Raw genomic sequence first — 567,256 nt, 5'->3', positions numbered from 1 at the left:
CACGGATTTTAAAAAAATAAAAAAGATCAATGAAACTGAGTTCTTTTTTGAAAAGATAAACAAAATTAACAAACCTTTAGCAAAGTTTATTAAGAAAAAAAAGAGGCCAAATAAGTAAAATCATAAACGAAAGAGGAAAAGTTACAACCAACACCACAGAAATACAAAGGATCACTAAATAATACTATGAACAACTATATGCCAACAAATAGGACAACCTGGAAAGACATGGATAAATTTCTAGAAATATATAACCTTCTAAGACTGAACCATGAAGAAATAGAAAATCTAAACAGACTAATTACTAGCAACAAAATTGAAGCAGTAATCAAAAAATTCCCAACAAACAAAAGTCCGGGACCAGATAGCTTCATAGGTATTTATACCAATGAATAAGTGGGATTTATCCCAAGGATGCAAAAACGATTTAGCATCCACAAATCAATCAACATGATATATCACATCAACAAATAAAGGATAAAAATTATATGATGATTTCAATAGTCACAGAAAAATGTCCTTTTATGATAAAAACTCTCAAACAGAGTGGGTGTAACTGAAACACATTTCAACATAATAAAAGTTATATATTACAAATCTACAGCTAATATCATACTTAATGACAAAAAGCTGGTAGCTTTTCCTTTAAGATCAAGAACAAGACAATTGCCCACTCTCACCACTTTTATTCAACATATTATTGGAAGTCCTCGCCACAACAAGAGAAGAAAAAGAAATAAAAGGCATCCAAATTGAAAAGGAAGAATTAAAACTGTCACTATTTGCAGATGACATACTATATATAGAAAATCTAAAAGAGTCCACACACACACACACACACACGTACACACACACACACACAAAGCTACTAGAACTAATAAATGAATTCAGTGAAGTTGCAGGATACAAAATAAACAAACAGAAATCTGCTCTTTTTCTGTACACTAAGAATGAATGATCAGAAGGAAAAAGTTTAAAAAGCAGTCTCATTCACTATTGCATCCAAAAGCATATAAAAAATAGGAATAAATTTATTCAAAGAGGTGAAAGACCTGTACTCTGAAAACTATAAGACATTAAAGAGGACACAAATAAATGGAAGAATATTACACATTCATAGGTCAGAAGGATTAATATTGTTAAAATATCCAGATTTAATGCAATTCCTATTAAAACACTAATCGCATTCTTCTCAGAACTAGAGCAACTAATCCTACAACTTATACAATACACAAAAGACCTCGAATAGCCAAAACAATCTTGATAAAGTGGGATTTATCCCAAGGATGCAAAAATGATTTACAAAGTGGGTGGTTTCATGCTCCCTGATTTTAAACTATACTACAAACACATAATAATCAAAACAGTATAGTACTGACACAAAAACAGACATATAGATCAATGGAATAGAAAAGACAGCCAAGAAATCAATCATACTTATATGATCAATTAATCTACAACAATGGAGGCAAGATTATAAAATGTGGTAAAGACAATTTCTTCAATAATTTGTGATGGGAAAAGTGGACAGATAAATGCAAAAATATTAAACTGTACCACTTCCTTACACTATATACAAAATTTAACCCAGAATGCATTAAAGATTTAAATATAGACATGAAACCACAAAAGTCCTAGAAAAAATACATAGATAATGAACTCTTTGACATAAGTCTTAGCAATATCTTTTTGGTTATGTCTTCTCACCTAAGAAAAACAAAAATAAATAAACAAATTGAACTACGCTGAACTTAAAAGGTTTTGCACAGTGAAGGAAACCATCAACAAAACAAAAAGACAGAATTGAGAATAGGACTAAACATGGCAGAGTAATAGACCTCCCCAGATCCCTCCCCTTGAAACAACAGTAAGCTGAACACTGAAAACTCAACAAAAAAACACCCAAACTGCACACCAGCACATCTGAGCGTGGGATCTACGCATATGAGCTACCACAGTTCAGAATCCCAGGTGTCAGAAGGTGGACTGGGAGAAACAAAGAAGCTGCCTCTCGAAGCCTCTGGAGCTCCCTGCAGGAGGAGAGGGAGGGAAGAAGGAGTTCCCTGAACAACCCTGTCTAAAAAAGCTGTGAGCTCCCTGTGGCTAGCCAGTGGCAGGGCCCAGTCATCAGGGCAGAAAGCAGAGAAGAAGCCAGCAGAGAAACAACAGTTGATTTTTATCAGCCACATTTGCAAAACCGAGGCTGAGCCGAGCCCCCATCCCCAACCCAGACTGTCCCTCCTCCCATACCCTCCAAGATAGAACATCATGGAGCTCCAAGGGAATCTCAGCAAACACTATCAAAACTGTAGCTAACACTGACAAGAACTGAGACTGAAGGTAGTGAGTGTAATTAAACACCTATAAGGAAAAAAAGACATTATTAAGACTTTATATAAAGCACAGATCCAAGAAGCTTAGACACCACCTACTGGAAAACAAAAGAAAAACACCTTCTTTGAAACAGGCTAGAGACCATTATATACTAAATCTTCTTTCGGGGGTGGGGGGTGGGAGAGAGAACACACTTCCATTTGCCCAGGCAGAGAAATAGTCCATTAAACACCATGAACAACCAAGGTGACAAGGCATCGCAGAAAGAAAAAGAAAAATCTCCAGAAAATTAGCTTACAGACATAGAAATATGCAACCTAAATGACGGAGAATTCAGTATGATACTTCTGAAAAAACTCAATGAGATCCAAAATGAATCATAAAAACAATTTCAGAAAGTGAAAAAACAACTGGATGAGCAGAATAAGTTCTTTAGCAAGGAGATTGAAACCCTCAAAAAATACCAAATAGGCCTTCTGGAGATAAAGAACACACTGTAAGAGTTGAAAAATGAAATAACAAGTTTCGAAAATAGTCAACCAAATGGAGGAAAGGATCAGTGATATCTAAGACATAAATCTAGAAATAAATCAGAAAGAAGAGAGAAATCGAAGAACGAAAAAGAATGAAAGAGAAATACAAGAACTAGCTGATATCATCAGGAGACAAAACATAAGAATAATGGGCATTCTCAAAGGGGAGGAAAAGGAGCAGGGGCTAGAAAGCATTTTCAAACAAGTAGTTGAAGGGAATTTCCCATATCTAAGAAATGAGCTGGAGCTTGGAATTCAAGAAGTCAATAGAACATATATTTATCTCAACCCAAAAAGGCCTTCAGAAAAAAACATTATATTAAAATGATAAAAAATCAATGACAAAGACAGAACTCTTAGAGCAGCTAAGAAAAGAAGACAGTAACCTATGAAGAAAAACCCATTAGATTATTGTCAGATTTATCAGCACAAACCTTACAAACCATAAAGTAGTGGAATCAAATATTCAAACTATTAAATGACAGGCACTACCAGCCAAGAATAATGTATACAGTTAAGCTCTCCTTTATATATGAGGGAGAAAAAAGACCTTTTCAGACATACAAAAATTAAGGGAATTCTCCACTACAAGGCCTGAACTACAGTAAATAATGAAAGAGGTCAGCTCACCTAAAACAAAATGACAAAAAAATTATATAAATAGGGGTAAGGCGACTAGCAGGCTGATAGAAGCAGAGGAGTGCAACCCTTACTAGAAACAGGGCATTATATGCTTAAAAATAAAAAGAGATTTGCTATATCAAGATAGTAATGAAAGTTCAGCATACATAGGACAAATTCAGACAACAATGACTGAAAAGGAGTGGATTCAAAGATTCAAATTGGCAAAGCAAATGGAAATAAGGCATGCGCAGAAGAAAAGAGAAAACTGTATGTATGTATGTATGTATGTATGTATGTATGTATGTATATATACCTATCCTTTACATATTCATAATTGTAACCACACGCCAAATATTCAGAACTGAAATATATAACATAAAACAAGAAGAATCAGAACCAAAATAAAGAAAACAGAAACACAAGGACAAGGAAACAATGGAAACACCAGAAGGCAAAAGATAAAATGAATATAAGAAGACCTCATATTTCAAAAATCACCTTAAATGTAAATGGCCTGAACTCACCAATAAAAAGGCACAGAGCTGCAGAATGAATAAAAAAAGAAGACCCAACCATATGCTGCCCCCAAGAGACACATCTCAGCTCCAAAGACAAATATAGACTCAAAGAGAAATGGTAGAAAGTGATATTTCAAGCAAATTGCATTCAGAGAAAAGCGGGAGTAGTGGTATAAATATCGGATGAAATAGATTTCAAAATAAAGAAGGTAAAAAAGATACTGAAAGACACTTCATAATGCTAAAGGGAATCATGCACCCAGAAGACATAACACATATTAATATCTATGCTCCCAAGATAACACAAAAGGAGAAAACTACAGACCAATATCTCTCATGAACACATATGCAAAAATCTTAAATAAGATACTAGCGAACTGAATACGGCAACATATTAAAAAAATTAGACACCACGTTCAAGTGGGCTTCATCCCAAGGACACAGGGACGGTTTGACACATGCAAATCGATTAATGTGATACATCACATAAACAAATCAAAAAATAAGAATTATATTATCCTATCATTAGAATGCAGAAAAGGCCTCTAACAAGATACAACGTTGATTTATGATCAAAACACTTAACAAAATCGGTATAGAAGGAAAGTACCTAAACATAATAAAGGCCATCTATGATAAACCCTCAGCCAACATTATACTTAATGGTGAAAAACTAGAAACCTTCCCTCTAAGATCAGGAACAAGGCAAGGCTATCCATTATTACCACTGCCATCAATATAACATTGGAGGTCCTAGTGAGTGCAATCAGACAAGAGAAAGATATAAAAGGCACCCAAATAGAAAATGAAGAAGTCAAACTGTCACTAGTTGCAGATGGCATGATTCTCTGTATAGAATATCCTAAAGACTCCACAAGAACACTACTAGAAACAATAAGCAAATACAGTAAAGTCTCTGGATAAAAAAATCAACGTTTAAAAATCCACAGTGTTCCTATTCTCTAACAGTGAAGTGTCAGAAAAAGAAGTTAAAAAATAACTTTTTTTGCAACTGCAACAAAAAATATAATAAAATACCTAGGAATAAATCTAATGAAACATGTGAAGGACCTATATAATGAAAACTACAAAACCGTATTAAAAGAAATTAAAGAAGATCCAAAGAAATGGAAAGAATCGACATAGTTAAATTGACTATATTACCTAAAGCATTATACAGATTTAATGCAATCTCCAACAAAATCCTATCAGCATTTTTTAAAGAAATAGAACAAAAAATCATCAGATTTGCATGGAAGCACAAAAGACCCTGAATTGCCAAAGTCATCCTGACATAAAAGAATGAGGCTGGAGGCATCACTCTGCCCAATTTCAAATTATACTACAAAGTGACAGTAATCAAAACCACATGGTATTAGCAGCAAAACAGACACACAGATCAGTGGAACAGAATCGAGAGTCCAGAAGTAAACCCATAATTATATGGGCTAATAATTTTCAACAAAAAACCCACGAACATACAGTGGATAAAGGAAAGCCTTTTCGATAAATGATGCTGGAAAAACTGGAAAGCCACCTGCAAAAGAATGAAACTAGACTGTTGTCTATCACCACACACCAAAATTAACTCAAAATGGATTAAGGACCTAAATATAAGACCTAAAACAATAAAATGCATAGAAGAAAGCAGAGAAACTAAACTCGAGAACCTTGGGCTTAAAGAGGATTTATGAATTTGACCTTAAAGGCAAGAGAAGTAAAAGCAAAAATAAATGAATGGGACTACATCTAACTAAAAGCTCAGCAAAAGAAACCATCAACAAGGTAAAGAGACAACCATCCGAATGGGAAAATATATTTGCAAGCAATGCCTCCAATAAGAGCCTAATATCCAATATATATAAAGAACTCATACAATTCATTAACAAGAACAACAAAAAAAAAACAATCCAATCGAAAAATAGGCAGAGGACCTGAACAGACAATTCTCCCTAGAGGACACATAAATGGCCAACAAATATATGAAAAGGTGCTCAAAACATCTCTAGCTATTAGGGAAATGCAAATCAAAACCACAATGAGATACCATCTCACACCTGTTAGAATGGCTATCATCAACAGGACAAGTAATAACAAATGCTCTAGTATGTGGAGAAATAGGAACCCCCATATACTGCTGGTGGGACTGCAAATTGGTACAGCCACTATGAAAAACAGTGTGGAGGTTCCTCAAAAAACTAAGAATTGATCTACCATATGATCCAGCAATCCCTCTACTGGGTATTTACCCCAAAGACTTGAAAACCCATATTCAAAAAGATATTTACACACCGATGTTCATAGCAGCACTATTCATGGTGGCCAGGACATGGAAGCAACTGAAGTGTCTTATGATAGATGATTGGATGAAGAAGCTGTGGTACACATATACAATGGAATATTACTCAGCCATAAGAAGAGATGAAATATTGCCATTTGTGACAACCTGGATGGTCCTTGAGATAATCATGCTAAGTGAAATAAGCCAGACTGAAAAAGCTGAAAATCACATTATATCACTTATATGTGGGATATAAACCTAAAAGCAACAAATGAACAGGGCAAACAAGCAGAGACTCATGGGCATTATTCTAGTGATTACCAGAGGATAGAGGGTGAGGGAGGAGGGGGGATGTAGATGGGGTTAAGGGGGTCAAATATAGAGGGGGAGGGGGAGGGTGAAATGGGTAAAGCGGATCAAACATATGGTAGCTGAAGGAAACTGGACTTTGGGTGATAAACACACAATCGAATATCCAGATGTCAAATTATAATGTACACCTGAAAATTATATAATTGTATTAACCAATGTTACCCCAATAAACTTAATTAAAAAAAATAAATTTTAAAAAGTTAAATAAAAAGGTAGGTATTAAAGACAAAGACAATAAAGTTTCTAAGCAACAGTTTTATTTCTATAAGCAGTTTAACTTTTGGTAAGCTTTTGCCACCTAAAAGCATCAGATGGGAGAAACTGAACATAAATAGCATAGCCTATAGAACTGAATAACAAATAAAAATAAAAAAATAAAAAATAATCTTTAAATGTTAAGTATTGAAGCCAGGTCTATTTTTTTTAAATGACATTATGTTAGAAAATAATTTTTAAAAGTTTGTCTCACCTTGCAAGAATTCTCTTCATGCACATTGAGGGCTGGAGATATCGCTATCAATTATACATTTAATTGTTCTTAAAGAAATAACTTTTAGTATAGAAATTTTATGTTTATAGCAATAGATACACATACATTCATGTTAGATATGTATAATATGTGGTTCAACACCTTTTATAGAACATGTATGGCCTAGCAAATCCACAGACACTGACATTTTTGGTCCTATTAACTGAAGTTGACCACTGAGAAGGGAGAAAGTGACACTTCAGCTCCCCCAAGTAAATACTGATTTCATCCTCACACCAATAAAATAAGAATCAGAAGTACACGAGCAGGAAGCTAAGTACAGTTAAAGCTTGTTAAGCCTGGAACTGTGAAAAAAAATTCTGGATAAGTCACAAACCTCTGCTCTAGAGCTTTACCATTATCATGACTCATCTACATTACATCTCTGCTTCTCTCTGCACATTTCTCCCATGCTCCTTGCTCAACTGAGAATTTTAGCTGGCACTTGACTTGGTCCATAATGCCCATCCCCAGACCAGCATCCTGGTCTACTGGACCTGTTGGCTCAACTACCCACAACTAACTGGCAGAGCTCCCGCTGGAGCTCTTATTTCACATTCCCAAAAGAGAGAGGTGATTGGCCCACCTCATCTTTTCAAGCTGGCCCATAAAATTCACGGGTTGTGGGCTAGCCTTGGATCTGGTGCAATCAGCTGTACCCTAAAGGATTGGAGGCTATCATACGTTATTAGGCCTCATTTGACCATTTAGCAGGAGCTCTGAGTAGAAAAGATTATCCCAGAAGTGGGTGTAAGGATAGCAGGCCAGAAGTAGAATTCCTCATACATGTGTGTAGCAGAGTGATTGGCACATGGTAGGTGTTCGACAAATGATCATGATTATTACAGTAACATGACGCTGCCTCTTACAGGAAGCCTTCCAGAACTCTCAAGCTTTTCCAACTTTTCCCCTCAGAACGGAACCTGTACTGCAGGAATCATCCAATTAATAAATCAATAAAATTCATTCAGGATAGACTTTTAAGGCCTCCTAAGTGTAAAACATTGTGCTGGGCACTGGGAGGAGAGATACACAAATGAATCAGGCCCTTATCCTGGCCTCAAGGAGCTCCCAGGGTGGTGCAAGGGAAAAAACCTGAGCCATGAGAGATCCAAAGATAGGGAGCTCTAAGAGTTCAGAGAAGGGCAAAGACTTGTTTATCCATATGTATGCCTGTCTCCTGGATACTTCCCCTTAGATGTCCCAAAGGCACCTCTAAATAAACATATTTAAAACTGATCTCATCTGCCCCCTCCCAAACCTGTTCCTCTTCTCAGATTCCTTGTCTCAATGAGGCAAGTTCATCCACATTAGTTCCCCAAAAATTGAAACCTGAGCTGCACTGCTCACAATGTCAGCTGTTGTCCTTGCTAAAGTTGTCCTGAATCTTTGGTGTATGTTTTCCTTGCCCCAAAGGTCAGAACTAATAATAAACTTGAGAACTGCTGCATTAGTGAGAAATTAAAATCAGCCTGGAAGCAGACAAGACCTGGAGTTCACCAGGGTTGATTTCAGATTTGGCCTCTGGTGTTAGTGGGTACAAATCCTTTTCAGGAAAGCAGTCAAGATCCTAAAATATGTTCATGCTATTTTCCCAATAATTCTGCTTCTCAATCAATATCCACCCACCCCCTACTTGCAAACAAGAAAAGCAAGAACAAAACTATTCTTTGCAGGACTATTTTCTGATAGTCAAACAGGGAAACAGTCTTAATGTCCAAAAAGAGGGAAGGGTTAAGTGAATCGTGGCACAGCTGTCTGATGGAACATTCTACAACCATTACTGAAGGATGATGGCTGTGGAGATTCTACAGCAACAGAGAAAAATTATTATGCTGTACTTAAGGATCCAGGGTTATGCATATACTCCAATTGCAACAACGTAAAAACTGCATGGGCTCGGGGTCTGCTGGTGGACATTAAAAATGTCTTCTTTTTAAAAAAATAAAAACTTAACTTTATGTAAACTATGAAGATCTGAGTTTTTTGTTTTTTGGATTTTTTTTTTTTTGTCTTTTTCTTCAATCAGTGAACTATCTTAATTATGTGCCATTTTTGTACGAGGCTCTCTGTTAGGTTCTGGAGATTCAAAAGTGAATCATCCATGGTCCTTTTTCTCTGGTAGGTTAGGGCAATAGAGAAAAGAGACACAAAAATAAACGGCTTCAAGATACATGGGTCAGTCTGTGTGGGCCCACTCAGGGATGCATGCAGACACGGTCACCCCCTGGCGGCCACCTGACTACCTGCCCTAGGATGGCTCTAAACCTCTTCTAGGCAGCGGCTTCCACGCTCGAGGCCCCAGGCCCAGCCCAGTTCTCAGCTCGTCCAAGACTCCCCTTTCCCTCTTCTGGGCCTCTCCATCTCCTAGTAGGCGCTTCAGCCCGGACTAAGCCCAAATTTGACACTCACGACTACTCTCACCAGAGCTCCTCCCTCCCCCAAAGCCTCGCTCCCGATGGGGTCTGCGACATTATGTCATTCGCAGTGGTTCGCATGCGCCCCCACCACTGGCCAGTAGGAGCGCCTCTGCCGCAAGTGAGGTGGAGCCTCAGGCTCCAGAGTTCTCTTTTCCCTTTTTCAATGTTTTAAAAAGTAGCAACACGCTATTCATAAAGAGAGAACTACAGACAAATTTGTGGCTCTGAGGGACAGTGGGATCCGAGAAAAGCTGAGAACTCCAAAGCTCCCCCTTTGTCCCACCCACTCCCTAGATACCACCCCTTTCTGACTCCTTTCACCGCCCTCCTCTAAGTGTTGGAATTGAAGCTCCGCCTTGTGTACGTCCAATTGGGCCTAAAGCCGCTCTTGAGTGTGCACGTATACCGGGGTGGGGCTAGCAGGAGGTTGAAGCAATTGAGCCAGGCTGCTGGGGCATGTCAGGAGAGATGGGAAGCTGGGATTAGAGAGAACTATTTCAACAGATTTAGTGATGCTATTCAAAGTGAGACCCTAATATATACGTGGAAGTTGGTGCCCTTTTTGGAGGCCTTTTGACAGGGTTTATTAAAATTTTTAAGTGTGTATATCCTATTAGCTCAGCCATCCCATTTCTATATATGCACCTGGGACTCCTAAAGCAGGTCGTCAGAATCATCTAGTGGGCTTGTTAAAATGCAAGTTGTTGAGGTCCACCCACAATCAGAGTTTCTCATTCACTAGGTTAGGAATGGGGCCTGATAATTTGCCTCTCTAACAAGTTTACAATAATGCTGATGCAAACTGGTCCAGGGACCATACGCTTCAAGAACCTTTGATCTAGAGGGGGAAAGCTTTGCAAGGAAGCATGTGTGAACAAGTATGAGCCTTGCTAATTTGTCTGCAATCATGAAAAATTGAAAGCATCACTAGGAGGGTGATTTTATCAGTTAAAAATGGGTGATAGCTTTATAAACTGACGTGGACAGATATTGATAATGATGGTGAAAGTGATAATAGCTAGTACATACTAGCTAGTATTCATTAAGTACTTACACTGTCCCAGAAACAGTGCTAAGAACGTTATACTCATTTAATGCTATAGCAAAGCTTGCTGGTATGTACCACATCTAATTGACTCTATATTTCCAGTCCAGAACAGGCTCTGGCACCAAGGATCTTGTCAGTAAATGTTTGTGGCCTCACATAATTAAACTCACCCCCAATCTGTTGGAGGAGACAAAAATATAGGCACAAGAAGGCTATAGGCACTCAGAGGAATGGATCAGGCAGGGTTCCCGGAGGAGGAAGAACCTGAAAGGTAGGTAAGATTTTGCCAAAAAGAAGGAAGAGGCCATTTTGGACAAAACAAGTGAGTGGCAAAATGTCCCATTCACAGACTTTAGGACTTCAAAGACCAAAAGACATTTTAAACATTGTGAGGTGACCTCAAATGCTGGCAAGAATGTAGAGCAACAGAAACTCTCAGTCATTGCTGGTAGGACTGTAAAATGGTACAGCCACTTTGGAAGACAGTTTGGTGGTTGTTTACAAAACTAAATATACTCTTACCATATGATCCAACAATCACATTTCTGAGTATGGACCCAAAGGAGTTGAAAACTCATGTTCACTGACAAAAATTCTTTGCTTAACCAACTTCAGTCAGGTTCGCCAGACTCCCTCCCCAACAAGTTTCATCCATGCAATTACTTGTAGAAACCAGTTTTAGGAAGAATCCTGGTAGCTCAGTTTAGTGAGAATTCCCTACCCTTGATATCTGATCAAACTCCTCATCCTCATTGTTCCGCAGGTGATATCTAATCGCCATTGCCTGCCTTCAGCAAGAATTGTTAGGTCAGTTCAGCCAGAATCCTCTCAGACTTGAGGTTTCCTCTTAGTAATTTCCTATACACCAATGCACACTCACTTTCTCCTTAGCTGTAAGTCCCCACTTGTTCTGGTTATGCTCAGAATTGAGCCCAGTTCTATACTGGAGTCTCTCTTACCCTATCGTAATAATTTATTGACTAGAATCTATCTTCACTGTTTCAATTTCTGTCTGGCTCTGGTTCTCTTGAACAGTTGTGGTACCATAACTCAGATCTGGATCAGAACAACCAGACCCTCAGACAGGACAACCAGATCTCCCAGCTTCCACCAAGACCTTTTGTCTCCAGTCTGCTTGCTCATTTGGATATCCAGTAGTGAGTCTGACTCCAACCAAAATCTGATGCTCCAGATAAACATCTATTGAAGCAGAGAATAGATATTGATTCTTAAGATTCTGCATATACTCTGGAAGCTGGGTTAGAGTCCCAAAAAAGCAAAGGCCAGTTAGAGTCCTAGGTCTCTCTGTAATAAGCTGGGTTTGAATCCCAGACAAGCAGCTGTTTCTAAGTAGCTAGGTTAGAGTGCTAGGCTTTTCTATTTTTAAGAGGCTAGTCTCTGCGAGGAACAGAGCCTAGGTTAGAATCTCAAGTTTCTCTGTCCATAAGTATATAGGGGCCATTAGTTAATAAAATGGAGGCTTCTCAATCACTGACTATACACTTTGCCATTACAGCGTTAATGCTGTCTGCTTTTGTTCTCACTGACAAAAAATTTACTAAAAACTCTCTTGATCTACTGTGGACCCTCTGGGACTCCTGAAATATGCCCTAATTAGTCCACTTATGGAGAGCGCTACAGCAAAAAGGAACAAGAATCTCAGTTCCACAATGGTCTGCTTTGTCCTCTTGGTATGAAAAAGCTGAAAAGTTGCTAATAATTCAAACATTCCAGCTACTGAGGTTTTTAAACAATATCTTCAGAAAAACTTTTCTGACCCAGTAAACTCTGTAACATCCTCCACAGCACCTTCATATTCCCCTCTCAGCATTCCTTTATATCTTCCTCTCCCAGAATGCCCTCTGCCAATAGCACCTCCAGCTCATCAATTCCATGTAACTGTGAGGTTCACTGGGCCCCAATATATTGTAGGTGAAGCCCAAGGTATAGCTAGTATTCATTCTCAAGTAAGGCCAACAGAAGAGATAACATTGAAACCTTAATCTTGGTTCAAATTACATGGTACCATCAGGGGCTTTCCTGGCCATCAGAAAGAAATAAAAAGATTTATTGATTTTAGGATTGCTTTGGAAGTATATTCTCCAGGATTCCCTGATTTATATCAATTTATGCACCCATTGGTTGACCCTGGGTTTGCCTCCTTTTGGTTCGAAAAGGCTAAATGGAACATCATTACTGAAGACCTTCAAGGGTCTCAGACTACTCACTGATTCCCATGGGAAATAGAGAGAGAGAGAATTAAGAAAAAACTTACTAGGAGCCATCCTTCAGGTCTATCCCACCAAAACCGATTGGTGATGTGTTCAAAATTGTAATCAACAAAGAGATGAAACTGTGGCTAACTATTACCATCTATTAAAGACAACATGGAAATAGCATTCAGGGCTAGAAGTGACTTCCCAAACAGCCTTTGCTCTGGCCACAAGCTTTGTAAATGGTCTCAGACTGGAGCTCTATGACACATTATAAAGGAATAGTAGTAACTGGAAAAACACAAACATGCCTGAGTTCCAGACATTAGCCTAAAATTATGAATAAATATTTCAAAAAAATACTACACAAGTTTATGGTATTGCAATTAAAACAGCTAGAAATACTTGAATATTTTAATCTACGGCAAGCTCCAAAATCATGTTCTCTCATTGATCAGGACACTTGCCAAAATTGTCAGGAAAAAAAAAGACACTTGGTCTGGGAGTGCCTAGAACTTCAGAGGTGGGGAAAAGTCTGAGGCCTCTCCTCACCAGAAAATAATTGACTCTTCTCTAGGGAAGCAAATGTCCAATGCCCTAAATTGCCACTAAACTTGCAAGAGAAATAACCCTACAAGTCGAAAGGTACCCTACAATGTTTTTCATCATAGCAGGGCAACACATTCTATTCTTAATACCTCCTCATTTCCTGCTACCCTTCCTTGGAATTACCAAACACAAGTGATGGGTTTTGATAATTTAATTCATAATTTGCCTCTACCATAGCTCCTTAATATTTCTATGGGACCTCTTAAAGTGCTACATAACTTCCTTCTTAGTTTTACCATTCTAATAACTCTATTAGGAAAGGAATCTCATCATGAATCGGGGTATAAAAATTCATTGTGCCCCCAAAGGACTCCTACAAGCCTCTGACTCCTTTTCACATCCATGTCCACTAATAGCTTTATTCAACTTGCTGGGTTTCTTTGCCCACTTCAACCTAATATCTATTTCATTGAAGATTTAAATCAACGATTAGGCTGAATTTCCTCTTCTTTATGGGGAAAAAAAATCCACTGATATTGGATACATAAGGGATGCAGAACCCTTTAAGGTAAAAATGTTCTTCTATGACCCTCCCCTGGATTCCCCAATATCATTTAAAGCCAGAAATATTTGAGGGGCTCTGCCCAATAATTTAAGTTTTGTAAGAAAAAACTTCTGGCCCCCACTTCTACTCCATGCAATATTCCCATTTTGGCCATAGGGAAAAAAAATGAGAAAGGAAATCGGTTAGACCAAGATCTAGGATCTAGCAATAAAATTGTAAAAACCAGTTTTCCCTTAGTGCCTAATTCTAACACTGTACTGTCTGCTATTTCTTCCAATGTCCAACATTTCATAGTCATCTATTTGAATTCTACCTTTATTAGTAGTCCCCTGAATAGGGCATCCCAATACTTACTTGCTTACACCTGAAATAACCAACAATACACCTGGACTGTTATGCCTCAAGGATTTACTGAGGTACCTAGCTACTTCTTGTGTACCCTAAATGCCAATTTGAAGGACTTAAAATTCCCAGAAGATTCCACTTCGATCCAGTATGTAAATGACTTCCTTCTGTGTTCTGACAGTTACAACAACTCCCTTTTGGACCCTGAATATTTTCTTAAAGCATTAGTGGGAAAGGGCCACAAAGTGGCTAGAGACAAAATTCAACTACGTTCTCTGTGTGTCCAATTGAGTCATGATGTTTCAGCTGCAGATAAAATTATCTCCACAGACCTGAGACTTTACTATTAACATTTTCCTGTCCCAGAAACAAACAACTGAGAATTGTGTGTGCGTGGGGATGGGGGGGGGGGTTCTTGTGGGATATTATGGGATATGAATACCTAATTTCTCTATGATTGCCTCATCCCTGTATGCCATGACTAGGGAAGAATCCCAACACAGTAGTCTGGAACCCCCTCCCAAAGATGCTTTTGATAACCTGGAGGGTTCTCTACTTTCATTTCTCACCCTTCTGACATCCCATTTACAACTTTCCTTGTTCCTCATTTGTGTATGAATGAGAGGGTCATGTCTTTTGAGTGTTACCTCAGAAGCCTAATGGACACTAAAGACCTCTGAGATATTATAATTTGGCCTTAGACTCAGAAGCTAAAGCATATCCCCCTTGTCTGTGAGTTGTTGCCATAACTGCTAAAAGTATCCAAGCTACTTCTGATTTAGTATTAGGTCACCTGCTTAACATACATGTTCCTCATGCTGTGAAGACCCTATTGCTTACTGAAAACTCAGCACTTTCCTGCATCTTGACTTACCTTATGTATACTACCCTCTCCATCTTGAATCATCGTATATCACTGTCAAAACCTTAACACTGCCACCTTGCTTCTATTACCCACTGATGGAACATCTCACAGTTGTGTCATGAATGTTAGATCTTCTCCTGTCCTAGGCTAAATTTATCAGAAGACCTTTCCCCCAAGCGGACCTCCTACTTTATGTTGGTGGCCCCTACCTCTGGAAGGAAAATGAGACCTTCCAGACTGGATATGCTGTCACAGATCAACAAAAACCTCTAGAATACCAAGCCCTGTCAAATGTTATATCAACACAGGTAGTCATTAATTGCTCTTACTGGGGCTTGCTTGCAATGAGCAGAGAGAATGAAGATTAATATTTATACTGATAGCCACCATGCCTTGGTAGTACATAATTGTGGTATGTGTGGAAACAGAGAAACTCATGATAGCAGCTGGTACACCAGTCATAAATCGACGCCAAATAACAGAACTTCTAGAGGCATTGTTATTACTCCAACATATTGTTATAGTTAAAACTGAGGGATAAAGTACAAAAAATTGAGATGACTAGGAAATTAAATTGGTTGATAAATATGCTAAATAGGCTGGGAAACAGCCTATTTCTCAGCCACTGAAGAAATCCAAGTGTGAATTAGATTAAACATGGCAGTGTGAGAGACATTACTAGATCTCTTTCCTTGAAACAGTAATAAGCCGGAGATCTAAAACTCAGTAAAAACACCCAAACTGCCCACCAGCATGTCTCAGCATGGGATCTGTGAATAAGAGCTATCACACCTCAGAACCCCAGGCAGTGAACTGGGAGAAACAAAGAAGATGCCTCTCACAGCTAGAGTTCCCTGTAGGAGGAGGGAGAGGGGAGAAGGAGCGGTGAGTGCCCAGAACAGCCCTGCCTGAGAGTGCTATGAGTGCCACACGGCTGACAGCAGTGCCCTATCATCACAGCAGAAGGCAGAGAAACAGGGATGTCAAAAAAGGGAGGACAGCAGAGAAAAAACAGTTGATTTTTTCCAGCCACAGTTGCAAAACAGGCTGAGCTGCAGCCACCAACCCCCAACCCAGAGGGCACCTCCCACCATACCCTCTGAAATGGAACACCCCAGATCCCCAGGGGAATCTGAGCAATCGCTACTGAAACTGTCACTAACAATGACAGGAACTGAGACTGAAGGTAGAGAGCATGAATGAACACCTATAAGGAAAAAAAAAAAAGACATTATTAACACTTCAGTAAAGCTGAGAATCAAGAGGCTTAGATGCCACCTACTGGCAACCAAAAGAAAAACAAAAGAAAAATACCTAATTTGCAACAGGCTAGGGACCATTATATAACAAATCTTTCTGGGGGAAAAATAAAAAGGCAGAACACACTTCCATTAATGCTGAAGTGGAGAAATAATTCATTAAATACCATGAACAACCAAGGTGACAAAGCATCTCAGAAATAAAGAAAGAAAAATCTCCAGAAAATCAGCTTACAGACATAGAAATATGCGACTTAAATGACAGAGAATTCAGGATGGCACTTCTGAAAAAACTCACTGAGATCCAAAATGAACCATATCAATAATTTAAGAAATTAAAAAAAAAGACAACTAGATGATCAGAATGAGTTCTTTAGCAAGGAGAATGAAACCCTCAAAAAGAACCGAATAGAACTTTTGGAGAGAAAGAACACACTGCAAGGGTAGAAAAATGAAATAACAAGTTTGGGAAATAAAGTGGAACAATAAAGGAAAGGATCAGTGATATCTAAGACAGAAATCTAGAAATAGATCAGAAAGAAGAAGAGAGAAATCAAAGAATGAAAAATAATGAAAGAGAAATACAAGAACTAGCTGACACCATCAGGAGACAAAACATAATAATGGGCATTCTCAAAGATGAGTAAAAGGAGCAGGGACTAGAAAGCATTTTCAGACAAATAGTTGACGACAATTTCCCAAGTCTAAGGAATGAGCTGGAGCTTGGAATTCAAGAAGTCAATAGAACACGCATTTATCTCAACCCATTAAATTAAAATTATCAAAACTCAACAACAAAGACAGAATTCTCAGGGCAGCCAGGGAAAAGAAGATGGTAACCTATAAAGGAAAATCCATTAGATTATCATCACTTCTCAGCATAAACCTTACAAGCCACAAAGGACTGGAATTAAATATTCAAACTATTAAATGTAAGGCACTACCAGCCAAGAATAATGTATCCAGCTAAGCTCTCCTTTAGATATGAAAGAGAAATGAAGACTTTTCTAGACATACAAAACTTGAGGAAACTCTCCACAACAAGGCCAGCACTACAGGAAATACTGAAAGAGGTCAGCTAACATAAAACAAAATGACAAAAACAAATGTATAATTAGGAATAGGTGACTAACAGGTTGATAAAATCAGATGAGCGCAACCCTTACCACGAACAGGTCATTATAAACTTAAAATAAGAACAGATTTGCAATAGCAAGATACTAATGAATGTTCAGCATACATAGGGACAAAATGAGACAACAATGATTGAAAAGGGGAGGAATCAAAGATCCGAATTCACAAAGGAGACTAGAGATAAGGCACACGCAGAAGAAAAGGGATGACTGTATATATACAACTATCCTTTTCATATTTGTAATGGTAACCACAGGCCAAAGATTTAGAACTGAAGTATATAACATAAAACAAGAAAAACCAGAGGGCAAACCCACAAAGCCAACCAAAATAAAGAAAACAGAAACACAAGGACAAGAAAGCAATGGAAACACCGAGCTAACAAAAATCAAAAGATAAAAGGGCTATAAGAAGACCTCATATTTCAATAATCACCCTAACTGTAAATGGACAGAACTCACTGATAAAATAACACGAAGTTGCAAATGGGATCAAAAAACAAAACCCAACTATATGCTGCTTCCAGGAGACACATCTCAGTTCCAAAGACAAATGTAGACTCAAAGTGAAAGGGTGAAAAATGATGTTTCAAGAAAATGGCATTCAGAGAAAAGTGGGGGTAGCAGTACTAATATCAGATGAAATAGACTTCAAAATAAAAAAGGTAAAGAAAGATACTGAGGGACATTTCATAATGCTAAAGGGAATCATGCACCAAGAAGACATAACCCTTATTAATATCTATGCTCCCAATCGGGGAACCCTGAAATAAGTACAGCTATTACTAACAGAACTAAAGGGAGAAACAAATCAAAACACTAGAATAGTACGGAAAAATACAATATTTCTAAACTGAATAAAGAAGAACTGGAAAATCTAAATAAACTGATAAGAAATATGGAAATCAAAACAATCATCAAATCCCTACCAAAAAAGTAAAAGTCCAGGACCACATGACTTCACCAGTAAATTCTACCCAACATTCAAACAAGATTTAATACCTATTCTCCTCAAAATCTTCCAAAAAATTGAAGAGGAGGCAATACTTCCCAACTCATTTTATGAGGCAAATATTACCCTGATACCAAAATCTGGTAAGGATAATACAAAAAAAAAAAAAGAAAGAAAAGACAGACCGATACCTCTCATGAACACAGATGCAAAAAATCCTAAGTAAGATATTAGCAAACCGAATACAGCAAAGTATTAAAAAGATTATGTACAATGATCAATTGGGCTTCATCCCAGAGGCACAGGGATGGTTTGACATACACAAATCAATTAATGTGATACACCACATAAACAAATTTAAAAATAAGAATCATATGATTATATCAATAGATGTGGGGAAAAGCTTTCGACAAGATACAACATCCATTTAGGATCAAAACACTTAACAAAATCAGTATAGAAAGAAAGTACCTTAACATAAAAAAGGTCATATATGACAAACCCTCAACATTATACTTAATGGTGAAAAACTAGAAACCTTCCCTCTAAGATCAGGAACCAGGCAAGGCTGTCCACTATTGCCACTGTTATTCAATATAACATTGGAGGTCCTAGTGAGTACAATCAGGCAAGAGAAAGAGATAAAAGGCATCCAAATAGGAAACAAAGAAGTCAAACTGTCACTATTTGTGGATGACATGATTCTCTATATAGAAAACCCTAAAGACTCCACGAGAGCACTACTAGAAACAATAAGCAAATACAGTAAAGTCTCTGGATACAAAATCAATGTTCAAAAATCCATAGCGTTCCTACACTCTAACAGTGAAGTGTCAGAAAAAGAAGTGGAAAAAATAATTTATTTTTGCAATTGCAACAAAAAAACATAATAAAATACCTTGGAATAAATCTAATGAAACATGTGAAGGACCTATATAATGAAAAATGCAAGATCCTATTAAAAGAAATTGAGAAGATATAAAGAAACGGAAAGATATTCCATGTTCTTGGATTGGAAGAATCAACATAGTTAAATCGACTATATTACCTAAAACATTATACAGATTTAATGCAAACTCCATCAAAATCCCATCATCATTTTTTAAAAAAATACTTGTATGAAAGCACAAAAGACCCTGAATTGCCAAAGCCATCCTGATGTAAAAGAACGAGGCTATAAGCATCGCTCCACTCAACTTCAAATTATACTACAAAGTGACAGTAATCAAGACTGCATGGTATTGTCAGCAAAACAGACACATGAACCAGTGGAACAGAATCGAGAGTCCAGAAGTAAACCCACAATTAAATGGAAAATAATTTTTGACAAAAATCCACAAACATACAATGGAGAAAAGAAAGCCTCTTCAATAAATGATGCTGGGAAAACTGGAAAGCCACCTGCAAAAGAGTAAAACTAGACTGCTGTCTATCACTACACACCAAAATTAACTTAAAATGGATTAAGGACCTGAATATAAGACCTGAAACAATAAAATGCATGGAAGAGAACAGAGAACCTAAAGACTCAAGGACCTTGGACTTAAAGAGGATTTTATGAATTTGACCATAAAGGCAAGAGAAGTAACAGCGAAAATAAATAAATGGGACTACATCAAACTAAAAAGTTTCTGCTCAGCAAAAGAAATTGTCAATAAGGTAAAGAGACAACCATCTGAATGGGAAAATATATTTGCAAACAACGCCTCCGATAAGGGCCTAATATCCAAAATATACAAAGAACTCATACAACTCAATAACAACAAAAAAATTGATCTGATCAAAAAATGGGCAAAGGACCTGAACAGGCACTTTTCCCTAGAGGACGTACAAATGGCTGACAAATATATGAAAAGATGCTCAACATTGCTAGCTATTAGGGAAATGCAAATCAAAACCACAATGAGATACCATCCCATACTTGTTAGAATATCTATAGTCAACAGGACAATTAATAACAAATGTTGGAGAGGATGAGGAGAAAAAAGAACCCTCATACACTGCTGGTAGAACTACAGATTGGTACAGCCACTGGAAAACAGTATGGAGTTCCTCAAAAAACTAAAAATTGATCTACCTCATGATCCTGCAATCCTTCTATTGGGCATTTACTGCAGAGACTAGAAAACCCATATCCGTAAAGATATTTGCTCACTGATGTTCATAGCAGCACTATTCACAGTGGCCAGGATATGAAAGCAACCGAATTGTCCTACAATAGATGACTGGCTAAAGAAGCTGTGGTATGTATATACAATGGAATATTACTCAGTCATTAAAAAAAATCTAACCATTTGTGACAACATGGGTGGGATCTAGAGGGTATTATGTTGAGTGAAATAAGTCAGACAGATAAGGATAAATATCATATGATTTCACTTATATGTGGAATTTAAAGAACGAAATAAAGAAAACAGAAATAGACTCATAGCTTCAGAGAACAAAATGATAGTTGCCAGATGGGACGAGTGTTGGGTGACTGGGTGAAAAAGGTGAAGGGATTAAGAAGTACAAATTGGTAATTATAAAATAGTCACAAGGATGTAAAGTATTGCATAGGGAGTATGGTCAATAATGTAATAACTACATATAGTGACAGGATGGTACTCGACTTTTGGGGGGTATCACTTTATAAATTGTAAATGTCTAAACACTATGCTGTACACTTGAAACTAATATAAAATAATATTGTATGTCAAAAACAAAGACTTCCTTCCTCCAAAGAAAAAGAAAAAGAGAGAATGAAAAATCTCAACAGACCTATCACAAGTGAAGAGATTAAGTCGAAAATTAAAAACCTCTCAACAAACCAAACTCCAGCAGCACATGGCTTTGCCAATGAATTCTCCCAAATATTTAAGGTAAAATTGACACTAATTCTTCTCAAATTCTTCCAATATAGAAGAGGAGGGGACACTCCTATGTCATTCTATGAGATCAGCATTATTCTGATACCAAGTCCAGATAAAGACCTCACAGGGAGTAAAATTACAGACAGTTATCCCTTATGAATATAGATGTTTAAACCCTCAACAAAATAATATCAAATCAAATCAAATCCAACAGCATAGTAATCCATCATGTCCAGGAATGCAAGGGAGGTTGACCATAAGAAAATCAATCACTTTAATATGTTACATTAATAGAACGAAGCAATAAAAAACACAAGATCATTTCGACTTATGCAGAAAAGACCTTTGATAAAATTCAACTCCCTTTCATGATAAACAAAAAACATTCAGCAAACTAGTAATAGAAGGGAACTTCCTGGACATGGTAAAGGGCATTTATGAAAAATCCAGAGATAACATTAGACTCAACAGTGAAAGGCTGAAAGCTTTTCCCTAAGGTAAGAAAAAAGACAAGTATGCCCTCTTTCGCAATTCAACAGTGTGCTGAAATTGCTAGTCAGAGCAATTTGACAACTAGAAATAAAAGGCATCCAAGTAGGAAATTGTGTCCTGTTAAAATTCATATGTTGAAGATCTAAACTTCAGTACCTCAGAATGTGGCTGTATCTGGAGATAGAGTCTTTAAAGAAGTAATTAAGTTAAAAATGAGGTCATCGGAGTAGGTCTATAATGAGTATTGAGTTGATTTTTGTGAAGAGTATAAGGTCTGTGTCTAGAATTACTTTTTACTTTTTGTATGTGGATATCCAACCAGCACCACTTTTGAAGAGATGGTCTTTGCTCCATTGTATTTTCTTTTTGCACCTTTGTCAAAGAACAGTTGACTATATTTATGGAGGTCTATTTTGGGGCTCTCGATTCTGTTCCATTGATCTATTTGTCTATTCTTTCCCTACCACCTCACTGTCTTGACTACTATATCTATATAGTAGGTCTTGATGTTAGATAATATCAATCCTCCAATTTTCTTCTCCTTCAATAATGTTTTGGCTCCTATATCAATATCTGAATGAGTTTGTTGATATAATTTTCTGGGATTTTGACTGAGATTGCATTGAATCTATAGATCGTTTGGGAAAGAACCGATGTCTTGACAGTATTGAGTCTTCCTATCCATGAACATGGACTATCTCTCCATTTATTTTATTTTCTTCTTATTTCATTCATCAAAGTTTTATAGTTTTTATCATATATATCTTGTACATATCTTGTTAGCTTTATACTTAAATATTAATTTTGGAGGTGCTAATGTAAATGGTATTGTGTTTTTAATTTCAAATTTCACTTGTTTGTTGCTGGTATGTAGGAAAGTGACTGACTTTTGTATGTTAGCATTGTATCCTGCAACTTTGCTATCATCACTTATTAGTTTCAGTTTTTTGTTGATTCTTGCAGATTTTCTACATAGGCAATTATGTCAACTGTGAATAAAGACAGTTTTATTTCTTTCTTTTCTGTTTGTATATATTTTCTTTTCTTGTCTTGCCTTATTCTATTAACGAAGATTTTCAGCATGTTAAAATGGAGTGGTGAGAAAGAACATTCTTGCCCGCTACCTGATCTTAGTAGGAAAGCTTCAAGATTCTGACTATGAACTAGAATGTTAGCTATAAATTTTTCATAGATCATTTTTATCAAGTTGAGAAAGTTGCCCTATATTCCTGGTTTACTGAGAGTTTTTATCACAAATTGTTGTTGAATTTTGTCAAATGCTATTTCTGCATCTAATGATATGATTATGTGAAATTTTTTAGTTAGTTGATGTAGTAGATTTTTAATTTTTATTTATTTTCTGATGTAATAGATTTCACTTGTTGATTTTCAAATGTTGAAACAGCCTTATATGACTGAGATAATTTCCATTTAGTTATGATATGTAATTCTTTTTATACGTTGTTGGATTTGATTTGCTAATATCTCATTGAGGACTTTTATATCTGACAACCTAATTTTAAAAATAAAATGTAGGTGATGTCAGCATCGTGATGGTGTGAGACAATCCCTCTTTGTATTTCCCCTTAAAATTGCAACAAGCCAGGCAATAATAATTCAACAAAGATGTCTCTGCTCAAACATAAACACGGCTGAGAGATGTATGCATTGGTACATCTGAAGGTGGGGGTATCTGAATGAGTAGGGGAGGAAAGACAGGGAGAAGGAAAGGGATAGTGTCCACAGATGCATTTCAGTACCCACCAATGCCTTAGCTAAAATGGTAGCAGATGGAGGAGTCAGGCTGTGGCACTCACGCTATGGCCTGATGGAAAGGCATAAGGGCAAAAGCAGCTTTTCAGCCCGAGAAGCTGGCTTCCTACCCCTACCCCCAGTGCAGCAGAACCCGATCACAGCAGTAGAGAGGCATCAAAAAGCAGAATGGTGCCACTGGCCACTAGTAACAGGGAGGCAGTGCTGCAAGCTCACAAAGCTGAATCCCTCTAACTACTATATTACCCCACCAGGGCGGCGGTGACCCAAAGCCAAGGCAAGCCAGACACAGCAAGCATAACCACAACTCCAGTAAGTATGTGACAATTTCAACAATCAAAGCAATGCCCCCATCAACATGACCCCGGAAGTACAAGGAGTACAGGTAAGGGAAAATAAGAACTTGCACTATAGCACCACCTACTGGAAAACAAAAGAAAGACCACTACTTATCAACCTGAGGAACTGAGCAAAACTGTACCTAAACAAGAGTGCACTACCTCAAATTTGCAGGCAAAGAAACACTCCATCAATTATCATGAATAATCAAAGTAAGATGGTAACACAGAAAGAAAATAAAATGTCTCCAGAAACCAAATTCAAAGTCATGGAAAACTGTGATTTAAATGACAGAGAATTTAAATTTTCAATTATACAGAAACTCAGCAAGATACAAGAAAACTCAGAAAGCAGTTCAATGAGCTCAGGAATAAAATTAATGAACAAAAGGAGTGCTTTACCAAAGAGATTGAAACTATGAAAAAGAACCAAAAACAAATTCTGGAGCTGAAGAACTCAATAAATAAAATGAAGAATACATTAGAGAGGGAATATTGGGGATCTTGCACTCCAGTATGTGTCATCAGTTTGGCTCAAATTTAATTTTCAAAAAAGAATACATTAGAAAGCATGGGAAACAGAGCAGACCAGATGAAAGTGAGAATTAGCGAGCTCGAAGATAGAAACAGAAATGATTAAAGTGAAAAAGGAGAGGAAGCTAAGATTTTTTTAACGAAAGAACACTATGAGACTGACTCCATTAGAAAGAGCAAGATAGGGATAATGAAGATCTCAAAAGGAGAAAAGAGGGAGAAAGGAACAGAGAGCCTACTCGAACAAATGAGAACTTCCCAAATCTAAGGAAGGAACTAGATATTTGAATACGAAGCTATTTATCTCAATGCAAAAAGACCTTCTCCAAGATACATTATATTAAAACTGTCAAAATTCATGATAAGCAAGAATTCTCAAGGCATCTAGTGTGTGGCGGGGGGGGAGGGGGGAGACAGTAATCTACAGAGGAAGTCCCATATGATTATCATCGGATGTCTCAGTAAAAATTCTAAAAACCAGAAGAGAGTGGAACAATATACTCAAAATATTGAGAAAGCAAAACCACTGGCCAATAATAATATATTCAACAAAGTTATCCTTTAAATATGAATGCGAAATAAAAGCTATCCCAGACAAACAGAAGCTGAAGGAATTTCAAACCATGAGATCTACATTACAAGAAATGATGAAAGCTCTTCTACCTGAATGAAAAAAAAGACAAAAGCATACAAAATATTGAATAAGATGATAGACAGTAAGAAGAAAGAAATTGCAACTCTATTTCAATTAAATTCTTAATTTTAACATAAAGATTAAAGGGGGAAATATTTTTAAATAACTGTATCTACTGCAATTTGATAATAATAGCAAAACACAATAAGAGATAATTCGTGACCAAAAAAAAGAGGAAGAGGAAAAGCACTGAACTTATAAAGGTGCATGAAGATAAGATGCAATCAGAAGAAAAAGAACTATTTTACTCATGATACATTTTATACAAACCTCATGGTAACTGCAAAACAAAAATCCAGAACTGAGACACAAAATATAATAAAAGAAAAAATGGAGAGGAACATCATAGAAAACCAATAAACTAAAATATCAGACATAAACACAAAGGAAAAGAAACCATAAAACTGCATAAACATAGGCAGTAAACTCTCTGATATTTCTATTAGTAATTTCTTCTCTGATATATCTCCTCAGGGAAGAGAAACAAAAGAAAAAATAAACAAATGGGACTACATCAAACCAAAATGTTTTTGCATAGCAAAGGAAACAATAAATAAAATAAAAAGATGACCTATGGAACTGGAGAAGATATTTGCCTATGATACATCTGATAAGGGGTTAACATCTAAAAGTTATAAAGAACTTGTACAACTTAACACCAAAAAACAAACAATCCAATTTAAAAATGGGCAAAAGACCTAAACATGTATTTCTCCAAAGAGGATATACAGATGGCCAATAGACATATGAAAAGATGCTCAATATGACTAATCATCAGAGAAATGCAAATTAAAACCATAAGGAGATATCACCTCACACCTGTCAGAATGACTGTCATCAATAAGTCAAAGAAATGGTGTCGGCGAGAATGTGGAGAAAAGGGAACCCTTGCACACTATTGGAGAGAGTGAAAATTGGTATAGCCACCATGGAAAACAGTCTGGAGGTTCCTCAACAAATTAAAAATGGAACTATCTTTTGACCCAGCATGACACTTCTGGGTATTTATCCAAGGAAAACCAAAACACTAATTCGTAAAGATCTATGCACTCTCATATTCACAGCAGTGCTATTCACAATAGCCAAGATATGGAAGCCACCTAAATACCTATTAGCAGATGACTGAATAAAGGAAATCTAGTTCATATACACAATGGAACACCACTCAGCCATAAAAAAATAAAATCCTACCATTTGAAATGACATAGATGGACCTAGAGGATATTATGTTGAGTGAAATAAGTCAGATAGAGAAAGATATATACCATATGATTTTACTTACATGCAGAATCTAAGGAACAAAAGGAACAAGCCAAACAAAAACAGACTCACAGGTACAGAGGACAATCTGGTGACTGCCAGAGGGAAGGAAAGTTGGGAGACTGGGATTAAAAAGTGAAGGATTAAAGAAGTAAAATGCAGCATGAGATATGAAGTCAGCAGTAATGTAATGGCTATGTGTAGAGTCAAATGAGTAATAAGTAATCAGGGGGATTATTTCATAAACTATATAAATATCTAACCAATGTGCTGTATACCTGAAACTACTAAATAAATATATATGTCAGTATTTATAGTAAATATAGATAAAAGTATTCTCCCCAAAAGAAATTACTTTGAGTTGAATAAATACAATGGATAAAGATACAATTCATATGACAATAACAGTACAAAAGATGGAGGAGGAAACAGAGCATACAGAAGCAAAATTTGTATACAACTGAAATTAAGTTGGTATTAACCTGAACTAGATTGTTATGAATTAGGAAGCTAATTGTAATTTCCAAGGCAATCAACATGAAAAAAAAAACTCAGAAAATATAAATACAAGTGGATTAAAATGGCACACTGGAAAATATATATTTAACACAAAAGGTACAGTAACAGAGGAATAAAGTAACAAAAATGATATAACATATAGAAAATAAATAGAAAATTGGCAGGCATAAATCTTGCCTTATCTAATATTATATTAAGTGAAATGGATTAAACACTTCACTTTAAAGTAACAAATCTTTTAAATGATCTAACTATACACTCTACAAGAGAAACATGTTAGATTCAAATATTAAAAATAAAAAGATGAGAGTGGGAAAAAATGGCATAGATGATAGAGGCTCTGGCAACCAAATCAAAGTTGTGACAGAAACAAGGAAAAAACAGCAAGGAAAATTCACCTGGGATCAAGATGAACAAGCCATACGACTAGGGAGAAATCTAAGAAATCACCCTGCAATGGCAGAAGATAGGACAGGGTGAGGACAAGAGGCTGTCCGAGCAGCTGAGTGGAACAGAGGCCATAGCAGAGGCATCAGACAACTACAGACTCCTCTGAAAGGGGCCACATTGGCGAGCGGACTTTCATGCTGACGGACTTGCTTGTTCTGAGCACCAGCGCCAGGTCTGTTGCTCAAGGAGGCACTAGGGACTTAGAGGGGTACACTGAGTTGTTGGAGTGAGGGCCAGAGGTGAGGCTCTCTCCTGGGTAGAGATGCCAGCAATATATTGTTCCCCTATTGAGCCCTCCCAGTGTGCAGATGCAGTGCCATCATAGCTGAGAAGTCATCAAACTGGAAAATAGAGGTTGCTCGACTCAGAGGATTCTCTGAAACTCTGCTGCCCCACCCAAGCCATATCCAGGTGTGTCCTCGCTTAGTCAGGTGTCCCTTGCTAAGCAGTGCCTGAACTCACACTGGTGGCAGCTGGCCTCCATTTCTGGTGTGGCCTTTTGAGGCAGCTATAAGCACAGCATCAGTGGATTGCTTGCTGAATCTTAACAGGTGGCCCTGGAGGGGCACAGGCTGGAGCTAAACTTGACCTGCAGCTGGACCCCTCTCAGGTCTGTGTCACTGTACACCTACCACACAAAGCCACACTAATAAGACTGGAAGACTTAGGAGCTTTGCTCAGTACATAGAAACAGACACAGAAAGGCAGTCAAAATGGGAAGACAAAGAAGCAGAAACCATATGAGAGAACAGAACAGGGATCCAGGAATAATGGAGTCAAACATTGAACAGATGAAGAATTCAAAACACTAAGCTCAATGAACTTAGGGGAAGGGTAGAGAAATTCAGTGAGAACTTCGACAAAGAGATAAAAACCATAAAAATGGAAATAGAAATTATAAAAGGGAATCAGTCATAAAGGAAGAACACATTATCTGAGATGAGAAGTATATTAAATGGAATAAGCAGAGTAAATAAAGAAGAGGATCAAATGACCTATATAGAGGATGGGGACGCCAAGGACACTCAACCAGAACGACAAGAAAAAAGAAGCCAAGACTATAATAATAATTTAAGGAGCCTGTGGGACAGTATTAAATGTAAAAATATCAGTGGCGTAGTGGTACCAGAAAAAAAAAAAAGAGGAAGAGATATTTGAAGAAATGATGATGGAAAACTTCCCTCACCTGGTGAAGAAAATAGACATAAAACCCTAAGAAGCTCAGAGAATCCTCAAAAGAGGAACCCAAAGAAGCCCACACCAAGACACATTATAATTAAAATGCCAAAGGTTAAATACAAAGAGAGAATCTTAAAAAGCAGCAAGAGAAAAGCAGTTATTTACCTATAAGGGAGCACCCATTAGACTGGAAGCTCATTTCTCAAAAGAAACTATGGACAGAAGGGCTTGGCACAAAACATTTGATGTGATGAAAACCCAGGATCTACAACCAAGAATACTTTATCCAGCAAAGCTATCATTTAAAGTCGAAGGACAGAGAAAAAGTTTCCCAGACAAAAATAAGCTAAGGGAATTTATCAACACCAAGCCAGTATTACAGGAAATGTTGGAGGGACTTCTTAAGAAGAAAAAATAATGTATCAAACAGGAATAAAGAATGGTAATAACTACATTCCTATCAATAAGTAACTCAAATGGAAAAGAATTAAGTGCTCCAACCAAAGGATAGGGTGGCTGAATGGATAAAAAAACAAGACCCCTACATATGCTGCCTACAAGAGACTCAGTTCATATTAAATGACACACACAGACTAACAGGAAGGGGATGGAAAAAAATTGCCTTGATGGACCTAGAGGGTACTGCACTGAATGAATTGTCAGATAGACAAATATTGCACGATTTCACGTACATGTGAAATCTAAAGAACAAAATCAACAACAAAAGCAGAAATAAAGTCATAGATAAAGTCATAAATAAAGTCATAGAGAGTATTTAGAGGGATACTAGATGGGATACCAAATGCTGGTGAGGATGTGGAGAAACTGTACCATCCATACATCGATGGTAATGTTAAATGGTACACCTACTTTTAAAGTTTGGTATGACACAGAAATTACACTCCTCAGCATTTATTCTAAATATATTAAAACTTTTGTTTACATCAACACCTACACAAAAATGTGGATAGCAGTTTTATTCATAATAGCCAAAAATTGGAATTAGCCAAAATGTCCTCCAACAGATGAATGGTTAAACAAACTGTAGTATATCCATACCATGGAACACTATTCAGTAATAAAAAGGAACAACTGTTAATACATGAAACAATTTAGATGAATCTCTAAAGAATTATGCTAAGTATAAAAATTCCATCCCACATGGCTACTGTCTGATTCCATTTAGATAAGATTCTTGAAATGCAAAATTATTGAAATGCAAAACAGAAGAGTGGTTGCTAGGGTTTATGGAAATGGTAAGGGTATGAGAGAAGTGGGTGGCTATTAAAATACAACATGAAAGATCCTTGCGGTGATGAAAATTTTGTCTCTCTTGACTTTATCAATGTCAATACTCTGTTTGCACTATATATTGAACTATATTTTTGCAAGATGTTACCATTGGGGGAAACAGGGTAAAAGGTACATGAGATCTCTCTGTATTGTTTCTTACAACTGCATATGAATCTGTAATTATTCCAAAACAAAAAGTTTAATTAAAAATGCATAGGAGTTATCCAAGTGAAGGGATTCAGAGTAAGAGCAGAGTAGAAGAGAACTGATATGGTAGATTGGTTCCAGTAATGACCCTTATAGTTCATGCCGCTCTCTATCCACACTCCCTGTAATATGACTTTGCAGCTCTTCCTATAAAGAAATGGTACCTATTTTCCATTTTTAAATCTGGGCTGGTCTTATAAATTGTTCTGTTTAGTAGATCATGAAGAACTGAGAGTGCACCAGTTCTAAACTTATGTTCCAGGGGGCTTTCATGCTTCTATTCACTATCTCGTACTCTTGCACTACTATATAAACAAATCCAGGTTAGCATATTGGAAGTTGAAAGGTACATGACTAAGTTGCCCCCATTACTGTGGTTGTCAGCCAGTCTACTGCCAAACTGTGAGTGAAGCAATCCTATATCAGTAGCCTCCAGATGACCTAACAGTTGACCAGAGGTGCTTGAACCAACCTAAGATCATGCATGTCTGTCCCATGCCAGAATAACTGATCAGTTCATCTGTAGACTCATAAATTAAATTCTCATAAATTAAATAAACCCACACATTCATGGCCAACTAAACTTCAACAAGGGTGCCAAAAACACACAGTAGTCTCTTTAATAAATGGTGCTGGGAAAACTGGATATCTACATGCAAAAGAATGAAAGTGAACTCCATCTCACATCCTATACAAAAAAATCAACTGATACTGGATTAAAGAATTAAATATAAAACCTGAAACCATAAAATGACTGGAAGAAAACATAAAGAAAAAGTTCCTTGGCTTTGTTCTTGGCAATGATTTTTTTGGATATAATGTCGAAAACACAGATAATAAAAGCAAAAATAAACAAGTAGTACTACATCAAACTAAAAAGCTTCACAGCAAAGGAAATAATTAAAATAGTGAAAAGATGACTACAAGGTGGAAGAAACTATTTGAAAATCATATATCTGATAAGGGGTTAATATCCAAAATATATACGGAATTTATATAACTCAAGAGCAAAACAAAAGAAAGAAAAAACACCACAAATAACCTGATTTTAAAATAGGCATAGGACCTGAACAGGCATTTCTAAAAATAAGACATAAATAGCCAATAGGTACACAAAAAGGTGCTCAACATCAATAATCATCATGGCGATGCTATGAGCTCAACTACAATGAGCTATCATTTCACATCTGTTGGCATGGCTATTATCAAAAAGACAAAAGTGTAGGCAAGGATGTGGAGAAAGGGAACCCTTGCATACTGTTGGTGGGAATGTAAATGGGTACAGCATTATGAAAAACAGTATGGAGTTTCCTCAAAAAGTTAAAAATAGAACTACCATGTGATCCAGCAATCCCACTTCTGAATATATATCCATATGAATTAATCAGGATTTCAGAGATAACTGCACTCATTTGTTTATTGCCACATTATTCACAATAGCCAAGATATGGAAATAACCTAACTGTGTATCAACAAATAAATGGATTAAAAAAATGTAGTAAGTAATTATATGGTGGAATATTATTTGGCCTTTTTTTAAAAAAAAAAAAAAGAAGAAGGGGATCCTTCCATTTATAACACGAAGAACCAGGAAAATAACAACTAGAATGAGCAAAAACAATTATCAGAGATACCCAGATGACTCAGAAGTTGAAACCACCTGAAAAAAAAAATGTAAAGGAGCAATCATCTTACGAAATAGGTGCAGTTTTTTATGCTGAAAACTATAAAACACTAAAGCAAAAAAACAAAGAACACCAAAATAAATGGAAAGATATATCAAATTCATTGATTATAAAGCCAGTAATGTTAATATGTCAAATTTTTTCAAACTAATGTATATATTTAATGCAATCCTGATCTTAATTCTAGCAGGACGCTTTTTGGAAATCAACAAGCTGATACTAAAATTAATGTGGAAGGCAAAGGTAGTAAGATTGTCAAAATTATTTTTTTAAATGACTAAGGTGGAGGAGTCACAATAACTGGTTTCAAGATTTACTATAAAGCTATAGTAGTCAAGATGGTGTGGTATCGAAGGAAAGATATATATAGATCAATGCAACAGAACAGAGAGATCATACCATAAATATGTATGATGCTGATGCAAAGGCCATTCAGTGGAGAATTGTAGTCTTATCAAAAGTAAATGGTGCTGGAAGTACTAGACTTATTTGGGGATCACTTTGCAAGTTATATAAATATCTAACCACTATGCTGTATACCTGAAACTAAGATAATATTGAATGTTAACTATAATTTTAAATTATTTTTAAAAGCAAATGGTGCTGGAACAATTGAATATTCACATGCAAAAAAATGAACCTCCATCCATGCCTCACACAATATACAAACATTATCTCAATATAAATCACAGACTTATATGTAAAACATGAACTCTAAACTTTCTATAAAAAACATAGGAGAAAATGTGTGTGACCTTGGATTATTCAAGATTTCTTAGATATAACACCAAAGACATGATGCATTAAAAAAATAATAAACTAGACTTCATCAAAATCAAGAACTTCTGGTCTTTGAAAACACTATGAAAAAAAAAGACATAAGACAGACTAGGAGTGAATTTTTTTCAAATCACACTTTTGATTGAAGACTTGATCTAGAGTATATGAAGAACATCCAGACTTCCACTTCCAAACAAGATAGAGTAATAAAGACTATTTTTCTTCTCACATGAAACAATCAAAAGTAGACAAAGTGCATGAAACAATAATTTCCAAGAACTGGATATCAGGCAACAAAGGACAGTGATCCCTGAGAAATGTGAAACAAACAAGGTGATTGCCCTAGATAACGATCTTGAAAGAATTTTCAGTCCACGGCACTTGGAGAGAGAGCGCTGGCAGAGTCTAGTAGAATTGCTGAGTTTAGAAAATGGACCTGAGAGTCTAAGGAAACCAAGGCATGATGAGTTCAAATGAAAAGAGTACCCAAGATAACAGCCCTGCACAGAGAAAAATGCCAACAATCTGAAGGGACATCTCTCGAGTATTTAGCAGAGTACCATTATGCATGTGAGGAAACTACCCAAAACTGGCAAAAGAATTATCAAAAAGATCCTGAAGAACAATAACAGGTGTTCACACAGGGCTTGGAACAGTGGCTGTTAACACTAGCCAAACTGAAAAACCATAATTCACTGGACATTGGCAGGGTACTCCAGAAGGTCTTGCCTTGGTAGTAGAAAATAATTATCCCTAGATTGAGCCCTGCTTTGGATCTGCCTAACAAATCATAAAAGCATGACTCAAAAGGACCAAACTGCTTTTTAATAACTTAACTGCATCAAAGATAAAACATAAAAAGTTCTTATAAATACATATACAGCAAACAAAAAGTCAAAATTCACAATGTGAATCTGGTATCCAAAAACAATTATTAGCCATTCAAAAAGGCAGGGAAATACAACTAATAATAATAATAATAATAATAATAATAATAATAATAATAATAAAAGAAACCTGATTGAGACCTGATACAGATGGTAGAATTAGCAGAGAAGAACATTAAATATTTCTTATCTGCACTCCATATATTCAAAAAGGTAAATAAAGAAATAAAATTTCAAAACACCAAAATTGAACTCCTAGGGATGAGTATTACAATGCCTTAGTTTAACAAATACACTGGAGGAGTTAACAGCTTTATAGACAATGCAGAAGAAGTAATTGGTAAACTTGAAGGAACAGAAACTATCCAAATTAATACAAAAAAAAAATTGAAAAGAATAGTGAGCTTCAGGACTTCAAGCAACCTAACATGGGTAACTGGAATCCCTGAAGGAGGGGAGCAGAAGAGAGAAAATATTTGAGGAAATAATGGCCAAAGTGTTGCAAATACAATGAAAATCATAAACCTGTATATCCAAGAAGCTGAATGAATTCCAAAAACAAAAACATAAAGAAAAAAACACATAATCACATTGCTCAAAAAAAGATAAAGAGAAAGTCTAAAAAGCAACCGGGGTGGGGGAGAACACATTATAGAGGAAAAAAATAAGGATGACATCAGATTTCTTCTTGGAAACAATGCATATGAGAAGACAACGGAACAACGTATTTAAAGTACAGGCAAACATCATTCTGTTGTAATTCATTTTATTGTGCTTTGCAGATGTTGCAGTTTTTATAAATGGAAGGCAACACCCTCCATCAGCAAAAAGATTATGACTCATTTTATTGCAACATTCACTTTATTGCAGTGGTCTAGAATAAAACCTGCAATATCTCTGAGGTATGCCTGTACTGAAACACAAAGCCTATGTACTCGAATTCTGTACTGGGGAAAAAATCTTTCAAATAAGAAAACAAAATAAAGACTATTTAGACATATATAAGTTGAATGAATTTGTTGTCCAATAAGATGTGCAATACAAAAAAAAAACGTTAAAAGAAGTTCTTAAGGCAAAAAGAATATGATAATTCATGAAAATCTGGAGCCAAAGGAATGAAGAGCACCAGAAATGGTAACTGTATGAGTAAGAATATAATTATTTTTTGTTATTTAAATCTCTTTAAAAGAGAATTTAAAGTATAAAACAACAACAACAGTATTGTAGGCTTTATAAAATCAGGAAGAGAAAATATATGAAAATAGTATAAAAGCCAGGAGGGAAGAAATGGAAGTATGCTGTTGTTAGGTTTTTGTATTATATTTAAAGAGATAAAATATCACTTGCAGGTAGAAGGAATTTACTTAAAAATATATACTATCTACTCTACAGTAATCACTAAAATAACTCAATGAATGATGGCTAATAAACCAAGGAAACAGAACAGATGGAATCATAAAACAATATTCAATCAAAAGAAGAAGGAAAAAGGAAAAGGGCAACAAAGTAGATGGACAAATGAAAAGCAAATAGCAAGATAATGGACTCAAATCTACACATACAATAATAATATTAAATGTAAATGAGTTAAATACTAACTAAAAGATAGAGGCCATCAACTTGAATATAAAAAGCATAGATATATGCTGGCTATAAGAAATGTACTTTAAATACAGACACACAAATAGGAAAAAGTAAAAGGATAAAAAAGATACACCATGTAAAACTATGCAAAAGAAAGCTGCAGTGGCAATATTTAAATCAGACAAAATACATTTTAGCACAAAGAATAAAAAGTTCATTTTATAATAATAAAGGAGAGTGATGTCAGAAAACATGGCAGAGTGAGAGATGTCCCCAGATCTACCCCTTTGAAACAACAATAAGCTGAACATCTAAAACTCAACTAAAAACACCCAAACTGCACACCAGCATGTCTGAGCGAGTGATCTGCGCATAAGAGCTACCACAGGTCAGAACCCCGGGTGTCGGGCGGTGGACTGGGAGAAATAAAGAAGCTGCCTCTCGCAGCCACAGGAGCTCCCCGTAGGAGGAAGGGGAAAGGAGAAAGTGTGGTGACATCCCTGAACAGTGCTGCCTGGGAGTACTGTAAGCTCCACAGGGCCGGCGTCAGGGCCCAGTCATCAGGGCAGAAAGCAGAGAAGTGGGACAGCAGAGAAGTGGGGGCAGGAGAGAAACAACAGTTGATTTTTACCAGCCACAGCTGCAAAACTGAGGCTGAGATGTAGCCTTCATCCCACAACGCAGAGGGCTCCAATCCCCATTACTTCTGAGACCAAGTATCACGGAGCCCCAGGGGAAACTGAGCAAATGCTACTGAAACCGTCACTAACACTGACAGGGACTGAGACTGAGGATAGCAAGTATAATTAAACATCTATAAGAAAAGAAAAAAGGAATTATTAAGGCTTTACATAAAGCAGGGATCCAAGAGGCTTAGACGCTACCTACTGGAAACGAAAAGAAAAATGCCTTCTTTACAGCAAGCTAAAGAGAAACTTTTATATAATAAATAATCTTCCTGGTTAAAAAAGGAGAATGCACCTACACTATTGTCCAGGTAGACTAATAGTCCATTAAACACCATGAACAACCAAGGTGACAAGGAATTTCAGAAAGAAAGAGAAAATTTTCCAGAATATAAGTTTACAGACATAGAAATATGCAACTTAAATGACCGAGAATTCAAGATGGAACTTCTGCAAAATCTCGGTGAAATCCAAAACAATTCCTATCAACAATTTCAGGAATTGAAAAACAACCAGATGAGCAGAATGACTTCTTTAGTAAAGAGACTGAAAACGTCAAGAAGAACTAAATAGAACTTCTGGAGATAAAGAACACACTGCAAGGGTTGGAAAACAAAATAGAAAGCTTGGGAAACAGAGTCGACCAAATGGAGGAAAACATAAGTGATATCAGAGACAGAAATCTAGAAATAAATAAGAAGGAAGAAGGGAGAAAACGAAGAATGAAAAATAATGAAAGAGAAATACAAGACCTAGCTGATACCATTGAGAGAGGAAACATAAGAATAATGGGTATTACTGAAGGCAGGGAAAAGAAGCAGGCACTAGAAAGCATTTTCAGACAAATAGTGGACAACATTTTCCCAAATCTAAGGAATGAGCTGGAGCATGGAATTCGAGAAGTCAATAGAACACCCAATTATCTCAACCCCAAAAGGCCTTCACCAAGACACATTGTATTAAAATTCTCAAAAATCACTGACAAAGAAAGAATTATCAGGGCAGTCAGGGAAAAGAAAATGGTAATCTGTAAAGGAAAACCCATTAAATAATCATTACGCTTCTCAGCAAAAACCGTACAAGCCAGAAAGGAATGAAATCAAATATTCATCTATTAAATGAAAGGAACTACCAGCCAAGAATAATGTATCCAGCTAAGCTCTCTTTTAGACATGAAGGAGAAATAAAGACCTTTCCAGATATACAGGAATTGAAGAAATTCTCCACTACAAGACCTGCGTTACAGGAAATACTGAAAGGGGTCAGCTCACCTAAAACAAAATGACAAAAAAAAAATACATAATTACAAGTAAGGTGACTGCCAGGCATATAGAAGTAGAGGAGTGCAACCCTTACTAAGAACAGGGCATTACAAGCTTAAATGATAAAGTAATGAATAAGATAGTAATGAATGTTCAGCATACATAGGGACAAATTGAGACAACAATGACTGAAAAGGGGAGGACTCAAAGAACCAAATTCACAAAGGGGAATGTAGATAAAGCACATGCAGAAGAAAATGGACAACTGTATATATATAATGATCCTTTCCATATTCTTAATGGTAACCACACGCAGAAGATTCAAAACTGAAGTATGCAACATAAAACAAGAAGGACCAGAGGGAAAACTCACAAAAGTCAACCAAAATAAAGAAAACAGAAACATGAATACAAGGAAACAATGGAAATATCGAGCTAACAAAAAGCAAAAGATAAAATGGCTATAAGAAGACCTCATATTTCAATAATCACCCTAAATGTAAATGGACTGAACTTACCAATAGAAAAAGTACAAGAGTTGTAGATTGGATCAAAAAACAAAACCCAACTATATGCTGCCTCCAGGAGACACATCTCAGCTCCAAAGACCAATACAGGCTCAAAGTGAAAGGGTGGAAAATGATATTTCAAGCAAATGGCATTCAGAGAAAAGGAGGAGTAGCAGTAATAACAGCAGACAAAATAGACTTCAAAATATAAAAGGTAAAGAAAGATACAGAGGGACACTTCATAATGATAAAGAGAATCATGCACCAAGAAGACATAACAATACATATCTAGGCTCCCAATCAGGGAGCCCCAAAATATATAAAGCAATTACTAACAGACCTAAAGGGAGAAACAGATCAAAACACTATCATAGTAAGGGACCTAAATACCCCGCTGTCACATATGAACAGATCATCCAAACAGAAAACCAATAAGGAAATAACAACCTTAAATGACACATTAGACCAACTGGACATAATGGACATTTATAGAGCCTTTCATCCCAAACTACTGCTTATATATTCTTCTCTAGTGCACATGGAGCATTCTCAAGGCTATACTACATACTGGGACATACAGATAGCCTCTACAAATATAAGAAGGTTGAAATCATACCAACCGTATTCTCTGATCATAATGCTTTGAAACTAGAGATCAACTGCAAAAAGAAAGCAGGAAGAACCACAACTACATGGAGATTAAATAACATGCTACTGAAGAATAACTGGGTCAGAGAAGAAATAAAAAGAGATCAAGATATACATAAAAACGAATGATAATGATGATATGACATATCGAAACGTTTGGGACATGACAAAAGTGATCATAAGAGGAAAATTCATATCATTATAGGCCTATCTCCAAAAACAAGAATGAGCCCAAGTAAACAACCAAACACTACATCTTAAAAAACTAGAAAACTACAGCCATGCTACCCTGAACAAGCCCAATCCTATCTGATCTTGGAAGGAAGAAGGGTCGGGCCTGATTATTACTTGGATGGGAGACCACCTAGGAAGACCAGGTGCTATAGGCGTTAAAATAAGAGATTGTAAGCTGACAAGGTCCTTTCAATCTGTGAGGTTACCTCGCCTCCAAAAAAAATTAAAAAATAAAAAAAGGAAGAACAAATGAAGCCTAAAATCAGCAAAAGGAATCATCAAAATTAGAGCAGAAATAAATGAAATTGGAAAAAAAATCAGAGAAAATAAGCACAGCAAAGACTGGTTCTCTGAAAAGGTTAATAAAATTGACAACCCCCTGGCTAGACTCACTAAAGAAAAAAGAGAAAGGATACAAACAAAATCAGGAATGAAAAAGGGGAAATTACAACTGACATAGCAGAAATACAAAGGACCATATAAGAATACTATTAAAAAGTATGTAACACAAAATTTAATAACCTAGAAGAAATGGACCAGTACTTAGAAAAATACAATCTTCCTAGACTAAATCAAGAAGAAACGATGGAAAATCTAAATAGACCAATCAGAAGTATGGAAATCGAAACAATTATCGAAAACATACCAAAAAAGTAAAAATCCAGGACCAGATGCCTTCGCCAGTGAATTCTACCAAACACTCAAACAAGATTTAATACCTATTCTCCTCAAACTCTTCCAAAAAATTGAAAAGGAGACAATACTCCCCAACTCATTTTATGAGGCGTATATAGCCCTGATACCAAAACCTAGTAAGGATAAAACAGGAAAAGAAAACTACAGACTGATACCTCTCATGAACACAGATGCAAAAATCCTAAATAAGATACTAATAACCAAATAAAGCAACATATTAAAAAGATTATATACCATGATAAAGTAGACTTCATCCCAGGGACACAGGGATGTTTCAACATACACATATCAATTAATGTGATTCACCACATAAACAAATTAAAAAATAAATAAGAATCATATGATAATATCAATAGATGTGGGGAAAAGTCTTCGACAAGATACAACATCCATTTAGGATCAAAACACTTAACAAAATCAGTATAGAAGGAAAGTACCTTAACATAATAAAAACCATCTATGACAAACCCTCGGCCAACATTATACTTAATGGTGAAAAACTAAAAGCCTTCCCAGGAACAAGGCAAGGCTGTCCACTATCGCCACTGTTATTCAATATAACATTGGAGGTCCTAGCCAGTGCGATCAGACAAGAGAAAGTTATAAAAGGCATCCAAATAGGCAATGAAGAAGTCAAACTGCTACTATTTGTGGATGACATGATTTTCTATATAGAAAACACTAAAGACTCCACAAGAACACTACTAAAAACAATAAGCAAATACAGTAAAGTTTCTAGATACAAAATCAACTTTCAAAAATCCATAGTGTTCCTATACTCTAATAATGAAGTGTCAGAAAAAGAAGTGGAAAAAATAATTCCTTTTGCAATTGCAACAAAAAGAATAAAATACCTAGAAATAAATCTAACGAAACATGTGAAGGATCTACATAATGACAACTATAAGACCCTATTAAAAGAAATCAAAGAAGATACAAAGAAATGGAAAGATATTCCATGTTCTCAGATTAGAAGAACCAACATAGTTAAATAACCACATTACCTAGAGGATCATAGACATTTAATGCAATCCCCATCAAAATCCCATTAGCAGTTTTTAAAGAAATAGAACAATAACTCAACAGATTTGTATGGAAGCACAAAAGCCCTGAATTGCCAAAGCCATCCCGACATAAAAGAACGAGGCTGGAGGCATCACTCTGCCCGACTTCAAACTATATTACAAAGTGGCAATAATCAAAATGGCATGGTATTGGTAGGAAAACAGACACACTGACCAGTGGAACAGAATCGAGAGTCCAGAAGTAAACCCATAATTATATGGGCTAATAATTTTCAACAAAAAAGCCACAAACATACAGTGGAGAAAGGAAAGCCTCTACAATAAATGGTGCTGGGAAAACTGGAAAGTCACCTGCAAAAGAATGAAACTAGACTGTTTTCTATCACCACACACCAAAATTAACTCAAAATAGATTAAGGACCTGAATATAAGACCCCAAAAATAAAATGAATAGAAAAAAACATAGGAACTAAATTCAAGGGGCTTGGGCTTAAAGAGGATTTTATGAATTTTACCTCAAAGACAAGGGAAGTAAAAGCTAAAATAAATGAATTGGACTACATCGAACTAAAAAGCTTCTGCTCAGCAAAAGAAATCATCAACAAGATAAAGAGACAACCATCCAAATGGGAAAATACATTTGCAAGCAACACCTCTGATAAGGGCCTTATATACAAAATATACGAAGAACTCATACAACTCAATAACAAAAAAAAAAAAAAAACAATCCAGTCAAAAAATGGGCAAAGGACCTGAACAGACATTCCTCCCTAGAGGACATACAAATGGCCAACAAATATTTGAAAAGATGTTCAACACTGCTAGCTATTAGGGAAATGCAACTCAAAACCACAATGAGATACCATCTCACACCTCTTACAATAGCTATAATCAACAGGACAAGTAATAACAAATGCTGGAGAGGATGTGGAGAAAATGGAACCTTCATACACTGCTGGTGGAACTGCAAATTGTTGTAGCCACTATGGAAAATAGTATGGAGGTTCCTCAAAAAACTAAGAATCGATCCTTCTACTGGGTATTTAACCCCAAGACTTGAAAACCCATATCTATAAAAGATATCTGCACACCGATGTTCATAGCAGCATTATTTGGGGTGGCCAGAACATAGAAGCAACAGAAGTGTTCTACAACAGATGATTGGATTAAGAAGTGGTGGTACATATATGCATTGGAATATTACTCAGCCATAAGAAGAGATGCAATACTGCCATTTATGACGACATGGATGAACCTTGAGATAATCATGCTAAGCAAAATAAGCCAGACAGAAAAAGTTGAAAATCACATATCACTTATATATAACATTGGCAAGGATGTGGGATATAAACCTAAAAGCAACAAATGAACAGGACAAACAAACAGAGACTCATGGACATGGACTATGAACTAGTGGTTACCAGAGTGTAGGGGGTGAGAGGAGGGGGGAGATAGGTGGGGTAAACGGGGTCAAATATGTGGTGACAGTAAGAAATCTAACTATGGGAGGTGAACACACAGTGTAAACATATATATGCCTTACTTTTTAAGTGTATAGCTGAAATTTATTGTATTTCTTTAACCAATGTCACTATAAAAAAAAGTTAAAATTTTTAAATCATCATTGGAAAAATTAAAATAAATAAATAAATAAACATGAATAATACTATAAAAGCTATGTATAGTACCAGATTACTGGACTAATCTGGGAGGGAGGGGAATCACTTCGCAATTACAGAAATGTCTATCCATTATGCTCTACAGCTGAAACTAACATAACATAATATTGAATGTCAACTGTAATTGGAAAACATAAGTTTAGAGAATTATTTGACAACATAAGGCTAAAATATGATCAAAATAAATATAATGATATAGATATTAAGATGTAAAATATATAATATAAACATATACTAAAATAAAAATGAACATAATTTTTTACTTATATAAAATAGAATTGTTTTAACAATAAACAATTTTGACTTGCATGTAAAAAAGTGGACGGGGATTGATAACTTGTGCTATGTACAAAAATTAACTCAAAATGGGTCATAAAACTAAATGTAAAACCTGCTTTACACGCAGAAGGTCCTGGGTCCATGCCCCAGGTGGAGCCACACACCATACCCCGGGCGCACCAGGCCCTGGGTGTGCCAGGCTCTGGGTGTGCCAGGCCCCAGGTGCGCCAGGCCCCAGAAGATGCGCCATGAGCATGCAAAAGGAGATGCCCCACCTTCAGAGATCCAGTTCTTAAAAGGGAGATGGCAACATCCATAGGTCGGGGATGGAAGCGAGGGGGTGGAGAAATTAAAGAGGGGGAAAAAATTAATAAATAAAAGGAAGCATAGGAGAAAACCTTGTAATTTTATGATAGGCAACAATTCATTAGATATTATACCAAAAACATGATACAAAAAGTAAAATGATAAATTAAATTTTATCCAAATTCAAAATTTCTTCTCTTCAGAAGACACTGTTTAGAACAAATAGTGGTGGAAAAACTGGCTATTTACATGTAAAAGAATGAAGTTGGACCCTCACCTTATACCATATACAAAAAAATAATTCAAAATAGATCAAAGACCTAAACATAAGAGCTAAAACTTTAAAACTTTTAGAAGAAAGTATAGAGAGAAAGCTTCAAGACACTGGATTTTGCAATGATTTCTTGTGCATGACACTTAAAGTACAGGTAACAAAAGAAAAAAGTGGACTACATCAAAATCAAAAACTGTGCATTAAAGGACACATCAACCGAATGAAAAAGCCACCCACGGAATGCGAGAAAATATTTTCAAATCATGTATCTGATAAGGGGTTAATATGCAGAATATATAGAGAACTTCTATGACTAAACAAAAAAATTCTAAATGGGCAAAAAGACATTACTCAAAGAAGATATACAGATGACCAATAAGCACATGAAAAGATGCTCAACATCACTAATCATTAGGGAACTGCAAGTAAAAACCACAATAAGATATCGTTTCACAACCATTAGTATGATTACTATAAAAAAATGAAGTCTTGGCAAGGATGTGGAGAAACTGGAACTCTAGTGTACTGTTGGTGGGAAATGTAAGATGGTGCAGCTGCTACAGAAAACAGTATGGTGGTTCCTCAAAAAAATAACTAGAATTACCATACGATCCAGCAATCCCACTTCTGGGTATATACACAAAAAAATTAAAAAGCAGAGACTCAGATATTTGTACAGCCATGCTCAAAGAAGCATTATTCACAACAGCCAAAAGGTGGAAGCAACACAAGTATCCCTCAGCTAATAAATGGATAAACAAAATATGGTGTATACTACAATTGAATATTATTTAGCCTTAAAAAGGAAGGAAATCTTATGCTAAATGAAATAAGCCAGTCACAAAGAATTAATACTGTATGATTCTACTTATAGGAGATACTAAGAGTAGTCGAATTTAGAGACAGAAAGTAGAATGGTGATTGCCAGGGCTGAGGTAAGAGGGAATTAGAGTTCAGTGGATATAGTTTCTGTTATGCAAGATGAAAAGAGCTCTAAAGAAAGACTGTGGTGATGGTTGCACAATGTGTATGTATTTAATGTCATTATGTACTTAAAAATGGTTAAAATGGTAAGTTTTATGTTATATATATTTTACCAAAATTTTTTAAAATTACAGAAGAAACCAATCTTTTAAAAAAGCTTTTTTGGAATTAAAAAAAATAAAGTCTCTTTCTAGAGAATAAAAAGACAAATCACAGACTAGGGGAAAATGTTACAAAACAAGTAAGTATCTGATAAAAACAAACAAACAAACAAACAAACTTCTATCCAATACATAGAGGGAATTCTCAAAACTCGATTTTAAAAAAATACAAAATGTGCAAGAAATTTGAACACTTTGCCAAAGAAGATATATGGATGGCATATAAGCACATGAAAATATGCTCAAATCATTAGTCAATAGGGAAATGCAGATCAAAACCACAAGGAAGAGCTTTTCATTCGCCTCCAAAATAGGGGTCCTAGGTTATATAAACAATTGTAGACAGGCAAAATGCTCTCTATTTTATTAAACAAATATCTTAATAATTTTTAAAAAACACAAGGAGATACCACTACTTCCTACCAGAGTAGCTAATGTCAAAAAACTGGCAATGCTAAGTGCTGGAAAGGATGTGGAACAGCTGAAATTTTCACACAACAATAGAAACGCCAAATGGTAGAGTTACTTTGAGAAATAGTTTACCAGTTTCTGAGAATGTTAAATGTATATGTGCTGACGGACATTTAAGTTGCTTCCGTATCTTGAAAATAATGCTGCAATGAACAGGGAATGTAAAGGACAGCATAGGAAATATAGTCAGTAATATCGTAATAACTATGTATGGTGCCAGGTGGGCACTAGACTAATTACGGGATCGGATCACATCATAAGTTATACAAATGTCTAATCACTATGCTGTACACTGGAAACTAGTATAATATTGAACGTCAACTCTAATTGAAAAATAAAAATATAAAACACATATTTACCATGTATCACAGCAATCTAACTCTAGGAATTTACTCTAGAGAAAACACACCAAAAAATTGCATGCTATTGTTTATAACAGCTTTATTGTTAATTGTCCCAAACTGGAAACAACCCAATGTGCCTTCATCTGGGGAATGGATAAACAGTGGTAAATTCATACAATGACGTACGACTCAGAAATAAGTTAACTATTGATAAACCCTAAAATGGAGATGAATCTCAAATGTATTATGCTTAGTGAAAACAGCCAATGTCAGAAGGCTACATACTGTATGATTCCACTTTAATGACATTCTCTGAAAGACAAAACTATAAAGACAATGAGCAAATCGGGGTTGCCAGGAATTAGGCATTAGGGAGGTTTTTACTATAAAGTAGCAGGAATAAATTTGGCAGTGGAGGTCAGGGGTTAAGGAAACTGTTCTATACCTTGATTGTACTGGTTATACAATTGCATGGACTTGTCAAAGCTTATCGAACTGTACAGCAGAGGAAATTTCATTCTATGTAAATTTTTTAAATAGAAAGTTAAAAATCTATAGGCATAAAATAAGCCTATATACTGTACGACTGTTTTTACATGACGTTCATGCTAAGGCAAAATTATAAAGACAGAAAACAGATCAGTGGTTCCCAGGATCTGAGGGTGGGGGTGGGGGTTAGCTACAAAGGCGCCTGAGAGTTTTGGGGGTGATGTAACTATTGCACATCTTAATTGTGATGCTAGTTCACTACTGCGTACGTTTGTCCAAACTCACAGAATTTATAGTATAAAGGGTAAGCATTTAAAAATTTTTTATTTTTCTATTACAGTTGACATACAATATTAGTTTCAGGTATGCAACATAGTGATTAGGCATTTATATACCTAACAAAAGGGATCACCCTGATAAGTCTAGTACCCACCTGACACCATACATAGTTATTACAATACTTTTGACTGTGCTCCTTATGCCATACTTTACATCCCCATGACTACTTTTATAACTGCCAATTCATTATACGTAAATTATACCTTAATTTTTTAAAAAAAGATAAAAGACTCAAGAAACAGCTTTTTAAAAAACCTGCGACATGCCATAGAGAATCAGAAGCCCCATATTCTTACCCTGACATGATTACTTTAGTTGTTCTGTTTGATTTGGGCCAGTTTATGTTCCCATGCTATTTCTTAATCATCGAGATCCCCCTTATTTCTGGTGCATAGTAATCAGCATCTCTCAGGAGTACTAGAAAAGATTTTAAATGTTAAATCATGAAAAGCCATATGATTGTAAAATGGCCTTAGTTGTCCTGGCATCCTTATTTTTCATTATAATACTATTATCTACCAGGAGAGTTTGATAATAAGATAGTCTGAAGTAAGCTGGACTTCATTCAAGAAGATTTAGAGTGAAATTTTAGCAAGACCCTATTTTAAAACCAAAAAAAAAAAAAGAGAGAGAACTTATTTAAAGAGCTGATGAGAGCCTAGCACACAGTAGGTGCTTAATCAATGTTAAAGGGACAGTACAATGCAGAGGAAAGGGCCTACATATTTTAATCGCCTCTAGGTTCCATTCCTGGCACCACTTAATATGTCATCTTGGGCATGTCCTACCTGAACTTATCTTTCATAAGTGGGGAGACTAATCCTTATTGGCAGAGCTATAATGAGGGTCGATGGGGTAACAAATTTCCAGGGTTTGGTAGTTTATGTCCAAGTAGTATGTTTCTCTCCCTTGGCTGCCCCAGAATGCAGGAGTGGTCTGCATTTCCCTGCCAACCAGTCTGTAGCCCAGGGCTCACCAGTCTTCCTGATGGTTCCAATCTCAGGATTTGAATAGGTAAATTTGATGGTGACAGCATGAGGCAAGGCTAAGTTGCAGTCCTGGGTCCAAATATGGTTGAAGTCCAGGTTGGGGGGAGGCAAAGACCAAAGCAATCTAATGCCCACTCTTCAAATGTGGCCAGCCTCGGGTAGATTGCTGGGAAGTGAGGTCATGTGCTTAAGCTAAACAAGCCCCGATAACATAAAATTCTGTTTCTGCTTGCCATCATCCACCCATCTCCGAGGGCCTGATACTGCTTGGGTTTCTCTGTGGTCATCTGATGGGGTAGGCTTCTCCAGAGGAAGTGGCTAATTATATTTTAATGGGGTATGACTTCTAGACACCAGAAAGAGTTGGATGGTGCACCACTATAGCAGCTCTCCTGAGGATGTATCCTGCGAACAGATGATACCAGAATCCTTTTGAATAATGAAATTCAAATGCCGGTTCCGGATGTATTCATACAAGGGTGGGCCCCGACCTGAGTGCTTCAGTTCAAGGGATTCCTCCAACTCAGTTTGCCCAGAAATGCCCCAAGGCGGAGCTTACCTCTAACACATTTAACCACCCTATCAACAAGTGCTTTGTTTTCCATTAATGTGAACAGGTAGTACTTACCATGATTTGGAAACAGGCAGGTTTGTGTGTTCTCTTTTTTCCTCTCTTCTGTCCCCAGACCCTCCCAGAGACACAGAAGGTTCACCACTGTTCTCCCTACTCCCAATGCTACCCAGGGGAGGATCTGTGGACTTGGGTGGGAAGATGTACAGCCCAATGCAAAGTCTTGCTGCTGAGATCTGTTGTAGACTGGAAAAGAAATCATCACTCTCCCAGGAACCCCCAGGTCTACCAGCAGCCTAACCTCTAGTTGCATGTTTAGTGGTCCAAGACAGTTTTGTAAAGGGTCGGTCCCCTGACCCACCCAACCTACAAGGGGAGGGATAAATTATTAGCATCAGGGATTTGCTGATAATTTATTTCTCTTGTAAAACAGTAGAAGTTAAATAAAGGGTATTGGGTTGGCAGTTCCAGCCGCTTGGGACTCTTTCTCTGGAGAATGGGGGGAATGGTGGGGGGGGTATGATGGAGGGATTCTTTTAATATGCAGGTCCTTCTAGAAGAAGCAAACCATCTCACTTCATCTGTATTCCCCCATTCCTTTGGAACTGTTCCTTGAGGGGGGAGGGGGTGAGATCAGTCAATCAGTCACTAGCACTGTCATCAGCGTTGCCAGAGAGGTCGAGGACAGACATCATGGAATCAGACAGCTTACTGGCAAGTTTATCTGCAGATGGAGAAATACAGGCAGTCACTTGTGTGGCTAACTTGCCAACAGGAGGCCTGTAGGAGCTGGCCTACATCTACCTTGGTCTGCACCAAATTCCCAAACTGGCTCACTTACTGCCCCCACCACTAAACAAAACAACTGGTGGACTGCTGGCAGTCACTGTTCAACCTCATTGGCAGACACATTTGTCGACCTGTGAAATGATCGCCCACCACAGGCTCCTATCTCAGAATGTCGGACTCACCGAGCTCCAAGCATTTTTATCCCTTCCTAGTATCAAAACATCAATTTTCTCTTATTGTGTTGAACTTATTAGCACTCTGCCATTACTCTCAAAGCTCTCACAGCAAAGGGACAGCATGGCAGCAGAGACTGAGTCTGAATGCCCACCTCCCACCCTCCAGCCATACCCTATTGTTCCTCAGGATTCTCCTCAGACATCAACTCCTCCAAGAAGACTTCTCTGATCATCCCTACCCCACTACCATCTCCAGGTCGGCTTAGGTTCCCTCGGTGTGCTTTCAATGTCTTCACAGTGATCACTCTGTGTTGTCAATGTCTATTTTTTTCATTTCCTTCCCAGTAAGACCAAGAGTTCCAGGGCAATTTATCTGTGGATTCCCAGGCCTCAGTGTGGAATCAGACCAAGAGTGAGTGGTTATAAACACAGCCTAGTTCAAAGTACAGAGCTCAAGGGTGGTCAATTAATCTTAGGTTTTAATTTGGGCTCCATCAAATACTAGCTGTCTTACCTTGAGTGTGTCACTTAATGACTCGGCCTGTTTCCTCACGTACCAAATGAGGACAAGACTTTTTGCAATGGGTTAGTAAAGATTAGTACAGCATGAAGACCTAAATAAGCATGCCATACAATATACTACCATTAAAATGAAGGAGGAAGTTCTTTTGTGAATTGACATGGAAATATCTCTAAATAGATATTGAATGGAAAAATGATATGGCAAAACTGTATGTTCAGTAGACCAGTATTTGTATAGAACAAGAAAACAATATATAGATGTTTGCCTGTGTACCCATCTCAGAAATGAGATATCAAAAATTAATTGGTCACCTCAGGGGGGAGGCCTGGGTGACTGGACTAGGGGATTGGAAGAAGAGAGAAATTCTACTATACATTCTTTTGTACCTCTTGGATTTTGAGTATATTGCCTACTGATAAAGCAAACATTATATATGGTCTGTAAGCTTCCAACACATAGAAAGCAGCTGATAAATAAATGGTGGCTATTTGATACACAGACTAGGCTAGTGGTTCTCCAAGTGTGGTCCTCAGGGGAGTAACATCAGCATCAACTGGGAAGCAGTTAGAATCACAAATTCTCAGTTACCAGGACCAACCTACTCAATTAGAATCTCTGGGGATGGAACCCAGAAATCTATGTTTTAACAAGCCTACCAGGTGGTTCCAATATAAGCTCAACTTTGAAAACCACTGTGCCTGTAGTTGAACTTCCAGCAGTCCCCAACCTTTTTGGCACCGGGGACCAGTGTTCCTATGAGAATCTAATGCCTGATGACCTGAAATGGAGCCAAGGTGGTGATGCTAGTGCTGGAGAGTAGCTGAAAACACAGATGAAGATATGCTCATTCACCCACCACTCACCTCCTGCTGTGCAGCCTGGTCTCTAACAGGCCACGGACTGGTACTGGTCCATGGCCCAGGGGTTGGGGACCCCTGTTCTAACCCATCCCTGCCCCCTAATCCTGGTCTTGGGCTGGACACATGGAAGTCCTCATTCAGAGGCCCCTAATCAAGACTCTAGGTGGGCCCTTTTTGGACCATAGAGGGATGTTTAGGTGCTCCCCACCTGTACGCTTCTGCATCTTCTTCTTATTCTTCAAGGCGGATGCCAGAGCCTGGCCCTGCTGCAGGGGGTCCGTCTCCATGATCCTCTGCAGCATTGGGCGGCGGTCCACTGGGCAGACATTCCTGGGGCAGTAGTCCACATTGCGCTTAGCCCACCCCATCTGATGACGATTCGGATGGGTGCAATACCCAGTGAGCTCTCCAATCTGATGAGAGAGAGGACAGCAGTGAGGTCTGGGCCTCCAGAGTACCTCCGAAGACTTCTGCAGGGACTGGTTTGGGTAAGAACAGTAAGCCTGGAACCATGCAGAACTGTGCTCCAAGTCTGGCTCCACCACATACTAGCAGGTGCTTAGTTAATCTCTAGGCTGAAGTCTGCTCAGCTGTCAAACGAGGGTAGACAATGGGTAGCTTGCATGGCTTTCACAAGAAGAAAATAAAAAAGAGTTACCTGATCAGTGACAATTGGGATTACAATGATTCTTTGCTCTCAAGTGACCCTTCAAGGTCTTGGTCAATTTTACAAATACCTACTGATACCAACTTTGTGTGGGACAGCTCTGTGTGGGAAAATTCTAGAAAAATGAGTCAGATACAGTCCCAACTTTGGGAAGCAACCAGGCTAAAAAGGACACAACCAACCATACTATAAGTCAGAGTATGGGGTAAGTGACCACCAGAGAGACATAGCATAAGTGACAGAGGTCGAGGGGATGGTGGTGATCAACATACTTCTACTGATAGGAGGGTCACTCCTGACTGAACACTGGAAAAGCACAGAGCATACCTGGGCACCCAAAAGGGTGTCTGTTTGGCTGGAGTAGAAGATATACATGGGTAGTAAAAGCTAATACTGACAGCTAACTCTGTGCCAAGTATCATGCTAAGCACATATACATATGTGTGTATACACATATATGTATATGTATAATATGCATGTGTACATACACACATATTAATTCATTTAATCCTTGCAGCAATACTATGACAAGGCACCTAAGGTCACAAAGCTAGTTAAGCAAAGGAATAAATTAGAACTCAAGCAATCAGGCTTACTTATGTATGATTATCTACTACACTACAGTGGAGAAAAGACAAGGCTACCACACTGTACAATTCTCAGGTTATGTGCGGGGGCACCATGCGCAATACAGCACACCTAAATGGTATCTCCAGGAGTTGTGCAATAAAGTGGCCCTGCTCAGGACCCGAGACCTGAGTCTGGAACTTACAGTACAGAGTAGGGAACAACTATAGGTCCCTGAGAAATAATGGTATGCTCAAGGGTTTAAGGGCTCAGTGAGAAAGGTTATCGGAGAATGGCCTTAAATACACTACTTCTATTGATTTTCCTGTAAGCACCAGGGGAACTTTTGAAACTAAATGAGAATGGGAACAGCATGATTCCTGCCATTGCCCCAGTGCAGGCCTCATCATCTCTTACAGAGCACAGATGAGGGTTTCCTTCCTGGACTCCCTGCTTCCAACCTGGCCCCTTTCTTCCTATTCTGATTTTTATCCTAGCCACTGGAGTGACAGTTCTAATATACAAACCTGACCACGTTGCTTCCCTACTTAAGAAATTCTTCCAGATATTATGTAGCCATCAACAATAAAGGACAGCTCTTTAAGTAATTAAGTGAAACAATCTACAAGATGATGAATCTGTAAGTGAAATAAGCAAAGTATAGAATATGAATAGCATGCTAATATTTGAATTAAAAGAGATCTCTGTGTCTGCTTGTATGAATATGTGTGTGTATAAAGATGGAAAAGCTCTGAAGATGGGACAGATTCAAGTCTGCTAATAGTGACTGCCTCAAAGGAGGGGACAGGGTGGCTGAGAAACAGAGGCAAGAGAATTACTTTACACTATATATCCTTTAGTACCTTTTAATTTTATACCATGTACACGTCACCTACTCAAAAAATAAATAAAAAGAAAAAATATTAAATAAACACAATGGAAAAAAAAATCTTTGACTCATAAAAAAATAACCCATTTTCAGGGTTTTCCTATTACCCATGGTTTAAAGTCAAACTCAAGGCCTTCTGTGATCTGACTCCAGATTGATCTATCCACAATTTCATCCCACTATAGCAACCCCACACCACTAATGATTTTCCCAAACACCCTACTCTCACCCTTCTGGGCCTCGGCATGAGCATAGGCTGAGCCCCAGCCCATGGGCTGCTGCCTCGCCTTGCGCAGAGAATTCCTCAGTCTTCAAGAGATGGCACAAGCATCAAGGCCTCCAAGACTTCCCTGACCCACAAGTAATATAGGTTAGGGCCCTAAGATCCATGCTCTCCCAACCGCTGCAACCTCCCCCAGCCTGTGTGTCTACCCATCACGGTGAAGATGCCTGTGTCTAAAACCTGCTAAAATGTGACGTCCTGAAGGGCAGAGATGGGGAGACTGGTAGAAGGAAAAGCCTCCAGGAGTCATAGCACAGTGGACTGATGCAATCCTATAGGCGCCAGGAAGCCATGAATAAGGAAGATGATATGGTCAGATAGAGCCATTAGAAACCAGGTACCCAGGTAAGAGAGGCCTGGAAGCTTAGACTAAGGTTACAGGAATGGTAGAGAAGGAGAAGCTTCTCAAGAAACTTAAGAGGAAGAAGCTATGAGACTTGATGACCAACTGTGTATGGAATCCCAGATACCAGGTGGAAAGAAGGAAGAATCAGGAATACCCAGATTTGCAACTTGAACAGCCAGGTAGTTAGACGGGCATACCTGTTCTCTGGGCTGGAGCTAGGCTTGGAAAGCTGCTTGAGAGAGCATGCCTTCTCTTCGGACTTACCATTTCTTGGCAAAGGATGTATCTCATCAAGTGCCCAGGGGGCCCACCGGAACAAATGAATGACCTGCATCTCCCCACCATTATAAGCAGACTTCATGGAAGCCAGGTGAAAGGGACTGACCACATCCCAGAGCCCTAGGTTTCCATAAAGAAGAAGATTGCCATAAAGAAAGGGGACAGGTACCTTATACACGGTGGTTTTATTTTCCATGGCATCTGCTATTTTCACCATCGGAGAATGGAGCCACTTGATATCCATTTCGAGAGGGTCCATGTCACCCAATAACTCATCAGATTCTCCAGTGGCCAAGCCTTCAACACAACCAACACCACTGTCAGGGCTCCTCCCGGCTGCCAGCCCCCTAGCCTCAGTAGAAAGGATATATAGTGCTGCCCAGGGGAGTTGGGAGGGAAGGTACTTTCATTCCCTCTAGGAGGCCACATGACAAAGGATCAAGGGCATGGGTTTTGTAGTAAAGCACTCACACCCTGGGAGCTGATCTTGGAGCCTCAAGTTTCTCATGTGGAAAATGAGACTGCCACAAGCCCTATGACATAGTGCTGCTGTGAGTCACAGCAGAGGACTACCTGAAAAGCACTGAGCTGAAACACTGCACTGTAAATGACAACCACTGGGATGCCCTCCCCAGCACCAGGCCTCTCCCCCGCTCCCTGTGGCCCCTTGCCTGAAGCTGGCCTCTACCGCAAACCGCAAGTGCACCCATTGCCCTGTGCCCATATCACCTTCATACCTGCTTCTGAACTGTCTCTTCCCCTTCCCTGGGCCTCTCATCCTTACTCACTTTTCAAGATCCAACACTATTCAAGGGCCAATTCCTCTAGGAAACTCTCACCAGTAAACTTCTCAATTTCCCTGACCTCCATCTTTTTCTCAAGTGAATTCTCGGTGACAGAGCCCCTCTTGCCCTCACATGTAGCCAGGTCAAGTGTCATCATAAAAACAAGAGTGGGAATTCCTCCCAACTGCCTACTTGATAAAAGAGGAAAATTAAAGTTCATAAAGGGGGCTGACTTGCTAGAAGCCACCTGGAGAATAATCTCTAAAGCGGGCAAGTCTTCTTATCCTCATTTATAATCCAAGGATACCAATAGGCCCAGGGAAGGAAAGGTACTGGTCCTCAAGAGAAACAGAGAAACCAGGAGACAGTCCAGCCAGGGCTTTCTCCACTACCCCCACAGTGTCCACAGACAGGCCCAGAGAGCATCAGGTACCTTTTCTTCGGTGGGGTAGAGAAGAAAGGAGGGCTGCAGATGGTAGTATTCAAAGAGAACAAACTTCCTTCAGGAGTTTCTGAAAGCCACGTGGCTCAACAACAGCTAATATTTACCAAGCAAGTACTAGATACATTCCAGGCACTGTTCTAAGTGTTTTTACATATTAAATAATCGGTGAGTGCTACGGTCCTCATTTTACAAATAATGTTATTAAGACATTGCCTCACCCACCAATGAAGGTGAGAATGAAAATCTAGGAATGGACATACAGTGGCTGAGGCAAAACCTGAGGCAATGTGAAAGAAGGGGTTTTTGCGAAGTGTTGGTCCACGCCAGGTCCCAAGAGACTGGGAAAGGTACATCGCATTTTCTGAGCACTTCACTGTGTACACTACCAAAGCCAGAGTAGGGCCAGGGCAGGGGACGATCAAACATGAGATTTGTTGTCAGGTCTATGTGGCTCCACTAGTGCCAAGACCAAGGGCCGGGCAGTCCAGTCCACTCGCCTTCACTTACATTCCATGGTGTCTTCATTGGCCTGCTCGGTATCCTCAATGTCGAAGACCTCGGTCATCTCCTTAACGATCTCAGCACTGAGATGGGTGGGCAGAGTGTGGGTGGCAGGTGGGAGTGTGTAGAAGCTGATCTTCCCACTGCATTGGGAGGTGGGAAGAAATTGGTGGTTATGTCATTAAGAAAGCAAATCAAAGAGAGAATGAGTTCCCAAGTCAGAAACAGTGAGGGACAACAAGCAAACCCAGACAGTAGATTCTGAACAAGAGGTTGAGTTGCTGGATAATCACTGGCCATAAATTCCTGTACGGGATGTGACCTGATGCCTTGGCCTTCTCCTGCCCTGGGACCCAGAAGTCAGGCTGCCCCACCACTGCAATGAAAACAGATGAGCCCTTTGTGAACCCTCACCCCTACCCCTAGCCACTCCTCACCTCACCCAGTCAGCCAGGACTGCTTTGGCTGCTTCCTCCTGACTGTATACGCCTCCCTTCTTCTTCTTCCCCAAGCGATGGGCCACCGCAGTCAGAAAGTGCTCAGTGGTCTGGAACCCTGAGACACCATAATAGTTGGATACCTGGTAAAAAGAGGAAGAAAAGAAATCAGGAAGAATAATGAAGGGCCCTTGAAGTTGAGTAGGACATGAGCGAAGAGACCTGCACACCTCCTCCAGGTTGCAGCGTTGCAGGATGGTCTCCACCGGGGTCATGGGGTCTGCCAACTTCTGTACACGGACGCAGTTGCGCAGGATGGTGCCCACCTCCGAGTTGGGTCCTGGGACAATTCCTGGGGCATCCAGCAGCCTGATGAACTTGTCCAGGTAGACCTCCTGCATGAATCTAGACAGGAGAACATAAGAGAGGACATAGGACACTGATGAGCTTGGGTGTGTCTGGCATCCTCTAGGCCTCAGGCACACAGCTGGGAGAAGGGATGAGGGGTGAATGGAAAAGAGATGAAGGTAGAGAGATGTGGAGCTAGGGGAAATGGGACCGTACAGATCTGGGATTGATTCTATCTACTCTTGCCCCTGCCATTGGAGACTGAGCTGTAGGATTATGGGTCAGCTTCCGACTGTGAGACTTGGGTGTTTCACCTAGGAAGCAGAGCTGCTTATTCATAGCCCAATCTTGCATGGCTGTTAGGAGACTTCAAGGAGCCAATAAGGGAAGCACCCAGCTGGGTGCTTGGCCCACATCTAGAGTGTGCCAAGTAACTGTGGGCTAATAATGAGACTCCCATGCCCAGGGAAGAATCAGAGGAGAGGTTCATCCAAGATAAGGAAAGGGGCAGAGGCTGAAGGCATGAGAATTGGGGGAATGGTAGAGTCAATGGAAGTGGGGGAGCAGGCAGGTGCTTACTTAGTGACACCAGGAACGGCTCCCACACTGCATGCACGGCTGCGCTTCAGGCTATTGATCAGGCTGCTCTTCCCAACATTGGGAAGGCCTATAAAGGAGTTAACAGATGGTTCAGGGCATAAAGGGCCCTCGGGAACATTTGGGCAAGGCTGTTTGTGGGAGGTCCAGGCAGGGACAGTGACCAGGCCACAGGAAACCCAAAATCAGAGTCTAGTCTCTTGCCTTCCCACCCCAGGCCCTGACCAACCCCCTACATGGCCTTTTTTACTCCCCCTCCCCTCCATTTGTGAGCACACTGGGTAGTCTCTCTCTCTAGACGTGACACTCACCTCCCATCTACAACTAGCCTGGGAAAGGTGCTCGGTCCAAGGCCCTCTGTGACATGATCCAACAGAGGGTGGACATGGGAAGTGTCCATGAAACAGAGAACCATCTATCCTGGTGTGTAATTCACTGGGGGGGTAGGGGCTCATCTCCAGATGTCCTCCTTTCTGAGCAGCTGTCTGGCTATGGTGTTTTTCCGTTTGGGCATCTATGAGCACCTCCTGGCCTGTGGATGTCTTAGTGTTTCTCCCTCCCTGGGTGTCTCATTCTCACCATTCTCCTTCTGTGTGTCGTAGAATTTACATATCTACTGCCCTCTCGCAGATGTGCCCATGTGAAAGTCTCTACACACCTCTCTCTCCATATGTCTCTTGGTCTCTTGGTTGCTCTCATTCGAAAAAATATTACTGCTTTTTCCATTTTTGTCTTTCCCACTCAGTCTTTTTCTCTATCATCTTTCTTTCTCTGTATATCTCTGTACCTAAGGATCATTCTCTCTGCCAGTTTGTCTGTCTCCATTGTGGCCACTGGCCTTTCTCCTTTTCTCCCACTCCACCAATTCTGCCTCTCTTTATAATTCCTTCTATGTCAACTCTGCTCAGTCCTTCTATACACATTCCTTCTCTTGGTAAGCTGATCTCTCTTCCTGTATGGCCCTATGTATGTTTCACTGTGTCTCTTTTTCTCTCTCCCCATGCCTACCTTAATACCCTCCCTTCCTTCCCCTCTCTTTATGCATGTATTATGTCTTGTCATAGATATGTCTGTGTATTTGTCTCTATGACTCAGCATGCATGGCTGTGTCTGAGGGCCTAGTGTATCTAGGCACATGTGTGTCTCTCTGTGGCTCTATATACTTGGAGGAAGCAGAGTTGGGGTGAGTGTGTGGGAAGGGCTTGGTCTGCATGTGTTTTGTCCCAGGGTCTGTCTGTCTCTAGATGTGCATCCTCTGGGTCTATACGTGTCTCCACAAATATGGATCTGTATATGTTTATGGATCTCTGTGTATGTGTAGATCTTATGTGTGTGTTCCTCTGTGTCTCCATCTTTGTTCTAGTCTGTTTCTAGATGTATCTCTCTGAGTCTGTCTCTCTATCTATATGTTTTTGTCTCTCTCATTCTTTCTTTAAGTATACGTGTCTGTCTCTCCACATCCATGGGGTGTCTCTATCTCTGTAGGTCTCTGTGCACATGTCTGTCTCTATGTCCCTTTGGTATTTTTCTGTAAATATCTCTGTTTCTCTGCATGCTTCTGCCATTTAAATGTTTCCCCTTTCCACTGCCCACCAAGCCTGCCATCTGGCTCCCCAGTTTGTTTTGTGTCTATTGAGGTATGTCTATCTATACCTTTTTCTCAGTGTCCATCTATCTCTCCAATATCTTTGTCTCTTGGCTTCACTTCCTCTCCCTAATGGTCTACCTCTGCTTCTCTCCATTTCCCCTCTTCTCATCCCACAATCCCTCCCTCAGTGCCCTGGGATCCAGACAGGCCCAGGTTTGAGCCTCAGCTCTGCTTTGTCTCACATAGGGCTGAGCCCCTCAAGTCCCTTTCCCTTCTTTGGGCCTCAGTGTTCTTACTTGTAAAAGGGAGGTGTTCACTGCTACCTCGCACAGCTATGGTAGAATGAGAAGGAGCCAACTCCAAGCCTAGCCCTGTACATTTGATCCATGGTTCTAACACTCGACACATGGTGGTGATTCTGAGTATACCTTCCCCACAACCACCAATACAAAATACAAATCACAAAACCCTTCCTGAACTGCTCCTCTCTTCCCCACTAAAAAGGTAACAGAAGATTCCCAGGATCCATTTCCCCAATGAAGCCCCTGTGCAAGGGAAGAGCCTGGGCCCCATGACTGCCCCCAAAGTACCTTACCCACAACGCCTACACGGATATGGGTGCGCACTTCACCAAGGCGGCAATAGTTTCCCAGAACCCTCATGAGGTTTTCAGCTCCGAAGCAGGCTCTGCTTTTCAGCAGCGACTCAGAAGCCTGCTCCACTGGCACACTGCAACGCCTCTAGAAAATGAGGGGTATTACAGAAGAGGTATCAGGTGGAAAATGTGATATGAGCCCAGATTTCCAACTTTCAGAGAAACTTCCAGGATCTACCTGTGACTGAGATCCCCAGCCCAAAGTGAATGACTTCTCATGCAGGTCCTAATACCTGCCATTTCCCTGCTCTCCTCAGAGACCCATAAGGCCTGTTGTTCCACTGTCTTTATATCTCTAGTCTCCTCTGTCCCTGCCTCTGCCTAGACACATGTTTCTTACCTCCTTCAGTTGGGGCAGAATGGCATCCTAGCTTCTAGACAGGCCAAGTTGGAGTTCTAGCTCTGCCTCTCACAAGTGAGTACCCAGTAAATCCTGCTTCCCTTCTCTGGGCCTTAGTGCCCTCCCTGCCTACAAACGGAAGAAACAGTGCCTGGCCCACACACAGCCTACTTTCCCTTGATTCCTCACACAGGACAAGGCCATTCCAACTTCCATCTCTTAACTCCTGATGCCACCTCCTCTGCCAAGAATGCCCTTCCATCTCCTCCTCTTTCCTTACTTACTCACCACAGCATTTCAAAAAATAGAAATTAACCTAAATATCCATCAACAAGAACTAGGTTAATGAGATATATCCTTCAAGTGGAATACAACTTAGAGAAAGCTGTAAGCAAAGGATGCTCACCACATTTTTGCCATCAAAAAGGCCCCAAATTTTTTAATTTGGTACCACATGTCTTCCAGATTAGCAAAGATGAAAACATCTAATGTTATCGAATATAGGCATGGGTAGAGGGGAAAAGGCCCTCACACACATTCATCTACCCCACTGGCGGGAAGATAAATGTTAACACCACTTTGAGGGAGATGCAACTTGTCAGTGTCTAGGAAAATATAAAATGTATAAAACCTATGACTCAGCCACTCCACCTCTCAATACTTAACCGATACAAACACTTGCCCATGGCCAAGAAGACATGTGCAAGGGTGCATGCTGAAGCACTGGTTCTGACAATTAAAACTGAAAATTAATTTTAAGCATCAAAAAGGTAGATCACTATAGAAAGATATCCAAGAATAAAAAAGCTAGCTGCATGATGACATACATGTATGATATCCCCAAACACTATTTACTACTCTGCCTAGACATACAAAAAAAACATCTGGAAGGATACACACCAAACTGAAAATGGTAGTTACCTCTGAGTATACATGGATAAGGGAGACTGGAATTAGGGGTACTGGTGAAAGGGTATTTAAATTTTACCTACGATTGTTTTTATTTTTCTATTTTTTAATACTAAATTTTAGACCTGGTACAAAACTGCAAAAATGTCCCCGTTTCTTTCCCTAGGAACAACCAATGTTTCTGTATACTTAAATATTTTACAATGAAACAGTATTCTGTGTTAATTATATAATTAGAAAGTAGTGTACTATTTTAAAGAGAAAAACAAATAAAGGTATATCTTTTTAAAAATCAACAAATAGTTAACTATATTTTCCAAATTTTCTATAGACAGTATGTATTACCTTTACATTTGGAAAAAATGCTTCCTGAACAATAATATAGGAAAGAATGAAATGAAACTAGTACTAATCAAGCCATCTAGTAAAGCAAAAAGCTCAAAGTTGAGGCCCAGTTCAATTTCCAAAGAGCTGGAGTCCCCAGTTCAAGTCATGATCCCCCAACCCCGGCCCCAGACTACCCTGAGAAAGTCTAGATGCCTCTGGCCCCTGCTTACCAGGTTTTTGACCTGATGCTGGGTGCTGGCCTTGAAAGCCACAGTTGGAAGCTCATTCTGGAGGTAATCCAGCCACTTCTCTATAACCTCCTTCGGGACTAGATCTGGGGAAAATAGGAAAATAGGAACAGATAGGTCCGGTAAGAATACCACCTCGATGGCTCACTCCGAAGATGCATCTACCCACAATGAAGGCTAGTCCCGCCCCCTGCCAATAGATATCTCCCTGACCCTGCCAGTCTCTGTCTAGTCTACAGGTTAGAGTTAGAAAAAAACAGTCTAGTCTAGAGGACCACTTGGCCCTCCCTGAGGGACCTCTGTTCCCTCAAGGGGAATAGGCAAACTAGCTATTTGGTCCCAGATGCCATCCTTCCAAGCCAGGGTGCCCAGGGTGCCAGAGGCCTTCCAAAGATTATACGTCCCAACCCCCCTCAGGATCATTCTAGTTTGGACCAAGAATAACTTGAATTAGAATGGCTACCATTTATGAAGTACCGACCACACATATACCAAGCATTTTATTATTAACTCTCACAACAACCCTGTGAAGTTGGGACAGTCACAGCCCATTTCATAGCTAGAGAAATAGAAGCTCTCAGGTGATAAAACTTGTCCAAGATCCTAGAAAAAACAGCACAACTGGGATGAGACCCAGACTTGAGTGACTCCTGAGCCCATGTGCTCTCCTGCCTTAGTCTTTGGGTTCCAGCGTGGAGAAGAGAGAAACTCTCCAGGGTCGGCCATCCATAGATAAGGCTCAAAATGATAAGAACAGGGGACTGAAAGGCAGACAGGCTTGGATTTTACTCCCAACTTCCGCTACACTCTATACATGTATATCTTTAGACAAATGACTTCACCTCTCAGATTTCTAGCTTTAAAAACTGGAATAAAAATTCCTACCTTGAACAACTGTTAGGAATACCACTGAGTTGCTGGGTCCCAGGGTCCAGTCTGAGCTAGTCTTTCAAGAAGGCCTAGTCCCTGCCCTTCCTTACTCAATCCTGCCAACACCCACCAATCTTGTTCAAGACCAGGACCAGCTTCTTGTTGCCTTCTGCCTGCAGGACAGCCTCCTCCATTTGGAAGCAACGGCAGCCCAGTGGGTCTCTGGCATCCAGGACTTCCAGGATCACATCAGAGTATTCCACCACCTGCAGGGCAGAGGACAGGGGATGAAGGCAGGGAAAGGACCAGGTAGCAATCATACAGGTCTGTGAAAGAAAAGGTCTCCATCTCAGTCAGGAAAAACAGAAATGGAGAGATGGGACTGGATTGGTGCCCTCCCTAAAGGGCCTTAAGAAATAGGTCCCCGTACCTTACGGAACTCCTTGTAATAAGCCTTCCTTGTGGCCTCATCATCCAGCTGAGGAAACATATTTAATTCCTGCAAAACTTCCTCCTAAAGGAAAAAAGAAGAGAATGGTCCACAGGAGGAAACAGAAAGAGAGCCAGGGCTTTAGAAACCATGGGAGGCTGGGAGAGCCATGTGAGTCCCAGCCCACCAAAGAGCCAAGGTGACCGGCCACCAAAGCTTGGAACTGAAAGAATGGACAGACCCATATGGTACGTATGTGTGCCTATGTGTAAGTGTGTGTTCAAGCACCAGCTAGAGGCCTGAGTATGCACATGGGTATGTAAGAGATAAACACAAGAGGAAGGTGTAAGAAAAACCATTTATGGGAGACAAGGGATGGGGAAGGCAAAACCTGTACTTTATGTTTGAAAAGGGACTACGAGTTGGAAAGCGAATTTTCATGAGACAAGAATATAAGCCACAAAGGCAGTAAGAAGTCTTAGAAGAAAGAGGACATCCCCCTCACATATACTTCTCTCTAACCCTCCCCTTATATTCTCACTCCCTCTTCTCCCCCTGTCCTATTGTCCTGCATCTCCCCACCCCCACTTCCAACCCACAGTCTTTGGGTTCCAGCTTGGGAGAAAGGACCTATCCTGGGTTGTCTAGTCACAGAAAAGGCTCAAAATGGCCCTTTACCTTCTTCTCATCCTCCTTCCCTCTCTCTGTCCCTACTGTTTCCAATCCTCTCTGCGCTAAGTCCCTATTTCCCTTCCAACAATCTCATACCCTTTCTCTTTTCCTTTCACAGAGCAACAATAAAAGATGCTTTCGAGCAAACCCACACCAATCCTACCCAGGGGCAACGGCTACTCTCTTACCTTGCGCTCAAACTCCTCTCGGCGCTGCTGGACATCATGACAGTAGCTCTCGATGGTCCTGTGTCTGTGTCTCTCTTGCTCCCGGGCAATCTGCTGCTTCTCCCTCATCTCCTCAATCTAATAAGTGAACACATACCGGGACTGCAGCTGACTAAGTCTGCAGCCTAAGGGAGGGATGGGAGACCCGAGAGTAATAGGGACTGAGTGACAGATAGGAAAGATTGTAACATGGCAGAGGTGGGAGGAGCAGAGATAGAGGGAGAAAGCAGGTATCACAGCAGGGGATAAGAGGTTTGAGAGAAAGAAACAGAGAGATATGGGAAGGGAAAGCAGAGCAGAGAACAATAAAAAGAGGGGATGAGAAGCTGAGAGAGAATGTGTTCCAGGTAGAAGGAATCCCTTACGACCAGAGGGGAAAGAAGACAAGGTCGTGAAATGCTCCATCATTTAAAGAGCAGGAAGAGACTGGAAAATAGGAAGGAGGATATCCATGAGAAATGACAAGAAAGTCAAAGTCAGAGTGTTTCAAAGAAAGCTTGGTCTCAAATGCAGAGAATTCAAATCAGATGAGGGACAAAAACTGTCCATGAGTCTGACATCAAAGAATACACTGGTGAGGCTGGCGCGGGCCGTTTCGGTGGAGCAGTGAGAATATAAGCCAGCCAGTAATGGACAGGGAGGTGTACAATGGAGACACTAAATCAAGTATCAAAACAACCGCCCTCGCTTCCCCTTTCCACAAACAGCCTCAATAACCCTAACCATTCTGGCCTTTAACATTCCATTTACCACGTCTGTGGACCTGGCAATTAAGCCAGGCCTTCGCTCTCCTCCAAGGTAAAGGGCTTACCCTCTTCTTCTTTAATTCAGCCTCCCGGCTGGCATGATCATTGGTGTGAACAAACTGGAGAGTAGAGGCCACCTTGGAGGCTGCTTTCTTCCCATTCTGCTTTGCAGGATGGTCATCATACAAGAGAAAAGAAAATCAATCAGAGCAAATAAACTCAAGGAAATCACCACTCCTGGGAGGTTAAAGATGCTCAGAACAGTAGTCATGGGGGGCGGCAGAGGGAAGAGAGGAGTAAACAAAATGAAGGGCTCTGCCCCAGAGGTATGTCCATCTGGCTAGAAAGAAACCCTCCCAACCCTAGCCAGGCAGGGACTACCTGAAGGACCCCAGGACAGGGGGTGAGGCAACTGGGAAGGTTTCTCAAGTAAAGACCGAGGGAAAAGCTAAACATTTCTCAAAGTGTGGTCCTTGGACCAGCAGCAGCATTGCCTGGGAACTTGTTAGTGATAGAAATTCTTAGATGTCACAACAGACTCCTTGAATCAGAAGCTCGGGAATGGCGCACAGAATCTGTGTCTTCATCAGCCCTTAAGGTAATTCTGGAGACTTGGTTAATTGTGAGAACTTTAACCATGCTAAAATTCAAGAACCACTGCTCTAGTCCAAGTCTTACTTGTCCACACCTTTTCTAGTACAATCAGGAGATTCAGGAGCTGGGGCCAAAGATTATATTTTGGACTTCCTCCTCCCCATGAGTGACAGGGACCTGGGACTCAGAGAGACTCAAGTCCCAGGTGTGCTACCTTGAACCTAAAAACTTTCTCACTGAGGCTCATTTTCTTCATCTAAAAAATGGAACAATCACAATTTACCCTACCAAGGTAAATCAAGCACAAAGCAGCATATGGTTTGTGGTGTAAACTTAATAAATGCTGCTGATTCTCTGCTGCAGCCACCCAGAGAGGGAAGGAAAGCCAGATGTGCTGAGTCCAATGTGGTAGTCTGTCTAGAGTCACCCAATATCTACTGGATTTTGTGGGCCTCTTCTAGGGCAGGCAACCTGTTCCTGACCTTATTCCAACAATGGGTATACCTTACCTGAGAGTAGGGCCAACTCACCTTCTTACGACCCTTGGAAACTTTACCTGCCTTCTTATTTTCTACAAAAAAAAAAAAGCCATTATTCATCCACCCAACATTCGTTGACACCTTATTCAAGGCCAGGCCACACTGGGAACCTAAAAATTCCTTGGACACAATGTCTGTCTAGGCCCAGCATAAGACAGACACATAGACAGCATCAACACAGTTTTTAAAAAAAAGGACTGGATATAATGTTTGGGGAATTATTTCAATGCAAAGTGAAACAATCCTGAAGGGAATCCTGTGAAGACCTGAATGTGTATTTATGACTCCTCTCTTTCCCCCAACTTCTCAGGGGAGGCAACTCAACAATTTTGGCACCAGGCTGAGGTAGGGGACCGGCAGCATGGAAAGATGATCTAAGGAGTCCCAACTGGCTAAACCAGGGTTGATGCCCTCAACCACATGGGGAGGAAACTGCCCCATCCTGCCAACCCTGCTCAGTCCATTGCCTCCAAAGGGACTTGCCCTATTCAGGTAAATTGCAGCCACCCTTACATACAAGAAGGAGAGAGCTCACCTCCTCCAATCACACCTTAACAACATCTAGAAACTTAAGAGACCTCTCCCTTCCTTCAATGAGAAGTCCCATCTGTCATCCCCTTCACAGCTGGCCTCTTGGGGAAGAATGGTTTCCCTTAATTCCCACCACCTGCAAAGGGGCTAAAGGAATTCCTAAAGGGGGAGATTCAGGAAGGTCAGGGTATATACAAACAAATATAAGAGTAGCTTGAGATTATCAGAACAGGCTCACCAATCACATCATGTGGTTCATGCTGAAGCAGAGTTAATGTAGGAAACAGAGAATTTAACTACTACAGTAGTCCTCCCTTACCCACAGGAGATATGTTTCAAGACCTAGTGGATGCCTGAAACTGCAAATAGTACCGAAACCTATATGTACTGTTTTTTCTTATACGAACGCACCTTTTCACTTAAAGGAAGCACTTTACAGCTCCTCTTAGGCATATCTGAATTGCCAGCATCACTATTCTGCTGCTTTAGGGCCATTAAGTAAAATAAGTGTTACTTGAACACACACACTGCGATAGCATGACATGGACCAGGTAACAGAGACAGCTAAGTGACTAATAGGCAGGGAGTGTCTACAGCATGGATACATGGATACTCTGGACAAAGGGATGATTCATGCCCTGAGCAGGATGAAGCAGGATGGCATGAGATTTCATCATGCTACTCAGAATGATGTGCAATTTAAAACTTACGAGTTATTTATTTCTTGAATTTTCCATTTATTATTTTTAAACCATAGTTGACTACGGGTAACTAAAACCGCAGAAAGCGAAACCGCAAATAAGAGGAGTCTACTGTACTACAGATTCTTAAGGAGAGTCAAGATACTTCAAAGGAACTATGTGAGAAAAAGTTCCCCAAAGCCTGACATTGAGTAAAAACTTCAATAGAGTAGTAAAAACAGAACAGACATCACTAACAATAAAATTAATAAGCTGGAAGACCAAGGGAAGAACTTGCTTAAAACAGAACAAAAATCCCTCCCCAAAAATGTAAATTATTAATAAAATTAGAAAATGGAGAATGAACCCGGGAGTTATTATCTAAATAATAGGAATTCCTGAAAAAGAAAAAGTTAGAAATGGAAAAGCAATTATTTTTTTTAAATAATAGATAAAATTTCTTTAGTTGAAGACAGGCTTGTGGTTTCAGATTAGACAGACTCATGTAGCACCAAGATTAACACAAAAGACATCCTGGTGAAATTTCTGAACTCCAAGGATAAAGAGAAAAATCTTACAAACTCAAACGGAAGGAGTTTCTAACAAAGGCAAGTGAGGCAGACAGCCTTCTCAAATCTACAACTCTGAACACTTAAGACAGAAGAATAATCATTATAAAGTTCTGAAACGAGGACTGTGTTCCAAGCTAAATTCCTATACCTGCCCAATAGATCCCTCTTACATGAAATTTAAAAGACATTTTCAGATATGTGAAGATTACCACTTCTGTTCCCTTTCTGGTAAAACTACTTGAGGAAGTACACCAGCAAAAATAAAATTAAATCACAATAAAGATCTCGAGCTAAGGCAACAGATAATAGTGTGCAGGAAATCTATTAAAACTTACCATTGAATCTTTTTAAAAAATGCTACTAATGTGGCTAAGAACTATGATACATATCAAGAAAGAATTTTTAAGATCCAGAAAGCATATCATAAGGAAATAGCTCAGAACTAAAATGCAAAATTATTTCACAAAATCCAGGAATCAAGCAATAGGGGTTGCAACAGCAAAAGCATGAAAGTGTGCTAAAAGTCTCCCTTTGGGAGAGTAGGATAAAAATAGTTATTTAACTTTGGTAAAGTGATAGAGAAATTTAGGTTTAATTATGTTTGATGTCAACATAAACATAATTACCAACATAACTTTACTGGTGGTGTTTTTTTAAACTTGATCAATTTTTTTTAAGTAAATAAAGGAGTAATAAAAAATATATAAAATCAGATGGTAGAAATTAGACCAAACTTACTAGTTATCACAATGAATGTGTATGGGTCAAATTTCCCTGTAACAACAACAAAAAGACTCCAGGTCTCCTTTTCTTCCAAAGTACTCATGTTGCAATGAAGAGAATGTGAGGTTTGGAATGAACCAGGTCAGGCCATTTTACTCAACAATTTCCATCTGCCTAACTTCCCTGGAAACTGAGAGCCTACGAAGGATACAGACATACAATGAAAGAAAATACATTACGTAGAGAGGGGAAAACATCTGCTTCAGCACAAAAGGAGGGAGGAGAGAAGGGCAAGTGGGAGAAGAGGGGAAGGATACAGTCAGGATACAGTCATCCCTCGCAGCACTGAGGCACCCAGGAGCCACTGTTAATCTGGTTTTTTTTTTTTTTAACAGCTTCAGAGAGAAAACAGTTACCATTTTGTAGCCAGCCCGACCTAGGTTCCTATTCTAGCTCAATTACTACCTCTACCTCGCTATACAATCTTTAAGAATTTTCTTAAAGCTCTCTGAGCTTCAATGTCTCCATCCACCAGTTCTCACATCAATACACAGGGGCAGATCTCTCATCTCCCATACTCTCACCTTGCTACATTTCGATACATCCAGCCTAGCACTGACTCCAACCCCCATCTTCCTTCTGCCCCTGCCTAAAACTTTCCACTATGCTCTCTGACACTTCTACTTAGGAGATCAGCACTGCCCTAATTCTTCCATCTCTCCTCGGGAACAAATTTTCCAACCTCTTGTCTTAATGGAAACTCAGCTCTGAGGACACTGCTTCACCTGCAAGACTTTAGAAAGGTGGCTGTTGTTTTCTCTGGCATATGAATAAACTTGGGGCCAGTAGGTAGAGGAGGTGTCCCCTGGACTCACCATTGCCAAACCAAGAATATTTCTCCCCCTTGTTAAAGGAAAACAAAAGGAGAAAAAATTCTACTCTTTATCAGACTGCTGCTATGCCTGTCACCCATTAATCTAGTCACTCTTCTTCATTTATTGAAGCACCTGGCTCAGAGCTCGACTTTCAACCCAACTCCCGCCATCATCAACCTGAGTAACTTTGGTGAATACTGGGCCCCTTCCAACACTTGGCTTTCCCACTTCTTCGACATCCTCACCTCCAGGGGCCCCCATTCCATGCAGCTCCCCACCCACCCACTGCTATGGTGACACCTATGATCATCATCTAACTGCTTGAACTTCAGAAAGCAGTCTCAGTCGTCCCTCTTAACTATGTTCGAACTCATTTGTTCAACCTCCTAAAGACTTCTAAACATTTTCCTCCAGTCTGTTCCTTATCCATCAGCCACCCCCTTTCCACCATGCAGCTTACATTCACAGTCTGTCATTACAGTGGATTACATACGCCTGCCGCCAATCACTGATGGTTGTAAATCTTTTAAGTGGTAAAACACACTCTCCTTTTTTATTAACCATTCAAAAATGTACAACAGTTGAAACCGTACTTGAACATCCTTTGTAGGGCTCCTCAATAACCTTCCCAGATTTAATCACTATCATTCCCATTTGGGTCCCAGCTATCTCTGGCTGCACCACACAGCACCACCCCATCTTCCACTGCAATGATCCCAGTTACTCATCATTACGTGCTTGAGTTGCAATTTACCATTAAAAGCCTTTGTTCTGTGTGCACATATAAAGTTTTTCTATTTAATTTAATGTTCACCATTTTCCCCACTAATGTAGATGTGTATGATAGCTCTTTAACAGGTCATAGGGTTCTAAAATAAAAAAGGTGTACTTTAAGAGGTCTCCATCCCACACTTGTTCCCAGTCACTATAGTCCCCTCACCACAGTGAGAAACCACTTTGTTAGTTTATCAGGCATCATTTGTTTTCTTTAGGCAAATGCAAATACATATTCTTATCCCCCCCCATTTTTTCCCACAGGAGGTAGCATACTATGTTCTCCTGTCCCCAACTTGCTTTTTTCATTTAACAAACCCTGGAGATCTTTCTAAGAGTTTTTCCATACTATAGAGTATTTCCACATAATCTTTCTGTACAATACTTCCTCAGTGTTTTAAATGGCCAGGGCTCTTTTGTATGCATTTACTCCAATTAGCCCGCTAATTATTGTCTTTTTTGTCATTACCAATGATTTTATTATTATCTGGTATTTGATGCCCTTAGATATAGTTGATTTTGTTCATTTTTCTTGTTACTTGAAAAAATAACTTGCTTTTGATATTAACATACCAAAGTCTGATTCATGATGAAGACATTTTTTCTGATTACATAATGCAAATGCATTGAATTTTTTTTTTTATCAAGCCCTACACAGGCAGGACCACCAGTCACACAGAACACAGGGTTACTGGGGTTGCATAATGCTTGTCCAGCCTACCCGGTGTGCCATCCACACTGCCAGGCACTGTTCTAAGTATCTTACCTATTTTAACACATTAAATCTTCACAACAACACTATTTGGTAGATAAATGAGGTAAATACTATTATTAACCCATTTCGTAAAATAAGAAGACTGAAGTTAAGTATCTTGTCCAAAGTTACACAAACAGCAGTTAAGTGAAAGAGCTAAGATTCAAATTCAGTCTGGCTCCAGAGTTCATTCTCTCAACCACTGGTACAATTTATGCTACCGACTCAAAGGTACAACTTAAAAAAAAAATGTTAGGGCATGTTCAGGGTTCCAGGCAGTGTGATATAGTATTTACTGCTATTCACCTCAGGTCAAGTCACTTAACCTTGCTGAGCCTCAGTTTCTCTCATCTGTAAAATGGGAATGGGGGATAAGGTGAACATTACCTCACAAGGAAGATGGGAACAAAATGATGATACCATAGGTAAAAGACAGTGTGATCTGTTTCATTCTGGGCAATTTTTTAAAGTTGTCATGAAATATTATGAATATTCATTAAAGCTTAGGCTTGGGAAGGGATGGCAAAAGAAACTCACTGTGTCTAAGTTTCATCATGATGACCAGCTTAAAAGGAGGTAAGTTCAAATCTGCAGGCTTTCCTCCTGTTGGAATGGGAAAAGAACCAATTTGAAGACAGAAGCAGGAAGCCACAATGCCACAAGCCTCTCCTGAGTCCCCAAAAGACAAAATAAAATGTTAAAGAACATGATAAGGAAGCCCTAATAATATAGGGAGGAGGTGAGAGAATTAAAAATTTTAATTCAACTACATTCAGAGACTGCAATATGCTGATCAGCCCTGCAGCCAAGCCAAGAGGACACCTGTAGAACTAAGAAAGATTTCTACTGGGATTGTTAACAACCTATTCCCCACACCTATAGAAGGGAAACAGGCAAAACCAAGTCCTTAATTGGCTGCCCTACACAAAATAAAATTGTTCATTTTCTATGGCTAAAACCATGGGGAACCTACGAATTAAAGGCTGGGAACTGTCAGACAGTGGGCCTTTAACACTACATATTCTTATCTTTTCAAGCTACATACTCTTCCCCTTCCCCTCTCTCACTGTATGTCTATATCAAAGGAAATGGGAACCTAAAGAATGACATAAAAAACTGAATTCCCTAAACACTAGGCCCCCATACTCATTGCTTTCCAGGTCTCTCTTGGTCCCTCTCTCACTCTCTGCATCTGAGAGGAGACCACACTCTGTCTGTGGAGTGTTACCCCTTTTCTAATAAACTTTCCTTTTAACTAACTTTGGTGTGTGTGTTGAATTCGTTCTACACCCTCCACCAAAGAACCCTCTTCTCCTGGTGCAGGATTTGGTCTTCCCCCAACCCCACCCCACCCCACCCTGCAACTCAGAGAAAGCTGCCCTGTCCTGCATCACTAACAATTAGAGGAACTGGGAGAAGGGGCTATGTTGAGCTTGGGGACTACTATGGCTGAGTCTACACAGGGAAGGCAGTCACATTACCCAAAGGGAGGCTAGGTCTAAACCTCTCTTCCTGGGTGGAGTGCTTCAATGCATTGGATGAGGTCCTTGATCCTCAAACCTCTACCCTGTAGTGTTACACACTAGGTAAGAAACTCTCTACACTGAGGTAAGGGGTATTACAAGGATGATCTTTCTACATAAGGTATTAATAGTAACTCTTTTCTGAAGTAGGGAGTTCTGTGTCTCATCGACCCTGAAAGGAAGGGAAAGACAAATCCCAGGAGTCTACTCTGGGGAAAAGAGACCTCAATCAGGGTTTTTGTTTGTTTGTTTTAAATCTGCATGCTTATGTGCACTGAGGTCAGTGCAAAATCTTGGGGGAGAGGGGAAAATCTGTGCCTGCCTATGTGGTTGGAGTCTCTTCCTTTGTGACTGAGAGGGCCAAGATGCCTTCTGCCCCTCTACTTCAAAGGTGCGGAGGGACTGGGGAAGCTGGCACAGTGGCTGTGTGCATCTCTGCTGCATGGGAAAGAAGGGAGGGTCTGTGGAGTGGGCCTGATATGCCTGTCTTTACTACAAGATAACATTAGTGTCACACTAACAAAGTGGGGAATCACACAACTTTGCATGAATGAGGTCTGCATCTTCCCTGCTATGAGTTACTCTAGACCCTTCCACAGGAGATGGGATGAGTATGATATTTATCTTGTATATGGGTTGACGTCAGCAGTGCACCACCACTGAAGGAAATAGAATCTCTGGTTCTCTGCATGGGAGTGAAAGGCATGACAATGCAGTTCTAAATTCAATGCACAGGCCCTTACACTTGGCAGGGGGAGTCCTGTATTTTACACTGGGGAGAGGAGGGGGTCCCAGTGTTTTTACCCTGGATGGAAAGAGATCTGAGGTCCTCTACCTTGGGTAAGTGGGGAGCCCATATGCACGTACTGTGGGGTGATCAGTGATATCACTGCCTCTCAAAACTGCGGGGAGGGGGAGCTGCACCTATCTGTTCCCTTGTAGTCTCTCCTTTGCTACATTTGATGATTCTAAATCCTTGTAGGTGGAGGGGAGAGATTATCTGTGTCTACCTTAAAAGGAGAACAAATCCAAACCCCTCTACCCTGGTAGCCCCACAAGAGGCAGATGTGACAAACTCTTCGTGGGTTAAGTCTATTGCGGTTTGCTGCAGGGAATTTTGGGGGTCAAGCTTTTATAAATTCAGTAAACCAGTATGTCCTGAAAGGGGAGTCGGGTCTGATTTTCCACAATGGGTACTCACTCTATAGCCTAGGAGGAGGGGGAAATCTGCATGGTTCTCCGTGAGCTGTAGCTCCTGTCTTCAACCACTGACCGGGATGGGGAGAGGTGATCTACTATGTCTGCAGGAGTGGGGGCGAGGCTTCTGTCAATTACTTAACACGAGGGCGGGTGAAGCAGGGAGGGAAGGAGTTTCCCTCCCAGTTTCTGACCTCCACTACAGCAGTGGAAGAGGAGGGGAGTACGAAGAGGGAAATACATCAAAGCCTCTAACCCCCTTAGGAATAGATGCGTCAAGTCGGATGTGTGCCTTAGCGCCTGTATAGGTCTGAGCGGTAAGCCTTGTGGGGGGGGGGAGATAGGTCTCTATACAGGTGAGGTCGACGCCTGTCTATACCTAGAGTGCGGAATGGAGCTTCACTATCATGAAAGGAGAACACTCGACGCTTCTCCACACAAGTGGGGTCTTTGACTCTATACAGTGTGTCCGGGGTCTACATCTGTCTAAATGGGGTGGGGTCGTGCCCTACTACCCAGCAAAAGTGCATTTGGGCACAGGTCCACGTGCAGAGAGATCCCTGCCCTTCATCTAGGCCCTTTACCCTGGAAGGCTGCAGGCTCTATTCCAAGGTGGAGGGAGCCTATGGTTTCATCTCAAATGCATGGCTCTTACTGCGCGGCCAACTGGATGAACGCTCACTACGAAAAAAGGGAGACGTCTCTTACCTCCACTTCCGGCGTGGATCTACGCGAAGAGGTGAGCTGAACACGCTTGGCCCAGAGACTGCGCTAGCACGGCTAGGCTCCGACTTCCGGATCCCAAACTAGCGGCAAAGGCTCCGCCCACCGTGCGCCCCAGGGGGCGGGGCTTCGAATTGACGGCTCAAGCCTGCCGGTCCCTTCCCCGCGGCGGCGCTGGCTCCGCCTCCCAGCTGTCCCGTAAGATAATAAAATAGTCAACACGGGAGGAGGAGGGAGGTGGAGATGGGGGAGGGGAAGCGGGAGGGGTAAGCGGTGGGTTGTTTGGTGTAGCCATATAAAATATTTGCAAGCTAGGATCTTCTCTGCGGTCCTTTGCCAGGGCCTGAGTATGCGTGTTCCAAAACTTAAGAACAGGCGATCACCATGACCGTATCAGACAAAGGTTGAGTTCTGTGCCTTTGTCTACAATGGAAAATGGCGACGGGTTGGGTGAAAATGGCCGCCTGGATCACATGTCCTCCGAGTATTTCCCACTTGAAGTGACTTGGTTAGCTGTTCCGTGCAATCTACCCGGCTTGTAGGGCCCCAGACAAACCTGTAGGCAGCCACTCCAAGCTCTTTCTGCTGAAGGTAAGATCCATGGCCAGGTCCGGGAGCCGAACAACTGGAAACCTCTCCCACCCGTTTGCCTTCTTCCCCGCCTTCTTCCTCCTTCCCTCAGGTCCCCGGGTCGATGTCTGCAAAAGGAAGTGAATCTATGTCTCTCGAGTTGGGGAAAATAGGGTTTCTTTAGAAACCCATGTTGAGTTCCTGACCTGGCTGGGAAATGAGGTCTCCTCCTAATAACAGTAAATATTAGTCTGAAAATTGCCTTCTTTCTAATAACTTAGTTTGACCCCCTTCTCTTCCTTTAGCCTAAACTTAGGAGTAAGGGCAAGCTCCTCTGCCCCAAGGGTATGTCCCTCCACCTGTCCCATAACTAGGCAGAAAATGACACCGTCTGCCTAGTCCTGCACAGTACATGCTCAGGACTCACTGCCCCTCTATTGATGGAAGGCTTCCAATCTCTCACCCTAGAGACACACAAAACTCTGGACCCCAAACCAGCCCTGGCCACCTTCACCTTTACCCCTGCATTAGCAAATTCTTCCTGTTTCTGTAAAACTTAACCCTTGTCACTTCTAAGAACTTTCCCATCTGAGTTAGAAACCCAAGATACTTTGTCAAACTTATCGCTTAGTACTGTATCATGGCTGTATCGCCACAGGAGAGAATGAACTCTCTAGGACCAGGTGCCACATATCTTCGATCCCTCAACAAGAACCAGCACAAGACTGGCATAAGGCAGGCTTCAGCAAATGTTTGTTAAATGGGTGAAATTATAGGCCTGTGCCACAAATCACTGGGAAATGAACGTTTTAGTAGCTAGCATTGGGAAATTTGGCTCACAATAAGAAGAAAAATAAAACTGGATCCCTACTTTTTTCCACATAAGAGAATAGAGAATATCTTTGTGACCTAGGACAGGGATAGACTTTTTAAACGAAGTCCCAAATGCACAAACTATAAGAGAAAAAAATTGTAATGAAATCTTTGGTAGAAGTGAAAATTGGTTTTACTCCTTTAGGAAACAATTAGGAAGTATCCAGAATAGCTGAAGATGGCCCTAGGACCCAGCAATTTACAGATACACACACACACACACACACACACACACACACACACACACACATACACATATGTATGTATATATATACATATGTATAAATATATGTCTTCCCGTAAACTTTAAGTCCTAGAGAAATTCTTGTACATACATGCACAAGGAGGCAAGTGCAAGAATATTCATTGCAGAACTATTTGTAATAGAGAAAAAAATCTAAACAATCTGAAAGTTCACCAAAAGAATTAATAAATAGTGGTACAGCCCTATAGTGGAGTACTATACAGCAGGGAAAATGAACCAGCATTGCATGTATCGACCCAGATAAATTTTGAAAACACAATGCTAAGATAAAATACAAGTCATAGAAGGATACATTGAGTATGAGACCACTTATATAAATTTTTAAAATCTGGAAAACTGCACTATTTATAAATTACATAGCTATATAAATAATATTTTTAAAACAAGTGAATTAAATGTCAAATGCAGAATAGTGATTACCTCTGGGGAAGAAAACAAAGGAACAGAATGAGAGAAATACACTGGGGACTTCAACTGTTTAATAGTTTATCTGGGTAGTGCATACATGAGTGGGTTATATTATTCTCTGTACTTATTTGCATGCCTGAAAGATTTTATAATGTGTTTTAGAAAGACTTTGATGATCTACAACAAAATTAATGGTGGTTAAATCTAGATCAGTGATTCTCAAACTTTGGCCAGCAATAGAATCACTGGGAGGGCTTGTTAAAACACTGATTGCTGTTGAAGCTGCTCCTGGTGGTACTTACAGAAAATGAGATTATCAGTGAATTAGTGTTCTTCATTGTACTTTTCTGTGTTCTGCGGTTTTGCTATTTTTTAAATTCATTTTCATCTCTACTTTCCACTCTTATTTCTCTCATGTACACAACCATTCTAAAATGCTTTATGTATACCTTTTATTTATATGTGTTCTTGCAAAATATGTATTGTTTTATGTGTGTATTTCCCCCAGAATATTTATTTTTTGATTTTTTTCAAAATTCAGAACAGTTGAAAAAATAGTACAATGAAAGACCATTTACCCTTAACATTTTGCCATATTTGGTCTACTTTATATGTGTATGTATACATTTCCTTTTTTGATGTACCAATGAAAAGTTTCAGACAGTATAACACTTCACCCCTAAATACTTCAGCACACATCTATTAGAATGATGACATTCACTTACATAACCACAGTACCATTATCACACCTAAGAAAATTCAACAATAATTCAATAATACCATCAAAGATACCCTATATTCAAATTTTCCATTTGTACCCAAAATATTTTTTTTAGCCCAGGATCTAATCAAGGCTTATACATTATGTTTGTTTGTTCTATCACTTTAACCTCTTTTAATCTAAAATAGTACCCCTATATATCTTTACGTTTTATATTACACTAATATTTTTTACAAGTTTCTCGTAGAATGTTGTGCATTCTGGATTCATCTACTCTTTCCACATGATTAAATTCAGGTTAAATGTTTTCAGCAGTATTGGTATATATGGAATATTGTTTACTTCTTATTGTATCACCTCATGAGGCACCTCCTCAGGTTGCCCCATGATGAAGGATGCTTTGTGTGTGTGCATTTTTATTTTATGTAAATGATATCTCATTCTGTTTCTTACTTTTTTTCATTCAGCCATGTGTTTTTAAAGTCTATCCGTATTGCAGTGTATACACCTAATCCATTGCTTCCAACTGCTCATGCTAACCACGGTGTGCCTTCACCACATTTTCCCTGAACATTCCCAGCGGGATTACCTCCTACTCCCCCATTCCACAAATAATACTGTGATGAACAGTCTTGTGCAAGTCCCGTTAATGGCCTATACGAGAATTTCCTTTGGAACATGCACCCAGGAGCACAATGATTGCATCATAAAGTGTGCGTATGCTTAGTTTGACTGAGAACACTAATATTGCTAGATGGTTCTCCAGGATGGCTACACTAGTCTATAGTTTACCATCAGTGTACAAAGATTCCTATACCCCTTTATCCTCACTAACACTTGATCTTTTCCAGCTTTCTAGTTTTTGCCAGTCTAATAGCTACAAAGTAATATTTTGTTTTAGTTTGTGTTTAGGTAATTACTAATGAACTTTCCAGCATCTCTTCATATGTGTCTTAAATGCATCTTCTGTAAATTGCCCGGTTGTATAGTTGGCCCATTTTTTCTATTAGGATTCTTCTTTCCTGTTGGTTTGCTAGAGTTCCTTATATAGTCTAGCTACTAGTCCCCTGTCAGTTTCAGACATTGTGAATAGTCTCCCTCTCTTAACTTTGCCTGTGATAGCCTTCTTTGAAAAGAAATCATTGATTTTAATGTAATCAAATTCATCAAATTTTTGCTTTATGGTTTTTGGTTTGGCGGGTATTTAAAAAGTGGTTTCCTCCCCTGGGCTCACAAAGATGTTCTGCTTTTTTCTATTAACTTTAGAGTATACCTTTCACCTTTAGGTTTTAATCCATCTAGAATCCACTCTCATTTGAGGTGATAGGTAGGGATACAATTTTATTTTTTCCATATACTGAGCTACATTTCCCACCATCAAATACAAACAGTCCTTTTTTTCAATGATTTGTCATGCCACTTTTGCCATATATTATGAGGCACGTGCACGTGCGCATACACACATCTGTTTCTTGCACCAATACCACCCTGTTTTTAATATTTTGTAATGTATCTTAACATCTGATGGGGCAAGTCCCTCTTCTTTAATCTTTTTTTAGGGTGGTCTTAGCTATATCTCCATATAAATTTGAAAAAGTTTATCAAGCTCTTCAAAAATCCAACTGGAGTGTTGATAAGGATTGTAATGAATTTATAGATTTGTTTGGAGGAGTTGACATAATCAAAATATTAACTCTTCCCATCCAAGGGCATGGAATATCTCCTCAGTTCAGTTCACCTTCTATCTATATTCTTTATTAAGAATTGAAAGTTTCTCTTTAGAATTGTGTGTTCTTACTAATTTAATTTCTAATTGCTTTATAGTTTTTGTTACTATTGTGAATATTTTATTTTTATTTATTTTTAATATCTAATACACGTACACTTTGAATATCAAAACTATATAAAAATTATACTTTGAGAAGTGTCACTCTTGTCCGTTCTACTGTTTGTTGTCACCACACCTCCCCAGTTACCAGTTTTATTAGTTTATTTTGTATTCTTTCAGTGTTTCTTATTCAAATGGTGACGTACTATATATATTGTTATGTATGTTGCTCTTTTCACTTAATGATATTTCTTGAAGATCTTTCCATATCAAAGCATTAGAAAGCGTTCAGTACACAGAAAGTCGCTGTATGGAAGTAGATCAAGTACTTCCTCCAAATGTTATATTATGTGAATGTACAATATTTTATTTAATGACCACAGTCCCCTATTGATGGATACTTGGGTATTACACATGATGCCACAATGATTAGACATTTCATACATAGGCAAATATTTCTGTGGATAAATTCCAAGAATTACATTTGTCACTTTGGTGGATATTGCCAAAATTTTCCTCCATAGGTATACTATTTTGCACTTACCATGCATGTATGAGGTTATTTGTTTTGCCACAGTCTCTTCAGCAAAGCACTTCCTCTATTTTTCTGTTGAGTTATTGGCCTTTCCTTGATTTCTAGAATGTTCTTGTATAATTAGAGAGATTAGACCTTTGTGAATGATATCAGTTGTCAGTATCTTTTCCCAGTTTATCATTCTTTTGATTTTAGTAATGATTTTTTTCCAAACTTTATTTTCATGTAAACAAATTTATCTTTTCGTTTATGGATTCCAGAGTTTGAGTGGAAGTTTTGTGATAGATTGTATTAATGATCCCAATTTTTCATGGGTCTCTGTGTCCACACCCTTTGGTAGTACCCTCTCATACTTACTCTGAGTTTGGCCATATAACATGCTTTAACCAACAGGATAGTAGCAAACTTGGTATAAGCAGAGACTTGAAAAAGCTCTTACATATTCTGCTTCTTCTCTTGGACTCCTGCCTCTACTTCAAGAGCATACTCAGGCTAGCCTGCTGGAGGGATGTGGGACACATGTAGAAATGAGTCTGCTCCTCCCAGCCAAGGTGTCCTCTTGTAGCCAACCTCCAGCCAAGCCACCAACATAGTGCAGACACATGAGCTAGCCCACTTGAGAACAACAGAGCCTGATCCAGATCATGGAACCTCCCAACTGACCCATAGACTCTTAAGTTTTGGTACATAAATATTAATTTTGTCTTTTACAGAGCATTATTGTGGCAATAGTTCCCCATCATTATTCTTCCTTTTCAGAGATATCCTGGCTGTGTTTGTTATTTTTCCATTGGAACTTGAATTCAGCTTGTCTAGTTTTAGAAAAAAAAAACATGGTATTTTTAATGAGCTTATATTAGATTTATAAATTAGTTTGGCCTCTTCATAATTTTGAGTCTTCCTATTTAAGAATGCAGGATGCCTTTCAAGTTGTTCCTTCAGAGTGTTATGTTTTCTCATAAAGGTTGTAGATATTTCTCTTTAAGTTTGTTTCTAGGTATTTGTTATAGACTGAATGTTTGCTCCCCAAATTCATATATTGAAACTTAATTCCCAATATGATGATAATTGGAGATGGGGACTCTGGGAGGTGATTAGGTCATCAGGGTGGAGCCCTCATGAATGAGATTAGAGAAGCCTCAGAGAGTTCCCTTGCCCCTTCCACCATGTGAGGACACAGCTGTAAGAAGGCCATCTGTGATCAAGAAACAGGCTTTCAACCAACACCTAATCTGCATATGCATTGATCTTGGACTTCCCAGCCTCTAGAACTGTGAGAAATAAATTTCTATTGTTTATAAGACAAACAATCTATGGTATTCTGTTATGGCAGCCCCAACAGACAAAGACAGTATTTTATCATTTTTGTTGCTCTAATAAATGGAGCCTTCTCTTCCATGATTTCTATATATTAATTTTACATCCTGCTGCCTTACAGAATTCTCTTGTTTGTTGTAGTTTTTTGATTGGTTTGCTTGGCTGTACAGTCTTATCCATAAATAATGATAGTCTTACTTCCTCCATTCTAGTTGTATACTTCTTATTTCTTTTTCTTTTCTAATTACAATGCTTCCTACCTCCAGTACAATGTTAAATTGTAGTGGAGAAAGTATATACCCTTACCTGGTTTCTGATTTAGTACATGAACGTTGCTAGTGATTCCTGGTTAACTAAAATACTGGACTGCTAGATTTTGGGACATGTGAAAACGTGCACACACACATAATTATATCGAGGGAGAAGCCAAATATTCCTCTTTCATTGAATGTTTTTATAAAGAATGGATATTGAATTTTGTCAAATGATTCCTTGGCATCTCTGAAAATCTTATTTTTCTCCTTAGATTTAATAATATGTTAGATTTTATTGGTAGGTTTCCTAACCTATTGGGTGATTCTTGCATTCCTGGAATAAACTCCACAGTTATGGATTCTGTTTGCTAATTTTTTATGTAGAATTTTCACATTGATATTCATAAACGAGGATTGGTCTACACCATTTTCTTTTTCTTGTGGAATCTTTGTCAGATCTTGGTATCAATTTTATTCTCCTTTCATAAAAAGAATTTGAAAGTGTATTTTCTTTATCTAGGCTTGGGAAAATGAAAATAGCATTAAAATTATCTGGTTTTTAGTGTTAGCATAATTCCCCTGTGAAAGCATCATGGTCTGGTGCTTTTGGGGGAAAGTAGATCTTTATAACTGTATTTCTTCCTTAGAAATTGGTCTATATGGACTTTTCCCTTTTAGCATCAGTTTTGGTAAATTACGTTTCCTAGGACGTTTTCCATTTCTTCCAGATCTTTACAACAATTTGCATGGAGTTGTACGAGGAAGTCTTTTATGATGTTTAAAATGACCTCTTACTATGGCTTTGACCAGCTTTATATTTCCTAATTTGTATATTTGTGCTTTCTCATTTTCTTGATTATGTTATTTAATGGCTTATATATTTATTTTTCACAGAATTGGTTCATCTATTTATTAGTTGTACTATCACCTGTTTTCTAACTCTTTTATTTGAGCTTTTCTCTTCATTATTTATTTCCTTCTGTTCCTCTTAAATTTATTTTGTCTTCCTATCTCTAATTTTTTGAGATGGATGCTTATTCATTTAATTTTTCTCTCATTTTTAATATAAGTATTTTAAGGATGTGAACTTTCCTCTGATCACTGCTTTATCTGTAGCTATAGATTCTGATATGTAGCATTTTGATTATCATTATTGTCTAGAAATTCAGCAGTTTTAATTTGGGTTTCCCCTTTGACTCAAGAATTGTTCAATAGAGCGTTTTTTACATATTCAGATGGACGATCGATCCATTTTACATTGATATCTAGTTTTATCCAGTTGTGATTAGAAAACATTGTATTAATTCTACTTTTTGAAATTTATTGAGATTTTTTTTCATGGCCTAACATTGATTTTGTTGTTTAGGTTTTTTATATTTTTACTGGTTTTTTTTAATTGTTGTTCATTTGACCTGTTCTGGAATAAGGTGAGTTAAATTTTTCCTGTCTTTATTCTGTTTTAATCTATTATTTAGTTCTCCTTGTATCTCTTAACATTTCAACTTTATGAAAGTTGCTGTTATTTGATACAACTATAGTCATAACTTTACATTTTGATTTTGAATCATAGCCAGTATTGTCTCAATTAATGCTTTTTTTTGTAATAAGCTTTGTAGTTTGGAATAATTTTAGATTTACAGAACAGTTGCAAAAATATACCCTTAACCTAGTTGCCCCTCATGTGAATATCTTAAATGACTTCTTCATTTGTCAAAACTAAGAGATTAGCATTGGTATATTGCTATACTAAACTCCAGATTTTATTCAGATTGTATCAGCTTTTCCACTAATACCCTTTTTCTGTTCCAGTCTCCAATCTAGGATCCCACACTGAAATTAGTCATCATGTCTCCTGCAATCTGTGACACTCCTTCAGTCTTTCCTTGTTTTCATGACCTTGACAGTCAATTACTGCTTTCCATTCTGAGTTTTTAACTGTCTGATAATTCAGATTCCAACTCTTGCTTTCTTTATTTGCATTTGACTGGTATATTTTTGCCCTTGTATTTTTAACCTTTCTGAATCAATTTGTTTTAGTTGGCCATCTTTAATATAGCATTTGGGTTTTACTCAGTGATCCAATGGAAAATGTTTTTCTTTAAATAGGTGAGTGAAGACCATTTATATTTATTGATACAAAAAATGTTTTGGTGTTAACATAATATTATTTTAAGGTTTTTTTTTAGCTATATGTTCATGTATTAGAAGCACTTCAATGTGTAGTCTGTTTTGTTTGATTATTTTTAGTTATTCTAACATTTAGAAAAGTTTATATTTTTGTCTAGTGATTAATTTTAGGTATCTTATTTATTACTTTTTTTCTAGTTCTTTATTGCTACTGTAAAGAAATAGTGTTGATTTTTGTAAGTTGTTTTTGTACCTGGCAACTTTGCTGAACTCTTCCTAGTTCTAATAGTATTATATCTGTTGAATCTGTTGGTTTTATCTCTTCTTTTCCAATCCTTACACTTCTCATTTTCTTTTCTCCCTTTATAGTACTCACCAAGACTTCTAGTTCTATGTTAAACAGTAGTTACTGAAAGTAAGTATCTAGTTTTATTCTCACATTTCAAGAAAAAGCTTAAGTTTCTCCATTTGGTATGAAATATGGCTGTAAGGTTTGGGTATATAACCTTCACCAAGTTATGAAATTTGCCTTCTATTCCTAGTTTGCTAAGAGTTTTTAGCATGTAACATACTTTAGGCATGTAACATACTTTTTCTACATTAATTGAGATAATCATGTGATTATTCTCCTTTAACCTATTAATGTGGTAAATTACAGTGATTAAGTTGATAGGTTTTCTGTGTTCAAATTCTCCTTCTAGTCTTGCAATAAACTGCTTTTGACTGTGATGTATTTTTAATATACTGTTGAATTCAACTAGCTAAAATTTTATTTAAGATTTGTGCATCTTTATTAGTGAAACAAGCCTATAATTTTCTTTTCTTTCATTATCTTTATCTGGTTTGAGAATCAGGATTTCAAGATTGTACTAGACTAATAAAATGAGCTGGGCAGCTTTCTCTCCTTTTCTAATTTCTGCAATAACTTGTATAAGAAGAAAAGTTACTCTTTCTTGAGAGTCTGGCAAAATACACCTGTAAACCCATCTGGGCCTGCATTTGGGGTAGAGCAAGGTCCTTGTGTACCATTTCAATTTCATTAATATTTAATAGTCTATTCAAGTTCTCTACTTCTTCCAATACCATTTTTGCCATTTTATATTTTTCAAGGAAAAAAATTTACTTGGGCGTTCCGATGATTTCTGTCTGGTACCTGACAGTCAGGTTTCTGGCTTAAGTATCTGGTGGCGCCTGCACAGAGGGTGGGAAGTGCAGCAGGAGCAGCATGTCTGTTATTTGGGGGCCAGAGGGAGTTCGGCTACCTTAGCACTTCCAGAAAATCAATGGCTATGTGTGATTCTCTGTTGCTTTGGATATTTGTGATTGTATATGAATGTGCACAGTTCTATAAATGTGTGTTTATACATGATGCCCTGGTGTGTTTCTGTTTATATGAAAATATCAGACTGAAAAAAACACACAGTTTTTCAAAGGGAAGTTAGCTGGATGATTCTCTGTGTAGCTGTTTTTCTGTATCTGTTTGCATGGGTCCCTTAGCTGTGAGGGGATAATTTCATGGGTCTCTCAACGTACCTATGTATGTCTGCATCTCTGCCTGTGGGTGATTCATTCTGTGTGCTTTTCCATGTCTTGGAGTATCCGAAACTGTGAGGGTTTGTGATTTTCTGTGTATCTTTATGTGTTTGCACATGTCTGTGTCTCTAAGGGCAGGGGATTCTGTATGCATCTCTGTGTTTCACTGTAGAAATATATGCATAGAATACACATGCTACGTGGCAAGTTCAGACTCTGCAAGTCTGGAAGAAACATTACAACAGGAAATGCTCTGGATTCCAGCTTCCGGATGGAATTTCACTCAGAAAAAATACCCCTTCCTGGTCCTCCCAATAACTGCAGCATTCTTTGTCTTTTTTTCAGGAGGCTGAGTTGAGGGGGTTTATGCTAACCTTGACCTCAGAGGCTACATCTTTCAGGAGGATTTGGCAGAGCCATGAAATTCCACACCCTGCCACTCGCCTCTTGCCAGGCCCACTTCTTCCTCCTAAACCCTTTTATAGCTCCATATTATCTACCAGACCAATTTCAATCTAAATTGTCCAGAGAGGCCAAAGGAAAACACAGGGAGATGAGGACAAAGAAACAGAATAAAATTTTTCAAAGGAAATAGATAAATAAAGATAGCTATGGGAACAGAGGAACAGACAGAAAAATAAGAACAAGAGATAAAGACAAAGGGACAGAGACAAAGAAATAGGGGCTGAAAGGTGGGAATAGATAGTCAGAAATAAGGATAGAGAAACAAGGATAAGGACAGAGAACTATACAGAGATGGAGTGGGCAGCACGAAGAAAGAGGGACTGACAGAAATAAGGCAAGAATATTGGGAGGGAGGGTGGGGGATGGGAGAAAGAGAGAGAGCAGATAGGGACAGAGATGGAGAGATTGGGGTCAGAGAGACAACTACATAAAATAATGACAGAGAGAGGCACAGAGATTATAATAGCCAGATAGATAGGGAAGGAGTGACTGGGACTAGATAGATAGACAGAAACAGAGATGGTGATGAAGATGCAGAGGAAGAGGTTAATGATGTAAAAAGTAACATTTTCGAGCCTTCATTACGTATGAGTGTTTCTACAAGCTATAAATGTGTTAGTTCATTTAATAATCATAGTGATACTGTAAAGCAGATACTATTATCAGCCCTATTTTAGGACACTGAGGCACAGCAAATCAGTAGCACAACTAGGATTGGAATCCAAACTATCTAGTACCAGTGATCATATTCTTGACTACTCAGTCAGTGACAGAGATAGAGACAGAGGGTCAGGGAGCTGGGGACAAGATAGCTAACAAAACACACAGAGGAACAGAGAGAAGGATACATGAGACAGGCACATGAGGCAAGCAACCCAACAAGATGGTAACAGAGATAGAAAAGGAGTGATAGAGAAATGAGACAACCAAATAGGGAAAGAAGGGCAAGGAAACCAACATGGGTGTGTATGTGTGAAAGAGAGACATAAACAGAGACAAAGAATGTAAATGTTAGGGAGCAGGAGGGAAAGATGAAGACAGATTGGAACAGAAAGGTGAGAATAGAGAAAAGGAACAGGGACCAATGAATGCAGCAACACGAATAGAAAGATGAGGGCTGGGAGACAGCCAGAGAGAAGATAAATAGAGATAGAGTGATGGAGACACAAGGGCAGACAGAAAAGAGGCCAAAGAGCCAAAGAAAATTTAAAGAGAAACAAATGACAGAAATTCTGGAACACACAGAAATTCAGAAACAAATGAGGTAGAATAATGTGAGGACAGAGACACAGACCAAGATGAGAACCATAAGTTAGATGGGGACAGGATGGAGACAAGGTAACCCTCCCCCCCCCAAAAAAAAAAAAAAACAGACAACATAGTGAAAGTGACAGCAAGAACAAGATGGGGGAAGAGATTGAGGGAGAATATTACAGACAGGAAACGAGAAACTACCAGAGAAATGTAAACAGAAAAGAGAAAGCAAAATAGATACAGAGATAGATGGATGAATGCCTAAGAGGTGGTGACAGTGGTGGTGAACTGGAGGAAAAGATGGTAAAAAAAAATAAGGATGAGAAATAGAGACAAAGGATGAAGTCATTTTGATATATCAGGGTTACACTGGGCTGTATGGTGCTCACTAGACTATGAGCTCAGGAAGCCAGAGCCTGGGCCTTTGTCATTCATTACTGTATCCTACACCAACAATACAGCCCCAAACTCATGGAAAGTTATTGTTTATTAAACATTGGGTACCGGGGACTGTGCATGCATTGCATGGATTATGTCATTGAATCCTCACAACTCTGATCTAGTGAGTATTATTAGGATCATTCCCAGGTTACAGATGGGGAATCTGAGACCACCTGATGAGAAACTTGCCCAAGGTCAAACAGAACACCTACATATAAAGCCCCAGCCTGGACCGATGGTAAGAATATACCATGAACCAAAGATTAGGATGAATCCTATTCTGTCTGTGCACCTGAGGCACAAAATACCAAATTCCAGTTTGCCTGACTCCCGGGCCTACATGTTTGACCACCAGCCCACATTGCTCCAGTGAAGGTTTGCTGACAGACCAATGGAGGACTGCTGAGCCAAGATAAGTATATCCTGACTCCTTACCCTCTGGAGCTCCCTCCATCTGGTGAAAGAAGCTGACCTGACTACCTCAGGTTTTCCCAAATTAGATAACAGTCTTAAAAATGTACATTATTGTGAAGCTGAAACTTTATTCTAAATATCAGTAGTAAAAAACAAGTTTCTATCAACCATGCTATTAAGAAAGATTGATTAATATTTCTATTCTCTCTATAGAAAATGACCTTACCTCATGTTTCAGTGACAAAATAGAAGCCATCAGACATTGAGAATTTGTTACAAGGCTGTAATCATCCTACCACTGGATCTCTAAACCTCTCAATGTCTGCGTTTATCCTTGCCTTCTTCCTTCCTGTTACAATGAGGGGCCCAGTGCCCAGATCCCAGCCCCTCCTTTTCCTTTCATTATTCCATTTCTCTTTTGTGTCTTCATTCTCTCTCTCTCTACTGGATTGTTCTCAGCAGCAAATGAGCATAGTCTAGTATCTCTATTCTTTAAAAAATCATTCTCTGACTGTCCTCCTACCCTCACCTTATCTCTCTGAGCTCTGTGCCAAGTTTCTCAAGGGAATTGCCTCCACACCTAGCTGCACTTCTGTGGAATGGGGGGAGGTGTTCTGTTCCCTCTCACTTCAGGAAGAGTCCTGTAACAAGCTACCTTCCCAATAGCACTCTATCCAATTATTCCTGTTTCATAAGTCAATTTTATTTCTTTTTTGTGCTATACATTGTAATTTTTAGAAAATACACATGTGTACAGTTTGAATAAATAATAAAATAACCTGTGTGCCCATCATCCAGCTGCAAAAAAAGATCATTTCCAAAAGGCAACACCCACCCACCCCATGTAGCTCTCCCAAGTCACATCTCCTGCCCCTCCCTGAGGTAACTACCATCCTGAATTTTTCATTTTTTATTTCTTGCTTTTTTCTGGTTTCATAACATACGACTACATCCATATATTGTGTGATTTTGCATATTTTTCACCTTTATATAAACATTTATGACTTTTTTGAATCAGTATTAGGTTTCCTGAGTTTCATCATGTTGATACTTGTAGCTAGAGTTCATTCATTTATTATTTTCATATAGTATTCCATTATATGAATATGTCTCAATTTATTCATCCCATACTCTTATTTTCATTTCTTGCTATTACAAACAGGCTTTGGTGAACATTCTTGTACACATGTGCAAGGATTCTCTAAAGGAGCAATTATCAGAATTTTTGGTCTCAGAACTTCCTTTAAGGATATTCTTAAAAATCATTGCAGACCCCAATGAACTTTGGTGTATGTGGAGTATATCAGTTGATACCTGCTGTATTAGAAATGAAAACTGAGAAAGCTTAAATGTATTAATTTTAAAATAAAAATAATAAATCATTAAATTTAACACAATATGTTTATGAAAAATATTTTTCTAAAAATAGAGTTTAGTGAGAAGAGCGGCACTGCTTTACATTTTTACAAATCTCTTTACTGTCTGGCTTAATAGAAGACAGCTGGATTCTCATACCTGCTTCTGCATTTAATATGTTGTGATAGCACATGTTATGTAGCCTCTGGAAAACTCCACTCTACATTCTTGAGAAAATGAGAGTAAAAGAAACAAATAATATCTTACTAGTATTATGGTTTTGGATCCCCCCACCCCCCACCCCCACCCCCACCCCTGGATCCCTAGACCGTGCTGTGAGAACCACTGCTCTGGGATATATACCTATAATTGCTGGGTCATAGAGTATGCACATCATTCAACTTTACTAGAAAATGTCCAACCTTTTCTCAAGTGGTCGTATCAATTTACACTTCCACTAATGGTGCATCCATTCACTCGTCATTAATTCTGGTGTTTACCCCCACCACTCCTCTAAAACCTCCAAAGGTCACTACTGATATCCATATTACCATATCTATTGGACCCTTTTGAATCCTCATCTTAGTCAACTTCTCAACACTTGAAACATCACCAACAGTCCCACTATATCCTTATCTCTTTACCTCTTTCTCAGTCTCTCTGCCATCTCCTGCTCCTTCACTCAACCTCTAAAGTTTGATTTCCTTGGAGCTCAGTCAAGGATTCTCTTCCTTTCTCTTCGCTCTGTTTCAGACCTCTCATGGCTTTTAATGCCATCTCTATACGGACAATGCTCATTTATATCTGAAACCCAGACCTCTCCCCTAGGATGTATATTCCACTCCCGGTTTGACTTCTCCACTTGGCTATCTCAACGACATGTATTAATAAACTCTTGATCTTTCCCTGAAAACCTGTTCCTGTTTCTGTCTTCCTCATCTCAATAAATGACCTGGCCCCACATCACCAGAATTTTGGGAGGCATCCTTGATTCCTCCCTCTCTCTTCCTCACTCAAGCCACCACACCAAGCCCTTTCAATTCTAAATATCTCTCAAATCTGTCTCTCTCCATCTCCACTGCCACCACCTTAGTCCACTCACCATCATCTCCCATTGCAGTAGGTTCCTAATCTTGTCCACCTCCAGTCCAATCCACAGCAAACAAAGTAATCTTTTTTAAACATTAACTATACCATATCAATCTCCAGCTTAAAACCTTTCAATGTAGTATATTTTAGCATTTGAGGGATGTGTGGTATCTATAAAAGAGATACTATTTCATGATCCAGTTCATATGATACAAATTGAAACAAAAGTTTCATGAAACATACCCTTCCTACTTGAGCTTATGATACATTCCGATATTTTCTATTCTTTTTCAAGTTGATTTCAGTACCTTCTGCAGTTTGACCCTCTTTTAAAAGCCCTGCTTCAATACTTTTCCATTGCCCATAGAATAAGACCCATTCTCCTTACCATGGCCTATAAAGCCCTATATAATCTGGCTCCTGCCTACCTCTTCGACCTCATATCCCACCCCTTTTGCCCTGAGTTCTCTATCCTCCAGCCACACTGACCTTCCTGCAGTTCCTACATATACCATTTCCTTTTCTCCCCAGGATTTTCCCATTTGCTGTGTCCTCTGCCTGGAACACTTTGCTTTTACTCAACATCTGCTAACTCCCGCTCCTTCATGTCTCAGCTTAAATATCAGGCCTTTCCTGACCCTTCAAGCTAAGTTACCCCCACCCATCATTGTCTTTCCTATCATCCAGTTCCCTCCCTTTGTAGCCTTATCATAATTTGTAATTATGTGTGTTTATGTATTATAATTATGTGAGTTTACTTCATGGTCCTCTCCAGCACCAGACTGTAAACTCTGAGGGCTCAATTTGTTCACCACAGTCTCATTCATGTCTGTATCATTCAATACTGCGTAACTAGTGCATTACATGGTTCCTGGGCCATAGTGTATGCTCAAAAGACATTTATCAAGTGAGTGGAGATCTGAAGAACAAAGTGGAGTTGGGGAGATGTGGAGAGAGTTTCACACAGAGGCAACAGCATATGCAAAAACTTGGAAGTTAGAGAGACTAACAAATGGTCTAAGAATTTCAACTTTGACTTATGGAGTCTGGACAGGCTGGCAGGGGCCAGATCATGCAGGGCCTAACTTAACCTGCCCTCTTGAGGAAGGTAGGTTTTCTTTTGAGCCAATGGGGATTCATTGAAGGGTCCTAAACATGAGAGTGATATAATTTGATTTACCTTTTCAAAATCTCACACTGCCTACAGTATAGAGAATAGATTCCAAGGAACAAGACTGAAATAAGAAGGCTGTGACAGCTCTGCAGGTTAGAAATGATGTTGGCCTAGATTAGGGCAGTGGCAGCAGAAATGAAGAGACTACATAAATTTGAGAGATATTTCAGGAGGTAAAAATGACAGGACTAGGAGATTGCATGGGGTTGGAACAGAAGAGTCGGGTATAGCTCAGGTTTCTGCTTTGAGTAGTGTTAGTCACTAAGGTAAAATACAAAAAAGGACAAACAGGTTAAGAGGAGGATGCCCTGAGTTGGGGAGAAGCTGAAGTTTGGGGTGTCTCTGAGATATTCAGGTAGAGCTGTTTAGTAACCAGTTGAATGCATAGGTCAGGAGAGATATCAGGGAGTCATCAGCAAAGAGATGGAGACATGGGAGTGACCATGATAATCAAAGGAAAGAGTGTGGAGAGGGAAGACAAGAGAGATCAAAGCCCTAAAGAGCATCAAGACTTAAGGGTTGGACAAAAAGAGCCTGGAAAGTAAAAAAATTACCAAGGAAGTGGGAGAAAAATGAGAGTGTGATGTCATGGAAGTGGCCTGAGGAGGAGGAGGAGGAGGAGGAGGAGGAGGCTGCCAGTGTCAAATGCTACCAAGAAGTCAAGTAGGATTACTTCTGAAAAGATTCTGTTGGATCTAGTGACACAGGCCATGGCGGACCTTGATGAGATAGCACTATCAGGCAAATAGTGGAGGAAGATTGAAGTGGGTTGAAAGTTGGAAAATTAAGACAGTGAAGTGTAGGTGACTCTTTTGAGAAGTTTATAGAAAGGAGAAGAGCGGGAGGTGGTTGGAGAGGGAGACTTTTTGGTAATTGTTAATTTGTTTTAAGATGGAAGAGACCAGAGTATGTTTAGATGCTGATGGGAAGGAGCAAGGGATGGACTCTGTAGGTTTGGTGGAAAGAAGTCAGACCTACTTTAGTGACTTCTGTTTCCTCTGTGAACTAGGAGGTGGGTCATCTGCTGAGGGTTAGGAGGCAGATGGAGAAGTTGGGCCTGTGAGGAAAGGGGGAGTTTGAAATGGCTTCTGTGGAACATGGGGGAGAGAGAGAGAGAGAGCTGTCTAGGGACACATAGTGTTGTTGGTCAGCACTGAGGGCCTGGCTGAAGCTGGGGACCATGAGTTTATAGTGGCACAAATCTGTGAGGTTGGGACAGTTTTTCTCCAGTAATGTTTAGCTACCTGAGTGCAGGCATGCAAAAGGCAGACCGTTGGACTGATCCAGGGTTGAGATGTTGCCAGGCATATGTGACAGTCCTGTGAACTGAGGCTGTTGGCAAGAGAGTGGTCTGAGCAGAGTGAAGAGTATCAAAGACAAGCCCTAGGGAAACTCTGGAACATGTGGAAAAGCTTCTGGAAAAGAGATTGAAGGGCAAGTGGAGGGGGGAAGACCTGAGATGGGACAGAAGGTAGAGTTGAGGGGTTGAACCCGGACTCTCGCCTGTGTGGGACCAAGAAAGGATGGGGAAGGCAGGCTGAGGGAATTTTCAAGGGGAAGAAGGAGGGCTTTGAGGGCGGTCACAGCGAGAGGTGAGGCGGGACCGAATGAGGGGGTGTGGCCAAGCGCCAATCCCGGGCTAGGGGGCGGGGTCCGGATTACTGGGTTCCAGCGCCGCTGTGCCTGCGGCTGCCTCAGCGACGGCTCTCGCCTCCCCACCCCCCTGCGCTAGGCTCCTTCCCGCCCGCGGTCGCGGAGACCCAGGCCGAGGCTCCGGAGGACGGCGGAGCTGGGCTCAGACGGCTCCCCTGACCTCGCTGCTGGAGCATCGTCTGGAGGGATTGCCGGGGGGAGGGGGCGGTGAGCCCCGCAGCCCGGGCGCGCCGCGCACACGCGCGCCCCCCGCCACCGCCGTCCTCTCCTCCCTCCCCACCCTCCCTTCCCCTGACCTCCCCTCCGCCCCCCAGCTGCCGCTGGGGCGGGAGGAAGAACCCTTTCCGACCAGCCAGAGGAGCCCAGGTCGATTCCCATTCGGGGAGAAAGAAGAAACCCGGCGCTCCAAAAAGATCGACTGCTCGCCCCGGGGCCTCCGAAGTGGCTCGCTGCCTTCGGAAGAGCCCGCACCCAGCTCAGCCCCCCGATCCTCACCCGGCCGCTGCCGCATAGACAGCGCTCCCCAGCGGGCCCCCGGCCCCGCCGAGCCCACTCCCTGCGCGGGGCCCGGGCCGGCGATGCCTGGCACGGCAGCGGCGGTGGCCGTGGCTGCTGCTGGTACTGCCACTGCTGCCACAGCTGCTGGCCCGGGCCCGGGCCGGGGGCTCGAGGCTCCGCAGTGGGGCTGAGTCCGCAGCCCCGCCCCCCGAGCCTGAAGCCGCTGCTCCGCCGGGCGCCGGGCCTCCTCCGCCCGCGCCTCCGCCCCAGGAGCTGGAGCCAAGCGGGGAGCCCGGGCCCCGCGCCCAGGCCCAGGCCATGCATGGCCACCGAGTCCCGGGGGTCGCCGGGCCTTCTGAACCCGAACAACCGACCGCGAAACCCCCCGGCGTCGTTCCACCGGCCTGCGCCGACTCGGACCCTGGAGTCTCGGATTCCGGACCGTCAGTGCCCAGGGGCTTAGGCTCGACTCTCGGCGGCCCCCTGGATCCCCAGTTTGCCGGACCCTCGGACGCCAGCCTGGGCTCTGCTCCAGGCCCCCGGGTCTTGCCCTGCGGCCCCAGTCCACAGCACCACCGGGCCCTGCGCTTCTCCTACCACCTGGAGGGCTCGCAGCCCAGGCCTGGTAAGTGATCGAGAGAGCATGGGAGCCCGGCCACGGGCCTGGTACTGGGAGGGGGTTCTTGTTCTCGGGCTCCTAAGCTCCACCTCGGGGCCGGTCCGCTCACCCAAACCCGTCGAGTCTTCTCAACCCCCAACCCCTTCCTTCCCTCCCTCCTCGGCCTTCCTCCATTCCTTTCAACCTCTGTCCCCCGACTCCTCTCTGTTCCCCGACTCCTCTATGTCCCCTGTGCCCCTTCGACCCCTCCATCCCCATTATCTTCTTTCTGCTGAGGCTAATGGGAGAGGGAGAAGTCCAAGAAAAAGGGGCAGGATTGCAAGGCAGTAAAGAGGATTTGGTTGGGGAACCGGGGTTTATTTAGGGGAATAGGAGAAAAGGAGCCTCACATTTGCCAAGCGCCTACATTGTGCCAGACACTGAGCTGGGTGCTTTACGTGGATTCTCACTGCTACTACAGGAGCCTCCTGTGAAGTATAAATTAGCCTCATTCTGCAGAGGAGGAAACTGAGGCTCAGAGAAGTTAAGCAACTTGCCCAAGGTCACACGGCTAATGTGGAGCCAGGATTCAAAACCAAATCTATTTGATTCCAAAGCCTGTGGTCTTTCTGCTCCCCCAAACTGAGGTTGGAGACCATGAAAGTAATGCCAAACCTTCTGCTTATGTGATTTTCTCCTGTACTGTTCAGCAGCTCTGGAGTATGAGTGGAAAAAAAAAGAGGGATGGTGGATTGATCCAAGATTGGGCTTTTGCCAGGTGTGTATGGCTGGAGGACAAGGGAAGGAGAGAATAGAAGGTGCTAATGGGAGAGAAAGGTGGAAGAAGTGGGGCTTGGGGTCAAGCTGGAGGGGCGAGCTGGAGGGGCTGGTGGGTAGGGAGACAGCATAAAGGTTAAGGCAGACAGAAGCCAGTTGTAGCAGAGCTGGAGAGCTGCAGGGCTACAGGGTTGTTTGTGAGGAGAAATAGGATGCCTGAACTTGGATTTACAAAGGTGGAACAAGTCTAGGTTAGGCCACAGACCACTAACAGTAGAGGCCTTTGCACTGCACAGACCTGAGTGTCTGAGGAGTCCAGCAGCCCCTCCCCTCCATCCGAGGACATCCCCATGTGGACCTGAGGTCAGGAGCCATAGAAGAAAGGCAGTGCATATTTGCTGTGCCTTCCACTGGACAACACTGATAGAGATGTTGAGCCTTTGGAGGGCCCCCAGGGCTCACCTCCCAGGCTCCATAAATCTTTGGGACTGTGGCCCAGCACCAGGTAGCAATGGTGAAGCAGAATGGACCCCTTGCTGCCCTTATGACCAAGGGCTAGTCATTGAACCTCTGGGAGTTTTCAGGGGCTCCTTCTGTGTGGGCTGGAGATATCCAGCTGATAACAGGCCTTTAACCCCCTGCCCTAAATGTTGTTCCTGCTGGCTTTCCAAACATCCCCTGACAGACACTGTGTGGAGCAGGCTACCCATCTGCTTTGTTACCGCATCTTCTTTTCAGATCTCAAAACATGCCACAAGCACTCCCACCTCAGGGCCTTTGCATCTGTTTTTCCCTCTGCCTGGCAGCTCATTTCCCTGCTCTCCTCAGCTTGTTCCTCATCTTTCAGGACTCAGCTCAGAAGTCACTTCCGAGAGACCTTCCCTGACCACTTTAGTTAGGGCCATTGCAGTTTCATCCTTGTGCGCTTTCATCCTTGTACTTAGTACAGTCTGCAGTGATCTCATAATATGTGTCTACTTGTTTATTGCTCACCTGCTTCCAGTAGAATGTGAGCCCTGTGAGGGCAGGAGGATTGGATCTGTTTTTTTCATTCTTTTATCCCCAATGACTAGCACAGTGCCTGGCACATAGTGGGTACTCAATAAATCATTGTCGAACAAATGTCTGAACAGATTAAAAAGGAGCATCTAGTAGGTAGGCCCCAGTAATTGCTGTTTAAGAGAAGCACAACTGAACTTCCCTTCGGATACTCTAGAACTGAAAGTTAGATGGGTAGCATCTAGAGTGTTGTTGGTACCTGGCCTCTGATCAATACACAGAGTTGCCTTCCCACTCCACCAATCCTTCCAAATTACCAATCGTAATACCCATCCTGAACCATTTCCCTCCTCATAAAAGTGCCCAGGGTCATTTTCACAATGAAGTCCCTGCCTCTCTGTACTTGGTGTGTGTCTTTTCTATTTTTTTTTTAACTCTAAGATGAGGATTGGTACTAAGATGGGTGTTAGGGAAGGATCTGGCTTCCCATCCAGCCATTCCTTACTCTGACTCACTGTGTGACACTGCCTGAGTGACTTCCCTTGTTTGAGTCTCAATTTCCTTATCTAGAGCATGCCATGAGGAATCTATGAGATACTGGTTGCAAAGCCTGCAGAATGAAATACAATTTTTAAAAAATAAGAGAAAAACCTTCTGAAGAGGAGGTGGAGAAATTACTCAGGCCCTGCCTGGTAAGGCAGGCACTGGGCCATGTGATTCACAGCCTCATGGGGCGTGAGGGGGCCGCCTCCCCCACTGCCCAGTCAGCCCAGGGGTAGGCACGAGTGACTTGTTCGTCCATAGTACTTGTCTATAATTGGTCCAAATAGGGCAGGGTTGGTGGTTGTAGGGTGTGTGTATATGTGTGTGCATATGTATGTGTGTGAGAGAGAGACAGAAAGACAGAGACAGACAGAAGAAGTTTATTTCTTGAGCTTCAATTAAAGGGTTGACAAATTTTATTCCACATGTTAAGATTTCTGTGTGCCTACCAACGTCCTCAGACTGCTGAGGCCATTATTGAATCATCATCCTTAGGGCCCAGTGGCCCATCCTGTGGGGATCTTTTTAAAATAATGTTTATATCTTATCCATGTGAAAAGCCTTGAATTGCTTCAAAGTGCTTTCTCTTTTAGTTACCCTGATTCCTAGTGGGGGAGGGGATTATTTCTATGTCCATTTCTCAGATTGATAAAGCCTATGGCTTCTTTGGGTTACTGAGATAACCTAGTGAAATGCCAGAGAGGGCTTTGAGAGAGTCCGAAAGGACTTCGCAGGTATAGGTTAGCTCACAGAGATTTGTGGGGAACCCTTCCCTATTCCTCAGGTTCGAGGCCTAGTATATTCTTCCTTCGCTCAGTAAAGAGTTGTACCTGTTGCTTTTTCGTGGGTAGCAAAAGAGCTGAACCAATTGACTCCAGCAAGAGGGCCTGCTCAGAGACCCAAGGAGTTAGAATTGGAGATGGAAGAGCCCCTAGACACCATCTTGTACTGGGTTTCCCAAACTGGGTAAGCATCAGAAACCCTTGTTCACTTTGAAAAAATAAACGTGATTCCTAGACTCCACTCCAGAGCTCCAGAATCTTGGAGTTGCAACCTAGGAACCTATTTTCGAAGCTCCCCAAGTGATTCCGATGCACAGCCTAGATTAGGAGCCACAGGTCAAGCCCATTTTGCAGTTGGAGCAGTGGAGACTCAGAGAGTCAGTTAGCCATGGTCCTACAGTGAGTCAGTATCATTAGGGCCAGGGGAATGCATCTGCCTCCCTCTGAGGCTCTCTCCCCAAGGCTATCTGTGGGCTTCACTCACTTCCAACCCCAAAGGGAGGCATGTGATCTAAGCTACAGAAAGTGTCTCAACTCATCCACATACAACCACTGGCTGCCTCAGTTTACCCTCTATGTTCATCTCTCTTGAATAGCTGCCATTTGGAAGTTCAAGCTGGAAGGCAGTTTCAATTCTGGGACCCTAGACAGAGGAAATCCTGGCATCAGCAACACCCAGCACAGGGCCTAGCCCTAAGGAAGGGCTGTAGAGGGGTGTCAGCAAGGTTTGTAGAGCAAGGAGGGACACGAAGTACAGTTCAGGTAGGAAGTTCGATGGGAGCAAAGGCACTGAGACATGGGACATCCTGGGGACTGGGACTGGTATTGGGGGAAGTGAACAGATAAGGCTGACAAAGAGACCTTATAAAGGGGAACCATCGAAGAGTTTATTAAGCAGGGGAATGATGTGCTAAGATGTATTTGAGAGATCCCCATAGCTGCATGTGGAAAGTAGATAGTAAAGGTGTAAGAACAGGAGCAGGGAGACAGTCAGGCAGAGTTTGCAGTTACCCCAGTGAGAGGTGATGGTAGCTTCGGTTTGCGCCATAGTAGATGAAGAGGGTAAGACCCAAGAGATAGACATTTGGGTGCTAACATGGGCAGACCTTGCTGGTGGCTTAGGTATAGAGGCTGAGAAAGAGGAGGAAGTCCAGGATGAGTCTGGCTTGTTTACTAAACCAAGTACAATGACCCAGTGGGTGGTGATGGTAGGGCCATTTACATGTAAGAGAAGGAGCAGGTTTGGGGGAAGATACTGAGTTGTATTTGAGACATATTGAGTTGAAGAGACCTGGGGGATGGCCAGATGGAGGTGGCCAGCAGGCATTTGGATATAGGTTTGGAAAGCTCAGAAGAGAGGTTTTAGCCAGAGATATTTGCTAGTTCTCACTACCAGTGCATACCATGGACCACATGGTGGCTCATGGGGAGAGCATGCGTGATTCTTGGGGCCAGTCCCATCCTTGAAGACAGATAGAAAGGTCAGCAGTTATGCTGGGGTGGATCACTCATTACCTGCACAAACTTTGTCTTAGAAATGACTTTGGGGCATATTAAAGCATATTTGCATCAAGTGGAGACCATTTCACATACACCCAGGATAGTGGCTTTTGCAAAGAACTGAGGGAATACACCTGAAAACCAAGTCACACATCAGTAATTCCTGTAGTTCCCTCGATGTTCTTCCTGTTGAGGGCATCCTGAGAGGCCATAGAGGGAGGCTTATGGTAAGAAGAGGGGGCTAATATCAGGAGGGGTTGGTGGGCAGTGCTAGGGATTTTTGGAGAGCAGCAGTTTGAGATTCCAGGGGTGTGTCTGAGAAAAGACCTAGATTTGGTTCCTAGTCAGCTGAGGCCTTCCAAACCAACAACAAAATGTAAAGACTTGGGTAGCTGGGAAAATGACTTCTCCAAACAGGAGTAAAAGAATTGAAGTTTCTAAATTGCAAATGATTGGCACCACCATTTCTTGGCCCTTTCAGGTGCCTCTGTCCCTGGGGCAGGGACCAGCTGAGGCTTCCTGCCCCCTCAAGGGGGAGTGACATCTAACAGTGCCCCAAACAGACTCAAGCCATGGCTTTTGGGGGGCCAGTTAGCTAAATGCCTTAGGCAGATGTGGAGCTGGCCAGACACTGTCTGGGTGGGGCTAAGACCTGTCTGGAATGACAGCTGGAAGCACAGTCTGCCACTGGCCAGTCCGCAGAGTTAAGTTCCCTTATCTGAAGAGAGCAGATATCCTTGGAGCACTAAGTCCAGCCTCTCTAGTTTCTTGGACCTAGAAGGTATCACACCTCCAAAAGATGCCTCAAAACACACACAGGGCTGGAGACAAGGCTGCAGGGCAGCTGTGAAGGAGCCTCAGCACTCCTAGGTCTGCCATTGGTTTATTGCACCCCCAGGCTTCCCTTTTCCACATTTGTAAGTCTTGGACTTGGTCATTGCATTTGTCTGACATATAATAAGGTGTCAATAAATATTTGGTGAGCAGTTAAGGGAGAGTGACAGAGGGAAGAAAGGAGGGCATTTATTCATTTAACAAACATTTATCAAGTACCTCTTTTGTGCTGGCCCTGTGCGAGGTGCTGAGTGGGCAACAAGGCAGGCACAATCTCTGTCCTCATGGAGCTCCTTTCTAACAGGGAGACATACATGACAACTAATTCTAAGTGCAGATACTGCAAGAACATATGAGGAGGGGACAGGCAAGGAAAAGAGGACACTTGAATTGAGACCTGAAGGAAAATAGGAGTCCAGAGGTAAGGAGAAGTGGAAAAGCCATTCAGGCCAAGGGAATGACATGTGCCAAAGCTCCAGGCGGAAGGGAGCACTTTCGAGGAACTGACAAGAGGCCATTGTGGCCAGACAGAGGGGGCAGGGAAGTGTTCCTGAGCTGGGCCTTACTCGTCCCCATTCTCAGGAGTTTGGAGTTCACCCCAGAGGCAAAGCAAAGGGAGCCCTTCAGAAGGCTGCAGAAATTGGAGGGGGGATTGTGTTTTCATGAGCTGTTTGTAGTGTGGAGAGTGCCTTGTAGAAGGTCCTGAGGATGAGAGGGAAACCAATTAGGCTGGAGTGGTAAAAAAATATGTGGATTCTAGAACTACTAAGAAGTTGAATCTGCAGGATTGGGGTCTGGCTGGATGTGTGATTTGAGAGAGAGAGAGAAAGAAGTCATGGAGAAAGAGAAAGAGAGGAGTCATGGAAAAAGCCTAGTCCCTGGCTTGAGGAGCAGAGTGAATGGAGGTGCCATTCCTGGGATGGGGAAGGAAAGAGGAAGAACCAGTGAGGGGCTGGGGTAGGGGTGTGGTTTAGAGCGCACTAAGTCTGAGGAGCCTGAAGACAGGGCACCTAGATGGTGGTGCCCAGTAGGCATCAGCTTGTACCCATCCTGGCCCCAGAGTAAGGCATAAGGGCAAGGGGCACAGGTGTGTGGTTGAGGCCCAGAGGGGGAGTGGCAGGTTCTGCCTGGTGCTGGCAGCCCCTAGCCCTCCAGGGCACTTCCCCATGCAGGGAAGGGGTTAAGTCATGGAGGGATGGCTCCTGGAGAAAGCGGGGAAAGGCGGGACTGGCAGGGCTGGCCCCAAGGAGCTGCAGCTGGCAAAGAAGCTCTTCCGCCTGGGCCTCCTAGGCCGGCGCTGCTGCCTTCGCCTTTACCTTCACCTTCCCTGCTCCCCCTCCTGCTTCTGCCAGGCTACCCTAGGCCGGGCCTCCCGCCTAATGCATTCCAGGTGTGGATACAGCCCCTCCCCCATCCCGGGGCTGCCGTGAGGGGGCAGGGAAGGTGTGGGTCTTGCACTTTGCATCTCTTAAGGGCTCCAGCCTCTAGGCCTCCCTGCCTGCTGTGTCTCCGGAGAATTCCTTCAGGGATTTCTGTCTACTCCCTGTGGCTCTGGCAGGGTCCGGGCAGTGGTGAGAGTCCCCCAGATCCAGCCCTTCTATTTTCTAGCTTCATGTGACCTTGGGCCAGTCACTTCACTTCTCTTACCCCCGGTTTTCTCATCTAGAAAATGGGGTTATCATCCTCCACTGGGGTTGTTGTAAGAATTAAATTCTCTGGGTAAAGCTCGCGGCACTCATCATGGCACACTGTAGCCATTCATGTTCAACAAATGGCCCGGGACTGCCCTTTTTGTTCCTGCCCCTTTGCCTCTCTGGCCTGCATTCCTCTGTCTCTTTCTCCCTTCTGACTTGCCCCAGAATTTTCTGGCTCCCTCTCTAGTTGTCCGGTTCTCTGGGTCTCTGTAGTTTTCCTGTCTTCTCCCTCCTTGTCTTTGTCTCAGTCTGTCTCTGTCTTTTTCCTTCATGATCTCTCAATTTTGACCAGGACTTCGGTGAGAAGGAAGGGGAGATGGGTGGGTGTTTGGGTCCCTGGGGTCATACACAGCAGAGGTCAGAGAGGCCATCCCCTAGTGGCTTTGTCCTCACTAGGAGGGAAATCTCAGCCAGCGTGGCAGCCCTGGGACCTGGTAATTACTGCCCCTAGTGCTCCTAGCTGCAGCTCCACTCCTCTCCCTTCCCTTCCTGTCCTCTGAAGTCCCCAGCCCCTCCCGGGGGTGGAGCTACCACCCCCATCCTTCTCTGGCTTTAGGTCTAGAGACACTGGGAGGAGGTAGCCAGGCCCTCACTGCATTCTAGCAGCTAGAAGAGGGAAGGGCTGCCTCTACTCCCATGTGGCTGTGTGTGTGCGCGCGCGCGCGCGTGTGTGTGTGTGTGTGCGCGCGCGCGCGCGCGCGCGCGCACGGGTGCATGTACGCATGCCTGTGCCTGGCTGCCTGGCTGTCTTTGTCCCCATGGGTCTGTTTTGTGGATATCTTAATGTTCTTTCTGTCTGTCTGTGTGTATGTTTGACTGTGTGTCTGTACATTTGTGTGTGTCTATGTGTGTCTTGGGGCCTGTATATGTTGTTGTATGTTCCCGTATGCCCAGGTATGTGTAGGTCTTGGCTCTGTCTAAGCCCCTCAGGGTTTCTAGATGTTTCTGCATGTAGATCTCTGTATGTAGATCTTGTGTATGTGTGTTTCTGTCTGTCTGTCTGTGACCGTTTGTGCTGGTGTCTGTCTCTGTATGTCCTCTAGTACCTTGGTGCTGGTGGTTAATGTGGGAGGGGGTGCCTGCCTGTCTTTTGCCCTTTCCTGCCCCTTCCTCCTGCTCTGGAACCTTCTTGCAAACCCGAGCTCTCTGTTCACTGTGCCCTCAAACACACTCTTCACTTCTCCACCCCTACTATTTATACCTTTGCTCACTTTTCTTCCCTTGCCTGCAGGACCATGCCCAGTCAGTCTATACCTATAAAAACATAACCCATCCTGAACTGCTGAACTAGAAGTCTACCTCCTTTAGAAAGTCCTCTCCCCTCTTCATTTCCAAATGTGATTTATTTCCCAACTCAGCAAACATTGACTGAGGATGTTCTCTGTGACTCTAGACACAGACACACTTGGGATACAGTTTCAACTCAACCACTTCCAGCTGTGTATCCTCGGGCAAGTTATTTTACTTCTTTGTGCCTTAGTTTCCTTATCTATAAAACTGGGCTAATAGCACACAGCGTTGTTAGGAGGGTGCTATACAAGGAAGCATCAACATAATGCCTGGTTCAGAGTAGGTGCTCAACAAACAGTTGAATCCCCATACCTTATATCCTTCACTAAAAAGTGAAGAGTTCACATAGTTCTTGTAATCCCCTGTTCTCTTCTCTGGGCATCCTGCCTAGGTCAGAACGTGAATGGACCAGACAGAACAAAAAGCAGATTCCACTTAAGGGAACTGCCAACAAGTATTACCTGAGTCAGTCCCCTGAGCCTGCTCAGGTCCAAGGGAGGCTGAGCTCTTCCAAGGGGGTGGGAAAGGGGACCTTCATGGCTGCCACCCAAGAGCCAGAGCACATAAGATAGGACAAGAGGTAAACGGCAGAGGGGGGAGGGGCTTTAAGGACCATCTAACTGAGATACTGCAAAGTGGTGGCCCACAAGTGGAATCTGACTCACAGGTTTCATTTGACCTACTCACTGTTTTTAAAATTAGGGGATTTCACATAAAAGTCTGGATTTCTGGATTTCTGGTTCTCTTGAAATATTGGAAGATATGAAAAATACAGAGTCCTGCTACAGCAAGGCGACAATTAGCTAGATGGGAGGAGCTGCTATCCCTATTTTGGGTGAGGCTTAAGCTCTTTTATTTATCCCAGTCCTAACTATTTCCTATTGACTTAGACTGTCACATTTGACAGAAAGTTCCTCACTTTACACAAGGGGCCTCACTTTATGGAAGGGGCTTCACTTTACAAAAAAGAGTTCCTCCATTTTACCAGTCTTCTATTTTGTCAAAGAGTCTTTTATTTACAGACATCATCCATTTTACAAAAGGGTCTTTACTTTTTAGAATACTTTCTCATTTTACAGAATGTCTCTGTACTTTGAAGAAGCCTCCTCCATTTTGTAGAAACTTCTTCCCTTTACAGAATGGACCTTCTCTTTATCAAAGAGACCTCCATTTTAAAGAAAATTTTTCCATTTTGCCGGAGAGAACACTCTGGGCAGCTCCCTACTTGCCAAAATTACGCCCACTTTCCAAAAGTGCCTTCACTCTGTAGAAGGTGCCTCCATTGTTCTGTAGAGTCCTTCTGCTCATAAGACCAGTTTGTTTCAGGGAAGGAACCTTATAGCTACCCACAAGGTTCCCCCTGTACTTCTCACACTTGACAGAGCTTTGTGTTTGAACTTTCAGAGAGAACATCTTACAGGTCAAGCAAGGCCTGGGTGCAGTCTGGCCTCAAAGGTGAAGTGGGGAAGCTGGGCTGGACTCCATGTTCAAAGGAAAGAGGTGGGGGAGCTATTCCTTTTCCCCAGCTTTTTTCTCAAGCTAAGGGACTCCCCTTCCCCCCATGGATGTGGCTTCCCAAAAAGCACTTTCTTATTTGTTGTTCTTTCTTCTCCACTCCCTCTGTTCACTTTCCCCCATCCTACCCCACCCCCAGGAATTCCAGCAGTCTCTGGGGCCTACCTCTTAGCTTGAAGAGACAGAGATCTGGGTGTGCACTGGAGATCAGGAGGCCTGAGTGCTGGGGCCAGCTTTGGCCCACTCTAGCATCTCACCATTTTTTCACAGTGAGGAGCAAATACATATTCTCCCCATTTTGCAGATGGAGAAATTGGGATCCGGATCTGTGAAGTGACTTCCTAGGTCACCAGGGAGTTAACGGCCTGGATGAGGTTCAGTCTGTGGCTCTATTAGCTAGCTGTCTTGAAATTAAGCTGCGTCTACAGCTGGGAGAAGGGAGAGGGGGTGCTGCTGACCAGGGAGAGGGAAAGCTGGGAGCCCAAATTCCCGGAAAGAGGTGAGGGAGAAGCAGTGGCTGATTGCCCTGGGAAGGGGCAACCAGAGGAGTATTTGTCTCAAACTCAGTGAGAGGATAGACTTGCTCTGCCAGTAAGCCCAGAAGCATGTGCTCGAGGTCCCAGTAAACAGGGTCATGCAGCAGCCAGAAACAATTTTTGGAATGATTTTACTATTTCAGTAACAATGAGGTATCGTGGGAAATTTCAAAACTTATATTTGTAATACTAACTTTCCAATTTTTTATGGTTTATAGCTTGAATTAAATGTGGATGGGGGAGGGATGCACCATTGTCTTTTCACTGCCACCTACCTGCCTCTAGTAAGAATTCTGCCCTGATGTGAGGAGCTTTTGTGGAGAGGGGCTGGATTCTGTGTCGGTCTCTGGCTGGTTTGGTCCTGTTTCTCAATGTGTCAGTAGCTTTGTGTTGGGTTGCAGCCTGCAGCCTGTGGGCTTATGTATCTGTGTGAGTGTGTCTGTGTGAATAGTGTCGTGTCCTTGTGCATGTGCAGTTTATTAGCTTTCAGGTTATACCCAAATTGCTCTGAGGTTGGGGGGCACTACGTCCTTTCCCTTCGTGGTCTCATGGATTCCCAAAAACAAGGAGCTGTGAATATTATTCAATTTACCAGACGAAGAAACTGAGGCTCAGATAGCTGGAGAGGCTTGGTAAGTGTCACACAGCTAGTAAATGGAGGTGCCGGGATTTAACTGCAGTCTGTGACTTCTGAACCAGCTGTTCCTAACGAAGGTGCCACAACACCTTAACCCATGAAATCCAATCAGCAAATGTGATCATACCTCCCTACTTTGGAATAGCCAAGTACCACAGGTTTTCAATTATTGATTTTGCTTTTTAATAAATGAGAGCAGGTTCAGGTTTATCTCTGAAATAATGTCACTGTCGTGAGCATTCAGGGGCCCACTGTGGAGAAACTGGGTAGACTCCACAGCTTGCCTGAGACCTAATAGATAAGAATCCGGGAGTCCCTGGCCTCCAGGTGCCACCTCAGAGGCCTAGCTCTGCCTCATTCACGTGAAGCCCTCCTTGACAAGGGTTGCTGGAATTCACCCAGAAAAGTAGTTAGATTTGAATTTCATATATATGACAAATAATTTTTGGTATAGCATAATAAGTTTTTAGTATAAGCATGTATGTATGAGATGTGCTAAGAAATTACTTACTATTTATCTGAAATGCAAATTTAACTGGGCAGCCTATATTTTATCTCGCCACACCATGGCTGGCCTTTCTGTCCCGAGCTTCCCCAGTCCCGATAGGCTGACCCCCTTGCACCTCCTGAGGCCACACTTAGCTTCTCCTGAATGATCTTCTCTTCTCTTTGTGATTGAGATCTCCCTGAGGGTCAAGATCAAGATTGCCCTCCAGCCTGCCAAGGGCATGTTGGGGCACATGCCCATACCTCCACCCCATAGCAGAGCTGGGGCAGGGCCCAGGAACTCCTGAGGTGCCCTGGGTATGCTTCCTGTGGATGACAAGAGACACTCTAGTGGCAATAGTGGCTGTGCGTGCACATGCTGCGTCATGCATGTTGCACACAGACCCGTGAACAGCTCTGGTTCTCACTAGGTCTTTGAGGGCTGTTCATAGTCAGTGTGTGTCTGGGTACAGTTTCACAAAGTTATGAGGTTTGGTGTGACTTTCTGTGGAGGTGGGGGCTTTGTGGCCTCTGCTCCAGTGGGCACTGGGGACTCTAGTAAACCCAGTGGTAGAGGAGGCAGTGCTTGCTGGTGGAGGCTTTGTCAAGGTGTGTAGGAGTGGGCACGCATGCGCGTGAGAGATAGAGAGAGAGGTTGATGGATTGTCTACCATAAAAAATGGGCTGGAGAAAACCAATGTAGGACCTAGCTGGGTGGGGAAGGGATGGGGCAATGGGAAAGGCAGTGGTATCTAGGAATGGGAGAGCCTCCCCTTGAGCACCCCTAGAGCAGGGATAGGATTTTCACATCTCCCAGCACAGAATCAACTGGGCTTAGAGCAGGGTTAAAAATATTTGAGGGATTAAATGAAGCTGAGGGAAGCCAGAAAGTCCAGCAGATCATGAGGGACCACGGAGGCCTAGCTGAGAAGTTCCTATTTACCCCATGGGAGTCACAGAAGGTCCTCATACAGGTAAGTGGCATGGCCTGAGCTGAAGATTCATGCAGCCACCTGGAGGGAGAAAGACCTGGGGCCAAGGAGACCACTAAAAGAAAACATAGGAAGAGACAGGTAAATGTAGGCAGAGGTACAGGGAAGGGGAGCACTAAAATAGAACAGGGAGGGATCTCGAACCTTCTTTCCTTCAATGAAGCCTCGCCTGGTTCTTGCCAAGGTCTAGGTTCCTGAACTGGATCCCTGTTGTTCATCTTCCTGTGGGCAGGCCTAGGGGAGTTGCTCTTCCTAGCCACACTGTAGCTCACAACTTTCTGAAGCACTGAGGTACACCCCCACTCCTCCTGGTTTCCTTCTTTCCCAGCTTCCCCTTGGAGAGCATGGTTAAGAAACGAGTCCAGACCAGAACCAGTCTGCTGAAAGTCTGCTATTGACTTGCTGTGTGATCTCGGGCAAGTCACTGCCCCTCTCTTTGTCTTCATCTCCTCATTAGAAACTGGGCTGACAGTCTATCCCCCTCTCACCTAGGAATCCAGAGTGCCCCAGAATATCTGAATTTCATTCGGCCTCCCATTCTTCAGGGCTGCCTGCACAGAGGTAGAGAGAAAGGAAAGGCAGGCCCATCTGTGGGCTCCCAGGTGAGGTGGCTGAGGAGGGAGAAGAGGATGGGCCAGAGCAGGGCCATGAAGGGTGGTATGGTCACCCTATCCCCAGTACAACGAGTGAGGTAGAGGGAGAGAAGCCCTGGCCAGGGACCCCGCTGCCCTGTACAGACTGGGTGGGGACAGCTTACCCAGAGAAGTGTGGAGACAGGGTCAAATGGGCTCCTCCAGCCATAGGAGGCAGACAAGGGACACCTGGGACCCCAGCATCTATATGTGTATCTTTGTGCCTGGCTTTACTCTTTGGATCTCTGGCTCTGTCAGCTACTCTCTGTGTCTCTTACTTTGTCTAGCTATGTGTCTCTCAAACTGTCTCTGCCTATGCCACCCTCCAGGTGATTCATCCTCTTCAACCCCACACCCAGGGGGAGGGCAGGGCAGGACCAGGCCAGGATGTGCTGAGTAGGGCAGGGTGAACAGCCCAGCTGAGCTGAGAGAACTTTCTCCCTCCTAGTCAGGGCCCTGCCTGTTCAGGTGGGAAAGGAAGTGAGGAAACTGCACCCAAAGCAAGGTACAGGGGTCGGAGAGGGGGGTTTCATCTGGGGCCTGGGGCACCATGTTTCCTCAGGGCTGAGAGGGAACCTTGGCCTGAGTCCCTAGGGTCTACCTGACTGGACTGTGGCCAGGGTGGGGTCAGGGACCCAGGGAAGCTGCTGAAATTCTGGAGGTTGGGCTACTCCTTCCTTCCAGGACTGGGAGACCTAAAATTTCCTGTGATGATCCTGTATGGGGTCTCTGTGTGTGTTCAGCTGTGTGTTTCTGTAACAGAGGCCATATGACCGATTAGAACAGGAAGCAAGAGTGAGTGAGTGAGTCGAGTGAGTGAGAGAGAGAGAGAGAGAGAGAGAGAGAGAGTGTGTGTGTGTGTGTGTCTGAGTCTGAGCCCCTAAGACCAAGGGACACCATGGATATGCTTATTTCATGTGTGTGACCTAATAAATTATGCCATATGCCTGTGATTATGTCTCTTTGCTCCTGGGTACATGGTAGTGTGTGACTTTGTGCTGTTTTGCCATTGTGTGAGGTCGTGTCTGACATGGGATAATGACTGTGTATGGCTAGTCTTTGTGACTGTAAACTGTTTACAGGTATGTGAACTTGTAATATCATATCATGGTGTGTATAATACTCTGTGGCCCTGCAACCATGAGACACAGTATAAATGGCACTACATCTTTGTGACTCAGTAGAACCATGTTTGAGGAGTATATAAGCAGGTATAGGATGATAAGTGGCTGGGTTATTGTTGTATGAGAGGCTTTTGAGGAATGGTAGGCTTGCCATTGTTTGACTGTGTCTTTGTGACTTTACATGACTATGTTTGCTAGTGTGTAATAATATGTGAGGTCGTGACTGTGGATCTTTGTGACTACGTATGACCAGGCTTTCAGGAGCACAATGGCTTGTGATTGTACATTTGAATTTGTGTGGCTCTGCAATTGTGTGAAATAGTATAAATGACACTATAGGTCTCTGACTAAGTGGGCCCATTTGTAACTGGTCATGTGTGAGACTATGTAACACAGGGTAACAGACCCTCGGTGGGTGTGAGAGGCCATGTAGCTGTGGCACAGCAAAACTGACACCATGTGTGAATGGGAGCTCTTGACTGCCACTTATTCTCTTGTCTTTATACCTTTTTGCCTGCATCCTTCCTTACACAATGGCCTTTCATGGCTTTCTTCTGCTCACAGAATGGTCTCCCAGCTCCTCAGCCTGCCATCCAGGCCTTGCTCTCTCTGCTCTGGCCCCACTGACTTCTCTACATCTGAGACCCCACCCCCACATAGCTCTCTGCCCAGCCAGGCCCACCTGAGCCCGCCACTTCTTTTCTCAGGGCATGTCATCCCTGGGGGGATTCCCTCACTGTCAGCCAGACCAAATCTTCTCTCCCAAGTGTGACTATCATCTCCCCCAGGGCTAAAGACAGAGGTGGTTTAGGGAGCCCACAGCGAGGGAAGAGGGGCAGTGCAAAAAGGCCTCCCTTTTTCTGACTTGTTGCTTGCTGTCTTAAAGCTGTTATCTATGACCTGAACACGGGATGCTCTGTGTGTGTGTGTGTGTGTGTGTGTGTGTGTGTGTGTGTGTGTATGTGTGTGTGTGTGTGTGTGTGTGTGTGTGAGAGAGAGAGAGAGAGAGAGAGAGAATATGTATGTGAAAGAGAGAGAGGCCGGGGTTTTAAGAAGCAAAACTTTTTTGCTTATGAAATACAATTTTATCATTTGTCAGCACACTCAGCTATATAAAATTGTAGACCAGGGAGTTCACATATCCTCAGGACCTTAAGAAAAAGGCTCAGCATTCCCACTTTGGATATATAAACAAGGGCTGCAAACACAAACTATAGGGTGCTCACACCCACCTCTGCCTGGTTAAACTCGAAGTAAATAATGCCTGCTTGACATACAAGGGATTGATGTATTTGATCACAAAGAACTCTTGTCTATTGATAAAAAAAAAACAGCCGGCCACAGTGCTAGGCCTGGCTCCCCATTTGAGGGCTGGGATAGGGGCTTCCCAGAAAAGCAGTGTGGCCAGGAAAGGGGCTCAGGGAAACCCAACACCTCAGATAAAAAAGTGCCAAGACTCGCTACCCTCCAGTCCCCTTTGCAGTAACAACAGTTACTTCACACCCAGTTTTTCCCTTTCTGCAGGGCTACACCAGGGAAATCGGATCCTGGTTAAAAGTTTATCTCTTGACCCTGGCCAGAGCCTTGAGCCTCATCCAGAAGGTCCCCAGAGGCTTCGCTCAGATCCCGGTCCCCCAACTGAAAACCCCAGCCAGCGTCCTTCACCACTGAAGCGGGCACCGGGCCCAAAGCCCCAGGGTAAGTGGTTCCAAAGAGGGGCAGAGAAACAGCCCAGGAAATGGGACAGAGGAAGGGAAAGGTGGCCAGTGGCAGAGGAGAGGACATAGTAGAACAGGAAGCACCGTGGTCTAGGGGCAGAGAACTGTGGCTTAGGGCTAATGTGTGCATATTACTGTCTTGCCTCATGCCTGCTCTCTACCTACCTCCTACAGAGGTGCAGACTGAGGGTTTGTGGAGGATCTTGTGGCCAGGCCACGAGAGCCATATCCAAACCCAGCTCATTAGGATCTCCCCTCTCTCTTTCCTGTCTATCTCTCCAGTCCCCCCAAAGCCCAGTTACCTGCAGATGCCCCGGATGCCCCCTCCACCTGAGCCCATCCCCCCTCCACCGTCACGACCATTGCCTGCGGACCCCCGAGTGGCCAAGGGCCTGGCCCCCAGGGCAGAGGCCAGCCCCAGTTCTGCAGCAGTATCTTCACTGATTGAGAAATTTGAAAGGTGAGTCCGATCCCTTGGGGACCCTGTTGGGGTGAGGGTGGGCTTGGGACAGGAAGGACAATCATAAGACAGGCTTCTCAGTCAAGCTCACACCCTTCCTCCATATGTGTCCACCACCCACCTCAGAGAGCCTGTGATTGTCGCCTTGGATAGGCCAGTCCCTGGCCCCAGCCCAGGTCCCACAGAGCCAGCCATGTTGCCACAGCCACCCGTGCAGCCACCAGTGCCCCAGCTCCCTGAGGGCGAGGCCTCCCGCTGCCTGTTCCTGCTGGCTCCTGGGCCCCGGGACGGTGAGAAGGTGCCCAACCGGGACAGCGGCATTGACAGCATCAGCTCACCATCCAACAGTGAGGAAACCTGCTTCGTCAGTGATGACGGGCCCCCCAGCCACAGCCTCTGCCCCGGGCCCCCTGCCCTGGCTAGTGTCCCTGTTGCTTTGGCTGACCCCCACCGGCCCAGCTCCCAGGAGGTTGATAGTGACCTGGAGGAGGAGGACGACGAGGAGGATGACGAGAAGGACAGAGAAATCCCAGTGCCCCCGATGGAGAGACAGGAGTCTGTGGAGGTACTAACCCATGTTCACTAAGTGACAGGACCATGTGGAGAAATCAGGAGCCTGGCTGTTCTGCTTGGTTCTTCCCCTTTCTCAGTATTTTTGGAAACAGCATGCTTCTTCTCTGGATGTTGGGCTTCCTTGGTCCACTGGTACTAAATATGAGTAGCAAACCCCTGTCCCCATACCATCATTGTGACTACCAAAATCACCATGCATAGTTCCAAATGCCCACTTGGAAAGTTGTTCTACACTCATCAAAGAACCACTAGCTGGACCTCAGTTTTTCCATCTTGAAGATGGGCATCCTGCTTGGGGATCTTTAAAGTCCTATTCTAGCTGGGAAATCCTATGAATCAGTAGCTATGTGACATTGAGCAAGTCTCTGCTCTTCCACCATAAGCCTCGGTTTTCTTATTTGTAAAATGGAAAGTCTCTCATGTCCAGAGAGACTTCTCAACAGCTGGCCTCTGGAGGCACAAGAGCTAGAGCCCCCTAGGGACACGAGGCTGTGGGAATGAAGGCCCTTGGCAGCAGGAACCCCTTTTGGGCTCCGGGAGCCTAACACTGCTTCCAAAGGTGCCCTTAGTTAGGTCCCAGCCAGCGTGCCTGCTCCATCAGAACCCTGCTCAAAGGTGGGAGCCAAGGCCAGGGACTCAGCAAATATGTGTTCAATGAATAGGAAACTGGGCCAACAGGCAATGAGTTTTAATACGTTTTTAGACTTTTGCTTTTTTTCTCCCACCTCAGGTACTCAGCAAGCCTTTGCTGACAGTGAACCGAGTGGGTGAATAAATAACTAACTAACATTTATAGTCTACTTAATCTATAGTCTGCTATGTTTTATTTATAGTAAATCATTTAATTGTCTCAATTACACATGGACTTAGGTCCTATAATTATCTGTATATGTAGATGATGAGACTTAAATACAGAGCAGTTACACAACTTATGCAAGCTGATGAATGGCAGAGTTAGGATTTGAACCCAGGATGTCTGACTTCCCCACCCACACACCTAACCACCACACTATGCTGAATGGATAGAGAGAGCAGATGGCTGGGTAGAGTGGCCAAGTAAGGAATTGCATGGCATCAGAATTGAGGGGTGGCTTTAATGATACACTGGGGAGCCATGGGTGAAGCTGTGGAGGCTTATGGCTCTAGGGATGGGAGGTAGGGTTATTTCCTAGTGGCATTAGGCTTAGAGTAGCATTTGAGCTGTTCTGAGAATTCTGGGGGTTTGGGTGACAGTTAGGTTACAAGACAATGAATAAGTGGTTGCCTCTTCTCCTTTCCAGTTGACTGTGCAACAGAAGGTGTTCCACATTGCCAATGAGCTCCTGCAAACTGAGAAGGCCTACGTTTCCAGGCTCCATCTCCTGGATCAGGTAAATGGCTCTTCGGGGATCCCGGGACCCTAGGACCTGGTAGGTGGGTGCCAAGGAGGAAGCGATAGGGTCTGAGCCCAGCCCTACTATTGGGGCCAGAACCTAGAGGTGGCAAGGCTCCTCTCTGACCTTAACCCCCATCATGTCCCTGAAGCCAACTCTGATTATGACCCTTAGACTGATCTTTGTACCAATCATCATTGCTAACCCTGGGTGGGTACACAAGCCCTGACTGCAACTCCAACCCAGATCCTGAATTTACCCCTGGCTATAAACCAGACTTTGAACCTCATTCTAACCCTGACCTCAAATCCACTGGAATCCCTAAGGATGAGGATTTTCGTCTGTTTTATTCACTGCCTAGCACACAGTGGCACTCGAAAATTTTGCTAAATGGTTGGATCTAATTCCAACCTTCTCTCTGACCCAGAATCTAATTCTGACCTTGACCCTGATCCTGATTTCTCATTGTTCCAGTGCCTATCTTCAGATCCTAACTTGACAACCTGAAATCCAGTACTGGGTATAAGCCTAACCCCATTCCCTCTCTCCTCAGTCTCAAGACCATGCCGATCCCAAAGGTCCACAGAGCTGCCCACAAACACTGCCCTTACCTGCAAGCTGCCCCTTCCCCAGCCAAGTCCCAGGCCCAGCTGAGCTGAGCACTCCTGCCCTGCCCCACAGGTATTCTGTGCGCGGCTGCTGGAAGAAGCTCGGAACCGCAGTTCCTTCCCGGCTGATGTTGTCCATGGCATCTTCTCTAACATCTGTTCCATCTACTGCTTCCACCAGCAGTTCCTGCTGCCTGAGCTAGAGAAGCGCATGGAAGAATGGTGAGGGGCCCCAGAACTAGGCTGCCCACACTCCTGTGCACTTGCCTGCTGAGCCCAGGCCAGATGGGTACATGAGAGTTCATTCCTGCCTGCCCTCTCCTCTTACCGCCTGTCACAAAAAAAATCAGGACCAAGCTCTGCCTTCTAGGCCCTCTTAGTCTAACATGAAACATAGACCAGGACTCAGAAAATTCCATCAGAATAGCAAAGCTCTTAAGGGTATGAGGTTAAGAGCCAAATTGGCTGGGTTCAAATTCCAGCTCTGCCACTTGTAGCTGTGTGACATTAAATAAATTTCATAAATTACTATGCTTCAGTTTCCTCTCTATGAAATGAGGGTAATAATTATATTCTGCTCTGTAGGGTTGTTTTAAGGATTAAATGAGTCAATACATTTAGAGGGCTTAGAACAGTAACCAGTATGTAAGTGCTCAATGAATGTGAGCTATTGTTCTTTTTTATCAGTGCTATGACAGAGCTGTGAATGGGAGGTTGTGGGAATCCAAATAGACCAAAGCTAGCCTGGGGGTTAGAGAAGGATTCAAGGGAGGAGGTGATGCCTGAGCTGAAGCCTGAGGTAGAAGGGCAGGGTTGATAGGCAATCTCCTGGCCTAGAGACTCTTCTCTTCCATTCCATCCTGTAGAGTCTACACCACCTGCCAAAATGGTCTTTCTGAACAACAATCAGACCATGTCGCTTCCTGCTTAAAACATCTCCACATTCCTCACACCCACAGGATAAAATATGTGTCACCCTCACCAGACTGTGACCACATAGGGCTGGCATGAAGCCACTTACTACACTTCCCCAACTGACTGTGACCCCCCCGAGGGCTGGACCAGGCCTGGTCCTGTGTGTCCCCCAGCCAATTGAGACTCCTGAGGAGTGCAACCGCCTGGTCAGTTTGCCTCCCCTACCAGTGACCCTATCAGGGCTCACTCAAGTGTGGCTTTTTTGTGTCCCCAGAATCACCCAATACAAGACTGGGCACAGAATCAATAATCAACTTAATGAAGTGAGGTCAGGGCAGGTATTCCATGATTCGTCATTCCTGGTGCTCGAGCAGGGCAGAGTTGGGGTGGATGACAGCCCAGGCTGTGGTCTCAGGTCAAGCTGAGCCTCTTGACTTAATGGGCATGTCATATAAGCAGAATTTCCAAAGGAGCATACTGGCTGAGAAGTAGATTTCCAGGTCTGAAGTAAAAGTGGCCTGCCTGGGGCTGGAGACCTATAGGGCGGGGGCATTGGGGGGCAGGGATCAACAGGACCATGTCAGCCCTTGCTTCCATCTCAGGGACCGCTACCCACGCATTGGAGACATCCTGCAGAAGCTGGCACCGTTTCTTAAGATGTACGGCGAGTATGTAAAGAACTTTGACCGGGCTGTGGAGCTGGTCAACACCTGGACAGAGCGTTCCACCCAATTTAAAGTGATCATCCATGAGGTGCAGGTAAGTGGCAAAGCTGGATGGGGCAGACTGGGGACTAGAGGTCCGTGGGGACATGGTAGGGGGTCTGTGGCCAGACTTAAGCTCTCTGCTTCTGCCTATCACAGAAGGAGGAAGCTTGTGGCAACCTGACATTGCAACACCACATGTTGGAGCCCGTGCAGCGCATCCCCCGCTATGAGCTACTTCTCAAGGACTATCTGTTAAAGCTGCCCCATGGCTCCCCGGACAGCAAGGATGCCCAAAGTGAGTGCACATACCCAGGCCCTGCCCTGTACCAAGACTTAACTAATGGGGTCAGCCTTCCACTGCCACATAATTGAGATCACAGAATAGGATCTCCAAACCGAAAGGCCAACATTGAAGTTCTGGAGCGAGACCCCAGGATGAACCTGTAGGTTGAGATCTCTGCCTGAGGACCCAGACAGAACATTCAGGAGTCCTCAGTCTGAAGTTCCAAACTGGGATGCCAGATTTTTGAGGGGCATGCCCAGAATTATCCCCTAAAGGGAGCTACTTGTTTCCTAGGCCATGACCCCAGGCTAATCCCTAGACTTGCCTGTAAATGAAATTGTCCCACATCTGAAGTGACACTGAGCCTGAACCCCCAGGGACTGAGCCACCAGTCTGAGAGCCCAGACTGAGCCGATCCCTCTTTACTGAATTTACACAGCTGAACTCCCCTGAAAGAGATTTGTCTCATCAAGCCCCCAATTTTCCATCCTCCACACTTAGAGCCCACTCTGTGTCTGTCAGCCACCACCCAGAATGAACCTCTCAAAAGAACCTCCAGGTCTGATCAGAGCTCCACAGAATCACTTGTTCAGAACTGAGTTTCCCAGAATGAACCCCATATTTTCTGCCTCCCAGATTAAGATCTCTAGGCTAAGATACCACCTCTCCAGACTGAGTTCTCACACATTGAACCACTAGAAAAGTGTTTAATTCTGATTTCTCAAGTATGAGACCCAACCCCCAGGGACACACCCCAAAAAGTACTTCCCAGAGTTTCTACAACTTTCCCCCAGGCTGTTATTTTCATTCATTTCTTCATTAACATAATATTTACTAAGCAGCTTGGTGTTCTGTGCATTGTCCTAGGCACGAGGGATATGGAGGTGAACAAGACAGACAAGGTCTTTGATATCAGGGAGTGTACATTTTAGTCAGGGAGACAGACAAAAAACAAACGTATAGCAAGTCCTCAAATAACGCCATTTCCTTCAACATAGTTTCATTGGAACATTGATGAAGTGCTGTAGGAACTTAACTCTTACTTATATCAATTATAAACTGGTTTCATAATACATTATTTCTCTGCAGTTCCAAGAACCAATTGATGATGTTAAGTGAGGACTTACTGTAATAAATACACAGGAGAATATAAGATAGGTGCTACATGCAATTCAGAGAACAAGAGGGTAATTGGGTGGCCTTTTTAGAAGACATTTGAATCAAACCTGAATAACAAAAAGAGGGAGCCACATTCAGGTTAGGGAAGAGTACTGATAGGGGAGGTGTACATTCCAGGCAGAGGCAAGAGCAGGTGCAGAGTTCCTAAGTTAGGGTAAGTTAGGGTAGGAGATGGCAGCTTGCTTATCTCTGGACCAACAAGAGGGCTGGTGTGACCTGACCGTGACAAGTGAGGGCAGAATAGTAGAAGTAGTGTTGGAGAAAGGAATAAGACTTTGAAGGCAGAGATATGTGGATGGATTTTATTCTGAATATAGTGGGTATCCACGGGAAAATTTGATTGAGATTACTTGGGGAGCAAGAGAGGAAGCCAAGATACTAGTTAGAAGCCTTTTGCAATAAATTAAGTGAGAAAAGTTGGGTTAGATGAGGATGGTAGTAGTGAAAGTAGTGAGAAATGGCTGGATTCAGGATGTATTATACAGTTGATCACTGAACAATGCAGCGATTAGAGGCCCCCCCCCCCGCCTTCATGCAGTTGAAAGTCTATTTACAACTTCACTTCCCCCAAACTTAACTGCTAATAGCCTACTGTTGATCAGAAGCCAACTGATAACATAAACAGTTGATTAACACATATTTTGTCTGTTATACATATTATATACTATATTCTTACAATAAATCTAGAGAAAAGAAAATGGTTATTTAAGAAAATCATAAGAAAGATAAAATACATTTATAGTATTTATTGGATAAAATCCACATATAAGTGGACCTGTGCAGTTCAAACTCATGCTGTTCAAGGGTCAACTGTATTTGGAAGTAGCACTGAAAGAACAAGGGTGGAATGGGTATGGGACTTGGTAGAAAAATTCAAGAATGACTTGCAGATTTTTGGCTGGTGGTGATTGTTTCTGAGATGACTTTAGAAGTTTTATTTTGGACTTGTTCACAGTGACTGCCAGTGAGGCAGTTAGATGAGTCTAGAATCCTAGGGAGAGATCTAGATGTCACTAGCACATAGAGAGTATACAAAGCCATGAGGCTGGACATGATCACCAATGGAGTAAGTGTAAATAGAGAAGAAAAGGAGATCAAGGACAAAGCTGAGGGAGGTGGAGTCAGCAAAGAAGACTTAGAAGGAGCAGTCCTAAAGGTAAGAGGAAAATCGGCAAAATGGTGTCCTAGAAGCCACAAGAGTCAGGGACAAACAGCTGTGTACACTTCCCAAACTGAGTCCTGTCTTCCGTACTAGATGGGATACTTTGCTACCAAGGCAAGACCTCTAGAAAGAGCTAGAACCTTAGAAAGTTTGATAGCTGAGCTCTACAGACAGACATTTGCAAACTAAGTACCATATTCTTCTTCTTAAATGAAGCCCCCACAAGGTGGCAGAATGAGCTACATAACCTAAGCATCTAGAAAAAGCCTTCCACACTGATTCCCGTGGACTGACATCTCTAACCTGAGCCCTCAGGCTGAACCCAGTCCAAGGTCCCAGTTATAGATCCACTACACTGGTTTCCCCAAACTGAGACCCCCAGACTGGGCCTCCGGAATGGTCTCCCCACCCTAAACTATGAACATGGGTTTGCAGTCAGAGCTTTCAGCCCAAGGTCCCAGAGTGAGATTTCACCAAAAAAGCCATGCAGTCTGATCTCCTTGGCCACAATTCTATAGACAGGTATTGCCAAACTGAGCACCCTAGATTAATTCCTCTACTTACTGTCCTTCAGACTGAGACTTCTAGCCTGAGCCCAAAAGACTGATGCTCCAGATCCATCCCACAGACTGAGAACACTGACTGAGCCCTCAGACTGGATTCCCAGAGTTCCCCAGTGTAAACCCCAGAAGGAACCCTGAAATTGAGCTGCCCAGACTGAGCTTCAAACAGAGATTACAGACTGCATCCTCCCTAGCCCAAGTCCCACTAACCAGGCAACCCACACCAAGCTCCGAGTCTGACCTTCCCAGTCTCAACTACCAGACTGACTTCCCTCAGACTGTGGTCTCCATTTTCTACCTCCCAGACTTAGATTTATGGATTGAGATTCCCAGGCTGAGTCCAACAGATTGAGGTATCCTGACCCAGCCCCATACCGAGACTCAAGAAAGATACCTCACTGTCACTGGGGTCCCCAGAAGAAGCTTCCCATCTCATTTTTTCACTTAGAGCCCATGAGTTCTACAGAATCACATGTCCATATTGAGCTTCCAGGACTGAATTCTGCAACTGTGTCTCCACGATGGACCCCTAGCATGATATTCTCAAACTGAAAATCTCCAAATGAGTTCCCTGGACTGGACCCCCAAAGTAAGCTGCCAGTATAAGCTCTCTAGACTAGGCCCCAGATTGAGTTTTTAAATTTTTTTATATTTTTCAATTATAGTTGACATTAATTTTAGGTGTACAACAGTGATTCGACATTTATATAACTTATGAAGTGATCGCCCCAATAAATAAGTACCCATCTGACACCATACATAGTTATTACAATACTACTAACTATATTCCCCATGCTATACTCTATATCCTCAATACTGTTTTGTAACTACCAATTTGTACCTCTTAATCCTCTCCCTCTTCATCCATCCCCCCACCCCCCAATCTGACAACCATCAAAATGCTTTCTGCGTCTATGAGCTTGTTTCTGTTGTTTGTTTGTTTATCCTGTTCTCTAGATCCCACATATGACATTTGTCTTTCTCTGTCTGACTCCACTCAGCACAACACCCTCTAGATTCATCCATGTTGTTGCAGATGGCAAGATTTCATTCTTTCTATGGCTGAGTAATATTCCATTGTATATACATACCACCTCTCCTTTATCCATTTATCTACTGATGGACACCCAGGCAGTCTCCATATCTTGGCTATAGTAAATACTGCTGCAATGAACATATAGATAAACATGTCCCTTCAAATAGTGTTTTGCATTTCTTCAAATAAATCCCCAGAAGCGGGATTACTTCTTTGTCTCTTATTATAGCCTTTGTTTTAAAGTCTATTATGTCTGCTATAAGTATTGCTACCCCAGCTTTTATTTCCATTTTCATGAAACATCTTTTTTCATCCCTTTACTTTCAGTCTGTGTGTGTCTTTCAATCTGAAGTGAGTCTTTTATAGGCAGCATATGTAGGGGTCTTGTTTTCTTATCCATTCAGCCACATTTTCTTTTGACTGGAGCATTTAATGCATTTACATTTAAAGTAACTGTTGCTGGATATGTAGTTACTGCCATTTTATTCATTTTTTATCTCTTGTTTTCTTTTTCCTTCTTAAAGAAGTCCCTCCAATGTTTTCTGTAATACTGTCTTCATAGTGATGAACTCCTTTGGCTTTTTTTTTTTTTTGTCTAAGAAGCTCTTTATCTGTCCTTCAATTCTAAATGATAGCTTTGCTGAGTAGAGTAACCTTGTTTGTGTAGGTCCTTTCTTTTCATCACTGCGGATATTTTGTGCCCATTCCTTCTGGTCTACAAAGTTTCTGTTGAGAAATCAGTTTATAGTCTTATGGGAGCTCTCTTGTAGGTAACTAACTGCTTTTTTCTTGCTGCTTTTAAGATGCTCTCTTTGTCTTTAACTTTTGCCATTTTAATTATGAAATGTTTTAGTGTGGGCCTGTTTGGGTTCATTTTATTTGGGACCCTCTGTGCTTCCTGGGCTTGTCATGTCTATTTCCTTTGCCAGGTTAAGGAAGTTTTTAGTCATTATTTATTGAAATAGGTTTTCAATTCCTTGTTATCTCTTTTCTCCTTCTGGTATCCCTATGATGCGAATATTGCTATGCTTGATGCTGTCCTAGAGGTTCCTTTTTTTGGATTCTTTTTTCTTTTTGCCATTCCGATTGGGCATTTTCTGATACTTTATCTTCTGAATCGCTGATTTGATCCTCCACTTCATCTAATCTACTGTTAATTTCTAAGGTATTCTTCATTTCTGTTATTGTAGTCTTCATTTCTGACTGGTTCTTTTTATGTTTTGTATCTCTTTGTTAAAGTTTTGAGTTCCTCTACTTTTCCTCTAAATTCATTGAGCATCCTTATCACAAGTTTTTGACCTCTGCATCTGGTAGATTCCTTGTCTCCATTTCATTTAGTTCTTTTTCTGGAACTTTGTTTTGTTCTTTCATTTGGAACATATTTCTTTGTCTTCCCATTTTGACTGCCTACTTGTGTTTATTTCTGTGTATTAGGTAGAACATGTCTCCTGGTCTTAATAGAGTGGCCTTATGTAGTAGGTATGCTGTGGGGCCTAGTGGCACAGTCTTCCCTGGTCATCTGAGCTGGGAGCTCCAGGTATGTCCCTTGTATAGGTTGTGTGTGCCCTCCTGTATAGTTGAGCCTTGGTTGCTATTTGCTTGTCAGTGGGCGAGAATGATCCTTGAGCTGATTGGTTGTGAGGGCTGGCCATGATCAGTGGAGGAGCTGTTGAGCTGGGGCTGACCCTACAGAGCAAGTATTGCTTTAGCAGGGCTCTAGTGCCTGTCCTATCTGCTCTTTGAGTATGTCATCCTCAGATATAACCCCAGGTGGTACTTAGACTTAAGCCCCCACTGTATGTGCAGTGCAGACAGGGGACTCCTGGAAGGGATCCTGCTGCAGGCCAAGTTCAGCTGCAGCCTGTGCCCTGCCCAGGGCCACCTGGCATGAGCCACCAAGCAATCCACAAATGCCACCACCCACGCTGGGCTGGGAAGTACCTCGAGAGGCCAAGCCACAAACAAAGGCTGGCTGCTGCTAGCGATAGGCTTGAGGCTGCTCAGCACGAAGTATAGGGCATGCCAAGGCCAGATGATGCTTGTTTAAGTTTTGCGAACCTTTGAGAGATTTTAGCAAAGTCCACAGAATGATCCAAGACAGGCATTTTGTATGGAAAATCCATTGGAAATGGCTTCGGTGGGCCCGCATATTGCAAGGGGTGGGGTCTCAGGGAATCACCAGGGTACCTTGAAAGGCCCTGGGGCAACCAGTGTTAATTACATTGATGGAGTCTCAGATATGGTGGCCTTCTGGGTCTGCAAGCTAGGCAGGGCAGGTCTCAACAAAGGAATGATGCCTTCTGGGACCAGCTTGTTTCGGGTCTCCATCCCTCCGATCAGTCTTGAGGTAGCCTCTTCTATGTGTTCCCACTTGTAGAACTTCTATTCAGCTAGACTTCTGATGACTCTCAATAATGGTTGTTTTCTAGTATAGTTGTAATTTTGATGTGGTTGTGGAAGGAGGCAAGCACTACATTTACCTATTCTGCTATCTTGACTGGAACTCAGATTGAGTCATTTTGCTATCTGTTTGTCCCTGGGCAAACTACTCAGTCTCTCAGTCTTAGTTTTCTAGTGTGTAGAACAGGGATGTTAATACCTCCCTCATAGTTATCTGGAGGATAAAGGAGATAATGAAGGTAAAGCTTTTAGCACAGTACCTGGCACATGCTACAGGCTCAATAAATGTTAGTTGTTTCTATTGCTGAATCCCCTGGCTGATGCCCTCTATACTTAGTGCCTCTAAAAATCAGCCCCCAAATTAAGTTCACCAAATTAGGTTCCTGTTTTGTACCAGTCTCAGCCCTATCTGTATGTGTCCCCAGAATGAACCTCAGAACTTGAGCTTGGCTGACTGAGCTCCCCACACTGAGCCCAAAGATGAACCACCGCCCCCCTACCCTGAAAAAACTTCCCAGTCTGATTTTCTGAGCTGCTCAGAATGAGACTCTCTGAATGAAAACCAGCCTGATATATGCTCACTAAGCCCCCCAGCCCAAGATCTTAAGCTGACCTCCCTATTTTTTCCCTCAGACTAAAATCCCCAGGCAGAGCACAAGAAAGTGCCTCCAGCTCTGAACTCCACTGAATCATACCTCTGGTTCTCCAGACTTGATTCCCCTACTTTCTACTTCCCAGTCTAAATTCTAGAGCCTGAACCCTAGACTGGGCTTCCCAAACCAAGTCAGCTGGAACTCCTGACCCGAGATACCTACCCTGAGCCCAAGACTGAACTCTGAACCAACATCCCAGACTGCCAAACTCAGACCGGACCCCACCAAAGCCTCCATACCAAACTCCTGCACCAGGTTCTCCAAACTGCACTCCCTAGCATGAACTCCAAATGAATTCCTGGACTGGCATCCCCACACTGAACCCCCAGACAGCTTGGACACACTGAACTCCTGGAAATGCCAGTCCATTCCCCACACGAGACATCTCCAGACAGAGTCCCTGATAACAAAGCCTCTAGTCTGAGTCCAGCAGCCTACACAAGCCTGACTTATAGGCCCACAACTTGCCAGAGTCTTCTTCCTGTCCCCTTCCCTGGACACCGTCTGCCTCTGCCACCCGGCATGGGGGTGCCACCTCTTCTCTGAGTCTCAGTTTTCCCATGGGTCAAGTGGCACAATCACACCTATCTTATAGGGTTGTTATGAGGATTGAAGGAGTTAATTTATTCAAAGCATCTATTGGGGAGCCCTGGCGATAGTGGTGGGACCTTGGCCCCATCCTAGGGAGCTCCTAGTCTACTGCAGGATACAGATGTGGATATATAAACCTACAACGAACACACAGTGTGAACAGTGGGACACAGGGGAGCTGAGAGGAATGTGGAACTCAGCCTGGGAACTCAGGGCAGACTTTCTGGAGGAGATGAGCTGAAGCTAGAAGATTAAGAGGCAGTTGGCCAGGTGAAGCAAGACAGGACATGTTGAGAGAGGTGCAAATGAAGAAAGATGGAGAGGTCAGCAGAAGCCAGATCACTAAGGGCTTTGAATGCCGGGTTAAAGGGCTGTGTCTTTACCCTGTAGGCATAGGGGAGCCATTGACAGATTTGAGCAGAGGAATGATAGCCAGCCATGTGTAAGAAAGCTCCCTCTGACAGCTAGGATAGAAGAAGGGTTGGAGATTGAAGACTGACACCTGAAAGGCCTCTGAGCTGGGACAGGGGCCACAGATCTTGAGCACCAAGACTTGGTTATGGAGAATAGGGCCTCCTAGGAAAACAAGATTTACCTTACCAACCATATGCACTTTCTTCAGAAGCACATGTGCTCCTTCCATTACAGGCATATTTTCTGAGTGGGAAAATCCAGCACCTTGCAATAGACAAAAATGGGGTGCATCAGCAGGATTTGTTAGTGTATGGAGATGTTGTATAGGGACTTATTTCAATTTTTTTTCTTGATGATACCTGGCCACTATAGGAAATATGGACATTATGGGAAAGATAAAAAAGGGAGGGGGGAAAATCACCTGTGATACAAGCCCCCAGAGTATAAGCACGAGAAAAATTTTGACATGTATTCTTCCTTTTTTTTTTTATTCACATATATTTGTGAAATCAAGATCTTTCAGTATATACAAGTTTGTATCCTTTTCTTAAAATGTCCTGAGCATTTCCCAGATTATGAAAAACCCTACATAAGTATCATTTGTAAAGGTTGTTTAGTAGACCATTATATGAATGCACATTAATTTATTTAACTGAACCTCTACAATTGGACATTTTTGTTTCCAGTTTGACAGTTTTAAATAGCACTGCAATCAAAGTGTATTTGTACATAGAACATGTATTTTCTTAGTTCCTATAATCAGAATTATTGAGACAAAGACTAGGATCATATCTTTGTTTCTTCATATGACTTTTTCTGATTATAAAAGTAATACATGTTCTTTGTCAAAAACATGAAAAATACAGAAAAATCTAAAGAAGATAATAAAAACCACCCATAGTCCCACCATCCAGAGAAAACTTGTTAAACACGGGTATGTTTCCTTCTAGTTACATAAGTAATTATTATTGTTATTTTTAATAGTAATAATAATCTTGTTTATTTTGTTTTATTGGCTGCCAGCTACTCCATGTATTATGATTGTGACATTGAGACAGTTTCTGATTTTTAAAGTGATGTTGTTATCGACGTCTTTGAGGCTGGTGCTTTCTGGGATGGGGAGGGTGTGGTCAGACCAGGAGGAGGTATTCAGGGAGCAAAGCAGCCTTGAAGAGCTTCTTCTCTGCTTAGTCCCCCATCTGACATCCCACTCCGCCTGCAGAGTCTCTGGAGCTGATAGCCACAGCAGCAGAGCACTCTAATGCTGCCATCCGCAAAATGGTGAGTGGCCCTTCTAGCCCTGCCCTTCCTTGCCCATCTACCCATGGTGTGTCTGTCCTGGGCTTGTGACTTGTGGATATCTGAGGGGAGGCTGGCACTCCAACTCTGCCTTTTGCTCACTGTCTCTTGCCAGGAGCGAATGCATAAGCTGCTGAAAGTCTATGAGCTGTTAGGGGGTGAGGAAGACATTGTCAGCCCCACCAAAGAGCTCATAAAAGAAGGCCACATCCTTAAGCTGTCAGCAAAGAATGGGACCACTCAAGATCGTTACCTCATATTAGTAAGTGCCTGGTGTGGGGTTGTGGGTGGACCATGCCCCCATACGTGTTGACTTAGTAATCACTCAAGACCATACCTCCCGCTAGCCATTATTTCCTCCATTAACTCATTGTACTTTTACTACCTACACTAGATGATGTAACTAAGACAGAGAGAAGCGACTTGCCCAAGGTCACCCAACTAGGAAGTAACTCCCATGCTGAGGATCTTTCCTTGCAACTTTTGTGCCCAATCTGGGCTGTTTTCTCCATCTATTGCCTTGAGTCCCCATAATAAAGCACGAGGAGTACTATAAGGATAGGGAGCTGGACCACACCCCTCCTGGGTCCTCCACACATACATCCCAAACCTTTTCCTTCCTAGTTCAATGACCGCCTTCTTTACTGCGTGCCCAGGCTGCGGCTCCTTGGCCAGAAGTTTAGCGTGCGGGCACGCATTGATGTAGATGGCATGGAGGTAAGCACAAGGAGGTGGGAAATGAGACCTGGAGTGGGGCCTTGGTGCTGGGAGATTGTAACAAAGACATTCTGACTTTGAACCCAAGTCTGTGCAGAGGATGAAGGCCCTGGGGAGCTCAATAGGCCTCACAAAGCTCTTTCTCCCTCCATTCAGCTAAAGGAAAGTTCCAACCTCAATCTGCCTCGGACCTTCCTGGTGTCAGGAAAGCAGCGCTCCCTGGAGCTTCAGGCCAGGTACTTACTTGCCCTTGCCTATACCTTCCCTTCAAATATGCAGTCTTGCTCTTCTGGTGAGTTTTGTTAGAGGAGAGGGAAGAATGAGATGTTAATCCAAATATGAATAACAACAACACAAATAGTTTATTGTAGATTCAGAGATTTAAGAGAAATACCAAATACAGTGCTTGGTCCTTGATGCCAGGCTGATTTGAGAAAAAAAGCCTTAAAAGATATTTGCAAGACAATTGGGAAAATAAAAACGAACTGAGCATTACATATTGGGGAATTACTGCTAACTTCTTCAGCTATGATCATGGTATAGTGGTTCTATAGGAGAATGGTGCTGTTTTCTGATGCATGCATAAGATTTAGTGTCACGATATTCATAATTTATTTTTAAATGGTTTATCAACCAAAAATACATGTGTGCATACATATATGCATATACATATACATACATGTAAAATATATATTAATATATACATGCATGAAGTAAATATGGTAAAATATTTAAAATTTTGTATCTATATAGAGGGTATATATTTAATGTCCTTGTGTTATACCGTCTACTTTTCTGTATGTTTGAAATTTTTCATAAGAAAAAATTTTAAATAACAAATTTAAAAATAATACCCAGTCATTTAACAAAGGGGCTTCTTTCATATCCATCTTCTACTGGATGATTATAACAATAGTTCACATTTAATGAAGACTTGCTCTTATGCTAGGCACTGTTGTAAGTTTAACTTAAACAATTTAAGTGTAAATTGATGAGTTCAATCCTTAAAACAACCCTTGAAGTATCTACTGTTAGCATCAGCCCCATTTTACAGTTGAGGAAACTGAGGCACAGAAGAGTTGTGTACCTTGCCCAAGAGCCCACAGCTAGAAAAGAACAGAGCTGGGATTGGTCCTCACTGCCTTCTGAGGGCCCAGGTGATAGGGTATCAAGGTCATGGTCAGGACTAGAGAATGGATGCACATGGCTAGATGATCTGCTTCTGACAGGCTACAAGGAAATGAGAAATGAGAGCCAGAACCCTCATTGTTGAGACTGCATGGAGGCTGGAGAGGTGGATGTGGGCTGGGGGTGTTGGAAGTTCTGGGAAACAGAATCCTGGAGACCTGCAGCCAGGAAAGTGAGACCAAAGCTGACAGGCATATCTGGAAGGTGGCGGGAGAGGCATGGGACCCAGGCATGCCTCAGAAGAGCCTGAGTGACAAGCCTCATGACTGGGACACCTAGTATGCTGGAAGGATGGAGGGAGGGGGCTGCAGAGGAATGCTGGGCCCAGAAGGGTGCACTTAGCAGTGTAGGGTTTCCTCCTAGTGGCAGAAGGAAGGCATGGACGGTTTGCTTTGCAATTGCTTTTACTGTCCTTTAAAAAGTTAATTTAATGAAAAATTTCAAATTTTTTTAGAACTACAACAACCACCCATATGCCCACCACTTAGATAACTGGTTCTCGACCTTGGTGACATGTAGGAATCAGCTGGGGAACTTTCAAAAAAACTGATGTCTGGGACCCACCCCCAAAGGCTCTGATTTAATTTGTGTGGAGTGTAATCTGAACATGGGGAGTTTTAAAAGCTCCCAAGGTGAATTTAATGTGTGTAAAGGGTTTAGAACCACTACCTTAGAAAAATGGCTATTGACATTTTGCCATGTATATCTTTTGCTGAACCATTTTAAAGTAAATTATAGACATGACACTTTACCCCTATATACTTTATCATGCATTGCCAGAAACACTATTGTGGCTCTTAAAAATCAAAAGCAATATTTTTTACTGCAAAAAAAAAATAGAAAATATAAATTAAAAAGAATTTTTTTAAAAAAGAACACAATCAGAATAAAGTAAAATTCACTAGAACTGTACCATCTAGAGAGAGAGCCAGTGCTAAAGTGTTGGCAGAACCCCTTTAAGGGCTTTCTTCTGTGTGTGTGTGTGTTTGTGTGTGTGTACACATAACACACGGTTTTCTTTCTGTATTTTATTATGAAAAATTTCAAAATACAGAAGAGTTCAAAAAATTGTACAGTGAACACCCATAAACCTATCATATAGATTCTACAAATGTTAACATTGTGCTATATTTATTTTATAACAAATCTATCCTTTCAACTATCTACCAATCCATCTATTTTTTTTTACTGCATTTCAAAGTCAGTTATAGACATTGCTACACCTCATCCTTAAAGATTTTGGCGTGTATATCATTAACTAAAGTTCAATGTTTGTGTGAGGTCCCTCCTCCCCCACCCCCTGCCTTTTCTTGAGGCAAAATTTTTAGACAGTGAAAAGCACAGGTCTTAAATATACCATGGATGAGTTTTGACAAATGTAAACACTCGTGTCACATATATTTTTAAACAAAAATAAAATGCTATATGTGTATGTTATATATGTTGTTTTCACTTAACATATTATAAACAGCTTTGTAGCTTATTCATGTTGTCTTTTTTTGTACCTGATTCCCTGTTGTTGGACACTTAGGCTTCTTTCAGTTTTTCACTATAATAAATAGCATTGCAAAGGGACATTCTTATAGCTACATATTGACTCACATCCTTAATTTTTCATAAAGTAGTTCTAAGGATGTAGTCAGAATTTCATACTAGAAAAACACTTTTGATGTCTGGAGTGTGGATGTGGAAGGGGATTAGAAGGGAGAGGTAAGGAGGCAATAAGCCAAAAGGCTGGGTTCTATCACTAGTTAGCACTTGATAGGACTGCAACTGGGCAGAAGCCTTGGAAACTGCAGGGCAGACAGTAGAGTCGGGGACAGAAGGTAAAGGGAAGGGGAAATTCACATTAATTGAGCATCTAGTGTACCAGGGATTGTGTTGAGCATTTTACACGTCACCTCGTTTATTGCTCAGAACAACCCACTCTAATAATTATCATCTCCATTTTACAAGTGAAGAAAAATAAACCGCCCTCCTTTATCAAACTTGACGTTCCAGCAACAGGGAACTATCTGTGGTTTCTTGTATGTTCCATACTCTTCCACATAATCCTTCCTTAGCTGCCCCCACCAAAACTCCAGGCTGAGGCAGGTTTCCTCCTCTGGGCTCCTCAGCCCTATTTTCACTCTGTCACAGCACTAATCCCCTGTGTTATCCCTATCTCCCCTCTCTAGACCATGAGCTCCTTGAGGGTAGGGTCCTCTCTGAGGCTCAAGTTCCTAGCACAGGATCTGGAAGGTATTAGTAACTATGAGTAAACACAGACAGGTAATAATTGAAGGAGCAGAGGGTCAAATCCCAGGTATGTCTTGACTCCAAAACACCTGCTCTTTACCATTCCAGTTGCTTTTGGTTGGCCTGCCTAACCCAACATCTTTCTTTTTTGCCCCCAAGGACTGAGGAGGAGAAGAAAGACTGGGTCCAGGTAACATCCAAGAAACTTTGTGATAGGGGGCTGGAGAAGTATTAACAGGTCTCCTAGGGGTTGGTGGACTCTCCCTTAAAACTTAAAACTCACATCCGACCAGAATGGTCCTGGACAACAAATTTTACCATCCCCATTTTACAGATAAGCCAACTGAGGTCCAGAGGTTAAGCAGAAACTCACAAATTCTTCCTTTAGAGAGCTGGCTCCGCTGAGAGTATAACCCCAATGAGTTAAGCCCTGTAAAACCTTAAGCCCAGACAGTGGCTAGGAAGGCCTTCTGAGGTTTTTTAGCCACTGATTTCTCCTCTCTCTTTCCACAAATATAAGAACTGAAACCTGAATTTGGAAAGGGACTTGCACAAGGGGCAGAGCAGTGCCTAGGACTCACTTTTCTGACTCCAGGCTAGGTCACAGGAATGTTGAGGTGAGAGTGAAAATGAGTGGGTTGTGAAGTGATCTGACCTCTCATTTCTTAACACCACCTCCCCAGGCCATCAACTCCACCCTCCTGAAGCATGAACAAACGCTGGAGACCTTCAAACTGTTGAACTCAGCAAACAGGGAAGATGAAGACACACCCCCTAACTCTCCAGTAAGAGTCTATACCCCCTCCCTCTGCACTGGGACCCTTCCAGGCCTCCAAGTCCCCACTTTTACCTTGAGTTGTTCTTCTCTTCCCAGAGAATAAAGACCAGAGAGGCAGTGCATGACTAAAGAAGCAGTCTTCTGTTGGTAGGGCCTCAGAGGAATCACTAGGGAAATGGAGGCCCAGAAAGTAGAAGTGATTTACCTTCGGTAGCACAGTGAAGTAGGGACAGAGCCAGGACTCAAAGGCAGGTCTTCTGAACGTGTCTGCTGCCTCCCAGTGATGATCTAAGCCTTGGAGCAGGGGCAAGGACTGGCTAGACTGGGCTAGGGTGTAGCTGTCTCTGACCTGGGACCTGGCCCTCTCTCCAGAACGTGGATCTTGGGAAACGGGCACCTACACCCATCCGAGAAAAGGAAGTCACCATGTGCATGCGCTGCCAGGAACCCTTCAATTCCATCACCAAACGCAGGCACCACTGCAAGGCCTGCGGGCACGTGAGTGTTGGGAGGCAGGAGCAGAGCTAGGGAGGGGACAGGCTGGCAGCCTAAAGGCCAACTTCTGAGAGGGCTCCTACCAAGCGGGGAGAGGCTGTGAGTCTGCTGTGGGAGTCAGTACACTGAAGGGGAAGGCCTGCTAGAATCAAGCTTCTCTTGCCCACCTGCCACTCCAGGTGGTCTGTGGGAAGTGCTCTGAGTTCCGGGCCCGCCTCATCTATGATAACAACCGTTCCAACCGTGTGTGCACTGACTGCTACGTGGCCTTGCATGGGGTACCTGGGAGCAGCCCAGCCTGCAGCCAGCATACACCCCAGCGCCGGAGGTCCATCCTAGAGGTAAGAGCCAGACCCACAACCACTAACCGTCCCACATCAGTCACATAAGCCACAGCCACCCACACAGTGTGACTGAAGCCTGGGCATCTCTGAAACCATAGGGTGGCATGTGCATCCATTGAACAAGTAAGTGATCCAGGCTTGGAGTGAATACAATGAATGCAAGAGTGAATGAAAGCCAGCAATTTTAATTTAAGTGCTTGAGAAATTTAATTCTCACAGTAACTATCTATCCATGCTATTACTATCCCTATTTTGCAAATGAGGAAACTGAGGCCCAAGGAGGTTGTTTGCCCAAATCAGACGGCCATTGAGTGGCAAACCTAGCATGTATTTTTTTAAACAAATTTGTTTCTTATTACAAAGTAGGATATGAACACTGAATAAAATTAGACTATATTAAACAAAAATAATAAAAATCACCCTATACTATCCACTAATACTTATGTTTCCTATCTTTCTAAGCACGTGCCTATTTTGTGTTTAACTAAATTGAGGTATTTTTTTTATTTAACACTTAAAGAATGTTTACTTTGTGCCAGGCACACTGCCTCTAAGCACTCTGCCTCTGTTTATTTAACTCTTACAACAGCTCTATAGGCTCTCCTTCCAAGTGCACACATTTTCATTTAGAGCTAGGATTCTGAGCCAGACTGCCTTATCCCCACCCCCATCCCCTTAACCATAATGCTAGGTTGCCTCTCACTGAGGGCAAGGAATGGATATGTGAAAGGTGAAAAAAGATGGGAAAAAAACGATGAGGTATGAATACATAAATGGCTTGAGGAATAAATGGACTGATAGAAGAATGCCTGGTATTTAGGTGCCCCTGCTGAGAGCTGTATATCCTTCCCACCAACTCTTAAAGGTGGAAGCCATGGCCTGACGTACCTGAGGACATTGGGCAAATCACTCCTGGCATCTGAGCTTCGGTGTCCTCATCTGAAGTATGGGCATAGCAATCCCTACGCTGTGGGGATATTGAAGCCCAGAGAAGCCAGGCTAGGCCTTCAATCAATATTGATGTTCCCCATATCTCTGGCCACAGAAACAGGCCTCAGTGGCTGCGGAGAACAGCGTCATCTGCAGCTTCCTACACTACATGGAGAAGGGTGGGAAAGGCTGGCACAAGGCATGGTTTGTGGTCCCTGAGAATGAACCCTTGGTGCTGTACATCTATGGAGCCCCTCAGGTGTGTATCCTTCTTCTTTGGGTCTCTTCAGCCACTTGGCAAAACCTGGCTTCCCCCTGTCCTTGTCCTCTCCTTGGCCTTGGGGGCATAGGGTAAGCCTAAGTGGAAGTCAGAACCCCCACCATTGTGAGACAGTCTAGCTTGAGGCAAGGAATGATTGTGGGCCAACATATGTAGGGGAAAATGGGGTGAGTTGGGAGAGGAAGCTGGCTTCCTGAAGGAGGCCAGAGTGGAGAATGGGGCACTGCTAGGTCCAATTTGAGGGAGGGGAGAACATGCAGATGGGGCAACAACCTAGACAAAGACCTGAACATGTTATTTGATGTATATATATGCTAAACAGACTGGCCCAGCTGTTTTTGGGCATGAGGAAATAGGCATTTGAACTTAGCCTGTGTCCTAGCCCCAGTTCAGACATTTTCCTGTTGCTATCAGTGGAACCATGGAAGGTTCTCAAGCAGGGGAAGAAGGGTTTAGCAGATACAAAAACAGTGAGAAGCCTAACCCCAAAGTGACTCCAGCTCTGTCCCTTTCCCCAGGATGTGAAAGCCCAGCGCAGCCTACCCCTCATTGGTTTTGAGGTGGGGCCTCCTGAGGCGGGGGAGCGGCCTGACAGAAGGCATGTCTTCAAGATCACCCAGAGCCACCTGAGCTGGTACTTCAGCCCTGAGACAGAGGAGCTGCAGCAGCGCTGGATGGCTGTGCTTGGCCGGGCAGGCCGTGGGGACACGTTCTGCCCAGGGCCCACACTGTCTGAGGACAGGGAGATGGAAGAGGCACCGGTGGCAGTTTTGGGAGCCACTGCTGAACCTTCTGAAGCCCCCCAGACCCGAGACAAGACCTAGAGAGTTTGGGGGGAACTGGGGCTCCCTGTCCCACACCCTAGCTGCCCATGTCCAGTTGGGGGCCCCAGGCCCCTTCCTCCCAGCTCAGTCAATACTTGAATTCCCATCATGGGCACTTTCAATCCAGAATGCTGGGTCTTGGGTTTTTTAATTCATCTTTTCACAAAACGTGGGCTTTTAAAAGAAATATTCCTACAGTGATGTTAATTTTTTTAAATCCCTGTCCCCAGGGAGGGTGGGAGCTGTTGCCAGACCTGCCTGAATTAGGCCAATTTTCCCTGATCCCCTCAATACCCCCACAGATCCTGCCTCCACCCAATTCCCCACAAAGCACCAGAGGCAAGAGGCCTGGATTCAAGTGCCACTGACCCCATGGCCCTGGTTCACCCCTGCCCCCTCAACCAGTGTCTTCACATGTACGTTTATGTGGGGTGGTGACCAGACCCCTCTTGCCTCTCCACAACTTACAGCTTCTACCGAGCCCCAAGGCTACCCAGTATTTTATTGTCCAGACCCATGGCAGGGCCACCGGGCAGGACAAGGGAACAGGGGAGAGAACAATGGATACTCTTTGTTTTTGTTTTTTGTTTTTTAAAGAAAATACAGTTTATTTCAGGCTTACAGAAACTTTTAGAGCACTGCTGTGCTCCATTCGTCCATCTGTTTATTTGTTCAAAGTACCAGGCTGCAAGCATGGGCCCAGAAACTGTTCCCTTGCTGAGTTCTGAAGCTCAGCTACCAGAAGGCTGCTGCCAATGCTACTTACAGAGTAAACAATAAGGTATTATTTATTGAGGTCTTACGCCTCATCCCTGAACTTGGATGGGATGGAAATAAGAGTTTGTTAAAAGGTTGGAAGAGAGAGAAAATAAAGCCCAGGTCCCCCAAGCTCACCACCTTGCCAAGGTCTTAGACTTCCTAAAGGAACCCAGAGCTGGAGGCTGGGGTGTAGGAAGAGAGTGTTCCTGGGAGGCTCCAATTTCTGGGCAGGGGTATAGAGCTGCTGTGTGTGTGTATACACAGGTGAAGAGTGGGAGAGGTACCACAGCTACTTTCACTTATATCGACTAATCTTTCAGTTGCATTGTTCATGTCACCATTCCTGACCCAGCAAAAGTATTGGTTCCCTTATGCTGAGTATTGGTTCTGCTGGTCCTCTCCCTTCACAAGTCTACCTGCCTACTGTCAACCAGTATTTAGCTTCTTCTCCAGCCACACCCATACCCATTCAACCTTCCCTCTTCACACTGCACCCAAAAGGCACTGTGCTGGAAAACCAGGCTTTATCATTCAGGTAGTAACTTAAGGCCCAAGGGGATATAGTGAACCAGCTTCTCAACCCAAGACCAAAGACCCTAGGGCTCTTCTTCCCCTGGAGGGAGCTGGACAGGGGAATAGGGAGAAGGTGGAGATGAGATAACCAGTCCAGAGGTCCACAACCCTCCAAAAAACTCAAAACAACTAGCAAACAAGGGCCCAAACCATCTGCGGCCCCACTCATTTCTTTCTCCGGACGATGGTCCAGCCGTCCTCCACTATATCCTCTTCCTTAATAGTCTGGGAGTCTGGACCAGAGGGTTCAGGCTGGGGGCTGACTCCATCTGTAGCTGCCCCATCATTCACAGCTGTGACCTGGAAGAGAAATGCAAAAGAGCTAAATGCAACACCTCCCAGATGTGGCCACTGGAGACCCAGGCTCTCCTCCCAGCTTTGCAAGGATTGGCTATGTGACCTTAGGTAAGTTCCCTGCCCTCTCTAGATAATGCGACCACCACCATACCACCTCCATCATTTCCCTGTGAAGCTAGTTGACCTCCCAGAAAAGTGAAAATATCTGCATCTCCCCACACAAGGGGCACCCCTTTACCTCCATCTCCTCCACATTGTCTGCATCATCCTTATCAGTCTCGCTAGCTGCTGTAAGTGCAGTGGCTCTAACCTCACGCTTTTTTTGAGTGATGTGGGAGGCCATCTCCTTCAGAGCAGCGCCATCACCCCTCTGGAAGTGGTGGAACAGGGTCTGCAGCTGCTGACTCACCTATTAAGAAAACATTCAACCAGCTTGGATTTTTCTAGAGAACTTACAATACAACCAGCCCGTATTTGCAGCAAAAGTGGGGCGGGGTTTGGAATTTTCCAGAAGAAAATGGGGCTCTTTTCTCCCCTAAAGAGTTCACTAATGAACAAACCACATATGAAGGGCTCAGGTAAGGGCCTGAATCTTTGAAGGAGGGCCTCCTAGCAGGGAAAGCACTGGAACTGGTTTTGAAAGATGTAAGATGTAAAAGGGAAAGAAATCCCTGCAAGGGGAATGATAGTGACCAGAGCAGGGGTGGAAATGTACATGGCCTGACCTGCCCTTGGGATGGGGGTGAAGAACAGACCTGACTAAGAATGATGTATGGAGTAAAATAAAGGAGAGACAGGGTTTGGAAAGGCCTAGGATGATTAGACTTTTTCCATTGGGCAATAGGTAGTCATAAAGGATTCTTGTGCAAGACTTAGGAATGGTTGGAATCAAGAGTCTTGGCCTAAAAGAAATACTTTGGGAGAAGAAAGACTGCAGGCAGGGAGATGACAGTTGTGTCCATGACATGCTCACCTGGGGCAGACTCCCATCCTCCACAACTGTGTCAAATTCATTTGTCATGAGCTCTCCAAGGAAGTCTTCCACCTCATTTAGCTCCAAGTCAGCTGAGTAGAAAAGGATAGGGCCCTTTGGTCAGTGATCAGCCAACTTCACCACTTCTGCCTGCTACACTTCGATACCTACCTGCTGGGTCCACATTTGGTTGGTGGGTAAAGGTCCAAACAGTGAGCCTTTCATTTTCTAAACTGTTCCACATTCCAAGTTTTAACATCGCTTTTTTTTAAATTGAGAGACCCTTCACAACTGTGTCTCCACTGATACAGGAGGGCACAGACCAAAGAGGTAAGTAAGAAGAAATGGATATAAGTATTTGCAATGATGAAATCATCATAGCCTTGACATCAACACATTGTGTGACTGGCTAAATCTTCCTCTCTGGGCTTCAGTTACCTTATAAGCTCATGCTCTTTTTCTTTAATTAGAGAATTACTCAGTCTTTCACAAAGCTCCTTGCTCTCTCTTCCTTTTGGTAGAGCTCATTCACCCCCTTGGCTTTCCCTACCATTCTAACTTAATATCCCTTAAATATGTCTCCAACACAGACTATGTTCTACCTGTTTTACAGGTACCCCAGACTCTCCATATCCAAAGCCAGACTCATCACCTTACCTTCCAAACCTACTTCTCATCTCCAGGGTTACTGTTCCATGAAAGGCACCTATTCCACATGGCAGACTCACACCAGAATCCTGCCTCCTTTTCCTTCCCCCTCTACAACCAAATAATCTGCAAGGCCCTAACTGACTCCTCCTCTTCCGTGACTATCACCACTGCCCTAGTTCAGGCCTCATCATTTTCTAGACAGAAATAGCCTTAGTCTTTCCCTCTCCAGTCCATGCTCCATGTCGATTACTTTCTGAACATTCTAGCCAGCAAATTCCATCCTGTTACTCACCTTAGAAACTGCCCATTAATTTTTCTCACTTACTGCAGTGTTTCATATTCTGCTTTTGGGAAATAACTGTCCTGGGTTTTAAAAGAAATCTATCCATATAAAGCTAATGGGAAACAAAGATAAACAGGCTTCTTTTTAGCGGTTCTTATCCTGATCCAAGCCTTTACTATGTTAATGATTATTATGACTCTTAAGTAAGAGCTGAACAAAAAAGCTTTTCTTACATAATTTGACTGGAGAAGTTTTTTCTTCACTGAACACCTAAAAGAACTAGTCTTCCATAGCATGCATTCTGGCAAAAGCTGGCCTAAAAGACAATATAAAAGACACATAAGGCCTTCCACATCTTACCCTTCTCCAGAGGCATCCCCAAACCCCATTCTCTAACACTCTTCCCCTCCACACACCCACAAGTGTGTGCATGCTCACAAGCCCTTATTCCAATAATGAACACCCTACCACTTTCCAAATATAACACATAATCTCCTCATACCACAGAATTTGAGTTGCTCTCCCTGCCTCCCGCACCTAGTTAACTCCTCATCCCTTAAGACAGCCCAATCACCAACTCCCATAATGAACTTCAAAAGAAGCCTTCTCCCCAGTCTCAAGTTACTGAAACACCTTGAGCTCTTTATTAGAGCATCTATTGCCCCGTATAAATGCCTACTTACTTATCTGGATCCCTCACTAGATTGTGAACTTCATTGAGAGATCTCTGCCTAATGTCATCTCCAAGACTAAAAAAACCAAATGAAGGATTTTGTAAAAATTATACTATGCAAGATGCCTCTGCAGAGCCCCTTATTCTTATATGACCCTCAAGACACATCAAATGGATAGATATTTGCTGTTCGAACAGCCAAATGTGCTTACTGAGCCCTTAAAACGTAGTTAGGCCAAAATGAGTTGTGCTAAAACTGTAAAACACTCACTAGATTTTGAAAACAATGCTAAAAAAGGATGTAAAATATCTCATTAATGTTTTATACTGATTATAAGCTGAAATATTTTGGACATATTGAATTGAATAACAATTTCATCTGCTTCTCACTTTATGAAAGTGGCTGCTGAAAAATTTTAAATTACACGATGTGACTCGCATATTTCTATTGGACAGCGCTGAGGTGGATACTTTTATACTCATTTTTAAGAAATTAAGACTGAGTGTCAGGGAGGTAAAATGATTTGTCCAGAGTGATACCATGAGTCAACGACACAGCCCCTAAGACTCCAAAGCCTGTATTCACTCCAACTCACCCTCACACCAACTTGACAACTGCGCAAGAGGAAGAGCGGTCTCTCCACCACCGGCCACCTCCTCCTCCTCCCCGCCTCCACCCTCCCAACACACCGGTCACAGCGCCTCACGTTCACTCACCATTGCGGAAGAAATACTCCTCTACTGCACCCCCCAGCCACTCGGCCTTCTCCTGGCTGTGCACGCCCCCGAAGCCATTCTCCACAGCGATCTGTGAACACAGGCCCAATCCGACCACGTCAGCCCGGGAGCCGGCCTCGGGTGGCGTGGGATTCGCAGCTTACACCGCCCAGTGAAGCCTTAAGGCCTCGCCCAAACAACTCCTATTCTGCCCCAAGCCCTAGGCTTTATCCCGGCTCCGGACCCACTAACCTGCAAGGCCGGCCAGGCCTCCAGCGCTGCGCGGACTCCAGCGCGGAAGAGCGCTCGCGAATCTTCCCCAGCGCCCGCCATCATGCGGCCGCAGACCACGTGAGGCCCAGGCGGCTCAATCCCTCTGCGGCAGCGCCCAGGCAGAACGAGGCGAAAGCCGAGCCTGAGAACACAGATTTGCCTTTCCGCTAACCTAACGGCAAGGCTAGAGCAATAGAAAAGTCTGTCAGAGCAATGGATGACACCACTACAGTTACTCGCGCGCAATAATTAAATGAAAGGAAGCCAGAAGTGGAGGGCGCCTGGGGCCATGGGTTCCGAGCCAGGGGTGCTGCGCAGAAAAGGTATGGGGAACTTATTAACGAGACAGATTTCAGTCTCTGAGAAAGAGGAATCAACCTCTGGGAGCACAGCCTAAAAATCTGCGCTTTAGAAAAGCATCCTAACGTCTGTAGAACACTGCACCCAATAGCCGCAGACTACACATTTTTCTGTAGTGCGCAAGGAACATTCTCCAGGACGTCTGCTACATGACATATGCTAAGTCACAAAGCAGGCTTCAGTAGATTTAAAAGGATCTATGTAAAATAAAGTATGTTTTCTGACCACAATAAGTGAGATTAGAAATCAGTAACAGAAATTTGTGAAAGTCGCAAATATGTAGAAATTAACTTCCAAATAACAAATGGGCTAAAGAAAAAATCGTGAGGAAAATTAGAAAACATATTGAAATGAATGAAAACGAAAGCACAGCACATCAAAATTTATGAGATGCTGCTAATTCGATGCTTAAAGGGAATTTTATAGTTGTAAACACCCATATTTTTTAAAAAAAGAAGAAAGATCTCAAGTTAATAAACTAACCTTCCACCTTAGGAAACTATATAAAGAACAAAGTAATCCCAAAGCAAGCAGAAGGAAAGAAATAATAAAGATTGGAAAGAAAATATATGGAATAGAAAACTGAAAAACAGTAGAGAAAATCAGTGTAACTAAAAATTGGTTATTTCGAAAAATTAACAAAATGACAACCTTTAAACTAGATTGATTAAGTAAAAAAAAAAAGAGGGCGAGAGAGAGGATTCAAATTATTGAAAACAGTAATGAAAGAGGTGACATCACTAGTGACTTGTCAAAGACAATGTATTGTATGATACCATTTATATGAAATGTGCAGAATAGGCAAATCTACAGATTCAGAAAGTAGATTACTGGTTACTCGGAGCTTGAGGAGGCAGGAAATAGGTTCTGACTCCTAATGGGTAAAGGTTTTCTCTTGGAGAGTGATGAAAATGTTCTAAAATTAGATGTGGTGATGGTTCCTGTTAAAGTCTAAGTTGCGACCCCCCCTCCCCCCCCCCCCCGTAATTCATATGTTGAAGCCCTTATCTCCAGTACTTTAGAATGTAACTGTATTTGGAGATAGAACTTTTAAAGAAGTAATTGAGGTAAAATGAAGCCTTATGGTTGCACCCTAATTCAATATGATTGCTGTCCTTACAAAAAGAGATTAGGACACAGAAAGAGACCCCAGACACATGTGTGCACAGAGAGGCAACCTTGTGAACACAGAAAAGGTGGACATCTGCAAGCAAAGGAGAAAGGCCTCAGAAGAAATCAAACCTGCCAACACCTTGATCTTGAACCTCTAGCTTCTAGACTTTAGAGAAAATAAATTTTTGTTATTAAAATCATCAATTGATGGCATTTTGTTATGGCAGCTCTAACAAACTAATACAGTTGCACAAGTCTGTGTATATACTAAAAACCATTGTATTGTACACTTTAAATGGGTGATATATATAATATTTCAATAAAGCTGTTTCTAGAAAAGTATTGTAGGTGACTCCTCACAGCAAAGGTTGCAAACTTTGGACTAGACCATGTTAACAAACAGTACTGTGGCTGAAGGACCACCCCTTGCACATATAGTGAGAAGACAAAAAAAGGCTTCTTGGTAGGCAGCCCCAAGGAAGACAATGAACAAAGGACTCTGGGCAATGCCTGCTCTCAGGGACATTTTCTGCTGTTCTTATGGGCACTGTATGCTCCTTTGGCCATTCCCACGGACATTATCTGGCTGCTTCGCTTGAGAAGGTGGCTGGTCCGCTGTTCTCAAAAACACTATCTGCTTCTGTAACTAAGCAGCACATTTTGCTCTCACTCTCTTGGGAAGGCAGTTACTCCCCTGATGAGCTAGTTTTGCCAAGTAGCAAGGTCAAGGGATGACGCAGCAGCTGATTCTAGGACCAGACACCCAGTTTCTCTTGCCACCCCTCCGGGCAGCCTGGGAAACAAACCCCAGCTGAAAAGACAAGATAGATGGTCTTGGCCACCCCAACACCTTTAGTTTTCATGACTACCGATTTCCCTATATAATCAGTGATTCCAAGACACTCGTGGACCCAGGCTTTTAGAGCAATGGCCACCTGTGTCTCTGGGAGTTGCAACTCTCTAATAAACACGTATTCTATTTAGCCCAACTCCTGTGTTGGTCTTTTGGCTGTGAGCGACACAGATAGCAGGAGTCCCAGACTCAGTTCCCCTCCAGTTTCACTGCTTCCATGTCTGGCCCTATGCTGAATGCTCCTGGGTCACGAGGTTTGGTAGATATTCAAGGAGCTCGCAGTCCAGCATGCAAGATGTGTCCAAAGACCATAGAGCATGATCACTCTTCAGGGTGAATCTAGGTTGGGTTTTTTTTTCCTTTTTCTTTTTTTCTCTGTCATAATTAAGTTTTATGAATCTAGGTTTTAAAGGGCCTGAAGCAGAATTTTGCAAACCCTCTTTAAAAAAATATTACAGGGATGGGGGGGGGGGGAGGAGGGAGAGGAAAGGTAGATGGGGTAAAAAGGGTCAAATATATGGTGACATAAAGAAACCAAACTATGGTGGGCAGTGAAGACAAAATGCAATATATATACACACACACACACACACACACACACACACACACACACACATACATACACATATATGTGCTTTACTGTTGAATTGTACACCTGAAACTTGCTGGATTTCATTAACCATTGTTACCATAATAAAGTTAAGTAAGTAAGTAAGTAAGTAAATACATAAATAAATAAATAAATAAATAAATAACAAATTTAGGTGTGAAAGTGAGTATTGGTTTAGATTTACAAAAGTAGTCACAAATTTTACAAATTACAAATTTTTAAACTGGCAAATGCCATAAACATCTTCAAATCCATAAAAATAAAATATTTTTTATTAATTGCCTGATTCACACCCTATTTGTTTTAATCTTCTTTATAGCAAACTCTTTGATGTCCTCTTGTAAATAACTATGACAATTATTTTATAATAATATTTCCTAGAGAGAATAAAAAGAATTCAATTGAATTCAGGTCCATTCAGTTGATCAAAATTTTGTGTATATGATAGTTTTACAAAAGGTTCAACTTCACAACTTGTTATTAGTAATGTAAATTTTAAGATTGTTGTCAAATTTTGGAAAACTTCTATCTAGTTTCTTTACATGTGAACTGTAAAATTTCAGTGTATTTTAACTGTGTTATGCAGTGACGAATTTTAAATACTCTTCCAAGTAACCAGGGACTTGGAAATGGCCTGTGTAAATTTGAGGCTCTGAGGTTTAAACTTTTTCAGTTATCCATCTCTGTGCAATGTGAGAGGAGAAAGGAGCACAGGTCCCAGGGGATTCCAGCAGAGGGGGTCCCTAACCCAGTTGTAGAGGTGGTGACAAACCTCTCAGAGATTGATGCCAGAGCTGATGCAAAGTTTGAATGGAATTTTGCCAGTTGATGGGGAGTCTGTGTGTATGAGAGTGGGGGTGTCACTAAAAATAAAAAATAAATTAAAGAAAAAAAAAGACTTTCATGCCAAGGAAACAATGTATACAAAGATTCAGAGGCAGGAAACAATATGGTGTGTGGTGAGCATCATGAGCATTCCCAGACTGATAAACTCAGGAGGCATAAACTCCTACGGAGCTCCAGAGACTTGTTCCCACAGACTCGGCAATTTAGATTGAGTTCAAAGAGGCCCAAATGAAGAAACTGAGATTAAGCACCTCTGCATGAGTTCCCAGGGTCTGAGGCCTCAAACATAGATGGAGAGATTAGATTAAGATTCCGGTCACCAGTTCCAACGCGTGTGTGGGTTTTTCCCACACCACCAAGCAATTCTCCAACATCAACTGGTTGTCCTACAATTCAATTCTGACACTATCTACATAGAGGTAGCATCAGATCCCATAGGTTAAATAAGGACTCAGTCCTACATGTCCAACCCCACTTCAGACTCCAATTGCAAATCCAGGTTGTCACCTGTGCTTCTGACCAACCAGCTATAGATCAGAGGTTCCAACGACCCCCCTCCTTGGGTTCTACTCATTTGCTAGAGTGGCCCACAGAACTCAGAGAAACATTTTACTTATGAGATTACTGATTTATTATAAAAGGATGTAACTCAGGAACAGCCAGATGAAAGAAATGCACAGGGCAAGGTATGGGGAAGGTAGAAAGCTTCCATGCTCTCTGAGCACACCACTCTCCCTACATCTCCCTGTGTTTATCAAACTGGAAGCTCTCTAAATCCTGTCCTTTTGTTTTTTTTATGGAGGCTTCATTACATAGGCATGATTGAGTAAATCATTGGCCACTGGTGATTGAACTCAATCTCTAGCATCTCTCTCCTCCCAGGAGGTCAAGGGGTGAGGCTGAAAGTTCCAACCCTCTAATCACACAGTTGGCTCCATAGGCAACCAGCCCTAATCCTTAGGTTATCTAGGTGCTTTCCAAAAGTCACCTGGTTATCATAGCAAAAGACACCTTTTACCACTCTCGTCACTTAGGAAATTTTAAAAGGGAATTAGGAGCTCTGTGCCAGAAAAGTGGTGGAAGACCAAATACCCAAATACATATATTTTATTATAAATCATAATATCACAGTAAGCCTGCAAGAAATCCCCACACATGGAACCCTGAGATTTAGCCTTGAGACTGAATTTCAAGGCTGAGTATACTAAGTTGACAGGCTTCTTCACCTACTCTGTGCCTTGAACCCATCTGGCAATCTGGTGAAGCCAATACATCCCTTCCCAGAATGTTTTTAAATGCATAAAATAAAATATAGGATTACGAAGGAAATCAATTATATTAAAATAAAGCTATTGAAATATTACACAACTAACTGTAATATGTGTTTATTAATGCATTAAGTACTATGATCTACTAGCAGGTTAAATGACTATGGTACTGTGATTTCGAATTAATGATGAATGTAAACAGTATTTTAAGAGATCTGCTATGAAAAATATCTGTGTATTGGTGATAAAGTCATAGCTACTGCTAATACTACTGTGGTTGCCTATATTCATTATTGAAAGAAATGTCAAATTTCATTGGAGGTTAGTGAAAATAAGATGTATCTTTTGCATTAAAATACATAGACATTCTAATTCTGTGCATGACACTTTATAAGTCCATGCATTCCAGGTTAAGTACTCCCACTCTAGACCCTACTCTAGAGCAAACATTTCAAGCTAGATTAAACCATTAGATGAACATGACCGAATTCTCATATTGAAGACTGAACTCTTAAAATCTAAACCCAAACTCAGTCCCCAGCATGCGGACTCCGAGATTGAATTGCAGATTGAACCACCAAACTTAACTGCTAGTGTCTTAATGTAGAGAGTGTTTCCAGATGGAAAATTTCAGGCTAGGACCTATCTTGGGATTCCAGGCAGAACCCACCAGACAGAGATCCCCAGGTAAGGTTATCACATCGAGATTCCCTAGACTTGACTGCTCAGGCTACAATACCCCAGACTGAGCCCCCAGTATCTAAGTATCCCAAAGCAGGCGAGACTCAGTCACCCATTCTGACCTCCAAGCTTGGCACTAACTTGGTGAAAGGTTTATTCATATCTTAGGCTACAAGTCAAGCTCCCAAATTGAATCCTCAGGTGTCTCAAGAGCAAACTGTCAGTTCTAAACCCGCAAAATCATGAGACCTCAAACTTAGCTTCTTGAAGGAGGATGGGGACAATAATCTGGGAGTGGACTCAGGCTGAGTTCCCAGAAGGACCCCTTACACTGAGGCCACAGATCAATCCCTCTCCTGAAAATACAGACTGAGCCCATGTTCTGAAACAGTTTCCCTCAGACTGAAAGCCTCATGTTTGAGTTCCTAAATAATATGTCCCAAATGCACCCAAGTTAGAATCCCCAGAGAGAACCACAAGTGTGCACCCCATAGTAGCCATGAGAAAGCATCTCATAGACTTTAGACTTCAGAGAGCATAATTGATCAAGGGCCCCAGCTGCTGTTCTGAAATTTATCTCCCCATTTGTGCAGAAACCATACTTCCCATGAGCTACTCCTGGCCAGTGACTAAGTGTGGCAGATACTTTGGCGACTTTGGTTCAAGGAATCCCAGACAGCCTTGCCAAACTATTCTTGAACTGCATAGCAGTCTAGAACACTTCCACTCAACCTTCTCTTTTTCTCTCCTTGGGTCAGACTGCACTGCTCTCCCAATATTCCATGATGCCCACCCCATTTTCTCTTATGGGCATTTTCCCTGATAAAATCCTTGCTCACTTAATCCCATCTTGGTGTCTACTTCTCAGGACTAACACAAGCTCCCTGATATGAGATGGTGAGGTTAATTGCTCCAGAATGAGCTGCCAATATGTGAGACCCTCAATTCCCATTTTCATAATGAGCCTACAGATTGAGATCAGGAGCCAGAGTGCTCCCAGATAAACTTCCAAGATCTCAGCCCTGAACTATACTACAGCCTGACTTCTCAGACCTGTAAGGAAAAGGAAGCAACTCAAGTGCACTCCAGAGGCTGCCAGATTGAACTCCCACTCTCAGAACCTTAGGCTTATGTTCACAGAATTAACATCCAAGACTGAGCCCCAGTCTAAGTACCCCAGAATGAGCTCCTAGATTATCTGTTTAACTGACCCTCTGAGGGAGATCCCACACTGAGCCTGCAGACTAAGTTCCCAAGACATACTAAAAATGAATCCCAAGACAGGCATCCAGAGAGATAAGGGTCCCTGAAAATCCAGACTAAAGATGCTACCATGAATCCTAAAAGTGATGACTAGAGGCTAATTCCCCAAATTGAGCTGGTTCCCTTAGATTGAGCCTCCAAAATCAGAGCCCACAAACCCAAAGTCCAGAACGAAACACCGAACTGGCAATACAGAGACTCAAACGGACCCTGGACTGTGCCCCCAGATAGAGCCCCAAGAATCAGACTCCCAGATTGAACTCTCATATTGAAATACTAGACCAATTTCCCCAATCTAAGCACACCTGGACTGAGCCTCTATAAATGGAATACTAAGAATGGGAATCTATAGACTGAATTTACTAAAATGTCCACAGACTAAGAAATTGAACCAAGTCTTTTAGAGTCAGCTTCTAGACCCAGGTTCCCCCAACTGTGATCATAAAACTGATTCCTAAAACTTGAGCTTCCAACCTCTCAGACCCTAAATTCGTACTCCAGAATGAACACCCACGATGGTTTTCATAGAATCAGGGGCTCAGGCTGACACTTGTGTGACAAGGCTGTTAGCTTCATACTGCTACTTCCATCCTCCCTTTCCTCCTTTGGAACAGAACCCATATTTTTACCTGGGTGGACCTAAGTCTAACTACAAGATTACATTTCCCAGTCGCCCTAGCAACTGGGTATGGTCATATGATATAAGCTTTGGCTAATGAGATTTAAGTGGAAGAGGGCGTCAGTTCCTTGGGACTATTTTTACATGAAAGAAATGAAGCCTTCTATCTTGTTTAAACCATTATTATTTGGTGGTTTTCTATTACATGCAATCATATCTGATGCCAGCTGAGCCCTCTTGAGTGGGCTGATGTTTGAGCCACAATGACTCAGCACTCTAAACCTGAATCCTGAGGACCCAACAATAAATGACCCAGACAGAGCTTCTGACTGACTAGTACAGTGAGATTGATCCCCAGTACTAAGTTAGAAGTGTCTGAGCCTCTGGAAGGCAACCATAAAGTAGGTGGCCCAATTTCTATACCAAACTCCCAACATAATATCTCTAGATATCATGGCTGCCTGAGCCCTCTGAAGAAGTTCCCCAGGCTGTGTATAAGAGATTTTATTTTCAGAATGAAGTTTCAGGTCTTCATACTGAGGGCACACTCCGAGCCTACCAAATTAAAACTTATCACACCAACTTCACAATGAACCCCTAGATGAAGCACCAGCTTATCACATTCAGAGTGAGCCCCTTGACTATGCCTAGTAGATGGACATCTCAGCTGGAACCCCCAAGATGAGTTCTCCAGAGTAAAATTCCTAGATAGAGCTCCCTGAAACTGATCTACCAAACAGAGGTGCTGAGATTGACTTACCTGCAGTGATAGCCACAGGCGATCTACTCAGTTTGCTCAGATTGAACCCAAATACAGGCCCTCAGAGGGAGTGCCTAGACTAGGCTCCCAAACTGATTCCTCAGATTTAAATCTTCAAATCAAGCTTCTGTTCTGAAATTGAGACTATCAGTGACAATAATGAAACTCTTCTGAGCCCTGTGTTCCTAGAAAACAGCCACAGTAAAAAATCCTCCCACTCTTTTGTGCTCTGAGAAAGGGCTAACTTAAAAGAACCTCTCTGTTCCCACATACTCCAAGATAAGACTCAGCTCCACCTTTCTTCAGTGACTCAGATAAGACCTGTCTCTATCTTTCCTCACTACCCCATGGACTTACAGTGCTGAATATTTGCCAAGCACTGCAGCAAGCAATAGGGAGCTAACAAGACAGAGAAAGGCTCTACTTTCACAGGGTTTACATTCAAGTGAGCATAACAGGGAAGAGGGGAACAGATTTTTATAGCATGATCAGGGAAAGCACTTCTAGGGATGTAGTATCTAAGCTGTGCTCACAAGGAAGAGGAGATGGAGGGCCAAAGGAAGAAGATTCCAAGAAAAGGGAACAACAAACACAAAGTCCAGGGTGACAGAACTTAGCTTGAGAGAAAAAGAGCTACAGGAGATGATGTGTGTGACACAGACAAGGGCTATGTTGGTCATGGCAAGAAGCTTGAATTTTATTTAAATCGCAATGGAAAATGTTCTATGCAGGGGAATAAAACTATGTGATTTACTTTTTTGAAAGACCACTCTGGATACTGTGTGGAGAAGGAATTATAGAGAAACCAAAATGGAAGCAGAAAGACCATTGGGAAACTATTATAATAGTTCACACAAGAGACAATGGTGGTTTAGTGTAGGTTAGTGATAATAGAGACAGAGAGATATGGACAAATTCAAGATAAATTTTAGAGATACAATCAATAGTACTTTTCAATAAGTACTACTGAGTGTGGAAGAGGTGAGGGAAGGGGACGATTTTCAGCTTTCAAGTTCAGTAACTGCTAGTTGTACTGAAATAGATGAGGGTGGCAGGAGGAACAGATTTGGGGTAAATATCAAGATTTCTGTTTTAGACATGTTTGAGGTGTATGTGATATATTAAAGCGGAGGCAATAGTGACAATTAGGTCTACAAGTTCAAAGAACACCAACATTTAGAGGTCAGCAACAGAGAATGAAAAGAAATAGACATATTTCAAGAAGGAGAAACTGGTTGATTGTGTCAGATGCTACTGAGAAGACAAGTACTATGAGAAAAGAAAAGTATCTGTTGGGTTTGACAACATACCTTTGGTGACTTTGACAAGAGCAGGTTGCATGGAATGGTATGAAACTAGACTGGAGATGATTAAAGGATGAATGGGAGGTGAAGTGGAGAAAGCAGTGTGTCTTCAGAAGTTTGCTGTGAAAGGAACAGAAACAGGCAGTAGCAGGAAGAGCTCCTAGAATTCAAAGGGGACTCTTAAAGATTGTAGATAATAGAGCATGTGCATTCACCGATGGGAATAGCACAAAAGAGGAGAAAACTGGTGATGCAGAAGAGATGGGAATAACTGAAGGAGTGAAGTCCTTGAATAGGTGGGAGGTGTTTAAAGCAAAAGTGGAGGGACTAGTCTTTGATATGAGGAAGGACAGTTCCTCCATGTGACAAGTCAGAAGAGGAAGTCGAGTGTAAAGAAGATAGTCAATCCGGCGATGAAACAGGGGAAATCCCCATTTGAATGTATCTGTCTTGTCAATAGTGACCATGAGGCCATGAGCTGAAGGTGAGGACAGAAGCTGAGATGTGGGAGGTTTGGGAAGTTTGGGAGGAGAGGGGAAGGTATGAAATAGCTACTTCTGTCTGAGACTGTGGAGGTGAGCATAGCAGGATTGCTATGTTATTAAGACCCATTTGAGGTCTGCAATCAAAAATATAGAGTGAAATCAATGGACTTGTGTGGTTTTCTCTGATAACATTCAGCTGCATTGATACACATGTGGAATAGGTGGAGCATTGTAACTAACCTGGGTTATGTTTGGCTAGGACAATATAAAGATGGGAAAGGGGGCTAGGTTAGTTTTCTAGACTGTATAACAAATTACCACAAACAGAGGCTTAAAATAACATGCATTTATTATCTCATAGTTCCAATGAGGAGTCTGGGAACAAATTACCTGGGTCTTTTCCTTCAGGATCTCATCAGGCTGCAATACGGACGTTAAGTGGGACTGCGGTCTCATCAGAGTCTTGGTTACGTAAAATATCCACTTCCAAGCTCCCTCAGGATATTAGAAGAATTCATCTTCTTGAAGCTGTTGGACTGAGGTCCTTGTTTTCTTGCTAACTTTCAAACAAGGGTGTCTCTCAGCTACTAGAAGCCAAATTCTTTGCCATATGGCCCTCTCCATAGGCCCTTTCACAAAATGGCAGCTTATTTCTTCAAAGCTAGCAAGGGAGAATCTCTTTAACTCCAGTCTGCTAAGATGGAGTCTTAGGAGAGTGATATCCCATCACTTTAGTCAAATTCTATTGGCTAGAAGCAAGTTGTAGGTTCCACTTATGCTTAAGGGAAGGGAATTACACAGGGCATGAACACCAGGTGGTGGAGATCACTGGGGGTCACTTTAGGGTCTGTTAGACACAAGAGCTAGAATAGCAGGGATGTTTGCAAGGGAGTGATTATAATGATGAATAATGAAATCTAAGCTGGGTGTATTAGTTTTCTATTGGTACATAACAAATCATCACAACCATAGCAACTTAAAACAACACGCGTACTATCTTACAGTTTCCAGGAAGTCCAAGCACAGCTTATCTGAATGTGTGAACAAATTTTTTTAAATGAGCCTCTTCTTTTGGATATGCACAGGTTCGCAAAAGGGCAGACAGCTTGTTGAGTGGAGCACAAGTGAGATTTCAGCCCAGGCCCCACTCATCCTCTAGACTGGGCATGCTTATATAATGCATAAACTATATAATCATATACAACAGCCAAAGCAGAATGTGTAGGGGAAATGACCAGTATGAGGTCAGCCTCAGCTCTGCCACCACCTAGCTAGACAACCTAGGGCCAGCCACCTCCCCTCTCTGAGCCTCAGTTTCTTTGTTGGGCAAATAGGGCATAATCATACCTATTTGACAGAGTTGTCATAAGGATTAAAGGAGCTACTTTACACAAAGCATTTGATGGGGAGCCCTGAAGAGAGGGTAATGGGATCTGGGTCCTGCCATAGGGAATACTCAGCCTGGTAGTATACGTGGCCCACTGCAGGCAGGGACCACTTCAGTTCATCTAGTGTCTCTCACAGTCTACTCATTCCTCCACTGTATTTCCTTTTCTGTGAATGGTTTGTTCATATCCCTTCCTTATTTTTTTATTGGGATGTCAAAGCTTTGTATCCAGTGGTACAAAGATGGAAGAAAATTATTGGTATTCATTTATTCATTCATTCCAAGAGTGGTATCTGGGACAACCTGTTAATAATTTTCTATTATAAAGTTCTCTTGGGAGCTGAGGGACTTCTGTCTATCCAGCCTTCCTTTCTATCCTGTGAGTTCTACCTCAGCCTTGAAATAATTCCATTTTTGCTTAGGGTAGCCAGGGTCACTTTTTGTTATTTGCATCCAGAGAATCATGATCAAAACCCATAGTTATAAGTGAGGAGAGAAGGTTGAGCTGGCCTTCAGTCAACTTTATAAGAATGACTTTGAGGGGATACAGTTAAATAGCATTCTGAATACTATTGAATGAAGTCTAATCGATTCAAGTTTTGCTCCCTATGGGTGGACTCTAAGAAATTGCTATGTGATATGCAATAATAAGCTGACTGTAAACCAAAGTGTGAGCGGACATAATAGCTCGTGCTATTTGCTCTCGGAAAATTTCTGGAGTCTTGGGAACAGTCATTTGGCCAAAATGTTGGGCAGGTTGGTACCATCGCTTGTGAGAACAGTGTGGACAAGCAAACTTCACTCAAATTTTTGCTTCTTCCTCTATGGTATCTGCTCCATACCAAATAAGGTCCTAGATGGAAATTCTGTAAGAGTGTTCCATTACCTTGCCTGGGAGAAACCAGAGATGAATAGTTCCTGGCATTCCCAGCTGCTGGGCTTTACCCACAATAATGTCTACATCCTCAGGCATTCATTTCATCTCTGGGAAACAGGACTTCATATGAGGGTTTTATTCAAAGATTAACCCTCACAGAGATGTTAAATTTTTAATTTTTTTTCCTAAGGAAGAACTTTTTGAATTGTTCTTATCAGCTTGGCAATAATCTCTCAGGTGCACACTGAAAATCTTGAACTTTGTCTTGCAGCTATGTACCTGAATTGTGATAACAGTGAATTTGGAACATCAAGGTTAGATCACCCTTTAACCATATCTCCCTCCTGCCACATAGTCTTTAATAAGCTTCCTCATTTGTAATGCCAAATATTTTGAACATGGCCTTCCAGCAACTTAATGAACTAAAACAATTATTAAAGGTTACTTTGACATCAATGTAAAGAATCACACCGATGTGCTTAACTTTAATAAAACTAATTGAACAGTCAAGCATCTATGCACATAGTTCCTCAGTTTTCTTCCAGTTGTCGCTAGACAAAGAAACCTTCTATTACTTTGATCACGTCCAAGAGCCTTAATAGTCAATGAGACTCACAAAATAGAATGTCTTTGACGACATCAGCAGCATATAAAGTCTGAAAACTATGTGCTGGCTATATGGAGAGACAACAGTACTTTGACCCAGTTGCATGCTGAAAGGGAATTGCTTTCTCTTTTCCTCCCTCTCTCTTTCCCTCCCCTCTTTCTCCCTTCTTCCCTTCCTTCTCTTCTCTCCCTTCCTCCTTTTCTCCTCAGCTCTCCTCCTTTCTTCCTTTTGTTGTAAGCATCGGAATCCAATTCTGTCACCTTGAATACAAAATATAATTTACTGTAAGGCTACAGAGAACTTGAAGAATGGAAGGAAAGGCTGAAGATTCTGATCAGCGAGGACAGGATTTAGAGCGGCTCTGGACTGATGGGCTCTTAAGGTTGCTGCATCTGGATAATGGTACTCCAGCTGCTTACTCACTCTATTCGCTTTCTACTCAAAGGGTTATCTGTGGACTAGCAGCATTGGCATCATCCAGGAGTTTTTCAGAAAGGTAGGATTTCAGGCCCCATTGACTCAGAATCTGCATTATAACAAGACTCCCAGGTGATGTATATGCATATTAGAGTACAGGGAAGCCTGTCCTATTCAAAACCCTGCTGGTCTAGTTTGGGTCTTGTGCCTGTCCCTTGACTAGAGGAGAGTGTGGTACCATCATTGACAGTCCTGCCAGACTATATCCAATGGGGAAAGTGATAATTCAAATCTCCTAAATCAGGGTGCTGTTACTGAAAGAATAGGAAATGAATGCTGGGTAGATGAGAACTTATGCTGTTTTAAATTGCCCTGCTAGGTGCCATAGCCACTTTTGTTACTATATACCCCAGGAGCAGTCCTTTTCACTGGGGGCTTCCCTGAGCTGCCAATTCTTTTTTCTTTATATTCCTTCTCTAGCAATCCTAATCCCAAATTCTCTTAAAGAGAACAATGTATTGTATTGAATAGTGTCCTTCCCCCCAATTTATGTCCACCTAGAACCTATGAATGTAACCTTATTTGTAAATATGATCTTGCAGCTATAATAAAGTGAAGGTGAGGTTATACTGGATTAAGATGGGTCCTAAATCCAATGAATGGTGTCCTTATAAGAAGAGGGCATTTTAAACACAGAGACACAAAAGACAGACACACAGGGAAAAGGCCATGTGAAGACAAAGACAAAGATTGGAGTGTTGGATCTAAAAGCCGAGGAATACCAAGGATTGCCAAGAACCACCAGAAACTAGGAGAGAGGCATGAATCAGACCCAACTCAGGTGACACTTTTATTTTGAACTTAAGGCCTCCTGAACTGTAAGAGGATACATTTCTGCTGTTTTAATCCATCTGGTTTATGGCATCCCTAAGAAACTAATACAAATATGAATGCTCTTGTTTCCTACTAGAGGAGTTAGGAATGGTAAGGCAAAAGAGGAAAGCACAAAGATTAAGACTTTAAGATCTTATCTTGAGATTTTTAGCATGGCCTACACCTTGCTAATCAAAGTGGGTCCAAGCAGCAACAGAATTACAGTTTAAGAGAGGCTGGCCTGAGGAAATTCTGACATATTCTACAGCATGAATGAACTTTGAGGACATTATGCTATGTGAAATAAGCCAGTCACAAAAAGGCAAATACTGTATAATTGCACTTATATGAGGTGCTTATTATAGGCAAATTCACAGAGACAGGAAGATCTGTGATTGCCAGGATCTGAAGAGAGGAGGAATGAGAAGTTACTGTTTAATGGGGTACACAGTTTCAGTTTTGCAAGAGAAAAAGAGTTCTGGAGCTGGATGGTGGTGATAGTTACACAACAATGTGAATGGACTTAATGCCACTAAACTGTGCACTTAAAAATGGTTAAGATGGTAAATTTCATGTTATGTCTATTCTACCACAATTAATTTTTTTTTTCCGAAAAAAAAGGCCTGGCCTGCAAAGTTATTTCTGACCCCTGGCACCTCTATAGCCTCATTTAGTCCCATTCTTTCTCTCACTTTATGCTCCACAACTAGGAGTTTCTTTCTATTCCCCTAGTGTACCACCTGTGGACGTTGACAAGATGCTGCTCTCTCTTCCTGAAACACTTCCCCCACCCTTTGTCTAATGTTGAATGTCCCTTTCTCAAGGCAAATGCTCCCTGACACTACAAACCAGCTTGAGGCCCAACCGCACATTCTCAAGGCACCCTGTACTTCTCCTTTCCAGTGGTGATTGCAGTTAAATGCTTGTACAATTGATTGTTTAATGTCTATGTTTCCAACTAGAAAGTCAGTTCCACAAGGACAGAAACTGTGTCTATTTTGTTACTGCTATATCCTTATCCTAGAACAGTTAGATATTTAGTAAATATTTGCTGACTGTCTGAATGAATGACCCACTCATTATTGATTCAAGCTCCTTAACTTCTGCAATCCAAAGCCTGTGAGCCTCAGCCATGTGGGTCTAGAAACCTAACTTTGAAGAACAGAGGTGATCCAACTCAGAGCTGGATGACACAAGCAAACCATACACTCAATTACTCCACAAAACAGATACCATTTAATTAATTTATGGGGTAGCTGCTTGGTTGGGCAGAGAACCAGTGCCAAGAGAGATGGAGCATCTTGAGTGATATTTGCCTAATGAAACAAAATGAGACAGAAAATACCTCTAAGTGATTGGTATTTTCCTATCTCTGACCTTGCATCTCTGTTAAAGTTGTTGGTTGTTAACAACAGAAACTAACTCTGTGCTTGTAGAATCCATGCGTGACTGGAAGACCAGGTTGAGGACAGGGCAGGAAATTAGGAAGCCACAATAATGCTATAGGGAGTGAAAATCTACATTTTCTTCCCTCCATCTTTGTGTTTTTGGCTCATAATTCAAAGACAGCATCTGGTTGGCTAAGCCTAGGTTATAAGCCTATAAACCCTTCAACACACTAGGGAGAAAAGAGGTAATATTTACCTTATTTAGGTTTTCACAGTGGATTTTACTGTCCCACCAAGACTACATACAATGGGTATATTAATCAATTAATTAAGCTGTAAATAACTTCGAACCATATTCAACTAGCTTAAATAAAAATAAATGTATTATTTTACAAAACACAAAGTCCTAAAGTAGGGGGCCTTCTGGGTTGGTTAATCCAGTACCTCAAGGACCCAGTCCTTTCGCTTTGCAATTGTGTGAACCTCAGTGCATTGACTTTGTTTCAAGAAGCTACCTTGCCTTGCCAGCTGCTGAGTCCCAGCCTCACTTCCAGATAGGGCAATATCAAAGACAAACCAAAGAATGATTGCTTCCTTGTGTGTTTCCTTTTCAGATCAAGGAAACCTTTCCCATAATACCACTCCACGGTGGACCTCCCTTTCTGTCTCATGAGTCAGGATAAAGTCACATTCTCCTTCTTTAACCAATTGTTGGAAAAAAGAATGGAACCACTATGACTGCTTAAATCAATAGTTCTCAAACTTCTTGGCCTCAGGACATCTTTATACTCTTAAAAATTATTGAGGACCTTAAAGAGCTTCTCTTTATATGAGTGATAGCTGCCAGTTTTTATAATATTAGTAATATTAGTGACTAATATTATTTTAAAATATGATTATAAAACAAAACAACAAAAAATGTACTAACTGTGTGTTTCCATGTAGATTCAAGGAAAACTTTGGAATTTAAAAGTTGTGATGTATTGGATGAGGATAAAGTTGCAGAGATTTTAGCAGGTACAACTGAAGACAGCTAGTAACTACAGCAAAAGTACTGAGATCAAATGGAATTATCTGTAAAAACACAGTATTTATATGTTCAATCTTTAAAAAGTAGAAAATACAAGAATACACTAACACACATTTCATTAACTGCCAGAATTATGACATGATGATATTTCATGTAACCTCTAGAAAACTCCATTGGATACGGGTAAAATAATTAAAGTGAAAAAGGAAAATGACATCATGAAAAGAATTTTTAGCATATGTGCTGCCAAAGTGAGCACATGAAAAGAGTTTTGACCTTGCAGTCTGAGAACTGGCTTAAATCAACGAAGACTCAGTCCTGAGTCACATAGGAGAAGAGTGGGTCCTGGAACAATCAGGGCTAGGACAGGTTGGAAGAAGGTGACAACAGACAGAGACCTGGTACAGTAGGTCAGAAAGAATTCCCCGATGACCAGAAAGGAAGGGGGAGAAGTGAGTCTGGGCAACCATAAATCAATGAGTAGTGAGTGTCCTCTAATCTCTCTCCTCTGCACAGGACTAGCCACACTATTCCAATTCTGCATATCTCCTTTTCAAGGCTGGGCACACTTGTCTGTAAAACCATTCTTCCTTCATATATGTTCATAGCCCTGATGAATTTGTGTAGGCACTTGGCCACCTTCAATTATATGTTGATCTCATTAGATCAGTGATTCCTAAACAGCAACCACCGGAGAATCACTTTAGAATGTTTGCCGAGACCTAGTACCACCTTGACTATTATTTACTTAGTCTTTATCTTTAAATTAACTCAATCTATTTCAAAAAGAACATTTTATTCACTATCCACCCCATTGATTGAAAGTCTCTTTAAGCTTCTTCAAGGAGTCGCAGGAAAAATGATCTACCAGACTATTGATTCTTCATTAGAATTACATTTGTGTGGGGGTTAAATTGGTTTTAAAAGCCTTTTCTGTTTTCATTGTCTTATCAGATGCTGTGGTCCAGGCAATACTAGTGGTTTAAATGATGTGGTTTCTTAGAGGAGTTTTCTTTCCTAGAAAGTCAAATCAAGCTCTTAGACTATCATTAATTGCATCTGCTGCAAGACAAAAGAGGAAGTTTTAAATTCCTCATTTTTTTCACTTTTCCCGTTCAGAATGAAGGAGGAAAAAAGGAGATTACAAGTGTAACAATGACCCCTTTTCCCTGCTACCCCTCCCCCTCAGCCCCTCCTGAGGGTCAGCCTTATTCAGGCCTGGGAGGTGGGAGGCCCCAGTGGCTCAGAACAGCTGTGGAATGTCCAGACTCTTAGAGGTTGCTCATCCTTAAACCAGGGAGGAGGGAGGAAGGGTAGACTTAGAGTGGGGCAGACACAAGAGACAAAGAAAGTTGGGGGTGGAGGTGGGGGCAGGATGGTGGGAGGGTGGTGAGTTAGGTCAACCTAAAGACCAACCAACTCATTGAAGAGAAGAGAGAGACAGAGCAGAAATTTGAATCATAGAAAAGAAAAAGGGGTAACACAAAGATGAGGCCAATAAGGAGAAAAGGTCAGAGATAGACAAAGGCAAGGTAAGACAGAAATGAAGACAAGAAAGAGTAAAGAAAAGTGGGTAGAACCGACTCCTCTAACTTCCCCTTTCCAGGAAATGATTACCATTTTCTGAGTACCACTCCAATAAATTTCCTTAGGGTAATCTCATATCTGTCATGCCCAAGTCCATGCAGTGCACCTAGCCTCCCCCTGCAACACTGGTGGGCCTTAGAGAGCCAATGTAGGTTTGGAACAAGGGAAGACATACCTATCCAACATCATGATGCCACCAACTGCCACACAGCCAGCTTTGTAAGAGCTTCCCTCACTAATTTTCATTCTATTTGCTCCATCAACTTCCTCTTTTCAGGGAATATTATATTTATTGTACAAATGAAGAAACTGAGTCTTCAGAAAGTGATTTGTCGAAGATCCCTCAGGACTACTTAGTCCTAGTGCCTAAAAGTGCCAGGTCCAATCTAGCTGCTTTGAATACATATTTGATCCTCACAACAATCTTATAAAATTAAGTGAGGATTAATATCCTCATTTCTCACAATTTGCACAGATGTATAACTGCTCTTGGACACCCTTGGGAGGACAGCTTATTGGCTATCATCCTTCTTAGGGACCAAAGCTCCTCCCTCCCCCAGAGTAACTACCTCCACCTCTCCCTTAGGGGATTTGTTTAGGACTGGAATGAGTATGAGCCCACATATTTGGTGGACATTAGAGCCGCTCTTAGAGAAGCAATAACACACAAATTCTTTCTAGGGCTAGGGCAGAGAACCAGGACTAAGGATTTCCTCAGCATACTCCTTGTGTATTTTCCTCTGCCCACTCTGCTGACCTTGATCAAGCAATTATCATCTCTCATCTGGATTACCCAGTCTCTTTAATCAGGACTGTAGACAGTGTGTGGTTTGTGTACTGCATAAGGACATCTGGCTGAGGGCCCAGTAGGGGCTAAAGTCCAGCTTGTATTCTAGTGCTAAATTATGCACCCTGGTGTGGGGCTGCATCTGCAAGAAGAAGGGGAATCTTTCTCTTTAGGCAAAGACCCTTTTTTTCCGAGCCAAGTGCCATGAGACTATATCTACCTGGAGGAGTCACCTTTTCCAAAGTAGTACAATGATAAGCAAACAGCACCTAAACAGCAACCCTGTTCTTGCTTCCACACTTGCCTCCTTCAACCTATTCTCTCAGCAGCCAAAGTGGTCCTGTGAAAACCCAAGATGAACACATCCCTCCTCTGTTCAAAATCCTCTTACAGCTCTTACCTCACTCAGGGTCAAAATCAAGGTCCTTATAGAGGCCCACAAGGCCCACAAGGCCCTACATGACCTGGGCTCCAAACACCACTAGAATCTTAACTCCTACCTCCCTCCCCCTCAGTCATTCTCCCACCCTCACTGTACTTCTTCCAGTTACTTAAACATTAAATGCCCATCTCATCTCAGAGTCTTTGTACTTGCTTTTCCCATTGCCTGGAATTCCTCTAGATATCCCCATCACTGACTCCTCAAGTCTCAGCTCCTTAAAGAGGTCTTCCCTGACTACCTTATCTAATATGGTCCTTCCCACTCCAACCCCAAGTGTCACTTGATTACAATTCCTGCTTTATTTTCTTCATGTAACTTATTACTCTCTTAACTTAACTTGTTTATTTATTAAGTATCTGTCTTTCCCCACTGGTAAACAACCTAATTACAGCCAAGCCTATGTGTGCCTTGTACTTCATTGTATCTCCAGTATCTAGAACAATGCCTGGTCCAAAGAAGATGCTGAATAAATTTATGTCGAATGAATTAATTGATGGCTTTTTTTCTGGTAACCAAAAATACAGCCTCAGCTAGAGAGTCTCATGTAATATAATCACCCCCACAGGGGAAAAGAGTTGATATTTAGGGAACAGACTTAGGATACTCTCAGTTCCACATGTCCGACATTAGCACCCAGAGCACAAGTTGTGGGAAGGAAAAAGATTTGTGACATCATTGGATTGCAGTGAACACTCTTACTTCCAAAGTTTCCTCCATCATTGCATCACTCATTCAGGATTCAAAGTCCTGAAAGAGAGCCAAATTTGGGTCAAGTGCCTACATGATGTCTATACCAGGGGGAGGTAAAAAAAAAGATATGGCCCCATTGGATTTTGTAACAGGAGCCAGCAGTGGAAAACAGGTGTTGGGATTTCCCCTTCTGCTAAGACTACACACAGTCGAAAGTATGAAACTGGATAGCCCAAAAAACAACTGTCATGTTTTTAGGAAATAGTGTGGGAGCCTCAGTCTGAAGCAATCACTTGACAATTGCCATGAGGAAGTGAAAGGGAGGTGATGAGATTCTTATTTTTTTTTAATTTTTAAAATTTAGTTTCAAGTATACAATACATTGGTAAGAAATCTATGTAGCTCATAAAACGATACCCCCGATTGTACCCTCCATTCCCTGAGATTCTTAAAGGTACTAATTGGTATGGCCATCTTGCCAAATACAAAACCAAAGCAGAACAAGTGTCAAAACTTGTGAAGGAAGCAAAAGGCCCACAGAGTTCTTCTGCCACCAAGTTGAAGATGGATCAATCTCTTCTGGGGAATTTTATTTTCTTTTAAAATTTTTAATTTTTAAAATCCTTCAAAATTGTTTTAAGGCCTGGATCTCTGAGGCCTATAATTGGGTTGATTTGCTCAATCATTGTGGTGGAGAGACTCAAGGATGACCCCCCCCCCAAAAAAATTCTCACTTCCTGATGTCTGTGCATTTGTCACTCCTGTGAACATGTTATGTTATACATGACTGCCTTAGAAGACTAGAGTCAGAGAAACTCTCCCTTGCTTATTCTGATGAAACCAGTACCTGTAGTGCAGCCTGGTGAGACTCTGAAGGAGAGACCCGGACTTAGCTGTGCCAAGACTCTTGACCCACACACACTGGGAGATAATAAATATGTGTGTTGTTTTAAGCCACTAAATTTATGGTTATTTGTTACATAGCAATACAAAATCAGTGCACTTCTACTCCTTAGTGGCCTCATCATCAATCCAGACAGGGCACCACATGGAGATAATAATAGCACTTGCTTCATAAGGTTGTTATAAGGATACCATGAGTTTAATTTTGTAAAGGGCATAGAAAAGTTCCTGGCACATTATCTGAGTGTTTTTATTCTCTTGTGTCTTTTGATGCACAGAAAATTTAAATTTTGATGAAGTTTAATTATCAATTTTTTTTCTTCAGTTCTTGTGCTTTTGGTGTCATATCTAAGAAACCATTGCCATATCCAAAGTTATTAATATTTACTCTTATGCTTTCTTCAAATAGTTTTATAGTTTTAATTCTTATATTGGTTGTTGTATAGGTTTCTGATCCATTTTGAGTTCATTTTTCTGTATGGTGTGAGACAATGCTGCATCTACATTCTTTTGCATGTAAATATTCAGTTCTTTTAATACCATTTGTTCAAAAGACTATTGTTTCCCCATTTAATAATCTTGGCAACCTTGTTGAAAATCAATTGACCATAAGTGTAGGGGTTTATTTCTGGACTCTCAATTCTATTCTATTAATCCGAGTATCTATTCTTATGCCATTACCACACCGTTTTGATCACTGTAGTTTTGTAGCAAGTTTTAAAATCAAGAGATGTGAGTCCTCCAGTTTTGTTCTTTTTCAAGATTCTTTTGAGCTATTCAGAAAACCCTTTTATTTTTTTTAATATTCACTACCTACATCACTTTCTACAGCCTACGGTTAGTTTGCACTTTCACGAAGAACCACTGTTCCTTTTGTCTTAGAGCAATCTGAGATCTATAATCCCACTAACTTTCTAGTGCTGATGAGTATTTATAGTCTGGAGTTGAGAGTGGCAATGTTATGTTGATTTCTCTAAGTAAAAAAGTGTACAATTACCTGGAAATGCTAAATAAGTGTTTTTGACGGTTACTTCTCCCAGATAGCCTTAAAAATTGAAACATGAAATTGTAATCATTTTGTTGCTGATGTAAATGGATCCGTGGTTTAGATTTCATTTACATGAACAACACAGGAGACATGCAACCTGAATTCAACCCAAGCAGCTTGGGGAAGCTGCTTTCTCTTGACATAGCATTCTGATCTAGGAAAGTGAGCTGTGAGAGCTCTACTCTGTTTGTTACATATGTAGCTAAGCTTGTAATTTTCTTCTTGTTTTCATGAAAAAAAAGAGTTAGAATTGATTGTCATGTCAAAGATAACTCCATAATTTATGACAAACAACAGCAGCAGCATTCTTATTAAATTTACTTTAAACATTTTAAATTGAAAATGTTTTTATATAATTGTAGATTCACATGCAGTTGTGAGGAAAAATACAGAGAGATTTCATACACTTTCCCTAATTTCCCCCAAAGGTAACATTTTGTAAGACTCGTGTGTGTATGTGCGCATGTATTAAATTCTATACAACCTTATTACCTGTGAAGGTTCATGTGTCTATCACCACAGTCAAGATACAGAAGAGTTCCATCACCATAGGGTCTCTTATGTTGCTCTTTTATAACCACCCTACCTCTCTGCTGTGCTGCCTCCCCACTCTCACTCTGGCAATCACTAATCTTTCCTCCAATTATAAAATTTCATTTCAAAGGTGTTATATTGACCAAATCATAACCTTTGGGCATTGGCTGTTTTCACTAACCTTAATTCTGTGGAGATTCATCTAAATTGTTGCATGTATTAATATAATAGTCTGTTCCTTTTTATTGCTGAGTAGTATTCAATGAGATGAATGTAAAACAGTGTAAACATTGACATATTGAAAGACATCTGGACAGATTCTCGTTCTTAGCAATTATAGATGAAGTTGTTATGAACATTCATGTACAGGTTTTTGTGTGAAAATAAATTTTCATTTCTCTAGGATAAATGCCCAGAAGTAAAATTGCTGGGTCATATGGTAATTGCATATTTAGTTTTGTTAAGAGATGGACAAAGTCTTTTCCAAGTGGCTATAGCATTTCACATTCTTATCAGCAATTTACGAGTATATGGCTTCTCTGCATCCTCACCACCACTTGATGTCGTCACCATTTTTATTTTAGTTGTTCTAATAGGTAAACAGTGAAATCACATAGTGGTTTTAATTTGCATTTCCCTAACAGCTAATGATGCTGAGCACCTTTTCATGTGCTTCTTTGCCATCTCCATAGCCATTTAAGTGAAACGTCTATTCATATCTTTTGTCCATTTTCTAGTTGAACTGTTTTTTTTAACTACTGAATTTTGAGAACTCTTTATTCTATTCTATATACTAGTCTTTTGTTGAATATGTGGATGGCAAATATTTTCTTTCAGTCTGGAGCTTATCTTTTCATATTATTATTAAAATTACTTGGGTAACATTGGTTAATAACATTATATAAATTTCAGATGTACATTATTACAATACGACATCTGTATATTCTATTATGAGCTCACCCAAAAGTCTAGTTTCCTTCAGTAAACTGTTTTGTTGTTGTGTTGTTTTGTTTTTCCTTCTGTATACTCTTATCACGGACCTTCACAAAGCAATTTTTAATTTTGATGATTCGATTTATCAGATTTTTTGTTTTTGGATTGCGCTTTTGGTGTCACGTTTAAGAACTCTGCTTAGCCCTAGTTCCCAAAGATTTTTTTTCTCCTAAAAGTGTTATAGTTTTATGTTTTATATATAAATCTATGTTCTACTTTGAGTTAGTTTTCATATAAAGTGTGACATTTAAGTCAAGACTCATATTTTTGTCTATGAATGTCTAATTGCTTCAGCACCGCTTGTTGAAAAATTATTCCTCAATTAACTGCTTTTTTTCCTTTGTCAAAAATTAGTTGGGAATATTCATGTGGATCAATTTCTGGGCTGTCTATTCTTTTCCATTGACATACGTGCCCATCCTTCTGCCAGTACTACAGAGTCTTGATTACAGTAGCTATAAAATAAGCCTTGAAGTTGAGTAGACTGATTCTTCTCACTTTATTCTTCTTTTTCCAAATTGTTAAGCTATTGTTTAGCTTGTGCCTTTTTATATACATTTTAAAATAAGCTTGTCTTTGTCTACAAAAATGTTGGTCGAAGTTTGATAGGAATTGCACTAATCTTATAGATTAATTTAGAGGGAGAATTAACATCTTTACTATGGTGAGTTTTGCAATCCATGGATATAGTGTTTCCTGCCTTTTATTTAGGTCTTTGATTTCTTTCATCAGCAGTTTATAATTTTCAGCATTCAAGTCTTGTACATGTTTTATTAACTATATCTCTAAATACTTCATTTTCTGTGGAATGACTGTGACACTGTGTTTTCAATATTGGTTTCTGCATAATTATTGTTAGTATAGATAAATATGATTGATTTTTGTGTACTAATTTTATATTCTACAACCTTGCTGCTGACTTCATATATTAGTTTTAGGGTTGCTTTTTTGGGGGTAGATTTCTTATAATTTTCTACATAGGCAATTGTGTCAACTATAAAATAGAAGAGGTATCTTTTGTAGGTGCTCTTTATCAAGTTGAGATAACTCTCCTTCATTTATAGCTTACTGAGAGTTTTTCATGAATAGTTGTTGGGTTTTGTCAAATGCTTTTTCTATGCCAATTGATATAATCATATGAGTTTTATTCTTTAGCTTGTTGATATGATGGATTATACTGATTGATTTTCTTATATTGAACCAGTCTTGCATACCTGGAATAAAGTCCACTGAGTCATGGTTATAATTCTTTTCAAACATTGTTAGTTTAAATTTACTTTTGAATAGAATTAGAGGATTTTTTTCTGTATTTGTTTCAATTTCAGAATTTTGATGTATTTATTTTTCCTTTTACTTTATATTTACCTCCCTCCCCCAGAACTGGCCCTTCATTTTTTGTGTAACAAATGAGAGTGAGAAAGATAATTATTCAAAAAGATTAACTTTATTTCCTATTGTTAATACAATTAAATACATTTAAAAAGAGGGTTAATGAGCATTTTTCTAAGTTCCAAAGCTGGCATGAGTGTCTTAAAGAAGTCAATGAACCAAACATGGCTGTTTATGCAGATGATGCCCAATCTTTATTTCCTGCCCAGGTCTCTTCTCTGCACTCCAGACCTAGATCTCCACTTGCCTACTGAACATCTCCCTGTGAATGTCCCACAAACACTTAAAATTTAACATGTCTCACCAAACTCATGGTCTTGTTACCGAAACTTATTTCTATGTTTCCTGCCTTAACTGGTGGCATTACCATTCACACAATGACTGAAGCTGGAAATGTGACAGTTATTTCTCCTGCTCCCTGCCCAATTCCTCCAATTAAAGCCTGATGACGCTACAACAAAAGGTCTATCAAATCAGTCCCCTCTTCTCCATCTCCACAGTCACCTTCCTAACTCCATCTTGAACATCTCATTTTTTGATTATTGCATTATTGCATTTGCCTCTTTTACTCTAATTTTCCTCCTTCGGTCTACTCCCTACAATGCCCATTGCTGATTTTGTCCTGGTAAATGTTTAACAGCAGGCTCTCTAGGAAAAGAGGTCTAATTTGTAGCATTTGCTGATATCCGTGATATAAATATTCTCATCATAACTGATTTCAACCTATTAACATATCAGTTGGCTTGCAAAATTTCTGAAATTTTAAGAATCGTCTCTCTTGGTAGCTGTTAGGAGCCAGCTCCAGAAAACCACCGGCACAACTGAATCTTTGTAACATGCAAATTTGACCAGGTCGTTCCCTTGATTAAAACTTCAGTGATTCCCCATTACCAGCAGGATAAAACCCAAGTTCTTCAGTTCAACATTTACATTTCTTTGTGATTTAGTCACTATAGACTTCACCAGCTTCACCTCAGACTTTATCATCTTCATCAAACCACCCAACTACCACCACATACATTCTGGATGGCTCAACATTCTTGGATTCTTGGAGGTAGAAGTCCAAGGTCAGGGTGCCAGAATAGTTTTGGTAAGGGTCCTCTTCCAGGATGTAGATGACCATTTTCTCCTTATATCCTTATATCCTTACATGGAAGAGAGGGCAAGAAAGTTCTCTAGGGTCTCTTTTATAAAGGAACAAATTCCATTCATGAGGATGCCACCATATTGATCTAATCATCTTTCAAAGGCTCACCTCCTAATATCTTTGCATTGTGTTTAGAATTTCAACATAAGAATTTTGAGGGTACACAAACATTCAGTCATAACAGTTCGTAAGTTGTTGAGCAAAATGAGGGTGAAGAAGTATCAAATGCAGTTGGTAACGTAGAGTTAACTGGTGGCAATTTTGCTGGAGTAGTGGGGACTAACATCTACTTCCAATGGGTCGAGGAGAGAAAGGAATGTGACATCAGCTCTACAATGCTACCTGGTACCATCTGAGGTTGGTGCATACTAACCAAGATCTTTGTTTCTTCTTGGGAGACAGTGTGTAATACTATACAGATTACGAAGACAGGCCTTGGAGTCAGACTGCCTGGTTGTAATTTTGACTTAGTCATTTGCTAAGTAATATGACCTTGGGCAAATAACTTTTCTTCTCTGTGCCTCAGTTTTGTCATTTATAAAGTGAAGATAAGTTGTTGTGAGATATATAAAAAATAATCTGCGTGACATAGAATAGTGCCTGGCTCCCAATAAGTGCTAATAAAATGGTAGATCTGATTAGTATTTCATTTTTTGTCTTTCAGAGAGATCTTTGGATTGGAATCTTGGAGGTCAGGCTTCCACAGATGCCCCGAGTGACCACGAGTCATTCACTTAAAAAAAAAGCAAATTAAAACAAAATAGTCTTAGAAATTCTGGGATCCGGAATAAGTTCCAACCTATCTGAATGGCAACCTACGACACATTCAGAATGCGTAAATTATGGTATTTTATACATATAAATACAATCACACAGAGACCCCTGGAATTTGAAGGGTGAGAAACATGATCACATTAGCTACTGAGTTTAATGTTTCATCAAGTAGGAGGCAGCAGGGTACAATGAAAGGAGAATTGAGCTGGGATGCAAAAGGAAGAAAGCACCAACCAGAACCAACATGACTCAAGTGTTTACATAGACTAACCAGGCATTTCACAGCAACTTGTTACAGTTTTCTGAAGTTCAGAAAACTAAGTAATTAGACCAAGGTGGCACAATTATTAAGTAGAAGAATCAGAATTTTAGCTTCACTATTTTGACATAAAAGTGCCTGCTTTTTCTACCACTAAGGCAGCCACAGTGCTCTGTAATCAAGAGCACAGGCTTTGGAGAGTGAACGCCTAGATTTGGTTCTAATTCCTTCCATTTACCAGCTGTATGACCCCAGGTAAGCCACTCCATCTCTCTGGGCTTCTCTTTCTCCATTAGTAAAACAGTGATGATAATAAGGGTATTTAATTTTTATAGGGCTGCTGTGAGGATTAAACACAGTTATATTAAGAGAAGGACTTAGGACATAGTAACTGATCCATAAATGGTAGCTCATGGCAATACAATATTATACTACTCATGGTCTAGATTTAGGTTCAACAACTAATGGACCCAGATAAGTTACTATGCCTCCCTGGGCTTCAGTTTTTATCTCATCTCTAAGGTCCCTTTATGTTCATTAAAAAACAATAACAACAAAACTGTATTGAGGTATTGGCTTTATTCAGTCTTAATTGTAAACATCTCATGTGAACACTGACTACTTATCATGAACAACTGAGATCACAAAGTTTTCCCTTATATTTGACCTATATCTGTCTGAAATTATTCATATCATAACCCCTTCTGTGATGTTCTATACCCATGTAGTTATTTATTAATTAAAAGTCCACAAAAGTATCTATTATAGAATCAAATATCCAGGTGATTCAATCATTCTTCTGTTACTTTCATTTCTCCTTTCTGAACACATTCCAATTGACTAACTTCAGCAGATTCTACTGATTATTTCTTCCATAGATCCTCTTTGAGTAAACTCAAAAGCATGAAGGGTTTATTTCAATAGAGGTCCTTAATGAATCAAGTTAGACCTTTCTTGCTTTGAAAAACACCACATGAACCCCAAAAAATATGTTTAAAGAGAAAGAGAAAAGGTAAGTACATACTACACTAAATATATCCCTATATATACCTATATATCCCATATACCATACCATCTACAAATTCCAACTCCAGGTTTATTAGACACTTAAAAATAAAGGCAAAACTTAGAGAAAGAAAAAAAACAGAGCACCTCTGATATTCAGAAGCTGGTCTGGCACTCACATCTAGGCCATGTTATTCTTTTATTTAGACATAAACACAGAATATCAACTTCACACAAGGCTATTCTGAGACCATAATAAATTGACCTAAAGCAAGGTCACTTTATAATTTTGTCTAAGCACTGTGACACTGACAAAGTACTAAACGCCCCCTCTCTTAACCAAAATCAGTGACTTCTACTTTTTTAGTAATTACAGATTTGGCCTTTTACTATTCTCCCCTCCTTATAAATAAGATTTATTGAGATAGCCAATCATAGCATTGTCTCCCGTTTCTGATGGCATCCAATCTAGACTAAACTCCCATATTATAAGCCCTTCCTCCAAATCACTCAACCAAAGTTTAATTCCAATAAAGGTTTTTTTCTAATACAGTCTTACTGAGAGACACTTCTTGAATCCTCGTGGTGTGTGTTCTCCCTCGTACAATGAGTAACAAACCCAACTTGTTCTATCACAGGTGTGTTACTGATAGTCTCTGGCTGGATGACATTAACAACTTAAAAACCTTTAGAAGAAAATATTAGGGAATACATTTTTACTTTAGGGTAAGAAAGTATTTCTTAAGCAAGACACCAAAACACTAAAAATATAAGATAAAATTGATAAATTTGAATGCATGGCAGGCAGCCTCTGAAATGGTCACCTCCTCCTGGTTTTTATACTATTGTATAATTCCCCTCCTTGGTAGTAGACTGGATGTAGTGGCTTGTTTCTAATGAATATAATAAGGCAAAAATGATAGGATGTCATTTCTGAAATTAAGTCATAAAAACACTATGGCTTCCATCTTGGGTAATGTCTCTCTTACTCACTCTCTTTCTTGGATTGCTCACTCTGAGAGAAGTCAGTTGCTAGGTCATGAGACGGCTCTATGAAAAGGCACCCATGACAAGATACCAAGATCCATTAGCTACACATAAGTGAGTTTGGAAGTGGATACCCCCTCAGTAAAACGTTCAGATGAGGCCCACCCAACAGCTTGACTGCAGCCTCATGAGAGACATTGAGACGGATTCTAAACAATGTTTGAATTCCTGACCCACAGAAAATGTAAGATAAAAGTTAATTGGTTTAAGCTACTACATTTTGAGGTAATTTATCATATATTGATAAATAAATAATGTAGACCACATTCAAATTAAGACTTAGGTTCATCGAAAGATATGTAATTAAAGTGAAATCACAAAGCTGCAAATTGTGAAGAGAATATTTGCAATACACATGCTTGACAAAAGGCTGGTAACCAGAATATAAATCAAGAATTCCCACAGATCAAAATGGGGAGGGGGGGGGAATGACCCAGTAGAAAAATGGGCAAAAGACAAGGACATGCATTTCACAGAACAGGAAATAGAAATGTCAAATAAACATGAAAGGACACTCAACTTCATTACTAATCAGGACAAAGCAAATTAAGACCACAATGAGGTACCTTTTTTATTCATTAAAAAGCTGAAAGTTAAGAAGTCTGCCAATACAAAGCAATAGGAAGAGGAATGCTTATATACTGCTGGTGGGAAAGTAAACTGGGACAACCACTTCAGAAACATGTTGGTATTGCCTAACTAATAAAATTGAGCATACCCGTATCCTACAACCTAGACGTTCCACTTGTAGGTATATGCCCTGGAAAGTCTTTCACATGGACATTATGAGAAATGATCATACCAACATTTTTGATAATAGCAAAATCATAGAAACAGCTCAAAGTTCATTGAGAGAAAAATAAGTTGTGATGTGTGCACACTAGAGAACATGATATATCCTTGGGAATGAATGAACTGCTACTATATGTACCAAAATAGTGGAATCTTAGTAACATAATGTTGAGTGAAAAGAGTAAGATGCAGAAGACTTATGTGAGCATATAATATTACAAAGTTAAAAATAAGGAAAAATTAAGCAATATATTATTTATGAATACACGCATAAGAATAGAACTTTTTAAAACTAATGCTAAATATAAAACTCAAAATAGTGGTTAGCTATGTAGAAAAGCAGGAGAAGGGATAGAGAGAAACATTCAGATAAATTCAACTTATTGTTACTATTCTAATTTTTATGTTGGGTGGTAAGTTCATGGGTGTTTATTTAATTATTAAGCTTTATAACTTAAACATAAGTTACAAATATTATTTTGTGGGCATCAGATATTACTTCATTGAAAATATTTTTAAATGAATTAGGAGTATTTTAATTTTTATTATGGAAAATTAAGAGCATTTTTTATATCTAAAAAAAGCAATGAAGTTCATTTTTTTAATGGAAAGGAAAAATACAGGGGGAAGAAAAGTTTGGTGAGCTCCTAAGAGGATCAAGAAAAGGAATACAATTCAGGGAAAAAGAAAAAATTATATTTTAAACCATGTTATTATTTTAATCCTAGATCATTCAGGAAGCTATACTGGCTAAAACTGGAACTTATTAAGAAGATTATAGTTTCACCTGCAGTTCACATTAAGTAATTTCCATCCATGCTCTGTGTCTACATCTTTAAATAGTTTTTAATGCTCTCCTTTTTCAAATCAATCTCAAACTTCAGAAACTGCAAATGAGGAAGTAGATAGAGCTATTCCTGTTGGGGCTAGAGGGGAGTCAGTCTCAGTTATACTCTTGGGGCTTCCCTAACTGGTTCTGGGGTCTTAGGCAATGCCAAGCCTTGGGTAGGTATTGAGGAAGATCATTTATCCTCATAGGTTATTACTGAGGGACATCATCCGCTTGGCATCCATAGATTGGCAGTATCTTTGTGGCTCTGTGCCAGTCTTGGGACACACAAATCTCTTGTAATCTTTGAAAGCTTAAATCTTGCATCCCTGTACTTCAAGTTCATTAAAGGAGCCATTCCTCTCTAGGGTCTCACCAGGAGGCCACGGGAAGCAAGGCCCAGGTCCGGGCTGAATTCTCCTACAGTCTCTCCTACCAGCCTAAGGGGCATTTCTTTTGAATTTGGTGGAAGTTCCATTTGGTGGAGGAACCAAATTCTCCTTAATGTGCTCAGGCTTTTAGAAAAGAAAGCTTGGATATCTTGTAAATCTCCTTTCATCTCAGCCACAGACTTTGTAGAAAGCAATGAAACACAGAATCTGCTGTCTGCTGGAAAGGGAGAAAAGGAAAGGGTGAAATTCAGGGAGAAAAAACCCTAATACTTCAAATATTATCTAGGGGTAAGCAAAGGTTTTTAAAATAGGACTTAAAAAATGCTAACCATAGAGGGAAAAATTGGACTTCTTAAAATAAAAGAACTGTTGTTTATCAAAAGATACTGCTAAAAAAGTGAAAAGGCAAGACAAAAAGAAGACATTTGAAATGCATATATTCAACAAGGATTAATGTTAAGAATTCATAATAATAAAGTCCTACAAAGCAGTAAGAAAAATGCAGACAATCCAATGGAAAAATAACTTAAAACTAGCACTTCGCAAAAGAGGACATCAAAATGGCCAATAAAAAATATGAAAAATTGTTCAACTTCATAAGTCATCATGAAAATGCAAATTAAAATCATAATGCAATACCACTACACACCTACTAGTATGGTTAATGTGGAAAAGACTGACAATACCAGATGTTGGCAAAGATGTGGAATATCTTGATGGGAAACATAAAATGGTTTTTATGTTTCTGAAAAACTGGTATTAACTACTAAAGCTAAAGCAATACATACCCAATAGCCCCAAAATTCTACTTCTAAATATATACCCAAGAAAAATACATACATATATAAGAATGTCTGTGGCAGCACTACTTATCATAGCCTCAAATGGAAGCTCCCCAAATGTTTGTCAACAGCAAAATGGATAAAGTATAGTATATTCATACAATGAAATAACATACAGCAATGAGAATGAGTAAACTATTTTTGCATGAAACAACATGGAAAACTCACCCACACAATATTAAGTAAAAGAAACCAGATATAAGAGTACATGTTGTATCATTTAATTTATATAAATTTCTAAAAGAGGCAAAATTAATCTTTGGTCTTAGAAATCAGGATAGTGGTTATCTTGGGATGAGTAGTGACTGGGAGGGCACATGTAGGGGGCTTCTGGGGGATTGACCATGTCCTGTTTTGGGATCTGGATGCTGGTCCCAGAGAACAGCTGTGTTCTCTTTATGAAAACTCATTAAACTCTACACTTAAGATTTGTGCATATGGAAAACGGTATTGAAGCTCCTCAAAAAAAAACTAGAATTACTCTTCCATATGATCCAGCAATCCTACTGGGTATTTACCCCAAAGACTCAAAAAAACATATCCAAAAAGATATTTGCACACCGATGTTCATAGCAGCATTATTCACGGTGGCCAAAACATGGAAGCAACAAATGTGTCCTACGATAGATGATTGGCTAAAGAAGGTGTGGTACATATATACAATGGAATATTACTCAGTCATAAGAAGAGATGAATACTGCTATTTGCGACAACATGGATGGACCTCGAGATAATCATGCTAAGTGAAGTAAGCCAGACAGAAAAAGTTGAAAATCACATGATATCACTTATATGTGGGATATAAACTTAAAGCAACAAATGAGCAGGACAAACAGAGACTCAAGGACATGAACAATAGACTAGTGGTTACCAGAGGGTAGCGGGGTCGGGGGGAGGTAGACGGGGTAAAAGGGTCAAATATGTGGTGAAAGAAATCTAACTATAAGAGGTGAATACACAATATAAAATACACACACACACACACACACACACAGATCCAGCTGAAACATACTGGAATTTGTTAACCAATGTCACCATAAAAGTAAATTAATTTTAAAAAGATTTTTGCACTTTTAATATGTATGTAATACTTCGATAAAGTTTACCTAAAAAAAAATCTTTTACCTAAAATTTATCCAGCTACATTGAACCTGCAAGTCTGAGGGTCTGACTCTGAAATGTGATTCACTAATGCCACCCTGAAGCTTCTTAAGTACTGCTCTTCCACTTTTCCTGGTGATATCCCTATGCAGCTTTTTCTGGAACAGAGAGGGTTCAGTAACATTTCTTTTACAGGTTACTATTTTAGAATTCTGAATAACGTAATCTGAGCACATATGTAGATTTTAATTAAATATGGTGGGCTGTCACCCACTGGGAAACTTATTCCATAACTACCTCAGCTGGAAGTGAGGGACAGCAGCTCATTTGAACACAAATGCACTTGATGTTGAATCTCACCCAATCCCCAAGCAGATTGAAAGTATCTTTCTTTCTTTTTATTTTTTGCTTCTCCATATTTTCAATTTACACATTTGACTAACTAGGAGACATAAACGTTATTGCTTTTACAAAAATTAAGTATGCTTTTTATAGAAAAGTTAAGCAATAGAGAAAAGGACAAAGGGGAAGGCAACAAGTACCTCCAAATCCCACTACACAGGAATAACCAGAGTTAATAAATTTGTGAGGTCTCTCTGTAGGATGCATTCAGCAAGAAGGATACATGAATAGATGGGTGGTGGGTGGTTAGTTAGATAATTTTTATGAAAATTTAAGTGACAAGTCAGGAGAAGATAAATTGCCATAAATATAGCAGCAAAGGATTAATATCCAGTATATATAAAGAACTATTAATAAAAAGATCAACAATTCAATTAACAAGTGGAAAATGATATGAAGACAATTCACACAGAATGAACCACAAAAGAGCCAATAAACATATGAAGAGATGGTAAATCTTACTAATAATCAGGAAAATTAAGAGGAGAGTGACACAGAGTGGAAGAAATGGGACTTATTTCCACATCTATGCAATCTGGTTGGTAATATTTCACATTCATCAGATTGGCAAAACTTAATTAAATTTAAAAATGAATTAGTTCTGGTAATATCAAGTATTGGTAAGAATATGAAGAAAATGAGACTTGGGCTTTTTTTGCTCTCAAGATTGTGGAACAGGTAAATTCTGTGCTCACCTCCTCTCATGACCACATCAAAATTACAACCAAACTATAAAGCAACTGTCATTGAGAATCACCTGAAGTTTAGCTGAACAGAAGCCCTATAACTAAGGATATACAGAAGAAGCCAAGCCAAGATTAGTAAAAGGGGCGGAGATACAGAACAGGTTGGACTCACACCTATGTGCAGCAGTTAAAAATCAGGAAGGATATCTTGGTTGCACAAGTCACCTCTGAGAAGCAAGGGGTTCCAGCCCTATACCAGGCTACCCAGTGCTGGGAAGAGAAGTTCCCATATCTTCTGGCTGGGAAAACTAGAAGAGATTGTGGCTGAATGAGATGGAGGGTGTCTGGAGAACCAGACATTCCTCTTAAAAGGCCTGCATGTGGATTTACTTGCTGATAGACTCACTCACTCTGAGCTCCAGTGCTGGGACATATGAGAAGGAATTGAATTGTTTGGCTTCAGGGTGCAGGCTGGAAGAGCAGCTTTCTCCTAGATGAAAGTGCTGGCAGAAGCCATTGTTCCTTTCTTGAGCCCTGTACCTACCCAGCACATGGATGCAGGCAGCCACCATATCTGAGTCTCCATCGACCTGGCTAATGCCGTTCACTCCACCCTGGTGATTCCCTGAGACTCCACTCCATCCAATTGAGGGTATCCTCAAGCTGCTTCCAGTGGCTTCTCCATACAAACGACCTTTCTTGGCTCATGTCATGAACTTTTCTAAAATCTCTTAAAGGTTCACAAACCCCAAACAAGCAGCATCTGGCCTCACCATGTCCCATAACACTTGCTAAGCAGCACCAAGCCCAGAACAAGTGACAGCCAGCCTTGGTTCACAGCTTAACCTCTCCCAGGCACCTCCAAGCCCAGGACAAGGGCAACCATCTGCACATCACTTTGTAGCTCATACCAAGTGGCCCCAGGCAGGGCACAGACAGCAGATGACCTTGGGCTGCAACGAAGAGGCTCCAAGAGGCCCCAAAACCAACACACCCGGTGACCAGCTTCAGATCATACCAGAGCACCACTCAACCACCTTCACAAACAATACACGCAAAAGGCAGACTGGATAGGTACCAGAGTACTACTAAAGCGAATCCTGCTCTATAGGGTCAGCCCCTACACAACAGCTCCTTCACTGTTCTCACAGTCAGTCCTCACAATCCCTTCCATTAATGTGTAAAGCACTACCAAGGTTCAGCTACAACAGAAGGGCACATACAATCCACACAAGGGACACACCTGGAGCACCTGGCTCAGGCGACAAGGGATACTGCACCACAGGATTCCACAGGACACCTACTAAATAAGTCCACTCTACTAAGACCAGAAAACATAGCCACTCTACCTAATACATAGAAACAACCACAGGGAGGCAGCCAAAATTGGGAGACAAAGAAACATGTCCTAATTGAAAGAACAGAACGAAGCTTCAGAAAAAGAATAAACAAAATGGAAACAAGCCATCCACCAGATGCAGAGTTAAAAACACTGGTTATAATAATGCTCAATGATCTCAGTGAGAACTTCAACAAAGAGACAGGAAACATAAAAATGGAGATAGAAAATATAAAAAAATCAGTCAGAAATGAAAACTATAAAACTGAAATACATAATACATTAGAGGGAATCAACAGTAGGTTAGATGAAGCAGAGGACTGAATCAGTGATTTGGAAGAGAAGGTAGCAGGAAACACCCAATCAGAACAGCAACAATAAAAAGAATCCAAAAAAAAAATGAGGATAATTTAAGAAACCTCTGGGGCAACGTTAAGCATACCAAATTTGCATCCTCGGGATACCAGAAGGAGAAGAGAGAGAGCAACAAATTGAAAACCTATTTGAAGAAATGATGATGAAAAACTTCCCTAACCTGGTGAAGAAAATAGACATACAAGCCCAGGAAGTGCAGAAAGTCCCAAACAAGATGAACCCAAAGAGGCCCACGCCAAGATACATCATCATGAAAATGCCAAAGTTTAAAGACAAAAAGACAGTTTTAAAAGCAGCAAAAGAAAAGTAGTTAGTTACCTACAAGGAACCTCCCATAAGACTGTCAGCTGATTTTTCCACAGAAACTTTGCAGGCCAGAAGGGACTGGTACAAAATATTCAAAGTGATAAAAAGCAAGGATCTACAACCAAGATTACCCTACCTAGTAAAGCTATCATTTAGAATTGAAGGACAGATAAAGAGCTTCCCAGACAAGAAAAAACTAAAGGAGTTCATCACCACCAAGCCAGTATTACAGAAAATGTTGGAGGGACTTTTATAAGAAGAAAAAAATGTGTATCAAAAATATGAAGAGTACAATGGCAATAACTACATACCAATTAATAAGTATTTCAAATGAAAAAGAATTAAATGCTCCAATCAAAAGATAGGGTGGTTAAATGTATAAGAAAACAAGACCCTTACATATGCTGCCTATTCACTTCAGATTGAAAGACACACAGACTGAAAGTAAAGGGAAAGCAAAAGATGTTTCACGAAAATGGAAATAAACAACAAAGTTGGGGGAGCAATACTTATACCAGACAAACTAGACTTTAAAACAAAGGCTATTAACAAGAGACAAAGAAGGACCCAGTGATCCCACTTTAGGTATTTATCCAAGCAAACCCAAAACACTACTTTACAGGGACATGCGAATCCATATGTTCATTGTAGCATTTTTTACACTAGCCAAGACATAGAGGCAACATGATTGTCAATCAATGGGTGAATGAATGAAGAGGTACTACAAATATACAATGGAATATTACTCATCCATAAAAAGAATGAATTCTTGTTAACTACAACAACATGGATGGACTGAGTGGGTATTGTGCTGAGTGGAGTAAGCCAGACAGAGAAAGACAAATGCGATGTGATTTCATCTAAAGAACAAAATAAATAAACAAATAGTCTCTTCATAGAGAGACTATTTCGATGGTTGATAGATGGGAGGGGTTTTGAGGAATGGATGCAAAAGGAAAATGGATTAAGAAGTACAAATTGGTAGTTATAAAACAGTTACGAAGATATAAAATATAGCATGGAGAATATAATCAATCATATTGTAATAACTACGTGTAGTGTCAGATAGGTACTAGATTTTTCAGGGTGATCACTTTGTAAGTATGTTGTACATCTGAAACTAATATAATATTGTATGTAAACTGTAATTGAAAAATAAAAATCTTTTTAAAAAAAGTAAAAGAAAAAGGAACTCAGAGACTAATGGTTGGGGTATAACTCAGTACAATCACTTTGAAGATTAATTTGGAAATATCTAGAATGTGAACTGTAATTGAAAATAAGTAAGTAAATAGAAAGCCCTAGTAAAATTCAATATTGATGGCCAAGATCAAAATACATATTCACAAAAAGACTTTACAAGACTGTTCATAGCCACTGTATTAGTAATCTATTGCTATGTGACAAATTACCTTAAAATCTAGTGGTTTAAAACTACAAATATTTATTATCTCATAGGTTCTGTGGATCCAAGTATGTCTTAGTTGAATGTCTCTCCCTCAACATGCCTCACAGGGCTGTGATCAAAGCATCATCTGGGACTGTGGTCTCATTTGAAGGCTCAACTGAAGAGGGCAGATAACACAAGGTCATGCACAACAGAAGGCAGGGTTCATTTTGGGCTATTTTAGAGGTTGCCTACCATAACAGTTTTATTCATAACAGCCCCAAACTGGAAACAGGTTAGATGTCCATCAGTAGAAGAATGGATAAACTATGATGCGTTCATACAATAGAATATTATTACTCAGTAGTAAAATGGCTGAGTGAAAGAACCCTTACACAAAAGAATACATAGTGCCTGATTCAATTTATATGAAGTTCTGTAAAAGACAAAACTGCTAATCTATGATGGAAAAAATCGGAACAGTAGTTGCCTGGGGTGGTGGTAATTGATTGGAAGGATGTGTGAAGGAACTTTCTGGGTTGATGCTAATGTTATATGCCTTGGTAAAGGTTTTGACAAATGCCTGTACTTGCATCTGGAGGGTCTTAGGCAGGGAGACAAATTTGCATAAGAAAACAAGGTCTTTCTAAGAGGTAAGAGGCCAAGAACAAATGCTTTCTTCCCTTGATTTAAAGTTTTAAGAATCTGTTGCAGTGGTGAGAAAGGACACCAATGGTCCCATAGGAGAAATTACCTTGAAGGCAGCAAGAAGCTGGGCAGCTTATCTGGGCTCAACACCAGAGTCAAAGGGTTTCGGGGGTTGGGTTAGTTCTAAGGTTTAAAGCCCCAGAGCTGAATATGGCAGCACAGTGGTATGTTTTGAGGGTCAACAGCTGCCCATGAAGAAATAACTCAAAGAGCCATAACCTTGGTACTCTGAGCTCTTGCACTGTGCAGGACCAAAGAGGATGGCAAAAGAGCAGTCGGGCTAGTGGACTGACTAGAATTTCTAGTTCTCTCTCCCTCTGCCTAGAGTTTAGAAATAGGACTCATCACCTTGGAATGAATAGGTATCTTGGTTATTTACCAAGTTAGGGGGTGGGCAGAGCCCTCAAAAGAGAGATGCTGACTTTCTATTAATAAAGCCAGATAATTGCTTAAACAATTAATCGAGAGAGGAGACAAATAGCCTTTATTTATATTCCTTTGTTTTCATTATTTATACTCTTAAGTGATAAAGCTGGTCATAACTTTATTCAATGAGTGTTTACTGATTGTCATTACGCGTCAGCTACTACCAGACCCTAGGACTACCATAATGTGCAAAAGAGACAGACTGGATGAAGACTCAGTTTCTCTGCTGGCTCAACAGTTTGTGTAGCCCAAATGTGGGCTCTCAAACTCCAAATTTATATCCTTATCAGTTCAAACCTGTAGCTAGCTAACTGGAGTGTGTGTTCCTTTCCAAAATCTGAGGGAAGAGAAACTGATCAGCTCAGCTTAGGTGAGGTATCTATCCTGATCCAATCAGCTGCAGTCTGGGAATGAGGTGACAATGGCCTATTGCCCACTCAGTGAGGCTGTTGGAAGTTTCTGTGAGAAGTGAGTATGGGGAAGGCAATTGAAAACAATGGACCTGCTATCCAACACAGCTCTACATATTAGATTTCACAATGTGCAAGTAACTGCAATGACCTATACAATTCTTTATATAATTTAATAATATCAAGTCCTTTTCATGAATAAGTGAACACATTCTTTTTAAGGAAAAATTATAGCCCATATATATTCTAGACACCTCATCTCTAATTTCTTTTTCCAGCAGGATCTCACCTGGGTACCTGGAGGGGAAGCCTGAATTCATAATTCTCTTGCTATAATCTGGGCTGTCTTCTAATGTGGCTGTTCTGTTTGGCTTTAGGAAGAAGTCCTTGGGAAGAGGAGAGGTCTGACTCTTGCTGAGGTGAAGCTGAGGGTTGCCTTGGTCTTCCCCACCCTGAGATGTGTCAGATGTCAAGATCCACAAACTGATCAGTGAGAGATCATTTTGTCCCTTTCCATGGTTTCTGCCCACCTTCCAAACTTCCACAGGATACTGAGAGGCATTCATTACCATTTCCCAGACAGTAAGCAGAGGTACTAGCATCACCACATTACATGTATACATACTCGCCATAGGTAGCTGAGCTACAATAGATGTTAATTGTGCTCTATGAGAAGACACTTTGCAATGTAGGATTAGGAAGATCTCACCCCAGTAAGAGGTACTAGTGTGTGTATGAGCCACAAAGAGTCTAAAATGGATGACTCTTTCCAGATTAAAGTCTAAATTAGAGACTGGCCAATTAAGCGCCTTGGTCCTTCCCTCTGGACTCATAGCCTGGGTTCTGTCCCTCTCAATCTTATTATTCAGACAATGAACAGTAGGAGAAATAGAAAACCTTTTCAAAAATTTTAGAGCAGTGTTTCTCAATCAGGGGTGATTTTGCCTCCTCCCCTTTCCCAGAGGATGTTTGGCAATGCCTGAAGACATTTTTGGTTGTCATAATTGTGTGTGTGTGTGGGGGGGGAGGTGCTACTGGCATCTACTTGGTAGAGGCCAGAGATGCTGCTAAACATGCTACAATGCACAGAACAGCCCCCACAACAATAAATGTCCATAGCATGAAGTTGAGAAACCCCGGGTTTAGAGGAGAACATGCCTCACTTCCACCTCCTATTTGCAGGCCTCCAATCTTTTGGAATCCATTTAAGTTCCCACTTAGACTGCTCAGTAAAGGATTATAGTCTATGAATAAACATTTCTACCCTACCATCTGCACAGGAGAAAAATGCACCATCCAACAGGTTAACTAGAAAGAGAAAGATGCCCAAGCAAGGGGAAGATCAAGACAGAGATATGCCAGGTCAAATATGTGGTGACAGAAAGAAATCTAACTATGGGCCGTGAACACACAATGATACACACACACACACACACACACACATATGCATGCGCACGCATGCGCGCACACACACACACACACCCCTTACTGTTGAATTGTACACTTGAAACTTACTGGATTAACCAATGTCAGCATTAAAAAGAAAAGACAGAGATATGTCAAAGGAAAGAACTCCATAGCAACAGCTTTTTAACCTTTAAGTTTTTACCTCATAAAGGTCCACCCCCAAGGGAGTGATTTAATTTTATGTCCTTGAATCTTATCACAAGATCTTCATTAGGGGAGTAGGTGGGAATAAAGAAAACTTCAACTCTTCCCACTAACCCGAGTAAGTTGCAAACTTCCAATATCCAAGCTTTTGCTTCCATCTAGAATGTCTTTTCCCACCATCTTGGCCTATCTAAATCTTATCAATTTTTTGGGGCCCACATGCGTGTTGCCTCTACCTGATCCCCTATAACTTCCCTAACTCCTCTAAGTTGGATATCTCTTTATAGCCCATGTTATTTTCTACTTCGCATTAGGGTTATTTGATTTCACAGGTTTTCAGCTTTTATATATTTGACTTTTATAAAATATGCACAGTAATACATAATATATTAATACATCTAAACCATCTTGTTTGGGTTAAATTTGGACTTTAATACATCAGACAACTAACATTCCAAGCTATTGCGTGTCAGCCAACCCTTCAGTCCCCACAATGAAGCCATCTTGGTAGGGAAGATTTTGTACAATGTTTCAAATATTGTATTACATTTTGTCTTATTATTTTATAAAAATACAAATGGAAAGCAAAGTAAAAGGCGTATTCTACAATTTAGATAAAAACTAATAACATTAAACATGCCAAAAGAAATGACTCTTGAGATAAGTATACTGGAGCAGTTGGTCAACAGGGAATTCAATTTTGAAGGAAAAGAACAAGGTAAAATAATACGTACAGATGACTGAAATGCAGCATTGAAAATTGAGTCAATATATGTTTATAAAAAATATTTTTAAATTTTTAGGGTAGATACCCAGAAGAGAGATTGCTGGGTCATGTGGTAGATCTATTCTTAATTTTTTGAGGAAACTTCATACTGTTTTCCATAGTGGCTGTATCAATTTACAATTCCACCAGTGGTGTATGAGGGTTCTATTTTCCCCACATCCTCTCCAACACTTGTTATGTCTTTTATTAATAATAGCCATTCTCACAGGTAGAAGGTGGTATCTCATTGTGGTTTTGATTTGTATTGATTCCCTTTATAGCTAGTGAAGTCGAGCATCTTTTAATACATCTGTTGTCCATTTGTATGTCTTCTGGGAAAAAGTATCTGTTCAGGTCCTCTGTTCATTTTTAAACTGTATTGTTTGTTGTTGTTGTTGTTGTTGAGTTATATGAGTTCTTTGTATATTCTGGATATTAGCCCCTTATAAAAGATGTTGTTTGCAAATATCTTCTCCCATTCAGTTGGTTACCTTTTTGTTTTGTTGATGGTTTCTTTTGTTGACAGAAGCTTTTTAGTTTGATGCAATTCCATACATTTATTTTTGCTTTTATTTCCCTTGCCTTTGGGGTTAAATTCATAAAATTCTCTCTAAGACCAAGGTCCATAAGTTTAGTACCTATGTTTGTTTTCTTCTATGTATTTTGTTATTCCAGGTCTTATATTTAGGTCTTTGATTCATTTTGGGTTAATTTTTGTGTGTGGTGTCAAATAGCATTCTAGTTTCATTCCTTGCATGTGGCTTTCTGATTTTCCTAGCACCATTTATCGAAGAGGCTTTCTTTCCTCCATTGTATACACCCCTATGTTCACAGCAGCAAAGACATGGAATGGACGGATGATTGAATAAAGAAACTGTGGTACATATATATAATGGAATATGACTCAGCAATAAGAAAAGATGAAATATGGCCATTTACAACAACATGGATGGATCTCGAGCATGTTTTGCTAAATGAAATTAGTCAGACAGAAAAGAACAAGAACCATGATTTCACTCATATGTGAGATATGGAACAGAAAGCAACAAATGAACTAACAAAGCAAACAAAGAAATCTCTCAAACACACAGACAACAGTTTGATGGTTGCCAGAGGGGAAGGGAGGTCTGTGGAGGTTGAAGAGGGTAAAGGAGGTCAGATACATGGTGAGAGAAGGAGACTAGACTACGGGTGGTAAGAATACAATGCAATATACAGATGATGTATTACAGAGTTGTACACCTAAAACTTATATAACATTATTGACCAATGTCACCCCAAATTTAATTAAAAATAAATAACACTGAGTCAAAAATATATAGTGTAATGATAAAAGAATGGAGACTTTTTAAAAGATTTCTGGACTGAGAATCAGTATAGATTACTGATATATATGGACTTCCAGAATCAGAGAAATGCACAGCTCCACAGGGCTATTAATTGTGGCAAGAGTACTATAAGCAATGGTATCAAAGGAAAAAGAAGGTTGATGTTAGACTTCCTTTGGACAAATTTGTCAAAAGAGTTGAAAAAATACCTCGAAATCAACATAAAAAATTCCCTGCTTGAAACTTTGAAAGTCATTTTCTAACAAGTCATTCTTCCCAACATTAAAACCAAAAATGGCCAACCTTTTTCAAAATTTGGTGAAGATTATAAACCCACAGATTTTTCTTTTTTCTTTTTTGTTGGGGGTGGGGGCAGCAGAGCGTTGACTAAACCATAAGCCCAAGTGTTGAGACTTGGCCTAACTTAGCCTTCTGTCTTGGGTTCTCAACTTAGTTGAGCAGAGTTTTTTAAATTAATTAATATAATACATAAATGAACCTCATTATTTCTCAACAAATATTTGCTGAGCTCTACATAAGAGATAATACCATTTACTTCTTGAAAGTAGATTGGTTTTAAGTATAAGGTTTATTGTGAAGGGAGCATCTGTTCCCCATAGTCACAAGAACTCTGCTATCATCTTTACCATTGTTCAGTACATAAAGTATCTTTTTAAAAACAAGCTGCTTTAAGATTTTCTCTTTGGTTTGCAACAGTTTGGTTATGACATGCCTTAGTGTAGTTATCTGCATGTCTTTTCTGCTTAGGTTTTTCTGAGCTTCCCGGATCTGTGGTTTTCTAATTTCTTTTTAAATTAAGTTTATTGGGGTGACATCGATTAATAAAATTATATAATTTTCAGGGATACATTATAATTTGACATCTATATATCCTATTGTGTTTACCACCTCGAAATTGTGGTTTTCTAATATTCAACAAATTTTGAAAACTTTCAGCCAATAGTTCTTCAAATTTTCTTTCTGCCCTAGGACTCCAATTACATGTATATCAGGGCCTCTTGAAGTTGTCTCACAGCTCACTAATACCCTGTTCATTTTTTTCAGTCTTTTTTTCTCTGTGTGTTTAATTTTGGATAGTTTCTATTACTTTGGTTTCAAGTTCATTAATCTTTCTTCTGCAATGTCCAAGAAAATCTTAAAGCAATTTTTTAAAGATGCTTTATGTACAGAACAATGATAAGGATGATAGCAGAGTTCTTGTAGGAAACGATATATAACCTATTGGGAACAGAAGCTCCCTTCAAAAGTAAAGCTTACACTGGAAAGCATTCTACTTTCAAGGACTGCATTATCTCTTCTATAAACCTCAGCAAATATTTGTTGGAAAATAATGAGGTTATTAATCCCATCCACTGTCATTTTCATCTCAGACAATGAATATTTCATCTCTAGAAGTTCAATTTAGTCTTTTAAAGAATGTCATTTTTCTTTTTAACATGCTCATTCTTTACCTTATTCAACGTATAGAATATATTTATAATAGCTGTTTTAATGTCTTTTTCAATTAAATTTAGCATCTGTATCATTTCTGTGTCTCTTTCTGTTGATTGATTTTTCTACTTTTGGTTTCATTTTTCTGCTATTGTGCATGCATAATCATTTTTATTGGACTCCAGACATAGTGAATTTTACCACGTTGGGTTCTGGATTTTATTTTATTTTTATTCCTTTAAATTTTGAACTTCATTGTAGGACACAGGTAAGTTACTTGGAAACGATTTTATCCTTTTGAGGCTTGCTTTCAAACATCATAGATGGGACCAGAGTAGTCTTTAGTCCAGGGCTAATTTTGCCTTACTATTGAGGCAATATGCCTCTGAGCATTTGTTCTAACGTCCCATGTAGGTTTCTCCGCTCTGACTGTTGGAAATGTGAATGACCCCAGGTATGTGTGAGCCCTAAAAATTCACATCCCCCTTATGTTCCTTTTAGATGATTCTTTCCTCAGCCTTGGATAATTTCTTCACATGCATGTGCTGACCAGATCTCAGCTGAAGATTGGAGAGGAAGTCTTTGCAGGTCTCTGAAGTTCTTCCTCTGTGCAGCTCTCTATTCTCCATGTAGCTCTTCCTTCTGCGGTATTTTGCTCTATGAAATTTAGCCATCCTGGCTTTCCCGAATACTCAGTTCCACCTCCTCAAGTTAGGGAGAACGCAAGCTCCATTTGAATCCCCTGCATCATGGCCTGGAATTCTTCAGGGATCAGCCAGGGCAATTGCAAAACTCACCTTATTTGTTTCTCAGGGCTTACTTCTCTGTACTGCTTGATGCCCAGTATCTGAAACCCTTTTTTACCCACACATTTTGTGTGTTTTTAGTTGTTTTAGGAAGAAGGTAAATATGGTCCCTGTTATTTCATCATGACTGGAAGCTGACTAAAGAATTTTAAGCAGATTAAATGACATGGATGGATCTGTGGGTTAGAAAGATCATTGATTGCTGATATGAGAGATGGATGGGTAGTATTGGACCATAGGCAGAGAGATTGGCAAGGAGGCTGATGCAATTTAGATCCGTGTAAGCAGCATTATGGAAATCTGGCAGAAGACGCAGAAACTGAGTCATTCCTAGGACAGATTTCAGGACTCCTCTTTGGGAAGAAGCAGGCCAGGGTAAACCATGGCCCAAGCCAAAATATCTATCACCAAAACAACCAGGAAACCAGATAAGTAAGTTTCAGACACCAATTTTTAGAAAGGGGGGAATGCAGAGACAGCTACCCAGGCAAAGTCTAACATCTTGGCTTATACATTAGAATCTTATGAATGAATTGATTGAATGAATGAATGCCTTCAGCACTTATTATAAGCAACATGCACATGTCAATTAGTTGTTCAGGACCCTGCAACAATTCTTGAATTATTACTTTCTTTTTCACATATTTATGCTTTATCTCTTTATCTGCATTCTAAGTCCCCCAGAAGCAGGGACTGTAATTGCGTGCTTCTCTTTTTTCCAAATAGCAGCATTAGTATAATTATTTTGTCTAGGTTTCCTGACTTTCAGTCCAATACTCTTTTTTAACTATAGCACTGACTAGCATTCTTAGAAAAAGTATACTAAGATAATTACGAGCACTCCTTGGTATATGGAAGGATGCATTCTTGAAAAGGCATATATGGTTTAAAACTGTGTAAATCAAAAGCAATGTTCCCTCAACAATACTAATGGTAAAAGACTTCATTATGCCATTTCCATTTCAGCTAGTTCAAAGTTTTGCTATAGAAGTAGCATGTGCTAACCACCCCTAAATGTACACACTCCTAAATGAGGTAACATTATTAACAGTATGGTGTGGACTCTTTGACAACTTTCTCCAGGTCAACAAGAGTAAATATAACTCACGATTTTTAATAGCTGTATAATATGCTTTAGGGTGGATATACCACAATTTATTCAACCATGCTTTGATTGATGGGCATGCAGTTTGCTTGATACTTTTCTTTCTATAGAGGTAACATTATTAACAGCATGGTGTGGACTCTTTGACAACTTTCTCCAGGTCAACAAGAGTAAATATAACTCACGATTTTTAATAGCTGTATAATATGCTTTAGGGTGGATATACCACAATTTATTCAACCATGCTTTGATTGATGGGCATGCAGTTTGCTTGATACTTTTCTTTCTATAGGATAGACACCAAACGGCTCAGCCAAAAGTTAAATGTATGTAGCAGATACTGGTTGCCTAATCATCTGGCTTCCTTCCCTTTCTTTTCTGCTAACAGAATGATAATTTTGTTCAGGTATTAGGCAGAGAGCCCTGATTTTAAGGAAAGTGGTCCCACTCTTGGTCTATGTGTGACATATAATCCAGTTATGACAAAGGAGATGTATGGGTAAATTTGCTGGGGGATGTCTGGAAAAAATTGTCTTCCCTGAAGAAAAGGAGAGTGACACTTCTCTTGCTTCCCTGGCCATGCCCTTTTCTACCTTTGAATGCAGCTGTGATACCTAGATTCAGCAGTCCATCTTGTAAGCCTATGGAAGTAAAAACCCTAGGTAGAAAAAGCTTACATGTAGAGGAAGGTGGAGTAGAAGGACAGAGAAAGCTGAGATTCTTGAGACTTTGTTGAGCAGCCGATTCATTGCTAGCATCTGTGACCTTCCAGATTTCTTGTTATGTAAGAAAGAAAAACAAACCTCTATTTGTTTAAGCCACGATTAGTCAGATTTTTTATCACTTGCAGTCCAAACCATTCTGAACTGATACTGTTAGGTTCTTCCAGATTACTATGAAAAAAAAAAAAAGGTAGTAGTGAGTCACATTCTATTGGAATGGATAGAAGCAAGGAAATGGACAGTCATCTGGAATTTATTCTTATATATAGCACACAGTAGGGATCTTTGCTTTCTTCTAGTTAGAGGACCAATTTTGAAAGCATTATTTATTAAATAAACCTATCTTTTGTGCACAGAATTGAAACAGATACTTTTGTCTTCTGTAGTTACTGCTTTTAATTTCTGTATCTCCCTCTTCCCCACTTTGTCTCCCACCCAGATTTTATTGTACCAGGGAAAGGGATGCTGCAATATTAAAAGCAGATTCACTTGCTAATCTCTTTGTGTTTCAAAAGACCAAGTCCTCAGGGGAAGAGGATTGTGGGCATAGACAAAGTGTCTTGCTCAGAAAATATGAAAGAAGGATTTTATCCAGCCAAGAAATAGATTCTAGCGTTTCCCATACTCTAGGGCTGGGGATAATGTAATGCTATCAGGAAGAACCATAGGTGCTGGGTAGAGGAGACCTGTGTTCTGCTCCCTGGCACCATCCCTGGGTAGACAGGAAAACCTGAGAGAACAGGGGTTGTTCTAGATAGCTTTAACAAAAATTCCCAAGCTACTGGCAGGGTCCCAATGCAACAAGGACCTACTAGAACATAAAGGGACACTGTGGGCAGAGGCAATGGACCCCTAACTGCTAATTTTTGTCACCTGATGGCCCAGGACTTAATGGACCATTGCTTCCAGGCCTCAGCACTGTGGCATGAGCCTGGGGTGGAGGAATGTCAAGAAGAATTAGAGTTATTTTGTCAGCCCCACAGAATGGGGAGTTTGGAGTCTAAAGTTAAATGGAAACATAGACAATAAAGAAAGATACAATGAAATGATTAAAAGCAACGACTCAGGACTAAATTAACTGGGTTCAAATCTAGGTCTGCCATTTACTTGGTGTGTTACTCTGAGCAAGGTATTTAACCTCTTTGTGCCTTGGTTTACTAACTTTATAAATGGTGTTAATAATGGCATTTATCTCATAGAATTTAATGATTTTGTATAAAGCACATAGTTTTTTATCATCATCATCATCATTATTATTATTCATCTTAGTGGTAGACTCTGATTCATTCCTGCTACATTAAGAATTTATAGCAAGACTGTTTGGAAGAATTATTATGGAATGTTGGAACAGATACAGAGCAGTCAGTGGAAGGGAGGGAGGGAAAGGGAGAGGAAGGAAAGGCAGTCAGGTGAATGCAGCCTTGTTAGTTATCCCAGGTTACTGAATTCTCTGATTATCAGAAGAATATACTATGCTAGATTGTACATTTCTAAAAGAACTGATATTCTGGAGAGGGAATGGGCTGTTCTGGCAATCCAACTCAGGCTCTGTAACCTGTCCATATAGGGACTTGGCAGAGAAGTTAAGATTCCAGACACTTATCAAGTTTTAGAGAAGTGATGCGGATTTACTTTTTCTCAGGTCTCCGAGGGTCAGTTGTCAGGACAAAGGCATTTGCCTTAATTCTGCCCCCTGATAATGACCTGGAACACATAAGGAAAGATGTTTTATGGAAGAGGAGATCAGATACCATAGTAAGTCTTGAGAAATTATACTGTTCAATCTGAAAGGTGGAGAGTTTCTAAGACAGTCACTAAGCCATAGCTATTCACTTCTGGGGAAGTAGATGCTTATTCTTACTCAGGCTACTTTCGACTTATGCTGGGAGGAAATAGAGCCTCCTGGGAGGACATTAAAAGCCCCTAGATGATCCAGGTGGAAATTCCCCCAGTGGCAAGGTTTGCCTAGAGAAAAGGTCACCTAGGCACCAGAGCCCTGGGAGTTATTGTGTTCGGCAGGGGGAATCTGGATGAGAAGTAAATTTTCATTGCTGAGATGCTAAAATTTAATAGAGGGAGAATGTGGCTGCAATATTATTTTGAGATATAAATGGATTTTTTACTTGTTTATAACAGCTTTATTACGATATAATTCACGCACCATAAAATTCAGCCTTTTAAGGTGTACAATTCACTAGCTTTTTAGTGTATATGCAGAGTTGTGCCACTGTCACCAGTATCTAATTTTAGAATATTTTCATCAGCCCCAAAAGAAACCACATACCCATTAGCAGTCTAAATGGATTTTTTCTTTCCTGTATTTCCCTCTATTCTCTACCTCTGCCCCCCCCCAAAAAAAAATTGTCAGCTTTGTGATGTATCTCGGGGAAGGGAGGTGGCAAAGCAGGAAAGCACTCTGCCAGTCTCTCTGGCTTCTGTGTTCCAAAAGTATAAGCCCTAGGGGAGGGGGAATTAGGGTGTGGGGGGAAAAGTATCTAGGTCAGAAAACTAAAAGGAATAGAGATTTGCACAAGACTATAAAAAGATTCTTCTCTTTCTCACTCCCTCTCCTTGGGGAGAAGAGGCAGAGAGAACTCTGTGGGAGCTCAAGCAGCATATACTCACGGAAACAACCCTTGGTTGGCAGGAAACTCAAGACAGGAAGGGGTGTGTGAAATGTCTAGGCAGATGGGCCAACAGGTGACCGTGGCAATGAGTTCTATGCCATAAGTGTGGCAGAGAGATTGGAGAGGACCACAGCACTTGAAAGGACCCATGTGGTTACAGGGCTCAGTAGGAACTGACAGGATCTAAGGACCTGTGAGTAGATACTTTTACTCCACTCCCATGCCTGGGCACTACATAATATCCCCAAACTATGGCATCACCTGGGATAAGGGAAATTAAGGTCAAGAATAACACTGCTTTCCCAATAACCTGGTTAAAGGAGGGATTAAGGTCAGAAACTGAGTTCCAGAAATGGTCACAACTCTACCCATGGCTGTAGTAGTCAGCTAACTGTAAACTTTGAGGTTCATCTTGGTTCCATCTTGATTGAAGGAATTACCATCTTGTGTAGTAGGGAGAAGATAGCTAGCAAGGCCATGAATCTAAACCCCCATCCCCATTTCTGCAGGAAGCTGGGCTCTAAAAATGGATCCAGTGAAGGCTTTTATAATATCTTGGCAACAAAGCCTTCAGATAAAATCAACTAGATTATCAGAAGGGTGTTTTCCTGGAAAAATGTAAAACCAACTTACAAGTGGTTAATATAAGTCAAATTTTCTATTTGATAAATAGAATCAACACACAAATACCACTTGTCAGTGGAAACTAATGTAGAGAGGAGGCGAGAGGACTAAAATGTTAAATCAAGCTATACTCAGAGATTATAATATGCTGATCAGCCCTGTAGCCAGACCCAGAGGAAACCTACAGAATAAAGGAAGATTTCTGCTGGGATTGCTAACAACCCATGTTCCCACATCGTGAAGGAAAAAGAGGAAAACAGAGTCTTTAAGTGGCTGCCCTACACAAAATAAAATCATCCATTCTCTATGGCTAAAACCATAGGAAACTTATGAATCAAAGGCTGCGAATTGCCAGCAGGGCTTTCGCGCTACATATTCTTACATTTCATGCTACGTACTCTTATCTTTCCTCACTGTATGCCCATATTATCAAAGGAAAATGAGTAAACAAAGTCTTTAATTCACAGAAACTAAAGAATGATATATAAACTGAATTGCCCTGGACTCACTCTCAGTGCCTTCACTCTGTCTCTCTCACTGTTCCCATCTCTCTCTATTGTCTCTGTCCCTCTGAGCCTCTCTTAGGCTCTCTCTGTGCCTCTGAGAGGAGACCATACTGTTTATGGAGTGTTACCCCTTCTCCAATAAAATTTCCTTTTGACTCTAACTTTCATGTATGCTTGAATTATTTCTCATGCTCAGCCAAGAAATCTTTTCTTTCTCCATGCAGGGCATGAGTTCCCCCCACTTGAGGAAATTTGCCCTATTCTGTGTCAAAACCAGTGGGTAAGAAGGGAATGTTCTCTACTGTACGTTTGTTGTTGACTAGCTATAATTGCCCACTCTTCTTTCTGCCTATAGTGGCATTTTTGGTAAGTTATAGACAGATTGTTTCAAACAGAAGAGCACATATCTCAATAAATTGAGAAGGCCCTGTACTTGGATGGGGAGCAGACTTGTTTGATTTTCTAATTTCTGAGGTTTCTAAAAGTCACACTGTTTTATAGTCATTTACCAAATATTTGACTGTCAAAGAGGAACTTCTTAGAAGGGCTCACATCTGAGCAGGTTGAGGGGCTAATGTTTCCAAAGATTGTTCTGCACTGATTATGTCATCAGGCTCAGAGACAAAGGAAGAGGAGCAGGTCACAACTGAGGGAGATACCTATTGCTTTTCCTAAAGATGGATGTGCGTGGTAGTGGTGAGAGTAGGGTGACATTACGAAATAAAAATGGTGGGCACAAGTTTCTAGGTACCATGTCAGTGGGAATCAGGACCTACAAAGATGGAATAACTTGGCAACCTTTGATACTGTCTTTAGGTGGTTATTTGGCTATGCTTCTGGTTTTCCCCATATAGTCAACAATTCAACAGGGAAAGGGACTATCTTCAGGCACAGCGAAGAAAGGATTTTGGGAGACTCCCATCTGGTCTACAGCTAATTTGGAATGAAGAGACCTCTAAGGTAGAGTGGTGGCACTATTTGCAGAAACCACACTTTGCCCTTCTAAATTTAGCCAAGAAGGAAGATCACCACAGGTGGAATAGCTGGACCCCACAGTCTTGAATTTGGTTCCCTCAGAGTCCTCCTCCATTGTCAAAATTTGGAGACAGGGGTTTGAATTTATTAAGGGCACAATCTGGTTTCCTTGCATGTCTGGCAATACTGGGATTAAAAAGTAACCTTCAAGGGGAAAGGTGCAGAGGCAAGAAACAGGGCCACCATTCCAGTCGATTTGGACTCTGGAAAGTTAAATTTATTAATTAGTTTTTAAAGAGCTGAAAAAGGCTGAGGTTCCTACAGCAGAAAAAGAAGAAGAAAGTGTTGGAGAGAGGAGAGATTGATATAACCCAGTGATAGGGGCCTGAGGCTGGACGGTTGAAAATATTCAACTGGCATTTTCCAGCCTTATACCCTCAAAGGATCCTGCTAAGGCTTGAGGGGGCCCTCGGAAATAAAGTCTGCCGTTAAGGAGCTTTCATTCAGGGGCTGTGACACCAGATGCACCCTTGGGGATTGAAAAATGCCTGGGCTCTGGAGTGAGCATACCTGGGTTCAAGTTCTGACTCCTCGATACACAGTTGTGAACTTGAGCAAGTCATGGCTATTCCCCACTCCTGAGCCCAAATTTCCTCTTCTGTGGAGTCAGAATTGTACATGTGAGAATGACAGAACGATTCTGTATTGCGCATGATACAGTGCAAGAAGCACTTCTTAAACAAAACTGCCATGCCGAGGTTAACACGTAGCAAAAGCTCCAAGGAGGTAACATTCATACCAACTAGAGGATCTGGGAGGTGGATGGTAGATGGTGAGAGCCAGCCTCAGGGTGGGGGGGAGGTGGCTTTTCCGCATGCGCTTAGTCTAGGAGCCCTGCAGAGCAGCAAGGGGGCGGGGCCAGGTTTCTGAAGGGGTTGCTATGGCACCGAGGGGCCAGGAGAGGTTAACCGAACCCTTAAAACCTTACTCCCTCCCCCACCCGCCACCGCCTGGGCCGAGGGCCATTGTTCCCGGCAAAATGGCGTCGGTAACCCTCCTCCCGGCCGAAGGCCTAAGTAAGCCTGAGGGTGGGAGTGGAACTGGAGGTGGTAACAAAAACTACAATTCCCAGGGTACACTGCACCTGCCCGCGAGGCGCAGGGCACGTGCCCAGGCCTAGCGGTTACATGCCGTCAAAAATCTGTTTCATGGCTTCCCTTTTCCATTCCTGCTTTCGTTGTTGCCCAGCCCCCGCGCGCGCGCACTGCAGTCCTGGGGGTTGGGGGGCACATGCCTTGGCCATAGCCCTTGCAACATAACCCGGAGACCGGTATTTGTAAATCTGTGCTTCGACTTCTAATTTCTAAACTAGCAGGTATGGGTCTCGCGAGAAAAGTCGGGAGTTGGGAAAAGGGAGTTTAGGGGTGGCGGGTGAAAAGGTGCGGGCGGGTACCACATCTCCGCCGAGCTACCGCATTTAGAGGCATATGGATAACAAAGTGGGCGGTGGGTGGCTAGGAAGTGTGCTTGGACCTTTTTTTTTTTTTTCCTGAGGAGAAGAAGGTAAAGCAGCTGTGGAGAGAGATTTTGAACAGGCAGGAGGTGTTACCCGTGACTCCTCATAGATTTTCTTCTTGGAAAGAAGAGAAGCCTTTCTCCTCGACGCGCATCACTCTCTCCTGCTGCGCTGAAGAGCGCGGGGGAGGAGCGCGCACGCTCTAGTTGGCTAGCCACTCGGCACCTCGCAGCGTTCGGGGCTATTCGGAGTTGGGGCTCCTCCGTCAGCTTTCTCCGCCCCTCCCCCTCTCTTTTCCTCCCCTCCCTTTTCCGCCCCCCCCTCCAGCCCCCTCTTCTCTCCCTCTGAATTCCCTTGCTGGAATACGCGTGCGCCTGCTCAGCTCCCAGGCGAGCGCGAGCTCGGGCTCGTACCCCGCTTCCCTTAACCCCGCCCGCTCTTTACCTACCGGCAGTAGCTGGCCCGGTGGGCTCGCGGGGAGACGCTCGCGCGCGCACGCGCACACACGCGAAGCAGAGCTCGAGACATCGAGGAGGGGAGTTAGAAGCATCGGAGGAGGCGATAGAGGAGGAGGCGGTGTCTGTGTATGTGTGTGTTCTACGGCATTGCTCTTTGAGGGGCGAGAGTAGGCTTGAAAGAGGGTGAAGGAGAAGCAAAAAGAATCAGAGTCTCCCTCTGCGAGAGCCTCTAGTCAGGTGAGGGTCCCGGGCCGGCTGGGGCGCTGGGAGAGAGGGAGGAGGCCGGGGGGCGTGTCTGGTATCAGGCTGAGAGATGAATGGGCCGGGGATGAATGGAGGGAGGCAGCCGCGGCCAAGAGTCTGTTTGGAGTAAGCGCCCTAGTGGGGGGCGGTTTGACCGAGGTGGGGTGATTGCCGTCACCAGGAGGTATGGGAAGAGGCCGGACTCGGTTCTTCGGGGTTGTCGGAGCTGTTGTCGGTGTGAACGAACAGGCGGAGAGAAAAATTCAGAGGGGGAAAGTGGAGAAGGGCAGGTTTGAGGTTGAGGGGCGTTTTTTGTCTTTTTTGTTTTTCTTGGAGGGTGGCAACTTTAGGAGTTGATGGAAGACTTGGGGTGAGGAGGGTGAGGATGATACTTGAAGGGGGTGCGGGGGACAGTTGACAAAGGAATGAGTGATTATTTAAGTGAGATTGAGGCTATTGCAAGGGAAGATCGCTTCGGGTGTGGGAAGTTGAGTTTCAGTGGCCAATGGGGTGGTGGAAAGTGGATTTTATTTAGACATTCAGTCGATGTGTGAAGGTCGATAGGACTGGATCGGGGTGAGGGATATTGCTGGCTCGTTTCGTAAATGAGTTAGGTTCAAGGACATTGAGAGGTGTTATTTGGGACCAGGTAGTGCGTTCTGTGACTGACAGGTTAGGGATGGGGAGGAGATGGTATGATGGGGTTAGGATAAAAGTGGTGAGCTAGCTTCACTGTACCGAAAGAGATTTTGTTTGACTAGTTCAGAGTGGCGGAACATTTATGTAGTGGGATGCAAGTGGAAATCCTGCACGTGTGTGTCTCTATCTTGGGAGTTGATAGACATTGTTGAAATGAAATGGAACCCTCAAAACAGATCCGAATGGAATGGCTATTCCTTCTTAAGAGTTACTGTTGACTGAAGCAATTATATGAATAATAGCTTTTAAAGTTTTGCAGATCTTCTGTACAGTAGCCATTGCATCCAATTTTATGAAGTATTGTTACCTGTTTTAATCTATAGTAAGTTGTAATACTAAAATAACTTTGAGGAGGTCTCAGTGTATGACACAGAGCAGCAGGTGTCTTCTAGACAGTCTCTATCTTTTGGATTGATGAGTTTAAAAATTGTTTAAACTCAACAGTCCAAAGGAAAGTTACTTTTTATTAAAGGATAGCTCAAATGTACTAAAGCCGATTTTGAATGTTACAATAATTATACGTGATTTTTTTTTTGTCATTCTGAAATTTACCTTGTTTGAAAATTGGCAGTTATTTTTTGGTGTGTTTAAATCACAGCAGATTATTTGGACATTTTGTTCTCTGAATACATTATTTATCATCTGGTAGGGATGTCTTGTGATGGTCTCATTCTGTTCCGGGTCAAGATTAATAGTTTATGGATTTTTAACTTCATCATTATTTTTTACAAACTTTACTGACATGTTCATTTATCTTAAAAATGTGGGAATTTTGAGAACGTTCTTAATGCCCTTTTTCTTTTATTCTACTTTGATGTTGGAAAGAATGTAACTCTTGTTTTGGTTACCTAGGGTTTAAATACAAAAGTTAATACTATGTTCATATTCTCACATTAAGATGAATACTTAGTATGTTAAGTGCTAGAGTAAAAGTATAAAAGTATTGTGGGAGCCTGGAAATGTTACACTGACTGACAGGCAAGTTAGTCTCCCAGGTTTGAATTAGATATTCCTGGATTGGAAGAACATTCAAGTATTGAGGCTGGAAAGCATGGTATATTTGGGGAGTGGAATGAGATAAGGCTGGGGTCTTAGAATGAGGTTGGTGTGAGGGTTAGGAGCCCTTGATTGTTCTAGGAGGATAACAAACAGATTTGTGTTTGCTTCTAATGCCTCCCCACCCCCAACCTGGAATGCTGTCTCTCCCCCTTCCTTTGAATTTGAATTCATTCTTTTTAGACTAACCTGCCTTTAGCTATTCCTGAAAGCCTTTCCTGTCCCCTTTTGTTTTTCCCCAGCACCTGCCCCGAGCTAGATTAGATTAGGCAACCCACTTTAGTGATCCCAGCACAACTTGTATATATGTATTTTATTACTGTATTTTTGTCGGGAGGCAGGCAAGAAAGTTATTCTCCTTTTTATACCTTAGAGAGAAAATAAAGCTCAGAAAAGTAAGACTTGCCTTAGTATGTAAGTGGTAGACCCTGGAGTTCTGACTTCTAGACCAGTGTTGATCCTTATATCACATCTGCATTCATTGATGTAATTATTCTGTAGTGTTTTAGGAGCTGAATTTCTGTAACGTGGACTTTAACTTTTTTCTGTAGAGGGATTTTGTTTCATTTGTCCCATCATTTAGCTAATAAATGATGAAGTCAGCGGTGGCAATGAACCAGAGTCAGAAGAAAATATTCAGAAGTAAAGAAAATGAGAACTGTTATATTGCTATCAGATTTCTAACCAGATAATTTACTTTAAAAGTAATTAATAGAGAGCCAGACGTTTTGTGTATATATCTGGTGGGGGAGGCGCATTGTGTGTAAGAAAAAAAAACCCTCCCTTTTTCAGTTTACCATCTTAGTGTAAGTAGACCAGTTTTATTTGCAGATATACTTGATTATGTCTGTTGGCTTAAAGCCAGAATACTTTCAGAGGGATGGGTCTTTTCCATTTTTGTTTGAGATTGTAAATTTTATGGCACTGTTAGGAGATATTTGATGACTGTAAAGAACATCTATGAAAGCCTTCACTCAGAAATTCCCAAAGCTTCAAAAGTAGAATTTGATGCCATTTTTAATTGTTTTGGTAGAGTTTGTCATGAAATATTTGGTTTAGAAAATGTTGAGATTAACTTACTGCAGAAATGAGCCTTTACTGTCCCTTTCTTCCAGGGATATATTATTTTTTTTCACGAACTTAAAAAAAAAAAAAAGAAATGAAGTAACATTATTTTCTGTGTTTACCTGGTAACGTTTTCATTGTGATAATATTCACATAACATAACATTTACCATTTTAGAGTATCCAGTTCAGTGGCACTAAGTACCTTCGTGATGTTGCACGTCTAGATTCAAAACATTTTCATCACCCCAAAAGGAAACCCTGTACCCATTAAGCAATCACTCCCCTTTTCTCCCAGCCCCTTTTAATCACTAATCTGCTGTCACTTTGGATTTGCCTATTCTGGATATTTCATATAAATGGAATCGTACAGTACATGGCCTTTTTGTGTCTGTCTCTTTCACTTTGCATGTTTTTGAGTTTTCCTCACATTGTAGCATATATCAGTACTTCATTTTTATTGTTGAATAAAATTCCATTATATGTATATACTACATTTTGTTTATTCATTAGTTAATGGACATTTAGGATCTTTCCATCTTAGCTTTTGTGAATAATGCTGGTATGAATATTTGTGTACAAGGTTTTGTTTGAACACCTATTTTCAACTCTTCTGGGTATGTACCTAGTAGTGTAATTTCTGGGTCACATGGTTAATTCTATGTTTAACTTTTTAAGGAACCACCAAACTATTTTCCACAGTGGCTGCACCATTTTACATTGCCACCAGCAATATAAAAGGTTCCAGTTTCTCCACATCCTTGGCAACATTTGTTACTTTCTGTTCGTGTGTGTGTGTGTGTGTGTGTGTGTGTGTGTGTGTTATGGCCCTGCTAGTAGGTGTGAGGCAGTATCTCTTGGTTTTAATTTCTCTAATGGCTAATGATGTGGAGCATCTATTGTGCTTGTTGACTATTTGAATTTCTTCTTTTGAGAAATGTCTATTTAAGTCATTTGCTCATTTTAAAATTTGGTCGATTATCTTTTAATTGTTTTTTAAGAAATCGTCGAATCCACGATCATGATAATTTACCTCCGTTTTCTTTAGAGTTGTATACTTTTAGCTTTAATATCTAGATTTTATCCATTTTGAGTTAATTTTTATGTATGGCATGAGGTAAGGGTCTAGCCTCATTCTCTTACAAGTGGATTAACAAAGTTTTTTAAACTATAAAATACGTAGTACACAATACTATGTGTGTATGTCATTTAAATGAAGCAATCTTGTGGCAGTATCTAATCACTCTAGACAGTTGTGGGAGAGAAATGTTTCTATAGGTAATGCTTTGTATTTGAAGTGTGGGATATTCTAAAGCACTTTGGAAGTCAGTGAGACTTTTATAATCAGGAAACTTCAATATGGCAAGCTAGACTCCTTATGCTAAAGTTACATAAGTGATTTTTTAAAAATAAGGAATGTTATTTTTTGTTTTCAAATTGTTTGCATAGGGTTAAATCTTTGCTTAAAACTAGAAATAAAGCAGACTTAGTTTGTAATTAACCAGAAATTGGTATTAGATTTATCCTAAAAGCAATCGTATCTATGTGTCATCTAGTTTGTCATCATGAGCCAACTTCTAAACCAGAATGTATATCAATCAGTACCTTGGAAACTTTTTATTTGTAGCTTAGGCTATAATTACATGTATATTTTCCTATTTAGGAACAATATAAGAGTATTTTGATTTGGTTACTTGTGACATGAGAATTAAAATTTAGTACAGCACAACTGATTGGCAAATCTTAGTCTGTAGTTAAGTGTAATTAAAATAGGGACATTAATTTGACTTAAAAAAATAGGGGATGTGTTTTAATACAAGAACAAGAAATATGCTTGATCAGCCCCAAGATGTATGAGGTGATAATTCAGCTCTGATTATATTCACTGCTGCCCAGAGAATAATTTTTGTCCTGCTGGACTACTGTGGCATTTCCTTTCAGAGTTCGCCTTTGAAGGTTTCTGGCAAGAGAAAAAAAACCCTTGAATATATATGGTTCATTTGCTAAGGAACCTTTCAAATGCACTGATAACTTATTCTGAACCTGTTAGCCCAAGTGAATTGTGGAGTATGACTTACCCAAAGTATTTTTAGATTCTACCATTCATTCAACAAGTATTTATTGTGTTCCTCCACTGTGCCAGGGATGATTTGTTGGGGATAGATGCAAAGGAAGCAAAGCAGGTAGTGACCCTGCCCTCTTTGAGCTTACATTACAGTGGAGGACAACAGATGGCCAAAAAATAATTTCAGAAAATAAATGCAAATAAGAAAATTGTAAAAGGATGCTGGGATGTTGGGGAGGAGCCTCTTTAGGTCATGTGGTCAGTTCGAGACGATGACTTTGAACAGAGATCCGAATGTTTAGAGACCAGCAATTTTTGGTATCCCTTCTGATAATTGTTATTTTGTCAAATTGTTAATTTGTCCCTTTTAAAGAATACTTTAGGCTTCATACTATTTAAAAACTGCTTTTTGTTTCAAAGGGGAAAAACAGGTACATTCCTTGTGAGAAGATACTGTGTTCCCAAGTGGAAATGTCACTGGAGTGGGAGTCAGCCTGAGTTCTGGTCTTGCCTCAGTATAATCTTGCATGTCTGTAAACACCTGTTTCTGTATTTGTTACTAAAACCAAAGTCCTACCAATTTTGTAGAGTTCCTTTGCTAATTAAATGAGTAAATATACTTGGCACATTATACAACTACATATGAAATGCAGTGTATTCTATTAATATGGTTTTGGAGTCAAAGTTTCTCAATTGAGAAATGTTTTCCCGCCAATTTAAAGCTTTTATGTTTACCTATCTGGTAAATTTTAGTACCAGATGTCTACTAAAGTCATTGATTAATCAGGAGGGGTTGGGATCTTACAAAGTGGTAGTATGGTAGAAAGTATGTTGGATTTGGAACTAGAAAACCAGGGTTCCAGAATTATCCTTTTTACTTATTAATTCTGTGACTTGGGCAAGACACTAAACTTCTCTGAGCCTTCTGCATTTTCAGAATTCAGGCTAACACCAAGTAGCTCTCAGGGTTGTTGTTAGGAATAATTGAGTTAAATAGATGAAGTTCTCTTGGAAACTATAAAGCAAGGTTTGATAAACTTTTTCTGTAAAGGACTAGGTAGCAAATATTCTGGCTTTGTGGGCCATGGACTCTTTGTTGAAATGATTCAGCGAATCTTGTGGCACCCATAGGCAACGTGTAAGTGAATGACTGTGGCTATATTTCAATAAAACTAGGAACGCTGAAAAACTAATTTCAAATAATTTTTATGTGTCTTGAAGTACTGTTCCTTTTTATATATTTTTTTCAACTTTAAAAATGTAAAAATCTTTCTCAGCTCACCTGCTGCACAAAAACAGGCTGTGTGGTGTGGTGGGTTTGGCCTGAGTGCTACATGTAGTTTGGACACCACTGTTAGGAAGGCAGAAAGAGTAAGGTGTTAATTAAAAATTTGCAGGTAGGTGATTGATAAATAGAAATTGTATAATTTTGATGATGAAATAAAATGGACATGATTTTGACCCCTTTTCTAATATGGACTCACGTTTTTTCATATAAAAAGGGCATCTTTAATTGAGGATATGGCCTTGCCAGAACAAAACTGGAGGATGGAGGTGAGGAAGAAGAAAGTTTAGTGTTATAAACTCCCAAGGACTGTGATGTGATTGTGCAGTGTACATATCTATGCAATTTGGGGTTGTGCGTAATGCGTGCATCTGGCTCCAAGTCATATGTGGTCCCATTTTATGAGTAGTTAAGAGTGAACTTGGGAGTCAGAGGCCTGGGTTGAATTGTGGCCTTGGTTTTTACTAGCTGTATGCTCTTAAGCAAGTTAACTTAATTTTTGAGCATAGTTTCCTCATTTGTAAAATGAGAATAAAAATATTATTTACCTCAAGATTCTTGAGATGATTACATGAGAAAATGCATGGAAGGGCTTATAGTGCTTGGCACAAAGCACTCAAAAAGTGTTAACTGATAATATTCATTGAATATATGTTTTACATAATTATTAGTTTCGTCCTTCAGTTATTTTAAGAAGTCATAATATCCTTAACTGTTTCTTTTGTACAGGTCGTTGATGGACAATTTTGCTTTAAAGGGTTAAAAAAATAGAGGGGTAAATTAAAACCTTAAAACCTTTACCCAATTTTCTGCCCTCCCAGTGGGTAACTTAAACGTTGACTATGGATGTGTCCAGTTCTTTTTCTCTGTATTTACATGCATGTGTATGTGCACACACAAATAAAAATAAAATATATTTTTATGACTTGCCTTTCCCCCCAAAGAATACATTTTAGGGCTCTTTACATGTCAGTATGTATATGCTCACTTCATTCTTTTTGATGGATACATAGTACTTCAAAATACATGCTTCTTTAACCATTAGGATCAGTTTAGAGCATGTCCTCCAGTCTTTTTTATATGCATTTACACATGAGTACATTTAGAAACAGTTTTGTGTTTTTTTATATAAATGATATATAGATGTATACATTGTACTACAACTTGCTTTCCTCAATAGTATATATGTGTAGATTTTTATATATCAGTATATATCCATCTCTCATTTTTTAAACAGATTCATGTTATTACACAATACAGATGTACCACTGTTTATTTCACCACTTTCTTATAGATAGATATTTAAGGTTTGTTTGTTTGTCTTTTGCTATTTCAAACACTGCTTCAGTAAAAAATTCCTTGTACATACATAGTTGTACACATACAGGAATATTTCTCAGGTAGATACTAAGAAGTAGAATTGCTGGGTGACAGGTATGCACTAGATACTTGGAATTCGCCACATGAAAAGGCTATTTCAGTTTATCAGCTCATAGTATCGAATTTCTCATACACTTCTCAAAACATATTACAGACTTTTTATTTTGCTCATCTGATAGACCAAAAAATTGATATTGAATTGTTTGAATTTGCATCTCCCTGCTTACCTAAGGAGTTTCAGTCATCCCCTTGCTATACATGTATTGGATATTTGTATTTATTACTGATATTTTTTTAGTTCTTTATAGATTCTGCATATTAATGCTTTCCTATACATGTCGCAAATATTTGCTCATAGTTTGTTGGCTTATCTTTTAACTTGGCTCATGGTCAAATGGCCAAATGTATTAGCTTTTTGTTAATGGTCTTTGCATTTTTTCTTTTTAAGGAAGCCTTTTTTCAGGTTAGAAATATATTCTCTATATTTTTAAATAGTTATGTAGTTTTGTTTTTTTAATCTTCCTAGAATTTGTTCTTGTGACTGGTTTTAAGTAGGGCTTTAACTTTTTACCCCCAAATGGATAGCCAATTATTCTGACACCATTCGTTAGGCTTTCCATTCCTCGCAAATATGAAATGCCATCTTTACCATGGACTATATCACCATACATAATGCGCCTGTTTTTGTACTGATTCTTTCACTCTGTTAGTCCATTTGTTTGTTTCTGTGTTGAAACTACATTGTTTAACTTACTGTAGTTATATGTTTTTATATGTAATACCTGGTAAGGCAAATTCTCCTTGTTCTTTTTCAAGATTTTCTTGGCTTTCCTTTTGCTCTTTTAGAATAAGCTTTTCAATTTTGGACAAAAATGTGTCTTTAGAATTTCGATTTGGTTTACTTTGACTTTGGAATAATCTGGGAGGGGAGAGTTTGTGAAGATGCTGATATTGGGTCTTTCTACCAAAGAAAAGTGTATTTTATGTACTCCAGTAAAATTTTACAGTTTTCTCTATATAGGTGTTGCATATTATTTTTTGAGTTTATTCCACGTGAATGTTTTATAGCGTTGTTGTTCTTATGAACAGGATAGTTTTAAAAAAATATTTTTTAAAAATCACATTGACTTGCCCTCCTTTCTGGACACCCAGCCCTTCCTGCCCCCTGCTGGCCTTGTCCACTCTGGAGCCCTCACTTTAGAATAGTTATTTTTTAAATTATATATTCTAATTGATTATTGCTAATGTCTAGCAAAGCTGTTGATTTCTGTTTGTTGATTTTGTCTTTGGCCTTTCTGCTGAGCTCCCTGACTAGATCCGATTGTAGTTTTTTAGTTCATTTTCTTGGATTTTCTAGGTAGATGTTCATGTAATCTGCAAATTTTAATTTTGTCTCTTACTTTCCAATAGTCATAGGTCTGTTTTATTTCTTTAAGTGCTAGCAGTGATAACAGGATTTTTTGTCTTATTCCTGACTTTAATTATTGTCTTTTGTGAAAGATGCTTAACTTGTAAGATAAATGCTAATTGAAACTACACTCAGATTCCTTTTTTAAACCTATCAGAGTGTCAAAAATCAAAATGTTTGATAACACCTTTTTTGCTGTCAAGGCCGTGGTGTAAAAGACACTCACACATTGCAGGTAGGAGTTTAAGTTGATACAATGCCCGCGGAAGGCAGTTTGGCAGCACTATATGAAGATACACATGTATTATGTGTACTCTTCTGGATATATTAGTATACTTGAATAAAAGTTAAATATGTAAATTTCCTTTGATCCAGCAATCCCATTTCATGGAATTTACGTATACGTATATACACATATTTAGAAAATGAAATATGCAATGTTATCTGTCATAGCAAATAATTGAATTCCATATAGGTATTAAAAAATAAGAATGAGGAACCTCTATGTACTGACAGAGAAAAACAGTATCTTAAAATATTGTGAGAATAAAAAATGTTTAGCATATACTGTGCTACTTTTTTGTGTAGAAAAGGAGAGAGAAAATGTTTATATTTGTTTACTTGCTTAAAGAAACTCTAGAGGACTACACATGAATTTAATGAGTTAGTTCCCTGTTGGGGGAGTGGTGGGAATTAAATGGATGGGAAACAGGGTTGGAAGTGAACTTGTCCATTACATACCTCTTTCTTTGATTTTTGAATCTTATAATTATATTTTTAAAAACTAAATTAAAAGTGGTTTCTTGAATTATTTTGGCTCTTCCAAGGACATTTCATTTTTTTTCTATTTCTCTTGATTTTTCTCTTCTGTGTTACAAGTCTCTTCAAATGACTGTATCCTGATTCTGCTCGTATTTAAGAATGAACTAGTAGCGGGGCTAATTGGGAGTTCTGTATACCTAGACATGGTTGTCAACTGGTAGGCTTTATTTTGGGGGTGCGTGGGTGCCAGAAATTAGAGGGCTTTGCTCTGGGGTGCCCTATTTTTCCTAGTTTGTTGAGTTTGATATTTTGAATGCAGGGATTTCTTTCTTTCAGAGAGAGAGTTCATGAACTGTGTCATAATTCAGACCTTCAGCTAATCCCTGTTTTCAGCCTTTTTCTCACTCTGGTCCTTTTTGGGATTAGTCTACTTTGCATGTGAAACCCCTCTGTGGCTTCCTGTAAGTCCACTCCCTCTTGGGTTGGAACCCTTTCTATTACATACTTTAGATTGTAGCATCCTTTGATTTGTGTTATCAGTCAGTTTTTTCTTGTGTGCTCTCTGTCAGAAATTGTTGAAATCTTGTGTTGGCTATGCCATTTTTCACTCATGTCCTTGATTTTTGATTTATAATTTCGTACTCTTTTTACCATCACTTCCAAGGTTTTGCAGGTGTTTAGTCCACCTTCTTGAACCAGAAGTCAACAGCAGTATAGCTTAAGCTTGGATAAACTGTAGACTACTTGAGGACTGGGACTGACTTTTGCTCTTTTATTCCCAGACCCTGACACAGTACTTGGTACTTGGTAAATTTTTATTGGCATATAGATGTGTATATGAGAGAAAGAGAGGATTGTTAATGAAAATTTACTGTGTAATTTTTGACTATTTAAATATGCATTCTACCTTGAGATAATCATGCTAAGCAAAATAAGCCAGACTGAAAAAGTTGAAAATCACATGCTGTCACTTATATGTGGGATATAAACCTAAAAGCAACAAATGAACAGGACAAACAAACAGAGACTCAGGGACATGGACAATGGACTAGTGGTTACCAGAAGGTAGGAGGTGGGGGAGGAGGGAAGCAGTAAACAGGGTAAAGGGGGTCAAATATATGGTAGCTAAAGGAAACTGGATTCTGGGTGGTAATCATACAATAGACTATATAGATGTAAAATTATAATGTACACCTGAAAATTATATAATTGTATTAACCAATATTACCCCAATAAACTTATAAACAAACAAACAAACACATAAATATGCATTCTTTCAGTTGCTGGTTCCAAAAATTGGAGAAATTCTTGAGCCATTGATTTTACAAAGTACTGATTGTATTCTGTATTTCCCATGGATAGAACCATGATAAGCTACAGGGGAAAAATTATTTTGAACTTTTAACTCATGCTCCAAGCTTATATACAAACATGTTGAAGGAGTAGATGTAGGGTACACATTTGTGAGGTTCATCCTATAATTTCAATCTCTTATAGAAGTGCTTTTCGATTATCTTCGTACATATTCCTAGGACCTAGAGCAGTGTGTTACCATTTTATGAAGGAAAATATGGTCACACATAGATTATGATCTATAGCTGTTGAACTCAGTAACAGACTTCAGGTTTGAAGCCTGATTTTTGTGGACTATTTCTGAGCTATGTTTCTGCTTTGCTGAATGTAGAAGAGATATTATCCTGGTCACTGAAGCATACCCCTTTAGCAATGCCAACCTGGTTTATTACTAGAAAGCTTTAAAAGAATGTATGATATACTTTTCGGCCTTACTAAATAGAGTCTCCTGAAAATCATTTAACATTTTCTTGAGTGTTGTTGAATAGTGCTTTAATATAGTGCTGCCCCTAGGGGGTATTAAGAGATAGAAAATAAAAGCTTCCATTTATTGATTATTATATTGTGCCAGGCACTGTGATATGTAGTTTATATGTATATTTTCAGATTGGTCCTGTGAGATTTCACAAACAAAATCAAGAATGAATGAGGTTAAGTAATTTCTCTCAGATTTATTCTGAGGAGTGAGAGGCAGAACCAAGATTTTGATTCTAGGTTTTTCCCACTCTCAAGCCTGTGTCCTGAAACTCTGTTTTATGTTCAAGAAGCTAGTGGATCCATGATGAGAAGGCCCCAGATAATATGCTTAGTGAAGTTCTTGGCCTAGTTTTTAAAATTTGTTTTTCATATTTGTTGTTTACCCATAGGCTACCAGCAATTACATTTTATTGTTGTCAGGTCTTTTCCCTTCAGAACAGTGATTCTCAACCCAGGAGGCCAGGCTGAAGGTAAGGAGAGTGGACAGAATGGGGGTGTGTAGAGAGTCTAATTTTCAAAAGGCATATTTGATATTATTATGGCTTTTATTTTGTTCAAAATAGTTTCTCTTAAGATCTTAAAGAGGGACATCATGTTTTATTAAGATAATTTAAATATCATAAAATTCACCAATATAAATGTCAGTTATTTTTAGTAAATTTACATAGTTCTCTCACGTTGATTACAGTCTAATTTTAGAACATCCATTACCCCCAAAGGATCCCGTGTGCTGATTTGCAGTCAGTCCTGGTCTTTCACTTAGCATGTTTTCAAGGTTCATCCTTGTTGTAGCGTGTATCAGTACTTCATTCCTTTTTATTGTTGAATAGTATTCCATTGGCATAGATATAACACATTTTGTTTAGCTATCAGTTGGTAAGCATTTGGATGTTTCCACCTATTGGCTATTGTGTATAGAACTACTGTGAACACTTGGGTACAAGTTTTTGTGTGGACATATGCTTTCATTTCACTTGGGTAGATGGTATCATATAGTAACTCTATGTTTAACTTTTTGAGGAACTGCCAGACTGTGTTCCAAAGCATCTGCACCATTTTACATTCCCACCGGCAATGTATAAGGGGTCCATTTTCTCCATATCCTCACCAACACTTGTTACTATCTATCTTTTTTATTGTATTCTCATGGATATGGGGTAGTATTTCATTTTGGGTTTGATTTGCATTCTCTGATAAGTAATGATGTAGAACATCTTTTTGTGCGTTTGTTGCCCATTCGCATAGCTTCTTTAGAGAAATGTTTATTCAGATCTTTGGCCCATTGGATCATTTATCTTTTCATTATTTAGTTCTAAGAATTCTTTAAAATTTTTTTTTATTTTTTCTTTTTTATTTCTTTTTTTCTAGAATTCTTTATATGTTCTGAATACCAGTCTCTTATTAGATATATGATTTACACTTATTTTCTCCAAGCCTTTTCAGATGGCTTCTTTTGAAGTACAAAAGTTTTAAATTTTGATGAGGTCCAGCTTCTCAATTTTCTGTTTTATCACTTGTATTTTTGTTGTTGTATCTGGGAAATCATTGCTTAACCCAAAGTCACTAAGCTTTACTTAAGTGTTTTCTTTTAAGAGTTTTACAGTTTTAGCTCTTACATTTAGGTCTATAATTCACTTTGAGTTTATTTTTTGTATGGTGTGAGTTAGGGGTCCAATTTCATTCTTTTGTATGTGGATGCCCCGCTGTCCCAGCACCTTTTGTTAAAAGACAGTTCTTTCCGCATTGAATGGTCTTGGCATCTTTGTTGAAAATCAATTTACCATAAATATTAAGGTTTATTTCTAGACTCTCAATTCTATTGAATTGAACTATATATCTATTCTTATTTCTGTTGTTCATTTCTAATTTATTTTGTGGTAGTAGAGTATACTTTGTTTGACTTCAGTCCTTCTAATTGTATTGAGATTTATTTTATTGCATAGTATATGATTTGTTCTGGAGATTTTTCTATCTGTGATTGAAAAGTATGTATATTTTGCTCTTGTTGGGTGGAGTGTTCTATAGTGGTAGTAAGGTCAAGTTGCCAACTTTTGGCCAAGTTTTGCAGATTTCTTGCTGGTTTTCTGTCTAGTTCTCTTCATTATTCTGTATTCATTGAGAATACGGTATTTAGATTTTCTGTTGTTATCGAATTGTCTATTTCTTTTGTCAGTTTTGATTTAATGCATTTTGGGGCTCCGTTGTTAGATGTTTATATAATAGTTATATTGTCCTGATGAATTAATCTTTTCAAACTTATGTCTCTCTTTGCCTTTAATCACATTTTTTTTGTCTTAGAGTTGGTTTTTGAAAACTGAGGGAACATTCCTTTCCCAATCCCTTTTATTTGCTGCTGCTTATTTTGTAGTTTAGGAAACCAGGTGACCAAACATGCTAAGATTATTATACTAGAACAGCAGTACTTGACCCTCCATTTTTATATTAGGGTTCTGAGTAGGATTTCATTATTTAAAAGAAATTCTGAAGTTAAATTTTTGAAGGCTTTATTTTTTACTTAAATTCTCCAAATTTACCTATTTTGGTCTGCTTAGAAGACCTTTTGTGTTACTTATAGATCTCTGCTCTTGAGGTTTCTGGATAAGTGACTTTTAGTTAAGTGAAGCGAATGGTATTCTTACTTAAGAATATCTCACTTAAAATGTTAACATTTAGGGAATGTGAGTGAAAGATATATTGGATTCTTTGTATATTCTTGCACATTTTTTTCCAGTCCGAATTGTATCAAAATAAGTTAAGGAAAAAATCTCTACCTAAGCGAGATGCTGTTAGTTTTCTTTTTAAGGAAAAAATCTCTACCTAAGCGAGATGCTGTTAGTTTTCTTTTTTTTTGCTTGCAGACGACCCTACTTTATTAAGTAACTTTTGAGGTATCTTGATTTGGCAATGTAACTTCATAGAGTGCTTCATGAGTCCCTAGTTTACAGTCATGTATCACTTAACAACAGAGACGTGTTCTGAGAAATGTGTTGTTAAGCAATTTCATCACTGTGTGAGGATCATAGAGTGTACTTACACAAATATAAATGGGATAGCCTGCTATATACCTAGGCTATATGGTATATCATCATCATATATGCAGTCTGTCATTGACTGAAACGTCATTATGTGGTGCATGATTGTAATTCTTAGCTCTGGTATTAACACAGCTATATCCTAGTAGTGTCATCTGATAGGCAAATTTCTGGGAGTTATCAGTCTTCCTTTTCTCTTCACCTGTTGCCAGTATTTTCATTCAAACCTCAGCATCTTTTTCCTGGATTATTATAGCTCTCTAACTGGTCTCATTTTATATTGTATATCATAGAATTCCTTGGCGACTGCCTCTTTTTCTTTATGTGCCTGCTTCTAATATGTGAGTAAACTGTTCATGTTACCACTCATACACTTATTCCATGCTATTTCATGACATTGCTTGTGATCTTTCCTCTGCTTGGATCATTTAATTTTTTTTCTTCGAGACTGAGTTCTGGCACCAGTAAACCTTCCTTAGAGGATCTAACTTCATTCTTTTGCATATAGATATCCAGTTGTCCCAGTGCCATCTGTTGAAGAGAGTGTTCTTTCCCAATTGAATTGTCTTGGCACCCTTGTTGCAAATCAGTCAACCGTAAATATGGGGGTTTATTTCTAGATTCTCTATTTTTATTTCATTTAGCTATACATCTATCCCTATGCCAATACCACACTGTCTTAATACTATAGCTTTGTGGTAGGTTTCAAAATTGGAAAGTCCTTCAATTTTGTTGTTTTTCAAGATTGTTTCGGCTTTGGCTATTCTGGGTCCCTTGAAATTTTATGTTTTAAGATAAGCTTGTTAATTTCTGCAAAGAAACCAGCTGGGATATGGATAGGAATTGTGTTTAATGTGTAACATAATTCGGGGTATTTCTCCTTATTTTGTTTGTTTTAGTTGAGTCGTTCTTCAGTTTTTCAAATTTGATATTTTTGTGTACTTTTGTACATGACAAATTGTGCCTTCTAAGGCACATAACGTAATAACAGGTATACAGGTTTTGTGATACTGTTTGTGGTGAGAAGAGAAGAATTTTCTTATTAGTGGTTTGACCACTCATTGGAAAAACTTCTTCATGATATGTTCCACATATTCCACATGTTCTCTATGGAATGTTTTAGAAAATATAGAAAAGCAGAAAGAAAGAAAAAGTCCGTAATTACACCATTCAAAATTAATATTGTGTATGTATGTATGTATGCTTGTATATATGTCATTCAACCATAAAAGGTAGTATCTTTTCATCTCACTAAAAACTAGTGTATTTTTTAATGTTGTATCCTATCTCATTTTGAGATATTTAATCAAATCCCTGTTAGGCTTATATTTAGTTACAGTTTTTCCAAATTATAAGTGCTATAATGAATGTCTTTATAATTAAATCTTTGCACAGATTCTTGACTATTGTCTAAGGCAAGTTCCTATAAGCGGAATTGCTGGTTGAAAAGGATGTATATTTTTATGTCTTTCTTGCCATTTTTTTAAAGTACAGTGTGTTAATATTTGATAGTAGTTTATTTCTGCTAAAATCTGAAGGCAAGCTCATAAACAAGTATTTGTGTTATTCAGAATTACCACTGGATGTTCATAGCAGCATTATTCATAGTAGTCAAAAGGTGGAAACAACCAAATCCATTCACCAGATGAATAGATAAATAAAATGTGGTATATACATACAATGGAATATTGTTCAACCTTAAAAAGGTATGAAATTATAATACATGCTACAATTTCGGTGAACCTTGAAAACATGTCAAATGAAATAAGCCAGACATAAAAGGGCAAATATTGTATGATTCCACTTATATGAAGTATCCAGAATAAGTGAATTCATAGAGACAGGAAGTAGAATAGAGACTACTAGAGGCTAGGAAGATGGAGAGTTATTTTTTAATGAATACAGAATTTCTGTTTGGGATGATGAAAAGTTCTGGAAATGGATTGCGGTGATTATTGCACAACATCTTGGATATACTTAATGTCACTAAATTGTATACTTAAAATGGTTAAAATAGTAAATTTGATATTAAGTATATTTTACTACAATAAGAAAAAACTATCAGATTAATTCCATAAGTTTAGACAAAAACTACCTAGTGAGAAATTATGTACTTGTTTTAGTTATTGTGTATGTTACCTTGTAGCTAAGTGAACTCAGGGTTTGGCTGCTTGTTTTATTTTAACCCATTTCCCATTTGCCTCAAGAATACTTGCTGGTGGCATTCGTGGCTGCAGTGTTTATTCCAAGATAACTCGTGGATTACAGTCCTAATCCTACCCCCAGAGTTTCCTATGAAATATCTCACTTTTATTATTATTTTCACATTGCTCTAGTATGGCGATAGTCTTTGGAAACAGATGACATAATTCTATAAATAGCATTCTGTTTTTAGTAGTGGTATTACCATTTACAAAAATAAAGTAATTCTCGATCGCCGAAAATGTTAAATCCTCGAACACGTAGCATTTCTACGTGTGATGTTAAATCAATGCTGGAGGCAAGCTGCACTTTTTTTTTCTAAATGGGAAAAGGGTTAAATATGATGGATTGATAGATGGGGCTGAGAACTAGATTCCTAACCAACATTTATATACTATGAAAACTTATTGAACTATATGCCAAGTTGCCTGCTAGGCACTGAGGACTGCAGTGGTAAACAAGATGAGAAACAGTCCCTGGAGCCTGCAGGTTGCTAAGATTGGACCCTAAAAAGAACAAACTTCTTATTAAGAAAAAAATGGATTAAACAATCAGGTGACTTGTTTTCTCCTTAATGATTTCCTTTGTGGGGTGATTTTAAAATATCCCTTTTTTCCCCTCAGGTTACTATGGAAACATATGACCGCATAAAGGGAAGTCCATTCTGATAAATTGGATATCTGAGATGTAACTGGACTGAAGAGTAGAACAGGAAAAAAATTTAGTGCCAACCTTAATTACAATGGCTACTGATTCGGGGGAGCCAGCTAGCACAGAAGATTCTGAGAAACCTGATGGAGTTTCATTGGCAAACAGAGTTCATCAGTTGGCAGCAACTTTGACAGTGGAAGCTAGGCTGAAGGAAAAAGACAGTACCTTCTCTGCTTCTGGAGAAATTATAGAAAGGAAGAGATTCTTCCGAAAGAGTGTCGAGATGACAGAAGATGACAAAGTTGTTGAATCTACCTCCAAAGATGAGAGAATAAAGACTGCAGCAAATATTCCAAGAGTAGAAAAGCTTCCTGCAAATGTGCTGAGAGGTGGACAAGAAGTTAAATATGCACAGTGTTCAAAAGCAACTTTCGAATCCTCAAAAGATTGTTTCAAGGAGAAAAATGAAAAGGAAATGGAAGAAGAAGCAGAAATGAAGGCTGTAGCTACTTCTCCTAGTGGCAGGTTCCTGAAATTCGACATAGAGCTGGGAAGAGGAGCATTTAAAACAGTGTATAAAGGACTGGACACTGAAACATGGGTTGAGGTTGCTTGGTGCGAGCTGCAGGTGAGTATATAATCTTCTTGGTTTTAATAAATTTCACTTTTAGCTGAACTGGCCATCTGAGTGATCTAGGATTAAAATGTATCATAGATTAAAATAAAGTGATGGGTTTGTTCCCCACCTCCCTGAAATTATGCTTCGTTCCTAGATCCTCTTAGGAGCACACACCAACTTTTTTTTCTTTTGTTGTTTTCCCTTGTTTTGAGAGGGAAAAAACTATTGGGCTTTCCTTGGGAAAATGCTCCTGATTTATTAATGTTAGGAAATTCCTGAAACTCTTAATGTCTCATTTTGAAAACTTTTAGTAAATTTATGCCTTATGAATTGATTGTTATATTAAGTACTTGAGAGTGTGATTTGTTAGGGATATATTCTGTGTGGTATCTCCTTTATCTCTTTTTCTTTCAACAAATTTTTGGGTGTAATGTTTTTTAGAATAGGAAATGTTTTTCTTGATTCTTTGAGGACTTCTACTAATATAAACTCCCCCATTCCTTTGAGTTTACCTCAAAGAGGATCTGTGGAAGAAATAATCAGCAAAATCTACTGAGGTTAGTCAACTAGAATGTATTTAGAAAGGAAAAATGAAAGCAACAGGGGAGTAGTTGAATCACCCAGCTATTTGGTTCCATAATAAATATGTGGACTTTTAACAAATGAATGACTAAATGGGGATAGAAAATCATAGAAGGAGTTATAATAAGAATAGTTTCAGATAGATAAGATATAGGTCAGATATAAGGAAAACTTTTGTAACATTAGCCAGCTCACAGGAAATGGTCACTGTTCACATAAGATGCTTAAAATTAAGATTGAATAAAGCCAACAGCTCAATACATGTTGTTCAAATTCCAGTGGTCTTTGCGTGTAGATGTGTATGTATGTACAGTGATTTCACCCATTCTGAACATGCTGTAGGTTGCCATTTAGATAGGTTGAAATTTAGTCTAGGTCCCTACATTTCTAGGAAGTGTTTTGTTTAATGCCATGGTTTCCAAACTTTATTGTCTATAAAAGTCAGTGTTTGCTTCATATATAGATTCCTGAGCTTATTGTGAGAGATTCAGACTCAGTATGGCTCGTGTGGGATTCAAGACTGAAATTTTAACAGGCTTTCTAAGTTCCTTGAATTTAAGAAGTCCTTTGATGACTCTTTAGAATGCAAGTTACTTAGCAGTCAAGCCTTTCTAGTAGTTCCTCAAAGGTGTATGCACGTGTGGGGTGTGCTTCACTTTCTTCTCATCCCCTTTTTACCCTTTAAGAATTTTTTAAGGTCTGTGTCACAGTAGAAATATTAGATAATGCAAGCAAACAAACATCAAAACCACCTGAAATTCCACTACATTGAGGATGCTTTAAACAATTTAGTATATATCTTTCTGGACTCTTTCTTTTACATTAATGTTTACATGACTGTATGTTTTCTCCCACACAAAATGGAATTGTACCACAAGGTTTTATAAAACCTTATCATGTACATCCTTTAATTAATAATAATTATAAATTTACATCATTATTTTAATAGATGTTCTTAATCAGTCCTCTATTATGAGACATCTAGATTTTTCTTCAATATTTCACTGTTATAACTATGGCTGTGGTCAACATCCTTGTATATATATTGAAAATTATGTAAATTTTAATTTCATTTCTGCATCATGACATTGGTAAGTCTCACCTTTTAAAAATATATTAAGTAGTTTTATTTTTATTTTTTAAATTTTATTATTAATTTCAAGTATATAGTGCAATGGTTAGACATTTATATAGTTTATAAAATGATTCCCCTGATTGCACTTTCTCTCCTGAGGCTCTCTAACCTAGCCATTACATTAATGCTAACTGCATTCCCCATCCCCGTGACCATCTATCAACTACTTATTTGCACCTCTTTAACCCATCACCCCTTTCTCCTAGCCCCGCAACCCCCCTCCCACCAGATTGTCCTCTATATTTGTGAGTCTGATTTTGATAGTTTGTTCATTTTGTTTTTTAGATTCCACATATAAGTGAAATCATATGGTATTTATCTTTCTCTGACTTATTTCACTCAGCATAACAACCTCTAGGTCCATTCATGTTGCTGCAAATGGTAGGATTTCATTTTCTCTAATAGCTGAGTACTACTTCATTGTATGTATGAACCATAACTTTTTTATCCAATCATCTCGTGATGGGTATTCAGGTTGCTTTCATATCCTGGCTACTGTACATTGTGCTGCTATGAACATAGGGGTGCATAGACTTTTATGAATTATTGTTTTGGTTTTCTTTGGATAAATACCCAGAAGTGCAATTGCTGGGTAAACAGGCAAATCCATCTTTAATTTTTTGAGAAACCTCCAGACTGTTTTCCATAGTGGCTGTACCAATTTGCAATCCCACCAACAGTGTGTGAGGGTTCTCTTTTCTTCGCATCCTCACCAACATTTGTTGTTCTTTGATTTATTGATGATAGCCATTCTGACAGGTATGAGGTGATATCTCATAGTGGTTTAATGTGCATTTCTCTGATGATCAGGGTAGCACTTATCTTTTAGTGATACTTTGTAAATGAGGGGAATTAATTTCCATTCTTATGGTAGTAGGCTGCATAGTAAAAATGTCAGGTATTTTGCAAACTGTACTCTAGCTATGCTAAAGGATGTTTAGGTAAAACTTGAAGAAAATATTCCATTGTTAGGAAATGCCTTCTGTCATTCATCTGTGGAAAGATTGAAAGATCCTATAAGAGGTCTTACTCTGCAAAGTGTGGTTCCTGGACCAGCAATATGGACATCACCTGGGAGCTTGTTGCAACTACATGTTCCTAGGGCTCATTCCAGACCTACTGAATCAGAATCGGCCTCTTAGTAACGTCTGCAGGTGATTTGAATGTAGAGCAGAGTCTGAAAAGCACGGAAGGGAATAGTTCCAAGAACTAGCTAAATCAGAGGAGGAATTCCCTTAATACACTAACGTGAGCTTTATATCATATATACTGATTCCTGGCATTCACTCCAGACTTTCCAAATCTCCAGGAGATGAGGCCCAGGAATTTATTTTTAAAATGTTCTCCAAGTAATTGGATACATAACCAGATTTGCAGACACTCTAATATGTAGTGAATGTAAATTCTGTAAAGTACATTTTAATTTACACAGAGAACAATAATTGCAATATTCCATTTTGAAAGGAATGTTAGAAATAGTGTAGTTAGTTGATATAATTTTGGATATAATTTCATCATATGCATATTTGGAATTAAGAAAAATTTATTTAGAATCCCAGAGGATAAGGGCATTATCTTTTAGTTACTTTCCAGTGAGTACTATGCAATTTGTAATGGACAAGTTCTCATATTTTTCCCATAGTCTTCCTTTTTTATTATATAATTACACAATTTTAGAAAAACAACTCAGTAAGCATTTTAAAGGTATAACTTATACTAGATTCTTTTCCAATCTTTATGTGTGTGTGTAATATATAAAATTGGTATGTAAAAACTTTTGTTATAAATTTGATATGTATTTTTTAATTAACATCCTTAAAATATGTACACAATTGCATTTGAATCACCTCTTACTTAGCCTTTTCCCCTGAAATTAGATAAATTCTTTTCTTTTTAAAATTTTAAATTTTGCATGTTTGATTTGAAATTCACAGCTCAACAAAAGTTTTGTCTACTTTTTTCTCTTGATGCCATTTCCCCCAATTGGGGATATTGGAGCGTTGGGTAACAATTCCTTTATTTTTATTTTTAATTTTTTTATTCTTTAATTTTCATTTATTTTATTTATTTTTTAATCGAAGAAATGATTTAAATATTTTCCCCCCATCTACCACCTCCCTTCTCTCTGGTAAGCACTACTCCATTGTCCATGTCCATGAGTCTGTGTTTGTTTGTCCTGCTCATTTGTTGCTTTTAGGTTTATATCCCACATGTAAGTGATATTATGTGATTTTCAACCTTTTCTGTCTGGCTTATTTTGCTTAGCATGATTATCTCAAGGTCCATCCATGTTGTCACAAATGGCACTATTTCATCTTTTCTTATGGCTGAGTAATATTCCATTGTATATATGTACCACAGCTTCTTTAGCCAACCATCTATCATAGGACACTTCGGTTGCTTCCATGTCCTGGCCACTGTGAATAATGTTGCTATGAACATCAGTGTGAAAATATCTTTTCGGATATGGGTTTTCAAGTCTTTGGGGTAAATACGCAGTAGAGGGATTGCTGGATCATATGGTAGATCAATTCTTAGTTTTATGAGGAACCTCCATACTGTTTTTTTGTAGTGGCTGTATCAATTTGCAGTCCCACCAGCAGTGTATGAAGGTTTCTATTTCTTTGCATCCTCTCCAGCATTTGTGTTGTTGATGATAGCTATTCTAACAGGTGTGAGATGGTATCTCATTGTGGTTTTGAGTTGCATTTCCCTAATACCTAGCGATATTGAGCATCTTTTCATATATTTGTTGGCCATTTGTATGTCCTCTGGAGAGAAGTGTCTGTTCAGGTCCTCTGCCCATTTTTTGATTGGATCATTTGTTTTATTGATGTTACTGAGTAGTGAATTCTTTGTATATTTTGGATATAAGGCCCTTATTGGAGGCATTGATTGTAAGTATATTTTTCCATTTGGATGGTTGTTTCTTTACCTTGTTGACGATTTCTTTTGCTGAGCAGAAGCTTTTTAGTTTGATGTAGTCCGATTCACTTATTTTACCTTTTACTTCCCTTGCCTTTGAGGTCAAATTCATATAATACTCTTTCAGTTCAAGGTCCTTGAGTTTAGTTCCTATGTTTTCTTCTATGCATTTTTTCAGGTCTTATATTTAGGTCCTTAATCCATTTTGAATTAATTTTGTGGTGATAAACAACAGTCTAGTTTCATTGTTTTGCATGTGGCTTTCCAGTTTTCCCAGCATCATTTATTGAAGAGGCTTTCCTTTCTCCACTGTACGTTTTTGCATTCCTTGTCGAAAATTATTTGCCCATATAAATATGAGTTTACATCTGGACTCTTGATTATGTTCTACTGGTCTGTGTGTCTGTTTTGCTGCCAGTACCATGCCGTTTTGATTACTGTCACTTTGTAATATAATTTGAAGTTGGGCAGAGTGATGCCTCCAGCCTCGTTCTTTATTCTCAGGTTGGCTTTGGCAATTTAGGGCTTTTGTGCTTCTGTACAAATCTGATGATTATTTTGTTCTATTTCTTTAAAAAATGCCGATAGGATTTTGATGGAGATTGCAGTAAATCTGTATAATGCTTTAGGTAATATGGTCATTTTAACTATGTTGATTCTTCCAATCCAAGAACATGGAATATCTTTCCATTTCTTTGTATCTGCTTCGATTTCTTTTAATAGAGTCTTGTAGTTTTCATTATATAGGACCTTCACATGTTTCGTTCAGTTTATTCCTAGGTATTTTATTTTTGTTGCAATTACAAAAGGAATTATTTTTTCCACTTTTTCTGACACTTTGTTATTAGAGTATAGGAATGTTATGGAGTTTTGCACATTGATTTTGTAATCAGAAACTTTACTGTATTTGCTTATTGTTTCTAGTACTGTTCTTGTGGAGTCTTTAGGATTTTCTATATAGGGAATCATGTCATCTGCAAATAGTGATAGTTTGACTTATTCATTTCCTATTTGGATGCCTTTGATATCTTTCTCTTGTCTGATTGCACTAGCTAGGACCTCCAATGTTATATTAAATAACAGTGGCGATAGTGGACAGCCTTGTCTTGTTCTAGATCTTAGAGGGAAGGTTTTTAGTTTTTCACCATTAAGTATAATGTTGCCTGAGAGCTTGTTATAGATGGCCTTTATTAAGTTAAGGTACTTTCCTTCAGTATTGATTTTGTGAAGTGTTTTGATCCTAAATGGATGCTGTATCTTGTCGAAGGCTTTTTCTGCATCTATCAATATGAACATATGATTTTTATTTTTTAATTTGTTTATGTACTATATCACATTAATTGATTTGCGTATGTCGAACCATCTCTGTGCCTCCGGGATGAAGCCCACTTGATTGTGGTGTATAATCTTTTTAATATGTTGCTGTATTTGGTTCGCTAGTATCTTATTTAGGAGTTTTGCATCTGTGTTCATGAGAGATATTGGTCTGTAGTTTTCTTTTTTGTTGTTATCCTTACCGGGTTTTAGTATCAGGGTCATTTTGGCCTCATAAAATGAATTGGGAAGTATTGCCTCCTCTTCGATTTTTTGGAAGATTTTGAGGAGAATGGGTATTAAATCTCGTTTGAATGTTTGGTAGAATTCACTGTCATCTGGTCCTGGAGCTTTACTCTTTGGTAGGTTTTTGATGATTGTTTCAATTTCTGTACTGCTGATCGATCTATTTAGATTTTCCAGTTCTTCTTAATTCAGTCTAGGACGATTATATTTTTCCAAGTACTGGTCCATTTCTTCTAGGTTATTACATTTGGTGTTATATACTTTTTCATAATATTCTTGTATGATCCTTTGTATTTCTGCGATATCAGTTGTAATTCCCCTTCTTTCATTCCTGATTTTGCTTATCTGTGTCCTTTCTCTTTTCTTTAGTGAGTCTAGCCGGGACTTTGTCAATTTTATTAATCTTCTCAAAGAACCAACTCTTTGTTGCATTTATTTTTTCTGTTGTTTTTTGTTTTCAATTTCATTTATTTCTGCTGTGATTTTTATTATTTCTTTCCTTTTGCTGACTTTAGGCTTCATTTGTTCTTCTTTCTCTAGTTTTTAAAGATGAAACGTTAGGTTGTTTATTTGGACTTTTTCTTGTTTTTGGAGGTAGGCCTGTAATGATATGAACTTTCCTCTTATGACCTCTTTTGCTGTGTCCCAAAAGTTTTGATATGTTGTATTATCATTATCATTTGTTTCTATGCATCTCTTGATCTCTCTTTTTATTTCTTCTCTGACCCACTTATTCTTCAGTAGCATGTTGCTTAATCTTCATATATTTGTGCTTCTTCCTGATTTCTTTTGCAGTTGATCTCTAGTTTCAAATCATTATGAACAGAGAATATGTTTGGGATGATTTCATCCCTCTTATATTTGTTGATGTTATTTCTGTGTCCCAGTATGTGTTTGATTCTTGAGACTGTTCCATGTGTACTAGAAAAGAATGTATAAGAGGCTGTTTTGGGATGGAAGGCTCTGTAAATGTCAATTATATCCAGTTGGTCTAATATGTCATTTAAGGATGTTATTTCCTTATTGATTTTCTGTTTGGATGATCTGTCCATATCCAACAGTGGGGTATTTAGGTCGCCTACTACGATAGTGTTTTGGTCTTTTTCTCCCTTTAGTTCTGTTAGTAATTGTTCTATATATTTCGGGGCTCCCTTATTGGGAGCAAAGATATTAATAAGTGTTATGTCTTCTTGGTGCATGATTCCCTTTATCATTACGAAGTGTCCCTCAGTATCTTTCTTTACCCTTTTTATTTTGAAGTCTATTTCATCTGATATTAGTATAGCTCTTCCTACTTTTTTCTAAATGCCATTGTCTTGAAATATCATTTTCCACCCTTTCACTTTGAGTCTATATTTGTCTTTGGAGCTGAGATGTGTCTCCTGGAGGCAGCATATGGTTGGCTTTTGTTTTTTGATCCATTCTGCAACTTTGTGCCTTTTTATTGGTGAGTTCAGTCCATTTACATTTAGGGTGATTATTGAAATATGAGGTCCTCTTATAGCCATTTTATCTTTTGCTTTCTGGTAGCGCGCTGTTTCCATTACTTCCTTCTTTTTGTGTTTCTGTTTTCTTTATTTTGGTTGGCTTTTGTAGGTTTTGCCTCTAGTTCTTTTAGTTTTATGTTGTACACTTTGGTTCTGAATCTTCCGCGTGTGGTTACCATTGAAAATATGAAAAGGATAGTTATATATATGCAGTCGTGCATTTTCTTCTTCATGTGCCTTATCTCCATTCCCCTTTGCGAATTTGGATCCTTGAATTCCTCCCTTTTTAGTCACTGTTGTCTGAATTTGTCCCTGTGTATGCTGAACGTTCATTACTATCTTGTTATAACAATTCTCTTATTATTATTTAAGCTATGATGCCCTCTTCTTAGTACGGGTTGCACTGCTCTGCTTCTATTTGCTTGATAGTCACGTTACTCCTAATTATGTATTTTTGGTATTGTTGTTATTTTGTTTTAGGTGAGCTGACCCCTTTCAGTATTTCCTGTAGTGCAGGTCTTGTATTGGAGAATTCCCTCAATTTTTGTATGTCTAGAAAGCTCTTAATTTCTCCTTCATATCTAAAGGAGAGTTTATCTGGATATAATTGTAGGCTGGTAGTTCCTTTCATTTAATAGTTTAAATATTTTGATTCCATTCCTTTCTGACTTATAAGGTTTGTGCTGAGAAGTCCAATGATAATCCAATGGGGTTACCTTTATATGTTACCATTTTCTTCTCCCGGGCTGCCTTGAGAATTCTATCTTTGTCATTGATTTTTGATAATTTTAATATAATATGTCTTGGTGAAGTCCTTTTTGGGTTGAGAGAATTGGGTGTTCTGTTGACTTTTTGAATTCCAAGCTCCAGTTTATTCCTTAGATTTGGGGAAATTCTCGTCAATGTTTTGTCTGAAAATGCTTTCTAGTCCCTGCTCCTTTTCCTCACCTTAGATAATGCCTATTATTCTTATATTTCCTCTCCTGATGGTATCAGCTAGTTCTTGTATTTCTCTTTTATTTTTCATTCTTCAGTTTCTTTCTTCCTCCTTCTGATGCATTTCTAGATATATGTCTTCAATATCACTGATCCTTTCCTCCACTTGGTCGACTCTATTTCCCAAGCTTGCTATTTCATTTTTCAACTCTTACAGTGTGTTCTTCATCTCCAGAAGTTCTATTTGGTTCTTTTTTGAGGGTTTCAATCACCTTGCTCTGCTCATTAGTTGTTTTTTCAGTTATTGAAATTGTTGATATTATTTGTTTGCAATCTCATTGAGTTTTTTCAGATGTACCATCCTAAATTCTCTGTCATTTCTATGTCTGTAAGCTTATTTTCTGGAGATTTTTCTCATTCTTTCTGAGATGCCTTGTCACCTTGGTTGTTCATGGTGTTTAATGGACTATTTTTCCGCCTGGGCATTAATAGAAGTGTATTATGCTGTTTCCAGAAAGAAGGTTTATTATATAAATGTCTGACTGTAGTCTGTTGCAATGAAGGCGCTTTTCTTTTGGTTTCCAGTAGGAGGTGTCTAAGCCTCTTGGATTTCTGTTTTATATAATGCCTTAAAGGATCTGTGGTAGCTCTTATGTGCAGATCCCACATTCAGACGTGCTGGTGTGCAATTTAGATGTTTTTTGTTGAATTTTAGATGTTCAGCTTATTGTTTTTTCAAGGGGAGAGGTTTGGGGACATTTCTCACTCCACCATGTTTTTTGTTGAAATGAGGCTCATAACACTGGTTGCCTGCTGGGAATGGAAATGTAGCTTACAGAGCTGGCCCTTTTGCTGTGTTTGGAAGGGCCACTCACAACAATGGCAGCCCTGCTGTGAACACTTGGTTCTGAATCACTGGAAGCTGAGCTTGGCAGCAAGCCAATAATACCTGCCCCAGCCAGTCTGCAGGTTGAGTGGGGCGGAGTCCCAGAGAGAGTGGTAGTGAGATCAAAACAGCCTCAGTTTTGCTGGAAATTTGGTAACTGTTTAAGTTTCCTCAGATGACCCAGATCACGGCAAGACCACCTGCTGTCTGAGACTGGCCCCAAATTCCCTGGTATCTACCCAAGTTCGTGTTGGCAGGAGCAATCTGCCTGACCTTATCTCTGGAGTGGGGCTCACAGTGCTGGCTGCTATTGCTGGGATTAGAAAAGCTGCTCACAACAGTGGCCACCCTGCTGTGAACACAGCACTCTGAATCACTCAGCTCTGGGCTTGGCAGCCAACCATAAACATTTTCTTCATGTGCCTTATCTCCATTCCCCTTTGCGAATTTGGATCAGTCTGCAGGTTTGGTGAGGTGGGCTGATCCCGTCAGACCAGGGTCTCCTAATGGCTCTGTGGGAGGGGTCTGCACAATGAAGCTGGCCTGGTCTGTAGGGGGGCCGGACTAAGGCACAATGGTGCCTTTCCAGCCTTCTTTCTGACTCCAGGTAATTGAGACATTTTTGGAATGATTCTCGTGCAAGCCTCAGACCCACCGCAGATGTCCCAGGTGAGTGTCCGCAGGTCAGAAAACCTTTGCGCGGGTCCTTCAAAGGGACGTTTAGGGGTTCAGTCGCCTTCCTTCTCACCTAGATGGCCGGAATTCCTTCTAGCTTCTATAGTCAGAGTTATTGGAATCTCCTCTTCCCTAGGCTGGGAAGCCGCCAGATGTGACTGGACCCCCTTCTCCATTAGGAGAGCCTCTGCAGCCTCATTCTCCCTCCTGGTGATCCTCTACCACCCATAAGGTGTGGGTCCAGCCCATTTCGAGATTTTGCTCTTCCTACCGGCTTCGATGTGGCTCCTTTATATTATCAGATGTAGGTGTTATGATCAGTTGGACTTCTGATGATTCTCCACATTGATTATTTTATAATTTGGTTGTAATTTCAATGTGGTCCTGGGAGGAAACGAACTCTGCTTTTACCTAGTCTGCTATCTTCCCCCAGTAATCTCCTGTTTAGCAACTCTAGGAGTCAATATTAAGTTTCCTCCTCCACTAACAACCTCAGCATTAGCAACACTCTGCTTTTGCGCATGGATACATAACCAGTTTTTGTTTTGCTGTAACTTGGAAAAATACTTCCACTGGTACATTTGTCATTTGTTTTCTTGATTGAACTGAGTTTTCATATAATGGGGCTATTTTCCAAATGAAGGAACATTGTAAATATCTGAAAAGTTTTGTTATTTTACTATTTTTAAAATATATCTGAGTGTGTTTGCAATAAGCTTCACTTATTGCAAACACACTCAGATATGGGATTGTTTGCTTCTCAGGGTAATTAAACAGGCTCCTTTAAGTAGCATCTAACACGTCTAGCTATAGTCTCTGAACTGAACCAAAATATCACTGAAAAGAAATATTAAAAAAAGGCACAATTGACTGTAGCAGGTCGACATGTTGAATGGATATTTTAATACACTTGCATTATAGTAGTGAATATATTCAAATCAGTGCAATGGAAGTAACAGTTGAAAAATCCATACTTCTACACATAAAGCTGCTATCAAAATTGTGGAGAACCTTGTTTCCATTTTATTTTTATTCGTTATCTAAAAATACTTTGGGGAGAAGTATATTTTTAGAATCAGCCCTACATTTAATTGTGAAATTAGAATTAGGTGATAATGTGAAAACAGCTGAGTTTCCAATAAAGAAAAAGTAATTTAAAAAAATATATGTTAGAATTTGTTTCTGATTAAATATTGTCCCAAGTTTTTGCTCTAAAAATGTTTTTATTATGACTTTCTTGGAAATGTTTTCAGATTCTGTTTGAGCCATACAAGAAAATGCTTAATTTATATATTGGCATACCCCAAATAGTGTTATTCAGTTTGATTTCCCATTGTATACATTAGACCCAGCCCTCAAAGTGGAATACTCTCATGGGCAAAGAATGATTATATTGAAGGGAGAAGGGATAAAGTTTGCTTAAATATGTATGTTCTAGTCTCTGTTTAAAAACTAGTCAAGTTAAGTATCAACCGAAGGCAGATGCTGTCATAAAATGACAAAGGGGTGAGCGTGGCAGGAGATAGACTTGGTCTGCAAAATATTCATTTTCCCAGTTACTTCAACTAGTTAGTTTTGAGCTAACTATCTTCTTGATAGATAACAAATTTATACATGTACTAGGCTGAATATTTGCACCACAAAGACGTCCATGTCCTAATACCTGGAACCTATGAATATGTTACTTCACCTCACAGAGATGACTTTGCAGATGCATTAAATTAAAGATCTTGTGATTAGTGGATTATCCTGGATTATCTGGATGGGCCTGGTGTAATCACAAGGGTCCTTGTAATCATAAGGGTCCCTATAAGAGAGAGGAAGGATAGGCATGGTCAGAAGGAGATCTGATGATGGAAGCAGAGGTTGGAGTGATGCAATTGCTGAGAGTAGAGAGTGAACCAAGGAATGTGGGCATCCTCTAAAAGCCGGAAAAGGTAAGGAAACAGATTCTTACCCAGAGTGTCCATTAGGAGCACAGCCTTGCCAACACCTTGTTTTTAGTCTAGTGAGACTCATTTTATACTTCTGATCTCCACAACTGGAAGGTAATGAGTTTATGTTGTTTTAAGCTCCGAATTTGTGGTAGTTTGTTAAACAGTAATAGGAAAATTTGTTAAAAACAGCAATAGGAAATGACTGTAATACACACGACTCATTCATTCATTTGTTCATTCATTCAACAAATATTTAGTATCTACAGTGTGTCAGAATGAAGCTAAGTGCTAAGGACATAATGGAGAGAAAAAGACACAGGTTCCATTTTCATAAAGCTTAAGAAGAGGGAATTCGTAATAAGAAGGTTTGGAGATTGGAATTAGTAAAAATCAGATGAAAGGGCTGGTAAATATAGGTTTGTTTGAAGGAAATGGTAGGGTTGAGAGTAGTAGACAACAGGGATACCACTCCTTTATTACTTAGTTTTTTTCTATTTTAACTTTTTCTGAGATAATTTGATACTAACAGAAGAGTTGCAAAGATATCGTAGAAAGTTCCTATGTGCCCTTCACTCAGTTTTCCCTTATGTTAATATGTAAACCAGAGATGATTTATCAAAATTTAAGAAATTATCATTAGTATAATACTATTAACTAAAGTACACAACTTATTTGGATTTCACCAGTTTTTCCACTGATGTCCTTTTTTAATCCTGTGATCCAGTTCAGGGTCCTGCATTTCATTTAGTTGTTATGTTCCCTTAGTCTCTTCCAATCTGTGACAGTTCTTTAATCTTTCTTTGTTTTTCATGATCTTGAGCTTTTGAAGAATACTGCTTAGTTATTTTTTAGAATATCCCTTAATTTGGATTTGTCTTACGGTTTCTCATGATTAGATTTATGCTATGAATTTTGGCAAGAATTCCACCGGAGTGATACACCCTTCTCAGTGCATCATTGCAGAGGGTACATGATGTTGATATGGATTACTGGTGCTAATAACCTTGATCACTTGGTTAGGGTGGTGCCTGATAGGTTTTCTATATTGTAAAATTAATATTTTTCCCTTTGTAGATTAATAAATATCTTGGGAGTAAATACTTTGAGACTATGCAAATCTGTTTCTCCTCAAACTTTCCACCAATTTTGACATTCATTGGTGTATCTTGCCTCTACACTTACTGATTAGAATTACCTCTTAGTTTTATGTGGTCTCTTCATAAGTATGACTACTGAGTTTCTGAAAATCCTAAAATTGGGGAATTTAGGGTTGAGGAACTTTAGTATATCTTAAGTTATTAATAATGGTATCATATACTTTTCCATTATCAAAATTAACAATTGGGGTGACTCAATAGTGTAGTTGGTTAGCACATTTGCTTTACATGCATATGGTCCTGGGTTCACGCGCTGGGTGGAGCCACAGACTATACCCCGGGTGCGCCAGGCCCCGGGTGCGCCAGGCCCTGAGTGCACCAGGTCCCTCTGGGTGCGCTAGGCCCTGGGGGTGCCAGGGCACCAGCTCGTGGGAGGAGACAGCCCACCTTCAGAGATCCAATTCTTAAAAAAAAAAGAGGAGATGACAACATCTGTAGGTCTGGGGTGGAAGTGGGGAGGGGGGAATTAGGGGAAAATTAACATTAATTGAGCACTTACGCAGGTACTTAATTTGAATATGTTATTTAAACCTTGCAATAGTTGCATGAGGTAGGGGTGATTAGTTTTCAGATGGTAGAACTGAGGTTTAAATATATTAAGTAAGTTACTCAAAGGGGCAGAGCACGGATTTGTGTTCCATCAATTATATATATAAAACATTTGCATAGATGATTTAAGAATTTCTCCCTCACTAGTATTTGAGCAGATCATTCTTTTATGTTTTAAACCATTTTTGAACAAATTGTTTCTTAGATGGATCCTGTTTAAAATAAGGTTCTTAACATTAAACTTTGAAAGCTCAAGGGGGTACTAATTAATGGTGTTACATAAGGAAACTCCCTGGCTTGAGGAACAGTTTCATGATTGGGTTGCTATGGTTCAAAGGCTAGCCTTCACCATTTATCAATGTCCAGAGGTGGTTGGACATATTGGGGAGACTGACTTGTGATAAATCTAGGACACAAATTTATTAATTTAGAATGAGGAATATAATTGTTAGGTCAAATGCTTTAGTTGGTCTGTAGGCTAGATACAGGGGAAGCTAAATTATAGTCAGAAACTGGCTTGGTAAGTACAGAGCCAGAACAAGGTAACTAGATGTTTCTCTGTGTCTTTCCTGCTAAAACCAAATGAACTGGATGCTCAGGTCCTGACTGGATGAGGTCACCCTCTTTGTTCAACAGTACTGAAAGACAAGCGAACCTGGTTCTGTATGTGTTTCATTACCCTTTCCATGTTATCTTGATCACCACTGATGAGCACTTTTCTTTAGGTGTGAATATTATTGCTAAAAATTTTAACATGCTAATATGGCTAGACTATGACTATTATATTTATTGATTAATTCTTTGATGGTACCATTTATAAATTGTCATTGCCCTAGTGTATGTTTATTTCATATAGCTGGAGTTCTGGGGTGGTACACTGTCTCTCCAAGGAAAGTAGCTTGTGAGTGAGGTATCTGCAGTCATGTTTTGTGAATATTGTTTCTGTGTGGTAGTGATAAACTAGAAAGTGCTTGTGTTTCAGAATATGTGAGACCTGGGTTCCATTATTGCCTCTTCCAGTTAGGCACCTTGGGCAAACTAAGCTGGTTAACATTTTGAAGCCTCAGGTTTTCACTTGTTTAAAAAAGAAAAATGTAATACACATTTCTGATGTATAGAAAATAAAGAACAACAAAATGGAACTTGTGTACCTGCTGGTCAGCTTGAGAAATATAATGTTGAGGATTAGAGATAATGCTTATAAAGCATGTGGTACATGTTTGAGTGTTAATTAAATGATAGTGATAAAATACCAAGCAACCTCGTATTTATTCAGAACAGTCATTGATAGACCGCTTTGTAAGTTAAGCACCATTTTGAAGCCTTCATAGTGTTCATCCTTATTTGAACAAGTTATTTAATTATACAGCTTTTATAACATTGTTGATTATTTCTTCCATCTTTCATGTTTGCAGAAAGAGATCCATAAAACCTCTGACCTAGTTCTGTAGTTCATTGTTGGTGTTTGCATTAAGAGACATAGCTGCTAAGGTCATAGTTTACCTTCTGGAAATGAAATGCTTCTTATTTTAAATAAATACATATGCAGATCAGTCATGTTGGTATTGTGCCTTGTCTCTGGAAAGGTTTTGTGTACATTTTTGGCATGCCATATATTATAATAGTGTTTAGTTATCATTCGTAAAAGGACAATACTTCTTTTTAAAGTAGTGTGTAGTTGAAATTTATTTTGTAAATTTTTATATGACCTCTATTATATTTATCAGCCTTATAAATTAATCTTTATAAAACTGTAAACTTGATATTTGATGCTATTTTGGGGTGATGACTTTACCTAGAGACAGTAAATTTAAAGATCATATTAGTAGACTACAATATTTTTTGACTAATTTCTATGTCAACTCCATTATGTCACTGCTCTCTTGTTGACCATTTGTGTTTCGTCCTTTATTTTTCCTTTTTCCTCGTTTTATTACGCTTTATTTTATTTTTTATTAAGTTTATTGGAGTAACATTAGTTAATACAATTATATAATTTTCAGGTGTACATTATCATTTGACATCTGAATATTCTATTGGGTATTTACCACCCAAAGTCCAGTTTCCTTCAGCTACCATATATTTGATCCCCTTTACCTACTTCACCCTCCCCCAAGCCCCCTATATTTGACCCCTTTTAACCATCTATCTACTCCCTCCTCCCTAACCCCCTACCCGCTGGTAACCACTAGTCTATAGTCCATGTCCATGAGTTTCTGTTTGTCCTGTTCATTTGTTACTTTTAGGTTTATATCCCACATATAAGTGATATCATGTGATTTTCAGCTTTTTCTGTCCGGCTTATTTCACTTAGCATGATTATCTCAAGGTCCATCCATGTTGTCGCAAATGGCACTATTTCATCTTTTCTTAAGGCTGAGTAATATTCCATTGTATATACGTACCACAGCTTCTTTAGCCAATCATCTATTGTAGGACATTTCAGTTGCTTCCATGTCCTGGCCACTGTGAATAATGCTGCTTTGAACATCAGCGTGCAAATACCTTTTCAGATCTGGGTTTTCAAATCTTTGGTAAATACCCAGTAGAGGGATTGCTGGATCATATGGTAGATCAATTCTTAGTTTTTTGAGGAACATCCATACTGTTTTCCATAGTGGCTGTACCAATTTGCAGTCCTAGCATCAGTTTATGAGGATTCATTTTTCTCTGCATTCTCTCCAGCATTTGTTATTACTTGTCCTGTTGATGATAGCTATTCTATCAGGTGTGAGATGGTATCTCATTGTGGTTTTGATTTGCATTTCTATAATAACTAGTGAAGTTGAGCATCTTTTCACGTTTGTTGGCCATTTGTGTGTCTTCTTGGTAGAAGTGTCTGTTCAGGTCCTCTGCCCATTTTTCAATTGGATTGTTTGGTTTTGTTGTTGTTGATTCGTAAGAGTTCTTTGTATATTTTGGACATTAGGCCCTTATCAAAGGTGTTGCTTGTAAATAATTTTCCCATTTGGATGGTTGTCTCTTTACTTGTTGACGATTTATTTTGCTGAGCAGAAGGTTTTTAAGTTTGATGTAGTACCATTCATTTATTTTACCTTTTACTCCCCTTGCTTTTGAGGTCGAATTCATAAAATCCTCTCTAAGTCCAAGATCCATGAGTTTAGTACCCATGATTTCTTCTGAGCAATTTATTGTTTCATGCCTTATATTCAGGTGTTTGATAGGTGTTTGATCCGTTCTGAGTCAATTTTGCTGTATGACGATTGACAGAGTCTAGTTTCATTCCTTTTCATGTGGCTTTCTGGTTTTCCCAGCACTATTTATTGAAGAAGCTTTTCTTTCTCCATTTTATGTTTTTGGCCCCTTTAGTTGAAAATTATTTGCCCATATATACGGAGTTTACTCCTGGACTCTCAATTCTATTTCATTGGTCTGCATGTCTGATTTTTTGCCAGTACCATGCTATTTTGATTATTGTCACTTTGTAGTATAATTTAAAGTTAGGCACGGAGATAACTCTGGCCTTGTTCTTTTTTCTCAGGATTACTTTGGCTGTATTTTGGTCTTTTGTGCTACCAAAATATCTGATGATATTTTGTTTTATTTCTTTAAAAATGCCAATGGGATTTTGATGGGGATTGCATTAAATCTGTATGATGTTATAGGTAATATGATCATTTTAGCTACGTTGATTCTTCTAATCCAAGAACACAGAATATCTTTCCATTTCTTTGTGTCTTCTTCAATTTCTTTTGTTGTGTTTTTTTTCTGGCTTTATCGAAATACAATAGACAATTAGTTGTTCATATTTACATTGTACAATTCAATGAGTTTTTTCAATTATAGTCGGTGTACACAAATATATTGGTTTCTGTTGTACAGCATACTGATTAGAGCTCTATATAACTCACAAAGCGATCACCACACTAAATCTATAACCCTCTTCTTCCTTACATATTTAACATCATTGTTAACTGTTTTCTTTATGTTACACTTTATATCTCCATATCTATTTTATAATTATCAATTTGTACCTCTAAATCCCTTTGCTCTTTTTCATCATTCCCCCAACCCCCCTCCCATCTAGTAGTCCTCAAAATATTCTCCCTATCTATGAGTTTATTTTTATTTCTGTTGTTTATTTTGTTATTTAGATTCCACATGTATGTGAAATTGTGTGATATTTGTCTTTCTCTATCTGACTTAACTTCATTCAGTACAATACCCTCTAGGTCCATCAAGGCAATATCTTTTTCCATCCCTTTCCTTTTAGTCCTTTTAGTGTGTGTGTGTTTTTTTTAATCTGAATTGAGTGTCTTGGAGGCAGCATATATAGGGGTCTTGATTTCTTATCCATTCAGCTATTAAACATCATTTGGTTTGAGCACTTAATTCTTTGCCATTTGAAATACTTGTTGAGAGATATGTAGTTATTACCATTCTTTATTCCTGTTTTTGATACATGTTTTTTCTTCTTAAAAAAGTTCCTCCAATGTTTCCTGTAATACTGGCTTGGTGATGATAAATTCCTTTAGCTTATTTTTGTCTGGGAAGCTATTTATCTGTCCTTCGACTTGAAACAATCTCTTTGCTGGATAAAGTATTCTTGGTTGTAGATCATGGATTTTCATCACACCGAATATTTTGTACCAAACCCTGCTGTCTTGTATAGTTTCTTTTGAGAAATCAGCTGTCAATCTTATGTGTGTTCCCTTGTGGGTAGCTCACTACTTTTATCTTGCTGCTTTTAAGATTCTCTCTTTGTATTTAACCTTTGACATTTTAATTATAATGTGTCTTGGTGTGGGCCTCTTTGGGTTCCTGTTTTTTGAGACTCTCTGAGCATCTTGGGGTAGTATGTCTATTTCCTTCACCAGGTGAGGGAAGTTTTCCATCATCATTTCTTCAAATAGCTCTTCAGTTTCTTGTTTTCCCTCTTCAGGTACCCTATGGCATGGATGTTTTTACGTTTAATTTTGTTCCATAGGCTCCTAAATTATTATTATAGTCTTGGCTTTTTTCTTGCCATTCTTATTGGATATCTTTGGCCTCCCCATCTTCTATATTGGTGGTTCAATCCTCTTCTTCATCCACTCTCTTGATTCCCTATAATATAATCTTCATCTCAGATAATGTGTTCTTCATTTTTGACTGGTTCCTTTTTATAATTTCCATCTCCATTTGTATATATTTTTATCTTTGTTAAAGTTCTCACTGAGTTCATCTACACTTCCGCTGAGTTCATTGAGCATCTTTGTAACCGGTGTTTTGAACTCTGCATCTGTTCGATTGCTTGACTCCATTATTCCTGGATCTCTGTTCTGTTCTCTTATATGGTTTCTGTTTGTCTTCCCATCTTGGCTGCCTTTCTGTATCTGTTTCTATGTACTAAGTAAAGCTCCTATGTCTCCTGGTCTTATTAGCATGACATTGTGAAGTAGGTGTCTCTTTTGTGGCACAGTCTTGAGAGGGGTTCAGCTGCAGGTCAAAGTTAGCCTCAGCCTGTACTCCTCCAGGCCACCTGTTAATATTCAGCAAGGAATCCACAGATGTCGTGCTTATAGTTTTTTCAAGAGGCCACGCCAGAAACTGAGGCCAACTGCCACCAGTATGAGTCTTGGAGCTGGCTCAGTAAAGAGCACCAGACTCATAAGAGGACACAACTGGATGTGGCTTATGTAGGGCCTCGAGTTAGGGGAAGTGGAGTTTCAGGGAATCCTCTGGGCTGAGCAACCTCTGTTATCCAGTTTGATGACCTCTCAGCTATGGCGGCATGGTATCCACACACTGGGAGTGGGGAGGGCTCAACAGAAGAACAATGGATACCATCAGCATTTTTGCTTGGGAGATAGTCTCCCCTCCAGCCCTTGCTCTAAATACTCAGTTTCCCCCTATAAGTCCTTGGTGTCTCTTGAGAAACCCACCCAGCAGTGGTGCTCAGAGTGAGTTGGTCCATCACTGCTAAAATCTGCTCATGGACATGGCCCCTTTAAGAGGCATTTGCTGCTACTGGCTGCAGCTGCCACAGCCTCTGTCCCACTCAGCCACTGGGGTCCAGGCAGCCTCCCTCTTTGATCCCTCCTACCTCCTGCTCTTTCAGGATGATTTCTTATTTCTCTTCCTAATTGTAGGTCTTCTGTTCATCTAGACCCCAGGCAACTTGCCTTGCTGTTTGTCCGTGTTTCCTTCACAACTTTGATATGGTTGCAAGAAGAGATGAGCAAAGCCTTTATCATCTACACCATTTTCGAGCATCCCTTGTGTTTTTTAATAGCTATCCTAATTGGTGTGAAGTGGTATCTCATTCTGGTTTTGATTTGCATTTACCTAATGACTGTTGATGTTGAGCTTCTTTTCATGTGTTTATTTACCATTTGTATTTCTTCCCTGAAGAAATATTTACTCAAGTCCTTTGCCAGTTGTTGAATTGAGTTGTTTGTCTTTTTGCTTTTGAATTGTAGGAGGGTTTTTTTTGTATGTTATAAATATTAATCCTTTATCAGATACGAATTGCAAATATTTTCTCCCATTCTGTGTATTGCCTTTTCACTCTCTTAATACTGCTTTTGATGTACAAAAGTTTTTAATTTGTTTGTTTATTTATTTATTTATTTAATTTTTTTCTTAAGTGTCCACTACACACTTTTCAAGATGGACTACCTATACTCAACTACCTAGGGCAAGAAACCAGATGTTGGTTAGGGACAGGGGCCACTCCACCTTCCCGCTGTCCCGTGGTTTCCTATGTAGCTCAACAATCTCTATAGTACCAGGTAGTAACAGGGCTGAGTGTACAGATAAAGAATCACCAGCCAATGGAAACATAAAAACCACAAAACAGACAAGAATTTTCTCTTAAGCTAAGACAGTGTAGGAAGTCATTTATTGTACACGTTACATTCAGGCACAACTAAGAACAGAACTAGTCCAGAATGTCACAGGTCCAGAGCAAAAGACCATAAGGAACTGTCATTTTTGTATGAGCAAGGGAGGTCTCTCAAAAGGCGGTTGCAGTGATCAGATGGTGATGGATATTCTAGATCCATTGAGAAGTTCTAGACAGTGAGCATGCAGTCCAACAATTTGTATCAGTGTCCCTGGCCTCTGGCTTTCCTTATTTCTGCTATGGCTTCCACGGATGCATAAGCTAGCAAGTTTACTTGGACCTCTGCCTCATCTTTCTTCTTTCGCGCTCCAGCCTGCGCATTTGCTTCTTTCTCCACTTGGCTCTCATGGCGAGGAGGTTTCTAAGAAAATAGTGTTAAGGCCAAGAGAGAAAAGTTTTTAATTTTAATTTACTTATTTTTTCTTTTGTTACTTGTCTGGTTTTGGTGTCATATCATAAAATTCATTGCTAATCCTCATGTCATGAAGCTTTTCCACAATGTTTTTTCTAAATGTTTTATATTCTTAGCTCTTATGCTTTGGTCTTTGATGCGTCTTGAGTTAATTTTGTATATGGTATAAGGTAAGGGTCCACCTTCATTCTTTTGCATGTGACTGCCCAGTTTCTCCAACCAGTTTTTGAAGAGATTATTCTTTCCCCATTGAATAAGTGTGGCACTCTTTTTGAAAATGATTTATTAGACCATATATGTGAAAGTTTATTTGTAAAGGTTTATTTCAGGCTTCTATATTCTAATTTCATTGATCTTTATGTTTGTCTTTTTGCTAGTATCACACCGTTTTGGGTACTGTAGCTTTGTAGTAAGTTTTGAAATCAGGAACTCCAACTTTGTTCTTTTTCAAGATTGTTTTGGGTATTTGATTTTCTTTGAGATTCCATATGAATTTTAGGGTTTTTTTTATTTGTGCAAAAAAAGTCATTGGGATTTTGATAAGCATTGCATTTGCAGATTTCTTTTGGCATTGAAATCTTAACAATATCCAGTCTTATAATCCATAAACACAGGATATGTTTTCATTTATTTGTCTTTAATTTTAGCAATATTATGAAATTTTCACTGTTATAATTCTTTTTTCTCCTTAAAGTTTTTCTTATGTACTTTATTCTTTTTGATGTTATTATAAATTGAATTGTTTTCTTAATTTATTTTTTAGATTATTTATTTTAGTGTATAGAAACAACTGATTTTTAAGTGTTGTGTTGATTTTATATTCTGCAACTTTGCTGAATTAGTTCATTACTGTTTGATTTTAAGTGTTAGGAAATTGCAGCTAACCACTAGTAAAAAGGAAAAAAATATTACATACTTCTAAATTAAGACAAATAAAGGAAACAACAAAGAACCTAATATAAGATACAAGGAATAAAATTGAGTATATCATTTGCTATATCGGATGTGGACATAATGCACTTATTTACTTGTTAAAATAACAGACTGTCAGATAGTGTTAAAAGACAAACCACATGTGTTTATAAAAACATACTTAAAATAGTGATAAAGAAAGGCTAAGATAATGGTATAAGCAAGCAAAGAGAAAGTAGGAATGGCAATATTAGTATCTATTGCAGAAGGAAGGAAGTAAAGTTAAAGCATTAAATAGGATATTAGGAAGTTATTTACTTCACAAATTAAGAAGTTACTTCAAAGACCTGTAAGCACCAAAAATATTTTGGCTAATAATTTAAACTCAGAACCTCTAATACGTTTGAAGAAAATGGATTAATATATAGTATAGTAGTGAATTTCAGGTGTATTTCTTTCAGAATAGGACAAATCTAGCAGATAAAAAAAGTGAATAAATATAGAGGAATTGGATAATATAATCCCCAAACTCAATTTGATGGATATATAGAATTTCATATCTTTCAAATAGGGATTACACATTTTTATAGTCTACAAGCCACTAAAAAGATTGGTTAAATATATGGCCCAAAGAAAACTTTAAGTTAAAGAAAAGAGATTTTATATTCTTCATTACTCAATACAATTTTAAATAAATCATGAAACAAATACTCAAAAGATTCTTAACAACTTAGAGATTAGAAATCACACTCATAGATAAATTTTGGATCAAAGAGAAAAATCAAAACTGAAATTATAAACTACCTGGAAAGCAATGAGAAAGAAGATATTACAACAAAACTTGTGGATCTTTGTAAAAGCTATCCCCAGATGAAAATTTATCCCCTAAAATGTCATCATTATTAATAACAACTAGAAGGAATTTAGTACTCATTTTATGACAGTAGGGAAATAATGACAAAAGAAAGCAGATGAAGAGAAAATTAAAGATACTGAAATTAATAAAAAAATTTTTAAACAGAATAAATAAATTCTACTCTTCTTGGATTTCTGTAAATTGATTAATGAACCTGATGAAGAAAAATAAGAGGGCAAAAAAAATGCTTTGGAAAAGAATTATAAGAGAATATAATCTTCAACTTTGACTACAAATTTTTCCCAGTATTTTAAGTATGAAACATTTCAAATGCAGAGCAAGTTGAAAGACTTGTTGAGAACTTCCATAATACCCACCATCTAGATTCTACCTTTCACATTGATAACACATTTTAAACCTTAAGTTTAAAATGGATTACTCCTAAACAAAATATAAATCCAAAATATACCCAAGCAAAGGAGAAGTTGAATAGATTATTTATTATAGATGACAAGTTAGAGGATCTAAATTCTCTTTTTTCATAACACCAGAATGGGGAGGCATCCAAGAATATGCAGTGCAGCATCATTTATAATAGACCATGGATCAGCCTAAATGTTCATCGGTAGATGGAGGGGATAAATCATGGTAGAACTACATAATGAAATACTGTACAATAGTTAAAATAACCTAGAACTATACACATAAAAATAGATAAATGTAAAAATTTAATGTTGAACAAAATAACTTGCCAAAGAACACATACCACATAATAACCACCTCTGTGAAGTCTTCACACTTGTAAAATTATATTACTTATGAATACAAGCATATAATTAAAAATATTTTTAAAAACTTGAATGGATTAGAAACCTAATTTAGATAGTGGTTAAGGGAAGGAAGAAGATAAAATCAAGAAAGGGTATCTAGGGAGCTTCAACTATATATTTAATGTCTTGTTAAAATGGAAGAAATTTGGCAAATGTTAAAATTCAACAAAGCTAGCTATTAGTACCTTATTCTTTTTAAAAAGTTTTCTTTATTACTTTAAAAATATTTTACAATTAGATTTGACATTCAGTATTATTTTATGTTAATTTAAGGTATACAACATAGTGGTTAGACATTTATATAATTTATGAAGTGATCCAATCAATTAGTCTAGTACCTATCTGACCGCATACATGGTTATTATAATACTATTGGTTATATTCCCTATGCTGTACTTAATGTCCCCATGACTCAAAAAATTAAAAATAGAACTACCTTATGACTCATCAGTTGCACTTCCAGGTATTTATCCAAAGAAATCCAAAACACTAATTCAAAAAGATATATGCACCCCCATATTTACTGCAGTGCTATTTACAATAGCCAAGATACAGAAGCAACTTAAGTTCTCATCAATAGACAATCAGATAAAGAAGAGGTGATATATATATACAATGCAATATTACTAGGTCATAAAAAAGAATGAAAACTTAACCATTTGTGACAACATGGATGGATCTAGAGGGTATTATGCTAAGTGAAATAAGTCAGAAAGACAAATACTATATGATTTTACTTATATATGGAATCTTAAGAATAAAATCAATGAACAAACAGAAACAGACTCATAGATACAGAGAACAAACTGATGGTTGCACGATAGGAGAGGAGTTAGGGGGCTCAGTGAAAAAGGTGAAGGGATTAAAAAGTACAAATTGGTAGTGTGTTATTCTTTATGCCAGAATTTTTTTTTAATAATTTAAAAAGAATAAAACACACCAGAGCAAGTGATTTCAGAGCTTGATTTCTAGGCAACCTTTAAATGATAAGTGATTCCAATGTTAAAACTATTTAACCCTAGTTAATTTCACAAAGCCATTAAAATCTTAATATCAAATCCTTATATCATTTCAGGAGAAGAATCTCACATATAAATGTAAATGTTGAAATCCTCAGTAAAATGTTAGCAAATAGAATTCACCATTGGATCAAAAGAATAGCATTCTGTACCTAGGTTGCCTTTAAGATTTTAGAAAGAGTACTGTATCAGTTACCTAACAACAAATCATATCAATAGATGCTGAGAAAACATTTGATAAAATTTAGCAACCACTCTTTATTTAAAAATAAAAGTAGGAATAAAAGAATATGACTTCAACATGGTAAACTGTTTGTGAAAATATAAACAGAACTCAGTAAACATTCTAAGCTATGAGATAATAAAGCTATTTTTATTAAAATACAATGAAAGGCAGTGATGACTGTCATCACTATATTTTTTTCAATATAGTTTTGGATGTTTTAGCAAAATCAATACATAAGAAAATAGTACAAACAAACATTGAGAAAGAGATAGCTTTATATCTTCCTGCTGATGATAGAATGTAATTCCTGGAAAATCTCATTTTCTAATATCTGCTCTCTGGAAGACCCCTGAAGAAGAAGTTAGAATGTATAGGATAACACAATGGAGGCCTAAGCCATCATTAGTATATTAACATTTTTTAGAGAAGTGATTGCCTCAAGACAGCAGAGCAGGAATCAAGCCAAAATTCATCCACTTGATAGTAAAACAGGTAAAGATGTTATAAGAAAACTACAGACCAGCATCCCTCATGAACATAGATAGATGAAAAAATGTTCAACATAACATTAGCACATTAAATTTAGCAACACATAAGAAGGATAACGTGATGACCGTGTGTAGTTTTCCCAGGAATGGAAGGATTATTCAACATTTGAAAATCAATGTAATTAGACATTAGCAGACTATGGAAGAAAAAACATGATCATTTCAATAGATACAGAAAAAGCATTTGAAGAAATTCAATATCCATTTATGATTAAAAAAAATCAGCAAACTTGCATTAGAAGGGTACTTCCTTACCCTGATAAAGAGCATCTACTGAAGAAAATAAAAAAAAAACAACAACATACAGCTGACATCATACTTAATAATGAAAGACTGAATACTTTTACTTTAACAAGGCAAGGATGCCTGCTCTCACACTACTTCCAATATGATACTCTCAAAATCGTAATGAAGTTTTAGCCAGTGAAGTAAGGCAAGAAAAAGAAAAAGAATACAGATTAGAAAGGAAGCAATAAAAATGTCTTTACTCATAGATGACATGATTATATACAAAGAAAATCCCAAGGAATTTAAAAACTCCTGGAATTAATAAGTGATTTTTAACAAGGTTATGGGATACAAGGTTAATAAACAAAATTAAGTATTTCTCTATACAATAGCAATGAAAAACTGGAAATTGCAATTTTTAAAAAGCACCATTTACAACAGCACAAAAAAACCCACAAAATACTTAAATATAAATATAACAAAGTATGTACAGAATCTATATGCTGAAAACTAAAAAACACTAATAAAAGAAATCAAAGAAGACCTAAATAAATGGATTGGTTGCTTAGAAGACTCAATATTGTTAAGATGTAAATTCTTTCCAAATAACCTAGAAGTTCGAGAAAATTATATTAACCTCCCGGCAGGAATTTTTTTAGATGATTCTAAAATTAATATGGAAAAGCACGGAACTAGAATAGCTAAAACAATTTTGATAAAGAACAAGTTTGAAGAATTCATGTTAACTGATTTCCATACTTACTCTAAAGGTAATTAGAACATGTATGACATTACAGAAAGATAGACACAAAGATCAATGGAACAGAATGGAATTCAGAAACAGATCCAAACAGATATGGTAAAGTAATTTTAAAAAGACAAATGGTGCAAGGGTGGTCTTTTCAACAAAAGGTGCTGGAACAATTTTACGTGCACATTCAACAAAATGAACCTCAACCTAACTCTCTCTATACAAAATTTAACTCAAAAAAGTAAAACATGAAACTGTAAAACTTCGAGAAGAAAACATATGAGAAAATCTCTGAGTTGTGCTTAGGCAAAGCGTTCTTGGATATTACAACAAAAGCATGATCCATAAGAGAAGAAATCAATAAATTGGACTTCATCAAAATTAAAATATTTTGCTCTATGAAAGACACTGATAAGAGAATGAAAAGACAATACATAAGAAGACTGGCAGAGCTTATTTTCAAATGTGGCAAAGGACTTGTGTCCAGAATCTATAAAGAACTCTCAAAACTATACGATAAAACAACCCATTTAAAAATGGACTAAAGATTTGAATACATTTCACCAAAGAAGACAGACATATGGCAAATAAGCATATGCAAAGATGTTTAATATAATTAATAGTTAGGGAAATGGAAATTTATACCATAATCTGATATCCACAGTCTACCTATTACCATGGCTAAAAAACCAACCAAACAAAAATCCCTGACTACTGGTGAAAATGATGCATGTGGAGAAACTCTCATATATTTTTGGTGAGAATACAAAGTGGTAGAACTATTTTTGCACTTCATCGGTTTCTTAAAAAGTCGAACATCATGCGATCCACTTCAGATATTTACCCAGAAAAACCTATGTTCACACAAACACCTGTACCTGAATGTTTATAGTAGCTTTATTTGGAATTGCTCCGAACTGGAAACCACCTTAATATTCTTCAGCTGGGGAATGGATAAGCAAACCGTGGTACATCCATGGTGGAATACTATTCAACAATTAAAAGCAACAAACTATTGATACTAGCAGCAATGTGGATCAATTTAAAAGATATTATGCATGGATGGATTTTGATTTATCACACTAAGTGAAATAGAAAAATTGAGAACCATATGATTTCATTTACATGTGGGATATAAAACTGAAAGCAACAAATAAATAAGACAAACAGACTCATGGACATGGACCACAGTTTAGTGGTTCCCAGAGGGAAGAGGGGTAGTAAATTAGGGTGAAGAGGAGTCAAATATGTGGTGACTGAAGGAGATTTGTAAACACACAATGCAATATACATATGATGTATCATGACCTCTACACTTAAAACACATATTTTTATTAACCTTTATCACCCCCAATAAATTTAATAATAAAATAAAATAAAATAAAAGTCATTATCCTGAGTTAAAGATGCCTGACTCAAAAGGCTGCGTACAGTTTCTTTCCATTTGTAAGATTTTCTAGAAAAGGCAAAATTATAGGAATAATAAATGCAAGTAGATCATTGTTTTCCAGAGTTTAAGGAAGAGGAAGGGTTTGGCTATAAGGGATAGTGCAAGGGAATTTTTGAGGGAATTGGTGGAACTCTTCTGTGTTTTAATTGTCACAGTAGTTACTTGACTTTATGCATTTGTTGAAACTCATGGAACTGTACTACAGAAAGTAAAATTTTAAAATAAATTAAAATTAAGTATGTGGCTCAGGAAAAAAGAAGTTGAGAGGGTATCACCTCTTTTTCCCTGCCCCTGCCCATACAAAAAATATCTTACCGAAACTGGACAAATGGAAATATATATACCATGATCTTAGACAGTTTTGAGATGCCATTTTCTTTTTCCAAATTAGTATATATTTAATATATTCCAATTACGATTTCCAGAGATTCTTTTTTATTTTAATCAGAAAAATGATCTTAATGTTTGTATGGAATATAAATGGATAAGAATAGCCAAGAAAATAATGAAGAATAGGAAATTGACTTGCCTTACCAGTTATTAAACGTACTGATAGCCATTGCCATGGGAATAGGCAGATTGGTGGCAGGAAACAAAACCCAGTGTCAATGGAAACTTAATAATATACAACAAACATGTTCCTTAAGTCAGAGAAGAATAGTTTAACTGATAACCATCCAGATGAAAATACTACATGTACAGGAATGAATTCCAGATGGATTAAAAAGTTAAATACAAAAATTAAACTCTTAAGAGACTAAAACATAGATATTCAAATAATAGATATTCAATAAAGCAAAAGATATTCCTCAGTGACTATGGGGTATACCAAATGGTTATCATTTAAAGAAAAGATTCTAACATGCCAGTCTTCCTAATTTTATAGATATAATTGCAGTTATCCGTTTGTATATCCAGTCCTTTTTTACGCATTTAAATATATACTAGATTTTTTTTTTCACTCAATAGTATGTCTTAGAGATCCATCCACAATAGTACACATAGATCTATCTCATTCTTTTAGCCATTATTTGGTTATAACCAAGTTTAGCACACTGTGACTCATTTGATCCTGGGAAGGTTACTTAACCATCTTAACTTCAATTTCTTTATTTGCAAAATGATTATGGCAGTAGTAATGTCTATCTCAAGGGTTGTTATGGGGACTAAATGTGTATATATATAAATTTCAGAACAGTGCCTGGTATATAATAAACTTTATTATTGACATTTGGTTGTTTCTAATTTTTCATAATCCCAAACCATGCTGTATTTGGATATCCTTTTACATATTTCCTAATGCACATCAAGGAATGATGTGAAATAGGTAACCAAAAATGAAATTGTCCAAACTCTGGTGTACTGTTTTATAAGGGTTATTATGAAGTCTTGATTATAACAACAACAAAAATCTCTTTAACAGAAGCCATTTGCTTCTATCAGGTTGCCATTTCTTCTACTCTCTTAAGTTTCATGAATATATATTCTATCAAGGTATATATTTTAGGTTTAAAAAATCTTTTGTTTGAACCCTTCTCATATTTCCATCACTACTGTGGATTTACATATTTCTTTTGTTATTTTGGTAGGATTTAGGACAGGAGGGGAATTAATATGTTGTCAACCATCTTGAAAAGGAAATCACACCTAAATTTTTAACTTGAATCTTGATTATTTCTCTATCAAAATCAAAAAATTGTTTATTGTCAATCCTTTCTCTCTTGCTCCCCCTTGCAGAAAAAAAAATTATTCTTCCGTATCCATTACATTTTAGTGAAGTAAACTGGAATTTCAATTCTAGACTGTTCTTTTTGCATTATATGTCTTTTAATTACTGTTTAGAAAATTCATTCAAATTTACCAACTACATAAGGAGTGATTACTTAGGCTTAACGCTAAGTAAGCAATATTGGAAATGTCTTAACTATTCATTGTATGCCACACCCTTCTTTTCTAGCAACTTTATTTGGCCACATTTTAATTGAAATTCTTTGAGTAATATTTTCAGAAAGGGTTTATGGTGTGGTGTACTTTCTGTGTCCTTGTATTCATGGAAATTTATTTATTTTTCCATTATAAATTTGCTTGATAGCTTATCTTGGTTCAGAATTCTGTAAACATTGCTCTTTTGACTTCTAGCATTTAATATAGCAGATTAGACATCCGAAGACTGTTGGAAGGTTTTTAACTGGTTGGTTACCTTATATTTCTATCTGGAAATATGTTGGCAATTCATATATTTGACTGGAATAAGTGTCTAGGTGTCTAACATTTGATTATTCCTATCCTGACATTATAGACCCTTTAGATGTGGAAATTGTGGATTTCTTAGGGAAACTTTCCTATTATTTGCTTTGATTATTACTTTTTCTCATTTTGAGATATTGTTTTTCCTTTCCAGCAAAGGAAATTTTATTGGACTATAATTGACATATAACAATGTATAAGTTTAAGGTGTACAACTTAATAATATATGTATATATTGCAAAATGTTTACCACAAAAAGTTTAGTTAACATCCAAGATATTGTTTTTCAAGGTGCCGATTTATTATGTAGGTGGGTTTATATTTAGTTAAAAATGTAGCAACTACTGTATTGCTGTATGGGAGGAGGCAAAGTAACAAAATGATATCAGTGATTATATAGGTCCTGAGAAAAGAATCAACAGGCAAAAATAAATACATCAATAAATAAAATAAATTAAAGCACTCATTTGATTAGTATTAGAAGTGTGCATGAGAATTTTTAGATCTTAATTTGGAACTTATTCCTCCATTCCAGGACCGAAAATTAACCAAAGCTGAGCAGCAAAGGTTCAAGGAAGAAGCAGAGATGTTAAAGGGTCTCCAACATCCCAATATAGTTCGATTTTATGATTCCTGGGAGTCTATATTAAAAGGAAAGAAATGTATTGTATTAGTCACTGAACTTATGACATCAGGAACTTTAAAGACGTAAGTTGACCCTGATAGTGCTGATGTAGTTTTATTTGGAAATAGTTTTCAGGCGTCATAAAACTTGCTTGTAAAATAATACTACTTGATTAAAGAATCTGAATCTAGTGACTATGTTTCAGGGCAGGTTAAAAACATTAGGATGTTAATGAAGTTTGTTAGAATATACAATATGGAGAACTTAGTATTTGTGGGATATCATAGAAGTTTAGAATTAGAGATCATTATAGGATAATATAATATCATTTTGTAAATGATACTGAAAAGTTGGGTATGTGGCCAGGTTCACATACCTAGTGAGCAAACAATGTAATTGTAGCCCATTGTTTTTTTTTTCTGACTATTGTTTTTCATTTGGTATGGTATCACTTATTTGCAACTATGAAACGTGGGGTATGCTTTTTCTGTTTCCTAGTATTTTTTGCACTAAATTTTTTTAGAGTTAAACCCTCGGGTGACTCTATCTAAGCAGTTATTAGGAAGTAAAGATGGACTTTCTTTTTAAAATTGTGCAGCCATTCCACAAAAGGCCAGTCCGATTGGAGTGATTTTTGTTTTGAATTAAAAATGCTGAACTTGGTAGATTATCTTTAAGAATGAGGCCTTAGATTTAAATTTTTCTTGCTGTAACAGATACTAAAAAAATCAACTCAGTGATGGCAATCATAGTACAGCATATGCAATATGTGCTAGCTTAAATGATTTACTGCTCATACAATAAGCTAAGTATGTTTGTTTACATGTGGTCTTTTGTTTCTTTGTGTAGGTACCTAAAACGGTTTAAAGTCATGAAACCAAAGGTCTTAAGGAGCTGGTGCAGGCAGATTTTAAAGGGGTTGCAGTTCTTGCATACTAGGACTCCTCCTATTATTCACCGGGATCTGAAGTGTGATAATATTTTCATCACGGGACCCACTGGATCTGTGAAGATTGGTGATCTAGGACTAGCCACTTTAATGCGCACATCATTTGCTAAAAGTGTCATTGGTGATTAACATTTTACATTTTATCGGTTGGATAAAGAGAGATTTGTTAATGGTATATGTCTAGAACAGGGAACAGCAAACTATAGCCCATGGGCCAAATCTGGCCCTGTTGCCTATTTTTATAAATAAAGCTTTATTGGAACACAGCTGTACCTACTTGTTTATATATTGTCTATGGCTGCTTTTGTACTATAGGGGCAGAGTTGAGTAGACATAAGAGAGGCCATATAGACTGCAAAGCCTGAAATATTTACCATCTGGCCCTTTACAGAAAAGTTGGTGCTCCCTGGCCAAGAATGTGAATTTGCTTTGAAATATCTATTATATATTGACTTATTTCAGAGACATCCTAGTGTATTTCTTTTGTGGGATATATTTAAGATTATTGAAAGTTTCTGAGTATTTAAGAAAGATAATTTACTAATTTAATTCAGAAAAATTTTGAATAAAAAGGCTAAAAATAAAAACAGATTTTAGTGATTATTACCTAATCTTGACCATTACAGATTGTACTTTATTGGTACAGAAAGTTAAGGAAGTTCTTTAAGTGCTTTATGTAGATAGAGCACGTATTCAACAAATTATTTATACGTTTGCTTTTGGGGAGCAGAAATTAACTCAGATAATCCTTTTAGCAAAAGGAAAGTGATCTTTAACAAATATGTGGTCATGGTGTTATTTTGTAGGGACTCCTGAGTTTATGGCCCCAGAGATGTATGAAGAACACTATGATGAGTCTGTAGATGTCTATGCTTTTGGAATGTGTATGCTGGAAATGGCTACTTCGGAGTACCCTTATTCTGAGTGCCAGAATGCAGCTCAAATATACCGTAAAGTAACTAGTGTAGGTATAACTTTATTCTTTTTACTTCACAAATTGCTGTATTTCATGTTGAAGTTCATTAAAATCAAGTTAGTAAAACCTAATTTTTTTTAGTTCTGTATAACAGTGCTAAATTTAACATAATTATAATGAAATAAGCTTTAGATTTATGTTGTATACCTATACTCTGTTGGGGTCATATAGAATGCTCTATATTAGTATCTTTCGGAAAGCATAGATATATCCTCTATATTCATTTGTTTGTAAGGAATTTTTAGATATTTATTAGATGGATCTTATTTTCCAAAGATAGATAATAAAGATTGACTAACTTTAGTTTTGAAGATTTCTTTTAGTTCTAAAAGCTTGATTATGGAAAGGCATTCAAAATGTAGTTCAACAGATATAGTATTTCATTTCCTGCTATGAGCAATTTTTTGCATTAGAAATTGCAAAAAAAAAATGCAAAAATGAATAAGTGTTTGCTCCTCACTAAGAGCTTACAGTTTTAGTAGGACAATAATATAAGTTGACAGAAAAACTATAAAAATAAAAGGATAGGGGTATAGTAAGGAATCTAAGGGAGGTAGAAGCAAAGTGTTAGGACTTTTCAGAGGAGATCTGCTTCATTCATATTCAATTGGGTGGCTTGAGGTAGGCGGCTAAAGAGATTATTAGAGTATTTCAGATAACTAATGCTAATAGGTACTTTTTAAATGTATACTGTATGCCACATGCTTTCATCTTTATACCCCTACAAGATGGTACTATCTTCACTACAAATGATGAGACTGAGAATCAGAGGTGATTAACCCAAGTTAACTCCAAATGTATGTCTCACTCCAGAGGTTTGTGTAAGGAGACAATAAGAAATAAGGCCAATGTCTAGCATGTGGACATTCTATAGGACACATGACTTAGTATCTCCAAAAAATTAATTTGATTGTTCATTGCTTCTAGCCATTCTAGAAGACTTTGAAATAATATTGATTTGGAATGTTTGTGATAGAGAAGCCCTTAGGAATTTACAAAAGTGTGTGTGTTTTTTTTAATTAAGTTTGTTGGGGTAACACTGGTTAACACAATTATTTAATTTTCAGGTATACATTATAATTTGACATCTGTATATTCTATTGTGTGTTTACCACCCAAAGTCCAGTTTCCTTCAGCTACCATATATTTGACAAAAGTATTTTTTAATAACATTGATTTTGTTTCTGATTTCAAAAAATATTTAGTATATTTTGCTAATTGGGATATACTGTTGTACATTGTTAAATCCTATTTTTTTCTTAATTTTGCAGTATGAGAATTCTCCATGTTATTAATTAATTTGAGAACATTTTAAATTTCTATATAATATTAGCATATACTTATTACATAATTTATGTAATTTGGTTCTGTTGTCAATTTAGATTATTTACAATTTATCACTTTTATTTGTAAAGCTAAGACAAAATCCTTGTCAAAAAAGTTGTTAAACTTATACTGTATGTATATATTTATCTCATTTAAAATGAATATGGTTCATTGGTAAAAATCATTTTAATAAGTGGGCTTTCAATTGTTTAGTTCGTGATTAGAAACTAATTTTCTTCTCCCAGGGCATAAAACCAGCCAGTTTCAATAAAGTCACTGATCCTGAAGTAAAAGAAATCATTGAAGGATGTATTCGTCAAAACAAATCTGAAAGGTGGGTACAAATGTAGTGAAATGACATAACAGATGGATAAATTTTTCTCTTACCTTGCACTAGGTCATTTTCTGACCTTTGGAATCATGCTAGGTATGACTTTTGAGTGGAAGCCATATTGTCTAGAATGAAGTATATCAGTGCATCTTGTTTGCCATTTTCAACTTAGATATCATGTGCCAAAGTTTCCTTGAACATTTAGGTTGTGTTTATGTGTATTATGACAAGCTTTCATCACCTTGAGACATCAATTTAACAGTCAGGGGCCCCTTCCCCACCAGGCTAACTTGCTTCTAATAGTTGAGAGCTTCTGAAGTGTCACCTTCAGGTAAGTACTTAAATGTTTTATACGATAGTCTAAAAAAAACTTAACCATCAACTCACCAGATGTTTCTTATTTGACCGTATGTTCTTGTATTATAATGTTAAAGCTGATAGGACTATTTTTGTTCAGGGAATAGTATTCTCGATTTATTTGTATCACAATTTCTGTTTGTTTGTTTGTTTGTTTATTTTATGGACAACTCTCTTTAGTTTTAGCTTATATTTCTCTTTCATTTGAGCTTTGGACAGTTGCTGACTTAAATTGAAAAGTTATTCTTTTGATTTTTACCTCTTTATTAATTGTGATTAATAAAGGTGACAAGTCCTTTATAGAAAATTATTTCTACTGTCTCCTATTTTTATTAATTTTCTGTTTAAGTTTCATGTTAATACATGAAGCCACTAAGGGAAAGCCTGTTTAATTATAGTTTTATTACAGAATATTCTTAGTGTTTCTACCAATAAATATCTAGGTATATCTAAGTATATATTTGTTTTAATTATTGTAAAATATATAGAATGTAAGATTTACCATTTTAGTTGTTTTTCTGTGTGCAATTCAGTGGCATTAAGTACATTCACGTTGTAGAACTGTCACTATTTATTTATAGAACTTTTTCATCATCCCAAACAGAAACTCTGTACCCGTTAAATAATAACTACCCATTCCCTCTTTCCATCAAATCCCCCGTATCTATGAATTTGCTTATTCTTTGTACCTCATATAAATAGAATCATACAATACTTCTCCTTTCATGTCTGGCTTAAACACTTAGCATAGTGTTTTCAAGGTTGATCCATGTAGCGTGTATCATAATTTTTTAAAGCTGAATAATATTACACACACACACACACCACAGTTTGTTTATTCGTTCATCTGTTGATAGACACAGGTTATTTCTTCCTTTTGTCTATTGTGAATAATGCTGCATAAACATTGGTTTAAAAATATCTGCTTGAATCCCTGATTTCCATTCTTTTTGGTATATACCTAGGAGTAGAATTACTTAATCATACTGTAATAATATGTTTAATTTTTTGAAGAACCGTCAAACTTTTTCCACAGTGGCTGCACCATTTTGCATTCCCTCCAGTATTATAGGAATATTGCAATTTCTCAATGTCCTCACCAACACTTATTTTCTTTTTCTTGATAGTAGTCATCCTAATGGGTATGAAGTGGTATCTCATTATAGTTTTGATTTGCATTTCTCTAATGACTAATGATGTTGAGTATATTTTCTTATGCTTATTGTCCATTTTCATACCTTTGGAGAAATGTCTATTCAAGTTCTTTGCCCTTTTTTAAATTGGGTTGTTTATTTTGGTTGTTTTTGAGTTGCAGTTTAGGCATGCTTTTTGTTAAGCAGGGCTAAAAATACTATTTTGAAGCAGCCATTTTAGTTTGGATTCTGATTGTTGATTATACAGTATTTTAATTATGATCTATTACCAAAAAACACTGGAATATTCAAAAGGATTCATGGCATATTAGTTTATGGGAAGGAGCCCAGGCTTCAATGTGAGACTAAGATCCAAATCTGAACACTCTTGGCCATTGTGATCTTGATCATGTACTTAACTATTCCTCAAAACAGGTATTATTTTGATGATTAAAAAGACAAAGCATATAAAATACTTTACAATAATAAATATTTAATGATGGTATCTTCTGATGCTATTGCTATAATTATTCCTTAGTAAAATACTTAGCAAAATTTTCATTGAGAGGCAGAGGGTTTAATGTAGTTGTGCCTTCTTAAACACATCTCAGCTTAACCTTAAAACTAATTAGTCTGAGCAAGATTATTCTTTTTATAATACTGTCTTAGTTAAGTATTTGTCTCTTGATCACTAAAAATGTAGAAGGTTGAAAATCCTTAACTTACAGGATACCATGTTGTCAATATGCTTTATCTGTTTTAAATAGCACAGAAGGGGCTTTCTACATAGACATTATGGGATACATCAATTTTAGCTCTCCCGGCCTGTAACACAGATAGATTAGATATTATATATCTGTTTTATAAGTTTATCAAAGGAAGGGAAATTAACTGTCCCAACTTATAAAAGGATCTTTTGAACCCTAAGCTTTTTTCTCTTCAGAAGTAGTTTAGCCCTCATATTAGGCTAGTCTTGTATCCATTGTATGTATATTTCAGCTTAAAACACTAGACATAAATAAGAAAACCATGGGACTTTGCTGAACTAAATTATAAATTAGCTTCACCCATGGCATTCTCTAAAGAGTGAAGTACACTAATTAGATTATTGTGAATGGCGTCTCCAAGTTCTGTTTATAACATTTGTAAAAGAGTTTGAATTTCTAATTTACTTTAGAGTTTATATATCTGGAAGAGTTTTTCATTTTCTTTGCCAAGAATCTGTTGTTTGAGTCTTAGTAACTTAAGCCAGTGGTTTAGGGAAACTACTCAATCCTCAAAACATGTACTGCAGTACTTCTCCAACTCTCTTTAGGCGTACTTTTAGGTATGTTAAACTTCAGTATCAAGATGTGTCTAGTAATAGTCTTTAAATAAGGTCACTACAAATATGTGTTTGTTGGAATATTTTTTGCATACTTGGTAATAACATGTTGGATATAAGATGTGGTTTTTATGACAAGACAGATTAATGGATTAATTAATAGAAAATTTAAAATAAGATTGTTACTTTGGTACAATAATTTTTACTAATTAGGGGTCCTTTATCTTGCTTATGATTGGAAGAATGGATAATGAGATATGTATTTTGTTTATTAGGTTGTCTATCAGGAACCTACTAAACCACGCATTTTTTGCTGAGGATACAGGACTGAGGGTGGAGTTAGCAGAAGAAGATGATTGCTCAAATTCATCCCTGGCGTTAAGACTCTGGGTTGAAGACCCTAAAAAATTGAAAGGCAAGCACAAAGACAATGAAGCTATTGAATTTAGTTTTAATTTAGAAACAGATACACCTGAAGAAGTAGCTTATGAAATGGTAAGTGAATCCTATAGCTATTTCCCCTGCCCCTTATAATATCAGGGTCGATTCTCTTTCTCATTGTTTTCTTCTCGTTTTCTCCTTTTATTTATTTAAATCGATACTTTATAATGAGAGGTGTCTATACAGCAGAGCATATTAAATTTGTATGTACAGTATAAAGACTGATAAAATAGCTTTGTTAAGAAATAGAATGCTACTGGTACTTTAGAAGCCACCTGTGTGCCCCTCCCAAGTTGTATTCCCCACCCTTATTACCATAGGCAATATCTATTCTGACTTCCGTGTTACTCATTTCTTTACTTTTCATTATAGTTTGCCTAAGTAATATATTGTTTTGTTTTGGAAGCCTGAGTGGCAAGTACATACCCTGCTGGTTACTTGAAGTTACTCTTAGGTGAAGATGCCCAGGAGAAGATGATCGGAACAGTCTTTCAGTCACAGTGTGGCTTCAGCTTCCTTAAGAGTTTACAAGAACTGCTTCTGGGGAAGTCAGTGGGTGAGGTCACGCATGAGTCCAGGGAAATAAACACAAGGCTCACCACAGTCAGGGCACTGGTGGGGCTGTTGTGTGGACCAGAAATGAGTTATCTGATAACAAAACGGTTTGACAGAGGGAGTAGGCCCCTCTGACTTCTCTACTTCTAATCTCCCCATGGCCCTCAGCCTCCTCAAGAGTAGATGACAGCAGATAACCTCTCTGGGGAGGAATGCATATTCATACCCAATCCAGGCTGCTGCAGTGCTTGGAGGGAGGGCGTGCAGGTGCTTTGCAGCACATGGTCAAGGTTAGTCAATAACTACAGATACTGTGAGGCAGGCTCACTTGGGCATTCTTTCCTCAGTTTAAAAAGAAGGATGGGACAATGACAGCGAGGATCTTGGAGATAAGAGCCTTTAACATATCTGCCTTTCTAGTCACATTGTTCTAATCTGGAATTGGACATCTGGTGCATAACTATCATCCTGGTATTTTCCTTTACTGTCTTCATAGACTTCTCTGCCTCTCTCCTATATTGGACTTCATGTTTTCTAAATCTCATATCTTTCTCTTTTTTGGCTTAGTGGCATACTTCCTCTTCTGGCTTCCTAAGAAAGGGTACATGGGAGGTAAATTCTTTGAGACTTGCATATATGAAACTCGCTTTATACAGTCTCACATTTAATTGATTATTTGGCTGACTAAGGCATTTTAGTTTGGCAGTTTAAAAAAATTAGAGACATCGCTCCATGCTTTTCTAGCTTTCAGTATTGATAAAGAGAAGAGCAGAGTTGTTTTGTTTTCTCAGTCTTTTGCACGTGATCCATTTTTTTCTTTTCTGAAGGTTCATAATATCTTCTCCTTCTCAGTATTCTAAAATTTCATAGTGAAGTGTCTTGATTTGAGTCTATTTTTACTTACTGTATTGGATACTCAGTGGACCCTTCCAGTTTGTTAACTCATACCCTTTAGTTTCTAGATTTTTTGACATATTTTATTGATGATTTCTTCCTCTTTGTTTTCTGTTTCTGGAACTGCTATTATTTGGATGTTGGACCCCTTGGACAGTTTTTCCAGCAGTGTAATCTTTTCTATTTTCCATCTTTTTGTCTTTTTAGTTTCCTTTCTGGCAGATATTATCAACTTTATCTTCTAACCCTTCCATTGACTTTTTTCATTTCTGCTATCATGTTTTTAATTTCAAGAGTTCCTGTAAATTTTTTGGTATGTTCCTTTTTTAGAGTAAATACCTTGTTCTTTATTTTGTGGATGCAGTAACATTAGTAAAGAGAGTGTTTTGACATTTTTTACTCCCTGCATAGTCCCTTTTCTCCTAGTTGCTGTTTATTCTTTGTTGGTTTTGCTCCATCTTTTTTTCTGAGGCTTTTCTCATATTTCTGGTAATTCTTGGCTGACTGTCTATGATTAATAGTGGGGGACTTATTAGTTTTCTATTGCTGTGTGACAAATACCATAGACTTAGTGATTTAAAACAATACCCATTTATTATCTGTAGGTCATAAGTACTGGTGAGCTTCACTGGATTTTCTGCTTAAGGTCTCTAGGCTGAAATCAAGATGTTGGTGGGGTAGCAGTACTTATACCAGACAAAATAGACTTTACAACAAAGGCTATAACAAGAGACAAAGGAGGACTCAGTTATTCCACTTCTGAATATTTATCTGAAGAAAACTAAAACACTACTTTGAAGGGACATAAATCCAAATGTTCATTGCAGCATTATTTACAGTAGACAAGATATAGAGGCATCCTGGGTGTCCATGAATGGACGAACGGATAAAGAAAGGTGGTACATATATACAATGGAATATTACTCAGCCAAAAAACAGAGAAAGAAATCTTGCCATCTGCAACCACACAGATGCACCTAGAGAGTATTGTGCTGAGTAGAGTAAGTCAGACAGAGAAAGACAAATGTCACATGGAATCTAGAGAACAGGATAAACAATAAAAACAAGCTCATAAATACAGAGAGCTTTTCGATGGCTGTCAGATAGGAGGTGGGTGATGGGTGAAGACGAGAGGGGATCAAGAAGTATAAATTGGTAGTTACAAAATGATCATGGGGATATAGAGTATAGCATGGGGGATATAGTCAGTAGTATTGTAATAACTATGTACGGTGTCAGATGGGTACTGGATTTATCAGGGTGATCACTTCATAAGTTACATAAATGTTTAATCATTGCATTGTTTACCTGAAACTAACATAATATTGTATGTCAACTATAATTGAAAAAAAAGTATATATATGTGTATATATGTGTGTGTGTGTGTGTGTGTGTGTGTGTGTGTGTGTGTGTGTGTGTTAAAGATGTTGGTGGCCTGGGCTCTTATCTGGAGGTTGTAGGGGAAAATCTGCTTTCAGGCCCATCCAGGTTGTTAGCAGAACAGAAGGTAATTCCATGCAATTGTAAGATGAAGGTCCCCATTTCCTTAATGGCTGGTCCTCAGTCTTTTCATGTGCCTCTACTCCATCTTCAAAGTCAGCAATGGCATGTTGAATCACTAGCTGGTAAAAGGCTCACCCAGATAATCTCTCTACCTTAAGGTCAACTGTGCATATCACGGTGATATTTCATCATATTCAAAGGTTTGAAGATTAGGATGGAACATTTTTCAAGGGTCATAATTTTACCTGCCACAAGGATTAATAAGCTGACTGGATGTTATGATTGCTTGTGTTGGAATTGTTAACTTTGGCCTCTACTGTAGGGTATCTGGGTGATGCCATTAATTAGGGAATCTCTGACATCAATATTTATAGATCTTTCTCCTTGGATTGATCACAGAGAAGTATCTTTCAGTGTCCTTCCTGGAGGGTAAGGATGTGGTTACTGGTATTCTGGTAGTCAAGTGGGGAAGAGGGCTAGAGTTCCTGTATGTGGCAGTCAGCATGCATTTGATAATTTTTTCTTGTTTTCTACCTGGTAGCCATACCCTAAACCATGCCTAGTGTTCCACAGTCCAGAGGTCCTTTCTTTTACCCTCTCCAGAGAACTGAACTCCAGTCTTCTTGGGTAGGGAAGAAGCAGTCACCCAAAGGTGTGGAATGGAAGGTGGGGTACAGGGACCTAAATCACTGACTGCTTCTCAAAACCCTTTTACCTAGTCTTCCTTATTTTAGTCATCTCTTTTGACTTTACCCAGTTCTGTCAATACATGGTACTGCCAGTTCCTTATGAGTATTCTTCAGCATAAATGGGATTGATTCTCAGCTTTCCCTAATCACCTTTTTCAGGTCTGCTAGGTCCGAAATTCTCTAATTACTTATCTGTTTGTTTTCCTTGTTCGAAAGAGTCCAAAATATTGTTGGTGTTGTCTTTCTCTTATTCTTCTTGTTCTTGTATGTTTATAATTTAAAACTTCATTTACTGTGGGGTTTTCTGAGCTTTGAAATGGAGTGAAATTAAATATGTGGATTCCATCCAACATTTTAATAATCTTCCAACTACCATGAAATGTTCCCAAGCCTGCAGATCCCCAATACATGCTTTAAAACAGAGGTCCCAAATCCCCAGGGCATGGACCAGTACCTGTCCATAACCTTTTAGGAACCAGGCTGCACAGCAAGAGGTGAGCGGCAGGCTGGAAGCCTCAGCTCCACCTCAGATCATCAGGCATTAGAATCTCATAGGAGTACCGGTCTCAGGTACCGAAAAGGTTAGAAACTGCTGCTTTAAAAAGCAGATTGTAGGGCCGAGAATGATAAACCATGGCACCTCCTTAAGTCTTGTTCTGTGCTATTCACTCCTGTTCCTCTCAGACAACAAGTTCGCAAGCCCCAACTTCTTTTCTGTCACACTTCTAATGTCCAATAAGCTTTGCTCTGAGCATACTTCCCTCTGCCTAGAGTATTAATCTCTAAACTTCATCTATACCTTCCTTAATAGCCTGTAAGTCTTTTTTTTAACTTCCTCTGTGACACCTTTTCTACTTCCTTCAGAGAGGCATGTGCTCCTTTGGGGCTTTTGCAGCAGCTCATTTCTGCCTATTATTTCATTTTAAGTTAAATTGGTATCCATCCCTCACCACCAGATTGTGTGCTCATATGGGACAAAGGACCAACTTAGTTGCCTTATGTCTCTGGAGCTCATTACTGGGCACATTGTAGGCAGACATGTAGTGTTGCCGAATGAGGAAACCTTTTTAATCTTTCAGAAAACCTAATGGCAGTCATAAATGACCTTTAATAAGGCTACCTGTACTGAAAAATCTAGTCATTTGTTTTGTTTAAAGCCAGAATGATTTCAACAATGATAATAGTATTGTTTTTCTCATGCTGATTAAAGGCTCTGAAATTTAAGAAAGAACATAGAGACTGTTATTTAATAACATTTGGAATTTGTAGGCACAAAATAACTCCACTAATTTTTTAAAAAAGGGTTAAAATCTTAAATGTTAAAGGTGTAGTCTGCTTATTATGTTTTTGTAGGTCAGATCAGGATTCTTCCATGAAAGTGATTCCAAAGCTGTTGCTAAATCCATCAGAGACCGGGTGACCCTGATAAAGAAAACAAGAGAGAAGAAGCCAGCCAGCTGTTTGGAAGAACGCAGGGATTCGCAGTGCAAGTCTGTGGTCAATGTTCTCTCTCAACATCAAAATACAACTTTGCCCCCTGCTCAGCACACTGGGGCTGAATGTGAAGAAACTGAAGTCGATCAACATGTTCGACAACAGCTTCTACAAAAAAAACCCACAGCAGCACTGCTCCTCTGTTATAGGTAACACAGTTATAATTTATAAAAACAAACAAATGTGTAATTGTATTTCCTTATATTTAAATAGTACTTTTGTAATTTTCAAAGCATTCTGTTACCTATCATTTCATCAATCCTTTTACAAAATCACTAAAATAGACAAGCTAGCTAGTTTTATTTTAAAATTTAAAACTGTTTTTGTTGTGAGTTGCCTAAGGTACTAGTTGCATAGGGTTATAATTTTTTTAAACCATTTTTAAAGTTGTAACATAAATCTTTAATAAAGAACATTTGAAACTAAAGATATAATTTATTCTCCAAGAAGGAATTTTCTAGACTTTAAGACCCTTTGTATTTTAGACTCAAGTATAAAATTATCATAGTTCCTCTAATTTTTCTCTAGGACACAGTATTTTCATAGTAATAACTAATCGTTCTGTAAAGACAGTATTATTCTCTAGCCAGGTTCTAGGAGAATGAGAATGAGAATATGACACTTAGATTTTACTGAAATCCTAATGGCAACTATAGATTAGTTAGGGATATACATGAAAAGGCCAGAAAATTGAATTATGTGATTCTTTGTTTTTAGGTTTGCTTTACTAAGAAAATTTTAGTTATACTACATTGTCAGCACAGAGAGTTTACATGAGGGTTTTTGATGCATTCTGCAATGTAAATATTTTATTTGAAGATGTTTTAGGTTGTCAGAATAAAAAAGATTAAACACCATTTCCTATGCCATTTGGACCTTGTGCTTTGAGTTTTCACTTTTTATTTGTTGCTTATTTTTTTGTCATAGGTGATAATTTGTCCGAGGCAGGAGCTGGACCAGTTATACAGTCAGATACAAGTCAGCCCAGTATAGCCTATTCCTCAGACCACGTGATGGGCTCTCAAATGGTTTCTAACATCCCACAGGCCGAAATAAATGCTCCAGGGAAAATTTATCCATCCCAACAGCTAACAGGACATTACCAACAGGTTTCAGGGGTGAGGTGTACTGTTATATTTTTAAATATATAATCAATGTATTTACTGTAATTTGTTAATACAGTAATATATTAAGAATTTACTGGGAGAACTTATCTTTAATCCATTTCCCCCTTCTTATTTAACAGTTGCAGAAACAGACAAAGCTTACTCAGCCCCAGATTTTGCCTTTGGTTCAAGGTCAGTCCACTGTTTTGCCTATACATGTCCTTGGACTTCCAGTTGTCTCACAACCCCAGGTTTCCCCATTAACTGTCCAGAAGGTCTCACAGATAAAGGTAAGATACATTTTAGAGGTTATATATTCAGTTAAGCATATTTAATGCTGCCTAGATTTTATGACAGCACAGGCTATCTTTTATGAATTCGTCATAGTTGTATAAAAGTCCCTGAAAACTTAAAGTTGTTTATGCTTTCCTTGACCTAAGACATTCTTCTTGAGGATGTGCCTAAACTAACATTGTATAACTAGAATCTTGAGACACTTCTTGTATAATTGGAAAAGAAACTGAGAACTCTGTATATGGATAAAAAAAATTTATGTAAGACTTAGATCTTTTTCTCTGGTAATGATGCTTTCTTCTTTGAATTGAACTTTTCCAGGCTGGTTCGAATGTGGAAGGATGTCTTTTACAGTTAATTAGAAATAGTGTTTCATAGCCTCTTAAAATTTTTAGCACTTTTATCTAAATTCTTGACTTTTTAAAATTAAAATTATTGTGGTGACATTGGTTAATAAAATCAAATAGTTTTCAAGGGTACAAGTCAATAATACGTCATATGTATATTGTATTGTGTTTACCACCCAAAGTCAAATTTCCTTCTGCCACCAAATATTTGACCCCCTTTACCTCTATCTACTTTCCCTCTCCCCACCCTTCCCTCTGGTAACCACTAATCCACTGTCCTTGTCCATGAGTCTCTTGTTTGTTTGTCATGTTTGTTTGTTACTTTTTAGTTTTATATCACACATATGAGTGAAATCATGTGGTTCTCAACTTTTTCTGTCTGACTCATGTTGCTTATTAGCATAGTAATCTCAAGATCCATCCATGTTGTTGCAAATGGAAATATTTCATCTTTTCTTGTGGCTGGGTACTGTTCCATCATATATATGTACCACATCGTCTTTATCCAATCATTATTGATGGACACATCGGTTGTTTCCATGTCTTGGCTACTGTGAACAATACTGCTATGAACTTTGGGGTGCATATATCTTTGCAGATAAATGTTTTCAAGTTTTTTGGGGTAAATACTTAAAAAAGGGATTTCTGAAACTTTTTTGGTTCATGTTTATATCTGTAGGAAAAATAAGTGATTTTGTCTTTTAGACTCTCAAAGTCAGTGTTACTCATCTTTGACAATGAGTAAAACAGTCTTTGTGAGAGTTCGTATATCAAGACTATATCCTGGTTCTTTAGGTTATGGACTGTGGACATGTGGTTGGGCTTTTCTTTGCCATCACTCAATTTTCTTTCTTCATCCCCACCACCCCCTGCATATGCCTTCACACTTCAGGAATGAGATAGTCCGAGCATCAAGCATTCTCTGTCTATGATTTAGTTAGCAGCTGGCGCATTTGTTTCTTATAAGAGATTGGTATATAGTCTGTCACAGTTCATTAACAAACTTTTGATTGAGACTAACATATCTGGGGATATAAACAAAATATCATCCTTGCCCTCAAGGAGCTCACATTCTTGTAGAAGAAAGCATATATGTACTTGACAAATGCCTGATGCATTTAAAATCTGCTGGGGGTAGATTTAACTGATATAGTTAACAGTGCCTGGTATTTGGCTAGTGTTTGTAGGTGATATGCTACATATATGTTGTTTGATTTGTCTCAAAGACTATAATGCAAAGTGTGTAAAGTGGATGCTTAAATTAACTTAGGATTAACCACATAAGTATATACAGGTATATGAATTTTTTATTTTTTATTTTCATTTTTTGATGAGATTTTGATTGGTATTACATTGAATCTCTGGATCAAATTGGAAAGGACCTTGATAATATTGATTTTTACTATCCATGAACATGGAACATCTCTCCATTTATTTAGTTCTTTGATTTTTTAAATAATCTTTTATTTTTCAATTGCACTTGACATACAATATTATATTAGTTTCAAGTGTACAACATAGTGATTAGACATTTATATAACATATGATCATCCTGATAAAATCTAGTATCCATCTGAAACCATACATAATTATTACAGTATTACTGACTATATTCCTTATGCTATATTTTACATCCCCATGACTAGTTTGTAACCACAAGTTTATATTTCTTAACCCCTTTCCCCTTTTTACTTACCCTCCCCCAACCTCCCTGGGACACTCTTTATCTGTCCTTAAATTCTAAATGATAGCTTTATTCGGTAGAGTAATCTTGGTTGTAGGACCTTTTAATAATATTGAATATTTCTTGACAATCCCTTCTGGCCTGCAAAGTTTGTGTTGCGAAATCATCTGACAGTCTTATGAGAGCTTCCTTGCAGGTAACTAACTGCTTTTGCTGCTTTTAAGATTCTCTCTTTTGTCTTTAACCTTTTGCATTTTAATTATGACCTCTCTTGTTGTGGGCTTCTTTGGGTTCCTCTTGTTTGGGATTCTCTGCACTTCCTGGGCTTGTATATCTATGTCCTTCACTAGGTTAGAGAAGTTTTCCATCATTATTTCTTCAAATATGTTTTCAATTCCTTGCTCGCTCTCTCTTCTGCTTGTACTCCTACAGTGCAATCATTGGAATGCTTGATGTCGTGCCAGAGGCCCCATAAATTATCCTCAGTTTTTTGGATTCTTTTTTCTTGTTGCTGTTCTGATTGGTTATTTTCTGCTACCTTCTCTTCCAAATCATGATTTGGTCCTCTGCTTCATCTAACCTAATGTATTATTTATTTCCGTTATTGTATTCTTCATTTCTGACAGGTTCTTTTTTATATTATCTATCTCCATTTTTATGTTTCCTGTCTCTTTGTTGAAGTTCTCACTGAGATCCTTGAGCATTTTTATAACCAGTGTTTTGAATTCAGCATCTGGTAGATGGTTTTGTTTAGTTCTCTTTTCTGGAGCTTTGTTCTGTTCTTTCATATGGGACATGTTTCCTTGTCTCCCCATTTCAACTTTCTCCCCATTTTTGTTTCTATGTATTGAGTAGAGCTGCTATGTCTTCTGGTTTTAGTAGAGTAGACTTATGTAGTAGGTTTCTGTGGGGTCTAGTGGCACAGTTTCCTTGGTCACCTGAGCCAGGTGCTCCAGGTGTGTCTCCTGTATGGGTTGTTTGTGACCTCCTGTTGTATTTGAGCCTTGGTTGCTGTTTGCACATCACTGGGAGGGATTGACTCTTGGGATGATTGGTCATGAGGACTGGCCGTGAGTACAACAGAAGAACTGTTGTACAGGGGCTGACCCTATAAAGCAGGATTCACTTTATCAGGGCTGTGGTACCTGCCTAGACTGCCCTTTATGCGTTTTGTTTGTGGAGGTGGTTGGGTGGTGTTCTGGTATGGTCTGAAGCTGACCCCTGGGTGTGGTGGTTCTTGGGCTTCTTGGGAGTGACTGTGTTGCAGGTCAAGGTCATCCACTGCCTGTACTCTGCCAGGGCCACTTGGTATGAACTACAAAGTGATCTGCAGATGCTTCTCAATTGTACTGGGCTTGGAGGTGCCTTGGAGAGGCTAAGCTGCAAACCGAGGCTGGCTGCTGCTAGTGCTGAGCTTGGGGCTGCTTAGCAAGAGGTACAAGGCACACCGAGGCCAGATGCTGCTTGCTTGGGGTGTGTGAACCTTTAAGAGATTTTAGGAAAGTTCCCAGCATGAGTCAAGACAGGCCATTTGTATGGAAAAGCCACTGGAAGTACCAGGTATGTGTATTATAAAATGTTTTTTTAAAATTTAAAAATATGTTTTAAAAATTATTATAAAGTATTATTTACCTATTTAAAAATAAATCCCATAAAATTATAAAGTAGACAGTGAAAAATCACCTGCTATCTCTCCAGCTAGAAATAACTTATTTACATTTTGGGGGTAGAGCCTCTAGATTTGTCTTTCTCTGTATACATATATAATGTTGTATACCACAGTCATCACATACATACTATTTTGTAGCTTGCTTTTTTCAGCTAATATATAGGAACCACCTAAGGAAGAATTTTGACATTTGGGGTCTTTTTATGAGTGTAATGTATCAAGTTCTAAGAATTATTGTAGCCAACCTGTATTTATTCAGCCAACTTTCTCCTTTCCTCTTGAGAGAGCTTCTATGTTCATTTTAGCTTCTATATTGAAATCCTTTTGAGCCTCTTTTTAGAATTTCTACTGTGTGGAGTATAAAGATGTCAGATTTAGTTACTCTGCGTCTCCGCCAGGGTTTGAATGAGGGATGTGGCAATTGCAATAAATGAGAAGCCATGAGCAGTATGTTGCTGGGACTGGTCTCAGCCTCTTATTCAATTAGCATTTACTCATGGTATTAGGGTTTTTATAGGATTAATGCTATACTATACCCAGCATCCTTTTGATTACTTGCTGAAAATTTTAGAATATAGCATTATTTTATCTCTCATTCTGTATAGGGCAATCCTATTAAAATAGGCATGGTGTATGCATTTATAATTTGAATTTTCCTTGTGCCAGAATCAAGAACTGCAGCTGACCTTTGGAACAGATGGACAAACTTCAGCTCAACTTATGACTTTAGACTTGTCAGTCTTTTCTGTAGTTTCTTCTCAGATATTGCCTGTTTCACAAATGACTTCCCGGCATCCAACAGTTGGTCTTTAACTTGAGCCTGGCCCTAGAAATGGAAATCAGGCATTAACCAAATCACCAGATGCCCATCAGACTTCTAGATTCTTACTGGTTAAGCACCCTCAAGCTTTGTGAAATCATTCCTCTGCTCAATATGTGAGCAATGCACAGAATACTGTTGGTACAGCACAGTTCCCTTCTAGTTCCATTGAGGGCCATTCAGGGGCCCATCAGCCTTCACAAAAGATACACTCTGCATCCCAGCTATACCCAGTGGTGCATCAAGAGTCTATAACTCCAGGTTCTTCAGTGCCACAAAGCCAGTCTATACACTTGAAGAAACCTTGTTTCCGTGCCTCTTTTCAGCAGCAGCCATTAATTTTACAACCTCAGATAATGGCATCACCACAGAAAAATGCTTAGCAGGTTGTGTTCTGTGAGAGTCTGAAGTTCATGCCAGATGGCAGCAGCCAAAGAGTGGTATTGAAAGTTTGATTCAGCCCCTGAATCAGCCATCTTATTCTGTTCAACACACTTATCTAGGACTCCCATATTTCCCATTTATGGCTCCTGAGCAGCTACCCTTTGTGATACATCCCCAGGAACAAGGTTCTTACCCATCACAGCCAACTTGTCCAATCCAGGCTCCAGCACAGCCTGTGTATTCACTGTCAGCCCTCAAGAATTCTCTTTACACTGTACATCCACTGGGATCACAGCCAATTTATTCTATGCAGACTTCTTACCCAGTCCCACCCATGGTGCAGCCCTCTTATTTGACCCCAGCCCATGGGCAGCCTGTTTACCCAGTGCAACTTCCCATTCAGTCACCTATTCCAGACCAGCTATCTCATGTGATCCAAGCAGCTTATCCCGTGGTATCCATGGAATAGCCTGCTTAACCAGGCACTACCTCTTGAGCATGCCCCTTATTCAAGCAAACTGTTTATACCATCCAGACAACTGAATATGCAACCTTCATAACCCGGCAAGTATACACAGTAAACCCTCCTAATAGCGAGAAAGTACATACTACAAACTCTACAGATCAGAAGTTATACTCCTACCACCTTATGTAATACAGACATCTGAACAGCAAGCCTATTTAACACAACACGAAGGTAGTAATTTTTTTAATATAGGAGCAAAAGACATTTAACGTCAACAATAGCTACACAGACATGTTCTACTGAGACTTTATTTGATGTACAGCATTCAGAAGCTTCATCCCAAGCAGATGTCAGTTTTGGATACCAGCAGCTAAAAGCCCAGAGGGCCATGGAAGGACAACTTCAACACCCTGTGCAGATGTCCTTCATTCAACAGGCCTGCTTACAGATCCAGATCCAGCCCCCACAGTTCTCTGCAAAGCTATCCAAATCACATGTAACACCAAGCAAGGTTTCTCACCTAACTTTCATTGAATATCAGCAGATGACTCATTTATCTCATAGATAAACATAAAATAGCCATCAGTTGTTTATTCAGGAAGTTCACATAAATCAACAGTAGTATATGTATAGCCAACATTCTGCCTTCCAGCAGCAGGTACCTCATTCACAGGCAACTAAACAAATTCAGCCATTACCAGATATTCCAAAGGCCATTACAAATATGGTCCAGATTATACTTCCTTTATAAGCACAGTTGCAACCAGTGGCAGTAGAATCCCAATATGTCTTCAGAGCAGCCTCAAGTTCTTCAGGAATTAGACAGCAGTCAGATTTTTCTGCAGAAAAACCTAGCACAGCATCAGCCAGCATGTATTCAGCAGCATTCTGCTGTCCAGCCACAGTGGCAGCCATCTATCTTCTAGCTTAGCACTTGTTTTTTGGTTATCGAAAACACGATTGCAATAGCAGACTCTCTATCAAAGCTCTGGGATAGCCCTTCCAAATCAGCCATCTTGTTCTGTTCATCTGTCAACACTTTCAGTATAGGTTTCCACTGCCTTTCAGAGCATTTCTGTGTTACAGACACAACAGCATTTACAAAGCCAAGAAATTCCAAAGGTAAATTTTCCTGGGTAAAAATTGTAGATGATTGTGATTTTCCTGTAATGTTCAGCGGTAAGGGAGATAGTGAGCTATAGTAGAAATGGCATTGAACTGGGAGTCATAGTCCCTGTTTCTGGCTCATTTCCTTACTCACTAGGTAGCCTTGATTCAAGTCTCTTTAGAGTTTCCTTATGTGTAAAGTGAAAGGATTAGACCAGATGATAAAAATATTTAAATACCTACTTGGGATATGTCAGTGAATAAGAAAACAAAAATGCGTTCTGTCACTGAGTTTTGTTGCCTAATAGGTAGGAGATTGTCAATAACCATAACAAAAAGTATATTATATAATATGGTACAAAGAGATTAGGGGAAATATAAAGCCAGGTAAGGAAAGTTGGTTGGTTGCAATTTTCAATAAGGTGATAATCAGGGTAGGCCTCATTGAGAAGGTGACATTCAAATAAACACTTGAAGGTGGTGTGGGAGTCTGCAGTGTACATTCCAGGTAGAGGGAATAACCAGTGCAAAAGCCCTGAGGGAGGAGTGTGTCTGGCATGTTTGAAGAATAGCAAGAGGGCCAGTATAGTTGTTAGTCCTAAAATGTTAGGAGCCTATCTTATTGTTCTGCATTTATAATAATGCATTCTCCTTTATGAGATGATAGTAATGATCACTACTGAGTAATTTCTAGGTGCCAAATACTATTCTCTAACATAGCAATTCCCAACCTTTTTGGCACCAGGACCTAGTTTTGTGAAAGACAGTTTTTCCACGGACCAGGAGTGGGGGATGTTTTTGGAATGATTCAAGCATATTACATTTATTGTGTACTTTATTTCTATTGTTATTACATTGTAATATATAATGAATAATTAATGATTTACCATAATGCATAATCATTGGGAGCCCTGAGCTTGTTTTCTTTCAACTAGACAGTCCCATCTGGGAGCGATGGGCGACAGTGACACCCGAAGTGTATTGCTTATGTCCAGTCTGCTCTGTAATCTCATTTGGTTGCTGTCACTGCAGAAAACCCTGCTTCACGAAGATGAAATGTTGGAAATGGAAGCAGGCTTTTTGGTGCTTTTGTAGCAATCTCAGGATATTCTGCTTTGACTTTAATCCGGAACGTATGGAGATTTGAAGTTGCCTCAAACACACTTTTAAGGCCACCATCATTTGCGATCTCAAGGAGTTGATCCTCTTCTTCCATGTACAAAGTTGATTCACCTGATTTATTCAGAAATGGGTTTTTGATCCATTCCTTCTCAGTTTGGAGGCCTTTTGTGTTCAGGAAGTAATGCTCAAATTCTTTTGAAAGCTGAGATATATGATCATGTACCATCTTGGAGGAAGAAGACCCTGGCCCAGTCTCTTTCAAAATCCCTGCTAATATTTGAAACATTTCAAAAATTCCAATATTCACTCCTCCACCCCCATAATTCCAGTTTGGCTTTGAATGTAGCCATTTTATCTTCCAACTTGAACACAGTTGTCATTCTCCCCTGAAGTGACAGATTGAGTTGGTTAAGCAGGTTGAATATGTCACACAAGTAAGCAAGTTTTGTGACCCCGTCTGTGTAACTGAGATGTGCCGCCACTGGTGACTGTTTTTCTAAAAGAAATCTCTGGGGTGGCTCTCAACGCAGAAACTCTGGACAGCAGTCTACCTTTAGAAAGCTATCTAACTTCTGTGTATGAGAAGATGTGTGTACTCTGTGTCTATCTCACAGAGCTGTGTGAACAAATGTGAGTTAAGGGCTTGAACTTTAATGTGGTTGATCATTTTAATCACATCCTGCAAAATGTTAAGTTCCGGTGACGTTTTTCGGCTAGACAGCATTTCTCTATGGATGACACAGTGCGTAGACTCACATTCAGAAGTGACCTCTTTGACCCTAGTAGTGAAACCAGAAAGATTACAGGAAGATACTAGAAACTAGAACGTCCTGGCAGCCGTCTGTCCGTGCATATACCAACACAAAATGACCAATTCAGTTTTCGTAATATGTAATCATTTGGAGACTTCAATAGTTCTGCAGCTGTGGTGTTGGTTGGCAACAAAAGTGCACATAACATATCCTCATGTGCATTCTCCTGAAAAACATGAGCACAAAAACAAGCATTGTTGTCTTTTCAACATCGGTAGATTCATCAACAAGTATTGCAACCACAGTGACATTAATCCTTTCTAACAATTGTGCCTCAATATCCTCTGCTATTTCATCAATTCGTCTAGTTATGGTGCTAGCCAAAAGAGGAATACGTGCCACCTTTTGAGCTGCAGCCTCTCCTAAAAATTCACAACTATGTCCTTAGTAGCAGGCAGGATCAGCTCTTCACCAATAGTAAAGGGCTTCTTGGCTTTGGCAATGTGGTTAACCACTAAGAATGTCGCTCTCAGGCAGACACATTTGATGAAGTGGTGGCCTTAAATAATTGCTTCTGTTCTTCGTGTTCACTTTTTTTTCCCTTTGGAAAAACTCCAGAGCCTTGTCTTTTGATGCAAGGTGCTTGGTCTCCATGTGGTTAAGCAGTTTTGAAGGTTTCATGGCTTCATTGGATAGCCAGTCACCACAGATTATACAAAGCAGGCTTGGAGAATGTGAATCACCTGTTGCAATGAACCCATAATTTAAGTAGGATTCTTGGTATTTTGTTTTAAATGCAGCTTTCATTTTGTTGGCAGTCTTAGAGTCTTCTGCTGTCTCATCATTGGGTCTTTCCCCCTTTTCAAAGAAGCTCTTCAGTCACGTTTGGTTTTTACTCATTTTGGCTAGGGTTAGCTTGTGCGCTTACCAAAACTGTGACAGACAAATGCGCAGTGAAGGAAAGGGGCGCAGATGGAACTGGTAAAGAAAATAATGTGTGGACCACATGTAGACTAAAATAAGTATTGGATTCTGACTTAAAGCCTGCTACTAGTGGCAGCTGTACGATTGAAGATATCAACTCACTTGCTACTTTAAAGCCTACTACCAGATGCACCTATCACTTGCCACTCACTGATAGGGTTTTGATATGAGTTTGCAAGCAATTGACTTATTATGATCTCTGTGCAGTCAAACCTCTCTGCTAATGGTAATTTGTATTTGCAGCCACTACCCAGCACTAACATCACTGCCTCAGCTCCACCTCAGATCATCAGGCATTATATTCTCATAAGGAGAATATATTCTCATTATATTCTCTCTTATATTCTCATTATATTCTCATGTAACTTAGATTCCTTGCATGCCCAGTTGACAATGGGGATTGTGCTTCTATGAGAATCTAATGCCTGATGATCTGAGGTGGAGCTGAGGTGGTGAAACTAGCTCTGCAAATACAGATGAAGCTTCACTTGCTTGCCTGCTGCTCACCTGCTGTGCAGCCTGGTTCCTAACAGGTCACGGATGGTATTGGTCTGTGGCCTAAGGGTTGGGGACCCCTGCTCTAACAGCTTGACATGTACTATCCTCACAGCAACCCTATGAATAATAGCTGTCATTATCCCTATTTTACAGGTAAGGAAACTGAGGTATAGAGAGGTTAAATAACTTTCCTGGTGTTAATACAGGAGGGTCAGGATTTGAACCTGGATTACTGGCTGCAGCAACCGTGCCCTTAATCATTACACCATCCAGCTTCTTTGTAAAACAGCTATCCTCCCTGTCAGAATTGGAAAAAAAGGGCATGATGACTTTAGTGAGATTTATTTAACTATAGGAATTGAATTAATTAAAGGAAGGATCTAAGAATCCAGTTTATTCTTTTTTCTCTCTTCTGTTCTGCTTTAGGTATCTCTAAAGTCCCTGAATTTATTGAGTTTGGCTAATAAAATGCTTTCAGGTTCTTAGATAAAAGATATGCTATACTGTAAGAGTTTTCTGATGATATATTACTGTTCTGAACAATTATGTCAAGTATTGTGTGTTTAATAAAATTTCCTCTTTATCAAGAGCATAAATTATAATGAATACTGATGTGTGCATGCTGACTCCTAACAGAAATGATCAAGAATTAATAAAGATCTTTGCAGTTGAATTTTCTTCAGAAAAAGCATGCTATTCCAAGATGTATTTCTTTATAATAAAGTTCTTCACAAAGTATTTTGATTTGGAATGTTCATTTCTGTGGGCATGTATTGTATACTTTCCTTACCTAATTCAAAAAATTTCCCCAACATTGTATTGAGAAAAATTTCAAAGGTACAGAAAAGTTGAAAAACTTGTGGAGAGATTACCCGTATACCTACCAATTAGATTCTACAGTTAACTTTTGCTGTTTTTGCTCCATCCATTCCTTTCTGCATTTATCAGTCCATCTTGTTTTTCTAGTACATTTCAAAATTAAAATTACTTACATCAGTATACTTCATACATAAATACTTCAGCATGCATATCATTGAATAGATCTCAGTATTTATTTATTTTTTTAGTTTACATTTATGTGCAGTAAAATGCACAGATAATTCAGTGAGTTTTGACACTTAGACCTGTATAACCGAAACCATTATCAAAATATAGAGCAGATGTTGGCAGACCTTTTCTGTAAAGGTCTAGATAGTAACTATTTTAGATTTCGTGGGTTATAGAGTCTCTGTTGCAATGACCCAACTCTGCTATTGCATGCATTATAACAGCTATAAACAATATGTAAAAGAACAGGCCTGGCTGTGTTCCAGCATAACTTTATTCATAAAAACAGGCAATGTGCCAGTTTTGGCCTGCAGGCTATAGCTTCCCCACTTGATATAGAATACTGCCATTACTGCAGAAAGTTTCTTTATGCCCCTTCCCAGTCAGTGCCTGCCACATCCCCCGAGTCGACCACCGTTGATTTTTTTCACCATAGATTAGCTTTACCTGTTCTAGACCTTCATATAAATGAAACATACAATATGTGCTCTTGTGTAAGGCTTTTCTCAACATGTTTTTGAGATTGATCGATGTTGTGTTATCAGTAGTTTTTTTTTTTAATGGCAGAGTAACATTCCAGTGTATGAATTTACCGTATTTGTTTATTCATTTTACTATTCATGAACACCTGAGTGGTTTCTAATTTTTGGTTATTATGAGTGAAGCTGCTATGAACATTCTTGTATAAGTATTCTTGTTAACATATGTTTTCATTTCTCCTGGATAATACCTAGGAGCTACAGAGTCGTAAGATAGGTGTTTAATTTTTTAAGAAATTACCAGTTTTCCAAATTGGCTGCACCATTTTACACTAAAACCAGCAATAAATGAGAGTTCCTTATCCCCACCAACATTAATTTGAGCTATTCTGGCAGCTGTGTATCTCATTGTAGTTAATTTACATTTTCTTGATGACTGATATGGAATACCTTTTCATGTATTTATTGGCCTTTGTATATCTTTCTTTGCGAAGTATCTGTTCAAGGCATTTGCCCATTTTATTTTGCTTGTTTGCCTTGTTATTATTGACATATAGTTCTTAATATATTCTGGATGATACTAGCCCTTTGTCAGATAACATGCTTTATAAATCATGTATCAAATATTCTCCAATCTGTGGATTGCCCATTCATTTTTGTAATGATTTCATTTGATGAGACAGAGTAATTAACCTTGATGAAGTCTAATTCATCAAAATTTTCTATTGTGGTTATTACTTTTTGTGGCTTCAAAAACCTTTGCCTACACCCATGCTACAAAGATACTCACCTGTTTTTTGGTTTTAGGTTTATGTCAGGTCTGTAGTCCATCTTGAATTTTTATGAATGGTGTGAAGAAGAGAATCAAGGTGGTTGTTTTTTTAAAACCCATTTGAGCTCCATTTGTTTGAAAAGGTTTCCTTTTCCCAATGGATTGTTTCTGGTCTGTTGCAATGATATATTTGTCTATCCATGAGTCAGTACCACAATGTTTTGATTACTGTATCTTTATATAGTACGTCTTGAGGTTAGGTAGTACAAATCTTTCTTCTTTGTTTTGCGTTTTCGAGATTTCTTTGACCATTCTTTGTCCTTTGCATTGTCATATAAATCTTAGAATTGGACAATTACTATTTTAAAATGTCTGGTAGAGTTTTAATAGGGATTGTGTGAAATCTGTAGATTAATTTCGGGAGAAATGATAGTAAGAATATTAACTCTTCCAACCCAGGAACATGGCTTATCTCTTTATTAATTTATGTCTTTTAATTTTTCAGCAATATTTTGTAGTATGGTGGTATTGACACATCTTTTTTGATTTTTGTGTGGGGACACATCTTTTGGTAAACTTATTCCTGAATATTTTGTTTTGACAACACTATAAATAGAATTGCTTTTTAAATTGCATTTTCCAATTGTTTGCTGTTGTATATAAAATAAAATTGTTTTTTACGTATAGTTCTTGTATTCTGTAACTTAGCAAAGTTTCATTTATTAGTTTTTGTTATTTTTTGATTACTTGGGATTTTTAATGTAAATAATCATATAACCTGAAAATATGAATAAGACAGAATTATTTATTCCTTTCTAGTATTTATTCTTTTTATTTTTGTCTTATTGCCTTGGTCACAACCTTCAGTACAGTGTTAAATAGTAAAGAAGATAGTGGACGTTTTGTCTTGTTTTTGATACCAAGGAGAAAGTGTTCACTTAATATTTCTCCATTCAGTTTGCTGTTAGCTGCAGGATTTTCTAGATGCCCTTTATCAGATGAGGGATTTCCCTTTATTCCTAATTTGCTAAGAATATTTTATTTTGAGTGGATATTGAATTTTGTCAAATGATTTCTCTGCATCTATTGAAATGGTGATGTGATGACATGACTAATATGGCTAGATTTACATATACCATTTATTATTTTTTTCTTGTTTGTGTGTTTTCCTCCTGCGCCAGCTGCCTTTTAGAATCCAATTTCAATTTTTCTGTTGTCTTTTTAGCAATACAAAAAGTTTTAATAGTTTCTATCCAAAGTTATTTATCTAAGCAAAGTTTTTTTAAAGTTATAATTCGTGCACCATGAAATTCACCCTTTTAAAGTATACAACTCAGTGATTTTTTTGTATATTTACAAGTTATGCAACCATCACCGCTAATTCGAGAACGTTTTTATCACCCTAAAAAGAAATTCCGTATCTGTCAGCAGTCATTCTTCATTCTTGACCCCTTCCTCCTTCATTCCCTGGCTTTCACTTTTCTACTTTCTATTTATTTGCCTGTTTAGGCATTTTACATAAATGGAATCATACAATATATGGCCTTTTATGTCTGGCTTCTTTTACTTATGATAATGTTACAAGGTATATCCATGTTATAGTAGCATGTATCAGTGCTTTATTTCTTATTGCCAAATAGTATTCCATTATATAGATTATATTACATTTTGTATGCCCATTCATCAGTTGATGGAAATTTGGATCATTTCTACTTTTTGTTGTTATAAATAATGCTGCTGTGAACATTTGTATACAAGTTTTTTGTGTGCGCATTCATTTCTGTGGCTTTATACCCAGAAGCGAAATCCTGGGTTGTATGGTAACTCTTATGTTTAACTTTTTGAGGAATTGCCAAATTTTCTAAAGCAGCTGTACCATTTTATGTTCCCACCAGTAAGGTGTAAGGGTTTCAGTTTCTCCACATCCTTATTGATACTTGTTATTTGTCGTTCTGATTGTAGCATCCTAGTTGTGTGAACTTGTATCTTATTGTGATTTTGTTTTGCATTTCCCTGAAGGCTAATGATATTGAGTATCTTTTCATATGCTTGTAGGCCCTTTATGTATCTTCTTTTCTCTTCTTAGGGGAAATAGGTATTCAAATCATTTACCCTTTTTCAATTTTTTTCGTTCTTTTTATTGTTGAATTATAAGAATTTTTTATATATTTTGGATGCTAGATCCTTAGATATGTAATTTACAAATATGTTCTCCTATTTTGTGGGTTATCTTTTCACTTTCTTCATAGTATCCTATGCAGCATAATTTTTTTTTTAATTTGGTGAAGTCCAATTTATCTGTGTTTGCTTTGTTTTTTTGATGTTGTATTTAAGAAACTATTGCCTGCCTAATCTAAGGTCATATAGATTTTACTGTATATTTTCTTCTAAGAGTTTTAAGTTTTAGCTTGTAAATTTAGGTATTTGATCTATTTTGAGTTAATTTTTATATAAAGTTAGGAAGGGTTCAATTTTATTCTTTTCATGTGGATATCCAGTTTTCCCAGCCACATTTACTGAAAATACTATCCTTTCCCTATTCAATATACTTGACACTCTTGTTGAAAATCAATTAACCGTAAAAGTATAAGTCCTTTGACTTTGTTTTCTCTCCCTCCGCCCTTATTGCTCTTGCTAGAACTACCAGTGTCATGTTGAATAGAAGTGGTGAGAGGGGATATCCTTGCTGTGGATCTTTCCACTTTTATATAACTTTATTCAGGTATAATTTATGTACAAAAATCTGCATATATTTATAGAGTATAATTCAATGAGTTGACAGATATATACCATAATAATATTTCTCAAACCTGAAAAGTTTCTTGTGTCCCTTTTTAGTATTTTTTTGTGGTTACTCTAGAGATTTTAATGTACATTCTTAATTCTTTAGTTTTTAAGGGAGATTTAAATGTATCATATAAAATATAAGAACCATGCAACTATCCCCTCCAGGCTTTAAGCTATAATTGTTATATTTATTATACCTACATATATCATAAACAACACAGCGAAATGTTATAAATTTGGTCTTATATAAACATATGCATATTTCAAGAAATTAAGAGAAAAAATTTTTAATTTTTATGAGGCCCAGTTTTTCTTTTTCTTTTTGTATTGATTGTGCCTCTGATAAGAAGTCTTAACTCTTTGCCTAGCTTTATAACTTAGAGATTTTATTCTAGTTTTTTTTTAATCGAAATACATATATATGGTAAAATGATTACCAGAATAAGTTTAGTTAACATCCATCACCACACAGTTACAATTTTATTTTTAGGATGAGAATTTTTAAGGTTCCGTCTCTTAGCAACTTTCAAATATACAATACAGTATTGTTAATCATAGTCATCATGTTGTATATTACATCCTCTTAACTTTTCTTAAAACTGAAAGTTTGTATTTTTTCTGGCTCTATCAAAATATAATAGACAATTAGTTGTTTGTATTTACATTGTATAATTCATTGAGTTTTTTTCAATTATAGTTGGCATACAATAATATATTAGTTTCAGTTGTACAGCATAGTAATTAGAGATCTAGATAACACAAAGTGATCACCCCACAAAATCTAGTAGCCCTCTTCCTCCCTACATATTTATTACATTATTAACTATGTTCTTTATGCTATAATTTATGCATCCATGTCTATTTTGTAAGTATACATTTGCACTTCTTAATCTGTTTGCCCTTTTTTGCTATCCCCCCAGCCCCACTCCTATCTAGTAGCCCTCAAAATATTCTCTGCATCTATGTTTATTTCTGTTTTCATTGTTGTTGTTGTTAATTTTGTTCTTTAGATTCCACATGTGCGTGAAGTCATGTGATATTTGTCTTTCTCTATCTGACTTATTTCATTCAGCGTAATACCCTCTAGGTCCATCAAGACCATATCTTTTGCTAGAAATTTCATTAATCCTATATATAAATGTGGGAAGAATTGATGTCTTTATTATGTTGAGTCTTTCAGTACAGGAACACAGAGTGTCTCTCCATTTCTTTAGGTCATCTTTGATTGCTTTTATTAGTTAAGTTTATCCCTAAGTATTTAATTTTCATGGGAGGGATTGTAAAACAGTATTGTTTTTTAATTTCAGTTTCCACATGTTCATTGTTAGTACATAGAAATGTAGTTGATTTTTTTTGTATATGTGTATCTTCTAACCTATGACCTTGCTGAAGTTATTTGGTCTAGGAGGTTTTTTTTTTTTTTTATAGAATCCTTGCGACTTCTTTTATGTAGACAATTATGTAATCTCTACAATAGAAACAGTTTAATTTCTTTCTAATCTGTACGTCATTTAATTCTTATTTTCCTTTTATTGTGATAGTTAGAATTTCAAGTACTGTGTAGAATAAGAGTGACGAGAATGAATGTCCTTACTTCGTTTCCAGACTTAGGGGAAAACATATCTTTCACCATTAGATATGATATATAAGTTATAGATTTTTTTATCCATGCTCTTTATCAAATTGAGGTAGTACCCCACTGTTCCTGAATCCCCAAGAAAATGCCCTTTCTGCATTAGTTAATGTCATTTTTATTTCACCTATTGATATAGTGGGTAACATTGATCGATTTTGAATGTTGAAATGGCCTTGCATCCTTGGAATAAACCAATTTCGTCATAATACATAATTCTGTGTACACATTGTTGGATTCGATTTGCTAATATTTTGTTGAGGACTTTTTAAATCTTCAGTTCATGAGAGATATTATTAGCCTGTAGTTCAGTTCTTCTGTATCTTTGCTAATTATCTGCCTAGAGATTCTACTAGTTGCTGAGAGTGGGTGTTGAATTTCCTAACTATGATTGTGAATTTATGTATTTCTCCTTTTAGGTCAGTTGTATTTTTCCCATTTGCTTTAAACGTCTCTTGTTTTGTGTATCCACATTTAGGATGCTGTGTCTTCTTGGTAGATTGAGCTTTTTATCATTATATTGTGTCCCTCTTTATCCCTAGTACTTTTCTTTGAAGTCTACAGTATCTGGTACTATATATCTACCCTTGCTCTCTTTTGATTAATGTTAGCATATCCTTTTCTATCCTTCTGCTTTTAGCCTATTTATCTCATTTTGTTTGAAGTGAGTTTCTTGTAGAAAGCATATAGTTGTTTTTTTAATCCATTCTGCCAGTGTCTCCCTTTTAATTGATATATTTAGACCATTTATATTTAAAATAATTATTGCCGTCTTAGGACTTAAATTTGCCATTTTAGTATTTGCTTTTTGTTTCTTCCCTATGCTTATCTTTCTGTTTCTCTTTCCTTGCCTTCCAGTGAGCTACTTCCAATATTTGTTAAGATTCCTTCTTGTTTTATTTATACTGTTTTGACTATGTTATGCTGTTTAGTTTACTTAGTGATTGCTCTTGATATAACTTATACTCTGCTGGTATAGAGTTTACCACTTCAAGTTAAGTATTAAAATCTTACGTTCACTTGTCCCTTTATTCTTCCCACTTTTTAAATATAGTTGTCTCAAGTATTTCCTCTACATGTGTTATGTACCACTGTAGATATTGTTATAAAATTTTCCTTAACCATTAAATATGATTTAAGAAACTTATAAGGAGAATAGTCTACTGTATTTTACTCTTATCTTTACCCATTGCAATATTTTTCTTTCCTTTCTGAAATTCCAAACTTTTTTCTATTTCCTTTCTCTTTGGAAAGCTTCCTTTAGTCATTCTTTAGGGATAAATCTGCTAGTGACAAATTCTAGTAGTTTTCTTAGGTCTGAGTATATTTTTTTTCCTTTTTCCTTTTCAAATATATATTTTGCTAGATGTAGAATTCATAGTTAACAGCTGTTTTCTTTCAGCATTTGAAAAATATTTTGTTACTTTCTTCTGGCCTCCATGTTTTCAGATAAGAAATTTGCTGTCTTTCAAATTGGTGTTTCGCTATTAGTAATGTGTTGTTACTTACTAGTTGCTGTTAAAATTTAGTCTTCAGAAGTTTAATTATGATGTATCCTTGGTATGGATTTCTTTGAGTTTATCCTTTTTGAAGTTTGCTGAGATTCATGGATCTGTTTTATGTCTTTAGTCAAATTTGGAGGGTTTTCAGTCATTATTTCCTTGAATATTTTTTTCTGCTCCATGTTCTTTTGTTTTTAGTATTTTTCTATTGCTCCCCAGGTTCAGAGGCCCTGTTCATTTTCTTTCAGTCTCTTTTCTGTCTGTTGTTCAAACCGAGTAAAAAAAAATATTAATTTGTCCTCAAGTTCACTAATTCTATTTTCTGTCATTTCCAGTCTACTATTTAGTCCACCCAATTAGTTTTTTATTTAGTTTATTTTTCAGTTCAATCATTTCTATATGGTTTTTTATAAGTTTATTTTTTCCTGAGGTTTTCTATTTTTACATTTGTTTTCAGAGAAATTATGATTATTCACTGAGGCTCTTTTTCTGATAGTTGCTGTAAAATCTTGTCAGATAATTCCAACATCTGATTTGTCTTGGTGTTGGTTTGAGTTGATTTCCTTTCCTCATTTTAGTTGTGATTTTTCTTGTTCTTGGTATGATAAGCGACTTTTATTTTTTTAATTGTATACTGGAAATTTTGCATATAATGATTAGAGACTTGTTCATATTTAAACTTTCTATTTCAGCAGATGGTTGCCCTGTTTAGTCTGTAGATTCTAGCCTACTTTTGTGGGCTCTAGTTCCATTGATAATTTAGGTTTCTGATAATTTAGTTTTAGCTCTTGTAATGTTATTCTGGTCTGCTTTGTCTTCTGACTTTGGCTAAATTGCTGGGTCTCTATTGGTGCTATCTGCAAGACTGGAAGGTATTTCTCTGGTCTGTCAAGTGTTAGATTTGGGGAGTGAGGGATGCCCATCAGTAAACCCTGAAGAGCTGATGACAGAGAGGTAGAGTGAATTTCTGGTGTGTGTGTGTGTGGGGGGGGGGGTGGTTTAGTGCTGAAGTGGAGGGTAGAGGGATCTTCAGCTCAGTCAAATAGCAAGCTGTGTTTATATTTGGTGTCCTTGTCTCCAGTAAAACTGAAAATTTTGTGCAGCAGCAATATGTACCTGATTTATCTCTGTATTCCTAGTACCTACCACAGTGCTTGACACAAATAGTTGCTTGTTAACGTGTTTGTTGACTAAATTAATAAATAAGAATTGCCGTAGATATTTCCGTCATCCTACTTTTCAATGTGAGAAGGATTCCTTGTTGATGTTTATCATTCTTGGTGCCTAATCAGGACTTCCAAATTGATAATGAACTTGTATTGGTGGGCAACTTAAGATCTGTTCTTACTTCTCTTTTATTTCCCCATATGGCAGTAGACTACAGCATGTAAGAGAAAGGAAGTGAATGAGTTCAAATGTGCCAAAAACAATCAAATCGTGTTTTTGATTGTTTTATCCAATAATATGGGAAACCACTTATTCTGGTTTTTATCTTCTGCTGAGGTCAGCATTTTTTACCTTCTGCTGTGTGATGTGTTAGTATTAATGCATTAGTACTTTTGGTGGTTTGAGATTGGTTCCTTTTCAGTTGACATTGTGGTCTAATCAAACATCCATTTAGATGGTTTCTTTTTCAGGCTCTGGAGAGAAATATTAAACATCAGTATTCTTCTGTGCAGTTGCATCCCTACTCAGTACAGTGTTTGAATATCACTTTGATTCTCTGCTACAATATTTGCATTATTACTTCTTTTTAAAAATATTTTCTAATTACTTTAATTACATAGGTAATATGCCAATATATACTCCTGGTATTAAATTTAAAACAATGCAGAGAAGTCTCATTTGACCCCTCCTCTCTCTGTGTCCTTTTCTCTTCTGTTATCAGTTTGGTGTGTGTCTTTCCAGATCTTTTTCAGTGTAGTTACATAATAGATATGTACTCTTAGACCATACTATATTGTTTTCTGGTTTGATTTTTGTCTTTGAGCATGTAAAAGAGATTCTACTCTATGTGTCATTTTGTATTTTTTTTTTATTCAGTTGTGCGTACTGGAAATATACCTGTTATTACAAAGAAACATATTCGATTTTATTTAATTGTCCCATAGTATTCATTAGTAAGACTACACTGCACTTTATTTAGCTGTTCCTCCTGCTGATGGACATTTTGTCTGTTTCAATTTTTCAGTGTTTTATCTAATGTTACAATGAACAAAGTAGATCATGCTAGAGATGCTGGGGCAAAATTAATTACTGGGGCATAAGTTCTACACATTTTTTTTATTTTATTATTACCAAATTGCATTCTCAAGGGATTAGGCCAATTTAAATTCTCATCAGCCAGTAGTATAATCTTACTGTCAATATTTGATAAGTCAGATGTTTTGATGGGCTTATGAGTAAAAAATAATATATTGTTTTAATTTGCATTTCCTGAGTATAGAGATGATGAACATGTATTCATATATTTATTTATTTTTAACTTTTTATTTTGAAATGATTTTAGACTCACATGGAGGCTTCCAAAATAGTATAGTGAATTCCTGTGTACCCTTCACTCATCTTTCCCCAATATTAACACCTTATATCACCATAGTACAATCATTATCACCAGGAAATTGACAGTGGTGCAATACCATTCAATAAATTACAAACCTTATTTGGATTTCACCAATTTTCACATGCATTCTCTTGTTTTGTGTGTGTCTTTAGTTCTATGAATTTATTTCATGTATTGATTTATATGATAGTTACCACAATCAGGGTGCAGAACAGTTCCATCACCCAAAAAAACGCCTTTAAACTATACATTTATAGTTACACCCTCCCCCACCTCTAACTCCTGGTGATCACTGATCTGTTCACCATCACATTAATTGTGTCCTTTGAGAATGTTATATAAATGGAATCATACAATATGTGACCTTTTGAAATTGACTTGAGGTTCATTCAAGTTGTTATATGTATCAGTAGTTGCTTACTTTTTTATTATCGAATAGTATTCTGTTGTTTGGTTATAACATAGTTTGTTTACTTCATACTTTTATTGAATATTCATTTTCTTTGCAAATGCCATTAATATTCTTTGCCCATTTGTCTGTTGAGGTTTTCCTCTTTTGCTCTTTGATTACACATTCTGATACTAATACTTTGTTAAGTATATCATAATTACTTTCTCCCAGTGTGTCCTTAATTTGCTTTTGGTCTCCTTGGGCACACAGAAGCATTTATTATTTATAAGGTCAAATCTATTTGTGTCTTGTTTAGGAAGGCTCATGAGCATAAAATATTCTTCTGTGTTTTCTTCTGATACTTTAAAATATTTTGTCTTTGTTTAGCTCTATATTGTTTGGATTTTGTGATTTTGTAAACTGTGTGAGGTAGAGGCCTAGTTGTGGTTTTCAAAAGTAATAGATATTTGTTCCAACACATTTATTAAATAGTCCATTATTTCCACACTGATTTGAAATGCTATTTCTATCATATCTGAAGTTACTATACAAACTTGGCTCATTTCTCAGTTATATTTTGTTCCTCTGACCTTTATCTATGCTTATACCAATACTCCAGTGTTTTAATTACTTTATAAGAAGTTAAAATGTTTTGCTTTGATTTCCTCTTAAATAAAAATTACTTTAAATGATTATTAATTTAGAATTGGATAGATTTTTATTGTAAATTTCTGTATTTATGTCATTATAATCACACTATGCTTTCTACTTTTGGAATTTGATTTTTTTGTGCTTTATTTGCTAAAGATTTTGATTTTCTCTTCTAGGAGGAACATTCCAAGTTCTCTATATATTTATTACATCATACTTTTTAATTATAATACTCAAATTCTTGATAGCCTTACTTTTTTATCCAATTATTCTTTTACTTTCCGAGGAGAATGTGTTGAAGTATCCTATTATAATGGTAGACTTCTCCATTTCTTCTTATTGTAAGTCCTTAATGCCTGAATTCTGAGTTCTGAGTTTCTGGATACTGAAAGGATTTTCCTATATTTATTGCCAAAATTCATTTGGCAGAATACCTGACCTGAACTGATGAGACTATTGATAGTTTTTTTTCTCTTTTTAAAGGCAGGTGCATTCTTTTATATTAAGAATTACATAATTGCTATACATAAGAATCCACTGTAGAACATGATTGAATATTGCTAAAATATTTCATTAGTTAATCTGCATTCTTAAGTTAAAATATTTATAATGAAACCTTTATGGTATATGCAAGGATATCAAGACTAATACAAGGGATGCGCATATACCCATCACCCAACTTATATAAAAGTTATCAGTGCATCTATAGTACCCTGATTACATGTAATTTTTTCATGATTTAATAGTTCATGTAAATGGTATCCTAGCATATACATTCTTCTGCAATTAAAAAAAATCAACATCATTTATGAGATTCATCCTTGTTGATATATATAGCTCTAGTTCATTCATTTTTCCTTTCTCCCATTGACATACAGTTCAGTTCTTTCCATTAATTTGTTTATTCCCATATGCCCAGCCTGTTCCTTTGGGATAGAGTATGTATTATTAATTTTTTGGCTGTTAAATCTCCCATATTTAGTCATTTTTTTGGTTGTTGCTTAATATTTAAAATGAAGGTCTGATTGATCAACATGATTTGGGCTTTCCTTAAGTGTGTAAGCTTTGTGACTTTTAAGTTAACAATACCTTATCTCACATCTTGAGAATGCCTGCAGTAGCAATGAGCTCTTTTGTACTTAGTTGTACTGTGTGGGATGTTTTTAAGGGGAGTTCCAGAAGTCTCTCAGATTCTCCAGTTTTAACTGCTCTCCAAAGATTTCTTCTAAATATATTAATATTCTTTTTAATATCAAAGGAAAAAATTTCTGATTCAGGATCCAATCCAGGATAACTGGTTACGTTTTCTTGTTATGCTTTCTTAATAGTTTCTGTTCGGGAACAATTTTTAGCCTTTCTTTGTCTTTCATGACCTTGACATTTTTGATGAGTATAGGTCCGTAATTTTGTAGAAAATCATTAAAAATGGGTTGGTCTGATGTTTCTACATGATTAGATTTGGGTTATGCATTTTTTGGTAGGAATACTATAAAAGTGATCTTGGATTCTTTTGAGTGCATCATATCAGGAGGTACATAGTCTCCATTGTCTTAGTGGTGATATTAATTTTGATTACTGGGTTTAAGGTGGTGTCTTCCAGGTTTTACCACTGAAAAGTGATTATTTTTCACTTTGTAATTAAATAATTTGTGGAGAGTTACTTTGAGACTATGTTTATCATAAAACTTTTACCCATAATTTTGGCAGCCATTGAAGATTCTTGACTGTAACTATTATATGGTGATTGCCAAATGCCGATTTTCAGATCCTATATTTATTATTTGTATTAGAGCTTTCCATTCTTCCCCACTCATTAATTTATTTAAATAACGTTAGAGATTTTACTTTATTTTATGGCTTATAATTCATCAGTATCATTATTTATTTTGATGGTACCAACTATCTCAGATTTGGCTAGTTGGATCCTCTTCAAGCATATTTCTTTGTTCTTTAGACTTGTCTCCATCATTCTTTGAACTTATCTTTACACAACAAGATGTTCAAGGCCTATCCCATTTCTGTCTGCCCCAGCTTTACAATCAGTCATCTCAATGAGCCCTAGTTGAGAAGGTTTGTTTTAATAGAGATACAACCTCATATTTATAAGAGGAATGACTTAGGAGTAAGGGAAAAATTGGTGAGATAGGAGAGAGAAAGGAGAATTTACTGGAGTGATATCCTTGAGAAGGTGAGAGGAGATAAAGTTTAGGGGTTGGCCTTAGCATAGGCACTCAGACAAGTTTTCCATAATATTACGGGCAAGGCAGAGAATGTGGGCACAAATGCTATTAGGTGAGCGGACATGGTAGTGGAAGCTTGTGGAAATTCTCTTCTTGTTGCTTTTTTATTTTCTCATTGAAATAGGTGCAAGGTCAATATCTGAGCATGAGTTTGGGCATGGGAGTAGGTATTAAAAGTTTGAGGAAAGAGGCAAGAGTATAAAGTGGTTTTCTGGGAGAATGGTAGAATGAATGGTCATAAGATTGCCAGGCCGCATTAAGTACCTACTGGAAGTTAATTGTTTTAAAGACTTAATCTCTGTTGAGTTTGGTTCTTTTTCTGAGCTTTGGTGTTTCCACAGTTTTTGTTTCCCTATGAATGTAATCTATTGGCTTCTGTTCCTTTGGAGATTCTCCACCATATATGGTCTGTGAATGGCTATCTTTTTTAGTTTTTTTTGGATGCTATGACTTTATTCTGTTTTTTAAAACAATGTTGTTTCTGTTGCTTTATAGAGTATTAGAGTAGATGTATACGTTCCTCGTTTTCATACTGATTGTTTCTTAGAATTTTTTTCCTGCATGAATAATGTGTATTAACATTATAAGGGAAAGACGACTTAGTGATTTTTGTTGCAAACATTTAGCATTGACAACAAGGAGCAGGGGTTTCATTCAGGGTTTTGTTGATATTGTTTTTAGAAGCAGTGACAGGATTGGCCACATTTCAAACTTTGAATGCATCAGGAGTTAATAAAATGTTATGTATTAATTGTTGTCACAGATAGATCTACATATTAGCATATATGAGTTGTGTATTTGTAAGATTGCTTTGGAAATTGTGGTTTTTATTAGCATTTTGTATTTTACTACTGTTTCATGGCTGATCTCAGTGAAATAATTTTTAGCTCCACTTTATTAGTAAAACAACATCTTTATACTTCAGTCTTGGTGATTTTAATTTTAACCATAGTATATTTAAGACCCAGATAGATAGCAACTGAAGATACCAGTACCTTTGAGATATTTACTTCATCTCTGGTTACATTTCTTTTCTACTGCTTTCAAGACAATGCAGAAACTGTATGAAGAATGGACTTTATGTGTATAATGCTAATGTTAATTGGCAAAAGATTCTCCGTGTTCATTTTGTTGAGAAATATCCATGGGCCTACTGTGTGTAAATATGATTAAAATAGTCAACAAGTTTATTCTGGTAGAGACAATATTATTATGTGACCAATTTCTGAGGCATTTTATAGGAATAAATCTTATAGTTAGGGAGCTGACGTTGAGGACCAAGCTGCATCATCTCATTTAATCTTCACTGTAGCCTCCTCTAGAAGGTAGTTAATTCCATTAAATGAAAATGTTTGTGTAAAAATTGAGAACTAATGTTATGTCTGATTTCTCCATTTATGTAAAAATGCTATTTAGCAAGATAGTGTATTTATGGGAAATTACTTTAATTGAAGGGAAATTGGTCTAAATTGTAGTTGTGTTTGCTAAATATTGTCAAAAAATGTTCCCCAAAGGCACTTGTTGTTTAGTATCTTCATAATGTCCAAACTGGTAATGATAAGGACATTAGTCATTTGGATTGATTTACAGCAACATTATTCGGCCATCTCCCTTTTGTAATGTAAATTAGTTAGAGCATTGAGGATGTTAAAGGGATGGGAAACTTTCTGGTTGATCTCATTCTCCAGGAAGGAACCAGCGTCTAAAATAGCAGCTCAGTTGAAGTCTTCAATTTGGGAGGTTGATGGAATGAGATAAGAGACTGATTATCTGTGGATTACTATTATGAGGTATTTAAAGAAAAAGGCAAACTATTGTTTTTTTGGGGGGATAGTAATTATGAAATGTATTTTTTAATTTTATCATACTATACATGTTACATTCTCAGTTTTTATGTGTACATTCAGTTTTGAAATACAGTTTTAATAATTTGGGCTTAATACGAATTACTGGTTTTAGTATACAGCACCAGTTTTTATACCACAACTTTCTTATTCTTCTTAAATTTTGCTAAGAGCCTCTGTAGTTTGGAAAACAGCTTTGTGTAACTTTTCAAGGTTACTTTGGTGTGCTCTTTTTGATTCTTAGGGTATCTGAAACAGACCTTTCCATTTATATCCACAAATGAATATAATTTGGATGTATAGAAAAAATACCAGGTTACAACTTTTTCTTCTACAACATATTTTGTTCTGTTGACTTCTAGTTAATGCTGTAGAAGAGAAGCCTAAAGCCAATCAGATTTTTGGTTCCTTTTTCCTCCTAAGAGCTCATAGGTGGTGTTCTTTATCCTCATAGGTGAAATATTTAGTGTACATCTTTTATATCCTTAGTATGGATATTTTATTTCGTCTTATGAAAATAGTTTTTAAAAATGACTTTTTTATAAATACTTTTTAAAAATTACAGAAAGGTGTAAAGAAAGTTAAAATGATATGTTATCCCACTTTTCAGAAATAAAACCTTTAAAGTTTTCCAGACAATTTTCTCTGCATACATGTACACAAACACATTTTTACTGTTTATTTGATCAGAATTGGATCATATCAACTTTTAAAAATTTTTTTCTTTATTAAAGTATATAAGGCATATATACATTAAAGTACCCTAATCTTAAATGTGCAGCTTGATGAATTTTCATATATGTATGCTTCCATGAAATGCAAATGAAGATACAGAACATTTCCAGCTCCCTGGAAGGTTCTCTGAGATTGATCCACATTGCCGCATATATCAGTATTTTTTTCCTCTTCCTTTTCCTCTTCCTCTTTCAATTCCCCTTCCCCTTCCTTTCTCATCCCTTCTCTTTGTTTCATTTCTTGCCTGCCTGCATGCCTGCCTTTTTGCTGTGAGTTGTTTCATTACAGAATATACCACAATTCAGTTATCCAGTCTCCTGTTGATATACATTAAGATTGGCTCTTATGAATAAAGCCTTTGTGAATGTTCTTATGTGATTTTTTGGTGGACACATGTGCTTATTTCTCTTGGGAATTGTACCTAGGATTGAGATTGCTGGGTCACAGGATAAAGGTATATTTAGTTATACTAAATAATGCCAGATAGTTTTACATAGTTATACTAAATAATGCCAGATAGTTTTACAAAGCAGTTTTGCCAAAATACATTTCCACCAGCAATGAATGAGAGTTCCAGTTACTTCACATCCTTATCAACACTTAGTATTGTTGGTCTTTTAAATTTTAGTCATTCTGGTGGATGTAATGGGGTATATATTGTGGTTTTAACTTTCATTTCCCTGATAAGTAATGATATTGAGCATCTTGTCATGTAATTATTAGAGATTCAAATATGTTTTGTGAAGTGCCTGGTCATATCTTTCTTATCGGGTTGTTTGTCCTTTTCTTTCATCTCCTTTAATCTTGAACAGTTTTTTTGGCCTTTTTTTTGCTTTTCTTGACATTGTTGAAAAGCAGAGGGCATTTTTTTTGTAGAATGCTCCTCAATTTGGGTTTTTCTGAAGTTTCCTCATGATCAGATTCAAATCATGCACTTTTGGCAGGAATACCATGTAAGCGACATTGTATTCTTATTAAGAGGCACGTCACTTTGTCTCCATATTGGTGATGTTAGCTTTTACTTAGTTCAAGTAGGGCCTGCAAGACTTCTCTGCTACAAAGTTTCCATTTTTCCCTTTATAATTTACAAAGGGAATATAGGGATATATTTTGAGAAGGTGTAAATATCACTCTCCTTTTCAAAACTTTCACCCACTAATTTTAGTAACTATTGATTATATTTTAACTTCATCATTCTTCCTTTTATTTATTAGTTGATTCTTCTCCCTTGTGTATGTAATATGGATTGGTGGATATACATAATAATGCAAATATAGTAAAATGCTGTAGACCATGAGTGGTGGATATATGGGTTTTCACTAAACAATTATTCAACTTTTCTGTCAGAAAAAAATGCCTATCTTGTAGGCTTATTAGGATTAGAAGAGATATATGTCTGAAATACCTGGCATATAATAAATGCTCAATAAAGAGTAGTTGTTAAAAAGCACTTAATGTGAGAGGCATGTTTTATAATGTTGGTAATTTGATAAGGCAGTTTATGAAATGTTTAAAAATACTTTCCAGTTTTACTGGTCTCCTTCACTCCAGAATAACTGAATAAGAATCTCTGGAATGTTGTTGAATCTCTGGAATAAGCTTGGATTTTTTTAAAATTTTTTTTCTTCCTTTTTATTTCACCCCTTTTCTCTTTCTCCATTTCTCTTCTTCCCTCAAGATTATAAAGTACATCCAGGGCTGAGAACACTGATGCAAGAAAGGCAAATAATGGTGACTTAAGGAGAAAGAAGGGTTAAGAGCTAACAGAGACTAACATAAAAGCCCGTATGGTGTGCTCAAGGGGTCTCTGCTCTTCACTATTCTTTGGAGTCATTTATCTATTCATTTTTTTTCTTTCTGACTCAATTTTTGCCTCCATCACAGCCTCAGCTTCCTCATTGGTAAAATGAAGGTAACAATGGCTACCACTTAGACTTGTTGTAAGGTTTGAATTTAGTTAAATGATGTATATAAAATGCTTAGCACTTAATAGCTGATAAATAGCAATTATTTTGTTGCTATAATAAAAATAAAAACAATACTAAAAATGAGAACATTATAATAGTAAAAGACATTGAGCATTGAGCTAGTTATTTCTGTTTCAAGTATTGGTTTGGCCCTGGAAATATTGTGATAAATCTTATAGATATGATCTCTTCCCTCCAAGAGCGCACAGTATCATGAATGAGAAAGATCTAGAAACAAGTTCAAGACAGAGTTTTAAGTGCCAAGATAGATGGGGGAGAATGGTGTGGCCCATGGAATCCAGGACTAGTTTTGCTTCTCGTTTTGGCCTTGTTATCAGTCTCTAAGAGTTCAGAGATACTTTAGTTTTATTGTATTTTGCTAGCAAATTATTGAAGTCTCAGATATCCAGATATCAAGGTCTCATTAGGAAAAGGGATTGGCGCCTATCTTTCATTTGGATTTGAAGGTGCGGGGTCTGGAAGAGATGAACACAGCATACCATTTCCTGCCTTCTATTTTCCTCCTCCAATCTAGTCAACCCATACCGAGATTTTTTTCCTGGATAAATAGATTAGCTTGTAATTATAGATTAGGTAGTTAGCTCTTCAATGTAATCATTGTTTAAACATTGAGAGCAAATAGATTTCTTTTTTTGTACATGTAAGATTCAACAAAATGCAGCTAACATAATAAATTATTGTATTAAAGACAATTTAAAAGAATTATTATGAGTCCTAGCAAGACAGAGAAGTAACATGGTGTCCTGATGTGTAAATATGGAGATAAAGCCTATGTATTAAGGAAAGAGAAACAAAATATAATTGTTATGACAACAATCTGGAATTATATTTTATATCCCCTTGTAATTATTAACAGGATTATTAATGCTACTCTGTGTTGGCCCTCAGAATCATGCCTAATGATTTGGTTCATCTGCCTTTTTATGTGATAGTTCTTAATCAAATCTGTCTTGATATTTCTAGGTGTTTTAAAACTAACATTTACAAATAGATGTGAGGCCATTTTTATAAATGTATTTCAAATTTAGTGAAATATTTCATTTTTACTTTTTTCTAAAAATACTATAATGCTGTACATTGAAATAATGGGGACCTGCCCTGAGATTAACAGATTTGAGGATTGATAAATCTGTACAAAGTTGAATATATTTTTTCTTATTAACAAAGCAAGAAGAATATAGACAAGCTTATTTAATACCTGGTGTGTATATTCTTCTAGACCATTTATATGCTTATACATACAGGTAATTTTATTATAACCATGCTGTACGTAGTCTTTTAATAATCTTTTTTCACTTATAACATCTTATATGTTTCAGCACATTTGTAAAAGCTGTATAATATCCTTTAATATGGATGTATCATTATTTATTTAATGGAGCAAGTAAAGGAAACAAGTGCCTAATTTTTTTGCTATTTGCAACTATATTCCATGTTGTGAGGAACATTCTTGTAGCTAAATTTTTGTAAATACTCTTAATTATTTCCTTAGGATAAATTTCTAGAAATGGAATTGCTAGGCACTTTTAGACTTTTCAAATTACCCTTCAGGAAGGTCTATACAGTTTACCATCACACCAGTGGTTTATGAAAGTACCTATTTTCCTATACATTTAGTATTTGCTATCCTTTGAAAGTTTTAACTTATAATATGTATGTAGTAACAGTATAAAAAGTAGGGAAAATCAGCTAGAATGCTATTCCCTTAACATGGCAGTGATTATAATATTTGTTATAGTATTCAAGGTTTTTGTTATATGCATAAGTGGTTGTAAATATATATGCAGTTTTTGTTTTCTGCTTTTTGCATTCATTGTTAAGTAAATTTCCCTGCCTTTACTTGACCTTCATGATTCATGTTCAATGGTCACCAAAATACAGTAGGTATTTGTATTTACCTAACTCTTCTCTTATTCCTGGACAGCTATCTCACTACCCATTTTTATTATGTATAATATCACACATTATAAAAACACAGAGATAGCTACTATTTATTATGAAACAAATTTTATACTATGTACTTTTTTCTTCCTTTGTATTATTTTCTTTCAGACTGATGTCCAGGATTGGTAATATTGGATCACAGACATTTTTATGGCACAGCCTTTCTTCTATGTCATTATTTCTTATTTCTTTATTTCATCAAACATTTATTGGAAGTCTAATATGTGTCAGGCACTGTGCTAAGAGGCACCGAGTATATAAAGATAAATCATACAGAGTCCTTAATGTTAGACATTAAACATATGTGATAAAGAGGGACATGATAAAAGACATTACTGGATGGACAGTACATTGAGTGGTTGGTTAGTCTATCTGTCCAACCATCCATCCATCTACCATTAATCCACACATGATTTTCCCTCTAAAGCATGGGAGAGTTAATTGCAGACATGATGCCCTTTTACCTCTAAATATTTCTGTATATGAACAAGGACATTTTCTTAACTACAATACAGTGACTAAATCCAGGGAATTTGATGTGAATATACTATTTTTTAACCTGTTGTCCACATTAAAATTTCACAGTTGTCCAAGTAATGTCCTTAATGGCAGTTTACCCTCCATGATCCAGGATCTCCTTTAATCTAGAACAGTTTCTCAGCCTTTTGTTATCTTTCATAGCATTGATATTTTTGAAGAATAAAGGTCAGTTATTTTGTAGAATGTTCTTCAATTTGAGTTTGTTTGAGTTTCTTCTTGTTCAGATTCAGAGCATGCATTTTTGTCAGGAATGCTATGTAAGTGGTATTGTGTTATTTGCACATTGTATCATTTTAAGAGGCATGCGATGTCAATTTGTCCCAATATTGCTGAGGTTAAATTTGAATACCTGGTTAAAGTGGGGCTTGCCAAGTTCTATTGTAAAGTGAACTTTTTTTTTTTTGCTTTTGTAATTAATAAGTGATCTATGAGGAGATATTTTGAAACTATGTAAATATTCTGTTCCTCACCCAACTTTTGCCTCCTAGTTTTGTCATCCATTGATGATTTTCTGACTTCATCCTTATATTATTACTTGACTTTGTACTGTAAGAACTTTCCTGTATTCGTTCATATCAGTATGACCTCATGGATTCTTATTTTATTCAGTGAGCTACATCCCATTACTATAATTATTTATTTTGATGTACAAATTGTCCCACATTTGGGTAGTGGGAACCCCTTCAAGTTGCCTCCTGTGTGCTTTTGATATGTTCTTACCATTCTTCAAGCAGTTCTTTAATTTTTGGCATAGCAAGATGATCCAGGCTTACCTTATACTTTCCTTGTCCCAGTGCTGTAACTGGCCATTTCTCCAAGGAACCTTCATCCCTTTTAGTTTAGAAATCAAGATATGAGCTAAGATACATGTTCTTTAAATAGTCCCCAAGGCAATTTTGCTGGTCTGTCTGGAACCCACTGTAATAGAGACTAAATGGACCGGACTGAGGAGGAGTTGAAACAGTCTAGGGAGATGAAGGAGCATAAGTAGAGTCACAGTATATGGAAAAGTCCAACTCATTCAGAGGAGCTGCAGTTCATTCGAGCAGAGAAGAGGCTAGAGAATGAGGCAGGGACCATTTCACTGAGGACTTTATTTGCCATCTAGAAGAATTTAACCTTATAGAAGATGAACCATCATAGGGTGTTTAAACTGGGTAGGGAAGTGATCTATTTTGGTAGATTGGCCTTTTAATTTTAAGGTCACCTGTGGCAGTGTATAGGATGGATTAGATAAATGTTTAAAATTGTTTTCCAACAGGGTTGGCATTTGCCTTCATAGAGGGCTTAAATTTTTCTCCTAGAAATCAGTATTGCCGCTGCTGGGTATTAATACCTCAAAAGGGTAGCTTACAGTAATTTTGTGAAAAGAGAGTGAGAAGAAGCAAGACTACGCAATATGTGAAAGCTGGAATCATCAATTTATCTGTTTGTATAATGGCAGCAACTCTTCCTTTTAGTAATAGTTTTGCAATCACGACTGAAAGTTGAATGTCAGTGTTTTCTGTTGAAACATTACACAAAGTATGTAAAACAATGCTGCCTTTTCTTAATGAAAAATCTTGGTGAATATGAGTACTTTTACATTTTATTTTTTTTATCTTTGGTAGTAAAGTCAGCAATAGGATTGATATAGATATTCAATAGTACAGACATTCTACCTGGTTCACAAGGCCCAAAACATGAAATGTAACAAGTATGTTTTCTGAAATAATACCAGTTTGCATCTTTAGCTTGTAGTTTGCTGTTATCATAACAAGTTTTATTTCTGTACTGTTTATAGCCCGTATCCCAGCCAGTTGGAGTTGAACAACAAGCAGCTCTTCTAAAACCAGATTTGGTTCAAAGGTACGTATCTTTCATATTAATACCACGAAAACAGTAAGGGCATGTTGAAGTATTTGCATTCATCAGGGACTTAGTGTGTCTTGACTAGAGAGGGTTCTGTGTATATTTAAAAAAATAATAGGTATTATTTTTACTTTTTATTTTAATGAAGATCATATGGATTGTGAAATTATTGACCATTTTCTTGTTTTCATTATAACATTCTGTTCCTAAGAAAAGCTTATAAGGGTTAAAATAGGCAATAAATAGTATAATTTAGAATAAAATTATAGATAATCTAAAGAAATAAATTATAACTAGATATATAATTATGGTTTATTTGGTATTTGTAAACTAATATTTTTCTCTGTGTTCAGATTGGGTAATTCCTATTGTTCTGTTTTCAAGTTCACTGTAGATTTCCTTTGTCCTGTTCTGCTATTGTGCCTATTCAATGAGTTGTTTATTTCTATGATTGTGCGTTTAGTTCTATAATTTCCATTTGGTTCTTTTTAAAATATCTTCTGTTTTTTATCAGATTTTTTTTTCATTTGCTTCAAGATTATTTGTATTTGCTTATTGAACATTTTGATGATGGCTGCTTTAAAATCCTTATCAGGGCTTTTGAGCCACGCTTCTCTTGCATAGGCCCGCTTCCACATTTGGAAGTGTACTTTCCCTTCTAATAAAACATTCCTTTTCTACTGTAAAAAAAAAATCCTTATCAGTTAATTCCAATATCTGATTCATCCTGGTGTTGACATCTGTTGATTGTCTTTTCGAATTCAAATTGTTGTTTTCCTGGGTTTTGGTATAACAAGGAATTTTCATTTGTCTCCTGGACAATTTGAATCTTACGTTAGGAGACTCGGGATCCTATTTAAATATTCTATTTTATCAGGCAATATACCCTGTTCTAATGACAGTTTAGTTTTCATAGTCCTTGTAGAATGATTCAGGTCTGCTTGGTTCACCTCATACCACTGAGCCCCACTGCTGGATAGAGGTGTTAGAGAGTACTTCTCTAGGCCTGGTACCTTAGGCCAGCTCTCCAGGCCACACACATACTGTTTGTTGGTGGCACTTCTGCCAACATCACCAGGAGAGGAAAGGGCTCACCTGAACCACCTTCTGCTGCTGGGTTGGGGGTCAGGAGACCACTGGGATTGGGCTGCCTTTGCCTTTGGGTCAGAAGCTGGGAGACACTAAGCCTGGACTGCCTTCTGTCACGAGGTGGGTAATCGGGAGACGCCAAGCTGCTATGTTTTCTCTTAAGTCTTGGGAAATCCCTAGTTAGTCCTCCCTCATCTTTTTATCCTTCAGTGCCCTCCTTTGATTGTCTACTGTATTATTTTCAGATTTTTTTAGTACGAGGGGAGAAACACGGAGAATTGAGTTTCTGCCGTTTCGTCCCAAACCTAAACTAGTATTTTAACGTAACTCTGCAATACAAATGATGTAGAATTATGTCCTTTTTATCCTCTGAAAGTGTTACTTGTCACTGTTATTTCTTTGTATATTAAAAAAGTAAGATCAGTAATAATGCATCTTCTACCACTTGTATTTATGCAAAATCTTTTTGCACATGGACACAGAACAAAATTTAGGAATTATTTTTATCTCTTCTTATATATCTTAATACAGATATTTTATGAATAGTTTTTAGGAGAACTTTACCTAAAAATTAATTTAAAATATATCTGTTTGGTGCGTATAGATTTTCTCATTTAAGTTTCAAAAATGTTTATTGGAATTTTTGTATTTATTGAAATATTTTCAAATTTATTAAAAAAAGAAACTGAAAATTGCCCTTGACACAGATAAACTGAATGTTAGTCCACTGTTTCATAATGATATTGATTTGAACCTGCAAAATACAAGTAGTTAGAATTGATAAAGTTGAACCTTTCTCATATCATTCATTTTCATTTTCATTTTTTTACCTAAATTATGGTGTATTTGATTGATTGATTGATTGATTGATTAACGTGGAGGTATAACTGACATACAACCTTATATAGTTTCAGTATACAACATAATAATTCGATATTTGTATATGTTGTGAAATGATTACCACGGTAAGTCTAGTTAACATCCATCATCTTTCAGAGTTACAGAATTTTTTCTTGTGATGAGAACCTTTAAGATTTACTCTCTTAGCAACCTTGGAATATACAATAATTTTATTAACTATAGTCACCATGGTATACATTACATCCCCATGACTTATTTATTTTATAACTGGAACTTTGTACCTTTTGACTTCTTTCACCCATTTTGCCTACCTCTTACACCCCCCTCCCTGCTTCTGGCAACCACCAATCTATTCTTTTTATCTGTGAGCTTGGGTTTATTTTGTTTGTTTGATTTCTTAGATTCTACATATAAGTTAGATTATATGGTATTTGTCTGTCTTTTTCTAAATTATTTCACTTAGCTTAATGCCCTCAAAGTCTACACATGTGTGGCAAATGCCAAGATTTCATTATTTTTATGGTTGAATTATATTCAATTATAGAATATATACCACATTTTCTTTATCTTATTTTCATTTCATGTTTTGCCTCCTGCACTATTCCTGTCTCCCACACGTGATCTCTCTATCCTCTATTGAGTTCATTATATAAAAAGGTATATTTTGAATGAGAATTGGTTTCTAGAAGTTTTATTTGAATATATTAATAAGAAACCCCAAAACAAAAAAGATAAAATTGATCAAGAGCTCCCTTTGATAAAAGGTTCCAGAGACCCATCACTGACAATGAATTTTTTAAAATTTCCCCTACTGTGCAAAGATGTATGCCATATAAATACAATGTGATCTCAGTTTTTCATAACTTTTTAAAATAGCTTTATTGAGATTTAATTCACATACCGTTAAATTCACCCATTTAAAGTGTATGATTCAATGGCTTTTAGTATATTTACAGAGCTGTGCAGTCATAACTTTTTAAAAGATATTGTACTAATTTATTCTTAAATTAATTATTTATGATTTTAGAATTGGGGATTTTTCTTAGAATTTTACCATCAAGATGGAATAATTCCAGCCATGAAAGTATTTCAGATGTTAACTCAGATTGGGTTAAATATTAGGCTTTGAGAATAACGGAACAATGTCTGTTCTGAGAAGCTGAATAGAAGTTGCTTTTGTGTTTTGAATTACTAGTTTGCATCATGATGTGGCAGCTGTGAAGGAAAACACCAATATCCCTGATAACCCAAGTGGAAATGGTAAACAAGATCGAATCAAACAGAGAAGAGCTTCTTGTCCTCGACCAGAGAAGGGGACTAAATTCCAGCTTACTGTCCTTCAGGTCAGTTTGTAAAATGGTCTGCTTAAGAGTATGTGTAGAGGTCTGGGGTTGCAGGGAAGGGCAGTGTTATTGCAGAGGTAGGGTATTGTGAAACTCTCTCTAAATTTTCTTTTCTTACATTACATTTCTTTTTCTGATAAGAGTCTTATGTATTAAATGGTAAATTTAGGAAGTATAAGGAAAATATAAGGAAGAAAATTAAATTAACTTGTACTTTCAGAGATAGTTCCTATTACTGTTTTAGTTTGTTTCATTTCTTTTTTTCTGTATGTATGTGTAGCATTTTACATTAAAATTGTAATAGTACTAGTAGTAGTGAAATTTTATTTTATTTTATTGTTTTTGGATGTAATGGATATATTTATTATCTCGATTCCGGTGATGGTACGTATATGTCCAAACACATCAAATCATATACATTAAATATGTACTATTTTCATATACCAACAACACCTCAGTAAAAACTTAAAAAATGAATACCACACACCTAAGTCAAATTTTCCTCACCAAAAATGTAATTCATGGGGATATAATTAAGTCTGCTGGTGGACGAAGTGTTCAAGGTTATTCCATTTAATCTAAATCTTAAAACCTGAACATGAATAATTTGTGAAGAGGGAATTTTAGTAAAAGGAGTAGTATGAAAAAATATATAGATGCTAGAACATGAGATGTAATCAGAAATAATCAGTAATAATAAAAGATAAGCTAGCTATTTTTTTGAGTCATCTCAAAAGTCAAATATAACTCTGATTGTTGCCCACTCAACAGCAGTATCCCATGATCTTTTATTCATGCTTACATGCCTACCTTCAATTATTAACGATGAAAGTATTAGAATTTTTCCCAACTTTCCTTGAAGCCACAACAGGGAATGTGATTCTATGCTGGACAATAGTTTCTGAGAAGAAATTTTCTATAAGGCTTATGGGAAAGTTTATTTTTTTAAACACAAAAAATTTATTTCTAGGCATGCATGTCAAAAACCTATTTTTTTTGTTCATATCTATGTTATTCAATTCAATGAGTTTTTTTCAATTATAGTTGGCATACAATAATATTAGTTTCAGTTGTACAGCATACTGATTAGAGATCTATATAACTCACAAAGTGATCACCCCACTAAATCTAGTACCCCACTTCCCCTCTATATATTTATTACAACATTAACTGTGTTTCTTATGTTATACTTTATATCTCGATGTCTATCTTATAAGTATCCATTTGTATTTCTTAATCCCTTTGCCCTTTTTCGTCATCCCCCCAGCCCCACTCCCATCTAGTAACCCTCAAAATATTCTCTGTATCTATGTTTATTTCCGTTTCCATTGTCGTTGTTTATTATTTTGTTCTTTAGATTCCACATGTATGTGAAATCATGGGATATTTGTCATTCTCTCTCTGACCCTCTAAGTCCATCAAGGCAATATCTTTTTCCATCCCCTTCTTTTTAGTCTGTGTGTGTCTTTTAATCTGAAATGAGTCTCTTATAGGCAGCATATGTAGGAATGTTGTTTTCTTATCCATTTAGCTTCCCTATCTTTTGGTTGGCGCACTTAATTCTTTTCCATTTGAGGTACTTATTGGTAGGAATGTACTTATTACTATTCTTTATTTCTGTTTTTGATACGTTTTTCTTCTTAAAGAAGTCCCTCCAACATTTCTTGTAATACTGGCTTGGTGGTGATAAATTCCTTTAGCTTATTTTTGTCTGGGAAGCTCTTTATCTGTCTTTTGACTTGAAACAATCTCTTTGCTGGATAATATTTTTGGTTGTAGATCCTGGGTTTTCATCACATCGAAAATTTTGTACCAAGTCCTGCTGTCCTGCATAGTTTCTTTTGAGAAATCAGCTTCCCATCTTTTGGGCACTCCCTTGTGGGCAGCTCACTACTTTTCTCTTGCTGCTCTTAAGATTCTATCTTTGTATTTAACCTCTGGTATTTTAATTATGCTCTGTTTTGGTGTGGGCCTCTTTGAGTTCATCTGTTTTGGGACTCTCTGAGCTTCCTGGGGTCGCATGTTTGTTTCCTTCACCAGGTGAGGGAAGTTTTCCATCATTATTTCTTCAGATAGCTCTTCAACTTCTTGTTCTCTCTCTTCAGGTACCCTATGACACGGATGTTTTTACATTTAATTTTGTCCCATAGGCTCCTTAAATTATTATTATAGCCTTGGCTTTCTTCTTGCCATTCTTATTGGGTGCCCTTGGTTTCCCCATGCTCTATATTGGTGGCTCGATCCTTTTCTTCATCCATTCTGTTGATTCCTTCCAATATACTCTTCATCTCAGGTAATGTGTTTTTCATTTCTAACTTGTTCCCTTTTATAATTTCCATTTCCATTTTTATGTTTTTTTATCTCTTTGTTAAAGTTCTCACTGAATTCATCTACATTTCCCCTGAATTAATTGGGTGTCTTTATAACCAGTGTTTTGAACTCTGCATCTGTTTGATTGCTTGACTCCATTATTCCTGGATCTCTGTTCTGTTCTCTCATATGGTTTCTGTTCCTTCGTCTTCCCATTTCGACTGCCTTTTTGTGTCTGTTTCTATGTACTAAGCAAAGCTCCTAAGTCTTCCAGTCTTATTAGCATGGCTTTGTGTAATAGCTGTCCAATGGCACAGTCTGGAGAGGGGTTCAGCTGCAGGTCAAGTTTAGCCCCAGCCCGTGCCCTTCTGGGACCATCTGTTAAGATTCAGCAAGCAATCCACAGCTGCTGTGCTTATAGTTGCCTCAAGAGGCCACCCCAGAAACCGAGGCCAGCTGCCACCAGTGTGAGTCTTGGAGTTGGCTCATCAAGGAGTGCCGGACTCACAGAGGACACAACTGGATGTGGCTTGGGTGAGGCCTTGAGTTGGGGGAGGTGAGGTTTCAGGGAATCCTCTGGGCAGAGCAACCTGTGTTGTCCAGTTTGATGACGTCTTGGCTATGGCAGCGTTGTGTCTGCGCACTGGTATGGGGGAGGGCTCAACAGAGAATAGTGGATACCGCGGGCACTTCTGTCTTGAGCAAGTTTTGCCTCAGCCCTCACTCTGACAATGTCTCCCTGTAAGTCCCTAGTGACCCCTGCATGCAGCGTAATCAGCACTGGTGCTCAGAGCGAGCAGGTCTGCCACCCAGAAAATCCACTTGTGGACACGGTCTCTTTAAAAGGTGTCTGCCGCTGCCACAGCCTTTGTCTCACTCAACCACTTGGGACCAGGCAGCCCTATGTCCTTGCCCTGGCCTACCTTCTGCCGTTGCAGGGTGATTTCTTGTTTTTTTTTTTTTTCCTAGTTGTATGGCTTGTTCATCCCAGACAATCTTTCCTTGCTGCTCCTTGTTTCTGTCACGACTTTGATTTGGTCACCAGAAGAATGAACAGAGCCTCTACCATCTATGTCATTTTTTTTTCCTATAACTTTTTTTTTTGCTTTTTTATAGAAGTTGTGTTCCCTCTTCCTCCCCACAGGATCACATTTGTAACTTATGTATTTATTGCTGAGTAATTTGAGCCTTATATTTATCATAGAATGGTTTAGACAGTATTTCACCAAGGGAAAAACAATCTTTTAAGATTCTGAAGCATTTAAACCATTTTTCCATGTGTTGTATGTGAGCTCATCTAAATGTTTCCTGTACCAATTGCAAAGAGAAGACAATGATTGACTCTTAAACTGGTGGTGAAATGTTTATGCCCAGGTGTCAACCTCTGGAGACAACATGGTGGAGTGTCAACTGGAGACACACAATAACAAGATGGTCACCTTCAAGTTTGATGTTGATGGTGATGCACCAGAGGATATTGCAGACTATATGGTAAGTACAATAAAATCAAATGATTTTTTTTCCTTCAATGTTTCCGTCTCTTTTTCCCCTCTAAGTCTCCCCCTATTTATTCAGAGCCATCTTTTTTTAGGATACTGTTAGTTTTTAAAGTGTATACAGAGCTAAATTGATTATGATAAAGAAGTCACTGCACCTCCTCTAGTTTCAGTATATATATATCTGCAAAATATGAGGGGGTTTAATTAAAAGATGATCTAGGTCAGTGGTTCTTATCTCTGGCTGCATGTTAAAATCACCTGAAGAAACTTTTGAAAAACACTTCCTTGGGCCCCTAATGAAAGCAGAATCTTTGAAGGTGAGGCCTAAGCATCAGTAATTTGTAAAATTCCCCAGTTATTCTAATTTGTTAGCTACTGATATGTCTTATATATGGGTGTTCAAGTAATGTTCATCATCTCATTTAGTTTTCATATTTTTTTGAATTCTTAGGTTTAAGTTATTATTTTTCCCTTTTTTTAAAAAAAATTGGAATGGGCTACAGTGGCAGGAAGGAGCAGGATGGGCTACAGTGCCAGTTTCCTGTGGATATACGTTCTTGGCCAAATAAAATTAAACATTTTAAAAGTTAGAAGTTCTGTCAGTTCTGCTTCTTGCTTAACATAGTATTTTCTGAACAATCTCTAAGCCATTCATTATTATCTTTAGAGATGTTTCATTTTATGATTTGTGATTTAAAAGCTTCTGGGTTAGTACATTTAGTTTGAAACATAAACATTGCCTCAGTTATGTTCTTCAAATGACAATCAATTTAAAGAATGCCAGATAGTTTTTAAAATGCTGGCTTCTCTGGTTGTGCCAATCTGACAAATGACAGTGGTCTCAAAATAGAATAATTTATAGCATTTTATTGTTGGTCTTTGTTAGTTTTGTTTTGGCATTTGGATCAAAATACTTAATATTAATGGTAATAACTGTGTACAGTGTCAGGTAGGTACTAGACTGGTCAGGGGGCTCAGTTCATAAATTATATAAATGTCTAATCACTATGCTGCACACCTGAAGCTAATATAAAATAATACAGAATGTCACTGTAATTGAAAAATCAAAAAAAGGGGAAAAAAGGTGAAGGCAAATAAGAAGTTCAAATTTCCAGGTATAAAACAGATAAGTCATGGGGATGTGGTGTACAGCATAGGGAATATAGTCAATAATATTGTGATAACATTGTACAGTGTCAGGTGGTTGCTGGACATATATATCATGGCAATCACTTCTTTAGGAATATAAGTATTGAAAACTATGGTGTATATCTGAAACTAATACAATATTGTATGTTAGCTATATTTCAATAAAAATCTTTGAAAAATAAATACTTAATTTTAATTTAGTTTTCATTAGTGTAGTCACCACTGATACAATGTTATAATTTTGAAGAAACTAAATTCATTCTTGTGAACAGACTAAGTTTTACCTTTGGGCAGGTTGAAGATAACTTTGTGCTGGAAAGTGAGAAAGAAAAATTTGTAGAAGAATTGAGGGCTATCGTAGGTCAAGCCCAGGAGATTCTACATGTCCACTCTGCTGCAGAAAGAGCCACTGGAGTGGACTGTATTTCCATGGAATCCAACAGTAGCCAAGTAAGAGCAATTGTTTAGCAAATAGGTCTTCTCGGATATGTATCAAGAACTTCTATATTTATCTGTTCATTTTTAATTCAGGCAGGATCATCTGAACAAGTACAGATAAATTCTGCATCCACACAAACAAGCAGTAAGTATATTTAATAAAATTTACCATTTGGCTTTTGAAGTGAGACATTTGGAAACTTTAATTTATACATCTTCATTGGGAAAGGTATTAGCCAATAAAGGAATTTGATATATTGTTAATGTAGACTTTCCCACACTTTGAAATGACTTTATAGCCCAGAAGAAAGAAGTATATGAAGAAGTAAAACCATTTTCCAAATTTCCTCCAAGTGTTGGTCCTTTTATTGATTAATTTGTTTCTGAGTTGTTGTGTGATATCTTACCAGAAAAGGAGTCACAGTACTGATGGCCTTTAATGGCTTTACTGTTCAAATTTAACTGGTAAGCTTTTTTTCCCTCTCGTGATATGAGATAGACAGAAACTTTCTTACCTAAAATCGTAATGTTCTAAGTTTACTTCATGTTTTAATAGTCTTGATTTAATATCTTGAGTTCATTCCATCAGTGATATGCTTCTGCTTGCTCTGATCACTAAGTTTTTGTAAATCAGATACCAAATGTACTTTCAGTGACTATAAATGGGGTCCTCCGTTTTCTTTTCTGATGACTTTATCTCTCCATTCTTCTCAGCTCTGGTCATGGGTATATTTAGAGTATCTGGGAGTGGGAGAAGAGCCATAGACAAATGAGGACCTCTGAAGGAATTATAACGACATGAAGAAGCAACAGGTGGTGTAGGAGTCATGCAACCAGATACCATTACCCTGAAATTTAGTTTGTGTCAGAATACCAAGGTCCTCCTCTGTCTTCTTTTTCTCATTAGCCAGAGTCCGAGCAGATTTCTGACTCACAAAGTAGGGAAAAGTTTAAAAGAGAATTACTTATTTGAATATGTTTAAACAAAGGAGTAAAAAGGCTTATTTGACTTTATTTTTTAAGTTGTCATATAGTAAAATTGACTTTTTATTTCTTTTGATGTCTAGTTCTATAAATTTTAATACTTGTGTAGATTTGTGTAAGCACTACCATAATCAGGATACAGAACAGGAAACATAGGTTTTAATGGTAAAAGAGCTTTCCATTTTTTCTCCCTCAAAGTGCCCTGCTTTTAACTGCTACTGATACATTGTTTGTTTCAGTAGACTCTAAATCCTTCTCTAAAGACATATTATGCCTAGTTCTTTAGAGCAGGGGTCCCAACCCCCTGGGCCACAGATGGGTACCGGTCTGTGGATGTGTACCAGTCCGTGGCCTGTTAGGAACTGGGCCACACAGCAGGTGGTGAGTGGCTGGCAAGTCAGTGAAGCTTCTTCTGTATTTTCAGCCGCTCCCCAGCACTAGCATCACTGCCTTGGCTCCACCTCAGATCATCAGGCATCATCATATTCTCATAGGAGCACTAGTCCCTGGTGCCAAAAAGGTTGGGGACCACTGCTTTAGAATATTTGTCAGGGTTGGGAGGTGTAGTCTTATAGATTAGACATATCCTAATGCTGTTGGAAATGGAGATACAAAATAAATTGCTGTTTTAACTTTGTTTCCTTAGTCAATAAGGCAAATATACTGACAACTGCTTAGCATATTAAATTTTACTAATTCTTTCTACAGATGAATCTGCTCCTCAGTCATCCCCAGTTGGTCGGTGGCGATTCTGTATCAATCAAACAATAAGAAACCGTGAGGCTCAATATCCTTCTCTTCAGCAGTCTATGTCTATAGTTCCTGGGCTACACCCACTTTCTAGTAAGTGTTCATTCTCTGTCGACTTTATCCAGACTTGGAGAATGGAGGATGCAAAATATGGACCATATCTTCAACTTGTTTTCATGGATATTTTGTGCTTATGAGAATTTTCATAAGCATTTTTAAAGATGTTAATACTAGGATCTAAACTTAAGCCATTTTTATTTAATAATTATGGAAAAATAAAAGGTTTTTTTTTCCTCAACAGGTCGAATTATGTATATTTTTAGTCTTATTTACAAAAGTATTTTCACATACGTTCTCGTTTACCCCTTGCTCCTCCTATCCTTTTGAGTTTGAATACTACTCCATGCTTTGTTCTTACCAATATGTGCTTAGCCATTCTTTGTTGTTATTCCAGGTCTAAGAAACACAAATAATAAGGAAATATCACAGGACACACTGCTCACTTTAGAAAATAATCCATGCCAGCGTATACTTTTCACCTCCAAGCCAGAACACAAGGACGTAGTTGATGGTAAGATTTCTGAATGTGCCAGTGTAGAAACTAAGCAGCCAGCTATGCTTTACCAAGTGGAAGATGACAGGCATACAATGACACCAGTTGCTAGTAGTTCCAGTTATACTGCTACTTCAGTTTGTGCAGTTCCCATTGAATGTGAGGGACACACCAACCAAGCAGGCACATTCCTACCTGTGTATCCGTGTCATCAAGCTGGCAATCAGGCTGATGTACTTACAGTCCCTCCTGGCGAGTCAACTGAGATTGCTGGTAACTCTCTTACAACTGCAGTATTTATGTCTGATCAAAAGCCTCAATCCTTATCAGTGCCACAGCCAACTATGGATGCAGAGTTTATTTCCCAAGAAGGAGAAACCACAGTGAACACTGAAGCAAGTTCTCCTAAGACGGTCATTCCCACTCAGACCCCTGGCCTTGAACCGACTACCCTTCTACCCACTACTGTCCTGGAATCAGATGGGGAAAGACCTCCAAAAATGGAGTTCGCAGATAACCGAATTAAAACTCTGGATGAAAAATTAAGAAACTTGCTCTATCAGGAACATAGCATATCTAGCATCTATCCTGAGAGCCAGAAGGATACCCAAAGCATAGACTCTCCATTTTCTTCCTCTGCTGAAGATACACTCTCGTGTCCAGTGCCAGAAGTCATAGCTATCAGTCACAGTGGAATTCAAGATAGTCCTGCACAGTCCCCTAATGTTCAGCAGACAGGCTCTAAGATTCTGCCCAATGTGGCTGCAAGTCAGCCTGATAACATATCAGTGTTCAAAAGGGACCTGAATGTGATAACTTCTGTATCCAGCGAATTATGTTTACATGTAAGTATAATTCTTTCTAACCAATTCCTTATCCTTATATTTTTAAATAATTTCCCTCTTTTCTAAAGTTCTGTTCTTTGGAAGGAAATTGTCTGCCACAAGATTCTGAGGTTGCAGGTATTTAAGAAGGCTATGACTTAGGCTGCAGGTGCCCAGAACTTCTCAATACAGATGGCAGAACTATCTTTGGTGAGAGAGACCTCTGGTGAATTAGCTAGGAACTTGTATCTATTTTTGTATTAATGACAAGACCAGCACTGACTTATAGATTGTTTTAGTTGGTAGGAAAAAGTTACATTTAGATTTCCACTTAAAAATTCCTGTTATCAGTTTTCTTTTAAAAAAATTCATGGTTTTTAATTTAATTTTGTTTTGTGGGTTTTAATTTATTTGAAAAATATTTTTAAAGAAAGTAAAAATGATCCATAATCTGATGACTTGTCTGTTTAAGTTATGTCATATAGGAATTTCATTTCCTTTTTCTTTCTTTTCAAATCACAGAGGTAACCATTATCTAGTGTTTATCTACTATTTGGTATTTATCCTTCTTGAAATAAGCTTAAAGAAGTCTATTTACGTACCTAAGCTTACACAGGTCTATTTTCATACCTGCAACATTTTATTTACAAAAATAGGATTGTGCTATATACATATTGATCTGCAACTTGATTTTTTTAATTTTACAGTATATCATAGATATCATTGTAAATTTTTACTATTGTATCTCTTTATTTTTGTTATTATTATATAAGGTGTATTTGCATGTATATAAGGTAAAATCCACTTCCAAACCTTTAGAAATAGCTGTTAATAAATCTTTCCAGACATGATTTTAATTAACATACACGTATTTATATAGACATATTTCTTTATATGTATTATATAGTTACAAAGACATACATACATACTATATATTTTTATACATGATTCTTTACATACATATGCTGTTCTGCGTTTATTTTCACTTATGGACATCTATTCATGTCAGTACACATAGTTCCACCTCACATGACATTTTTTTATTATAAATTTTATTTTTCAATTATAGTTGACATTCAATATTATATTAGTTTCAGGTGTACAACAAAGTGATTAGACATCTATATAACCTATGAAGTGATCGTTTAACTTTTTTTTAATTTGCAAATAAGCACATTATTATCAAATGGTTCAACATCAATACAACACTTAACTTTTTAAACAACATAATATTCTATTGATAGATATAATTTAAATATTTATTTTTTGGTAAATGAGTAATTTTAAATTATTCAATTAATACATAAATACAATAGCAGTTCACAAGGATAAAAAAATAAATGTAATTGTTGAAATCAAAAACAGACTCACGAATATAGAGGAAAATCTGGTCATGGCCAGAGGGGCAGGGGTTGGGGGACTGGGAGAATGGGGTGAAAGGTTAAAGAAGTACAAATTAATAGTTGATAGATGAAGGGGAGGGGGAGCACATAGGGAATGCAGTCAGCATTAATATAATGGCTAGAGGAGAGAAAGAGTAACCAGGGCGATCATTTCATAAGCTATGTCTAATCTCTGTCCTGTATACTTGAAACTAATAATAAAATTAAATAAAAAACTTAAAAGAAAGTAATGGTGTTAACACTCTCTCACACCACATTATACTCCCCAAATACTGTTAAGTCCTTGGTCTTAATTCTTTTGGTCATTGCCATTAATAACTTGTAAATATATATTCATCTATTTTTTTAATTCACTAATTTTAGACAATACCTATTGACTCACTGCTACGAAGGGTGAGGAAATCATTATATTTTCCCTTTCTTCCACTTTTCTTCCACATACACTTCTCAGTTTTTATTACTTATATTGCTTTTTAACATTGGTAAAGTTTTAATATCTACATTTTTTTCTGTAACAGTTGGTTGTGCTTTTTATTATATGTGTTATCTAATGATGATGTAATGTGATTAGAACCATAAAAAATTAAACGTAATTCTCTGTCATTTAAACTTTGTTGCTCAAAGGAGATTTTTCCAAGTGTCAAGGTCAAATGGATTCTTTTGTTTGTTTCAAGTGTATTTTTAACTTTTTTCCTTATTTCTTTGTAATTACAGTTGACATTAAATATTATTTTATATTAGTTTCATGTATACAATGTACTGGTTAGACATTTATATAATTTGTGAGGTGATTGCCCCTCATAGTCTAGTACCTACCTGATACTATACACAGTTATTACAATATTATTGACTGTATTTCCTGTACTGTACTTCACATCCCCTTGACTATTTCATAACTACCTTCCTTTTTTTCACCCCACCCCCCAAAACTCTTCTCATCTGGCAACCATCAGTTTGTTCTCTATCTACAAGTTTGTTCTCTCTCTGTTTCTGTTTTGTATGTTTGTTTATTTTGTTCTTTAAATTCCACATTTAAGTGAGATCATATGATATTTCTCTTTCTCTGTCTGATGTATTTCACTTAGCATAATACCTTCCAATTCAATCAATGTTGTTGCAAATGGTAAGATTTTATTCTTTATTATGACCGAGTAATATTCCATTGTGTATATGTACCACTTCTTCTTTATTCAACCATCTATTGATAGACACTTAAGTTGCTTCCATATCTTGGCTATTGTAAATAATGCTCCAGTGAACATAGGGGTGCATATATCTTTTCAATTTAGTGTTTTGAATTTCTTCAGATAAATACCCAGAAGTGGAATTGCTGGGTCAAAAGGTGGATCCATTTTTAATTTTTTGAAGAACCTCAATTCTGTTTTCCATAGCAACTGCACCAATTTGCAATCCCACCAACAATGAATGAGTGTTCCCTTTCCTCCACAGCCTTGCCAACACCTGTTGTTTGTTAACTTATTGATGGTAGTCATTGATGACAGGTGTGAGGTGATATTGTGGTTTTGATTTGTATTTCTCAAATGAATAGCAACATGGAACATCTTTTCATATGTTTATTTGATCATGTCATACTCATATGTTTATCTATATGTCCTCTTTGGAAAAATGCCTATTCAGATCCTCTGCCCATTTTTTAATGGGATTGTTAATTATTTTGATGTTGAGTTAAATAAGTTCTTTATACATTTTTGGATATTAACCCCTTATCTGATGTATCATTGGTGAATATCTTCTCCCATACAGTAGATTGTCTTTACTGTCTGTTGATGGTTTCCTTTGCTGGGAAAAACCTTTTTAGTTTGATTTAATCCCATTTGTTTATTTTTTCTTTTGTTTCCCTTGCCCGAAGAGGTGTATCAGAAAAAATATGGTTTCGGGTCTTAAATTTAAGTCTAATCCATTTTGAATTTATTTTTCTATAGGGTTGAGAAGGTGGTCAAGTTTCATTTTTTTTAGATGTACCATTTAGTTTTTTTTCCCAACACCATTTATGGAAGAGCCTTTCTTTACCTCATTGTATATTCTTGCCTCTTTTGTCATAGATTAATTGATCATATAGGCGAGGATTTATTTCTGGGCTCTCTATTCTATTTCATTGATCAGTGTGTCTCTTTTTATGCCAGTACCATGCTGTTTTGGTTACCATAGCCTTATATTATAGTTCGATAGCAGGTAGCATAAGTCCAACTTTGTTCATCTTTCTCAAGATTGCCATGGCTATTCGGAGTCTATTATAGTTCTATACAAATTTTTGGATTATCTGTTGTAGTTTTGTGAAAAATGCCATTGGTGTTTTGATAGGGATTGCATTGAATCTAAAAATTGCTTTGGGTAGGATGGACATTTTAATAATGTTAATTCTTCCTATCCATGAGCGTGATCTATGCATCCATTTATTTGTATACTCTTCGGTTTCTTTCTTCAGTGTCAATATTTTGAGTACAGGTTTTACCTCCTTGGTTAAATTTTTTTCTAGGTATTTTATTGTATCTGGTCAATTATAAATTTGTATTTATAATTTCTCTTTCTGATCATTCATCATCGATGTATAAAAATGCAACTGACTTCTGAATATTAATTTTTTATCCTGCTACTTTATTAAATTCATTTATGAATTCTAATAATTCTTTGGTGGAATCTTTAGGGTTATCTCTATATAGTATCATGTCATCTGCAAATAATGACAGTTCTACTTCTTTCCAATTCAGATGCCTTTTGTTTCTTTTTCATGTCTGATTGCTGTGGCTAGGACTTCAAATGCCAGGTTGAATAAAAGTGATGAAAGTAGAAATCCTTGTCTTGTTCATGATCTTAAGAAAAATAACTTTAGTCTTTCCCCATTGAGTATGATGTTAGCTGGGTGTTTGTCATATATAGCCTTTATTATGTTGCATTCCCTCATTCCCACTTTGTTGAGAGTTTTTATCATAAATGGGTGCTGGATTTTGTCGAATGCTTTTTCTGTATCTATCGATATGATCATATGATTTTTAGCTTTCAATTTGTTAATGTAGTATATCACATTCATTGATTTGCAGATTTGCAGATATTGGATGAGCCTTGCGTCTAATGAATCCCATATAATCATGGTGTGTGATCTTTTTAGTTTATTAGTGGATTTGGTTTAGAAATATTTTGTTGAGGATTTTTGCATCTATGTTCATCAGGGATATCCATCTATAAGTTATTTTTCTTTGTAATGTCTTAGTCTGGTTTTGGAATCAGGGTAATAGTCACCTTGTAAAAAGAATCAGGGAGCCTTCCCTCATTTTCAAATTTTTGGAATAGTTTGAGAAGAATAGGTGTTCATTCTTCTTTGAATGTTTGGTGAAATTCACCTGGGAAGCTATCTGATGGTCTAGGACTTTTGTTTGTTGGGAGTTTTATGATTACTCATTTGATTTTATTGGTAATAATTCTTCCATTGAGATTTTCTGTTTCTTCTTGACTTATTCTTGGAAGATTGTCTGTTGCTAGGGATGTATTTATTTTTTTCCAGATTGTTCAATTTGTTGGCCTACAATTACTTATAGTATGTTCTTAAAAAATTTTCTTTTTCTGTGGTGTCAGTTGTCACCTCTTTTATTTCTGATTTCGTTTTCTTTTTTTGATGTATCTGGTAAAAAGTTTGTACATTTTGCTTAGCTTTTCAAATAACCAGCTTTTGGTTTCATCAATCTTTTGTAATGTTTTTTAGACTCTATTTTATTTATTTCTGCTCTGATCTTTATTATTTCCTTCCTTCTACTCACTTTGGCTTTGTTCATTTTACTTTTTCTAGTTCCTTTAGGTAGAGGGTTAGATTGTTTGAGATTTTTCTTTGTTTGAGTGTTTATTTAAGATTTTTCTTGTTTCTGTATTGCCTATATTGCTATGAATTTCCCTCTTAGAACCACTTTCTCTATGTTCCATAGATTTTGAGTCATTGTCATTTTTATTTTTATCAAGTTAGCTTTTGAGTTCTTCACTGATCTTGTTGTTAACCCATTTGTTGTTTAGTAGTGTGTTATTTAGATTTCATGTGTTTGTGTGGATTTCAGTATTTTTCTTGTAATTGAGTTAGTTTCTTACCATTGTGGTTGGAGAAGATGCTTGATATGATTTCAGTCTTCTTAAATTTATTTAGACTTGTTTTGTGGCCTAACTTGTGGTATATTTTAGAAAATGTTTTGTGTGTATATAAAAAGAATGTATAATTTCTTGTTTTGGGGGTTACATGCTCTAAGAATATCAAATTTATTTGTTGAAAGATCTATCTCTTGATGTCTATGGGATGTTAAAGTCCCCTACTATGACTGTAATGCTGTCAATCTCTCCCTTTCTGTTGATTAATATTTACTTTATGTATTTAGGTACTCCTGTACCGGGTGCACAAATAAGGGTTATATTCTCTTGCTGGATTGATCCCTTTATTATTATCTAATGTCCTTCTGTCTCTTATTATAGCCTTTGTTTTAAAGTCTTTTTTGTCTGATGTAAGTATTGCTTTTTCAGGGTTTTTTGTTTCCTTTTGCATAAAATATCATTTTCCATTTATTTCTCTTCAGTCTGTGCATGTCTTTCAATCTGGGGAGGGTCTCTTGTTGACAGCATATTTATGGGTCTTGTTTTCTTATCCATTCAGCTCTTCTGTGTCTTTTGATTGGAGCATTTAATCTATTTGCATTTAAAGTGATTATTGATAGGTACATTGTTAATGCCATTTTATTACTCATATTTATGTTCTTTTGTTTGTTTGTTTGTGTGTTTTTCCACTTCTTTTTAAAGAAGTCCCTTTAACATTTCTGGTAATACTGGTTTGGTGGTGATGAATTTCTTTACCTTTTTTTGGTCTGGGAACCTCTTTATCTCTCTTTTAGTTTTAATTGATAGACTTGGGAGTCTAGTTTTAGTTTTAAGTTCTTGTTTTTTATCACTTTGAATATTTCATGCCAGTCCCATCTGGCCTGCAAAATTCCTATTCTGAAATCAGCTGACAGTCACATGGAAGATCCCTTGTAGGTAAGGAACTGCTTTTCTCTTGTTGATTTTAAGATTCTCTGTCTTTAACCTTTGGCATTTTTTTTATGTGTCTTCGTGTGGACTTCTTTGGGTTCCTGGTTTTTGGGATTCTCTGAGCTTCCTGGACTTGTGTGTATCTTTCCTTTGCCAGATTAGGGAAGTTTTTCTGTCATTATTTCTTTAAATAGGTTCTGAATTCCTTGTTCTCTCTTCTTCTGGCACCTCTATGATGCACATGTTGTTATATTTGATGTTGTCTCAGAGGTCCCTTAAACTATCCTCATTTTAAAAATTTTTTCTTTTTACTGTTTCCATTGGCTGTCTTCTGTTTCCTTGTCTTCCATATCACTGATTCGATCCTCTGCTTCATCTAATCTGCTGTTGATTCCTTCTTATGTATTCTTCATTTCACTTGTGTTCTTCATTTCTGAGTGGTTCTTTGGTTTCTATGTCTTTTTTTTTTTTTAGCTTTCTTTCTTTTTGTTAATTTCTCACCGAGATCATCTATTTTTCTCCTACATTCATTGAGCATACTTATAACCAGTGTTTTTAATTCTGTATCTGGTAGATTGCTTGCCCTCATTTCATTTAGTTCTTTTTCTGGAGTTTTCTCCTGTTATTTCATTTGGGACATGTTTCTTTGTTTTCTCATTTTGGCTCCCTTTCTATGTTTGTTTCTGTGTAGTTGGTAGAGCTGCTATGTCTCCAGTTTTAGTAGAGAGGCCTTATGTAGTAAGTGTCCTGTGGAACCCAATGATATATTCTCCCTGGTCATATGAGCCAGATGTTCCCAAAATGTCCCTTGTGTTGGTTGTGTGTACCTACCTGTTGTTGTTAAATCTAGGTTGCTGTTGGCATGTCAGTGGGTGGGATTGACCCTCCAGCTGACTGACTGTGAGGATTAACCATGACCACAGTGTATGAACTGCTGTGTGGGGGCTGACCCCTTGGAGTAGGATTTGCCCCAGAGGATTTTGGACCCTGCTAAGACTACCATTTGGGGTACCATTTGTGGGTTCATAGGTGGTGTTCTTTTGTGGTCTGGAGCTAGCCACTGAGTATGTTTTTGGGGGGCCTTTCGAGAGGAGCTCCTATGTAGACCAAGTTTCACCTCTGCCCGTGACTGGCTTAGGGCTACCTGGAAGTAGCTACAAAACTACCTCCAGTTGGTCACTGAATGTGCTGGACTTGGAGGCATGTTGTAGATGCTACACTGCAGACTGAGGCCTGCTGCTACCAGTACTGGGCCTGGGGCAGCTCAGCAAATAGCTGAGTTATCTTGAGGCTTGCCACCACCTTGTTGGCTAGTCCTTTGTTTGTTGAGTTTAGTATTTTCTTATTGTGTTGATTTCCCACAAGTGTTTAGTGATTCTTAGTTATGTACTCATCTTTTGTTTTTCCCTTGAGATGTCTTGCTTTTCTGTAAATGCTGTGCACAATTACTGTAGCTTTTTTTTTCAATAATTGTGAGAAAGGTGTGAGATATGCTTCCTGGCCCTGGATAGTGCATGTTGTTTCTCATGCTGCCTAGAGGGTGGCCTAGTAGCTAGTCTTCAAAAGTAGAAGGTCTTCTTCTTCCTCCTAGAAGTTGTTTCCTCCCTACATTGCTGACCTTCCTCTTGGCCACAGATATTTTCCTCTCACCACTCATTTGGGAGCAGATGCTTTTGCAGCCTTTTGTTTGCTGTGGAGTTGGGGAGAAGGGCTAGAACTGCATAGCTGTACCTTCTTTTGTACCCCAACCAGTTTCACTCTTCCACTCAGTGAGTATCCACTGAGTAGAGATAAAACAAGATCTCTGTTTTTGTAGAGCTCACATTCTAGTGGGGAAGATAGACCATATACAGATAAATAAAGTAATTAAAGTAAAAGGCTATGATTGAGTGGGAGATTGCTTTATAGAGGGTGTTCAAGGAAGCACTTGTATTTGATGTTGACATTCATGAGTAGAGACCTGTTCAAGGAACATAAAGAAGGCCAGTATGTAGGAAGGCATTATGAGATGATGTCAAAGAGGCAAATAGGAGACAGATCGTGTAGAGCTTTTTAAGTGTTTTAGCCAACCACTCATCCTTTTGGTTGGCCAGGGCTCTCTCCTGCCCATATTTGCCACTTAAATTCTCAGCATTTTGAAACAGTACCTGCGTATGTCATGGGCTGCTTTTTCCTCCTTTTATTATATATGCATATGTCTACATCTGTTTTTCCTGTCATGTCTATGTATTTGGATTGGTAAAGGAGGCTAGAACTTGTATTTAATTTGCTATACTGATCCCATTATTACTTATTAAAAATATTTTCTGTAACTTTGGTGGGACCAATGTAACACTTTCTAAATTGTAATTTTAAGAGTATTTTTTCTCTTTATAAAGTAGTAGTATTACTATTCTAAAATGGAACTTTGCAAAATAAAAACTGATTGTTCAGAGTTTTATTTTCTGTAACCGCTGCTGACATGCTCTAAGTATTAATAATTCTCTCTCAAGCCTGCAGTATACTTAGTGCTGCTTAGGCTGTCTTCCTTCAGACATAGGTTCAATTCCATTCTTTGAGCTTTTCAATACTCTTAATTTTCTAGAATAGTGGTTACCATTCTCATGTTTTTCAAAGTATTTGTAGTTGTGTATATTAATTTTTTACATTAATTATTTGGAATTTATTTGTAAAGGACTCATTTAGAATATAATAGTTAATTCTGACTTTTTAGGGGAAAGGTAAGAAGACAAGAAGGTGAGAGAGTGATTTTATAGCCAGCTGTAGCCTGATGGATATAATTTTTAGATCAGGAGTTTGAAATAATTTTGAGGTCCGTTGTGAATTTCTGTATGCTTACATAAAGAAACTTGATTTGTTAATATTTCTCTGTAAATCTAAATGCCTAGTTATCATATATTTCTATGTTATCATTTATGTCAGGTCTCAACTCAAATAATAGAAACAAATAAAATTTTTATTTCAATAGTATAGGGTTTCAGTAACCTTTTTAGTAAATTGGTACATATGAAGAAAATAATTTTAATTTTCAGTTTTCCAAGTTGCTGTAAGGGAAAATATTTTAGGGTAGAAGATTCATATTCTGTTTTTTTACTTACCTGAAGCCTAAATTATATTTTTAAAGAAAAGAGAAGACTTAATTTCTATACATTAAATACTTCAGGTTCAGTATACATAGCATTCTGTATTTGAATCAAATTACTGATTAATTTATACAAGAGACTGCAGTGATATAAACAACTGTTTCACCTTACCTAAATTATTACCATTTTGTTTTTTCTCTTTTTGTCTCCATTAGGAGATGTCCCCAGATGCTTCACTTCCAGGAGATCCAGAGGTCTGTCCTGCTGCTGTGTCAAGCATTGGAGCCATTCGTCTGCAGACAGGAGGTGGATATTTTGGCCTAAGCTTTACTTGTCCTAGTCTCAAAAATCCTATTAGCAAGAAATCCTGGACTCGCAAATTAAAAAGCTGGGCATACAGGCTACGGCAGTCAACCAGCTTTTTCAAGAGATCAAAAGTCTGTCAAGGTAGTGTGCTTACAGTCAGGGACATAGACTAGGTAACATCACTTTTCATTTTACTTGTTTTTTTGTTTTGTTTTTTTTGTTTCATATACAAATCTTGCCACTTTTTCCATGTAGCCCATATATATGACATGTCTCATTAATGTCATTGTCATTTTATTTTTCTTTTTGTAGTAATTTTGAATTTATAGTTATTCATTTCATATAGATACTAAGTCTCAAGATAAATCTTGCAATGTCTGATTTAGAGTTAGGGACTTCTACAATATTGCTAATTACATTAATACTTTTTAATTGTTTAGCAGGAGTTAAGTTTTTTCTACTTTTCTTCATTTTTGGTAATGAAAACAAATTTAGTCTTAAACAATTTTCTCTTTTCTGCTTACAATTTGGCAAAACTTGCAGTGGAAACAGAAGATATGAGATCAGCAGTTGCTCCTGATCCCATTCCTATGACAGGAGAGTCCACAGCTAATACTAGAGCTTTGAGTAGCTGTAAAGCAATGAGTGGATCATTTCAGCGGGGTCGGTTCCAGGTTTGTGTCTTTGGTTTAATCCTTATCTACAAGGGCATTATAACAGGTAACAGCATTGAAGACCATGGTCTGTAGATGATACTTATTTTAAATGTAGATAATTGTCATATTTGATTTGTTCCCTTTATATGCATCCCTTCACCGTTTGAAGCCATCCAATAAAGGTGAGTCTAAAGAAATAGGGATTTTAGTAGGTGGAAGAGAACAGAGAAATAGGTCCTCATTTTTATAAATCCAATTTCATGTCCTTTAGAATCTTGGCAAATTTAATTGTAGGTTTGTTTTTTAATTGTGGAATTTTATTTGAGCAATTCAAAGCTAACGTTTTTTTACCCAAAGGGACCAATTTAAACACCGAATATGGGGAATATAGATGGGATGTTTAAGTTTTGGTATTATCAATATTTGTACATCACAAGCAAACCATCCACTTTCTATGCCATATATATTCAGTATATATATTGAATTTCTTTGTGGGTTTATTCTTTGATTAAGCAGAGCCAGCCACTTTTGCCTTTTTATATCTTAGGTGATTACAGTTCCTCAGCAGCAGCCAGTGAAAGTGACATCTTTTGGAATCGAACACATACCAGCGTTCAATGAAATCACAGGCCATTCTAGTGAGGAAGCTTTAGTGTTTACTGAAACAGCAAAGGCTCAGTTGGTAGATATGGAACCTGCCATGCACAATCCACAAACTTTATTTTCTCCTCAGAAGTTACGAGATCTTCATGAAACCTTTAAGGAAGATCAAATAATTCCCAAGCAAGGTGATAACTTCTCATCTTTCAGCACAGCTTGTGAGACTGATGTATCTTCCATGACCCCAGAAAAGGAATTGGAAGAAAATTCACCCACGGGAAGTAGCATGCAGTGTGGATCTGAACTGTTGCTTAAAGAGGGAGATATACTTACTGTAGGCAAACAGCCTAGCTCTGATAGTGAATTTTCAGTCACTCTTGCTGGCAGAGGGAAATCAGTGGCAAAGACTCATCCACAGATTGATCAGTGCTTACCACTCCATGAAGAAAAAGCCTTTGCTCCTACACAGAGCTCACTCTTTTATTCGCCATCTTCCCCAATGAGCAGTGATGATGAGTCAGAAACAGAAGATGAGGACTTAAAGGTGGAGCTTCAAAGATTACGAGAAAAGTAAGAACTGTTTTTCTTTTGTCACCAATATTGTTGCCCTGGGTTTTATAGAACTAAGTGTTTGATTGTTAGCTAATTTAGGAGTGGTGACATTTTAATGGTTAAAAACTACAAAGATATCAGATTTCATAGGTTAAGAGTCAGTCCCACAAGTCAGTCCCATCTCAGATGCCAATCACGTCCAGGTTGTATTATCTATGCTTCTGACTAGCCTGTTATAAATTAGAGGGTCCCATGAACCCTCCCTCGGGTTCGATTAATCTGCTTGAGTGGCCTATGGAACTCAGAACCAGTTTACTTAGTAGATTATCAGTTTATTATAAAAGGATACAACTCAAGAACAACCAGATGGCAAGGTATAAGGGAAGGGTCATGGAGCTTCCATGCCCTCTTAGGAGTGCCACTTTCCCAGCATTTCCAGGTGTTCACCAACCTGAAAGCTCTCCAAAACCCATGATTCAGGAATTTTTATGGAAGCGTCATAAATCATTAGTCTTTTGGATTAATTCAGTCTCCATCCTCTCCCCTCCCCAGTGATGGGGGCAGAGGGCTGATAACTCCCACCCTGTAATCATTTGACTGGTTCCTCTGGCAACCTGCCTCTATCCTTAGGGACTTTTTACAAGTCACTTTATTAACCTAAACTCCAATGTGATTCATAGGGGCTTGTTATGAATAACAAGACACTCCTTTTACCTTCACTCTAGAGCTATTTCAGGAACTGGACAAAATACCAAATATTATAATAAAAGATTCTCCCATTGCTCTTATCATTTAGGAAATTGCAAGGGTTTTAGGATCTGTGTTGCAAGAACAGGAACAAAGACTCTCTCTATATAGATAATAAATCATAATATCAGAGCAGTAAAAATGCATAAGAAACAATCTATTGCTCATGCCCTAATCTAATTCCTCAGTGGCAATCACTGTGAACTGTTTTGTATATATATTGTGTGTCATTTTACCAGCATTTACATATATGTAGTTTTTGCTTTTTACAAATATAAGATTATAATATGCATGATATTCTGTAATATTTTGACTTAACATTGTCCCCTGTAAATATTTATGGTTACCGAAATTATCTTTTATTTCATAAAGTAGAATAGCATGTAATCAATTTAAAGTTTATTTAATCCCTGCTTAATAGGTATTTTCAGTTTTATGCCATATTTTCCTTATGTAAACAATGTTGAAGTGAATATCCTTATGTTTTTATATTTTCATGTAAGTATTTTTGTAGGATTAATACCTAAAAGTGGAATTGCTGGGTTAAAAGATGTACATATTTTATTTTTTATTTTATTTTTTAAGTTAAGTTTATTGGGGTAACATTGGTTGGTTAATAAAATTATATAATTTTCAGATGTACTTTATCATTTGACATCTGTATATTCTATTGTGTGTTTACCACCCAAAGTCCAGTTTTCTTTAGCTACCATATATTTGATCCCCTTAACCCACTTCACTCTCCCCCTACCCCTTTATATTTGACCCGCTTTAACCATCCACCTACCCCCTCCTCCCCTACCCGCTACCTTCTAGTAACCACTAGTCTATAGTCCATGTCTATGAGTCTCTGTTTCTTTGTATTGTTCATTTGTGGCTTTTAGGTTTATATGCCACATATAAGTGATATGTGATTTTTAACTTTTTCTGTCTGGCTTATTTTGCTTAGCATGATTATCTCGAGGGCTATCCATGTTGTAGCAAATGGCAGTATTTCATCTCTTCTTATGGCTGAGTAATAGTCCATTGTATATATGTACCACAGCTTCTTTAGCCAACCCTCTATTATAGGACACCAGTTGCTTTCATGTCTTGACCACCATGAATAATGCTCTATGAACATTGGTGTGCAAATATCTTTTTGAATATGGGTTTTCAAGGCTTTGGGGTAAATACCCAGTAGAGGGATTACTGGATCATATGGTAGATCAATTCTTAGTTTTTTGAGGAAATTCCATACTGTTTTCCATAGTGGCTGTACCAGTTTGCAATCCCACCATCAGTGTATGAGGGTTCATTTTCCTCCTAGTCCTCTCCAACATTTGTTGTCCTGTTGATTATAGCCATTCTAACAGGTGTGAAATGGTATCTCATTGTGGTTTTGATTAACATTTCCCTAATAGCTAGTGATGTTGAGCATCTTTTCAAATATTTTTTGGTCATTTGTATGCCCTCTAGGGAGAAGTCTGTTCAGGTCCTCTGCCCATTTTTGGATTGGATCATTTGTGTTTTTTGTTGTTATTGAATTGTATGAGTTCTTCATATATTTTGGATATTAGGCACTTATCGGAGGTGTTCACTGCAAATGTATTTTCCCATTTGGATGGTTGTCTCTTTACCTTGTTGATGATTTCTTTTGCTGAGCAGAAGGTTTTTAGTTTGATGTAGTCCCATTCATTTATTTTAGCTTTTGCTTTCCTTGGTTTTGAGGTCGTATTCATAAAACCCTCTTTAAGTCCAAGGTCTTTGAGTTTAGTTCCTGTGTTTTATTGTTTCAGATCTTATATTCAGGTCTTTAATCCATTTTGAGTTAAGTTTGGTATGTGATGATAGACAACAGTCTAGTTTCATTCTTTAGCACGTGGCTTTCAAGTTTTCCCAGCACCATTTATTGAGGAGGGTTTCTTCTCCACTGTATGTCTTTGGCTTTTTTGTCGAAAATTATTTGCCCATATAAATATGGGTTTACTTCTAGACTCAATTCTGTTCCGCTGATTCGTGTGTCTGTTTTTTTTCTGCCAATACCATGCTGTTTTGATTATTTTTGCTTTGTAGTATAATTTGAAGTCAGGCAGAATGATGCCTCCAGCTCCATTCTTTTTTTCTCAGGATGGCTTCGGCATTTCGGGGTCTTTTGTGCTTCCATACAAATCTGATGATTTTTGTTGTATTTCTTTAAAAAATGCTGATGAGGAGGCGGCTCCATAGTGTAGTTCTTAAGGGAAAAAGGCAACATCCATAGGTCAGGGATGGAAGTGGGGAAGGAAATTAAAGAGGAGAAAAGAAGAAAAATGCTGATGAGATTTTAGTGGGGATTGCATTAAGTCCGTATAATGCTTTAGGTATTATGGTCATTTTAACTATGTCGATTGTTCCAATCCGAGAACATGGAATATCTTTCCATTTCTTTGTATCTTCTTCAATTTCTTTTAATGGAGTCTTGTAGTTTTCATTATGTAGGTCCTTCACAGGTTTCGTTAAATTTATTCCTAAGTATTTTTTTTCTTTTCGTTACAATTGCAAAAGAAATTATTTTTTTCACTTCTTTTTCTCACACTTCATTATTAGAGTATAGGAATGCTATGGATTTTCGAACATTGATTTTTTTAGCCAGAGACTTTGCTGTATTTGCTTATTGTTTCTAGTGGTGTTCTTCAGGAGTCTTTAGGGTTTTCTATATAGAGAATCATGTCATCCACAAATAGTGACAGTTTGACTTCTTTATTTCTTATTCGGATGCCTTTAATATCTTTCTCTTGTCTGATTGCACTCACTAGACCTCCAATGTTATATTGAATAACAGTGGTGATAGTGGACAGCCTTGCCTTGTTCCTGATCTTAGAGGGAAGGTTTTTAGTTTTTCACCATTAAGTATAATGTTGGCTGAGGGTTTGTGAGATGGCTATTATTATGTTAAGGTACTTTCCTTCTATTACCAATTTTGTGAAGTGTTTTGATCCTAAATGGAGGCTGTATTTTGTCGAAGGCTTTTCTGCATCTTTTGATATGGTTATGATTCTTATTTTTTAATTTGTTTATGCGGTATATCACATTAATTGATTTGCGTATGTTGAACCATCCCTGTGCCTCTGGGATGAAGCCCCCTTGATTGTGGTGTATAATCTTTTTAATATGTTGCTGTATGTGGTTCACTAGTATCTAATTAAGAATATTTATATGTGTGTTCATGAGAGATATTGGTCTGTAGTTTTCTTTTCTTGTGTTATATTTACCAGGTTTTGGTGTCAAAGTATTACTGGCCTCATAAAATGAGTTGGGAAGTATTGTTTTCTCTTCGATTTTTTGGAAGAGTTTGAGAAGAGGTATTAAATCTTCTTTGAATGTTTGGTAAAATTTACTGGTAAAGCATCTGGTCCTGGACTTTTCCTTTTTGGTAGGGTTTTGATGATTGTTTCAGTTTCCATACTGATGATTTGTCTATTTAGATTTTCCAGTTGTTCTTGATTCAGTCTAGAAAGGTCATATTTTTCTAAGTACTGGTCCATTTTTTCTAGGTTATCAAATTTGCTGTTATATGCTTTTTCATAGTATTCTTGTATGAGCCTTTGTGTTTCTGCATTGTCTGTCATAATTTCCCCTCTTTCATCCTTGATTTTGTTTTTTTTGTGTGTGTGTGTCCTTTCTCTTTTTTCTTTAGTGAGTCTAGCCAGGGATTTGTCAATTTTATTAACCTTCTCAAAGAACTAGCTCTTTGTTGCATTTATTTTTTTCGATTGTTTTCATTTGTTTGTTTGTTTTCAATTTCATTTATTTCTGCTCTAATTTGATTATTTCTTTCCTTCTGCTGACTTTAGACTTCATTCATTCTTCCTTTTCTAGTTTCGTTATGATTAAGTGTTAGTTTGTTTATAAAGACGTGCATATTATAAATTGAGAGATAGTTCTAAAATTGTCTTCTCGTGTACCTATACCATTTTACACACCAAATATAAATATATAAAAGTGCCTGTTTTCCCACTTCTGAATATAGAGCTGTATATTATTTGATCCTTTTAGTTTTATTCCAATCAGGTGAATTTTAAAATATTTTTAAATTGTGTTCTTCTCATTAACAGTGAGGTCATATTTCCTATTCTTTGGAATTACCATTTCATATTCTTGCCATTTTCCATAATGTTGTTTCCGGTTTTCTTATTGATTTTAAGGAAATATTTATATATTCTAAATATTAACTTGTTACTATATAATACAAGTATTTTCTATTTATACTTGAAGCATGTAATATAGAAAAGATTAATATTTTATCAATACTATGTGATTTTAAATTTTGTCTTGTTGTCTTTCACTGTATTGAAATTTTAGAAATTTGTTCTTGTCTATTTGTTGACTTTTTTATTTATGTCTGGTCATTGTAATGTTATGCTTAGGGAAGGTGTTCCCATTTTAAAATTGTGAAAATATTCTGTATTTCCACATTCTTAATCTAAATTCCTTGTTAAACTTTATTTGTACTGGTGTAGGGTGGGAATTTTTTTTTTTTTTTTTTTTTTTGCTCATCTGTTTGCTGCCAGTACCATTAAAATGCTTTCTGCGTGCTTTTCATTCAGACACATTCAGGAGGTGGTAAATCTTCAAACTCAGCAGAATAAGGAGCTGCAGGAGCTCTATGAACGCCTTCGAGCAATTAAAGATAACAAAATCCAATCATCAGAGATTCCCCTGCCACCTGCATCACCACGTAGACCAAGATCTTTCAAAAGCAAACTTCGCAGTCGTCCTCAGTCCTTGACACACATGGACAGTGCCCCAGTTGATCCAGGTAAATTAGTATTAAAAGTGATTTAAAAATAACTGGTTGAAGAGCAGCCAAATTAGAAAAATAATGATAATATATTTTTTATTAAGTTAAGATGATTTAAAGATGTGCACGTTATTCCGATTTACTTTTCTAACCCTTTTGATGTTAAATGTTCTTTTATGGCATAACAGTGAGGACAGATGAGAGATTTTAGAGAGCAGATGTGTTTTATGTTTTCATTTGGAAATGAAATACCTGAAGGTCCCATTTCAATCCTCAAAATAGTTTTTGAAGTGTTAGCAGACAGTGGGAACTGCTGGTGTAACATGTAGAGTTTATTGAGGAGTTCATTGGTAGCAAAGATGATCTTAAATATATATAGTCATGTTCTATCTGATATGAGATATCTCTGTTTATTATTTATAAGAATGTTAGAAAACCATACTTTTTGATTTTGAAGAAAAGAAAATCTCTACTTAACCTAATAAAGCAGTTGTTAATCAGGTCAGACTTCCTTGGTTACATGTCCATAGTCAAGATGGGGTTTGAAAGTGAACTATAAGGATATATGTGAGATCCCAACAGTTTGTAGTAGGTGGAATAGTGCCCCCCTCTCGCCAAATTGTAAATACCTGGAACTCGTGACTATGTTTAGTTACATGAAAAGAGGAATTGAGGTTGTAGATGGAATTAAGGTTGCTAATCAACTGACTTCAAAGTAGGGAGATGATCCTGGCTTATCTAGGTCAGCCCAATGCAATCAAAAGGGTCCTTTAAATTAGAAGAGGTAAGCAGAAGAGAGGGTTGGAAAGAAGATGTGAAGAGAGGGAAGCAATTTCAGAGAGATACAACATTGCTGTCTTCGAAGATGGAGGAAGAAAGCCACAAATCAAGGAATGCAGGTAGCTCCTAGAAGCTGGAAAAGGTTCTCGAGCAGATTTCCTTCAGAGCCCCCAGAAGGACAATGCAGCCCTGCCAACACCTTGATTGTAGCCCTGTGAGACCCACGTCGGACTTTTAACTTACAGAAAGAACTACAAGATACTAAATTTGTGTTGTTTTTAGTTACTAATCTGGGGTAATCATTTACAGCAACAACAGAAAGTGAATGCAGAACTCAAGAACAGGAAGACTTTTGGTGATCCTCATAAAAATAGAACTGAAGGATAGATGCCGATTGAGGGCACCTTTAGGCGTTGAATAGTAGAAGCATGTGGACCTTCAGTCTAATCCTCTACCATTTTTGCTGTACTTTTTTTTATTGTGTTTTGTTCCCTAATACATGGCTTGCCCTTTTTACGTAGTTTCTATTCTCCAGAACTTTCAGGTGTCTTTGTCTTCTTATGATCCCAAAGCATTCTTTCATTTTTGAATCACTGCTTAACTGGCCTTTGTCAGATTCCAGAGACTAAAAATTTGACAGACTCTGCTTATCTTTTTCATGCCATGAAATGGTCAGACCCATTGCCTGGTCTATTATTGGGCTTTTCCCCAGTCAGGTGTCCACCTGTTTTGTGTCTGATCCCATCAGTAGTGATGCTAGCAACTAGAATATCTAGGGGCACTTACCTGTGCTCTTACTACTTGTGGGGAGTCCCCACAGACAGTTTCCCTGACCGGAACCAGTGTTGTGGGTAGACCAGCTCTTGCATTCTTACTATGATTGTAAGAGGCACTGAGCAACAATCATGGAACTTTGAATAAACAAGGTTTACTATTCACAGGTGCTAGCGGACACATGGCATGCCTAGGGCCACACGGTGAGGTCTTGGAGTAGGATGGGGACAGACAGAAAGAGAAAGGGAAGGTGAAGGCCTGGCTTGAGCAGGGTTGAGGGTAAGGTGTCTAGGTTTGGTTTTACTTTTATTTCCTGCTTTGAGATGCCTAGGGTCTTGCAGATTCATTCTTTTTTGAGGAATTTAAAACATAAGAGTGGGAATTAACAGTAAGGGAAAGTGGGGTCACTCAAATGATCAGTTATATAGGTCAACCAGGGCTTTCTTAAAACTGCACTTAATGGACAGGATAATGAGATAAAAGCCTGGCTTTTTATCTCATTGTATATTTGGCAATGTGTTTATCTGAGATGGTCGTCTTTGCAATGAATGACTCCACAACCAAGAGCTTAATGTCAGGCTCTTATACTACATTATCTATAGTATCTCTTTTTAATCTGCCATAGCCAGAGGCATGGTATTCCTTGATAAAAACATGCCTTTTGCAAGTAGCTTTTTTGACTCAGAACTTTGCCTTCGAGATCCTTAAAGTTATTCATGTTATAATAGCTTATTCCTTTTAATTGCTGAGTAATATTCCATGGTATGGATGTACCATGGTATCCATTTACCTGTAGAAGGACATTTGGATTGTGTCCAGTGTTTTACAAATAAAGCTGCTATAAATATTCATGTACAACTTTTTGGGTGAACATAAATATTCAGTTTACTTGCATAAAGTACCCAGAAGTAAGATGCTAGCCTCGTAAAATCACTTGGAAGCCTTCCCTCTTCTTCAATTTTTTGGAATAGTTTGAGAAGGATAGGTGATAATTCTTTTAACGTTTGCTAAAATTCACCTGTGAAGCTATCCGGTCCAAGACTTTTTGTTTGTTGGGAGTTTTTTGATTACTGATTCAATTTCATTAGTAGTGATCAGCCTGGTCAGATTTTCTGTTTCTTCTTGATTCAGTCTTGGAAAATTATATGTCTCTAGGAGTGTATCCATTTTCTTCCAGATTGCCCAATTTGTTGGAATATAATTGTTCATGGTATTTTCTTATAATCTTTGGTATTTCTGTGGTGTCATTGTCACTTCTCTTTCATTTCTGATTTAATTTATTTGGGTTCTCTCTCATTTTTTCTTTATGAGTTTGGTTAAGTGTCTGTCATTTTTGTTTATCATTTCAAAGAACCAACTCTTGGTTTCATTTATCTTTTGTATCTTTTTTAGACTATTTCATTTATTTCCATTCTGGTCATTATTATTTCTTTCCTTCTACTCACTTTGGGCTTTGTTTGTTTTTTTCTAGTTCCTGTAGGCGAAATGTTAGATTGTTTATTAGAGATTTTTCTTTTATTTTGAGGTAGGCCTATATTGCTATGAATTTCCCTCTTAGAACTGCTTTCACCGTGTCCCATAGGTTTTGGGTCATTGTGTTTTTGTTGTCCTTTGTCTCAAAGTATCTTTTGATTTCTTCCTTGATCTCATTGTTAACGCATTCATTGTTCAGTAGCATGTTATTTAGCCTCCATGTGCTTGTGTGTTTTTCATTTTTTTTCTTGTAACTGTTTTCTAGCTTTCTACTATTATCAGAGAAGAGGCTTGATATGATTTTAGTCTTCTTGTTGTAGCTGCCAGCCCCCGAAAGACACACAGACCACCAGAACTCAGTGAGTTATAGGAAACACACTCTTCAATCAGCCAGCTGGGTCTGCCAGGGGTACGCAGACCCCAAATTAAGCAGCAGCCAAATGCCGAAGTACAGGGTTTTTAAGCCCAAAATCCCATTCTTCATTCTGTTTAAACACAAAGGTCTATTTTTCTTCTATTCACTACCTGTCGACCCACAGGTCGGGTGTGCAAGCCGGAGTACAGAAGCAGAAAGTTTATTGTTAGAATGTTATGTTCCTATGGGTGACAGGCTATGTTCCCATGGACATAGCCAAGCAGTAATTTTCCAGCCAGCACATTCTTAAATTTATTGAGGATTTTTTTGTGGCCTAACATGTGTCCTGTCCTGGAAAATGTTCCATTTGTGCTTGACAAGAATGTATATTCTATTGCTTTGGGGTGAAATGCTCTAAAAATATCATTTAAATCTATCTGGTCTAGTGTGTCTTTTAAGGCCTTTGTTCCTTGTTGGTTTTCTGTCTGGATGATCTATCCATTGATGTCAAAGAGGGTCTTAAAATCCCCTACAATTACTATATTACTGTTATTCTTTCCTTTTATATCTGTCGATATTTGCTTTTTGAATTTAGGTGCTTTTACATTAGGTGTATAAATGATTACATGAGGTTATATTCTCTTGTTGGATTGATCCCTTTTCATTATGCAGTGTCTTTCTTTGTCTCCTGTCATAGCCTTTGTTTTAATTAAAGTCTATTTTTACAGATATAAGTATTGCTACCTAGCTTTTTTTTATTATTTCTATTTCATGAAAGTATTTTTTTCCATCCCTTTATTTTACTCTACGTGTATCTTTCAATATGAAGTGGGATTCTTATAGGTTGCATATGTACAGGTCTTGTTTTCTTATCCATTCAGCCACCCTATTTCTCTTAATTGGAACATTTAATCCATTTACATTTAAAGTAATTGTTGATATATAGTTATTGCTATTTTATTATTCATATCTTTAATCTTATTTTCTTAAAGAAGTCTCTTTAACATTTTTCATAATACTGATTTTCTGGGACCAAATTTTTTTTCTTTATTTCTTGTGAGACTTCCTTTTTGTTCCATGTTTTATTTGGTAGTTTGTTGTTTAATTACCAGGTGTTTTGAGGTTTTTCTTGTTGTGTCTTTGTTGCTAATTTGTACTTCAATTTCATTCTTATCAGAAAATATATTTTTGATGGTTTTGATTCCTCTCAATTCGTTATTGTTGGTTTTGTGAACCAGGATATGGTCTATTTTGGTGAATGTTTCATGTGCATTTGAAAATTATATATGCACTGTTGCTTTTTCTATAAATATCAGTTAGATCTAGATATTTGAATAATATTGTTCAGTTATTCTATATCCTTGCTCATTTGCCCTCCACCTCTTCTATTGTTTACTTAGAGAATAGTGTAGAAAACTTGAACTGTAATTATGGATTTATCTGTTTCTCCTTTCAGTTCTGTCAGTTTTTGCCTGATGTATTTTGATTCTATTTTGTTAGTTACACACACATTTAACATTGTTATCTCTTCTTGGTACATTGACCCTTTTATCATTATGTAGAGTCCCTCTTTATTCTTGGTTGTTTTTGTTTGCTTTAAGGTCTGTTTTGTATGATTTAAATACCATTTCATCTTTCTTTTGGTTAGTATTTGCATGGTGTATCTTTTTCATCCTTTAAGTTTTAACCTACTTATGTTATATTTGAAGTGAACTTCTTACAGCCTATGGTCATGTTTTGTTTTTGTTTTTAAAAAATTCATTCTGACAATCTCAATAATTTTAAATCATTTATATGTAATGTAGTAATTAATATGTTTGTATTTTCATCTACCATATTTGAAATTTGTCTTCTGTTTGTTCTGTTTATTTTTTTCCCCTTTCCTGCCTTTATTTGTTTTTTTCAATCTATTTTAATATTCCATTTTAATTCATCTGTTATGTTTTTTCTATATTTCCTTGTATATTTTTAATGGTTGCTCTAGGGATTATGATATACATACTTCTCTTTTCAGTTTACTTAAAACCAGTCTTTTACCACTTCAAAAGGCTTATTTCTTCTTTACAATTTTCTTATGTATTACATCTACATATATGGAAAACTCCATTACAATGTGTCATAATTTTCATTTCTGCTTCAGTTTCAGAACTCAAAAACAGAATACATTTACCCAGATCTCTATTATTTCTTTTCGTCTTTCTTCATTCCTGCTCTTTCATGTTACCTACTGGTATAATTTCCTTATGTTTTAAGATCTTCTTTTAGTTATTCTTTTAGAGCATACCTGCTGGCGACAAATTTTCTTAACTTTTTTCATCTAAGAAAGTCTTTTTTCACCTTTACTCCTGAAGGATATTTTTGCTATATATAGAATTCTGGGTTGTAGGCATCTTTTATCATTTTAAAAATATACCATTTCCTTCTGGCTTCCATGATTTGTCAAGAGAAATCCACAGAAATTTGAATCATTGTTTTCTTGTATGAAAGCATTGTTTTTCTGTGATTGCTTTAAAAAATTTTTTATTTTGTTTAATTTTCAACAATTTTTCTATTTAAATTTCAGGAATTATTTTGTATCTAGGCAAGGATTTCTTTGTTTATTCATGTTTTGGGTTCACTGAGCTTCTTGAATATTATGTAGGTTTATGTCTTTTGACAGATTTAGGAAGTTTTAAGTTAATATTTCTTCAAATATATTTTTTCTTTTCACACTCTTCATTCTCTCTCTGGTACTCTGATGACACAAATTGTAAACCTTTTCCTATTGTCCTATAGGTTCCTTAGTTTCAACTCATGTTTGTTTGTCAATCTTTTTTCTCACTGTTGTTAAAATTGAATTTTCTCCTGTCATCTCCATTCTGCTATTGAATCCATCCAAGGAGTGTTGTTGTTGTTGTTGTGTGTTTTTGGTTCTAAAATTTCATTTATGTTCTCTATAATCATTTTGTTGCTGAGACTTTTCATTTTGTCATGAGTTTCAGTAGTTTTTGTGATTATCTGAGCATTTTTTGTAATAGCTGCTTTAAAGTTTTTGTCAGATAATTCCAACATCTTTATCATCTTTCAGTTGGTCTTTTTGATAGTCTTTTTCCATATAAGTTTAAATTGACCTGATTCTGTAAATGCCAGGTCATTCTGGATTTTATCCTTGACATTTTGAATATTCTGTTATGAGTCTCTGGTGTGTTTTTAAAATGCTATGTAGATGTTGACATTTTTATTACAGGAAGTAATCAACCCAGTTGTTTTTACCTTATGAGTACCAACCTATCTTCTGTGGTTTCAGTTGCATTGCCGGTTCAGTTCCAGTTTTGGTTCAGTTGCATTTCCTCTGCAATGCTCTTCAGATCTGTCCCACATGTGGGTCTCCCAGTGGTCAGTCTCAGTCTTGAGCAGTTGTTTGTTAATTCAGTTCTTATGTCTTTGGTATGCTGAATAGGGTCAGATTCACATATGCACAGCTCAATGGTAAACCCAGGAGTTAAAAACTAGCTTTTCTCAGTTTCTCTCTCCCTACAATATCTCTAGTACTTTCTGATTCCCAATGACTCCTTTTTTTGTTCCTCAGCCAGAAATTGGGGATTTCAATTCATCTGCTCTTTTGTGCACATCTACCACTGTGCACATGTCCAGACCAAGCTTTGGGAGGTTAGAGAGAGCAGTAAAACAATAGTGATTGCCCTCACCCTCATAGGACCATAACTCCACTGCTCAGGAAGGAGAGGTTCTCTCCCTTAGAGTTTGGCTTCTATGAACTTACCTTACATTGTGATTGTGGACTCTGCCACCACAGGATTGCATGGGGGATAGGGGAAAGAGTATGGAAAAAAGAAGAGAAAACAGAAATTTCTGTACTTTGCAAGAACTTTAGAAGTTTCCTTTCCCATTTCTCATGCCAGAAGTAGAGGATCTCCTCTGGAGATCTCTTTTTCAATGCCCACATCTAGGTTAGCCATAGGATATCAGATAAGAAAAATTGGTAATCTCACTTTTTTTTTTTGATACTTTGAATTTTGGTCATATTTGCTAATCACTGTTTACTATTCAGAATTCTCAAATAGTTGCTCCATGCATTCCATCCAGCTCTTATGGATGGACTAAATGTATGAAGTGTGTCTGCCCTGCAGTGTATAGCTACTGCTGTCTCTACTAAATTTATTCTCGTTTTTACTTTTAAGCCTGGATTTCTGGGAGTGGTCCATATATCTTCACTGTTTAGTATTTAGCCAGGGGTTGGTCAGAGGTGGCATTTAAACTTGTCAAGCCAGAAGAGCTTCCACTTTCTGCTGATGGATCTGCGTGTGGGCTACAAAACTCTTTCAAACTTTAGGCCATATTCTAGTCTGACACAGTTTTTATTTTTCTGTGGCATCTCTCTGCCTCCTCTTCGCATGTTCAGACTCTGTTAGCCAGTGATTTGTGTATATTTTGGGCCTTCAAGTCTGTTGTGCATGTGACAATTTTCCAGTCAACTCGAGATATGTGGAGAATTGATCAAGCCTCCTATGTATGGCTTTATCACTTCCCAGATCGCCCTGTTAATTTCAGTTAATAGAGTCACTGCTTCTAAAATTCCAAATCAAGTGAGTTTACTACCACAGAAGCAGCAGTAGCAAAACTTATTGTTTTCTTAGCCTGCCCTGTCTTGGTTGAATTAGTGGACAGAAAGAGCAGGGGCAGGGGGTGATGGAGCAGTCCTGGACAAAAACGCCACAGATTGCAGTTAGTTCTTACCTGAACTTAAGTAGTTATCATGAATAAATGCTTATGATTTTGTTGTATGCCTTTTAACAAATTCCAGATTCTCGAAATGGTTATTTTTGAGAGTTTTGTCCAGTTTATTATTGCTTTTGAGGGAGAGAATTCAATAATCTCTTCACTGTCATGCTGAAAGCCAGAAATTATTTTTTTAGCATGTAGGAAGGACAGTATTTGACTATTATACTTCTGTTAAATTAACTTGTTTATTAAAATGTTTATATTGGTTCCTAACCAGACCTAATATAAAAATATTGACTCATTAAGTGGGAACTAAATTATCTTCATTTTCTTTTTCTTTTATGAATTGAGGCCAAGGTTGCAAAGATAAGATGCTCCACATACACCTTGTAGTGGTTTCATTACTTTATTACCTATCACAGGAACAGGTGATTTTCTCTCTCTAGCTATAATAGCTCTCTTTCCAAGCTCGTTGACATTTCATATTTTTCCCATTCCCATTTGGTCAAAATTGTTTGATATATTTGTTGGCCTTAGCATAGCATTTCACAAACTGTCAGCAAAGAGTTAATGCATGGTCAAATGGGAAATGCTGGATTCAATTACATAAAAACCAGTTTTTGAACTGTAGAACCTCTTAGGTCCTTTAATGTGCTAATATACATTGAGAGTTTCCAAGAAAGGAAATAATATACATTTCCCAAAAGAGTTTTATCAGAGAACCCACTTTTCGCAGAACACATTTTAAGAAGTACTGCCTTAACATACATAAGAAATCCACATCCATCCTTCCCTGCCCACAATTATACCTGTTTTGTAAGAAACATGAACTTGTGTGGTATTGCAATGTAATGGTATCCACAATGTAGGTGTAGTTTACCTTATAACATGAGTACTGTGCTAAGCTGTGCAGGAAAGAGTTAACACTGTAGGGACAAGACTGCTATTTTTAGAAAGGTCTGTTTCCAAGGTTTGCCCTTGGCTAGTGTGTATAAACTTGGTTTCACTGTTCCCTAACAGATGAGTGTAGTTCATTTTGCCTAGGTTGTTGGTACAAATAATGAGATTTATGCTGAATGCCTCCTTTCCTTCTTAGAGTTTGGAATTTTGGTACATCCTAGGCAGAAGGTGACTGTATGACTAGTCCCTGGTAAAAAAAAAAAAACTATGGGTACTGAGTCTAATGGGCTTCCCTGGCCAGAAACTTGCATATATGTTGCTGCATTTTTTGTTGCTCAGAGAAAAGAACATGCTCAAGTGTGTCTCCTCATAATAGCAAGAGAGCATAAGAAAGTGTGTGCATGAATTTCTCTTAGATTCCTGTTTCTCATTTGAAACCTTGCCGATCCTATCATGCATCCTTTTGCTATAATAAGCTTATCCATGACTACAACTATATATGCTGAGACCTGTGAGTCGTCCTATTGAATTCATGAATCTGTGAGTGGTCTTGGGGACCCTGAAACACAAATGTATTACATAAACTTATATCCTCTAAACAACTCTAAAATAGGTATAAAGTTAGTGCCTGTCTTTTATAAACAAAGAGACTAAAGCTAGTGAGGTTAAGCAACTTCCCTAGGAACTTGGTTCATAAGAGGGAATCCAAATCTGTCTGACTCCAAAGCCTTAGTTCTTACTATTGTACTGCATTGCCTCCCAATATCAGAAATTGTGTCTGCAATGGGTTTAGAGGAGGCAATGAAAGATCATCCCGAGTGATGGTAGTCTGAGACTGCTTCATACAGTAGGTAGAATTTGAGTTGTTATTGAAAAATAAATGACAGGATTAAAATTGATGAAGTAGAGTTGGAAGAGTATTGTCCATAGATAGAAATGGGTGAAATGGAGGGTTTACATTGGAAGGTTTTTCTTCCATATTAAAAAAAAAAAAAAACTTTTGGCAACTGGCACAGATTGTGCTACAGTTTGATTTAAGATGATGTATCTGATCTAACCATAATTATATGTTTAAGCTTAATAAATGAAATAATGTTTCTTTAATGATAAGATCATATAGCTGTTCTATAAAGACGACCATGACTACCAAGGATTTCGCCATCTAAAAAAGTTGAAAACACACTATTGTTAATATTAAGAAACTATTTCGACTATTTAAAACTTTTATTTTTGAGAAGAGGAGTACAATGCTGAAAACAGCATTCCATTGACATTAATCTGGTGGCAATGTAAACAATGTATTGGCCAGAGCCAGGGAGTGAGTCTCTTTAGATCACTACAATCACAGCAGTCCATATATGAGATGATTAAATGCTTAGAGAGTTGTGGAAATGAAAATAGACAAGAGATGTCAATAAATGTTTCTTCCATGTGTCAAGAGTACTTAGGCACTGAATAACATTCAAATAATGTTTTTTTCTTCTCATATGTCACATTGTTCCTGGTAACTTTTGGAAGATTTGTGTGTAGATTTTTTGGTTGCTTACTTAGGAGCAGTCTTGCCTCTGCTCCTGTTTCATTTAAATAGTTGTATTGTTTATTATTTCTTCCTCTGCTGTTTGCTATTGTGCCACTAGTGCAGCAGCCATCATTGACTGCTAATTGAGTGTTCAAAATCACTTGTTCCACCAGAGTCGTCCATAAGAAACCTGACATTAGGGTTTCCCTTAGTATAGATGTGTCCTTAAATGAATGACATTCAAACTTAGCTCTATGCAACATTTGTTTTTTAGAAACTGAAGGGAATGAACACAAAAATACTCCTTTAGAGAAGCTGGGTGGGCAAAATTGCTGGCATTAATACGGATATGTTTCTGGCTATCTTTTTTTTACTCCTACTTGCTGACATTTTTCCAGGGTAAGAACACAATATAAAGCCTTCAGCTACAAAGTCTTCCCCAACATTGTTGTGCTGTTCTTTCTCTCACTGGAGATGGCAGAGAATTAGATGAATGTACAGAGGGATAACAGGGAAAAAATGATATTTTTATTATAGGCTGACTTGTGTGTCTTTGGATTTTGAGTCTTAGAGAAGTAGGAATTCCAACAAAATTGGTATGTCATTTTGGTACCTAATGTTTGCCCCAAATTAGTAAACATCTTAATAAAACTCTTTTGTATATATGAATACGTTCCAACTAAGCAATTGAACTCTTAAGCAATTTTTACTAATTATTCCATTTAATATATAATCTCCTTGAATCTAAGCTTTTAGTTGTGCAGGGTTCATAGAGAATCACAGACTATGTGTAAATAATCATTGAGATTATCATGTTCTTCTTTATTAAATACTTTCCTTATTCATTTCCCAGTTTATTGGATGGGTCGACATGGTACAATGGAAAGCACACTGACCTAACAGTCAGGATATCTGGGTTCTAGCCCCAGTATATAAACCATAGCATTTTACCATCTGGATCCCAGTCTTTCCATCAAAAAAACCAGTGATACTTGCTGAACCTGTATCACAGGCCTATTATAAGTTTCAAAGAAAATAAAAGTACTTTGAAAATATTGCTGTGGTGACTTCTTTCATTATTTTTTTTTTTGCATTTTATGTATTTTTTCAGTTCAAAAAAAATGTGCCGTAACAAATATACAAGAAATTTTCACATGTTTATTGAAATAAATTCCTGGAAATGTTACTGTGCTTAAATTTCAGAACTGTATTTTCTAAAATTCATTGTAGAACCACTCTCAGTTTTGGCTTATAATTAGTCAGAAGAATTAGAATTTTATGAATCTTTTCTATGACAGTGATTTAGTAAGCTTATATTAGTACTAAATCATATAAAGACTTAGTGCGATATTCAGATTAAGAAACTTTTCACTAATGGAGACACCTGCAATTGATTTCATTCTATTTGTACATCTTGTGCTCCAAACCTTATGATGTCCACAAACCATCTACATCTTTGTTTCTGCTAACTAGATATACATTCTTTTTATCATTAACAAACAAAAATGTCTATTGGTTAAAAAAAATTAAATGAGATTCTAGTTTTCTGAAGCTCGTTGCAAGTCAATATAGTATACTGAAAAGAGAGAGTCCTTGTCTAGGCTTCAGAGTTACAGGCCTGGCTCAACTGGTAACTAATTACAAGAACTCAGGCATGTCAGTTTACTTTTTCTGGGCCTAATTTCCTCGTAATGAAACTATTGGTTTGGATTATACTTCTAAAGCTCTTTCTGCTTTTAACATTCTATGATTGTTGGTTTTTGTTGTTGTTTAGGAGAAATTTAGAATTTACACCTGTCCCTGACAAGTCACGTTCCAAATGACCTCCCCCCGCCATTTTTTTTTAAAATTTTTATGTCATATTCTTTTTTATTAAATTTATTGAGGTGACATTGGTTAATAAACTTATATAGGTTTCAAGTGTACAGTTCTATAATATACCATCTGTATATTGCATTGTGTTCACCACACAAAGTCAAATCTCTTTCCATCACCATCTACCTCCCCCTTCTCCCTTTCCCTCTGGTAACCATTAAGCTGTTGTCTGTATCTATAAGTTTTTGTTTGTTTTGTTCATTTGTTGCTTTTAATTTTATATTCCACACATGAGTGAAATCATATAGTTCTCAACTTTTTCTATCTGATGTATTTTGCTTAGCATGATATCCTCAAATCCATCTATGTTGTCGCAGATGGCAGTATTTCATCTTTACTTATGGCTGAGTAATATTCCATTGTATATATGTACCACATCTTCTTTATCCAATCACCCATCAAAATACACTTCGGTTGTTTCCATGTCTTGGCCACCATAAATAATGCTGCTATGAACATCAGGGTACAGATATCTTTACAGATAAATGTTTTCAAGTCTTTGGGGTAGATACCCAGAAGAGGAATTGCTGGGTCATATGGTAATTCTATTCTTAACTTTTTGAGGAACCTCCCCACTGTTTTCCGTAGTGGCTATACCAATTTACATCCTCACTAGTAGTGTATGAGTGGTCCTTTTTCCCCACAACCTCTCCAATACTTGTTCTTACTTGTCCTGTTGATAACAGCCATTTATCAGGTGTAAAATGGTATCTCATTGTGGTTTCGATTTGCATTTCCTTAATAATTGCTAATGAAATTGAGCATCTTTTGATATGTTTGTATGTCTTCTTGGACGAAGCGTTTATTCAAGTCCTCTGCTCGTTTTTGAATTGGATTGTTTTTTTTTTGTTGTTATTGAGTTGTATGAGTTCTTTACATGTTTTGGATATAAACCCCTTATGAGAGGTGTTATTTGCAAATATCTTCTCCCATTCAGTTGGTTGCCTCTTTCTTTTGTTGATGGTTTCTTTTGCTGTGCAGAAGCTTTTAATTTGATATATAGTCCCATTCATTTATTTTTGCTTTGCTTCTCTTGCCTTTGGGACCCTCCCTACCCATTTTAAAATAAGGACAGACATTTTTATTTTTTTATGTTTTCATAAAAATCTAAACATTTTATATAACCATAGTAGTTTCAAATCCCTACATTCTTAGTGTGTGTACACTCATCTTTTTTATCTTTTCCTTCTTTTTAAAAAATTTTTATAATGGAAAATTTCAAACATATAAGAGACTGGTATAATGAACTTTTTTTTTTTTGGCCTGTTACTTAGTTTAAAAAATTATCGACTCACCCCCCCCCCCACATCCCTACCAAGGATAGACATTTTTAATACCTCAAAGAATTGGGCTGGCACCTAAATGACATCATAGGTTGATCCATTTATCTAAATCCTTTTGATGCTAAGAGACCAATTAAATAGGTTTTCCATTCATTCTGTCTAATTTTGTAGCTGACTTTTTCTAATTGTATGCCCAAAAGCTTAATTTAGAAGTGTCAAAGGATTATCATCTTGGCTATCTTAGTTTTAATGGGAGACTGACTGTTGTAGGGCTTGTTGGCCTGGGAGATGCAATTTCCCATGTTAGTTTTGAGATCTGTAGAGTCTAAAACAAACTTCTAGGAAAAACTAGTTCTTATGTGAATGTCTGCAGTTGAACTGTGAATATCCCCATAGAACTGCTTTACTCCCTAGAAGAAATTTTTCCTCAGGCAACCTCACAAAAATTCTTAGTCACCTAGGAATACCCAAGCAAGAACCAGTGAGAGCTTACTTTGAGGTTCACCAAGGCACGGGCCCCTCTTTCTCAAGGTGAACCCATTCTAGGGTGCCTTGTCCCTCTCCCCCAGGCTCCCACTGGCTTCTCCTGGATTGGCTGCATTACCACATTGGATGATTCACAGTGCCCATCTGTGCCTCTCTGGATTCGGGGTTCTGAACAACTACTGTCATCCCTTTGGCTATTCCAGTTGGGGAAGCAAATGTCCTTTCTCTTTCAGAACTCAAGAGAATTCAGTATCTCATTTAACCAGAAAAGATTTTGTTCAGACTCTCTGTAATCAATCTAATTAAAAAGCCAAAATTAAAAGCCACATTAAAAGGATTTTCTAAGAACAGCTCAAATAAAGTCATGGCCTGCTACTTAAGGCAGGGAAGCCCAGAATTTCAAGAGAAGACTCACCCAAGTTCACCCAATGTGAAACAGGGAGCTGGTGGGACACAGTGGGCCCTTGCCTGTACCTAGCACACATCATGTACCTGGGTGGGCTTCTTCGGAACCCTGCTGACTAAGCTAAGTAAATGTTGACCTAAGAAACATCCAAACCTTTAAAGAATGTTTATGGGTTTATTTGAGCCAAACTGACAACATATGCTGGGGAGCAAGATGCTCCCCTGTGATTGTTTTTTTAAAACTCTTCTCTCTAAGTATCTATCTGAGGAAACCAATGAAAAGATTGGGATTGACACGAAATTTTTTAGAGATAATATTTATTATATTTAACTTATACCTAAATTTACCATCTAATGTTGCCATCCAAATGAGAGGAAATTTTTGAGAGAGAAAGAGGTCCTGTTAGTAATTACTCCAGAACAATAGCTTTAAACCAGAACTGCCCCAGATAAACCTAATGTCTGGTTACTCTATGTGTACCCCATAGTTCTGTCAACTGCATTGTTGCCCCAAAAAAGGTATTTATCAGTATTAATTCCTTTTCATGGTTTCCCTTTTTTTTTTTCTTCTAGATCCACCGTGTGTGGAAAACAATGCAGCATCATGCCAGCAATTTCCAGCCAGTAAAAAAGGGATGTTCACAGATGACTTACACAAACTGGTGGATGAGTGGACAAAGGAAACTGTTGGAAATTCTCTTATTAAGCCAAGTTTAAACCAACTTAAACAGAGTCAACACAAACTAGAGACAGACAACTGGAACAAAGTATATGAAGTAAGTTGTAGCCTCTTTATTTATTTAAAACCAAAAAAAAATTTGACTTAGACCTATGGTTACATCACACAACATATAGACTTTTTACTTGTCTAGATTCATTATGTCTTTGAGAAAATTTTCTTTTAGACTAGGGGTCAGCAAACTTTTTCTGAGAAGGGGCCAGTTAGTAAATGTTTTCAAGCCATGCAGCTGCAACTACTCAACTTTGTCATTGTAGTGCAAAAGCAGCCATAGGTAGTACATAAATAAATGGGCATGGCCGTGTTCCATTAAAACTCAATTTGCAAAAAGAGGTGGCAGGCCTTAAATTTCTGGCCCCTGTTTTCAACTATTATATCTAGGGGGAAAAAAAACACACATATCAGTTATCAAAAAAGAGCATCTCGGGTGAGGGTTAGTTAATTCCATCCTATAGTGCAAGAAGAGTTTGGACTTTGAAAAAAAGCTATCTTATGTTGTACATCAGTATTCTTAGAGTCAACAAGTTATCATATTTGTTCAGTATGAAAAAGAATTATAAAGCTCTTTAAGTTAGAATATTATTAAAGATATCTTAAGTTTATGGACAAAATGTTAGTTAATTGGATATGGCCTTAGTCAGGTGTATATACAATTGAAATATACAAAGATGTCCACAATGCATTCTGGAGTGGGGAAAATGTAAGCTTATAGAATAGCACATACAGTATTTATATATAATTGTATGTTTTATATATATGTAATATGCATAGAAATAGGAAAAGCCATTGACAATATGCTGGATTGTAGTATTTGAGCCTTATTTTTTTACTTTGTATTTTTCTGTTTAAAGTAAGAATCATCTTTTTAAAATGAGTAAATTATATTAAAATGTGAATCAGGACTTAGAGTCTGAACCCTCATAATTGAAGGAGATATCTCTGTGTGTGTGTATGTATGTGTCTTGTTATGTCTTTGCACATATATGTGTATATATATGGTTATTGCATATAGTTCAATGAAGAAAGTCTGAAAATACACATAGTGTTAGTATTGAATAAAAATGTTCAAAAGCCTAGATTTCCCAAACTAGTAAGCAGTTTATCTGCTTGGGGGCTCTGTAGTTATCTTATTCCTGGCACTGATTTATACACAGATAGTATCACCATTGTAAAAATTGGAATCCTTTAGAGACAAATTTCAAGGCATAAATGTGTTTTGCTGCCAGTGAGACATCCTCTGAGTGTTGTGCAAATGGAGGTTTTTTTGACTAGTAGGAGGGTGATTTACTGCAGTATGATGGGGGATGCTTGGAGGAATAGTGAGTAGAAAATTGAGTATGAATGAAAGTGGTAAAAGTCTTTAAACACACTTGGGTTCCAGTGTCAGCTCAGTCATTTACTAATTGTGTGACTTCAGAGAAGTCCGTTTTAAGGTCTTTAAAACAAGGATAATACCTGCCTGCCTTGCAGGATTGCTGTGCGGATTAAATGAGGTAACACCTATAAAGTACCTAGCATGTAATAATATGGTAACTATTTTTGTATTTTTTTTGGTTCAGTTGCTTATATCTTTGTGTGGAGAGCCCATCTCACTATCTGATGTTCTTACATGTTCCTGTTCTATAGCCTTACTTAGAAAATTTTGTCATAATTATGTGCCAAGTCCTCTACTAGGCACTGGGTTTGATGAGCAAAAACAATTATATTCCCTTTTCTCATGGAACTTATACTCTGGTAGGACAGATAGACAGAAACACACTTATATAAATAAGTATGAAATTGCAACCTTAACAAGGACTACAAAGGAGAGATATTGGATACTATACAGTAAGGGACATTTGACCTAGTAAAGGGAAGTCAAGGAAAGCTTTCCTGAGAAAGTGATGTTTGAGCAGAGATCTGAAAGATGAGTATGTATTAACTGGATAAAAAGGGGCAGGAATGTGATTCAAAGCATAAAAGACAGCATATGCAAAAGCCTTGTATGAGGAATGGGGAAAATGAGAGAACTGAAAAAGTAGGCCAGTTGGGCTTAAGTGAAGAGAACAGAGAGGAGTTGGTGCACAATGAATCTAAGGAGGTAGGAAATGGTGATGATAAGGAACTTTGTCTTTATTTTAAGGAAGATAGATAGCCATTGAAGCCCTAGAGTGACATGATCAGATTTTCTTTTTGAAAAAGTCACTCTGATTTAAAGCAAGAAGAAAGAATTATTGGGGTTAAGGGTAGATGGTGGTAGACCAGTTTTAAAAGTTAGTCACATTAATTCAGATAAAGAGAAGTTGAGATAAAAGAGAACTGAACAGATCCCAAGAAAGGTTTAAGAGATAAAGTGGACCATATTTGGTAATAGAATGGATGTATGTAGAGGGGCCCTGTCAAGGCTAGGTTTCTGGCTGGTGTAACTGGTTATCATCCCAACATACCAGTCACCAAGATGGAGAACATGAGCAGGCAGTGTGTTTTGGTAGAAGAAAGGTCAGATGTTTGGTTTTGGCCATTTGAATCTGAGATGCCTTTGAAATATCCAAAAGAAGAGTAAATATAAGTTGTCTCCATTTCAGCCTTTTTAAAAAATAAAAATCACACTTTTCCTGTTTATAAAATAATGTTTGTTATAGAATTTAAGCAATGTAGAAAAGCACAAATTTTAAAATACCACCTTCAAATCCCACTGCATAGAAATAATAATGTCGCTTTTTAGATAAACATAATTTCATGTATCTTTCTATATATGGATACATGAAAATAACTATATAAGAATGCATTCATATAACATATGCTGTTTTGAATCAGAAGTCTCAAATTTTATTTTAACAGAACAAAAACACTCATGATATAAAGAAGAGATTGCTGAACTTTAAATAAATGGGTTTTTTCACCTCAAGAAATATTGTCATTCATTCTTGACTCAAGCTAAAAATCTTTACCCTAACTCTTGAGTTTGGAACTTTAGTTGAAAGTTTAGTTGAAAGAATTTTAGCTTGACCATTCAATTTAGAAGAACTAAGCATTTATTACTGATACAAGCTCTCCTTTAAGTGAGAATGATTTACTTCCATTAGACTTACTATTCCCATATGCATAAGATTCCAGTAATCTCTATAGATGTGCATAATCACAATATATGATAAGAGTTGGGAAGGAAGATATTTTCTCATTACTGCCAAAAACCTAATTGTCTCATGTTTAAATTTCCAAAAATATAACAGATATCTGACTTTATTTTAGATAGTGAGTAGAAAAGGGTAGGGAGGTGATGTTTATTGAGCACCTATCATATGCCAAGTTCTTTCCCCTGTGCCACACTAAATCATCTTCCTTTGTTTCCAAAGAATTATGTAGTGTAGTAAGATGGGCTGTTTGTGGTGCTGAATGAGAGAATGCCTGAGATTGGCAGAAGGAAATAAAAATAGAAGAGAAGTGCTAGCATGAGGAAAGAGACACTAAACTGTGAACAGAGATTTATCAGGGGCTTTGGAATTAGCTGGAATGGTGTTCAAGTCCTCACTTTACTGTTAACTTGCTTAGTGTGTTGGGTGTTACCACTTAGTGTACTGGGTGTTACCAATTTTGAGCTTCTGTTTCCTCATCTGAAAATGCCTACTTCGCAGGGCAGTTATGAGGGTGAAATGAATAAGGTATGTAACTATGCTTAGCATACAGGAAGGTGCTACAAAAATTGTAGCTACTCATAGTAATAATGGGAATAGTAAGCCAAAAAGAATAGGAAGGAATATAGATGGGTAAATGCATTTACCAAATAATCTGATCTTTTTGTTTTTATTTTTGTTTTTGTTAGAATACTCCATCTACTATGGGTTATACACCAACGTGGATTTCTTCTCTGTCCCAAATCCGTGGAGCTGTCCCAACCTGCCTGCCACAAGGACTCTCACTCCCTTCATTTCCTGGGCCATTATCATCATATGGAATGCCCCATGTTTGTCAGTATAATGCTGTGGGGGGGCCAGGGTACCCAGTACAGTGGGTAGGAATTTCAGGACCCCCACCACAGTCTGTAATAATTCCTACCCAACCTGGGGGACCTTTCCCACCGGGGATGAATTTGCAGGCATTCCCAATTTCATCAGTGCAGAATCCATCTATGATCCCTCCTGGTCCCAAATGAATCAGAGTAGATGATGAAGAAAAGGGAGATTTTTTTTTCAGAATTAATATTCAGGACACCTAAGATATCAAACTTTCTTCATCTTGGGTTCTGCCATATATTCCCTCACTTGAGTTTACTTTCCAGTGTATTTTTGTCGTTGTTCGAATGTAGTGTTTGATATCGCTCGTCATTCAGTAGAACTGTGCAGTTTATACATAGAACACTGCACACGGAAATGTTTTTTCACTTCAAATCCTATCCTATTTGATACTTGATTTTTAAAAAATACCGTTCAGAATGCTTTAATAAGCTCAACTTGAGCATTACCATTTCCAGGACGCTTTCCATGTGTTGCTGAAAAGCCCCCATTTTTTACTGCTGTCTGCAGGTGGATGATACTTTGCTTTAAAATGTATAAAAACTATTTAAATTGATATTCCCTAAATGTGGACGAAGTGAGACCCTCCAAGAGCCAGAGTCTTATGGGATTCTTCACATGTTTATCTTAGGTTTACCTTTCACAGAAGGCAGGGTAATGCTGCAGGAAACATTTTGGTGTATAAAATTAGAATAACTTTGTCAACCAATATGGAGAATGAGCCCTTTTTAATGTGATTTTCTTCCCGTCGTCACAGCAGTAGGAGTGAAGCTTTGTTTTAGGTGAGGCGGAGAGAAAGGTAAAAACAGAACTGTAACAGTTCCTTGATTCTGCAGATACTGTAGCTGCTATAAGGATTTCGATAGTAATTCAAAGCAGCTATCTCCTTGTTTCTCATGTGCACACTACATTGTTTTTGAGCATCTGAGAGGCATTGGTTTGGCTTGCATTCTTTTGCAAGGGATATATTGCAGCTGATAGGAGTCTTCTTTGCGGGGAATCTTTGTATTTCCAACAAAGAAGATTCAAGTTACACCTTTATTGATCCATTCTTCGGAAGTGAAATTTACTTGACTCACTAGGTTTTGTAAGTTTTGAGACTTACACACGAAACACTGGCTTTACAGGGTTCTAAGAGATGTGGGGTATACACTGTCTTGCAGTGAAATAGTAGACCCTTAAAGGATACTATTTAAGTTGCCCTTAGTTTGTTTGTTTGTTTGTTTTTTTGATTACCATTTTTTTAGTTGTTATAATTTCTTGTTAGTATCTATAGTGTCTTATTTTAGATCTTAGATGATTTTGGCAACCTCTTTAGAATATGAGAGAAATCACTGTCAAGTTGCACTTTACTGGGTTTTATCCAGTTTTAGGAGGGGAGGCAATGTCAAGATTTACACTTTTGGTTTTCAAGAAGGTTAACTGTAATAATCTTGAAAGGCTGGTCAGAGTTACCTAATGCTCAGTCTGTAAAACTCAAATAGAATTCTTAAATGGTATTTATTGACTACCACATATACATGTTTAAAATACTTCCTCTTCACTCTGAAGATTTCAGGGTCATTTCTGGTACACATTTACCTTAAAATGAGTTCAGTCTATTGGTAAACATTCCAGATTATCACCCAACATTTCTGTTAACAGATTTTCCTCCATATTCTTCTAAAAATTTTGCCCCATGAGCTTGCCAGGTAATTATGAAAACAGTGGGTGTACTTTTTTTTCTTTGCACAGTCTACTTTGTGACATTCAGTACCCTTTAAAAAAATGTGTCTTCTGCTTTCCTGAGGGTCACATTCACCATCATGAAGATTCTGTTGCTATCATTTGGGGCATCTAGGGCAGCATTTTGAGAATTGCTGTTAATAAGAGCCAGTTTCTTTTCATAAAACACTTGGGTTTGGATGAGTCTTTCTAAATCTTATGTACAGATTCTTCAAATTTTTTCTACAGTATTGGTTAGCCAGTTAAAGTGATTTTAGGACATTAGTGTAATCCAAATGCTTGCACTGCTGTGTTTTCCATATGTACAGAAACAATGTGCCTAAAATCTTTAATTCTTTAAAACTGCTTGTGTTTCATTATAAGAGTTGGCTTTGTGTAATTACATTGATACTTATAACCTATAAAGGGAAAATACTGCAGGTTTTAAGATTTCTTCATCTGTAGTCACAATCTGTTTAAACAGTGTACCCCAGGATGAAAAAAGCTCCATGGATGACACACACAATTACATTTATTAATGGCTGCTCTATATCACATGTCCCACATTTGCCACCACCTCTGTTTTATGTATAATTCATCATCAGTTTGCCTGCAGACTTTTGCAGTGCCTTGTAATATTTAGAATCTTTTCAGATTTTTTGCTGGAAAGAAAAGTAGTCTTCTAAAGTTTGAAGATGGTGAATAGTGTACTGCTGTCTCCATGCTGACAGCAGTAGTTGGGTTACATATATGTTATGTATACAGTATGTATATATAACGTGTAGGTTTAAAAATACAGAGAAGTGACTTTGTGCAGAAATGAAGAAAACAGTGTTATTCACATCACTGTGGGTTTTTATTTTATTTTTTCCCATTACTTAAATGTTCGATTCAGATTATAGTCACTTTGACTGTAAATATTGGCTAGTTTTCTATCTATCATTATTTCATAATTTTTGCTAAATCATATGATAGTGTTGTTTTCATCCTTGCTGAGGTACTTTTCCTCCCCAGAAATAATTAATTCTTGAGGTAAAGCTCAGAAATTCCCTTCTTACTTAACAAAGAGCCTACTATATAACAAGGGCCTTCTACCAATTTCCAAAAAAAAAAAAAAAATCCATACAAACTGTCCTTTTCATTTTCCTTGTTGTAGAAAAGGCTTGTATTAAAACATCCTGCTTGTAAAGTTTATTTGGTGGGTAGTCTGTGTGTCCAACCACCATGTTTACTTCTGAACATGCAAGTCTGATGAATAGTATTGTATCTCCACATGTGGTAATGTGAGCATTTCATCAAGAAGTACCTGCTGCTATGTTTGTGAAGTTGGGTGTAACATCATAAGAATATGAGACCAGTATTGGTGTAAATCTAATGAAAATAACCCTATGTATATTTGTAGCAGTCTTGAATCTCTGTTTAAGGTAATTTGCTGTAATATAACAAATACCTGTTCTGTTTTTCATCTTTTTCCTGCCAGTTTTATATCAAGCATGAATTCTAATGGTTTAACAGCAAAAATCATCTGTGAAAGTTTAAAAGGCACTTTTCCGCTGTGATTTTTGGATTGAGTTTAGAGTGTATTGAGTGTACAGTATGACAGGATAATACATCATTTTAGAACTCCAGATTTAATTCAAGTCCAGTTACTTTTGTTTATCTACCTCGTTTTCAGTGCTGTTTTGGGGTGCACAATTGCCTGTGAAACTTGCTTTTTTTGTTGTTGTTTTTGTTTTTGTTTTGCCTTGATGCTCAGTATTCTTTCAGGTTATAAATCGGGCCTGCCTCCTTGTCCCAGTGCTCTATGAGTTTGAGATAAGAGGGATCATCATTTTGCTGCCAATCTGTGTTTAAACAATGAGAGCCATGTGAAATAAGCTTTGGGGATTTGGGGATGGAGCGCAGAGAAATATATCCAGCTGGTGGCAATATAGGACTTAGTTGTAGGAGTTAGCAGTGAAGTAGATAAATGATAAGAAAGTACCTAAATTAGACAGTTCAGTGCCTGTAAATTTGCATCTTTTATTGGAGATGCATTTTTCATTTGTGTGCCTAGAGGGCTATGGGTTGAAATTGCTTTAACTACCACAGTGAAATATTTGACAAATCCTATAACTGTGGCCTGTCCTTCAGCATATATAACATACTGCTAGATATTTACAGTGATATTTTGTTACCTTCAAATAGCTGTATGCTTTTAGTTGAATTGTAGTTGATGGTAACTGTTTATCCAATCTCTAAAATTTATTGGTGGTATTGACTTTCTTCTTTGCTATCTTTTCTGAGTAATGAAAATGATCCATTCCTTTTTTCCTCCCAAAACTCAGCAAATGTTTGTAAACCATGTGTTCCTTGTTTCACATGTTCACTGTATGTAACATTACAGAATATTTAATGGCAGTAAATACTGTATTTCAGGCTTCATGCACAACTACATTCTTGAGGTATATTTGCCATCAGTTTGAGATTCGATTGTTTAATCATTTGTTTGGTTCAGAAAAACTTGAGATATTTGAGATGGTTTGCAGGCCATTTTCTATAGTAGATTGTTCATTTTTCATTCTGTAGTTTATTGAAGACTTGTTTCTCCCCTCTTTGTTTAGAAGATGAACAAGAAGAGGGGGTACATAGAAAAGGCCATTGATTTGGTAAATGTAATTCTGGGATTAAAATTAAAAATTCAGACTGTAAAATGGTGACACTCAAACTTGGTAAACCCTTTGAAATGAAATTTTTATGGAGCCAAACACTTTCTGGTCACCCTGGAAATAGTCTTTGTATGTGAACGATGAACACAAACATTGGTCAGGTCTTGACAGCCAATGTAGGTAGGGGCCTGGGATAGTAACTAGGTTACACTGAAGTTATTTTCAGCTGAGATAGCTACAAGAGTGTACAAATCAACAGCTCCCATTCTGGAAGGTTTTCTTTAAAAACAAACAAACAAACAAACAAAAAAACCTCAACAAAAAGGCTACAAGTCAAGCAAGAAGGGAAGAGAAAAACTGGGCTCTTGAGAAAAAATGTGCCGGTGTAAAATATACTCCTAAATGTGTGCTTGTCATCCTTCCAGTTTTGTTTTTTAAACAGCATTTCTTTTTCACTGTAACTTAAGGTTTCAGTTTGAGGTTTGTGGTCCAGAACATACCCTCAGCAGAATTAGTGACTGATGGGAAAGTGCAGTTGTTCAAGGTCTGTCATGCTAAATCACTTAAAGCTGTAATTTCTTTGATATGAATATTAAGCATGTAGACCTAGTACAGCATGGGAGTGACTCAGGAAGTTTATGCAGTTAATAAACTTTCATGCATAATTTACTTTGAAGTATGTAGAATTTCAGACATTTCTTTACATTTAACATTTAGTTGTATATGTGAACTCTCCTTTATTAATTGGAGAATGTAGCATTATATAGAATGTTGTTAAACTTAATTTTAATCCTTCTTGACATAAACTTTTTTTTTTTTTTTTGATAAACTAAGTAATCTGCCTTTAAGCAGTTGTTGTCTTATTTTGGTTCTTTGAAACTGTGATTTTTATTTTATTTGTACCCAACCATTTTAAGTTTTTTCCTGGAAATTTTGTTTTGAAACAAAATAAAGTCTGTCTTAAAATGAGCATGTTATTTTACTAAAATGCTGTCATAGTCACTGCAGTCATTTTGCGTAAGCTGATTCTTCATTTACCAAATGTAATTTAGCAGATTAAAAAAAGTTTTTTAGTTCTGTAGGTTATGCTGGCTGAGCAAACTAACCAAGCTGTGTTACCACTTGATTTATAACTCCAACAAATTTTGAGTTGGACCTCTTTTCCACACTTGTCAATGACTAATAACTGTCATAGTCACTTTGATTTACTGAGTACTGCATTAGCTAGGCTTTTACTTGTGACATTTTTAATTCACAAAACAATCCTATACACTAGGTCTGTTACTATCTCCACTTTATAGAGAAAATTTAAGATCAGAGAGATTAGAGAATTCACCAAGGTTATACAGCTAGTAAATGGTGAATCCTGGATCCAAAACCAGGTCTGACTGACTCCAAAGCTCATGGGAGAAACCCCAGGCCACACTCTCTGGTGTACTGCATGAAAAATAATCCAAATACATTTAAAATAAATAGGTTTTTATCAAATTACTAGGATTAGTGTGTACCCTATTTACATATCTTTCATGAGGTTATATCCTATACTTGTTTCATAACTTCAGTAGAAGTATATGTGGTAAAAGCAAGGATTCAAAATGTCCCCTTTGCACAAACTTAATTAAGGAGTATTTCCTTTCATATTGATAGTGATTTACATTCCACCTTTAGAAAACAGTGCATTTAGAAATCTCCCCACATCTTTCATTTACCACACTACAGTGACTTAGGAAACTGTCAAATGAGGTCAGATCACTTGTTCATTTGATAATTTAGGTAGAAGTATCATGCATATTTTTATACAAAAGGCTGTGGAGGAAGAGTAAGAGGCCTATCAGAAATATTCAAGATTAAGTAGGGATTTTTTTAAGTGTTTTAAAAAATCTACTTTGATTTTTTGACCCAAGGACCCCGAGGTGTTCTAAGGGAGGATACAGGTACATAGTAGAACAAGCATGGGCTTTTTTATTCACAGACCTCTTAAAACCACCATTAGGTGGTTGTATTAAATGAGACACATAAAGGCAGCTACCCGTGTCCCTAATTTGCTAATTATGCTTACTGAGAGACATCTCTGGTGACTTTCACACTAAACTTGCACTTGGGAAGTCAGGCTGGTTTGGAAATGGGCCCTGATTCTTATTATAGTTAATACAGATACCTTTTGGAGTCCAGCAGACCTTTGTATTTTAGCTTTGCAAACTTGGAAAAATTTCTTAACATTTCAACTTCATTTTCCTTGTCTGTAAAAAGGATAACTGCCTCAGGGGACGTTGTTTTAAGACTAAATGAAAAAGCACATAAAGGGCTTAGCACTATGCCCGGCACATAGTAGGTTTGCTCAAATAATAATGACTGAACAGACCTTACATATTACTGTTTTAAGAGGAAACAGACATAGAGAGGTGAATAAACTGAGACTAACCTGTGAATCAACATGAGCTCTGTAGTTGGAAGAGAGGAGGTGACAGAATAAAGTGAGGTTCAGAGGTGAAAGTATTCAGGTGTGGGGATAAGACAACATACACCCTATTATTTAAAATGTGCCATCATTAATGAGCAGCACTAGATAAAAAGTGAGATGACAGAATTAAGTCTGACTAGAGTTGAAGTAGCTGAAGCAATAGTATTTGGGTAAAAGAAGGTGAGTCTTTTGACAGGAGCTTAAGATTAATGAAGGAGTACAGCACAGACAATGGTCTAAATAGAAACAGGACCTTGGGATAGATATTTGGAAAGGGCTAGCTCACATGCATGATACAAATGAAGAAATAAGCTCAGGAATTGAACCAGCATTTGTAAGGTTTCTCCATTCTCCATTCTCCATTCTCCATTTCCAGCTCAGAGATTTTCAATCTTGATTGCATATTAAAATCACCTAGGGAGTTATTTTTAAAAATTAGTTTCTTGGTTACACAAAAATGTGAATAACACTACTGAACTGTATATTTAAAAATGGTTAAGACAGTTAATTTTATATGTATTTGACCACAATTTAAAATAGAATTAGTGTCTGGGTCTCATCCCTATAATTAGCCTTGTTTTAAAACCTCCCCAGGTGATATATTAGTATCATATGTATTAATGTATATTTTATATATACAGGTAGATCATACATATTAATATAACCATGGTTGAGTGCTACTGTCATTTTATTTACTAATCAAATGACCTCCCTGTTATTAGCCAATTGCTGGTTCAAGAAACTCAAGCAGTATGGCAGCCTATTAGATCTAATGAATTATTTCCTGTAACCATATGAGCTTATAGCCTCTCAAACAGATCCCCAAGGATTTGGGCAATAGAGAAAGCTAAGTGGACACCTTGCATAAACTGAATAGCTAGTTACTATTTAGGTGGAAGATGTCAAAAGGCTGAGTCCAATATGAAACCTCTCTTCTTCGCTTCTCTCCACCCTTCAAGATAAGAATTAACATTTACAAGGTGCTTACTGTGCCAGTTATTATGCTAAGCACTTTACTACATCATTTAATCTCCACAAGCTTTTGAGGTAAGTCTCCTTGACTGTCTTGAAACTTGCTTTCTCCTAGCGCCCAGCTTTATTCCTGGCATGTATTTATTCCTGTTGAATAAATTAATGAGTCCCTATTTCATAGATACAATAAGGGATCAAAGGGTTAAGTAACTTGTTAAAGATATAAAGCTAATAAAGAGTTGAACTGGTATTGGAACCCAGATCTTGGCTCCAAAGCACATCCTTTTAACCACTATTCTGTAACATCTACTACCCTCTTCTGCTTTCAGGGCTTTGACCTTTCTGCCCTTTCCATGGCCTATGTACAGCCTAAAGTTTCTCCTGTGTGTGTGTCCATACATACATACATACATACATACATACGTTGATTCTTGTGTGTAAGTAATAAAAACCCAATTTGAACAACTTAAGCAGTGGCAGTGTCTCACAAAACCCAGGGATACTGCAGATGGGCTTTAGGAACAAATCAGGTGCTTGCATGTAGCTAGGACTTTTCATCTCCTCCTCAAGCTCAATCCCAAATTCTCTGGAAACGTAAATAAAGAATGACTCCATTAAAATAACAACTAAATTATAGAACAATCAGCCTGAAGAATCACCTGAAGACTAGCTGAGTATAACTGCTATAACTAAGTATATAAAGAAGAGGCCACATTGAGACTGGTAGTAGGGTTGGGGACGTGAAATAGGCTGGCACCACACTGGCATATGGCAATTGAACATTGGGAAGGATATCTCAGCTGCAGAGGTCTCCCTGGAAGAGTTAGGGGACCCATCTCCATACCATGGCACTTCCGCCCAGGGTTCCAGTGCCAGGAAGAGAAGTCCCCACAAAATTTGGCCGTGAAAATCCATACGGATTCCAACTGTCCATGTGAGATGAAAGGAAGCAGGAAATCCAGACTTTCCCTTAAAGGGCCCATGCACAGACTCGCTTGCTTGCAGGCACTCACCCTGGGCTCTGGAGGGGGGACGGCAGCTTGGGAGGTGTCAGAGACATACAGGGAAAGACTGAGTTGTGTGGCTTTGGGGCAAGGGCTGGAGAGACAGCCACTGTTGTCCCTTTATTGAGCTTTCCTCTTGTGCAGCCTAGAGGTGGGCAACATCTTGCCTGTATTGAGCTCTGCCCCCACATGGCCAGTACTGAATCTGCATTGGCCTGGTGAGGTCCACTCATTCCACCCTGGTGACTCCCTCAAATGCTGCCTCACTCAACTTTCAAATTGTCGAAGGCATATTCATGGCTGGAGAACCATCCCCACCCAGCCCCCTTGGCAAGAGGCTCTTTAAGCTATCAATCTACAGGCCTTGGACCTCGGACCTCTGGAGACAATTCCAGTGACAGGCAACCAGCCCCGACCAGAGCTGCAGCATTTCTTAAATAAATCCTGGGTGTCTGTGGTTCTCAAGTGGATGGCAGCTAGCCTCAGTGTGATCTGAGACTTTTGTTAGTGGCCACAGGCTCAGCACTGATACCAAATATAAACCTACTATGGCCATGTGAAATTGCTTACTTTACCATGGTAACTCCCTCGGACCCCACCCTACCCAAATTGTGTATCACCCAAAGGATCTATCAGCTGCTGAGCCTTACTGGCAGCCGTTAGGCAGCCATAAGTCTTGGGGTGGCCTGGATCTTTTGCTAAGCTGCCCTAAGCCCAGTACTGCTGGCAGCTGGCTTTGATTCACAGCGTGGCCTCTCCCACTTGCCTCTAGGTCCAGTATAGGCAGTGACCAACTGCGTATTGCTTTGTATGTCCTACTAGGTGGCCCTGGGCAGTCACAGGCAATGGCTGACTTTGGCCTGCGTGGGAACCCGTCCCAAGAGGTCCCAGAACCAACACACCCAGAGGCCGGTGTCAGACCACAACAGAGCACCCCCTGATTAGCGTCACAAGAAGCACACTCAAAGGGTGGTTTCGAAAGGCACAAGAACCCACTGGGGCGAATCGCACTCCATGGGGTCGGCCTCCACACATCAGCTCATCCCCTGTGGGCGTGGCCAATCCTCCTGGCCAGTCAGACTGAGAATCGATCCCATCCACTGATGTGGTAACAGCAATAAAGGCTTAACTAGAACAGAACGGCACATAACCCACACAAGGAATACTCCTGGAGAAACCAACATAAGTGATCAGGAAGACTATACCATGGGGATGCACAGGGCACCTACTACACAAGGCCGACCGACCAAGACTGGGAGATGCAGCAATTCTATCTAATACATAGATAGAAACAAACAGAGAGAGGCAGCCAAAATGAGAAAGCAAAGAAACGTGTCCAAAATGAAAGAACAGTAGAAAACTGCAAAAAAAGAACTAAATGAAATGGAGGCAAGCAACCTACCAGATACAGGACATAAAAATGCTCAATGAACTTAGGGGATGAATAGATGAACTCAGTGAGAACTTCAGCAAAAAGATAGTAAGCATAAAAGAGGACATTGAAACCATAAAAAAGAACCAGTCAGAAATGGAAGACAACAATAACTGAAATAAAGAATACACTAGAAGGAATCAACGATAGATTAGATGAAGCACAAAACTGAAACAGTGATTTGAAGACAAGGTAGCAGAAAACACCCAGTTGGAACAGCAACAAGAAAGAAGAAAAAAAAATGAAGAAAGGTTAAGGAACCTCTGGGACAACATCAAGCATCCCAACATTCACAACATAGGGGTACCAGAAGGAGGAGAGAGAGAGAGAACAAGCGATTGAAACCTATTTGAAGAAATAATGATGAAAAACATTCCTAACCTGGCAAAAGAGACATACAAGACCAGGAAGCATGGAGTCCTAAAGAAGATAAACCCAAATAGGCCTATAACAACACATCATAATTAAAATGCCAAAGATTAATGACAAGAGAGAAACCTAAAAGCAGCAAGAGAAAGGCAGCTAGTTACTTTTAAAGGAGCTCCCATAAGAACGTCAGCTGATTTCAGAACAGAAACTTTGCAAGCCAGAAGAGATCGGCACGAAATAGTCAAAGTGATTAAAAGTAAAGACCTGCAACAAAGACTACTCTATCCAGCAAGGTTATCAATTACAAGTGAAAGAGAGATACAGGGTTTTCTCAAAAGGAAAAAGCTAATGGAATTCATCACCACCAAACCAATATTATAAGAAATATTAAAGGGACTTCTTAAGAGGAAGAGGGGAGAAAAGCCCCATAAATATGAATAATTAAATGGCAAAAACTATGTACCTATCAGTAATCACTTTAAGTGTAAATGGATTAAATGCTCCAATCAAATGACAGGATAACTGAATGGATAAGAAAAAAAGACTGCTACACTGGGCTGTCTACAAAGAGACCCACTTAATACTGAAAGATACACACAGACTGAAATAAAGGGATGAAGAAAGATATTTCATGCAATGGAAATGAAAAGAAAAGCTGAGGCAGCAATACTTATGTTAGACAAAATAGACTTTAAAACCAAGCCTATAATAAGAGCCTAAGAAGGACATAACATAATGATAAAGGAATCAATCCAACAACAGGACATAACTCTAATAATATTGAGGCTCCCAACCTAAGAGCACCTACATATGTAAAGCAAATATCGACTGACATAAAAGGAGAGATTGACAGAAATAGAGTCATAGTAGAAGACTTAAACACCCCATTGACAACAGTGGATAGATCTTCCAGACAAAAAATCAAAAAGAAAATGACACACTAGACCAGATGGATTTAACTGATACTTTTAGAGCATTTCACCCCAAAGCAGCAGAATATACATTATTTTCAAGTACACAGAAAACATTTTCCAAGATAGACCACATATTAGCCCAGAAAAGAACACGGAAATCACATCAAGCATCTTTCTCCAAGCACAATGGTAAGAAACTAGAAATTAGTTATAAGTAAAAAATCCTGGAAAATATACAAACACATGGAGGCTAAATAACATGCTATTAAACAATAAATGGGTTAACAATAACATCAAGGAAGAACTCAAAAGATACCTTGAGACGAATGAAAATGAAAATACAATGACTCAAAATCTATGGGACACGGAGAAAGCAGTTCTAAAAGGCAAATTTATAGCAATACAGGCCTACATCAAGAAACGAACAAAAATCTCAAATAATCTAGCCTTACATTTAAAAGAACTAGAAAAAGAACAGCAAACAAAGCCCAAAGTGAATAAAAGTAAGGAAATAATAAAAATAAGAATAGAAATAAACAAAATAGAGTCTAAAAAAACAATACAAAAGATCAATGAAACCAAGAGCCAGTTCTTTAAAGATAAACGAAACTGATAAACCATTAAACAGACTCATTAAGAAAAAGAGAGGACTCAAATGAATAAAGTCAGAAATGAAAGAGAAGTGACAAATGACACCACAAAAATACCAAGTATTGTAAGAAAATATTACGAACAATTATATTCCAACAAATTGGACAATCTGGAAGAAATGGATACATTCTTAGAGACATACAATCTTCCAAGACTGAGTCAAGAAGAAATAAAAAATCTTACCAGATGATCACTATTAATGAAATCAAAGCAATAATCAAAAAAATCCCAAGAAACAAAAATAGGTGAATTTTACCAAACATGAAAAGAAGAATTATCACCTATCCTTCTTAAGCTATTCCAAACAATTCAAGAAGATAGCAGGCTCCAAAAACATTTTATGAAGACACAGTCACCCCAATTCAAAAACCAAAGACAAAAAAGAAAGTAAATTAAAGGCTGATATCCCTGATGAACACAGCTGCAAAAATCCTCAACAAAATATTAGCAAACAAAATCCAGTAATATTAAAAAGACCATACACCATGATCAGCTGGGTTTTATTCCTGGGATACAAGGTTGGTTCAATATCTGTAAATCAACTAATTTGATACACAACATTAACGAATTGAAAGAATCATATGATTATATCAATAGAAGTAGGGAAAACGTTTGATAAAATCTAGCATCTATTTATAATAAAAACTCTCAGCAAAGTGGGAATGGAGGGAACATACCTCAATATAATAAAGGCCATATATGACAAACCCACGGTTAACATCATACCCAACAGTGAAAAGCTAAAAGCATTTTCCTTAAGATTAGAAACAAGACAAGCATGTGCACTTTTATTACCTATTCAACAGCGTATTGGAAGTCCTAGCCACAGCAATCAGATAAGAAAGAAAAATAAAAGCCATCCAAATTAGAAGGGAAGAAGTAAAACTGCCATTGTTTGCAGATGACATGATAGTATAAAGAGAGAATCCTAAAGATTCCACCAAAAACTGTTAGACTTCATAAATAAATTCAGTAAAGTAGCAGGATACACAATTCATATTCAAAATCAGTTGCATTTTATATACCAATGATAAACTATCAGAAAGAGAAATTAAGAAAAAAATCCTATTTACAATTGCATCAAACACAATAAAATACCTCGGAATAAATTAAACCAAAGAAGTAAAAGACCAGTACTTGGAGAATTTTAAGTCATTGAAGAAAGAAACTGAAAAAGATACAAATGAATGGAAGCGTATATCATGCTCATGGATAGAAAGAATTAAATAGTTAAAATGTCCACACTACCAAAAGCAATCTATAGATTCAATGCAATTCCTATCAAAATACCAATGCCACTTTTCGCAGAACTAGAACAAACAATGCAAAAATTTATATGGAAACATAAAAGACCTCGAATAGCCACAGTAATCTTGAGAAAGGAGAACAAAGTTGGAGGTATCACACTACCTGATATAAAACTATAGTACAAGGCTATTGTGATAAAATCAGTATGGTACTGGCATAAAAACAGACACATAGATCAATGGAACAGAACAGAGAGCCCAGAAATAAATTCATGCCTACATGGTTATTTAATCTATGACAAAGGAGTCAAGAATATACAATGGAATACAGTCTCTTCAATAAATGATGTTGGAAAAATTGGACAGATACAGGCAAAAACAAAAAAACTGGACCACCATCTTATACCATATACAGGAATAAACCAAAATGGATTAAAGACTTAACTGTAAGACCCGAAACCGTAAAACTCGTAGAAAACGTAGATATTAAACTCTCTAACAATGCTCTTAGCAATATTTTTTTTCTGATATATCTTCTCAGCCAAGAGAAACAAAAGGTAAACAAATGAGACTACATAAAACTAAAAGGTTTTTGCACATCAACAAAAAAATAGACAAACTACTGAATTGGAGATGATACATGCCTATGATACATCTGATAATGGGTTAATATCCAAAATTTATAAACAATTCATACAACCCAACAACAAAAAAGCAAAATCCAATTAAAAATGAGCAAAAGATATGAATAGACATTTCTCTGAAGAGGACATACAGATGGCCAATAAACACATGAAAAGATGCTCAACATCACTACTCATCAGAGAAATGCAAATTAAAGCCACAATGAAATATCGCCTTGTACCTGTCACAACAGTGATCATCAATAAATCAAAAAACAAGTGTTGGCAAGAATGTGGAGCAAAAGGAAACTGTGCACTCTTGGTAGGATTGCAAATTGGTACAGCTACTATGGAAAACAGTTTTGAGATTCTTCAAAAATTTAACACTATAACTACTTTATGACCCAGCAATCCCAGTTCTGGATATTAATCCAAAGAAAACCGGAACACAAATTCAAAAAGATATCTATGCCCCTACGTTTCCTGTAGTGCTATTTAATACAATAGCCAAGGTATGGAAGCAACCTAAGTGCCCATCAATAGGTGATTGGATAAAGAAATTATGGTACATATGTAAAATGGAATATTTCTCAGCCATATAAAAAATGAAATCCTACCATTTGCAATGACATGGATGGACCTAGAGGTTATTATGCTGAGTGAAATAAGTCAGACAGAGAAAGACAAATTCCGTATCATTTCACTTCTACGTGAAATCTGAAGAACAAAATAAACAAACAAACAAAATGAAAACAGACTCAGATATAGAGAACAAACTGGTGATTACTAGATGGGAAGGGGTTGGGAGCCTGGGTGAAAAAGAGGAAGGGTAGTTACAACACAGTCACGGAGATGTAAAGTACAGTATAGGAAATATAGTCAATATAATAGTAAAAACTATGTATAGTGCCAGGCAAGTACTAATCTGGGGGATCACTTCATAAATTATATAAATGCCTAAGCACTATGCTGTACACCTGAAACTAATATAAACTAATACTAAATGTCGGCTCTAATTAAAATATAAGAAAATAGTCATGGGGATGGAAAGTATAGCATAGGTTATATAGTCAATAATATTGTAATAACTACGTATGGTATTGGATGGGTTCTATATTTATCAGAGTGATCACTTTATAAGTTATATAAATGTCTAATCACTGTTATACACCTGAAACTAATATAACATTGTATGTCAACTGGAATTGAAAAATAAAGTTTATGAAAAAAGTAATCATCAGGAAGCCTAGGGCCTTTGTATCCCAGTCTTGAGAAAGGATGGACTCCTAACTTCAATAATTGTAGCTAGCAGATACAGCTGGCCTAATTGTACTTACAGTGACCAATCCTTTGCAATTTTTCACTTCTTAAACTCTACTGAGCCCCTGCTTACTCCTTTCCTTCTTTTAAAATGCCCAGTCGCCTGTGCACAAATGGGAATGGGGCTCAGCTCTTTCTCTTGCTGGCAGTAGTAACTGAATAAAATATGTTTTCACTGGCTTTGTGTATCTTTGATACTACTTAAATCTGTATTGCTGGCCCCACCCCTAGAGTTTGATTCTGGAGGTCTGGGCTGAGGCCTGAGAACTGACATTTCTAATAGTTTGTAGGTGATGCTGATATGCTGGTCCAGGAAGAACCAGTGCCCTGGCTCATGGACTTTATTCACTGGATATGATTTTCTAGTGATATAACTTTCTCAAAACCTCATTTGACTGCCTGTATATTTCTTTAGAGGGGACTCAGAATGCTAATAAGTGCCAAGAATCTTGTCAAGTTTAGCTCTTTGAATCTTCAAATTTGCTAAAGGGAATAAAATGGCTCATCTTGTTGCAGCCTGTTTCTTAGCAGTCTACCTAAGGATTTGGCTCATTCTCCCTGGCATTCTGCTCAATGTCTTCAGCTTGAAGCTTGGACAGGAAATAACAGGCTGAGTTCAAGGCTGTGAAGCCTCTTTTTTCTGATCTGCTCTGGGAATGTTACACTTACCCCCTCTTCATTGCATTCTAGCTGAATGTATTCACAGAGTGAGACATCGTCACATTTGAGGGTGTTGGAGAACAAGGGATACTATGGAGGCTTATACAGATAACCTCATTCCAATTACCTAGATGCCAACTTCCTAATCAGTAAAACACTTTTATATTAAATTTATTGGGGTGATGTTGATTAATAAAATTATATGGGTTTCAAGTATACAATTCTATAATACATTATCTATATATTGTATTGTGTTCACCACCCGAAGTTAAATCTCCTTCTGTCACCATGTATTTGACTCCCTTTATCCTTTTCTACCTACCCCACTTCAGTGATACACTTTAAGTGAGAGTTCTACTATAAGTCAGTAAAACCCATGATTATCTGACCCTCAGCAACTGCAGATCTCTTAATACAGGCACAAGGTCTGCTCTGTTTTGAGTATCAGGAGCAATAAGCAACTGCTTCACTGCCAAATAACATAGAATGCCAACTTCCCATTAACTGATATGGGATATCACCAATCTCTGCCAGTTCCATATTTTAGGGTCTTTAATTTGCCACATGCTATTTCTGGTACCAGTTCCTGAATAATAATAATAATTATTCAGGAATAATAATAATTATTATTGTTATTATTATTTGGTCATAAGTAGTTTCTAACCCAACTGTGTCTTAAACAAAACTAGTAAGGATATTGGTTTGCCTCAGAGAAACCAAGGGCAAGAATGCCTCAGGAACAATCCAGAACCTGAGACTAAAATACAATGAAGACTCCCTATCTCTTGTCTCTGCTCTGAGAGTCTGCATTTTTCTTCTCTTTCTGCAGATCGGCATCTGTTCCTTCTGTCCCTTTTGTGGGAAAATTGACTTCTGACAGCTTACACGTTTTTACACTTAGAGGAAAAATGATCTCTCTGGTCCAATTCCAAATTTCTAGGGAATGAGATTCTGATTGACTCGGCTTGGTTTAATTGTCCACCTGTGACCCAGTCAGCCACGTGTACAGGAACATGACAGTTTTTTCTGTACTCTGTAAATTGCAGGTGGATTAATTCCTAGAAAAGGAGGGCTGAACAGACAATCCAATAGGTATCTATTATACTAGAAAACCTCTATTCCTTCCCTTCTTCATCCCTTCAAGCCACTACTCTCTTCTTCCACTGCTAGTTTTCAAAAGAGTTACCTATGTGCACTGCTTTGCCATCTACTTACTCTGCCAATCTGGCTTGTTCTATCTCCACTATTCTTTCATGATAAACTCCTTTATGGAACTTGAAGCTTTTTCAGATTTTGCATCCTGTTAGACTGTTCTCAGACTTCATTCATCTTGACTACTCTTAAGTTCTACACGTTCGGGTTCTAACTCTGCCAGCAATTCTCCCACCTCTCATTAAGTTCCAAACCCGATCTGCTACTACTCACTGTTACAAATCTTTTTTTTCTGCCCTTGTCCTGCAGAGTGGGCCCTAAAAGCCAGTCAGAAGACTGGTGTAGCTACATCAGAATCAACTGAGGAGCATGCCGAAAATATTTTTACAAAATTATGATTCCATACGACTGGAATTGTACTCCTTACGATTATTTTGCTAGAGCTCCATGACGGATTGATTCACAGTGAGGTTTGAAAACAGAGGTCCTAACCGTAGGACACTGTAGCTCAGTGCTTACCAGAAAGGTACGACTTGTTAGTGTTGGTGCTTATCTCCCTGACTAAGGAGACCTTGAGGACAAACGAGACTTATTTTTTCCTCTGCATTGCCTTGAGCCAATAATGTAAGTTTCCCATTCATAAATTAGGACCAAGAACTCTTCTTCAAAGACTTGCAGTAGCTAAAGTTAAGTGGCGGTTATTAATTTCATCTTCCATAAGTGTCCTTTCTCATTCCTTAAAAGCTACACATATTATATCTTCCCCTTGAAAGGAACATTACCCCTCCTGGAGAATTTTAGCATACTTTCACTGGATTAAATTAATCTACTTCCTTTTCCATGATACACTTTTCCCCCAAAACTCCTTTTTCTGAGAAAGGCAGTAAATAGCCTGAAGCAATTCGGTGAACACCAGGAATTGGAGTGCAAATACTAAATACATTATTACCACGCCCCGCCGTTTGTGACCCTGCGAGCGCAAGGGCTGACAGGGGTGGTAATCTTGTTCTTCGACTGTATCACAAGGCCATAGAGAAGACTACAACTCCCATGATGCCCTTTCGGTCCCGCCCCGTTCCCCCTCCTTCAACTAGAAAGCGTGTACCATCGAGAAGACGAGGCAACATGGCTCCCGGAGGTGGACGGAAGAGGCTTCACCACTTCTGAAACGGTGAACGGCGGACGGAGAGGAAAAAAAAGAAGTGACTAGAACCCGTCATCGCTTTAATCCTCTCGGCCTCTCCTAAATCCGGTCGGCCTCACCCCCTCCTCTTCACCCAAATCCAATTTGTGGTCTCCTCCCCTCCCCGCCCTCACTCCCTCGCTTGCTCACCCCTCCCCTCGGGAATCCTTTTCCCGCCCCCTCGCCCCCAGCTTCGCGCCCAGACCGTCGCCTAGCTCGTTCGCGCAGCCGCCGTCTCGTCTGCCCGCCGACGAAGCATGGGCGTACAGGGCTTCCAAGAGTTCCTGGAGAAGCGCTGTCCCGGGGCTGTGGTGCCCGTGGACCTCCTCAAACTTGCGCGCACGGTCTCGCGCCAGCAGCAACAGCACCAGCATCGGCAGCTGCCACCTTCGGCAGCCCTAGCGCCCGGGGGTCCCCGCACCGTCCGGGGCTCCGCTCCTCAGCAGTCGCCGCTTCCTCCCGTTGCCTTGGGTGCCTACTCCGGGGGCGCGGGGCCGACTCGCCAACATCACCCCGCTCACCACTTCAGCCACCACGGCCAGGCACATCCCGGGCTACACCCGCCGCCGCCGCCGCCCGCTCCGCTTCCCGGGGCTCGGGTGCTGGTAGACGCAGGCTCGGCGCTGCCGCGGCTTTATGGTGGCTACCAGACGGATTGGGTGTGTGGCGGCCAATGGAACGCCATGCTGGGCTACTTGTCAGCGCTGTGCCAGGCTTGTGCCTATCCCGGCGGCGACGGCCTGGAGCTGGTGGTCATGTTCCCCGGGGGCCTGGGCAAGGACCGGCTGGCCGAGTGGGGCCGTCGGTGCCAGGCCGAGCGGCAGACAGCGCAACTGATCGTGGGACACGTGGGCAACAAGGGCACCCCTCCTCCACGGGCCTGGTTCCTGCCACCGGCCTGCCTGAGCCACTGCGTGAGGCTAGCACTCATCCGCTTCCGGGTCAAGGTGAGGGAGGGGCCGGATCTTTAATAATAAGCCCCACACCTATTCCCTCCCAACTAAACACCTAACCACCCACCCACTTACCTGCTTCCCTTCCCACTCACCGCCCAATCAGCTAACCCACTTGCCTAACTACCCTGGATCATTTTTTCCATCTACCAACCCCTTCATCCCACCCCCCTACCGATTCTCTCACTTTCCTAACCACATCACCATGTCATCCCAATAATTCCCTTTACCTTCCACTTACCCAGTTGTGTCCAGAGGTTTTAGAATTTCTTTTGTAGCCTCATGTTTTTCCTACTGTCTTCTGCTTCAAGCTGAAATGCCTTTTTCCATTTTTTTTTTTGTTTTCTATAGCCTCTTTCCAGCCTTGCAGCAAATCCGTTCAACAGATGTTAATTGAACTCCTCCTTTCTTCTACAAGGTTTTTTTTCCCATTTTGACCAAGTGCTTTTTTTTATACTTTCCTGTCCATTCAACCTTTATCATTTCAACATGTTTCTACCTCCTCCTGCCTTAGCCTGAACACACAAACAAACCCCCCTTCCCCATTCAGTTACTGTTCAACAAGTATTAAGCCAGTGAGATTAAGAGATTTGTAAAGACGTGTGAGGCATGGTCCTGCCCTCGGACAATCAAATATATACACATGAAACATTTGTTTAATGGTATAAATGTGTATATGATTATGCTTTATGGTACAGATTGTAAGTACGTTACCTGTTCTTTGTGTGTGTTGGGGGAGAAATCTAGGCTAAAATGGTTAGGGGAAGCTTCCTTGAAGAAGTTGGACCTCATTTGGGTCTTCAAGGATGGGTTGGACTTGGTTATGGGTTTGGGAGGAAGCTGCTTTAAGTGGGAGAAAGAAAATGAGCAAAAGCAAAAAGAAATATCAAGCATGTGAAGCCCCAAGGGAAGTTAAGACCAATCTCCACATGTAGTTGATCACTGCATATGGGTCCTGGGGAAGAGCTTGGCAGCATCCCCAGTTCTTGGCACCAATGCCGTTGCTCTGTTGCTTTCCCATACTCTTAGGTTTCAAGTTCCTACGTGTGGGGAATAGCAAGGCTTGAGAAGTAAAGGAGGTGGGCAAGAAAACGAAAAGTCGTACAGGGTTGAGTAAGACAAAACCTCAAACCCATTCCCAACCAAGGCCCTCAGAGATGTGCTCACAGTCAAAAGGAAGGACAGGGAATTTTGGGACTCATAAACTAAAGAAATGGTTCTGCAGGAAGTAATGAAAGAAATCTCAGAATGAAAGACCTGCATTGAGAAGTTTGCAGTGGTGGCCAGAATTCAGTCATGCTAGGCCCCTCGTCCAGTGTCAAATCTGTGCCTAGGCTGGGCAGATTATAGTTGCCTTTGAATAATAAAAAAATCAGCAATGAGCTATGTCTGACATACACAGTCGAACAAAAATAATATAACGACACTCATTTTGCTTGCCTTCTTGACTGAACATTTTTAGTAGATTCATTCATGGCCATTCTTTTCACTTTGTTTTTACTGCTACCACCCAAGGTTAAAGGTCTTTTTACCTCATTGTCATTATTAACCTGGTTGCTGGCAACAATGGCTAACATTGATGAAACGCCATGTGCCAGGTCTAATCTATGTGCTTGAACAAACCTCATTTGATCCTCACAGTAACCTGTGAAGCAGTATTGTTTTCCAAATGAGGAAACAGGTACGAGAGAATTAAAAACTTACTCAAAGTCATGCAGCAATAAATGGTAGAGCTGGGATTCTGGGATTCATGCCCAGGCAGTCAGGCTCCAAAGCCCATGCTCTTTTTAACAACAGTGCTCCCTAAGAGGAATCTTTGTAAAGTGCCAATGTGATTAGATCATCCACACTAGGCTAAAATCTTCCCTGGCTCCTGGGTAAAGACAGGTGTGGGTTGTTCATTTATATTATTCATTTATCAAGTGCTTGCTATAGGTTAGTTACTGTGCTGGTTGTTGAGGATACAGAGGTAAATAAGGGGATTCCTGCCCTCAAGGTCAGAGTTTAGTGAAAGAGCCAGACTGAAAACAACGTTGCAGTTGCTATGAGCTAATTGCAAATCATGAAAACTTATGGCACTTATAGGAGACATGGTTAATTCTTTTTTTTTTTTTAACTCCTGCAGCACCTGTTATTCCTAGGTGGTCTCCCGTCCAAGTACTAACCAGGTCCAACCCTGCTTAGCTTCTGAGATCAGACAAGATTGGGCACGTTCACGGTGGCATGGCCGTAGATGAGACATGGTTAATTCTGGGTGAGGGTGTGAAAGTTGTGGGAGGCTTCGCAGATTGGCACTGAGCCTTGAAGGGAAGGGACTGGGAAGAATAGGTCAGATAGTAGACAAGGGTGTGGAGACCGAAAATGGCCTCCTGTGAGCTCCGAATATATATTGATTGGAGGTTAGCAGGAGAATTGAAAACTGAACATGGGTTTATGGATTCCAAACTTTTTGGTTCATGCACCCCATCAGTCAAAAGTTTTGAGAAGCAACGCTAATATGGCTTACTGAAATGCTTCACCATACATAGTCTCATTTTTTTAATTCCAGAAGTTCATCAAAAAATCAGATGGTTGGATGTGTGGGAAAGAAAATATAGTAAAAATGGTAGAATCTTGGTGGTGGGTATTCATGTGTTCACTGTAAAATTATTTCAACTTTCCCATATGTTTTAAGATTTTCATAATAAAATGTTGGAGGGGGGGTGGAATTCCCAGCGGTCCTCTTTAGTCCTAAGAACCACCATTTGGGGAATATATAAATCTTATTTCCCATGCTAGATTATAAACAAACTTTGATCTTTTTGTATTTTCCATAGTGTCTTGTAGATTTTAGGTGCCGTGTACATTTTTTTCCTGATTGACTAGGTCTGTGATCTTAAGAGAAAGGAATGTAGAAATGACTTAAGGTGTGTGGTGTGGCTCTTAATGTAGTAGATGTAAGACTGGCTCCAAAATTGCATATGTAAAGTATTTGTAGGTATTATCAGTGAGTGAAGTTCTCTCTTGTGGTTCTGGTCAGTGATTTTTGTTATTGTTATGGAGAACTTTCTAGTTCATAGCACAGAGTTGAAAGGTATTGGTTAATAACTGATTATGATATCCAATTTCAGTGGAGTGTTCCACTATCTTGAAGATAACAGTCTTTCACTTGGATGGTATATATGCCTACCATTTCTTTTGACTGAAATGCCAGTGCTTCAGAACAAAACCCACTACTGTATTTTTCCTCTTGTTTTGGTTTTTAGACTAGGCCATAAGATGGGCCTTTATTCCAATCTCATTTTCACTTGAGATAGAGAAAATATAAGTGGAGGGAGTAAATAAAAAATAAGTTGCTTTGTTGTCTGTTTAGCTTTAGACAAGGCAGGATTTCCCATGAAAAGATTCAGTATATGTTATTGGGATGAATTTTATGATTTAGTTGGTTTAATTTGTATATTATACAAACATTTTTCACTGCTCATCACCAGTAGCAGGAAAATTAAGTAAACTCAGAAATTGCTACCCCGATCTCTCCCTGAATATCTCAGAAGTAGAGCAACCTAAAACACTTTTAGAATGATTTGAGAGATGATGTGGGGTAGTTAAGGGGATGAATGCTTTGTTTAATGGTTTATATGTTAGGGGAAAAAAAAGATAATCACATCAAACCCCCTATTTTACAGCTATAATTCTTTAGAATGGGGCCAATTAAAAATGAATTGATTCGAAGAAACGTATTAAGGTGCAGTACTTTGATGTAGCAGAAATCATGTTGGTGGTACATAAATGACCAGAGTTTGAGAAGTCCAAGCAAGAGCTGATATCAGTTTGTGCTTTTGTTCTCTAGAATACAGTACAGCAATAGCTGCTATGCCTCATGATAATACTCAAAGATACATCCTGAAAAGTCAGTGACTCTTCTAGGTGCTCTAGTGGTAGAAAAAATCATAATTGTAATTTTTACTATTTCTTGAGCACCAAGTTATATATAAAGTGCTTTTTAAATATCTTGTTTAATCCTTACAAGCTTGCAGGAATGCCTGGTATTCTTTCCATTTAACAGTTGAAATAACTAAGGTGCAAAGAGGTAAAATGATTTTTTTTTTGGTCTGGACAGTAGTAAGTGGTGGATAAAAATCCTCGTTCTGTGTCTGTATTGTTCAAAGGCTCTTGCCAGAATCCCACCACACTGTTCGCTTTGTTTTGTACATTCTCGTGTACGAATGTATACTTTTATTGGCCAGATAATATGCATAAATATATAAAGAAAAACAATAATAAGCATTGAGCACTTAGTTTGTACTAGCACTGCTAAATGTTCAATACTGTCAGTACAAGGCAAATGTTATAAAACTAAGTACCGAGTGAGTCATAGAGTGATATTACAGGAATCCAAATATAACAATCTCTTTTCTGCATTTTTAGTCTCTCTCTCTCTCTGGTTTCTTTTACTAACAGCATGCACAAGAACCTTTAAAAAGCAAAAACTTTCCCTTTACTTTGTAATTCCCTTAAACCATTATCCTTATCCTTGTACTTCCCTTTTAACCATTATTTTTGAAAAAAGAAGACTAGTAATTCACATGCCCTAGCCTTTTGCCACTTGCTATCTGATGTCGCCATTTTGAGGCTGCCAAGTCCATTTCCATTCTTATCCTTTCTTGGTCCACTTGAAAAAATTGACAGTATTGAGCCATCCTTTCCTTGAATTTCTTTCCTTGGATTCCATAATGCTACTCACTTCAGAGTCTCCTTATAAGTCTCTGGGTTTTTTTTCTTATCTAAGTTATTTCTTCTCTGCCTGCTTTCTTAAGCATTGGTGCTCTTAAGGCTTCTGTCCTACTGATATTCTTCTATTCATTTCCTGGGCAATCTCATCTATTATTATGGCTTTAAATATTAACTATATTCAGATGATTCTTAGAGCACTTTCTCTACCCCCAACCTCTCTCATGAGCTTTTGACACATCTTTTCAGCCCTCTACTACTTGATGTCATATAGATCACTTAAACTAAAATATATCCAAGATGGAACTCAAATTTTTTCCCCAAAGCTTGTCCTACTTTCAGTATTCTCTTTTTCTATGAATGTTGTCTTTCATCCATTTCAAACCAGAAACTGCAAAGTTCTCAATTCTTCATTCTCCTGTCCCTTTACAAATCCTCTTGGTCACAAAATCCTGTCATTTCTACCTCAAAAATATCTCAGGTCCAGGCACTTCCACCCCTATTGCCTTAGTTCAGGCTGCCATCAACAAAACAAAAAAGCTACCTACCTAACAGGAGAAGATATTTGCAAATGATACCCCCAACAAGGGGCTAATATCCAAAGTGTATAAAGAACTCACATAACAACAACAAAAGAGACAAACAATCTGATTAAAAAAATAGGCAGAGGGCCTGAATAGACACTTTTCCAAGGAAGACATGCAAGTGGCCAACAGACACATGAAAAGATGTTCAGCATCACTAATCATCAGGGAAATGCATATCAAAACCACAGTGTCATACTACCTCACAACTGTTAACATGGCTATTATCAAAAAGACAAGAAATAATAAGTGTTAGAGAGAATGTGGAGGAAAGGGAACACTTGCACACTGCTGGTGGGAATGTAAATTGGTACAGCCACTACAGAAAATTAAAATAGAACTACCATTGATCCAGCAATTCCTCTTCTGAGTATTTACCCACCATCATTTCTTAATCTGAACCATGAAAATAGCCTCAACTCACTTCTTTACTGCTCTGGACTATATATAGTCCATCTTCCACACTGCTGTCAGATACCATCCTGAAAACCAAAGCTGACTTTGTTGTGCCTAAAAATACCCCCCGCTACCTTTTGCCTAACCTGCCAAGTCCAGACGTCTCAGCGTGGCATACGGTGCCTTTCAGTCTGATCTCAAACTCTTAACCAGCCTTTATGCTTAATCTCTGCCCACACCTGTTCTAAGCATTGGAATGTCCCAACCATTTTGAACTTTTTTAGTTTTCTATACACACCATGTCTTCTCGCATAGTGCTTATTCCTGCTTAAAGGTTATGTCTATGATATCTTTCCCAAGCAAGGTAAATGGTACCTTCTTTTGTGCTACCAGAGTGTTCTTTTCTTACCTCTCATATTTTTTCTATCATAGTATTTTCATATCACATTACAATTCTCTTTTTCCTCCATGCTGCACATTACATCCCTAGAATTTATTTACCTTACAACTGGAAGTTTGTATGTAATTCTCTTTTAATTGAGTTCCAAGAGGGCAGGGGTTTCCTCTAGGGCTTGACATATTATATACAGTAATGGTTGTTGAGAGAGGATGTTTAACTAAGTGTAGAGGGCTTTAAAGATCAAGATAAGAAAGAATTTAAGACAAGTGTTTTATAATGTTATATGTTAATTCCATGTATATCAACTCAGATTCCAAACAGAATTGCCAGCCTGTGGTAAGTCTTAAGTTTTGTAGCTGCTTAGCAATGCACTTATAGAATAACTTCCCCCTTGGTGATAGTAATAATAGCTACCACATGCGCTGGGTACCTTACGTAGATTCATTATATCATTTAATCCTCACAACCACCCCTCAGGCTACGTATCCATCTCCATTTTTTAATAGCTAAAATAATAGGCTCAGCATAGTCACTGGCCTAAAATTGTGCTGCTACAATGTGGTTGAATCAAAATATGAACCTGAATATATTTGACACCAAAACCCTTCGTCTTTAACATCTCAAAACAGCATAGTTGTAGTTTAATAACTTTTTCAGAATACTTTTCTTATATTCAGTTTGCATAGCATAATGGCTAAGAACACAGACAGACCTTGGAGCCAGACTGCCTGGGTATAAATCCTTGTTCTACCTGTTATATAAACTTGGACAAGTTAACCTCTGTCTGCCTCAGTTTCCTCATCTGGAAGATGAGGATAGTAATAATACCTACATCACAGACTTTGCTGTGAGTGTTAAATGATTTAATATAAGTAAAGTACTTAGAATATTATATGGCACATAGTAACTGCCATGTAAATGCCAGCTACTATTTGACCAGAATATCTTGTGTGCCAAGTAAGTTGGACATTGATTATTTCACTTTCATGCCTTAAGCTTAGCATGGCATGACATGCACAGTCCTTCATGATCTGCCTACCATTCTCTGACTCATTTCACCCCGTTTTGTTATCAGAACAATGGATATTTTTCAGTTCAATTAACATTTTTTGAGCTTCTACTCCATGCCAGACTGCTAAGTACTATGAACAAACATTCATTCATTCATTCATTCAGCAAATATGAATTGGGCTCCTGTGTACCAGCACAGTTCAAGATTGTGAAGATAACGCAGTGGACAAAACAGATTTCTGACCTCGTGAAGTTTATATTCTAGTGGGAGGACAGACAAGATTAACAAAATATGTAGTATTTTAGGTGGTATAGTAAGTGCTGTGGAGAAAAATGTAGTAGGGAATTGAGGTCAGGAGGGTATTGTATCCCTCTAGGAGTGCATAGTCTAGTTGGGGAGACAAATAAGGGAACAGTATGACCCCCAAAATCATTTCTCTGGCCTTTGTCATAGATCCAAGGACATAGTGGAAGTGGCAGAACCAGGATTGCATACTAGACACCAAAACCCTTGCCCTTTCATCTACATCACAAAGGTTATTACAAAGGTTATGGCAGACTGGTCCTTTGGGAGTGGATCCTTCCCCAGTCACACCTTGAGATGACTGCAGCCCCGGCTGACACCTTGATCGCAGCTTGTGAGAGACCCTGAGCCAAAGGTAGCAAACTGGCAGCCTATAGACCCATACATTTTTTAAAGAACTTCATTGATTTTCATTGATCAGTAGTGTTTATCAAAATCTGAAGTCAAATAGTAGGTTTGGGCTGAATATAAAGGCATTGTGTAGTTGAATAGTTTTTCATTTCCTTCTATCATTTAACTTGCATTATGTGATTACATTGTTTTAACAAAAATGGATTTGTTGCCAACATTTTTAAAATTGTGAAATGTTGCAAAAAAGCCTGACTTTCCAACCACTCTTGAAATATCATATCCTCTGGCAACACTGGTTGCCCCTTTTGCTGAGCTTACATGGTCTCCATTTATTGGCGTTTCTGCCATTCTATGGTGTCTCCCTAACACAGTGACCAAGTGCCACATGCCATTCATGATAACCATCTCCTACAATGGCCCCCAAAGATTCCCACCTCCTGGTATTTATACTCTTGTGTAGTCTCCCCCCACTCCCTGTGTGTGGGCTTGACCTAATGACTTGCTTCTAATGAACAGACTATAATAAAAGTGATGAGATGTCACTTCCAAGATTAGGTTATAAAACACTGCGACTTCCATCTTGTTTGCACTCTCTTTCTCTCTCTCTCTGGCTCTTCTTGCTTGATCACTCTGATGAAGCAAGCTGCCATGTTGTGAGCTGCTCTATGGAGAGGCCCACATGTCAAGGAACTGAGGGCAGCCTCCGACCAACAGCCAGAAAGAAACTGAGGTCCTCAGTCCAACAACCCGCAAGGAACTTGAATCCTGCCAACAGCCACGTGAGTGAGCTTGGGAGTGGATCCTTCCCCAGTCACACCTTGAGATGACTGCAGCCCCGGCTGACACCTTGATTGCAGCTTGTGAGAGACCCTGAGCCAAAGGACCCAGTTAAGCCATGCCCACAGATACTATAAGATAATAAATGTGTTGTAAGCCACTTAAGTTTTGGGGGTAATTTGTCACACAGAAATAGATAACTAAAAAACCATTGATTGTTGCGCTTGTACTTTTTTATAGTACTTTGATTAGCATGAAATATTTTTTGTACCTACACCTATGAAAAGTGAAAAAATAAGTTCTACAGGAAAGTTAGAGAGCCTATTGTTGTGCAAGTGATGAATATTTCTCTATAGCTATAAAATATCTGTTGAAAGACTACAGTTTAAGACACCATTTAAAAATCAACCATTATAAGAAATATGATCAGTATATTAAAATTATGAGTGCTGAAACAAAAAGTTTTAAAAGGGCTTGGAATTTCAATAGGCTGTGTTTTTTAATACAGACAGAATAAGTGATACTGCCATGAAATATAATTATGTAGTAAATGGAAAAATTGCCAGGTTTTCAAAGCCTTTTGTAGGTAGTGTAAGAGTGTTTATTGAGTATAGTAGAAATTATGTCATAAACAAGCATTTGCAAGAGTAGGAAATATTGTTGCTTCAGATGTTAAAGATTGGTGGCTGAACATTTTTGGGACAAATTGGGTCAGGAAGTTACTTGTGAAGTTTTAGATTGCAGCTGGTTACAACAGATAAAAACACTACCCATATAGCTGTATGCTTAGCTATATGCCTAGCGAGTATTCAAAGTATAGTCCCTGACCAACAGCACCATACTACTTGGAAACTTGTTAGAGATGCAGAATCTCAGGCTGTAGCCCAGACCTACCCAATCAGAATCTGGAGATGGGGATTTGTCAGTTTGTTTTAACAAGCCTTCCAGCTGATAATCATATACCCTAATGTTTGAGAATCACTGCACATAATTCATGTGTTAAGAATTTTGATGCATCTAACTTTTGAGCTGGCAGCCTGTAACAGTTACATCCAGAAATACCTGGATTTTGTGTTGAGAAAAGTTTCGAAATTTTTTTTATAGATTGGTTAAAATTAGTGAACATAACTACATTTGTGCTTCAACAAAAGCTTTACTGTTGGATTTAGGAAAATTCAATTTGCATCAGAAACACTTTACAAGGACTTAAAGCTCTTTGTTGTATCACTCCTGAGGATTCACTTTTTGTGCAGAAATGTTCAAAATGAATCATGTGAGCAACTAGTAATTAACATTGTGGTTTGCAACAAACACAGTTAAATACTTTGGTGACTTACTAGATGCATGTTATGGAAATCTGCCCTATTATATGGAGATTGATTGACTTAGTTGTGGCATGGTCCTGAAGATGTTGAAAAAGACTTATTTGGCATCCAAAGGCCATTCAGTACACAAGCAATGATAGAAATAAAATGATCTGTTTAGTTGACATTACAACTCATGTAGACACTTTGAATAAAAGCAGGGTTGTTCAGAAATACCTTCACAAATGTATGGTTGTATTGGCTTGTTTCTAGAAAAACTATGCCTTTGGGAAATTCATTTGCCAGGAGATAACCTGGCTGACTTTCCTTTGCTGAAATTGGTTTCCAAGAAATGAAAGTGAAGCCTGAATTACATTCCCCAAATTGTGGAGTTGTCTATCCAATTCCAGAAAAGGCTCTCTGACATTGTTTTAAGAAAATTAACTAAGATTGTTCAGTTAGGCTTTCTCAATGTTCATGGTGTGAAAGGAAAGCTACAATGGAGATATTGAATGACTGTGCTATGACACTGAAGATGAAGCATGATGTTATTTAAATACCAGAATTCTACAAATATCTTGGAAGTACTTACCCTAAATATGAAAAACAATGTAGAATGTGTACCTGTGTTTGGAAATGCTACATTTGTAAGCAGCTGTTTTCCATTATGAAATAGGATAAAATTAATCATTCCCAGTAAAAAGGTTCAAGGCTAAATTCTTTACTGCACATTGTAACATAAATACATAAGACCTAACATTGACCTCTTGGTACATAAGAAAGGCATCAGACTTCATGTTCCAAGTCAAAGGAGTATAAATCACACATGCAAAATGTAATGATTAAATTTTTCAATTTTGGACTTGTATTTTCAATTTTCAATTTAAAATGTAAACGCCAGTATTTTGCATTTTTATGTTGTTAACACCCTCAGTATAGTTGAGTAAAAAAGATTGTGTTGCTGGTAGCTGATTTTCTTAACTCCACCCCCACTCCTTCATTTATGTTAGCTTCCCAGCCCCCCTGTAGGCATTTACAGCCCCAGTTTAAAGACTCCTAGAAATTTCTTGCTGTCTGTCTTCTCTGCAGTTCCTGTCTTCCTTTCTGAAGTACCAGAAAGCTCTCTTGGACTCTTGTTTGCTTCTTATTCCTAAGGATATGAGTTTTCAGTCCTGAAAATTTGCTTTGGACAGAATAAGTGCCTGTTCTGATATATACTCGTCTCAGTTTCTGAAAAACTGCAGACAGTAGTATGTACTTCATCTCTGCAGAATAAGCAGGCTATGATTTATTTTGTAACCACTGGTGTGTCAAGTATTTTATATAAGTAATTTCTATGTCTTACAATCAGATAGGAATTAGCAGAATCTCCATTCTATAGATGAAGAAGCTAAGCGACTTGCCTGACCACTTGATTATGAGCATAGGTCCACCAAATGTTCAAACTAGAGTCTCCGGTACCCAATTGAGCCACAACAGATTCTTTAAAATCCGTTTTTCCTTTTATATGTAACAGGCAGTTTCACCTACAAAAATGAGTTGCCTCCTGGCAACCTAAGTGTAATTAAGGGTATTAAAATTGGGTATCCACACATTAAAATTAGCATCTTAATAGCATTTGCTGGACACTGGATCAGTATTCTACCTCCAGCTTGGCTGTGGTATTTAATGGCAAAGACTCTACCATGAGTGTGCATGTAGGTAATTGAAATTCCTATGGGAAAGACACTTTGCCAATATGGCCTTGAATTGGCAATGGTTTTTGATTGCTACTATTCTTACTTTTTAATTCTACATTATTCCTTAGTTTTGTGGTTATCAATTTAGTCTCTTAATGCTTGTTGGACTCTGTAGAGTGCAGCGATATAAATTTGCATCAACAGCCGTTTTGGTTTATGATTTTTCAGCAATTAGACTTTGAGGCACATAAGCTTTTAAGTTGAAATATAAACTATCCATGTTACTGAAGCATACTTATACATAATCCACCCCTCCCTTTTTTTTATAAAGTGATACTTCTTTGTCATCTCTGATTTCTTTTTGCTTTGGAATTGAGAACAGGTGGAGAAGGTGAACTGCAGGGTCCTGCATTCAGAAGGCACTGTTTTAGTATGTTTAACATGGTAGATGGGAGTGAGGCTAGTATCCCAATGGAATTTGGGATGAGCTGGAGGAAGTTACAAGTTGCAGAAGTCAGAAAGCAGTATTGCTTCTGGATTAAGCTCTTTCTATGTTTCAAGCAGAATTCTAGAGACCCAGATGGGTATAACTGCAACTAACAGTTGCACAATCTAGTTATTATTTATGGTCCTGTGCTTATTGTATTACTTTATGAATTGATCTGAGTTAGTGTATGTCGAGTTTTCCAGTAGCCTTTATTTGAGAAACAATATATTCACTAGAAAGAGAATTCATTTTTGTTGTTTTTTGCTTTTTAAATAAGTGTGTGTGGCATTTTTTAAGCAATATTATCTAACTTAGAGTAGGCAGTTTTCAAAGCATTACTTTGTTAAAATGTGCTTATTGAATGATAATTTGTACTATATTTAAAATCCTGCCAAAATCAACTTGATATTTTCCTGTGAGAATTGTGCTATTCTGCTGCTCTTTAAAGAGATTTCTTTTCACCCACACCCTATCACCCTCCCCTTTGGCAACCATCAGCTTGTTCTCTAAATCTATGGGTGTTTGTTTTGTTTTTCTTTTAGATTTTACCTATAAATGAAATCATATGGTACTTGTCTTTCTCTGACTTATTTCACTTAACATAATACCTTCTAGGTTCATTCATGTCACAAATGGGAAGATTTTATTCTTTTTTTTATTGCTGAGTAATAGTTCAATATATATATATTTGTGTGTGTGTGTGTGTGTGTGTGTGTGTGTGTGTGTGTGAGGGTGTCTTCTTTATCCATTAATCCAATGAATACCTAGGTTGCTTCCATGTCTTGGTTATTGTAAATAATGCTGCAATGAACACAGGGGTGCTTATTTCTTTTCGAATTAGTGTTTTTGTTTGCTTTGAGTAAATACCCAGAAGCGGTATTGCTGGGTCATATGGCAGCTCTATTTTTAATTTTTTGAGGAGTCTCCATACTGGTTCCCTTAGTGACTGCACAAATTTATAATCTCATCAACAGAGTACAAGGATTCTCTTTTCTCCATATCCTCACCAGCTCTCGTTATTCTTTGATTTTTTGTTTTATGTTATTTTTCAATTACAGTTGACATACAATGTTATATTAGTTTCAGGTGTACAACATAGTGATAAGACATTTATATAACTGACAAAATGATCACCTTGATAAGTCTTGTAACCACTGGGTTCTTGATAGCCATTCTGACAGGTGTGAGGTAGGTGGTATCTCATTGTAGTTTTGATTTGCATTTCCCTGATGATTAGTGATGTTGAGTATCTTTTTGTATTTCTATTGTTGCTGTTTATTCTCTTTGGAGAAATGTTTATTCAGGTCCTCTGCCCAATTTTTAATTGGATTTTTTAATATTAAGTTGTATGAGTTCCTTATATATTTTAGATATTAGCCTTTTATTGGATATAACATTTGTGAATATCTCCTCTCATTCAGTAAGTTGTCTTTTCATTTTGTTAATGGTTTCCTTTGCTGTGTAAAAACTTTTTAGTTTGATGTAGTCCTATTTGTTTTTTTTTTTTTTCTTTTTTTTCCCCCTTGCCTGAGGAGACATATCCAAAAAGGTGTTGCTAAGACTGGTGTCAAAGTTTACTGCCTTGTTGTCTTCTAGGAGTTTTATGGTTTTAGGCCTTACATTAAGTTTTGAATCCATTTTAAATTTATTTTTGTATATGGTGTAAGAAAGTGGTCCAGTTTTGGGGAGGGGGGTTTGTACATTTCCGCTAAGATCAGAAATAAGACAGCGATGCCCACTATCACCACCTCTATTCAACATAGTATTGGAAGTTTTAGTCACAGCAATCACACAAGAAAAATAAATAAAAGGCATCCAAATCAGAAAGGAAGAACTAAAATTCTCACTATTTGCAGATGCCGTGATCTATGCATAGAAAACCCTAAAGACTCAAAACTTATTAGAATCATAAATGAATTCAACAAAGTTGTGGGATACAAAATCATTATACAGAAATCTGTTGCATTTCTTTACACCAATAATGAAAAATCAGAAGGAGAAATTAAGAAAACAAACCATTTATAATTGCATCAAAAAGCATAAAATACTGAGGGATAAATTTAACAAAAGAGGTGAAAGACCTCTACTCTGAACACTGTGAGACATCAAAGAAGGAAATTAAAGAGGATACAAATAAATGGAAGGACATACCATGCTCATAGATTGGAAGTATTAATATTGTCAAAATGTCCTTACTACCTCAAGCAATAGACAAATTCAGTGTGATACCTATTAAAATACCAATGACATTCTTCTTAGAATTAAAACAGCTAATCTTAAAATTTATGTGGAACCACAAAAGAACCTGGATAGGCAGAGAAGTCTTGAGAAAGAACATTGGAAGGTATCACACTCCCTGATTTCAAAGTATACTACAAAGCTACAATAATCAACACAGTATGGTACTGACATAAAAACATATATAGATTGATAGACTAGAATAGAGAACCCAGAAATAAATTCTCACTTGTAGAGTCAATCTATACAAAGGATGCAAGGATATACAATGGGGTAGACAGTATCTTTAGTAAGTGGTGTTGGGAAAACTGACAGATGCAAAAAAGAAAGCATTATTTTGTAGTCAGACCCTACTGAGTTCAAATCCAAGTTCTGCCTTATGTCTAGCTGTGTGATTTGGAGCAAGATATTTAATTTTTTTTTGTTGTTAAAAAAAAGGAGAGGGTTAATTATACCCATTCACAGGGTTTGAAGGATAAATGAGATATGTCTTAAACTGCTTAGTCCAGTGCCTGTTGTGAAATATTAATCACTAGAATGTCAGCTCCATAAAGATAGGAATTTGGGGGTTCTTGTTCACTGCTGTATCTCCACACCTAGATTAGTGACTGGTGTGTATCAATTCCTGGCTCAATAAATATTGGTTGAAAGTCAAAATGGTTCATTGGTTCTCTTCTCTGTGCCAGTGTTTTATGCACCAAAAATAGAGCAGTAAACAAAACAGACCAAGAAATCCCAGCTTTCTTGAAGCTTACATTTTAGTGATAAATACTTCTAATTGTTTTTATTTTTATTTTTAAAATTTATTTTTAATTTTTATTTCTCAATAGAGTGGACATTTGATACATTTGATATTAGCTTTAGGTGTACAGCATGGTGGTTAGACATAATTTACTAAGTGATCCCTTTGATTAGTACCCCCCTGGCACTATGCATAGTTATTACAATATTGTTGACTATTTCCTGTGTACTTCTAATTGTTTTTAATAGCCAATATTCTTCAATAAAATATTTCTGGAAGAATGAAAGTATAAAATAGATAAAATGAAGAATATGAGTTCAGACTGAAGAGAAAGTGGAACACTTGTCCTGTCTAGTTATTTGGTCCAATTCCCCATCTACCCAAATCCTGGTTTGGGAAGCACAATTTAAAAGCCACTGCTTTAGACTACTTGTGATGGAAACTGAGACATTGAACTCTCAGAGAGTTGTTTTTCCCTGAATTTTCTAAATAAGTGTTAGTTCCTCTAGATAGCATTACCCCACTGATCAGATGCCTTTCCTCTGTGTTACCATGGCATTCTGTGCTACCTGCATCCTGGAACTTAGTGGACCCTCAATTCATAGTTCTTAGACTAAAAAGTGAACCAGCAATTAAAAGTTATAGACAGTTGTTCAGAATCTCAACTCTTTCTTTAAAGCTCAAATGTACTTTTCTGATTAGTTGTTTGGGTATTTTGTTTAATTTCACCTAAATCACTTTATTCCCTACAAATTTGCAAGGTTGACAACTAAACTGGATCAGTTTGGGCCAGGAACAGGAAGTCATTCTGCTTATAGGTGGGGTGGTAGTAGTCACCATAGATGTAGACGTGCAGCCAGGATGCTCAGCTATTTATTCTAGGAGGCATTGTGGCAGGAAGGCTGTTTCTTTGCCCTGGTCAGAATTTAATTGCCATCAGTGGAGGTTTGGCACGGGTTTGCGTATTTTGAAAATGCTGTCCAGGTGATTGTGATTTAAATTTCTAGTATTATAAAAGTCACCAGATTAGTTAAAAATCACTAGTCCTTGGCGTTCTGGAGTTGAAATGACTTGGATGGTGGCATAATCAGATCTGGAACAGCTAAAGGTAATATATTGTAGCAGAAAGAGCATGGACTTTGATGTCATTTTGACCCAGGTTTCTGTTTCCCAGTTCTGTGGCCCTGAGCATGGCACATCACTTTTATAAGCCTCAGTTTCCTCATCTGTAAAATGGGGCTTATAATGCCTACATGGTTAGGTCGTGGTGATGGAGAACATATCACACTTAGGACTATGTAAGGTAGATGGATGCTCAGTGACTTATATGACAGATATGCCGAAAGAAACTATCACCAGGGGGCAGTATAAGACTGTACTACTCTGACCCATCTAGCATTAATCATAACTCTAGGCCTAAGTATGTTGCAGTATAAAGTAAGGGTTTTTGGTTCCTTTGCCTGGATATCAAACACAGACCTTGCTTTGCTCTCTGCTTACCAGTGTCCCTCCCCTTGTGTGACTTACTGTCTACTCATGGCTGTCAACTCTGACTAGATTCTCTTTCCATGGCCTAGCAACAGCTTAATGCATTGAAACTACTGTCAGACTCTAGAAAACTACCATACCTTTGCAATTTAAATTAAGAAATGGGTTACTTGAGTTCAACAAAATTATTGAGGTCCACAGGCTCTAGAGCCAAAATCCAGTTTTTGTTCCTTCCAGCCATGTGACTTTAGAGAGAGTAATGTAAAATGGGTAAAAGAATAATAGTTATGGCCTCATAAGATTGTGTCAAGTATTAAATGAGTTAATGCATGTAAAGTACTCGGAACATTGCTTAGCACATAGTACATGTTTAGTATCTGTTAGCCATTATTATTCATACTATACTATGTTCCAGGTCTTATGTAGGAACCAGGAATACAGAGATAGATAAAGTCTGTGCGGTCAAGAAACAGTGTGGTGGAATCAGTATGCAGATCATTTCAGTATGCTCTAAGTGCAGCAATAGAAAGGGCATGTAGCAGTCTACTGTTCATAAAAAAACAGTGCTCTTCAGGAAGCCTGGTATAATGGAAAGTGCATTCTGGAGTCAGATTAGCCTGAGTTTGAATCCTGTTTACACTCAGTCATTATGTAACTTTGAGGGTAGCCAACCTGTCACAACCTTAGTTTTCCCATTTCTAAAATGGGTGAAGTTTGTGACCCCTACATTTTGGAAGTGCCCTATTTGGGTGTCCTGCTATCTAAAGTGCTCCTAAGCAACAAAACAAGAGTTTTAAAAAAGGTGAACTTAGATTCAGATTCTAGCTATATATTGTTTGACCTTTCTGTGTCCATTTCCTTGTGTAAATTATTTCATCCTTATCTACCTTGCCCATGGTTATTGAGATGATGAAATAATGTATGTAAAGAATGCACAGCATGTAAATAGAGGTGCTGAGCAATAAATAATAGCTTTATTATCTTTCTAACAAAGGTCTCTTCTGTTATTGTCTAAAGTAAGAACTTATATACTATGTTAATTTCAGTATTCTTTTAAGAGCCTCAGGCCTCAGTTTCATGAAAGGAGTCAAAAAAAGACTGGGCATTTGAATGAACGGTAGATAATGCTGCCTGTATGTATAGGAAAGGCTTTTTTTTTTTTTTAAGTATTCTCTTTAGCCTCATATAATCTTAAGTTTCAACAAACTATAAAATTTGTTACTAACCTTCCTGACTTCTAACGAAATACAGGTCAGCTTCTGTTGTGTGACCTGTTATTTTCTTCTTCCCTCTTAGGTCTTTCAGAGCCTTGAAGACCACCACTTGGAAGTGGTAGCTTTTTTCAGGGAAAATGGCTTCCATGGTCTTCTTGCCCATGACTCCGAGTATGCTCTCTACAATATTCCCTCTTACTATAGTTCCCATGCTCTGAAGCTCAGCTGGAATGGGAAGAACCTCACTACCAACCAGTTCCTCATGCAGGAGGTGGCCAAGCAGCTGGGCCTGAAGCGGATGAATTTTCCCATATTTGCTGCGCTGCTAGGTAGGTAGTCCAAAGAACAGACTCCAGTGATTAGTAAAGTTTGCCCTTTAATAATAAAAGATCTGAAGACCAGAGCAATTTAGCCTATCATTTTTGGATTTATCTTTTGAAAGTCCACATGCCACTGTGCTTCTGGGATTCTTATTAGAAACTCAGCACGTTTGTCTTAAGAATTAATACAGGATATTCCAGAACATTATTTTGATTCTTGTTAACTCTTTTGTAAAATTCCATACCTATTTTATGCAGAGTACTATTTTAGGCCAAGTGTTTTACTAGCCCTGGACAGCTTTGATTTCCCACTCAGAGCATTAGCATTTTTCTCTGGCGTCTTAAATTGTGATTGAGAATACAAATTGTTTTTATTTTTGCTTCTGCTGTGCTAACATTTTATAATGAACATTTCCAAACCTACAGCAAAATTGAAAGAATTTTGAAGTGAAAATCCTGTATCTACCCCGTTTTCTGCCATTATATTTGTTTTATCATATATCTATCCATTCTAACCATCTATCCATCTTTCTTTTAAAGACATATTTCGAAGTAAATTGCAGTATTGATTATGTTTTGAGTTAGTTTTCCAGGTATTGATAGCATGAAGGTTAATATCTTGTCTCAGGTGTGAACTCTGTTTATAATTCCAAAGGAGTTGAACTTGGATGATCTAATGGAGGAGTCAGCACAACTTTTGGAATTAGGCCTTGGGTAAATCACTGTAGTTACACTTCCTTGGTTTTAGTTTCTTCCTCTGTGAAATGGAATAATAATACCTCATGGTATTATTGATAAGGTTAAATATAATTCAATATAAAAAATGCCCAGCACTTTATGAAGTAGGCAGTAATTGGTGGCTGCTATTATTAAAAGACAGCATGATTAGGTGATATAAAATATCATGGGTGTCACAGTCCTTAGCTTTTTATCCTGGAGTTGGTACTTATTAACTGTGCCACTTTAGGTTAAATCACCAAACTTTTCCAAACCTCAATTTTTTATCTGTAAAATGGGGAAAATAGACTACCATACATTGTTATTATAAAGATGGTACATGTAATGCATATGATACATAGGTAATCAACACATAGCTACTGTAGTCATTAGAAATTAGTCATTAGGAATGTAGACTTACGTGAATTATTTGATCATTTTCTCTCCCAGAGCCTTTTCATGGCCTAGAAGTTCTAAGAAAACATTTGTACAGTCACTAAATGACAAATGTGCTTTATAGGTAACCACATTCTCCCAGATGAGGACCTGGCTGCTTTTCACTGGAGCCTCTTGGGACCAGAACATCCCCTTGCATCACTTAAGGTAATGTGCCCCATTTCCTGTGTATATATCCATGACATCAGGTTTTGGTTGGGGTTTTGATAGAATAATTATCTTTCATTAGGTTTAAAATATTCCAAATACAAACATTTATAATTATGATCAATACCCTTTGAAAAGGAAAAGCTCAGTTTTCTACCTTCTGTGAGTTCTTCCTTCCTATATCTTTCTTTCCTGTGTGTCTCCTTTACTTTCACATTACTGCTACACTCACACAGAATATGTCATTTCTGATATTTCTGGTCACCGAATGTGTGTGTGTGTGAGTCTGTGTTTTCATATCAAAAATCCTCTGCAATAGCAGATGGGTATCCTATAATTCAACTCATTGTTGACACTATCCACCTGGAGATGGCATCAGGTGCAGGTTAAGGGCTCAGTCTCACAAAACTGGCCTCCACACACAACTTCAGATATAAGTTGCAAGCCCAGGTTATCACCTGTGCTTCTGACCAACCTGCAGTAGATTGGAGGTTCCAACAATCATCCTCTGCCTTGGTTTTGATTAATTTGCTAAAGCCAATCACAGAGTTCAGGGAAACACTTGGGTTTACTGGCTTATTAATGGGTATGATAAAAGATACAGGATGGACAGCCAGATGCAGAGATATATAGAGTGAGGTCTGGGAAGGTCCTAAGCCCAGAAGCTTCTATCCCACAGAGTTAATGTGCCTCATCCTCCTAGTGTGGATATGTTCACCAACCCTGAAGCTCTCTGAACCTCATACTTTTGGGATTTTATGGAGGCTTCATCATGTTGGTACGATCAGTCCTTAACTCCGTTTTCAACCCTTCTCCCTTCTCAAGTGAATTGGAGTGGGGCTAAAAGTTCCAGGTTTCAGGCGACCAGCTCTCGTCTAGGAGCCATCCAGGAACCCACCCAGAGTCACCGCAATAACACAAAAGTGCTCTTACTACTTAGGATATTGCAAGGGTTTCAGAAGCTCTGTGCCAGGAACTGGAAGCAGAGACCAATATATATTTTCTGTTATCTCACACCCTTAATATTTTAAGGATTTGTTCCACCCTGTGAAGAAAAATACTAATACTCCAAATAAAAGAACTAATGAGCAAAGGACAGAAGCAGACTATTCATAAAAGAAGAAATACAGTTGCCAATTGTGTGACTAAATGCCAAGTCTCACTAGTGATCAGACATGCAAATTAAAAGCAGTGTGATTTTTTTTAACCTAACAGTTTAGCAAATATTGAAAAATTAATCTACCTACTTCTATCGTGGTAATGTAAGTTAGTGACTATATTATATTTCCCTAGTTCTTTTACTCTCCTAGATAGTTATTTCGCACCTTTTCCTCTCTCTTCAAGCCTCTAATGCTCCCTCATCCTTGCTCGCTCTCAGCTCATGACCGGGCTTCCTATTTCACTGAGAAAAAAGAAGCAATGAGAAGACAACTTCTACTAGCTCCAATCCTTTTATCTTCTCTCCTGCATGCATCTGTATGCCCAGATGCTCTGCTTACCTCCTGTTTAGTGTGGATGACCTGTCCATGTTTCTATCTAAGGCCAACTCCTACACTCTTAACACTAGATCCCATTCATTCTAGCTAACTTAGGGGTATCACTATTGCAATTCTCCCTTCTTTTTCCTGCGTCATTAGTCTCCTTCTCTTCATTGGCTCTTTCCCATCAGATGTATAAGCATGTACCTATCTTAAAACATAAAACAAAACCAGCTCTTTTTTTCCCCCATCTTTATTGAAATATAATAGACAACGAGTTGCCTGCATTTATATTATACAATTCAATGAGGTTTTTTTTTCAATTATAGTTGGTATACAACACACCAGCCTCAGCTGTACAGCATATTGATCAGAGATCCACACAACTCACAAAGCATAACTCACACCACCAAATCTAGCACCCCTCCTCCCCCCACATATTCATTCCAACATTATTAACCATCTTTCCCATGATATGCTCTATATTCCCATGTCTACTCTGCAACCATCCACCTGCACCTCTCAACCCCTTTGCCCTCTTTTTCTCCCAACCCTCGTCCCATCTAGTATCCCTAAAAAATTCTCTGTATCTATGAGTTTATTTCCGCTTTTGTTGTTGTTGATTTTGTTCTTTAGATTCCACATGTGTGTGAAATCATGCAATATTTATCTTTCTCTATCTAACCCATTTCATTCAATGTAATACCCTCTAGGTTCATCAAGGCAATATCTTTTTCCATCCCCTTTTCATCTCGGTGTGTCTTTTAATCTAAAATGAGTCTCTCGTAGGCCTCATATGTAGGGATCGTGTTTTCTTATCCATTCAGCCACTCTTTCTTCTGGTTGGAGCACTTAATACTTTTCCATTTAAGGTACTTGTTGATAGGAATGTAGTTATTATCATTTTTTTTGTCCATTGGGGCATTTTATTTGAACATATGTATAACATCTGTAGAAAAAGAATCCCAAGATTTTCCCTCCTGTGTTTTCGTCTTGCTTCTTCTTGGTCCATGATTCCCGCTGAAGTTGTCAGTATAATGAAACCAAACTGATGGGACGGGAGCAAGTTGTTCTGCCATTTTCCTAGATCTTTGAATTGTACATCGAATCTGGGGCTGATCACTCCACACCTGTTTAACGTGCCTGTGAGGTTCACAACAATTTTTTCAGCTCTGTGATCATCAGTGATTTCAAATTCACCAATGTAGCCATGCTTCATTATCACAGTCAGAAACCAGATGATGACATTGGAGCATGGCCTAATGAGAACCTGGCATTTGCCTCTCTTTTCAGCATTGTTGATGCTGTTGAGTGCAGCAGCTAGCACGTTCATGTGCACCATTATGGCAGCACGGAAAGATGGCAGAAAGAGCTAGTTATTATTATTCTTATTCATGTTTTTGATACACGTTTTTTGATTCTTAAAGAAGTTCCTCTAACATTTCCTGTAATACTGGCTTGGTGTTGATAAATTCCTTTAGCTTATTTTTGTCTGGGAAGCTCTTTATTTGTCCTTCGACTCTAAATGATAGCTTTGCTGGATAAAATATTTTTGATTGTAGATCCTGGGTTTTTATCACATCAAATATTTTGTGTTAAGCCCTTCTGTCTTGCATAGTTTCTTTTGAGAAATCAGCTTCCAGTCATATGGGTGCTCCCTTGTAGGTAACTGTTTTTTTCTTGCTGCTTTTCAGATTCTCTCTTTGTATTTAACCTTTGGCATTTTAATTATGATGTGTCTTGGTGTGGGCCTCTTTGGGTTCCTGGTTTTTGGGACTCTGAGCATCTTGGGGTTTTATGTCTATTTCCTTCACCAGGTTAGGGAAGTTTTCCATCATTATTTCTTCAAATAGCAGTTCAACATCTTGTTTTCCCTCAGGTACCTTGATGACATGGATATTTTTACCTTTAATAGTGTATCATAGGCTCCTTAAATTATTATTATTGTCTTAGCTTCTTTTTTCTTGCCATTTTAATTGAGTGTCTTTGGCTTTCCCATCTTCTATATAGGTCATTTGATCCTCTTTATTTACTTTGTTTATTCCATTTAATATACTTTTCATTTCAGATAATGTGTTCTTCATTTCTGACTGGTTCCCTTTTATAATTTCCATTTGCATTTTTATGTTTCTTTTTTATCTCTTTGTTGAAGTTCTCACTGAATTTCTCTACCCTTCCCCTAAGTTCATTGAGCATAGTATTTTGAACTCTGCATCTGTTCAATTGCTTGACTCCATTTTTCCTGGATCTCTGTTCTGTTCTCTCATATGGTTTCTGCTTCTTTGTCTTCCCATTTTGGCTGCCTTTCTGTGTTTGTTTCTGTGTACTAGGCAAAGCTTCTAAGTCTCCTGGTCTTATGAGTATGGCTTTGTGTAGTAGGAGTCCAGTGGCCCAGTCCTGAGAGGGGTTCAGCTGCAGGCTAAATTTAGTCCAAGCCTGTGTCACTCCGAGGCCACCTGTTAAGATTTAGCAAGCAATCCACAGATGCTGTGCTTGTAGCTGCCTCAAAAGGCCACACCAGAAATCGAGGCCAGCTGCCACCAGCGTGAGCCTTGGCACTGCTCAGCAAGGAGCACTCAACTCGCTGAGGATACACCTGGATGTGGGTTGGGTGGAGCCACAAGTTGGAGGAGGCAGTTTCTGGAAATCCTCTGGGCGGAGCAACCTTTTATCCAGTTTGATGACATCTCAGCTATGGCAATGCCGAGTCCATGCGCTGGGAGCAGGGAGGGCTCAATAGGGAACAATGAATACCACTGGCACTTCTGTACAGAGCGAGTCTCATCGCTGGCCCCTCACTCCGACAACACAGTGTCACCCTGTAAGCCCCTGTGCAGCTGAAGCGGCACTAGTGCTCAGAGCAAGCAGTTCCGTCACCACAGAAGTTTGCTTGTGGATGCTGCCCCTTTAAGAGGCACTGCTGCTGCCGCTGCCATTGCTGCAGCCTTGGTCTCACTCAGCCACTCAGGGCTGGGCAGCCTCACATTCTTTCCCCATCCTACCTTCTGCCATTGCGGGGTGATTTCTTAGATTTCTCCCTAGTTGTGTGGCTCATTCATCTAGCTCCCAGGCGATTTTTCCTTGCTGTTTGTTCCTTGTTCCTGTCACAACTTTGATTTGGTTGCCAGAGGGATGAACAGAGCATCTTTCATCTAAGCCATTTTTCCCCTTCCAAAACCTGCTCTTGACCTCACTTCATCCAAGCTACTGCTCCATATTCTTCCCTTATATCATGCTCTTCTGGAGAATGTCTATACTTCAGCTGTTTACTTTTCCTTTTCCCTGTTCTCTCTTCAGTCTTCTTTGCTGAAATTGCTCTTAACAAAATCAGAATTACCTTGATTTTATTAAATCCAGTGGCCAGCTCTCAGTTTTCGCCTTGCTTGACCAGTGAGCAGCATATGACCCAGTTGTTCATTTTCTCTTCCATAGTGCATCTTCTTCCTGCGGCTTTAAGGACACTACTCTCTTCTGGTTTCCTTCCTACTTCAGTGGCTACTGCTTCTGTCTCCTTTACTGCTTTCTTATCTTCTTCTCTACTTCTTAACTTTGGAATGTCTTAGAGTTCTATCCTCAGTCCCCTCTCTTTTCTATCTATAGATGCTACCTTGGTGATTGATCTCATCTAGTGTCATGACTTTCTATCTATCCAGTGATGGACCATCTATCCAATGGTGACTCCTAAATATATGCCTTCAGCTTTGAATTCCCCTGTGAACTCCAGATTCTAATATTTAATGACCTACTCAACATTTCAAGGATATATGTCCAAATGGAAACTCCTGATCTTTTCCCTATATCTGTTCTTTCCATAGCCTTCCCCATTTTCATTAATGGCAACCTCATCCTTACAATTGCTCAAACCTTTGGAGTCATCCTTGACTTCTCTCTCTTCCGCATGTCCCACATCTCTTATGTCAGCAAATGCCATCAGTTTTCTCTGCTACTACCCTGGTCAAGCCACCATTTTTTCTTGCCTGGATTATTATAACAGCTTACTAATCATTGGTCTTCTGCTTGCACTCTTCCCCATCACCTGCCCCACCACCCCCAATCTATTAATCTATTTCAACACAACAGCCAGAGTGATCCTTTTAAAAATTGACTCAGATTATGTTGCTTATCTATTCAAAACACTCCATTGGCTTTTCATGTCACTCACCCAATCTTTACCATAGCTTACAAAGTCCTGTACTGTCTGGCCCCTTGTAACAGCTCTGATTTCATCTTCCGTTTTCTTTTGCTCTTCCTACCTTTGCACTTATGATTCCTTCTATTTGAAAGGCTTTTTCCTTCCACAAAGCTATTTCCTCACTCCCGTAGGTTTTTCTTGAGTGCTATTTTCTCAGTGAGGCCTTTTCTGACCACCCTATTTAGAATCATATGCACATGCGTACACACACACACACACACACACTGGCATTCTTTAGCCCCTTTTCTGCCTAGATTTTCTCCAAACACACTATCCATTTTATGTATTTATTTTGTTAGATTCCCTTCACCCCATCCCGACACACCTGTACTAGAATGTAAGCTTCCAGGAAGGCAGGGGTCTTTGTTTATCTTGTTCATGGCTGTATTCCTGGTGCCTAGGACAGTGCCTAGTACACAGTAGGCACTAAATATTTGTTGAAGGAGTGAATGGTACAGCCCTTTGCCTAAATAACTTATATGAAAAGTCTTTACGTTTATATCCTTTGACTCAGTAATTACCATTTTAGGATGCTTATAATTAAATAATTGGAAAATGGACAACAAATCATATCTATATTTTATCACAGCATTAAAAAACCTTACTTTCAAATTTTCAAACATCACAAAAGTAGAGAAAATAATACACTATAGTGAGATACTGTTGTAACATCTTCCAGCTTCAACCGTTATCAAGGTATGGCCACAATTACTATTGTGATGCTGTTGCTAATATATTATAAAACAAATTCCATACCTCAAGTAATTTCAGTCCCACATTCAATATGCATTTCTAAAACATATAATCATTTTCAAACATAAGCACAATGCAATTATTACTCCTTACAAAATTAATGATCATTTCTTGATATCGTCTTAATATCTAGTCTTTTTTTGTGTGTATTTTCCTGATTGTCTCAAAAAGGCCTTTTCGTGGTTCGTTTACATGGTCCACATGTTACAACATTACATTTAATAGCAAAAAATTGGAAGCAGCCAAAATATATCATGAAAGTAAACTGATTAATTATGGCAGTATCATAAAATAGTGACTTTCTCTGTAATAGGATTATAGATGATATGATTTTATCTTTCTTTTATACTTTTCAATCTTTTCCAAGTATTACGTGGTGAGAATTAGGGGGAAAACATTTTATAGAAAAGATTTTAACTCTCTTAGTGGATTTACTGAATTTAAATTTTGTATTATCACTTCAACCTCATCCTTTTTCTTAGTGACTCATGTCTGAAGTCAGTGTTCCTTGTTTTTTTTTACCTCTTCTAGGTCCGAGCTCATCAGCTGGTTCTTCCTCCCTGTGATGTGGTGATCAAGGCTGTATCTGAGTATGTTAGTTCCATCAAAGACCCCTCTAACCTGGATGTGGTTGGGAAGGATGTTTTCAAACAGTCTCAGGTAAGCTAACCTCCTCCTGAGAGTCATCTGTTTTCTTACCTTCACTAGTACCACCAGCAAATCTGATCTTTTGTGTGCTGCGTACCTTTTCTCCTCCTAGCTGCTCGTTTTCTCATTTTTACAGACGGGTGCCCCAGAGTTTCCTTGAGAAAACATTACTAGGCCTGGATTGAAAGGGTCCTTTACCATTTATCCACCAATTATCAAAATTATGCAAGCTTATTCTGAAAAATTTAGAAAGTAAAGAAAAATAGTCACTTTAAATCTCATTACTGAGAAACTTGCTATATTATTCCGCCAGCAGATCACTTCTACTCTTTTTATGTTTCAGTGTATATTTTAATATAAAGTATGTCTTGCTTAGTGAAGGATAATGGGTAATAAAAAAGACTACTTAAAGCAGTTCCACATAAAACAAAATCAATATTTCATTGTTAATAGTGAAAAAAGGGCTCGACTGGGATTTTATCTTGTGAAACTAAAAGTTAGTAAAAAAAAAAAAAGTTAGTAAAATAAGTTAGTTTTATTTTTAACAATTTAATTTATATTTGCACTCTGGGTTTTTCAGTTTTATTTTCTAAATTAACATACGGTAGTACTGACTTTTGTATGTGTGTGTTCAGTTCTATGAATTTTTAAAACTATAGTATAGATTAATATAACCACCATCACAATCAGGATCTATTCAGGCTATGCCTTTGTAAACATACCCAAATTTATTCCTCTTTTGGCAACTACCAATTTATTCTTTTACTGTTTCTTCTAGAGAACAGCATATGACTGGAATCATACAGCATGTAATATTTTGAGAATGGCATTTTTCATTCAACAGAATGCTTTTGAAATTCTTCCAAGTTGTCACATGTTTCATTTATCAATGATTCATTTGTTTTTGTTGCCGAATAGTATACATTGTGTGGATATACCAGCATTTGTTTATTCATTCACCCCTAGAGGATGTTTGAGTTATTTCCAGTTTTTGGTGGTTTGAATAGAGCTGCTGTAAACATTTGTGTACAGGCTTTTGTATGAACATAAGCTTTCATCTCTCTAGTATTAATATCTAGGAGTGGGATTCCTAGGTCATATAGTAAGTGTGTACTTAACTTTAACTTTATGAGACCCTGCCAAACCATTTTCCAGAGTGGCCATTCCATTCTTCGTCAGCACTTATTATTGTCATTATTATTTATGGCCATTCTAATAGGCATATAGTGGTAGCTCATCATAATTTTAATTTGCATTTCTCAAATGACTAATGATGAACATTTTCTTCTTGTGTTTATTTGCTATCTATATATCCTCTTTGATGAATGAATAGTCTGTTCATTAACAGTCTTTTCCTCATTTTTTAATTGGGTTGTTCGTTTACTTACTTTTGAGTTTTGAGAGCTCTGTATATGTTTTGCATACAAATCCTTTGTCAGATATCTAGTTTGCAGATATTTTCTCCCAGTCTGTAGTTTGCCTGTACATTGTTTTAACAGTGTCTTTTGCAAAGCAAAAGTTTAAGATTTTTATCTGTTTTTATCTTTTATGGATCACACTTTTGGTGTCATGTCTAAGAACTCTGCCTAACTGCAGGCATGACAAACTCTTTTGTTTCCTTCTAAAAATTATGTGGTTTTACATTAGAACAAATATCTGGTTTGAGTTCCTTTTTATATAAAGTAGGAAGTGTTTTTGTTTTGTTTTTGCATATGAATGTCCAGTTGTTTCAACACACTTTGTTGAAAAGACTGCTTTCTCCATTGAATTGCCTTTATCAAAAATCAATTGTCCATGTTTGTGTGAATCTATTCCTGGACACTATTCTGTTCAATTAACCTATGTGTCTATATCTCTTTGCAAATAGCACATTGTCTTGAATACTGTAAATTTATGGTAAGCCTTTTTTTTTTAAAATTTGAGTGTGTATTGTGAGTACAGAAGGAACCGACTTACGGATGCTTTTTTTTAAAACCCATAATAAAGATTTTATTTAATTCATGAGAAAAACAAATCTTATACCTTGTTCAGAAGAGAATCTGAAGAGCACATTTAAAGATCAGGTGTATTGAAATTAATATGCAAATTGAGGAAAACTGGTTTTCCACAGTTGAGGAACTTCTACTTCTACTGGACAGGACATATCCGCATCTCTATTAGTCTCCTACACCACAGAGAATTGTAAAAACAGTTTCCATAGGAATAAGATCACAAGGAAGGGTGTGCTATAGACACTGTGAAGGCCACACTAATGCTCCTCAGAATTAAATGTTGCTCAGTCAATGTCAATTTATTTTTTTTACTTATTATTTTTTAAATAGTTCTAGTTCTTTTTCTTTGCTTTCTTTTTTCATTAATTATTTTTTATTATTTTTATTTTTCAGTTACAGTTCACATTTAATATTATTTTATATTAGTTTTAGGTGTACAGCACAGTAGTTAGACATTAATATAACTTAAGAAGCAATCCCCCCAATTAGTCTAGTACTCACCTGGCACTATACACAATTATTACATTATTATTGACTATATTCCCTATGCTGAACTTCACATCCCCATGACTATTTTGTAACTACCAACATGTACTTCTTAATACTTTCACCTTTTTCACTCAGTCCTCTAACCCCGCCTCACATCTGGCAGTCACCAGTTTGTTTCCTGTGTCAATGAGTCTGTTTCTGTTTTCTTTGTTTATTTTGTTCTTTAGATTTGAGTGAGATCATATGGTATTTTTTTTCTGTGTATGACTTATTTCATTTAGCATAATACCTTCTAAGTCCATCATCCATGTTGTCGCGGATAGTAAGATTTCATTTTTTATGGCCAAGTAATATTCCATTGTATATATGTTCTATATCTTTATTAAATTGTCTGCTAATAGTCACTTAGGTGGCTTCCATGTTTTGGCTATTGGAAATAGCACTGCAGTGAACATAGGGGGTGTGTATAGCTTTTCAAATTAGTGTTAAGGATTTCTTCAGATAGATACCCAGAAGTGGAATTTCTGAGTCATAAAGTAGATCTACGTTTATTTATTTGAGGAACCTCCATAATGTTTTCCATAGTGGTTACACCAATTTGCAATCCCACCAACACTGAACAAAAGTTCCCTTTTCTACACATCTCGCCAACACTTGTTTTTTTAATTTCTTGATGATAGACATTCTGACAGCTGTAAGATGATATCTCATTGTACTTTTATTTGCATTTCTCTGATGATTAGTGGCGTTGAGCATCTTTTCATATGTCTATTGGCCATCTGTATGTCCTCTTGAGAGGAATGTCTATCCACGTCCACTGCCCATTTTTTAATTGGATTATTAGTATTTTAGGTGTTGAGTTCTATTAGTTCTTTATAAATTTTGGATATTAACCCCTTATCGGATGTGAATATGTTCTCTCATTCAGTAGGATGTCTTTTCCCTCTCTTTTGCATGTATCTGTCCAGTTTTTCCAACACAGTTTAGTGAATAGACTGTCTGTATCCCTTTCTTGCCTCCTTTGTCATAGATTAAATGACCATACAAATATGGGTTTATTTTTGGGCTCTCTATTCTGGTCCATTGATCTATGTGTCTATTATGCCAGTACCATGCTGTTATGATTACTATAGCCTTGTATTATAGTTTGATAGCAGGTAGTGTAATACCTCCAACTTTGTTTTCTTTTCTCAAGATTGCCATGACTATTCAGGGTCCTTCATGGTTTCATACAAATTTTTTGATTATTCGTTCTAATTTTGTGAAAAATGCCATTGATATTTTGATAGGGATTGCATTGAATCTATAAATTGTTTTGGGTAGTGTGGGCATTTTAACAATGTTAATTCTTCCTATCTATGAACACAGTATATGCTTCCATTTATATGTATCATCTTCAATTTCTTTTTTCAGTGTCTTATAATTTTTTAATTACAGGTCTTTTACCTCCTTGGTTAAATTTGTTTCTAGGTATTTTATTTTACTTTATCGATGCAATTGCAAATTCAATTTGTATTCTTAATTTCTCTTTCTGATAGTTCATTATTGGTATATGAAAATGCGATCAATTTCTGATTAATTTTGATCTTGCTACTTTACTGAATTCTAATAGTTTTTTTGGTGGAATCTTTAGGGTTCTCTTTATATAGTATCATGTCATCTGAAAATAATGACAATTCTACTTTTTCAATTTGGATGCCTTTGTCTTTTTTTTCTCATCTGATTGATGTGGCTAGGACTTTCAATACCATGTTGAACAAAAGTGTTGAAAGTGGACATCTTTGTCTTGTTCATGATCTTAAGGAAAACGATTTTAGATTTTCCTCACTGAGTATGATGTTAGCTGAGCGTTTGTCACATATGGCTTCTATTATGTTGAGGTATATTCCCTCTATTCCTACTTTACTTAGAGTTTTTATCATAAATGAATGCTAGATTTTGTCACACAATTTTTCTGCATCTATCGATATGATCATATGATTTTTATCTTTCAACTTCTTAATGCGATGTATCACATTAATTGATTTGTGTATGTTGGACCAACCTTGCATCTGATGAATAAATTCCACATAATCATGGTATAATGTTGGATTTGGTTCACTAATATTTTGTTGAGGATTTTTGCATCTATCTTCATCAGGGATATTTGCCTATTTACTTTTTTTTGTAATGTCTTTGGTTTTGTAATCAGGGTGATGGTGGCCTTGTAAAGAGAATTAGGAAGCCTTCCCTCTTCTTCAATTTTTTGGAATAGTTTGAGAAGAATAGGTGTTCATTCTTTGAATATTTGGTAAAATTCACCTGTCAAGCTATCTGATGGTCTAGGACTTTTTTTTATTGGGAGTTTTTGATTATTGATTTGATTTAATTGCTAGTAATTGTTCTCTTCAGATTTTCTGTTTCTTCTTGATTCATTCTTGGAAGACTATGTGTTTCTAGGACTGTATCCATTTCTTCCAGATTGTTCAGTTTGTTGGCATACAATTACTCATAGTATTTTCTTAAAATCCTTTGTATTTTTGTGGTGTCTGTTGTCACTTCACTTTTATTTCTAATTTTGTTTATTTAGTTCCTCTTTTTTTCTTAATGTGTCTGGTAAAAAGTTTATCAATTTTGTTTATCGTTTTCAAAGAACCAGCTCTTGCTTTCATTGTTCTTTTGTATGTTTTTAGACTCTATTTTATTTATTTCCATTCTGATCTTTATTATTTCTTCCTTCTCACTGGCTTTGTTCGTTGGACTTTTTCTAGTTTTTTTTAGGTGTAGTGTTAGATTGTTTGAGATTTTTGTTTGTTTGTTTCTTGAAGTAGGCCTGTATTGTTATGAATTTCCTTCTTAGGACTGCTTTCGCTGTGTCTATAGATTTTAGTTCGTTGTGTTTTCATATTCATTTGTTTCAAGTTATCTTTTGATTTCCTCCTTAATTTCATTGTAAGCACACTCATTGTTTAGTAGCACATTATTAGGCCAACATATGTTTCTCTGTTTTTCTGTTTTCATCATGTGATTGATTTCTAGTTTTATACCATTGGGGTTAGAGAAGACACTTGATGTGATTCAGTCTTAAATTTATAGAGGCTTGTTTTGTGACCTAACGTGGTCTATCATGGAAAATGTCTGTGCACTTGAAAAGAATGTGTATTCTGCTGCTTTGGGGTGAAATGCTCTAAAAATATAATTTCCATCTGGTCTAATATGTTGTTTAACACCACTGTTTCTTTATTGGTTTTCTGTCTGAGTATCCATCCATTGATGTGAATGAGGTGTTAAAGTTCCTTATAATTACTGTATTACTATTGATCTCTCCCTTTATGTAGACTAATATTTTCTTTATAAATTCCAGTGCTCCTATGTTGGGTGCATAAAAGTTTACAGGGATTGTATCCTTATGTTGTATTGATCCCTTTATCATTATATAATATCCTTCTTTGTCTCTTGTTATAACCTTTGTTTTAAAGTCTATTTTATCTGATGTAAGTATTGCTATACCAGTTTTTTCTTTTTGTTTTCATGAAAAATCTTTCTCCATCTCTTTATTTCAGTTTGTGTGTGTCTTTCAATCCGAAGTGAGCCTCTTGTAGACAACCTGTGTAAGGGCCTTGTTTTCTTATCCATTCAGCTATCCTATGTCTTTTGATTAGAGCATTTAGTCTATTTACCTTTAAAGTGATCATTGATAGGTAGGTACCTAGTTATTGCCATTTCATTCATATTTTTGTTGTTGTTGATAGATATGTAGTTATTGTCAATTTCTTATTTTTGATCTTTCTTTTTTTTTTTCTTCCAAAAGAAGTCCCTTTAATAATTTTTGTAATAGTGGTTTGTTTTTGCTTTACTCCTTTAGTTTTCTCTTGTCTGGGAAGTTCTTTATCTGGATAGAGTAATCTTGGTTGTAGGTCTTCACTTTTTATCACTTTGAATATTTCATGCCAGTCCCTTCTGGTATACAAAGTTTCTGTTGAGAAATGGGCTGTCAGTCTTATGGGTGCTCCCTTGTAAGTAACTACTGCTTTTCTCTTGCTGCTTTTAAGATTCTCTCTTTGTCTTTAACCTTTGGCATTTTAATGATGATGTGTCTTGGTGTGGGCCTGTTTGTGTTCATCTGGTTTGGTAGATTCTGCGCTTCCTGGCCTCATATGTCTATTTTCTTGGCCAGGTTAGGGAAATTTTTTTGTCATTATTTTTTCAAGTAGGTTTTTAATTCCTTTCTCTCTGAAGAATCTTCCCCTTCTCATATGCCTATGATGTGATTGTTGATATGCTTGACGTCGTTCCAGAGACCCCTTAAACTATTCTCATTTTTTTTGGATTCTTTTTTCTTGTTGCTGTTCTGACTGGATGTTTTCTGCTACCTTGTCTTCCAAATTGATGATTCAATCCTCTGTTTCAATTAATCTATTGTTGCTTTCTTCTAGTGTATTCTTCATTTCAGTTATTGTATTCTTCATTTCTGAATGGTCCTTTTTTTATGCTTACTATTGTTTTATTGATGTTCTCACTAAGTTCCTTGAGCGTCCTTATAAACAGTGTTTTGAACTCTATATCTGGAAGGTTGTTTGTCTCCATTTCGTTTAGTTCTTTTTTTGGAGTTTTCTCCTGATTTTTCTTTTGGACATGTTTCTTTGTTTCCCCATTTTAGCTGTTCCTTTGTGTGTATGTTTTTTCTATGTATTAGGTATATCTACTCCATCTCAGTCTCTGCCATGTGACTTATGTTGTACGGAGAGTCCATGCTGCTAACCGAGGTTGCCTGCCACTAGTACTAGGCCTGGGGCAGCTCAACAAAATGCCAGGGGCACCCCCAGGCCTTCTGCTGCCTGCCGGCTGCCCTTAAGGCTCAACTGCTAAAAGCCTTCTGTGATACATGGGGCAGTGTGGCTGCCCACCTTGGAAAGCACCTTCAGTTTCAGTGGTGAGTGAGGTAGGTGGGGCAGTGTCCCAAAGAGTCACCAGAGTAGTGTGAACAGAGTTCACTGGGTTAATGCAGATTCAGATTTGACTTTGTGGTGGGAGGTCTCAACACAGGAAAGATGGCACCTGCCTTCTAGCTGCATGGGAGGAGGGCCCAACTCAGGGTTCATGGAAGCTGTCCCTCTAGCCCTTGCCCTGAAGCCACACAACTCAGTCTTTCCCTGTGTGTCCCTGATACCTCCCTAGCTACCGTTCCTCTTATGGAGCCTGGCATAAGTGCCTCCAAACAAGTGAGTCTGTGAATGGGCCCTTTAAAAGAATGCCTTGGTTTCTAGCAGCTTTCCATATCACTCAGACCGACAGACTCCCTACCATTTTTCATAGCCAGATATTGTAGTGGTTTCTTTTCCCAGTTCTGGTATACCACTCTGGCGCTCCTGATATATCAGAGGGTACCTCAACAGCCAAGATATCCCTCCCGATTCTCAACCTCCATATGTGCGTGTGGGGCCAACCATTTTGTGTCTCCACTTCTCCTACCAGTCTCAACATGGCTTCTTTATATCCTTAATTGTAGTACTTCTGTTTAGCTAGTTTTCAGATGGTTCTCCAGATTGATTGTTCTATAATTTACTTATAATTTTAATGTGGTCGTGGGGCGAGGCAACCACAGCATTTTTCTACTCCACCATCTTACACCAGGTTTCTTGGTATGTCTTAAAATTAGGTTCTCTACTTTTATTCTTTTTCAAAATCATTTCGTCTACTCTGGTGTCTTTGCATTTCCATATAAATTTTAGAATAGTCTTGACTATATCTACAAAAATCCTGCTGAGATTTTAATTGAAATTCCTTTAATTATACAGATGAATTAGGCAAAACTTCAAATCCATGAAGATTCTCCATTTATTTAGGTTGTCTTTGATTTCTTTCATCAGTGTTTTATAGTTTTTAGCATGCAGGTCCTGTACATGCTTTTTTTTATAATAATACGTAACGTATTTAATATTTGAGGCATCTATTGTAAAGGATATTGTTTTTTTCATGTTAATTTCTAATTGTTTGTTGCTAGTGCATAAAAATATGACTGATTTTTGTGTGTAGACCTTGTATCTTACAACCTTTGTAAACTTCCTAAAAATTTTTAGTAGATTTCTTGGTATTTTCCATGTGGACAATTATGTTGTCTATAAATAGGAGCAGTTTTATTTCTTTTCTTTTCTTGTCCATTCAGTATGCTATTTTTTTTCTTGATTTAATGTACTATCTGGGATTTCCAAATGATGTTGAATAGGAGTGCTGAGAGAGGATATCCTTTTATTGTTCCTGATCTTTGAGGAAAGCATTCACTTAGCATTAAGTAAGAAATTAACTATAGCTTTTGTAGATGCACATTATCAGATTGAGGAAGTTCTATTACTAGTTTCCTGAGTGTTTTTATCATGAACAGATGTATTTTGTCAAATGCATTTTCTGCTTCTATCGATTAGATCATGTGGATTTTCTTACTTAGTTCATTGATTTTTGAATATTAAACCATCCTTACGTTCCTAGGACATGGTCTTGTTATATCATTTGTTTTTAATGTTGTTGAATTGCTAGTTTTTATTGAGTATTTTTGCATTTGTTTTCATGAAGGATATTGATCTGTAGTTTTTTTTTTTTTTTTATGCTGTCTTGGTCTGGTTTCCATTGCTGGACTCAAATGAGTTGGCAGGTATTCCTTCCTCTTCTATTTTTGGGAAGAGATTATGTAGAATTAGTGTTATTTCTTCTTTAATTATTTGTTAGAATTTGCCTGTGATATGTCTGACATGTATTTCTTTGAATTTATCCTCTTTTGTGTTTGCTGAGCTTTTTGAATTTCTAAGCTTTCTTTCACTAAATTTTGAGAAGTTTTCACTTATAATTTCTTGAAATTTAATGTTTCACATTTTCCTTTCTTTCCATGACTATAATGGCACCAATGTTAGACCTTTTGGTATCATCCCATAGATCCTTGAGGCACTGTTTTTTTTTTAATTATTTTTTTTCTGTGTATTTAAATTTTGGTTATTGTATTTTTAAGTTCTAAAGTTTGCATTTGGTTCTTCTTCATGTATTACATCTTTTTTTTACTGAGACTTTTTAATCTGTTTGTTTCAAAAGTGTTCCCCTTACTTGCAAGCATTTTTATAAAGCTGTTTTAAACTCATTGTCAGATAATTCCAATATGTGTGTCATCTCGGCATTGGTTTCTATTAATTAAATTTTTTCATGCAAGTTAAGATTTTCTTGGTTCTTCTCAAGGCCATGTAATTTTTTATTGGATCTTGGACATTTTGATTATTATGAAATTTTTGGTCATGTTTCAATATAATGGGGAATGTTGGTAGTTTTGCTTTAGGAGGCAGTTGACCCATTTAAGTTCAGACCACAAGTTCTCATCATCCTTCTGTGGACCATGGTTTCAATGTCAGCACAATTTTCAAAGGCTTTGCAAACTTATTTGGATCGATCCTGTTTGTATGCCACCCAGTGGCCAGTCTATGACTTGGACTGTGTTTTATCTCTTCAGTTCTCAGAAAGTATGGTCTCCTGTTCAGTGTCAGATTCATACATGTATTATTACTCCCTTTCTGCGATCTCTTGAGTACTTCTCAGTTCATTGGAAAACCTTTTTTCAGTGTCTGGGGCCAAGTAGCATGAGGACAGAGAGAGAAAAAGCATCGGAGGCTCACCCCACCTATTGAAACTACTGCTTCTCTGACTGGAAAAGAAGGTTCTCTCATTCAGTTTTAGTTTTCTATTATTCCCCAGTTGCCACTGCTGCTACCTCAAGTTTGCTTTGGACTGGCACACATGAGAACATAAAAAAGAAAAAGAATAAAAACGGGGTGTTTCTATACACTTTCTTGAGTTTTTGGAGACCCCTTTCCCAGTCTTCAAGCCACAAATAGATTAAGGTTTCTCCTGGCGTGCTCTCTGTCCACATCAATGAATGCTTCTAGATTTCGGGCTGCATTGTGTCCACACCGGTAGATAACTAGAGGAAAAAGAAATGCTAACTTTACCCTTGATTCTGTAGTACTTTGAATTCTGGTCTTCTTATCCAGTCCTTTTGGTACTATTTAATTTTCAGAGTCCTAAATAGATGCTCCTGGATTTTATAACTACCTTCAGTGAGGACAAGGTAGAGTTTACTTCGTCTTATCCAGGACAAAAACCTCTTTATAGATTTTTTTAAAATGAGTAAAGAATAAAATATCAGTGTTTGATTTGGGGGCCATAAGTTTTTCTAACAAAATGTGATACCTTTCCTGCCATCATCTTTCATAATTCTCTCTTCTACCTTCCCATTGTTGTTAAACACCAACTGTACCAGATCCTCATTTGTCATTGGCTTCTAGCATGATGTGAGCAGTCCTCCATTATTTTTCTTGGCTTCAGGAAATCCTGACTTTTATGACAGATTTTCTTATTCACTTTGTTGTTTTGCATTGTACTTTTAGCTGTTTGCATCATACAGTTAGGAAGAGACCAATCCACAAAGAAATCAACACGTTGGATAGGGAATGCTAGTGTTAAGTAGGTAATGCTGTTTAGAGAGAGAATAAATTTTCCTTCCAAATTTTTATTATTTTATTTTTATTTTTTATTTTTTGTTGTATTTTTATAATTAAGCTTATTGAGGTAACATTGGTTAATACAATATATAATTTTCAAGTGGACATTATCATTTGACATCTGTATATTCTATTGTGTCTACCACCCAAAGTCCAGTTTCCTTCAGCTACCATATATTTGATCCCCTTTACCCACTTCGCCATCCCCTTATTCCCCTATATTTGACCCCGTTTACCCCGCCTACCTCCCCCCTCCTCCCCAACTCCACTAGTAACCACTAGTCTATAGTCCTCTGGTAACCACTAGTCTATAGTCCACGTCCATGAGTCTCTGTTTGTCCTGCTCATTTGTTGCTTTTAGGTTTATAGCCCACATATAAGTGATATCATGTGATTTTCAACTTTTTCTGTCCGGCCTATTTCACTTAGCGTGATTATCTCGAGGTCCATCCATGCTGTCGCAAATAGCAGTATTCATCTCTTCTTATGGCTGAGTAATATTCCATTGTATATATGTACCACACCTTCTTTAGCCAATCATCTCTTGTAGGACATATCAGTTGCTTCCATGTCCTGGCCACTGTGAATAATGCTGCTCTGGACATCGAGGTGCAAATATCTTTTAGGATATGGGTTTTCACATCTTTGGGGTAAATACCCAGTAGAGGGATTGCTGGATCATATGGTAGATCAATTCTCAGTTTTTTGAGGAACCTTCATACTGTTTTCCATAGTGGCTGTACCAATTCGTAGTCTCACCAGCAGTGTATGCGGGTTCCGTTTTCTCTGCGTCCTCTATAACATTTGTTATTACTTGTGCTGTTGATGATAGCTATTCTGACAGGTGTGAGATAGTATCTCATTGTGATTTTGATTTGCATTTCCCTAATAGCTAGCGATGTTGAGCATCTTTTCATATATTTGTTGGCCATTTATTTGTATGTCCTCTAGGGAGAAGTGTCTGTTCAGGTCCTCTGCCCATTTTTTAATTGGATCATTTGTGTTTTTGTTGTTATTGAGTCATATGAGTTTTTTGTATATTTTGGATATTAGGCCCTTATCGGTGGTGTTGCTTGCAAATATATTTTTACATTCAGATGGTTCTCTCTTTATGTTGTTGACGATTTCTTTTGCTAAGCAGAGCTTTTTAGTTTGCTGTAGTCTCATTCATTTATTTTAGCTTTTATTTCCCTTGCCTTTGAGGTCAAATTCATAAAATTCTCTTTTAGTCCAAGGTCCTTGAGTTTAGTTCCTATGTTTTCTTCTATGCATTTTATTGTTTCAGGTCTTATATTCAGGTCTTTAATCCATTTTTAGTTAATTTTGGTGTGTGATGATAGACAACAGTCTAATTTCATTTTTTTGCAGGTGACTTTCCAGTTTTCCCAGCACCAATTATTGAAAAGGCTTCCCCTTCTTCACTGTATGTTTTTGGCTTCTTTGTCAAAAATTATTTGCCCATGTAAATATGGGTTTACTTCTAGACTCTTGATTCTGTTCCACTGTTCCGTGTATCTGTTTTTCTGCCAATACCAAGCCATTTTGATTACTGTCACTTTGTAGTATAATTTGGAGTCAGCCAGAGTGATGCCTCCAGCCTCATTCTTTATTCTCAGGTTGGCTTTAGCAATTTGGGTTTTTTTGTGCTTCCATACAAATCTGATGATTTTTTGTTCTATTTCTTTAAAAAATGCTGATGGTATTTTTATGGGGATTGCATTAAATCTGTATAATGCTTTAGGAAACACGGTCAGAAACACAGACTATCTTTCCATTTCTTTGTATCTTCTTCAATTCCTTTTAATAGGGCCTTGTAGTTTTCATTATATAGGACCTTCACATATTTCCTTAGACAAATTCCTAGGTATTTCATTTTATTTTTTTGTTGAAATTGCAAAAAGAATTATTTTTTCCACTTCTTTTTCTGACGCTTCATTATTAGAGTATAAGAACGCTATGGATTTTTGAACGTTGATTTTGTATACAGATACTTTACTGTATTTGCTTCTTGTTTCTAGTAGTGTTCTTGTGGAGTCTTTGGGGTTTTCTACATAGAGAATCATGTCATTTGAAAATAGTGACAGTTTGACTTCTTCATTTCCTATTCGGATGCCTTTTATATATTTCTTGTGCCTGATTGCACTTGGTAGGACATCCAAAGTTATATTGAATAACAGTGGTGATAGTGGACAGCCTTGCCTTGTTCCTGATCTTAGAGGGAAGGTTTTTAGTTTTTCACCACTAAGTGTAATGTCGGCTGAGAGTTTGCCATATATGGCCTTTATTATGTTAAGGTACTTTCCTTCTATACTGATTTTGTTAAGTGTTTTAATCATTAATGAATGCTGTATCTTGTGGAAGGCTTCTTCTTCATCTATTGATAAGATCACATGATTCTTATTTTTAATTTTTTTTTATGTCGTGTATCACGTTAATCAATTTGTATATGTTGAACCATCCCTGTGCCCCTGGGGCGAAGCCCACTCGATTGTGGTGTATAATCTTTTTAATATGTGACTGTATTCGGTTCACTAGTATCTTATATAGGGTTTTCGCATCTGTGCTCATGAGAGATATTGGTCTGTGGTTTTGTTTTTGTGTGTTATCTTTACCAGGTTTTGGTATCAGGATAATGTTGACCTCATAGAATGAGTTGGAAAGTATTGCCTTCTCTTCGATTTTTGGGAAGAGTTTAAGAAGAATAGGTTAAATCTTTTTTGAATGTTTGGTAGAATTCACTGGTAAAGCCATCTGGTCCTGGACATTTACATCTTGGTACATTTTTGATGATTGTTTTAATTTCCCTACTGCTGTTTGGTCTACTTAGATTTTCCAGTTCTTCTTGATTCAATCTAGGAAGATTGTATTTTTCTAAGTACTGGTCCACTTCTTCTAGGTTATTAAATTCGTTATTATGTACTTTTTCATAGTATTCTTGCATGATCCTTTGTATTTTTGCGATGTCAGTCATAACTTCCCTTCTTTCATCCCTGATTTTGTTTATTTATGACCTTTGTGTTTTTTCTTTAGTGAGTCTAGCCAGGGTTTTGTCAATTTTATTAACCTTCTCAAAGAACCAGCTCCTTGTTGTATTTATTTTTCTATTGTTTCTTTGTTTTGTTTTCATTTCATTTATTTCTGCTCATTTTTGACAATTTCTTTCTGCTGACTTTAAGACTCATTTGTTCTTACCTTTCTAGTTTTTCAAATTGAAACCTTAGGATGTTTATTTGGCCTTGTTCTTGTTTTGGAGATAGGCCTGTAATGATATGAACTTTCCTTTTATGATCACTTTTGCTGTGTCCCAAACGTTTTGATATGTTGTCATAATCATTTTTTTTCATATCTCTTGATCTCCCTTTTTATTTCTTCCTTGACCAAGTAATTCTTCAGTAGCATGTTGTTTAATCTCCATGTATTTGTGGTTCTTCATAATTTCTTTTGGTAGGTGATCTCTAGTTTCAAAGCATTCTGATCAGAGAATATGGTTGGTAATATTTCAACCCTTTTATATTTGCTGAGGCTATTTCTGTGTATCGGAATGTGGTTGATTTTTGAGAGTGTTGCATATGCAATAGAAAAGGATGTATAAGCAGTTGTTTTGGGATGGATGGCTCTGTCAGTGTCAATTATGTCCAGTTGGTCTGATGTGTCATTTAAGGATGTTATTTCCTTATTTTCTGTTTGGATGATCTGTCCATGTCCGACAGTGGGATATGTTTTTTTTTAATCTTTTATTTTTAATTATATATTTTAATTGAGGAAACCCTTGGTTGACCTCACAGGTTGCAAGGACCTTGTCAGCTTACAATACCTTATTTTTTTTTTTTTTTACACCTACGTTATTAATTGATCTTCCTAGGTGGTCTCCTATCCAGGTACTAACGACCTTGCTTAGCTTCCAAGAGCAGCAGACGGCATAGGGCAGGTTCAGGGTAGAATGGCCATAGACCCAGCAGTGGGGTATTTAGGTCCCCTACTATGATATATGATAGTGTTTTGTTCTGTTTCTCCCTTTAGTTCTGTTAGTAATTGCTTTACATATTTCAAGGCTCCCTGATTGGTAGCAAGATATTAATAAGTGTTATGTCTTCTTGGTGCATGATTCCCTTTATCATTATGAAGTGTCCCTCAGTATCTTTCTTTACCTTTTTTATTGGGAAGTCTATTTCATCTGATATTAGGACCGCTACTTCCACTTTTCTCTGAATGCCATTTGCTCGAAGTATCATTTTCCACCCTTTCACTTTGAGTCTATATTTGTCTTTGGAGCTGAGATGTGTCTCTTGGAGGCAGCATATGTTTGGATTTTGTTTTTTGATCCATTCTGCCACTCTGTTCCTTTTTATTGGTGAGTTCAATCCATTCACATTTAGGGTGATTATTGAAATATATGGTCTTCTTATAGCCATTTTATCTTTTGCTTTCTGGTAGCTCAGTGTTTCCCTTGTTTTCTTGTCCTTGTGTTTCTGTTTTCTTTATTTTGGTTGGCTTTTGTTGGTTTTTCCTCTGGTCCCTCTTGTTTTATGTTATATACTTAGGTTCTGAAACTTTGGTGTGTGGTTACCATTACGAATATGTAAAGGATAGTTATATATATATATATATACAGTTGTCCATTTTCTTCTGTGAGTGCCTTATCTCTATTCCCCTTTGCGAATTTGGATCTTTGAATCACCCCCTTTTCAGCCATTGTTATCTCAATTTGTCCCTGTGTATGCTGAACATTCATTACTATCTCGTTATAACAATTCTCTTATTATTATTTAAGCTCTTAATGCCATGTTCTTAGTAAGGGCTGCACTCCTCTGCTTCTATTTTCCTGATAGTCACTTTATTCCAAATTATGGATTTTGTTTTGTTTTGTTTTTGTCATTTTGCGTTAGGTGAACTTACCCCTTTCACTATTTCCTGTAGTACAGACCTCGTAGTGGAGAATTCCCTCAATTTTTGTACATCTGGAAAGGTTTCAATTTCTGCTTCATATCTAAAGTTGAGCTTAGCTGGATACATTATTCTAGGCTGGTAGTTCCTTTCACTTAATAGTTTAAATATTTGATTCCATTCCTTTCTGGCTGTAAGGTTTACAGTGAGAAGCTCAAGCATAATCTAATGGGTTTACCCTGGCTGCCCTGAGAATTCTATCTTTGTCATTGATTTTTGACAATTTTAATACCATGTGTCTTGGTGAGGGCCTTTTGGGGTTGAGATAATTGGTTGTTCTGTTGACTTCTTGAATTCCAAGCTACAGCTCATTCCTTAGCTTTGGGAAGTTCTCGTCCACTATTTGTCTGAAAATGCTTTCTAATTCCTGTTCTTTTTCCTCTCCTTCGATAATGCCCTAAATTATTCTTACGTTTCCTCTCCTGATGGTATCAGCTAGTTTTTGAATTTGTCTTTCATTATTTTTCATTCTTCGTCCCTCCTTCTTTCTTCTGATTTATTTCTAGATTTGTCTTTAATATCACTGATCCTTTCTTCCATTTGTTCGACTCTATTTCCCAAGATTGCTATTTCATTTTTCAACTCTTGCAATGTGTGTTTTTTTTTTATCTCCAGAAGATCTATTCTGTTCTTTTTGAGGGTCTCGTTCTTCTTCTGCTGCTCATCTAGTTGTTTTTTTCAATTCCTGAAATTGTTGATATGACTCATTTTGGAACTCAGGTTTTTCAGAAGTACCATCCTAAATTCTCTGTCATTTAAGTTGCATATTTCTATGTCTGTAAGCTCATTTTCTGGAAATTTTTTTCTTTCTTTCTGAGATGCCTTGTCACCTTGGTTGTTAATGGTGTTTAATAGACTATTTCTCCACCTGTGCATTAATGGAAATGTATTGTGCTTTTTTTCCAGGGAGAAGATTCATTATATAAAGGTCTCTTTAGCCTGCTGCAAGGAAGGTGCTTTTCTTTTGGTTTCCAGTAGGTGGCGTCTAAGCCGCTTGGATCCCTACTTCATATAAAGCTTTAAAAGTGCCTTTTTATTTTCTGGTAGATATTGAATCATGCTCACTACCCTCAGTTTCAGTCCCTGTCAGTGTTAGCAACTGTATTGGTAGTGTTTTCTCAGATTCCCCTGGGACTTCACCGTGCTTGCTCTTGGGGGGTATGGGGAGAGGGGCCCTTTGGGTTGGGGGTTGGTAGCTGTGGCTCAGTCTCAATTTTGCAACTGCAGTCAGTAAAAATCAGCTGTTGTTTCTCTGCCAGCCTCTTCTCTGCTTTGTGCCCTGATGACTGGGCCCTGCTGCCAGCTGGCCACAGGGAGCTCACAACTTTCCCAGGCAGGACTGTTCAGGGACATTGCTGCACCTTGACCCTTCCCCCTCCTCCCGCAGTGAGCTACGGCACCTGAGAGAGGCAGCTTCTTTATTTCTCCCAGACCACTGCCCGACACCCAGGGTTCTGACCAGTGGTATTTCTTATGCACTTAGACGTGCTGGTGTGTAATTTGGGTGTTTTTTTTTGTTCCTTTTTTAGTGCTTTAACTTACTGTTGTTTCAAGGGGAGAGATCTGGGGATGTCTCACACTGCCATGTTTCTAAAGATATATCCAATTTTTTTATTGTAGTAAAATACACATAACAAAATTTACCATTGTAACCAGTTTAAGTGTACAGTTCAGTGGTATTAAATACATCATAATGTTGTACAACCACCACCATCTTCCATCTCCATAATTTTTTTCATCTCGAAAAAGTGAAACTCTATGTCCATTAAATGTTAACTCTATTTCCCCTCTTCCACAGCCCCTGGCAACCACCATTCCACTTTCTGTCTCTATAATTTTGACGACTTCAGTTACCTCATGGACTCATACAGTATTTGTCTTTTTGTGACTGGCTTATTTCACTTAGTGTAATGTCCTAAATATTCATTCATGTTGTAGCATGTGTCAGAATTTCCTTTCTTTTAAAGACAATAATTTTCTATTATATGTAGATGAAGGACAAATTTTATAAGTGCTCTGTTGAATATTTTCAGTGTTACCGATTTTGCTTCACTTCTTTGCTTCATGAATTTTGAAACTTGGATAATGACTATTCTTAATAACAAGGATCCTTTTTTATTGAAAAAAAAGAAAAAAATAAATAGAGACTTTGGTCCTAATTCTACCCTAAATTGTTTATAGTGTTTCTTTGTCTCCTTTATCTGTGTTTTGATGTAGTAGTGATCTCAGTGTAAAAAATTTTAATCTCCTTTTTTCACTTACTGTTAATGTCTTAAACCATTCATCATCGTTGCTGTATAATTTCATACACATCATTTTTGACAGTTCATTTGTGAGCAGAGTTCTTCTAAACATGCTAAAACTGCTAGGTAATATTGTCAAAGTGTGGGATTTTGCTCTGCTAACTGTGGCCTCTGGATCTAGAAAAGAAAAGAGTAGGACTTTTCTAAATACTGTCATATTTCAAATACTGCATCAATTTCTATAGACCAGGCCCCAAGCTAGACACTAAGATATAAATGTGACATTTTTTGTCCTCACAGAACTTGAGGTTAAATGGGGAGACAGAAGGAAATAATTAAGTACAGCAAAGAAAAAAACACAATAAAAATTTCAGAGAAGGAAAGGTTTCATAGAAGTAGTGCCCTTGGAAGAAAGAGTAAATGTTTGCCTGTCAGAGCACAGAACAGAGTGGTACATTGAAGAAAGCATACATAATTCAGTATTTCAAAGGATTGCATGCATCATACTTATTGACATTGAATAGTTTACAAGACATATTAACTACAGAAAACAGGTTAAACAAACAATGTGGTGATACTATTCCACTTATGTGAAAAAAACAAAGCCATATTGGTGTATATACGTATATACCAAACTGGTAACAGTGGTCACTTTTGGAGAGGGAATTGGGTGCAGAGGTAGAGATAATAAGGATCATTGTAAATAGCTTGTATCTTTTAGGAGTTTATTTTCAATTATTACATATATTATTAAACATAATCAGGAAATAACAATACATAAATAATGGAACCTTGATACAATGGAAAGTTATTCAACCATGTAGATATTCTGTAAGTCAGTAATTTGCAGACATTCTTTAGACATGGAACCCTTTTTTTCAAACAATTATTTTATTATTATGATTTTTTTTAAGGTGTGGCAACCCTTGGTTGATCTCACAGATTGCAAGGACCTTGTCAGCTTACAATCCCTTATTTTTTATTTTTTTACACCTACATCACCTAGTCTTCCTAGGTGGTCTCCCATCCAAGTACTAACCAGGTCCGACCCTGCTTAGCTTCCAAGATCAGACAGGATCAGACTTGTTTAGGGTGGTATGGCCATGTACTCAAACAATTATTTTAAGTCCAGTTTTTTAAAAAGCAAAGTGATTTTGTTGGACCTGGAGATCTTTATTTTTGTATTTGTATGCCTCAAATGCATACAAGTAGAGATCTGGAATGCTATCTAGATCCTGGGGTGTTAACAATTACAAACTCTTGAGAAATAAGATTATAAGTATTTAAAATTTTTCTTTTTTGATTATGCATTTTAAATTTTCTATAAGTAACAAATATTTATTTTGGTTAGATGATTTTTTTTTTTTATAGAAAATAGTCAACACTGGGCCTATATGGTAAATTGGGCGCTTTCTCATGCATTGATGATGAGAGTTTAACTTGAGACATTTGCTTTGGTAAGAGATTTAGTATCATGTGCCAGGAGTCTTTGAAAATGATCACATCTTTTGACCTAGTAATTTCACTTCTAAGAATTTTCCCTATGAAATAACCCAAGAAACTTATGTAAAAATGTGCTTATCAGAGCATTATTTATAATGAGAAAGTAGAAATTACTTTAACATTATATTCCACTTGATGAAATATTATGAAGATCATAAAGTTATATTCAAGAGGATTTTCAAATAACATTAGAAAAGGCTCGATAAGGCAAAGCCCCTTTTAAGTCGGCCCTAACCCCACAGAGGTAAACAGTATTTTTACTTCTATTGCCATAGATTAGTTTAGCTTCTACTTGAATTTGATATGTGCTCTTTTGTATCTTCTCTCACTCAGTACATCTTTGAGATAGTGTTGCGTGTATCTGCACTTTGTTCTTTTTTATTGTTGTATAGTATTCTGTTATATGAACATACCACAATTTATCCATTTTTCTGTTAATATGCATTTGAGTTATTTCCAGTTTGGGGCTATTAAGAATAAAGCTATTGTTAGCATTCTTGTTCATATCTTTTGGTGGACAAATAGACTCATTTCTCCTGGGTAAATACTTAGGAGTAGGATTGCCATGCCATATGGTAAATATGTTTAATTTTGTAAGAAACTGCCAAGGAGTTTTCCAAACTGTACCAATATACATTTCTACCAGTAATGTACTGGAGTTCCAGTTACTCCATATCATTGACAGTACTTGATATTTATCATCTTTACTTTTAGCCATTCTAGTGGATATATAGTGATGTCACAGTGTGGTTTTTATGTGTTTAAGTGCTTTTGATTTTAATGTTCATACATTTTGAACCAATAATTTCACTTTTAGGACATTTTCTTGAGCTAATCTGAAATCCAGAAAATACTTAAATGTACATATATGTGCTTTGCTGTATATAACTTATAATAGCCAAATGTGAGATATAACATAAATGTCAGGTATTATGGGAGTAATTACATAATTTGTAATATATTTATAATGCAAAAAGACAAGCCATTCAAAATTATTTTATAATATATAAAAGCAAGATACAAAATTATACATAGATAAGGTATCAACTATAGAAAAATGTGTTTATAAAAATAGTGCAGCTATATTTCAATTAATAAAAAGTTAATATAAAAAATACTGGAGGGAAATACACCAAAATATCTTTGCTTGTGGTACTATGAATTTCCCTCATCCTTATGTATTTTTTCTAATGATCACTTGACTACTTTAGAATAGTACAAAATGTAAGTAAACTTTTATTTATTTTTAAACTTAATTTTTAATAATTTTGCAGATTTTATGTACTATAATGCTTTTTCCCTATATAATCTTTTCTACAACATGAAAATTGCTCTCTTGTATTTCTTTAAATATTTGATTTCTGCTACTGTTTTGGCTCTCAAATTATAAATTATGTGAAAAAGGTACTCTTATGTTCTTTCTTCTGAACATCTAATGTTCCAACATCCAGTCCAGGACAGAAGATAAAATAGAGCGATTCAAGAAAGCTGTTGAATACTATTCAGTCACAAACAAACTCTCTTCGCTGCCAGTGGGTCCCTCCTCCTTTCTAGGTAAGGCTTCCATCTGATGCTGAGCTGATCTGTCCATGGGAGAAACTGAGTTACTCCCTCAGGAACTCCTGGGCCAGAATGGAATCACTTGTTTGTATTATACCCTCTTAGAAGTCATTCCTGTTTGGTAGACATTCTCCTTTTGATTTCCATGTAATAGGAGAAGTGACATGAGACAGAACCCTGATTTATCAAATTTTTAGATGGGGTCCTATGCCTTTTTCTTAGCTTGAGTGTCTTTTGGTGTTCACTTCCACTATGGCATGGTATATGTAAAATAGCCCTATCTGTGGGGTCAGGCCTGAGTTTGAATCCCACCTCTGCTATTTATTAGCTGTAATTTTAGCAAATCACATTTGTATGAAATATGGTTCATGATACCCACTTTATAAGGTTGTTAAGATTCCTGGCACAGCACATAGTAGTTGTTCAATAAATTGTTCTTTATAAATAAGTTTATTATAAATAACTTTTTAGGTGATATGGGGTTAGCAGAATGTAACATGATAGAATTATTAGAATTGACTTAATTATAGCCTTTTCTCTTTGCTTCAGGTTTTCGTAATAATCGGCTTGGAAATCCTCCCATTCCACGAAATCAAATGGGCACTATCTCTGCTGGAAAGCAAATGGTAAGTATATTTTATGAATCCTGAGACCATGTGTTAGCATTAGACACAGGTTGCTTTCTGATTTTTATCATCTGAATTAAGGAGTTAGGATGATTCAGTGTTATCAGAATGTCAAGGTTGTATATACCTATGTAATGTTCTCAACCTGAGGATAGCAGACTATATAAAGAAAACATCCAAATCAGTAACCACTAGGGCATTGTGGAGTTATATTAGCTAATGTAGGAGACATGAATTGGTTCATTGTCCTACCTCTAGAGGATTCTGTCCATTTACCACTGTTAGAATTATTTCTTGTTATTCTCAGTAGGTTCTTTATATCCCCAATAATCCCTGCTACTGGCAGCATCTATATATCACAACTTCTGAGGGAACCATCTTGGAGCCTGGTAAAATGTTAAATAGCTTTTCTGTCTGTTTTGTCCTTTAGTTTTCTCACCACGTGCCCCAGAAAATGAAATATCCACCATCATTCCCAATGGGACCCAACTCCTCTCTTCTTTTCTCCTCTCATGCTTTGGGAGATTCCCATGCTTTTTCTGAGGATCCTATGCTACAGGACAGCCCCTTTGCCAATTGGGCTGTCTCTTATGACTCCTCTACATCCCAGTTTCCCAATTACCTGACTTCCAAAGCCTCATCTCCTCTGGGACCAGACTCTTCCCACTCTTCTTCCTCTGATGGTGATGAGCCAAATGGAGCCAGCTCTCAGTAAGTATCTGTATAGGCACCCAAGGCAACAGACTTCTGAAGCATCTGTATTCTTTTGCTGCTAACCTGAGCAGGGGTCTGGGGAAGTATACGTTCCCAGCTTTTCTCTGGCTCTTTGCTTTTAAGCAAAGTAGGAAAACTCTCTCTATGCTTGGCTACTTCATGTTTATTTTGACCTTGTAAAGGTGGTAATTTTTGGATACTCAGGCCACTGAGGTAAAAAGCAGCAGATCAACTGGTTAGGGAAACCCTGGTATGTTTGTATTTCATATCATGGCTGTCATTGCTTAATTTGTGAGAAGGGTAGATTAAATTTTAAAAAAATGAAAGAATGTATAGATTTGAAGTATTGCAACAGTTGAGTAGACAGTTGTATTTCTTAGTAGCTAAGACAGAGTTCTGAGGATTAAAACAGTGGGATTTTGTACTAGCCTTGTTCTTAGATTGTTCCGCCAAGCAGATTATTTCTAGGAAACAGGACTGCTTTGAGGTTTTAATTGTGATTATTTTCTTAGAACATAAGCAGACTATAAACATGGTCTATTACAAGGTGCAAAGGATTCAGAATGATTCCCACAACTTTTGATCACTTTGGTTTATGCCAGATGAAAGAAGCCAAGAGGACAGTGATGGCCACTGAGAGGATAGTTATCAGGTTTATTGCTAACCCAGTGTCCTGACTTCCAGAGTGTTTGTAAGATTCCTTGGGATCAGAATAGACATCTTAAGTTGGAATATCTTTACCAACCTCCTTTTTCTTTTCTATATTTTCTAAATTTTTAGTCACATTACAGAAACACTTCAGCAACAGCCAGTGTGGGAGGACCCAAATGGTGACAGAGGGTCCTGGGTACCGCCTATTGATGCTGGAGTTTCAGATGCCAGCCTGGGTGATGGTGAACCCCACATCCCATCTCTGCTGTCTATGTCTACGAGGAACCACATGGACATCACCATTCCACCCTTACCTCCAGTTGCTCCAGAAGTCTTGCGGGTTGCCGAACACAGACACCGAAGGGGTCTTATGTACCCATATATCTACCACGTCCTCACTAAGGTGAAAAAGCACATCAGGACCCACCAATCTTTCTGCTCTTAGCAGTGTACTTCATGCTTCCTGGAGCTATAAGTTACCAGAGAAAATTCTGATCTTTGATATCTAAAGGGAAATTAAAAGAGATCAGTTGTGCTGGGGCCCCTCATTGTATTAAGGCTCTCAGGTGAGGCAAGACCATCAGGGAATGGGACTGTACAGTAGATGAGGCCCCAGGTAAAATGTAATTGTGAGATTTTGAAGAAGACAATATACCAAGTTGATGGATTCTGGTCTAGGGATGGACACATCTAAAAAGAGGCTTTTTGCTTTGTTCTTTGCCTCTTCCTCTACTTTTCCAGAGCTGACCTTCCACCAATCTTAACATACATATCCATCCCCCAGCAAAATGTCGAAGAAAGCCTTTCCTCGTTTTGTCAGCTATAGTCAGTCAGTCATAGCTGAGACTTTTAAAATGGAACATAGTTTTTAAGCTGGCTGTGGTCACCTGGGCTTGTTATAGCTTCTTTTTAGTCTGAAACTCCATCTAAATACAAGTAGAAAATATAACAGCTAGGCTCCAGAGGCTCTAGTTCATTACTGGTTCTTCTCTGCTCAATTCCAAACCTTGAGGTAATTAATTTTCTCCTTTCCCCTGGACTGTTTTCTTATTAGGGTGAGATTAAGATCCCTGTATGTATTGAGGATGAGTGTAACATGGAGCTGCCTCCAGCTGCTCTCCTGTTCCGGTCAGCTCGTCAGTATGTATACGGGGTCCTTTTCAGTCTGGCAGAGACACAGCGGAAAATGGAGCGCCTGGCCGGACGGAGACGGCTGCCTGTAGAAGGTAAGTATAATTTTGGGTTTCACAGATCTCTCAAAGTTTGTTGCAAAGCAAAAATGTCTGTATGTAAGCACATTATAGTTGGCTATGGAGCAGTCTTTGAGACAATGTATAATTCACCAGGATGGATGTTGGTAAGGGAAATACATTAACATAAGCCTTAGTTCTTTAATCTTTAATCATTAAGCGTTCAGAGTGAAATCATGTGATATTACAGGAAATGTTGGAGGGACTTCTTTAAGAAGAAACAACGTGTATCAAAAACATGAATAAAGAATGGTAATAACTACATTCCTATCAACATGTACCTCAAATGGAAAAGAATTGAATGCTCCAACCAAAAGATAAGGTGGCTGAATGGATAAGAAAGCAAGACCCCTACATATGCTGCCTACAAGAGACTCACTTCAGATGAAAAGACACACACAGACTAAAAAGAAGGGGATGGAAAAAGATATTGCCTCAATGGACCTAGAGGGTATTGCGCTAAATGAAGTAAGTCAGGTAGAGAAAGGCAAATACCACACGATTTCACGTACATGTGAAATCTAAAGAACAAAATAAACAACAAAACAAGTGGAAACAAACTCATAGATACAGAGAATATTTTGAGGGCTATTGGATGGGAGGGAGGTTGGGGGGATAATGGAAAAGGGCAGAGAGAGTTAGAAGTACAAATGGATGGTTACAAAATAGACATGGAGATATAAAGTGTAGCATAAGGAAAATAGTCAACGATGTTGTAAATAATATGTAAGGGGAAGAGAGGTACTAGATTTAGTGGGGCGACCACTTTGTGAGTTATATAGATCTCTAATCACTATACTGTACAACTGAAACTAATATATTATTGTATATTGAAAAAAAACCTCATTGAGTTGTACAATGTGAATATGAGCAACTATTTGTCTATTATATTTCAATAAAGCCAGGGGGAAAAAAAGAAAAAAAAATGCCTTGACAAACAATCCTATACATGCATGATACATATTAAAAATATAAAGTCTCAGCAAAGATATATAAGATATAAAGAAGAACAAATGGAAATTAAGAATTAAAAAATACAATCATTGAAATGAAATACTCAGTAGATGGGTTAAACAGCAAATTGGGGATAATAGAGAAAATACTCAGTGGACTTGGAGACAGAACAATAGAAATTACCCAATCTGAATAACAGAAAAAAAAATAGACTAGAAAAATGAACAGGAACTATAACAGAAGATCTAATATTTGTGTCATTGTTGTCCCAAAAGGATAGGATTGGGATTATAGATGTATTCAAAGAAGTAATGGGTGAAACATCACCAAATTTGGCAACGAAAGAAAACAAACATGAACCCACAGATTCAAGAAGCTAAGTGAATTATAAACAATATAACTGCCAAAGAAATCCATTCCAAGATATAGCCTGGTCAAACCTTTGAAAGCTAAAACAGAAAAATTATTGAAAATAACCAGAGAGAAACATTTTACCTATAGGAGGAAAATAATATGACTAACAGCTAATCTCTCTTCAGAAACGATGGTGTCCAGAAGGAAGTAGCACAACGTTTTAAAGGGCTGAAAGAAAAGAACTGTCACCTTAGAATTCTGTATCAACCAAAAATATCCTCCGAGAATGAAGGGGAAATCAAAATGTTATCAGATAAAGGAAAACTAGGGTAATTTTTCACAAGCAGACCTACCCTAAAATAATGACTAAAAATTATTCTCTACACAGAAAGGAAATGATAAAAGGAATCTTGAAACATCAAGAAGAAAGAAAAAAAAAACAATGGAAACAAAAATATAAAGAAATGCTATAGACTTTCCTTCTCATGAGTTTTCTAAATTATGTTTTATAGTTGAAGCAAAAACTATAACATTGTTTTTACAGTAACCGAGATATGATAGCTACCTAAGTGCCCATCATAGATGATAGGATAAAGAAGAAGTGTTACATATATACATTGGAATACTGCTTGGCCATAAAAAATGAAATCTTACCATTTGTGGCAACATGAATGAACCTAGAGGGTATTATGCTAAGTGAAAAAAGTCAGACAGAAAAACAAATACCATACAATTTCACTTAATATGTAGGATCTGAAGAACAAAATAAAACAAAACAAACAGACTCATAGATATGAGAACCAATTGATGATTGTCAGATGGGAGCTGAAAAACATGAAAGGATTAAGGAGCACAAGTTAATAGTTACAAAATAGTAATGGGGATGTAAAGTACAGCATAGGAAATATAGTCAATAATATTGTAATAACTATGTATAGTGCCAAGTTGGTGGGGATCACTTCGTATGTTATATAAGCATCTAACCACTATGCTGTGCACCTGAAACTAATATAAAATAACATTGAATGTCAATTCAAATTGAAAAAAAAGCTATAACACTGTTAAATGTGGTTGTCAATGTCTGTAGGGAAAATATTTAAGACAATTATAAATGGAGGAGGGTAAAAGGATATAACAGAAGTCAAGTTTCTACACATCACTTGCACTGGTAAAATGTCAACACCAATAGACTGTGATAATTTATGTATATATAATGTAATGCCTAGAAGATTCACTGAAGAAGCTATACAAAGAGATATCCAAAAACACTATAGAGAAATCAAAATGGAATTCTAAGTTAACTTCAAGTAACCCATAGGGAAGAGTAAGAAAGTAGAGATATGAAAAACAGAACAGCAAAAATTAAAATTACAGACTTAAGCCCTAATATATCAATCATTACATTAAATATAAGTAATCTAACTACACCGATTAAAATACAGAGATTGCATACCGGATAAACACTACCCAACTATATGCTGTCTACAAAAAAATTTACTTCAAATATAAATGATGTAAGTAAAAGGATGGAAAATGGTATACCATGAAAACATTAATCAAAAGAAAGCAGGAATGTCTATATTGGTTCCAAATGAAGTAGACTTCAGATCAAATACAATTGCCAGGGACAGAGAGGGACATTACATAATGGTAAAAGGGTCAATCCATCAAAAGGACATAGCAATTTTAAATGTGTGTCACCTAACAGCAGAGCCACAAAATATGTGATGCAACACCTGGTAGAACTTAAGTGAAAAACTGACAAACTCAAAATTAGAGACCTCAACTCCTCTCTCAATAATAGATAGAACAACTAGACAGAAAATTAGCAAGAATATAAAACTTGAAAACACCATAAATGAGTAGAATTTAATCAACTCACAGAACTTGGAACAACAGCACCATACTCTTTCTTTTCACATGCCCACAGAACATATGCCAAGATAGATCATATCCTGGGCCACAAAATAAACCTCAATAAATGTAAAAGAATCGAAACCATATAGAGTTAATCTCAGGCCACTATGGAATTAAACCAGAAATCAACAATAGAACGATATTAGGAATATCTGTAAATACTTGGAAAATAGCGAAGTATTTCTATATATAATCCATTAGTCAAAGAGTAAATCTCAAGAAAAAGAAATATATAGGACTAAATGAAAATAAAAATACAGCATATTAAAATTTGTGAACTAGAGATAAATAGCTGCTGAGAGAAAAATTTATAGTATTTAATGGTCACATTAGAAAAAAGGAAAATGCCTTAAACAATCTGAACTTTCACCTTAAGAAACAAGAGGAGGAGAAAACTAAACTTGCAGCAAATCAAAGGGAGGAAATAAAGATAACAGAAATCAATGAAATCAAAAACAAAAACAATAGAAAAAGTTAAATGAAACAAAAACTTGATTTTTTGAAAAGAACAATAAAATTCACAAACTTCCAGCAAGACTGCAAAGAAAGAAATAGAGAAGACACAAGTTGCTAATATTGAGAATGAGACGGAATATCACAGAGCCTGTAGACATCCAAAGGATTATGTAGAAATACTGTAAACAACTCTATGCATAATTTTGACAACTTAGACAAAATGGACCAGTTTCTCAAAATATACGAACTACTGTAACTCACCTTATTTGAAATAGATAATTTGAATAGCCCTATAAATATTAATAAAATTTAATTTGAAACTTCCCAGAAAAGAAATCTAGCTCCATTGGTTTTACTGGAGCATTCTACCAAATGTTTAACAAAGAATTAACATCAATTCTATACAGTCTTTTTCAGAAATTAGAAGAGAACATTTCCCAACTCATTCTATGAAGCCAGTATTACCTTCATAATAAAACCAAATAAAGACAGTACATAGAAACATTTCAGACTGATATCCCACATCAATATGGATGTAAAAATTTTTAACAAAATATTAGTCAATAGAATTCAGCAGTATATAAAAACAATTATACACCATTGCCAACTAGGGTTTATTCCATGGTTTCAAGGCTAGTTCAAAATTTGAAAAGTCAATTAATGTAATTCACCATATAAACAGGCTAAAGAAGAAAAAAATAATATGATCATCTGAATTGATGCAGAAAAACATTTGACAAAATTCATCAATCATTCACGATAAAAAAAGTAAGCTCAAAAAACTAGGACTAGGGTGAATTTCTTTAACTGATAAAGAACGTCTACAGAAAACCCTATAGGTAACATTACACTTAATAGTGAAATACTGAGTATTTTTCTCCTAAAATAAGGAACAAGGCTAAAATGCCTGCCCTCACTGCTGCTCTTCAACATAGTACTGGAAGTTCTAGCCAGCATAGGAAGGCAAGAAAATGAAATAGAAGGCATACAGATCAGAAAGGAAAAAAATAAAACTGTCCCTGATTGCAGATAACATATAGTCTATGTAGAAAATCACAAAGAATCTGCAACAAAACTCCTAGAAGTGATAAGTGAGTTCATCAAAGTTGTAGGATATAAAATAAACATACAGAAATTAATTGTATTTCTGTATACCAACAATGAATATGTGGAACTGAAATAAACGCAATACTGTTTACAATCTTTCCAAAGCAAATTAAATACTTAGGTATAAATGTAACAAAAGATATTCAGGACCTATATGACGAGAATTACAAAATGCTGATGAAAGAAATCAATGAAGACCTACATAAATGGAGAGAGATGACTATGAATTGGAAGACTCAACATAGTAATGATGTCAGTTCTCCCCAAATTGATATACAGGTTTAACATAATTCCTAGCCAAATCCTAGAAGGATTATTTATACATATAGACAAGAATATTCTAATGTTTACCTGGAGAGACAAAGGAACTAAATATGTAAACCATTCTTGAAATTGGGAGCAATTACCTGATTATAAGACTTATCGTGTAGCTATAATAATTAAGACTGTGTGGTATTGGCAGTGATATAGGCACATAGATCAATGAAGTAGAATAGGGAACCCAGAAATAGCCCCACACAAGTGCAGCCAACTGATTTTTAGCAAAGCTATAGAAGCGTTTCATTGGAGGGAGGATGATCTTTAACAAATGGTACTGGATCAATTGGACATCCATAGATGAACAAGTACCACATATCTAGACTAGTATCTAAATTATGTAAAGAACTCTGAAAACTTAACACTATAAAAACAATTCAGTTAGAAAATAAGCAAAAGACATTCACAGACTTTTCACTGAAGATATGCATATGACAAGAAAAAGATATGAAAAGATGTTCATTATTAGCCATTAGAGAAATGCAAATTAAAACCATAGCGAGGTTTTACTACATATATATCAGAAAGTCTAATATGAAAATGGTGATAATACCACATACTGGATTGGATGTGGAGAAACTGGATCACTCATAAATTGCTGGTAAGAATGTAAAATGGTACACTCATTTTGGAAAATAATTGAGTGGCTCCTTTCAAAGCTAAAAATATACTTATCATGCAACTCAGTACTTACACTTTTGAGCATTTATCCCAGAGAAATGAAGACATTTTCATTCAGGAACTTGTATACAAATATTCATAGCAGCTTTATTCATATTAATACAAAACTGGAAACAACCTAAATATCCTTCAAAAGGTGAGTGGTTAAACTGGTATACCCATACTATGGAAAACTACTTAGCAAAAAAGTAATGAACTAATTCATGTAAAAAGCATGGATGGATCTTGAGGGTATTATGCTGAATGAAAATGCCAATCTCAAAAGATTGCATACTATATGATTCTGTTAATATACATTATCAAGTTGACAAAATTGCAGATCTGGAGAACAGATTCATGCTTGCCTGGTATTAGAGATGGTGCTGGACAGCACTAGTTGTGACCATAGAAAGGATAGTACAGGGGAGATCTTTGTGGTGATGAAATGGTTTTGTGTCTTGATTGTGGTGGTGGTTACACAAATCTCTGTATGACATAGAACTATACACAAACGAATTGCCAGTCAAAATAACAGAATAAGTAAACTCTGTGCATGCCTCCTTTTATGTCCACATCAAAATTACAACTAAACTATAGAACAGCCATCATTGAGAATCTCCTGAAGTGTAGCTGAACAGAAGTCCTATAACTAAGGACATGTAGAAGAGGGCACAACAAGACTGGTGGGAGGGGTGGAAATGCAGAATGAGCTGGTCCCATATTCATGTGTGGTTAAAAATCAGGAGGGATATCTCAGGTGTGGAGGTCAACCCTGAGGAGTGAGGGGTTCCAACCCCACAATGAGCTCTCCAACCTAGGGTTACAGTGCAAGGAAGAGAAGTCCCATAATTTCTGACTATGAAAAACACCTGAGATTGTGGTTGAGTGAGAGAGAGGGCTGCTAAAATTTCAGGCATTCCTCTTAAAGGACGCAAGCATGGACTTACAGTCATGACTAACTCTTGTCTAAGCACCAGCACTGGTGCAGTGGCTATAAAGCACCAGAGACATCCAGAAGGAACTGAATTGTCTGGTTTCGGTGCAAGGACAGGAAGAGCAGCTTTCTCCTAGACAGAAGTGCTGGCAGAAGCCACTGTTCCTTTGTTGAGACCTCCCCTCATCTAGCCTGCACACAGAGAGGGGTGTCATATCTGAGTCTCCATCAACCTAGGTAACACTGTTTGCCCCTCCCTGGTGACTCCCTGAGGCCCCACTGCAGCCAACTTGTGGGCCCACCCAAGCCACTTCCAGTGTTTTTTTCCACACAAGTGGGCTGTCTTGGCTTAAGCCGTGAACTTTCCTAAAATATCTCAAAGGTTTACAAACCCTCAACAAGCAGCATTTGGCCTTGGCATGCCCCAAACTTCTTGCTTGGCACCCAAAGACTGGCACTAGTTACAGCCAGCCTCCATTCCAGGCTTGGCAACTCCCAGGCATCTCCAGTCTTAGCATGGGTGGCAGCCATCTGCAGATTGTTTTGTGGCTCATGTCAGCTGGCCTTGGGCAGGCACAGCCTGAACTTGGCTTTAGGTGTGGCCCCTCCAGGAGGCCAAGTGTCCAGCAGGCCCAGTGGCCAGCTTTGGACCATGCTGGAGCACCACCCAGGCACCTCCATGGGCAACATACCCAAAGGGCAGACTGGGAAGCACGAGAGCACTGGTAAAGCAAATCCTGCTCCATTGGGTCAGCCCTTGTAGAACATCTCCTTTACTCTACAGTCTTGACCAGTTCTCACAATCAATCAGCCCGAGGGTCAATCTCTTCCATTGATTTACAAATGGTAACCTAGCCCAGCTACAGCAGGAGGGCACACACAGTCCACAAAGGGATACAACTGGAGCACTCAGCTCAGATGACCAGGGAGACTGCACCACTGGACCCCATAGGACATACCATCTCTACTAAGACTAGGAGACATAGCAACCCTACCTAATACCTAGAAACAAACACAGGGAGGTAGCCAAAATGGAGAGAGAAAGAAACATGTCTCAAATAAAAGAATAGGAGAAAACTCCAGGAAAAGAACTAAATGAAATGGAGACAAGTAACCTTCCAGATAACAAAGTTCAAAACATGGTTATAAGGGTGCTCACTGATTTCAGTGAGAACTTCGACAAAGAGATAGGAAACATAAAAAAATGGAGACAGAATCATTTAAAAGAACCAGTCAGAAATTAAGAATGCAGTAACAAATAAATAATACACTAGAGGGAATCAACAATAAATTAGTTGAAGCAGAGGATTGAATCAGCAATCTGGAAAAGAAGGTGGCAGAAAACACCAATCAGAAAATAAAAAATCCAAAAATAAAAATAAAGAATCCAAAAACAGGATAGTTTAAGGGACCTGTGGAGAACATCAAGCATACCAACATTTGCATCATCAGGATACCAGAAGGAGAAGAAGGAGCAAGGAATTAAAAACCTATTTGAAGAAGTTATGATAGAAAACTGACAAAGGCAATAGAAGCCCAGGGAGTGCAGATAGTCCTAAACAAGAGGAGCCCTAACAAGCCCACACCAAGACACATCATAATTGAAATGCCAAAGGTTAAAGACAAAGAAAATTTTAAAAGCAGCAAGAGAAAAGCAGTTAGTTTCCTACAAGGAAGCTCCTGTAAGACTGTCAGCTGATTTCTCAACACAAACTTTGCAGGCCAGAAGGGATTGGCATGAAATATTCAAGTGATAAAAAGCAAGAGCCTTCAGGCAAGATGTAAAAGCAAAGCTATCGTTTAAAATTGAAGGGCAGATAAAGAATTTCCCAGACGAGAAAAAGCTAAAGGAGTTCTTCAACACCAAAACAGTATTACAAGCAATATTAGAGGAACTTCTTTAAGAAGAAGAAAAAAAAAAGATAAAAAAATAAATAATAAAATTGCAAGAACTACATATCTATCAACAATTACTTTAAATGTAAGTGGATTAAATGCTTCAACCAAATATAGCGTGACTGAATGGATAAGAAAACAAGACCCTTACATATGCTGCCTACAAGTGACTCACTTCAGACCGAAAGACACAGAGAGACTGAAAGTAAAGGAATGGAAAAAGATACTTCATAAAAATGGAAATGAAAGAAAAAACTGGAGTAGCAATACTTATACTAGACAAAGTAGACTTTTAAAGTAGACTTTAAAACAAAAGCTATATAACAAGAGACAAAGAAGAACCCTGTAATCCCACTTCTGGGTATTTATCCAAAGAAAGCCAAAACACTACCTTGAAGGGACATGTGTATCCATATGTTCATTGAAGCATGATTTACTATATCCAAGATACGGAGGCAACTGCGATGTTCATCAATGGGTGAATGGATAAAGAAGACGAGGTACATATATAAAATAAAATATTACTCAGCCATGAAAAAGAGCAAAACCTTGCCATTTGCAACAATGTGGATGGACGCAGAGGATATTATGCTGGGTGGAATAAGTCAGACAGAGCAAGACAGATGCCATATAATTGCAATTCCATGTGGAATCTAAGGAACAAAATAAATGAACAAACAGAACAAACTTACAGATACAGAAAACAATTCGATGGTTGCCAAATATAAGGGGGTTTGGGGGGATGGCAGAAAAAGAGGAATGGATTAAGAAGTACAAATTGGTAGTTACAAAATAGTCATGGGGATGTACAGTATACTATAAGGAATATAGTCAATAATATTGTAATAACCATGGTATCAAATGGGCACTAGATTTATCAGGGTGATCACTTTGTAAGTTATATAAATGTCTAATCACTACGTTGTACACCTTAAACTAATATATTGTATATCAACTGTAACTGAAAAATGAAAAATATATTAAAAGGCAAAAAAGAACTATACATATAATTATACCAATATCAATTTCCAATCTTTGACATTTTATTATAATTATTTTAGATGTAACCATGGGGAAATCTTGGTAAAGATTACACAGGGCCTTTCTCTTCTATCTTTGTGACTCCCTGTGAATCTATATTTTAAACTAAAAGTTTTTCTAAAGAGCACTTTAGTGATTGTGAAGCTTGAATATGAGGGGGACCAGAAAGGATAAAGGCAGGGACAACATTCTGGAGATTCTTGTTAGGTCAAAAATGATAAAATCTGAATCTCTACATGATTTTTTACAATAAAGAAGAGGACATATGTAAGGAAGTAGAATTAGCAGAACCTTGGGAATAACCAGATTTGTAGGAGATAAAGGAGAGTGAGGATTCTAGGATGACTTACAGGTTTCTAACTTGGATAATTTAGTAGCTCCTAAAAGAGGCCATAGCTCAGGAGTCTGAGGTGTACTAGAAGTAGACAGAAGCCAAGTTTTCCTTGTCTGTTACACCTTTATAAATCTAAAACACGTTAGCTTTTTGAGCATTTTGTGAAATTTTTGTCTTTTGGGGTGTTATGTAGTCCATTTTAAGCCAGGTAGTCACATAATTCTTTCTCGGACTTCTTTTCTTGCCTAGGCTGGTATATCTACTTTAAGAAATGAGTTTCAAAGTAATTAAGAACTGTATGACAATGAACCTTGATTTCTTCCTCTGTAAAATGAACACTACATTTTGTGATACTACTAATCTCTCAGAATTGTTCAACGCGGTAAATGGGTTTACATTTATATGCAAAGTATTTAACATCTATCGAGCATATAATAAATGCTTACTACTCAAGCTGTTACTACTGGTAACAATAAAAATTATAGCAAAAAAATTGAAAAGATGTTGAAACGTGATAGATCGTGCCCATTGTGGCCAGCTACAGAAATGTTCAGAGATTCTCTAGAGCCTGTTTTCCCTTAATTTCTGTTTTCCAGTTCCTTCAGTGATTCTTAAAGAGTGGTCTGCCTATAAGGGGAAGTCTCCTCAAACCCCTGAGCTGGTGTCTGCACTGACATTTCGGGAATGGACTTGCCCAAACCTCAAGAAACTCTGGCTAGGCAAAGCAGTCGAGGACAAGAACAGAAGGATGCGAGCCTTCCTGGCCTGTATGAAGTCAGACACACCCAGTATGCTCAATCCAGCTAATGTCCCCACCCATCTGCTGCTCATGTGCTGTGTACTCCGGTAAGCCATGTGACCGGGGGAGAGGGGGAGTTCATTTCTCTTTTTCTTTTTTGGACACTAATCAGGTGTTTTTATAGTGTTTTGGTGGGGAGGTTTTATTTTATATTTAGCTCAGACTTAAGAAACAAATTAATTGCTATGATAGTCTCCCCAGCTTGTGATTTCTGTCATCATAAGTTCATGCATGACCTCTCTTTTATATTTGGTTTTATAATTGGTTTTTGACCCTTTTAGTCTTTATTCCTGATCCAGTTCCCTTCTCCTCTCTACCTATCATTATCCACTCTTGGATATTTGATGTGTGTCCTTCCAAGCCATCTTCCATACATTTACTGAGACATACGTGTGTCCACGTATAGTCTATAGTATTGTTCGTATGTGTAGATTTTTTCTCTCTTTAATATGAAAGATATTATGCTGTACATCTCATTCTGTTTCTCACTTTTTTACTCTGTGGTTTTCAAGTTCTATCTGTATTCATGTATGGTTCATTCCTCATGACTGCTGGATTACATTCTATCAAATAATATCAGTACTCTTGATCTTGAACAACATAGGTTTGGACTGCACAGGTCTGCTTATATGCTGATTTTTTTCAATAAATACTATAAATGTGTCTTCTTGTTCTTATGATTTTTTTAATAACATTTTTTCTCTAGCTTTATTGTAAGAATACAGTATATAATACATATACAAAATATGTGTTAATTGACAGTTTGTTATTGATAAGGCTTCTGGTCAACAGTAGGCTATTAGTAGTTACGTTTTAGAGAAGTCAAATGTTATACATGGATTTTCAACTGTGCAAATGGTCAGCACCACTAATCCCTGTGTTGTTCAAGGGTCAACTGTATTTTATTTATCGATTGATAGATAGTTTTCAGTTCTTGGATATTACAAACAATGCTACAGGGAATATCTTCATAGATGTCTCTATCTCTTTATGTTACTTTGTTTATCTAAAGTGTGTACTCGGAGTAGGAATTACTGTATCTCATAAAATATGCATATGTTTTTCACCAAATATTGCCAAATTGCTTTAGATTTTATCTGTACTAATTTATAGACTTCGGAACAATGCAAAAAGGGTTATTTGCATTTCTTTGACAACAGATGAAGTTGAGCTCCTATTTTACACATATTAGCTATTGTTTTTTCTTATTCTCTGAAGTGCCTATTTATTCATCTTGCAAATTTTCTTTTAGGTTACTTGTCTTTCTTGATGATTACAGAATTTTGCCAGATATATGTGTATATATACATACATAAATAGCGAATATCTTTTCTGTATCTGTATGTGTATCCAGCCAGTCACAATTTTTAAAAACTTTATGTATAGTATCTTTGTTGAAGAAAAATGTTAAATATTCACTGTTTTATTATTTCATACATACAGAAAAGCTGAAAGAATAGTATGGTAAACACTCATATGCCCACCACTTAGAGTCTACAATTTATGTTTTACTATACTTACTTTATCCATCTCTACCCATCCATTTTTCCATCCTTTTTTGACGCATTTCCAAGTATATTTTAGATATCAGTACACCGTACCCCTAACCAAGAAGTATTTAATTTTAATTTCATCAAACCCATCAAATTGCATCTTTATGGCGTGTGCTTGAGGGATCTTGTTTAATAAATTCTTCCCTATCCCTGGATCATAAAAATATTTTTCTACATTTTTGTATAGTTTTTTAATATTGCCTTCCATATCAGATCTTTTTTTCCCCCCTCTTTAATTCCCCGCTGCACTTCCACCCCTGACCTATGGATGTTGCCGTTTCTCCTTAAGAATTGGATCTCTGAAGGTGGGGCATCTCATCCCACCTGCTCACGGTGTGTACCCGGGGCCTGGCACCCCCAGCACACTCAGAGGGCCTGACGCACCCGGGGTATGGTCCGTGGCTCCACCTGGAGTGCGAACCCAGGACTTTTTGCGTGTAAAGCTGATATGCTAACCACTATACTATGGAGCCACCCCCACCATATCAGACCTTTAATATAGTGGGTATTTATTCTGTATATTCTGTAAAAAGGATCTAATTTTATTTTCTCTACATAATAAGCCAGTTTCCCCAACCACATTTATTAAATGTGGTTGATCTGTATTATCACCTTTCCCCACTGATCTGTATTATCACCTTTTATATGTATATCAAGTTCCTATATATACATGAGTCCATTCTTGGATTCTATTTTATTCCATTACCTATTTGATCTCTCACCAGGATCACATTGTTTCAATTACTAAGGTTTATAATTTGCCTTAACATCAGGTAGGGCAAATCTCCACTCTATGCTTTTCTCATTTCAGACTTGTAGCTATTCCAGAACTCCATAAACCTTTAATCTTCCAAATATAATTTAGAATTAGTCCAGTTTTCCCAAAATCTTCTCATTTTTTTTAATGAATTGAATTTATATATTAATCTGGGAAGAATTGACATTTTTATAATGTTAAGTCTTCCCATCTAAAAATCATAGTTTACTTCTCCCTTTATTCAGGTCTCTTTCTTTACCTCTAAGTAGAGTTAATTTTTTTCCATAGAGTTCTTTGACATTTTAAATTAATTCCTAGGTACTTAATATATATTGAACGATTATGGGTGGTATTCTATTTGCTATTATATTTTTTCATTGTTTATTTGCTGATGTTCATTAAGCAAGTTTTTGTGAAAAGAGGAAGTCAGTCCCTACAAGTTACTAGAGGGTTATAGAATATTGAACTTTGAAATTGGATAGGCCTTAATTTGAATTCTGGCTCTGGTACTTTGCAGCTTTGAGAAGTCAATTTAACCCTTTAAAACATACATTTCCTCATCATAAATGGGTATAATAATTCCTCTCAGAGCTGTTTGAAGATTGAGGTAGTACATTCAGGGGCCTTACCACACTGGAGATGCTGAATATACATTTTCTAACTGCCTTGAGATTAAAGTGGTGACTTAAGAAGTCCTTCCAGTAAGAATAATGGATAGGATTCATTCTTCTAGGCTCCTAATATGTTCCTGGGCCACAGTCCTGCATTGGCTTATATTAACTCTGGAATTATATGTTTTGTTTATCTTTTTTCTCAAAAGTATACTAGTAGCTCGATTTCACATTTATTTGATTATCTTTTTTTAACATATCCAGGAACATGAAAGTAAGTAAAAATTGCTTATGAACAGCTATAATAGCTATCACAAAGACTTTGCTGTAATAGTCTAATAGGTTCTATATGCTTCCCTGAAGATAACCCATTAGCCTCTTGCTCAACCTGTTTATTCTTAATTTAGACACATTTATGACAGTTTGATCATCTGATTACCCAGTGTACAACAGATCACAAGCAGCAAATTGTAAGGAAGGGGACTCAGGAAATAAGAGCTATTTCTAGAACCAGCCCAAGTGACAGCAAAGATAAGTGATAGCCTATTGCCTAAGAGCTGGGGAAATGATATAAAGATTATTTTTAAAAAGACTTAAGAACCCCAGAAGAAGAGACATCATGTGGAGTTGTTTAGTGTAAGGGTAACTGCCCTGTATGTATCAGTAACATATATAAGATCATTATTAAAGCACAAGGCAATAATCGATGTTCATAAAATCTTCAAGAACAGGTTTTATAGTATTACATATTATGTACCTGGTAGTGTGCTAAGTTAGCGCTTTGTGTGCAATACTACTAATGCTCACAATAGTTTTGAAAAGTAAGTGTTGTTTATCTTCATTTATAGATGAGGAAATAAATATTCAAAGGTTGCATAGCTAGTAAGGGGTAGTGCAAGAATTTGAACCCAAGTCTTTCCAGCTCGCAGTTCCTATGCCTTTTAAAAGACAAAATGGTAGAATAATGTAGTTTTACAGATTAAACTAAAATCTGCTTGAAAATTTAAAATTCATCTTTAAAAGAAGATTAACTTACTCTAAATACTGTACTGCCCAGAAATGTCGGATAAACACTGGTAGAGCATTGGACTGTGGCTTAATTGAGTACTCGAATCTAAACTCCTCAATTGCTTCTACCAACTACAGGTAAAAGCAAGTAAAGTAATGCTGGGGAAGTTATGACTAAAACTTGTGTTGGTAAAGCTCTTAGTTGGCCTAGGGAAATAAGAGTCTATTAGGAAAGGCTGATACATTTTGAGGAAGGCAGAAGCTTTACATATATTATAGCCACCATAAGGAGGGAAGGATAATGAGGAACTCTGTCAGGCTTGTAGATGTGGGGTGCAGCCCTGTTGAATGTAAAGAGGCATACACCAAAGCCCTATTATTTCTAGCAAAGGTTCATTCAAATCTCAACAGTTTTCCAGAAAGTGAACATGAAATTGGACAAGGTCCCTACTCCAGATTCATGGGTAAAGTTAAGGAGTCTCTTTTGACCAGTTAGTGGCTTAGGCTGACTCAGAAGTGACATCTAAAACATATAACAAGGGGAGAAAGTCTCAGTAGAGACATTAGAGGCTGTACCCTGAATAGGAAATAGACTTCACAGAATTAGTCTGGCCAAGTCACTAAACAAAAGAACAACCAACCAAACAACGTCAACCAGCTCTGGGCCAGCGAATGTATGGGGTCAGTATCCAGTGTTGTTATAATACAGTATCCAAAATATTCATTTTTTAACAAAAATGTCAAGGTACTTTAAAAAACCTGAAAGCGTGACCCATACACAGTAAATAAAGTAGGCTTTCGAAGGGACCTACATGTTGAAATTAGAAAAGACATCAAAGTAGTTATTTTAAATATACTCAAAGAACTAAGTAATACCGTACATAAAGAATTAAAGGAAGACATGATGACAATATCTCCTCAAATAGAGAATATCAACAAAGAGAAAGTATTAAAAAGAACCAAGTAGGTATCCTGGAGTTGAAAAGTACAACAAAGCAATATGAAAATTTTACTAGAATGGGTCAACATTAGACTTGAACTGGCAGAAGAAAGAATTAGTAAATTTGAGGACAGATTAATAGATATTATGTGATCTGAAGAGCAGAGAGGTAAAAGGACTAAGAAAACTCAACAGATCCTCAGAGAAATGTATGACACCATTAAGTGCACCACTATACATGTAATGGGAGTACCTGAAGGAGAGAAATGAATAGAAAAAAATTTTTTAATGAATAAAAACTTCCCAAACTTGATGAAAAACATTAATCTATAATTCAATAAGCTCAATGAATTCCAAGTAGGATAAAAACAAAGAGAACCACACCAGACATGTCATAGTCAAAATGATCAAAGCCAAAGAGAGCTTCTTGAATGCTGTAAGAAAAAAATGACTCATCACATACAAGGGAACCACAAAGATTAGATTCTCATCAGAAGCAATGGAGACCAGAAAGTAGGGAAACAACATAATTCAATGTGCTGAAATATAAGACTCTCAACTGGCAATCTTATATATAGGAAAACTATATTTCAAAAATGAAGGCGAAATGAAGACATTCAAAGACGAAGAAAAAGATGTGTTGCTTGCAGACTTGCCTTATTAGAAATACTAAAGGAAGTTCTATAGGCTAAAAGCAAGTGACAATAAATAGTAATTCAAATCCATATTTCAGAAAACACCAGTAAAGGTAATTATGTAGGTAACTATAAAAGACAGAAGAATTACATATTTCTTCTTTTTTCTCTTAGAAAGGTATTTAAAAAGTAATTACATCAAATGATGTGTATAATTATATTATTGAGCCTATAATATGTACAAATACATTTGACAACATCAGCAAAAAGAAGGTGTATGAGAACAAAGATACATTGCAGTATAAAAAAAAATGACATCAGATGGTAAATTCACAAGAAGAAAAGCAGAAATAATTAGGTTAATACAACAAAAACTATAAATATATACTTGCTCACCTTTCTTCTCTTCGCTTCTTTAAAAAGAAATGGTTATATAAAGTAATAATTATAATAATATATTCTTGGATTTGTGTAGATGTAACATAACATATATAGCAATAATACCACAAAAAGGGGGGGAGGAAATGAAGCTATATAAGAATAAAGGTTTGATATTTCACTGGAATGAAGTTAGTATATATTTGAAATAGATATTGTTAAGACATATAGTATAAACCCTAGAGAAAATAACTTAAAAATATGATTTACAAATTATTAAAGAAATTAAAATATTACATTGGAAAGTGTTCACTTAGAAGACAATAAAGAAGGAATAGAGTAACAAATTACACATTTAAAAAATGGCAGATGCAAATCTTCCATATCAGTAATAATAGTGAATTTGAGTGGATTTAAAAGCCAATCAAATTGTTAGATTATATAAGAAAACATAATCCAGATATATGCTCATTCAAAGACACAAGTAGGTTGAAAGTAAAAGGATGGAAAAATATACATATATATACAAACAGCAACCATAATATTGCTGGAGCGGCTATACTAATACCAGAGAAAATAAACATTAAGACAATTAAATGTTACTAGAGACAAAGGAACAACATTTTATAATGATAAGAGTCAATTCATCTCAGAAATAGAATAATTATAAATATATGCACTTAACAAAAAGGCCCCAAAATATTTGAAATGAATACTGACAGAGATGAAGGGAGAACGAGGCAATTCAACAATAATAATCAGAGATTTAAATACCCCACTTTGAAAAATGGATATAACAACTATGCAGGAGATCAACATGGAAATAAAAGATATGATCTTAGGTATAAAACCCTAAAGATTCCACAAAAAATACTTTTAGAACTAATAAATCAACAAAATAGGATTAATGTGAATACACAAAAATCAGTTGTTTTTCTATACATGAACAATGAAAAATATGAAAAGGAAATCATAAGAACAGTTTCAATTATAATAGCATCAAAAGGAATAAAATGCTCAGAATAAATTTCACCAGTGAGGCGAAACACTTGTGTAATGAAAATTGCAAAACATTGCTAAACAAATTAAAGAAGACATAAGTAAATAGAAACACATCCCATGTTCATGGATTGGAAAACAATAAAGTTTAAATGTTGGTACTACTCAAAGCACAGATACAGTATAATTTCTATCAAAATTCCAATAATGTTTTTGGCAGAAATAGAAAAACTAAAATTTATATGGAATCTCAAGGGATCCTGAATAACCAAGACAGTCTTGAAAAAGAAAAACAAAACTGGAAGACTCACACTTCCTGATTTTAAAACTTACTACAAAGCTATAGTAATCAAAAGTGGGGTATTGGCATAAATACATGTATATAAACCAATGAAATAGAATAGAGATCCCAGAAATAAATCCTCACATATATGGTTAAATGATTGTTGACAAGGGTACCAAGACCATTCGATGGGGATAGGACACTTTATAGCAAATGGTACTAGGACAACTGGATATCCACATGCAAAAGAATGAAGTTGGACTCTTATGTAATACCATATATAAGAATTAACTCAAAATGAATTAAAGACCTAAATGTAAGACCTAAAACAAAGCACCTTTTAGAGGCAAACAAGACAAAAGTTTCACAACATCAGATTTGGCAATAATTTCTTGAATATGACATCAAAGGCACGGGTGACAAAAGAAAAAATAGACAAATTGGATTTCATGAAAATTAAAAAACACAATAGTGCATCAGAAGAAACTATCCACAGAGTAAAAAGGCCACCCACAAAATGGGAGCGAATATTTTCAAATCATATATCTGATAAGGGATTAATATTCAGAATAAGTAGAGAACTTCTAAAACTGAACAAGAGAAATACAACCCACTTCAAAAATGGGCAGAGGACTTAATTAGGTTTTCCACAAAAAAAATATATATGTATAGATGGCAAATAGCACTTGAAAATATGCTCTACATCACTAATCATTAGAGACATGTAGAAAGTTGAAACTTATACACCAATGTTAACTCAATTAAAAAAAACAACGAAATAATATCTCATACCCATTAGGATGGCTACTATCAAAAAATAACAAATGTGGGTAGGTTGTAGAGAGATTGGAACACTTGTACACTGTTGTTTAGAATATAAAATAGTATAGCTGCTGTGGAAAACAGTATGGCTGTTTCTCAAAAAACTAGTAATAGAATTGCCATACGATTCAGTAATTCCACTTCTGGGTGTATACCCAAAAGAATTGAAAGCAGGATCTCAAAGAAATAATTGTGTGCCCATGTTTATAGCAGGATTATTCACAATAGCTAAAACATGGAAGCAACCCAAATGTCCATCAACGGAGGAATAGATACGCAAAATGTGATATGTACATACAATGGAATATTATTTTGCCTTTAAAAGAAAAAGGGAAATTCTGCAGTATGCCACAGCATGGATGAACCTTGAAGATATTATTCTAAGTACAACAAGCCAGTCACAAAGAGATGAATACTGTATGATATGACTAATACGAGATCAAATTCATAGAATCCAAAATGATAATGGTAGTCGTCAGGGGTTAGGAAGAGGGGAGAATCGGGAATTATTGTGTGGTCAGTATAGAGTTTCAGTTTTATAAAATGAAAAAGTTATGAGGATGGATGATGGCGATGATTATACAACAATGTGAATGTATTTAATACCACTAAACTGTAGACTTACAAATGGTTAAGATGGTAATTTTTGTTATGTATATTTTATCACAATTTATATTTAAAAGGTAAAATATATATTAGAACCTGTAAATGTGTTCAGCAAAATCACAGCATATAAGATCAATATACAAATAGCAACTGTATTTTAATACACTAGTAATCAATATTCCAAAAGTAAAATTAAAACAACTCCTTTTATACTAACATCAAAAAGTGAAATACTTAAGCATAGATTTAAAAAAAGAAGTATAAGACCTTTTCATTGAAAACTACAGTTAAAGAAGATTTACATAAATAGACATCCCTTGTTCATGTATAAGAAGACATAAGATTGTTAAGATGGCAATACTCCCCAAATTGATCTACATATTTGATGTAATCCAAACTTCCAGATGGCTTTTATACAAAAATTAACAGGCTGACACTAAAATTAATGTGTAAATGCAAGGGACTCATAGTAGCCAAAACAATTTTGAAAAAAAGAACAAAGTTGTAGATTCACACTTCACAGTTTCAGAATTTACTACAAAGCTACAGTAATTAAGACAGTCGTGTACTCAAGACAGTGGTGTACTGGCGTAAGGATATACATATAAATTAATGGAATACAGTTGACTGTCCAGAAATAAACCCTTCCATTTATGGTCAATTGATTTTTTTATAAGGATATCAAGACAATTCACTGGGGAAGGATGGGCTTTGCAACAAATACTTCCGGAATGATTAGACAGCGACATGAAAAAGAATGAAGTTGGACTTCTACCTCACATAATACACAAAAATTAACTTGAAATCTATCATAGACCTAATTGTAAAGGCTCACATTATAAAATGCTAAGAAGACAACAGGTGTAAATCCTCATGACCTCAGACTAGGCAGTGGTTTCTTAAATATGATTCCAAAAGCATAAGTGACAAAAAGAAAAACAGATAAATTGGACTAGATCCCAACTTAACCCATTTCTCATTTAGAAAAAAAAGTGTAGCTCACTGCCAGCATTATTTTTACATAAGCACACTCTTTGAGACTGAAGCAAATCTGACTGATTTTCAATGTGAAAATAAAATATGCAAATTGCCAATAAGCACAGAAAAAGATGCTCAACATCACTAATCATTAGGGAAATGCAAATCAAAACTACAATGAGATACCAGTAAACACCTGTTAGAGTGGCTATGATCAAAAAGACAAGTGTTGGTGAGGATGTGGAAAAATTGGAACACTGCTGGTGAGAACATAAAATGAAGACATATATCCACACACAAAAAAATATGTTCATGAATATTCATATGCTATTATTTATAATAGCCAAAAAGTGGAAACAATTCAAATGTCCATCAAATGATGAATACATTTACAAAATGTGGCATATTTATACAATATTATTCAGCTATAACAAGGAATTAACTACTGATTTCTGCTACAGCATGGATGGCCCCTGAAAAACATTAAGCTAAGTGAAAGACACCAGTCACAAAAGGACATACATGGTTCTATTTATATGAAATGTTGAGAATAGGCAAATTCATAGATTTGTGGTTGCCAGGGTCCTAAGGGAGGTATGAGAATAGAGTGATTGCTAATGGATAAAAGGGTTTTTTTTTTGGGGGGGGGGGCCGGTATGATTTAAATGTTCTGGGATTAGATAGTGGTGATGGTTACATAACCCTGTGAATATACTAAAAACATTTTAATTATATACTTTTAATACATGAATTATACGGTATGTTAATTTTATCTCAATAAAGCTGTAAACTAGAAAGAGAAATAACTCATATCTGTCAACTTGTAGATGGATAAACATGTGGTATGTCCATCAATGAAATATTACTCAACGATAGAATCAAACAAACTCCTGATACATTCCAGAGCTTGAATCAACCTCAAAATCATTATGCTAAATGGTGATGAAATAAATCAAAGAAGAGTTTATACACTTGAAGACTTACCACAATAAGGCTGTCATTTCTCCTCAAATTGACCTGCTGTTTTGATGCAATTCTTATAGGCTTAATGCAAGGCTTTTTTGTGGACATAGATGAACTTATTCTAAAATTTATATAGAAAGGCACAGACCCTTACATAGCTAATACAATCTTGAAAAAAAAGTATGGAAATCACTCTACCCAATATTAAGGCTTAATATGTAGCTAAAGTATCAAGACAGTGAAGGCATTTTCTAAGAGAGGAATGCATAGGTCAGTGGAACAAAATAAAGGACTTAGACATAGAACCACACAAATATGCTCAACTGATTTTTTGCAAAGTTGCAGAAACAATTCAATGGAGAAAGGATAGCCTTTTCAACAAATGGTATTGGAGCAATTGGACATTCATGCCAAAAAAAAAAATGAACCTGGACTTAAACCTCACACCTTATATAAAAATTAACTCAAAATAGATAATAGACTTAAATATGAACATAAAATTATACAACTTCTAGAAAAAAATAGAAAATCTTCAGGATCTGAGGCTAGGCAAAGAAAATTGTCACCAAAGGCATGGTCCATAAAAGGAAAAGCTTATATATTGAACCTCGTCAGTACCAAAAACCTTTCCCTAATGAAAATCCACGTAAGAGGATGAAAAGACAAGCTATAAACTGGGAGAAATTGTTTGAAAACCACATATCCAACGAAGAACTAGTATTTAGAATATATAAAGAGCTCTCAAAACTCAACAATAAAACATAAAAATCCAATTGTAAAATGGGCAAAAGATACGAGCAGACATTTTACTGAAGAAGATATACAATGGCAAATAAATACATGAAAAGATGTTCAGATTATGCAGGGGAAAGAGGGCTTCCGGTCAAGATGGTGGAATAGATAAACGCTGTTCTTTCCTCCTCTCATAACCACACAAAATTACAACTAAATTACAGAATAGCCATCATTGGGAGGCACCTGAAGTCTAGCCAAACAGAAGTCCTACAACTGAAGACATACAGAAGAGGCTACCTCAAGACTGATAGGAAAGGTGGAGATGCAGAACCTGCTGGTCCCACACCCACTGTTGGCAGTTGAGAATTATAAGTGGTATCATGGCTACAGAGGTCCCCCTGGAGAAGCAGGAAGTCCAGGCCCCAAACTGGGCTCCCCAGCCTAGGATTCTGGTACTGGGAAGAGAATTATTCACAACTTCTGGCTGTTAAAACAAGTGGAGGTTGGGACTCAGTGAGACAGAGGGTGGGTGGAGTTGCAGACATTCCTCTTAAGGGGCCTAGCTAGAATTTACTCGCTGACAGACTCACTCGCTCTGAGGTCCAGCTCTGGCATAGAACCTTGAAAGGCTCCAGGGACATACAAGGAGGAACTGAATTGTCTAGCTTCAGATATAGGGCTAGAGGGAAAGCTTTCTCCTAGACAGAAGTACTAGCAAGTTCTATTGTTTCTTTATTGAGTCTTCACTCCACCCAGTGCGCAGGTGCAGGTGGATACCATATCTGAGGCTCCTTCGGCCTAACTAACACTAGTTACCCAACCCTGGAGATTCCTTGAAACTCCATCTCACCCACCTTGCAAGCCCACTCAAGTTGCGTCCAGTGGCTTTTCCATACAAATGGCCTGTCTTAGCAGCAAACTTTCCTAAAATCCCTCAAAGGTTCGCAAAACCCAAAGAAGCAACATCTAGCCTCAGCATGCCTTGTACCTCTTGCTAAGCAGCCCCAAGACTGGCACTAGTAGCAGTCAGCCTTGGTTTGTGGCTTGGCCTCTCAAGATACTTCCTAAGCCTATCACAGGTGACAGCCATCTGCAAATGGTTTGGTGACCCTTGCCAGGTGGCCCTGGACAGGACACAGGGTGAACTTGGCCTGTGGCAGGGACCCACCCAGTTGGCCCTTGGGCCAGCATACCCAGTGGCCTGCTTTGACTGGCGCCAGAGCTAGAGTGGTATCAGAAGAGGACATACCTGAGGGGCAGACTGGGCAGGCACCAGAGCCCTGCTAAAGTGAATCCTGTTCATTAGGGTCAGCCCCTCACCAGCCAGTCCTCACAACCAATCAGTCCAAAGGTCAATCCCTCCCATCGACATTCAAATAGCAACCAAGCCTCAACCACAACAGGACAGCACACACAACCCATACAAGGAACGCACCATGAGCACCTTGCTCAGGTGACCAGAGAAGACTTTGCCACTGGGCCCCACAGAACACCGTCTACATAAAGCCACTCTACTAAGACCAGGAGACTCAGGAGCCCTATCTAATACATAGAATCAAACACAGGGAGGCAGCCAAAATGTGAAAACAAAGAAATATCTCCCACATAAAGGAGCAGAACAAAGCTTCAGAAAACTCAACAAAATGCAGACGAGCAATCTACCAGATGCAGAGTTCAAAATATAAGTTATAAGAATGCTCAGTGACCTTGGGGGAAGAACAGATGAATTCAGTGAGAATTTTAACAAAGAGAAAGAAAACGTAAAAGGAAAGATAGAAAACATAAAAAAGAAACAGTCAGAAATGAATAAGACAATAACTGAAATAATTCATTAGAGGAAATCAACAGATTAGATGAAGCAGAAGATTGAATCAGTGATTTAAAAGATATGGCAGCAGAAAACACCCAATCAGAACAGCAACAAGAAAAAAAAATCCAAAAAATGACAGTAGTTTAAGGGGCCTCTGGGACAACATCGAGCGTACTAAGCATCATAGGGATAACAGAAGGAGAAGAGAACAAAGAATTGTAAACCTATTTGAAGAAGTAATGACAAAAAACTTCCCTAATCTGGCAAAGGAAATAGACATACAGGTCCAGGAAGTGCAGAGAGTTCCAAATAAGATGAACCCAAAGAGGCCCACACCAAGACACATCATTAAAATGGCAAAAGTTAAAGACAAAGAATTTTAAAAACAAGAAAAAAGCAGTTAATTACCTACAAGTGAGCTACCATAAGACTGTCAGCTGATTCCTCAGCAGAAACTTTGCAGGCAGGAAAGATTGAGATGAAATATTCAAAGTGATAAAAAGCAGGGACCTACAACTAAAATTACTCTACCCAGCAAAGCTATTATTTAGAATCGAAGGACAGACTAGAAAAAGCTAAAGAAGTTCACCACCAAACCAGTATTACAGGAAATGTTGGAGGGGCTTCTTTAAGAATAAGAAAGAAAAAAAAAAAAGCTGGGGTAGCAGTGTTTACACCAGACAAAATAAACTTTAAAACAAAGGTTCAAGGCACTCTCTCCCCAAAAGGAAAGATTTGAAAAGATCAATAACTGTGAATGCATCTGTATGCTGTAGTACATAAAATTGAAGGACAAATCATAAATTGAGAAAATATTTTTTAGTTAGGACAAAAAGTACATCAGTATTCTCGATATATAAAGGCTTTTAAAATACTAGCACTCCAAACCAAATGAGTAAATGACACTCTTTGAATTCATTAGATTATAAGAAACAAAAGCCATTCTTGATATGTTATTTTAAAGATATAACAGGTGGTCTCATAGTCATTCAAAGAAAAAGCATACTGTACACAGGGAAAATACAGGAAAGGCAGGACTAGAGACTGTCTACTCTCTTATGGGCCCATGTACCTCTTCTTTCTGCTTGTCTGTTTCATGAGACTCCGAATCTCTTAGCTCAAATTCTCAAGACTCTGGCAAGCCGTGGATTGATTTGACTTGGATCGGCTGTCCACCCTATGTCCAAATAGCTGCCATTATTATAAAGATAAGGCTTTAGATTATCTGAGAAGGAGGTGTAGACAGAACAAGGAAATTAACTGATATGTCTATGATAGACATAGACCAGTCATAGAAGTGAATAAGTGTTTGCAGCTTTACCATTGGCAATCAAAGAGACATAAATTTAAATAGCAAGAGACTTTTTTTGCCCATTACATTATCAAAGATAATGATAATCCATGCTACCACACTGCTGGGAGATAGGACAAACTGGTCTGGAAAACAATATGTATTGAGGACCTTTAAAATGGACATAACCTTTGACATAATAATTCCACTTATGGGAATCTATCCTAAGGAAATGAATAAGCAGAGATACAGATGAGATTTATGTAAATGATATTTGTAGTATTATGTATAATACAAGAAGTATTATAAATGGTATGTTTCCAATATCACAGGAATACTTAAATTGATATACTTATGTGATAAACATGCAGTTATTAAAAATCATGTTTTTGAAAAGTAATGCATGAAAAGTTCTTACAGTATAATGCTGAGTGAAAACCAAGGTACGATATTCTGTATATATGTAGTATGAAAAAGAGAAAAAATTGAGATTTGAAATGCTAGGAAGAAAGAAGCCAAAATCATAACGATCTTAACTGTGGTTATATCTGAATGATTAGTGTAGAAATTATTTTTGCTTTTCATTTTCTTTATACTTTTTTGCTTTTTTTTTTTTTACATTTTCTAAATGAGAATGAATTTGAACTTGTGTAATCAGAATAAAATTGTAAATGTTATTTAAAATTTAAAAAGTGGAGTAAAAGGGAGATTATCTAATACTAAAACATATTTATAATTCAAGTCATTATGTTACTGGCATGAGTAATAAACAGAATAAAAAGGGTAGAAACAGATCCTTGTATGTATGAGAATTTAATATATGATATGGGGGTTTCAGCAAATAGTAAAGGAAGGATTGTACCATAATTAGCTTAGTTATGAATGACAACCAGGAATGATACTGTGCCAGGCACTATGGTGTTTGTACATGAATTTTCTCCTTACTACAACCTTTTGAGGTATAGGCAGTATTATCCCCATTTTCGAGATGAGTGAACTAAAGCCCCTAGAGGTTAAAGCGTTTGCCTAGAGTCACATAGATAGTGGAGCCTAGATTAGAACAAAGTATGTCAGACTCCAAGTCTATATTCTTTTCTGCCACATTCTATGTTTATAAAGTTCCTGCCAAGGTATTTAGAATACAAGAGGCACATAGTAAATGTTATTCCTATGAGTAATTTGTAATTTGTTGTATATATTACAATGTAATATATGTTGTTTGCATATAATATGTATAATATTGTAAATAATACTAATAGTAGTAATAAAGATGTCATCTTTTTATTGAGATTGAGGAACCTCTTAGGAAATAAGTAATGCTGTAGTTTTTCCAGAGAAAATCCCCAGCGGAATCATATAATTCAAAAAATAGCACATGATGAGCATCACTAAATATTGTTTGATTTAATACTGCTGTCTTATTTATGAATCTCTCACTCCTCTGACTCCTTGAACCCTACATATGCTGTCTCATAATTCATTCAAGGTCAATTAAAGAGCAGTGCTCACCAAAAGAGGGAGCTAGCATTTCCTTTTGAATATCCTGACATTGACTCATTTGTTCAGCAAACATTGATTGAGCACCGATTCTGCCGTGTATCATACTAAGATTAGAGAGACATGAAAATTGCAAATTAATATTAAAATGTAAACCAAACCAAATAAAAAACTCAGATCTTTAGGAAATGAAATGTTCCCTTCTCTGTGAGGCCTTCTCTGATTCTCCCAGGTAAATTTAGTCACTCTCTCCTTAGAGCACCCAGAAAAATCTGGGTACCTAATAAAATCACATCCCTCCTACTGTATTAGTCTTTCTGTGAGCCTGCCTGTCTCCATACTTGACTCCTTTAGGAGAGTTTTCTTTCATAGTGGTCAGGGTATGACTGGTACAATTCTGCTTTGGAGGACTTTTGCTGAAGTTTTGTGTTTTTCTTTTTGTTTTTTCTTTGTGGGTTTTGTGTGTGTGTGACTTGGTTGATGTATTCAGTCATTCCCACAATATGTATTTACCAATACTTATTCTATGTCGTGTGCTATGCTAGATAGTTTATAACAAATCGGAATAATAAGACAATAGACAAGGAGAATCAAACAAGATTCTAGACCTCATGGGAACTCATATGGGCACTTGAAAAGGATGCGTTTACTTTATACAAAATCAGTCAAGCATTTGAACCTATTTATTGTATTTTTCAAATCTTCTGTGACTTGATATGTATTTTGAATGTATTTTATAGGTCATAGCTTCATGGTAGTATACTAAAGTCCCCCACTGTAATTGCATTTCTGTTCATTTTCTTCTATTTTTGCTTCACATTTTGTCAGTAAAGTAAGATGGTAAAGAATGGGCAAAGGTAAATCAAGGAACTACAATCAAAAGAAAGAAACAATATTAATGGATAATATAGTCCTTAAGGCTAAAAAAAGCATTAAAGACAAAGGAGAATATCTTATATTGATAGAAGACATAAACTATCAATTATGCGCTACATAGCAGAGCATCAACAAGTATACAATAAATTATAAAGTAAGAGTAAATTTTTCAAGTGGAGAATGTATGGGCAAGGAAGAGGGTCATTGCTATGGGCAAAGGGAAGTTTGTCTGGCCCAGAAAGATTCCTCCTAAAAAGCCCAATCATTTAGAATTTAGTTCCTAAAAAGGCAACAGGGCTTGTTGACATGTCCTACAATGCCAGAAACACCTGGATAGTTTGGGCTTAAAGAAAGAATAATGGCAGCAGAGCTGCCTGTGCTGTTGTGATCATTCCAGGTGGAATAGTAGGTTAAAGATTTGAAGCTGAGCTGTCTGGCTGCAGAGCCCAGGCTCTTTTTGGGCACCACACTGCCTCCTGGTAGTAGTATCTGGGACAGAGTCCTCAGGAACCTACCTCATGTGCCCCTCAAAAGAGACCATACAGCAATGTTAACTGCAGTTTTAAATGCCACGTTTCTGAAGTCTCGCACAGCTCCAATAATTATGAGCATTGTCTTGTGGGGCCTTCAGGGAGATGAGGACATAGACTTTGTACTGATGTATTTGTGTTTTTTCATCTTTCTCTTTTCCCCTTTCTGTATTTTTGGTGCATAGAACAGTAAGGCATATTCAGTTTATGAAATTCAATTCAATTACTCATCAATGAGTATGTATTTATGTAATTAGTACACTTCTTATTTTGGAGAATGGCTCCATCATCTAGTCATCTGCCCAAGCCAGAATTCTAAGAATTGTAGACTCTCCTTTTCTTTACCCCTTTCTTATAAAATCCATGACCAAATCTTTTGGATTTGTCTTTTTAATAGTTCTTTGTCCCCTGTCCCTCTCTATCCCCATAGCCAGTGCCTTTGTTCAGGTCCCTTTGGCCACTTGCCTCCCAACTGGTAGCTATGCCTTTTGTCTCTTACTCTCCGAGCCACTCAGTATCAAACCAGTCACTATCACTCTCCTGCTGACAATCATTAAGCAGCTTTCTATATTTTCCGGATGACCTTCTAAATTCCTTAATACTGTTTTTGAGACCCTTCATGGTCTGGCCTACTTTCTAATCTCACCTCTTGTCACTGCAAACATGCTTAGCTCCAGCATTATCTAACCTTTTATATCATGCCGAACTTCACATCTCTATGCCCTTACTCATACTTTTTCCTCAAACTAGAACATCTTTTTCCCACCTTTTGTCTCATTAATTTCTATATGTCCTTCGAAACTCAGTACCTGCTGACTTTTTTTTTTCAGGATGCCATTCCTCACTCTTTCAGCTGTAGCCCTCTTTTGTGCTCTTGTAGCATTTTTCTGTCTTGGTACTTAACATACTGTCTTGTCATTGTTGATGTATGTGCTTGTTTCCTCTACTACCTAGACTGTAAGTAACCAAAGGCAGAGATTCTTTTACTTTATTCCATTGAAAGTACTAAAACCTAGCCTGTGGATCTGGCCCATGATAATTTCTTAGTTTAAATGAGCTTTTATGACTTAATAATGATGCTTTTATTTTCTAGGTACATGGTTCAATGGCCTGGTGGCCGAATTCTGCATCGCCATGAGCTAGACACCTTCCTGGCACAGGCAGTATCTACCCAGCTTTATGAACCAGATCAACTTCAAGAACTCAAGGTAATTTTATCCACCCTCATTTAAATTAATTTATGACCTAATAGGTTTACTTAAGGTCTTTTTTGCCTGGAGCTGGGAAGAAGAGTAAGTGCTACAGGTAAATGTTTGACTGATTTAACCAAATATTATGTCTATGATTAAAATCAAGAGGTGCCTGCAACACTGCTCCCATACTGATGGATAGGGATGGACAGAAAAGATGAATATTGTGCAAGACATAAGTTGAGACCCAAAGATCATGGTACAGTTTCTGACTATTTAAGATACACTACAGAGGACTTACCCTGGTATCCCCTGTTGGTTTCTGAGTAAATCATTCATTATTTGACTTACATACATCATGCAGTAAGTTCCACAGTAAGTTGACATCCATCATCTCGTATAGATATAATAAATATATATATATATATATATATTTTCTTGTGAGGAGCCCTTAGGACTTATGCTCTTAAATTTCCTATCATACAGCAGTGTTAACTGTAGTCACCCTGTTGTACATTATATCCCTAGTCCCCATTTGTCTTATAACTGGAAGGTTGAGCCTTTGGCTACCTTCATCCAATTACCCCTCCATCCACCCCTGCCTCTGATAACCTCCAATCTGATCTTTTTTACATGAGTTTGGTTGGGTTTTTTTTTTCAAGGTTTTTAGATTCCACATATAAATGAGATCATACAGTATTTGTCTTTCTCTGTCTGGCTTATTTCACTTAGCATAATACCCTCAAGGTTCATCTATGCTGTCACAAATGGCAGAATTTTTGTCTTTTATGGCTGAATAATATTCCATCGTATATATACCATATCTTCATCCCTTCATCTGTTGATGGACACCCTCTTTTTTTAATGATATTTATTCAGTGTTAGAGGGAAGTCTAGAACAGCATAAAGAAGAAAATAAGTCCACTATATAACTGAAGGCAGTAGAACATAGTAGGTTAGAGGGCAGACTTTAAAGCCAGGCTTCCTTGAGTTGAATCCTGGCTTGATTTCTTCCTATTTGTGTCACCTTGGGCAGGTTGTTTAACCTATCTAGCATTAGTTTCCTTACTTTTAGGGTTATGAGGTCATTAAATGAAATAATAGACGTAAAACACTCAGAATGGTGCCTCACCTGTTTTAAGTACAAAGTACTCAATAAATTTTAACTATTAATATACCCTCTCTCAACTTCAGTAGCCATGAACCTTTGAGACTCTCAGATAAACCATAAGATCAAGTCCGACAAGATTTGGAAAATCTTAATTTAAGTGAGGTCAACTAATGGAAAGATGAAATAGTCTTAAGACAAACAATGGGTGGGTTCCTTTTTACTATAAATAAAATATTACTTAGTCCTACAGCAGTAACCAACTCTAGACCACACTTAGGAGGGGACCTGCAAGTACGTCCCCTTTTCCTATTAAAGCCATGTAATACACCAACTTGAGATGACCACTGTGAATATTTTGATGGTTCCTTCCATTCTTTCATCTTATATTTTTTACATAATCGAGATAGTTTATAACTGTATATTGTTTTTTAGTTAACACAGCACATATTTTCTATGTCTTAAAAAATTTAGTCAATAATTTATTATTTCAATGCATCATTTAATTTTATAATGTTGCCCATTTTGTTTCCAGTTTTCCCCTATTATATGTAATGTTGCAAATAACATCTTTATGCATAGAGCTTTATTCAATTCATATATCTACTTCCTCAGAAAAGATTCCTAAAAGAATTTCTGAGTCAACAAATATAAACATTTTCAAAGTTCTCGATACATATTGCTTAATTGTAATATACATTCCTCATCAGTTTTGTATGAGCATAACTTTATTTCAACATCATTGGGTATTCTTTTGGTATTTAGGTTTAAAAATTTTTTTTTCAATTTGACAGGCCAAAAAAACCTGAACCTGGTGTCTCAAGTTGATGTCTTTTTAAAGTTTCAAAGTGGATGTCTTTTCTTGTTGTTAGTTTTGTAATGAGTATCTTTCAAACCATCTCAGAAAAGACATGGGTAAAAGCTGCCTGTTGCACTCAGATGTCTATATTGAAAGGCAACATGTTCAAATTTAACTGAAATAATCAGCATAACAGGAATAAGAGTAAATATAACCAGTAACATTGATTTCTTAATAGTTTTTGCTCTGTGCCGATTTCAGATTGAGAAACTGGATGCCCGAGGGATCCAGCTTGCTGCCCTCTTCATGAGCGGGGTCGACACAGCTCTGTTTGCTAATGATGCCTGTGGCCAGCCAGTCCCTTGGGAGCACTGCTGCCCCTGGATTTACTTCGATGGCAAGCTGTTCCAGAGCAAGCTAATTAAAGCAGGCCGAGAGCGAGTATCCCTGATTGAGCTCTGTGATGGCCAGGTACCAGCATATTGGGTAGCTGTTAAGAGCTATCTCTGATCTGCTGTGGGGATGATTGGGCAGGGAGGGGAACACAGCAGAGACATTAGGGAGGGAGGCAGCAGAAGTGGGAGAATGTGGCTGACCTTGACCTAACTTGGTCAGTGATAGTCCCAAAGGCCCAGAGTCTGATATGTACATGTTATAAAATCCTATGTTGGAAAACTTTTTTTAAATGAACTTCATGTTTTCATATGCCTTTTTTTACTCTGAGTATTTCTTCCCCATGGAATACCCAGATATCCCATATGTCTTTCATCCAGTTCTTAGAATTTCATCTAAGTCACTTTTGCAAGTGATAATATTTTTTGGAAATAGAAGAAGATACTGAAGTAGATAACTAAGAAGCAGGGGATTTTTTTTTTTTTTTGCAATGAGACCTTGAGAAAGATGAAGGAAGGCAAGGGAAAGGTACCTTTACTTACTCCTTTATCCATTTGCAGGGAATGAGCTGAGAGACTAGAGCAGGTTTGGCAAACTACCCCAAATCCCCAAATTTGGAATTTTCCCATAAAGGTGTGTTTTGGAACACAGTTGCATTCTTTCGTTTATGGCAGTGTCAAAGAGTTGTAACAGAGACTATATGATCCACAAAGCCTAAACTATTTACTATCTGCCCTTTTCAGGAAAAATTTCCATCCTCTGAACTAGAGGCAGGGACCTTGCCTGGACCGATCAGGGTCTCTGATCCCTAGGTATGGGGGAGAAGGTGGAAAGTCTTTGTATATTTTAGGATTTTGTACTTCTCTCTTTTACCTAATTCTGATACCTCCCTATTAAAAAATGACCCAGCCTATTGCTGGCCATGTAATAGACTATCAGTAAATATTCATTGTTACATTTGTCTTCATTGACCTAGTCAGTGTGCCTTTTAAACCCTCGGAAAGAACTAGTGTGATGGCAGTGTGGTATCAAACAAAGAGTGAAGGCTTTGGTGCCAGACAGGCTTTCCTGAGTGTGTCACCTTGGCCGTTTAACTCCAGGCCTCGCTTCTCTTAATGAGACTAGATTTGTGAGACTGTATGTAGAGTGCTCAAATAATACTGTGCCTGAAACATAGGAGAAGTTCAAAAATGGCAGCTGCTATTATTATTCTGTTCCTCATTTGAAGGCTGACCTGGCAACCAAAGTGGAAAGGATGAGACAGAGTATTCTCGAAGGAGTCAACATGAACCATCCACCGCCTTCTGCTCTACTTCCATCACCTACTTTTGTGCCTCCCATGGTGCCCTCTCTCTACCCTGTTTCACTTTATTCCCGAGCCATGGGCTCAATGCCACCTCCCACTCAAGGAAGGAGCCGGGGCTTTGCAGGTCAGTACCTAAGAATGAGGTATTTGTTATTCTCAATCTATTACATAATAACCCATTCAGTAATTATTGCCAGTCACAGAATCACCTGTTTCACATATATTTATCTCATTTACCTTCCATCCTGTGTTGTGGTTGTTTGAAGAGGATCTTATTGAGATAGAGGGTTGTAGCCTGGGGAAGAAAGTCCACTGACTTCCCAGACTGCTCTCCATAGAGCTGGTTGGTCCCTAAGGATTTGACTCTCACCAAACTCCTGAAGTAAGTGATGCAGAAACCAGGAGCTATTCGATTACTTTTGAGAATTGTAACTCATGTGAACTGGATCTTCATGGTTGCTGGTTAGATCACTCAGTACCCGTAGGCAGATGTACAAAGGAGCATACAGGAAGAACAGTGGGAGGTAGGAGTAAATGACCAGTGTCAGCAGACTATCATAGCCTGATGTACCCATTTCCACTGTGGGGGTGGGTCTGACACATTTTCAGAAACACAGAGAAATAATTCATAAACCATACCCTCCAGCAATTGCAATTTAGTGGGGAAAACAAATAAACACACACATAAACATATGTATAATTTTTAAATTATGGTTGTGCCTGGGCTGCGGCTTAATGGTGAATAGACAGTCATGTTTAGGTAGCTCAGATACTGCTCCAGATATTATAAACAACCTGTTTCCCAGTGAGACAAGATCTTTTAACAAGGACATTTTAACATGAAATATCGAGATTCTGTGATCAGATAGGAGTGTCATCGCTATGGTTGCAGGTGTTTGGTGTGTATTGCTCGTCACTTTAAAAATAAAGCTGGAAGTTCAAATTTTTGTTACATTTAGGGTCACATAGTTCAGTATAGATGTTTAGCTCAAGGCTTTGTTTAGATGAATAGTGTGATGTCTGCTCTGGTAATTCCCTGTTCAGTCAGGTAATGATCAAGTCTTACAAACCAGGGAGCCAGCCATTCATTTCTTCTCTTGAAGGTAACTTTATGAATCTCTACTCTCATTCTTTGCTTGTTGATTTTATTGTTTCTCAGGAACAGACTTAATTGAGGCCAGGTTCTCAGGAGGTCCTCACCATTGCTCCAGCTTCCAGTGATGCTTAATCTCCAGTTACTAGTTGTTAATGAGGAGCCTCCTGCCTTCTAAAAGAGAACAAGATACCCAAATGCAAGTTTTTCTTGCCCTCTTTAGGACTAGCTAGCACCCTAGTTCCTTAGACTCTCACTTTTGTGTAAACAAAGGGCTCTTTACTAATGACCTGCCAAATGAGCAAAGAGTTATTAACGTTTGAGTTTTCTCCATAGACTAAAGTTAAAGGTTTACCAGGACTCTGTATTCTATGAAGGCTTCCTTTTGTGCCAAATTACAAAGCTCTACTGTGCCTGTGAGCTCATATACATAGAGTTGGAATTTCCTGTTTTAAGGAGATATCGTGCTATCTTCTCTTTAGTTGGTTCTGGTTTTCAACTGTTGCTATTCTTACTTTTTAATGGTAAATACTGTTAGTTTCATTATTTTCAGTTTCATTTGGTTGTTTGGCTAATCCTCCAGCATGTATTTAAATCAAAAGTGGTTTTGGTCTATAATTTCTAATAATTAGATTTTAAGACATTCATTCTCTCAACAAATATTGAATGCTTATTATGTGCCAGGCTCTGCAGTTGAAAAATGAGTTGTCCACACCCCACTTGCTAAAGTGAGTATGTACAGGTCTTCAACCCCATCCCTAAATTTGCTTCCCTCATGACCCTTTGTTGTTATCATGGAGTGTTAATCTTAGAGAAATGGAAATAAGCAGAGTAGGTAGGCTGTAGGATCTTTTCTCCCACCTCTTATTCTACTTCGTCCTTACCACTCATGACTGCAATTCTTCTTCTCTTTCCAGGTCTCCATCCAATCCCACCCCAAGGAGGAAAACTGGAGATTGCTGGGATGGTCGTTGGCCAGTGGGCTGGCAGCAGATCATCTAGGGGTCGAGGCTCCTTTGGCATGCAAGTGGTTTCTGTCGGTGGGCCAGGAAAGGGGTATGTATTCAAATAGGTTGGTATGAGCTAGTGTCAATCAAGGTGCCCTTGAGAAAATGCCCAGCTATCGAATCCTATTAAGGTAAGAGGCATTAACTGACTTTCTATTCTCGAAGCCAGTGTTCAGTTTAGTTCAGGAAACATATACTAAATGCCCCGCCTCCATGAAAAAGTTTTTATCCCTAGAGGAGGATTATGAGACATAGAACAATTTAGTGTAATATAGACATGACAGCTAGAGATTTTGCACAGTGGTAGCACAGTGGAGGGGCATCTAACTGAAGAGGGTCAAACCTCCTAGAGGAAGTAAGTTGTTAACTAAGTGAAAATGGGGGTATTGGCTTTATATGTTCCTCACGATCACCTTTTCCCCCACTTTCTAAAGGCATGGAAAAGAACAGACTGGGAGAGGATCCAAAGGACATAAAAGAGGAAATAAACAAGTAAGCACCCTTTTGAGATTATCTAGCTTCTGTTTGATACCTCTTGACCTTTCTGCTAAATTACAAGAGATAAGATCAAGCATGGAAACTTGAGAGCTTTCATTGCTTCTCCTGGCGTTTGATATTGTTCCTCTGCTCTCCAGCAGTCTAGAAAGGGTTAGCCTGCCCAGGCTGTTCCCACAAGACTGCAAATTGTCATCCTTTTCACTGAGTGAGGCTATAAGATGGATATACCAGGTACTGTGTCCTGAAGACCTTTTTGTAGTATAATACGTGCTATGTGCAGCCATTAAGGAGCCAGAGTGGGATTGCCAAAACATGCCTGATCTTCTAAGGGGCTACCAGAAATGCTTAGAAAATTGGACTTTGGCTTTTGCTGAATATGGGAAGGGAGGAGGTGTTATCATTCTGCCTGATTTTAATGGCTCAGAATGGTCTTAACCCTTCTTCTAATCTACGCCTTGAATTATATCATAGTCCCCACTGCTCTTTATTGTACACGGCCCTCTCTGCCAAATAATGAAGGCCTATTCTTATAGTGATCCAAAGGCATGTATTGGACTCAGACTGCTGGGCTCCTCATAGTATAGCAGCCATCCTTTCTTGGGTGCCTGCTTTCTACCCAGCTCTCTACTAAACACTTGACATGCAGTCACTAATTTTCACAAGGGTCACTGATTAGACCATACTGCAAGGCAACTTTGTCATCAGTTCTCAATCTCAAATCAGCTCTCCTGTATACAGCCAGGTCTCACTGCATCCATGTTAACTCCCATTGTCAAATATTTTCTCAAAGAATACAGATTTGCTTTAACGTTATTTTCGGCCAAAAACGGTTCAACTAGAATGCTAAGTCCTCCACACAAGGCATTTTGTAATGCACTTCAAAGTCAGAGAGCAATGACTTTGGAATTTTTTCCCAAAGCTTCTCAGCTTTTTCCAAAAGCTATTCAGTAAGATAAAAGTTATTACACCTAGAAGGAAAACTGGTCACTCAGATAGACTCCCATAAGGTAATACAACCTTGGTGAATTCACCATGATTCAGGGTATGATCATTAGGCATACAATCTGAAAAACCTCATATTTTTGATACAATAAGAGTGGATCCATCTCTCAGTGGTTGACTTACATTAACCAAGGTCACAGAAGTAGCTATGTGGATAGGGCTAAAAGGGTTGGGGATGGGGACAAGAAGGGAGAGCGTGAAAGATAAAGTACTGACTTATGGTGAGAAGAAATAATTACCATGATATATTATACACTTACTCTACTCCAATCACTCTTATAAGTACATGTGAGGTATTTATTATTCTTTATTTTAAACAAGAGGAAACTGAGGCTCAGAGGGATGAAGCATCTCGCCCAAAATTATCCATCAAGTGGGCATTAGAGTTGGCATTTCAGCCTGAGCTGACTGAATCCAAAGCCCTGTGCTGTGCTGATTCCAACACAGTATAACAACTCTAATTGTTAGAAGATTCAGAGCTAGATCATTTGGCCACAATAACAAGCTGCAGAAATTAGTTATGTCCAATTGACTTTAGTGACTGTTCTCTTAACCATGTCTACCAGACCTTTCTTTCTCCAAGTGCAAACTGCATGGGGGGCCACGGTATATCAGAAGTTTACTTGGGGACATGGAATCAGAACAATAATAGCTGGCATTTACTGAGTTCTTATAGTGTGCCAGGCGCAACGTGTTCTGAGTGCTTTATGAAGAATTAATTGAATGCTTATAGGAACCTATGAAATAGATACTATTATTCTCTATTTCACAGATAAGGAAACTGAGGGAAGAGATGGTAGATGATCCTGTTTCTCTTGGCTAAGATTGCTGGGGTCACTGTTATCTACTCTACAGGTAGCCTGGCCAAGGAAATTTGCACTCCGACTTTGTTTTTAGCTAAGGCATCACCCCTAGGCAGCTCTGCCTCGCTGACTCTCCTTTTTCTGTTCAGTCACCCTTTGTTCAGAGTATGAGATATTTTGTTGCTTCATTATGTTAAATCTTTTTACATTATAGTCATGTCTTCTTAAGAGTATTCCTAGGCCACTGGAGTTCTGTGTGTTTTCAGATTTATAAGTCACTTATTTGTAATGTTTTCCTTTCTTTTTTGGCTCCTTCAGGTGGCCAATTCTATCTATTGTGTCAATTTTTACTAGTTTCATCTTATTTCTAGGTTCATCAGCAACAGTTCACAGTAGCCTCCATGTTGTACAAGCTTTGTGGCCAAATGATCTAGCTTTGAATCTATCTCTGCTCCTTACCAGTTCTGTAACCTTGGACAAGTTACTTAACTGCTCTATGCCTTGGTTTTCTCATGTATTGATTAGAGAAATTGGTATCTACCTCACAGAGTTGTTATGAGTGTTAAATGAGACGATATATGTAAAGTGTTTAGCACAGAGCCTGAAACATAGGAGGTGCTCAATAAAAATTAGTTAGAAATTAGTTATAATTTATAATTAACCACAGATTCAACAGGAATTATATTTCCAATATGTATTATATCTAAATGAAAAGAAGAATGTCTTTGGAGTCAAACAGGCTTGAATGCAAGTCTATGTATGTCAGTGGCCTGGGGCACATCATTTTACTTTTTTGAGCCTCGTTAGTCTTATCTGTAAAATGAACAACAGAATGCCTGGCATGCCCAACCACTTAGTAATCAAGCTGTTAATATTCCTAATAACATTCATTGAGAGCCAGCACCGCACTGCAAGATATTGCAGTTCGTATCATTAGCATTTCAATAGCAGTCACATTCCTGGAATTAAATGAAAAACAAATGATGTTTTTAGTTATGAAATATTGTGTTGAATATTGCACATAGATCTTATGGCTTGTTTTCCTTTCCTTTACTAATCGGTTGTCCGCTGTGGATGGCATTGCATGGCAGTTAAGGGAATTGACTTTAGAGGCTGACCAACTTGGAGTGTAATCCTGGTCCCACTTCTTTCTATTTGGGTGTCCTTAAGCAAGTTACTTTAATCTTTTGAGCCTCAGCTTCCTCATCTGTAAACAGGGCATCATAATAGCTACCATTTAGGGTCCCTATTAGTATTAGAAAAATATGTTGTAAAGCTTTGTAAATGGTAGCCGTGTTATTGTGGTGTTGTCATTGCCATTGGATTTTGGTTAGATTCATCTGTTGTCACCCTAAGTTCTCAGGACAGTATCAGAGCGTACTAGGTGTTAACAAGCTTTGGGCTTTCTGGTATCTTTGAAGAACTGAAACAGCGTCTGCAAGCTAGTTTATGAAGATGCTTGGGAATGTTCAAGCCATTTGGGATTACCATTTCTACTGAATATCTCTGTTTTTGATACAGGGCACTTCAGATGGAGTTTCTAAATCCCTGGAGCTTCATCAAAGTCGGTCCCGCTCACAGGTAAATGGAAACAATGTCACATTGATCAAAGAAGAGAAGAGTGATCATCATTTTTCAGCTCCATCACAGTGTGCCTTATCCAGAGACAGCAGCATGTGTAATAATGGTAACCGCTACTTCCCCATGAAGAATGTGGGGAAGAGCCGCTTTCGAGAGCAAAAACTGGGAACTATGGCACAACAAAAAGAGGAATAACAAGCTGCAGATGGTTTTACAAGATCAGGAAGAGGGGAAAACATATACTTTTCTGATTTTAGGCCCAAGTTAGAGGAGGACATAAATGCTTACCCTAGGTTTATCCAGGATTTTGTTGGGATGTCCTATTGTATCCATCTTTTCCCCTCCCTGTCTTTTTCTGGCCTCCAGACTTATTGTTCTGCTTCTGGGGAAGCTTTGTTTAAAGATGAATGGCAATAGGAGTAGCTCCTGTTGTCAAATGAATATAGAGTGCCAGTATTCTCTTTACGTCCCCTGGGAGCCTAGAAAGGCAGGGACTGTCAGAAACTGGGTGTCATCATATAAGCTTTGTTTTTCTGAGTCTTCATTATGATACTCATTTACAAAGCCCGGGGCGGGGGGTGGTGGCATCTGCCTATGGCTTCCTAACTTGCTCTTTGCTCTATGGAGGAGTAGGGGCTTTGTATATAATCAGTATTCATCTTCCTGCTCTCTCCACTTACCTACCCTAGGATTTTGTTCCACCGCCTCTTGCTCTGGCCTGACAATCAGATAGGTAGATGTTTTCAGGGAAGTGAGGTAGTATTGGTTATTTTATTTTATTTTATTTTATTTTTTATTTTATTTTATACACTTAAACTACCAATGGCCTTTGTACTGGGGGATTCAAGGGAGTCAGAAAAGTACTGGGCAGATTTTTCCTGCCTCTGAACTAATGAGTGTATTGTTTGTAAAATAGAAGATGTGGTGCAGTTCCCCACTCCCTGCTGCCCACACCCTGAAAGGATGGGAGTCAATGTAATGAAACTGAGTATGAAAGGGAATTCAAAATACTGGTGTGTGTTGTGTGTGCGTGTGTGTGTGTGTGTGTGTTCACATGCGTGTGTTTGTGTATAGGTGTGTGTGGGTGGATGTATATATGAATGAGTGTGTCTATATGCGTATGCATACCCTTTATATAAAGAGACAGATCTATTTATCTATACATATTTTATATATATAAATATGTGCATATGTGTGTATATATCTACGTATCTCCATATATAGATATATGCATACATACATACATACACAGTGATGTCCCAGAGGATTTACTGAATTTCCCAGAAATGCTTCTATAGCAATGGAGTGGTGGGTTTCAAAAGACCACACTTTAAAATCCTTACTAAGTCAGAGCCTATCACAATTATGAGAAGATGGGCTTCTCTAAAGCAGACAAAAAGTACTTTCCAGAGATTGCCTGTTCAGAACAACATACAGTTGGGTTGTCACCAGCTTAATCTTGAACAGAGCCCTCACATCCCATATGATGAAACAGAAGGTTAGAATAGGATTGGGAAGATTTGGGTATTTCCTTATGAAGGAGCAGCCTCGATTGGAGAAAGGGGATGGAAGGTGATTACCAGGGCTTGCATCCAATTTGGAGGAATTCTTGATCTGGAACTCCAGGATGAAACTGGCCTCAGGCTAGAATTGATTGCCATGAGTCCCTGAAGGACAGAAGACAAGCATTGGAAAGACAGGTAGGGAAGTGTGAGGAAATTGTCAATCTGATTTTACATGCCTAGATTGTTTCATTTGTTCATTGACATTTTGACTACTGAATCTTTTCATTTGCTTTGCAAGGAAGACTTCAGAGGACTCTGGCCTGGGCCATGAAGGGGTATTCTGTGAAAGATTCCCAGCCCCCAATGAGGCCAGGATCTGCCCAGGACAAAGAGGGCTATTCCTCCTTGCCAGAGATACTCTTGAGACAACCTTGCATTTCCAGTTTCCCTCCTCTGCAGTCTAAGTATGAGGGATGGGAACATGGCTTGTAACAGATTAGCATTGTGTCTTCATTCAGGAATTGAGGCTTTCAGTTCCTTTTGGGCTTTGTGATATTCTTGCCCAAGGAGTACCATTTCTACAGGAATACAACTGACTAGACTTCTAGCAGGGTTCTCTCTCTTTTTGAAAAAGCCCATGCACTTTAACCCACTGCAGGTCCTTGCTGATTTTTTTCCCAGACAACCACATGGCTGTTTGCTCACTGCCCACTTACAATGAGTATATAATAGGAGATTGAAAACATTCTCTCAGACTGTTCAATCTTAGTCTAGCCCAGCTTAAGAGAACTTACAATTTGCAGGGGAGGGGTCCTAGAATGTCTCTCCCCCTGCCCAGACACTTCTTACATAAACCAAAGCAGGATGACAAAAACGCACACCTAGTCAGATATAACCAGGTACAAAATGTACAAAAACCTCCTCTTTGGAATCGGCTCCCCTAATTTGATCCCCCCTCTTCTCTTGGACCTTCTCAACCTTTCACAACATATTGAAGGTTAGGATTTCTATATCCAGCAAGAGCGGGATTTAGTAGTGAACTTAGATGGCTTAGAAATTTCTTTCTGGAGCCACAGGGGGAGGAATCCTTAGGAGCTCAAAAAATAACCAGAGTCACTGAGCTATATTAAAGTAAATCTATCTAGATCTCCATTTTCTGATAGGAAGTACTTGGAGTTATATGGAAAGGTATTTTCTTCAGTTGCTGTTTCTCTGCATCTTGAATCTATTTGATACAATCAAATGATAGTATTGTTAACTCTCACAGCATTAAGATTTCTTATTTTGTAGGCATTCACTGTGAGAAGTACAACTGCTGCTTTGACAGGGAAGATGCCAGTTTGCCAAAAGGCTTGCTTTTCTCCCTCCCACAAGCTTCCACTTTCTCCTAGCCTGGCCCAGGGTAAAACAAGTGGCTCACTTCCAACCTTGGTTTTTATATGGATTCAGCATTTGGGTTTGGAAGTTTACAAGAAAGACCTATAAAGGGCCATATTCCTATATTTCAAGTTGTCTGCCAAACTACACAATTCAGAAGCCAGAAAAACTAAGATTCATAACTGAAAGATGGACTTTTTCTAATTGGAGGACAAATTGAGGAAGGCAGATCTGAACTTTCTTGTGAGTACCACTTGAAGAGACTATCATCCTTCACATGAGGTTCCATTTCTGATTACGATATGGCCTCTCTTGAAAAAAGTCACATAGAAACCCCCAAAAATGACCCCTTGTAGGGCCACAAGCAAAAGCCCCCTCGTTGTATATAGCCACTGATCCCCAAGGACTTGTAGTTGTTGATTTCTGCTGCTATGCCTTGGGGTCAGCCTATAACTGCCACCCGTATTCACTGACCAATCTGGTCTGGACCAGGTCTAGCAAACTTCTGCATATTTGCATCAGTTTTCATTCTGAGCCAATAGGACTTTGGGTAGACTATAAAGCCCAAGAAATGGCACTTGTTTTAGCTAGTGACATTTGATTTTTATTTCCATCTTAATTTTCTGGCATTGTTGGCCAAGTCACATTAACTTTTTTTTGGTCACTGAGAAAAACAGCCAGACAAGGCATTAGGATGGATGGTTAAGTTTGGGGTAGGGGGAGGAATATTCATGTAGAGTAGAAAGAATGTGGAAGTTACTGTTTGGTTATAGTGATCCAGTCCATTGGAACTATAGAGGCTCCTATGGACATGTCCATGCTACCCTTTCAGCCTCTAAGACTCTCCCCCACCTTTGAAATGACAATACAAGTAGACCACAGTTTAAAGTAGTTAGTATAATTCTACTAAGGTTTAATCATTATACTTGTTTACTTCCTGGTGCATATTCCTAAATATGCTTGGGGGTCGGGGGTGGGAGGGGGGTAAGTTTTCACTGTTCCATTGTGTGTCACCCTATATTTTTCTCCCTCTTGTGACTTTGGCATCTTCTTTTATTTAACTTTCTGTTTTCTTTTCATTTGGCTTACTGCAGTAGTCTGCTGGTACAAATAGAGCTTGGTGTACCTATTTCCCTGTTACTGCTAATTATCTTCAGTATTGCCAGAGGTTATTTTGATGTTCTAAGAAGATAACTTCATTTTTTACAAAATCATCTTTTCCAAGTTAAAAACAAAGCAAAATAATCCCTGTGCTAGGGTGCCCATTTCAGCTTTTGACATTGTCCTTATACTTTTATAGATGGTCTTTTTGTCCGTGTTGGTAGTAACTAATGACTAGTAAATTTTCATGTAAATGAAGCAAGTTAAATATTTCAGATTTTATTAATCTCTCATAACCCTGCCAAATCTGATGACTTCATTTTAGTTACTTCCCAAAAGACACTTCCCCTCTCACCTTTTATTTTATTCTGTTCTATTTTTAGAATAACATACTAGGTAAAGAAACTTTAACTTCAAGGAGTCAATGATTTTTTTGTGCTCCCTGATAAATGATGTTATTGACAAAAGTAAGAAATTCTTTCATTGTTTTTTTCCTGTGTTAATATCTCTTCTGTGCTCTTGACAGTGTGTTTAGTGGATGGATAATATGTATTTCTCTTCCCCACTCCCAGATTCAAAATTCCCTGCCTTTTTGGCCCACCTCACCACAAAAGCTCCATAGTTTATTAATGTAAGTTTGAATGGATGCTTCTTAGGGGAAACTGGAGGAGGTAATGGAAGTGTTTCAGAAAAGAATGAAAAATGTCTCAGGAGTTGTTCTGTGATGGAAATTGGTCTGTTGTTCTGTTAATGCTGATGGAAAGAAACTTACAGTGCTTAATAAAAGTTTATTCTTTTAGTAAAATAAATTTGTGAAATAATTTTGAGTGTGTGAAGTTTCATTTCTTCTCTCATATCTGGATCCCTTTTTGCAAATGGAGGATATACTTTTCTCAATGCACAGAAATTTGGAACCTATTTGTAATTGAATATCAGGTCAAGAGAATCATCAAAAGGAAGAACATATTTTGCTTCTTGCTGAACTTCTTTATTTAGATGTTCTAAAGTCACTTTTGTATATATATTTTTTAATTCTTACTTTTCAATTACAGTTGGCATTCAATATTATATTAGTTTCAGGTATATAGCATAATGTTTAGACATTTATATAACTTACAGAGTGATATCCCAATAGGTTTAGTGCCCATCTGACATGTATAGTTATTATAACATTATTGACTATATTTCTTATGCTGTACTTTACATCTTCGTGACCCTTTCGTAACTACCAATTTGTACTTTTTAATCCTTTTGCCTTTTTCACCCAGCCCTACCACCCCCCCTCCTATCTAGCAACTATCAGTTTGTTCTCTGTATCTATGGGTCTTTCTGTTTGTTTGTGGTTTTTTTTTTAAGGCCATTAAAAAAGAATGAAGTCTTACCATTTATGACAGAATGGATGGACCTAGAGGGTATTATGCTAAGTGAAATAAGTCTAAAGGCACTTTTGACTTGACATTTCCCAAACCAAACTCATCCTCTTTTCTGAAGCCTTCTCCTCTCCATGAGTGACACTACCTTCTAAACCCCAAACCAACAGAGTTATCGGAGACTTGTACCTTTTCCTCATTTGTCAAATCAAATTTGTTACAAGATCTGTTGATAATGATGCAAGACAGGGCAATGTTCCCAAGTGGCCCTGCATTGAGAGAGAGAGAGAGAGAGAGAGAGAGAGAGAGAGAGAGAGAGAGAGAGAGAGAGAGAGAAGGGGAGGGGAAGGGAGGGGAGGAGGGAGGGGAGGGGAAGGGAAGGGAGGGGAGGGGAGGAAGAGGAGGAGAGGGGAGAAGGGAGGAAGGGAGGAAGGGAGAGAGAGGGATGGGGAGCACAAGCTCACACTGTTGGGGAAGAAAGCCGAGGGACCCAATACAGTTGGGGTGGGGCGGCCATGCCTAGTTCTCAGTTCTGTGTGATTTGGGCTTTCTCTAAAGATTTCTCTGGTGTCCTGTAGCCAATCTAGAAATGAGGATAGGACAGATAAAGGATGAGGTTAGAGAGTTCAGCTGGAGTACAGAGTTCCCACTTGAGGGGAGGGAGCGAGGAAAAGGCTAATAAGGGTCCTCATCCATCCTGTTGTGGCCAAAAGATTGCTATGCAGTCTTTAATTTGGAGTTTGAAAGGGTTCCCTCATCGGGTCTCCTCCACAGTTCTGACGGAAATGCCAAGTTTCAGGGAAGTCTGGGGAAGAGAGTAGGAAAAACAGATGGGACTCCTGCTTGGTTAGAGGACTGGCCTCTACCAGATCCCTGGAAACAGGGTCAACCATTTGCCAAGGCCAGTTGATCAGCATGGCTCTGGACAATATCCCAGCCACCTTCTAAGAAAAAGAGGGGAAAGCATGTCAAACTTGGGTGGATTGAGTTTATGTCCTTTTGGTCCCTTCATGGTTAGCCAGGAAAGATGATGTGGGATGGGGCAAATTTCCCCTAGTGGCACCAAGAGAGTTCTTGACTGAGCAAAGAAAAGAATTCAAGCACGTGCCAGAGTTAGAGTCAAAAAAAAGTTTATGAGAGAAGGACAGAGAAAAAGACCAAGACACAAAAAGCAAAGACAAGAAAAAACAAAGACAAAAAGCCAAGATAAAAAGCAAGGACCAAAAGCAAAGACACACAGTTCTGAGTGTTTTGGGAATTCAGTTTATATTATCATTCTTAGTTTCTGTGAATTAACAATTTAAAGACTTTGTTTACCTTCCTTTGATGGTTTGGGCACATGGTGTGAAACATAAGAGTATGTAGCGTGAAAGACCTGCCAGCAACTCCCAGCCTTTGATCCATAGGTTCCCCTCTGTTTTAGCTTTAGAAAATGAATGATTGTGTTTATTTTGTGTAGGGCCCAGCTTAAAGACTCTGTTTTCCTGTTTTCCCTTCACAGTGTGAGTAAATGGTTTGTTAGTAATCCCAGCAGAAATCTTTCTTTGTTCTGCAGATTTCCTTGTGGTCTGGCCATAGGGCTGATTAGCATATTGCAGTCTCTTGTTATAGCTTGATTTAACATTTAATTCTCTTGCCTCCTCCCTATAGAATAACATTCAACCATATTGCTGTTTCTCACATCTGTCTCTTTCTTGTCCCTGCTGCTGTAGCTTAGTTCAGACCTCCTTATGTCTCACCTGAATTGTTGCAGTTGCTCCGTTTTATTCCTATCAAGGCAATTGTAAGCAACATTTTGTGTCTAAATTATAGATAACTTTTCTCTGTGAAAGGTCGCATACCTTTCACAAGGTTCTTAAAGAAGTCTGTGACCTTATATGGCCATGCTACCCTGAACAAGCCCAATCTTGTCTGATCTTGAAAGCTAAGCAGGGTCGAGCCTGATTAGTACTTGGATGGGAGACCACCTAGGAAGATCAGGTGCTGTAGGCATAAAAAATGAAAAAATAAGAGATTGCAAGCTGACAAGGTCCTTGCAATCTGTGAGATCAACCAAGGATTGCCTCACCTAAAAACAAACAAATAAATAAAAATAAAAGTAATATTAAATGAGAATCATAAGACCTGTGCTACCTCGTACAGGTAGTTATGAGAATAACACAAGCTAGTGTGTGTGAAATCACTTCTAATACATTAAGAAGACATATTTGACATACTGGTTTTGAGTCTAAGCTCAAACTCCTAAAAGTTGCCTCATGTGCATATTGGTTTCAAAGATCAGAAAGACCAAGACTGCTCTATGTCAAGTTAAAGTCTTTCTAGAATGTTCTCATGAAAAGGTTAGATGCTTAAATTCTGAGGCAGATGCCTAGCTGTTTTCTACCTGACCAGCAGCCTTTCCTCATTTCTTCCAGTAATACCACCTTAATTTTCCTCAAGAGTCGTGTTCTCTCCAGCCAGGTCATTGGGGTTTGTTGCTGTTGTCGTGGCTTTGTTTGTTTGCTTTTTAAAGATTTTTTTTACTTCTGGTAAAACCAGCATGATAAATTGATTATAGAGATGGCTTCAGTTGTTCACATCTCCAGGTACCTATACCTTTTGCATCTCCTCCCATTAAGAGGCAGTATCTGTTTCTTCACCTTTCGACTTTGGACTACTCTTATGTTTCGCTTTGGTCAGCAGACTATTGCAGAAGTGATATTATGTCAGTTCTAAGACTAGGCCTCAAGAGCCCTGGAACTATCAAGTGAACAATCCTGGGCTAGCCTTCTAGAGGCTGATAGACCCAGTTGTCCAGTTATACCAGTCAAGGTCACTTTAGACCTGTCCAGCCCTGATCCAACTCACTAGCAAACCACAGATACATGAGTGAGCCCAGCCAAGATCAGCCAAGCCTAATCCAGATCAGTAGAGCTATGTAGCCAACCCATAGGCTCATGAGCAATAAGAATATGGTTTCAAGCCACTGAGTTTTGAGATGGTTCATTATATAGCAGTTGCTAACTTACACATCAAGCAATACAATAAAAAAATATGTTTTATGCAGGAACTAGTTGTTCTGTAGTAGGAGGGCCCTTGAGTGTATCTAGTCTTCTGTACTGTTTCTCTGACTACTTCTTTCCTTCCTTAGCATGTCTCTTAAGATTAGCATTTCTCAGAACTTCTGTTCTCAGCCATCTTCTCACTATTCTTTCTCCTTGGTCAGCTTCATTCTATCCCATGGCTTCAACTCTTACCTTTATATGGATGACTCCCAAATCTGCCTCTGACGGAACTCGAGCAGATGCAGTGTTCAAATTGTTGTCTGGACAAGTCTATATAATATTCTTCCCAGAAAAATCACAATATGTTTAAATGTGAAGTCTTGCTCCCACTCCTCCATTGCTTCCTATACCTCCTCTCTTCCAGCTTTATTCCTCTATCTCTGGTTAATGTCACCAGCATTTTCACATCACTCAGGCCAGAAACCTCATCATCCTAGGCTCTTTTCTCATTCCAAATGCCCATTACTTCTGCAATGTCCCATATCTATCCCTTTCTCTTCATCTTCATGGCACCATCCCCCTCTTACTCTTCTTTTTTCTTGCTATCAAAGTGTGAGCAGTTGTCCAGCAACATTAGCATCACTTGGGAGCCTATAAGAATGCAAAATATTAGGCCCTACCTCAGATCTACTGACTGTGTCTCAGAATCAGAATCTGCATTTTTACAATTCATACTTGAGAAACCTTTAATTTTTCATCATCTTTTCATGATTTAATATTTTAAAAGTAATATAACATTTATTAGTTTTTTAATACTGAAATACAAGAAGGAAATTAAAATTGGCCTATGCCTTGCCTAGGTAGCTCCAAATGATACTTTAAAAAAAAAAAAAAAACAACAAAAAAGGAAATTTTACCAACAATAAAACAGTTTTACAAACAGAATAAAAATGTACAGAATGAAAACTGAAAAATCTCTGGCGCCACCTCAATCCCAACTCCTTTCCTCAAATACAACCGTTCTTAATCAGAATTAACCTTCTGGGAAGAGTAATTAACCTTCCAGGAAACAATTAAGCAAGTACCTGCGTATATTTACCTGTATCCATTCTTTATTTAAAAGATATAAATGACTCCCTTTTAGTCATAATGATTTTTATACTTAAGAGATATTTCTCTATGAGTATATGCAGACTATTTCATAAATTTTAATACTACATAGTATTTTAATAGATTGATGATTCCATCAGATGGATTAATTCCCTATTGATCAAACACTTTGATTGCTTTCAGATTTAGCTATTACAAACAATACCGCAGTGATCATCCATTGACATGTATTTTGGTGAACTGCAAAGATATCCATAGGGTAAATTTTTAGTGGCAAGACTGCAGAAGATATTAGGATGCTTTTAGTTGCAAAAAAAAAAAACAAAAAACAAACAAAAAAAAACCCCACAGAACTCCAGTGGTAGAGTAATCTAGAGCTACCCAGTTTCTTTCATTCTCTCTGCAGTCCCTAATTTATCCAAGTGGTTTTCTAAGTATGGTCTTTGGACCAGCAGCATCAGCATCACCTGGGAACTTCTTAGGAAATTCTTTACCTCAGACCTATAGAATCTAAAACTCCGGAGGTGGAGGTCAGTGATCTGTGTTTTCACAAATTAAATGATTCTGATGCACGCCAAAGGCTGAGAACCATTGCTTTAACCAAGGTGGCCATGAGATGGCTGCCAGTGTCAGTGGAAGCTGTGAGTCTCTTCCTGTAAGTCCAGCAGAGAAGAGAAAACTTCTGACTCTCCATTCCAAATAAGCAGAACTCCCAAGGTACACCCTAATTGATTTGCTTAGCTCACAATTCCTCCCCTGAACTAATGTCTGTGACTGGAAGAACTGGGAGTAGAATCAGTTTACCCCAAAATACATGCGCTTTGAGTGGAAAGAATACATAACACAAGTCTATGAGTTGTTAGGAGGGGAAAAGTGGGGAATGATTGCTGAGAAGGCACTAGCAAAGCCCAGGATATTCAGTCAAAGAATATGTGCATCTTCTACTTTGATAAATATTGCCAAATTGTACCTACAAAAAGTTGCACCAACTTACAGTCCTACCATCACTGTATCAAAGTATTTATTTCCTCATATACCGTCACTTGCTTTGCAAAATAAAAATTTGCAAATTTAAAATATTTCTCAAAGCGATAGGTGAAGATGATATTTTGTTGTTTTGATTTGTATTTCCTTAATCATGGATAAGATTAAATATCTTTTTAAATCTCTATTGATGTGTATATGTCTCCATAAATTGTTATTTTTTGGTTCTTTATACTATTAGGTTTTGCCTTTTTCATATTCTTCTCAAGTAATTGTAAATTGAAGAAACTAGCCCTTTGTCATATATGTTGCAAATATGTTTTCTCAGTTTTGTCGATCTTTTGAATTTATTTATGGTATTTTTGCTTCCCAATGCTTTTAACTTGTGCATCGAATTCAACAATAATTTTCTTTATTGGCATCTGGGTTTAAGATTCTGCTTTAAAATGGCTTTCCCCATTCTTAGAGTACAAATAAGTATATTCATATTTTCTTCTAGAATTGTTTTCACTTATTTCCATTCCTACTTCTGATCTATCTAGAATTATATTTTGGTATAAGGAGTGAGGTAAGGATACCCCTCCACACACACACTCACCACTAAATAGCCAGTTATCTGAGCACCATTTATGAGTACGTTCTCTTCCCCCCACTGATTTAAATTGCCATCTTTATCATAAATTATGTATTTGAGTCTAATTATGGAATCTATTTGTTTTATTTACCTAATTATTTTCTTATACTGAACTAGTTTAATCATTTAGTTTTGTAGTGTTTTTAATATCTGACAGAACTAGTTTTCTATCATTTTCTTTTTTCATAAATGTTCTAGTTATACTTACCTTTCCAGGTGAACATTGATGTCATTTGTCAAGTCTGTAAAGCTTTTAAAAATAAGGATGCCGAACCTCCACTCCAACCTATTGAAGCAGAATAATGTCCCCTCCCCAACTTACGTCCACCCAGGACCTGTGATTGTGACCTTATTTGGAAACATGGTCTTTGTAGATGTAATCATATTAAAATGAGGCCATACTACACTAATCCAATGATAGGGTTCTTATAAAAAAAAAAAGCAAAATTCAGACACAAAGGGAGAGCACCATGTGATGACGGAAGCAGGGTGATATGTCTATAAGCCAAGAAATGTCAAAGATAGCAACCACCAGAAGCTAGAAGGAAACAAGGAAGGATGTTCCACTAGGAATTTAAAAGAGAACATCACCCTACCAACGCCTTGATTCTGGACTTTTAGCCTCCAGAACAATAAATTATGATGTCTTCAGCCACCCAATTTGTGGTACCTTCTTAGAGCAGCCCTAGGAAACTAATACATATTCCATATCTAAATTAAAAAAGAATCTCCAAATATGATCCTGGAAACCTCTGGGGTTGAGAACCACTGGACTGAATAATAATCACAACCATCCTCAACTCAGTATTATGTAGGAGTAGAAAAAAGGATGACTGAAATGATTCTCCTTTAGCAAAAAGAGTCCTGGTTTTGAGACAGTCAGCTATCCTTTTGGAACAAAATTAAATCATCCCTATAACATATCAGATCCACCAGAATAAACTCTAAAAGTATTCCAGATGCTAGGAACAAAACAAAGTCCTACTCCCGTGGAGTTTGCAATCTAAGGAAAGACAGACCATGAACAAATAACAAAATAAATTAGATAACTTTAGAGAGGTAATCTGTGAAGAAAATAAGATAATGGAATAAGGCACATCTTAATGGAGAGTGAGTGATTAATTTAGTTAGGGTCATCAGGGAAGGCCTCTTGGAGCTATATTTGAGCTGAGTCCCGAAGATGTCAGCCATAGGAAGATCTGGGGGAAGAGAGTTCCAAGGGAAATACAGAGGTTTTGAGAAGGAAATGATTTTAAGGTAGATTAAATACCTAAATGTAAAGCACTATAATAGAATGAGAAAAATGATAAGATAATGTGGTTGTTGCCTTGGGTAAGGAAGGTCTTCTAAAACTATCAGCAAAATGGAAAAGCCATGAAGAAAAGATTGACATAAATATATCAAATGACTATACAAACATTTAAAACTTCCTTATGATAACACAAACCATACATGTTACATATTAGGGGAAAATATCAGCAACATACGTAATAAACAATGGGTTAATATTTAGAAATATCAGTGACACTTACAATGAAATGGAAAAGACAAACAACCCTGTAAGAAAAACTAGGCAGAAGTTATAAACAGTTTACCAAGGATGAGCCAATAAACATCATATGAAAATATGCTCAACTTCACTAGTGATAGGAGATTGCAAATTAAACAAATATACATGAGTTAATGTTTTTTCCAACTATCAGACTGGCAAACAACTTAAAATTCAGAATCGTAGGAAATTGAAGATGCACTGCTGACAGGAGTGAAAACTGGTGTAGTGCTTTTGAAAGGCAATTAGGCAGTAAGTATTAAAATTGCAAATATCCATACCCTATGACCCAGCAAAGCATTTCTGAATGTCCACCTACAGAAACAAGGAGGGCCCTACAGGTGGTACATTCACTGCAGCTCTGTATTAGTGAAAAATAAAACCGCTTCAAATATCCATCAGTGGAATAGAAAAATAAATCAAGACTTATCTGAATTACAGAATTCGAAGAACAAAGTGGGTTTTTTTTTTTTTGGTAGAAATATCTCCAAGACATATTGCCAAGTGAAGAAAGTAATTGGCCAAATAATATGGGCAGTATGATCCTATTCACATGAAAATGATAACTATCCACACTAACCTTCACATTTCTGTGTTGTCATCCTGTCTCTACCCACCCCACTCCCACTCCCAGTGGAGAGAAGTTTGGTTAGAACAAGTAGGCTGTTTGAATGGCCATAATCCCCTCAAATCACCTCACAATTACCATTTAGCAGTAACTGGAAACTGCTATATAATTTGTGGGGCCCAGTGCAAAATGAAAATGGAGGTTTCCTTGTTCAAAGACCAGGGAAGAGGCAAGAAGTGCAATTAAAGGTACTACAATACATAATTTTTTCCTTTAAAAATGTTTTATTACTTATAATTCAGTATAAGGATAATAGTGATACATGAATAACAACAAATTGCGGAACAATATATCATAATTTATATAATAAAATAAATAATGACATGTTACTAATGTGATATCTTGATCATAAGATTTTTCTGGCTCACTTTTCTGCAAATTCAATTATTTAGTCATCAGAGTTTATATTTTTAGCAACTTCATTTTCAACCAATATAACTGAAAGTAACATTTATCACAAGAAGGCAAATTTTTGGTAACTTCATTTTGAGAAGGAGCTTTCTGCTGATGCAACTATTACTGTCTGTGACATTGGGATAGCTGATAAATTATTTGAAAATATAAATTTTAGTGCATCTATAGCTGATGATTCTTGTGGAACAATTTTTCTAAAAAGATTTAACTCTTCATACAAATCAGTTTTGTGTAAGTCTGAATTGAATTTTAAATAGAAATTTATACAATGGCCTTTAATGTTTCTTTTCCTCTGACATTTCCTGTAACTTGTGGAGGTGTGCTATAGACTGAATGCTTCTGCACCCACCCCGCAATTCATAGGTTGAAATCCTAATCCCCAAAGTGGTGGTGTTAGGAGGTGCCCTCTTTGGGAGGTGATTGGGTCTTGAGGACGGAGGCTTCATGAATGAGATTAGTGCCCTTATGAAAGAGATCCTGAAGAGCTCCTTCACTCCTTCCACCACACAGCAAGAAAATGGCCATCTATGAACCAGAAAGTGGGCTCTCACTAGACACTGAATCAGCCAGCACCTTGATCTTAGACTTTCCAGACTCTAGAACTGGGAAAATAGATTTTTGTGTATTAGCCACCCAGTCTATGATGTTTTTGTTACAGCAGCCTGAACAAACTAAAATAAGGTCATAAAAGAAATAAAAAGATGTCTTCATGATTTATTCATAATTCAAAATGCCTGTTTATGCATTCTACCACTGTATCTTTGACTAAAAGGAAAACACTTTTAAATTGTCTTCCCCATTAGTAATTGGTTTATCCAAAACTTTCATCAAATGTGTCTAATGTAATGGTCTTTAAATTTAATTTCCATTTCTAAGCCTCTGGATATTTACTTTGCAATATTGCATGTTTTCAAAACCAGAGATTCTAAACTTTCCATGGGTATGCTTTTAGTTTGTAGTAATATACTGACAAAGCTTGCTGCCTGAGCACCAGCAGTCCCTGTCCCAGTGCTCACGCCAGAGTTACTATTTGTGTAGATACTGCAGGGACAGGCTCTGATAGCAGAAGGGCAAGGTTGCCCCACACCATGGGTCCTGTCACTGCCACTACCACTGCTGCTTCTGCTGCCACCATTGTTACTGGCCCAGAGTCCCCATTCTGGGCCCCACTGTGCCCCAGAATGCCCCAAAGGTGCTGCTTGTGCATGCCAGGAGGCGTGACAAACTGCTAGGCATGCATGGGTGCACACTGCCACCCAGTGTATCTCTTCTGCTCATGTGTACTCTCCATTGTCACATGGGACTACACTTAAGAGACACAAATTAAAAAATAAAGTTATTATTAGTGATGTCAAGATAGCAACAGCAGAGCATTAATCAAGCTTGAAGCCCCTCCAGGGAGCAGAGCTCTGCACAGGTGACACACCCCTAAAGATGGCCATAGAAGAGTGGGTTGGTATTCTCGGCTACCTAGTTTGGCACCTGGAGGATCATCTTGCTAGTTTTTATTCCATGTGAGTGTAAATCCTATTTTGCTTCTGTGATTCAAATTGTGCAAATAACCATTGATTACCTTCCCCATAACATGAGAGACACCAGTTGCTGTTAGACCCACACCAGTGGTATAGCGGAGTGGTGACTTGTATCGCCAGGAACTCCAGCTTGGTTACATACACTCTATGTGACCCTGAGCAAGTGATTTAAAGTATACTCAGCTTCCCTGTCCATGAAATGGGGATAATACTAGTACCTGGTTGCTGTCAGGGTTGAGCAAATTAATGCATGTAAAGAGCTTAGAACTGTGCTTAGCACACAATAAATTATCAGATAATGTTATTTGTCATTATTTTGTCTTGTTTTCCCTGTTCTTGTATTTCCAAGTCTGTTTTGGAGCAAGCCTATTCTTCCTCGTGTAATATACCCCCCTTTACCGCCCCCCTTTTTCCTCATATATTTTATAGTCCACCCTAGCTCTCATCCTTTTTTCATCTCAACAGTTACATGTACATGCATGCAGAGATGAATTGGAAGAGCCCACTAAGGTTCTCTCTAGGGAGGTAAGCAGGAATTGAATGGTGGTCAGTGGGGATCTTCAGCCTGTTTGTACATTTACAATGGGAATGCATTTACTATTTTTCGCCTGTGTAATTAAAAATAAATATTTACAACAGTTAAGGGGAGGTGGGGTAGGGGAGGAAGATTTCCAGGACAGCCTCTTACTATGGCAGCCAGTTCAGACCATGATGTTGTGAGATGGAACTGGCGAACACATGTCCAGGGCAGCAGCCAGTTGCCTCTGATCCATGGCAGTGCCAAGACTTCCTCTCAGCAAATTTAACTGCCTCATATTCAGCCTCCTGACAGCTTTGCCTTTCCCATTATCCTTTAGCACTCCCACCCCACCGCCCAAGAACAGTGGGGAGGAACTTCCACAGGTGGGTATAAGTGTACCTGGGTCAAATGCCACCTCCTGTGAAGCCTTTCCTGACACACCCGCCAAACAAGTTTAAATTAACTATTACTCCTTTTGTTCCCGGACCTGTTGCTCAGACCTCTAGGTAGCACTTAGAGTTTGACCTTTCTCAGCCTCGTTATTGTTCTTTGAACCTTGTCTCCCTTATTGGATTATACATATACTCCTTAAGGATACACACACAGTCTCTTTCACGTCTGGAGAAACCCACTCCAACCCCCACCTGTATTATGACCAGTTAAATGCTCAGGTGTTATTGAGAGGGTGTCCTGAACTGGCCCTACCACCACAATAGACTTTTTGCACTTTTTATTCCTTCTGCCCTGTCCCTGGCCAGCTCTTGTTTTTCAGGTCTCAGCTCACACATCACCTTCTCAAAAAGGCTTTCCTTAACTACCCTATCTAAAATAGACAATCTTTCATCCAAATCTTTATCTCATATTTTTTTTTTTTAATTTTCCTCATAGCACTCACTGCAATTTGAAATTATCGTTTTTGGCTCATTTTATCATCCATCTCCCTCGTTGGAATGTGAAACACAGGAGGGCAGGGACCTTTTCTGTTTTGTTTACTCTTGAATCCCCAGTGCCTAGAAAAGTGCCTGGTATATAGTAGATGCTCAATATATGAATGAAACTGTATTTGTTTACCGACTGATCCCCCAGTAGAATGTCAACTCCATTAAGGCCAAGACCTTATCTGTGTTACACATCCTCAGCACCTAGCACAATGCCTGATGCATAGCAGATGCCCAACAAAGAATTGTTGGATGAGTTACTGTTCCACACACACCTTAACTCAACATACTTCAAAATGAACTTAGTCTCCTCTTTCCTACCAAACCTGCTTTTCTCTGTGTACCCCAGCTCAGTCAATGGCACCACCATTCACTCTGACACCCAGTCATGAACTCAGTCCTTTCACTCACTCACCTACTATTTTCAATTAGTCCCCAAGCCCTATTTTACCTCCAAAATATCCTACTTATCTGATCCTTTTCTACCCTAGCTGCAACTATCCTGACTCAAGCCTCTTTTTTTTTTTTTCATGACTAATGCAACAGCCTCTTCCCTCATGCCTTTTTTTTAAACTTCGTGAATTTGCATGTCATCCATGTGTACGGGCCCTGGTAATTTTGTCTTGCAATTTTAATATATATTCTGCCAAAGTGAGCACTGTCCTATCTCCTTTTGAAACTATGAAAGCTTAAGTTACAGGGCCTGTCACTTGCCATATGGTCACATGGTCATATGTTCTATAAATTTTGTAAAATGTATTTAAACCACAGTTGGTTAAAACTGCTGTCCCTTTCCTCTGACAGTTTCCCTGGTCACATATTCCCTTGTGTTAGGTGGTGTTGGAGCTGCCTCAGACATTTTTGAGATCTAGTTAAGTGGAAGTTGATTTGGGGGATGCATTTAATTTGGGTTTGATACATTTACATGTGGTCTGTATCACTTCTATTTATAGTTATTACTCAGGTATAGGAATGGCTTCTAGAAACACTGTCTACCTTTGAATCTAATTTTGTCACTACAAGTCTATATTCTTACAGAAGTCCCACCTCACAAACGTATAAGCTTCGGGTCCCACTTAAACTGGATTTTCTCTGCCTAAAACACAAATGTGACAGCTGCTCTTGCTCTTGTTATTGCTTAAAGGATAAAAATCTAATATTCAAATTCTTTTTGCAAATGTTTTCGCATATACTTCCATGCATTTGTACATGTTGATCCTTTTAACTACACTGTTAATTTAGTGAACTTTTAGTATCCTCCAAGTCTCCTAGAAATCTTCTTTGACAGCAGCAAGGAGCTGCTGAGACACTTGTTTAGCTTTATTTTGCACTCTACAAGAGGGATCTGTGTGCTTACTGGACGTTATATTCCAATTGTTGACTTGCAAGCCTGTGTCCTGCACTGGCTTGCGATTTTCCACTGCAGAGTCCCTTTTTAACCATCATTGTACTCCTAGGGCCTAACCCACCATCACTTAGGAAACTGAGGTACACAACCATTTTCCTTTTTAAAGCGGTGTGACCATTTAAGAAAATGAAATAGTAAGAGGATTCCTAGAGAATATTCTAAAACGCCTGAGAAAGCCAGCGCCATCTTGAAGCAGGTGTGTGGCGTTCCATTCACTCAACCTCTTCTTCCACCCCACCCGCAGGCTGGAGTCAGAAAATCGTGGGACATATGCAGGGAAATCGCTGAACTGTATCTGAACTGAACTGAAGCGAAGTAGTAGGGTCAGAAAGGAGAGTTTCGAACTAGGAAGTTGACAGAAGCTTTAAGAAGTAACGAAGGGCGTTGCACAGAACGCGGGGGGTAGTAGAGGGTGCAAAGGTTCAACTTCCGGCTCTGAAACGGCAGTCGTTTCTAAGCCCCCGTGCTGTTTTGGGAATAATAAAAGAGCTTCCCTTACAGGGTGAAGAATACACGGCTCGGAGATAGTGTCAAAGAGCTTAGCCCGCAAAGCTCACTGAAAGGTAGCCGCGGTGAATACCCCGCCTCCTCTTCATTTTATAGTTCGCATTCAGAGTACACCTCCTCTCATAGGAGGAGCGGCTGGGAGGAGTGTGCTTAGTGGTGGTTGTGGATGAAGCCTGGGAAGGTTTTGGCCCCACTCAAAATGGAGCCAAGCAACCGCCTCGTCTAAGATGGCGGCTTCCCCGCCTCCGGGCTCAAGTGCCTCAGCACCCATTGGGCTCCTAGAGGAGACGAGCTGGTCCAAGGGTAGCCGAGTCCCACCCCCTGCCTCCCCCGCCGCCTCTCCCCCTCGCCGCCCCTCCCCACTCCCTCCGGTCTCAAGGCGCTGCCTCGCTCGGATGACGTTTCCGGGTAGCCAGCGGCCCGCTCTTCCCCGCCTCTGTCGTAGGGTCTTGGTGTGCCCGGCCCTCATAAGATGGCGGTCGGATCGCCTCCTTGAGGTAGCTTCGCCACTCTCAATATGGTAGCTGTTTACACCATATTTCTCCTCCCCTCTCCGCCTCAACTTCCTCGTTGTTTTGAATAAACTTTATTGACTACTCCGAATTGCCTACCAGCGCTACCAGGCTTCTCCCGGAGACTTTTCGGGCCATTCTCCTCCGACCTGGCCGCGGGTTCCTCTCCTTCCTCGTTGGTTTGCTCGCGGCGAGCTCTTGCCGGCCCAGCGACAACGCCGCTCGCCCGGTCTCCCGGCGTCCGCCAGACTAGGCCCGAGCCGCGGTCTCCAGTAGGCCCTAGCGTCTGGTCCGAGGCAGAGCTGTGAGGAAAGCTGTCCGGAAACAGCCTGGCAACCAGGGCCGCGCGACCCAACGGGTGGTCTTAGGGGCCGGCGAGCGAGGTTCGCGGCGTTGCTGTGACGATCCCAGAATTCGGCGCGCGCCGCTGCTGGGGCCAGAACTGCCAGACCAGCCTCGGCTGAGCGAGGCGCTGAGCTGCTCAGGAGCGAGCCCGGCTGCCGGTGCGTCGGTGGGACTGAGCTCCGCGGGCGGGAGGAATCCCTGCAGCTTTGTGAATGCGGAGGTCCTTGTAGGGCTGAGGACCGAAGACATTCTTGTCAGGTTGGGGGTGTGAGGAGGTTTCTGTCAGTTTGGGAGGTGTGAAGAGATTCTCGTAAGTTTCAGGCTGCAAGGATATTCCTGTCAGTTTCTAGATCTAAGAGGCGATTCCGGTCAGTTTGGGAGACCAGGGAAGCCCTCATCAGTTTGACGGGGCTAGGAGGAGATGCCTGCCAGTTTCCGAGCGGTGGGAAGAAAACAAATCCTTGCTCAGTTGCAGTTCTGTGAGGAAATTCTAGTCAGTTTCAGGGATTTTGAAGAGATCGTTTTTAGTTTCAGGGGTGCGACGAGAACCCGGTCATGTTTGAAGTAGAGGACGAGCTGATGAGTTTTGCAATTGATATTTATTTCAGTTGTTGGGGTGATGAGGCTCCCGACTGGTCGGGGGTGGAATGATGGGGTGAGTTCTCAGAACATGACCCCCAGAACTGTGATTTGAGTTGGGCGCCTCTGTCTTGTTCCTGAAGGCAGCGAAGAGATTTGCGAGTAATCCGAGCCCACATTCAGGGATCCCTCATTTCTCTCCAGTTGCCCCTATTTGGGGGGAGAGAGAAGGGGCTTTAGCTGAGCTCCCCTAGCCTCATTCTTGAGGCTAGGGCTTGCGTCATAATAAAGAGCGCCTTGGGAAGCAAGGTTGCGAGCGAAGAGAGAGTGCAGTGAGGGATTAAAGAAGCTTCTTTAAAGGAGTCAGATATTGCCTTGAAGCTCGGAAAGTTCTTACTGACTCTGAAGGCTAAAGAAGGTAGGGAGGGAGGGAAAAAGCCTCGATGGCAGAGCGCCGTTCTTTATTTGTTAAAGGAATTCTGGAGGCGGGTGGACTTTCTCCGATTGCCCCCTACAGCCACACCAGCAGTGTTGCATCCCGGGCGCGGTAACTCCCCATTTGTGAACTGAGGGTTGGTACCCTGGTGGAACTGATTCACTATAAAAAGTGTTTGTGCCCAGCCATCCTCCAGGAAGGACGCGTGCTGCCGCCTCCCGCTCCTCTGGACATTGCGAACCTGGCCCGCGGCAGAACGCTCCAAGACCAGGAGAAGATGGCCTCGGTGCCGGTGTATTGCCTCTGCCGGCTGCCTTACGATGTGACCCGTTTCATGATCGAGTGTGACATGTGCCAGGACTGGTTTCATGGCAGGTAAGGAAGGCAGGCCAGGTGCCACAGGGTGCAGTGGCCAGGTGCTCACTCTCTTCTTTCTCAGCTCTGTTTTAGGTTCCCAGTCAGAAACTTTTTTCCCCTCACTCCCTGAGAATTAACTCCAACCCACCTCCCAGCCCTAGGTTACTCCATCCCTCCTTATAGACTAGGGCCTAGTTGACATTGGCTTCGGATTTTTCGTATTTTTTTCTTTTCCATATATATGTTATATGTATACTCTTCTTTTGAAAAAATTTTTTTTTTAATTTAGAAAGTGTTTTGTCCCTAGCTACTAAGTATCGGTTTTGTGTTTTGTCTCAGACTCTGGCTTTGGAAGAGACAATATTACAATTTTGAGATAGTTGAGTCCAGCAAACATGGATTTGAGTCGTGGTTTGCACCTTACTATCAGAGTGACCTTGGGCAAGTTGCTTTTCCTCTCTGAGCCTCATTGTTTTCACTTATTAAATATATCTAATACATTCTTCCTGATTATTTAAAGCGTTTTGCATGCACTCAGTAAATGGAAGCAGAGATGCAGATGCAGTAATATTTTTATTTCCATAGTATTTATCTGCAGAACCATTTAACTAAAATGAATTAAGCAGAAGAGATATTTGGTAAAACAGGACTAAAACCATTAATGAATTCCCTCCAGTTTGCCATGTGTGCACATAAGCACCTGTCACCCAGGATTCCAGAGAGGTTAGTGTATAGAATAAAACTAATATCCCATTATTGGGACTTAAATCCCAGCTATGGAAAGAATACTGTGAGAGAGATTCGTACATTGAAGGACAACAAAACAGACTATGGCACCTTTCTCCTGTTGCATGTTGTTAGATTCTAGAATTTTAAGTTGTCACTAGTCCCTTCCAAAGGAGCTGTTCCCGTTATCACACCCAAGACTAAACTGAAGGTGCTGGTGCTGCTAAAATTCTGCTCTTAGCAAGGACTGCCTCATGCAGCACATCCAAATTCATATTCAACTAATCTTTATTGAGTATTCACTGTGTGCCAGGTGCAGAGTTCTTTTTATTGCCTCCTGTTATTTCATTCAGAGGGACAGACCTAGAGGGTGGGGCCTTTTCCTTTCCCCTGGAAAGAGTGAGGATTAAGATGTCTTTCAGGATTTCTGGTATCTTTGCTAGTGCTGATCAAGTCACTCCTATGCTTAAGATTCTTTTAGTGGTTCCCTTACAGAATAAAATTCAGTCTTTGCATGACAGACAAGACCTTTTGTGGTCTACTTGTTCAGTCTCATTTCCCGCCACTCCTCCTCTCTTGTCCCAGCAAAGCTGAACTGCTTATAGTTCTGGGAAAATTTTATACTTCTTTGTGACTCTTTGTCTTTATACATGCTATTCCCACTAATGTCCTCCCTTTTACAACTTATACCTTCTCTGTAAAAGGCCTTCCCCTGGCTTCTCACTGCATTTTGTGTACATCCTTATTGAAAGTAATTATTTCATCATCATATTTATATCTGTGTCACTCATCAGCCAGAGCTACCTGAGGGCAGAGATGTCATCGTTTTATTTTTTGGTATCCCCAGAACCTAGTTCAATTGCTAAACATGCAATAGATGCTGAGTACATTTTTAAGTTAAATTTACTGAGGTAACATTGGCTAATAACATGATATAAATTGTAGCTGTACAACATTATAGTTCTATATCTGTATACTCTATTGTGTGCTCACCATCAAAAGTCTAGTTTCCTTCCATTACCATTTATTCAACCCCTTTTACCTAATTCACCCTTCCCCATACCCCTTACATTTTTCAATGAACAAATGAGTCTTCTTGAAAAGAGCTATTCCCTGTGGCCCTTACTTTGGATTGTGTGGGAAGTGTGTAGGTTCAAACCTGGAAAGTGAACTCTTACCCACAGGATAGAGACCCTAACTCCACAGTTTAGGAACAGGAAACACAAACGAATGCTTCCTCAGTGCTTACTATATGCTAGGCCCTATGACAGGACTTTGCATGAATTATCTCAATCCATACCCAACCCTGAAAATTAGATATTTATTTTTAAAATAATGTTTAAATTTTTCCTGATTATATAGGTGAGATGTGCTCATTGTAGAAAATGCAGAAAAAGAATAAAGAAGGAAATAAAAATAACCTATGAGTCTACTATCTAGCACAGTCCACTGTCAAATTTTTTGTTGCATTAATTCCTGTCATTCGACTTAGAATATGAATACGTATTTTTACAACATGAGATTGTATTATGAATACTACTTTATAACCTGACTTTTATTCCTACTTAACATTATAATCTGTTTTACCAGGTCGTTAAATATTCATTTAAACCTGATTTCTGATATCCCACTGTATATATGTGTCCTCAGTTACTTGGTCATTTCTTCTGCAGTTGGATGCTTATGTTATCTCTACTTTTTTATGTAATAAATAATGTGATGTGAGGGAAACGGGGGTTCTGGAAATGTTTTATATTTTGATGTGGGTGCTAGTTAAAACAACAACCAAAAAAACCATCGTAGTGAACATCTTTGCACAATAGAGACTTGATATTTAAAAGGAACACCACTGAGGCCTTTAAGAATTCCAAATTTACAAGTATGGAAATGGTTTATGAGCCAGGTCCTTCCTCAGTCACATTTCTGTAGTGAATCTTGTTTGTGGACACCATGACACAAGTTAGCCATCTTAATTTTTTTTTTCTATGAAAGAGACCAAGTTTTTATCTTTCCTCATGCTTCTCTATATGGGCTGCCAAGGAACAAGGAGGCCAGCTGAGAATGAGGTCCTTGGTGGGTGGCTGCTCTTGCTTACTCGGTGATTTCTCATACACATGCACCAGGCTCCCAGAGCTCCATTTAAGTTTGTACTTCACAATTAAAAATTACTAAATACCACGGACTTTCCACAGTTGCTCACAATAGTTAGGCCCACAGGTAGGTGATATAAATCTGTTCACATCTCTGATGACTTCCAGAGGCTAGATTTCTTAAAGTCCAGTTAGGAATTAATAATTCCAAGTTACTTCCTAGAAAGATTATAGCAAGGAAGGCGACTAGTTCATTTTGCTAAGGAAAATTAGGAATTCATGGAGATTCAACTTCTTTCTAAGTCTAGATTTAAATTTAGAATTACCAGGCTCCAGAGGCTAAGTTCCCAAAAGTGGAAGAAAGATGGTAAGCTCCATTCCCCCTACTTTAAAGGGCTGGGGTTTTGCAAAACACTTCGATTTGTAAAGCAGTGATTCTTAAACTTTAGTGTGCATCAGAATCACTTGGAAGACCTATTAAAAGACAAGATAGATAGATAAGCTCTACCTACAGGGTTTCTGATACAGTGGGTGAGTGGGGGCCACCTTCAGAACCACTATTTTAGAGCATTATTCTGTCTCAGTTCCTTCTCTTTCTGTGGAATGTGACAGCGTCTGATGTTGGGGGATTGGTGGGCTAACAAATTAATTACTGTACGTGGTTCTCAAAATGTGGTTCGTTAACTGGGAATTTGTTAAAAATGCAAGTTCTTGGGCTAGAATGCAGCAATTTATATTTTAACAAACAGATTCTGATGCTCTGTAACTTTTGAGAATCATTTTTCTACAAAGGTGGCAAAAGTTAGTTGGCAAGCATTTATTGATGTCTGGGAATCTGGTGAAACACCCCTTTATAGTTTTCCTATCAATAAAGGAAGTGTTAGTTAGCACAAGGGGATAACAGTTGTATGAACTATAAACTTGAAGGAATGGCACTGGTTTTAGATCTAGGTTCAAATTCTGATTCTGTTACATTTTAGCAAAGGATTTCATCTCTGAAGTCTCAATTTCCCTAAGAATGGTTGTGATGATTTAAATAAAATGGTAGTGGCCCTTGTTTATGGAGCATTAGCAAATGTGCCAGTCACTATGCTAAACACTTTGCTTAATTATCTTTATTTAATCTTTAGAGGAACTTAAAAATTATGAACTCAAATAATTTAATAGTCTTAGGACTATTCAAATGATCTATTTTATATTGGGTATGCTGTGATACTTTCTACTTTCCAAGGAATTTATCCAATTCATCTAAGTTGTGAAATTTAAGTGTATAAATTGTTAATAATATTCCCTTATTATTTTTTTGATATCTGCAGGCTGGGTGTCTTCTCTTTCTTTTTCTTTGTTAGACTTTCTTGAGGTTTGTCAGTTTTATTGATCTTTTCAAAGAACGAGTGTTTTGTTTCATGGATTTTCTCTACCATCTTTCTATTTTCAATTTCATTGATTCCTGCACTTTATTATTTCCTTTCTTCTGCTTGCTTTGGGTTTATTTGGCTCCTCTTTACCTAATTTCTGGAGGATGGAAGCTTAGGTAATTGATTTGAGACTTCCTGTTTTCTAATGTAAGCATTCAGTGCTATTAGTTTCCCTCTTAGTACTGATTTAACTGTGTCTCACAATTTTTGATATGCTTTCCTTTTCATGTAGTTCATTGTAAAGTAAATTTTAATTTCCTTAGAGGCTTCATATTTGACCTATGAATTATATAGAAGTGTGTTTAGTTTCCAAGTGTTTGTAGATTTTCTTGTTTTCATTGATTTATGGTTTGGTTCCATAGTGGTCAGAGAATATACATTGTATGCTTTCGATTCCTTTAAATTTTTTGAGGTTTGTTTTATGGCCCAGGATATGGTCTGTCTTAATAAATGTTCCATGGTCACTCAGAAAGAATGTATACCCTGCTGTTGGGTGGAATTTTCTATAAATATTGATTTACCCCCGTTGGTTGATAGTGTTGCTGATGTCTTTTCTGTCCTTGCTGATTTTATATCTAGTTGTTCAGTTGGTTGTTGACGAAGTGTTGAAATGTCCAGCTATAATTGTTGATTTGTCTATTTTTCCTTTCGGTTCTGTCATTTGTTGTTTTACATTTTGCAGCTTTGTTGTTTGACCCATATGCATTTAGGATTGCTACGTCTTGGTGGACTGATCCTGTTATTATTATATAATATCCTTCTCTGTCTTTGGTAATTTTCTTTGCGTGAAAATCTACTTTATATAAAATCGATATAATCATTAATATAGTCAGTCACTCCTGCTTTCTTTTGAATAAAGGTTGTACGGCATATCTTTTTCTGTCTCTTTACTTTCAATTTACATCATTATGTATGAAGTGAGTTTCTTACAGACAGCATATAGTTTGGTATTATTTTTATTCACTCTGCCCATCTCTTTTAATTGGTATATTTAGGCCTTTTATACAACCCGTAATTATTGATATGTTGGATATAAATAAAATAAGTCTGTCATTTTATTTTTTGTTTTCTTTCTCTTTTGCCTTCCTGTGTGTTACTTATACCTTTTCTAAAATTCCATTTTGTCATATCTACAGTAATCCCCCTTTATCTGCGGTTTTGCTTTCCACGGTTTCAGTTACCCATGGTCAACCGAGGTCTGAAAATATTAAATGGAAGATTCCAGAAAGAAACAATTCATTAGTTTTAAATTGCACATCGTTATGACTAGCGTGATGAAATCTCACTCTGCTCTACTCCATCCCTCCTGAGATGTGAATCATCCCTTTGTCCATGCTGAACGTACTACCTGCCAGTTAGTCACTTACTGCCATCTAGATTATAAGATAGGCTGTCACGGTATTGCAGGGCTTATGTTCAAGTAACCCTTATTTCACTTGATAATAGCCACAAAGCACAAGAGTAGTAATGCTGGCAATTCAGATATGCCAAAGAGAAGCCATAAAGTGCTTCTTTTAAGCAAAAAAGGTTGAAGTTTTCAACTTGATAAGGAAAGAAAAAAAATTGTATGCTGAGGTTGCTAATATCTATGGTACAAATGAATCTTCTATTTGTGAAATTGTGAAGAAGGAGAAAGAAAATCATGCTAGTTTTGCTGTCACACCTCAGACTGCAAAAGTTATGGCCACAGTGTGTGCTAAGTGCTTGGTTAAGATGGAAATGGCATTAATTCTGTGGGTGGAAGACGTGAACAGAAAACATGTTTCAACTGATGGCAATGTGTTGTGCCAGAAAGCATTGAATGATACAGTGATTTTAGTAAGGGGTGCCCTGAAACAAGTGATGCTAAGCCATTTACTGCAAGTAGGGGATGGTTGCACAGATTCAAGAATAGGTTTAGACTGAAAAATATAACACTTACTGGACAGGCTGTATTTGCCAATGGAGAAACTGTGGCCACATTTCCAGAGGAGTTGGAGTTGATCGAGATTTGGCACTATTCATGGTTTCAGGCATCCACTAGGGATCTTGGAACATGTTCTCACAGATACGGGAGGACTACTGTACACTTGTCCCTCGATTTACATGGATTATCTGTTCCATGCATCTTTTTTTTACAGGGAAGAAAACCACGTAAAAAGAGTCAACCAGTATGAAAAAAATTCTAAAGAAAAAGGCCAATATAAGTCATAAAAATATTTATTTCATATATTTTCACAAAGAAATGTTAATAAAAATTTAGAAAAATCAAAATAAATTTTATTTGCTGTCTGTGTCTGTGCTATAATCTAAAGCAACCAACCTCTTTTTAATTGGTACAAAGTCACTATCTACATTGGTCGAAATATTTGGAAGTACTACTTCAGTTTTAATATTTATGTTTATGTTTTTAGATAATCTTTTTCCAACCCCATCTTTTCCTAAGTTTTCATAAATTCTTCAATATTCGCTGCAACATTTTTTTAAGGCTCGTTGGATGTTTGAATCAATATCTAGAATTGCTGTTTCCAGTTTTGTGGCCAATTGAAGAGCTTTGTAAATATTTTCCGCAGTGAATGAAACTGGTTCAAGGTCACTGCCATATTCATCAGCAGGATAGGCTTCAGATAGTACATGAATTAATTCTTTATTAGTTAATTGATGATCAGCCAGTAATTCATTAATATCTACATCCAAATTGTCAGAGCCTTCTTTTTGAAATTTATTTAATAAATTAATAATGTCAGTTTAAACCCTCTTCAATTGTTAGAACTATATTCCCTGGTACACACTTTTCTGGCCAAATTGTTTTACAGCAAACAAAGTTGACAGCTTTATATCACTCAAAGCTAAAGCAATATTCTTGATACAACTTAAAATAGTGTGTAATCCAGGCTTCTGTAATTGTGATTTACTATCTTCAAGTTTATTAAAAATATCATTAAAATATCAAACAAAAAGACCCTTCAGGAATTATACTAAATTCCTTTTAGTATAATTAATCTTAAAGGTGGAAATAATGCCTTGATCTGAAAGTTGGATCAAGGAAGTTGTATTCGGTGGAAAATATACAACTTTTGTATTTGAATGTTCTAAATTGTGTGGATGACCAGGTACATTATTTAAAAGTATTTTAAAAGGAAGACATTTTTCCTTCATATAATTTTCAGCTTCTGCAGCAAAATATTTGTAAAACCAATCCCCCTCCCCCCAAAAAAGTAGTTACCCATGTTTTTTATTTGCTATCCAATTAACAGGAAGATCATTAATTGTGTGTTACTGAGTATTAGTTCTTTGTATGTTGCTGAGTTAAGCTATTATTTTTTAAGAAAGAGTAATCTCCAGTAATGGAAATTAAAAAGAACTGTGTAAAATGAGACCACATAAATGGACACCGTGTATAAAAAGTCTGTGTAAATGGGAGGAATATTTACCATGTATAAAAACTCACATAAAAAAAATACTGCGTAAATCGAGGGATGGATAAATAGTGTTTTTGAGTGTATCTTTTGTATAGCTTTTTGGATACTAAAAGCTTAATTTTTTACTTATTCTAGGTTGTTAACATAATACAGGCATATCTTGGAAATATTGCAGATTTGGTTCTAGAACACCACAATAAAGCAAGTATCATAATAAAGTGAGTCATAATATTTTTGCTGATGGAGGGCCTTGCTTTAATTTTGTAAAAAATATAACATCTGTGAAGGGCGGTACAGCGAAGTGGAATAAAATGAGGTATACCTGTACATACATAACTTAGCACAATCTACTGGTATTGACATTTTACCAGTTTGAGTGAAGAGTGCTTACTTCCCTTTTAATTCCTTTATGTTCCTCTGTTTATAATTATCTTAAATATTTCCTCTATATACATTGAGAACCACATGAGACAGTTATAACATTTTTGCTTCAACTGTCAAGCATGATTTAGAAAACTCAAGAGGAGAAGGAAAGTATATTGTATTTACCTGTTTTTAATCTTTCCCTGTTCTCTCTTTTACCATTTTCTTTCAGTTTAGAGAGCTTCCTTTAGCCATTCTTCTAGAATAAGTCTGCTAGCAATGCATACTCTTAGTTTTTCTTCATATGAGAATGTATTGATGTCCCTTGAATTCCTGAAGGATCTTTTTGTTTGATGTCAAATTCCAGTTTCTAGTTCGTTTCTTTCAGCACCGAAAACTTTTGTGCTACTTTTGGTTTCTGTGTTTTCTGATGAGAGTCTTCTGTCATTTGAATTGGTGTTCTTCTTTAGGTAATGTGTCATTTCTTTCTCACTGTCTTCAAGATATATCATTTGTCTTTTCTGTTCAAGAGTTTGTGCTGTTTTTCGGTGTAGATTTCTTTGAGTTTGTTTTTTGTTTCAATCTGATTGTTGAAGCTCTGTTAATTTTTTTAAAATCTATTCTCTTTTTTTCTTTCAAATTTGAGATCTAATTAACATACAGCACTGTAAGTTTAAGGTGTACAATATAATGATTTGACTTACACATACTGTGGAATAATTACGACAATAAGTTTAGTTAATTTAACATCCATCATCACATATAGATACAAAAAAAATTATTCTTGTGATGAAAACTTTTGGGATTTACTCTCAGCAGCTTTCAAATATACTGTACAGCAGTGTTAACTATAGTCATCATGTTGTACAGTACATTCCCAGCACTTTTTGTAACTGGAAATTTGTACCTTTCATCGCCTTTATCCTGTTCCCCCATCCCACCTCCACTAACCACAAATCTGATCATTTTTGCTGTGAATTTGAGGTGGGCATGTGTTTTTTAAGATTCCACATGTAAGTGAAATCATACAGTATTTGTCTTTCTGTCTGACTTATTTCACTGAGTATAATGCCCTTGAGGTTCATCCAGGTTGTCACAAATGGCAGGATTTTCTCCTTTTTTATGGCAGAATAGTTGTGTGTGTGTGTGTGTGTACACGCGTGCGCACGCATACACACACGCATGTTTGTGTTGGTACCACATTTTCTTTATCCATTCGTTTTTTAATGGAAGGGTCGTTTCTGTGACCTTAGTTGTAAATAATGCTACAATGAACACAGACATACAGGTATCTCTTTGACATAGTGATTTCGTTTCCTTCAGGTATATACCCAGAAGTGGAATCGCTGATTCATATGGTGGTTTTTAATCTTTTGAGGAACCTCATACGGTTTTCAATAGTGGCTGCACCAATTTACAATCCCACCAACAGTGTGCAGAGTTCCTTTTTCTCCAGGTCCTCACCAATACTTATGTCTTGTCTTTTTGATGATAGCCATTCTAAAAAATGTGAAGTAGTATCTTATTTTGGTTTTGCTTTGCATTTCCCTGATGATTAGTGACATTGAGAACCTTTTCATATATCTGTTGACTATTTGTATGTTTTGGTAAAAATGTCTATTCATTTCCTCTGCTCAGTATTTAAATTGGATTGTTTGTTTTGCTATTGAGTTGTATGAGCTTTATATATTTTGAATTTTAACCCCTTATCCAATGTATGATTTTCAGATATATTCTTCCATTCCATAGCTTGCCTTTTCATTTTGTTGATTTTTTTTCTGCTGTGTAGCTTTTTAGTTTGATGCAGTCAAACTAAATTTTTGATTTATTCTTTATTTTATTTATTTCTGATTTTGTTCTTTGTGCTTTAAGTTGCCATAGTTCAAAAATCATTGCCAAGACACATGTTGAGGAACTTTTTCCTATGTTTTTTTCTAGGAGTTTCATGGTTTCAAGTCTTATATTTAAGTCTTTAATGCATTTTGAGTTAGTTTTTATGAATGGTGTTAAGTTAGGGATCTAGTTTCATTCTTTTACGTGTGAATATCCAATTTTTCCAGCCTTGTTTATTGAGAGATTGTATTTTCTCCATTGAATATTTTGGCTGCCTTGTCAAATATTAGTTAACCATGTATGCATGGGTTTACTTTTGGGCATCTTGATACTGTTCTCTTGGTTTGTGTGTCTGTTTTTATGCCAGTACCATACTGTTTTGGGTACAATAGTTTGAAATCAGAACGTGTAATGCTTTGCACTTTGTTCTTTCTTAGAATTGCATTGTTATTCCAGGTCTTTTCTGGTTACATAAAAATTTTAAGATTGTTTTTTTCTACTTCCGTAAAAATTGCTACTGAAATATTGACAAGGATTGCATTGAATCTGTGGATGGCTTTGAGTAGTATGGACATTTTAACAATATTATTTCTTCCAATCCATGAACACAAGGTATTTTTCTATTTCTTTGTTTCTTCTTCAACTTATTTCATTGGTGTCTTTTAGTTCAGTGTAGAGATCTTTTACTTCCTTGGTTAAACTGATTCTTAACTTTTTTATACTTTTTGGTAATATTGTAAATGGGATCACTTTTTTTTTTCAGATAATTTGTTGTTAATGCATAGAAATGCTACTGAGTTTTTGTATGGTAATTTTAATATTAAATTTATGGAGGTGACATTAGTTAATAACATTATATAAATTTGAAGTGTATAATTCTATAATCCATCATCTGTATATTGCATTTTGTTCTCACCACCCAAAGTTTAGTCTCCTTTTGTCACCATATATTTCATCCCCTTTACCCTCTTCAGCCTCCCCCTATCTCCCTTCCCCTCTGGTAACCACCATACTGTTGTCTGTGTCTATGAGTTTATTTTCTTTGTTGATTTGTTGCTTTCTGTTTTATATCTCACATATGAGTGAAATCCTGTGGTTCTTGTCCTTTTCCACCTAACTATTTTGTTAGCATGATACCCAAAATATCCATACATGTCACAAATGGCAGTACTTCATCTTTTCTCATGGCTGAGTAGTATTCCATTGTGTATATGTACCACATCTTATTTATCCAGTCATCTATCGAAGGACACTTAGGTTGTTTCCATGTCTTGGCTACCATTTATCATGCTGCAGTGAACAAGGGGGTACATATATCTTTATGAATAAATATTTTCAAATTTGGGGGGTAGATGCCAAGAAGAGGGACTGCTGGGTCATATGGTAGCTCTATTCTTAGTTTTTTGAGGAACCTCCATATCATTTTCCATAGTGGCTGTACCAATTTACATTCCCACCATCGGTGTACGAGAGTAGCTTTTTCTCTACATCTTCTCCAACACATGTTATTTCTTGTTTTATGACAATAGCCATTCTTACAGGTGTGACGTGGTATCTCACTGTGGTTTTAATTTGAATTTCCTGTATAGCTAGTAAATTTGAACACCGTTTATTGAATAGACTGTCTTTACCTCCATTGTGTATTCTTGCCTCCTTTGTCATAGATTAATTGACCATACAGATGTGGATTTATTTCTGGGCTGTCTATTTTATTTCACTAATCAATGTGTCTATTTTTATGCCTATACCATGCTGTTTTGATTGCCGTAGCCTTGTAGTATAGTTTAATATCAGGTAGCGTGATACTTCTGACTTTGTTCTTCTTTTTCAAGATTGCCATGGCTATTGGGGGTCTTTTGTGGCTCCATATAAATTTTAGGATTGTTTGTTCTAGTTCTGTGAAAAACAGCATTGGTATATTCATAGGGATTGCATAGAATCTGTTGACTGCTTTGGGTAGTATGGACATTTTAATGATGTTAATTTTCCTTACACATGAGCACCATATATGCTTATACTTATTTGTGTCTTCATTTTCCATCTTCAGTGTCTTATAATTTTCTGAGTACAGGCGTTTTACCACCTTGGTTAAATTTATTCCTAGATATTTTATTTATTTTTGATGCAATTATAAATATAATTATTTTTTTAGTAATTTAAATTTTTTCCAATTACAATTGATATACAATATTATATTAGTTTCAGGTGTACAACATGGTGATTAGACATTTACATAACTTACAAGTGATCACCCTGATAGATCTAGTGCCCATGGGACACCATACATACTAGTTATAGTATTATTTACCATATTCCTTATGCTATACTGTACATCCCCATGGCTATTTTGTTACTGCCATTTGTAGTTCTTAATCCCTTCCTCTTTTTCATCCATCTCTCCAACCCTCCTCTCATCTGGCAACCATCAAAATGTTCTCTGTATCCGTTTGTTTTGTTTTGTTTATTGTATTCTTTAGATTCCACATATAAGTGAAATCATATGGCATTTGTCTTCCTCTATCTGACTTATTTCACTCAGTACAGTACCCTCTAATTCCATCCATGTTGTTGCAAATGGCAAGATTTTATTCTTTTTCATGTCTGAGTAACATTCTATTGTACGTATGTACCTCCTCTTCTTTATCCATTCATCCACTGATGGACACCCAGGTTGCATCCATATCTTGGCTATAGTAAATCACACTGCAGTGAAGATATGGATGCAACATGTCCCTTCGAAGTTGTGTTTTGGGTTTCTTCAGATAAATACCCAGAAGTGGGATAACTGAATCCTTCTTTGTCTCTTGTTATATCCTTTGATTTAAAGTCTATTTTGTCTGTATAAATATTGCTATTCCAGATTTTTCTTTTGTTTCCATTTTCACGAAATATCTTTTTCTACTCCTTTATATTTAGTCTATATATGTCTTTCATTCTGAAGTGATTCTCTTGTAGACAGCATATGTAAAGATCTTGTTTTCTTATCCATTCAGCCACCCTGTCTTTTGAATGGAGCATTCAATTATTTACATTTAAAGTACTTGTCAATAGATATGTAGTTATTGCCTTTTTATTATACATATTTTTGATATTTTATCTTTTTTCTCTTCTTCTTAAAGAAGTCCCTCTAACATTTCTTGTAATACTGGTTTAATGGTGATGAACCTCTTTAACTTTTTCTGTTCTGGGAAGCTCTTTCTTATCTTTTGATTCTAAAAGATAACTTTGCTGAGTAGAGTAATCTTGGTTGTAAGTCCTTGTGTTAATCACTCTGAATATTTCATGCCAGTCCCTTCTGGCCTGCAAAATTTGTGTTGAAAAATCAGCCGACAGTCTCATGGGAGCTTCCCTGTAGGTAACTAACTGCTTTTCTTGTGCTACTTTTAAGATTCTCTCTTTGTCTTTAACCTTTGGCATTTTAATGATGATGAGTCTTGGTGTGAGCCTGTTAGAGTTCCTCTCGTTTGGAACTCTGCACTTTCTGGGCTTGTATGTCTATTTCTTTTACCAAGTAAGGGAAGTTTTTTTGTCATTATTTTTTGAAACAGGTTTTCAGTTCCTTGCTCTCTCTCTTCTCCTTCTGGTACCCCTATGATGCCAATGTTGGTATGCTTGGTATTGTCCCAGAGGACCTTTGGTCAGACTGATGGAAACTCAGATATGGCGCCTGCCTGTGTCTGCACGTAGGAGTGGGGGATGACTCAACAAAAAGAGACAATAAATTTTATCAGTACTTCTGTCTGAGAGAAAGCTGCCCCTTTAGCCGTCACTCTGAAGCCAGACAATTTAGTTTCTCCTTCTATGTCCCTGGCACCTTTCAAGATGCTACCCCAGCACTGGAACTCAGAGCTAGTGAGTCTGTCAGTGAGTGAGTCCAGATATAGGACCTTTAAGAGGAATGTCTGGGACTCTCGCAGCCCAACATCTCACTCAGCCACAATTTCCATTGGTCTCTCAGCCAGAACTTATGGAGACTTTTTTTTCAAGCACCGGAACCCTGGGCTAGATACCATGTTTGGGGTCACGACCCCTTGCTCCTCTGGGGGGGACCACTGCAGCCGAGATATTCATCCTGATTCACAGCCGTCACATTCCATTGTGGGACTAGCCTAGTCTGTGTCTATGCCTCTCCTACCATTCTCAAGGTGACCTCTTCTGTTTCTCCCCAGTTGTAGGTTTTCTGTTCAGCTAGACTTCAGGTGACTCCCAATAATGGTTGTTCTTTAGTTTAATTGTAATTATGATGTGGTTGTGAAAGGAGGCAAGCACAATGTTTACCTATTCTGCCATCTTGACCAGAGGCCTTTGGAATTGTTTTCCTAATTTATCTTTCTGATAGTTCATTATTAGTGTATAAAAATGCACCAATTTCTGAATATTAATTTTGTATCCCGCTACTTTACTGAATTCGTTGATGAGCTCTAACAGTTTTTCGATAGACTCTTTTAGGTTCTTTCTATAGAGTATCATGTCATCTGCGAATAATTACAGCTTTACTTATTCCTTGCCAATTTGGATGCCTTTTATTTCTTTTTCTTGTCTGATTGATGTGGCTAGGACTTGCAACACAATGTTTATGAAAATGGTAAAAGTGGATATCCTTCTCTTGTTCCCAATCTTAAGGAAAATACTTTTAGCTTTTCCCCATGGAATATAATGTTAACTGTAGGTTTGTCATGTATGGCCTTTATCATGTTGTGGTATGTTCCCTCTACTCCCACTGTACTGAGAGTTTCAATCATAAATGGATTCTGGATTTTGTGAAACACTTTTTCTTCATTTATTGATATGATGATATGATTTTTATCTTAAAATTTGTTAATTGGTTTGTGGATATCGAACCAACCTTACATCCCAGGCATAATCATGGTGTCTGATCTTTTTAATTCATTCCTGAATTCAGTTTGTTAATATTTTGTTGAGGATTTTTAAATCTATGTTTATTAGGAATATTGGCCCATAATTTTCTTTTTTTGTAATGTCTTTGTCTGGCTTTGGAATCAGGGTAATAGTGGCCTCATAAAGGCTTGGGAGCCTTCCCTCCTCTTGAATTTTTTGGAATAGTTTGAGAAGAATAAGTGTTAATTCTCCTTGGAATGTTTAGTGAAATTCACCTGTGAAGCCATCTGGTACAGGACTTATATTCGTTGGGAGTTTTTTGATCATGATTTGATGTCATTAGTAGTAATTGGTCAGTTCAGAGTTTGTTTCTTCTTGACTTGATCTTGGAAGATTGCATGTTTCTACGACTGTATCCATTTCTTCCAGATTGTCTAATGTGTTGGCATATAACTGTTAGTAGTACTTTTTTATAATCCTTTGTATTTTTGTGTGTCAGTTGTCACTGCTTCTCTATCATTTCTGATTTTATTTGATGGCTATCAATTAAAATTGAAGATAAGATAAAGAGTTTCCCAGACAGGAAGAAGCTAAAGGAATTCATCACCACAAAGCCAGTATTACAAAAAAAGTGATAAAGATACTTTTTAAGAAGAAGAAAAGGAAGAAGAAAGAGGAGGAGGAGGAGGAGGAGGAAGAGGAGGAGAAGAAGGGGTAATCAAACATAAATATGAACAATAAATTGAAAATAAGTTCTTTACCTGTTTTAGCTCACTTAATCAGAACAATGCTGTGAGGTAGGATGCTATTAAAAGTCTCATTGTATGGATGCACAAACTGAGGCACAATGAGGTTAAGTAAATTGCTTAAGTTCACACAGCTATTAAGTGGCGGAGGTAAGATTCAAACCCAGATCATTTGGCTCCCAAGTCTGTACTTTTAAGCTCTGTGCTATAGTGCTTCTGAATACTGTACAGAATGCCCTGATTTGTTGTGGAGGTTAAATGTGATAATGTATAACTTATAGCTCAGTTTTCTTTTATGCAGGCTTCAAATTTACTCATTCGTTCATCATCCCTTTACCTTGCATTATTTCCTCTATAGCACTTAATGAAACTCTTCTGGCACCACATGTCTGTCTTCCCCTCTAGAATGTCCACTCCATGAGGACTGTGGCACTAAGTCAATACTTATTGAATTTATGCACTCACCTACTTAACAGATATTGATTATCTACCACATAACAGGCTCTATGATACACATTGGGGATAATTCATCTTAATCTTGAGACCTGGTACTGTAATAATTATCTTCTGCACTAAGGAAGTAAAATAGGATTTAGGACCCTTGATAATTGAACCCAGGTGATAATTGTTGAGACAATGCCGCCAGAAGCCTGATTTTCATCCATCTGCCTTCCTGATATGAGTTATCTAGCCCAATGCATGTTTGTTAAATTGAGTTGAATAATAAATAAACCAAGACTAGAAAATGGATTAGGCAAGGACTTCTGATGAATAAGATAGATGCTATCTGCCAAATGTTGTAGAGGCAGATAGAAAGTACACGAGCAGTTGAATGTCCACATAGTGAGTGCCGAAATAGGGATAGTGTGTGTGGTGGGGTGCCACAGCTGCAGGGAAGAGGAAAAACAGGAATGTTCTAGGCACATGGAACCATGTGCAATGAGACCTAGAGACCAGAAAGAGTATGGCACTGAGATTCCGGCTGGCTTTTTAGAGCAGGGCTGACTTCCTAGGCGTTTGACCACCATAGTCACACAGCCTCATATGTGGAAGTGGGCCCCATGCTTGAGGTTTAATGTTCTATGATTATTGTCTTAAAATTCTTAATAATTTTACCTTTGAATTTGCATTTTGTATGTGAAGTACAGTGGGACAATGGCGTGTGTCCTGCAGACTTAGAACTTTAGCTCATGTGAAGTCCCGCATCCCTGAACAGGTTCTTGGTGGGCTGCCTGGGGCGCTGGGCTTGGGTGCAGGTGCAAGAGAATCAGGTCAGGTATATGCACCCTGCATACTGAATCACAAAGCATGGCCCCTGGGTGCCAGTGAGGGCCTACACTCTCCCCTTACCCAAGGGAGATGACAGTAAATAGCAAATAAAATGCCACATTGAGAAAGGAAAAAGCTTGCCCCGCTCCATTTTGTGAAGAAGGGGCCCCTGATATTCATTTGCACCAGGCCCCACAAATTATGTAGCTGATGAGGGGCAGGAGGTGAGGCTAGAGAGGCAAGGCCATGGTAAGTTTCTACTTTACCTTATGAAAAATAGGAAGCCTGTGACGGATTTTGAGCAAGGATTGACAGGCTCAAATTTATATTTTAAAATGATCACTTTGGCTGTAGTGAGGAGAGTCAGTTTGGTGAGGAGAGAGTAGAGGCCAGAAGCCCAGTTAAGAGGGCAGGGCAATAATCCCAGTTAGAGATAGTAGTGGCCTGGATTAGAGCAGGGACAATAAGCATTGGCTGCAGGTTTCTGGTTTAAACACCTGGTAGGCTTATGCTCCCAGTTGCTAAGAGAGGAAGCAAGGAAGCAGATCTAGGGTGCAAGCAGGGGGAGAAATTTAATTTGGACATGTTAAATTTGAAGTATGTAAGTGGGCTATCCAGTAGAGATACCTAGGAGGCATTTTGAAGAAGGGATCTGAAATTCAGCAAAGAGTTCTGGCTTGCAGTTAGGTGCATAGAGGACATGTGGAGCCCTGGAAGGGAAAGTGAGGAGAGAAGAGTGTCCAGGCAGGAGGGCTTAAGAAACTTCAACATTTAAGGAGTGGGCAGGAGAAAAAGAATGCACTGGGATATAGAGCAGCAAGAGACATAATTAAGATCACATCGCATCATGTCCTTGCTCATAACCCTCATGTGGATTTCACCCAATTCTTAACTTCACTCAGGAAAAGCCAAAGTCCTTTATGGTGGCCTACTGGCCCCTACTACAGGACTCATTACTTTTCTGACTTATGCTTGTCCCCTTGCTCTCTCTATTGCAGAACACTGTTCTCTTTGTTCCTTTTAATAAAGTAGGCACACTCTTGCCACAGGGCTTTTGTACTTGCTGTTCTCTCTAATTGGGATATTTTTCGCTCATAGCTGTAGGGCTTGCTCCCTATTCCCTTCAGGTCTTTATTCAAAAGTCGCTTTGTCAGTGAGTTATTCCCTGGCTTTCCTACCTAAAATGTCAATACCACTGCCATGCCCCTCACCCCCACCCCCACTGTGTGTGTGTGTGTGTGTGTGTGTGTGTGTGTGTGCGCGTGCGTGTTGATTTATACACATGCATGTATATTCTTCATGCTTTATTTTTTCTACTTAGCTCTTCTCATTATCTAACATATAATATATTTCACTGATTACATTGATTTATCTTGTTTCATGTTTGCTTCCCCCACTAGAATGTCAACTCCATGAGGGCAGGGCTTTTTGTGTGCTTTGTTCTTTCTTTGTTTCTCCTGTACCTAGACCAGGGCCTGGCAGATGTTCACTATGTGTTAGCTGAGGGAATGGATACCCAGAAAATTGGGCATTCTGTAAATCAAAAGTAGAGAGCTTGTCAAATGGAGAGAGCACAGGGTTAGCACTGTGGTAATCCTGCTAAGAAAGAGCTCAAGTGAGATAAAAAAGAGAAGTACTTATTGCATATATCAATAGGGAGGTCAGGACATTGGTGAGATCTGTTTTAAAGGAGGTGGGGACTAAAATGGGACTGTAGCAAGTGGATGAAAAAGTGTACACAGCACTCTAAAATATTCCTTTTTTATAAAAAATTCTTTTTTTATAGGGTTGGCTTTGATAATACATCTCTGGATACTACCCAGGGGCTAGGAGTAGGAGGGAGACTTCACTGTATAGACTTCTGTACCTTTTGAGTTTTGCACCATGTATAACTACTATTCATTAAAAGTCATTATGAAGCTGCATAGGTTTAACTTAAAAAGATATTTAGCTCTGAAGTAGCAGACAGGAGGGAGGGAGGGGTCTTGACTTCGTTATCTGTAAAGAGCCAGTGAGTTTGTTTAAATGCTGTTGTGAAGGAGAAGGTAGGGAGAGAGTTGAAGATAATGCAGAAAGAAAGAATAATTGATTGAGAAGGTGAGGGGAAAAAAAGGATGCGACCTATGTGGAAAAGCCAACTTAGAAAGAAGGAAGGATAGTTCTTTTGTTGTAAAAGTAGGAAAGGATGTGTGCAGAAGGACGTAGATTCTGTGTAGCAAGTTGAGATAGTTTCCATCTGATTACTTCGTTTTATCCTAAGGAATAGGAGGCAGGGTCATTTATTTGCATGTGGGTGACAGTTGTTCCAGCAGCATTTGCCAAAAAGACTGTCTTTGCTCCATTATATTACCTTTGCTCCTCTGTCAAAAATCAGGTGACTATATTTATTTGGGTCTATTTCTAGGCTCTCAGTTTTCTTCCATTGATCTGTTTGTTTCTTCTTCTAACGCCATGCTTTCGTGATTATTGTAGCTGTATAGTAAGTCTTGAAGTCAGGTAGCATCAGTCTTCCAACTTTGTTCTCCTTCAATATTGTATTGGCTTCTGTGACTCAGATATTTTGGACAATGAATTTATTGTAGCATCAACCCAGTGGATGATTTTTCTTCAGCCATGTTCAGTGGTCCATTGTTATGTAGTTGGATTGAGCCAGGGTTGGGATTTGCATGTGGAGGTAATGAAAAGGCAGTGGGGCAAATGAGTTGAGGATATCTGTAATACAATGGTTGAAGTGAGGAATGCTGGAATTCAAGATAGGGAAGAAGGATAGAGTTAAGAATAGGTGAATAGGTCAAAAGTAGGATCACAGGATTCTGAGGACAACAGGTATAATGAATGATAGCTGGATGGATATACTGGTGGTCAGAAAGTTTGATGTATGAATTTCACATTTCTTATGTAGAGCAACTGCAAGTGTTGACCAGGTCTGGGGGTTGGTAGCTGAAATGGGTATGGAGGCAGCAGTCTCTGAAGATTAGAAGATCAAAGAGCTAAAAGGCCACGATGTCAGGCTTCTACATTGATAGAAATGTCACATGGGATGTTGGCAGAAGTTGGCTGGAGAGGAATTGGTGAGTAGGTTTTTAAATGAGTGAAGGGTGTATGTTGGGGAGATAAGGAGCAGATAGTGAAGAGGAGTAGGAAGCAGTATGGCTGGATAACAGGAAACTCAGAGAAGGAGGAGATTTTATATAAGGGTAAAGGAGAGATGATCTCAAAGTCTCACTGAAGAATGAGGAGGATGTCTACCCCTAGCCCAGCCCTGAGTTGTAATGGTCTAGGAGAATGTACAGCTTCTACCTGACAGGGCTTTAGCACAGAGCTTTTTAGATTTTTTTCAATTCCAATCCACTCCTTTTGAAAAATAAAAAATGAATTACTAGAAAAATGGTATGAACAAAAAAGCTCTACAAAAAAACAAGCTTCAATTTTGTATTATTTCTTTCAACGGACATAAAATTACTCAGCCAAATTGCCATTAAAGTTTTTGGTTGCTTACTCTTTCTGTACTATCTCAACTACCACATGGACCATACTTTGAGTGGCACTGGCATAGAGAAAATGGTTTTCTCATAAGAGAAGCTGTGTTCAGTTAAGCCAGGAAGGTGAGGAAGGGAATGTGAATATAGAGAGATTTGTTTACCAAGGAATTGGGTTGCTGGGGGTACAACAAAAAAGTTGATAAAGTTGATGAGCAGTGGATGTTGGGGGTAGAGAAAGCACATAGCCATGTAGGATGAAAGTTCTGGAGAAAGATTACCAGAGGGGTTCCTTTTTGAGCAGTGCCCAGAGGTAGCAGGGGTATGAGTCAGAAAGCATGTAGTCCAGGGAAGTGAGTTAATGCTACAAGATCTGGGGAACGTATTTAAAGATGGTTGAGGCAGGTAAATTAAAGGGTGAGGTCTAGACTGGGTGAAAAACTATTATTAGCTATTACTTACTATTTACTGTGTACCAGACTCCATACTCACTGTGCTAGGGACTTTATATACATTATCTGAGCCTTTAAAAAAATCCTACCAAGTTGATGATGATATCCCCAGTTTATTGATATGCAGCGTATTTACAGGCATTAGGATTAGCAGTCTGGAAAGTGATGGGATCTTGATCCCAGGAAGTCAGTTTATGAGCATGATCTTGGCTGAATCAGTTGTAGCTACGCCCTATTTTTATTCTCCCTGCTGTGTATGGCTAACCAAAAGATTGGAGGAGTTTGATCTTAGTCAGAAGTTATTTGGAGGGTTGCTGATGATTTCTTTGGTGAGGAAAGGTTTAATTTTGTGAGATTTCCACCTCCTATACATGCAAACTCAAATTTTCAAAATTAAAAAAATATTTTTAGACATTACAATATGAAATAAGTAAATGTTCATTGTAGAAAATATAATAAGAGAAAAATGAGCACCTGTAATCTTTCACTCAGAACCAATGTTGACTATAAAATCTTTTAGTCCTTTTCATTTAATAAAAATAGCTCAATAAAGTTTAAAAGTTTTGATTCAATGTTGAAATAATATTTTGGACATATTGGTCAAATAAAATATTAAAATTAATTTCACCTGTTCCTTTTTACCTTTTATTTATTTATTTTTAGGCGAGGCAACCCTTGGTTGACCTCACAGATTGCAAGGACCTTGTCAGCTTACAATCCCTTATTTTTTATTTTTTACGCCTATAGCACCTGGTCTTCCTAAGTGGTCTCCAATCCAAGTACTAACCAGGCCCAACCTTGCTTAGCTTCCAAGATCAGACAGGATCGGGCTTGTTCAGGGTGGCATGACCATACACCCTTTTTACCTTTTGAATGTAGCTACTAGAACATTTAAAATTGCCTGTTTGGCTCACATTATATTTCTATTGGACAACACCGCTCTACAGTTTCTTTCAGCTTTAACCATTTTGAGTCACAATCAAATTTTACTGTCTGCACATTTTTAGCTCTGTCATTATTGTTTTAGATTAGTGTGGTCTAATAGAACTTTTCACATGGATGAAAATGTTTAATAATCTGCCCAGTATGGTAACCCCTAGCCACATATGGCTACTGAACACTTGAAATATAGGTAGTGTGATAGAGGAACTGCATTTAGATTTTACTGAATTTGAATTAATCGACATGTAAATAGCCCTGTATACTGGACAGCAGAGTTCTAGACCTTATGAAAAATAAAATTTCCATGAACCTTGACTGTTTTTCTCTTTTCTAGTTGTGTTGGTGTCGAAGAGGAGAAGGCTGCTGACATTGACCTCTATCACTGCCCCAACTGTGAAGTCTTACATGGACCTTCCATTAGTGAGTACATCTTAGGGTTTCCAAGAGAAGATGGGCCAGAGGAGAGACAAAGCAAAGGAAACTTGGAAGGGAGATTGCCTTTGCCTGGGTGCTTCAGATTGATCTCCCTTGGGAAATAGAAGCCTGCGTAGGCCCGCAGGCCAGTGGCTACCCCACTGAGAGAGCAGAAGTGTAGAGCTTCACCTCCCTTCCTTCCTAGGGATTCCCCAGAGGAATCACCTATCCTCACCAAGAACTTTCCTGAGTCTGTGAGGGCTCCATTGACCCCAGATTTCCAAGAGCATGTTAGATTGGAAGGGAAGCAGGATCTGCTGAGGCCTTTGCTCTTGGAACCATAGCGCATGGCCATTCTGACTCATGGCTTCATGTCTTTTTCTGGCTTAGTGAAAAAACGCCGTGTATCTTCAAAAGGGCATGATACACACAAGGGGAAGCCAGTGAAGACTGGAAGCCCTGCATTCATTCGAGAACTCCGGAATCGGACCTTTGACAGGTAAGTTACCCCTACCCCAAGGGCTGGCGAACAACAGGGCTCTGGGAAGCTGGGACTCATCTCTTCCCAGCTTTCTACTGGCTGTCCCATTACATTAGGTGCTTTCCCCATTCGGGGATGTTTGCAGGGCTCTGCGAGTTCCCTTTGGGGAGGGATCTTCTGTTTAGTCAGTTTTTGAGAAACATTGCTAGTATTTCATTCAATTTGCAGAGTACATTAAGGTCCACTTATAGAAACTTTTGGTAGAGGTGAAACTTGTGGGAGGCAGTTTTCACCTAAGTCAGGAGAGGATATTTACATGCACCCAAGTATTGCTACAACTAGTAGTCTTAAAGGTTAGAAAGTTTAATTCTCTCATTGTAGAGAAGAAGAAACTCTTTTATAAAATAAAAAAAAAATTTTGAGTGGTTATATTTCTTTTACAATCAAGAAAACGTTTTTCTTTTTTAAAAAATTAAGACGGGCTTATTAAAAATAAGTTACTTCAATTGAGCAGAAATAATGAGTTAGAAAAATTAATGAATGAAGCACTCTCTTTGCTTCACTTTTAATTCATTTGATCATTTTTAGCTTTCCTGTAATTGAAGGGTTTAGAATTATAAATATTTCTTCTACTTAATGTTTTTTGTTTTATTTGTTTATTTAAAGGCAGCAAATCTCCCTTCTACCTCAAACCCCTCAGTTATCTTCTCCAAAGTGAACCAATTTCTTGTGCACACTTTCATAAATAATTTTTGCTTATATAGCATGTGCGTGTGTCTCTCTTTTAAAAAAAATACAAGTAGAAACACTATATGGTTCTGCATCTTGCTTTTTTTAAACCTAAATTATACATCTTGGAAATCATTGATAGCAGCACATTACAGATGTTTTTCATTCTTTTTAATGAATGTTTAGTATTCCATTGTATGAATGTATAATTTATTTAACCAATCCTCTATTGATAAGCATTTAAATTGATTCTAGTATTTTGCTATTAGAAAAAAAAATGCTGCAGTGAATGTCTTTGTATCTAAATTTTTACATATGTGGGTGAGTATATGTGTAGATTTACTACCTAAAAATAAATTGCTAGGTGAAAGAGTATTTGCTTTAAAAATGTTTATAAATTTTACCAAGTTATTTCCAAAGTGGCTATACCATTTCATACTCTCACTAGACAATGTATGAGAGTGTCTATTTCCCTATATCCTGGCTAACACTGTTTATTATCAAACATTTTTTTGCCTTTCTGATAAGATACAAATAAAATGTTTCCACTTACATGTTTTAATTATGAAGGAGGCTCATATATTTTTGCATATTTCTAAGTCACCCTTATTTCTTTCTCTGTTAACTATATGCTTATGTTGGACAATTTTTCTGTTGGGTTACTGCCTATTGCTTTTTGTTCCCCTCTCTTTAATTTCCCCCCTGCCCCACTTACACCCCTGACCTATGGATGTTGCCATCTCCCCTTAAGAACTGGATCTCTGAAGGCGGGGTGTCTCCTCCCACGTGCTCACAGCACACACCCGGGGCCTGGCACACCCAGGGTATGGTCCGTGGCTCCACCTGGGGCACGAACCCAGGACCTTCTGTGTGTAAAGCAGACATGCTAACCCCTACACTATGGAGCCACTCCCTATTTCTTACTAATTTATAACTTTCCTTGCAGAAAATTTTAATTTTTATGTAAATTTCTTACTATTTTTTATGAGTACTTGGCCTTGTTTCTCCCATATTTTTTCTTCTACTCTATGGCTTTATGTTTTCTTATTTAATCTTTGATCTGTCTATAGTTATATAAACAGTAAATAGACATCCTTCCAGATGTTTGTCCTAAAGCAACTTGTCAAGTAGTCCATCTTTTCTCCAGCGTGATTTTTATAAAAAAGAAAGTCCTGTTCTTCTAGTTAACTCAGTATGTGTGCTGAGAAAGTGATTGTAAAAATTATTTTTGTCTTTTTTCATCAATCTTTTCTCTTTATTTGACAATATTTTAAAAGAGGTAATGAATGCTGCTCTGGGTTAGAGTAAATCAGCTAAACTTGTCAGATATGTCTTTTCTTCTTTTCTCCCTGGGCAGGCTGTTGACAGATTTCTTCCTTTGTCATCCAGAGAAGAGCATTCTATTGACAGGATGCTGGATTAATCTCCTCACCTCTTCTAGAGATCTGGCTACTTACCTTGGATAGGTCCTTTCTTCCCTGGCACATCTTAGATACCTTCAGGAAGACTGTACACCTTGGATGAGTGGCAGCATCCAGTGAGGTTTTCAGTGGCAGGGCCTTTGGGGCTCAGGCTTTCTCTTGTGTGTCCCATAGCTCAGATGAAGTGATTCTGAAGCCCACTGGAAGTCAACTGACCGTGGAATTCCTGGAAGAGAATAGCTTCAGTGTGCCCATCCTAGTCTTGAAGAAGGATGGATTGGGAATGACATTACCCTCACCATCATTCACTGTGAGAGATGTGGAGCATTATGTTGGTAAGTAACACAGACCCTCTTAACTGTGATATTGTTCACTCCCATCAAGACCTGTGACCCTTTCTCTCTAGTCTACCTTTTGCATTTTTTTTCTTGCCATCTTGGGAATCTGAGGGGTAGTGCCTTGCCCAGAGTCATTCTTTAGCAAAGCTAGAAACAAAATCCTCGTCTTCTCTTTTCTTCCTAATATACCACAAAATCCCAGACCGAGCTCCATTTATTACTTGGGGCATTCCAGAGATCGTGGTGGTCTCTCTGTCCTTTGTTGAGATGAGAAAACCTTTGACTTTTGCCCTCAAATGTCAGTAGTCCTCTAGATATGAGTTTTGGGGGATAGGAAGAGAAGTGAAGTAGGGCCCAGGTAGATGAACTGTACTGTGACTGAGGCTGTGTTCAGGCAGTTCTGTTGCCCTAGCAGACCTGGACCTGGCACATAGGTCTAAGGAGAACGTGAAGGATTCCTACCCCCACCTGCCAAACATGTACATATAAATACAATGTCTGAGGGGAGAGGTTTTGCGTTTAAGGCTATTCTAGGGACTGATGAGGGGATGAGAGACTCTTCCCCGGTCCCTGAGACCACTTGTTACAGAGCCCATTCTCTTTATTCCAGGCTCTGAGAAAGAGATCGATGTGATTGATGTGACCCGCCAGGCTGACTGCAAGATGAAGCTCGGTGATTTTGTGAAATATTATTACAGCGGGAAGAGGGAGAAAGTCCTCAATGTCATTAGTTTGGAATTCTCCGATACCAGGTAGGACGGTCAGGGGTGAGTAAAAAGTCTGATAAATGCCTGGAACTTGGGATATACTGAGTGGATGTTAGTGTTCCTTTCCCTTCTTTCTCGTGGTTTCGTCCTTTGGGATGGGGAGCTGGTTTATAGTTTTCTAAGGTAGCTGCTCATATTATAACAGCGAAATCTTATTTCTCCTCTACAGTTTCTAGCATTGGATAGATTATACAGTAGCTATGTAAATTAATTTTTATCTCCTTCAAGGCTAGGACAGCTTTCTTAGACCTTATGCTGCTATTTAGAATGTGGTATTCACTTATTTAACTCCCAGGATGGGTCCTCTGTCCCTGGAAATAGATTTACTAAAACTACTCCCATGTAGTTTCTCTAAGGATAAGGTTTCTTAGATTTGAAAAAAGGAAAAAAGCTTATAATCTTTAAATGATTCTATCTAGACTCATGCACTTAATAGATATATGTAGTTTTCTCTGTATTCAGAACTGTGGGAGAGCCACCAAAATCATAACATATCTTTTTGCATTTAGGAAGCTTCCTGATTGTTTACTTCTTTGACTTTTAATTTTTAACATAATTATAGATTCACAGGAAGTTGCAAAGAATGTACAGGGAGGTCTGTGTATCCTTCAGCTAGTTTCCCTCAATGGCAATATCTTAGAATAACTATAGTACAATATTGAAACCCTTACTGGTGGTTTTAACATGCCAAGTTAAACAACCTGAAGGCATTTTTAAAAACTATGTTTGTTTATACCTCACTGCATCTTGAAAGACTATTTGAAGTAGCTTACAGAGATGCAGAGATAGAAAAAAGAGAAAATTGGAATAAAAGCAAAATAAAGGTGGGGAAATAGGATACGTCTGGTGGGTAATCTGCAAAATGTATGTATGAATGTCTGGATAGTTGGTAGTGAAGGACTGTAGAGTTTTCACTGAATTTCCTGAAGGTCAGAACAAAGAAGGGAATGCATTGTTATAAGATTCATGGTTTCACATAGGATATAAACAACTAGATGTTTGGGAGAAACATGTCTTTACCTGCAACTGAGCCCAGGGAGGTTTCTCTAATGGTTCCTCATAAAGATGACAATATGAGATGGGAATAATGTTATAAACCAAGTGTGTCAAATGAGTAGGTTTGGGTGAAGGGGGAGTATAAGCATTTAGTGGAGGAAATGATTGCTCTTGACTGGGGAAGGCTGTGGAGCTGGGACTTGGGACTTTTAAAGCTGAGTGGAATGAGGATGCTGACCAGACTTATAGAAATAAGTGTCCTTTGTGTCCTTGGGGATTATATGGAGGAACAATTTTTGTCTTATTTGACTCTTACTGGGATGGGGGGCATTTTATTGAGATCTCAATCTCAATTCCCAGTCAGCTGACTATCCGCTCTCCATCCCTTCCTTTCTAGGCTTTCTAACCTTGTGGAGACACCCAAAATCGTTCGGAAGCTCTCATGGGTGGAGAACTTGTGGCCAGAGGAATGTATCTTTGAGAGGCCCAATGTGCAGAAGTATTGCCTCATGAGCGTGCGGGATAGCTATACAGACTTTCATATTGACTTTGGCGGCACCTCAGTCTGGTACCATGTGCTCAAGGTAGGAATGGATGTGGCTTCTGGAGGCAGCCAGGCCTTGCACTTATTTGTTTCAGGAGGCAGCACAAAACAGGCCACTGAGGCCTACCTGCCTCCTGGATTCTATCTGGGTGACATATCCATATAACTCCTCTATCAGGGTTGGGTACCTAGTAAATATGCCATATAAACTGTCTCTGCTTTACAGTTTTGATGCTTAAAATATTTTTGAATAATAGCACATGGTTTTTCTCCAGCGGTTATCTTCTTAATTGAACCAAACTATACTCATACCACTATGTATGGAAATGTCCATATTTACTGCAGAAAGTCCTGGTAACATGAGAAGTTTTCCCTCCCTCCAACTTTATTGAGGTATAATTTATATACCATGAAATTAGTCTGTTTTAAGTGTATAGTTTGATGAGTTTTGTCAGTTGTATATAGTTGCATAATACAATTGCCACCACCATCAAGACAGAGCATATACGAGAAGTTCTTTTTAATGTCAGCCTTCCTATATATAGTTTCTCTTTTAGTGGTTGCTACAATTTTTTAATTAACATATTGATTATCAATGACTATAAAAGATTTTTGAGGTCTGGAAAACAAATTTCTGAGGTAATTTTGATGGTTTTCCGCCATTGTTCATACTATTTAGTTTTCTTTTCAGAAATGCCAAGGAAAGAAGCAGAAAATTTATATATCTTATGTATGGCTCTTGTCTGAATGATCATCAATCCTGAACTAGTTGTTTTCATTGATTTATCACAAATTGTCACATGTAAATGAAGTTGCTATTATGTAAATGTTAGATTTAACATTTTTATTTTTAAATAATTTATTTTTTATAGAAAAATTACAAAAATAATGGGAAGAATAATGTGCCCTTCACTCAGAGTCCCCAAATGTTACTGTTTTACTATATTCTTTTTTTCTCTAAAGCAAACATAAGAAGAGGGTTTTATATATTTTTTTTCTGAAACATTTGAGAGTAGTTGCAGACATGGTGTCCCTTTATCTCATAATAATTCAGTGTGTATTTTTTAAAAACAGCATAGTTATCAAAATCAGGAATTAATATTGATATATTATTAATCTACAGATCTGATTCAAATTTCTCCAGGTGTAGAATAGATATTTCTAGTGTTGCTTTTCTACATTGAAAGTTATTATCATGAAATACTGGTTAAACTAATCAAGCTGTGGGTTGAGTTTAGTTTTGTGCTAGTGGGTTTTTATTTCTTTTCTGCCAAATTATCTATCTGGTGATTTTCCAGTCAAAACATAATTAGGAAATAAAATATTCTTTTAACAGATAATCACCTAACATAAAATCTTCCAAAAGTCTTTGGGCGATTACTGAACTTTTAAACTTTTATTAGCTTTGATTGCAGGCTTAAGAAGGAACACTTTCTGTAAACAGCATTTAAAGGCAAATTTAATTTTTTTCTCGTCAGTAATGTGGCCTTCAATTCTCCTAGGGCTAGTATTATTGATCTTTTCATCTATAGAGGTCATTTTTCATTTGTCATTGAATCGTAAAATAGGAGCCTTTGGTGTACATTGGTACTAAGTTGAACAATTTTGTTTGAAATATCCTTTCCAAATTATTTTTGTCAATCATAAAAGCTTAAAAGTGCAGAGTGCAAAAGCACTTTTTGAAATTTTCCAGATCCACATACAAATGATTCTCTCTCTCATGCTCCAAGACCATGCAGAATTCTGGCATACTGCATGGTCTTGGAGCATGAGAGAGAGAACATCCTTTTGGAGATCCCCTGGAGGACTTTTCTGGAAATGCTTGGTATTTTTGGCACTTCAACCTCTTGTTTCAGGGTGAGAAGATCTTCTACCTGATCCGCCCAACAAATGCCAACCTGACTCTCTTCGAGTGCTGGAGCAGCTCCTCCAACCAGGATGAGATGTTCTTTGGGGACCAGGTGGACAAGTGCTACAAGTGTTCTGTGAAGCAAGGACAGACACTTTTCATTCCTACAGGTCTTCCCTGGGCCCCTCTGGGAGTGTTTAAGGAGGGTGGGAAGAAGAATGGAGGCTGTGGCACCAGAGCCAACCCCTTCTCATAATGTGTTGATCTGATTATGTGGGATATCCCTTTCATATTAGCTGAAGGCTCAGAATTGGACCTCAAGAAAATTCACATGGTGGCCAGTGGGCATCATGATTGCTTGGGGAGACTGCACATGGGGACATCCAGGAAGAGGTTGATGGACTTCTTTGCACTGGGCTGATGACAATGTGGCAGACAGATAGAGAACAGAACTCTAAGCCCTATGAATCTAAGGATGACTGGGAAGCTGGCATTGTCGGCTATATATCAGAATAACATGGAGTGAGGATGAGTTCTTCTAAACAAGACATGCCTAGCTTCATCCCTAGAATTACGAATTTGTAGGTCCAGGATGGGATCTGAGTGTGTGTAGTTTGAAAAAGTACCCCTAGTTTTCTCAGTTTTGGCAAAGTTGACATTTGCACTATGCTGAGTCTTCCATGAACACAATATGTCTCTCCATTTGTTGAAATTTTTCTTGATTTCTTAATTTCTCGATTTCAGAATTAGTGTTAAATTTTCTCAAAACATTTAGTAGAATTCTCTCGTGCAATCTCACAGCCCTGGAGATTTCCTTTGGGAGAAGCTTTTAATTAGCATTCATTTTCCTTAAACTTTATTAGGCTATTCAAATTATTTCATTATGGGTGAGTTGTGATTGTGCTTCTCAAGAATTGTTCAATTTTATCTAATTTGTGAAATTTGTGTGTAGAGTTACTCATAGTATTTCTTATCCTTTTGATGTCTTCTAGTTCTCTAGTGAGATCTTTTTTTTATTCCTGATATTATTTGTGCCTTATCTTATTCTGTGTTACTATTAATGGAAGTTCGTCAATTTTATTGAACTTTTTAGGAAACACTTTTTATTTCATTGATTTTCTCTATTATCTTTCTGTTTTTAATTTCATTGATTTCGGTCTTTGTCTTCACTCTTTTTTCCCTCTGCTTGCTTTGGGTTTACTTTGCTTTCTTTTTTCCAGTCTTGAGATAGGAGATTAGATTCATTGATTTCAGACTTTCTCTCTTTTCTAACATAAGCATTTAATGCTAAAATTTTCCCCTCAGTACTGATTTAGCTGTCACATATTTTCATATGTGGTATTTTCATTTAGTACAATATGCTTTAAAAATTGAGATATAATTCACATACCATAAAACTTAACCATGCTAAAGGTACTGTTTAGTTTAATAAAATAGTCACAAGGTTGTACAACCATCACTTCTAATACCAGAAAATTTTCATCATTCAAAAAGAAACCTTGTGTTCATTAGCAGTCACTCCCCATTCCTATCTCCCCACAGTCCCTGTCAAACACTTTTGTACTTTTCTTTGTATGTAGATTTACCTATTCTGAATATTTCATATAAACGGAGTCATGCAATATGTGATCTTTTGTGTCTAGCTTCTTTCACTTAACATATTATTTTCAAGGTTCATGTTATAGCATGTATCAGTACTTCATTCTTTAAATGGCTGAATAATAGTCTACTCTGTGGATATACCACATTTTGTTTATCTATTCTTCTTTGTAGTCATTTCAATTGTTTTCAATTCTTGGCTATTATGAATAATTTTGCTATGAACATTTATGTACAAGTTATGTTAACATATATTTTCAGTCCTCTTAGGTATATACCTAAGAGAGGATTTTTTAAGGCATATTATAACTCTATTTAACTTCTTGAGGAGCTGCCAAACTATTTTTTAAAGCAGCTGCAACATTTTACATTCCCACCAGCAATTTATGAGCATCTCAATTTTTCCACATCCTCCCCAACACTTGTTCTTTTTTATATTTATGATTATAGCCATCCTAGTGGGTATGAAGTGGTATATCATTGAGATTTTAATTTGTATTTCTCTCATGACTATTGATGTTGAACATCTTTCCATGTGCTTATTGGATATTTGTATATCTTTTTTTTTTTTGAGAAATGTCTATTCAAAACCTTTGCCCATTCTTTAATTTGGTAATTTGTCTTTTTTTTTTTTTTTTGTAAATTGTAAGAATTCTTTATATATTTTGAATATTAGACCTTTATCAGATATATGATTTGCAAATATCTTCTCTCATTCTGGGGGCGTCTTTTCACTTTATTGATGGTGTCCTATGAAGCACAAAAGTCCAGTTTATCTATTTTTGTTCATTTGTGCTTTTGGTGAAATATCTAAGAGACCATTGCCTAACTAAAAGTCACAAAGATTTATACCTTTGTTTTCTTCTAAGAGTTTTATAGTTTTAGTTCTTATATTTAGGTCTTTCTTCCATTTCAAGTTAATTTTTGTATATGGTGCAAGGTCAAGATCCAGTTTCATTCTTTGGCATATAGATGTCCAGTTCTCCCAGAACCCCTGGAAAAAACAATTCTTTCCCTACTGAGTTATCTTGACACCTTTGTAAAAAATCAAATGACCATAGATGTATTGGTTTATTTCTAGATTTTGAATTCTAGTCTATTGTTCCATATTTCTGTCCTATGACAATATCACACTATCTCAATTACTGTACCTTTGTAGTAAGTTTTGAAATTGGGAAGTGTTAGCCCTCCATCTTTGGCTGTTTCTGCCCCCCCCCCCCCCGCCAAAGACTGTTATTTGAATTTCTATATGAATTCTTATCTTCAGTTTTTTATAAGTTTTTATATGGATATATATAATCTTTATCACAGTCTACAGGTATTGACATTTTAATTGACATTTTACCAGTTTGAGGGAAGGGTTGAAACCCTTCCCATTTATAATGTAATTGTCTTAAAATTTCTTTTGCATACACTGAGAACCACATCACATAGTGTTTTAATTTTTATTTCAACTGTCAAACATAATTTATAGGATACCCAGAAGGAGGAAAGTCTGTTGTATTTACCTGTATTTTTACTCTTCTGTTCTTTCTTCCTACCTAATATTCCACAATTCCTTATTTTATCATTTTCTCTCTGTTTACAGTTTCAGGGTAGATCTGCTGACAACAGATTCTCTTAGCTTTCCTTTGTTTATAGATGTCTCGATTTCTCTTTCATTTCTGAAGGATATTTTTGCTGGATACAGAATTCTGGGTTGATAGTTCTTTTAGTACTTGAAGAATGTTGTGCTTCTTCCTTCTTGCTTCCCTGGTTTTTTGACGAGATTTTAAATGTTATTCACATTGTTTTTCCTCTATATGTATCATTTTTGCTACTTTCAATTTTTTTCTTTTTCTTTTTTATTATAAGTATTGGGGTGACATTGATTAATAAAATCATATAGATTTCAAGTGTACAATTCAATAATACATCATATGTATATTTCATTGTGTTTTCATCACCCAAATTTAAATTTTCTTCTGTCACACAGTGTCTTGGCATGGATTTCTTTGGGTTTATACTGTATGTGTTCACTGAACTTCTTGAATATGTAGGTTTATATCTTTAGCCATTATTTCTTCAAATGCTTTTTCACCCCACATTCTAACTTCTCTTTTCTGGATCTCTGATGATCTGAATATTACATATTTTGTTGTAGTCCCAACAAAATAGATAGTTTCAGATCCCTGAGGTTATTTTTCTGTCAGGCTATTTCCTCTCATTCATATTGGGTACTTACTGTCTTCAGGTTCACTGATTCTTTTCCTCATTGTTTCCATATTGTTGTCTATCAGTTATTTATTTTAGATATAGTATTTTTCAGTCCTAAAATTTCCAGTTGTTTCTTATTTATAGCTTCTCTTTTTTTTGTTTCAAGCATCTTTGTAATTAATTATTCATTGAAGCAGTTTTGTGATGACTTCTTTAATATTCTTTTCATATAATTCTATTATCTTTGTTAACATTATATTGTATAATTCTGGATTTTCTTTTCTGTTGCACAGGTCTGTTTGTCTCTTCATATATCAAGATCATATTGATTTGGTTACATTGGTTTTGTAGAATATTTAATATATGGTGATGCAAGTCACTTCAATTCCCTACCCATCTGCTTTTTTCTTTTATAGTGTTCTGTTCCCTGGCATAATGCCTTTTCTACATTGAGCATTTAGTAACTGGTGAACTGAATTTCCCTATCAGAGATTGGAGTTGGTTTAACTTACATCTTAGTAGAAATTCCCACAAACTGGTATAATCTACTTCCACAAAAATTTTTTAAAATTTATTTTTTAATTTATTTTTTTAATTGAAGAAATGCTTTAAATATTTTCCTCCTGTCTCCCTTCCCTTCCCCCTTCCCGGGGACCCTCTGGTAGCCACTAGTCCACTGTCCATGTTTATCCTGTTCATTTGGTGCTTTTAGGTTTATATCCCACATATAAGTGATATCATGTGATTTTCAACTTTTTCTGTCTGGCTTATTTCGCTTAGCATGATTATTTCAAGGTCCATCCATGTTGTTACAAATGGCACTATTTCATCTCTTTTTATGGCTGAGTAATATTCCATTGTATATATGTACCACACCTTCTTTAACCAATCATCTATCATAGGACACTACGGTTGCTTCCATGTCCTGGCCACTGTGAATAATGCTGCTGTGAATATTGGTGTGCAAATATCTTTTCGAATATGGGTTTTCAAGGCTTTGGGGTAATTACCCGGTAGAGGGATTGCTGGATCATATGGTAGATCAATTCTTAGTGTTTTGAGAAACCTCCATACTGTTTTCCATAGTGGCTGTACCAATTTGCAGTCCCACCAACAGTGAGTGTATGAGGGTTCCTTTTTCTCCACATCCTCTCCAGCATTTGTTATTACTTGTCCTGTTGTTTACAGCTATTCTATCAAGTGTGGGATGTATTTCATTGTGGTTCTGATTTGCATTTTCCTAATAGCTAGCGATGTTGAGCATCTTTTCTTATATTTTTTGGCCATTTCTATGTCCTCTGGGGAGAAGAGTCTGTTTAGGTCCTTTTGATCGGATCATTTGAGGGTTTTTTGGTTGTTATTGAGTTGTATGAATTCTTTGTATATTTTGGATATTAGGCCCTTATTGGAGGCATTGCTTACAAATATATTTCCCATTCTGATGGTTGTCTCTTTATCTTGTTGACGGTTTCTTTTGCTGAGCAGAAGTTTTTTAGTTTGACATAGTCTCATTCATTTATTTTAGCTTTTACTTCCCTTGCCTTTGAGGTCAAATTCCTAAAATCCTCTTTAAGTTCAAGGTTATTGAGTTTTGTTCCTATGTTTTCTTCTCTGCATTTTATTGTTTCAGGTCTTATATTCAGGTCCTTAATCCATTTCGAGTTAATTTTGGCGAGTTCCATAAGAATTGTCTACTTTCTACCCCAGCATTGGGCCAGGTGCTAGGGTCAAAAGGTCAATAGGCCATTTCCTTATAATGGTCTAATTGTCACAGTCGAAGTATTTACCAGAAGTTTTGGGAGCACAGAGAAGAGCATTTAGTCTAGTTAGAAGTTTGTAAAAATCTCAGAAGAGTAACACCTGAAGGGTAAGTAGGGATTGACCAAGGAAAGAAAGGCAGGAAAGACATCTCGAACCTAGGTAAAGGCATAACCGAAGAAAGCAAAGCTGTGTGAAGCAGTTTATGGATACTGGACCCTAATGATCAAGGGCTGAGAGCAGATGAAGCCGAAAAGATAGGCAGGCTAAACTTACCCTGGAGGTGACTGGGACCGTTAACATTTTTATTTAATTTCTAATGAAATATTTCAGATGTACCGAAAGATATAAAGAATAATGTAATGAACATTTATGTGTTCATAACTTACCTAAAAATATAAAATATTCCAAATATATTTGAAGCCTCCTGTATACCTTTCCTCAATTACATTCCCATTTTTCCCTCTCAGAGCTAGCCATTGTTCTGAAGTTGATGATTATCATTTTCATGCATTTTTATCCCTTTATTATATAGGTTGCCTTATTAAGCAATATATAATATTGTTTCACATATTTTTCAATGTTATATAAATGGAATCATCATATTGGGGATGTATTCATCTCAACTTGCTTTTTTCTCTGAACATTATGATTGTAAGATCCATGTTGATAAATGTAGCTGTAGTTCATTCATTTTACTTACTTTCCAGTATTCCATTGTATGAGTAACTGGCAGTTTATCCTTTCTCCTGTAAATGGACATTTCATTGAAGACTTTCAAGCAGGGGATGACATGGGCAGATTTGTATTTTATATATATATATATATATCACTTTTGGGTTGGGATGTGGAAGATAGATTTCAGAGGTGAAGATAGGTATAGAGCTGTGGTTTGTAACCAAATACTTTGGACTCAGGACCCCTTTATTATTAAATATTATTAAGGACCCAGAAGAGCTGTTAGTTTTTTATTTGTATTTATTAATATTTACCATGTTATAAATTAAAATTCAGAAATTTTAAAAATATTTATTAATCCATTGAGAAATAACAATAATGAACTCATTACATACTAGTGTAAGTAACAATTTTTATGAAAAATAACTTTAAAATCACAATTTAGTGATAAGATTGACATTTACATTTTTGCAAATCTTTTTCATGTCTGAGTTAATAGAAAACAACTGGATCCTCAGATCTGCTTCTGTATTTGTGTTATCACGTCATGTACCCCCTGAAAAATTCCACTCTACACCTATGAGAGAATGAGGGTGAAAAAGACAAATGACATCTTAGTATTTTCATGAACATAGTTTTGACCTCAGATATGCTCTAAAAGAGTCTCAGGAACACCCAGGATTCTCTGGAGCACACCTCGAAAACTGCTGTTGTAGAGGTGTCAGTTTGGAGGGTGTTGTAAGTAGCCTAGGTGAGAGCCAATGAGGAGTTCGACCAAAGCATTGGTAGGATGGACGGATGGAGAAAGGGAGGTGATATGAGAGAGACTTAAGAAGAAAAATCAGAAGGTCCCAGAAGGCAATATAGGGTTAAAGGCAAGGAGATTAGAGTTCTAACTTAGGTGCATGTTTCACAACCAACCTATAAGTAAATATTTAGCTAGGAAATGGCAGAATTTTAACCAAGATCTGTCCAACACAGAAACTATGTTTATCTAGGGCAGAGTTAGAAAGGGTAGTCATGCAAGGAGGTGATGATGTTTTTAGAGAGGAGAGAGGATGGGTAAGACAACAGAGAGATTTTGAAGTGGAGAGGAGAGAAGTAGGAGTTTATTAACCCCTTAAGTTGGTCCAGTTCAGGGTTATAATGATGGCAGACTTGGCTAGGATGGGTATTGGAAAAATGGAGGAACCTAGAATGTTCTGAATCAGAGAAACTTAGAGTGTTCTGAATCACAGCCAGGCTGGCTGCTCTAAGGAGTTGTGTTTGAGCTGAGTGGGCAATGGAGATGTCCAAAAGAAGAAAAATCCTTTTCTAGGTCTGATTTTGCCTTGTTACTGCAGGGTGGATCCATGCTGTGCTGACTCCTGTGGACTGCCTTGCCTTTGGAGGGAACTTCTTACACAGCCTTAATATTGAAATGCAGCTCAAGTGAGTCCTGAGGCTATAGTGTTTCTGAGTTAACCATTTCATCTGCTAGAGTCCTTGGGTTCTCTTGTATAGTGAGGAGTACAGCATAGAGGGAGGCAAGACAATCAGAAAGAAATAGATATACAAATTCCTGGTGATATTCAGTCTGAAGATGAATACCTCTTCTTCACATACTAGTTGTGACTTTGAGCAAGTCACATAACCTTTGAGCCCAAGTTTCCAAACCCATAAAGTAGGGTCATACAGGGTAGTTGTGAGGATTAGAGATAATGGATATAAAGCATCTAGAACAATACCTGATGATAGTAGGTTCTCAGTAAATGGGATCCTTCTTATCGTTATTGTTGTACCTTCTTTCTCCAGAGCCTATGAGATTGAAAAGCGGCTGAGCACAGCAGACCTCTTCAAGTTCCCCAACTTTGAGACTATCTGTTGGTATGTGGGAAAGCACATTCTGGACATCTTTCGAGGTATGAAGCCCTTTGCCAAGTGTCCCTTTTACTTTGATCCCTTGAACATGTGTACATGCATGTGTTCACACATAATCATTACTTCAATCAAAATACAGTACTAGTCCATCACCACGGAGATCTCCCTAGTGCTCCCCATGAGAGTCTCACCCACTGTCCCCACTGCACTATCCATAACTTCTGGAAACCACTGATCTGTTTTCTATCTCTAATTTTGTCATTTCGAGAAAGCTTTAAAACTGGAATCATACAACATGTGCTCTTTTGTGATTGGCTTTTTTACTAAGCATAATGTAAGGTAGAGCATGGATTTTACCTTTTTAATTTAGCAAAGGTGGCCGAGAAAGTTGGATCACAGTGAAATTATTCCTATTTCCTACCAATTAAAATAAGAAACTCATTCTGGATAGCCTCAGAGTTTCCTGGATGTGCTTCCCATGGGGACAAGGCTCAGTCTTGACCATTCTGGCATTGTTGTGTTAGTTCTGGGTATCAGTCCAGGTGAAAGCTAACCTTCCAGGTCTCCTCTTGTCTGCTCAGACCTGAGATTCTTCAAGGTGACTTGGCCAGAAGGAATCAATATCTCAAAGTTATAAAGAACCTCAGAGGCCAATGAGTACAGTCTCCTACCTAATACCTCAAACCCATATTCTTCTTCCTAGACAGACTGTCATTTAAGTGTTCAATAAAAGGATATGTGACTGACTGCTTATTACCTGTTCTCCTCCTGAGTGTTGCATTTTGAACCCAAGAGGCAGAGTAGTGTGATGGGAAGAGCACAGGCCTTGGATTCAGATAGACATGGTTTCAGTTGGCTTTGGCACTTTACTAGGTGTGTGCTCTTGGCTGAGTCTCTTTGCCTCTCTGAGCCTCAGTTTTCTGAACTATAAAATGAAGATAATGATACCTAGCTTATAGGGTGGGGTATAAGGATCAAATGAGATAGTATATGTCAAATGCCTGGCACATAGTAGGTACTCATTAAATGAATATTGTTATAAAAACTGAGATCTGGCATTGCATTTAGAATTTTGAGCATTTTCTCTGGTTGCCTGAAAAAAATAGTGAGTCCTTCACTATGGTTTCCCTGACACTGCCTTCCTCTTTCACCCTTCAGGTTTGCGAGAGAACAGGAGACATCCCGCCTCCTACCTGGTTCATGGTGGCAAAGCCCTGAACTTGGCTTTTAGAGCATGGACAAAGAAAGAAGTAAATATGCTAATTTATTTACCTCCTCTCAAGTTCTGCCTTTCCTGGCTTTGGGTAGGTGGTTTTGGGGAGGCGGAAGAGATCAGGGAGGCTTGTGGGTTCCTGGCATTAGAGTGGAGGACTAGGCTAGGACTTCTTGGATTATGCTTCAAACTTTTTTTCTGATTATAAAAAGTAATACACGCTTTCTCTAGAGAATTAGAAAAATGCAGAAGATTTAAAGAAGGAAAAACATCACCTATAATTTTTAACACTCAGGGAATTAATATTAATGTTTGGGTATATTTTCTTCTGGACTTTCTTATATGCATTTAAAGAACATAATTTCTGTCAACCCGTACATACGCTTTTTTAAAATCTGAATTGGTTGATTTATCTTAATTTTTCTGTGTCACCAAAGTTCTTCATAAACATTTAGTAGTTACATCTTTTGCAGGGGTGTACCCAGCCTTACATAATTACTTGTTTATCATTGCTTCCTTTTTATTTATTTATTTGGGGTTAGTTATAGAAAATTATGCAGTGACTGTTTGCATCAGTCTCTGTCCCTCATTTCTTGATTGTTTCTTCAGGATAGATTCCTAGAAGAGCAATTACTGGATTAAATTAGTATATGAAAAAAATGTAAAACTCTAGATACATACTGCCAAAGTGGCTTTTTAGGAATATATCAATATCTATCTATCCGGTTGAATACTAAAGAGCTATACTATAAAAGAGATTAAAAAGCTCTCTACTGATTTGGCAAGATCTCCAGAATTCATTAAGCATAAGTGTAGAACCATGTGTATAGTATGCTACCTTATCTGTAAAAAGGGGAAAAACAAGAATTATATTTGTATGTGCTTGTATTTGCCTGAAGACACAATCTGGAGGGATACAAGAAACTGATAAAAGTGGTTACCTATGGGGGAGGCCTTATGGGGCTGATGGCAGGGACAGATATATATTGAGCCTTTTATATATATGTGTATGTGTGTGTGTATGCGTGTATATATATATGTGTATATATATACATACGTACATATATATCTTTTTATATTGTTTGATTTTTGAACTACGTGAATGGATTACCTACCCAATTGAAATTTTCTTAATTAATTTTAAAAAATTCAAAAAAATAGAAATATCAATGTATTCTTATGCTTCTGATACTCTTTATAGACATCTTCCCCTGTATATAGTGGCCTAAGGAGAACTTTCACCCACTGCAGGCTTGACTTACGCATTCTCCCCATTTTCTGTTGCCAGCCTTCCCCTAAGATATCCTTGGACTACTAGTTTTGTGCCTTCTCTTGCTCCCTAGACTCACCTACACCTGGACCTTGTCCTGTGATTTTGTTCCCTTACACCCCTCAGGTGTGGCTGCCTTGAGTTTTATCTCTGACCCCGCACATGTAGTAAACATCAGAGTGACTTTGTCTCTCGGGAGCACCAAAAGAGAGGAAAATGGGTGGGTCCTAAGCTCTCATGCCCTAGGCCAGGATGGCTCCAGGGACCAAGGGATGACCCCAAACAGTGTGGCCAGAGGGAGCTGGAGGAGAGTAGGACACAGTTCCAAGGAGCCCAAGACTTACGAAGGAAGTCTTTTATGAAGTGCAGACAACTTCATGAGAGGCACTTGCTCCCTCACCTTTCCAGAGCCCCTGGGTTGGGAGGAGGGAGCTGTTAAGGTTATTCAGCTGGGTCACATGAATTCTAGGCCCCCAGCCCTGCCCAGCCACCAAATTAAATTCCAGATAGATTAAAAGAGTTAAAGAAAAAAATGAATCAAACCATGGAAAACAAAAAGTAAATGCTGAGGAACTTTTATCCTGTGGATACAGAAGTGAAGTGAAAACTGGTAGAAGAAATCACAGAGGAAAAGCTTGAGAGATCTGTCAACATAAACATGTAAATTTCGAGGACTCAAAAAAAGATTGCAAACAAAAGGAAGGCAACCAACAGGTCTCTGCTTGAATTGCTGTTGAGCAACCTGTGGGTCACTACGTGCTCAGCACTGGTTCTGTCCTCATAAGTGGAGAGGCTGGGATGTCCCCAAGTATCTCCCTGAGGTCCTTGACTTTTTGAAGGGTGTGGCTCAAGCCCTCAACTGGGCTTCTCACACCTCTTACACTATATCAGATATATGTTTTGCAAATGTTTTTTTCAAGTCTATGGTTTGTCTTAATGTTTTCCTAAGAGAAGTTTTTTTATTTTTCAAGTCTAATTTATTGGGTTTTTCTTTTTATGGTTCATGCTTTATTATTAAATTTATTGGGGTGAGATTGGTTAATAAAATTATATAGGTTTCAAGTGTACAATTCAATAATATGTCTGTTACATTGTGTATTCACCACCCAAAGTCAAATCTCCTTCTGTCACCATATGTTTGACTTCACTTTATTCTTATTTACTTCCCCTCTACCCCTTTTCCCTCTGGTAACCACTAAACTGTGGTCTCTGTGAGTTTTTGTTTATCTTGTTTGTTGCTTTCAATTTTATATCCCACATGTAAGTGAAATCATATGGTTCTCAACTTTTTCTGTCTGACTTATTTTGCTTTTTGTGTCCTAAGAAATCTTTGCCTAACCCAAGGTCACAAAGATTTTCTCCTCTGCTTTCTTCTAAATGGTTTTAGAATTTACATGTAGTTCAGTGATGCATTTTGAGTTTGTGTGTGTGTCTGTGTATATGCTGCAAGATATGGATTAAAGTTCTTTTTTTTGTGTATGGATATCTAATTGGCCCAGTACCATTTATTAAAGAGACTGTCCTTTCTCCATTGAATTGCCTTGGTACCTTTATGTGTTGGGTCTATTCCTCATACCTTTTGTTTGACAGGCTCTGCCGGACCACGAGGATGAGATCCCGGAGACAGTGCGGACTGTTCAGCTCATTAAAGATCTGGCTAGGGAGATCCGCCTGGTGGAAGTAAGAATCAGGGGAGCAGGGGAGGCGTTTGGGAAGGGCTTGAGGCTCAGGTGGAAGGTCAGGCCTCTGTAGTTGGATAAGAGCTTAGGGGAAGGATTGGGAAGACCCTATCAAGGACCCTATTTATTCATGTGTTCATTCATTCAAATAATTATATTAGGTGCCTCAAGTGTGCCACACATTGGGCTAGGTGCTTAGAATGCATAATAAAATGCCTGCCCACAAAGAACTCATAATCTAGTAGAGGGCAAAGTTAGCCTGTTTGAGCCTCTGTTTCCTCATCTCTAAAGGGAGGATAATTATACTCAGGGGTTGTTAAAAGGATTAAATAAGGTAATACAGATTGAGCATTAAGTATAATATGTGGCACACAGTAGGTGCTCAGTAGTTCTGATGGTGGGTCGTCGTGGTGGGTGGTGGAGGTCATGGTAGTTGTTGTTGTTATTAATATTTTGACTCAGTCTCTGCATTCTACAAAATGACAGTTCTCCTGGGTCGAAGATGATTACAAAGCCATGTTTCAACAGGTGGCATGTACCACGAGGCAGTAAGGTGTAGTGGTAAGAGACTCAGAGTAACTTGGGTTCTGTTTCCTGCTCTGTCACTTGCAAGCCTTTCAGAGCCTCAGTATCGTTATCTGTAAAGTGGGGATAACACCACTTTTTCAGAGTTTTGTTATGATTAAGAGCCCCTCGCACAGTGCCTGGCAGAGTAAGTACTCAATAAATGTGAGCTATTGTTATTAATAGATTTTGCAGCAAAGAAAGAACTTAGTGTGGGCTGGTGAAGTAGCAGAGGCACCAGAGGAGAATTGGTCTGAAGGAAGTTTAAACTTTCCTTTAGCTCAGAAGCTATAAAGTTATATTTAGCATTCAGGATATAAGCACTAAATCCATGATGAAGGGTATAGTCAGAGTGAGCTACTAGGAAGTTGGACTTCTAGCCTCACTACTTGCAGCACGTTTCACTGCCTGCAGCATAGCTTACATTGTCCACCTCCTATCTCATTTTCCTCCACTCTCATCTGTCAGAATCCTTTAGGTTTATAGTTAAAAGGCCTACCCTTTTTCCAGCTCTTCCAACTCAAACCAATTTTTTATACATAGAACTTTGGGCTGGTTGGAAGAGGGTTTAAAGGTAGATCATATCTGGTCCATTGGCTTTCAAATATTTTAAAGCAATGGAATCCTTTTATTTTCAAATGAGATTTTACGTGGAAGTCCATTATATACATATAACCAATCAAAGCATAGCTGCTATGAATAAGACGAAGGTGAGAGGCTTGGAGCTCCACTTGTTCCTCTTGTTTGCCTTCCACCGCCCTCTAGTCCCCAGGGCTCCCAAGAAGTTCAAAGGAGCCACAGAGCATCTTTGAAAACCACCTTTCCAGTCTAATCCTTTAATTTTACAGCTGAACAAACAGAACTCCAGAGTGGTCAGATCACTTACCTGAGGCCACAGAGGTAGCTAGTAGCAGAATTAGGTCTAGAACCTCTCTTCTATCAAATCCTTCAGTCCTTAAAGTTGGAACCACACAGTTTGGTACTGAATTATTTTCTGTCTCATGTCAGCTGCTCTTGGAATCTTTTCTTTCCAGTTTTGACAGTAATGCTGGGTTTTTCCTCTGCTCGTCTTCTCCTTACTCGTCAGTGGCTGGGTAAAGAAATGCCACCCAGTGAATTTTTGATGATTCATTGTGCAAAAACTAGGGTGTGCATATATGGAGCATCTGTAAGCCACTTACATGGCAGTACTGCCAGTGCCATGAACAGACCTCTGCTCTTAGAGAGAGAACCCTTGAGTAAGCTCTAACTCCCTCATGTACTAATACTCTTGTAGGATATCTTCCAACAGAACGTTGGGAAGACGAGCAATATCTTTGGGCTGCAGAGGATCTTCCCAGCTGGCTCCATTCCCTTAACCAGGCCAGCCCATTCCACTTCAGTATCCATGTCCAGGCTGTCACTGCCCTCCAAAAGTGGTTCAAAGAAGAAAGGCCTGAAGCCCAAGGAACTCTTCAAGAAAGCAGAGCGAAAGGGCAAGGAGAGCTCAGCCTTGGGGCCTGCTGGCCAATTGAGCTATAATCTCATGGACATATACAATCATCAGGCACTGAAGACAGGCTCTTCCCAGAAAGCAAAGGTGGGTGCTGGCCCATGGGTTCAGCTCAACCCTTTTGGGTCCCTTGGAAGAGCAGGGTATCAGAAGTACAGGCTATCCGGTTCTCCCACCTCCTTTAGGGCCCCTGTTGTTTGGCTACCAGTCCCACTCATTTAACAGGCATTTATTGAGACCTTGTCTATGCTGGGCACTGTGATAGGTGCTGTAGATGTAACCCCCAAGAGGCCGACAGGCTAGTGAGAAAGGTAGGCATAAAAACAAATGAGTGCAATGAAGTGTTGTGGATGCCACAATCAAGGGTGTGTGGGACCCTGAGACACAGAGGGGGATGATTCTATCTAGGGGGAATGGTCAGGAGCTCTTCTCAGAAAAGATGACACGAACTGACTCTTGAAATGCTGGGATGTGAATGACATTTGAGAACATGTTATATGAGTGTCAGATTGGAGTCTTGAACAGGTTCTTGAGAAAAGCCCTCCTCCAGGGCTCTACCTTGCTTCAAGATCGTGGTACCCTTCATGGGCATGTGAAGATGTTCCCCCCTCTTTTTAGGGAACATGTTTTTATAAGATTAATAGATTCCCCCTGAGCTAGCCATGCATTCTCAACCTCCTGTTCCTACGATCATTTGGGGTGGGGTTGTGGGACAATATAGCAGAAGACCTCGCTTGGTTCAGATGGTTTTGACAGTGAACTCAACCAGTGAATCCAAAGGGAACTGGCTATCCTGATTCACATGGGAGTCCCAGACAGGTGACAACTGAGCCTCCTCCTTCTGCAGTTCAACATCACTGGTACCTGCTTGAATGACTCAGATGATGACTCGCCAGACTTGGACCTTGATGGGAATGAGAGCCCGCTGGCCTTATTGATGTCTAATGGCAGGTGAGGTGGGGAGAAGGAACATAAAGATACTGGGACTGTCACTGGCAACATGCCACTAATACAAGGCATGGAACTAGGACTTGGGAAAGGAACATGGGTCAGGGAGGGATTGTGCTTCGGGAAATACCCAGATATTATCAGGTATCATTGCTTAGTTCAGAGGGCCATTTAAATGTTTGTGGATGGGCAGAGGAGAGGTCTGGACTCTAATTGGTAATCCTCAGAAAAGTCTTGTATAAATTTTAGAAATTTCAGCAAGTCACTGTGTCAGAACCACTGCCAGGTATAAGAGCATTAGTTTTCATGTACCTTTGCTATTCAGTTTTTAGGGATTTACTTTGTAGAAATATTTGCACAGGTGTGTAATGAGAAATATTCAGTGTTCACTGCATCATTGTTTATAATAGTAATTGAAAACATGTTCATCAATAAGGGTTGGATAAATAAATTATGGTACATCTATAGAATAAAATACCATGCAGCAGTTAAAATGAATGAGTTTAATATCTGTTAACATGCAGAGATGTCCAAGATATATTCTAAAGTGAAAAAAATCAGTTTATAAAATAATATATAGGAATAGTTCCATTTTAATTTTTTAAAAACATATGTGGGCTTGTGTAGAAAAGCAACATGAAGACTTTTTTTTAATTTAATTTTTTTGAAGAGGTTTCAAATTTAATTTATATAGTTTAAAATTCAAAAAATGTGAAAGAATACATAGTGAAAAATTTTGCTCCCACCTCTCCCTGTTCTCCAGTTCCCCTCCCCATGGACAACCAACATCAATGATTTTCTTCTAGAGATATTTATACACATTCATGCAAATAAATATACTTTTTATATATTTTATGCTTGTCACACCAAATATGTAACAGTAGTTATCTCTGGAAAGTAAGATATGGGAGGCAGGAGAGGAAATTTTCACTTCAGTAGCATTTGAATTTTGTACAGGGAGCATGTATTACTTTTAAAATAATTTTTAACAGAGCATTTTCTAAAAGAATAAAAGCTGTCATAACAAAAAACATGGACTTAGGAATCGGACAATCCTGAGTTTGAATCCCAGTTCTGACATGTATTCATGTGTAACCGTAGCAAGTTAATTAACCTGTCTGTGCCTCAGTGTCCTCATTATATCTCTTCTATAGATAAAACTTACCGAGGGTTGTTGGAGTCCTAAATGAGATAATGTATGTGAAGTGCTTATCACAGTGCCTGCCAATAGTAAATGCTTAATTAATGGTAGCTCTTATGATGAAGTTGAAGATGAAAAATAATAGTGATGGTGGTGGTGATGATGACGTGGGTGTGGTTAGAAGCTGAGTAGGTCATCAGAAAACCTGAAACATGTAGGAAGGCAGAGGAAGATAGTAAGAGTTATCATCTGGACACTCAGAACACCAGACAGGAGCAGTCAAGAGCTAAGTACAGAATATGAACAGAGTGGGAACATAAGCAACAAGGATACCTTAATAGCCTTTTTGTTGGAAAAGGTTGTCTTCAGATCCCAAGGGCAGGTGTAGTAGGCCCACCTGGCTGGGAAATAAGGGAAAAAGGGGAGTGTGAGAGTAGGGCAGATTCTGAAAGCAGCAGTTATTCTTGGGAGTTGAGAACCTAGTTACTAAAGAATAAGATTAGAGAGACTGTTGAGCATTGCCTTTGTCCAGAACCCATGGTCAGTCTCTGGGGAAGAGAAAATTGAGAATCCTAAGGGTCCTACCTGTAATGACTATTGAGGATACAATGAGATATTTTCCCTTTCCCCACCAGTCTTTCTTGTGCTGTTTTTATTACCTCCTGCAGCTGCCAGAGATGGCTGTTAAGTGAACCTAGAGAATTAAGGTATAGAAATATTTACAGATCAGACAATATTATGTCTGGGCTTTTCTCCAAAATAATCCAGTGTTTTGGAGGGACTGAGGTATAGATGAAACAAGATTGGCTGTTGATAATTGCTGAAACTTTACTGGATGATAGGTACATGGGAGTTTGTTATACTTTTATATTTTTGTATATGTTTGACATTTTTCATAATTAGAAGTTAATAAAAGATTAGGGTATAAATAGCTACCATTTACAGAGCTTCTGCTCTGTATCAGACTCTATCTTAGCCTTTTATATACATTATTTTATTTTGTCTTCTTGACAACCCTGAAGGTCAGTGTTATTATCCCTATTTTACTAATGTAGAAACTGAGGCTCTGAGAACTTAATTAAAAGATTAGCTACCATTGGGCACTGGCCATGTATAAGTCTCTACATTAGTTCACTTAATCCTCCCAACACCTCTATGAGGTAGAAAACAGGCCAATTTAATGACAGCCAATTCACTGAAAGCTAGTTAATCAAATGACTATTTGTTGAATGTATTAAGTATATTGATTTACCAAAAACTTGTTTCTTTTTAACTATAAGGTTTATTTTAGCAGTTTATACTGGCTAATATTGTTTACCAAGTATAACAGGATTATTTAAACTACTTTTGAGTTTTTCTACTTCCTTTATATATCTTAACAGCTTTTTTGAGGTATAATTTATATACCATATAGTTAACTTCTTTTAAGTGTACTCTTAAATGACTTTTAATAAATTTAAAGAATGTGCAACCATCACCACAGTCCAGTTTTAGAAAAATTTGATCACCCAGAAAGATCCCTTATACACACTTATAATTAGTCCTGGTTCCCTTCCCCAGACCCAAGCAACTACTACTCTACTTTCTGTCTATATAGATTTGCCTTTTCTAGACATTTCATGTAAATGGAGTCATACAGTATGTGGTCTTTTGTGGCTGGCTCCTTTCACTTAGCATGTTTTTGAGGTTCATCCATGCTGTACTATGTGTCATTAATTGGTTCCTTTTTATTGCTGAATAGTATTCCATTGTATGGATATACCACATTTTGTTTATTTACTAGTTGATGGTCATTTAGATTGATTCAACTTTTTGGCTATTGTGAATTATGGTGCTATGAGCATTTGCCTACAAGTTTTTGTGTGGACATATGTCTTTATTTATCACTTAGGAGTAAAATGTTTTGTCATATGGTAACTCTAATGTTTTACTTTTTAAGAAACTGCCAAAATTTATTCCAAAGTGTCTGTACCATTTTACATTCCCACCAGCAATTATGAGTTTCTCCTTATACTGGTTAACACTTATTATTGTCTATCTTTTTGTTTATAGCCATTCTGGTGGATGTAAAGTGGTATCTCATTGTGGTTTTAATTTGCATTTCCCTAATGACTAATGATGTTGAGTATCTTTTCATGTAATTATTGGCCTTTTGTATATCATCTTTTGAGAAATGTTTATTCACATCTTTTGCTCGTTTTTTTTTTTAATTGGCTTGCTTGTCTTTATAATAGAGTTCTAAGAGTTATTTAAATATTCTGGATACAGATCCTTTCCTAGATAAATGATTTGCAAATATTTCTTCCCAGTCTGTGGCTCGTCTTTTCATTTTCTTAATTGTGTCTTTTGAAGCACAAACATTTTGAATTTTATTTAATCCCAAGTCCCAAAGATATTTTCCTACATTTTATTCCAGAAGTTTTATAGTTTTAGTTTTTACAATTAAACTTATGATCCATTTTGGGTTAAGTTTTGTATATGATGTGAGGTAAGAATCCACATTTATTTCTTTGCACGTGATATCCAGTTATTTTAGCATCATTTATTGAGAAGGCCATCTTTTCCTCACTGAATTGCCTTAGCACTTTTGTCAGAAATCAATAGACCATAAATTTAAGGGTTTATTTAGTTCTAGACTTTCAGTACAGTTCCAATGATATATGTCTATCTTTATGGCAATATAAATTTTGAAATGGAGTAGTCTAAGTCCTTCCAACTTTGTTCTTTTTCAGAATTGTTTCAGCCATGTTAAGTCCTTTGCCCATATACATTTTAGCATCGGCTTATTTCTACAAAAAAAGCTAGTTGGATTTTGATGGGGATTGCATTGAATCTGTAGATCAATTTGGAGAGAATTGCCACCATAACAATATTGAGTGTGACTGTTTTTATGTTCTCCTTCTCTCTCTAGCACTAAGAGGGTAAAGAGCTTATCCAAGTCTCGGCGAGCCAAGATCGCAAAGAAGGCAGACAAGGCTAGGCTGGTGGCAGAACAGGTGATGGAGGATGAATTTGACTTGGATTCTGATGATGAACTGCAGATTGATGAAAGATTGGGAAAGGAGAAGGCAACTCTGATAATAAGACCAAGTGTGTACCTGTTCTTTCTCTTTCCTTCCTTGCCCATTTCACATTTGTTTTTGGTCCCCTTGATGGACTTCAGACCTTAGGCCTGAGCTCAGTGACATTCTGATTTCCCAGCTCTATAGGCCTCCACGCAACCTTTGCTCTAGAGATTTATTTATAAGCTAATTCCTAAGCTCCCTAAATTATTCATCTGTCATTACTTTCAGGAAAATTTTCTTTCCCCTGAGTGTCTGGCTCAGATGCTAATCTTAGCTTCATAATTCATGGTAAGAACATTCCATTGTTTCCTAGAATTTCCCCGAAAGCTGCCCCGTGCAAAGCCTTGCTCTGACCCCAACCGAGTTCGTGAACCAGGAGAAGTTGAGTTTGACATTGAGGTAGGAGCCTGTCCTGTGTCTAGCCTTCTGCTCATTCTGGTTACAGAGGCAGATGACAGATTGTTATTTTAGTTGGGGGGAAAAAGATATCATATGCACTCAGTTCCAAAGGTATTTATTAAGTGAAGGATTGTGTACTAAATGCTGCTGAGCATATCAATGGAATGTTATAATTTAGTTGAACTATTCTTAAAATCCTTTAATACGGAGTAGAATAAAAGACAGTGTGATGTAGCAGAAAGAATATCTGATTTAGAATATCTGATTGTGATCTTACACAAATTATTTAACTGAGCCTTTGTTTCTTTATCTATAAAATGGGAGTTATAATGCCTACCTCACAAAGATGCTATAGAAATTAAGATGAAAGAATGAATATTCTGCTTTGTACTTGGTCTGTACTTGGTGCTCAGAAGGTATTAGTATCAGGAGTGAGACTGTCAACCCTGTATTGGGGCCTTACCAGACCAACCCTGGGCAGCTGAGGTGATAACTTCTTTCCCCAACAGGAGGACTATACAACAGATGAGGATATGGTAGAAGGGGTAGAAGACAAGCTTGGGAACGGGAGTGGAGCTGGTGGAATTCTGGATCTGCTTAAAGCCAGCAGGCAGGTGGGGGGACCTGACTATGCTGCCCTCACGTGAGTACTCGCTTTGTTCTCCCCTTTCTAGGTGATCAAACAGCACATCCGTACCCCCTGCCTGAAGGGCTAGGTCGGCCAATCAGCAAATATTTATTGAGCTATTTAAAGGGACAAAGAATTAGTGAGGACATTTGGGCTGAAAGAATAAAGTAGACATGAAATCTGTCCTCGGCAACTTAAGATCTGACAGAGAGAGGCTGTATAGACATCAAGGGGAATAGGGTTCTTTGGAAGTTGGAAGAGGGGCCAGAAGAGACATGGAAGGAGAACTAGGCCTTGTTTAAGATAAAAGAGGGGGAAATGCAGCATAGATGAACAGGGAGGGAGGTACGCCCATCTTTTTGTCATCTTACCTGCTATCTGTGGAGAGACTTGAGGCAAGAAGGACTGGCCTTTTCGTGAAAACAATCTTCGATGCTATCTGGATCCTTCAGTTTGATTTCTGGTTTTTCGTCTGGGATGGTTCTTTCCTCCTTCCTCTCATCCTGACCTTGCCCCTGTTGTCCACTGTCCCTGATTATTTTGATGACTGCTTTCCTCTGAGAACTAGAGAAACTCCCTCAACATTTCTCCTCTGTCTCTTGCAGCGAGGCCCCTGCCTCTCCCAGCACTCAAGAGGCCATCCAGGGCATGCTGTGCATGGCCAACCTGCAGTCCTCATCATCCTCCCCGGCTACCTCCAGCCTGCAGGGTTGGTGGACCGGGGGACAGGACCGAAGCAGTGGGAGCTCCAGCAGTGGGCTGGGCACAGTGTCTAGCAGTCCTGCTTCCCAACGCACCCTGGGGAAGCGGCCCATCAAGCGGCCAGCATACTGGAGAACTGAGAGTGAGGAGGAGGAGGAGAACGCCAGTCTGGATGAACAGGACAGCTTGGGAACATGCTTCAAGGATGCAGAGTATAGTAAGAGCAGCTGAGCACTTGGGCCCAGACCAGAAGGGCTCACCTAGTCCCAGTCTCAATCCCAACATAGGACAGCCTGTAGTGAACAAAGGCTTGACCTTAAGCCTAATAGTTGGTTTCTTAGAGCCCTGTTTTCTTTATAAAATGGAGATATCTCACAGGTTGATGTAAGAGTTAGAGATGATGCTTGTACAGAGCACCTGGCACAGTGTCTTGCTCATGGGTAGCCTTCAGAAGTTGGTAGCTATTATAATTAGCTGTCATTCACTTTTATTTGTTTGCTTGCTTGCTTGCTTGCTTGCTTGCTTGCTTGCTTTTGAGTCAAAAGGAAAATTTATTAGAAAAGAGGTAACACTCCATGGACAGAGTGTGGTCTCTACCTCAGAGGCAGAGAGTGAGAGGGACAGTGAGAGAGAGAATAAAGGCACTGAGAGGGACAATGACAGTAGAGAGAGACGAGGACAGTGAGAGACAGAGAAAAGGTACTAAGAGGGACCTATGATTCACTTTTAGCATTGTCCTTCACTACTGGTGACCTTTTTCCCTCTTGTCTATTTTACTTCTGTGTCATTCAGTTTATCCCTTGCAAAGTTATATAAATAATGACCTTTCAGTGCTCTTTTTGCATTTAAGAGATGACTCCTTTTTTAAAGCTAAGATTCATTGAGTACTACAGTGTATAAAGCACTTTTTGATATAATACAGCTGACTTCAATATGGGCTTTTGCTTTAATACTATTTTTAAAATTTAATGGTATCGACCAAAGATTAGAGTAAGATAGAGAAAGCAAAAATTTCCTTTGACTAACACTCTTACCCCTCTGAGAAAGGTTACCCAAAGGTAACCTTTGTTATTAATTTGATGTATACTTTTCATTTTCTTGTATTTACACCCATATAGAGAGATAAATAGAGGTATAGTCTTGTTTAGTGTGTTGGTTCTACCACTTGCTTGGATATCTTTCAACATCAGTTCCTAGAGATCTGTTTCATCAATACATTGAGATCTACCTGCTGCATAGTAGTCTATTGCATAGATGTGCCATCATATGTTTAGACACTTCCTACTGATTAACATTTAGGTTGTTTCTAACTTTTTAGTGTTACTAACAGTGCTACAGTGAAAATTATTTTAAATAACTTTTTGTGCTCATGTGCTAGCTAACATTTCTCTAGGGTAGCTAAACCTGCTGGGTTGAAAGGTGTGTTCAAAATAAATATGAGTAGTGCCAAATTCTCCTCCAAAAGGGTCAGTATATGAACAGTGTATGAGACATACTTGGTCCTCCACAGCCTCACCAGCAGTGGGTGTTATCTGCCTTAGTTTTTGTCAGTCTGGTGGCAGTCAGTGGTGCCTCAGTTTATTTTATGTTTATTGGCTTTTTAAAATTTCTTTTTTGTGAATTATCCATTCAGTCTTTCACCCATTTTTCTATTATGTTTGTTTTTGTTATTGATTTGTACGTGTTCTTTGTATATTCTACACTTGCTGGAGTGTTTTAATATATTCTAGAAATGTTGAAAAATATTTTTTTTAGTCTGTTGCTTGTATTTTAATTTTATTTATGGTATATTTTAGCAAGTAGAATATTTCAGTTTTCACATAGTCATCTTGATCAATTTTTTTGTGTTTTATGTCATGTGTAAGAAGATTTTCTTATATTTTTACATAAAACTTCTATAGAAGTTAAAATTTTAGCTCTTTTTCTGGAATCAAATTTTGTGAATTGTAGGAGGTAGGAATCTAACTTAATTTTTTTCCACATGGATAGTCATTTGCCCCAACACCATTTATTGACTAATTTATCATTATCCCCCCGATTTGAAGTTCCACTTTTGTCAAAAACTGAATTCCCATGTAAACCTGGATTTTTTTTCCTGCTCTATATTTCCAATTCTGTCCCTTAATAACTATGTGACCTTGAGCAAGCTATTTAACCTCTCTGTGCCTCTCTGATAATAGTACCTACCACATAGGTTGTTGTGGGTTTAAAAATGAATTAATATACATAAAGCACTTAGAACATTGCTCAACACATGGTAAGTGCTGTACGTGAGATACTATTATTATTATTATGCTCCATAAAATCAATTTGTCCATTCCTGTAGGTTAGTTACTATAGACCTTGTGTCTGATAGGGCAGATCTCTTCTGCAGAACATGCTTTGGACCTGAGCAGAACACAGATGCTCAGTAAGCCCATCATCGCTGAGCTGAGCTACGATTGGTCTTAGGGGCATGCCAAGTTGCCCAGTCACCTACCCTACTATCTTCAGCAGACAATCACATCAGCATACAGCCAAGACATCCAGACCTGGTCTAACTAGTCCCCTCAGAACAAACAGTTCACTTAGCCTCTGCTTCCTGTTACCCCTCCCCATCCCTACTTTACCCCACAACATTAGAAAGGCAGTTTAACAGAGATACCAACCTACTTCTTATTTTTCTATAATTTCTAGGCTATTATTGAGCTTTTCCTATTGTAGATGAATTTTGGAATCAGCTTGTCAAATCCTAATAGGATTTTTTATTAGGATTTCATAGCATTTACAGATTAATTTATGGGGACTGACATCTTTCATCAGAGGCTTTTCTCCTATAGTAGGGTATGCATTCCTGAAAAACTTCACATCCTGAAAATTCGTACACTAAAATATAGAGCTTACAAGAAAAAGAGGGTAGAGACATACCCCTTAAAATCTGTGTGGCTTTGAAACCAAAACACTAACTCAGATAATGATAGTCCTAATACTAATCCTTGTTCAGTTAGAGCCCATTGACATTTGCACCCAGCATCACTCAGTGGATCCCTTGTAGCCTGGGCTCAGACTTCCCTCTTCCAGATGTAGGTTCTTGAGGGTATTTGTTTAAGGTAGATACTAGCTTCATCAAATTAAAATCTAATCCAGGACCTAGTCTTCAGCGATCTGTTTTTAAACACAGGAGGAAGTGTCTTCACAATTTCTTCATCTGCTCTCTTAGCCATCCTCCTTTCCCACCAGAACTTAATTTTGTAGAAAACAGAACCACCATTTACTCTCCTTCTGATGGGAGTCACTATTGCAGGACTTTTATCATTTATCTGTAGGTCTTCATATATACCTAAGGCTTTCTCAGTAATTGTAAGAAACTTCAACACCGCTTGGTTAAGAACAACTTGCCAGGGAAAATTGCTTTTGATCCAGTTCGACTTCTAGATGGCATTGATATTGTTCTGCTATTTACCTTTTATGTATGAACAATAAGAAAACAGACCATCTTGTCCAATCTTCAAACATGGCTTGTCTCTCTGTTTATTCAGGGGTTTTTTTGTATATCTCTTTTTTAGCTTATTCTTCAGTTTATTACTAGGTATTTTATAGTTTTGTTCCTATCGAAAGCGGCATCTTTTCTCTATTACAGTTTTCAATTGACTGTTGCTAGTATGCAGGAAAATAATTGATTTTTCCAATTTGATCCTGTGCTGGATTTCCTTACTATATATGCTCTTATTCGTTCTATTATTTTTTCAGTTAATTGTCTTGAGCTCTTGAGGGAAGTCATCTATGTCTCATATCTTAGTTTGTTAGGGCTTCCATGACAAAATACCACAGACTGGATGACTTAAGCAACAGAAATTTATTTTCTCATAGTTTTGGAGGCTGGAAGTCCAGGATCAAAGTGCTAGCAGGGTTGCTTTCTCCTGAGGCCTCTCCCCTTGGCTTATAGATGACTGCTCTCTCACTGCCTCTTCATGTGATCATCCTTTTGTGCACATGGACCCCTGGTATCCCTCTGTATGTCTTAATCTCCTCTTCTTTTTTTTTTATCATGTTTCTTTAATTAGATTAATTATAATTTCTGTTTTAAAGGCGTATTACAATTTTTTGTGTATTAAAGTATAGTTGGCATACAATAGTATATTAGTTTCAGGTGTACAGCATAGTGATTCTTCATTTATGTACCTTACTATATGATCACCACACTAAATCTAGTAACTATCTATCACCATGCAAAGTTATTATGATAACACTGACTATATTTCCCATGCTGTACTCTACATACCCGTGGTGTACTTATTTTATTACTGGAAGTTTGCAGCTCTAATTCCTCCTTACCTTTTTCACCCATTCCCCTACATCCCTCCCTTCTGGTGACTACCAGTTTGTGCTCTATGTCTGTGAGTCTGTTTCTGTTTTGTTTGTTCTTTTAGATTCTACATATAAGTGAAATCATACAGTATTCGTCTTTGATTTTATGTCACTTAATCTCTTCTTAAAAGGACACCAGTAAGATTGGATTTGGGCCCACCCTAGTGGCCTCATTTTGACTTAATTACCTCTTCAAAAGCCTTTTCTCCAAATACAATCATTCCCAGGTACTGGGAGTTAGGAATTTAATATATGAATTTGGAGGGGACACAATTCAGCCTATAACATCCACTTTCTTGTATTCACACCTCTAGATTTGTCTAGTTTTTTTTTATATGGCTTTATTGAAATATAATAGACAATTAGTTGCTATTCAATGAGTTTTTTATTCAATTATAGTTGGTATACAGTAATATACCAGTTTCAGTTGTATAGTATAGTGATCCAAGATCCACATAACTCGCAAAGTGATCACCCCACAAATCCAGTGCCTCTTCTTCCCCTTACATATTTATTACATTATTAACCATCTTCCCCATGCTACACTCTACATCTCCATGTCTATTCTGTAACTATCCATTTGTACCTCTTAATCCCTTTGCCTTTTTTTGCTGTCCCTCCAACCTCCTCCCATCTAGTAAGCCCTCAAAATATTCTCTGTATCCATGAGTTTATTTCCATTTTTGTTGTTGTTGTTGATTTTATTCTTTAGATTCCACATGTACATGCAGTCATGCAACATTTATCTTTATCCTACCCATTTCATTCAGCACAATAGCTTCTAGGTCCATCAAGGCAATATCTTTTTCCATCCCCTTTTAGTCTGTATGTGTCTTTTGATCTGAAGTGAGTCTCTTGTAGGCAGCATATGTAGGGGTCTTGTTTTCTTGTCCATTCAGCCACCCTATCCTTTGGTTGGAGCACTTAATTCTTTTCCATTTGAGGTACTTATTGATAGGAGTATAATTATTATCATTCTTCCTATTTTCGATACATGTTTTTTCTTCTTAAAGAAGTCCCTCCAAAATTCCTGTAATACTGGCTTGGTGTTGTTAGCTCCTTTTTGTCTGGGAAGCTCTTTTTCTGTCCTTTAACTCAAAAAGATAGCTTTACTGGATAAAGTATTCTTGGTTGTAGATCCTAGGTTTTCATCACATTGAATGTTTTGTGCCAAGCCCTTCTGTCTTGCATAGTTTCTTTTAAGAAATCAGCGGCCAGTCTTATGGGTGCTCCCTTCTAAGTAACCAACTGATTTTCTTGTGCTTTTTAAGATTCTCTCTTTGTATTTAACCTTTGGCATTTTAACTATGATGTGTCTTGTCATGGGTCTCTTTGAATTCCTGGTTTTTGGGACTCTGAGGTTCCTGGGGTTTTATATCTATTTCCTTCACCAGGTTAGGAAACTTATCCATCATTATTTCTTCAAATATATATTTATTTAACTTCTTGTTCTCCCTCTTCAGATACCTCTATGACACTGATGTTTTTTTACCTTTAATAGGGGTCCCATAGGCTCCTTAAATTATTATTATTGTCTTGGCTTCTTTTTTCTTGCCATTCTGATTGAGCATCCTTGGCTTCCCCATCCTCTATATAGGTCTTTCAATCCTCTTCTTTTTTCACTCCGTTTATTTAATTTAATATACTTTTCATCTCAGATAATGTGTTCTTCATTTCTGACTGGTTCCTTTTTATAATTTACATTTCCATTTTTATGTTTTTTATCTCTTTGTTGAAGTTCTCACTGAAGTCATCTACATGTCCCCTAAATTCATTGAGCATCTTTATAACCAGTGTTTTGAACTCTGCATCTGTTCAATTGCTTGACTCCATTATTCCTGGATCTCTATTCTGTTCTTTCATATGGTTTTGCTTCCTTGTCTTCCCATTTTGGCTGCCTTTCTGTGTCTGTTTTTATGTACTAAGCAAAGCTCCTAAGTCTCCCGGTCTTTGTGAAGTAGGTGTCCAGTGGCACAGTCCTGAGAGAGGTTCCGCTGTAGGCCAAGTTTAGCCACAGACTGTGACCCTCCAGGGCTACCTGATAAGATTCAGCAAGCAATCCATAGACACTGTTCTTATAGTTGCCTCAAGAGGCCACGCCAGAAACCATGGTCAGCTGCCAACAGTGTGAGTCTAGGCACTGCTCAGCAAGGGGCATCTGACTCACTGAGGATACACTTGGATGTTGCTTGGGTGGGGCCGCAAGTAGGAGGAGGCAGAGTTTCAGAGAATCCTCTTGGCAGAGAGACTTCTGTTATCCAATTTGATGACCTCTCAGCTATGGCAGTACTGCGTCAGCACACTGGGAGGGCAGAGGGCTCAACAGAGGAACAGTGGATACTACTGGCACTTCTGTCTGTGATCCTAGCCTCTGGCCCTCACTCCAACAACTCAGTGTCCCCCTATAAGTTCCTGGTGCCCTCCACGCAGTTGAACTGGTGCTGGTGCTCAGAGTAAGCAGGTCCATCACCCTGAAAATCTGCTTGTGGACATGACCCTTTTAAGGGGCGTCCGTAGCTACCAGCTGCCACTGCTATGGCCTCTGTCCCACTCAGCCGCTCAGGACCAGGCAGCCTCATGTCTTTGTCTCATCCTACTACCTCCTCCCATTGCAGGGTGATTTCTGATTTCTCCCCCTAGCTATAGGGCTTGTTCATCTAGATCCCAGGAGATTTTCCTTGCTGTTTGCTCCATGTCTCTGTCACAACTTTGATTTGGTCGCAAGAGGAATGAATAGAGCCTCTATTATCTATGCCATTTTTTTTCTCCCCTCTTGATTTATCTAGTTTTATTATAGTGTTGAATAGTGATGATATTAAAGTCATCCTTGTGTTGTTTTTGACTTTGGAGATAATGCTGCCGGTGTCTTTCCACTTAATATGTAGGTCTCTGTAGGTCTCTTATAGACTAATGAAGTTCAGAAGAATCTCTGTCTATTGTGTGAGAGGTTTTGTTTGTTTTAAAATCAGGAGTGGAATTAGATTTTATCAGATGATTTTTTGGCATCTTTGATGTACATAGTTTTTCTCTTTTAATTTGTTAATGATGATTTACATTAACAGAATTACTGATTTTGAATTTATATTTCTTTTTTAGAATTATCAATACTTGATCATGGCATTTAACAATAGCTTATCTAATTTATTTGATTACTAGTGATCTCTAATATTTGGCGTTTGTATACTGCTAACTTCTGGCTTTGTTTTATTCCTTTTAATTAATATTCTTTGTACAACATCTTAAATTGAAAATTCTGTTCATTTATTTTCAGTCTGTCTTCCCTTCTCATAAAGGGTTTTTTTTTTAATTAACATGAAGTAAAATTGGCTTTGTTGATATGTACATGTTTAATGTCTTGTAACCACCACCACCACCATCACCATCACCACCACCATCACCATCATCTCAATACAGATACAGAACCACCCCCCCACCACCAAACTCCCTGATGTTATTCATTAGTAGTCATGCCCTTTCTCTACCTCTGGCCCCTGGAAACCACTGATTTGTTCTCCATCACTGTGGTTTTGCCTTTGCTAGAATGTCATGTAAATGGAATTATACAGAAAGTAATATTTTGAGACTGGCATCTTTTTCTTAACCTTTAAAATTCATCCATGTCATTGCATATCAATAACTTATTCCTTTTTATTGCTGAGTAATATTCCATTGTGTAGATATGCTGCAGCTTTTTTATCCATTTACCCATTTAGGGACATTTCGGTTTTTTACAGCTTCGGGTGATTATGAATTGAGCTGTTGAGAACATTTATGTACATGTTTTTATATGAACATGATTTTTCATTTCTCTAGAGTAAATACCTACAAATGGGAATCCTGGACAATACTGGCAGTGGATGCTTTAATTTTATAAGTTTTATAGTTTTCAGTATACAAGTCTTACACTTCCTTGTTTAAAGTTATTCCTACCTATTTTATTCTTCTTAATGCTATTATAAGTGGAGTTGTTTCCTTAATTTCCTTTAGAGATTGTGCATTGCTAGTGTATAGAAATACAACTGATTTTTATATGTTGATCTCAGAGTTCCTGTTGACATAAATTTATGGTTATTGTTTAATGTCTTAGAATGTCAGATCATATAGAAAACAAAAAGAAGAGTTAGGAACCACAAATATCACAATACTGGCTTTTATAATTACCTCTGTAGATACTTTTCCTGGGAGTCTTTTATTTCTTCATACAGCTTCAAGTTACTCTCTAATGTCCTTTTATTTCAGCCTGGACTCTAGCATTTCTTAAAGGGCAGGTTTAGTAATGACGAACTCCCCAGCCTTTGTTTATTTGAGAGTGTCTTAATTACCTTCATTTTTGAAGGCTACTTTTAGCCACGTATACCATTCTTTGTTGACAGCTTTTTCTTTCAGCACTTTAAATATATCATCCCATTGCCTTCTGACCTCCTTTGTTTCTGATGAGAAGGTCATCGTTAATCTTATCATGGATGTTTGATAGATGACAAGTTGCTTCTGTTTTGCTGCTTTCAAGATTCTCTCATTTTTGTCTGTTGACAGTTTGAATATAACGTATCTCAGTGTGGATCTCTGAGTTTATCCTACTTGGAATTTGTCAGTCTTCTTAGATGTATATTTTTATATATTTCATAAGATTTGGAAAGTTTTCATCCATTATACTTCATATTAATCTTTCTGTCTCTTTCTTTCTCTCCTCATCTGTGGGACTCCCATATGAATATGTTGGTAAACTTGATAGTTTTCCATAGATCTCTTTGCCTCTGTTCATTTTTCTTTATTCTTTTTTTCTCATCAGACTGGATGATTTGAATTGAGCCTTTTTCACTTCACTGATACTTTGTTCTGCCTGCTCAAAATCTGCTCTAGTGAATTTTTTATTCAAGCCATTGTACTTTTCAGCTCCAAAATTTCTATTTGGTTCCTTTATATGTTTTCTATTTTTTTGATAGAAAATTGATGTTCTCTTTTTTGTTGAGACATGGTTCTCTTTGATCATATTTAAGACAGTTAAATTATAGCCTTTATATAGTAAGTCCAATTAATTTCTGCCTCTTGGACAGTTTTATAATTTCTTTTTTTTTCTGTAAATAAGATATACTTTTCTGTTTCATTTCATGACTCATAATTTTTTTGTTTAAACCTGGACATTTTGAATTTTATATTGTGGTAACTCTGGAAGTTATATTTTTCTTCCTTCCCAGAGTTTGCTGTTGTTGCTTATTGTGAGCTACAGTTATCTGTTTATTGAGTGACTTGGCAAACAATTTTTTGGAAAGACTGTATTCCTTGATATTTCCTTAAATGCCTAAATTAAGCAGTCTTTTATTCTTTGTTAAGCATTCCCTGTGTTGTTCTAAGTATTCGATTGGATTCCAGAGTCCTAAAAATGTTGATTCTTACAGTTTTTGCGAGCCTAATGGTTGCTTCAGTGGAGAGATAGATTCTTAGAGCTCTCAACTTCACCATGTTGGGGGCATCACACTTTCTACCTTTATATTTTTAATATGCATATTTGAACTTGTATTTTCTTTAAATGTCTAGAGTTAATTATCTACATCTTTTCCTCTCTAAAAAAAAGACTTGAACCTTACACATACATATTATCTCTCAATCCTCACAATTTTGCAAGGCAGGTGGTATCTATTATTTCAATTTTATAGACGAAGATGGTAAGGCTTAGAGAAGTTCTCTTAGGCTACAAAGCTAGTGGATCACTCCAGGATTTCAAAATAATTGTCTGATACTGAGACTCAAGGTCTTTCTACCATACCACACTTCTTTCCTCGAGGTAGAAAAGCCACCCAGACTCAGCAAAATAACATTGACAGCCATTGGGGCTGGTAGGGACTAGACCTTTCTCAAACAACTATTACCAGTAGTCATTTCTAGAGACAATCAATGACTTCTCTTTAAAAAATTACTTAGTAAGTAAGGAGGCAGGGGTTTTGCTTCCTTCTTTCCTCAAGGAGGAAGGCCTGAAAAATTTACTCATTTTCCTACAAAGAGACCCTTTTGGAAAGACATGGGATATTGGATTCCTCTGATGAAATAGAATTCTAGCAAAATTTGAAGCTGGTCATTAGGAAGAAGTTTTTTCATTCTCACTTTGCTTTTCTTTCAGATTTAACAGCAGTAGCAGAATTTTCCCTCATCAATAGGACCTTTCTAGGCCATCTTCCCATTAAATCTTATAGGTGTTGCATGTGGATTGTAAGGAGAGTGATAAAACTGAATGTTTGCATGTATTTGTATAGTATGAGATACTTGTATATGTGTGTTTTGTCATTCAGAACATGTAGTTCCTATAATCTTGTTCCTGATTCAGCCCAAGTAGTATTTTTGTTCCCTTTTTGTGAATGATGTTTGTACCATTCTTTTTCCATTAATTCAGCAAAAACTGAGTGCCTACTTTGCATTATCTTAGACTCCCTTAGGTTGAAATCAAACAGTACATATCCCAGCCCTCCTGGTAAATTGGGGGTGACAGATTTATGAATCATCTCTTAAGTACTATATAACAAGTAACTCCAGTAGAGGTCTGCACTGGAGAGTTGAGGAGGCATCTGAATCAGATTACAAGAATGAGAGAAGGCTTCTTTAGAAAGTGAATCTAGAGCTGAATTTTGTGGGGTCAGTAAAGTAACTCATGAAGTTACTGAATGAATATTGGGTGAGCGAATCAGAATTAGATGATGCTAGGAGGACATTTGCAGCAAGAATACAAAGGTAGACAGACGTGAAAAGTATGTGGTACATTCAGGGACTCCTGCAGTTGAGTATAGATTAAATAAAGGGTCCACTCGTAGGAGAGTAGGAGGAGCTGAGTTAAGTATCATTTTATCCTCACCTTTCTGAATGAGGTCTCAGTTGACCTTACTTTTCCCTCTCACTGCAGTTTACCCTTCCCTGGAGTCTGACGATGATGACCCTGCTTTGAAATCTCGAACCAAGAAAAAGAAGAATTCAGATGATGCTCCATGGAGTCCTAAAGGTAATGTAGTATTCTGTCCTTAAACTCTATGGGAGTGGTTGGGGAAAAAAATAGGCTGGGATTAGGTGGTGTATTTAATGCAGGAAGATATGATTCAGTCACTCATTTGTTTTCATCAGCACACTTGTCAAGTGCCCACCATGTGCCAGGTATTAGGTGCTAGGGTGAAAATAATCAGTGAGACACAGAATTCATGCACTCAGTTCAGCAAAGCCAGGAGTAATGGAGCATGTTGCTTCTGATATTATATGGCTTGAAATGAAAAGAGGAAGACCTTGAACAGAGTTTAACAAGTAGTCTAAGACTTCTGAGAACATTCTGCTACCATCATCCTAGCCCTTTGGTAATATTAATATCAAAGGAGGGAAATTCTGCTGACCGTTAAGGTCTACAAGGCCCAAGACTCCTTAGATTGTCAACTGTACTGGCTGAAAGGCCATCACTGAGAAAGGAAAAAAGAATGATCATTGAGTTGAATGTGGAATTTAGAGAATAATAAATTTATTCATCTCATTTCCTGGGTGGTTTTCACATTGGAGGGGTTATTGGTTAGCTTTTGCTGCTTATCCAACTACCCCAAACTTAGTGGCTTAGAACAACAACAGTTGATCATCTCTCATGATTCTCTAGGTTGACCGAACTACTATTCCAGTCTAAACCAGCTTGTCTGGGGCTGGATGTTCTGAAAAGATCTCCCTCAGATGTCTGGGTCCTAATTTTGGCTTACGGGGGCCTCTCTCCATGTGAGACCACCAGGAGGCTCTCTCATTGACCAGGAGGCCAGCCCAAGCTTTTTCACAAGGGTAGCAAGCAGAAGGGTGTCCACCAGTAAGAGAGGAAAAGCCCCAATGTGTAAGCACTTCTCAAGCTTCTGTTTATGTCATGTTTTCCAGTGTCCTGTTGGCCAAAGCAATTCACATGGCCAAGCCTTGATTCCATGGGTGGAAAAATAGATTCCATCTTCTGAAAGTGGGAGCTGTAAAATCTTATATATAGAAGGAGATGTGAGCAAATTGTGAGCCATTACTGCAGCAGTCTGCCACAGAGGGTGCTGGCATCTCAGTACCTGTGTCTCTCCCAGAAAATAAAGGACCTGCTATCCCTACCCAGCCTTATTTGGCCTTTTTGATATTTGTTTGGGGTTGAGGGAGTGAAGTGGCAGGGCAGTCCTAGAAAGTGGTCTCTTACTGATTTAATCAGCAAAATTTTTTGGAGGAGGTTTGTTTCTTCAGGCGTGTTTTCTGATTTTATTTTCCCCTATAGTTTCTGGTTTATAAGCATAACAGAAAATTTGGAAAATGCAGAAAAGAGAGGAACATATAAAGAAGAAACCATCCATGATTCTGCCACCCAGAAGCAACCACTGTTGTTAATATGTTGACATATTTCCTACTTGTCTTTTTCTCTTATGCATTTTTCTTTTTATGGTAGAAATCACATTATGTATACGACTATATATCCTACTTTAAAATTATTTGGCCCTTTATTCAAAATAATATGTATATCTGGTAGCAAATCAAATAGTATAGAAGAGTTTAGGATGAAATGCAATGGTCTTCTGCCTCTGCTTTTTCTACCTACAATGCCTTGCCTGAGAGGCACGTTTTTCTTTTTCTGGTAGTTAACCTCTAAAACGCAATATAATAGGGTTTATAACACTATTTCTTGATTTATTAACTTAATTTCTGTTTCTCCTTCCATCAGCTTCTGTCAGTCTCTTTTGATCACCCATTTTCTAAGATATGGACATTAGTGCTGCTAATTTTTCTTCCTCTAACATTCTATGAGGCGCACTTTTTCTTTTACATTGTCAAGACTGTTAACATTTGCGTAGTCTTGTGATTAATACTCTACATCAACTATAAGTTAACTGTAAAAGTTGAAAACCGATAAATATATCTGGCTTTTAAAGTTAACAAGATAAACATATCTCTATGCCATTGTTTATAAATAATATGTTAGTGATTACAAAATATTCCGCTCTACGGATATACCTAATTTGCCTAACTTCTCTTTTGATGTGGGGCATTTCACCTAGTCCCAGGTTTTCACACTTAGTGATAACATTTGGGGTGAACATCTTTTTAGATGTTTGTATCTCTGATTATTTACTTGGGGTAGATATCCATGAAACTCTAGAAGGGCCAAAGTATATGACACTATATGCCTTGATATATAGGTATGCAGTGAAAAGTCTTTCTCCAACCCCTGTTCCACAGCCTTCCAACTTCCCACCTAGCATCAGCCACTGTTTCCTGTTTATTCTTTCAGAGGTAGCTGATACATGTGCAAATAAATACATAATATATATTTTACTTTTCACTATTTTTTTTAACTCAATTGGAAGCATACTTCATACACTATTATGTTACTTTTCCCACTTAACAATTACATCTTAGACATCGTTTACACTCCCATAAGCAATGAAGGAGTATCTATTTCCCTACACCCTTGCCAATACAATTTGTTAATATGAATGTTTTAAAAGCTCTTTATATGTATTGCCAAATTGCTTTTCAGAAAGGTTGTACTAATTTACACTCTCACCAGCCATGTGTGAGAGTACTTGTTTATCAATCCTTACAGGCATTAAGCATATAGCATTTAGGAGCAGTGTTTCCATGTGAGTAATAGAAACTAGACATCTTTAGTGCTTATCCCCTCAGGATCATAAGATAGCTGCTTTACTTGCAGCAGAGGGCTCTGAGTTACAGTCAGGAGGAAGAGGAAAAGGAAAAGGAAAAAGGACTAGACCTGCTGATGACCCCTCCCCAAGGAGTCTTAAAGTTCCACTTTTTTGAATATTATCTTTGGCTGAAATTATGTCACATGGCTAAGATTATCTGCCATAGAAGCCAGGAAATGTAGTTTTTAGCTAGGTACATTGCTGTCCCACAAAGTCATGTGTTTTGTTAGTTAGCAAAAAGGGAAAGTGATACTGGGTTGAGAACAAGCAGTCTCCACCATGATATTTTATTGACCTTTGGTAATTCACAAGCAAACAACAGTATCTTACTAATTTAATTTTCATTTCTTTGCGTTACCATTTCCTACATGTTTATATTAACATTAGAATTTCTTCTTTTGTAAATTTTATTTCTGACCTTTACCCATTTATCCATGTAGTTCTTCAAGCTTTTCAAGTTGCCTTTTTTTATATGGAAAGTAAATAGTCATCCTTCACATATGTATATAATTTGTTTATGGCACTTTTTCCTCATTCTACATAAAAAACCTTAATATTTCTATATAAAAAGTTGATCTTATCCATTGTTGCTCTATTCAGAGAGCAGATAATTAACACCTCTGATTTTTCGTTTAATTTTTTTTAATCAAAAAATTTATTATGGTGACATTAACAAAATCTAGTAAGTTTCAAGTATACAGTTCAACAGTAAATCATACATATATTACATTGTGTATTCACCACCCATAGTTATTTCTTTGCATCACCATACATTTAACCCAACAAAGACAGAAGCATTCTACAAAAGGTATTCCTATTAAAATAAGTAGTAAGACAAATATATTAATTATCACTGCTATTATTTAGCATTGTTCTAGAAGGTCCAGACAGCAAAGTTAGGAATGAAGCAGAAATAAAAACTATAACTATTAGAAATGAAGAGAACAAACTATCATGATATTAGGCTCCCTACGGATGGGAATCCTTTTATTTATGTCCTTCATTATATGTGTAGCACCTTGCATGGTGATTGGCACATGTGAGATATTTAATAAGTATTTGACAAGTGAAAGAAATGATACGATTTAAAAAATCATAATTAGAATTCTCTTACAATTAGAAAATGTAAGAGAATCAACTGAAAAACTCTTAAAACATATATGAATTCAATAAAATGGGTAATCACTGAATATAAACCAGATATCCAAAAATCAAGAATTGTTATATATTGGTACTAACCATAATACACAGAGGAAAAAATTATATTGATAATAACAATTGTATAAAATACTCATGAATAATCTTAAGATTATGTGTGGAACCTACATGAAGAAAACTTTAAAACTTTGCTGAGAAACATAAAAGAAGACATGAATACATAGAGGTATACCATGTGCCTGGTTACAAAGAATGAGTGTTGTAAAGGGTCATTAATTAAATGTATATGTTTAACACTATCCCAGTTAAAAAAAACTAATGGAATTTTGTAGGGAACTCATTCTAAAAGTAATTTAAAAAAGTAAACAGGTATGATTAGTTTAAAGAGTCTTGGAATAGAAAAAGTAAATGAAAAGAAATTAGCCTTTTAAGATATTTAAGTATACTACAGTGCTACAACAATCAAGTTAATGTGGTTACAAGAATAAAAATACTCAGTAAATATTTTTCCTTTTTACGTTTAAATTTTTTTGTGTGAAAATTTTCAAATGTACACAAAATTAGAGCAGTTAGTATCTTAACACCCATGTTTATAACCCAGATTTAATGATGAACATTTTGCTATATATGCACATACTTTATTTCAAGGCCTTTTTAGTGAAGTTTGAAATATGGAATCTGTATTTCCTTATTGTTCTTCTAATTGTCCTGTCCATTATTGAAAGTGGAGAACTGAAGTCTCCAACTGTTGAATTACTTGTTTCTTCCTTTGGTTCTGTCAGTTTTTCCTTCATGTATTTTTGCTGTTGGGGGGGGGGGGGGTGTGTGTGTGTGTGTGTGTGTGTGTGTGTGTGTGTGTGTGTGTGTGTGTGTGTGTGTGTGTGTGTGTGTGTGTGTGTGTGTGTTTAGGCGAGGCAACCCTTGGTCGACCTCACAGATTTCAAGGACCTTGCCAGTTTAAAACCCCTTATTTTTTATTTTTTATGCCTATAGCACCTGGTCTTCCTAGGTGGTCTGCCATACAAGTACTAACCAGGCCCAACCCTGCTTAGCTTCTGAGATCAGATGGGTTCAGGCTTGTTCAGGGTGGCATGGCCGTAGACAGAGGTGCATATATTTTTATAACCGTTATATCTTCTTGATAGATTAATGCTTTTATTATTATAAAATGTCTCTTCTATATCTCTAATAACTTTTTTCTTAAAATCTATTTTGTCTGATTGGTATAGCCATTCAGTTTCTTATTTGGGTAATGTCTTCATGGTATGTCTTTTTCTATTCTTTTATTTTCAATGCGTTTGTGTCTTGAATCCAAAGTATGTCTTGTAAACAGCATATAGTAGGATTATGGATTTTTATCCATTCTGCCAGTTAAAGCATTTAATCCATTTATACTCAATGTAATAACTGACAAAGTAAGGTTTACATTGTCCATTTTTCTGTTTGTTTTCTGTTTTATTTCTTTTTTTGTTCCTCAATTCTTCCATTGCTGCCCTCTTTTGTGTTTATTTTCTAATGTCTAGCTATTTTCTAGTGTCTCATTCTATTCCTTTCTTTTCTATATATATTTGAGTTATTTTCTTAGTGATTGTCCTAGAGATTAACATTAATATCTTAATTTATAACATTTTAATTCAGATTAATATCAACTTAATTTCAATAGTTTATAAAAACTTTGCTCCTATATAGTTCCATTCCTTTTTTTCAATATGCTATTACTGTCATAAATTGCATCTTTATACACCATGTACTCATAAACGTAGAGTTATAATTATTGCTTTATGCAGCTGTCTTTTTATTTAGGAGTAAAAAATATTAGGTACAACAAAAAAATGTTTATACTTTCTTTTGTAATTACCTTTACTAGTTACCTTTACTCTAGTGCTCATTAGTCATATGAATTTGATTTACTTGAAGAACTCCTTTTAGCATTTCTTATAGGGCAGCTCTATTAGTAATGAACTCATTTTGTTCGCTTTAGAATTCTTGGTTGACAGTGGGTTTTTTCCCAGCACTTTGAATATGTAATACCGCTTCTTTTTATCCTCGATGGTTTTTCATGATAAATAAGCTGTAAATCTTATTGACAATCCCTTGTATATTATGAGTCGCTTCTGTCTTACTGATTTCAAGATCCTCTCTTTGTAGTTTTGGTTATTATGTGTCATCTCGGAGTTTATCCAACTTGGAGTTTGGTGAACTTCTTGGATATATAAATTAATGTTTTTCATCAAATTGGAAAAGTTTTAGCAATTATTTCTTAAAATAGTCTGTCTCTTTCACTCTCTCCTTTTGGAAATCCAATATATGTATGTTAGTAAATTTCATGACATCCTACAGGTGCATTTGTCTCTGCTCATTTTCCTCATTCTTTTTTCTTTCTGTTCATCAGACTGGATAATCTTAATTAACCTGTCTTTTAAGGTCACTAATTCTTCCTTCTTTTTGCTCAAATCTGTTGAAACCCTCTAGTGAAATTTTTATTTCAGTTATTTTACTTTTCAACTCTAACATATCTATTTGGATCCTTCTTATTTCTGTATTGGTATTCCCTATTTGGTAAAACATCACTCTCATATTTTATTTTATTATTTTTTCTATTATAGTTGACATTCAGTGTTATTTTATGTTACTTTCAGGTATACAGCATAGTGGTTAGACATTTATATAATTTAAGAAGTGATCCCCCTGAGTAGTCTAGTACCCACCTAGCATTATATGTAGTTATTACAGTGTTACTGACTGTATTCCCTATGCTGTACTTTACATCCCCTTGGCTATTTTGTAACTACTGATTTGTACTTCTTAATCCCTTCACTTTTTTCACCTAACCCCATTCCCATCTAGAAACTATCAGTTTGTTCTGCCTATCTATGAATCTGTTTCTGTTTTTGTTTATTGTGTTCTTTAGATTCTGCATATAAGTGAGGTCATGTGGTAATTGTCTTTCTCTTATTTCACTTAGTATGGCACCCTCTATGTCCATCCATGTAGTAGCAAATTATAAGATTTCATTCTTTTTATGACTGAGTAATATTCCATTGTATACGTGTACCACTTCTTTATCCACTTGTCTATTGATAGGCACTTAGGTTCCTTCCATTTCTTGGCTATTGAAAATAGCGCAGCAGTGAACATAGGGGTGCATATATCTTTTTAAATTAGTGTTTTGTTTTTCTTTGGATAAATACCCAGAAGTAAAATTGATGGGTCATAAGGTAGTTCTACTTTTATTTTTTTGAGGAAATTTCAGATTTCCATAATGGGTGCATCAATTTGCAATCCTACCAACAGTGTGTGAGGGTTCCCTTTTCTCTACATACTCTCCAACACCTGTTGTTTGTTGATTCTTTGACGATTAGTGACCTTGAGCATCTTTTCATGTGTCTCTTGGCCATTCGTATATCCTCTTTGGAGAAATGCCTATTCAGGTCTTCTACCCATTCTTTAATTGAATTGTTTGGTTTTTTTGGTGTTGAGTTGTATGAGTTCTTTATGCATTTTGAAGATTAACTCCTAATCAAATGTATCACTGGCAGATATCTTCTCCCATTCAGTAGGTCATCTTTTCATTTTTTTGATGGTTTCCTTTGCTGTGCAAAAACTTTTTAGTTTGATGTAGTCCCATTTGTTTATTTTTTTCTTTTGTTTCCCTTGTCTGAGGAGGTATATGAGAAAAAATATTACTAAGAGCAATGTGAAAAAGTTTACTGCAAGTGTTTTCTTCTAAGAGTTTTATAGTTTCAGGTTTTATATTTATCTTAATCCATTTTAGTTAATTTCTTGTATATGGTGTAAGAAGGCAGTCCAGTTTCAGTTTTTTGCATGTATCTGTCAAGTTTTCCCAAACATGATTTAGTGAAGAGACTGTCTTTACCCCACTGTATATTCTTGCCTCCTTTGTCATAGGTTAAATGACCATATGGGCATGGGCTTATTTCTGGACTCTTTATTCTGTTCCATTGATATATGTGTCTGCTTTTATGCCAGTACCATGCTGTTTTGATTACTATAGCCTTGTATTATAGTTTGATATCAAGTAGTAGATACTTCTAAATTTATTCTTCTTTTTCAAGATCACTGTAGCTATTTGGGGTCTTTTATGGTTCTATATAAATTTTAGGATTATTTGTTTTAATTCTCTGAAAAATGCCATTGCTTTTTGATAGGAATTGAATCGAATCTGTAGATTGTGTTGGATATTATGGACATTTTAACAATGTAAATTCTTCCTATGGAAGCACTGTATATGCTTCCATTTATTTGTATCCTCTTCATTTTCTTTTTTCAGTGACTTATAATTTTAATTTCTTTTTCCGATAGTTCATTATTGGTGTATAGAAATGCAACCAATTTCTGAATATTAATTTTGTATCCTGCTACTTAACTGAATTTATCAGTTCTAACAGTTTTTATTTAGGGGAATGGAATCTTTAGTGTTCTCTCTATATAATTACATATCATCTGCAAATAATGACAATTTTACATCTTTCCAATTTAGATGGCTTTTATTTCTCCTGCTCGTCTGATTGCTGTGGCTAGGAGTTCTAATACTATCTTTATTAAAATGGTGAAAGTGGACATCTTTGTCTTGTTCCTGACCTTAACGAAAACACTTTTAGCTTTTCCCCATTGTGTATGAAATTAGCTGTGCGTTTGTCTTATATGGCCTTTATTATGTCCAGATATTTTCCCTCTGTGCACACATTGCTGAGAGTTTTTATCATAAATGTGTGCTGGTTTTGTCAAATGCTTTTCATACATCTATTGATATGATTATTTTTATCCTTCAATTTTGTTTATTTAGTGTATCACATTAATTGATTTATGAATATTGGTCCAACTTGTATCCAAGGAATAAATCCAACTTGATCATGGTGTATGTTCTTTTTTAATGTATCACTGAACTTGGTTTGCTAATACTTTGTTGAGGATTTTTGCATTTACGTTCATTAGGGATATCATCCTATAATTTCCTTTTTTTTTTTTTTGCAATGTCTTTGTCTAGTTTTGGAACTGGTAATGCTGGCCTTATAAATGAGCATGAGAGCCTTCCCTCCTCTTGAATTTTTTGATATAGTTTTAGAAGAATAGATGTTAATTATTCTTCGAATGGCTAGTAAAATTCACCTGTGAAGCCATCCAGTTCAGGACTTTTGTTTGTTGGGAGTTTTTTGATTACCAATTAGATTTCATTAGTAATAATCAGTTGCTTCAGAGTTTCTGTTTCTTCTTGACTTTGTTTATAAGATTGTATGTTTCTATGAATTTATTTATTTCTTCTAGATTGTCCAATTTGTTGGCATATAATTGTTCATAGTATTGTTTAGGTCTTTATACATGGTCTCCTTTAGCTCTTTAAACATGTTTGAGGTAGCTGGTATAAAGATTTTGTCTAATATGTCCAGTTTTATTTGCAAAATCAGGTACAGTGTTTCTTGGTTACTTTTTTCCTGTGTATGGCTATACTTTGTTATTGCTTTGCATATCTTCCAGTATTTCGTTGGAAAGTGAACATTTAAAATAATTTGGCAACTCTAGAAATCAGATACTCCCCACTCTATTCCCTAGGATTTGTTTTGTTGCAACTTGGCTGTTACTTGTTTGTTTATGATTAGTTTAGAAAAGGCATTAAAGTATTATTTTTATTCATGGACACTGAAGTACCTACTCAGTTTAATGGTCAGCTAATGATTGGACAGAGATTTCTTTAAATGCCTGGAACCAGTAAATTTCCCAGTGCTTGACAAGGGGCTCTATGTGCATGTTGGTACATGCCTTCAACACTCAGGGAGGCAATTTACAACTCTGCCTTAAGATTCAATTCCTGCTTTGCAGAGAGCCTCAGTGTCAGCCAGAAGTGAGTGCTTCGGGTTTTCTCAAGTCTTTTCTGATCATGCACATAGACCCTATGCATGCTTATGGCCTTCTGGATTCCCATAAATATGGGGAGCTTTTCTAATCCCTGCCGGGTAGCTCATTCCTCAGCTTTTCCTTTTAAGCTTTTGGGTTAGTCTCTTATTTGCTACAACTGTTATCCATCACCTTAAGCAACTGAGACATTAAGCATTTGCCTTTAAATATTTTTGATAAATGCCCCATGGGGAGAAGCTTTGTGATACTAGGCTCCAGCTTCTTTCTGTTCCCTACATCACTGGGAATGTGGGCTATTATTTGTCAAGGCCACTGATGGACTGAGGAGATCTGGATGGGTCTAGGGCAAGTTAAAATTTCACAAAGCTCACTGCTCTTACTAAGATATAGCTCTTTCTCTTAAATAAATGCTTTTAGGTTATTGTAAGCCTTTGGTTAATTTCCAGAGTTATGAAAAAGTTTATTCTGACATTTTTGCTAGTTTTTTCTTTGCTTTTTAATTCAGGAATGAACTGTTGGAGATACTTAACTTTGCCATTTTTGCAGATGCCACCCATCATGATATACTAAATAGTTAAATATGCATCTCTATGAAAATGACATTTTCTTCCATAACCATAGTACCATTATATGATACCTAAGTAAACATTTATATCCTATATCATTTAATATCAAGTCCTTATTCAAATTTCCCACAATCATACCAAAAATATCTTTTATAATTTGTTTATTCAAACCAAGGTAATTTCTGTCTCATTGATTATTTAAAATTTTTAATTATTTTCCAACATACATATGTGTTGAAGGATAGTACACAAATGCCCATATTCTCAATACTAGATCCTACAGTTGTAATATTTTGCAGTATTTGCTTCATCCATTTATTTACGTCTGTCTGTCTATCTGTAGATTTTGCTGAGCTGCTTCGGAGTAATGGATAGCTATCATGACTTGATATTTTACCCCTTAAGACTTAAGTAACTCCTAAGAATAAGGAACTCTACTATGTAACCATACTACCTTTGTTATACTAACAGTTTATAATTCCCTAAGATCTTCTAATACCAATTCCATAATCAAATTTTCTTAACTGTATGTTCAAAATTTCTTTTTTTCATTAAAATTATTGGGGTGACATTGGTAACTAAAATCAAATAGGTTTCAAGTGTACAATTCAATAATGTGTCATATGTATACCACATTGTGTGTGGATCACCCAAATTTGAATTCCTTCCGTCATTAAATATTTGACACCCATTACCCCTATCTACCTGCCCTCTCCCCGCTTCCTTCTGGTAACCACTAATCTACTGCCCATGTCCATGAGTCTGTTTGTTTGTCATGAATGTTTGTTCCTTTTAGTTTTATATTCCACATCAGAGTGTAATCATATGGTTTTCAACTATTATTGTCTGACTTATTTCGCTTACCATGATAATCTCAAGATCCATCTATGTTATCACAAATGGCAGTATTTTATCTTTTCTTATAGCCGAGTAGTAGTCCATTGAATATATGTACCACATCTTCTTTATATAATCATCTATTGAAGGGCACTTTGGTTGTTTCCATGTCTTGGAAACCAGGAATAATGATGCAGAGAAAATAGGGGTTCAAATATCTTTTTTTTCTTAATAATATTTATTTTTAATAAAGTGTATTGGGGTAACATTGGTTAATACAATTATATAATTTTCAGATGTACATTATAATTTGACATCTGTGTATCCTCTTGTGTGTTTACCACCCAAAGTCCAGTTTCCTTCAGCTACCATATATTTCATCCAACTTATCCACTTCACCCTCCCCTTACCCCCCTATATTTGACCCCATTTACCCCATGTACCTCTTGCTTTATATTATATACTTAGGTTCTGAAACTTTGGTGTGCAGTTACCATTACAAATATGTAAAGGATAGTTATATATATACAGTCATCCATTTTCTTCTGCGCGTGTCTGATCTCCACTCCTCTTTATGAATTTGGATCTTTGAATCCTCCTTCAATTTTCAGTCATTGTTATCTCACTTTATTCCTATGTATGTCCAACGTTCATTACTATCTTGTTATAACAATTCCCTTCTTATTATTTAACCTTATAATGTCCTGTTCTTAGTAAGGGTTGCACTCCTCTGCTTCTATTTGCCTGATAGTCACTTTACTCCTAATTATGTATTTTTTTTTTCATTTTGTTTTAGGTGAGCTGACCCCTTTCAATATTTCCTGTAGTGCAATAAAATGCAGTCCTCACAGTGCAGAATTCCCTCAATTTTTGTATATCTGGAAAAATCTTAATTTCTCCTTAATATCTGAAGTAGAGCTTAGCTGGATACATTATTCTAGGCTGGAAGTTCCTTTCACTTAATAGTTTAAATATTTAATTTCATTTCTTTCTGGCTTGTAAGGTTTGTGCTGAGAAGTCTGAGGATGATCTAATGGCTTTACCTGTATAAGTTACCGTTTTTTTCTCCCTGGCCTCCATGAGAAATCTTCGTCGTTGATTTCTGATAACTTTAATTCAGTCTGTTTCGGTGAAGGCCTTTTTGGGTTGAGATAATTGGTTGTTCTGTTGACTTCTTGAATTCCAAGCACCAGCTCATTCCTTAGATTTGGGAAATTCTCATCCACTATTTGTCTGAAAATGCTCTCTAGTCCCTGTTCCTTTTCCTCGCTTTCTATAATGCCCATTATTCTTATATTTCTTCTGCTGATGGTATCAACTAGTTCTTGTATTTCTCTCTCATTATTTTTCATTCTTCAGTTTCTCTCTTCTTTCTTCTGATTTATTTTTAGATTTCTGTCTTCGATATCACTGATCCTTTCCTCCGTTTGTTTGACTCTATTTCCCAAAATTGCTATTTCATTTTTCAACTCTTCCAGTGTGCTTTTTTTTTCTCCAGATCTATTCTGTTCTTTTTGAGGGTTTCAGTCTCTTTGCTCTGCTCATCTAGGTGTTTTTTCAATTCCAGAAATTGTTTGTTTGAATTGTTTTGGATCTCATCGTGTTTTTTATAGGTACCATCTTGAATTCTCTGTCATTTAAGTTGCATATTTCTATGTCTGTAAGCTTATTTTTTGGAGATTTTTCTCTTTCTTTCTGAGATGCCTTGTCACCTTGGTTGCTCATGGTGTTTAATGGAAGTTTATTTTACTCTTATTCCAGAAAGAAGATTTATTTTATAAAGGTCTCTCTTTAGCCTGTTGCAAAGAAGACACTTTTCTTTTGGTTTCCAGTAGGTGATGTCTAAGCCTTTTGGATTCCTGCTTTTTATAAAGCCTTAATAATGCCTTTTTTATTTTCTTGTAGATGTTTAATCATGCTCGCTACTCTCAGTTTCAGTCCATGTTAGTGTCAGTGACGGTCTTGGCAGTGTTCACTCAGATTTCCCTGGGGCTCCTCTATGATTGGTCTAGGAGAGTATGGGGGAGGGGCCCTCTTGGTTGGGTGTTAGGGGCTGTGGCTCAGCCTCAGTTACAACCCCAGCTGGTAAAAATCAACTGTTGTTTCTCTGCAGTTCCATCTTGCTTCTATGCTTTCTGTCCTGATGATTTGTTCCTGCTGCCAGCTGCATGGAACTCACAGCACTCCCAGGCAGGGCTGTTGAGGGAAGTCACTGCACCTTCTCCCCTCCCCTTCCTCCTGCAGGGAGCTCCAGAGGCTGCGATGGGCAGCTTCTTTCTTGCTCCCAGTCCATGCCCTAACACCTCGGCTTGTGACCTGTGGTAGCTCTTATGTGCAGATCCCACACTCAGATGTGCTGGTGTGCAGTTTGGGTGTTTTTGTTGAGTTTTAGATGTTCAGGTCATTATTGTTTCAAGGGGAGAGATTTGGGACATCTCTCACTCTGCCATGTTTCTGCAAAGTCTAGGCTTCATATATCTTTGCAGTAAATATTTTCAATGTTTTTGGAAATACTCAGAAAAGGAATTGCTGGGTCATATGGTAACTATATGCTAAGTTTTTTGAGGAACTTTCATACTGTTTTCCATAGTGGCTGTATCAGTTTACATTCCCACCAGCGGTATATGAGGGATCCTTTTGCCCCACAACCTCTCCAACACTTGTTATTACTTGTCCTGTTGATGATAGCCACTATCACAGGTGTGAGGTGGTATCTCATAGTGGTTTTGATTTGCATTTCCCTAATAGCTAGTGAAATTAAGCATTCTTTTCATGTATGTTGTCCATATATGTCTTCCTGGGAGAAGTGTCTATTCATGTTCACTGCCCATTTTTTAATTGTATTTTTTGTTTTAATTGTTGAGTTATATGAGTTTTTTGTATGTTTTGGATCTTAAGCCCTTATCATAGATGTTGTTTGCAAATATATTCTCCTATTCAGGTGGCTGTGTCTATTTTGTTGATGGTTTCTTTTGCTGTGCGGGAAGCTTTATAGTTTGATATAGTCCCTTGCTTTTGAAGTCAAATTCATAATATCCTCTCAAAAACCAAGGTCCGTGAGTTTTGTACCTGTGCTTTCGCCTATGCAATTTATTGACTTAAGTCTCATATTTTAGGTCTTTGATCCATTTTGAGTTAATATTGGTGTATGGTGACAGATAGTAGTCTAGTTTCATTCTTTTGCATGTGGCTTTCCAATTTTTCCACACCATTTATTGAAGAGGCTTTCTTTTCTCCATTGTATATTTTTTGGCTCCTTTTTGGAAAATTATTTTCATATATATATATATATATATATATCAGTTTATTTCTGGGCTCTCAGTTCTGTTCTATTGGTCTGTGTGTTTTGATTATTGTCACTTTGTAGTTTAATTTGAAGTCAGGCAGAGTGATACATCTGGCCTTGTTCTTTTTCCCTCAGGATTTCTTTGTCTATTGGGGTCTTTTGCACTTCCATACAAATCTGATGATTTTTTAATTCTATTTATTTTAAAAATGCTTTTGGGATTTTGATGGCGGTTGCATTAAATCTGTATATGGCTTTGGATAATATGGCCATTTTAACTATGTTGATTCTTCCAATCTATTAATATGGAATATCTTTCCATTTCTTTGCATCTTCCTCAGTTTCTTTTAATAATGTCTTATAGTTTTCAGTGTATAGGTCTTTCACATGCTTTCTTAAGTTTCTTATAAGTATTTTATTATTTTTATAATTGCAAAAGGAATTGTTTTTTATTTCTTTTTCTTAAATTTCATTGTTAGTATATAGGAATGCTATGGATTTTTTTACATTGATTCTGTATCCTGCAACTTGTTTATTGTTTCTAATAGTTTTTTTGTTTATTGTTTATTGTTTCTAATAGTTTTTTGGTAGAGTCTTTAGGGTTTTCTACATAGAGAATCATATCATCTGCAAAAAGTGATAGTTTGACTTATTCATTCCCAGTTTGGATGCCTTTTATTTCTTTCTCTTGCCCGAATGCTAAAGCCAGGATATCCAGCACTATATTGAATAAGTGTGGTAAGAGCAGATAGCCTTGTCTTGTTCCTGATCTTACAAGGAAGGCATTTAGTTTTTTACTATTATATATGATACTAGCTGAAGGTCTGTTGTATATAGCTTTATTATGTTGAGGTACTTTCCTTTCATCCCCATTTTATTATTAAGTGTTTTAATCATGTGGATGCTGTTTCTTGTCAAATGCTTTCTGTGCATCTCTTGATATGATCATATGAATTTTATCCTTTATTTTGTTTATGTGGTGTATCACATCGATCAATTTGCATATGTCGAACCATCCTTGCAGCCCTGGAATGAACCCCACTTAGTCATGATGTATAATATTTTTAATGTATTGTTTTATTCGATTTGCTAGTATTTTGTTTAAGATTTTTCATCGGCGTTTACCATAGATATTGGTCTATAGTTTTCTTTTTTTGTGTTATCCTTACCAGGTTTTGGTATCAGGGTAATGTTAGCCTCATACAATGAGTTAGGAAGTATTGCTTCTTCAGTTTTTTGGAAAAGTTTGAGAAAAACAGGAATTAAATCATCTTTGAATATTTAGGAGAATTCACTAGTTAAGCCATCTGGTCCTGAACTTTTACTTTTTGTGAGGTTTTTAATGATTGCTTCAATTTCCATACTGCTGATTGGTCCGTTTAGATTTTCCAGTTCTTCATGATTCAGTTTAGGAAGGTTGTATATTTCTAAGAACTTGTCCATTTCTTATAGGTTATTGAATTTGGTAGTATATAATTTTCATAGTATTCTTATGTGAAGCTTTGTATATCAGTGGTATATGTTGTAATATCTTTCGATTTCTGATTTTGTTTGTATCTTTTTTTTTCTCTTAGTGAGTCTAGCCAGGGTTTTGCCAGTTTTTTTGATCTTCTCAAAGAACCACTTATTTGTTGCATTAATTTTTTTTTGTCTCCTCTCAATTTCATTTAATTCTGTCCTAATTTTTATTTCTTTTCATCTTCTGGCATTAGGTTTCATTTGTTCTTCTTTCTCTATTTTTTTAACACATAGTGTTAGGTTGTGTATTTGGCATTTTTCTTATTTCTTTGAATGGGCCTGTAATGATATGAACTTTCCTCTTATTACTGCTTTTGCTGTGTCCCAAAAGTTTTGATATGTTATACTTTCATTCTTGTTTGTTTCTATGTATGTCTTAATCTTTCCTTTTATTTCTTCTGTGATCCAGTTGTTCTTTAGTAGCATGTTGTTTAATCTCCATATATTTGTGGTTCTTCTTGCATTCTTTTTTACAGTTGATCTCCAGTTTCAAAGCATTATGGACAGAAAATATTCTTGGAATGGTTTCAGTCTTCTTAAATTTGTTGAGGCTTGTTTTTTGTCTCAGTGTATGTTCTGTCTCTGGGAATGTTCTATGGGCATTAGAGAAAAATGTATAATCTGATGTTTTGAGATGAAGAGCTCTGTAAATGTTGATTATGTCCAATTAGTCTAATGTGTCATTCAAGTTGATATTTCCTTATTGATTTTGTTTGGATGATCTATCTATACCTGTCATTTGGGTATTTAGGTCCCTTACTATAATTGTGTTTTTGTCAGTTTCTCCTTTAGTTTTGTTAATAGTTGCTTTATATATTTTGGTGCTCCCTAGTTGGGAGCATATATATTGATAAGTGTTAGGCCTTTTTTTTTTTAAACAGAAGTAAATCAGAATTTTAATATATGCTCTCAGGGCATTTATATAAGCATGAAAATTCCAGTGACAGTGAGGCAACAATATTAGGTATATAAAACATTGTTGGACAAAGGAGAAAAGCGTGGAAGGAGTGTTAGATTTCAGAAGTGAGAGTAAACAATTTAGTTGAAGAAGAGTGCAACATACGTGGCAGGAAGATTCTTGCATGGTAACTCAAACAACGGGCCACAGGGTGTATCTTGCTAATAGGCACCAGCCTTATGTCCTCTTATTTAGTATACTTAATTCAATTTAGGCCAAGGTAGCATTTTAAGATTCCTCCTGAAGCAGGTTTCTATCTGATTCTTTTGCATAAGAGAGGGATGAGGGTCAAAGGTTTTTTCCTGAATCTTTTTCTTAATAAACACCTGAAAATCTATATCTCCCAAAGCAATTTCAGCGTAGCAAAATTTTGGTTCCCTTCATTTCAGATCAATATGAATTGGTAGCTTAACATTAGATTTTAACCTCTAAAAAGCTATTGTATCCTAAGTATTCTTACTATTGTATCCTAAGTATTCTCCTACAGTTGTAGAAGCCAGGAAATCAAATCAGTATCACTGCACTGATATCAAAGTGTCAGCGGGCCAAGGGAAGCTTCCCCTGGAGGCTCTAGGGAAGAATCCATTTCTTTCCTCTTCCAGCTTCTGGTGGCCACCACACTCAGTTTGTGCGGGTACATTACTTCAGTCTTCAAGGCCAGCATCTTCAAGTCTCTCTATACTCCATCTTCACATTGCCTTCTCTTCATGTGTATCTGTATTTTTCCCTTCTGTCTCTTATAAGGACATGATAAGTGTTATGTCTTTTTCGAATAGGCTCTCTGTTTCCTTCTCCCTATCTTCTCCTTCTGGTATATCCATTATTCTTATGCTGTATTTTCTGATGGTGTCAGATAGTTCTTGTAAAAGTTCTTTCATCTTTTACACTCTCAATTCTCTCTCTTCTTCCATCTGTGCCATATCCAGATTTCTGTCTTCGATATCACTAATTCTTTCCTCCATCTGGTCAGCTCTATTTCCTAAGCTTGCTATTTTATTCTTCATCTCTTTTAATAAGTTCTTCATCTGCAGAAGTTCTATTTGGTTCTTTTTTAGAGTTTAAATCTTTTTGGTGCACTATTCCTGTTGGTTGTTGATTTTTTTCTAAGTTCTTTGAACTGTCAGTGAGAATTTTCTTGCATCTTGTCGAGTTTTTCAGAGCTGCAATCTTGAATTCTTTATCATTGAAATTGCATATTTCTATATCTTTAAGTTTATTTTCTGGAGATTTTTCATTTTCCTTCTGAGCTACCTTGTCACCTTGGTTGTTAGTGATATTTCATGGACTATTTTTCTGCCTAGGCATTAATGGGAATGTACTCTGCTTTAAAAAGAAAATTTATTATATAGTGATCTCTCTTTAGCAGGTTGGTAAGAAGAGGTTTTTCTCCTGATTTCCAGTAAGTAGTGCCCTCCTGAATGTGTGCTTTGAGGTTGAAAATGCCCTTTATTCTCTGGAGAGGTGTGTATCTCCTCTATGACCATGTTGCCTTAGTTTCACGGCTCCATCCCTATGGTTGAATGTGAAGGGCAATGGGTGTCCAAGCCTCTGAAAAGGCCCTGAAGTCCCTATACTGTGCCAACAGTCAGATGCAATGCTTTTTTGCTTCTTTCCAAATCAGCCTGACTGGGTGGGGATGTAGTGAATTGGGGTAGGCCAGTGTTGTGTATGACTGTTTTCCTTCCAGTAATACTGGCCTTCAAGCTTCAGCTGCCTTGCTTCTATATCTCTGTCTCTGTCATTGTGAGACTGCAGTGTGTATTTCAGTTCTGGTTGCTGCAAATTCCCTTGGGGCTCTGGGAGGGTATGGTGATGGGGGGTGCGCATTCTGGGATGGTAAAGGGAGGGGGCCAGGTTCCATGACTCAGCTTTCTGCCTAGCAATGCCGATTGCTAAGACAAATCTGGTACCCCTCCACACTCGGTTTCTGCCCTGTTCTCGGCTCTGTTGCATGGAATATGCGAATTACTCAGATAGGACTGTTTAGAGCTTCAAAGAACAACAACCAAAAAAAATGCCTCATAATTCCTCCCTCTCCCTCAACCCGCATGGAGCTCTGGCTGCCTTTTGCCTGTCCGTCTTTGATCCTCTTTCCCTTTCCATGACCCTGCCTCACGCGATTGGCCCACCCTTAGATTTCTTGATGCACAGATCTCTCAGACATGCTTGTGTGTGGGTTGGGTGTTATTCGTTGGATTGTAGGTATTCAGCCTGTTGTAATTTGAAGGGAAGAGATCAGGGGAGATCCCTCATGCCACAATGCTTCTGACGTCACTCCCACAATTTCTTTTATAGTCTTTTTTCCCAAATCAGGTTCAAACAAAAAGGTTGTTTTCAACTTGAAACATCAACTTGCCCATATAATGTATAGGTCAGGAATTTGGAAAAGGCACAATGAGAGCAACTTATCTCTACTCCATTTTGTCTAAGGTTTCAGCTGGGAATATTTGAAGGCTAGGGGTCACTTAATGGCCAAAAGTTTTAATCATCTGAAGTCTTGTTAACTCACATATCTGGTGCCTGAGCTGGGAGGACTCGGATACTAGAAGTGCCAAGCAGAGTGGCACCATGTAGCCTCTCCATGTGTCTAGCTTCCTCACTGCCTGGTGGCCTCAAGGCAACCATACTTCTTACATAGTTGCTCAGGGCTCTAAGTGTTAGTGCTCCAACAAGCAATGTAGAAACAAATTGCCTTTTCTGACATCGCCCCAGAAGTTTTGCAGTATCACTTTCACCACATACTATAGGCTATAAATGAGCCTGCTGAGATTCAGTAGGAGGGAACATAGGTCCCACCTATTAATAGAACCTGGATCTTGTTTTAAAACCACTGCACTTACAAAACTATAGAGAACAATATAAAATATACTGATGAATTCATAACTGAAAATTGGGCATTAACATTTTTGCTAGATTTGCTTTAGATCATTTTATAAACAAAAAAAAATCACTATTAAAGAAGACTTCAACCTCCTGAACTGTCTGTTCTAGAATCCACACGTTTATATAGGAAGTCTCTTTTGTAATAATAATAGCTAACCAACCAAGGAATCTTTAAAACTAGGTCAGTACCACTACCACCTCTTCTTTTCTGTAACATTGCTCTTTTTCTTTAATTAAAAATAGAATAGTGCAATGAATTATCGTACACCCATCACTGAGATTCAACAGTTATCAAGATTTTGCTATATCTGATTCATCAGTAACTTCTTTTTTAAAAAAAAATTGTCTATGCTTTACAGCAAATCCCAGATACTGTGTCATTCCCTTCTTCTACCTACATACTTGTATACATCTCTAAAAAATATGGACATTTTCTCACATAAGCACAGTCCTGTTATCAAACATAACAAAATTAATAATAATTTAATAATAATCTTGATGTTATCTAGTACTAAGTCCATAATTAAATTTCCTCAGTTGTCTTTAACTAAAAAAAGTAATTTTACAGTGGATTTGTTTAAATCAGGATCCAAAGAGTGTCCATGTGGCATTTGGCTGTCATGCCTTTTAAGTCACTCTTAATCTAGAGCACTCCCACTTTTTTATTTTATGCTTTTGATTTGTTGTAAAAAACTGGTATGATTGTCCTGTAGCACATTCCACCTTCTATATTTGTTTTCTTCCATGTGACATTGTCCTTTTAATGAAACCAGGCCAGTTATCTTGGAATGTCTCTTTTCTCATGGTGTCATTTAACTTGTTCTTTTCTCTCTGTGTTTCCTAAAAACTGGAAGTAATCAGAACTGCTTACTTGATTTTAGATCTTTGACAAAACTACTTCCCAAATCATGCTGTGAATTTCCTATTACATTTCATCAGGAGATACATGAAGTTGTCTGTCTCACTATTAGTGACAGTAGATTAATACTTAGTTAAGGGGGGATTTCCTGATCTCACCTTTGTCAAGTTGGTTTTTTCTTCTTGAGACTAGCAAGTAATCAGTGAAGCAGTACTTCGATACTAGGTGACTATTAAGTGCCCTAGAATCGGTCGTTTCATTAGGGCTTGCAAACCTGTGATTTTCTAATTCTGTCATTCCTTCTACATTTATTAGCTGGCATTCTTCTGTAAAGAAAAGTTTTCATCATCTAGGGCTGTTTGGTTATACCGAAATTCACTTCTTATGTAAAAGTGGGATGAGTAACTATTTTTTGATGCAAGATTGTTAAGGCATTATAAAAGGATTATACAAGAAGATGATCTTCAAGAGCTCATAGCCAGATTGGTAGATAAAACAACACACATCAACATTAGAGAATGAGGTAAGATAATATGTGCTATGTATTAAATGACTTGTATATATTATAAGTTCAGGGAAAGGAGAGGTCAGTGTGAGCCAGAGAAGTCCTAGAGGTTCGCATAGGAGGTTGATTTCAGCTTATCTTTCAAGGATGGGCAGGTTTTGAAGAGGTGGACAAAAGGGAAGAGGGTACTCCAGGTAGTGTGGATGGTGATAATGAAGGGAGAGAGGATGAGCTGTACATATTCTGAAGATATAATAAGGAAACCATTTTGTCTGGAGAAGCTGAGAATATGGGTGTGGAAATAAGGTTGGTGAGGAAGATAGGCCAGGAGCAACCCATAGACTACCTTAAATGCCAATTCAGGGAGGTTAACTTTTATCCTTTTATAAGTCTGTGCTTTTTGTACTTTAGGTATTTGCGAATTAGCTTCTTAACTGATGGGAAGCAGGAAAACCAATGAGGTCTTCTTTGGTGGGCTCAAAGGTAGGAAATATGGTTGGCATTCTTTACCCTATTTCCTCTGCAGCCCGTGTGACCCCAACTCTTCCGAAGCAAGACCGTCCTGTGCGTGAGGGGACCCGGGTTGCTTCCATTGAGACAGGCTTGGCTGCAGCAGCTGCAAAACTGGCCCAGCAGGTAGGTGCTAACACCCAGGGAATGGCCCTGCTACTGATCCTAGTTTGACTTAGAGCCTCAAAGCTCAGACCTTTGAGTTCTCAGGATCCCATTGTTGTTTCATTGGGGCGTGGGTAACCTTTTATCTTTATCCATAATAGTATCCTAGTCCTTCCTATATCCTTCAGATCCCAACTCAATAACAAGCTACTACCACAAGTCACAGAGTTGACATGATTTAGGGTGAAAGAAAATAGAGTACCAGAGGACAACCCTTGCTTTTCTGGATGTGTAAAATCCTCTCAGATGGGAGGGACCAGGTCTGTCCTTCCGGTAATAGCATTTACCTTCAGCTAAAGCCCCAAGGAGGTAACTCAACTGAGTATACTCAACTACTCACCAGTATTGAAATTTACTTTTTAAGAGAGGCTTTTCTTGTCCTCTATACCACTGTCGCCTTGATATTCACCCCCTGCTTCCCAAGAAAACTTCACCCCCTAATTTTTATCCTAAAGGGTCACTTCACTAGAATCAAGTTAACATTTTACCATGTTAGAGTTTGCAGAGTTCGTTAATTTGTATAATGGACTCAGCAACTCTCTGAGCAGTTGGAGGGGAATCTGGTTCTCTCCTTGTCGACATCCCCCTAGCTTCTCATGGTACATTGTATAGCTTAGAACATTTATTGAGCATCTGTTTTATGTTAGGTGCTTCCATGTACAATGTCTCATATGATCTGCCCAATACCCCTGCAATAGGTGATATTTTCATCATTTTACAGGTGAAGAAAATGAAGCTCTCTTTAAGTGACTAGTCCAGGATAATAAAGCCAGTAAATGAAGGAGACAAGATTCAAACTCATATCCTCTAACTCATGTTACTTATTATTTAAATAAAATGAAATAATTAAATGTTTATATAATTCAGCAATTATACCCTATTTAAAAAAAAATTAATATTATGCTGTTTTTAATATGTTCTCTGGTGCTTTAGAGTTACTTATAAGTGTCTCAGATGCTACTGTTGTGAGCCAACAGAGACCAAGCAGTCCAGTCGGCCCCTCTTTGACCTGAACGTCTCTGTTATCTGTATCCTATAGCACCATGTAAAATGTAATTTGAAAAAAAAATGAATTTCTACTGCTTTAAATAAACAGATAAATTAATTAAAAGTGTGAAAACTACTCTTAGTGCCTTCTAAGGAGCTTGCTTCTGTTTGAGTTGATCAAGAATTACCTCAAAGAAGAGGTTTTGAAATTGAGCAGGGGTTTTGCAGATGAAGCTTTTGGAGGGGACAGGGAGGCATTCCAGGAGAAGAGAACTCCTTCCTTGATACAGCACACAAGTCCTTCTTGATTGGGTCTCTTCTGGTCACCTCTCCTCCCTGACCTCCTGCTAGCCCCCTCATGCATGCCCTTTACACCAGCCATACCATTTTACTATAGTACTTGTAGTTCACTGAGTGTGGCAGATTATCTCATGCTTCTGTGGCTTTGCATACGTAAGCTGTTCCCTCCGCCCATTGGGAATTATGCCCTCTTCTCAAATGCCTTACCTAACACCCATTCACACCATCTACCACCAACATATTTCATTATCCTTCTATGCTTCCATAGCATTCTCTCATGGTACTTGTAAGTGTACTTCCGTGGCCCTTATTAAACTGTAAGTGCCTCAAAGGTGGGGATATATCTAATTTAATTTGGTATCCCCAGTATACTAAGCATATGTTTAGTCAGTGGTGGGTGAGTGACTGACTGAATGAATGAATGAGCAGATCTTTCTGGATTGGAGGCTTCATGTTGAGGAGTAGGGCAGGATACATAGAGGTTAAAAAATGGATTATGGAGCCAGCCTGCCAGAGTTTGAATCCTTGCGCTACCACTGAGAAAATTACTTAATTTCTCTGTGCCTCAGTTTCTCTGTAGACTGTGAGGATTAGATGAGATAATATATGTAAAAGCTCTGAAAACAGCACCTGCCACTGAGTATATATATTACAGACATGTTAGCTTTTCATCATTATTGTTGTGGGTGGGCTAGGTGTATGTGGCCAGACTGAGGAAGACCATGAATGTCAGGCCAGGGAGTTTGCCAAAGTCAAAGAGCCTTGTCATAAAGGCAGTCTAGCCTTCTGTGGGGGAATCTGGGTGAATTATATGAGAAGTAAATAGGTAACAAAGGTAGAAAAATTTAAGCTACATGATCTATATGTGAACAGATAATTTCTGGATTCAGATGAGAGAAATGGGAACAGAAATGCAGTTTCTACTCTGAGTGGAATAACAGTGTGGCTGAAAAAAGATTCTCAAGCCAAATGGCTTGAGTCTGAGTCCCAGATTTGCCACTTACTGGTCCTATAATCTTGGGGAAATGACTCAACCTCTCCTTGCCATGGTTTTTTCTCCTAAAAATGGGATTATAATTCTTCTAATATATCATAAGAATATTAAATGAGTTAAATTACAGAACAGTGCCTGGCATGTATTACTAATATTATTATTCTTGTCCACCAGAATTTCCTATGGTAGCCACAGCCTGTCAGATCTTCTGAAGGCAGGAGCAGGCCTGTGTTGCCAAGAGAAGGCAAAGAAATGTAATCACTGAGTTGGTCTGTGTGGCTGTGTAGCATTACAGAAGGTGAAGTCATTCACATGCTCTCAGCATCTCAGAACCTTTCCAGGTTCTCAGGGCTCCAGATGTCCACTCTACAGGTACCCACTAACCAGTGGATAGTAAATCCACAGAGCAATGGATGGATGAAATCCAAGATATTGAGAGAAGTTACACAACTCCTTATTCTCTCCATCCCAGATTAAGGTTTTAAGACCAGTGACCTGGAGGATTGTCAAGTCCTCTATTAAAAGAAAAAGACCAGCAAGAGGAAGATATACCATCGTAAGAGATGAAGATAGAATAATAGTTTACCATTTATTGAGTACCTACTATGTACTACATGTTTTTATGTCATTATTTAATCTTTCCAACAATCCTGAAAAACAGATATTATTTTGCCTATTTTACAGATGAGACAATTGAGATTCAGAAAGGTTAGTAACTTGACCAAAGTCATCCAACATAGGGAGTACAAGCCTAGATTTGAACCCAAATTTATCTCATCCCAAACCTACTACTATTCTTTTACTCTCAGATGTCCCATTTTGAGAAGTGTGCAGGGTGGGTGTTTAGATAAACCTGGTTGAATCCTGGACCAAACAACTTTTCAGCTGTGAGGTTTTGAGCTCAGGATACTTAATATCCCTGCACCTCAGTTTTCTCATCTGTAAACTGAGGGATGTTCCTTCTCAGGGCTGCTCTGAAGAGTAAATGAGGTGAAGTATATAAAGTACCTCAGCTGCTGGCATAAATTTAGCTATTATTATTAGAAATGTCCATAATCCACTTCATAAAACTGACAGTGTTAGTACCAAAACCCAAGTCTCTGAACTCATTTACCTTCCTATTGCCACTGTACTGATTAGTGACAGTGATGACTTAAGGATGGATGGTACCAAAGAGATGGTCTTGGGTACTGGAAGGCCTGTATGTTTGTGTATACATACATCCAGGCTAGACTTGGGTGGGGGTGGGTTGCAGAACCACATCGATCATTATCTAGTTTCCTTTCTGGGAAATTCTCTTTTCTCCACTCCTGAATTCTCCACTTCTACTTGGCTTATGTTTCAGGAGCTGCAGAAGGCCCAAAAGAAGAAATATATCAAGAAGAAGCCTCTGTTGAAGGAGGTAGAACAGCCTCGCCCTCAAGAGTCCAGTCTCAGCGTGACAGCACCAGCCCCGACTTTGGCCACTACACCCCAGCTTCTCACCTCCTCCTCACCCCTACCTCCTCCTGAGCCTAAACAAGAGGCCCTCTCAGGAAGTCTTGCTGACCACGAGTATACAGCTCGTCCCAATGCTTTTGGCATGGCCCAGGCAAACCGCAGCACCACACCCATGGCCCCCGGTGTCTTCCTGACCCAGCGGCGCCCTTCAGTTGGCTCCCAGAGCAATCAAGCAGGACAAGGTACAATTGCCTTATGGTAACTAAGAAGGATCTTAAGGCCACCAGCTCCAAACGCTATGAACTCTGGTAGATGAGAATACCTGGGAGGGACACTGGTGACCAACCTAAAGTGCTTGGAATTGATCTCATAGTCCATGAAGAGACATTGACTGGTGTTACGCAGAAATAAGCTCAGATGGATTTAGAAAGATGCTTCTGGTGGCCAGAATAGAGGCTGAGCTGAAGGTAGAAAGTCTAAGAAGGAGGCGCTTACAGAGATTCAAACTGTGGTGAAGAGAGGCTGGGGCTCTGGCAGGGGGAATGGAGAGAGAAGAGATAAGTTGATTGAATATGGAGATCACATTGGACATGCGAGGCGATTTGATGTGGGGAGGGGAAGAGGACTCAAGCCTTCCTTTTCCTCACTTTGGCCCTCAAAGCCGAGGCGGGGTGAGGTTGATGTGGCATTGGGGTAAGGAGGATGGGGGTTTCTAATGAAACAAGGCCCTGGGGGTGGCAACTTCAAGGATACTGAGCTATAATCACTAGCCAGACATTTGTCAGGCACTTGAGGACAGGCAGGCACAATCATCTCCTTGAAGAACTTGGGAAGGAAAATTACTGGAACATAAGAAATCAGTGGAGGAAAGGAACCAGACTAACCAGGGAGTCCATAGCTGCTGCAGGAGGTCATAGAAAGAAGAGCCAAGGCATGCGGTCGTGAATGAAAGTAGTTAAGGAGGGCTTCTTGCCCAAGATGGACCTGAGGCCAGGTGTAAGGATGTGGAAACTCAGTGGCAGGGGAAAAGGGACGGGGGTGGCCTTAGAACAGTTGATGTTGGAGATGCTGCTGGAGCCCTTGCCATAGCCTTTGCTTACCTCTCCCTTCCCCCACAGGAAAGCGTCCCAAAAAGGGCCTGGCCACAGCAAAGCAGAGACTCGGCCGTATCCTGAAAATCCACAGAAATGGCAAACTACTTCTGTGAACTCCCTTGTCTTCTGCCCCTCACCCCTTCACCCCCATTGCCTTCTCCGTTGTCAACTCTCGGGGCACTCCTGGATCCTGTCTGCCCCGGACAAGGTGCTGAGGCGCATTGTCCTGCTTTCTTGGAACTGACCAAAGGCAGAGACTCCCCCACGGTCCCCTTTACTGACTCCCAACTCCCTTCCCCACTTCCACTAAAGTATCCTGCCTTCCTTCTCCGTACCTCTGAGTCACAGATAAATGGGAGAAGTTTCCAGCTGACTAGAACCCTCTTTTCTGCTGCTCAAACCCATTTTCTTTTCATTAGCCTTGTCTCTCATGTCTACCTAGAGCCATAAGGCAGGATGAGGAGAGGCATGAGGAGACTCTGGGCCCCTTGGTATTTCCTGGGTCATGAAGTGGAAGGCCCAGTGCTCAGCACTTTCCACAACTCCAGCCCTGTCTCCAGAAGGCTGCCCACCTCTGCCCATTCTTTCTTCCCCTTCCCCTCCCCAGTCCAGTAGATGTATCCCATTCAAGACTCGTTCCTGGGGGAAGGGTCTGGCCTTTGCCTTCTCTTGCCAAATACCGCATGAAAATAAAGAGGAGAGCCAAGAGTCTCCGTACTGCCCCATCATGGGCCATTTCCAGAAAGGCCATGGGCTGACTTCACTCATCTTTGGGGAGAGATTCCTGTCACTTCTCAAGGTTGGGAGAGGACCGACGCCCAAGCCTTTGACCATGACTTTGTAGCCCATTGAAGGAAGCTACTTTTGGCTAGAGGTGAAGCCCCCATCCCATGCTGAGCTCCAGGGATTTGCCTGGATTTTGAGGTCCTGCAGAACATTATCCACGTGGCTGTGGCTGGGTCCCAGCAGGTGAAAAACCATCTCCTAAAAGCCTGAAAACACTTGCCACTGAAGCAGATAACCTGGGCTCTACAGCCTGTTCCCTTCACCTGGACCTTCTGGGGAGGATGTGGCAGGACTGCTCAGCCCCCGGTTATCCATCAGGAGTCTTCCTGCTTCTTTCCCTACCTAGTGTCTTGATCTGAAGACCTCAGAACTCACATCTTTGCTCCTGTGCCTCAGTACTCCCAGATGTCAGGTTAATGCTCAAGCAGAGTGCAGGAGCTCAAGCCTAGGAGAAGAGGTGCCCATCTGTAAAGGAACAGATCATCTGATCCTCCCCTCCCCCTCTTCCATTTGTGTGTGTCTCTATTGACCAGACAGTGCCCACCTTTCTCCCTCCCCTTCTCCCAACTCCCTCTCTCTCCACCAGTCCTGCCTCTGTGGTAACCTGGATTGAATGGAGAATGTGCCCCTCCCTCCAACCTCACCCCAGTTTGCCCATTGCTTCTGGGGAACTTAACAGCTACCATGCAGGCCACAGGGAATATGTGAAACTTCCCTTGTCGTCTTTGTGTCTCCATTTTGTCTTTTTCTCCACAGTCCAGATCTACTCTCCTTCCTTGGAATCAGAGGTCCCTTAGCCCCATTTGCTTTTTCTATCTTGGGGACCCTAGGGGCCAAGCAGTCCTCCATCTAGTCACACCAAAGGCAAAAAGCCTGGCTACCTCCCCACTAGCACGTGAAGTCCCCACTCCCCTCCTCTCAGTTTCTGCCTAGCTTTGCTTGGGGTTTTCAAGGCAGCAGAGGGTACCGATGGGAGGGAAAGGGGGCAGCTTGTGTCTCTGTAGGCTACTGCGTGACTAGGCCCTGACTGCTGTAACCAAGACCCGGACCCCAGCCCTTCTGCCCATTAACAAGCCCCCCTTGATCTTTCAAAGGCAGCTAATTGCTAGCAAATCCCCCAAGTTCCAGGCCTCTTTCCTCTCTGTTTCTTTGTTAGAAGTTTCTGTGGAGCTGAAACCCAACCTCCATTTGACCGGGTTTCTGTTTAGTTTAGTTGGGCTCTCAGAGCTTCCTGTTTGTTGTTTTGTGTTTCAAATGAAAAGCAAGTTTACCCTCAGAGTTATGCTTTTCCAAAGAGGCTAGTTGTGCTTTTTAAAAAAATGTTTCAGGTTCTAAGTGAAGTGAGTTGGGGAGGGGTTGGGAGTTGCAGTAACCAAGGTTTAGAACATGGTGAGAGAGTTACCTCTGGTATCCAATACCCAGCACAGAGCTGGGGGTAGGATAGGGGGCAGGGAGAGAGGATTTCTATTCACCTTTAATATATTTTTACAAAAAAGCAAACAATTTAAAAACAAGCCCACCGCTTCTGTACATGTCTAAATATATTTTTAGAAGTGGGTAGGATTGTGAATTTCTGATGCAGGGCCTTTTTATAAACAGGTTAGAATAGCATCATACATACTTGTTTTTTTCCCCTGTTTTTTTTCTTATGTTGTGTTACTAATGTAATTTATATTTTTTTTCTAGATCCTCCCTTTCCTATAGAGATAAAAGTGATTTATCTTGGCAATTCTTTTGCTTGGCATTATTTTTTTGTGGTGGTGGTGGTGGTGGTGGTGGTGGTGGTGGTGGTATGGGGTCCAGGAGTCCAGGAGTGCTGCCTTATCTTTACGTTGTCTCTGACTCACCTCCCATCAACTTAACACTCCTCTGGTTCCCGACCATATACCTGAGGTGGAGAGGGGACAGAATCCCTGCCCTCATAAGAGACACAGTTCACACACCAGAAACATAATCAGAAGGCCAGTGAGTAGAAAAGAAAGGGTGCAACAATTCAAAGGGGCTGACAAGTTTGTTGGGAAGGCTTCCCATACCTTCCGTGGGCTGTTTTTAGTGGCAACACCTGTATCTTCTTTCTGTGAATGTGGAGTTTTGGGTTTTCCTCTTCCTCCCTCTACCCCTCCTCCTCCTCCTCCTTTTCCTCTTCCTTCCCCTCCTCGTCCCTCCTCCTCCCTGCTCCATCCCCCTCCTTCCCACTCCTCCCCCTCTTTCTCCTTCATCTTCCTCCTTCCTCTTCTTCCTCCCTTCCCCGCCCCCTTCTCCTGAATGCTATTGATTCCCAGACAGAATCCTCTAACCCTGACCTGTCCTGAGTGGAGATCCCCATTTCTACTTGCTCATCTGCTCCCTGTCTCAAGTACACAGCCCCCTTCCTTTCTATCAGGACCCTGTTCACACCAAAATGACTGAAATGTCACTTGCCCTCTAGTAAGCTGAGTGAAGGGGAAGAGCACCATATGAGACAGTGCTGATAGAGATGTGCATGTGATGCTTGGTCGCGGAATCTGTCCCTGGGAAGCAGGGAGTTCAGGTAAGGCTTCCTGTCAGGGGATTCCTGAGCTAGAGTATGAAAAATGATTATTAGGCAGAGAACAGTATGAAGAGTATTCAAGCCATGATAATAAAATGAATTTAAAAGTTGAGGGGAGGACCCATATACACATGGAGGACAAGCAATTTAGTAAACTGCAGCTATAACTTTCACCTAAGGGAACGTATGTAGAATTTCTAAGAGGGAATGTTTAGTTTGAGAAGGTATATGATCAAAATTGTTTAGTTTTTCGGCATAATATTTATTTTAAAATTTCAGATAATGGGGGATATGTAATTTTGATGTTCGTCAACCGACAACTGTTTCCAATGTCAGAGAATTATTAAATGGTTTTAAGCAGAAAATAGCATGATTCAATTTGATTTTTTAAAAAATTTTATTGAAGAAATGATTTTAATTTTTCCCTCATCAATTTGCTTTTTAAAAAGATCCCTTTGCCAGTCATAGGAGTAGATTAAGAGGGAGAGAGATGGATCCAGGGATACCAGTGAGGAAGTTAATGAAGGGGGGATATGGAAGGCACCATCTCATCTTCTAATGTCCCATTGAATACCACTTCCTTAAGGAAGCTTTCACCCAACTCTCCAGTCAAATCTGACCTTTTTCTGGACTTATACATCTCACAAAAGGTGGAAATCCCAGGCCATTTCCAGGAGGCAGAACCATGGAGTTGACCAATCATACAACCCCAGAGACAGAAGTTGCTCTCCTCTGTCACCTTTTCAGCTTTTTAATGTTCAAAATAGCTCCCCTTTCCAATCCCTCTCTTTCCTCAGAGGACCACAACATAATGCCAGCACTCACCAATGAATGTGGTAAGAGAGACAATACCCATTTTATATCCTTGTCAGGAGTCCAGCAAACCTCCCTTGTATTTCATTCCATTCCATCATATACAACCTTTCACAGTTATTTCCCCATAGTCCTATTTTCATCATTTCTTCATGCTTAAGAATATCCATGGCTTCCCACTGCTTTATTATGCCCTCTGGGTTTCAAGGCTTTCCAGAACCTGGCCCAACCTGGAGACAATGGACTGTGGTGAAAAGAGGATATGCCTGGGAGTTGAGGAGACTGGTGATTAAATTCCAGCTCTGCCATCTATGTGACCTTGAGCTGGCTACTTCATATTTCCTTGATTCGGTTTCACCATCTGTAAAATGGAGATATAATTCCTAATTTATAAATTTGTTAGGAGGGATTATAGTAGATCCTGTCTTTAAAGAACTTAATGTCTGGCACTCAGGTGATCAGTGAATCTTTTTTTCATTTCCTCAGTTAATATTTGTCCAACAAAGCCTATAACCTTATACAGACTACAGAGAAAATAAATCTTTAAAGGAATTGGAGACAATATTTCAAATTGGATCAGGAAATTAAGTTGACTACATGAGGAAAGTGTTTGAAGGACATAGATGACTGAGTCAATAGGTGTGATCCCTACACTCCTATAGAGAGGAGATAGAACCAAATCTGTGACACAAAGTTACTGGAAGGTGCCAGAGTATCATCCATGACAGTTCATTATCACTGGTTTGGTTCTACAGTGGTTTATCAAAGCCTCTTTTGTGTCAGACCCTGTGTATGCCATGAGAGGGTTTGATCCTCAAGGAACATGTAGTTTAGTACGCAGACATGGAAACCCAAGTACATCACACTGGGATAAATACAGTAAATCCTCACATCATTGTCAATAGGTTTTGCAGCTTTAAGCAAAACGATGTATAAGAAAAATGATTTGCCATATGCTAATTGATACAAACAAAAGTTAAGTTTCTACAACATCTCATCGCCATTATAACAAAATGACATTGAAAAAAAAATCGTTATTCAAGGACCTGCTGTACTATGTTATAAATAAGTATGAGGTGCTGTGGAAGCACAAAGGAAGGAGACCGAACCCAGTCTAAGAGACTTCTAGGAAGAAGCAACACCTGAATTGAATATTGAAAGATATTCACCAGGAAAGGGAAAGCAGAAAGATGTGTTAGAATAGAGCATTCCAAGAAAAAGGAACAGCATAAGCAAAAGTAGAAAGTTGAAGCAGCCTGATGTGTGGGTAGAGCTATAAGCCCTTGAATTGGGCTTTTGTACAGGCTAGAGTAAGATGGCAAATGGAGGGTGAAACTGAAGAGGTTGACAGGGACCCAATCATGGAGGTTCAATTTATGTTACAGAATGTTTTCTCTGGTGATCCTTAGAATGGGAAGAGACAGAAGCAGGTTAGTGAGGAGGCCAGTGTGAAGGTGGTTGCGAGATTCAAGTCAAGATCCTGAATGTTGATTTCGATAATAAGTGTGATAGACATAAAAATGTTTTACGTGGCAAATAACAGAAAACACAAGCCAAGCATGAGACATTGGCTCATGTAATTGAAAAATCTAGAAGTCTGTGAATTTTAGACACGATTTAATCAGAGCTTTCATTTTGATTATCTCAGTTCTGTCCTGTTGTGTGTGTGTTAGCTTTGTCTTCAGGACACTTCTTCATGGTTACAAGATGGCTGCATACAGCACAATGCTTCCACTTGTGCTTATTTGCCATCTATACATCCTCTTTGGTAAAGGGCCTATGTTTTGATATTTTTAAGTGGGCTTGTTTTTTTACAATTTAGCTTTGAGAACTTGGTATATATTTTAGCATACATTTTTTGTTGGATATGCAAATATTTCCTCCCAGTTTGTAGCTTGTCTTTTTATTCTCTTATCAGTATCTTTCACAGAACAACAGTTTTTAATTTTGATACATTTCAATTTATCAGCTTTATTTATTTTATGGTTTGTCATGTTTAAGAATTCTTTGGCTAACCCTAGATCATGAAAATTTTCTCCTATGTATCTTCTAAAAGTTTTATAGTTTTATGTTTTACATTTAGATAAATCTATCATCCATTTTGAGATAATTTTCATATACTGTGAAAGGTTTAGGTCAAGGGTATTTTTGCCAATGAAATGTTCAATTGCATAAACATCACTTGTTGAAAAAAACCTGTCCTTTATTGAATTGCCTTCGCCCTTTTGTCAAAAATCAGGTAACCATCCTTGTATGGGTCTAATTCTGGAATCCCTATTGCATTCCATTGATCTTATGCATCTATCTTCCACCAATACCACCCTGTTTGATTACTGTAGCCATATACTAACACTTGATATCAAACAGAGTGATTCCTTCCACTTTATTCTTCTTTTTCAAGATTGTTCAGCTATTCTAGGGCCTATGCCTTTTCATATAAATTTTAGAATAAGCTTTTCTGTGCCTACACATATGATGCTGGTATTTTGAAAGGAATTTATATGTCAATTTGGAAATTATTGACATGTTGGGGGTTTTAGATATTTTTAGATTTATATAATATTTAATTGAAGTATAATATACATACATAGGACACAAACTCTAAATGTAGAGACTGAGGAATTGTCGCAAAGTAAACACATTTGATAATTAGTACCCAGTTCAAGAAATATAATGAATAGCACCTAGGGAATTGATTCTTAACACAAAATAGATAGAAGATGAACTCATGGGCCCACTTGAGATGAAGAGGCCCTTAAAGAGCTATAGACTAGAAAATAGCCTTCCACTGGCATAGGGACAGATGAGGCAACTTGTCTGCCTTGGCCTGGACTTTGGATGAGGGGCAAACTTTTCTCCTTTATGAACTCTTAACCATGTAACTGAACCTCAAATGAGTCTATAGTTCAAATCCATACTACTAACGTGGTCCCAAAACCTACAGCTTGTTGAAATTAACAGAAAAATTGATCTCTCTGGGGCATCTTGCAAAGCAAATACCAAACTTCTCAGTATTAACATGCCTGCAAACCAAACTGAACAGGATTTTTATAGATAAAAACCCGTTGAACATGAACAAAATACTTCATAATGAGCAAGATTCAGGAAACACAACAAACAGGAGGATTAAACCTTCATGAACTTTATCCGAAGTTCAATTCAATAGAAGAATCTGAGTTAATAAGTATGATAAAATTGATTAAAGACATAAAAGAAGAAGTAAACATGAAAGAATAAAACACCATTGAGAAAAAGAACAGGCAATTTTGAAAAAGAACCAAGTAACCTCAGAAGCAGGGCAATGTAAGGGGTCCCCTTGATCTTTCCCCTTGAAACTACAAATTGAGCAGCTATAGTCCAACAGAAGAGTCCCAGTCTAACACATCTGAAAGTGGGTGAATCTGGGAGAACAGGGGAGAAGGGAAGGGTGAAGAGTGGGGACAGGTGCTGCAGATGCAGGCCCAAACTAGCTTCAGGACCTAGGGAGAGGGGAGGAATTAGGTTGTAGTAGGCACTCTCTGTAGCCTCCAATATTTCTGCCCGACTGATCAGCATATACCAGGGCAGAACCCACTGAGCAGAGACAGAAAAAGAGGTGTGACAGCTGTGTTCTAGCAGCTGCCATTGCCAGACAGAAAACAAAGTCACAGAGCCTGGCTACTTCCCCATACCCTACCAGAACTAGCAGCAGAACCCAGAAGAAACTGTAGCTGCAAGTGTCGAGCTACAGAACAGAGCCTCTGAGCCCTGAGAACTGAGAACACAACTCCTGAGTGGCAGATGCACACTGCAGCCAATCCCAGTGATGAGTGGAGAAACAGAGGCAAGGCAGCTGAGGCCTACAGGTCGCCATTGCTGGAAGGAAAACAAAGCCACAAACACACCAGTGGCCTCTCCCACCCCACCCCAACCCCACTCACCTGGAACACCTCAGGCAGCACAATACTGCATCTGGCTGCTGCAGCAGCACCCAGACACCTAAAGGGCTCAGAACCCCATCACCCTCCACATTCTCCAATGGGAGTGGAGCTCTGAGACTGAGGCGACCTGATCACAGAGGAGAAACAAACTGCCCCAGGGAATAAAGGGCACCTTTCCCCCAGCAGATATCCAGGAGGCCTGGGCAATGAAGGAAGCTTGTGCACCACCTACTGGGAAAAAAAAATGACCTGCTAAAGATGCATCACTCCTTTTTTTTTCATTTTGTATTACTTTATTGCTCAAAACAAACACATCTTTTTTCCCCTTTGGAAGACAGAGCAGTGTTAGATCTTTCAGATTCAGGACAGCAGTCAGAGGAGAGCAAGGTGGGGCATGCATGAATCACCAGTGAGTCTCAGAAAACCCTGCCAAGAGCTCCAAAAATGCCAGTGCTGTGCTGGGGCCGAGGCACTTGAAGATCTCATTTGGTCTGTTATCCTACTCAGGGTTTGAGAAGTCAGGCAAAACAGACTGCTGTAAGATTTACTTTGTAGGCTGTTCACATGGCGATAAATTGTTGGGTTTCCTTCATGTTCCTAAAAGGAAAGCAAACATGCCACAAAGTATACCCTTTCTCACTAGCCCCCTGCAGGGGATCTTATAAAGACCTGAAGGACTGAAAAGGTCAGAGAAAATGCATGGTTCTAGACAGTTTCTGATTCTGCAAAGTCAGAAAGTCTTGCAAGCAGCAATTCTCCTTCACGTTAAGGAGAGCAAACAGTTTGTGAAAGATTTGGGTTATCTGTGGGTCTCCCAGCAGTCTCTTGGTGGCCAAGGCCGTTGCCTCATGCAAAACACAGGAGAAGGCAATGGAGGTGATTTCTGCCTGAGACATCCCTGACCATCCTGGCATGAACAGCAGAAACCTAACTCTCAAGATCTGTCTTCTGCTCTCCCTGGGACCCCTTGAGGCACAGTGTCCTCAGCACTATCGGAGTGTCGATTCCTTCCCTTGTCCCCAAAATCCTCTTCCTTGCAGATCTTCTTACTGCCCTGGACAGAAGTAGCTGTGTATTTTTCTTCATATTCATTCTTAAGGCTAGATGGCATGGTAAGGTGCTCGGTGGAGAGCCAAATTCTAGATTCCAGGGCTGCAATTTCAGCACTCTCAAATAAAGCAAATAGCAAAGAAATAGAAAAGAGACAGAAGGGCAAAAAAAATGCATTTGGGCTCAATGAGGAGTTACATACTGCAAGTTTAGATTTCAAATGTAGTCTAAACCTCTGACCATAGGGGATGGGGCAGGGTAGTAAAAGCCACAAATTAGTCTTCGGTACTGGTCCTTATTGTCATCTCTAGCCCGAAGTAGAGGGTAGCACCTGGCAGCTCCCTTCACACTTGCGGTACATTCAATAGAGAAATTCATCTTCCTGCACTTTCTCTAACACAACACCATCCACTCATAAGGTACCTTTCCAATTCTCCAGCTTCCACAGAATCCTGGTCAAGAGGAATGATGTACTTGGTTTCATTGGGACTGGAGAGGTCCCCAACAGGCTTCTCAGTAGCATGGCGACCTAATTTTCTTGGAAGACACTTTGCAAGACATGTTAAATGTATTTCCTGCAGCAAAGAAAAGCTTTGGCTGCCTTGCCTTCACCACAAGCCCAGAATCTTCTGATGCCCAAAATATGTGGACAGATTTAGAGAAGACATCCTTGTTCTTTATGCAGCTGTCATTATGCTGTTTTAATCCAGGCGGACACAACACAATAGTAATTGCCTCTGTCTTCCCCTTGTCCGTGCGCTCCTTAGAAAAAATGAAGTCTCCATCCTAGGCCCATTGCTTATTCCACTCTCTGTACTTTAGGGTCCAGTCCCCATCCATGACTGCAAGAAGCTTGCTGGTCGTCACTGTGCTGGTTCATCCTATAGTACGAAGAAACCGAAATGGAAGCTCGCTTCCATGTTCTTCATGTTCACTATCTAGCATTCCAGCTCTGTGAGATGGTCTGAAAGCTCGGGGACCTTAGAAGCATTCAGGTACACCTGATGGTCTTGTTCTAGCCAGGTCACATTCTCACTAACTGGAACAGACATGGACTCTGACGCCTTGTGCCAGCTCCTGTTGTGCTCCGGCGCCCAGAGTGCCACATGGCAGAAATAGTAGCCAGAGTTTTCTCTGCTAATATCTTGAACCAGTAAATGGTAGCAGTGTGCATCCACATAACTCAAAGCAATGTGAGGGAAGCTCTGCACCAGGGAATCATAGCCCAGCCCTGCCAAAACATGGGGGCCAGGCAGAACGCTGTTAGGCATCCTGGAGAAGTACCAGGTCACCTCAGGAAGGACATCATCCGCTTGGTCTGTCATGATGTTGTGGGTCAGGTCCCGCTCCTTTCCTTCAGCCACAGACACATTCTTGCCCACAGCTGCTTACAGAACCGTAGGCTGGATCACCACGGTGGTCATGTCCATGGCTTTTTCTTGAATTCCTTGCGGTTGCCCTGCTCTTTGATCCACTCGCTGACATTGCACCTGTAGGTGCCCTGGTCCTCGGCCTGCACCCAGGACACAGGGAGTCTGTACTTGTTGTTCCTCACCCCACGGTGTCCAAGTGCAAGTCTCCTCTGTGGTAGTGCTGCTTGTAGCTGGACCCCAGGTACAGCCAGCCCTCATGGGTCAGGACGAGGACACTTTGCTGTGTAGAGTGGTGCCACAGTTCCAACAGCAGTGCCAGGTTAGTGTGCAGCGGGCATGCAGTGGAGGCCACACAGTGCACCTGGAAAGGCTTACTCTGGCACAGGCTCAGGCCGGGAGAGGGCGGCGGACTGGCCGCCACGCACAGAGCGTCGGCCAGCACTTTCACTTGCTCTGTATCCTGAGTTGCCCTGGACGGTGGTGTCTGTGCTGAGGGTTGAACATTTGTAATAACCTTAGTCCAAGGACCGGACTTTCTTGATGTGGAGCTTCATGGCGTCACTGGCTGTTCTCAACAGCATCTCGTCCCTCTGCAAGTGTTTCTGGTACAGCTGGTCTGGGAAGCCCACCTCCCAGGTGCTGGCAAGCTCTACAAAATGGATCCCCAAAGACAAAAAGCTCCAGTCAAAGTTTTGCTCACTGGGGCCATCATAGTTACTGACGTTGCACGGGAAGACCAACTCGGTGCCTACCACCTGTACCGGGCTCCCAGTGGGGACTGTAACCACACGCCCATGACAAAGAGCCAGCAACAGGAGCACTAGCAGCAGTGGCATGAGTGCCAGGCGCCCCATGCTCACTGGCCAGGAGCGACTCTCCACCTTCACCTCCTTCCCCACCACCTGTCCTCCTTGGACTCCTCAAGCTCTGGCTGCTCCAGGTTCACTGATCTTCCACCTGGGCTGCAGGCCTGCTTTGTGCTCCTCGCCAGCCGAGCAATCCCTGCACTGAGCACACACACACCCTTCACTCCAGTGCGCCTGCTTACCTCCTCCTCCCCTATCCTCCTGCCAGCCAGGCACCAGAGCCACCTCACCCGCCAAGTGTGCAGCCCCGGCCAGTGCCCAAAGGCAAAAGAGAAGTTTTGTGTTTACTTATACAGGCAATGGAACTAGAGTCAGTGCTGACCTAGCAGAAGGAAGTTTTGTATTGATGGCAGGTTGAAGCCTTTACTTAGAATGGACTATCCTTTTTAAAATTCTAAGTACTTTGTATAGACTTTTCAAATATTTGAAAATAAGACCATACTTTTAAAAATGAAAGTGATGGGAAACTGTGGCATCAGTGTAAGATGCTGCTGAGAGGAGAAAGTATACATTGAAGAATGTGTTTAAAGAAAAAAGTGAGGGAAACATGAAAAGATTTTATATAAACACACTAAGTTCACTCTGGAATCTAGGTAGCTATTGCTATTATTTTTAGTCACTTTAATTGCCAGAGCTGAATCTATGAGCTATGAGTAGTTGTACAATAAATTCCTTCTGTGTTCGAGTTAGCCAGCATCAGATTTTGTTGCATGACAACAAGAACCCTGAGTCCTCACAGCATTTTAATTCATGGTTCTATCATTTTGGGGGCCCTATACCATCTTGCATTTCCTGGAATTGTATTGTTCAGATTTGATTGTTTCTTGGGTTCAGTGAGCCAATAATTATTTTTGCTTGAGAGAGTTCAAGCTGGTATCTGCCACTTTGCAACTAAAGAATCCTGCCTAATCACCTTGATGAGGAAAGCTCAATGTCCAGCTCTGGGCAGGCCAGCTGAGAGGAGTAGAGAGCGCCAGCTTTCTAGTTGATCAGCTGACACCATGACCTAGAGGTGTTTTCTGGCCCCAATCCCACCCAATGTACCCAATACCCACTGCCCCAGTTTCCCTGAAGCTGCCCACATTCCACTTCCACATTATACTCAACCCTCAACTGGTCGATTTTATTTCAGCCTCTGGATTTTCAGTCTTGTACCCAGTTATCACCATTCCCCTCAACTTCCATTTGTATCAAAAGCAACTCAAGATAGTTTAAGGAAAAAGAGAAATTTATTGAGAAGATTCTGAGGTTTCCAAAAGATTCCAAAGGGGGGTTGAGCAACCAGATTCCAGGAAAGGAAGAGATCAGGTAAACACTGGGCAAATCAATAATGCAAATTTGAGCACATTTTTTTTGCAGGACTCCATAATTAATGCCTTACGTTCCAACTGCCAGTCTCATCACTCCATATGAAATTCTAAACTCTGAAAACAGAATCTAATTTTCATAGCGTGAGCCATAAGTCCAACCTGGACCAATTAGCAGTGTCCGGGGTGCAGTCCCATCTGACAGGTGGATCCCTGCTGGTGTACCTTCCCCACTGTGGATAAGTAGGGAGCCAGTCTTGGAGAAGTGCAGCAAGCTGTCTTTTGAACTCCATCTCTTTGCTGCCCAGGACACGTTTACACCAGTCTTCCAAAGTATTAAGAGATACCTTAGCCTGTAACACATACAATCGTAATGTACACAACTGCAACCACATATGCACCTTTTTCAAGAGGAGACAGGTCAAACTCAGGTTCAGCTAACTCATGCAGAGGCCTCCAGAGGCAGGCCGTGACTTCCTGATGTTCATGATCTCAGATACATCCATTCCTCACTGAGCCTAATTTCAGTTCTGACACTATATTTTGCAAATTATAAGTTTAGACAATGCCAACAATGGTGAGGAAAATGAAGAGTAAAGAATTTTAAAAATTATAATAGCTCCTATTTTTAAAAGGAGAGAAAAGAAAAAAACATGATGAATAATCAAAATTAGACTCTTCAGCAGCCAAGGCTAAGTCATTGTGTTAGCAAGTGGTTGGAAAAGTGTGGCTAGAGTTTATAGGTTCGTCCTTCAATTGCTCATTCCATATTTACCTTTCCTCCCACCAGCATATCAGCTGATCAGGGTTCTTTCTATACATGGTATATCAATTAGGGTCAGGTTCAGGTACATAGAACACACAGAAACACAGGCTTAAGAAAACAGAAATTCATGTCTATTTCATGTAACAAAAATCTGGAGATAACCACTCTAAGAGGTATGATGGCTCTGTAAATGTTACAGGGACTCAACTTCTGTCTGTCTCTAGGTTCTGCCAAACCTAGAGTGTGGCCCTCTTTCTCATACTCCAAGATGTCACCTGGAACTTTAACCAACTTACCAACATTCAACTAACAGGAATGAGGAAAGGTAGAACTGTGTGGCTCCTCCTTTTGAAATAACTTCCTAAAAGTACTACATCCTTCTTTATCTCACAGGCTGGAACTTATTCACATATACACAATTTGTCACGACAGAAGCTGAGGAATGTGGATACTCTGTGATTTTGTAGAAGTACTTTCACTATGTTTTGTATTGGTCTCAGCGTATCAATAACCAATGTTGTGGCTGAACTGGCTCTTTGGTTATTATTATGATTGCAAGATGCCCTTCAGCAATAACCATCAGGAAATTTTAAAAGATACAGGTTTATTACTTACCTGGGGCCACACAGCGAGGTCACAGGGGGTGAGAAGAGAGAGAGAGAGAGAGAGAGAGAGAGAGAGAGAGAGAGAGAGAGAGAAAACAGACTCAGGGTTTTGATTTTATTAAGGTCAAGGGTGGGGGCCTAAGGTTTTGTAAGCTCACTACTGGTGAATTTAAAACATAAAAGGGGGAATTTAATGATGCCCTGGAAGAGGACAAAAAAACGTAACCCAAATGGTCAGTATTGAAATCAACCGAAATTTGTAAAACAAAGGAACTCCAGTGGGGGAGGCAGCCTGTCTCTTTTTCTAGTCCTGTGGCTAGCAAAGTGTTTATTCAAGAAAGCTGTCTTTGAAATGGATGCCGCTTTGAAATAGATGGCTTAGCAATCAAAGCTTATTTCAGGCACTTGGATTACAAAGAACAACAACAACAACAAAACCCAAATGTCAGAGCTTGCCCTATAACATATTTCTTGCCTGGGTCTCTCTCCTTGTCTTAAATCTGGTAATCTTGTCCTTCGATGTCCCTGGCCAACTGATCAAATCATTAATGGCTAACCATTAGTATTGATCTTGTCTGTGGCCACCTTACCTTCTAGGAAAAAAAGAAAAATCAGATATAACAGTCAAAGTTTTGCCCCTTGAGAGAAATTCCTTCTTCAAATGTCCTTCAGAATCACCCCTAAGTGGAGCTGTAATGCTGTGGTCATCGACTTCCTGATGTTCAAATCACAAACTCAGTCCCAGGCCTATAAATCTCTAGCAAGTGAAATAAGAAGAGAAGGAAAGATTGGAGATCCAGCCACACAAAAGCAGTGTGTTTACTGGACTCTTACTGATATTATAAGGTCACTGTGGTTCCTCCTACCTGCTCTCCTCATTTCCCTTAAATTCTTCCCATTCTCAAGCTTGATTCACTCTTCTCTTGTTGACTCCTTGAACTAGCCCAACCTCACCCCTTTATATTTCTAAGAAGTTCCTTTTTTGCTTAAGTTTTCCAGGATCAGTTTATATTTGTTGCATTTCAGAATGCTGGCTGACATAGAAATGGTATCAGAAAGTAGGATTCAGGCAATGACTCCTGGAAAATTTAGGATTTCTTACGTGGTTGAGATGGGGGACAAGATAGCAAAGCTCTTCTTCATATCTCTGCACAGTAGTATAGTGGCGAAATAGTTAAGTTATTGCTTCTGAGCACCTAGAATAAAGTGTCAACTGAAAACAAGTTTTGCATAACTATATAACTTCTTTGAGAGAACATTAAGAAGACATGAGGAACTCAAGCATCATAGGTCATGGTGGCTTCATCTGACCTCGCGAAATAAATTAAAGCAAGAAAGAGATGAACTCATCACCACAAAGTATGGATTAAAACTCAAGCACATTCTGTAATTATTAGATCTCATATTGTTTGGTTCTCAGGGCTAACTAGAAAACCTCATCCTACAGGTTGCCCAAGTATACCAGTTGAAGTCATAGCCTCTTCAGGGACTTATGTGAGTATCAGGGTGTTAACTGGGAAATAATGAAACCTTGACAATTTGAATGGGCATTTCTGAGAGGATTTGTAGAAATTCCTTGTTGAGAACCCAAACCACTTAGGGATGAAACAAAGCCAAACTTGTAGAAATAAAGCCAACACAATCTGAGAGTATTTGCAGAAATGGATTTTGAGAGTTCTTGACCAGGTAGAGGGATACACGGTTTTATTTTGAGCTAAATTGCCAACATGGATACACAGTGCAGAATTTGAAATTTGTGGGCCAGCTATAGCAGATAGGTTTGGATTTATGAGTTTTCAGGAATTGTTAACATGAACTAGATCTTTTCTGGTTCTTTATAAAATATTTTTAAATACCAGAAATCCTTTGGCATTTGTAGAGAAAGTAATTAAAAACTTTGGAGAAAGCTGAATAGGAACCATCATATATGTCATCCTGACCCCTGACTATATTGCCTGAATGGAACCACAGAATCTCCTTCCACAATTTGAGACACTGTTGGTAAAGAAAATTCCAGTATATTTTTTAAATGCTCTATCGGATTTTATGAACAGGCATGTAATCCTGCAGCTGAATTGGAACGCTTGGTTTTGTTTGATGAGGATATGGAGATCCTTGAATGGCAGAGGTCAAGTAATTGCACTTAACCATCATAGGAAATGTGAGTGGGATGATCATAATGGGTGGCAAGGTAAGGGTGGTGGTCAGAATCATTTGATATTACAGATTGCTATATGTAGTAAATTAACCACAGAGTCTGGAGGAATGAAATTGATGGACAACCCACTAGGGTCCCATGAGATTTAGGGAATGCTTTGTGGTGGTCACATCCCCTATAAGCAGAACAAGATTGACAAAGTGAAATGTCAATCTAAGTGAGGCAGATAGCTTGAAGTGCAGACTCTGGGCTCATTCCTGAGTTCTCAAAGCTAGAAAGGTTGAGGGAAAGTTTATTTACTCAAAAAATATTTGTTGATCATCAAGTATATATGGAGACACTGGAGAAACAGTCACAAGCCAAAGTCTGTTACCATAGACTAGATGGGAAGGTAGACATGTTGGTAGGAAACGGTGTAATGGCACCATAGTAGAAGTACGGGGGGTTATAGGAGCACAGATGTGGCATGAATACTCAGAAAATGTTTCCTGGAGGAACTGACTGCTAAACTTAGACCTGAAACATCAGAAGGAGTTATCCAGGTAAAAGAAGGGGACAAGTGTGTTCATAGCTAAGAAAATATTATATATGGAGATACAGAAATGAGAGAGAGAGAGAGAGAGAGAGAGAGAGAGAGAGAGAGAGAGAGAGAATTTCAAGTAATCTAAAGAATGACTGTGTCTAAAAATATCTAACTAGATATCTTGATTTACCATCCACACCCTTCCAACATATTACAAAACTTCTAGACATGTTAAATAAAATAAAACAAATGTTCTCTCGAATGTATAGCTAGAACACAAAATTATTAAAAGAAATAAATATAGGCCAAAAATGAAGAGGCAACCAAAACACAATGCCGTAAGCACATAAGTTGACAGCATGGCATTCCTGATATAGGTTACTGATTTTAGAAACACAGTATTTGAGTTTCAATGACTATGTGAAGATGAGAGACAAGACCTTAGAGCCATTGTTGGTAGGGAGCTGGAAACAAAAATGAGTCAGATTTGAGATTAGAATTTATACTCTCACTATGGTCCAAGATCCTTCAGCCTGATAAATTAACATAAAATGTGTTATCAGGCTGGTGAGATGAT

The 567,256-nt window shown here is 38.1% G+C and overlaps 6 protein-coding genes, 1 long non-coding RNA gene and 6 pseudogenes across 15 annotated transcripts; 5 read left to right on the top strand and 8 right to left on the bottom strand.

Annotated features, from left to right (window-relative positions):
* Nucleotides 1-47,410: 47,410 nt before the first annotated feature.
* Nucleotides 47,411-72,905, bottom strand: GNL3L (G protein nucleolar 3 like). Its single transcript, XM_016137317.2, has 17 exons — nt 72,559-72,905; nt 71,988-72,193; nt 69,097-69,162; nt 63,642-63,682; nt 62,583-62,678; nt 61,733-61,849; nt 60,873-60,956; nt 60,573-60,708; nt 59,555-59,658; nt 57,689-57,833; nt 55,488-55,575; nt 54,791-54,965; nt 54,561-54,703; nt 54,130-54,266; nt 52,562-52,689; nt 49,570-49,774; nt 47,411-47,737 (listed from the first exon to the last, which is right to left on the bottom strand). Exons 3-17 carry the CDS (start codon nt 69,113-69,115, stop codon nt 47,655-47,657), a joined length of 1,701 nt encoding a protein of 566 aa, XP_015992803.2. The 5' UTR covers nt 69,116-69,162; nt 71,988-72,193; nt 72,559-72,905; the 3' UTR covers nt 47,411-47,654.
* A 17,381-nt stretch (nt 72,906-90,286) lies between these two features.
* On the top strand, nt 90,287-130,071 carry FGD1 (FYVE, RhoGEF and PH domain containing 1). Its single transcript, XM_016137319.2, has 18 exons — nt 90,287-91,402; nt 107,241-107,414; nt 107,717-107,894; nt 108,021-108,459; nt 109,748-109,837; nt 110,522-110,670; nt 111,966-112,122; nt 112,227-112,365; nt 121,574-121,632; nt 121,766-121,912; nt 122,275-122,367; nt 122,524-122,603; nt 125,953-125,983; nt 126,477-126,578; nt 126,944-127,069; nt 127,246-127,407; nt 128,456-128,599; nt 129,139-130,071. The coding sequence occupies exons 1-18, from the start codon at nt 91,096-91,098 to the stop codon at nt 129,442-129,444; spliced, it is 2,883 nt and encodes a 960-aa protein (XP_015992805.1). The 5' UTR covers nt 90,287-91,095; the 3' UTR covers nt 129,445-130,071.
* Nucleotides 130,063-134,766, bottom strand: TSR2 (TSR2 ribosome maturation factor). 2 transcript variants are annotated; one of them, XM_016137322.2, is made up of 5 exons: nt 134,623-134,766; nt 134,371-134,461; nt 132,047-132,138; nt 131,384-131,482; nt 130,063-131,076 (listed from the first exon to the last, which is right to left on the bottom strand). In XM_016137322.2, exons 1-5 carry the CDS (start codon nt 134,704-134,706, stop codon nt 130,942-130,944), a joined length of 501 nt encoding a protein of 166 aa, XP_015992808.1. In that variant the 5' UTR covers nt 134,707-134,766; the 3' UTR covers nt 130,063-130,941. The 2 variants fall into 2 exon arrangements, with proteins under 2 accessions (XP_015992808.1, XP_015992807.1); XM_016137321.2 differs by having other exon boundaries at nt 131,312-131,482; nt 134,623-134,765.
* Nucleotides 134,767-187,700: 52,934 nt separating this feature from the next.
* Nucleotides 187,701-335,285, top strand: WNK3 (WNK lysine deficient protein kinase 3). Its single transcript, XM_036227332.1, is given in 24 exon segments — nt 187,701-187,881; nt 206,130-206,785; nt 237,467-237,639; nt 238,406-238,626; nt 239,312-239,469; nt 241,053-241,141; nt 244,228-244,447; nt 249,388-249,648; nt 249,650-249,677; nt 250,456-250,646; nt 250,775-250,924; nt 283,661-283,725; nt 286,874-287,021; nt 290,706-290,822; nt 292,274-292,429; nt 292,511-292,562; nt 294,110-294,244; nt 294,606-295,549; nt 305,246-305,477; nt 305,880-306,010; nt 306,540-307,162; nt 312,460-312,671; nt 327,796-327,998; nt 331,764-335,285. Coding segments are annotated over 23 exon segments (5,376 nt in total). The 5' UTR covers nt 187,701-187,881; nt 206,130-206,248; the 3' UTR covers nt 332,094-335,285.
* A 921-nt stretch (nt 335,286-336,206) lies between these two features.
* Nucleotides 336,207-350,288, bottom strand: LOC118607883. The gene is made up of 2 exons (XR_004952904.1): nt 350,216-350,288; nt 336,207-339,180 (listed from the first exon to the last, which is right to left on the bottom strand). It is a non-coding gene; the product is annotated as an uncharacterized LOC118607883 (long non-coding RNA).
* FAM120C (family with sequence similarity 120C) lies at nt 350,227-445,755 on the top strand. 4 transcript variants are annotated; one of them, XM_016137324.2, is made up of 16 exons: nt 350,491-351,240; nt 369,014-369,260; nt 370,489-370,571; nt 377,526-377,654; nt 398,780-398,882; nt 399,438-399,514; nt 399,945-400,225; nt 401,009-401,282; nt 401,934-402,105; nt 412,697-412,946; nt 431,265-431,379; nt 433,530-433,739; nt 434,890-435,091; nt 436,978-437,116; nt 437,502-437,559; nt 440,892-445,755. In XM_016137324.2, exons 1-16 carry the CDS (start codon nt 350,551-350,553, stop codon nt 441,144-441,146), a joined length of 3,285 nt encoding a protein of 1,094 aa, XP_015992810.1. In that variant the 5' UTR covers nt 350,491-350,550; the 3' UTR covers nt 441,147-445,755. The 4 variants fall into 4 exon arrangements, with proteins under 4 accessions (XP_036083227.1, XP_015992811.2, XP_036083228.1 ...); XM_036227335.1 differs by lacking the exons at nt 433,530-433,739; nt 434,890-435,091 and having other exon boundaries at nt 350,245-351,240; nt 440,892-440,955; XM_016137325.2 differs by lacking the exons at nt 399,945-400,225; nt 401,934-402,105; nt 412,697-412,946; ... (4 more) ...; nt 437,502-437,559; nt 440,892-445,755 and having other exon boundaries at nt 350,241-351,240; nt 401,009-401,208.
* On the bottom strand, nt 353,363-353,481 carry LOC118608006 (annotated as a pseudogene).
* LOC107506608 lies at nt 372,950-373,453 on the bottom strand (annotated as a pseudogene).
* A 2,422-nt stretch (nt 445,756-448,177) lies between the features above and the next one.
* Nucleotides 448,178-448,296, top strand: LOC118608535 (annotated as a pseudogene).
* An 11,648-nt stretch (nt 448,297-459,944) lies between these two features.
* On the top strand, nt 459,945-552,497 carry PHF8 (PHD finger protein 8). Of its 5 annotated transcripts, none has more exons than XM_016137327.2 (22): nt 459,945-460,527; nt 461,570-461,759; nt 483,634-483,719; nt 484,104-484,212; nt 486,519-486,679; nt 487,293-487,434; nt 488,843-489,029; nt 490,846-491,008; nt 498,413-498,500; nt 498,864-498,970; nt 500,088-500,233; nt 503,003-503,092; nt 504,932-505,234; nt 505,995-506,098; nt 510,148-510,326; nt 510,615-510,700; nt 511,210-511,343; nt 511,934-512,247; nt 523,267-523,362; nt 545,019-545,128; nt 548,794-549,130; nt 550,007-552,497. In XM_016137327.2, exons 2-22 carry the CDS (start codon nt 461,662-461,664, stop codon nt 550,093-550,095), a joined length of 3,129 nt encoding a protein of 1,042 aa, XP_015992813.1. In that variant the 5' UTR covers nt 459,945-460,527; nt 461,570-461,661; the 3' UTR covers nt 550,096-552,497. The 5 variants fall into 5 exon arrangements, with proteins under 5 accessions (XP_015992813.1, XP_015992815.1, XP_036082558.1 ...); XM_016137329.2 differs by having other exon boundaries at nt 459,946-460,527; nt 500,088-500,179; XM_036226664.1 differs by lacking the exon at nt 459,945-460,527 and adding an exon at nt 460,557-460,627.
* LOC118608460 lies at nt 483,096-483,214 on the bottom strand (annotated as a pseudogene).
* Nucleotides 528,191-528,309, bottom strand: LOC118608560 (annotated as a pseudogene).
* Nucleotides 552,498-559,388: 6,891 nt separating the features above from the next.
* LOC107506585 lies at nt 559,389-561,308 on the bottom strand (annotated as a pseudogene).
* Nucleotides 561,309-567,256: the final 5,948 nt, after the last annotated feature.

Source organism: Rousettus aegyptiacus, unplaced genomic scaffold (assembly GCF_014176215.1).
Source record: "Rousettus aegyptiacus isolate mRouAeg1 unplaced genomic scaffold, mRouAeg1.p scaffold_m13_p_9, whole genome shotgun sequence".
Classification (NCBI taxonomy): Eukaryota; Metazoa; Chordata; class Mammalia; order Chiroptera; family Pteropodidae; genus Rousettus; species Rousettus aegyptiacus.
This window is presented reverse-complemented; position numbering and strand designations above follow the sequence as displayed.

Bases quoted from the DNA above. Each gene is read 5' to 3' on its own strand.
- PHF8 (XM_016137327.2), top strand. From the start codon at position 461,662: ATGGCCTCGGTGCCGGTGTATTGCCTCTGCCGGCTGCCTTACGATGTG. The intron at 510,327-510,614 runs GTGTGTACCTGT...ATTGTTTCCTAG, and splicing joins AACTCTGATAATAAGACCAA to AATTTCCCCGAAAGCTGCCC. The intron at 510,701-511,209 runs GTAGGAGCCTGT...TTTCCCCAACAG, and splicing joins AAGTTGAGTTTGACATTGAG to GAGGACTATACAACAGATGA.
- TSR2 (XM_016137321.2), bottom strand. From the start codon at position 134,706: ATGATGGCGGGCGCTGGGGAAGATTCGCGAGCGCTCTTCCGCGCTGGA. The intron at 131,483-132,046 runs GTGAGCATGTCA...TTTTCTTAATAG, and splicing joins AGGATGGGAGTCTGCCCCAG to GTGAGTCAGCAGCTGCAGAC. The intron at 131,077-131,311 runs GTAAAGGGGTGC...TTTCTCTTCCAG, and splicing joins ACAATGTGGAGGAGATGGAG to GTCACAGCTGTGAATGATGG.
- GNL3L (XM_016137317.2), bottom strand. The intron at 55,576-57,688 runs GTAAGGTACTTT...ACTCCTTTATAG, and splicing joins TATCCGTGTAGGCGTTGTGG to GCCTTCCCAATGTTGGGAAG. The intron at 52,690-54,129 runs GTAAGTGAAGGC...GTTGTGTTGAAG, and splicing joins CAATGAAGACACCATGGAAT to GCTTGGCCACTGGAGAATCT.
- FGD1 (XM_016137319.2), top strand. From the start codon at position 91,096: ATGCATGGCCACCGAGTCCCGGGGGTCGCCGGGCCTTCTGAACCCGAA. The intron at 112,123-112,226 runs GTAAGTGGCAAA...TGCCTATCACAG, and splicing joins TGATCATCCATGAGGTGCAG to AAGGAGGAAGCTTGTGGCAA. The intron at 121,633-121,765 runs GTGAGTGGCCCT...GTCTCTTGCCAG, and splicing joins ATGCTGCCATCCGCAAAATG to GAGCGAATGCATAAGCTGCT.
- FAM120C (XM_016137324.2), top strand. From the start codon at position 350,551: ATGGGCGTACAGGGCTTCCAAGAGTTCCTGGAGAAGCGCTGTCCCGGG. The intron at 400,226-401,008 runs GTAAGTATCTGT...CTAAATTTTTAG, and splicing joins CCAAATGGAGCCAGCTCTCA to TCACATTACAGAAACACTTC. The intron at 402,106-412,696 runs GTAAGTATAATT...TCTGTTTTCCAG, and splicing joins GAGACGGCTGCCTGTAGAAG to TTCCTTCAGTGATTCTTAAA.